The 448,043-nt window shown below is 39.8% G+C and overlaps 5 protein-coding genes and 1 long non-coding RNA gene across 27 annotated transcripts in view; 3 read left to right on the top strand and 3 right to left on the bottom strand.

Moving 5' to 3' along the window:
- Positions 1-11,258: 11,258 nt before the first annotated feature.
- Positions 11,259-48,750, bottom strand: PEX13 (peroxisomal biogenesis factor 13). The gene is made up of 4 exons (XM_068565021.1): positions 48,623-48,750; positions 30,816-31,510; positions 16,408-16,533; positions 11,259-14,060 (listed from the first exon to the last, which is right to left on the bottom strand). Exons 1-4 carry the CDS (start codon positions 48,712-48,714, stop codon positions 13,762-13,764), a joined length of 1,212 nt encoding a protein of 403 aa, XP_068421122.1. The 5' UTR covers positions 48,715-48,750; the 3' UTR covers positions 11,259-13,761.
- A 164-nt stretch (positions 48,751-48,914) lies between these two features.
- Positions 48,915-117,543, top strand: PUS10 (pseudouridine synthase 10). Of its 9 annotated transcripts, none has more exons than XM_068564910.1 (19): positions 48,915-48,956; positions 52,131-52,271; positions 54,887-55,150; positions 55,898-55,984; positions 88,288-88,322; positions 89,017-89,118; positions 91,551-91,662; positions 93,858-93,919; positions 94,216-94,261; positions 96,308-96,372; positions 97,918-98,003; positions 99,078-99,203; positions 104,262-104,318; positions 105,188-105,264; positions 105,358-105,413; positions 106,456-106,573; positions 110,653-110,795; positions 113,861-113,960; positions 116,048-117,543. In XM_068564910.1, the coding sequence occupies exons 2-19, from the start codon at positions 52,146-52,148 to the stop codon at positions 116,084-116,086; spliced, it is 1,701 nt and encodes a 566-aa protein (XP_068421011.1). In that variant the 5' UTR covers positions 48,915-48,956; positions 52,131-52,145; the 3' UTR covers positions 116,087-117,543. The 9 variants fall into 9 exon arrangements, with proteins under 9 accessions (XP_068421011.1, XP_068421010.1, XP_068421008.1 ...); XM_068564909.1 differs by lacking the exon at positions 48,915-48,956 and adding an exon at positions 49,034-49,178; XM_068564907.1 differs by lacking the exon at positions 48,915-48,956 and adding an exon at positions 49,034-49,236.
- A 3,375-nt stretch (positions 117,544-120,918) lies between these two features.
- Positions 120,919-161,053, bottom strand: REL (REL proto-oncogene, NF-kB subunit). Of its 3 annotated transcripts, XM_068564985.1 has the most exons (11): positions 160,820-161,053; positions 160,315-160,373; positions 150,173-150,315; positions 147,350-147,498; positions 142,864-142,955; positions 132,030-132,170; positions 130,782-130,886; positions 130,454-130,666; positions 129,807-129,875; positions 129,230-129,301; positions 120,919-128,126 (listed from the first exon to the last, which is right to left on the bottom strand). In XM_068564985.1, exons 2-11 carry the CDS (start codon positions 160,322-160,324, stop codon positions 127,336-127,338), a joined length of 1,785 nt encoding a protein of 594 aa, XP_068421086.1. In that variant the 5' UTR covers positions 160,325-160,373; positions 160,820-161,053; the 3' UTR covers positions 120,919-127,335. The 3 variants fall into 3 exon arrangements, with proteins under 3 accessions (XP_068421086.1, XP_068421084.1, XP_068421087.1); XM_068564983.1 differs by lacking the exon at positions 160,820-161,053 and having other exon boundaries at positions 160,315-160,682; XM_068564986.1 differs by lacking the exons at positions 160,315-160,373; positions 160,820-161,053 and adding an exon at positions 150,622-150,736.
- LOC137777987 (uncharacterized) lies at positions 160,992-239,820 on the top strand. Of its 3 annotated transcripts, XR_011076694.1 has the most exons (5): positions 160,992-161,229; positions 162,770-162,908; positions 201,812-201,912; positions 202,409-202,604; positions 238,842-239,820. It is a non-coding gene; the product is annotated as an uncharacterized lncRNA (long non-coding RNA). The 3 variants fall into 3 exon arrangements; XR_011076695.1 differs by lacking the exons at positions 201,812-201,912; positions 202,409-202,604; positions 238,842-239,820 and adding an exon at positions 181,333-181,964; XR_011076696.1 differs by lacking the exons at positions 201,812-201,912; positions 202,409-202,604; positions 238,842-239,820 and adding an exon at positions 175,077-175,322.
- PAPOLG (poly(A) polymerase gamma) lies at positions 233,081-265,639 on the bottom strand. 3 transcript variants are annotated; one of them, XM_068564981.1, is made up of 23 exons: positions 265,411-265,639; positions 263,239-263,400; positions 261,677-261,743; positions 256,979-257,060; positions 256,642-256,751; positions 255,382-255,435; positions 253,408-253,519; positions 250,581-250,670; positions 247,293-247,431; positions 246,566-246,638; positions 245,651-245,771; positions 245,219-245,303; positions 244,774-244,827; positions 241,533-241,652; positions 240,994-241,103; positions 238,929-239,050; positions 238,504-238,679; positions 238,004-238,092; positions 237,700-237,920; positions 236,432-236,497; positions 236,191-236,247; positions 234,277-234,371; positions 233,081-234,105 (listed from the first exon to the last, which is right to left on the bottom strand). In XM_068564981.1, the coding sequence occupies exons 1-23, from the start codon at positions 265,425-265,427 to the stop codon at positions 233,886-233,888; spliced, it is 2,442 nt and encodes an 813-aa protein (XP_068421082.1). In that variant the 5' UTR covers positions 265,428-265,639; the 3' UTR covers positions 233,081-233,885. The 3 variants fall into 3 exon arrangements, 2 of the variants coding, with proteins under 2 accessions (XP_068421082.1, XP_068421083.1); XM_068564982.1 differs by lacking the exons at positions 263,239-263,400; positions 265,411-265,639 and adding an exon at positions 261,835-261,840; XR_011076693.1 differs by lacking the exons at positions 233,081-234,105; positions 234,277-234,371; positions 236,191-236,247; ... (2 more) ...; positions 238,004-238,092; positions 240,994-241,103 and having other exon boundaries at positions 238,508-238,679.
- A 165,975-nt stretch (positions 265,640-431,614) lies between these two features.
- BCL11A (BCL11 transcription factor A) overlaps positions 431,615-448,043 on the top strand; it is a 96,407-nt gene continuing 79,978 nt past the window's right edge. For 7 of the 8 annotated variants that reach the window (XM_068564260.1, XM_068564263.1, XM_068564257.1 and 4 more), the window contains exons 1-2: positions 431,636-431,799; positions 438,730-439,059. In XM_068564260.1, coding sequence (XP_068420361.1) covers positions 431,745-431,799; positions 438,730-439,059 — 385 coding nt within the window. In that variant the 5' untranslated portion in view covers positions 431,636-431,744. Of the gene's footprint in view, positions 431,800-438,729; positions 439,060-448,043 lie in introns of all 8 variants that reach the window. The other variant, XM_068564258.1, reaches the window with a different exon arrangement.

The raw sequence follows: 448,043 nt of genomic DNA, 5'->3' as shown, positions 1-448,043 counted from the left end.
AGCCTCTTTCAAAATCTCTGCTAATCTTTGAAACATGTCAAAAATCCCAATGTTCACTAGTTGCCCCCATAATTCCAGTTTGGCTTTGAATGCAGCCACATTATCTGCACACTTGAATACAGTTGTCGTTCTCCCCTGAAGTGACAGATTGAGTTCATTGAGCAGGTTGAATATGTCACACAAGCAAGTTTTGCGACCCATTCTGTGTCGCTGAAATGTGCTGCCAGTGGTGACTGTTCTTCTAAAAGAAATCTCTGGAGCGGCTCTTGTAACTCAAAAACCCTGGCCAGTGATCTACCTTTAGAAAGCCATCTCACTTCTGTGTATGAGAAGACGTGTGTGCTCTGGGTCCATCTCCTCACAGAGCTGCACAAACAGACGTGAGTTAAGGGCATGTACTTTAATGTGGTTGATAATTTTAATCACATCCTGCAAAACGTTGTTAAGTTCAGGTGACATTTTTCGACTAGCCAGCATTTCTCTATGGATGACACAGTGCGTAGACTCACATTCAGAAGCGACCTCTTTGACCTGAGTAGTGAAACCACAAAGCTGTCTAGTTATGGCAGCCGCTCCATCCGTGCATATACCAACACAAAATGACCAATTCAGTTTTCCTGTTATGTAATCATTCAAAGACTTGAATAGTTCTGCAGCTGTGGTGTTGGTTGACAACACCACAAAGTGCACATAACATATCCTCATGCACATCCTCCTGAAAAATATATCACACAAAAACAAGCACTGTTGCCTTGTTGTCAACATTGGTAGACTTGTCAACCTGGATTGTGTACCACGGTGACTCGTTAATCCTCTCTAACAATTGTGTCTCAATATCCTCTGCTATTTCATCAATTCGTCTAGTTATGGTGCTAGCCAAAAGAGGAACACGTGCCACCTTTTGAACTGCAGTCTCTCCTAAAATTTCACAACAAATGTCCTTAGCAGCAGGCAGAATCAACTCTTCACCAATGGTAAAGGGCTTCTTAGCTTTAGCAAGGCGGTTAACCACTAAGAATGATGCTCTCGGGACTTCCCTGGTGGCACAGTGGTTAAGAATCCACCTGCCAACGCAGGGGACACGGGTTCAATCCCTGGTCCGGGAAGATCCCTCATGCCGCAGAGCAACTAAGCCCGTGTGCCACAACTCCTGAGCCCGTGTGCCACAACTCCTGAGCCCGTGTGCCACAACTACTGAAGCCCACACGCCTAGAGCCCGTGCTCCACAACGAGAATCCATTGCAATGAGAAGCCCGCGCACCACAACAAAGACCCAACGCAGCCAAAAATTTAAAAATTAATTAATTAATTTAAAAAAAAGAACGATGCTCTTAGTGCAGACACATTTGATGAAGTGGTGGCCTTCAATAATTGCTTCTGTTCTTTGTGTTCACTTTTTTTTCTTTTGAAAAACTCCAAAGGCTTGTCTTTTAATGCAGGGTGCTTGGTCTCTATGTGGCGAAGCAGTTCTGAAGGTTTCATGGCTTCGTTGACAGCCAGTCGCCACATATTATACAAAGTGGGCTTGGAGAATGTGAATCACCTGTTGCAATGAACCCGTAATTTAAGTACGACTCTTGGTATTTTCTTTTAAATGCAGCTTTCTTTTTGTTGGCAGTCTTAGAGTCTTCTGCTGTCTCATCACTGGGTCTTTCTCCCTTTTCAAAGAAGCTCTCCAGCGACGTTTGTTTTTTTACTTATTTTGGCTAGGGTTAGCTTGTGGGCTTACCAAAACTGTGACCGAGACAAGTGCGCAGCGTGGAAAAGAGGTGTGGATGGAAGTGGTAAATAAAATAATGGGCAGGGTTCTTCCCTGGTGGCGCAGTGGTTAAGAACCCGCCTGCCAATGCAGGGGACGCAGGTTTGATCTCTGGTCTGGGAAGATTCCACATGCCGTGGAGCAACTAAGCCCATGTGCCACAACTACTGAGCCTGCATGCTGCAACTACTGAGGCCCACCTGCCTAGAGCCCGTACTCCACAACAAGAGAAGCCACCGCAATGAGAAGCCCGTGCACATTGTAAGGCAATTATACTCTAATAAAGATGTTAAAAAAAAAAAAAAAAGAAGCCCGTGCACTGCAACGAAGAGTAGCCCCTGCTCGCCGCAAGTAGAGAAAGCCCGTGTGTGCAGCAACAAAGACCCAACGCAGCCAAACAAAAAAAAAAAATGGCAGGCCGTGTGTGGACTAAAATTAGTGTCAGATTCTGATTTAAAGCCTGCCACCAGATGCAGCTGTATAACTGAAGTACATCAACTCACTTGCCACTATAAAGCCTCCCACCAGATGCAGCTTAATTGTCACTTGCCACTCACTGATAGGGTTTTGATATGAGTCTGCAAGCAATTGATTTATTATGGTCTGTGTGCAGTCAAAACTCTCTGCTAATGATAATCTGCATTTGCAGCTGTTCCCCAGCGCTAGCACCACCGCCTCAGCTCCACCTCAGATCATCAGGCATTAGATTCTCATAACGAGCGTGCAACCTAGATCCCTCATATGCGCAGTTCGCAGTAGGGTTTGCGCTCCTATGAGAATCTAATGCCACTGCTGATCTGACAGGAGGCGGAGCTCAGGTGGTAATGTGAGAGATGGGGAGTGGCTGTAAATACAGATGGAGCTTCGCTTGCTTGCTTGCTGCTGCTCACCTCCTGCTGAGCAGCCCAGTCCCTAACCCCTGGTAGAAGCAACAAAACATTGATGAATTATAAATATCTAGGGAAATATTGCATACTTAGCTAGTAGTTATGAATTTAAGCCATTAACTTACCTTGCACTGTTTGTCATTTACTATTAACATTAGTGTTAATTTCATAACAGTCGTATATGCTCTTTTTATAGTGAAACGTTTTGACATTAATGAGAGTATTAGGAACAGGTAACTACTATGATTTATCCACTCATTCTTTCAATATAAATGAATGCCTAAATTTGCCAGGTAGTTTCAAGTATGGGGATACAGGAGGACACAAAGCAATATATGCTGCAAAGAAAAAAGGCAGAAGGATAAGGGAATGCAGAGGGAGAAGGAAAGGGTTGCAGTTTAAAATAGAGTGACATGGATGGGCTCACTGAGAAGATGACTCTTGGGCAATGACCAGAAAGATGCAGAGGAGGGCCGTGAGCATATCTGGGAGAAAAGGGCTCCAGACACAAGAAAAACTATGTGCAAACCTCCTATGGAAGCATGCCTACAATATTCAAATAACTACAAGGGGGCCAATGTGACTCCTGGGAGGAAAGTAGAAGGCAAAGAGCAGAAAGGGTCAGATAGCTTAACACCGTGTAGACCACTATAAGGACTTCGAGTTTTTACTGAGTCAAATGTGAAGCCACTGGAGAGTTTTTAGCAGAGGAGTGTTGTATTATGACTTAGATTTTTAAAAAAAAGGATCACTCTGTTCCTGTCTTGACAACAGACTATAGGTCTGGTGAGGTAAAGGCAGAAGCAGAGCCACAAGTCATAAGGCTATTACAATAATCTAGGCAAGCAATGATGTGGCTTAGACCAGAGAGAGGGCAGTGGAGATGGTAAGTGGCTAAATGCTGAATATATTCTAAAGTTACTACGAACAGGATTCCCTGATACATGTGGGGTATGAATGAAAAAAAGAAAGGATTCCAAAATTTTTGGCCTAAACAAACGGAAAGATGGAGTTGCCATTTAGTGACACATGGAAGAGAATGAAGGAGAAACAGGTTTTGAAGGAAACATCAGGATTTTTAAGCATACTTAACCTAAGATGCCTAGTAGATACCAAGTGGAGATAGTGAAGTGGCAGGTGGATATGATTTTGGAATTCAAATAAAAGATGAGGCCTGAAGAAGGCCTGAAAAATTTTGTAATCAAAACATATGGTATTGTAAGTCACCAGACTGGATGAGATCATCAGGGAAGTGAGTATACAGTAGTGGTCCAAGGTCGAAACTCTGAGGTCCAACATTTAGAGGTAGGGAATATGAGGAGAAACCAGCAATGAAGACTGAAAAGAAGGGTTCAGTGATATTGGAGGGAAACCAGGAGAGTATGGTGTCCTGGAAGCCAAGGGAAAAAAGATTTTCAAGGAGGAGGAAGTAATCAACCATGCCACCTTAAGTCAAGTAGAACGAAGACTGAGAATTGGTCACTGGAAAGCAGTGTAATGGTCACTAGTGACCTCAACAAGAGTTTTTAAAAATAATTAATTAATTAATTTATTTATTTATTGTTGGCTGTGTTGGGTCTTTGTTGCTGTGTGTGGGCTTTCTCTAGTTGTGGCAAGTGGGGACCACTCTTCGTTGCAGTGCGCGGGCTTCTCGTTGTCGTGGCTTCTCTTGTTGCAGAGCACGGGCTCCAGGCACACAGGCTTCAGTAGTTGTGGCACGTGGGCTCAGTAGTTGTGGCTCGCTGGCTCTAGAGCTCAGGCTCAGTAGTTGTGGCTCACGGGCTCTAGAGCTCAGGCTCAGTAGTTGTGGCACATGCGCTTAGTTGCTCCGCGGCATGTGGGATCTTCCCGGACCAGGGCTCAAACCTGTGTCCCCTGCATTGGCAGGCAGACTCTTAACCACTGTGCCACCAGGGAAGCCCAACAAGAGTTGTTTTGATGGGGGTGGCGGTGGTGGGAAAAGCCTGTTGAATTGAGTTCAACACAGAACAGGGGCGGGATGGAGAAATGAATGGGCAGCACTATGGATAACTCTCTCGAAGGTATATAACACATGGTTGCAGAAAACCACTTTGTTTTCTAGTTAAATACAAGAGATTATTCACCTTGTTCTCCTTTCCCCTCAAAATCTCCCCCAAAATGACAAAAAAAAAAAAAAGAATGCGAGGTATTAAACAACCAGGACAAAGCATAAAAGACAACGTTTTTTTGTTTGTTTTTGTTTTTTGGCCACACCGCACAGCATGTGGGATCTTAGCTCCAGGGATCAAACCTGCACCCCCTACATTGGAAGCATGGAGTCTTAACCACTGGACCACCAGGGAAGTCCCAAGAGAAGACAACAATGAATGAGACTTTCAGAAGCAGTAAGAAAGCAAATGGATGTTAGGTAACTGACTTAGCAGAGGGGATGAAATTATACCAAAGACTGGGATTCTGACAACTAAGACTGTTTACACTGCAGAACTCTTGAAAGGCTCAGCACTTTGAAAGCATTAGGCACCACTCCTTTTAGCCAGGTACAGTACATAGAAACTAGGCAAATAAAAAAGCAAGGCAAAGTCAACACCAGGAAAACCAGAGAGTTACATAAGAAATGAACAACAGAGAAGAAAGAAACAATATTTACATGGTCACAATAATGCAAACATTTTCACTGACTTGACTAAAATTTAAAATAATATTAGGAAGATGGGTAAGAGGAAGTGTGGGATAGTAGTGTAAGGTAGCCAAATCCTCCATGGCAGGGGGTGGGAAGGAGAGGGTAATAGATAACCTCTAAAGTTGGTAAGTCAAAATAGTGAGATGACCACATTATTTAGAAATAAGAAGATAAAAACAGATTAGCAAGGAGTTAAATGTGGTTGATTCTGGGATCAGGACTCTGGAGTGAGGCAGGTGACTACTTTATTTCCTTATGTGTTTTTAATCACAATTTGATTTTTTAAAACCATGTGATTATTAGTTTGATGGTTAAACACGTAACTGAATGGATAAAACATATATAGGAATTAAGGATAAATAGTAACCTCAGACAAGTTATTTGTTCTACTAGGCAAATATTCAAAATAAAAAATTAACTGGAATAAAAAACTCCAAGTGATACCAACAAGTGAAAGAATAGGGGCAGGGAGACAATAGGAAAAGTGTCTGCAGAAAGCAGGGAGGATGATAGTGTGCCAACATCCTTGTGTTATTGTAAGACTCCAACACTGATAACTTTAAACGCTGGTAGAGAAAAATAATCATAATCATGGGTTAGAAGTAACCACGAGAATAAAAATAGAATGTACAGCTTCCAAACCTGCAGAAAGAAATCTATAAAAAAAAAAGAAACAGAAAGCATGCTAAGTACAAAACTTATAGTAAGGTAGCAAAAATATACAAAGTAACAACTGATAAAACCATGAGACTATATCAACAACTGGAGATTTTTAAATATATTTCTCTTAGAAACAGCAGAGACCCCCCCCAAAGCAAATATGAAGACAAATTTAAAATATACATTCACTTTAACATACTGTACAATCTAACATAATTCCCTACTCCATTTTTTCACATGGAAGTATTTCTCTAGAATAACACTGGTGCCTCTTTCTCCCTCCTTCTCTCCCTATTTTACTAACAGCTTCTTAGGGAAGGAGTGATTTAGCTGATTGGCGAGTTTGGAAGGAGAAACTATACACATGCAGTTTTCCATTCTCTCTCTACTCTCATTGGAGCTGCCTGCCTACCTACAGTTAAAGTGCTTTCTGTTCTGTTTTCCTGACCATTCTGTAAGTTTGGTGGGTCACTCTACCTGAGACTGGATAGAAAGTTTAATTTAGGGAAATATTAGCAAATCGTATGTCATGCGTTCCAAACTACCTTTAACACAAAGTTCACCGACAACAAGCCCTCCCTATCTGCTCAAAGTCTTCAATCAGCTCTTCAAACTCTTATTCTTAAATATAAGCAGGCAGCCAAAGTTCAGCAGAAACCTGAGGAAAATCTTTATTGTGATAGAGATAAAATATAAACACACACACACAAACACACACACACACACAGTAACACAGGGGAAAGAAAAGACTATGTAGGAAAATGGAAACTTCAAAACAAAGTAATTTAGGGACTTCTCTGGTGGTCCAGTGGGTAAGACTCCAAGCTACCAATGCAGGGGGCCCAGGTTCGATCCCTGGTCCGGGAACTAGATCCCGCATGCATGCCACGAGTAAGAAGTCCACATGCCGCAACTAAAAGATCCTGCATGCTGCAACTAAGACCTGGTGCAGCCGAAATAAATAAATAAACAAATAAAAAACAAAGTAATTTACAATCATTAATGTCCTCGGATGGATCCTACAAGCTTCTAGAGAGGAAAACAAAAACAAAAACAAAATAGAGCACATATAAAGGATCAAGAATCAGAACAGCTTCAGCCTTCTCAGTGGCCACAATGGAAGCTAGAGACAACAGAGAAATCCCTTCACATTTTTAAAGAAAAACAACTGCAAACTTGGAGATCTATATCCATACTATTATTCAAATTGAGATTAGAATTAAAGACATTTTCAGACATTCAAGGACCCACACTTTACCTCCCATGCAGCCTTTCTCAGGAAGCCTTTACTCCAAGAGAGTAAACCAAGAAAGAGGCAAATGTAGGGTACAGAAATAATAAAGATCATAGGACTCCTCAGGAAAATACAGAACCCGGGGTAATTGTGCACCAGGCAAAGAGAGCAGCCAGTTCAGATTTGTGCAGAATGACTCAAGAGACTTCAACTGATGTTTTCTTACGGTATACCTTATTTTTAAGAAATCTGACAGTGCCTGGGTGAGCCTGGCCTAGGTTATTAGCTGTACTTGGCTTGCGAGACCATGTGCTGATGGTCTAGCTCTTTCCTTCTGCTCCCTGGATCTTTTGAGAACACACAGTGTTCTGCTTTGACCTACTCCTGAGTGCTGAAGGATAGCCATAAGGAGCTTAAAAGCGGAAAAGCCTAAGCAGCCCACTCCTCCTGTGTCACAGGCAGTATCCAGCTCTAGGAGCTGGCACATATTTCAAAATACATAAACTGTGGATAACCCTGTTTCCCAATATTTGCTCAGGGCCTTGCCCAATTACTTTCTCCAGAAACGGCTCTTGTAAAATTTCAGAGACAATGAAGCCAGACTATGACCCAGTGCCTCTTTTCAGCTTATCTTCTGGGACACCTCAGCAAACAGTGGCAATTCTGCCTTCTGAATATAGTTACATTTCTGCATGATACCCCACTTTTATATTAATCATCTTCCATGCTCATTTATATGTGTATTTTTGAAAAAACAAATTATTTCATTGAAAAAAATAACATCAAGTAGGAATGCAAGAATGGTTCAATACCAGAAAATCAATGTTATACTCTATATTACTATTACTAAAGGTGAAAAATCAAAAGATCATCTAAACAAAGGCACATTTAAATTATCAATAAAAGGGAACTTCTTTTGATAAAGACTAACTACCATAAAACTCCAGCAAACATCACATTTAATAAAGCAACTTTAGATTCTGAAGTAGAAATAAGATAAAAATGCCAGCTACCACAACTACTGTCAAATACAGACTGGCAAGCTGGCTGAAACAATAAAGAGGAAAGAAAGGTACAAGGACTGAAAAGGAAGAAATAAAACTCATTATTTGCATTTGCACTTAGATAGACAACCAAAGAGAATCAATAACTTTAGAACTAAAAAGCATTCATCAAAGCTGGAAATACAAGATCAACATCAAGTTCAACATATTTCTCTGATCAGAAATAATAGGATACCATTTTCAATGGCAACGAAAAGTATGAAGTACCTAGGAATTAGCCAAAAAAACAAACGAATAAAAGACCCATAAATACATGATGTCCAGAATAAATGAAGAGAAAAATTATGTTCACAAATGTGATGATTTGACCTTGTAAACATGTTAATTCTAAATTAATCTGCAAATTCAATTCAACTCCAATAAAAATCTCAGCAGCTTGTTTTGGGGAACTTGATAAACTGATACTAAAATGTATACATAGAATAAAAATCCACAAACAGCTAAGGTAATTTTAACAAAGTAGGACAAGTAGATTCACCTATTAAGACATATTACAAACTTATATTACAAGTGTTGTACTGGGAAAGAAATTGACATTTATCAATAAACAGAACAGAGAGCCCCAAACAGTTTCATGCTTATGGAAACTTGGTATGTAATGAAATGGGAAAATATGGAGTTAATAGATGGTGTTAGAAAAACTTACAATTCTACTCTGCATGCCTGGCAGACATTCACACTCACAAGACCCAAAAGGCACCAAGGTCACTTAGCTTGCCAGAAAGGTATAGCACAGTAAACACAGCATATAGAGGAGAGCATCCACTTTAGGTAAGCCTCACATGCCACAGGAACCACTATGGTGTAAAAATCCCTAAAGGTGGGTTCCACATCTCCCCAAGGAGGAACAAGCTTGGTTATCAGTTGTACCTTACTCAGAGAAATCTCAAAGCCTGTGCTTTTTACAATGAAAAAATGTTGCTGGGTAAACAGCTGGCATTCCTTATTTATCTTAACCCACTGTTTCAAGGAAATAGTGCTAAGGAGAAAGTAAATCCAAGATAATTTTCCTCTAGAGAGAGAGAGAGAAGTGGTTTTGTTAATAACACTTTTCCCTTGATGATTAGCTGAAGAAAAAGTTGGATTCATATCTTATACTATATGCAAAAATAAACTCCAATTATATTACATGTAAATGGTAAAACTATAACACTGATAGAACAAGACCTAAAAAATACAAACAACTTGGGGCAAAATTTAAAATGTCTATTCCAGGAAGGACACCAAAGACAAGAATTAATAAATGACAAGCCTAAGTTATTTCCAATACCTGAACCTGACAAGGAAACATTATTTAGACTATATAAAGAATTTCTTGTACTATAATCAGCAAGAAAGAGAAAAGTCTAATAGAAAAATGGGCAAATTATACGTATAGGCAATCCATAGCCTGGAAAACCAGAATTACTAAAAAGCATATGCTTAGACTTATTAGTAATCAGATAATGCAGATTAAACAAAATACAATTTCATACATTATCAGATTAACAACAATCAGAAAATATCAAGTACTGCTGAAGATGTAGAGAAAATGAAATCCTCATGTCTTGCTGGTGTAAGTGCAAACTGGTACAACCATTTCCGAGAACAATCCAGCATTACTAACTGAAATTAAATATGCATATACTCAAAACCCCAGCCATTCTACTCTAGGACATATATACCAAAGAAACTACAGGGCAGGGTCATAGGAAGAAATGTACAAGTTTGTAGAAGTGGGAACAGCTGGAAATAACCTAAATATCTATGACTAGAGGAAAAGATAAGCTATGGTATGTGAATACAATAGAATAATATGCAGCATGCTATATATACAGTAACATGAATAGATCTTAAAAACCTAGTATTTTATAAAAGTTAGAAGCAAAATTAAATTTATATCATATCATTTATATAAAATTTAAAAGTTATACAAAATAAATGTTATTATATAGTTTTTCAAAGAAATATATCAAAAATTTGGGAGATGGCTTGGAAGGATAAACATTAAATATAGTAGAGAGTGGGGAGTATGGAATTGCAGGCAGGAGATGAAGAAAAACTATTAAGGTAAAATGAAGCAGAACAAAAGTGTAGGTTTTCTAGACCAATGATACTGCTGTCATTAATAAAGAGTATAATCAATGATTGAGTCAATGCTGAGCACATGAAATCCTTAAAAAAAGAAACGATTTATATGAGAGAAACACAGTTAGACTAAAACATTTCTTCATTAAATGTGAAGAACTATCCATAGGGCATAATATAGTAAGTACCCCATAGGATTCGTGAGTTAGCTGTCTTTAAAAGAAACAGTTCATTCTCCCAAATAAGATAAGCTAAATAAAAACAACATATAATATGAAAGGACACTTAAAGGCAATGCTTAAAAAACAAAATTTCTTTGTGTTGAACAAATATTTCACTGCATTTTTCTAGGCTGTTCTGGTATTCAGCAAAATAATTTAAAACTACATTTTGGGCAAAGTTATAAGTAAAAGTAAACTAATTTTAATTTTTAATTATGTGTGAATCTGAAATTTTAGAATGATATAAATACCTTGTGACATTTTAACAGGATGTAAGAAATTTAAATACACATGGAAAAAATTACAAATAAGTAGTTGCCATAATCTCTTACTTTTGACTGTGCTTCATATTTTAAAAAAAGTACTCTCATGTGAGGCAGATGTAGTAGCTATCTCCAATGTTATCAATGAGGAAACTGAAAAATAATCTTACAGTAAGTAAGTAGTGGTGTCCAGACTAGAATCTAGGTCTCCCAAAACCTAGATTTGAGGCCTTATTTTTATTTAACTCACCTTCTAGATAATTTTTATATAAATGTAAATTTAATATTTTCTTTAAATCACAAGGAAATAGAGCAGACACATTGGTTTGCAGTAGTTAATATACACAATGATATGAAGAAAAATACAAAGACTTTTACATTAATTGCAATCCTGCAAAAAGAGTTAACAGTTTGTCTTCAAAAAATGTCAATGAAGTTTAATATATTTTTATTTGTCCAGTAAAAGTAACTTCACAATCTATTAAAAATAAAATTTTAACTGCATTTAATATCATTCTTTTTTATACTAAAGAAAGCACAAGATAAAGGACAGCAGTATTCAAGTAAATATATAATTATGACACACTGATAGACTAAATCAAGTACCTAAATGAAATGTTAAAACATGAAAATTTATAGTCCTCTTACCTTTTCCTTTCTACACTGATAAACTACAATCAGAAAAGAATTTTAAATGAAACCTGTTTTCTTGTTGTAACGTGTGATTTATTATTTTATTTAATTGAAAGTGTTTTAGTTTCAGTTAGTAATTTCTGTAAAGCAGCAGTCCTTAAATAAGTTCCTAAAAATAACAATATTGGAGGCTTAAACTTTACATTTAGTCATCTAAAAAAGGTTAGAAAATTTCTCTGCTTATTCTAGTCCTAAATTCCTTTTCTAGATTCTTAATAGAAAAGGAATTTTCAGACACAAATCGTTACCAGTCAGATAATATACATTGCAATTTAGCATTCTTAACCAAAAACAAACAAACAAAACAAAACCAAAAACACCCTAAGAAAAGTCAATTTTTTTTTTTTTTTTGGTCATGCCATGCAGGCATGTGGGATCTTAGTTCCCCAACCACCAGGGATGGAACCCGCGCTCCCTGCACTGGAAGCTCGGAGTCTTAACCACTGGACCACCAGGGATGTCCCAAGTCAAATTATTTTTGTCATTCATTCTGTACTATACTCTTCTCCCTATACATCTTTAATAGCAATCACAAGTACTATCTTAAAGACCCACCTTTTCTAATCTAAATAGCACCGACTCAACATTTCACCTCTACTTCACTTCTAGTATTCAATTTAGATGTCTCAACGCCAAATTTAATAATTTATCAAAAATTGTTTCAATAACAAAATTTCCATAAATTACTTTCTAACAAACAAAGCAGAACCTCTAATTGTAGAACACAAATGGAAAATAATATATAAGTAACTTTATCTCCTTAACTTGAAGGTTTGAAGAACCGGATGTTAGAAAAATATGCCTAAGATAAACAGATTTTACTATCTTATTACTTTTTCTGCACGGGATCAACATTTGTATTTTAAATGATATATTACTTATTATATTGTCTCAAAAGAGAGATTCCCAAGAAGCCTTTAGTAAAATTCTATGTTGCTTATACACATACTTGGTTCCTAATGTTTTAGTTTGAACTGTTCTAGAATTACTTACTTGTTGAACATAAAGACTGTAAGAAGAAAGATAAAAATACTAAATCAAAATCTTTATCAAATAATTCCAAGTTTTCAACAATATATGTAAATGTATTCTTGTACCCTGTATTCCTGATAGTATTATTTTTGTAGTATGATCACAGCAAGTACATGAATTTTCCAGTTTTGTGGGGAAATATTCAGTGTTCTGAAATTTAACTAGATTTAAAATCATTATTAAACAAAAAACAAGTCAAATAGCACTATCATATTCTAAATGGCAATTCAGCATTGTATTTATAGTCTCAGTAGTAAAAACCAAACCTAAAAGAAATGTGCACCCAATATGACACACTCTCAATGTTTAAAGAACAGCCTGAATGTGGAATTTTAAAAAGTTAATTATATTAGGTAGAAGCAGAGAATCTATGAAAAGATTTAAAATCGCTGCTGCTAGAACTGAGTTGGAAACTCAAAGGACTTGAGTCTTGGCTGGAGGAAAACAAAGTAAATCTTTCATATATGTATTCTGATTCACCCAGGATGAAAACTAATCATACTGTAAAGGGATATGATCCTCTGAAGAAATGGAAATAATCTGTAAGAAAGATAAATTATAGCCTCTTTATTAGCAGGGAAAACTATTAGGGCTATATGTCACCCTGGAACCATTTCCTTCACAATGCTTCTAGTGACTTTTCCAAGATAAATTTTTTAAAAATACAATAAAAGATAAAAGTATCAATTGTCGGTGGGTGAAAACATATTACTACTGCCTAAAGCAAACCCAATACCAGATGTAATACACATCAGAAAATTTTTATTATTCTGTTTAATTAAAGTTGTAGAAAAATTAGCCTTTTTGCCTGTTCTGATATTTATATGTTGTCACTCAACTTCTGAGGATTCCAAGTCAATTAATCTAGAATTTTAAAATGCATTAGTGATCCCTACTGCAGCAAACTGTGTATTCTATAGTTCATGAATCTTATTCTTTCAATAAACACAGGGTTTTAAATAAGATGAAAATGATAGTCTCCATAATCTTAAAATCTAGGCAAAACAAATATCCTCACGGTCCAGTAACAACTCATAAAATGTAACCAGGTCACTAGACCAACATACTAGTGTACAACTTTAATAATTTCTAGCAGCAAAACATCTGGAATAGCCATTAACAAATGTTTTCACTGGATTGAAGATTAATTTCTTTGTAAGAAGAAATTTTTTAAAAGTACTCTGAAGTATAGTTCAGCTGCAGGTAAACATGAAAGTTATCAAAGATCTTGTTTATCTCCATTTTTCCCAGTGGAATCAAGTGCAACTGGAACCTTATTACTTTCAACAAAAACAGATTCAAAGGCAGCTTCCTGTTCATCCAAAGAATCAGCAGCTGTTGCTCCTTTCATTAGTGTTGTGTTGGTAAAAGACTGTTGCTGTTTGGAAATTTTACTGGATTCCACTGTTTTTCTACCTCTTCTTTTACCAAGAATTTTGACATAATTAGCAGGTATAAGTCCTGTTGTTTGACCATCAAGACTGGCCAGAAGCCAACCACGCACTCTGGGTTGCTGTTCTGATGGAAGAAAAGACAGCCTTGTAAGTATCACATACTTTGAGGGTCCAATAGAATATTGATAATAAAATGTTAAGTAAAATCTCTGTTACACTTACATAATAACATAAACAAATAGTGTACATGAATATTCAAAAAATCAAGATGAGTAGGTTTAATTTAGGATCCCTTCTTATAACTTACACTTTTAATTTTATATTTACTAAATATTTTTTCAGCCTTGAAGAACATGAAGTTTACATCAGTTGGTGCATTCATAGAGTAAAAAGATTCAGTTCTATCAAAAGATGAAAACTAACATCAATGTCTTTCATATTTTAAATTGAAATTTAAGGAATGAATATCTCATTACTTCTCAATAGGATAAGTTAGGGGTAAGTATAGAAAATATATACATTTACGTAAGGCAGCTTTCTTTATATACTTTTGGCTGAAATATAAAATTCATTCTATATGATTGTGATGTATAATCCTGAAGGACAGTGAATGTTAATTTTAATCCAAGGTGGGCAAAAATTGAAGACCTCAGTTACCTATAGCTACATAACAAAAAGTTAAAGGCAATACTCTAAGCTTAAAGTAGGAAGGATTATTTAAATATTCAATTTTGTACTTTGATATTCTCCCACCTATTTTATCCATGTCTTTAAAAACCTGTTTAACTGTTAAGTTTTAGTTCAACACTATAATTTAGGCACAATATGACATTTTCATGTTTAATACTACTCTATAATAAAAAAAAAAAAGTTAAATTAACTATGTTTGTGACTGATTTTGTTCTAAATGCCCACACACAGTTTACTTGAGCAATGGAGGAAAGCAACGAAGCAAAGCCAAAGTGTTAAAAGGCACTATTAGTTGAAGAATAATCTGAGATATAAAATTTTTCTGGAATATTATAATTTAGTTGAAAGAAACAACATTTGATCTTTATTCTTTAATTAGATTTATTAAAACTAATTATCTGTATTTTCCTCTAACAATAAATCTTAAAAAGAAATAATTCTTTTGAAATCAAAAATACTAAGTTACTATTTTCACTAGAAGAGAAACATGAATATAATACCTAAAAGCCAGGATTTTTGAAAAGTTACATTTTATTTTATTATTTATTATTTAAAAATTTTTCTTGGAAGCCTAGGTTTTGTGTGTGAAGAGATGAGGCAGAGATTTAGCAAATTTGATCCAAAATTTTCTATTATTTATACATTAAACTAATGATTTGAACATTGGAGGTATTTTTCCCTTATGTAAACAGTGACTAACACCAATAAAAGGTTAAAGTTTCCATTAATAGATCACATGGAAATCAGCCAAAGTGGTTAAAAATACAGGTTCTGAAGTCAGATAAACCTAGGTTTATAGTCCAGCTCCAATACACTGGACAATTTACTCATTCCGAATCTTGCTTTCCTCACGTGTAAACCAGGAACAGGATAATAACAGTACTCACTTTACAGCATTATTATAAGGTTTAAATGAAATATGTAAAGTACAGTGCCTAGTACATTGTTTTTTTCTTTTTTTTGGCCGCCCCATGGCTTGCGGGATCTTAGTTCCCCAACCAGGGATTGAACCTGGGCCCTTGGCAGTGAGAGCGTGCAGTCCTAACCACTGGACCACCAGGGAATTCCCCCTAGTACATATTAAGCAGTCTATAAATGGCAGCTGTTATTATTGTTACTAGTATCTTTACCAACAAAATGTGACTTTTCGTAGCAAACCTGAATCCCCACAAATACACAAAAAATCTTTTTTTTGTAAATCCACAAAAATTCTGATCATTACTGGGGAAAGGTGGAGGAAAAGGCCATTTTGTCTGGAGCCATTAAAAACTATTAGTGACCTCATCTGAAAATTAACCTGAATGCCTATAAATTTCTTGCTGAGGTTCTTTAATACGTCATGACAGTAATTCCTAAATGTTCATGTTTAAGTTTCTAAAGTAAACATTATTCAAGTAAAAAAGAAAGCAATACTAGTCCCAGCAATAAAAGACCAATAGGGATGCTTAGATGATGCTAGACAATTACTTTGGTTTATTAGATTTGTTACACTTAGCGCTTACCTCATGTTTTGGGGTGGTGATTAAAAGTGTTTTGAGTTTAGAAGAGATTATATAAACAAAATCTTTCCTTATCTCAGTGAAATATTATTGGAACAACTCTGATGGGACATTTTTCTCCCACTCCCCCAGATTTAGAAGGTCTACATTGACAAAGAGAAATCCTAGTAACTACTTCTGAGTTAACTAACAGTGACCAAGATCCTTTAATGCAGTTTTTAATATTAAATTTACAAATTCTAAAAATGCACAGATAATTCCAATTTATTCATGTTTTGTTACCTTTGAGAGCTAAGTTTAGCATATCACCAGCACGGAAAGAAATTTCTTCTTCGGATACAGCAACAAAATCATATTCTGCTCTAGCAACTACATGGTCATCCTCACCACTTGCCCAGTTGGTATTGTCTATAAACCAAATTAAGAATTAAGATTAGGTTAGTAAAACTTAAAAAAAAAAAGATATTTCAGTGGCTATGTTTTGCAAACTGTATAAACTTATTTGCCAAGAGAAAAGTTCCCCCCAAAGTAAATTCCACAATTAACACTACGTAAAATCAACAATATGTTCATTACGATACCTATTATAAACTTTTTCCCATTCTTTAAGCTCCAAATTCTAGTTCCCTTAAAGCCAGGGGTCAGCAATTATTTTGTAGAGTAAAAAGATTTTTGATAGTAAATATTTTAGGCTTTGCAGGCCACGAGGCAAAATTGAACATGTTGTATAGTTTCTTATATAAAGAGAGAAAAAAATTTTCCATAAATTTTATGAAAAATTCAAAATGTAACAATTGAATTCTTTTTTTGTAATATAGGTCTACTACAAAGAATGGAATCTTTTTGGGATAGGATAATATTTCACTTAATTTGGGGTTCAAAGGTAGTGTTTTTTATCATCAATATCAATTGCAAATATTCATCTGTTAACGCTAATTTGTAATGAGATTTGAGGTATTTCATTTTGAAAATGTTTTTTCACATAGATATGTATTGCCAAATTCTGATATCAATACATTGAACATGTGGTTTTAATTGAGCATATTCATCCTAAGAAGATGAATAGAGTAGAATTCTGTTAAATTCCTTCGATATTAACCTTTTAACATGTCCTTACGTTAGATACTAATCACTTCCAAATGAAGATTAAATGGAAACTCCTCAACGGCAGTTAAATGGATTTTGAAATACGGACATTTCCTTCGCACTTGCGTGGAGGTCCAAAAACACTTCTGAATTGTAGTTTGAGCTTGAAAAGTGTATCTGCTGCAAATTTATGTGGGAAGGGAAATCTCGTTTCTTTAACTTTTGACAACCTGGGTGGGGAGTGTATAAAGCAGTGTGACATTACTTGCGAGTCAAACAATATTAGTTGTTGTCAAAATAACTTCACTCCAATGTAAGTTTCACAATATAATTGCTATTCTGCCTTACAGTTTTAGGTTGAATTCATTAAGAAGATTACCAAATCTGCAGCAAAAGCTGATTTCCAAAGCCATTAGGCGTTTTCTAAGAGTGGCTGATGGTGGTTCTTGTTTTTCAGAAAAATTTCAGTCTTGGCCTTGATCCCTCAAAAAGAGTAATAAAACTTAACCACTGACTGCTCAGCCATCTAACTGCTGTGTGGTAGGGCAAGTCAGGATCTTCAGCTTCTACTTCTGACAAAAATTCACAGAACTGACAATAGTTATGTCCACAAGGGTGACTGAAGTTCACCTTTGACATTACTAATTCAGTAACACATGATAAATTCAAATATTTTCTGCAATGTACCTGCTGATGAAGAATACAATGAATAACTATAGGCTTTAAAAACCTTATATTTTCAAAACTGTAAATTTTGTCCAACTAAGCCTTTTTCTGTTCCACACAAATTTTTACCACCATCAGTCACAACACATCTTTGCAGATGAGTGTTTTTTCCGAATTCTTTGAAAATATTCTTGTCTGTAGTTGTTCCATGCAGACTATTCAGAGGCTACATCTTCAGCCACTTCAGATTCAACATTGACTCTTCCAATAAACCACTGAGCAGTAACAATATCTATTGGGTCATCATGAGCCAAGTAAATCCATTTGAACTCATCTGCCTTGTTTTAAAATGACTATTAAAATGATGTTGTTTCAAATACTCTTCAAGAAACTGTTCTCCCTGAAAGGTTAACAGTCTTAAACAAGTTTACTTTCTCTGACACATTTCCTTGGCTGTTGCAATAACCACTGGTAAACAGATTTCCTTGCTAATCTGACAAATGAGCCGCTCAGAAACTTATTTTGGTTGCAGGCTTATTTTTTCTTCTTTTGCTTATTTGTTTATGGCTGCATTGAGTCTTCGTTGCTGCATGCGTGCTTCCTCTAGTTGAGGCGAGCAGGGGCTACTCTTTGTTGCAGTGCACAGGCTACTCATTGTGGTGGCTGCTCTTGTTGTGGAGCACAGGCTCTGGGCGTGTGGGCTTCAGTAGTTGTGGCACACGGGCTCAGTCGTTGTGGCTCGCAGGCTCTAGAGCGCAGGCTCAGTAGTTGGGGCACACGGGCTTAGTTGCTCTGTGGCATGTGGGATCTTCATGGACCAGGGCTTGAACCCATGTCCCCTGCATTGGCAGGCGGATTCTTAACCACTGCGCCACCAGGGAAGTCCCTTCTTTTGCTCCTTCCCCCGACCCCTTTTGGGTGAGGAAATTCTGCTATGATGAGCTATTCCATTTTAAATTTTCTAATTTTTCTGACTGTTGACTTCCTGTGAGTTGGGAATATTGGGATGAGTGCTCAGTCTGGTAATGTTGATGTACTGGGTTGGCCAAAGAGTTTGTTTGTTTTTTTCTGTAAGATGGCTCTAGTAGTGCTTAGTTGTCTTTAACTTCATTTGAAACAATTTTGTTAGACTGTTTTGTGACAGCTGTTATATCAGCAAAAAAAAAAACTTAACAAAATTGGTGAATTTTTGTGTAGCCATTTTAACATTGAGGATGGAAGGAAAAAAGCAACATTTTCGGCATATTATGCTTTATTATTTCAAGACAGGTAAAAACACAACTGAAACACAAAAAAAGATTTGTGCAGTGTATGGAGAAGGTGCTGTGACTGATCGAACGTGTCAAAAGTGGTTTGCGAAGTTTTGTGCTGGAGATTTCTCGCTGGACGATGCTCCACGGTCGGGTAGACCAGTTGACGTTGATAGCGATCAAATCGAGACATTAATTGAGAACAATCAATGTTACACCACGCGGGAGATAGCTGACATACTCAAAATACCCAAATCAAACGTTGAAAATCAGTTGCACCAGCTTGGTTATGTGAATCGCTTTGATGTTTGGGTTCCATGTAAGTTAAGCGAAAAAAACCTTCTTGACAGTATTTCCACATGTGATTGTCTACTTAAACGTAATGAAAATGTTCCTTTTTTTTTTTTTTTTTTTTTTATGGGAAGCCACTGAGGAGTGTTAGTCTTGAAATGACTAGTGGTCAGATTTGCGCAGCATTGTGCAGGATACACAAAGCACGGGGTGCCAAAGGGGCTTTTTTTTTTTCAATTTATTAATTAATTTATTTTTGGCTGTGTTGGGTCTTCGTTTCTGTGCGAGGGCTTTCTCTAGTTGCGGCAAGCGGGGGCCACTCTTCATCGCAGTGCGCGGGCCTCTCACTATTGCGGCCTCTCTTGTTGCGGAGCACAGGCTCCAGACGCGCAGGCTCAGTAGTTATGGCTCACGGGCCTAGTTGCTCCGCGGCATGTGGGATCTTCCCAGACCAGGGCTCGAACCCGTGTCCCCTGCATTGGCAGGCAGATTCTCAACCACTGCGCCACCAGGGAAGCCCTGTTCTGTTTTTAAAACAAATTATGACGGGCGATGAAAAGTGGATACTGTACAATAATGTGGAATGAAAGAGATCGTGGGGCATGTGAAATTAACCACCACCAACCACACCAAAGGCCGGTCTTCATCCAAAGAAGGTGATGTTGGGACCTCTCTGGTGGCGCGGTGGTTAAGACTCCACGCTCCCAATGCAGGGGGCCCGGGTTTGATCCCTGGTCAGGGAACTAGATCCCACATGCATGCCACAACTAAGAGTTCACATGCCACAACTAAGGACCCCATGTGCTGCAACTAAGGGGTGGGTGAGCTGCAACTAAGACCCGGTGCAACCAAATAAAAATAAATAAGTAAATAGATATTAAAAAAAGAAGAAAAAAAAAAAAAACAAAGAAAGTGATGTTGTGCATAAGGTGGGATTGGAAGGGAGTCTTCTATTATGAGCTCCTTCCGGAAAACCAAATGATTAATTCCAACAAGTACTGCTCCCAATTAGACCAACTGAAAGCAGCACTCTATGAAAATCGTCTGGAATTAGTCAACAGAAAACACATAATCATCCATCAGGATAACGCAAGACCACATGTTTCTTTGATGACCAGGCAAAAGCTGTTAGAGCTTGGCTGGGAAGTTCTGATTTATCCATGGTATTCACCAGACATGGCACCTTCATTAAGATTTCCATTTATTTCAGTCTTTACAAAACTCTCTTAATGGAAAAAATTTCAATTCCCTGGCAGACTCTAAAAGGCACCTGGAACAGTTCTTTGCTCAAAAAGATAAAACGTTTTGGGAAGATGGAATTATGAAGTTGCCTGAAAAATGGCAGAAGGTAGTGGAACAAAATGGTGAATATGTTGTTCAAGAAAGTTCTTAGTGAAAATGAAAAATGTGTCTTTTATTTTTACTTAAAAACCAAAGGAGGACTTCCCTGGTGGCGCAATGGTTGAGAATCCGCCTGCCAATGCAGGGGACACAGGCTCAAGCCCTGGTCCGGGAAGATCCCACATGCCGCGGAGCAACTAAGCCCATGTGCCACAACCACTGAGCCTGCGCTCTAGAGCCCGCGAGCCACAACTACTGAGCCCGTGTGCCACAACTACTGAAGCCCATGCGCCTAGAGCCTGTGCTCCTCAATAAGAAGCCACCGCAGTGAGAAGCACGTGCACCACAACGAAGAGTAGCCTCCGCTCATCGCAACTAGAGAAAGCCTGCAAGCAGCAACAAAGACCCAATGCGGCCAAAAATAAATAAATAAAATGTAAAAAAACACAACAAAAACCAAAGGAACTTTTTGGCCAACACAATATATTGTAATCCTTTAACATAGCTATGTTGTCTCTGCATAATAAATGTAATAATGGTTTACCACCTAATTCAGTAACAAAATAATCCAGACTATACTGTGCCTTAAAAGTGTGACCTTCAAAGTCCACTTCACTCTTCTTTTCTTGTATGGCATGTATGTACTCATAATAAAAATATATATTGCAGTATAACAATACACGTGGCACTCAACACATTGCCAAATTATGTTACTGACATCTGCAGCGTGCAGAACAAGTGCAAAGCAATGAGAGTGCCAACATAGATAGGATCTCTATGTTACAAACTCCTCAACTCTGGTCTTTCAGTACAAAAGTAGCCATAACAATACATACATGAATGAATGTGGCTGTGTTCTAATAAAACTTTACTAATGGACACAGATATTTGAATTACATATAATTTTAACATGTCACAAATAGTATTCTTTTGGATTTTGTTGTAAAAACCATTCTTAGTTTGTGGGCTGTACAAAGACAGGAGCAAGGCAGATCTTGCTGACAGGCTATCGTTTGCTGACCCCTGTCCTAAGCAGCTAAGAAGTCACAGGGCCTAAGCTTCCTCAGTTCCACTTTTCCTCAAAAATGTCTTAGTATCATTACCCATTGCTCCCTCTTTGGCCTCAGATAAAAAAATCGCCCCTCCTTTTCACCTGCCTTGGATCGTATCTTCTCCCACCTCTTACAGGAGGCTTCATCTTTTGACTCCTGTTTCTCCCGCCTCAACAATCAATCCTTCTCTACAGACTCCTTTCAGCCTAAAAACATTCCAAGATTTCACTTCATAAAAGACAAAGCACAACAAAAAAACTGAAAACTACCACATCAACTTGCTCTTACCCAAGCAGGCTGTTGATTTTTCTTCCTCCATTCATTGTTAATCTTTTCTTTTTTCACACCTTCTGATTTTATATACCCTTTATACTCCTCCATGGTTTCTGTCTCCTCCACTTTACTAAAATTGCTTGCTGGAGCTGATGACCTCCAATTGCCAAATCTGATGATCTTTTTTCAATTCTCGATCTTATCTTACTACAGCATCTGACACCAGGCATCATCCTTCTCCCCCTTCTTGAAATTTCCTCCTTTCACCTTCCTACTTCCGCTCTTCCTGGTTTCCATCTTAGTCCCTCTTTTCTCTCTACCACTGTAATATCATCCACTAACACTATTTCAACTCTCACTTTTATGTGGATGACTCTTAAATATTTCATTTTTCACCTCTTTCCTAAGATCCTTTCCTGCCTTTTAAACTGCTTTCTAAAACTTTCTCAAGTTCCATTTGAATGTCCCACTGGCACAACCAAACTCAATATAGCTCTAATGAAATGAATGATAATCATTCACAAACCAGTTGTTCCATGTGATTTCTCTGTATTTATTTTATTGACTTTGCCTTCAAATAAATATCCAGAATGTGACCCACCTCAGAACCTGCATCACTGTGACCCAGAGCCAAGCCACCATCATTTCCCACTTGAATTACTATTAATGGCCTCTTGATTCTCCAGACTGGTCTCTTTGGCCCTAGCTCTACCTAAAAACCGTTCTCAGGAAAAAGATTTTTTTTTTAAACCTAAGTCAAATCATATCACTCCTTTGCTCAAAATTCTGCCATGACTTCGCATTTCAGAATAAAAGCCAAAGTTCTTAAAAATGTCTACAAGGCTTATACCATCTACACACTGTACTCTTCCCTCCTTCATCCCCTGGTACTCTGACTTTGCTCCATTCGTACTGGCCTCCTGTCGTTCATGTGACATGCCAGGCACACTGCCACTTAAATAACTTTGCAGTTCTGCTGTTCCCTATGCCTCCAGCAGTTCTCTCATACAGCTTAGCCCCTTTATCTCCTTCAGAGAGGCCTTCCCTGTGTGTAGCTCTGTAACCGCATTTCTTACCACTGGCACTCTGCAACACTCTTCCCTGCTTTATTTTTTTCCTATGGCACTTATTACCTTGTGACTTACTATATATTTGACTTACTTGTTTATTGCTGTCTCTAACCACTAGTCACAAGGGCAGGAATTTTTAAAATCTGTTTTACTCACTGCTATATCCCTAGATCCTAGAACTGTGTCTGGTATGTAGTAGGCAATCAACAAATATTTGTTAACAAATAAAACATTATCCCTCTCATAACTCAATTTTAAAGGTCTAGGGCATTTCAATTCCTCCTTTCCCTTTATGTACTCCATCTAGCTAGTAACTAAATCTGTTACATCTATTATATCTTTGCTGCTTTTCACATACCCTAGTTCAGGTCTTCATTATTTCTCATCCATTCAAATGCAAAAGCATCATAAGTGATGTCCCTAAATTAATAAATATTTATTAAGCACCTTCGATATGCTGGTCAGGTTGTTAGCTTTTGGGAATACAATGGTAAATATAACCCAAAATTGTTTATTACTCTTACCATCCAATTTCAACCTGTGTTAACCTGCATTGACCTATTTTAAACACTTAAGACATACTAACCTCTTTACAGCACTGTTTATATGTATGTCACAAGCCTGCTTTAGAAAACAAAAACAAAAGCAGACAACCAAAAAACCATCCTTTCCTTACTAAATGAAGATTAAGTCTTGTCATGGAAATTAAGATCTTCCATTATTAGGCTCCAATCTAATTTCTCAGCCTTACTTCTTAATATCCTTCTATTCAATACTACAGGACAGCTGATGAACAAATCTCATATTTCCTACCTATATACTTTTGTTCAAACTACTCCATCTGCTTCAGTCTTTTTTTTTTTTCCATGTAACTGATGGAATGTTACCTATCTTTTGAAAATCTAACTTAGATGTTACTTCTTTCTGGATACAAATAGTCAAAAAATGTCAGCTTCACTTCTGAACTGAGATAATACTCTGTACCAGTTGACAGAGTAGAGACTTAACAGTCAAATATGCCTGGTTTTGTTTCTGGTTCTGGATTATTAAAGATGTGACCTTGAGCAAGAGACTTTGAACCTCAGTTTTATCACTTGTAAAATGAGGATAATTTCTCTTAGGATTGTTGTAAGAATTAAATGAGTAAAATACACGAAATACTTAGCACAGTGTCTTGTATATAAAAAAGGCTCAATAAGAAGGAAGAAGAACTACAGTCCTGCAGCCTGTGAAACAAAAACCACATTCACAGAAAGATAGACAAGATGAAAAGGCAGAGGGCTATGTACCAGATGAAGGAACAAAATAAAACCCCAGAAAAACAACTAAGTGAAGTGGAGATAGGCAACCTTCCAGAAAAAGAATTCAGAATAACGATAGTGAAGATGATCCAGGACCTCGGAAAAAGAATGGAGGCAAAGATCAAGAAGATGCAAGAAATGTTTAACAAAGATCTAGAAGAATTAAAGAACAAACAAACAGAGATGAACAACACAATAACTGAAATGAAAAATACACCAGAAGGAATCAACAGCAGAATAACTGAGGCAGACAAACAGATAAGTGACCTGGAAGACAGAATAGTGGAATTCACTGCTGCGAAACAGAATAAAGAAATAAGAATGAAAAGAGGGGCTTCCCTGGTGGTGCAGTGGTTGAGAGTCCGCCTGACAGTGCAGGGGACACGGGTTCGGGCCCTGGTCTGGGAGGATCCCACATGCCGCGGAGCAACTGGGCCCGTGAGCCACAATTGCTGAGCCTGCACGTCTGGAGCCTGTGCTCTGCGCACTGCGATGAAGAGTGGCCCCCACTTGCCACAACTAGAGAAAGCCCTCGCACAGAAACGAAGACCCAACACAGCCAAAAATTAAAAAACGCACCATAATGGGGGGGGGGGTATGGGAGTGCAGAGGAAGGATGGGGCGGGGGGGGAGGGGAATGGTAGTTTAAAAAAAAAAAAGAAAAAAAAAAAGAATGAAAAGAAATGAAGACAGCCTAAGAGACCTCTGGGACAATATTAAACACAACAACATTTGCATTATAGGGGTCCTGGAAGGAGAAGAGAGAGAGAAAGGACCCGAGAAAATATTTGAAGAGATTATAATCGAAAACTTCCCTAACATGGGAAAGGAAATAGCCACCCAAGTCCAGGAAGCGCAGAGAGTCCCATACAGGATAAACCCAAGGAGAAACACGCTGAGACATATAGTAATCAAACCGGCAAAAATTAAAGACAAAGAAAAATTATTGAAAGCAGCAAGGGAAAAATGACAAATAACATACAAGGGAACTCCCATAAGGTTAACAGCTGATTTCTCAGCAGAAACTCTACAAGCCAGAAGGAAGTGGCATGATATACTTAAAGTAATGAAAGGGAAGAAACTAAAACCAAGATTACTCTAGCCAGCAAGGATCTCATTCAGATTCGATGGAGAAATCAAAAGCTTTACAGACAAGCAAAAGCTAAGAGAATTCAGCACCACCAAACTAGCTCTACAACAAATGCTAAAGGGACTTCTCTAAGTGGGAAACACAAGAGAAGAAAAGGACCGACAAAAACAAACCCAAAACAATTAAGAATATGGTAATAAGAACATACATATTGATAATTACCTTAAACGTGAACGAATTAAATGCTCCAACCAAAAGACACAGGCTTGCGGAACGGATACAAAAACAACACCCATATATATGCTATCTACAAGAGACCCACTTCAGACCTAGGGACACATTCAGACTGAAAGTGAGGGGATGGAAAAAGATACTCCATGCAAATGGAAATCAAAAGAAAGCTGGAGTAGCAACACTCATATCAGATAAAATAGACTTTAAAATAAAGAATGTTACAAGAGACAAGGAAGGACACTACATAATGATCAAGGGATCAGTCCAAGAAAAAGATATAACAATTATAAATATATATGCATCCAACATAGGAGCACCTCAATACATAAGGCAACTGCTAAGAGCTCTAAAAGAGGAAATCGACAGTAACACAATAATAGTGGGGGACTTTAACACCTCACTTACACCAAATGGACAGATCATCCAAACAGAAAATTAATAAGGAAACCCAAGCTTTAAATGACACAATAGACCAGATAGATTTAATTGATATTTATAGGACATTCCATCCAAAAACAGCAGATTACACTTCCTTCTCAAGTGCGCACAGAACATTCTCCAGGATAGATCACATCTTGGGTCACAAATCAAGCCTCAGTAAATTTAAGAAAATTGAAATCGTATCAAGCATCTTATCTGACCACAACACTATGAGATTAGAAATCAATTACAGGGAAAAAAACGTAAGAAGCACAAACACACGGAGGCTAAACAATACATTACTAAATAACCAAAAGATCACTGAAGAAATCAAAAAATACCTAGAGACAAATGACAATGAAAACACAACAATCCAAAACCTATCGGATGCAGCAAAAGCAGTTCTAAGAGGGAAGTTTATAGCTATACAAGTCTACCTCAAGAAACAAGAAAAATCTCAAATAAACAACCTAACATTACACCTAAAGGAACGAGAGAAAGAAGAACAAACAAAACCCAAAGTTAGCAGAAGGAAAGAAATCATAAAGATCAGAGCAGAAGTAAATGAAATAGAAACAAAGAAAACAATAGCAAAGATCAATAAAACTAAAAGCTGGTTCTTTGAGAAGATAAACGAAATTGATAAACCATTAGCCAGACTCATCAAGAAAAAGAGGGAGAGGACTCAAATCAATAAAATTAGAACTGGGCTTCCCTGGTAGCGAAGTGGTTGAGAATCTGCCTGCCAATGCAGGGGACACGGGTTCGAGCCCTGGTCTGGGAAGATCCCACATGCCGCGAAGCAACTAGGCCCGTGAGCCACAATTACTGAGCCTGCGCGTCTGGAGCTAGTGCTCCGCAACAAGAGAGGCTGCGACAGTGAGAGGCCCGCGCACCGCGATGAAGAGTGGCCCCCGCTCGCTGCAACGAGAGAAAGCCCTCGCACAGAAACGAAGACCCAACACAGCCAAAAATAAATAAATAAATAAATAATTAAAATAATAATAATAATAAAATAAAATAAAATTAGAAATGAAAGAGGAGAAATCACAACTGACACTGCAGAAATACAAAGGATTATAAGAGATTACTACCAGCAACTCTATGCCAATAAAATGGACAACCTGGAAGAAATGGACAAATTCTTAGAAAGGTATAACCTTCCAGGACTGAACCAGGAAGAAACAGAAAATATGAACAGACCAATCACAAGTAATGAAATTGAAACTGTGATTAAAAATCTTCCAACAAACAAAAGTCCAGGACCAGATGGCTTCACAGGTGTATTCTATCAAACATTTAGAGAAGAGCTAACACCCATCCTTCTCAAACTCTTCCAAAAAACTGCAGAGGAAGGAACACTCCCAAACTCATTCTATGAGGCCACCATCACCCTGATACCAAAATCAGACAAAGATACTACAAAAAAAGAAAATTACAGACCAATATCACTGATGAATATAGATGTAAAAATCCTCAACAAAATACTAGCAAACAGAATCGAGCAACACATTAAAAGGATCATACACCATGACCAAGTGGGATTTATCCCAGGGATGCAAGGATTCTGCAATATATGTAAATCAATCAATGCGATACACCATATTAACAAATTGAAGAAAAACCATATGATCATCTCAATAGATGCAGAAAAAGCTTCTGACAAAATTCAACACCCATTTATGATAAAAACTCTCCAGAAAGTGGGCATAGAGGGAACCTACCTAAACATAATAAAGGCCATTTATGACAAACCCACAGCAAACATCATTCTCAATGGTGAAAAACTGAAAGCATTTCCTCTAAGATCAGGAACAAGACAAGGATGTCCACTCTTGCCACTATTATTCAACATAGTTTTGGAAGTCCTAGCCACAGCAATCAGAGAAGAAAAAGAAAGAAACGGAATACAAATTGGAAAAGAAGAAGTAAAACTCTCCCTGTTTGCAGATGACATGATACTATACATAGAGAATGCTAAAGATGCCACCAGAAAACTACTAGAGCTAATCAATGAATTTGCTGAAGTTGCAGGATACAAAATTAACGCACAGAAATCTCTTGCATTCCTATACACTAATGATGAAAAATCTGAAAGAGAAATTAAGGAAACACTCCCATTTACCACTGCAACAAAAAGAATAAAATACCTAGGAATAAACCTACCTAGGGAGACAAAAGACCTGTATGCAGAAAACTATAAGACACTGATGAAAAAGTAAAGATGATACCAACAGATGGAGAGATATTCCATGTTCTTGGATTGGAAGAATCAATATTGTGAAAATGACTATACTACCCAAAGCAATCTACAGATTCAATGCAATCCCTATCAAATTATCAATGGCATATTTTACAGAACTAGAACAAAAAGTCTTAAAATTTGTATGGAGACACAAAAGACCCCAAATAGCCAAAGCAATCTTGGGGGAAAAAAACGGAGCTGGAGGAATCAGACTCCCTGACTTCAGACTATACTACAAAGCTACAGTAATCAAGACAATATGGTACTGGCACAAAAACAGAAATATAGATCAATGGAACAGGATAGAAAGCCCAGAGATAAACCCATCCACCTATGGTCAACTAATCTATGACAAAGGAGGCAAGGATATACAATGGAGAAAAGACAGTCTCTTCAATAAGTGGTGCTGGGAAAACTGGACAGCAACATGTAAAAGAATGGAATTAGAATACTCCCTAACACCGTACACAAAAATAAACTCAAAATGGATTAGAGACCTAAATGTAAGACCAGACACTATAAAACTCTTAGAGGAAAACACAGGAAGAACACTCTATGACATAAATCACAGCTAGATCTTTTTTAATACACCTCCTACAGTAATGGAAATAAAAACAAAAATAAACAAATGGGACCTAATGAAACTTAAAAGCTTTTGCACAGCAAAGGAAACTACAAACAAGACGAAAAGACAACCCTCAGAATGGGAGAAAATATTTGCAAACGAATCAACGGACAAAGGTTTAATCTCCAAAATATATAAACAGCTCATGCAACTCAGTATTAAAAAAAAAAAAACAACCTAATCAAAAAATGGGCAGAAGACCTAAATAGACATTTCTCCAAAGAGGACATACAGATGGCCAAGAGGCACATGAAGAGCTGCTCAACCTCACTAACTATTAGAGAAATGCAAATCAAAACTACAATGAGGTATCACCTCACACCAGTTAGAATGGGCATCATCAGAAAATCTACAAACAACAAATGCTGGAGAGGGTGTGGAGAAAAGGGAACCCTCTTGCACTGTTGGTGGGAATGTAAATTGATACAGCCACTGTGGAGAACAGTATGGAGGTTCCTTTAAAAAAGTAAAAATAGAATTACCACATGACCCAGCAATCCCACTACTGGGCATATACCCGGAGGAAACCATAATTCAAAAAGACACATGCAGGGCTTCCCTGGTGGCGCAGTGGTTAAGAATCCGCCTGCCAATGCAGGGGACACGGGTTCGAGCCGTAGTCCGGGAAGATCCCACATGCCGCGGAGCAACTAAGCCTGGGCTCCGCAACTACTGAGCCAGCGTGCCACAACTATTGAAGCCCGTGTGCCTAGAGCCCATGCTCCGCAACAAGAGAAGGCACTGCCGTGAGAAGCCCATGCAGTGCAACATAGAGTAGCAACAAAGACCCAATACAGCTGAAAATAATAAATAAATAAATTTATTAAAAAATAAATAAATAAGTTAGTTAAAAAAAAAAAAAAGACACATGCACCCCAATATTCATTGCTGTGCTATTTACAATAGCCAGGTCATGGAATCAACCTAAATGCCCATCGACGGATGAATGGATAAAGAAGATGTGGTACATATATGCAATGGAATATTACTCAATTATAAAAAGGAACGAAATTGGGTCATCTGTAGAGACATGGATGAATCTAGAGACTGTCATTCAGAGTGAAGTATGTCCGAAAGAGAAAAACAAATATCGTATATTAACACATATATGTGGAACCTAGAAAAATGGTACAGATGAACCAGTTTGCAGGGCAGAAATTGAGTCACAGATGTAGAGAACAGACGTATGGACACCAAGGGGGTAAAGCAGCGGGGGGTGGCAGTGGGGGTGTGATGAATTGGGAGATTGGGATTGACATGTATACACTGATGTGTATAAAACGGATGAGTAATAAGAACCTGCTGTATAAAAAAATAATTAAAATAAAATTCATAAAAATAACTTTAAAAAAAGCTCACAAAGTCTTATGTTTCTCCCCAAGTGTCGTACTACTTACACTCTTTATGCCTCATTACAATTACCTATTTATGTGTCTCGCCCACCTCTCTCCCAGTAAGTTTTAGAAAGATAAAGGGATTATGCCCTATGTTATCTTTGTATCTTCCACAGCATCAAGTTCAGTGACTTGTGAACAGCAGTTAAGTAATGTGTGCTGTTAAACTGAACTAACAAAGAATAAATCAACAAGCCTGTTTTTGCTACATGTTCCTCTTCCAGTTTTGAAGTTAACTGAAAATATAACTGGATCAAAATATTAAATACAAATGAATAAAGAAAGCTAATTTAATCTATTCTTGAAATTTGAGATTGTTATATGGTTTTTGAATCCATTCTATTACTCTTACCTGTTACTTCGTCACTGTGAGTAGACAGCAGTTTCCAGATGAGGTAAGGACCACCAAGGATAACAGCAAAGAACAAGAATATTGGCCAAGATTTTGCTGAGTTAGTTGCTCTGTCCTCAGCACCAAGGCAAGCGACAGTTCCTTCACTTTCTGCCCATAGGTCCTCATTCTCAGAGTCTCTTCTTAAACCTATCATCCATTGTAACCGTCTGTAAAGATACCTTATAGTCCTAACTAATGCAAAAGCTGAAAAAACCTTTGTGAAGTGTATTTTTAATCGGGAAAAGTGGTTTGCTACATCCAATACAGCCCTGAAACTGTTATAGACAGCTGAAAAGGTAGCATCCATCATCATGCTGACAGAGGCAAATGCATGCACAATACTTTCAATGGACTGAAATGCACCTCTGCTGCTTTCTTCAGCTTGCTGAACAAATCTACTAGGTGGAAGATCATCTATACGAAGGCGGTTATAGCCCAACCCATTATACCCATAACTATAAGGGCTATAGCTTCCATAAAATGAATTTCCATAGGCACCATATCCAGAAGAAAATGAACTGTAAGCAGGTCTGAAAGTGTTCACATTACTGCTTCCTGTCTGCTGAGATGGCCTTGGAAGAATAGGCGGTGGCACTCTGGTAAGTGTTGGTTGTCCAGGTCTTGTCAATAAAGTAGGACCCAAATCAGCAGATCTAAAACCAAAAAGGATTCAAAGTTGTAACTTAAGCACACAATAAATCCATTCAAAGTAACTATTAAACACTTTGTATATACCTAGTGTTATGACAGATCCTACTAAAGATGTCTTAAGAGTAAGGAATAGTCTCTAATATCCAGATGCTTAGAATCTGTGTTAAGACAAAATGGATAAAAGAGCTAACTGAACTCTATATTCTTGTTTACTTATGCTGCATTATTAGTAGTATCTTCAATCTGTGGTTTCCTTTTAAGACACATGTCCATTTCCTCAGGGTTAGTTACAACTCGATATCTGTCCATCCTTACACCTAAATGGCACTATCTTAATTACTGTAGTTTTATAATAGGCCTTAATATCCAATAAGACAAATCTTCCTACACTATTTTTCATCTTCAAGAGTGTCTTGGCTATTTGACCCTTTGAATATCCATATATATTTTAGAATCAGAGTTTGAAGTTCTACACTGTTCTCCCCACAAAAGCCCTATTAAGATTCTGGTTTGGGATTACATTAAATTCGTAGATTAATTTGAGGTGGTCGACATCTCCATTATATTGAGAGTTCCAACTCAATATAACATCCTCCATTTACTTATGTCTTTTAAAGATTTTTCTTAATAATAGTTTTTTAAAATAACCACTGAGGGACTTCCCTGGTGGTGCAGTGGTTAAGAATCCACCTGCCAATGCAGGGGACAGGGGTTCGTGCCCTGGTTCGGGAAGATCCCGCATGCCACAGAGCAACTAAGCCTGTGAGCCACAACTACTGAGCCTGCGCTCTAGAGGCCGCAAGCCACAACTACTGAGCCCATGCACCACAACTACTGAAGCCCGCGTACCTAGAGCCTATGCTCTGTAACGAGAAGCCACCTCAGTGAGAAGCCTGCGTGCACACCGCAACAAAGAGTAGCCCCTGCTCGCGCAACTAGAGAAAGCCTATGCACAGCAATCAAGACCCAACACAGCCAAAGATAAATAAATTAATTAATTAAAAAATAAATAAAATAACCACTGAGTCTCAATGTTTTATAGTTTACTGTGTGGAGGTCTTTCTTTAGATTTATTTCTATATATTTGATTGTTTTGATGCTATTGTAAACGGTGTCTTTCTAAAATTTCACTTTTTTGCTGTTATATAGAAATAATTGATTAAAAAAAATATGGTCCTTATATCTAGCAACTTTATTTTGGATTCTTCTTTTGTATTTTCTAGAATCTTAAGGATTTGCAGTCATATTGTATGTGAATAACAATAGGTTGTTTCTTCCTTTTTTCAATTCTTACAGCTTTGATTATTAAGGTATTGCATCTAGGACCTGCAGTACAATCTTGAATAGAAGGGATGATAGAAGGTATCCTAATCTCATTCCTAATCTCATTCCTAATCTCAAAGGGAAAATTTTCAAGACGTCACCAATAATTATGTTTGTTGTAGATTTAGTAGTTCCTTTTCTATTTCTTTTTGATAAAATTTTTTTACCACGAATGAATGCTGAATTTTATCAAATGATTCCTTAGCACCTATCAAGATGATTATATGAATATTTTCCTTTGTCTCTGATGAATTACATTAATTTTCAAATGTTAAAACCAACTTGCATTCCTGAAGTAGAATCAAGTAGGCCACAATATATTTCTGAATTTGGTTTGTCAATATTTTATTGAAGATTTTTTTTATATCTATGTTCATGAATGAGACTGTCCTAATATGTTTTTTTTTAAATTAATTAATTAATTTACTTATTTTGGGCTGTGTTGGGTCTTCGTTTCTGTGCGAGGGCTTTCTCTAGTTGCGGCGAGCGGGGGCCACTCTTCATCGCGGTGCGCGGGCCTCTCACTGTCGCGGCCTCTCTTGTTGCGGGGCACAAGCTCCAGACGCGCAGGCTCAGTAATTGTGGCTCACGGGCTTAGTTGCTCCGCGGCATGTGGGATCTTCCCAGACCAGGGCTCGAACCTGTGTCCCCTGCGTTGGCAGGCAGATTCTCAACCACTGCGCCACCAGGGAAGCCCCCTAATGTGCTTTTATTGTAAACGTCTTTGTCAGGTTTGGACATGAAGGTTGAACTAGCCTCTTAAAAAGAGTTGGGGGAGTATTTCATTTTTTTCTATATTCAGGAAAGTTAATTATTTCTTCCTTAAAGGTTTCTAGAGTTTACCAGTGAATCATATGGGCTTGGAATTCTCCTACTGGGAAGAATTTTCATTATGAATTTAATTTCTTTAGTATCATGCTACTTAAAATGTGGTCTGTGGACCAGTGCTATTTTATGAACCATTTTATACCAATCTATAATAAGAAAAGTACAGAAAACGAGATTGTGTTTAAGTAATTTGACACTGCTATGATATTTTTACTGCATTTTATAAAAAGTATTAGTCATCATCACAAATATTTTGAGAAGCACTGCTTCAAGTGTTAAAGGACTATTTATCTTTTCTATCTGTAAAATATACCTTGCTTCATCCTCTAAATCTCTTCCCTTCCTTTCTGTATTTTCCTGTCCTTTTGTCTCTTTGTACTTCCTTCTAGATATTTTCTTCCCAACTAATTCTTTTTTTTTTTAATTTTTATTTTATTTATTAATTTTTGTCTGCGTTGGGTCTTCGTTGCTGCACGCAGGCTTTCTCTAGTTGCTGCGAGCGGGGGCTACTCTTCATTGCGGTGCACGGGCTTCTCATTGCGGTGGCTTCTCTTGTTGCGGAGCACGGGCTCTAGGCACGCAGGCTTCAGTAGTTGTGGCACGTGGGTTCAGTAGTTGTGGATCGCGGGCTCTGGAGAGCAGGCTCAGTAGTTGTGGCGCACGGGCTTAGTTGCTCCGCGGCATGTGGCATCTTCCCGGACCAGGGTTCAAACCTGTGTCCCCTGCATTGGCAGGCGGATTCTTAACCACTGTGCCACCAGGGAAGCCCTCCAACTATTCTTTAGGTCACTGCTACTCAAGGGGCCAATCCGCAAGATAAGGAGCTTGCACTATAATGTAAATCAACAAATTCTTTCTTCACAGAGAAAGTTTTGCTATCAAGAAAATGCCACTTGAGTGGTGGAGGGATAAATTGGAAGATTGGGATTAACATATACACACTACTATATATAAAATAGATAACTAATAAGGACCCTACTGTACAGCACAGGGAACTCTATTCAGCACTCTGTAATAGCCTATATGGGAAAAGAATCTAAAAAAGAGTGGATATATTTATATGTATAACTGATTCAATTTGCTGTACACCTGAAACTAATACAACATTGTAAACAACTATACTCCAATAAAAATTAAAAAAAAAAAAAAAGAAAATGCCAGTTGAACTAAATGGTGTGCTCAGGGTCAATTTGTTCTACATTCTGATACAAATTTCCTATCTTGTTGTGGACTGTTACTACATAGTTCAAAAAATAGCAGCCAGCCCATAGACTCTCAGTAGCTAAAGAACACGCTTCGAGTAGTACTGCTCTAAGTCACTAATTCTCTATGTAATGGTGTCTAATCTGTTTCTAAACCTAACGAGTTCTCAATTTTGGTTACGTATTTTTTGTTCTAGAAATTCCTTTCCTCTTTTAATAGTTTCCAATTCTCTGCCAAAATTCTTCATCTTCTCTTTTATTGCCCTCAACATATTAAAGATAATTTAAAGTCTCTTTGCTAACTCCAATATCTAGAGTCCCTATGAATTTGTTTTTCCAGATGTTAACTTAGCTGCCATTTATGTTACATAATGTCCTCCTGGGTCTGGCTATTTGATTTTGCTGTGCGTCAGCAATTATTATTGTAGCAGTAATTTGAGGTTCTGGATGATGTTCTCTTTCTCCAGATGTGTTTCATTCTGGATATTGTTTCATTTTTTTTTTAATTGAAATGTAGTTGATTTACAATGTTGTGTTAGTTGCAGGGGTACAGCAAAGTGATTCAGATATATATATATATATATATACACACACACACACACACACACATAAAACTGAATATGTGTATTCTTTTTCACATTCTTTTCTATTTTAGGTTATTACAAGATATTGAATATAGTTCCCTGTGCTATACATTAGTTCCCTGTGCTATACAATAGGTCCTTGTTGTTTATCTATTTTATATATAGTAATATGTATCTGGATATTGTTTTCTGAACTATTCTCTAATTTGGTTCAGGCAGGCTGCTAAGGCTACTATGAATTCATGATGTCCCTAATTTAATTTCAGGAATTGATGATTTGAAGCTGGGCTTCTGTTCCTATAAGGGCCTGTCTACTTCTTTTATACCCTTATATCTAGATGTACCTAACACTAGGTATGGGTAATTTATCAGTATCTCGTCTTGGAAGACGTCTGAACTCCAACCATGCTTCAAGAGTCTGTCAATGTATATACACTGATCTGTATAAAATTGATGACTAATAAGAACCTGCAGTATAAAAAAACAAACAAACAAAACAACTAATACTAAACTTTCATTGGGTTATCTGTATGGAAATATGTTAATATAAATGTTTCAGACATTACATGAAATTTCTAAAAATCTTATATGTTCTGGTATAATGTTATAAGTCATAATTCTAGTTATTACTTTAAAATGTACATCTCAGAAAAAACTAAATTTCCTTGTCAATTGCACTATTATGAACTTTCATCAAATCTTTAACCGTGGTCATTTTTAAGTCTTTTGTCAGTTACAGACAGTTCTGGGTGTACTCTGATGCTTTTGCAAATATGTTCCTATAAAAGGGTTTCATCTTCAAGGAATTCATAGAAAAGACTCTGACAAGTACAGGTTTCTGGTAACTGTACTTCTGAACTGAATGAATAAGCATTTTCAGAACTCTAATGAAAAACTTATGAACTCATAAAAGTGCTAACAAAAGATCAAGATGAAAAACAAAATTAATTACATGGGGCTGAGTGAACTGATGAGGATGATTATAATTTTTGTGACTTTCTGTTTGAATTAAAAAAAAAAATCCCACAAGGACTCAGAGGCAAAGAATATAGAAATCAATTTTCACTGCAAAGTAAAGGAGCTGTTACAGTGGAGGATTACTGGACTGAATGTCAATATTATGGCATAGTATGAGTGTGTTTCGTGTTTGGTAATTGCAATCATTGTTGCTTTTGTTGTGGTCATCCATTTACAATGCTTGGTGTCAGTCTATTTATCTCTTGTAAAAATAAAATACAGTGTGTGTGTGTGTGTGTGTGAAAAAAAAAAAAAGAGTTTGTCAAAAGTTCTACTCAACTAGCTTCATTATCTAAGCTGCTTCTTCTGAAATCAGCAGAAGCTTCTATGGGAAAAGTGCTTTCAAAGGCCATGCTCACCTTTGTGAATTTTTAACTTTCCTGAATCTGGGCTCCATAAATCTTTATTTTCTTTTTTGCCCTATAATGCCTTCCAGCAGATGTTTTATATTCTGCTTAGCTTTCTACTTGTCCTCAATAGTTTTTTTTTTTCCTAGAGTACTTATTCTGCCATCATCAAAAGTCCTTCCTATAATTCTTTGTCCATATTCTGTACAGTATCTTACATTTATTTATACATCTGACTCTTCCTGTAAACGGCGAGCTCCTCAAAGGCACAGGAGCTTTCCTTGTTTCTCCATCACCTAACTATAGTGCTTAGCATATAAATAGGTACTGATACAAACACTATACTGGAGTCTTTCATTAGTAAATATTTAATACACATATATCACACAGACTATTAATACAGATTTTTCTTTATATATCTTTGTATTGTTTCATAAATTGTGATGAATATGTAACTTAAAAAATTATAGGGAATTACATTTAAACATTTGGTAATAAAAAAATAAAGAGCTTTCCTCTTACTCTTCTTTGTGTTTTTTTTTTAAAATTTTGGTTGCCCTGCTCAGCTTGTGGAATTTTAGTTCCCCAATCAGGGACTGAACCCAGGCCTTCGGTAGTGAATGTGAGGAGTCCTAACCAGTGGACCACCAAGGAATTCCCTCTTCTTTGGTTTTAATGTGGTCTGTTTCCGGCATATACAAGTGCATTCAGTGTGCATGTACAGTCTTGCTTTCTGTTACAACAAGCATAATAAGAACTAAAGAAGCCTATGACTTAGAAGAACAAATGATTTATTCTCATTGCTGAATGTGCAAAGTCTCCCCCACCCAATTTTTTATCTTGAAAAGTTTCAAACAGGAAAAAAAAATAACTTGAAAGAAAAGTACAATGAGTATCCACATACCTTCTATCTAAATTCAACAACTGCTATCATTTTGCCACATTTGCTTTCTCTTTATCACTCTCTAGTCTTTTAAAACTTCTTGAACTATTTGAAATTAACTTGTAGACCTAATAAATTACTCCTAACTACCTCAGCAGGCATTTCCTAAGAATAAAGATATTTTATACAAAAACATAATACTGTTTTCCCATCTTTGAAAATTAATAATTCCATATCATCTATTACCCAACTGATATTCAAAACATCCATTAATCTCAAATATCTTTGTCTAAACAGCTTTATTGAGATAAAATTCACATACCATAAAATTCACCCATTTAAAGTATAAAAAGCAACAGTTTTCCATATATTCACAGAGGTGTACAACTATCACCATACGCAATTTCAGAACACTTTCATCATCCCAAATAGAAATCCCATATTTATTAAAAGTCACTCCCCATTTCTTACTCTCCTCCAATCCTGCGCAATCACTAATCTACTGTCTGTCTCTATAGGTTTGCCTACTTTGGACATTTCCTATATAATCGATTCTTGTTATTTGCGATAGTTATGTTCTATAAACCTGCAAACAATGAATCAGCAAATACTGAATCACTGCTCCTGGAGGAAACAAAGGGTTAGGTTCCTTCAAGCCTCTGGTCACAACATTTTCATCTACTGATCAATACATATACTTTTTTATGTATGTTTCTGTTTAAAGATACTTTATCTAATTACATTGTTGACTCATTAACAATGAATTCATGGCCAAAAGCACCACAACTCATGTCTGAACAAAGTTTATCTAATGCTAATATTTTCTCCATAAGGCCTTCTAGGAACACTTCAGCACTATGCTTAGGGGCCATTTAAAGACAGTGAAATCATCAACAAAAATGTGAAAAACGTGGCTGGCACTTAATTGATTTTGAAAAGGACACCTGTTTACAGTATGAGAGCTGAAACAAGAAGCCAGAATGTTGCTTTTTGTTCAACCTTAGCTGAGAGATGACTCAGATCTCTCACTGCTCTATGTGTGTCTGAAAAGATCATGAAAATGCCTCAAGTACTGATTTTAGGGTTACAAATAAATTTCATCGAGTAGGAGAGTTTGCAAATACTGAATCTGCAAAAAATGAGGATCTACTGTAAATGAAACTTACAATATGTAGTATTTTGTGACTGGCTTCTTTCACTTAATGTTTTGAAGGATCATCTATGTTGTAGCATGTATCAGTACCTCATTCTTTTTTATTACTATATTATATTTATTCATACATCAGTTGATAAACATTTGGGTTGTTTCCACTTTTGGGGTATTATGACTAACGCTTCTATGAACATTTATGTACAAATTTTTGTGTGAACATATGTTTTCATGTTTTGTGGGGGTGATACTGCTGGGTCATATCGTAACTCTGTGTTTAACCTTTTGAAGAACTGCCAAATTGTTTTCCAAAGCAACTGTACAATTTTACGTTCCCACCAGCAGTGCATGAGGGTTTCAATTTCTCTACATTTTGCCAACACTTGTTATTATCTGTCTTTTTTACTATAGCCACCCTAGTGGGTACGTCACTGTGGGTTTGATTTACATTTCCCTAATGGTTAATGATATTGAGTGTCTTTTCATGTGCTTATTGGCCAGTTTTAGATCTTCCTTGGAGAAATGTCTATTCACATACTTTGCCCATTTAAAAAATTAGGTTATTTGTCTTTTTATCATTGAGTTGTAAAAGTCAAAATGTCTTTTTAGGTTTTTTTGAAACAAAAATTCAATTAAGTCTCACATATTGCATTTGGTTGGTTGTGTCCCTATTCTCATCTAAACAGAACAATAATGTCCTGGACTTTTTGAAGAGTCCAGTCAATTTCTTCTAGAGTGTCCCACATTCTGGATTTGTGTTTCCCCCAAATGTTGTTTAACTATTCCTTATCCTATACTTCCAGTTAAACTGGAAGTATAAACTGGAAGTATGAACTGGAAGTATAAACTGGAAGTATGCATCTAAAGGTTTGATCTAAAGGTTTTGGCAAGCATAAATCATGAGCGAAGTTGTTTACCTCAGATTGTATTACATCATAAAAAAAGGAACAAAACTTTAAAAAGGGTCAGTAGACTACCAAATAGTGTAGTATATTCAGGTTTGGATGAAGCAGCTCTGAGGGTAAGTGCTCCACTCAAATGAAACTAGTTCATTGCTTGAGGCTGGGGACTGGGAAGTGCCACCTTGCCTCATAAAAATTTGCTGACAGTGGTAAAAGAGATTGTAAAATTTGCTGACGACACTTTAGGATTTTTAGAAAGTTACAAAACTAAGAATGGGGGAAGACTCTGATAAAGCCTCAAACTCAGGAAATGAAACAAGTTAACAACTGACTCAATGACTTAATCTGTGATATCCTTAATCTAACCCACTTTATACCAGATTCTTACATGGAGAGTGGATGCTGAGAGGGAGGTACAAGCAACAGGAAGCCTACCAGATAGACAGAGCTGAATGTAGAAGGAAAAGTGAGACAACAGAACCCCAAAATTCCCACTCAAAATGGACGTATCAAAAATACTACACACAAGAAGAAAAAAAAAACACAAAGAGACCAAACTAACAAAAATCAACAATAAGAATGAAAAGTCATTCAAGGAAAAACTAATTTTATATAATAGCTCATCAAAGATTCTAAATATGTTTAAAATGGTCAAAGAGATAAGCAGAACAAGAATAATATGAATTGAATGAATTGATTTTAAAAAAGTCAAAGAGATAAATATAGCAATAACATCTGTGAAATAAAAATTGAAAAAAAAAAACACATGTAAAAATGAAAAAAATTTCATTAGAAATCTTATACACAATGCCCACAGCCACAAGGCATCTTGTAACTATGAGGCAAAAAGAAAATTAGTTGTTGTACACTAAGGAACAGAGTAGAAATATAAAACTTGCGGAATTCTACTTCAAGTAATGCTATTCTAGGTAATCAGACCAACTCTTTCACAGAAAACAATTAGAAAAGCTAGAAAAAACATAAAATTATCTGTTTAAAGCATGAGAGGACAAGACACTGAGGAATTAGAGTCAAGATCCAGGAGTAAGAGAAAACCTAGAGAGCCCATTTTAGATGTTTCTCAAGGGAAGAGGGCCAATTCCAGAAGAGATGGCTGACAGGATGAGAAGTTGAGTAGAGCTTTTAATAGACTCTCTGGGCTAAGGAGACAAAAACTAGAGCTCAGAAGCCCAAAAGAGGGACAAGATAAATGCCCACACTTCAGACTGGGACTTTAAACAGCCACGTGCTAGGAGTAAGGGGGAATAGGTTAACAAGAAATAGACTAGCCCTGGCAGAAACTGAAAACCACTATTTCAAGTTAGCTCAAATTTGAAATTATTAAAATGATCTTAGATTGCTAGTGGTCCAAGGTGCCTGTCAAAAGTAAAACTCTCTGGAGGAAGAGACCATCCTAGGCCTCAAATCGCCTTAAATTATCTATATACAATGCCCAGCTCTCACTGAAAAATAATTGAGCCTCTATGATGACAAAACTACACGTTAAAAAAAAATGAGTGACATTAGCCAATATAAAATGATCCATATGGATCCAGATAATGGAGTTATCAGGCGGAGACCTAAACAACTATGCTATACATATTCAAGGAAAAAAAGGCAAGATTGAGATTTTCAGCAGAGAATAGAAACTATAAAGCAGGACCAAATGGAAATTCTAAAACTAAAAAAATAAAATACTTGAAACTACGAACTCAATGACTGATTCGTTTACTATCAGATTAGACACACTGAAAGAAAAATACCGGTGAACTAGAGGAGTTCAGAAGAAAATACCCAGAATGAAGCACGAGTAACAAAAGGATACATACAGAAAAGAGTGTAAGATACAGAGTGTATAGTGAAATATAGAGCATATATGTAATTGGGGTCAGAGAAATGAAAAGAGGATGGGCAGAAGCGATCAAGTCAGATTCAAGTATCTCTATGAATCCCACCAAAAATAATATAATGAAAAATACGCTGAAGCCCAACAAAGTATAACTGCTGGGGAAAAAAAAAAAAAAAAGATTCCTTTAGAAGGAGCAAGAGTAAGACAGAGATGACTGAAAATGTCAGAAAGCTGACAGAAAAAGGAAGCCAAGAAAAATGTAGGTCCCTTGATGACAATGGTGAGTTAGCAGATCTCTAGACTTCTTGTCAACTAAACAATAAATGCCTCTATAGTTGAAAGCACAGAAAGTCAGATATTGTTACTTGGAGCAGAACTATTCCTGATATGTTTAATAGTAGTTCCAGAAGAAGAGATGGGAAAGAATAGTGCTCAAACAATATTTAAAGATAGGATTCATGAGAGTTTTCCTGAATTAAAGACAGACGTGAATCCTCGGATTCAACACTGTGGGTACTGAGCATGAACACTGTAGCTGCTGAGCATAAGGAAAACATATACACGTACATATGTATATCTGAATATTTGAACCTAGATAGAGCCTAATAAAGCTGTAGAGGACCAAGGTATCAGGGAAAATCTTAAAGGCTGCTAAGGAGAACATAGTCTGTAAAGGAATAAAAATTAGACTCAATAGAAAAATTTCTGTAGCTACAAAACTCTGATACCAAACTAGAAAGGTATAATACAAAGAAAGAAAATTATAAGCCAATTAGGAACATATATGCAAAGATCTTAAAATATTAGATTTCAGCATTGTATTTTTTTAAAAAAATCAAAATTAAGCAGAGTTCATCCAGAAATGCAAGGATGATTCAACACTGGACAGTTAATTGATGCAATAAACCACATTTTCATATTAAAATAAAAACACATAATTATCCCAACAGATGCAGAAAAGTTATTCATAAAATTTAATACCCTTTCATAATAAAAATCTGAGCAAAGTAGAGAGATAGAAGTTTGATAGGATATCTATTAAAAACAAAAAGCAAACATAATTTATAGTGAGACTTGAGAAGCATTCCAATGAAAGTCTGGACCAATACAAGGATGTTGGCAATTTATGCTGGCTTATTTGTAAATGATAGGATTGTCAACATGGGGCTCAAAAGAATTTCAACCAAACCATCAGAATAAATTAAGAGTCTGACATTATGTGGATAAAATATCTATATCTTATAAATGATGGGAAAGGACTTCATGGAAACAATTATAAAACACTACTTAAAGCAAAAAAGAATGTCAAAATCTCACCAATTGCACCTTACACAATATTCATGGATGAAAAGGCTTACTTGATCTTTACATAAAAGTTCCAATAAAATATAAAGTTCTAATAAAAATCCCAATAAATCTTTTTATAAAGGCTAAGTGCAACAAAGGCAATTATGAAGAAGAGCAATGTGTGGAGGATCTTGACATACCAAATATCAAAACTTATTATAAAGACAGTGTGGTGTTAGCATAAGAATAGATAAATAGAGCAACAGAACATATTATAAAGTCCCCCAAACAGAACCACACATTTAGGAAAACTTGGTATGACATAGATGGCATTATAAAGTAGTATGGAATAAACTACTTAATAAATGGTGCTGGGACAGTAAGTTATCCACATGGAAAAGAATTGAATTCTCTATTTCACACTGATTTTTGTACAACAAAGCCAGTTCCAGGTGGATTAAAGATATGAATGGGAAATGAACAGTTAAAAGAAGATATAGAGAAAAATTTTCCTTATCTGAGGTAGAAAGGGTTTCTTAACCAAGACAGAAAAAGCACAAATAAAATATGAAAAATTTGGCTATATTAAAATTAAAATATCTGTACAACAAAAATGAACATGAATGTAAATAAAGCAATAAAACAAGCCACAGACTGAAAGATAAAAACAAAATAGGATCAGTACAAACAATAAAGTACTCCTACAAATTGATAAGCAAAGATAAAGCCAACATAAAAGTGGGCAAAAGATGACCAACAGAAAAAATTTCAAATGGCTAATAAACATTCAAAAAGATCCTCAATTTTATTACTGATCAGAGAAGTGCAAATTAAATACCATTTCACATCTATTAGATTGGTAAATACAGTACTACAAAATAACATCAAGTGTTGGGAAAAATGTAGAGAAACAGAATACCTTGCTAGTGAAAACGTAAAAATTGGTATACGACCACTTCGAGGAGCACCTTGGTGATAGTACTTGAAGATAAGCATACCCTTCCAACAAGCAACTCTCCTCCCAGAAAACCTCTTGGAAACGTGCACAAGGAGAAAGACACAAGAATGTTGATTGCAGTAGCTTTAAATATTTAACAACTAATACTCTAATATCTATAACAGAACAAATAGTTTGCTTTTATATAACAGAATATCCTATGGCAGTAAAACGAACTACAGGCACACCGGATTTTATGATGCTTTGCTTTACTGCGCTTTGCAGATTGTGCTTTGTACAAATTGAAGGTTTGTTGCAACCCTGTGTCAAGCCAATCTATCTGCACCATTTTTTGAACAGCATTTGCTCACTTCATGTCTCTGTGTCACATTTTGGTAATTCTCACAATATTTCAAACTTTTTCATTACTATTATATTTGTTTTGGTGATCAGTGATCTCTCATGTTACTATTCTAGTTGTTTTAGGACACCATGAACTGTGCCCCTATAAGACAGCAAACTGTCAAAATAAATGTGTGTGTTCTGACTGCTCCAGCGACCAGCCTTTCCTCCCATGTCTCTCTCTCTCTTCTTGAGATTCCCTTATTCCCTGAGACACAAGAATGTTGAAATTAGGCCAATTAATAACCCTACAATGGTCTCTAAGTGTTCAAGTGAAAGGAAGAGTCACACGCCTCTAAATCAAAAGCTAGAAATGATTAAGCATAGAGAGGAAGGCATGTCAAAAGTCAGGATAGGCCAAAGGCTAGGCCTCTTGCACCAAACCGTTAGCCAAGCTGTGAATGCAAAGGAAAAGTTCTTGAAGGATATTAAAAGTGCTACTCCAGTGAACACGCTAATGATAAGAAAGTGAAACAGCCTTATTGCTGACATGACGAAAGTTTTAGTGATCTAGCTAAATCAAAGCAGCTATTAACATTCCCTTAAGCCAAAACCTAATCCAGAGCAAGGCCCTAACTCTTTTCAATTCTGTGAAGGCTGAGAGGTGAGGAAGCTGCAGAAGAAAAGTCTGAAGCTAGCAGAGGTTGTTTCACGAGGTTTAAGGAAAGAAGCCATCTCCATAACGTAAGAGTGCAAGGTGAAGCTGCAAGTGCTGATGTAGAAGCTCCAGCAAGTTATCTAGAAGATCTAGCTAAGATAATTAATGAAGGTGGCTATGCTAAACAACAGATTTTCAATGCAGACAAAATAGCCTTCTATGGGAAGAAGATGCCATCTAGGGCTTTCATAACTAGAGGGAAGGCAATGCCAGGCTTCAAAGCCTCAAAGGACAAGCTGACTCTCTTGTTAGGGGCTAATGCAGCTGGAACTTGAAGATGAAGCCAATGCTCATTTACCATTCTGAAAATCCTAAGGCCCTGAGGAATTATGCTAAATCTACTCTGCCTGTGCTCTATCAGTGGAACAACAAAGCCTGCATGACAGCACATCTGTTTACAATATGGTTTACTAAATATTTTAAGCCCACTGTTGAGACCTAGTGCTCAGAAGAAAAGTTTCCTTTCAAAATATTACTGCTCACTGATAATGCAACTGGTCACCCTAGAGCTGATGGAGGTGTACAATGAGATTAATGTTGTTTTCATGTCTGCTAACGCAATATCCATTCTGTAGCCCATGGATCAAGGAGTCATTTCGACTTTTAAGTCTTATTATCTAAGAAATAAATTTCATAAGGCTATAGCTGCCATAGATAGTGATTTCGCTGATGGACTTGGGCAAAGTAAATTGAAACCCTTTCTAAAAGGATTCACCATTTTAGATGCCATCAAGAACATTTGTGATACATGGGATGAGTTCAAAATATCAACTTTAACAGGAGTTTGGAAGAAGTTGATTCCAACCCTCATGGATGACTTTAATCCGTGAAGCAAGTAACTGCAGATGTGGTGGAAATAGCAAGAGAATTAAAAATTGAAGTGAAGCCTAAAGATGTAACTGAATTGCTGTAATCTCATGATAAGACTTTAACAGATGAGGAGCTGCTTCTTATGGATAAGCAAAGAAAGTGGTTTCTTGAGACGGCATCCACTCCTGGTGAAGAAGATATGAAGATTGTTGAAATGACAACAAGGGATTTAGACTACTATGTAAATTTAGTTGATAAAGCAGCATCAGGGTTTGAGAAGATTTACTCCAATTTTGAAAGAAGTTCTACTGCGGGTAAAATGCTATCAAACAGTACTGCATGCTACAGAGAAATGTTCAAGAAAGGAAGAGTCAACCAATGTGGCAAACTTCATTGTTGTCTTATTTAAAGAAACTGCCACATCCACCCCAACCTTCAGCAACCACCTCCAATGAGTCAACATCGAGGCAAGACTCTCCACCGACAAAAAGATTACAACTGGCTGAAGGCTCAGATGATGGTTAGCATTTTTTTTTAGCAATAAAGTATCTTTAAGGTTATGTACATTGTTTCTTTAGACATAATGCTATTGCACACTTAATAGACTACAGTAGGGTGTAAACATAACTCTTACATGCACTGGGAAACCAAAAACACTCATGTGACTCGCTTTATTGCGATATTCAATTCGCTTTATTGCAATATTTGATTTACTTCGGTGGTCTGAACCCAACCTGCAATACCTCCCAAGTATGCCTGTACAGTTACAAGAATGAACAAGATAAATCTCAAAATAAATAATACTTAGTGGAAAAACACTTTGCAAATGATACATACAGTTCGAATGTATTTAAAGTCTAAAAATATACTGAATAGTAATACATACATATATACATATGTAATGTACACACAAAGCTAAATACTGAAGTATAAAAACATTGTATACAATAAAAACCAAATAGGGACAGTAGTCACCGTAGGAAAGAAGAATGGGAGGGTTTAACTGTTGCTCTAATTTTTATTTTTTTTTAAAATCTGAGGCGAATCTGGTAAAATATTAATATTTCTTAAAGCTGGGAGCTAATACACAAGTATTCATCATCTTACTCTCTACCAGTCTCTAGGTGTTTAAAATACTTCACATTTTCTTAAAAAGTGGGAAAATGGTTAATTTTACATAAACAGAACTTTAATAGATTCAAAAATAAAACGTCTCTCTTCTAAAGAGCAGTCCAAATTTTTAAAGAAGGTCAAACCACTCATAAAAAAAGGTAGCAAAGGGGCTTTCCTGGTGGCGCAGTGGTTAAGAATCTGCCTGCCAATGCAGGGGCCACGGGTTTGAGCCCTGGTCTGGGAAGATCCCACTTGCTGAGGAGCAACTAAGCCCATGAGCCACAACTACTGAGCCTGCGCTCTAGAGCCCACGAGCCACAACTACTGAGCCCGTGTGCCACAACTACTGAAGCCCATGCGCCTCGAGCCCATGTTTCGCAACAAGAGAAGCCACTGCCATGAGAAGCTCACCCACCGCAACGAAGAGTAACCCCCACTCGCTGCCAACTAGAGAAAGCCTGTGCGCAGCAACAAAGACCCAACGCAGCCAAAAATAAATAAAATAAATAAATTTATTTAAAAATAGTAGCAGAAAGTGTCACCCCAACTTAATAGCATAATTAAAGCTTACTACTTATGTACCTTCATTATTAAAGTAGCAATTGTGTTCAAACACCTTAAAAAAAATTACAAGATTTTAGAACATAGCAGAAATACATTCCAGTATGGTGGGGATTTCTATGTAAGTAAACCTACCACAGTAGGCAATCTGACATTCGAGTCTCACCATCTGAATTAAGATGCCCAGATCCACAGACTTAGAGAACAGAACTTATGGTTACAAGGGCGGAAGGGATAGATTGGGAGTTTGGGATTGACAATGTACACACTGCTATATTTAAAATAGATAACCAACAAGGACCTACTGTATAGTACAGGAAACACTGCTTAATGTTCTGTAATAACCTAAATGGGAAAAGAATTTGAAAAAGAATAGATACATGTATATGTATAACAGAAATCACTTTGCTGTACACCTGAAACTAACACATTATTAACCAACTCTGCTCCAATATAAAAAATTTAAAAAAAAAATGTCCAGATCCACCCAACACAAAACACGCAAGGCTGTGAAATTCTTCTTTTATTCAATTCTAACCTTTTTTGAGTTGTAGATCCATTTAACACTGATTAAAACCAAACAAAAAAACCACAGGCCTTAGGAAAAAAATCACACATTACCTAGCACACAAAGGCCACTCGTAGGCCTCAGTTTTTAACTCCCGCTTTCAAGTTGCTTTTCCAAATCTTTATCCGAAACATTGCTGAGTTATGCTGGAAAAGAACGCAAACTGTACAAGCTTGAGTTCCAGTTGTGTGAAAGTGACCTTTTGGGCTTCTACCAACTTGTCGAGAGATGGTTAAAAGCTTTAGAGAGACTTTGCTCCCTAACGAGCCGGGGCGGGCAAATGCCTCTCTCACCTGCTACGGACCGAAAGTCTTAACTCTTTAAGGTGGGGGTGGCGGGGGGAAGAGAGTCGTGCAGTTCAGTCTGGGTGTCCCCCAAACAGAAGGGACAGCTACCTGACCCCTTCTTCCAAGCACCGGCACCCAGACAAGAACCCAGGACTATCGCCACCCACACCCCCACCCCCCCCGAAAACGTCGCTGCCGAGAGCCGCCGAGTCAGAAACAGCTTACACCGAAATTCCCCTTACAGGCGCCCCGGCAGCACTTCGACCCCCCTTAAGGCTAGGGGTGGGGGTGGCGGCTGGTTGAGAGGGGGAGGGGACACTTCACACCCAACAACGGCCTCAACCGCCTCTTGCCAAGTCCCCGCTACGGCCCACAAAACTCGCAGCCTGAAGAATCGCACACTCACTGGAAAGTGGTGCCAGGTCCTGACCCCGGCCCGGCCCCAGGAATCCGGCGGGTCTCCCATGGTTTCGGGGGAGGCGGCGGCTGGGACGCCATCTCCGCCTCCTCTCAGCTCCCGCTCTGCGCTGGAACTCTCCAGGCCCGAGGACACCAGCCGCTTGAGCGCCAGGCACAACATGCAGAGTACCGAGCCCTCCACCCGGGCCTCCCCTGCAGTCAGGATGTGGCTTGTGGTGCTTTGCTGGCTAAGATTACAGCCTAGGAGGATGCCACTAACCTATGGGAAGAAACGCTCTCTTTTTATTTGCCCTGGAAAGAATTTCCATTCTAAACGGAGGGTAAGCGCTCATCGATATTTCTGGTGGCGGCTATAATGTCCTAGACGTCAGAGTCCCACGGAGGCTGCCTGGGACAAGTCCTGCACCCGGCCGGGAGTAATGCCCCACGCACTCCTCCACCCGCGGGGCAGCTAGGGTGCGTGGCGGCCGGCCAGGCATCTTGACTGATTTCTCTGCAAACAAGCAGAGAAGAATTCACTCAGTCCTCGCGTGAGGGAGCTGGTACTTTTCGTTCTATAGCTCTCGTTTCCTCGGGGAACAGAATTGCTAGACGCAATAGGTGCGTTGTCTTTAGTCTTCCCCGTTCCCTCTGAGGGCTGGAAGGGGTTAAATCTCTGGCTCCGGCTCCGTGGGAGAAGGTGAGGCAAGGGAGGTCTGAGGAGAGGGGCTGAGGACTGCGTGCCGGAGAGGTGTGGATGGAAGGGATCGTTTCCTTCCTGTGGGAGAGGCTTTGTTAGCAAGGAGGGGTGAGTGGGAAGTGTTTTTGGACCCGACTGAAGGTGAGAAGGGCTTTCTTGGTTGGCCAAAGGAAAGACTGGAGGTTAGACCTGGGGTTGAACTTTCCAGAAATCTAGAGTAGATTCCACTACTGAGTGTATCGGTAGCGCGATGAAGTTACGAGCGCCTTTCTTTAAAAATTCACACCCCAACCCCACCCCACAAGACGAATGACACCCTTCTGTATGAAAATGAGTTTTAAAAGATCCCGGGATGTGAGACTCAACCTGGTTATTTTGCCTGCTCCTGGCCTGTTTGTAATAAGCAGTTTCTGTAATCGTCCGAGAAGTGAAAAGAAAAACCATCTTCTCTAGTAAACCAGAGACGGGGCTAGTTACCATTGATTTGTGGCGCAGGGAGTCGATCGCCGTAGGATCCTGACACCTGGGAAGAGATTCTGTTGCAATGATATGTTCCAGTTCTTTGGGTAAAGTAAACACGTAAACGAAAAGCAAACATCTTAAAGGCAGCCGACAATGAAAACCTTACAGTACGGGATGCATTTCTCAGGGCTTGGTTTCAAAGATAATAAATCTAATATGGAACAACTGATTTCTGATGTCTTATGAAATCCTGTTATTTCAGCGCTGTACATCAAGATGAAACAACCAAATTTAAGAACGTATTTTTTCCTAATGTTAACGGGCTTGGGAAGTCGCTAGATTGTTGCTAGGTGAACATGATCTTGAGAAATTTGTAAGGCCATTCGATTACTAACATAATTACGGAAGAGGGTTTTGTTTTGCTCTTTTAAGACCTCTTCAAATTACTCAAGACAGGAGATTTCCTAATTCTGAACGGGTTTGGAAACTTTTTAGAGCCAAGAGATTATAATGTGTCATTTATTGACTAGCGTGATACCTTTATTCTAGTGAACCTATTGGAGAAACAAACATTGTCTTTAAGCCAAAGGGGGGAAAAAAGCATACATTTTAATACAACTATTTAACTTAAGTCTCCTGGGAAATCTTTGATACAAAGTGTTCTTAAGCACTCACTCCTGGATGTATTTATTGGACAGGAGTGTTTATTTGTTTCTCTTTCTGAGTTAAAGGTTAATTCTCAATTAAATGAAATCCTTGACCTTAGCTAATGGAAAGGAGGAGAAAAAAAGGACGAGATAGAAACAGTTTCTTTGTGAGGGGAATGCAGTTGGGATACACTTTAAATGCTGATAATCAGCTCCCCAAAGAATCCCAACCCCTTATCAGCATCAAACTATTAGATTAAATGAGCTGGGGGAAGGGATTCAGATCGTTTGTAAATAACGATGATCACACAGAGCTTCATTATGCAGAGGGTGTTCTTTACATATTCTGTACTTTCTGGAGCTCACATTTACTTAGGCAATCCTAAATCAGTATTTCCCAGTCTGGGTGTCTGAAAGTTTTCACTGGTGTGTCCAGAGAAGCTTGGTTTTCTTCCCTTCCCCTCTCTGACAACTCACATATTCACCCGAATTAGAACCCAGCCACAGGCAATCTGGTTTTTGTAGTCCTGCCTGCTGAACTTATTTTTATGGTGAAGAGTTCCATAGTACTATCTATTTCCTTTCAAGGATCTACTCTTGATAAGTGGCCACAAACATTTAGAAACTTGCAAGTAAGTAGTGGGTTTTAAAGGGTTAGAAAACACAAACTAATTCTTAAGAGTCACATCTTTATAGTAAGCAGTTGGTAAGAGCTTCACCCTCCACAAATATTAAGTTCATTTGAATTATGAAACTGCACAAATTAAAGGTGCCACAATCTTTTATCTCTATGACCTCAGGACCATTACCATGCAATCATGGTTTTATAAAATATCACTAGTTCCTCATTTTAAAGTAATGTGAGCTGATTCATTAATCAGAAGACCTTTTTTTCCCTCCAAACAGAATGACTACGTAATTTAATTTTTATTACCCCCTCCTTCCTGGCAACAAGAACCCATTCTCTATGTAGTATTTACTTCCAAGTGAGTTTGTTCAATTTGCAAAAAAGTGGCAACTTGTTTTAGACAATAATCACTCAAATATTTTGCACTTAATTTGTTTTTGTTGGAGTTTTTACTTGTGTATGAAAGGAGAAAATTTTTCTCATTTTGCTAATAGTTGGTTATTTAGTTATTATTTCATCAAAGTAAAGTTGATGTTTTTGAATCTGATCAGTTTGCTTTGAATACTTGACTGCTTAACTATCATTAAGGTCAGTCAAGTATTACATAACGTAGACTGATCTGATTATTTTTTCTAGCAAACTCATTTCTTATTTCTAACAGGAAAGTTTATTGAATTTACAACTCTGTGTTCTCAAGCAATACTGAATGGTACAAAATAAAAAGCAAAATTACACTCTGTATTCTTGTTTTCATTACCCTCCTTAGAGACAGCCATTTTTTATTAGTTTTTATGTCTTTTGATTGATTTAGTTATGTTGATGCACTTTATCATAATCCAGAATGTTAAAGTCCTTGACAGTTAGAAACTTTTACCTGATCCATCTAATAAATTGCCTTCAAGTTTTTGTTTCATTATGGGTATAATGAAAGGGACATTATTGGAGAATACCAAATAGTGATTTTCAAATATAAATGTATTATCTTTAAAGATTTTTATCCTTAAAGGTAACCATATATTTGTCTGTGAAAGTAAAACACAAAAGGTGCTCATTAGTTTTACTTTTTCTTTTTTTCTAGTTGTAGTTATTTAATATGTTTCCACTGACTGTGGAAAACAAGCATGTGGCCCAGTTGTTGCTCACTACTGGTACCTGTCCAAGATGTATCTTCAGATTCTGTGGTGTGGATTTTCATGCACCATACAAACTTCCCTGCAAGGTAAGAGTATTTTCTTTCTTTCTTTCTTTCTTTCTTTCTTTCTTTCTTTCTTTCTTTCTTTCTTTCTTTCTTTCTTTCTTTCTTTCTTTCTTTCTTCCTTCCTTCCTTCCTTCCTTCCTTCCTTCCTTCCTTCCTTCCTTCCTTCCTTCCTTCCTTCCTTTCTTTCTTTCTTTTCTTTCTTTCCTCTCTTTCTGTTAAGAAAGGGTCTTAAATCAATACCTGTGTATTTGAGGGCAAGTATCTGTTCATAACTCTTCATTAAATTTTTTAACAAAAGTTACCGATAATGGTAATTTTGGAATTGCCATTACCATGTAAAATGTTAAGTTCCTTCTTAAGTGATTATATTTAACATTTAATGTAGTGAGATCTTTGTGAAGCAATTCGCTGGTGCATTTAATGTTTGCATAGACCTTTCCTAAAGAATATCTAAACAGAATATCACAAAATAGTGCGTCTCACCAGATATTAGTAAAATGTAATGGGGAGGTGGAAGCATGGTGGGTTTGGTTGCCTTTTTTCTTTTTCTGTTTTCTGTATTACCACTTATTTACACATAGGTGTTTGCAACTCTCTAGAAGTAAATGTTTATTATCATTTACCACTATTAATAGCAAAAGTAATACACTGAGGTCTTTGGCATTTATGGTAATATACAGAGAGCTTTGACATTTAATAGAATATTTCATATAAAATATATAACATTTTGTGAAATATATTTTATTCTAACAGTGATGTTCTTTTCAGAGGTAGATAGTAATTATATACATATGTGTAAGTATGTACTTATAAACAGTACGAATACACCACAAACACACACACACACACACACACACACACACATTCAGTTTCCTATAATTAAAAAAAATTGCCCAGGAGTTAGCAATAGCAGTCATTTCTCCTATGTATTTCTATTATTTTGGAAATAATTATATCCAGTATTCATATAGCATTATTATATGTCAAGCTCTCATATAATCCTCACAATAACCTATTAGGTAAGTACATACTATGATTGTCTCTATTTTCAGATGAAGAAACTGAGGCACAGAGAGGTTAAGCAACCTGCCCAAAGTTACACAGCTATTAAGTGAGCAAGCTAGGATATGAACTGTCTGTCTGAATCCAAAGCCTAGAATTTGGAGCTAGAAGACATGGATTTGAATCCCAGTTTCAGCACTTTCCAGCTTCAGTTTTCTTCTCTGTAAATGGGCGTGATGATAACATCCACCTCACAGGATTTTAAGGGACAATATCTAATAAAGTATGTGAAAACACTTTGAAAACTGGAAATGGTACATATGCTATGATGATTAATATATACATCTATATTCCTTTATATGCATAATGACTATGAAGTAATAAGATTGAGTTTGTGTAACTTGCCTTACAATTTTTTTCAGACACATTTATAATCTATTATTTTATACATATGTTATAAGTTTTAAAATATATATTATAGAAAGAAACTTAGTGTTACCAACTTTTGTATCATCTTATGTAAATAAACATGAAAATATCTGAGGACTTTTCTGGGTAAATATATTTTGATACTTTCTATTCATGTGATATATGTACACATGCATGTATCTGTATGATATATTGACATTATAGGTCTTAGGTAATAATAAACATACTTGTGTGGGCCATAATATGCCTGTATGTGTATATGTGTATGAGTATGTATTTCTCTGTTAAAGATTTAATAGGAGAGCTCATGTCTTAATAAAATGAATTAAATTTGTTTGAGTGAAAGATTTTTCCCTTTAGAGTCAGTAAATTGTAATATGAGTGAATTTCAAAAGGATATTTATTCAACAACTGAATAATAAAACCTGCCTAATTTAGACAAAACAGAAGAAAATTCCTCTGAGTATTTAGATGAGTGGAATGTCTGAAATATGATAATGGTTTGAAAGGAATGCCACTTTTTACATTCCAATACAAAAAGTGACAGAAATTAGGCAAACCAGAATGTAGTAGAGGGCTTTTTTCAATTAATGCCTGTAAATGGTTTGTAATTATGATGCCAAATTTCAGCATTGCCAGTATCTGTTTGCCTTTGTTTAGTAAATTGCCTAGAAATTATTTTTACTTAATAGACTTCTAATCTATGTAATTTTTCATATTTCATATTAAATATTGTACATATGAAGTTTTAGTGGTTGTGAGATTATTAAATAACCTAGCATAGATGGAAATTCAGTTTGCATTTCTATTTGCTAATAATTAGAATTGAAGTTGGTTTTTTTTGTTTCTGTTTGTTTGTTTTGCTGAAATTAGCAAGTGAACGGCCCTCACAACAGAACTACAGGCCAAATTAATAAATTTGTTAATGGAGCCTTTCCATCTCAGATTTAGGATTTTAGCTTCACTGATGTATGAAACTCTTCTGAAAAAATATTCACACATATATTATAGGAATTAGGAATTCTCTTTTAAATTCTTCTGAAAGCCAGTGCTGGCTAATAAAACTAACTGATTGCTCCAGAACTGATACAAGTCAGCATTGTATAAGTCTGTGATATATCATAATTTTCACGCTTCATCTTACCCTTAAGGACATTGTCAAAGGGTCATTACTTTTTTTCTTTTTTTTTTAATTAACTTTCCAGGAGTTGCTCAATGAACTGCAAAAATTTCTGGAAACTGAAAAAGATGAATTAGTTTCAGAAGTTCCAAACCCACCTCCCAAGAAAATTCGACTACAAGAACTAGAAGATGGGATTGATGGGATGGATAATCTGAGTCAAAATGGAGAGGGAAAGACCTCGATTATTGAAGATGGAAGCATTGCTTCCAAGAACTCAAATTTAAATGTATGCAATGTATGCCTAGGAATTCTTCAAGATTTCTGTGAAAAAGAGTTCATTAAAAAGGTAAACTGTTTTTTTATTAATATGTGATTCATAAAGATTTTCAGTTCTAAAGCCTAGAATTCTTATATCCAAAGGAGCAATGCCATTCGTTTCAACTTGTTTCACACAAATGGATCATTAGAACGTTTTCTTAATTTTTTTTTAAAAAAGCCTACTATTCTCAAATTACCTTTAGTATCAACATGTCTGAAAATTAATGAAATATGTATCCATGTATTTCAGTTATGAGTGCTGTTCAATTGAACAAAAATGTAGCAGTTTTCCCTTTGCTGTTTAACATAGCTAAGGAGTTAGAGAAAAGTTCTTCTTTAGTCATACCTTTTAGTGTCTAGAAAAGACTAGTGTTACAGCCTTGAGGAAGGTACATGATTGAAGGTGGGATTGCTTTTTGTTTCCAGGTATCAAGAGTGCCTATTTGGCTTTATTTTGTTTAAAATCTTTTCTGAATTACCAGGTGACTTAATAGAAAAGTATTTTGACATTCAACAGGTTGTTCTGCAGGTGAGTCCTGGCTCTTTTGGCACCTTGTGATATCAGTCCTCAGGGTCATAGTTGGCAAATATTTGATTTCAGGATGTTTGTGAGAGTTTCCTACTCAAAGGTAAAAGTTTAGAAGTTTTGCAGTGTCATCTCCTGGACCAAAAATTCATGTTATGAAGATTAGTGTAAAATTTTCAGCAATTCCTGGGAATTTATATAATACTTTTTTATATACTAAAAAATATTTTTTATGTAATACTTTTTTAGGTGTGCCAAAAGGTTGAGGCCTCTGGGTTTGAATTCACCAACTTGGTATTGTCAATCTCCTTCCCACCACAGCTATCTGTAAGAGAGGTAAGGTCATTTACATACATAAAACTATATGTGAAGTACATAATAGAAATTTCTAAAAAAATAGGAAAGTATAAATATTCCTTCCCATATTATATTTTCACATTTTATGAATTTACTGAATGACTGAAAGCATTACATTATTATAGCTGCTTAATGATGTTGAGTGAATGGATGAGAAAAGGAATTATTGGTTCAAGTTAGTTTATTCATCACAGTACTGCCATCTTTTTAAAAAGTCCTTATTCAGTAGCAACATTCATTGAGTGGCATGTTGATCAGAGAAAGATATTTGACCAGGACTTCAGAGATCTTTTGGGGCAGATGTATGTGTTTTATGATGGTCCTAGGATAAGATCATTTTAATTTTGATAAGCCTTCTCTTTTCCAGAGTAAAATATAAAAAGACGGCACCTCTTTTAGTCAATGGAAAAAGGGAGAGAAATAGCCTCATATTTATTTTAACTTTTTTCTTTTGGTAAGTGAAAAAAATAATAGTAGTCATTATTGTAACGTTCCTGTGTGTAGAAACTGATGTGAAAACACAAAACTATCTTTGTTAATACTGTTAAATGTAGTATAGAGAGAATGGCCTCTGTAATCTCAAATTATAATGAGCTGTAAACACATCCATTTATATGTATGAGGTATATTTTCCCCAAGAATCCCAAAGCATCACCTTACATCTTATACCATCATTTTCTTTGGGTGAATATGTTTATTAGTCCCTAAAAGGCTAAAGATTGACTTAAGACTTGTTGAGGCTGGATAAATGATAGCGAAGAGCTGGGAAGTGAAAAAGAGTAGAGTGATTTTAAGTAGTATCTCTGTTGATGACAAGATAATGGAGCAAATGGAAGAGTAAAGGCGGTGATAATGATAATACTGAGGTTTATAAACACTTAAAGTCACTTTCTAGTCAATCATCAATGCATTTCTCACAGATAGGTCATCTCCAGGGTCCAATTTTGGTAGAGAAAAACAGACTTCCAAAAGCTAAGTGACTCACAAAAGCTTTCACTGTTTGAGTAACAAAAATAGGAAAAGAAATATATTTTCTAAGTGTGGTTATATATCTTATTACCAATCTTCATCTCAAAGTTTATATTTTTACATTAAAATTTGTATTGTCCATTTTTACCACATGTGATGATTTTAACAATATTAACTTAATATTTGTTGAATACTTATGAAGTATTTATATTCCATATTAGAAATAGAAGATGCTGTTTTAAAAAATAGAATTATTCTTCATAAACTCTTCTTGCTTTTATTTATTTATTTTTGGCTGCGTTGGGTCTTCATTGGTGCATGAGGGCTTTCTCTAGTTGCGGCAAGCGGGGGCTACTCTTCGTTGCGGTGCATGGGCTTCTCCTTGCGGTGGCTTTTCTTGTTGTGGAGCACAGGCTCTAGGCACGCAGGCTTCAGTAGTTGTGGCTCGCAGGCTCTGGAGCGCGGGCTCAGTAGTTGTGGCGCACGGGCTTAGTTGTTCCACAACATGTGGGATCTTCTCAGACCAGGGCTCGAACCCATGTACCCTGCATTGGCAGGCAGATTCTTAACCACTGCGCCACTAAGGAAGTCCTTAAACCTATGTTCTTATACTTGGGTTTAGAAAAACAACTGCCAAGTAAAGGATGAGGCACGAGTGGCTTGAGCTATGTTTAATTGGAAGATTGGGATTGACATATACACACTACTATATATAAAATAGATAATTAATAAGGACCTACTGTATAGCATAGGAAACTCTACTCAGTACTCTGTGATGGCCTATATGGGAAAAGAATCTGAAAAAGAGTGGATGTATGTATATGTATAACTGATTCACTTTGCTGTACACCTGAAAGTAGCACAACATTGTAAATCAACTATACGTATACCAATAAAAATTTTTTTAAAAAAGTGCTGTGTTTATAGCGATGGCTTAGGAGTTTTACTTAGTAGCCCAATGAGAATTATGGGTGTGATTAGATAAGTTCTTTGGATTTTCTCCCAGATGTTAGAAGTATAGTATCTGAAAAGATGAAGGTGACAATCCTTTTTTACTCAGTGCTGGCCATTCCTAGAGTACCATATTCAGATGGAATGTTCTGCTTTAGGAGGAACAAATACAAATGGGAAGGCATTTTGTAGTAGTCCATGTACTAATCCCCCAAACTTGTGAATATGTTATCTTGCATTTTAAAAAAAGGGACTTGGCTGAAGTAACTAAGATTAAGGATGATGAGATACAGAGATTATCCTTAATTATCTAGGTGGGCTCAACCTAATCATGTGAGTCCTTAAAAGTACCCTTCCTGGCTGAGGTGATGGTAAGAGAAAAAGGTGATTGTGGAAGAATGGTCAGAGAGATACAATGTTGCTCACTTTGAAGATAGTGGGAGGGAGCCATGAGCCAAGGCAAATGAGTGGAATCTGAAAGCTAGAAAAGGCAAGGAAACAGGTCCTCCTAGCCTAGAGCCTCCAGAGAAGAATATGGCCCTTTTGACCCAGTGAGACCAGTGTCAGGCTTCTGACCTAAAGAACTGTAAGATAATAAATGTGTGTTTTAAACCACTAAATTTGTGGGAATTTGTTATAGCAACAATAGAAACAAACACACATTTAGATGAGTGCATTTAGAATGTTGGAGACATCTGAACGCTGGTCACAGGAGCTGCTGCCAAAGGAACTTGGGTTATTTAATTCAGAGAATAGATGATTTAGTGGGACAAATTTGCTCTGCTTAAATATTTGAGGGGTTTTCTCCTGGAGAGATAGAGTAATTTTCAGCTGTAAGGAGGATTATCCAAAACAGGATAGACTGTTTTCAGGAATGGTGAGTTTTCTGTCACCAGAATGTTTAAGCCAAGGCTGGGCAACTACTTGGCAGAGATATATATATAAGGAAGTTGTGAACCTATAGTTGGTTAGACTAGAGACTTTGTTCAGCCTTTACAAACTTCAAGATCCTATATAGTTTTAGAAAAATATTTATTATAGTAATTTTTAAATGTTACCTTATATTCATGATTGATTCCTCTAAACTCCTACACCACATTACATTACTGCCACACTAAAATTACCATAGAGTGAATAACCCAGACTTATGCTAATATTAGGCTAACCTGGTATTGATGGAAAAGGAGCATTCCAAGTAGGTCCTTTTGAAAGTAAGCACTTTAAAGTCCTGTTCTTCTAGGTTTATCTTTACTAGTATAGTTCAGTAGGGGGCAATATTGTACTATCGGTTTGGCCTACTGGCCCCACCTCAGGAGCAGTGTGTGGGAAACCGTTGTTTACTACTGACTTTTTTGTTTTTAATTTTTATTGGAGTATAGTTGATTTACAGTGTTGTGTTAGTTTCTGCTGTGCAGCAAAGTGAATCAGCTATACATATCCACTCTTTTTTAGATTCTTTTCCCACATAGGTCATTACAGAGTATTGAGTAGAGTTCCCTGTGCTCTACAGTAGGTCCTTATTACTATTGACTTTGAATGTTAATTGTCCCTTAAATGTTACTTTGGTCGTATGAAACACCTACTTCTCTATATGCAAATTGGTATAGTTTGAGTTTTATTTGTCAAATCAAAACCTTTTTTCTCTCACTTGTTATACTTTGTAATATTTCCATGCTTTGCACTAAGTACTATAAGTTATACACAGCCCTAGAAAAGTAGCCAAAAATAAAAGCAGTACCATTTCTGTGGTAGCAGTTTATATTTACAAAATTGTTCTTTTCTTAAATTCTGACAAATGGGTATTCAAAAGACTTTGGATTTTTACTTAAATCTGTGCGGTCTTAACCAGTTTGGGACCATCATCTCATTAAGAATCTAAAGAAAGCAATGACTCCCTTGTCCTAAAAATGCATATATTCAGACTTTTGCATGTATTTATATAGGCCTCTTAAACTCCCAGCCATCAACCTAGGATCTTTCTTAATTGGACACTCCAGTAATTTTCCCCCTCTGTAATTGATTGATGTGCTTACTTTTTCTAAAGGGCAGTGTTTTTTCAAATTATGATTAGCTCATAGTACAGAATTTGACGAAATCTCTTTGACTTCAAGTACAGAGAGCTACACTTTCAATTTCATATTGTATGTGTAGGCCTGAGCTGGCTATCTTCTTACATTAACCCAACTCTCTAATTTAGCATGCATATTTTTACTTTTCGTTCATTTTCCGTGACTTCTCAATTTTTATTTTGTATGACAAACACCCTGCTTAGATCAGTTTTTGTTCTCTCTTACCCAGCATTTAGTACCAACTTAAGGTTCACTTCAATTGATAAACTTCCTGAGCTTACTAAGGAGTTTTCAGACTTTGTAACCCTATTTTTTGGTTAGGTTAGTTAGTTAAGACTTGCTTCAATCTCTATATCGTCCATTTATCCATGTAAAGCATTTTTACAGGGTTGCTGAATGAGGCACTGAAAAACATGCAAAATTATAGCAATCACTGTCTCGGCCTCTTAGGGATTTTTCAGTAGATTCTTTATGGATGGGTTGAGGGGATGTAACCTTGCTAATGTTTTGCAGATACAGGCTGCAACATTTTAAGCCATTCAGAGGACATGAAGCAAACCCATCTTCCTTATGGGAGGTGACCCCAATAGCATACCTCTGTGAGCACAACATCAGTATATGGAAGTCTGCATGATCAGAATCACAGAATCATAGATCTATAGGAGACCTTGGTGACCATCTAGCCTCATTGAAAAATGACATGTATATGGTCGTGATTTGTCAGAGCTCTGGCCATGCCACAACCCCAGGTATAAATCCCTTAAAACCTACTGAGAATCTCTGATAGAGTCCAGGAGTTCCCAACCTTTTAATCTCTGAAAATTTAACGGATCCCCAGTGTCTGTGAATTGGAAAGAAGATATGTTTGGATGATTTTTCTTCAGCCTCACAGATTGGGATTACTTCACTAATCATCTCACTCATCTCATGTGAAGGGGAGAAAACCATAGCTTGCCCAATGTGTCACATTTATTGGAATTTGGGTGTGTCTCCCTCATTCATGCTTTTTTTAAAGATTTTAATTTATTTTTTATTGATTGATTGATTGATTGCTATGTTGGGTCTTCGTTTCTGTGCTAGGGCTTTCTCTAGTTGCGGCAAGCGGGGGCCACTCTTCATCGCGGTGCACGGGCCTCTCACTATCGTGGCCTCTCTTGTTGCGGAGCACAGGCTCCAGACGCGCAGGCTCAGTAATTGTGGCTCACGGGCCCAGTTGCTCCGCGGCATGTGGGATCTTGCCAGACCAGGGCTCGAACCCGTGTCCCCTGCATTGGCAGGCAGATTCTCAACCACTGTGCCACCAGGGAAGCCCCTCATGCTTTTTTTTTTTTTTTTTTTTAATCCACACCATCTCTCCATCTTTTATACTTAGGTGTGTTTTATTTACTTAACTACCTTGGCTCTGTGGGCATTGCCTTTTCTTAACTACTGCACTTGTTAAGCCATACACTCGAGAAGGATCAGGGGACAAAAGAATGATAAAATCTAGGTAGAGCTGTTGCATCAGGGGGAACATGGGACTAGACATGGGAGCAGGTTCAGGATTCTGTTACTCCATCTACAATTGGGACGTGTGTTCCAAGGAAGAAAGGATGAGTGACCTGTGATTAGTCAAGGTCTTTGTAGAACCCAAGTCCTGGTTAGTTTAGGGTGGGCAGTCAGCAGTCCAGCTGTCAGGGAGTCAGAGCAGGTATTGAATAGGTTTAATAACTCACTATTAGAGGGTACAGGTGCAGGGACACCAACAAATAAAGCAAGAACCGTTTCCTGAAGTCACTGAGCCTTGTAGCAAGGAAGAACAAATCATATTCCCACGAATGAGATGCCATGGTGAAGTAGGAAAAGGAGCAAGGCTAATTCTAAAAACCATCACAATAATGTATATTGGATTCAGGAATGCAGTTGATGGAGTATTCAGACATACGTTTAAATACTTGAAGATGCGTATGTTTACTTCCTAGCTTTGCTTTTTTCTTGGCCTGAACCAGCTAAGTATAGGCAGAGGAGGCAGCAAGAAAGAAAAGGTTGCTATGGCTAATCCACCAGTGTGGGTGGTTGAGAGGTAGCAGGGTGTGTTAAGAGCATGAGGCAGCCTTAAAATTTTGAAGTTTATGTTTTAATTTGTATGGTCTTATTCTCATGAATTGTTACATTTTGCATCTTTAAAATTTATAGTGAGAAATGGTTATATAACAGAGTTAATAGGAATACAAGATGAAGCAAATCTTTTTTCTATTTCCCCATCAAATGCAACATATTATCACATTGCTACTTACCAACTGTTGAGTTCCTTATCAAACTTTCTTTTTTTTCATTCAGTTTTAGGACTGCATGGCCTAGTGGACTAAGTTTCAAAAAAAGGGAGCTTCTAAATTAGACTCTGTCTATTTCAGATTTGGGTTTCTTTTGTTACATAGAGAAGTCATCTCAATTACCCTTTTTGCTGAGATCACCACCGTGTTTTAGACTTAGTAATTCTCAACTACTAAGTTATTATTTTTGAAAAATCATTCATAATAACTTATATATACAATATATGTATATAAAGTGATAGTTTATATGTGAAACAGCCACACCACCACAATGTGTGCTTATGTTTTAGGAGCAGTAAGATACAACCCCTTTCTTGGAAAAAACAAGGGGCAGTAGCTGCCACCATTTATTGAGTATTTGTAGGACAGTGTGCTGCCTGTGCTGTCTCATTTAATCATAACAACCCCTTGAAGTAGGTAGTGTTATTATTTCTATTTTACAGATAATGAAATTGAAACTCAAGGTTACACTGCTAATAAATAACAGAGCTAGGATTTAAATGCTCATGTATGCAACTCCAAAGTATATGCTTTTGATTATTGCTGTCCCCTACTTACTACCTACACTGTGATTTGGTCAGATAGATATCAGAAGTGGGTTATTGTGTATCTGTGTTTACAGGAGAGGCTTAGTCTAGGTTTTGACCTTTACACTCAAATGGTATAGTATCTTCAAAGTTAGGGAAAGGATTCTTGGTAAAAAAAAAAATATATATATATAAAATATATATATATGGAACCAGAGCTCTTGTAATATTTTAAGGAGAGTAATAATTTAACAAACATGATGATAAACCACCAATTTATTTGGTGATTCTCTAAAATTACAACTTTGAAAGTAAAATTAAAATTACATTTTTTAGCACTTTCCCACCACACTTGAGCTCAAGTTTTGTTATCAGATGACTGGAATAGGTACAGAAGAGGTTTTAAATCAAATATCTTTTTGCAGCAGGTGTCTTAAAATAGAGGAATTTCCATTCATTTTTGTGAGGAGCTACTTCTGTTTTTCCTTTAATCTTAGGACGATTGGTAGGTGTGTATGATGATGAATTATTATGTTATTCCCTTAATAATTAGAGGTGGGCATGTCAGGATTTCAGCCATGTCCTTTTGTCATGTATACTCCAAATATCCAAAAAGAGGGAGCTGGTGCCACCCTGAAGTCAGACAAATCCAACTTCATTATTGACTTCTCAGAAACCTCTTTCTTGAGAACTAGTACTGGTACTTTCTTACCTTTAAAAATAAAGAAGAATTAGTAGTATTAATTAATGGTAGTGCTGCAGCTGCTCCTGCTTCTTTTTTAAAAAAAATTAGGTTGTACTGCTTAAAATATTGGATGTTATCTTTACAAATCTTTCCTTTTATTTTTAAAAATATTTATTTATTTATTTATTATTTTGGCTGCACTGGGTCTTAGTTGCAGCACGTGGGATCTTTGTTGCGGCATGTGGACTTCTTAGTTGCGGCATGCGAACTCTTAGTTGCAGCATGCATGCGGGATCTAGTTCCCTGACCAGGGGTCGAATGCAGTCCCCCTGCATTGGGAGCACGGAGTCTTACCCACTGGACCATCAGGGAAGTCCCACAAATCTTTCCTTTTAAATGAAACTGTTTTTCCTTACCAGTATTAATACAGGATCAATATTAGTGGAACCTATTTTCTAGAGTAAATACCATTCAAGGAAATGGTATCTGAGAATTTTTTTTCCTAAGAAAAACTGGGTATCTTTTTCCTTGCCATTATTTTTATTATGCAGAGTTATCTGATTTTTTTTTTAATATGATAAATATTTTTCAACCAATTTGGACACTCATCGTTTATAAAACTCTCATGTGAAAGGCCTTAGTTTAGCATTGGATTGTCATTTCACAGTGTTACTTCCTTTTTATTGCTTGTAGCTTTTGGTTTAACAGTTAGTGGGTCGGAGATCAGATGGGTGTATGGCTGTCTCTACAACCTTGGCAAGATTGCTCAGAGCAGGTACTGGCAGAAGGAAGAGGGCAAGTTTTTTATTTAAGAGGTATATAATTATATAAATTTTTTATTTAAAAATTTATATATATGGCAAATTAAAGAGTCATATATTATTTTTATTATCATTTAAAAGCTATTCAGAGAATTCCCTGGTGGTCCAGTGGTTATGACTAGGTGGTTTCACTGCCGTGACCCGGGTTCAGTCCCTGGTCAGGAAACTAAGATCGCACAGGCTGCGCAGTGCAGCCAGAAAAAAAAAAAAGACAGTTATTCATATAAGTAACTGTTGTAGTATTGATGTGATTGAAACTCTTGATTCTTTTCTCTGGTGGAATCTCAGTTTTTCTCTGAGGTGGTTGTTAAAATGTTATTGTGAGTATCTGGGCAGGTATAATATGAGGGGAACTAATTTGTGGGGAAAAATAAATGGATTTTATTTAGATGTGGTCATGATGTATAAAAAAGGAAATGAAATAATGAAATAGATATGTTGGTATCAACACAGGTAGCCCTTTTATTCTTATATAAAGAATCATATCACACCTATTAGAATGGTTATTATAAAAGAGACAAGAAATTGCAAGTGTTGGAGAGAATGTAGAAAAAGGGGAACTCTTGTACACCGTTAGTGAGAATATAAATTGGTGCAGCCACTATGGAACACAGTATGGGGATTCCTCAAAAAATTAAGACTAGAACTATGATATGATCCAGCTATTCCACTTCTGGGTAATTATCCAAAGAATACAAAATTACTAATTTGAAAAGATATATGTACCCCTATGTTCATTCAGCATTATTTACAATAGCCAAGATATGGAAACAACCTAGATGTTCATTGAAGGATGAATGGATGAAGAAGATGTGGTATATATACACAGTGGAATATTACTCAGCCATGAAAATAATGAAATCTTGCCACTTGCAACACTGTGAATGAAACTTGAGGATATTATGCTAAGTGAAATAAGTCAGAGAAAGACAAAACTGTATGATTTCACTCATATGTGGAACTTAAAAAAACAAATGAACAAATAAAGCAAAACAAAAATAAACTCACAGGGGACTTCCCTGGTGGTCCAGCTGTTGAGAATCTGCCTTCAAATGCAGGGGACTAAGATCCCACATGCTGCGGGGCAACTAAGCCTGCGCGCCACAACTAGAGAGCCCACGTGCCGCAACTACTGAGCCCACGCGCTCTGAAGCCCATGCACCACAACTAGAGAGAAGCCGGCACACCACAACGAAAGATCCTGTGTGCCGCAACGAAAGATCCTGCATGCTGCAACAAAAAGACCCGACACAGCTAAAAATAATAAATAAATATTTTTTAAAAACCCCTCCAAGCTCACAGATACAGAGAATAGATTGGTCGCTATCAGAGGGAAAGGGGGTTGCAAGATGGATGGAATGGGTGAGGGGGGTCAATTGTATGGTGATGGATGGTAACTAGACTATTGGTACTGATCACTTTGTAGTATATACAGATGTCAAATTATAATGTTGTACACCTGAAACATATAATGTTATATACCAATTTTATCTCAATTTAAAAAATCAGGGCTTCCCTGGTGACACAGTGGATAAGAATCTGCCTGCCAATGCAGGGGACACAGGTTTGATCCCTGATCCGGGAAGATCCCACATGGTGTGGAGCAACTAAGCCCATGCGCCACAACTACTGAGCCTGCACTCTAGAGCCTGTGAGCCACAACTACTGAAGCCCGCGTGCCTAGAGCCCGTGCTCTGCAACAAGAGAAGCCACCACGATGAGAAGCCCGCTCACCGCAACGAAGAGTAGCCCCCACTCACCGCAGCTAGAGAAAAGCCCGTGTGCAACAATGAAGACCCAACACAGCCAAAAATAAATAAATAAAATAAAAATAAAAATAAATTAAAAAAAAACTCAACTCATTAAAAAAAAAAAATCATAATATAAAATAGTTTCTATTTAGAATTTAGTTCACATCTAGGATTTAAATTTTTTGTGAGGCTGGGGTGTTATGTGTATTGATAATATTCTGTTCATTTGGTATTATCACTATAAATTCATATTAGAAACTGTGAGAGAATGATTTTAGTGAGACTTTGGATTGTATTTCTGAAAGCATTACCTATCAAGGTAGAATCTCTCCTTATGAAGAAAGTGGGCATGTACACTCAAGCCCTATTGATTAAATCAGTAACCAGGAACGAATGCTAAATTGGTATTCCAAAAGATTTTTTAAAATGCAGACATGTATTCAGGGCACTTCTTTTGGATAACATTTTTATTCATGATGCAACCTGAGTTATTTTGCAAATAAGATTAAGATGCACCACATGTGTCTTTTGAAGGGCTTTTAATCATACTCACTACAGGTATAGTGTAATGAATCAGAGTGAGTGTTCAGATAAACAATATTCAATTAGCATAGAGACTTTTTTCTCCTGAGCTTGTGATACAGTACGTCTATTGGATAGCTTGTTGGACATCTTAGGTAGTCTTTTTCCAGTTTGTTTTGTCTTTCATGTTTCTCACATTTTAAGTAATTGCCTCATAGGAAACACAGAGATTACATGATGTGAGTCCTTGAAGTTGAAATCTATTCTGGAATAGAAATATTTTCATTTTCTTTTTAGCAATTTATGTTTTTATATTCATCAGCATTTAACCCCTTCCTTCTCACAGATAACCATTGTCTTTACTCCTAAAGCTAGAGTTGAAATGGGCCTGATTTTGAACTTTATATAAAATGGAATCATAAAATGATAAATCTTTTGTGTCTGGCTTCTATCATTTGATGTTATTTTTAAGAGATTCATTCATATTGCTATGTGGAGCTGTAGTTTGTCATTGCTGTATGGTATTCAGTTGCATGAATATACTGCAGTTTATTCATACTACTATTAACGGATATTGAGGTCATTTCTAGTTTTTAGCTACTTTCAACAGTGAAACCATCAACATTCTTGAAGCTTATCCTAGTGCACATATGCAGGAGTTTATCTATGGTGTATGCCTATGAGTGGAATTGCTGAGTCATAAGGAATACATTTCTTTGAGTTTATCAGATTATGCCAAACTATTTTCAAAGTGGTTGTACTAGTCTACATTCCCACTTTCATTTATTTTGATCTTTAATTTCTTTCAGCAATGGTTTACAGTTTTCAGTGTACAGATTTCACACATATTTAAAATAATTTGTCCCTAAGAATTTCATTGTTTTGGGTGCCCTTGTAAGTGGAATTGGAGTTTTATTGCATTTTCCAATTTTTCATTGCTGATCTGTAGAAACGTAGTTGGTTTTTGCAGACTTGTAACCTGCAATCTTGCTAAACTTTTAAAAATAGTTCTAATAGTTTTGTTGTAGATTCCTTAGGATATTTGACTATGTTTTTTATTACAAATTCAGTTTCTTCAGTTGATAGTGGGTTATTCAAGTTTCCTATTACTTCTTGTGTCAGTTTTGATAATTTGTATCTTTTGAGGAATTTGTTTCATCTAAGTTGTCAGATTTATTTTCATAAAGTTTTTCATAATATTCCCCCTTCTTATGGTTTAATGTTTTATTCCATGACAATGGTAATTTGTGTCTTCTCTTTTTTTTCCTGTGATCTGTGCAGCTAGAGATTTACCAATGTTATTGATCTTTTCAAAGAACCAGTATTTGGTTTCATTGATTTATTCTGTATATGTTTATTTTATATTTCATTGATTTCTGTTCTTTATTATTTTCTTCCTTCTACTTATTATGGCTTTAATTGTTCTTTTTCTGTTTTCCTAAAGTTGGGAGCTTAGATAGTTTATCTTAGGTTTTTCTTCTTTTGCGCTACAATAGCAGAGTTGATTAGGTGTGCTAGATGCATATGTCCAGCAAAGCCTAAGATATGTACTATCTGGTCTTTAACAGAAAAATGTTGCCAACTTTTGCTCTAGGGGCTATAATAAGCATCTTTATCTTAACTCAATCAGGAATATTATAATCTTACAACATTATATTTCTATTTTACTGTTCTTAGTGCAATTGTTGTATATCTGTTATGTCTATATACGTTTTAACCCTACAATACTGTTATAATTTTTGCCCTGAAATATATATCTTTGAAAGAAGAGATGAAAACAATATGCCTACCTATTATATTTACCACAAATTTACCATTTCTAGTGCTCCTCATTTCCTGTAGATCCAAGTTGCCATCTGGTGTCATTTCCCTTCATGTGACTCATGACCCCCTCATTTTACCTTCTCCAGAAAAAATAGTCTTTTAGAGGAGTTAGGGCAGGTCATTCACCTGGCTGAATGAAGTGGTGTGAGGGATTTGAAGATCTACCTCTTTTTTCAAACAGATTTTCAGTCAAACTTCCTTCTTTTGCTCCTTCTATCCCCACTTCCAGAATTCCATGGTGGTGTGTTTACTCCTCAGACTTTTGCTGATTGTGGCGTATCAGTTATGCGTGCTGCCAGTTTAGGATTCAGCTTTTTGTGTGTGTGTGTGTCTCTGTCCTTTACTACTCCTCTATCTGCTTTCCAACTTCCAGATTTCTAACTACACTCCCACTGTCCCCACCCTGGTGGATTTTATGCTCTTTTAACAAATCTCGTTACTTGTTGTTTTAGAGGATTAGCAAAAGTACATACCTGAATTTGATATTCTCTCTTTACCCAGAAGTCCAAATACACTTTCTTACTTTTAAAATATAATTTTTGCATTTGTCTCATTTTAATTTTTATTATAGTTACATTATTTTTATTTACTACATGAAACAAATTACCAAAATCAAAGTATACTGTCTAGTTTCTTTCATCTGTGAGGTTAGAAATACTTCTTTATGCTATAACAACCCTAATGGAAATCTGTCAGTTTAGTTTCTATTTTACAAATTAATTATATGGAAAAATATGAAGAAAAAATATTCTTGAAGACATTTTATATTCTTTTTTGGCAGTTAATAGTAGGGTTCATACCCAATAAGACCTTTACAATGTTTGCATATTTTAAGGTTATGTAATGGAGGAATGGTAGGTGGAAGAAAAGGGTAGAAAAAATTCATTACCAATTAGACTCATGACTGTATTTAATAATCATTTTTGACATCTCATGAACTTAGGCCTTTTTTATTTGTTTAATTATTTTAGCTTCTATTTTTATATCATGTTGTACAAATTAATGGTAGTATATGAATAACTAACTCATCACACTGCCATTTTCTAGAAATGCACTTGAAATGTCCCAGCCACCAAAGCTTTGTCATTAGATCTTGCCGTTAGATAGTCTTCACCAAATTATTCGTAGGAATCTGTGGTTCCTTTTTCCTTCTTTTCCTCTCACTGTCTCTGTCTCTTTCTCCCCCTTTCCCTCTCCCTTACCTTCCTGCCTTCCCTTGCTCCCTCCCTTCCTTCTAAATACTATAGCAAGGTGTCCTAATAAAGATATTGGCAGGATTCAAACTGCACAAAACGTAAGGTCCAAGGGCCCCTGCCTTTCTCCTTTCCCCAGCGTCATACTGCCTTTTGTTGTTGGGTGTATGGTTTGATCTGCCTTGATCATGTATTTGCCTTTATGTCTTGCACACCTGTTAACTAGCATTCATGGCTAGAAACTGGCCCAGTGCGGATGCTGTTCTATTCTCAAATTCACAACAAATCACCTTCCTTAAACTTTTAGACTAAAACTAGAACTGAAAGTTTGGAAGGGGCAAGGCTTGAGGAAATCCCCTTTTTTGTTTAATGTGCATTACTAAACAGAGTTAGGAGACCTGCATTATAAAAACAACAGTTAACAGTTTGGTAGAATATCTCATTTAAACTTCCAATTATGCAAGAAACAGCATTCTCCCTGTTTTACAGACGAGGAAACAAACACCAAAAGGGCATTTAATTGCCCCAAATTACTTGCTGCTAAGTAGGAAGAGAACTTGAACCCAGTTCTTTCCATTTCAGACTCCCATGCTTTTTCCAGGATGCTTTTTGACCTCCTTCCCATCCCGCCTCTGACACTACTTAGGCAAGTTCCTGGAAAGAAAAAGCGGTAGGCACACTAAACCTTACCAGATCAGAGGAGTTTGTCATTTATTTGGAAAGATTTTGTCTGAAGTTTTCAGGACATTGTTTTAATAAATTTAGAAAGCCTCCAATATTAATACCTTCACACATAAGCTATTTCTCAAATTATAAAATTCATTAACTTGGAGAAAGATTTTTCTCTGAAAATAAGATCATGATATATGGGGTGGGGGAGGGTGTTGTGTGTACATTTTATAGTTTGCAAAACATTCATTCTGTCATCACAGCACTTCTAAAGATAGCTATTGTATTTATGGGGAATGAGGTTTACATTTAAAATGGGTAACTCTTCTCTTTGAATTGATTAAAATTTTGATAAGTATTTCCAAATTGCCCTCCTAAAAGATGTTACCAGTTTACAACAGTGTATTACAACCTTGTACCCTTGCCCAAACTGGGTATATCATACTCTTTCGTATTCTAAACCACGCAAAAATTATCTTGTTTAATTTACACTTTGATTTTCAAGTGAGGTTTCACATCTCTTTTGCATGCTTATTAACCATTGGGGTTCCTTTTCATTTGTTTATTTGGCTCTTTAAAATTGATTTCTAAGAGCTCTTTGGACATATGGTTATTGATCCTTTGTCTATTTTATTTCTTCCAGCCTGTCATTTGTCATTTACCTTTGTTTATGATCATTCAACAAACTTAAATTTCTAATTTTTGTGGAACTTTTCAACTAGGAACAAATTTCTCTACATTTTTTCAATTCTTTGTTTGGGCTTACAATTATTTTACAGTTTTCATCTCACGTTTCATAAATTTATTCCTATGTGGGTTTTTTTTAACGTGTTTTCATTTTTTATTTTAATTGTAATCTGAGGGGTTTTTTTTAATAACATTTTCTACTTGGTTACTAGTAAAGTAATGTGTGTATGTTTGTGTGTCTTGATATTTATCTTGTAACTGCCCAACTTTCTAACCTCTATTATTAATTCTAGTGGTTTTTCAGTTGATTATCTAAATATGCTATTACCTTATTTGCAAATAATGATCATTTTTCTATTCTTTTTTTTCTACTATTTATGTGTATATTTATTGTATATGTGTGTATGTATGTATGTGTGTGTATTTATCTTATAGACTTGATTAGGACGTCCAAAACATGTTACGTAACGGTAATACTAGTGACTCTTGTCTTGACCCTCAATAATAGGAATGTTTCTAGAGTTTAAATATTAATTACGTTGTTAACTCTTTTCTGATACATACTCTTTCTCTATTTAAGGAAGTTTGCTTCTATTCCAAGTTTAGGAAGTTTTTTTAATCAGGAACAGATATTTGCAGACATGTTTTTCTCATTTTAGCTATTATTATAGCCAAGTAAATGAATTGATTTTCTTATGTTGAACTTTTGTTGTTTTCCTGAGATAACATTTTTTAGTCATTTTATTTACATAAAAATTTGACTTATTAATATTTTATATAGGATTTTTACATATATACATACATATGTATATATGTATATACATATGTACAGCATAAAAACCATTTTTATGCTACCTTTGGTTTGGGTATTAAATTATGCAATTAGATTACATATTAGATTATGGTTTGAATATTAGATTAGGTAAGCCATGTGGATTTAATTAACAGGCTTTCTATCTTTTTTTTTTTAATTTTTAAATTTAATTTTATTTATTTTTTTATACAGCAGGTTCTTATTAGTCATCAGTTTTATACACATCAGTGTATACATGTCAATCCCAATCGCCCAATTCATCACACCACCATCCCCACCCACCCCGGCTTTCCCCCCTCAGTGTCCATACATTTGTCCTCTACATCTGTGTCTCAACTTCTGCCCTGCAAACCGGCTCATCTGTACCATTTTTCTAGGTTCCACATACATGCGTTAACATACAATATTTGTTTTTCTCTTTCTGACTTACTTCACTCTGTATGATAGTCTCTAGATCCATCCACGTCTCAACAAATGACTCAATTTCGTTCTTTTTTATGGCTGAGTAATATTCCATTGTATATATGTACCACACCTTCTTTATCCATTTGTCTGTCGGTGGGCATTTAGGTTGCTACCATGGCCTGACTATTGTAAATAGTGCTGCAATGAACATTGGGGTGCATGTGTCTTTTTGAATTATGGTTTTCTCTGGGTATATGCCCAGTAGTGGGATTGCTGGATCATATGGTAATTCTATTTTTAGTTTTTTAAGGGACCTCCATACTGTTCTCCATAGTGGCTGTATCAATTTACATTCCCACCAAGAGTGCAAGAGGGTTCCCTTTTCTCCACACCCTCTCAGGCATTTGTTGTTTGTAGATTTTCTGATGATGCCCATTCTAACTGGTGTGAGGTGATACCTCATTGTAGTTTTGATTTGCATTTCTCTAATAATTAGTGATGTTGAGCAGCTTTTCATGTGCTTCTTGGCCATCTGTATGTCTTGTTTGGAGAAATGTCTATTTAGGTCTTCTGCCCATTTTTTGGTTGGGTTGTTTGTTTTTTTAATATTGAGCTGCATGAGCTGTTTATATATTTTGGAGATTAATCCTTTGTCCATTGATTCGTTTGCAAATATTTTCTCCCATTCTGAGGGTTGTCTTTTCGTCTTCTTTATGGTTTCCTTTGCTGTGCAAAAGCTTTGAAGTTTCATTAGGTCCCATTTGTTTATTTGTGTTTTTATTTCCATTACTCTAGGAGGTGGATCAAAACAGATCTTCCTGTGATTTATGTCAAAGAGTGTTCTTCCTATGTTTGCCTCTAAGAGTTTTATAGTGTCCGGTCTTACATTTACATTAAACTCCATTTTGAGTTTATTTTTGTGCACGGTGTTAGGGAGTGTTCTAATTTCATTCTTTTACATGTAGCTGTCCAGTTTTCCCAGCACCACTTATTGAAGAGACTGTCTTTTCTCCATTGTATATCCTTTCCTCCTTTGTCATAGATTAGTTGACCATAGGTGCATGGCTTTATCTCTGGGCTTTCTATCCTGTTCCATTGATCTATGTTTCTGTTTTTGTGCCAGTACCAAATTGTCTTGATTACTGTAGCTTTGCAGTATAGTCTCAAGTCAGGGAGTCTGATTCCTCCAGCTCCGTTTTTTTCCCTCAAGACTGCTTTGGCTATTTGGGGTCTTTTGTGTCTCCATACAAATTTTAAGACTTTTTGTTCTAGTTCTGTAAAAAATGCCATTGGTAATTTGATAGGGATTGCACTGAATCTGTAGATTGCTTTGGGTAGTATAGTCATTTTCACAATGTTGATTCTTCCAATCCAAGAACATGGTATATCTCTCCATCTGTTGGTATCATCTTTAACTTCTTTCATCAGTGTCTTATAGTTTTCTGCATACAGGTCTTTTGTCTCCCTAGGTAGGTTTATTCCTAGGTATTTTATTCTTCTTGTTGCAATGGTAAATGGAAGTGTTTCCTTAATTTCTCTTTCAGATTTTTCATCATTAGTGTATAGGAATGCAAGAGATTTCTGTGCATTAATTTTGTATCCTGCAACTTTACCAAATTCATTGATAAGCTCTAGTAGTTTTCTGGTGGCATCTTTAGGATTCTCTATGTATAGTATCATGTCATCTGCAAACAGGGAGAGTTTTACTTCTTCTTTTCCAATTTGTATTCCGTTTCTTTCTTTTTCTTCTCTGATTGCCATGGCTAGGACTTCCAAAACTATGTTGAATAATAGTGGTGAGAGTGGGCATCCTTGTCTTGTTCCTGATCTTAGAGGAAATGCTTTCAGTTTTTCACCATTGAGAATGATGTTTGCTGTGGGTTTGTTGTATATGGCCTTTATTATGTTGAGGTAGGTTCCATCTATGCCCACTTTCTGGAGAGTTTTTATCATAAATGGGTGTTGAATTTTGTCAGAAGCTTTTTCTGCATCTATTGAGATGATCATATGGTTTTTCTTCTTCAATTTGTTAATATGGTGTATCACATTGATTGATTTGCATATATTGAAGAATCCTTGCATCCCTGGGATAAATCCCACTTGATCGTGGTGTATGATCCTTTTAATGTGTTGTTCGATTCTGTTTGCTAGTATTTTGTTGAGGATTTTTACATCTATATTCATCAGTGATATTGGTCTGTAATTTTCTTTTTTTGTAGTATCTTTGTCTGGTTTTGGTATCAGGGTGATGGTGGCCTCATAGAATGAGTTTGGGAGTGTTCCTTCCTCTGCAATTTTTTGGAAGAGTTTGAGAAGGATGAGTGTTAGCTCTTCTCTAAATGTTTGACAGAATTCACCTGTGAAGCCATCTGGTCCTGGACTTTTGTTTGTTGGAAGATTTTTAATCACAGTTTCAATTTCATTACTTGTGATTGGTCTGTTCATATTTTCTATTTCTTCCTGGTTCAGTCTTGGAAGGTTATACCTTTCTAAGAATTTGTCCATTTCTTCCAGGTTGTCCATTTTATTGGCATAGAGTTGCTGGTAGTAATCTCTTATGATCCTTTGTATTTCTGCGGTGTCAGTTGTGATTTCTCCTTTTTCATTTCTAATTTTATTGATCTGAGTCCTCTCCCTCTTTTTCTTGATGAGTCTGGCTAATGGTTTATCAATTTTGTTTGTCTTCTCAAAGAACCAGCTTTTAGTTTTATTGATCTTTGCTATTGTTTTCTTTGTTTCTATTTCATTTACTTCTGCTCTGATCTTTATGATTTCTTTCCTTCTGCTAACTTTGGGTTTTGTTTGTTCTTCTTTCTGTAGTTCCTTTAGGTGTAAGGTTAGATTGTTTGTTTGAGATTTTTCTTGTTTCTTGAGGTAGGCTTGTATAGCTATAAACTTCCCTCTTAGAACTGCTTTTGCTGCATCCCATAGGTTTTGGATCATCGTGTTTTCATTGTCATTTGTCTCCAGGTATTTTTTGATTTCCTCTTTGATTTCTTCAGTGATCTCTTGGTTATTTAGTAACGTATTGTTTAGCCTCCATGTGTTTGTGTTTTTTACGGATTTTTTCCCTGTAATTCATTTCTAATCTCATAGCGTTGTGGTCAGATAAGATGCTTGATATGATTTCAATTTTCTTAATTTACTGAAGCTTGATTTGTGACCCAAGATGTGATCTTTCCTGGAGAATGTTCCGTGCGCACTTGAGAAGAAAGTGTAATCTGCTGTTTTTGGATGGAATGTCCTATAAATATCAATTAAATCTATCTGGTCTATTGTGTCATTTAAAGCTTCTGTTTCCTTATTTATTTTCATTTTGGATGATCTCTCCATTGGTGTAAGTGAGATGTTAAAGTCCCCCACTCTTATTGTGTTACTGTCGATTTCCTCTTTTATAGCTGTAAGCAGTTGCCTTATGTATTGAGGTGCTCCTATGTTGGGTGCATATATATTTATAATTGTTATATCTTCTTGGATTGATCCCTTGATCATTATGTAGTGTCCTTCCTTGTCTCTTGTAACATTCTTTATTTTGAAGTCTATTTTATCTGATATGAGTGTTGCTACTCCAGCTTTATTTTGATTTCCATTTTCATGGAATATCTTTTTCCATTCCCTCACTTTCAGTCTGTATGTGTCCCTAGGTCTGAAGTGGGTCTCTTGTAGACAACATATAGACGGGTCTTGTTTTTGTATCCATTCAGCAAGCCTGTGTCTTTTGGTTGGAGCATTCAATCCATTCACTTTTAAGGTAATTATCGATATGTATGTTCCTATGACCATTTTCTTAATTGTTTTGGGTTTGTTTTTGTAGGTCCTTTTCTTCTCTTGTGTTTCCCACTTAAAGAAGTTCCTTTAGCAGTTGTTGTAGAGCTGGTTTGGTGGTGCTGAATTCTCTTAGCTTTTGCTTGTCTGTAAAGCTTTTGATTTCTCCATCGAATCTGAATGAGATCCTTGCCGGGTAGAGTAATCTTGTTTGTAGGTTCTTCCCTTTCATCACTTTAAGTATATCTTGTTCTTCATCTGTTACATAGCCCTCTGCCTTTTCATCTTGTCTATCTTTCTGTGAATGTGGATTTTGTTCCACAGGCTGCAGGATTGTAGTTCTTCTTGCTTCTGCTGTCTGCCGTCTGGTGGATGAGGCTATCTAAGAGGCTTGAGCAAGTTTAGGCTTTCTATCTTTTGTGTTTGGAAAATTTTAGCAACAAAGGAGTATTCTGTTTCTGTTTCTTGAAGGTCTGGTAGACTACACTTAAAAAAACATTTTAGGGAGTACTAAGGGGAGATCTTTATTACTTTTTCAGTTTATTCTTTTGAAGGTTATTGGTCTGTATGGTTTTGTTCATTCATGTTTTGTCAAATTTTAATTATTTGTATGTTCCTTCAAAATTGTTCATTTCAGTCACATCAGTAGTTCTCAGAGTGTGGTGTAGGGACTACTAGGGGTCCTTGCAAGAGGTTCATAAGGCCAAAAGTATTTTCATAATAATATATAATTATTTGCCTTTTTCCTTCTCATCCTTTCAAGAGTATACAGTGGAGTTTTCCAGAGGCTACATGATATGTACTATTGCAGCAAATTGAATGTAGAAGCAGATATGAAAAACCAGCTATCTTTTATTAAGATGTATACTGAGGAAATTGCAAAAATGTACCGCATTGCCATTCTTCTAAATTATTTTGTTTGAAAAATATAATATTTAAAAAGTGTTATTTATGTTAGCATGTAGTAGATTTATTACTTTGTTATCAATTTTAGGTGAATTAATATTTTAAAAATTTTTAGTTTTAATTACTAATATTATAAATATTGATAGATATAACCAACATAAACAAAAGCTATACTGGGTTCTCAAAAATGTTTAATACTGTAAAAAGTCCTGAAACCAAACTGAGAACCACTGATCTAGATTTAATAATTTAATTTTTTTGAAAATGCATGTACTTATCAGCTATGTTTCTTGAAATCTTCTTTGAATAGAATATTCTGCCTTCTGCCTTATGGGTATGTGTATATATATATATATATATATATATATATATATATATATATATATATATATATATATATGTATATACACACGCACACACACACACACACATATACATACATATATATATGCGTCTGTACGTACACATACATATTTGCTGCATCTATGATTTTTACATATTTATTGTGTGTCTCTTCATGTGTGCTTGCGAGCAGAACCCCAATGTAGATAGAAGAACTGGCCCACTTGGTATTTTGGATCTTCTTTGTGGCTGATTTTGTCCACAGGCCATGTTTACAGCAGTGACTTAGATATGTGAACTGACAGGCTTCTGATGGTCGGCCTGGATGAAAGGCATGGAGCTCCTGAGCCGTAGCAGGAAGAGTGGGAGGCTCTCCCAGGGAAGTTGCTGTCATAGGCCAGCCCCATGCTCTGATGGTTACATTGGATTTCTTGAAACCCATATTGTGTCCAAGGTAGGAATCCAGAAAACTCCCTAGACTGAGTCTGCTATGTACAGGATCCTGGCCACTATGAATCCCATGGTCAGTACTTTTCTGGGGCCTGCAATCTATGCATGCCAGCTGTCTGTCCTCAGTGTACCCTCTTCCCCAGTCCCATCAAGCTGGACTATTTGATCTTCTTATCCATGATGACTGTCTAGAAGCCTCTGGCTCTGAAGGCCAGTGCCTGTGGAGATGTACTGCAGGGCACAGATGAGATGCCTGGGCCTGGTACCTCCTGCTTGCTACCTGTGCACTGGGAGCTCCTTCTTGGAAGGGAATAGTCCAGCACAGTATGAGGCATAGGGTTACAAGCCAAGACCTAGGACAGGGTTTTAGCTGGTAAAGCCTCAACTTATTCTTTCAGCAAATGGGCCAAGGACTGTTGAACAAGGGTTAGTTTGAAGGCATTCAGATCCAAGACTGGAATAGACCCTAATCCTTCTCCTTGCTGTACCTGTCAAAATCATTTCCTTTATCCAGAGGCAGGTTGAGCAATTGCTTGGATTTTTACGGTAGCCTCCTAAAAGCTGTCCCTGCTTCCATGCTTGTCCCCTACCACTTTAAAAAGTAAATCAATTCATGTCCTTCCTTTGCTTACCCTCCTATGTCTCCCCATCTCCCTCAGAGTAAAATTAAAGTTCTTTAATTGCCTACAAGGTCCTATACTGGCCCTACCCTACCGCTGCACCTTAGTTCTTTGACTTCATCACTTGATACTTGTTCTCTTCCCTGACTGTTCCAGCCACATTGGACACAACAGGCACACTTCTGCCTCAGGGCCTTTGCATTGCTATTCCCTCTGCCTAAAATATTTCTCCCTCAGATATATGTATGGCTTATTCCCTCACCTCCTTCATATCTTTTTTCCTTCTCAGTGAGGCTTTCCCTTACTACCCTGTTTAAAATTGCAAATTGCTCTTCTTCCATTCCTCTTTCCTGTTTTACTTTTCTCCACTGTATCTATCATTTCTCATTGCAGTTATCACATAAAACAGCGTGTGATTTATTTATTTATTTTGCTTGTTTTCTGTTTGACTATAAATTTTGTAAGGACAGGGATTTGTGTCTGTTTTGTCTACTAATATATGCCTACCACACATGGACACACAATGTTATTTGTCATTGACTGTGGTCACTCTGGACCATATCCAGCATGTCTTACCCAGGTTGCCAGCAGCAGCAGCAGTGGCAATTTATATCTATCCAATGATCAGAGTAAGAGGAAGAAAGGGGGAATGGGAGGAAGGAGGTCTTTCCTTCTCCACTCCCCAGGGACCCTCATACTTCTTTATTTTTTGCTGAAAAAACACAAAACCTTTGAGGTTGAGATAATATCCTTAGAGAAAGAGAGAGAGAAAATTACGTTCCACAGTAAATAACAGTATGTTCTATACTTTTTAACATGTTATATAAAAAGAACAGAAAATGAGGAAAAAAAAAACCCTTCTCTGCACACGTGGTTCTAGTCCCTTTTTCATTTCTAATGGTGTTTGTCTATTCTAAGGTTCAGTAAATGCTTTTCACACTTTTTTGCTTATGTACCCTTCTCCAGCCCCAAAAGAATTTTGAGAAACGATGTACTTCCTTACATATTTTAAAATTGACATCAGAAATGTTTCACTGTAAGTTTAAATGACAGCAAAGAATATTGCTTTTAAAAATGTTTCCATTGGAAGATATTCACAGGTGAAATTGTTTGAGATTTTCTTTTAATAACTCCTACCCACCTCCCTCTTAAAAAGAAAAAAAGCAATAGAGATAGATAAAACATGTTTGGCAAAACGTTGATAACTTGAAGTCAGCTTGAAGGGTACATGGGAATTCGTGCATTATTCTTTCCACTTGTGTTTGATGTTTTGGTTTCTTCCTTTCATGTTAGAGATTTTCTTCAAATGACTAGTGATATCTGTCCATTCATTTAAGCATAGAACATTAAAAGGTGATTGAAAGTTATGTGTGTATGGTGTGGGATGGTGGTGCTTGTTGACTGGGTTTTATTGGAAGAGAACAGGTAGTAAACTGACTTTTTAAAAGGAAGGACCATATGACATTATCTGAAAAATTTCCCTCAGAAACCATCCAGTTTCTCCAGAGAAGAATCCTCTAATCTCCCATGCAGAAAGATATAAGCTTGGCAGCCTGAGTTCCCAGAGCAGGGTAGGAAAGGGGGTTGCAGGTCTCTGATCAGACTGTAAGCTCTCACTGACCCCTCCTGTTTTCCTTGCAGGGCTTCACTCCAGCTGTCCTCTTGCCAGGGGCTCCTTAGTGCAGACACCTCTAGTTTAGTTTCTCAGAGTATAAATCTCCTATTGCTTGGTGTCAGGGAGCGGGTTGGGGGTCTATCCGTTCTTTATACAAGCCTTCAGCTATTCCCCTTCTTTTTAGCCCATGTTTCACCCTCTATTGTCTTAGGCCTCTCGTCCTCAGCTTTGCAGGGCTTGGAGGAGCAAGCATCTCCCTTTGCTGAGACTGAGGGATCAGCTTCCTGGGCTCTGCTACTTTCTACTCCTGCATTCCCTTTCTGTCACCTATCAAGAGTTGGGGTGATGAGTATTTTCTTGTTTCATTGTAGATGGAGTTTCCTTTTCTGTTTCTCATTCTCCTGATTTTGCGATGATTTTCCAGAGAAGTGGGCAGAAAGGGCTTTTTTCCACCATCTTGAAGCCAGAAGTCTGATTATTTTATAATATTCTTTTAGTATATTTAAAAAGTAATATCTAAAAATTAATTTTAAAAAATGCAATAAATAAATCCTTATCCCTAAGAATACATTTAGTGCAAATCAAGTTCAACACATGGAATGACTCCAGTCTTGTAATTTTCCTGTGATAATTTTGAATAATTTTAAAATAATTCTGTTTTTAGAGTTCTTGAGTTATTTATTGAAGAGACCTTTTTCAACAATTAGTAGGTTCTCAGCAACTAACAATTAGTTTGTCTCCTTGATATTCCAAAACTTAAAATTTACTTTAAAAGCTGTTACTCTTGTTAGTTGTTTTGAAGTAAAATTGTATTTATGACTGTTGAAATTGAGCTAGTTCATACATTGAAGCCTCTTGAATCTGCACATTCACTTCATATTAACCAGTATTTCATTGAGGATGCTAGTTCTCTAAAATCAAATTCTAGGAGGAAACACATTTGCACTCTCAGCCACACCCAGTTGCTAACAGATATTTGTCGAGATGTCTCTGTTTCACTGATGTTTTGAGCTCTAGAATTACCTGAAATTCAGTTGCCGGGTTATCTCCTCATTAGTGTATGACGCTGAAGGACAAGACTGAACCGTATCTGTCTTTATTTATGTCTGTCCCAGAGCCTTTCATTCATTGCAGCTGTTCTGTCTTTTCTGTTCCTTCTCTCCACCTCCACTCCTACCCCATCTTCCCACCCCCATAGGATTTCCTCTTGTGATTATTTCCAATCAAGTCCTTCAGAGGTAGGCCAACATCAGCATCTAGACTATTGGAAAATGAAATAGAAATTCTCCTTCTTAAAACTCACAAAATAGAAATAGTAATTCTCTTGGAAACTGGGTCAGTAGAGCTGTACATTATTTGGCTCTGCAGATTCATTCTATCTTTGCTGATTTGTCCTTGCTTTTCTCCTCTTGCCTTGTCAAAAATAAAATGTTCAACCTTTTTAATGCCATCTAAAGGTTTTTATTGCCAACAGTGGTAGGAAAAGCTGGAGTGAGCAGGTCTTATGTCTGGCTTCATTTTCTTTTTTCTCAACCCTGTGGAGAAAGATAATGTAGAGGATTGGGGTGGGTTTTTAAATATGGCTAACAGAACATTTATCTATCAAAAGAGACATCCAGACTCAGTGTGTTACATCACAGGTCTGACATCTGAGATTCTGGGGAAAAGAAGAGTGGCAGGGAGGTGACGGTGGTGAGGAGACATGGGAGTAGCTAAATGGAAGAGTCTATAGGGGTTCTAGGAGTATATTCTCCCTACCTCTCTTTCTGCCACCACACCTGACACCAAACCTGACCCAAGGTGAGGAGCGGGCCCTGGTGAGACAGATGTTCAAAGTGTTGCAGACTGCAGGGTGGGGAGGAGGAGAAGGAAACCTTAGGCAGTTTTGCTGGGTGGGAAGAGGGAATAAGAGTTTCTATTGTTACTAACATCATTATTGAGCCTAGTTCCCAACTGGCTATTTGTATGCAAGAAAAACACATAAGAGAGTGTGTGTGTGTGTGTGTGTGTGTGTGTGTGTGTGTGTGTGTGTGTGTGTGTGTGTTGGGAGAAGAAGAAAGAGCAGGGGGTAGTACTTCTAGCTGCCCACACAACTATTGTCATTTCCCTGTTGGTGCACGTCTATATTTACATTACCCTTGTTATTATAAATGAGTCCAAGAGACGTGTAGGATTCAAAAGACTTCAGAGTTTTAAGGGCATTAATGGTAATTTAGAAACCCCAACACCACTGTCAATCACCAAGTCCCACTGGTCTGTCTTTATTGTCTCTTACAGCTGCCTCCTCCTCTCCATTCCTACCGCCACTGCCATATGTGTTATTTCTTACTTGAATTACTGCTTTCGTTTACCAAACGTCTTCATTTCCCTTAGTTCCCATCTTCCTCTAATTCCCACTGCATCCAGAGTGAGCATTCCTGATGACGAATGTGACCATGCTACTCCACTGCTTAAAATCCTTCTGTGGCACCATATTGCCTTAAGTGTAAAATCTAAACCCCTAGTTTAGATCTAAATCTAAACCACTAGTTCTATGATCTTAGTCCTGCTTCCTCCTTTGCACTTTGCAGCCACACATCCTCAGCTCTTTAGGGACCATTAACCTTTAGTTCCCAGAACCTTCCTGATGCTCCGTGACCTTTGCACAACAGTTTCCTCTGTTTGGAATGTACTTTCCCCGCTCTTCACCCAGTTAATTCTCAATCCCTGATTCTTCAGAGCTCAGATTAGGTGTCACTTCTTGATAACTCTAATGCCAAGGGTGAGCTGAGGATGCCCTAAGTGTCCACTCAGAATATGTCCTTGTCACAGCCCCCACCACTCTGTATTTTTATTTTTATTAATATTATTAATCATTATTTTGGTTTTATTATCATTTTACTTACCTTTATTCTCTCCTAGTTCACGAGTTCCCTTATGGGCAGAAACTAGTCTTTCAGGTCTGTTTTCTCAGTAAAGATATCACCACATAGGAGGTACCCCCCAAATAATGAAGTGTTGAGCCCCTTTATCTTATAGTTGAGAAACCAAGACTCAGAGAGATAAGCCACCTTGCAAAGTGCTCACACAATATTTAGAGCCTATCTTTTAGTCTAGTGTTTGTTTCCCCTCTGTCAGGAATTACAGACTCAGGTGTCTGTAAGGGCCAGATAGGCAACAAATATGAGAAAAGTGGATTGTCTTTTTTGCAGTCATTCTGACATTTTTCTGAGCATATGCCTGTTTCATACTGTATTTTCCCATGTATAATAAAGAAATACTTTTGTACAAGAAATACTTTTTTTTTCTCTTAAGCTACCGCATAAGAAAAGCGATAGTGTGAAGATGATGGTTATATTGTGACTTGATCAATTATAGAAGATCAAATGTGCTGCCGTGGGAATTTGTATACACATAACGTGGCACTTCATGTTATGGTTTCAATCTTTGGATTCATGCCCTAGCTTGGCACTCAAAATCCGCTGACCTTTCCAGTTTCATCTCTAGTCATTGAACCCCTACTCACATTTTTGTACACACATACATACCCCAAGCTCCAACTTTACTGAATTGTAGTTCCCCAACATGCCTTTTTTTCTTTTTACTGAAGTGTAGTTGATTCACAGTGCTGTGCCAATCTCTGCTGTGCACCACAGTGACTCAGTTTTACACACATAGACATGATTTTCTATATTCTTTTCCATGATGGTTTATCCCAGGAGATTGGATATAGTTGCCTGTGCTATACAGTAGGACCTTGGTGTTTATCCATTCTATATGTAATAGTTTGCATCTACCAACCCCAGACTCCCAGTCCATCCCTCTCCCTCCTCCCCTCTCCCTTGGCAACCACAAGGTTGATCTCTATGTCAGTGAGTCTGTTTCTGTTCTGTAGATAGGTTCATTTGTGCCATATTTTAGTTTCCACATATAAGTGATATCATATGGTATTTGTCTTTCTCTTTCTGACTTACTTCACTTAGTGTGATAATCTAGTTGCATCCATGTTGCTGCAAATGGCATTATTTCGTTCCTTTTTATGACTGAGTAGTATTCCATTGTATATATGTACCACAGCTTCTTTATCCATTCATCTGTCGATGGACATTTAGGTTGTTTCCATGTTTTGGCTATTGTGAACAGTGCTGCTAATGAACATAGGGGTGCATGTACCTTTTTGAATTATAGTTTTTTCTGGGTATGTGCCCAGGAGGGGATTGCTGAATCATCTGGTAATTCTAATTTTAGTTTTCTGAAGAACCTCCATACTGTTCTCCAGCAGTACAACTTACATTCCCACCAACAGTGTAGGAGGGTTCCCTTTTCTCCACACCCTCTACAGCATTTGTTATTTGTAGACTTTTTAATGAGGGCCATTCTGACCGGTGTGAGGTAGTACCTCATGGTAGTTTTGATTTGCATTTCTCTAATAATTAGTGATGTTGAGCATCTTTTCATGTGCCTACTGGCCATCTGTATGTCTTCTTTGGAGAAATGTCTATTAAGGACTTCTGCCCATTTTTCAATTGGGTTGTTTGCTTTTTTGTTGTTGAGTTGTATGAGCTGTTTATATATTTGGGAGGTTAAGCCCTTGTCGGTCGCATCATTTGCAAATAATTTCTCCCATTCTGTAGGTGGTCTTTTCGTTCTTTTTATGGTTTCCTTTGCTGTGCAAAAGCTTGTAAGTTTGATTAGGTCCCATTTGTTTATTTTTGTTTTTGTTTCTATTGCCTTGGGAGACTGACCTAAGAAAATATTGGTACAATTAGAGAATGTTTTGCCTATGCTCTCTTCTAGGAGTTCTGTGGTGTCATGTCTTATGTTTAAGTCTTTAAGCCATTTTGAGTTTATTTTTGTGCATGGTGTGAAGGTGTGTTCTAACTTCATTTATTTACATGCAGCTGTCCAACTTTCCCTGCACCACTTGCTAAAGAGACTGTCTTTTTCCCATTTTATATTCTTGTCTCCTTTGTTGCAGATTAATTGACGATAGGTGTGTGGATTTATTTCTGGGCTCTCTATTCTGTTCCATTGATCCGTATGTGACAACACGCCATTTTTAATTCCTCCCCTTCTCTCTCTGTCCTTCCTTCCTTCCACCTCTGCTTGAATCAGCCTCAATCCCTGGCCTTACTGTAACCCACTCTCATAGTTTGGTGCTGGATGCACCCCCAGCTCAGAACTCTAAGCTTAAAAGCCATTCCCTGGACTTCCCTGGTGGCGCAGTGGTTAAGAATACGCCTGCCAATGCAGGGGACACAGGTTTGATCCCTGGTCCAGGAAGATCCCACATGCTGAGGAGCAACTAAGCCCCTGTGCTGCAGCTACTGAGCCTGCACTCTAGAGCCCGGGAGCCACAACTACTGAGCCCGTGCACCACAACTGGTGAAGCCCACATGCTCTAGGGCCCGCGGGCCACAACTACCAAACCCGCTTGCTGCAACTACTGAAGCCCAAGCACCTAGAGCCTATGCTCCGCAGCAAGAGAAGCCACCGCAACAAGAAGCCCGTGCACTGCAACATAGGGTAGCCCCTGCTCGCCGCAACTAGAGAAAGCCCGCACACAGCAACAAAGACCCAACGCAGCCAAAAAAAACCCATTCCCAGGCATAGAGTTTCCATGATGTGTGTATACAGGTATATGCTTGTGTATGTGTGTCTGTATGTCTGTGTATGGCCAGAGTGCACAAGCACTTTTAGCAAGTACGTTATTCAACTGCCCCATTTAGCAAAGCTGAGCCCAGGATTAAATTCTGTGGTTTCTGAATTTTCAGGAGGTGACATGCTGCCTTTGGTATCAAATTTGATTAAACTTGATAACTTTAATGCCATTTGGTTCTGTTGCGGAGGAAGAATTAAATTGCTTACTCTAGAGAATGAATTTTTTCCACTAAGGAATAGAACATTCATTAAAATTATCTTGGTGACCTGAAAGGGGGAAATGTACTTCTTTTTCCTCAGCAGAAGCAGGTCCAAGGCATTATTAGCACGTGATAAAAATTGAATAATTGAGCAACACTGACTACTTTGGGATTCAGGTTTCCAGCCCCTGCTGTGTGATTAGTTCAGTCCAACCTGCTGGCATGCTTAAGCAGGGAGCCTGCAAAGGATTAGGAAGGAAAAACCCTTTAACAAATCTCAGGTACTGAAGACATTTGATTTAATTTTACATGTTACACATGGTAATCTGGTTTCCCTTGGCAACCTCCAGTTCTACCCTACATTATAATCAGAGGATGGCAGGTTGATTACAGACTTGATGGCATCATCTGGAAGTGACCATAGAGAACTGAGTTTTCCTCAAAAGAAGAGAGAAAAAGGTCACTATAAAAGGACAGAAGAGTCTGAGTTCCCTTAAAAAAAAGGACAGATAGTTCTCTATAGCTCAGATACCCATGAGGGTTTCATTGATGAGGGAGGTTCCAGAATTACTTCTAGCAGAGCAGTTTGGGATGTGAGGGAAAGGGATCAAGCCTTTTAAGTCTTTAAAGGGATAATAATTTTATTACTTGTGAAATACAGATAAGGTTTTAATTCAAAAATGACAGTAATAGTTACCATTTATTAAGTACATGCCAGGAATCTTACTTGGTTCTTTACATACATAATTTCATTAAATCCTTATAATATCTCTGCAAGGGGAGTATTAATATCCCTTTACAGATGAGGAAACAAGTATTTATTGATCTGTTAAAGTATGGAGGCTGAAGGAAGGTGGGGTAACATTGAATACAAGGTTTCAACTTTAGTCGATTTATTTATTTTTTTATTATATATTTATTTTTTTCTATGATCTCAAAGTCCTATAAGTCTTAATAGCCCCTGTTACAAAACAGTATACTAAGTAATGTCCATTGATGACCTTTAGCCATCCAGAAAAATTTAAATTACAATCATCTTAGTCTAACTCTCTTATTTTACGCATTAGGAAACTGAGTGCCAGAAATCTGGTAAAGCCTAAAGCCAGGTCTTCTGACAACTCATAATTTGTGTATTACACCATGCCCATGCACTTTCAGAGAGGGCTTGAGTAAATGGAAGGCAAGGAGGAAGGGGTCTTGCAGCGCTATAAATGGTATTAGTTTGAGCTAGCAAAGTAAACAAACTAACAGATCGGAAGGTACTGATGAGACACTTAGGCATTGGGAACAGTTCTAGTTCTTACCTAGCTAGTGATTAATTTATTCTGCTTGGCTCATGTCTGAACAAAGTAATGCACCTAATGTTTCCAAATGATCCTAAGTCTTTCGCAGTCTCTGGTGCCCCACCAGCCACTTGAGGTTTAAAAGGACAGGGTTCTACATATGAACAACAAAAGCTGTCTCTCTCTCTCTCTGTCTCTCTCTTTGTGTTTGTCTTTGTCTCCCTGTCTCTCTCTCTCTCTGTCTTGCTCTCTCTGTCCCTATCTTTCTCCAGGTCTTGAAGTGGATGTGACTGGCCGTTTTTGTGACATGTAGAAGCAGAGACTACTTATGGCATTTTATTGACTTACACATGTATGCTTCTGTCATGTTCACAAAATGCTGTATATACAAGGCAGGCCACGTATTACCTTTCTTTAAGGTGAAAGCTATGGGAGTCTAATGGCAAACTGAGAAATCTTAGTGTCACACACTTACCATGCAAAGCATTTTATATGAATTTCACTTAATCCTCATAACGACCATGATTGTGAATGTTATTGTTTTCATTTTAGCAACTTTTTCAGTTTTTTATTAATCCTTCCCAGAACATTCTCCCTAGCATTTTATTATGAGAATTTTTCAAACCTATATTAAAGCTGAAAGAATTGTACAGTGAACACCCATATACCCACCTAGATTCTATACTTGTTGCTGTTTTTCTTTACTTGCTTTATTATATACCTATCAATTTATCCAGCCACCCATCTTAGTTTTTGTTGTATTTCAAAGTGAGTTATAGACATTAGCACATTTTACTCCTAAACACTTACATGTGGATATCATTAATTAGAGTTAAAAATGTTAGCTCTATTAAAAAAGAAACAAAAAACTGAGTCCTTCTTTGGGGACACAGTATGTACTCCTCAATCACTTTGAGCTTTTCCCTATGAAACAGTAAGATATTTTAAGGAAAAAATGTAAGCTGCCCATATTAAAAAACACTTGTAACTCATTAATGAGAAATAGAAATCTGTGGGGAGGAGGGGGATACCCCTGTTGAATTCGTAGGCCACAGCAAGCCAGCACTACAAAGTGGCATCTTACCTCACTTCTGATTTTAAATGAGATTGAGGTCATTGCCGCATTTCTGAACACTAACTCCTCTCCTAAAAAGGAGAGTTTGATTAGCAAATTACTTAAGCAGTTTACTAATGATATTGGAACCAAATTTCAATGAACATTTTTTCCCTTTTCTTTCTGGGTGTGACTAAATTGCCTACAGCATGCTGCATGGTTGCTGGTAAAACAGGAAATGGGGTAAGTAATTTAGGCTGGGAATTTTTGCTACCCTTTAAATATAAGCTACCTGATTCTTAAAGTACTTTTACTACTACTAGCTCTTTTTTTAGAGGGAGTTCACTAGCTGCTAGAGAAATTGGCACAAAGAGGAAATTTTTATTGTATATATTTAAGGTGTTAACCTTGTTTAATTGGTTTATTTGCACAGCATATTAGTAGTCTATTAAAGCAGACTCATTTTTTTTTTTTTGGTAGATTTATCGTGAATGTAAATGCATGTAGTTTGGCAACTTATTTTAAAGGAACACATTTTATACTGGTCTTAGAAAGTAAATTATAAAACTAATTATGCTATAAAAGATACATAGTAAAGTCCTAGTTAAGGCAGAACAACAGTGAGTTTATACATAGATAAGACATAGAAAACATAGGTCCACAATCCTTTATCTGAAACCCTTGGTGCCAAATGTGTTTTGAAATTTAGAATTTTTTAGACTTTGGAAATGTAATGCAGTATAAATACCATATATAATATACCCATCTCCTCCAGGGTCTGGTGTAGTACTATATAATCAAACATTAATATTTCTGCAGTGAAATATATGAATAGTCACACTAAATTTGATAAACAAAGTATAAATAAATAGTCTCACATGTTCAAGTCATAGTTTGGTTGCCAACTGAGTTAAGGAAAAAATCTTTAATTTCCCAGAGCTTTCTGGATTTTGAAATTAAAAATTTTATACCAGTATGAAAAGGACCATGTGACTACTGGAGTTTCCTGTGTACTCTGGAAAGAAAACCACAGAGAGAAGTATAAATTTCTGTATCAGAATCTCATACTTGGTGTTTTATAGAAAATTAGTTGATTTGGCTTTTGTGTGTGTGTTGTATTTCACATCTGCATTTTTAAAAGGGTAATAACCACATATTTATTAAAGGTTTGGGGGTTCTGTTAGGTATGTTAAATTAGTCTCCAATGCTTGTGATTCTGGCATAATAAAGCTTGATCCTATGTTTGAGAAATTTGTTAGCATAGTCAAGTCAGAGCATGCTATTTTTTAAATGTTTCCAGTTTCCATCTACCTTGCTTGCTGTTGTTATTTCTTATTGAAGGATTTTAAACTAAGCTTAGTTCTTCCAAAGATCCTGATCAATATAGGGATACTAGAACAGAAAAAAATATAGAATAGTAGTCTTTTCTCTCAGTGTCCCTAGTTCATTCTAATATCAAAAGGTTGTGGAGGAATTGCCGTTAAAGAATTGATTCAAGGAATTTAGGAAAAAATGTATTGGATATTTTGGTTCATGTTTGCTTTAGAATGGTTATCCTGTTGTATCTATAGCAAAAGTGATTGTAATTGATATCCTCATCATTAGTTATCTAACAGAGGAAAGAGGGAAATGCAGTTACTAAGTGTTAAATTGGTACTGAATTTACCTTAATGACTACTGATTCCTCTAAAGGACCATCAGCCATAAGCTAAGGACCTTTGTGAAAACATTCACCCTAAATTATATTAGAAAAGCTATTAGCCACATTCAACTTGCAGGATTGAAAATTTGGAGTTTTAAGTATTTTATTTTTGCCTTAAATGTGAGGTTAAGGTTTCCAAAATGTCTCTTAACCCTTTCTTATAGCTCTTTAATCTGGAAGGAAAAAATACCTGTAGTTGAAGTTTTTAAACTGGACTAAGGTGCTTCAAATGTTTTTCAAAGACATGAGGGACTTAAAGTATCAGTTTTCTTAATTATATAATGAGTAATGTTTTAATCCATTTTTAGGATTGGCTTTGGCTACAATCCTTTGTACTCTCTAGAGTCTAAACAATTTTTAAAGGGTTTTCCATTCTTGTGTTTTGTTTCACCTTTTTATTCTTTAAAATGTGTGCTCATACCTTAATTATTTACCTTTCAACTGTGATGCTATTTTATGCAAATATCATTAGTTAAACTGTTGGTACAATATCAAGGTAGTCCTTGAAAATTTCTAAAATGTTTCTGATAGAGAATGAGGAATGGTTTATGAAGCTAAAATGCTTAGTGTTTGAATAAGTTCTTAAGTGTAAAGAAGTAACTTAATTTTTTTATCAGATGTAGGGCTTATCAGAGTATTTCATTGTTAAACCACAATCCCAAAGCATATGAAAGCATTCTGTTTAACCAATTATTCTCAGCTGGATAAGAATGGGTAGATCAACTATTTCTTAATTTGCATTTTTAGAGGAACAGTGGTCTGTATATGTGTGTGTGTGTGTGTGTATATATTTAGATCAATTAAGTTTAGCCATTAGCTAAATTATGTTTTGTTTTCTACCTGTAGTTCATAGCGTCTTTTGGTCTTGAGGAATTAAATTACAATGGATATTGACTATATTGTCCTTTCTAATAGTGAAAATAGGACATTGAAAGAAATGATTCACAAGTTGGCCTAAACACCTCCTTTGTTAAAAGCAGTCCTGTAAATAGCTATAGGACTGATTTGAAGTTTTAATTATTTGAATGATACGGCCTGTTTAATAGTGATATTGCAGAGTAGGACTGTTTAAATATTATCATACCATGTTTTTCTTTCCTTTTACTTCAGTTCCTTTCTATCTCATTTTAGGTTACAAACTAAAAGCTAGAACTCATAATTGGGACTTCCCCAAACCTATTTATTGGCTCATGAGTAGATTTGGGGGGAATGTAAAATATTTATTGAGATATTTATATGTTGTTAAATTGATGAGCATTCTAGAACACTGATACTTTAGGATTTAATACTTCTTCTTTACCAGTAAAGAGAAGTACAGCTTTTACATTGATTTCCCAAAAGTAAGCCCCCATTATCAGGAAGAGAGTAGATACAAACATTTTTGGTCTGAGATTATTGTAATACACAGTTTGTAGTTTCTAAGCAATAAATAATCCTCTCTATTCCACCTTTCCATCTTCTGATGTATAAATCCTGGAATCTGGCAATTCTATCTCAGAAAAACCTCATTTGTATGCTTTTGTCTTTGAAGCTTCAAAAATTGTCTTATATGCCATTAAAAAAAGCAGTTTCTTGATTCTACTAGAATATAGGTCCATGAACTGAGGAATTTTTGTCTGCTTTGGTCTCTGCTTTCTATCTAATGTGTAGAATAGTGCCTGGGACATAGTAGGCACTCAATAATACATACTTTTTAATAATCACATAAATTCTTGCTTTCTTAAAAATGAAGCTTTTCATGTCAGTGAATTAATTTTTATGTTATTCAGAAAGCAGAGTCTGTCGCTGGGAAGAAATGATATAGTTCAGCTAAAAGAAGCCTACAAATGGATAACTCACCCCCTGTTTTCAGAGGAACTGGGTGTTCCCATTGATGGAAAGGTATTGGGTCATCAGCATTGTTAATTTTATTCTGTGGTTTTACTAGTTTTACTTCATTATATGGCAGAGTTTTGGTTATCCAAAAGAATCTTCTCTTTCAATAATCCAATGAAGGATTTTTAAGCTTTTAAAATGTTAATTTCTAACAGTCTTAAATTGAGGTTAAAGTTTTTCTTTCTTTCTTTTTTTTTTTTTTTAAAGATTTCTTTGTGATCCAAGACACTTATAACAGGTGCAGTGTATCCTAATTGACCTTAAAAGGTTAGAAGTGAACCTTTGCCTTTAGTATATTTATAGTTTAATTAGAGAGACAGATTTACTGATACAAAGCTAAACATAAATAACTATGAACAAGTGTGGAGTCAACTCTAGACTATTTAATTTTGGTTATCTCTGGCTAATTTTGTTTTCAAATATGCAGACAGACCCTATTCAACTACAATGAGCATGGGCTCAACCTATCCTACCTTGTTGGTATCTGAGGTCCCTCTGTTTAATTTTAAGCAGACTGCCTTTGAAATGAGAACACTTACCATCTCCCCTATTCCAAGGCAGACCTTGCCTCAGCCTTTGAAATGGATTGAATTTTAGGGAAGAGTTCAATAGGTTTCCAGACATGGAAACAGGACATATTCCCAGCTCCTCTTAAATTAGACTTTAATAGTATGGCCTCATTGCTTCATCATTTTGCGTGAAGGAAATTCGCTGAATATCAGACACACCCCTATTCAAGTAAAGTCACAAAACCATCTTTCAAAGCTAAGTAATTAAAAAATTTTCCTCGTTCTGAATTATATAGCTCTGTTTCCCTCTGTTAGTAAGAATAAGCTCTGTCCTTTAAACTGAATACTAAGAGAATAGAGAATAAAACCACTTCGCAGATAGTATGAAGAGGAAATGAGGTGATGAAAGTACTTTGGAAATTAGAGAAGTCATTGATGCAAAATATTTTAACCTCAAATTTCAGTTTGAAGCACAGATAATTTTACATGTTGAATCAGTGAGAACAGAAAATAGAAAACAAAAGATGCGGTAATGTTCTAATGGATTCAGGATGAATGAAGTTTTCTTGAGTAAAAGGAATGTGTTGTAATTTTAATTTTATTTTGTAGATTAGACTAGAGCAAAAATTTAGCTATTCACTATCATGATTATAGAGTCGCTAATAGGCCTGCTGACGATCCAATGCAATCAGTAAATATAGAACTCAATAAAAAAGGAAAAATTGTTATATGGTATGATATTTATATATTTTTCTCAGTGTGGAATTTTGTATAATCTCCATGGAGGTAAATGTATATAGAGTATGAACTTGTGCTTTTTTGTGTACAAGGATGTTCATTGTGGCATTTTTTAAAAACAGAAAAACTTAACTACAACTTAAACGTCCAACAGTCCCTAGAGTGGAAAAGATGTTCATGATGCAATATTAATTGAATTAAGCAATTTTCCAAGTCTGTTTAATATACAAAGAAGTATATACATTTATGTTTATATTCATAAAAATGGCTAGAAGGAAACATGCCAAACTGTTACTGGTTCTACCTCAGTGGAATGGGATTGAAAACCCATCCTGTTTATTTTATAATTTATTATCATCACTCTTTTAATAAAACAAATAATTAAGATCTTGCTTTTAAAAGTCAAATCCGTTAAGAAGTTTGAGCACTTAAAACAAGCCTCATACAGAGTTTTTAAGCATGTGCATAAAGTGCTATTTGCTTTGCTAATAATTCTAATCATAGTACTGACAGGAGTAATTCTTCATTTCTTTCAGTTATCCCTTTCCAATTCCCTGAATTCTCATTCATCTTCATACCTAATTGTACATTTATATATTTTTCTCAGTGTGGAATTTTGTATAATCTTATACAAAATTTATACATGTAGAAAAAATATACTTGTACAAAAATGTATACATGTACAAAAAATCATACAGATTTATTTTAAAATTTGTTTTAAACTTGTTTTTTGTAGGATCACTGATGATTGAGTTTTAGAAGTTAAAAAAAAAAACGATGATTTCCTTTACAGCTGCCCTGTGAACAAGCTGATTTGAAAACAGTAGTATTTCCAGTTTTCCTTGTCACTCTTTTTCTGAGCCAATCTTTGAGAGTTAATTTCTGTTTCCATTCATAAGTTGTCAGATGTTAGTTTCCTTTTGCTCATCTTTAAACTGTCTTTATAATTTTTAGAGCTTGTTTGAAGTGAGTGTGGTCTTTGCTCACCCAGAAACAGTTGAGGATTGCCACTTCCTGTAAGTTACAATGTAAACAACAATGCCAATTGTGCAACATTGTTAATATTTTTTGATTTTCATGAAAATAGTATTGTTCTTCTTTCTAATGAGCCTGTCAGAACTTGTCATGTCTTAGTAGGTTGTGAGCTGTCTGATATAAGGGTCTAGGCAAAACAATGCAGCTTATATAGGGATTCATTTTGTCTGCTTCTGATATCCTGAATTTAGCAGCCATGTTGTATAAAATATATTTGAATTTTATCCTCCCCAAAATAAACTCATTAATCTTTTATATTACCTTGAATTTTACTTAGACGTGTGATATGCCCAGATTGTTTCAAGCCAGCCAAAAACAAAAAGGTAAGGATTCCTGCTTCTTACTCTTTAGTGAGTTTTGTCTGAGCTGAATATTCAAATTAACAACGAAAAGGATATGCATTAGAAATGTTGGCAATCTATTATACTAAGAATCAGTCTTTAAATATTTCCATTTGCTACATTTATTTTCATTTTTTCAATTCTCAACACTTTTGCCTTTGGCTGGGAAGTCGTAACACACAAATGTTCTCATGCTTGTGTCAGTGTCTGGATTGCTTCCCCAAGATTATGTCATCTGGGAAAATACCTGTTCAGTATCATCACCATTCCAAACTTTTGTCTAATATTTATTTTCTAGAAATCGGTATTTTGAAAATATAATCCAAAGTAAATTATTTTATTTAGAACAGTCCTGAGTTAATAGAGCCTATTTGAGGCTACATTTGCCAAAAGGTATTTTATTTAAACTCTCCTTTACTGTCTGATGTGAGCTGGTCTTCATGTTAATGAGAAAAATTAGTTAGCATGTACTTTTAGTTTCTATAATGCCAGGATAGAATGGCATGGCACGATATTGGCAAGCTTTTACACCCCAGTTACTTAGCTGGTTTTGTGTAGACTCAGGCATTCCTAGTTTTACCGACATCCATTTTGCTGTTGTGGTTGTTAAAAAGAATATAAGTTTATTGCCAAAGATACATCTTTTGGTCTTTCCTCTTGCCTGGGGTGGGAGGGGAGGGTTGGGGAGTTTGTAACATTTGCCAAATGCCCTGTGTGGAAATAATCAGAAATGCAGGAAGCCTAAAACACTGCTTGCCTCCTTTTCTCACATCATGGTATACCTAGAACATTTCCATGTTTGGCCAGCACCCTGAGGTTAACAGATGAAGTTGCTCTAAGTTGTAAGCAATAGGCCTGGTGGTTCTCATTGTTCCAGGACCTGCCCCTCAGCCCTTGTGAACTAGAGGGATCTGGGCACAACTGTAGCCCAGTGGTATGCTTTGCCATACCAATTGGGAAGCTCTGCCCAAATGAGCTGGAAGCCATATTTATATTAAAGATCTAGTTTTATTTTTTGTTATCTTTGAGGAAGTATGTAAGTACCAGCATCAAATAATAGAGTAAGGAAGTTTTTGTCAAACGTTCATGGACACCACGCCATTTGGCCAGTAGGTGTTGTATAGTCTTAAGTGTAGTTTTCCTGCCTTATGGCTGGGAATAATTTGAATGACGTTTTGAGATTCTTTCAGGCCTAAGATTTCATATCTTAACAAACAGGCACTTAATTTTTAATTCTAACCCTATGACACCTTAGGGTTCCCCAGAATATGGTTTAGAAAATCATTTCTTTGATGATAAACTGTTTAGATACCTACATTATTCTTCTTTTCAGTCAAGTATAATTTCTCATAACAGAAGAAATAATTGTGATTTATCATAGTGACCACAAATATATGCACTAATTAGTTCTAGTATATCTACCATGAGGTTTGGTTTTTCTTATTTTAAAAAACCCAGAGTGGGACATTTGTAGATGCCCTTTTATTCAGTATAGTGGATTCATTTACTTTCTCAGAGGTTGGTGAGTGATATTGAATTGCTAGATGCCAAGTCAGGCTGGTTGGCTCTGTTTTACCCCTTACCCTGGCAGCCAACTCCTAAATTATATACCGTGGCCCCTGAAGGGATGTAGGGAAGAAAAGATAGATGGATCAGTCTAAATTTCTTTTGAGGTCTAGGAAAAAATATTCAAAGCACATTTCCTGCAATGCCATCATTTTTGTATTCGAAGAATACCACATTTTGAGGGGAATGGGAGAGTGCAGTGAAGAAGACATATTCTGCTAGATCCACCTGGTATTATAGACACAGACTAGATTGAAGAGAAGGGTTGTAGGGTCTACCAATCACAGAACTGACAGTATGAACACTTGTGCTTCATTTATTTTCTTGAAGTTATTAAGTATTTCTCCCTTTTAAGTATGGTTTAAAATGATATAATTTCTCCAACCATGTTCTTTGTTTCAACTCTGATGTTTTCTTATATAGGTGATAAAATGTCTTTTCTTTTCATTTTACCCTATATAGTCAGTATTCACTAGAATGGCAGTTATGAAAGCTTTGAATAAGATTAAAGAAGAGGATTTCTGCAAGTAAGTAGAATTATAGAAACAAGAAATAATCATGGAATTTTAGAATAAAGGGAATGTTAGAAATAATCGGATTATCTCTAAAACAAGACTGGATATATTTTAGGGAACAGGATTGTGTCTTAATCTTTATTATATCCCCAATCCCTGGCTCAGTATCTGGCATGTAGTGGTGTTCAGTAAATGTCAAATTAATATTTGAATTTATGAATCATGTCCAACTTCTTTATCTTTTATAGGAGGATATTGAGGTCCAAAGAGGGAGTTGACTTTCCTAAGATTTCAACTGGGCAATAGAGAGTGTACATAGAGCCAGGTTTCCTGATTCTCCAGCCTACTACTGGCCCCATTACATCCCTCATCCTGGTTTTCCTGTTATTGTACATCTCCAGAAGAGGGAGAAAAGGGCTCCTGAGTTTCCTTTCTTTTTTTTTTTTTTTTTCTGAGTTTCCTTTCTTGTTAAAATATACTGAACTACAGTAAATCTTAGATTTAATTCTCAGTGTGTTCATTTTATTTAATAAAATATTATCATAGTTATCCTTCCAGAAGAAGTTATGAGGAAGGTTTCATGTATTTTACTGACTAAACATGAGTCTCAGAATGGAAATATTTTTATTAAAAAAAATTTTTTTTTTTTTTGGCCACGCTGCGTGGCTTGTGGGATCTTAGTTCCCCGAACAGGGATTGAACCTGTGCCCCTTGCAGTTGAAGCACAGAGTCCTAACCACTGGACTGCCAGGGAATTCCCTATTAAACTTTAGGAAGTAAAGACAGTTACTCTACAGGCAATAGTTCCTGAGTTTCTAAGTGATTTCTTTGTTAAGACATCTTGGGAAACGGAATGAAAACTTTAAGACAAGCATTTTGGATTAAGTCCACATCTAGTCATTTACAGGTAGATTCCATTCCATGGCTTTGGAATTTCTCAGATGGTGGACAGAGAATAAAGCCATACATTGCTCTTTCTGGTCTGTCCTCAGCTGGATTGAAGTTTCTTAGCTAAAGGACAGAGTCTGCCATATTCCACTTTTTCTGGCTCTGTGGTCTGATTCCCAAGGTCATAGTTGAAATGAAGAGGAAAAAGAGAGAAAAATGGTGGAGTACCCTCCCCACAGGTGGGACATGCTTATGTGGCCAGTCTCTGACTGCACACCGGCTTTACCCAAATGACTGAGGACCTTGTCAGCCAGCAGCAAGTGTTCATGGATAGCAAAATGAACCTGGAGAGGTTTCCACTACATATAGATGGATTTTTTTCCCAAATCTCCAGGTTGATTTTGGAAACTGTCATTTGGGAACATGAGGCCTTCTGAGCATGAATGTTATTAGCGAGCCCTTATTTACTTAGTGCCACTCTCATGTGTTAAAAGTGGTACTCCAGAGGCCTAAGAGACCCTTATGGTTCCAAAACTTAAAAGTAGGGAGAGGCTTAGTCCTTGAGAGACTCAGGCTCTGTGTAACTCAGATAGTGCTGATTCATCTTAGTTATGTGGTTCAATATCATGTCTGGAAAATAGTAGCTCTAAAATTTATTTTGTTTTGCAGGCAGTTTCCTTGTCCTCCAAACTCACCAAAGGCTGTATGCAGTGTTGTTGAAATTGAATGTGCTCATGGTGCTGTTTTTGTGGCTGGTAAAATATTTAGTCCAGGATATACTTACATTGTCAATTTTCTCTCCTTTCTGAAAAACTCAACTAACTCCTCCTCTGTTTCCTTCTTACTATTGTTATTTATTTCTGATTAGTTAACTCTTTTGAGAACTAGAGCTGATAACCAAGTTTATTGTAGGTTCTGTAGGCATTCTTAAGGGTCACTCAGGAGATTTGTTATTTAAAATGCCATGTTGAAGGGAAATGATACTTCCCAGGTTTTAATAGTTTTCATCAGAGATGGCCAGGTAAAAATATGGGTACATGTACAGACCTGAAACTGGTCAGGAGAAGGGAGAGGATGTTTTATAACATGAAATCAATCCTGAAAAAAGTTATTTTATTATCTGCAAATTGACTAAACATTTGGCTTCTGCCTGGAAAAAGAAATTGTTGCATTGACTTTCCCAAGAGGTAAAACGGGTAGACAGTTTTTGTTTTGAAAGCTACAGCTGTTTCATAGTAATAGCTGAAACGAAATTGCTCTTTAGTCTTGACTATAATACCCTGCCCTGGGGTAATAAAAGCTACCTGCCTTGGCGTAGCTTTTTTCATAAAACAGTGAGTCATATTCTGTTAGGGTTTTTTTTTTTTTTTTTTTTTTTTTTTTGGCTTACAAAAACTTCAAAATTTCCTGTATTTGAATTCTTTGGAATACATTATCACCAATGAGTATTACACTGAGAGTGTTATTAACCAGGCATAAAAACAGTAGTTGCTCTTTTTTTAAGTGATTCACAGTGTGTTCCATAATATTGTAACTTGTTCAGTCAGCCAAAAAGATTAATAAGTATTTTGAGCATTCCTTTAGAACTCATTTGATGATTCATATCGTGTCTTTACCCATCTCTTCTATTGCTACCTTAAATTTTTTCATTTAATTATGTGTATGTGTTGACTCTCCAAATTAGATTGTAAGCTAGTTGAAGGCTAAGCCTTGTTTTATATCATAGCACCTAGGATACTGGCACTCAATAAATAGCTGTTGCTTTCCTTTTTATCCTATTGTGTTAAGCACACCATTCCATCCAGGTAACCTTTATATTTCTTTGGCAGGGAGATATAATAAATACTCCAGGAATCTACCACAAACTCCTTGGATAATTGATGGAGAAAGGAAGCTGGACTCTTCAGTGGAAGAATTAATTTCAGACCATCTTTTGACAGTGTTCAAAGCAGAGAGTAAGCGTTATAATATTCATATTTTAGATACATTGTCATTCATGAATAGACTTCTTGGAGGTGGCAGGAAAGATTTCTATATTTTGTAAACCACCACCAAGTCTGGGCCCCTTGGCTGGCAGCTTCCTGTGAACAGGGACCGCCGTGTCCTGAGCTCCTCTGCCCTGGGCTGGATTTGAGCCAAGGTGCCCTAGGATTTCTCTCCTCTCTCAAGATTATGCTTTTTCCTGGGCAAATTCAAAACAATTGAAACTACTTTAAATGAATGCACTTAAGCTCTGACCTTGGGACACCTTGAGCCTCTGCCTCTTTTTGGGAATATGAGGTAATTAAAATACAGCTTCCACATCCAGTGCCTGTTCAAGAATAATCACTGGCAAATGCCCAGCTTCCATCTTAACGGCTAAAGTGTCCTAGAATAAAGTTCAGGCCTAGAGAAAATAGATCAATAGCTACCATTTTACAAAGACTTAATAGTAGTTGTGTTGTTTTAATTTCCTAAGTATTAATGAGCCCAGGTTTGTGGGGTGAGTCAGATCCTGTCAGGCATATGCTTTCTTTGCTCAATAGGGCTATCAGGTCAAAGGAGTAAAAAACCTTGTGATTTCACCTAAGATTAGACTAGAGGAGAGGGACTAAGATTTCAATCACAAGAAACCATGTTGTACATCAGGAAAAACTGTAGACAATGAGTACATATATCATACTCTTTGGAGTGGGTCTCCTAGCATAATTAGAACACCTTTTTTTTAAAAAAAATATTTATTTATTTATTTGGTTATGCCGGGTCTTAGTTGCGGCAGGCAGGCTCCTTAGTTGTGGCATGTGGGCTCCTTAGTTGCGTCAGGCAGTCTCCTTAGTTGTGGCATGTGAACTCTTAGTTGCGGCATGCATGTGGGATCTAATTCCCTGACCAGGTATTGAACCTGAGGCCTTGCATTGGGAGCATGGAGTCTTAACCACTGCTCCACCAGGGAAGTCCCAGAACACCTTTTTTGAAGGACCAGATAGACCTAGACATCCATCTTTTTCTCTGACAAACCTTAAGACAAGCCTGCTTTAGGAATGGCGAGCAGGTGACCAAAATGAGACATGGCTATCCCTTCCAGCTCTCTGCTTGTTAAGAGGAAAGAGAAGCACTTCAAAAACCATACCCCTGGGGCTTCCCTGGTGGCGCAGTGGTTGAGAGTCTGCCTGCCAATGCAGGGGACACGGGTTCAAGCCGTGGTCTGCGAAGATCCCACATGCCGTGGAGCGACTAGGCCCATGAGCCACAATTGCTGAGCCTGCGTGTCTGGAGCCTGTGCTCCGCAACAAGAGAGGCCGTGATAGTGAGAAGCCTGCGCACCGCGATGAAGAGTGGCCCCCACTTGCCGCAACTAGAGAAAGCCCTCGCACAGAAACGAAGACCCAACACAGCCATAAATAAATAAATAAATAAATAAATAAATAAATAAATAAATAAATAACCACCATATCCCTCAAGTAACCTAGCAACCTAATATTTTTCAAAATCTTAGCCATAAAGGGCTATTGCCATTAGCTTTGACCTACGTAATTTAATATTTACACGCTGGTTATCTCATAAGACTTATCCAAGTTACGAAGAAGTGAAAATAAAGCGTTAGCATGAAAAGTGCCCTTCAAACTCTTTTTGGGGGGCTACCTTATTCCCTTTCTGTAAGAAGATTCAAGACTTAGTTCTGATTATTTGGGTCCCAAGGAAGCCTCCATTACCAAGAGGGCTGTTGGGGGGCTCTGAAATAGCTATATGTTTCCCCCTTGCAATCTTTCATGAAGGTGATTTGTTGTCATTTTCCATTTGAGGAGGGGAAAAAAATTTCCCCAAACTGAAAATAAAGCAAACTGTGTGTTTAGCATCTGTAATTGTGTGCTGAGGAAATTTATTAAGAGCCGCTTGAGAAAAAGCAGACCTCTGGGCCTCTGTGCTAACTGGCTCCTTGTCATGAAATAAAACCTTGTTGTTCGAAATGCCTGATTAATAGCATCAATTTGCTAAACTTGTGCTTCTCAGATACATTACTCGTTACTTCTGTGATTCACATCTGACAACTCTGGGAATATGGTTCTGACTGTTGTACCTCTGTGCTTTACAGCTCTATGAAAATAAACCAGTATTGCATGAAGCAGCCTAGCTACTTCTATAAAGCAGAAGTAACTAGTACTCCTTCCCCTCAGTGGGAGATACAGACTTGTTTCTCAGCCACTTCAGACTGACACATCATATTCTCTACTTGCCAGTTCTCTAGTTAATAAGTAAAACTTTGACACACTCTCAAAATCAATATGTCTAAGAAATGTTTTCCTAATACATTTATTACTTCACTTATGGAATAAATATTTGTCATGTCAGTTCCCTGCTGAAAACTGATCAGTGACTAGCTACAGGGTAAAGTCCAAACTATATAACTTGATATTTTGAGACCATCATCATCTGGCCTCTGCCCATCCTTCAGTCCCATTGACTATCTGCCCCCAGGTATGAGAGCCACTACAGACTATCGAACCCCTTACAGTTCCTGATCATTCTTGCCCTTGGTTTTGTCCTTGTTGTTTGTTTGTTTGTATGTTTGAAATATCTGTTCCATTGAGCAGAAGTCTGTAGAACTCACAGGATTAGGGGAATAAGGCAAGGCATAATGTGAGTTTAGAAAAATCAACTAAATTTTAAGCATATATTTCCTCATACTTAAGAGTGACTCCTTTTCCTTTTTTTGTCATTTATTATTCATAATTGCAAATTATTTTTTAAAGTTTGCCCCCTGAAGTATTTCTCAATGTAGGGTCCAAATTTGCAACATTTTTCTAAAAGATATAATAAATACCCCTTCTCCCTTAATCTGGATTTAATGTTTCTTTGGACTTCTCAAGAGCCTAGTTTTCTGTACTTTTTTCTTGTTGATGGGCTGGAATTTGTGGGAAGTTTTATGGGCTAATTTATGAATTTGAGATTTCTGGTCTGATTGAGTAGTCACTGGTAGATCTACCTCTTTGTGTCCTGTTCATTCCCTCCACCCCTATCAGTCACAGGTTATGGCTTAGTCACTGTAGGGCCCTGGTTCCCCAGTATTATGCCTGGATTAGAGATAGAGGCGGGCAGGTATAAGACAAACTACAGTCCCCCCCCCCCACCCCAGGGAGTATCTTTCAGCTTCCCAGATTCCATTTTGAACTCTCCATGTAGCTGTCCATCCCTAGTTAGCGCTACTCTTGAGTCTGTTGACTCTGACTAGAAGCTACTGATGTTGCTATAGGTTTATTAGCTGCTTGACAATGGAGTATAGACATGGAATGGAGGGTTCTTTGGGACTTAATGGTCCACAGAATCCTACTACCTGCCTGGTGTAGATTCTCCACCTGGAGAAGAGTCTGACATTGTGCCCCTCATGGCTGCCCGTTTGGCTAGTCCCCAGGTGTTAACACTGCACAAGTTACCCAGACCTCTGAGCAGCTTGAATTCTAGGCCGACCTTAGATACCTAGGCCTTACCTAACCAGTCCTGGGTTGGTCCTCTCTGGGAGACCCACAGTTTTGGGCCATGTGGGGCAGAGAAGAGCCCACTTCACCTTGGCAGTGGGTGACAGACAACAGCTTGGAGCCCATGTTTCCAACAAGTGTTGGCTTTGGCTTGCTAAAGGGATGTCTTAAAGGTGAAGGAAGGGTGAAATCTTACTTTCTTCACAGCTAAACATCCTAGAAAGGAGAGCTAATCTTCAGTGTAGTCTTTATAGCACTTTTCAAGCCTTTTAGCCTTCCTTTTTCTAAAATCTACATGGGACCTTTGCATATTGAACCTTTCCTGGGAGAAAAATGTCTGTCAAAATGGTACAGACCCTCCTTTCCTTCTACATTTCCTGTCTGTCCTTCCCAGCAATCTTGTCCTTCCTCATCTTGTGCTCTCCAAAGTGGCTGAACTATGGATTGACCAGGGTTTCCAAAACATCCTAGTCTTTCCCAATCCCTGGTACAAGAGGACTGATTGGTCTTGCTTGTCCCAGTTGGCATGAGTCTGAGCTCTTCCAGCTGTCTTTGTGGTGGTGCAGTGTAGACGTGATTAAGAGACTCTGGAGCCAGACTGCCAGGCTGGTTCAAATCCTGACCCTACCAATTACCAGTGATGTGATCTTAGGCACATTACTTATCCTGTCTCTGTCTCACCTTCCTTATAAGTAAAATGGGGATAATGATAGTATCTACCTCATAGTGTTAACATATATGAAGTACTTAGAATAATGCCTGCTCATGGTAATCTTTGCTGTGGTGAAATCATCAGTTAGTTCTGTATCTAAGAAAGTTGTCATGGAACCACTTCCCCTGCCCACCCACGCTGTATTGACCACTTTCCCAATTCCAATATTTGCAGCTTTTAGTCTGTGATGATCCATCTATCTTAAAATGTATACTAGTTATATTGTGGTTCCAGCTTAGGTTTGCTTATATAATGAATTTGCTTTTAGGATCAAACCTTTTTTTTCCCCTCCTCTTCCTTTCATAGAGTTTAATTCTCAAATAATGTTTTTATTTTGTTTTCTTTTGTTTTAAGGAAAAGACGAAAGATAGATTTTTCACCATAAGTTTGTAGCCAGGGTGGTAGTGGGGCCTTCCTCCAAACAGTGCTCTGCCTTTGGCTTTCCCATGGGATGGTGGACTGGGATGATAAGTAAGGTCTGGCTTTGACATCAGAAACATCTAGCTCTGCCATTTAATCATGTTACCTTGGGAAAAGTACTTAACCTTTCAGAAGCTTGGTGTTCTTTTAATACCTACCTCATAAGGTTATAATAAGGATTGAATGAAATAATGTATGCAGAATTTTAGCTCAGTACCTGGTATGTAATAAGTGCTCAATAAATGGTATTTATTATTATCATTGCTATTTTTAGTAGAGATTGGGATTAGAGGCGTGATGATGACTATTCCTTGGGATTCCCCTGTAGATTGTTTAAGACAAATTGGGTTTCTACCAAAGGATGGGAATGAAAGTCTTAGCACTGTTATGTCTCTGATTTTTTTTTTTTCTTTATCTGCTTTCCAAAGGCTTTAATTTTTCATCCTCTGGGAGAGAAGATGTAGATGTGAGAACATTAGGAAATGGTAAGATTGCGACAATATCACTTGACTGGAACTAACTTTCAGATTATCACCCTTTTCAGACAGCAGCTTTTTTGTAGTCACTTAGTCAGAATCAAAGTTGGCAGAGCCCAGAGCTTCTCCATGTGAGGAAGCCTTGTGGATTATGGAGCTACCCTTGTAAATTATATGACTGTGTTTTAACAGGGATCATTTCTTCAGAGGCCATCTTTATTGAATACCTGTAGGTTGTAAAGGACTTCTGTGTGCATTAACAAAGAGGTGCCTGATTTTTTCCAAAAGTTTGATAATTAATTGTTCCTTTTAATAACATTTCAGTACCAGTACAGTTTTCAAAATGCACCTCATTTAAATTGCAAAATGTCTTCATTTAAAAAGTGCTTCTGCTCTCTTAGCCTTCATTTCTCTCATTTTACATTGTTGCATTACAAGAAGGATTATGAGAGTAATCCTGAGCTCTTCGAGATTTATAGTCCCTTCTCATGGAATCGCAGCTTTTCATTTCACTAGGCTAGGAGAATGTATTTCAATTTGGTATACCTGGGCATTGCTGCATGTGACAACATTACGTTAGTGTAACCAAGTCAATTAGTGGCTGTTTGGATTTGATTTTGTAATTAACACAGGCTTGTTCATGGACTTTTGGGAAAGCAGTCGTTTTTACATATTGCCTGTCCTGGGGTTTAGCAGCCCCCAAAAAGCCCCTTGATTCTTTTCACACATTCTTCCCTCCCCCAGATGTAGTCATGTCACTAAACTTTCAGTCCTCTAGAGCTCAACTCGTTTTTTCACACCTCCTAACCCTCTTGCATTAGCCCAAATGTTAACTCCATCAACACGTTTCTGTTTCATGACGGGGTGTGTGCTGCCAGGAAGGCCCTTTGCAATTGAGCTGGTGAATCCTCATAGAGTACATTTCACTTCACAAGAAATTAAGGAACTTCAGCAGGTAAACCACTTCATGACATGGAAATTGTCATGTTTCTGCAACTCTGTAACTGAACTAGAGCTGCTAATTTTTTTTCTTTCTCTAATACTACAGAAAATTAATAACTCGTCTAACAAAATCCAAGTCCGTGACTTGCAGCTTGTCACAAGGTAAGGGTAGGCTCATTGGAGATGTTTTCAAGAGGGGAGTTTTGGTTGTAGATCATTTATCTGATAAGGGATTTGTATCCAGAATATATAAAGAACTCCTACAACTCAATAATAAGAAAATAACTCAATTAAAAATGGAGAGATGATTAAGTGAACATTTCTCCAAAAAGGATACACAAGATAACCAGTGAATACATGAAAAAATGCTCAACATCATTAGTCATTACAGAAATGCAAATCAAAACCACAGTGAGATCCCACTTCACAAAAAGACAGAAAATAACAAGTGTTGGCAAGGATATGGAGAAATTGGATCCCTCATACATTGCTGTGGGATTATAAGTGGTGCCACTTTGGAAAACAGTTTGGCAGTTTCTCAAAAAGTTAAATATAGAGTAACCATATGGCCCAGCAGTTCCACTTCTAGATATGTACCCACGGGAAATGGAAATGTACATCCACACAGAGACTTCTGCATGAATGTTTATAGTAGCATTACTCATAATAGCAAAAAAGTAGAAACAACCCAAATGTCTATGGATGAACAAAATGTGAATGTGGTATATCCATACAGTGGAATATCATTTAGTAATAAAAAGGAAGGAAGTACAGATACATGCTACAACATGGATGAACCTTGAAAACGTTATAAAGTGAAAGAAGCCAGACATCAAATACCACTTATTGTATATTTTACAATATTCACATTTTAATATATGAAATGTTCAGAGTAGGAAAATCTATAGAGACAGAAAGTCAACAAGTGGTTGCCAAGGGCTGGGGGAAATGAGGAATGAGAAGTGATTGCAAATAGGTGTGGAGTTTCTCTTCTGGGGTGATGAAAGTATTCTAAAGTTAGATTGTGGTAATAGCTGCACAACTCTGTAAATGTACTAAAAATCACTGAATCGTTCAGTTACACAGGGAAATTGTATGTAAATTATATCTCAATAAATCTATTTTTAAAGAAAGGGAAGTTTGGGGCAAGTCTTGTCTGTATTTTATATATTCAGACAAACTTTCTTTTATTGTTTTTGTTTAGAGAGGCAATAGGTCATATGAAAGAAGGTGAAGAAGAAAAGACCAAGACCTATAGTGCCTTAATATGGACAAATAAAGCAATACAGAGGAAGGACATTGAATTCCTAGAAGACATAAAGGTAGTTCAGTGCTCTAATTCTTTTATTTTTCTACTGCCTATAAAAGAGTCCTTTGTCTTCTCGTTTATTACCCACAAGTCATAGCGCATAGGCTTTGGGGACTGTGAGACCTGGTTCTAAATCCTGCCTTTGCCATTTATTAGTTAAATGACTGGGCAATTCATCTAACCTGTGTGAGAAGCAGTGTTGCTAGTGATTAAGAGTCTGACTCCAAGGACAGATCGCCTGGGTGCAAATCCTGGTTCTGCATTTCTTAGTTGTGTGACTTTGGACAAGTTGCTTAGCCTCTTTATGCTTCAGTTTCTTCATCTGTAAAATTAGAAGAATTAAACGGGTTTAGTCATATAAAGCTCTTAGAATAGAATCTGGCACATAGAAAACACTCAGCAATGCTATTATTATATTTAGCCATTTGCAAAAAGGAAATGGAAAATAGAACTTACCTAATAGAATTGATGCTCAGATTAAGTGCATAAATAAAACATGTTGTAAATAAATACATCAGGGTGATATATGTAGAGCACAAATGTTTTGGCACGTGCTAGATTTTCCTTCACATGAGCATGTTGCTGTAGAGGGTCTACATGTTCATTTGCATGTTTCTTCCCACCTGCCCCCGCTGCTCCCTGTAAAGATAACTTACTTTCACATGCAAGGAATGAGCATAAATGGGCACAAAGATGTAAATCGTTATCACAACATCGTTTAAATGGGCAATATTTTGTAATAATCTAGAGGGGACTTGTTTAATCTTATGGCTTATCTGTATGATGGACTATTACTAGCCAGCTGTTAGAAAGTATATGGTAGATGAATATTCATTGACAAAGGAAAATGTTCCTGATGAATGCTAAGGGGAAAAAAAACAAGCTATAAGGATATATAGAGGATGATACATTGTGATTTAAACACACACACACACACACACACAGAAGTGTGTGCTTATGTATACACATATATAAGACTATGTAGAAAACAAATTGTATGGCAAAAAATTACCATAAATAGGATTTATACAAATACCCAATAGAGAAGAATGGACAAAATATTTGAACAGACAGCTGAAAAAAGAGCAACTCCAAATGGCCAGGAATCATTTGAAAAGATGTTCCACCTCCAGACTGAAGTAACAATAAGACATCACTTTATTCTTCTGAGACTAAGAATGCCTGTTGGTTGGAGGGAGGAGAAGGCTAGTTATATACATTTTCAGTAGAAATGTAAGTGGTTCAGCCTTTTTGGAAAACAATGTGGCAGTGACTGTAAAAATAAAAAATACACTGGTCTTCTACCCAGTACTTCCACTACTGGCAGGACAAGAAATAAAACTCCAGTGCATAAGGATATGTGCACAAGGATGTTTGTTGACTTTGTTCAGAGTGACAAAATCAACAACAAAACTGGAAACAAAAGTGAATTTCCTTCAATAAGGAAATGGTAGAACACGTTGGAATATTATACAGCTGTTTAAAAAAACTAAAACAGCATGTGATCCCATTTATGTTATTGTGTGTATATATGCCTAAAACTGTTGGAGAAAAGGATAGAGGTAGGTCCACATCTAGGACTTGTAGGAACACCCATGATATTACTGGAAAAAAGCAAGGTGCAGAATAATGTTTATAGTATGAGTGTTTTGGTGAAAACATACATGCCATTCACCTGCTTAGAGAAGTTCATCTATAAAATGAGGGGTGGACTAGATGATCCCCAGTGGGCCCTCCACTTCTCAGGTTCTGTGATTCCAAATCTAAGGCCTTCTGGCCTTTGGCCCTATTATCTAGGGTCTTTAGGATGATAGTTATGCTATAGACAGATATCCTTAATATTGCAAAGCAAATTTCTAAACCTCTATTCTATCACATGTGTACGTGTATACAGCTCATTTAGAATGCTGTGGGGAAAATAAAAACTCATTTTAAAAATAGATTCACAGTTTGGGAGTAGCCATAGAGCTGATTCAGAAATGATACTGAAAGATGATTGTTACAGGTACACACTAGGTAGTGAAAGGGTCTGATTTAACGGCCCACAGCCCAAGTGGACTGATGAGACTAGGTGACGTCTAATAATTTTTTTTAAAGTGTTAGGGTTGGGCTTCCCTGGTGGCGCAGTGGTTGAGAATCTGCCTGCCAATGCAGGGGACATGGGCTCGAGCCCTGGCCTGGGAGGATCCCACATGCCGTGGAGCGGCTGGGCCCGTGAGCCACAATTACTGAGCCTGCGCGTCTGGAGCCTGTGCTCCGCAACAAGAGAGGCCACGATAGTGAGAGGCCCGCGCACCGCGATGAAGAGTGGCCCCCGCTTGCCACAACTAGAGAAAGCCCTAGCACAGAAACGAAGAGCCAACACAACCAAGAATAAATAAATAAATAAAAATTAAAAAAAAAAAAAAGCTGTCCAGGAACAGATTTTCTGTTTAAAAAAAAAAAAAAAAAGTGTTAGGGTTAAAACATTTTTCAGATATTCCAATTGGCATCGAAAATAAAAAAACTGAGTTACTGCCCCATTCTGAGAAAAGGTCACTTCAAATTTACCACTTGTCTCCTTTTTTTTAAGGGCAACCTACTTCTAAGGAAAAAAGTCACTTGCGTGTGTTTCTGAAAATTCAGTATGGGGACAGCAGAGTGCAGTGTTAGAGTAAATGAAGTGGTTTCCTTTCGTTTGCTAGACACAAGCAACCAAAAACGACACGCGAGTGTGTGTTGATCTGAGTGTTATGTTGGAAGCAGTGGTGCATCTACTAGCTCAGTTGTACCTCCATTGACTGCTCCGGGGTCAGAGTCCAGGGAGTGACTCGAGGTAAAGGAAACAGAGGGGAAGGGCACACCTTAGCGAGTCACTCCTTTAAAGGCCAGCTGGTTCTGTGCTCTAAAGTGGAGGCCATATCTTTATTGATTCTATAATAATTCAGCCTTGTCCTTTTTTTGGTCTTTTTGGCCAGAGTAATGTTAAACGTTGTGGAAACAACTTATCTCATCAGAACAAAGTGCTTTTAAAAATCAAAGAATTATAGAATCGTAAGGAGGAGTCATTGACTCACTGCTCTGATAAAAGCAGTCATACCATTTCAAATGTAGTCTTTGTCAGAACCTGCTCTTCTTTCTTGGTACAGAACTTGGTAGGGGGAGACCAGACAGAAATCTTTCTTTTCTCAGCATGGCTTTAGGCACTCACTACTCATGTAAATCAGGCAGGAGTTGTTCCTACAAGAAATTGCAGAGGATTCAAAGTTCTTATGAACCTGCATTGCTGGTTATGCCCAGTATCTATTTTTAAAAGTTGGGATTAGTTGGCCTTTTACAATATTAACCTCTATTTCTTAATTTATATCTTGTGGCATAAAAGGACATCTCTAATTGTGAGAAAAACAAGACTTTGTCCCTAAAAACCTGAGTTGTAAAAAAACATGCAGTATTATTCTCAAGTAACCTGAACTGGGCTAACAAATATTGAGAGGTCCTGGTTTATTGTACACACTTATTTGTAATTATTATTTGGAAATACCACCCTAGACAGAGATGCAGCTGTTAATTTTCCAGATAAATCCTTTTGTATAACCAAAAAAATAATCCTGTGAGTAGGTATATAGTTCTCCCTAAAACATGGACACTGCCCAGGCACACAGGCGATGCTGATGTCCCTTCTACACCATTTCTCACCTCGGTCTCAGAGAGATCCCCACTATTAGGTCACTCTGTTGGGTTAGGAAAAAAAAAGGTAAGAACATTATCTTTTAGAAGAGCTCTGTTTAAAGGGCAGGGTAAGACTCCAGGGTCCAATCAATTTGTTAATATTAGAACAAAAGAGACCTTGGGTATCATTTACTTCAAAGCCTTTAAAAAAAAATTTTTTTTTTAATGGCATACTGGGGCCCAGAAAATGAGTAATTGTGGACTAGGTTGTAGGAAGTCCCACAGAGTCTGAACCTTAGAGGATACAATTTATGATAGTATTAGTTTCTATCCTGACAGTGATAGACGGGGTGCCTATAGTGAGCCATGGATGAACAAAGGAGGTGCGAAGATGGGCTTCACTGGGCGGCAAGACTGACACATGGTTAACATATCCTCCTCTAGGACTTAAAGATTGACCAGAAAACACCTTTACGGGTCCTTCACCGGAGGCCCCTGGCTGTGAGAACTCGCATCATTCACTCCATGGAGACACACTATGTGGATGAGCACCATTTCCGCCTCTATCTGAAGACTCAGGCAGGAACGTATCCTTTCACCGTCTGTGCAGCACTAATCTAACCAGAATCCTATTGGGAGAGTTCATGCTGCCCTAGAAAAGAGGTTCAACCTTATCTTGGAACAGTTCGGGAAAGGTTTGGGGTGGAGAAGAATCCTTTTTTTGTTTTTGTTTTTGTTTTTTTTGGTCTGGAGTGTTTTTACCCATTAAATTTGTGTTTTTCAAGATGACATATTAAACCATGAGGCAGCAGCCAATTCAATGTGAACCTTAAAATTTTTAGTGTCTCACATGACGCTGAGGTGCTGAGGGCATAGCAAGTGCTCAGGGAACACTTTTGATTGATTCATTCATTGATTCATGTCTTTACACATTTTGCAAGTCACATATTCATGACCACATTTGAGTCCTTTCAGCATTTCGAGCATTTGCCCCAAATGATTAAACAGGGATGGTAGATGGGAATGGCCCTACTTTACATGTAGACCTTCACATTATTTGGCCACTGGCCCAGAACAAGAGAACAGTCCCAGTTTGATCACTTGTTCATAACCTATCCTGCTTTGTGTGGTTTTGTATCATATCTTAGTTGCTGGTTAAAATATATCAGGGAGCTGCCATAGTCTTAGCTTTAGTTTAGTTTTCAAAGGTGCTCCTGGTTTTTGTTTGTTTCTTGGCTTTATATTATTTTGTGATCCAATAGCATGAAGCATGAAACCTTCTAATTAGTATAAAACTAATGACATACTTATTGGATACAATAGAGGGAAAAATGTTGTTTTAATCACCAAATAGCATTCTCACTATATTGCTATAATTAGTCTGCCTCTCCTTTCCCATCAACCTTCTCTCCCCTCTTCTTTCCCTACTCCACCCCAGGAGTGACTAAGCTGAAACAGGTACAGGTTATTTACTCCTAAAATTTTCTAAATTTTTGCAGTTTGGATCTATTTAGACCAGTGGGCATGGAGCATATTTGCCTATTATAGATGGAATGTGGATGGAATTTCAAAGAAATCACAGATTTTAAAAACATATTTTTACCTAATTTCAGCTTTGGTTTTGGTGTGCTAGGAAGAAATGCAGTGGTCTTATGGAGAAGCTAATGTCTTTTCAATCTCATTAACATATTTTTAGAACCAGCCACGTACATGTACTTAAGGCATTAGCCAAGAAAGGCTATTTGGTAAAACTTTTTTATTTTTTTATAAATTTATTTATTTTATTTATTTACTTTTGGCTGCGTTGGGTCTTCGTTGCTGCACGCAGGCTTTCTCTAGTCGCAGCTAGTGGGGGCTACTCTTCGTTGTGGTGCGCGGGCTTCTCATTGCGGTGGCTTCTCTTGTTGCGGAGCACGGGCTCTAGGCACGCGGGCTCAGTAGTTGTGGCTCGCGGGCTCTAGAGCACAAACTCAGTAGTTGTGGTGCATGGGCTTAGTTGCTCTGTGGCATGTGGGATCTTCCCGGACCATGGCTCGAACCCATGTCCCCTGCATTGGCAGGCAGATTCTTAACCACTGCACCACCAGGGAAGTCCCTATTTGGTAAAACTTTAGATACCACGTGGTTATACACAGAAGTATGTGAATTTTTCTCATATATTGCTCAGTATACTGAAGTAGTTCATTTGACTTATACCTCATAAAAAACATTCTGGACCTTTTAACTGGTTATTCTGGGGCTTTTTGGTCATCTCCCATCATCATTGCTACTCAGAAGTAGCACTCTCTAAAGAAATGAGAGAAAAAGGACAGTTGTTAAGTAATTATGAGTTTAGCAAAGAAGACAGTTAATAGATAATTATATGCCTTATGCTTGAGTCAAAACATTTGGTGAAAGTATAGTGAACAAACTATCAGAAAGCGAGGAGGGGGCTTCCCTGGTGGCGCAGTGGTTGAGAATCTGCCTGCCAATGCAGGGGACACGGGTTCGAGCCCTGGTCTGGGAGGATCCCACATGCCGCAGAGCAACTAAGCCCGTGTGCCACAAGTACTGAGCCTGCGCATCTGGAGCCTGTGCTCTGCAACAAGAGAGGCCGCGATAACGAGAGGCCCGTGCACCGCGATGAAGAGTGGCCCCTGCTTGCCGCAACTAGAGAAAGCCCTCACACAGAAACGAAGACCCAACACAGCCAAAAATAAATAAATAAAAATTAAAAAAAAAAAGAAAGGAGGACATAATGTCAGCATATTATGGTGTCAACTTTTTATTTATCATCTGAGAATAAACTTTTTTATATTCAAATTATATTAATTTTTATACTAAGTGCTGCTTTATAGACACAACATAATGCTAAATGAGTGTTTACTGAATGCTGGCAAAAACACATCTTTCAGATAAAATACTGTTAAGATTATAGTAGAGTTCTGTGTAAGGAGTGTTAAGGTAATCTGAATAATTCTAGGATCAGTCATTGACTTTGAAATTTGAAATTTTGAAGATCTATGAGGAAAACACACACAAAAAAGAATTAGGTCTATTGCTAACCATGCAAGAGTTGCAGACAACTAAAATTTAGGTCCTTTGATGATCCTTCTGAAGGGCCTTCATCAAGTCTAAATTAACATGTTCATTTTCTCTCCCATCCTGTTGCTGTTGTCAGAGTCATGTTATAAGGAAAGACATCATTGAGGTCACTCTATGAGTGACCCTGTGAAAACCTACCATTTGGCAACCGCCTGCTGTCATTATTGAAAAATGATGACCAAATAGAATCTGTGGCAAAAAAGAAAATAGCTGAGGTTGTTTTTTTTTAAAGCGTTGAACTATAGTTAATTTAAAAAATCCATATTCAAACCGTGGCAGTTGGAGATGAGCCAAAAGAAAAGTCATGACTCTTGGGAAGTTTGATGTAAACATAGGCCTTAAGTCCCAGTGTTGGCTGCCAGGCTGGTAGGAACCAGTTTGCCATCCTTAGTTTATTTATTGCCATAGCTGTAATTTCTAAGACATACATCCCAAGTCACGGCTCAGAAATAAACTCCCTTTTATAACCTTTCTGCTTTTGTTTGTCATTTCCCCTTCAACCTGTCAAATCTCACCAAACAGTTGGTATTGCATGGCTATCTTCATTTTTTCCTTAAACAAAACCCAGCTACATTAAAGAGTTTGTACATGGAGACTTTGGAAGAACAAAGCCGAACATTTGCTCTCTGATGGATGTGACTGCAGACATTCTTGAGCTGGATGTTGAGGTAAACCATTTTATTGTGGAAATGCCTGTTTGTACACTGAATCAGCCAAGGTTATGCTTCTTTAGCATTAAGCCAAATAGTACTATTCACTTTAATAGGTATTTGAAAATGGTCAAAATCTCACAGTAGCATTGAATTGCAGGGAGGGACTATCTTCAGAATTTTTATTTTTTAAAAAACACAAGGTCTCCTTTATGATCCTTGCAAAGATATAGCTAATTTACTAACTGTGCTTTACATATGACATGAGATCTAAACCCTTAAACCAAGCAAGGAAACGAAGTTGTAAGTGCCCTTCATATATCCTTTGGACTCTCTTATAAAGAATTTAAGGCAGCCTACTCAGAAACATATATTCAGGACAGGGATAGAAAATGGGAGAGCCAATGGTTATAAATAAAAGCAGTTCTATAAGGGTTCTGTGATGTGGTATAAGAGAAATTCTCTGCTCTTATAGTCTGAATTGAAATCAGATTACATTCTTAAGTAATTAGAAGAATGGAATGAATGGATCTTTCAGACAATTCTCCATAAGCATTCTTCTCACTTGAGCATCAATAGGTATTGAGTCATGAGTTGTGCACTTTGGTAAATATCTGGTTAAGAACAGCTTCCCCACACCCCCCACAAAAAAAGGAATTTTTTCACTTGGGAATAATCTCAGTATAAATAAAAAGAAGTGGGTATAATTGCCTAGTATGAAAACAGCCATGGTAATCAAATGATCACTGGAACGTCATTGCTTTACCAGCACTTCTCTTGAGTGCTTTCAGATTAGATTTTATACACCTGCGGTACAACCAGTGATAGCATCTTCAAGGTTGCAGGGAGTCTTCTTAGTAAGACTGTCATTTTGAAGAAGACAACCTTCTCTTAAAGAAAATCCCAAATGCATTCATCTTCTTTGACCTTAATTCTTAGGACAGCTTAGGAGTGTCAAAGAGCCAAAGGCCAGGGTTTCTCAGCCCTGATTTTCCATTGCAATCACCTGTAGAACTTTTAAAACCCTACAGATATGCCTACCTTCCCCTGACCTCAACACATACAAGATTGTGATCAGTAATGTTTGGTTTTCAGGCTTGAGAAACCACCCATTAATTTATATATGGCTGTTTGTTTTATGGCTATATTCTGAAACAAAACCAAAGTATTTCTTGGCATCTGTAAAAGATACACACACACACATACATACACACACACAATACTTATTTGGGCTTTTCTAATAAAAATTTACAAATCTGGTAGTGACTCAGATTAATTTTAAAAATAATTTGTAGTAAATCATTTCAGGTTTTACACTTTAAGTCTCGAAAAACTACATGGGTATGGTTGGTTGTTCGTTTTTTGTATTTGTTTGTTTTAACTTCTAAATTAGGCCCTCTAGGGTAGTTAAGGCAAAGTGCAATTTCATACTTCTAATGCCCGGGACATGATTATTATGTGGAGACAAATAGTCTGCTACTGTAATTCCATTATGACTTAAAGATCAAGGTTTCGTTCTAGAAGTGCCAAACCAGGATGAGTAGAGATAGATAAATTCAATTTTAAAAGAAACAAAAATTCTGCTGAAGTGACATGCAAAGATCTCTAATCCTTTTCTAGTTACAGGTGATCTTTCATAACCATTTATTTCACATTTAGTTGCTAAGTTACAAACAAGGTTATAAGTATATAGATTACTTGAGTACTGTTAAATGCAAGATGGGAAAATGAAAACAGTCAGAAGACTAAAATTTGCTGAGACTTTTGAGGGAAAGTTGGTGTTGGCCCCTGCATTATTTGCTACTTTTCCCATAAATAACATTTGAAAAATTTAAACATAACTCTAGTCTTGTATTAACCAAAAGGTACAATTAATAACTGGCTGAGTAACCAAATACTCAGTGAATTCAGGAACAGACCTCAGGCCCAAGAATCCCAGGTCCTAGAATGGATTTTAGAGTGTTGAATCGTGATGTTCAATGGCTCTTTTCTTCCAATGCAGTTTCTTCTGTTGCATTATATTAAAACTACTAGATTTATACAGCATTACCAGCAAATGCTTACTAGAACAATAACGTTTTAATGACTTGTTTTCTTCTTTCTAGTCTGTAGATGTTGATTGGCCCCCTGCTCTGGATGACTAGCTTTCAATGGGACACAAAGAGTAGGGTTTTCCGGCAAAATGTGGACGTCCATTCAGCATACACTGTAAAATGGCTGTTTTTACTCACCATAACGGTGTCTTGGAAACCATTTGGATCATGTTGATCTATTTTTAAATTTGTTGTAACATCTCAGGATCTATGTACATGTATATTTTGTGTTGAATTGTTCTAAGGATGTCTCATGATTTTTCTCGTTCCTTCTCCAGCCCCCCACAAGCCAAACTATGAATAATGAAACCATTCATTCAGAGAGGTACACAAACAGGATACATTCTCTGAAAATCTGAGAAGCTGTGATTTCTTTCAGCAAAATTGCCCTCCACAGGATAGATAGCACTTTTAAAATCAGGTTTAAAAATTTTTAAATGATCTTGATAAAAGTTACATCTAGATTTATGCAGCACAGTATCCTTGTAATATTCTAAGATACCAAATGCAAATCTGACATCATTAATATTTTTCCCAGTAAGCTTCAAGCAAGCTATTACCAATAGAAGTGTGTTTTGGTACAATTTGTCACAAACCTTAATGACTCCAAGTTACTCTTTTGACAATCTAAAATTGTCAGTACATTTCCTGGGGGAGAGAATGTGAGACCTTAGGAATTGAGGCATACCATAATAAGAGACTTTCATAAATCTTTTAAATAAGGAGTCACAAGTGCCTTCAATGACTTCAATCCCAGGGATAAGATTTAGAAAAACTGACATTGCTAAACAAAGGTAAGCTGATATTATTCCAGAGTGCTTCAATGTATTATCCAATTTCAAACATCTTCATCAGGTAGATAGGGTATTATCATCTCCACTTTATGAATATGAAAACCAAAGAATAGAAGTGAACTGACTTATCTAAAATTGTTAGTTACTTCCATATCTAGGACTAGGACTTAAGTTTCCCAGTCTCCAGGGTCTTTTCTAATAAATCTTATTATTGAGCATCTGCTACATGAAGGAGGCACCCAAGAATGTCATTTTAATGGACATCATAACCATGAGAATTGACTTTTGGAATTTAGATACCAAATCAAGCTTACCAAAAAATTGCCCAAGTAAATTTCACGTGAGCTCATATGATTACCATTTGTTAATTAGTTAATCATTAGTTGGTACTACGAAGAGGAAAAACATTAAAGAAGCAAAGAAAATGGACAGATCATTAAGAGAAAAGTTTCAGAAAAGAGTCTCATTAAAATTTCAGATTTAAGTGCAATTTCCATCACCCTGATTTAACTTTCTGAGCTTATTTTGGAACACATGTGACTTGGATAGTATTGGATTATTCAATTTCCCATCTCTACATTAAACATGCTTCAGAGATACTAAGTTGTATCATTCACCTTAAGAATCAGGAAAACAGTTTAACTGACATGAAGAAATATCATATGTGAATAATAGCAAATAACTTTTTCATTATTTTCAATGCCGGTAAATGAGAAAGGGATAATAGAAATAAACTTGATAAAAAGGTAAGAACGTTTGTGTGAATGTTTCTCAGTTTTGGGGGAAACTTTGCTACAAAAGAGATTTAAATAATTTGGGAAATAGTCTTTTGCAGGTTTCTTTTTGGCTCAGCTTTGAATTCAGTGGATCTGCAAATGGAAGAATTAAGAATCTCCTTAGCAAACTTAAATTAGAAGACTTGTTTTTAAAATTTCTATTCCTGGGATTATACAAAATTTCAAGAGTAAGCATTAGCTGCAAATACTTATTCCAAATATCCATATGAGACATAGGTTGTTAAAATTTAATGTAGGTCTTTATTTAAGCAGAACAAAAGACACTAAGCCATGAAAGTACTACATAGTTTAACTTTTGCCTATATAAAAATATTTTTAAATTACTTTTGTGATCTTCTATAGCTTATTTAAAAAAAAAAAAAAAACACTTAAGAGAAAGGGCCCTTTTTACTTTTAGTATCTCTTTGTCCCAAATATAGTCCGTGGTTTAGTTTAGGAAAAACACCGAGTACCTGGAAAAGTGGGGAAAAAAAAAAAAAAAAATTTGGTGAAATGAAAAATTTCCCAAGTAAGATAACTGGTTTCATTTACAAGTTATATGAAATCAATTTAGAAGTTAAATTTCTATTTCCAAAGAGAAAAAGCATCTTACTTAGATAGATCTTTTGGGGCTTTATTCTTTGATTTTTAAGTCCATATGAGAATGAACTTTGATGTAAGCTTTCCTGAGTTGATATTTTAAAATGCTGCCCTTTATTATTATAGAGAAAATATATTTTATATTTTTCAATTCAGTTTTTTCATTTTGAAATAATTTCACTTGCAAGAAAAGTACAAAGAATGTTTTTCCCAGAAATGTATCACCCTGAATGCATTAGTGTGTAATTCCTACAAACAAGGACAAATTCCGACAAACAAGGACATTCTTCTACTTCCTCACAATGTAACTATCAAAATCAGATTAACACTATTACTATTATGTAATCCACAGGACCACCCCCCCTCAAATTTCACCAGTTGTCCAAAAATGCCCTTCATAGTCAAGGGATGATACTTTGTATTTAACTATGTCTCTTTAATCTTCACCAATCTGAAACAGTTTGTCTTTCCTTGACTTTCATTACTTTAACATTTTTGAGGATTTCAGGCCAGTTATTTTGCAGACTGTTCCGCATTTGGGCTTGCCTGATGTTTCCTTATAATTAGGTTCAGTTTGTACCTTTCTAGCAAGAATACCACAGAAGGGAGATTATCTTCTTGCATCTTCTCAGATGTCACAATTTTGATCACTGCAGTTAATGATGACTGGGCTTTGATCAGTTAACGGAGGTGGTGTGTGCCAATCTCCTTCACTTTTATAGTTACCCTTTTTTCCCTTTAATAAGTATCTTGTAGGGAGACCTTCAAACTTTCATTCACTAGTTTTAGCATTTATTGAAGATTTTCACCTGAATCTATTACCACAATGATTATCAAATGATTTTCTAATTCCACCATTCCTTTTGGCATTACACTGAAAGGTAGAGCTTTCCCTTCTTGTGGATTCATGGCTTCCTATTTTATTTGATGGTTTATAATTTGTTACGAACATTTATTTTGATTTCTAAGTGTTGACTTGGCCAGTGGGTGCCCCTTCAAGATGGCTCCTTTGTCCTTGTGACATGTCCCCATCATTCTTAGAGCATGTCCTTACTTTCTAATACAAAGACATTCCAGGCTCATCTTGTATTTCATCTGCACCCGCCCAGGAATGGGCAATTTCTCTAAGAAAAACTGGTTCCTTTTCATGGAAAATGATAGAAAAAAGATCTGGGCACTAGGTGTGCTCACTGCTCTTGTGGCATTGCTGCTACCAAGCCCTCTCATGGCATGCACGCATGCACACACCCCTGTATACTTATCTACATATATTGAAAATTATGAGTTTATACCAGTACTTCCGATTCCAACCTTCTTCTAGTTTTCCCCCTTTCCGTATCTGTAAGTCCTTTCTGACAGTGAGAAATCTGGGTCCATTAGCCTTAATATTTTCCTTAATAGATCATTCCCCCTCATAAGTAACCAGTCTCCTGTTGCTGCATCCTTATTTCAGATCACTGAGACTCCCCTCCCTACTACCCTCAAATGTTCCCAGGCTCCACACTGTAATCCCACAATGGGCCACCATCTTCGCCCCCTGTGGCAATAGGTAACTGTACCTTGCTCAGAATAAGCAAATGACTTTTGTCCTGAATTGTTCAGGAAGGGAGAGAGCCAGGCAGGAAATAAGTCAGGAAGGCAGAAAATGAAAATCTCTTTAAAAGGCATTTCAGTACTCTACAAAAATTATCATTTTAAAGGACAGTTACATATGTAAGTATATTCAGATACAGCATTCCATAAAAATGTCTAATGTTTCTAAGCAACCAAAACTGCCTTTCTCTTTAAGGAGGATGCTATAAATACAAGAAAATCTTGATAATTTTAAAGTCAAACAGCAACAAATTTTTGTAAGGGTTTTAGAATTTTTTCCATTTATTATATTATCAAGAAAAAAATCACTGTATACAAGATATTACAAAGGTAATAAAATATTCTGTACAAAAGACATTTTAAAAATGATTTCAACTTTTAAGTATCACACTTAACATTAAATAATTGAACACTACCTGAGAACTTTTAAAAATCGTTTTTTTTCAGTGCTCCCAAATTCATTACAGTCATTAAGAAGCATATACAAATACTCAGAACAGTTAAAAAAAAAAAAAGAACAGAGCCATTCTGCAGGGATCTGGATTCCTCATAGTCAACAGTATTTTTAAGTACATTCTTTTAAAATGGAAGTCATCTCCAAAAGGGTTCATCTGGTCTGAACCATGCATTTAAGAATACCCGTTACCCCAAAACTTTGTGTTTTCCTTTCCATCTCATCTTAAAGCTATCTGAACTGTGCACCAGCAACCAATATTTTTAGCTGATTACCCAATAAAATCAAGTGTGTCACCAACGAAGTCTCCTGAGACTGAATTCCACAAATGGGTCCCCAAACACTCCAACTTATTTTTCACTACATTTTATGCAGAGCTGTAATGTTCTGATTAAGGTTTAAGAAGAAAAATAAGCAAGATGAATGATACCTTTAACAAAGTTTATATTTTACTTATCTGCTGATATTCCTGAAAACTTGATTTACTGAAGCACCAACATTTTATACTAATTACTGTGTATTACTGTTCACACATAGGTATTTAATGAATTTTTGGTGATTCTTTAAATTTTTGAAGTCCAATAGTAAACTGAAACTGTAGAAATAAGAGATGTAAGAAAAAAGAGTATGATAAATGCTACTCCCTTTAAGTAGATAATTACTAGCAGGTACTTTTTTCTAAAGCCACAGACATTTAGAATAGAAAAAATATTTAGAAGAAATAATTCTTTAAAAATTGTATCTGTGTTTTATTAGTGAAAGTAGTGGTGACATGATTACTTTTGAGACTTTACTGATGTTAAGTTTGTACTTTAAACTCTGCTAAGATGTATTAGTTAAGATATTAATTTGACCAAGTCTTAGACAAACAAAGGCATAAAACTGGGTACAGACAACTCATACATTTATCTCTGATTCGCTACCCACTCCTGGGCTTATAATGTTAAATAGCATGAAATTTTCTATTACTTGTGATGCAAAAAGCACCCTAATTTTCCCCCTCTCATACTCAATCTCCAGAAACAAAACAGATCAGAAATCTTTACATGGCCACTTCATTAGCTATGATGAGACTCCTTCTTAGGAAGATAGTCATAATACTCCCAATTCATAGAATTTTGGCAAAGAAATTAAGAGTCATAGAATTTCAGAACCAGAAGTCACTAATTGACCTTATCTTCACTATACAATAGGAAATGTTCTGGAAAGAATATGGCCAAATGAAAGTCCTCCATATTTGGGCAATAGCTAGCCACTCTAAAGAGGAAGTCATTCCAGGGTTCTTACTAAAGAATCTAATCCATAGTGATCTGTCACTCTGTGAACGGGAAGGTGTGTTTGGATTAGGGATTATCAGGGCCACAGGATATATGCATATGTTGGTTTACTAACAATATTTGATTTGCACTATACAATTTACAGCGTTTCTTCTTATTCATTATTTTATTTAATACAACACACCTTATGAATTAAGTATGCTGGGAATTATCTGCATTTTATATCTGAAGAGACAGGCCCATAGAAAGTGTGATCTGCTAAATATTAAATGACTTCTAAGTGGCAGAGCTGAAGATTCAAACCCAGATGTTCTGACTAAAAATTACTTACTCTTTCCATTTCTCCATGCTATTTAACATCACACAGTAAGTTTTTAAATCCCTCAATAAATCAATTAATGATAGAAGAAATTATTTGGAGCTAATAGGCAGCCTGGACCACCAATTCTAAGTCTCTCTTAACATGGACAGTATAATTGGTTTTTCTGAAGCATTAGGTTAGAAATTGACAACCCAGCTGTTTTTGTTCACTAAGGTTTTGAGTAGGGAAGCCCAGTTACCAATGTAAAAGGCCATTAAGATAGTAGGTTCTGATGACAGAAATCAGAATAGTGGTTTTGAGGAGTAGGTAGATTGGCAAGGGGCATGAAGGAAACTTCTGGGGAGCTGGAAATGATTATTTACATATGTAAAAATTCATCAAGCTGCAAATTTAAAATTAGTCCACTTTATGCACTTTACTATATGTTATCCCTCCAAAGAAAAAGACTGACATCTTTGAGAGCAAGATTTTGCCTCATTCACCTCTATGTCATTTCTAGCCCCTAACATGGTGCTTTGCACATTAGACATTCAAAAATGTGACTGATCACATGAATACTGGAGTTTCTGTGCAAGGGTAAGGTGCTGAGGAAATGCACCAGAGGAGAACTGAGATTAAACCTGCCACATAGAGAGAGGAGGAGTAAGGTCAGAGATATGAAACAGTCCTAGTAACTGTAAAATTTCTACGCAATACAGTTGACACTACAGGAGGCACAGGGTAAAGTACGTCACAAGCCTGGTAATCTCGGCATCGCGGCTTTTCCTGCCAGATTAAATACCTTTCCCTTTAAAAACCAGATCCTTGTCCACATTTTTTATAATCACACCTATGTCAATTTCACCCTTCCCTCTCTATCAATACTACCATTTATTCAGCACCAACTGTGCCAGGCATTGCGCTAAGTGATGGAGTTCCAAAGGTGAACTAGAGAAACTTCATATAACTGTATAATTCAGTGAGAGGAGTTCTGCAGTAGGGTGGGTATGTGTAAAGCTGTGCCTCAGCTAGGATCAAACTTCACAGAGAAGCCCCATCTTGAAGGCTGCTCGCTGTGGAGGTAAAGAGCAGAGGCAGAGTGGACAACATGCGAAAGGCATGGAGGCCTAGTGGCCTGAGAGAGTCTTCAAGGAATGCTAACTATGCAATACAGTGTATGGAAGAAGGGGTATTATTTTTAACTGGGGCAATCTGGAAAAGATTCTTGTTAGGGAAAAAGAATGAAGGCCTAAACTAAGAAAGCAGCAGGAATGAAGAAAGGACAAATGCAAGAGATTTTTAGGAGGCAGACCCAAAAGGACTTGATAACTCTTTGAGTGTGAGGACGAGAAAGAATAAAATACGATTTTGAGGCTCCTATTAAATATCTTGGATGGTAGGGTAAATGGTAATGCCATTAACGAAAGTACAGAATGCAACAGGAGCAGCCAGTTTATAAAGACATTCAGGTATCGTAAGAGAAAGCTGAAGCTTTCTCCTGAGCACTGATGAGGTCACCCAGGGGAGAAAAGTAGCACCAACTGAGCGCTGGGGATGAGACTGGAAAGAAAGTCAACCTCAGGAGTATCTGAGGAGGGAGTGGTCAAGAGGATAGGTTATGGATAGGTCAAGCAGAGTGAGGACTGATACAAAGACACTAGATTTGACAAGGGAGGGTGTCTCTGGTCACTTTTCCCAGAATAGCATAAGAAAATAGTAGGAGATAAAAGAGAAAGACTGATAGGCTAAAGAATGACTGGGAAGTGAGGAAATGGAGGCTGAAAGCATTTCGTAAGTCTGGATGTGAAGGGAAGGAGCATGATAGTGGTAGGAAAGGTGTTTAGCCTTTCTCTTTTAGGCTAGAGAAAACATTTACCATGTTTATACAAGAAAAGCACTAAATGGTGATATGAGGATACAGAAACAAGATGGGAGAGAAGGAGGAGGGATCCAGTATACAAGTAGATTTTAGGAAGCAAGAGGTCATCTTTTCCTCAAAACTAAAAGTAGGGTGATAAAAGAACAGATGAAAGTATAAATACATTTAGAGAAAAAGAAGCAGGTTGCCAATTTTTTTAAATTATAAAATAAAATCTATGATCAGTAAATAGCACCTGAAAAATGAAAAATCCTTTGGAAATACTCTGAACACAAATGTAGCAGGACCTTGATTCAACTTACACAGAAAAAAACACCTGCAAAACAAGTCCGTTGTTTAATTTAAAGTATCCATTTAGGTAGCCTGTCAGTGTTTAAGCTGATAAGTGCTAGTTACTACAAAATTACAGGATTCTGTATTAAAAAAAAAAAAAGTTCACCATCTATAAGCTACTATCTGGAGATATCTTGGGTTCATATTTTGAACAGGAAAGAAATGCCTTCATGTTTTTTCTCCCTGGTAAGTTCTGCTAAAGTATGTTATATGCTTATGATTTTTAAAGTTATACAACAGAAGTATTTCTTTTTGAAATCATAATTTCTAAGAAATATTAATGATAGTTAGGTATCTTTAATCTTTTTCTTTTGCTTTCCAAACTATCCTGACCCCAAGTCTTACCTTGCTTTCCTTCTCATTTCCCAGTATCATTCAACTCAGAATTTTAATTTTTATGACATTCACACATTCCCCATTTTGATGAAATTGACTAGCTTTAATCGTTCCAGTAAATTTATGGTTTGGTTGGATACTACACATAAGTGAAAAGACACACTGTTTCTAGCTAGAAATATGCTCAACATTTACATAGATTCTAGCTGTAAAATAAACTAGGTCTTTATCTTTAGCAAGTTACTTAGCATCATGACAATTCCATCACAATTAAGATTACTGTCCAAATTCTACAGTCATTTTGCCACTGGGATTACTCTGCTTTCAAACAATTTGGGTCACCATTATTAGTCATCAACCTGAATGTACATGATTCTGATATACTAAACTCAATGTCACATGAAGCAGAACTATAAAAATCATAAACATCTAATAATTAAAGCTATTCTTTCTTTCAAAAACCGAAGTTCTATTAGTAGTACTTTGAATGTTCAATAAATATTTACTGAGTGCTTAACAGGAAGCAGACACTGTTCTACAAATGTGGGATTCAACAAAAACACAAAACTTTGCCCTCACGGAGCTTATATTCCAGTATAGGAAAACAAATATAAACAAACAGTAAAGTCAGATCATGATAAGTGCTATGGACAAATGTAAAGGAGGGGAGACATAGAGTGCCAATGTATATATAGTCATGGAAGGCCTTGATCAAATAACAGTTGAGTGAGACTGAAGGATGTAAGGCATGAGCTACACATACAGCTGAGTTTATTTCACAACTAGTTCCCTTGTTCTGGAGCACGGGCTCTAGGCACGCGGGCTCAGTAGTTGTGGCTCACGGGCTTATCTGCTCTGTGGCATGTGGGATCTTCCCGGACCAGGGCTCGAACCCATGTCCCCTGTGTTGGCAGGCGGATTCCTAACCACTGCACCACCAGGAAAGTACAAAGGGTCTAAGGCAGGAGTGTACTCAGTATTTCTGAAGAGGAGCACTGAGGCTAGAGTGCCTGGAGCTGAATGAGAAGGGGAAAATGGTAGTGAATGAGGGTAAGAGAGGGAGTGTGGGCCTGCTAATTTTAAGGATTTTGGTCTTTAAGTGAGATGGGGAGCCACTGGATGGTTTTGAGCAAGTGAATATGATTTGATTTCTTTTAAAAATAATCACTGTGGCTACTTCAGGGAGAACAGACGGCAGGAGCACAAGGATGTAAAGAGAGACTTTGGAGGCTATAATTCAATCTATGCAAGAGATGATGGTGGTCTGGAATAGGATGTTAATATCAGAGGTCAAAAGAGGTGGGCAGCTTAAGATATATCTTGAAGGTAGGGCCTACCAGATTTGCTGATGGATTGGATATGAGAGATAAAAGAAAGAAAAGAAGCAAAGATGACTCCATTGTTTTGGACCTGAGCAACTAGAAACATGGCATTGCCATTTATTGAGTTGAGGAAGACTGAAGGATAAGCAAGTTTGGGAGGGAAGATCAAGAACTCAGCTCTGGATGTGTTGAGTTTGAGCTTTAATTACATCTCTATGTAGAGATGTCAAATAAGCAGTTTTACAGACACACATAAGCTCCAAGTCTGGAGTTCAAGGGGTGGGTCTAAGCCAGGGGTAAAATTTGGGAGTTGACAGCATGAAATTGGATGAGATCACAGTGAGTTCGGACACATAACAAAGAGGAAAGGTCCAAGGAAACTTCTTCCTCTTAAAAACATGGATGCAAAGTTAAAATCATAAGCAATTTTAAAGGTATGGATCTAAATAGTTCAAAATGTAGAGAACTCCCATACCTTGAAAGCTTACTTCAACTGCCTGATGCCCAACTTAACATTTTGAAGAAATTTTGATTTACATGTAAATCTAAGAAACTCCAGAAAGCCTCAGAAAACCCCTTAGGGGTCACCTTGGCCCATTGGCCTCAAAAATAATAAGGAATTAATTTTTCCAATGACATAGCCATTACAGGTTTTACCTTAAATTTGCTTAAAAGCAAATATCAGTTAATTCATTTAACCAAGAATACCTTAATACATTATAAAAGAAGTATAAAAAGGTGTACCTGGAAAAACTGAAGACTTGCTCTAATGTTCTTCTCTGTCTGTCCTGGGAAAATGTGGCAGGATTCTCATGCCAGAATTCCCACCACACACAGTATCAGATCACATGTTTCAAAAGAAGAAACAGTAAAGCTCTTTTAAATTTCTATTTTGGAATTTTCCTTTTATGACTTTCCAACTTTGTATTCTACATACCCAAAGTTGGGTTTTTTTAGTGGAAAAATTGATTTTATTCAATATTTAACATGTCACAGATTCATCATACACTGGTTTACATAAATTTTCTTTGTATGTAGGATTCCACAATGCATCATAGCCTAGGAGTTCAGTCTGTGTGGATTTATCTACTTTTGAAGCAAAAGTCTTCTGTAAATGCTGGACTTTTTCTAACTCTTCCTGAAGTTGGGAAATGAGTTCATCCCTCTCTTTCAGCTGCAGCTTCAAGCACTGAGCACTCATCTCTTATATCCCAACAAATTCTCTGCCAGCAAAACAAGAAGCTCCCAAGACAAGACTGCCCGTTAGAGGAATCCCCTACATACCTAAAGTTATAATTACAGTTGACCCTTGAACAACACGGGGGTTGGGGTGCAGACACTCCGTGCAGTGAAAAATCTGTGTTTAAAACTGTACAGTCGGCCCTCTGTCTCCATGGATGTCTTCTGCATCCATGAATTCAACCAACCTCAAATCGTGTAGTACTGAACTACATAATTAGTGAAGAAAATCTGAGTATTAACTGGACCCGCCCGCACAGTTCAAACCCGTGTTGTTCAAGGGTCCACGATATACTGTAGTATAGTCTTAGAGAAATACATAATGTTGCATTTATAAAGGTAATATCAAAAGGGTTACCTTTAAAGGGATTTAATTCTTGAATTACCATTTATACCTTACAAGTTAACTTGAAAAAATTCAAATGCAAATGAGTCACTCAATTGTTCATTCTGCATAGTGCCAATACCTGAATACTGACTATTTTGAACAAAACTATGACTGTTTGGATTAGTACCGTTTGATGGTCCTGACTCATTTATCATACTGTTATCTGCACAATTAAAGTCAGATCCCTCAAATGCCTCTGATTGTGAAACAAAAGCAGTAGTACTAGAACTGGCGACTGCTGACATACTGGAAGAGGACATCTGATGGAGCTGTCTTAAGTCTCTTGGGTCTAACACTGAAGTACAGGCAGGATTTTCAAGATTCATGCTCACAAGTCTCGGATTATCAGTCTCCCTCATGCTGTCATTACTGGGCGTTATCATGTTCACAGGGCAATTAGGCAGCATGCTGGCATCAGAAATACCATATAAGTCAGTTGGTGACACGGATGATGCTTCCATTCTGCCTATGTCATTAGTATTGTTATAAATGCAAGCATTAGACACATTCAAATCACTCACAACAGACATTTCCAGGAATGGTGGGATAACTTGTGAATTAGAGGAAAGTGTCCCTGTTGAAAAACTACTCAGTGAATTTGTATTGACTGAACGTGAGGTGGCGTGGGCCACTGATGACCAGCTTGAAGAAGGCTGAGGTACCATTGGGGGTATGGCTGAAGCATGATGTGGCAATGCACTTGAGATGGACACAGATGAGGAATAGTAGGATTCTGCTTGACTTGAAACTGGCCCGGACGTTTCTGTCAAAACTGCACCATGAGAAAACAAGACTGGTTCTGTGGGGGAGGAAATGTATTTGTACAAAACAGAAATGAACAAAATTATAAAAAGCATTACTTCTAAATTAAAATTACATAAACACATAAAAAATTTTAAAGGAAACCGATGTAACACTTCAAATAGAAATGTTAAATAGCACTAAAAATTATCACATGAGTCCAAAATTGAATTCTTTAATACTAATTGTTTTACAAATACCTATAAAATAATTTTGGTAAGTTACTTTGGTATCGAAAATTTCACTCCAGTTAAATGTGGAAATCTAGCTTCTGAGGCCCTATAAAGATATTTTTGAAATGTGAAAGATAAATATCAGAATTTCAGTTAATGGGCCTCTAAATATTCAAAATCATTTCACATTCTCCTCTTTAGGAGAAAATGGAGGGATGGAGGAAACATTCATTAGGGATGACTTAAAAATCTACATAAATTTCCAAGCTATATTAAGATACTACTCACTCTAAGGTACTACAAAATTCCCAGTCAGAAAAAAATGAAGGAGTCTGTATTTATTTACATGTTATATGACTGCTGTACATATTAAACCAAGAAAAAGCTCTGATTTAAGAATGTAAAAAGAAAAAAAGACTTCTAATTAACCCTGGTTGAATGATCTAAACCAGAATTTGGCAACTTTTTTTTCCATAAAGGGCCAGACACTAAATATTTTAGACTTTGTGGGCCATACAGCCTCTGTTGGACTACTCAACTCTGCTGCTATAGTACAAGAAAAGCAGCCATAGACAATATGCAATCAAATGAGCTGTATTCCAGTAAAACTTTACAAATAAATAAATAAATAAAGATAGGCAACTGGCCAGATCTAAATCATTTCTTCCATGACACACTGTAATTAGTAAAATTACCACCATATGAATGAAATGTAATTTCTCAAACAATAAATCCCCAAAACATAATCATAGTTGCCAACAGGTCTTTCGGAAGCTGAGATCAATTCATTCAATATTCATAGCATAAAAAATATGTAGGAGTGGAATAAATCAGAGGCAGTTTTCATTCTTAAGAATGGAATTCCAATATACTGTGCAAAGCACTGGTCTCTCTAATCACAAGGAATACTCTATAGGGAATAAAATACCTTTTTTGATGAATCTTCCTTCTCCAGTTGATCCTAGGGGACTAGGTCTAGGTCTTTCAGGAAAATTAACTCCTATGATAAATTTTTTCCATTATTAAATATAATTTGAAAAACAACAGTACATCAGTTAAAATTTGAAAAACTGAATAAAGCAAAACAAAACAAAACAAATTTACTTAAATACAAATCAATCCAAAATGTTCAGGGACTTCCCTGGTGGAGCAGTGGTGAAGAATCCACCTGCCAAGGCAGGGGACACAGGTTCGAGCCCCGGTCCGGGAAGATCCCACATGCCGTGGAGCAAATAAGCCCATGAGCCACGACTACGGAGCCTGTGTTCTAGAGCCCGCGAGCCACAACTACTGAGCCTGCGTGCCACAACTACTGAAGCCCGTGCACCTAGAGGCCGTGCTCTGCAACAAGAGAAGCCACTGAAATGAGAAGCCCGCGCACTGCAATGAAGAGTAGCCCCCACTCGCCACAACTAGATAAAGCCCGCGCGCAGCAACGAAGACCGAATGCAGCCAAAAATAAATAGATAAATTTATTAAAAACAACAACAACAAAATATTCTTACCACAATCCTGCCACAGTTTCTGGAAAAGCAGAGTTGTTTTTTGTTTCTTTGCTTTATTGCCATATGTGTCTGGTTAGAAAAAAACCGAGAAAATGTGATTCATCATGGGATTATGCTTCCTCTCCTTTAATAAATATGCAGATGCTTTACTCCTACATAGAAAATGCTTTAAATAAATGTACATAAGATGGATTTATAAGTGTCACAAACTACATCCCAAGTCAGTAATAAAGGATCTTTTTCTTAGTAAAAAATAGTTTATAATATTCATCTTGTTTTCTTATAACACCTACAAGTCACCAATGTCAAGTAATGCAATAATGGCAGATAAGGACCAAATGGAGACCACTTTCTGAGTGGCAAGTATGCCATCTATCAAGAGGGCACAATAAGGACCAAAATAGAATCTCAAATGTAAAACAAATTTTGATAAACAGTTTAGATACTTTGAAATTATTCCCGATACCTTTCCTAAGGAAGAGATTCAAAGAGCACAAAGAACAGTCAAAAATCAACCAAAAACTTTCAGGAAAAGAAACATAAATTATGAATAAACACAACTGTATTCAAATGTATCTTACAAGAAAATGTTCTTAGCAGGACTAACTTCAAGAAATATATAAAACATTACCATGAAAAAGTCATACCTTTTTCGTCTGGCAGATATCTAAAATCCATAGATTCACTAACTTCCTGGTCAGAAGGTCTTCGCAACTGCATTTTTACTGTTACCGGTTCCGTTATAGCTTTGCAATATGGTGGAGTCTTGAAAACAATGGCTACTTGACGGTGTACATCAGCTTGTGAAAAGATACCTTTTGCTTCCCAATCGTTCAACACAAACCGAACTTCTATGTCATCTAGTGAATAGGAAAGCAAGTAACAATGGGAAAACAAAGTAAAATCTATCTATCAATCTAAAATATATTCTGAATTCAATGAAACAAACAAACAAAAAAACAACAAAAAAAATACCTTTCTGAACTTTGTCACAGAGTAGAAATATTTCATCTCCTCCTCTGACACTTCCACAGTTCTTGTTTACACGACAAATCCTTAATTCTGCAGTATTAGGAGCACCTAAATATAAAGGATATTTTTAATGGGCTGCTACCTTAGTAATATGTCTTATTCCTTTCTGATGGAGAATCTTAGGAAAACAACTTATAGGATAGATAAAAGCTTTAGTGTATAAATAAATTAAGGGCACTCAATACCTTAATCATCCACATCTGTCCCTTTCTTTTCTTAAGGGCATTACCCTGGTTTAGAGTGTTAATGACTTCATTTCTAGGCAATGACATGTCCTCTAATTAAATCTCCTTGCTTCTAAATTCTGATTCGTCCTGTCCATCATCAGATTAATCTTTTTAACTCATGACCATAACCCTGTGGCAATGCAGTTTTCATGCTTCCTATTATCTGGTCAACATTATTACAATAATTCCCTGGCATTCAAAGCTCTCCATGATGAGGATATTCTGATTTACCTTTATAGTTCTATGTCCCACTATCCTTCTACATGCAAAACTGGTATAGTCATACACCACTGGTGGGTGCATACATAAGAGTATACAAACACACAAATATTTGAGGGCAATTTCATAATCTTTTAACACTATAAATATCCATATCCTTTGATCTAGCATTTGCCAACATTTCTACTTCTACAAATTTATGCTAGAGACATTTGCACAAGATATGCACACGTGGGATATTTATTGCAGAACAATTTGCTAAAGCAAAAAGAAAAAAATTGAGAAGGAAACAAACCAAATGTCTTGTAATAGGGTAATGATTTACCTAAAATTTACCTAAAAATTATGATATAAGGAAATATGCAGCTACCGAAAAGAATAAGGTACCTGAAAGGTAAAGAGGTTCAAGATATGCTGCTAAGAGGAAAAAAAAAAAAGGTTAAAAAAAAAAAAAATCAATGATGATTTTTCAAAAAGTTGCCAAAAATATATTGTGTGAATGATGGTGATGATGATGAAACGAGGTATTTGTATATATATGAAGAAGAAACCGGTGAAATATCTTTGGAGGATGAGATGTATAGGAGGTTTACTCTCCTCATTATCTACTTCAGATAGATAACATCTACCCCGTAATGTTTGAATTTTTCCTATAATGAACATACTCTTTTTCTAATTACCAAAATACTTTAAAAAATCATTTTAAAGAGCTAAGGGTACAAATACAAGAAAATAAATTACTTACGGTTGTCATAAATTGGGTTAGAGACAATAGGAGGTAGAGCAGTTGTCAAATTACCATGTTCATCAGGGAGGAAAACTTGAAAACATAATCTCACCACATTGAGGTCGCAGTCTTCAATATCAAGCAGCTGTTGCTCAGGGACTGAAAAGTACATTTTTTTTTAAGAATACAGAATAGTCACACAGAACTAAAATCCTGCTAAGTCCTCCTCCCTGCCCAATATAGCCTATAACCTTTAGTAGCATCCAAATCTGTCCTAACAAAAATAGAATGGTACATAATCTCAAGACTGCCTTTTATCCTTTTCATCATATAGTCACTATCCAACATAATTTGTTAAGTTATGACCATGGTCAGGAAGTAACTACCCCAGTCATGTGAAATTTAGAGCAGAATCCAAAATTGACATAAATCAAATTTTTACAAAAATGGTTGCAGGTTATACACAATAGAGAATAGGCAGTCATTCATTAATTCAACAAATACGTATTTAGTCTAGTCATGTATTAAGGACTCTGTAAATTATCTCCAAAATCTATATAAGAATTACTCCATTTTACAGATGAGGAACTGATTTTAAAGAAATGAAATTGGGACTTCCCAGGTGGTGCAGTGGTTAAGAATCCGCCTGCCAATGCAGGAAACACAGGTTCGATCCCTGGTCCGGGGAGATCCCACATGCTGCGGAGCAACTAAGCCCATGCGCCACAACTACTGAGCCTGCGCTCTAGAGCCCGCGAGCCACAACTACTGAAGCCCGTGATCCTAGAGCCTGTGCTCCACAACAAGAGAAGCCACCGCAATGAGAAGCCCGTGCACCACAACGAAGAGTAGCCCCCGCTCACCGCAACTAGAGAAAGCCCTCATGCAGCAACGCAGCCAAAATAAATAAATTTATTAAAAAAATAATAATAAAAAATGAAATTACTTGTCCAACATTTCACAGCTAAGAAGTGGCACAGAAGAATTCAAACTCAGGCCATTGAATCCAGAGCCTATGCTCTTAAAAACTGAACTCTATTAGAAAATTTTAGATATGTTTTACATAAAAATGACATACACAGGAATACCTACAAAAACTTAGATCAATATTTTAGGGATTAAATACCAAGGAGATACTAGAGGAGGAAAGTCAGCTAGTTTCCATAAGAAATTTTATGTGCAAACTAGGTTTGCTTAAAAAAAAAAAAAAAAAGCTACAGCAGGAAAATTTTACAGTTCTGAAAAAAAAGTTTTTAAACATTCTTTATTACAGAATATAATATAATGACAGTTTGTTAAATTGCTATTTAAAAGAAATCCAGTTCCAAAGGAGAAATTACTGCCTTTTCAAAGATACTATAAGGTGTAGCAATCAACCATAACTAACATAGCCGTATTTTTAAAAAGCATGAAATACACATATTAAATTATACGAACATTTTTAGTTTTCAGAAAGTATTGAAATTTGAAATACTAAATTTGAAAACAGTTAAAACCCCAATTCTTTAGTCTTACAATTAGCAATAACTAATAAAAATGACAATGTACTTTTGACTGTTTTTATTTTAAACTACACTCAGTAGCTATCACAACATTAAAAATTATTCCATTATCAGCAATCTTAAGCCTAGCATTTCAAAGAGCCTACAAAAACATATTTGTACAACTAAAAGGTCAAATGTTATGATACAAACACCTGTACCACAGCAGCATACTCTACTGGCACAATTGGGTAGGCAATGAGAGATCTACCCCTTAAAAATAATTTTTTTATAGCATTATAAATTTAGAGTTGAAGACATTAATGTTTCCCAATTCCAAAGATGAGTAATCAATAAACACAAAAATAAATTGACAAGTTTAAAAACAAACCTATGTGAATGGATAAACTGTGACAGCTATACAATAAAAAAGAACTATGGATATATACACAAATATGTATGCATCTCGAAAACATGTGAGCAAAAGGAACTAGATATAAAATATATACCACATGATCCATTATATGAAAATTCTAGAAAAGATTAATTGATGGCAACAGAAAGCAAATTAATAGCTGACTGGAGCCAGAGATGGGAGAGGGAATTGACCGGGAAGTGGACAAGGAAATTTTTTAGTAATAGCGGTGGTAGTAGAAATATTCCTTATCTTGATTGTGGTGGTGTTACATATATCTGGGTGGATCCTACTGTATATAAATGAGACCTCAAGAAAAGTTTATTTAAAATCTTTTAAAATAGCACATGAAAGAAAAATAAACTCGTTAATAAACCAGGAATGGGAATGAAGATATATTTATTATAAATCACAATATCACAGAAACCCAGAGAGGTAAGTTCTGAATAAGAGGCCTCTTTTTTCCAGATATAGCTTGCCAATTTTGTAAGAGGTAGCTAAGAGGATGAGAAATCGAGTTGAACTCTCAATAGACTATAGGCAAAAAATAAAGGAGTTCAGGGTCTGCTAAGGATGGGGAATCTGATAAATGCCCAGTGCGTTGGTTGGGGCTCTGGAGGAGCTATACCCTAGGAGTAAGGGTGAACTGGATGCAGAGATACCAGACCTCACCTAAATCATTCACTGATTTTAGATGATCTGGGACTGCTAGTGTGACTAGCCACCCACCACAAGAAAGTCTTCTGAAGGGAGAAAACACCCTAGACCTAAACAACTTTGCATACAGGATGATTGGTATTCTATTTTAAATAAGCAGGCATAAGAAGAGACAAAGTAATTTTTTTTAAAGAAAAGAAAAACAACAGACTATAGAAACAGACCACAAAGGTTCCAAATAATGAAGTTTTCAGATACATGATTTAAAATAACTACACTTAATATATGTAAGGAGTTAAAGACAATATTGAGAGTTTAGTAGAGTACTTGAAACTATTGGAAAAGGAACCAAACAAAATTCTAGAACTGAAAAATACAGTAAACTGAAATTTTAAACATCATCAAATTTATCAACTGTTTTATAGAAAATATTTTGTGTCTTGTCTTTCTATATAAGCCAAGGACTAAAATCTATTTACCAATATTTTATACTAAGAGTTTTTGAAGTGTTGATTTACATTAGAGTCTTTAATCTATTTGAAAGCTGATTTTTATATATGGCAAGAGGTAGGGAATCTAACTTAAATAATCATTTTTTCCAGCTTTGCTTATCAAATATTTCCTCCCTTTCTCTTGATCTGACATGCCACCACTGTCATTTACTAAAGTTTCATATTTTCTTAAGTCTGTTTCTGGGCTCTCAATTTTACTCCACTGGTCAATTTGTCTATTGTTACCCCAATATTACTTAATTAGTATTTATTCATAATAAACCCTAATATCTGATAAGGTCAGTTTTTCATCGCTATTCCTCCTCTATAAATTATCCTCCTTTTCCTGTTCAGAATCATCTTATCACATTTAGTGAAAAATCTTGTTGGGAGTTGTTTGGAATTTCACTGAACCCGTATATCAATTTGGGAAAAAATGCAATGTTTATAATATTGATATTAAAGAACATGATATACCTCTCCATCTATTTAGGTGTTCTCTATTATCTCATAATAAAATTTTATAATTTTCTCTAAAGAAATCTTGATCATCATTTCTTAGAGCTGTTGCTAGGTATTTTATATTTTCTGACAATATTTTCTTTAATTATTTGCTGCTGATGTATAAAATGTAACTGACTTTTGTATGTTAATTTTACATGCATTCACCCTTTTAAACATTATATTAATAATCTGTATATCCTTTTGAGTTTTCACTGTAAATAATAGCTTCCAATAATTACAGTTTTATTTCTTCATTTTTGATCAGCTCTGTGCACTGGCTACAATCTCCAGTACAATGTGGAATAGAAGTGGCAAGAGTGCACATCCTTTTCTCATTCCTAACTTTAAAGTGAATGCTTCGGATGTTTCCTCCACTTAGATAATGCTTGCAGTAGGCTTTTAAATATATAGCACAATACAGAATGTCTTATTTTAAAAATTCTGGAATGTGAAAAATGATAGTTGCAAAATCTAGCAAAAGAAAGAATGAGACCAATCAAATTCTCTTAAATTTCTCTTAGTTTAAAATTTCCCTTTATACTTGATCAAAAAGATACATACAAGGTAACAATTATTCTCCTTAATCTATCTTTAGCAATAAATGTCACTCCTTAGTCCTAAGAGCAGTGTATATGCAATAAGAATTTCATTTTTATCAAAAAGATATGATCATGATTTATTTGTTTTCAAAGTAGGGGTTAAATTTTTTAAATCAATTATAACACCTACTAGCTCTAGAGATGTGACTTTTCTAAAATTTTAATTATTGCTAAATATTACTAAAATTTAAAAATTAACTGCAAAAATGTACAGTGTATAGATTAACAATTTTAAGAGCTATGTCTTATTTAAGGGAAAAAAAAACAAAGTTTAGTTATAATTCATTTAATTTCTGTTGCTTAAAATATATAGTTATAATGAAAGTTAACATTTAAGCGCTTGTGTGCCAGGCAAAAGGTAAATGGTCATAGCAGTCTATCATTAATTACTCATTCTTTCAACATATTTATTGGGCTTCTATTATGTGCTAAAACAAATGTTAGATAGAGATATGAAAAGACAGTGCCTGCCCTTAGTGAGATTAGTGTCTGGATGAGATGCATAAACTAAAATTACATAATGTAACATGAAAAGTGTTATAATGGGAGTATGTTCAAGGAGTACTGAAGGCATAAAAGAAGTGCCCCAAGTTCTGCACAGGGTAATAAAGAAGGCTTTCTAAAATGACTGCAATGAAGGATAATGAAGTACACAAGAGCTTTTTATTCTTCTTGCTGTTTAGGCTTTAAGTTTTAAGTGGTGAGGAAAGGCTCTTATTTTCTTGTATTAAACCAGACTTTAGAGACAAGAATCTGTTAGAGACTACCTGCCTTTTTAAACTGTATTCCCTTTCAGACTACCAAAATAAAATAATCCCCCCAAACTCAACTGCAAAACAGCCTTTGTGCTCTCACAACAACTCAATGTCCTCTGTACATGGAAAAAAAGTAAAGTGACTAATAAAACAGAATTGCAAATACTTTATTGTAAAAATCTTACGGATTTTAATCATTGAATATTAGAATTCCTTATATGTCATTAAATACATAACTAGAAAATGACAATTAAAAATTTTTTCCCTGCTTTTGCAGTAAGAGTCCCCTATGAAGTCTAACTGACATTTTTTTGGTGCCAGCTAAATGGACACTGTTAAAATTTGATACTGGAGCCCTTAAACAAATTCCTCACACAATTTCGACTTCAGCGCATATTAGATAATTTGAACAGGTATTTTACATGAAGCCTCAAGTTTAATACTACTTGACTGTTACATGTCCCTATCTGCAAGAGACAGTTCCTGTTTTAAAGAACTAATGGCAAGAAAGATAAGGACTCGCCTTAAAACATCCTAGATACATGCAAAGTAAAAATAATTTTTAATAGTCTTTGTATTTTCACACATTTGATCTTTAGGGAACAGACTGTCATAATGAGATAGTCCATAGACCAGAATTTGTAGACCCTATTCTGCTAAACGTTTCCAATTCCATTGTTTCTATATATCATAAAGATATAACACAAAGTCGACTAGTATCTTGTTATCTTTACCAGTAGAATTTTCCTGTGTTAAGTGATACATCTATAAAAAAGTGTCAGTTCAGCTCTGACAAATTCCTACGTAAGTCGTAGAATTTACCAGTATATCCTGAAGATAGCATAGAATAAACAACCAAGAAAGGTCTATAGCTGAGTTCAGACTATTTTAATTAGTTTTTAGGGTTTTGAGTTTTTTCAGGGGGATTAGATATTATATGTTTTGCTTAATATTAGAAATGCATATTTTAGGTTTTTATTTCAATATTCTAGGAAAACAATAAAACACAGAATAATTATTTCTATTATGAAAATCATTTCAGAATAGAGAACGAGGGACTTCCCTGGTGGCACAGTGGTTAAGAATCCGCCTGCCAATGCAGGGGACATGGGTTCAAGCCCCGGTCCGGGAAGATCCCACATGCCGCGGAGCAACTAAGCCCGTGAGCCACAACTACTGAGCCTGTGCTCTAGAGCCCGTGAGCCACAACTACTGAGCCTGCATGCCGCAACTACTGAAGCCCACGCGCCTAGAGCCTGTGCTCCACAGCGAGAGAAGCCACCACAATGAGAAGCCCACGCACCGCAACGAAGAGTAGCCCCCGCCCGCCGCAACTAGAGAAAGCCTGCGCGCAGCAACGAAGACCCAACACGGCCTAAGTAAATAAATAAAAAAATAAATTAAAAAAAAAAAAAAAAAAAGAATAGAGAACAAGGCCTACTCTAACCATTCTGCTTAAATTTATAACCCATCCCCCTAACTACAGGTTCCTGGCTCCTTACACTGCTGGTTTTTTCCCTTAGCACTTTTAGTTGTCTAATAAATTATATACCTGTTTAGTAAAGTTGATTGTTAACTGTTGGTCTCTCTCCACTAGAATATACCTTATTCAAAGGGAGGAATTTCTGTCTGTTCTGTTCACTGACTTAATCTGAGCACCTAAAACAACCTAGGACCATAAGGATTACATAAGGTAAAAATCTGTCAAAGGAATGAATGCATAAGTAGTTAAGTTGGGTAACCTACTGTATACAGGTAGGAAACACATTACCTGAAGGTACTTAGCTGTGAAGATAGATATCTAATATAACAGTAATACAAATACATTGTTTAGGTGCCAAAGTGAAATACAAATAAGTTCCATCAGAGACTCTGTCCACAATAAGCATGAAATTAATCTGCTTCAATTAAATGACCTAATAGTTGTCACAAAGCTTTCCATGATCAATTGCTGAGTGAATGGCATAATTAAGAGGATATGACTTCAGTTCTTCAGAGAGAACTGAAAAGGCTTTCAGGGCATTTCAGGTAAGGAAAGCAAGTTGAATATTTTTGGTAGACAAGTACAAACAAGGCATGTTCATTCATTTGTTCATTTATTCTGTCAACAAATTTTAATTAAGCCTCTTCCACGTATCTGACACTGGTCTAGGTGCCAGAGATGCACAGAAGAGAGTCCCTACCTTTCAGAGTCTCACGATTTAGTGAGGGAGAAACATGTAAATAAATTTATAGCAAACCATATTAGAATATGTACAGCACTTTGGGAAAACAGAATACTTTGCTCTGAGAAGGTCACAGAAAGCTTGAAAGAAGTGTCCCTTAAACTTGAGGGATGAGCAGAAAGAATTCACCATTGTAGATTAAGGCATTTCATGCTAGGAACTTGCACGTATAAGAACACGTAGCAAGAAAAAATATGGCTCTTCTAACATGACAAGTAATTCAGAATGGCCAAAAGTTCAGATGGCATGTGTGCACTCAGTGCTAGGGGAAGGACGGACAGGAAGTTGAGGCAGAGGATGACAGCTAGAAATGACGCTGGAATGGAAAACGGATCAGATTATGAAGGGCTTTAAATGTCATGCTTGAGAAACTGAATCTAGCAAGTATATCAGAGTTTCTCAAAGTGTGGTCCATGGATCACTTGCATTAGAATCATCTAGGGCAGAGATTTTCAAATTGTAGTTTGAGACCCAATGATCATAAAATTAATTTAGTGGGTTCATTAAGCATCGTCTTAAAAAAAAAGAAAAAGAAATGGAATTGAATAGAATAGAAAGCATACTGCATGTACTAAGAGTTTAGGACCCATTGGTCATAAAATTAACTTACTGTGTTGGACATGCATTTTCTTTAAAAAAAAAAATCAAATGGAAAGGAATGGATTAGAGAGTATATTGCATGTAGTAAGAATATTGTTTTTTATCTATGTGTGTACGTGTGCATGTGTATGTATTGAGTAGAGAAATAAAATCTATTCCCTACTGTGAGCTGCAGTTAAGAAACATGGATCTAGAGGCTTCTTAAAATGCAGAGCCCAAGGCCCCACATTAGACCTATCAAATTAGGGAAAATGTGGCCTGGATTCTACATTTTTAGCAAGTACTAAGGGATTCCTATGCACATTCAGATTGAGAGTCACTGGTGAAGGTGATGTGGAGTCACTGAAGGATAATAAGCAGAGTTTTGAAATGATTCATATTGGTTTCAGAAGAATCTTTTTGGATGTAGAGTGTATAAACTGCCTGGAGGGTGATCTAGAATAGAGGCAGGAACACAAGTTTAGAGGCTATCAATAACGGTCCAGGCTAAAAAACGATGTAAGCTTACATTCCTACAATGGTAGTGAGAAGAACAGAGACGACTGACTGAGAGATGGTCAGGGTAGATAAACAAAACAGTTTTTCTGGAATAGAGAATGGTTCATGAAGAGGAGCAGTGGACAAGAAGGTAGGAAAGATATGTTGGAGCTACATGTGGAAGATTTCCAATTTAGGGCCATTTCGTTTTTAAACTATTTAAGGAGCCATTGCAACTTTTTAATCACAGTAATACACTAAAGCACTGTTCTAAGATTATTCTAATGGGGGGGGAGTTAATACAACAAGCATAGTTGAGATAAAGCAATGCGCCCGAGAGCCAGGCTACCTGTTTTCAAATCCTAGCTATACCAGGTATTATTTCCTTAGGATAATTTTCAAAAGTAGAAAATTTCTGGGTCAAGAGTATGCTCATTTAAAATTTTGATTTATTGCTAAAGTAAAAGGCCAACTTTTAAATTAAAGTGGCCATCAAGTCTAGGCATAGTATGAAACAGGGATAATGCAGTATAAAACAAGGAGATTATAAATAATAGCTACCACTTATTAAGTATTATTTGTATGTCAAGGAGTAAATGTTAAGTACTTTATGTACACTATTTTATTTAATCATTACAACACTGCTTCACAGAAGAGAAAACCAAAGCTTTGGTTACATAACTTTCCCAAGTCACGTAGCATGTACAAGTGGCAGTGCTGGAATTCAAATCCAGATCTCCTGACTCCAGTGGAAAGGGCATTAAAAAGGGAAATGCAGGAGTCAAAAGGCAGATGGGCCATCTGTGGAAGTTTGGGGGGTTTTCTGATTTTTGTTTTTACCAATCCAGAACAAGGCATGCTATTAATAACATATACTCATACAGCACTTAGAATAGTTCCTAGTACATAATAAGTGCTTTACATATTTTACTTCATTTAATTCTTATAACAACCTATGAAGTACGTACTATTATTATCTCCACTTTATAAATAAGGAAATGAAGGCATAGAAAATATTTAAGGAAAAAAAAGTCACACAAGAGGGACTTCCCTGGTGGTCCAGTGGTTAAGAATCCGCCTGCCAATGCAGGGGACACAGGTTTGAGCCCTGGTCCGGGAAGATCCCACATGCCGCAGAGCAACTAAGTAACTAAGACCATGCGCCACAACTACTGAGCCTGCATGCCACAACTACTGAAGCCCGCGTGCCTAGAGCCCGTGCTCCACAACGAGAGAAGCCACCACAATGAGAGGCCCACACACCGCAATGAAGAGTAGCCTCCGCTCACTGCAACTAGAGAAAGCCCACGCGCAGCAACGAAGACCCAACGCAGCCAAAAATAAATAAATAAATAAATAAATTTATTAAAAAAAAGAAATCACACAAGAGTTCAAACTCTATATTCAATGGAGTTTTTTTAGTAAATTGAAAATAACTTAAACATTTATTAATAGATGACTAGATAAACAAATTAAAGCCTACCCAAACCACAGAATACTGTTAAAAAGTAAACTAGATTTATAAGTACTAACATGGAAAGATGTTTAAGATATATTCCTGAGTGAAAAGTAAGAAGCAGTAGATTAGGAAGTGTAACATGACTCCATTTATATAAAAAATACATGTGTGTGTTTATATATACATGACACACATATAAAGAAAATTCTAGAAAAATTTACATCAAATTTAACAGTAGTCTCTTACAGTGAGTAATACTGAAGAGAAAGAAGGGGACTTTTGCTTTTTGTGTTATACTAAAGAGTATGAAAAATAAAGACCTAGAGAAAAGAGATGCAGACCTTATAATTCATAAAAACACTACTTGTCTATGAGCATATTCTTTAAATTATCATCATATCCCTGAAATTATTTCTAAACATCCACGAAAAACACAAACTAACAATATAAGGATATCTTAAATATGACAAAGAAATCTATTCTTTGAAAATTTTATAGTTGTTCAATACCTGAATTATGCATATTTAAGTGGCTGCAGATGACTTTACAATGGAGACCACTGTAGTGTAGGATGTCAGCTTGGTAGTCATTTTTCTATTCAAGAAATATAGCCCTCACCTATTCTGTAGCAATTGTGGCACCATTACCAGGTGCTACACCAGACAGTGTCATCCCCAACAAAATCCACTAAACAGTAAATATCTAGCCGTACACACAAATACACTATTAAAATATTTTGTATAGCCTCTACTATTTCTATACTACTTCCACATTGGGATTAATTTAAGTTTCACTGTTGAATATGCCCTTGAGTTAAATGCACTCCAATACCTTATAACCACAGTGCCTATTCAATATTCAGAGAGGGGAGTATATATTGTCTGCTGGAGTGGCAAAAGGAAGGCCACATTCCAAAAGAATCAGAATATTTTTGAGAGGGTTTTCTTATAGAAAACATTGACACTCTTCACTGACAGTAGAAAGCCTTGTGTGAATAAGAATTTTTTTTTCAACACTGAAGCATATTAAATATACTTCAATCCTCATTTACAGGTGTAAGACAAGTATATAAGTTAACACAGAACTTAAGACAGCTTTTTAAAGCACAGGTTGAAAATACAAATAGAAATCATTTAACACAATAAGTCAATATCCAAATAATAGAAATAATTAAATCAAACATACTTACCATTGAAAGGATTGATTCCTGCCCTTATTCTTGAAATAATAGCTTCTTTTACTTCTTTTTTTTTTACACATCGAATACCCAAATTTTGAAAACTAGAAGGAAAACACAGAGCTTTCAAATTTCCTTATAGCTGAACACAAGGACACATAAATGAGGTTTTATTAAAGAATACTGCAAAAATCAAGCATATATCCAGCACTGAAGGGTCATCATAATGTCAGATGGAGATATGAAAAGCATGAAGTACATTTCCAATTGCTATGATAAAGATGTGAGGATAAAAAAATGGGGCTATATTTCTAAGAGAATTGTTAAAAGAAAAGCAGCGTATACTTTATCACTTTTACATACAGTATTTTATGGTTAGATCTTACTAATATTCCTGCATCAAATATACCAAAGTAGACAAAGATTAAGAGGAAAGCAACACCAAAAAGCTAAAATTCACCACCCAAACGAATTCATAATCAAATCAATAAAATCTGTACATTTGATAATGTAAAGCAAAAGTTGTAAAAAGATGCCCACAGGCTGACACCTACAGGTATAGTTTTGCTGAGCTCATAGAAGTGTTGACTACATTTTTAAAAAATGTGCGTAGACTACCAACATTTAAAAACCAGGTAACTGCATATAAACATTCTGGATTTCTGGCTTCTCTTGAACATTTTAAAGGTCTGGCAACAGTAGATTGGCACAGAAACACCCGGCTGGAGCTAAGCACCTGCGGCCCCATTTATACAGGGCTCTGCAGTTTGCTACAGTGCCTGCTAATCCTCTTACACCTCAGCCTCTCCACTCCACGGACATCTGGTTTTTGACTTCAAATGACTTCACTGCCAGCAGCAGTGGAATATGTTTTGTGCCTTATCATATGAAGTTATAATAATCATTCATCATAAGAAAGCATCAAACTACATAGTTTTTTCATTAGAAAGATATTTAATACTAACAATAATATTTAACAAAAGTTTCAAAATGTCATTTATGGAAAATTTCTCAACTGCTACAAATATTACTAATTTGCATATGTGTAGTACAGATGATGGTGGGGGGAACTCCCCTACCACCACCAGTCATACTTGTTCCCACATGGAAAAACCATGACATCATTAAAGTTGGGTGGGTGTGAATAAGGAAGCAAAACTTGGTTATACTAACATTACTGTTTGTTCAAACTTGACATGGCCCTTTGCACCAGGAGGTCGCTTGCCTTGTTTGCCCCCTCCGTGCGTTGTTGTCTTATTGTTCATGCTCTTCACATTCACCACACCTGCGATTTTGTTAGCACCTAAAATATCTTTAACATTTCCTTCTTCTGCCTCCAATAATTAAAAAGTGAATCTTGAACTTGTAATCCTTTCTTGAAACCTTGAAACCATGATTGTCTTCCTCAAAAGTATTGCACTTCTTTGAAAGATTCTTAGGTTGGTTCTCACTTTTTCTTTGACAAAAGATTTTAAAGAACTCTTTGTTTTTATATATTTATACACTACTTGATAGTTTCATCTGAATAATCGTATTTGACTCCTATTCACACACTGAAATTCTCACATGAGGAAACCAAGGATCACAGAGATTATATGAATCAATTTCTCATTCATTCATAGTCATTCAACAAGTTCTGGGGTTCCTACTATGTACCAAAAACTCTGGTAAGTAATGGGAGTATACAATCCCTCCTCTCATGGAGCTTACAGTCTAGAGCAGGGGTTGGCAAACTATAGCCCATGGACTAAATCTGGCCCACCACCTGTTCTCGTAAATAAAGTTTTACTCGAACAAACTGATTTGTTGGCATATTATCTACAGGTACTTTCATGCCACAACAGCAGAGCTGAGCAGGTACAGCAGAGACCACAGGGCCTGCAAAGCCTAAAATATTTACTATCTGGTCCTTACAGAAAAAGTTTGCTGAAACTTTTTTTCTAGCGAAACAGATATGAAGTAATCACACACCAAGATGCTAAACTGAAATCATGACAAGTTTTATAAAGGAGATACACATGATGTCACGGGAACCTATGATGGCAGAGAGTTGATCAATTAGTATGTTGGTGATGGAGTCATTGAGAGAAGTGGATAGATTCAAGACCTATTTAGGAGGTACCTGTTAGTGAACTCAACGTGTGCACCTCTGTGAGGAGGTGTCAAGGATGACACCTATGTTTGCTTTTATAGCAACTAGTAAAACAAGGTACACTGGAAGACCAATTTTGAGAGGAAAGAGGTATATATGATCAGAGTAAGATCATGGTTTGGAGCATATTCTATTTGAGGTGCTTTTGAGCTATTTAAGAGAATATGTCAAAAAGGCAATCACCCTTATTACCATTCCCTACTGAAAGAAACCAGGGATCCTTAGAAAAAACTGAAGATTTCAAGGCTTGGGCAAGAAAAGTACAAGTAAGTCTTGAACACTTCGCTGTGTCAGAAAGTAAAGAAGTGCTTGAAGAAAGATGGGGACATGTCAAAAGGACACAGGAAACAGCTTGAAGGGGCTTGCATTGGTCAAGTTTGGGTCAATTTGAAAATCAAAATAATAATGCTAGTAATGGACTAGCATTCAATTATAATACACTGAATAAAAGAATCCATGAGTCTATAGTGGTATTTTTTCAACTGAGGTAGGGGAAGATGGAAAAGTTTTTCTTTACAATAGAATGCCAATTAATATCACCAATGGGAAAAAACTAATATCGCATCTCCTAAAACATTATTTTGAGAACAATTCAGCATCACCTCTGTAGGTTTCTCATCCAAACTATTTCATGTTAACATGAAATTATTATTCATGGTAACATGGACATAATCATGAGCAACCATTCAGACTAATCCACATTGAACAACATTCTTCAAAACAACCTAAACTCTTCAAAAATGTTAATGTCATGAAAGACCAACAAAGGCCAAGAAACTGTTCTAAATTAAAGGAGACTAAATAAGCATGACACCTAAAAATAATGTATGATCCTTAACAGGATCTTGGATTGAGGGGAAAGGTAGGACAGCCCTAACAGGCATTATTGGGCATCCCTGGACATAATTAAGGTAGTCCAAAAATTTAACTGTCTGTAACTAGGATTGAGAAAGAACAGCCAGAGAAGTAAGAAGTACAACAGGAGAGTTTGTTCTCACTAAATCAGAAATCAAGGAATAATAATGTTCCAATAAAGGAGTAATCTACAATGTAAAATGCTATTGGGAGGTCAAATAATACAAACAGGAAATACTTCTTGCCAAGTTTGTATAACTAGATAGTTTATGTTTTGTGTTGTTACTGAAAGAGGAATATTTTAAAAGTATACTTTCTAAATGGTTACTGCTAGTATTTAAGGAGGCTACTAATCTTTTCCTGTTGCAACTGGTTTCATTTTTCCTCAAAGGCAACACATGTTCGTTACAAAAAATGAATTATAAAATAAACACCAGTTAAAAGAACATAAAACCCCACAATTCTTTCCACCCAGAGACAACTACTATCAATACCTTAGTGTTTATACTACTATGTATATGTACGTTTACTTTTGAAAAAATTATTTATCACGTACACCTGAAACTAAAACAACATTGTTAATCAACGATACTCCAATATAAAATGAAAATTTTAAAAAGCATTTATCACACATTGTTTTAAAGCCCTATTTTATTTATCTAAATATTGGGAATATCATTCTATACAAAGACATAAATGCAAGGTTATTTTCAAGGCTACATAGGAGTACACTGCATGGATATACCAGTTTATTTAACTAATCCCCCTTTGTTTATTATCTGGATTGCTTCTAACTTTTTGCCATCACAAACAAAGCTTCAATGAACATCGTTATAGCTAAGTTTCTGAACATGCTTAATTAGAAATTATTTCCTCAGGATAAATTCCTAGAAATAGAATTGCTAGTTCAAGAGACATTCATATTTTTCAGGCTTTTGCTATGTAGTTGTTAAAGTGCCTACCGGAAAGATTATATTTATTTACACTCTCACCAATAGGATGAATGGATCCATCCAGCAGCCTCAAACACAAAGTATTACATACTTTTTAAAAATCTTAGAACTATTGCTGTATGTTAATTTTATAACTGCCCTTTTCAAATAATAATTCCAGTTTTCCAGTTGATTTTCTCACATCTGGCAATTTTTAAGTTAACTATCAATGAAAAGAGAGTAAAAATTTATGAAACAAAATCTTTCATAAGTTGTTCAAACTAAGAAAGAAAATCGCAGCATAAAATAAGTTTGTTTACTTTTAGTTACAATAAAGAAGTATTCCTGCTACCATGATGGGCTGTGTCTACTAATAAAGAATGAAAGGGTAGTTCCAATGCAAATGATAAGAAAATGTACATGTATACTATAGTAAATAGAAGTACAGTGAGGAATTAGTTTATTCTGCTAAAAAATAAAAGAGGTACATGGATAGGAATCAAGAGCATTCATTCTATGCTTATTCTATTCCTAAAAATGTCTGTGACTGTGTACTTACAACAAAGGTCTACGTTCTTGTCCAAATTCTGCTTCATAGTAGCCATCTCTGCAGTCTTTTCCTACTAAATCATGAGGATGAGGTTTATATGGGTCATTCTTTGTTACTAATGTAATTCTCACTTTTCCTTTTCCATAGTAGTTCATAATCTGAAAAGGGGGGAAATTAAATATATGATCCATAAATACGTCTCATTAAGAACTGATCTACAAAATGAGAGTTCAATTTATATAATATAGTTAGCCCTAAATAAAGTCCAATTGACTGGCAACTGCAGTTTGGATGAAACTTTACAGAGAATACCAGTAGAGAAGAATTTACCTCTCAGTTCCTTGGCATATTATTTTGTGCCCTAATTCAATTGGTCATATCATCTGATTTTTGCTTATTTTCCTTTGAAAACAAGTAAAATTACACCAAAATATTATCACAGAGCATGAGGAAATTCTAAGATGTTGAGTCACTGAATGCCATGCTCTTATATTCATTGTCATACCATAAACATCCCTTCAAAGTATATATTTAGGGCTTCCCTGGTGGCACAGTGGCTAAGAATCCGCCTGCCAATGCAGGGGACACGGGTTGGAGCCCTGGTCCGGGAAGATCCCACATGCCACAGAGCAACTAAGCCCGTGCGCCACAACCACTGAGCCTGTGCTCTAGAGCCCACAAGATACAACTACTGAGCCCGCGTGCTGCAACTACTGAAGCCGGTGCGCCTAGAGCCTGTGCTCCACAACCAGAGAAGCCACGGCAATAAGATGCCCACGCACCGCAACAAAGAGTAGCCCCCACTCGCCGCAACTAGAGAAAGCCCGCACGCAGCAACGAAGACCCAATGCAGCCAAAAAACAAAAAAGCTTACATTTAAGCCATAATGGAAATGATAGCACACAAATATGATCATTTTACTTAATACATTACATTTCATTTCACAAAAATATTTGTTAATCAGTAAGCATACTGCAAGTGTTCACTGTATAACAGGCAATAAATCAAGTTGAGTTTTGCAAAATTAAGTTTTCGCACAGAACACTGAGAAAGAAGAGAAGAGTTAAACATGGGAGAGGAAGGAAGCATGTGGGGATGAGCTAATGTTCAGGTTGGAAGCTAGCAAATTTGCAAGCACAAATGGCAAGGCAGTTAAGTAAGAATAGGTGGTTTCACAGGTAAAAGGGCATTAAAATCCATAATTTTGAATTTAAACTTAATTTGAACAGTAACCAGAAAGTATTTATTGCCTTTCTGAATAAAAGAGAAGGTAACAACTTAAATGTGTAAGGTTGGGAATTCCCTGGTGGTCCAGTGGTTAGGATTCCGTGCTTCCATTGCAGGGGCACAGGTTCGATCCCTGGTTGGGGAACTAAGATCCCGCAAGCCGTGTGGTGCAGCCAAAAAAAAAAAGAAAAAAAGAAAAAAAGCATAAGGTAGGCTAATGTAGAACTCAAGCTGCAAAGTTGTTTAGAACGTACTGGAATGGTAAGGATACAGATCTTAGAAATATTAAAGAGAATGTATAGAATAAGCTGAATTATGGAGAAGAGTTAAAATTCGCTCTTAAAGGAATAGAAGATTACTGTTTTCTTATTTACCTTTTATTAGCACCTCTCCCATTTTAACATTATATAAAAAGACTTAGATCTAACTCAAATCCATATTGCTAACAAAAAAATGTGATAGAAGATTGGAATTTGTAATTCAATATGTAATTTTGCCATTGGCTTGTTATATAACTTAGCATTTCCTTTAAGTTCAATAGAGTAAACTCTGTAACTAATCTAGTTATAAAATAGTGAATTCAGATCTGCTGATGAAACATTGAATAACACTTTTCAAAAATCCACTCTGCCATTAAGGTTTTAAATTGGCATTTAAAGAATAAAAAAAAAATCATTAAAAACTGAAGGAAATGTATATAAAATACAAATATAGTATAGTTTATAATTATAGTATATTACCAAAGTCAAACTGCTTTAAAAATTTATGCTAATATGAAAAAACTATATTTAAAAAGTGGCGGGGGCTTCCCTGGTGGCGCAGTGGTTGAGAGTCTGCCTGCCAATGCAGGGGACACGGGCTCGAGCCCTGGCCTGGGAGGATCCCACATGCCGTGGAGCGGCTGGGCCCGTGAGCCACAATTACTGAGCCTGCGCGTCTGGAGCCTGTGCTCCGCAACAAGAGAGGCTGCGACAGTGAGAGGCCCGCGCACCGCGATGAAGAGTGGCCCCTGCTTGCCACAACTAGAGAAAGCCCTCGCGCAGAAACAAAGACCCAACACAGCCATAAAAATTAATTAATAAAAAAAAAAAAAGTGGCAATATTTCAAATCAGTCAAAGCAACCCAGAGTATCAGGGATAGGCAATAAAGGTAAGGGGGAAAAAAGACAAAAATGTTCTCTTTTTACACAGACCCTAGATTAACCAAGTGACTGCAGGAAGAATTCTAATTGAATTCCCAAATGCATGTTTTCAATCTACAGAACAATTCTGATCACCTCTGGAAGGAGAGAATGCTTTCTCCTCATTAGCTTTTTGTTCCATAAAAGGGATCATCATCCAAGAGCTGCCAGTGTATACTAAGCACTGGGAATCACTCTACTTAGATTAACACACAATGTATAACTATCCACAGGGATGAAGAATCCATGCTGTACTTAAGAAATGTCCCTAGAATTCTATGCAGTATAGATCAATTAAAAAGAAGAAAAAGGAAGAAAAAGCTGGTGGAGATCACTGTGAAGAAGCTGGGTCTTTAACATAGTTGCTGTAGCTAAAATATGAAGCAACTAAGAGACACACACACACAGGAGAATGGTCTATTACCTGGATAGATGGGTACGTTCGGTTGTTGTCTGTGCTGTGCTCCCCTGGAATGCTGCCTGCTGATCGCCCTTCACATTTGTATCTAAAACGCATTCCCCTCTGCCTGGGTTGTTCAATTATCTCTATACATGGGTTATATCCACCTGAAAATTTTAAAAGGGGGGAGGGTGAGATTACAATAGAAATGATAATGGATTTTAACCGTTTTGTTTTTTATAAAACAGTAGACTAAAAAATTTTCCCTCTCAATATTAAATTACAAGGTTGAAATGTAATTATCAAAGATTGGGTGGTAAAGACACTCTTCTCTCTCATTCAAATTGAGCTCCCATACAGTGTAAACACAAGTCATTCAAATCATATTTACTGGTTAGCACTTTATCGTTTAATATCTATAACTAATGCCAGAGTGAAGTTCTGTGATAACCACTTCAGAGATACCCACTTACATGAGACCAAGCAGAAGGGTTTTCCCCCAAAATTCTCCCAGAAGGGTCAAGAAGATAGTCTTCAGAAGTACAATATTATATTCCAAAAGTGACTTTGCTTGATTTTACATTAGACTCAACAGTGGACTAAAAGACTGTTCATTGAAAATGAAAATGTATTTAAATCCTTGCAGAAGGAAATGTTAAGTTTTTTATATCTCCATTGGAATCTTAAAGGACTTATACATAGTAGAGCAAAACAAGTTCCAGAAGGGACTTTACACTCAAAAGAATTTTCAGTCAGTCCCACCTGAAGTATAAGACACAACAGAAGAAAAGAAAATAATTATTTACTTTCTATAACAAATGTAATTCAAAATATATACCTTTAGAATCAATACTGATACACAGAACAACATGGATGAATCTCAAAATAAATATGCTGAGTGAAAGAAGCCAGATCAAAAGTGTACATACTGTTATGATTCCATTTATATAAAACTCTAGAATATGTAAACTAATCTATAATGATAGAAAGCAGATCACTGGTTGCCTAAGCATAGGGGTGTGGAGTGGATGGGGAACTCTGGGGAATGACAGACATGTTAATTACTTGATTGTGGTGATGATCTCAAAATTGTATAAATATGTCAAAAGTTATAAAATTGCATACTTTAAACAACATGTGCAATTTATTGTACATTAGTTACATGTCAATAAAGCTGTCTAAAACATATGCACTTTTGCCCCCTCTTATTATCCAAATGAAGGAAATGACATTTAATAAAGACACTCAAGTGTGCTTACAAGTAGGGTACTTAGCAACGTGTCTTTATTTCAGGGGTATAAAGATGTCTTCCACTAAAAAAAACCCCAAATCAAAAACCAGAACCCCTCAAAAAACCCTCCCTCAATCAGTTTAGTGATTTCTAAATTCCCACAATTAAGATATCCATTTATTTGACTAAAGGCTTATCCTCTGTTATGATGCAAGCAAATCTTCAGAAAGGGTAACACAGTGGGTATTATCAGTGCAGTATGGGGAAGAGGCCTTTAGAGTACTACTCAGCCACATCTTAACATTGAAGACCCTGGAAATATCATATCTCTTAAGTTTCCTACTCTATAAAATGGAGATAATAACAACAGCACCTACCACATAGGGTTGCTGTATTAGAGATAACACGTGTTAGGTTCTTACCAAGTGTCAGGCATATAACAAATATTCAGTAAATGGTCTATTATTATTTTGAATGCTTTCTTGAAAACAATGATTTATAGTAATACCACGACAGTATATATACAACTGCTTCTTTCAAGGATCTTACAGAATAGTGAGGCAAACAACACAAATTATTAGACTATAGAGGAAGCAACAAAATTTTGTTTATGCTAACAAAATTCTGCATAAAATTGTAATAAGAGCAAAAGAGTCAGGAAAGCCTAACTATGTCAAAGGACAAAAAGAGGTACTGAAGCAAAAGGATGGGGAGGGGGAAGGGAGAAAGGCAGGCATTCTAGAGAAAGGGAAGAGTGTGTCCAAAGGTGGAGGCACAGAAAAAAAGAGCTAAAGAATCACAATACAGCCCCAACGGAAATGAAGTACACTTCCACCCTTAGAAAGAGAACCAAAGCCAGAGTACATTTGGAGATTTGGATTTCATTCTGTGAGTGACAGAGAATCAATGAAAGGTTTTATGCAGGGGAATCACATGATCTGATTGACATTTTAGAGTAAGAATTCTGGTGGCAGTGACAGATTAAAAAGAAAAGAGAAAGCAAGGTGATCAGTTTAGCAAGGTGATCAGAGGCTGTTACAGTAATGTGGGCAATGATGAGAGTATTTCTGAAATTTGGTAGTGATAATAGGAATGAAGGATTATTTAAAAGATAATATTGACAGTACTTGGTGACTGAACGAACATTAGGGTTAAGAGAAAGTAAAGAATCATTGATGGCTCCATATTTTCTACTTCGTGTTACTAAGTAAAGTATTACTGGTATCTTTAATTTTATTCTGTTTGGTTTAGACTCCCTGCGCTTGAATTTACTACTTATTTGTTTATTCAAAAGACAGAGCCAGGGAAAACTGACTTTAACCTAATCAAGTTAATAGTACTTATTTCAATTTTACTGAAAAATGTAATGCATGCAGATGAGTATTTCAATTTTGCATCCTTGGGAGGGATAAACTGGGAGATTGGGATTGACATATACACACTACTATATATGAAATAGATAACAAATAAGAACCTACTCTATAGGACTTCTCTGGTGGTCCAGTGGTTAAGAATCCGCCTGCCGATGCAGGGAACACAGGTTCGATCCCTGGTCTGGGAAGATCCCACATGCTGCGGGGCAACTACTGAGCCTGTGCTCTAGAGCCTGTGTGCCGCAACTACTGAGCCCACGCGCCACAACTACTGAAGCCTGCGCCCTCTGGGGCCCATGTGCCGCAACTACTGAAGCCCTCACGCCTAGAGCCTGTGCTCTGCAACAAGAGAAGCCACTGCAATGAGAAGCCCGTGCACTGCAAGAAGAGTAGCCCCCGCTCGCCGCAACTAGAGAAAGCCCGTGCGCAGCAACAAAGACCCAGCGCAGCCAAAAAAAAAAGAACCTACTGTATAGCACAGGGAACTCTACTCAATACTCTGTAATGACTTATATGAGAAAAGAATCTAAAAAAGAGTGGATATATATTTGTATTTCTATGTATATATATATGATTCACTTTGCTGTACAAGAGAAACTAACACAACATTGTAAGTGAACTATACTCTAATAAAAATTAATTAAAAAAGACAAAAAATTTCACAACCTTATATATCCTTGTATATTTCAAATAATCAAATTCACATTTCAGTTTCAAATATTTCACATCCTTATACATCCTTGTAGGAGTATTTAAAAGAAAGTACATTTTCCTCTGAAAACGAAGTTCAAAATACTCAACAGTATTTTTTAAGTAATATCTTAAATCATCCTTGTGGTTGAACTAAAGGTCAAATAAATCCCTGCCCACTGCTTATTTAAAGGTGTCTTAGTGGGAAGTTGATATAGAATGACATCACTAATGGTAAGTGGCTAACTTTTGAGGCAGGAGTGTGAATAAAAGTGCTAGGCTTAAAGTGAGCACTCAAATATTTCATTGGTTATACAACCCTTCCTTAAACTAGAAAGTGTGTTTAAGAAAAAAGTCTGGAGACAAGAGAACAGAAAAGCAGTTGTTGAAAGATTAAATAAAACATTTTTTAAAGAGTTTTAAATTCTAAAAATGACAAATATTAGTTATCATATAACATCAAGTACTTAAAAAAACTCTTGAACTCTATTCTTTCTATTGTAGAAGCTCTTTATTGGTAAAAAGTCTAACAACCAGAGTTTACTGTAATATTCTCCATTCCCCAGCTGGAAATAATCTTCCCCTCCTCTAAACTATCACAGCGTTTTGTTTATGGCAATTATTGCAAATAACTGTAAGTTAGGGAAGACTCACTGTTTTATTTCTTCTTGAAAAAAAAGCTACTTGTTTTATTTCTTCAAACAACTTGTTTTATTTCTTCAAGCTACCTAAAGGCAGGAATTGTGTCCTACTCATCAGTGCCTTGCACAGATATTCAGTAAATATCTGTGGAATGAATGACTGAAAATCTAAAGATCTTTTTGTTTGTGTACATTATGCAAACATTGAAAGACTATATTAATAATTATTCAGATTTTCCTTATTAGGTTGTACTACTAAGGAAAAAAACAGTGCTTTGTAAGTACTAAACTCGCTACACCTTCATACTCCTCATACCTATTCATATTCTAATTTCTTTATCTGTATTTATAATTTAAAAAAACCTTCCCAGCTGTAAATCATTTATAATATCATGCATCAGTACAGTGTATCATTTACTTCCTTCCTCAGTACCCTGTTCTGAAGTGCCATCCTTCCTGAAGATAAAAAGTGGTGAAATGCAATCATCTATGGAGTGGAAGTTGGTAAAACATAAATCAGGGAACTGTAGAGAAAATGAGTACTCTTAACTAAGATTATCTCAAATCACTACAGTTTTGAAAATCATAGAAATGTCTTCAAAAGTTGGTTCTAAACAAGCTGATTACTGTACTTTTCTTTAACCAATATTATGCACAGCTGGGATTGACCCCTAAATTTTTAACAGTATTGTAAAATGCTCATACAGACCAGAATAACATCTGAAATATAGCCAAAATGTTTGCAAGATATATTTATGTTTTTATTTGCACTTAGGCAAGAAAGAGTGCTCTTTGAGTTTTTAAGATTAAAAAACGAAAGTACACTGGAAAAAAAAGAAAAAAAAAGAACGTACATTGAAATAAAAGACAAAAGTGGATGATCAACTGTCAGACAGCTAGCACTGGGAACCAGCATTAATTGCACAGTGAAAAAATGTTAATTATAGTAATTAAAACAGTTTTAAGGCACTTTAATATACATTTATCATTTGATCCTCTTAACTTTAGCCTCATAAAAACAGGACAGGAATTATTATCCCATTTTACAGTTGATAAAACTAAAGTTCAAAATTATATAAAGCTATAGGAAAAAGAAATTATGAATGACATTAGCAAATATGACAGCTGGGATCCCAGGGGGGTCAAATTCAAAGAACAACCAGCATAAAAGCAGCTGCGGATAAAGTCACAATAACTGATATAGCAAATAAGCTAAAATAAATGCAACTTAGTTTAAGAAGATAATGCATCTTGGCACAGGCAAGTGAGTATTTAGATCCAATGAAATTCCTGAAACAAAGTTCATATTGGGGCTATATATCAGAATCACCTAGGTAGCTTTTTCAAAAAACATACATGTCCTGACCCCACCTGAGATCTGCTTAATAGAGATAGAAATCCATCTAAAGCCCAGACTTGTTTCTGAAAAAAACTTTCCAAGCAATTTGAACACACTCTTGATTAAGAACCATTGCCCTAAAACATAAAGAAGCGGCAACAACAACGCACATATCTGGAGAAGCAACCCCAAAATTCATGTACAAGGATGAGCCGGGTGATGGATAGACTAGGTGGAGGAATTCAGACTACCTGTAACTCTCTCCCACTCTAAAAAACTTACCCAAATGCAAGCAAGAGAAAAAAAGCACTATTACAGAAATAGCCTTCAACTGCACTGACATTTAAAATAAATCTTTTACAAAATTAGTATTTTAACTATCATCAGTAACACTTCTTACAAGACAGCATGCCAATGTGTGAACACCACAGTTTTGAATAACTGACTAGAGACTGAATCTCATTCACTGAAGTACAGGATAACAGATTGCCTGAGACCCAAAGGAGCAAATGGAGCTACCAATATATACTTTTCTAAATATTACCTCTACTCACTTTGGAGAAAAAGAAAAGACCTGTCCTTCTTTCCTCAAACCCAACTGAATTATGCTGATGACCTTTCTTTACCTTAAGACACAGGTGAGTATTTCCATTTCTTCCCAATTACGATAAAAATTTAGAGTTACCACTTCCTACACAGAATTGTATCCAATTAACAAAAGGGCAAGGAAAACTCAAGCCTATTCCCATAAAGACAGAAAAAGACTAACACAGAAGGTGCAAAAGAAATCAAAGGAAGGATAAGTTATATCAATCAAATTAGCAAAAGGAGACATGGTTTATTTACTAAGCAATTTTTTATTTACTTTCTTCTTCAGAATGCTTACCATCATTTAAGTGGACAAAGGAGACTGCCTCCAAACATCACTGTCAACTTCTACTCCCCTAGTTTAAATATACACAAAACCACTTCAAATTATTTAAAAGTAAATGGGCATGCTTACATATTCTTGAAAGATATATTTTCTATCCAGCATCTGGTCTAGTCTATTTTTATGAAACCTTAAGGTTTTGTAAAATTCTAGAATCATCAGGATACTTAAATAGTATTAAGTGCCAAGTGTTTCTAGGATCTCCTGTTTCCTAGAGGTCTGAGTCCCAAAACAGCTCCAGTACAGAAGAAAACTAACATTTATGGGCATGCATTACCTCATTTGCTCCTATTAAGACTCTGCAGTAGTTATACCCATTTTCAAATCACAGAGTGGCAGAACTGGAATAAAAACCAACCCAGGTCCATCATGGACTAAAATCCAGGTTTACTCCAATATATCAGGCTGACTCTCTCATCTGGGCTTTAAGAATCCAAGTAAGGGAATTTGCAGATGAGTATTTGATGTATGCACCACAAGGTAAATAAAAGATGTAAAAAATTTTGGCAAAGAGATTTTACTGCTAGAGATTCCACTGCTGTTGGGGTGTGGGGTGGACGAATAACTCCTGAAAAAAAATTTTAACTTCCAGGGTGAAAAAAGTAGAGAAACTACATTAAAAACAGATGGCAGGGCCAAATCATCTGTCTGGATTAAGACTGTCAGATTTAAAAATAAAAATTATAGGATGCCCATTTAAATACGAATTAAACAAATAATTTTTTACTATAAGTATATCCCATGCAATTATTTGGGTCATGTGCTTACAAACACAATCATTTGCAGAAAACACAGATGAAAGAAAGATGGAATGAAAGGAAACTCTGAGTCCCTCAAATTATATTTGAGAAAGATACTACACACACCCCAGATGTTCCCAATTATGACTCATCATGATTCCTCCCTAGTCATTTCACTTGCTCATTCCCTTCACTCTATGTCTATCATATATCATCTTAATTCTTTTATACTACTGTTATCTCTACATTTTCATGTGTTGCATTTCTGAAGCAGCCTTCATGTTTATGTGTTCAGTCTTCTACTAAAAAAATAAATCACTGTCTTTACCTATCAATTCCAGCTCCAGTTTTTCATTAAAGATTAAATTGTGTCATACTACATTGATTTTTCCCCCTTACTCAAGAGAAACAGTTCTCTTGCAATTTACACTACAAAGTTGGTAAGTAGTGCGATAACAAACACAATTTCTTTGTGTACTTCCTATTATGTGACGTAGCAGAACTACACTAAAGAAAACTGTGAATATGCTATACATAAAATAGATAAGCAACAAGGATTTACCGTACAGCACAGGGAATTATACCCAATATTTTGTAATAACCCATGATGGAATATAATCTGTAAAAAAACCCGAATCACTATGCTGTACATGTGAAACTAAACAATACTGTAAATCAATTATACTCCAATTTAAAAAATAATAATTTTTAAAACTGTAAATAAAAATAAATTACCTAAATTTTAAAACATATTTTACCAAAGACAGTACTATTTATTAGTAAACAGAGCTATGCGCACACAGGAACATTTGCACTTTCTACTGGAACAATGAGAAGCTTTAAATTCAGACAAAAAAAGAGCTAATTTTATTTACATTAAACAGGATAGAATCATAAATATACAAGAGTAATGACTGTCTATGCATACCTTGGATAGGACTGAGAACATTTTTCTTAATGCCTGTCCTCATTAATTGTGTCAAAAGACTGGAACCAAGGTGTAATTTTTTTTAAAAAAAGCAATAAAGATAGCTTAATAGAACTCGAGCTATGAAATCCTAAATAATATAATTTAATTGAACAAAATTTAGAATCATACATAAAGTCCCAGTTATTCATGGTACTTATATAATTTTATTTATGAAATAATGATCTCTTACTTTCACGTTATACAGATCATATATTCAACTACAGACACCTATTTACATATTACATCCGGTGAGAAATGGTCTTAAATGCTTGGTAATCAATAAAAATACTTTTTGAGGTTTTATACAACTTTACTACAAACAGACTCTAAATTAGACAATGATAAACTAATTAAGCAAAAGTTTTGTTGTTGTTGTTGTTACTCTTTCGGTTAAATTACTGTTTCAAAACAGGATGGGAGTTTATAATTTTGTGAATCTTTTTGTCTAAGGTCTTTACGAGTGATTAAGGAAACCCAGACTTTTCCTCAGCAGTTTTCAGACAACTGAATTACAACTTAAATAACTTGTTATATTTTAAACAGTCCCATTTTAATGCAACTCCAGAAAACAGGAAAAAAAGGAAAAGAAAATTACCCTACAACTTTCCATTCCTTTAAATTTTTTCCCCTTCAATTTAGGAAATCAGTCCTCACAACAGGACAAAATATAGTGTCATTAAACAAGTTTAAATTGTATCACATTTTTAAATGATGTGAGTCTTAGGATACTCTATATAAATGGCTAATTCTTTTCTTTCTCTTTTGAAAGAATTAGGAGTATTACATTCATGCCATATATCAACAAAGTTTGGTTAAATTACCAGAAGGCTGACTTTTTTTTCTTATAATGCTGGCCCTTCTTTAACTTTCATACAAAATATTTCTGATAATCAATAAATTAACCAAGTATTTCAAGTCACTTTGCACTTTTAATCTAAACACGGTTTGAATTTATGAATTTACAAGATTATCTGAAAGTTTAGGGTCACTTAGGTGGCTAAAGAGAAAGTTGAAATATTTTAAACTACATTTGTATTCTCACATGAAAACCACAGACAAACTGAAATCAAATGTCATGTGAACCACCCCAATTTCCTTTTCAGCCTACAGCACTAGCTATGGCTTTGTTCTGCTCAACCCTTTAAAAAAAAAAGTCCTTTATGCTTTCTACTTCCTCTTCTCCGCTACTCATCAGCCTTCTACTGAGGGTCACTGAACCAGGGAGTTGGGAGGATGCGGGTCAAGCATAAACAAGCCTCCCTCTTTAGCCTCCTAGCACAAGGTTAATCCACACTTTTAGGTCCCTCAGCCTCTGCTCACGCTGCTCCCTCTGCCGGGGAAGTGCCCCCATAAACCTTTCCAGACTTCTGTAAAGGTCCCACTCGAATGCAGTCTACCTGATTTACTTCCCTTAGATTACAGGCAGACCTGAACCATGGCTGGATGTGAGGCTCCCTCCCTAACCCTTTAAGCAGTTTCTTGGTAAACTGGTTTCCCCCAAAGCAAGAGATCCACGCATTTATTGACAAAAAATAAGTATTCACATAAGTGACAGAAAGTTGTTTTCATTCTTACTCATATTTTAAAGCACAGGAATTCTAAAAATCCTCTTTTCCCCTTCTTTCCAACAAAGGAAAACAAAACAAAACTCGACTTCTGTTCCATAAATTAGAAAGTACGCACTTTACAGTAAAAATGATCCACTTTGTTGAAGCAACATTTCCACTTAAGACCTGTTAAAATACCACTGGTGATTTTTAAAGCCGCACCGCATTTTGTCCAACTGTCAGCACGACAGCGATCACCTCTTGGCAACTGATGAAATTAAACTAAAAAAGATAGACCTCTCCTGAGGTCGGAAGGTTCCTCGCTCCTGTTCTAAAACGTAAAACCACCATTTCAATTTAAATCAATTTTTAAATACGGGAAATCTTCGTCCTCCTTTATTTAGATTCTTATTACTTCCCTAATCCAAAAACCAAGTCTTTGGGAAACTCTAAGGCTCCGGCTATTATAATGGCATCAAACTACAGAGCGTGACTGTGATTTCGCACGCAAACCCTGAACCAGCTTACTTTTTAAAAAGGTTGACAGTTTGCCAGAGGCGATTTTAAAGACAGAATGAGTCACAACCAAAATTGAGCGCCCGAAACCCTGAGCGGCAAGAGCCTCGGACGCGCTCCTCCCCCGCCCCCGCCGTCAGGGCCAGGCCCGCGCCCGGCCCTCGGTAGCCAGCGCCGAGAACACTCACCCGAGGCCATGGCTCTGCTCACCGCGCCGCCCCGCTCCGAGCGTCCGGACCCGAGGCCGCTGCAGTCAATCAGCCCGTCAGTCAGTCAGGCGGCCAAGGGACCTCTGCCGGCGGGATCCCCAGTCCCCCTGACCACCCCCGGGGCCTCCTCTTCCTCCTTCCCGCCCTCCTCTGGGTTTGCGGCTCACACCTTCCCACCCGCTTAATTCTCGCGCTCCGGTCACCCTGCGTTGCCCGTCCAGGGTGCAGGAGCCAGGAGGCGGAGCGCTGCTACAGCTGAGGGCAGGTCGGCCCGAGAGGCGAACAGCCCGGCGGGAGGGGAACTTCCCGCGGCTGACGTAAGCTTCTCGCAGCCGCTTCCCCCGGGCTGGGGCGGGGGCGGAGCGTCTTGCGACCGGCGCGCGTGCGTCCGCTCTCAGCGGCCCGCGCCCCGCCCCGCCCGTGCCCGTGCCCCGCCCGTGCCCCGCCCCCCCCCGCTCTCCCGGAGCCCCAGTGGGCTTGGGACCTTGTCGTGGAAGCGCGAGCGCGGGACCTTCGGGAGCGCAGGGAACGCTGGGAGCCGGGAGGTGACGGCCCCGAGCGTGCGAAAGCCGCCGGCTACTGAGAAATCCCCCTCCTCCAGGGTGTTCTTGGGCGCGTGGCTTAAAGTTCAGGAGCGGGTGGGAGGGTGCGGTGACGTCTAGAGGGCCGGCCGCCCGCGAGCACTTGGGGGCGGGCCGGGCGGCGAAGTGGGGCCCGTCCTCCCAGGCTGGGGTAAGGACAGCTGGGGTTTTCGTTGGGTGGTTCCCCCTCTTCCTGATTTCGCACATGCAAATCTCCGCCCCCGCGCCGGCGGGCGGCGCAGCGCGGGCGTCCCGGAGCGCCCTCGAGGGGAAGTGCGGAAGCTGCAGCGGCCTCTGCGCGCCTGTAATTAAGGTATTTGCATACGGGGACCCCAGCAGTCTGATCTTATCCCTTTGCATCATCTCAATTGTTCTGTTAACGTACTTTACAAACTAAAACTTTTTAAACTCGTGAGGTCTGCAGTGTGAGTTCGTTGCCTCATCACTCAGTGTGCTCAAGATTAATGACGGGGACACTGCCTTGGGGTTTGACAGAGTTACCCACGTGGAAAGGAGGACGAAAGTTTAGTATGCTAAAGGAATCTAAGTTAACTTTGTTTCCTTCATGTGTAAGGAACCTTCTTTGTGTCAGTTTAGTTACCTTATAATGTATTATTATCCTCATTTTATAGATGAGGCAGTCAGGGTTCAGAGAAGTTAAGTAACTTGTTCATACCTCAGAATGCTACTAAAAAAAAAAAAAGAACAGTTTAAACTCAGGGTTTTCTGACTCCAAAAGCTCCATGCTCTTTCCACTATCCTTTACTGCGTAAAATAAGTATGGAGGGGCAGTGGGAAGTATCAGCCGTACAAGTGCCAAAACTGGAGGACCCAGTTGGGGAATTAATTAAAAATAAACTCTCCTGCCACGCCCAAAACATCCTCTCCACAAAATATAGAAAAGTAGAAAAGAATGAAACAGTCTTATTATAGAATAAGCATTAAACCATACTGTGATGCACTAAAGAGATTGCAAAGAGAAGAAATCTCACTCGTTTATGTAATCAGACAGATGCAATCAATTACCTACCTGTTGTCCTTCTCCCAAGGAAAAAAAATAGGAAGTTACATCTTGGAGCCAAAAGCCAAGGTTTAAACTCCCACAGAGACAGAGAGATGGGGCACCATCCTCCTTGATATTCACATTTCAAAGAGATAGTTCAAAGGCCCCCAAGAAAGATCCTAAGGGGGTGCAAAACTGGCAAGAAGCTTGTTTAGCTTTTTCAAAGGTGTACATACATCTCAAAGAGAGAAATCATTTATAGCTTCTGTTTTTCTCAAAGAATTGCTAAATGAAAAGAGAGGGGGTAATGTTCTTTGTTCTTTTTGGCACCAGGCACATTTTTAAATTTAATTATTTTAGACTTGTATTTACCCTTACAACCCCAAATGTGAGAACTATATGAATGAACTAAGCATAAATGTTTAAGAATCCAACAGGAGGATGAGAGACGAATAGGAGTGGAAAATATTTTGTGTGTATTTGTTTATATTTCACCTCCAGAAATTGATTGGTTTTAGGTGCTTCTTAATAGGACACAATAATGTTTGCTTACTGAAGAGTTCTGGGCCAAACAGAATCTGTCCCAGTTGCAGGACCCCAAACTAGTCCTAAAACCACTCCAATCTATGAAATCACAAGCTGGATCTTATGAGATTTAGTCACACTACAGAATTTTGAATTCATTTTATTTTTATTTTTCAAAGACTCGCTTATTTAAACCTCCTCACTAATAGGATGGCATGTTTGTATTTATTTCCAGGGCTATTTTTATTTGTCGTATGAATAAGCTATAGATTTATATTATCTCACCTTTTTAAAGGCTTTTTTGAAAATCCTTTCACTATTTTAGAAACTTGCTGAACCCTTTTTTCAAAGATCCAGTCCACATCTGAAAAGTGAAAATATTTCACTTGTGCAGGATAAACTTAATTAGGAAAAAAGGAAGATTACAAGACAAGGTGATGGATGGACTAAAAACAACAACAAATGTGAGTAGTGGCTTTTATTTTTTTTCGGACTTATGTGGGGGGAAAATAGTTTATTACTGTAAAGATGATTGGCAGCTAGTTGGTAGGGATTATAATGTAACACATGGTACTATTCCTCAAGGGCTTACAGTTTTTGATACTATTTATTCAGTCCAACAAATATATATTCTGTGCCAGGTGCTCTTTAAATTGTGGCACGAACACTAACAACAAGATAATCAGCTGTTCCTCAATTAAAAAAAAAAAGACAAAGTCTCTGCCTTCACACAGCTCTGTCTCACATGAAAGACATCAAGCGTGTTAGCAAATAAGATCATCTAAAATACTATTATTAAACTATTTTGTTTCTTTATTGCTGTCAAGAAAATGAGGTAATGGGATAGAAAGTGACTGAGGGAGAGGGATACTCTGAGGAGGTGACATTTGAGCGGAGTCCTGAGAAATAAGAAAGAGACATCCACAGAAAGATTCAGGGAAAGAGCATTCCGGTGCGAGGAACACCAAGTACAAAGTCCTTGAGGCAGGAAAGAGCTTATGTGAGGGACTGAAACACCAGAGGGACCAAACCAAACTGAATGAGGTTGAAGAGATAAGCAGGGGCCAGATCACGTAGGGCTTTGTAGGCCATGGTAAGGAGGATGGATTTTATTCCAGGTGCACACAGGAACCTACTGGAGAGTTTTAAGCACGTGATTGATTTATGATTACATTTCGAGATGCTTACTCTGGCTGATGTATTAAACTGCTAGGGGCACTGTATGCTAACCAGGGGCAGGAGTGAAAGCAGAGTGGCAGAGAGGCTGTTGCAGTCGTCCAAGGGAGAAGTAAAAGTGGTTTGGACTTATGTTTTAGCAGAGGAGATGGTGAAAAAGGGTCATATTCAGTAAGATTTGGGTGTCAGAGCCTGAAGGACTTGCTGATGGATTGGATGCAGATGGAAGGAGAAAAAAAGGAATCAGGGATAACTCACATTTTTGGTCTGAGCAACAAGGTAAAAGGGAAGGCTGGTGAGAGAAAGGTTTGAGAGGGAAAACCAGGAGTTGTGTTTTAGACTTGTTAAGTTACAGGTGCCTATTAGATATCTGAGTAGGTAGTTGAATATATAGAACTAAGCTAAGGGACGAGGTCAAAGGTAGAAATAAAGATGTGTGAGTCAGCAGCATTTCATTAAAAAAAAAAAAAAAAAAAGGAGCACAGAGAAAAAAAATTAAAAAGAACCCAGGAAGGCTGGTAGAAAAGAAGGGGCTGCCAGTGAAAGAAGAGGAAAACCAAGAGACTGTTTCAAAAAGAATGGAAGTGGTCAGCTGTGTTAAATGATGCTGAGAGACTGCAAAAGATGAGAATAAAGAAATGACCTTGGATTTGGCGAGATGAAGGTCATCTTGATGAGAGCCATGTCAGTGGAATGGTGGGAATGAAAGCTGAACTGGAGGAGGTTGAGAAGAGAATGATGGAAAGGATAAGTATATACAACTCTTTGAAGACTGTTAAAGGAAACAAATGGGGCAATAGCTGGAGGGGGATGTGGGGTTGTCTTAGGCTAAGGGCTGTCGCTACAACCTCCATCTCAACAGGTTAACACAAAGGTTATTTATCACTTGAGTCACAGTCCAATGTGAGTTGAGTGGCTTTCTTCCAGAAGTAATACAGGAGCCTAGATGCCTTCTATCTTGTAGCACCAACATGTGGATTTGAAAGTCATCTTGGAAAAGGAAAGAGGGTAGAGAATCACGAATGGGAGATTTTTTTTTTTTTTTTAATTTGTTTTTGGCTGCGTTGGGCCTTCGTTTCTGTGCGAGGGCTTTCTCTAGTTGCAGCAAGCGGGGGCCACTCTTCATCGCGGTGCGCGGGCCTCTCACTACCGCGGCCTCTCTATCGCGGCCTCTCTTGTTGCGGAGCACAGGCTCCAGACGCGCAGGCTCAGTAGCTGTAGCTCACGGGCCCAGTTGCTCCGCGGCATGTGGATCCTCCCAGACCAGGGCTCGAACCCGTGTCCCCTGCATTGGCAGGCGGATTCTCAACCACTGTGCCACCAGGGAAGCCCACGAATGGGAGATTTTTATGCGCCAGACCTGAAAGTGGAATACATTCCTTCTGGTCACAGTCTGTTTTCCGTATGGCCTCCACAAGGGGGCTGAGAAATACAATTTGAGAAATGGAATTTAAATATGTGCTGTAGAAGTAGAGAAGAAATTGGATATGAGTAATCACTAGCAGTCTCTGGTACTGCAGTTTTGTTTTGTTTATAGAGGGTCAGATTAAGGCATGTTTGTAAAAGATAAGACTGACTCACTAGTGAAGGAGAAATGGGTGATGATTGAGAGGAAGGGAGTAATGAGTGAAGGAGAAAGAATGAAATCTAAAGCACAGGTTATAGGATTGGCCATAGATTGGAATGGGGACACTTCCTCTGTGGTAACAAGAAGGAAAGTAGAACCTGGTAGACCTGGTGGTATAGAGATGAAGTAAGTAGTCAGTCAAATTGCATTTTTTTTTTCAGTGAAGTATGAGGTTATGTTCAGCTGAGAGTGGAGGGCAACAAGCAAGAGGAGAAGCTGAAAATGCAGTCTGTGAGAGTGGAACATTAGATGTGTCTGGCTGTACTGAATGATCATTTGAAATTTGTGGTCATAAATATAATGTCAGACCAGTACACAGTATTTCTTGTGTGGTTTTTAACCCAGGGGATATCAATGGGTTTATTTTTGAAAAAGAAGACAAAAACCTTGGAAAATTTAAGTCTGAATGGGAATATGAGGGAGGGATGTTAAGTACTTCTCAGCTCACACACATTCCCTGGGTGATGTCACCCATTCCCATGATTTTACCTGTGGTCCTAGGACCATATATCCAGCCTGGATCTTTGCATGGCTTTCAGACCTGTATATCCAGTTGTCTGTTAGGAGACTCATAGACATCCCAGACTCAACCAACACAGCATCTCCTCTTCCAAGTTTACTCTTATTCCCATATTCCTTGTACCACCATCTACCCAGACACAAGTTAGAAAGTTGGGAGCCATCTTTGGCTCTCTCTCTAATCATCCCCTGCCTAACCCACAATGTCCCATCATCAAGTCCTGCTGATTTTACCAGTCCAGTATGAATCCATTGCTTCTCCATCTTAACTGCCATTGTCCTTGTTCAAATCTTCATCGTATCTCACCTGAACTACTGGAATGGACTTCTAACTATTATGCCTGTCTATACTTTTGTCCCATTTGAAAGCCACTCAATCATATTCAAACCCATTGCTGCTTGAATCCTCTGGACAAATGCACATCAGACCATACCACTCTTGTGCTTTAAGGCCATCCATTAGCCTTAGATCCAAACTTGGACATGGCTGACAAGTTCCCCCATAATCTGGCCTCTGTCCATTTCTTTAGCCTCATCTTCTGCCCTCCACACCTTGCACTTAACACCTCACTGAACTGCTTCATAGCTTCTCATATTCCATGAGCCATGCCGTTTCTTGTCTTTCTGCCCTGTTCATGCTTTCCTTTCTGCCTAGAATGCTCCTTCCCACAGACATGCCATGTTTGTGGTTTGAAAGACTCAGTATTGTTTAAATGTCAGTTCTCTCCAAACTAATCTATAGATTTAATGGGTCCCAATCAAAAACCCAGCATATGTGGTGTTATGAGTTCTGATTTCTGCAATTAAAATCGTTCTGTAGAAGGTGTGATCATTTAAAAATACAAATGTATCTTGTCATTCTGTAGCCTTTCCTATTACCCAACATTTACTGAACACAGTAAACAGCCAAGCATTCTATTTATTAGAGGCTAGTAGTGATAAGGGCAGGTGATACAAAGATGAATCACATAATCTCTCAGGGAGTTTCTAGACTAATAGAATTGCATTATTAGACAGTTTGAAGCATGTAATCCTAGGCAATCACATTGAGGCACAGTGCCATCGCTTCAGGAGTTAATAGGCTCCATATCTGGCTTCTCTTTTTGGTCTAACAAAGTCTTTTTCTGGTATATGGGGTGATCCTTAGTCTCTTAAATCATTAAGTTGCTTGACAAGATTCTTGGATCTGGAGAGACTGAGTATAGGGCCGTATAAGAAAAATGCATTCATTTGATATCATATTTAGGGGTGTAAGGTCAGGTAGGAATTTTTACTTAGAAAAAAATGTAAGGCAGATTCCTAATTTGTCATAAAATGGATCCCTTCTTCGCCTAGATAGAGTTTTGGAAAGCTGTGATTTTAGGCAGCATGGACCAATAGGATTTTCTTTCTCCTTTGAGCACAGGTTTTGTAGCTTTTGCTATTTTGTCAGAACATTCTTTGGCCTGTGTGTAGTAGAGAAGTTCCCAAATTTTGGTGAGAACAAATCTTCCTGATAAAATTGAGATCTGTACCTTTAAGAAGAAATTTGATTATTTGTGCTTGGTTCTGTGTCTCTCCCCTTTTCTGTCACTCTTCATTCCTTCCATTGATAAAGCTAAATATATAGAAACAAACGTTGACAGCCACACAAATACTTAGGTTAAGTGCTTTTAAACCAATGGTACAGTATGAAAGAAACTTCGTGGCAATTTTCTGTTGTACAGAATTAATTAGAACTGACCTGTGGGGGATTTATATCCAACCACCTTTCAGAATCCCTTTTCTTCCTTTTGCCCACACTCCTAGCACAATGTGTGGAACACAGTAGATTCTTAATAAATGTTTGTTGAATGTTGCATTCTGCATCTTCCTGAAATAATAGAACTGTCAATAGTTATTGAACAGTAAAATGTTTTAAAAACTTATTTGGAAATTAAGATGTAAGAGATCAGTGCACCAAAAGCAAATCTCATCTCTTAATTGCTTAAAATTGATTATTTCAAATCTTCTTTAATTGAAACTCTTCGGAAGGCTGGAATTTTAAAATTATACCCTTTGTTCAGACCAGCCTCTGAGCAAATTAAGGCAATTAAGATAGCATTAAATTTTTGATGAAAAGTTGGCATTTTCTGTATATTAAGATTAGATATTAGCAACTGAAGTTTCTGTGGGTAAAACTTAACTAAAGCTTCCAACATTAATAATACAAAACTGTCATGAATTTGCAATAAAATTTTCTTGGACATTTTTTCCATTGAGGTGAAAAAGTCCATGTAGCCATGCCTCAAAGCCAGTTTACTCACCTAGTACTTCCTTAATAATCCATTGGTAGTTAGTTGTGAAGCAGTTTAACATTTAAGTTTAATTCTTTTTTACTAGTTTTCTGATTTATAAATACTAATTTCTTGGAAAATTTGAAAATTTCCAAAAAGTAAAAAATTCAGTATCTTGTTTTCCCACAATACAGAGATAACTGCAGTTAAATGTTTGGTGCATTTTCTTCCAGTCTTTGTTTTTCAATGTATAAATATTAAAATTATTTCATAGTTGAGATCATGCTGCATATATGGTACTGTATCTTGCTTTTTTCATTTTAACATCATGAGCATTTTCCCCATGGCATTACAACTGTCTTTGAAAAATAGGAAAAAAAAAAACAAAACATATTTTTTGTTGGAATTGACAAGGTAATTTTTAAATATATCTAGGAATACCAAAGTCCTAGAATAGCCAAGCCAATATTGAAAAATGAAGATGGAGAATGTACCTTACCAGATAGCCAAATTTATTATAAAACTACAGAAATTAAGATAGTGTGATATTGGCATAGTTTTAGACAAATAGAACAATGGGCTAGATTAGAAAATCCAGAAACAGACCCATACATATACAGTCACTTGTTACAACAGTCTCCACTGCAGTTCTGTGGGGGAAAAGGAGGTCTTTTCATTAACTGGTGCTGGGACAAATTTGTCATCTATATGGAAAATAATGAAACCTGACCCCAAACTTATACCGTACCTAAAATATTATTTTAAATGGATCATAGACCTCCATGTGAAAAGTAAAATAATTAACCTTCTAGAAGAAAACATAGGAGAATACCTTCATAACCTTGGGATAAGCAAAGACTTGCTGAACATTACACAAAAAGTGCTAACTAGCAAAGAAAAGATAGATAAATTGGACTTAATTAAAATTAACTAGAAATGCCACTAAGATAATGAAGAGGCAAGCCACATACTGGGAGAAGATACTTGCAATACATACATCTGATAAAGAACTCTATGGTATCCCTGAAGATACTCTGCTCAGATCTCCCTTCTCAAGAGGGTCTACCTCAGCTTTCAAGCCAAGGCCGTGTGTTTCATTGGAAGCACCTAGCCAGTTATAAGGACAGTGGTGGTACAAAGGCTTGCTATCTCTGGCCAGCACAGGACTTCTCTGTGGGCATTCTTTGTGTCAGAGCTCCCCATGCGGCTGGCTGAGACTTTATCATAGACGCACCCCAATCTAATTCTATTCCTGTCCACTTCTTCCTTCCTTCCCCCTTTCTTTTCACAAGTGTCAGACCTGCATCTGAACTTTCCCTATCTACTGCTTCTTTCTCTCCCCTTTGTCTTTCGTAGGTGTTACCCCGATAAATCTCTTGCATTGCTCATTTCATATTGGCATCTGCTTCCCAGAGTACCCAACTGGTACACTCATATCCACTTTACAAATCAATAAAAAAAAGATAGGTAGCTCAATTTTTTTAAGTGGGCAAAAGACTCAAATAGGCACTTTACAAAGGAGGATAGCCAAATGACTAATAAGCATATAAAAAGATGCTCAGAATCACTAGTCAGCAGGAAAATATGTGTTAAAAAAACAATAAAATAATGCTACACCTCATCAGATGACTAAAAATAAAAGGATAATACCAAGTGTTGGTGGGGATATGGAATTCTCTTAAAATTTTTTGTAGGAATATAAATTGGTACAACAACCTTGGAAAATTGGCAGTATCTATTAAACCTAAAATATAAATACCCAATGATCCAGCAGTACTATTCTTGGGTATATTCCAAACAGAAATAAGTGCTTGTATCTACTAAAAGACAGATAAGAATATTTAAGGGAACCTTTATTTGTATTATCCAACAATAGGAAGGCAACTAAAATGTTCATCAGCAGAATGGATAAATAAACTGCACTATATTCGTAATACAGATTTCTCCCCAGTTATGAAAAAGAATGTACTATTGCCACATAACAATGTGGGTGGATCTTATAAGTTGAAAAGTCATATACAATAGAGTATATACTGTATGAATCCATCTATATCAAGTTCAAAAACAGATAAAACTAGTTATTGTGATGGACAGCAAAATATTTGGTATCTTTAAGGATGGAAATTGACGAGAAATGGCCCTGAGGGAGCCTTCTGAGTTGCTAGAAATGTTCCATATCTTGATCTGGGTGGTGAGTGAGAAAGGCTCTCTCCTTGACCAAACTCTTGTCAGGCTCCTCTGAGCCCTCTTCTCAACTAGGCCTCAACCTTGGCCTATAACAACTGAAGACTCTCGGCACAAATGATTCTGCCAATCCTCTCTTGCCAAGAGACTTGAATAACACTAGCAAATTTTCTGATAGCTCAAGGCCACATCCCTAAGATGACAACTTCAGCCCCCATCGGTTCCTGCTTGAGAAAACTCAAGGTTGCCAAAAGAATTTACTGTTTATTCCAGTCAACACCTAAAGTCAGGACCTCTATCTCCCAGTCTCTGTGGGAGGGTGGGAGCCTCACTTCCATAAGTGCCAGTTAACAAACCTGCATGGCTTAAATATACTGACCAACTCCCCTTCCCACTTTTTTATAAATTTCCACTTCCCTCATGCTGCTCATTTCCTTCCCTATTCCCTCATTCTCCCTTGAAAATGCCCAGTTACCTCTGCACAAATGAAAGTTGAAGTCAGTTTACACTGGGCTGTCTTCCCTACTGAACTGAATAGAATCCGTCTTTATCACTCTAACTAGTGTCTGGCTTTGTTTATCTTTGACATGGGTTACATATATTTACAAGTTAATTGAGCTGTACTGGTGTATAAAGATTTGTTTACTTTATGTATGTTATATCTCAATTTTTAAAAATATTTGAAAAGATTTTTGAATACCTTTCCCCACCAGGGCCACACAACCAGCACAGCCCTACCTTGAGACCCTGCTCACCACCTCCCTCCTCTCCGTGTCCTAACACACACTTCTTTTTTTTTTTTTGTACTCTTTTTTCATTTTATTTTAAAATTTTTTTCACAGTGTAATACATTAAAAAAATTTTTATACAATTTTGAGAGTTTACTTTCCATTTACATTTATTATAAAATATTGGTTATATTCCCTGTGTTGTACAATACATCCTTGAGCCTATCTTACACGTAATAGTTTGTACCTCCCCCCCCCCCCCCATTTCTTCACTTGGTTCATTCCTCCTCATCCTTTAAGACTCAGTTTACAGGAAGCCTTTACAGATTCCCCTGGCCAGATAGGCTCTTTCTTCTCTGGACAACATAATAGCCAGCATATTATCTATCAGCCGGTTTACCACACTGAATTACAGTTATCTGGTCATGTGCCTGGCTCCCTTACTAAACTGTAAAATCCTTGAAAGCAGGAAATCTTATTCCAGATGGCTGGCACATAGCAGATGTTCAATATTTGTTGAATGAATTATCCTGTCTAGAGATCAGCACCTTTGTTTCTCAGACCTGGTTGGGTTATTGAACATCCTACCATGTCTGGTCTTTAGTGTGCTATATATCATACACCTTGCATTTGGATAGCTCTTCTGAGCCTACAGTTGATCTAATTCTAAAACTTCGTTATAACTACATCTATTCAGTTTGATGCCAAGTGTCTTTTTTATTCTTTCAACAGCAAGATTTAAAATGTTTAAGATATGTTCTTTAGTATCAAGAGCAGTGGTTCTCTGCCTTACCAGATCAGTGTCCACTGTTTTATAACAGATATTTATAACATCCTCTTTACTCCCCTGAAGTGAAAATCATATGTATAATCTACCTTCCATGTATGTTTTCAAACAAAAATAATGCCGTAATAGCAATATCGAGGTGAAATTAAAAAGTCATTTATAAAAAATAATATTGACTTTGATATGTAAATGCTTGGGCATGACTACATTAAAAGACATAATGGGGCTTCCCTGGTGGCGCAGTGGTTAAGAATCCGCCTGCCAGTACAGGGGACACGGGTTCGAGCCTTGGTCGGGAAGATCCCACATGCCGTGGAGCAGCTAAGCCCATGAGCCACAACTACTGAGCCTGTGCTCTAGAACCCGTGAGCCATAACTACTGAGCTCACGTGCCACAACTCTACTGAAGCCCACGTGCCTAGAGCCCGTGCTCCGCAACAAGAGAAGCCACCGCAATGAGAAGCCCGCGCACCACAAGGAAGAGTAGCCCCCACTCGCCACACTAGAGAAAGCCTGCATGCAGCAACGAAGACCCAGTGCAGTCAAAAATTAATTAATTAATTTTAAAAAAAGATATAATGAAGTTTTCAAATGTTTGCACCTATACGTAGAATCACAGGCTACAAATGCAGCCTGAAACTGATATGTTGTATTGGTAAGCTGTCACAGTTAACGATTTTTCAACTTTTAAAAAGTTTTCTAATAAAACAATCTTCTCTTGATTTACACAGTACAGTCAGCCCTCTGTATCCATGGGTTCCACATCTACAGATTCGAACAACCACAGATTGAAAATATTTGGGAAAAAAATTCCAGAAAGTTCCAGAAAGCAAAACTGGAATTTGCTGTCACTAGCAACTATTTACATAGCACTTACATTGTATTTACAACTATTTACATAGCATTTACATTGTATTAGGTATTATAAGTAATTTAGAGACGATTTAAGGTATATAGGGAGGATGTGCTGTAGGTTATATGCAAATACAATGCCATTTTATGTAAGACACTTGAGCACCCAAGGATTTTTGGTATCTGTGGGGGTCCTAGAACCAATCCCTTTTGGATACTGAGGGACAACTGTAGTTGTATTACTGGGAAATTCAGTTTCTGTTAAAACCATGCAAAAAATATTTTGTGTTTATATGTAAAATGGAGTGGTGATCTAGGCTTATATTATTATAATAGACTGTTCATCTACATGAACGTGAATTTCTGGTGAAACGTAGGTAAGTCATGAGGATGGTGGACAATCCTTAGCCATGCTGCACTGTCCTTTGCAGGACATCTAGCATCTAGCATTCCTGACCACTCCTGCAGTAAATGCCAGTGGTGTGGACTATTTGGTCATAGATTTCCAAAATATCCCCAGTGGTTTGGAACAGTGGTTCTTGAATTTTGGTTGTCAGAAGAATCACATGGGGAGCTTGTTGGGAATACAGATTCTTTGGCCCCACTCCCAGAAATTCTGATTCAGTGGGTAGGAGAAGGGCCCTGGAATCTATATTTGGTATTGACTACCCCAAGAGTGAGAGAGTCTTGAATAATATTTAATGGAGGCTGTGAAAAAAGTCTGTTGAATTATCCCCATTCCATACATAACTAAGGGCCCTGGCTTTGCAAACGACACAGACCTTGGATTGTAGACAGTGGTACACTTCTCTCTCAATACTTTAACGTGCCTAAGCAGTTATTTTTACACTTCTCTAATAACCAGAATGATCCTGTTTATCAGATTCAGTGTGTCTCTTAGAGAATTTTAGATGAACATGACCGCATTGCTTCTCTTTGATACCACTTTTATCCATAGTTTATGCAGATATTTTACATCAATTTAGGCCACAAGGATATTTTACAAGAAATTAAGCCTTATCAAGACTACACACTGGGGCTTCCCTGGTGGTGCAGTGGTTGAGAGTCCGCCTGCCAATGCAGGGGACATGGGTTTGGGCCCTGGTCTGGGGGGATCCCACATGCCGTGGAGCAACGGAGCCCGTGAGCCACAGCTACTGAGCCTGCGCTCTAGAGCCCACAAGCCACAACTACTGAGCCCGTGTGCCACGACTACTGAGCCTGCGCTCTAGAGCCCGCGAGCCACAACTACTGAGCCTGCGTGCTGCAGCTGCTGAGGCCCGCATGCCTAGAGCCCGTGCTCCAGAACAGGAGGGGCCACCGCAATGAGAAGCCCACACACTGCGATGAAGAGCGACCCCCGCTCACCTCAACTAGAGAAAGCCCGTGCATAGCAACGAAGACCCAACACAGCCAAAAATAAATAAATAAATTAAAAAAAAAAAAACAAAAGACTACACACTAGTCCCAGTTCGAATACTACCAGTCAGGACATACAGTTGCAATGGCCGGACTCAGCTGTTAGGAGTGGATTTTACCAGAACTCTTCACTGCTACTCTCCTGTTTACTTACTTCCTATGTGGGCATTGTTTGAGACCTCCAAAATCCGCTTCTGTGGATTAAGAGGTTGTAAAAGACAAAATTAAAGGGAAAAACACGTCATAAAAAAATGAGGACTATCAGTTTTGAACAGTCCTGGAACCATTTCCACTTTCTTCAGCATACTGAAGCATTCTTTGAAAATGGCTGCAATACTGACAGGAGGTAATGCTTAAGTAGGGTGGATGTCATTTGGCTAAGTGGAGAGAAGGGAAGGAGAGAAAGAAAGAAAAACTGCATGTTGGAGAGACCAGGACAATTGAAGCAGAGTGTGTGCAGCAGACAGTGCTAGCTGACTTTTCTTCTTTATCTATATTAATTGTAGCTTGATATATGTTGCCCAACTACACTCTATCTCCCAGCTTCCCTTGGGTAGAAATATATGCCCACCCATTCGTAGGCAGAGCCTTTCAGATGTTTAGCCTGCTTCTTTTTTTTTTTTTGCCTTCCCTCAAGCTAATGACATGTCCTGTCATCCAGATTCAGTTCTAATATTGAGGATGATGTCCTAGAGGTTAGGATCGAGAAACAAGATGGAAGGAACCTGTGTGATTGCATGGAGCATCCTGGAACTCAGACATTAAATTGAGAAATGAATTTCTCTCTTTTCTCATCCATTGCATTTGGATCTCTTTGTTATAGCAGCTAGCATTACAATAACTAATATGAGTATGTGTTAGGAAACAGAGGGAAATAAGGTTAAAACCTGGTAATGGAGGGGTTAGAATGCCAGGAGGAGTAGTTTAGTTTTGTCTCATAGGCATTAGAGAAATATTCCAAGTTCTTAAACTAGAGAGTGCTGTGATGGGAGCAGTGTTTCAGGAAAATCACACTGGTAGCATATAAAGCCTTCATTAGGGCTTCCCTGGTGGCGTAGTGGTTAAGAATCCACCTGTCAATGCAGGGGACACGGGTTCAAGCCCTGGACCAGGAAGATCCCACATGCCGCGGAGCAACTAAGCCTGTGCGCCACAACTACTGAGCCTGCTCTCTAGAGCCCGCGAGCCACGACTGCTGAAGCCCACGCGCCTAGAGCCCGTGCTCCGCAACAAGAGAAGCCACCGCAATGAGAAGCCCACGCACCGCAAGGAAGAGTAGCCCCTGCTCACCGCAACTAGAGAAAGCCCGCTTGCAGCAACGAAGACCCAACGCAGCCAAAAATTAAATAAATAAATTTATTAAAAAAAAAAAAAGGCTCCGTTAAGCGGTTATTGCAGTGAAACAAATATGAGTCTGAAACAGACCAGGATGGTGAATGTGGAAATGAAGTAAAAAAAGAAGAGGAAGGAAAACAAGAGGTATTACAAAAAAAAGTAATAAGCCTTGGTGACCAACTGGATATAGGGAATTAAGAAGAACCAGAAGTCAAAGAAAAGTCCCAGATTTCTAATCTGGAAAACTGCTGATACTGCAGGAATTGCTGTCAGGAAAATGGAAATATGTAGATTAACTTCAAAAATGCATAAATCGTTTGGAGTGTGGCAGCAAACCCAGATCCTGCCATCATCAGTTTTGCCTGCTCTCCCTCCTAACTAACACCAGTCCCTAAAGTAAGAACCATAGCTCTGAGGAACCCTCCCCACTCACCTATTTTCATTTAAGGAACTGAAACGTGAGATTTGTGAACACCCAGAGAAATGAAATCTTAGTATGTGAAAACTCTAAAAAGCAGTCATAAAACATCCATTTATAAAATACCTCTCTCTTTAATCTTTACATTGTGTAGGCCCTATAGTTCTATATATGCTAGTTTTATGTGTATAGCACTGCTTGGAAGTGTGACATAGTATACTAACTTGGTTTCTGTAATAGTAGTAATAATAGCTGTTGTTTCACAAGCATGTGATCCAAAAATTACTTGCAGAGATTTAGAATTAGCATTTTTCAGAACTGGTAATAAAGTCATCATCACCTTAAAGTCATATGATGTTTCTGATATGTCTCAACAGAGGATAGTTAAATTTTAAGGTTGAAAGGAACCCGTTTTACACATGAAAAAACTGAGGGACAGAAAATTTTAGTACTATGCCCATGTCATACAGCTAGTTAGTTGCTGAGTTGGAACTTGAAACTAGACTTCCAAACTAATAGTTTGGGTCTTTGTCCTGTATGTCACATTGCATTTCCAAATCTGATCTAAGATATAAAGCAATATAAAAAAATTTTTTAGCAGCCATAATCTTACTAATAAAAATGCTAACATATGGAGTACTTAGCATTCACAGGCTCTGTATCTTTTAAGACTCTCATTATATAATATTGTACATCAACTATACCTCAATTAAAAAAAAAGAAGACCCTCATGCTGTTTTCCCAAAAGTCCTCAATTGAACTCCATGGGAAAAGTAAAACTCATATTCATCGTTTATTCCCTACAGTGGTCAGTACAGTGCCCTGAGTATTGAGATGCTCAGTGAATATCTAATGAAATATAAATTGTTATACATTGCATCAGTCCAGTACTGATATGAGTAACAATTTATTACCACTGGGCATGAGATACTATTAAAAAAGAAAGAGAGGGGCTTCCCTGGTGGCGCAGTGGTTGAGAATCTGCCTGCCAATGCAGGGGACACGGGTTCGAGCCCTGGTGTGGGAAGATCCCACATGCCGCGGAGCAATTAGGCCCGTGAGCCGCAATTACTGAGCCTGCGCGTCTGGAGCCTGTGCTCCCCAACAAGAGAGGCCGCGATAATGAGAGGCCCGTGCACCGCGATGAAGAGTGGCCCCCACTTGCCACAACTAGAGAAAGCCCTCGCACAGAAACGAAGACCCAACACAGCCATAAATAAATAGATAGATAGATAGATAGATAGATAGATAGATAAAAAGAGAGAGAGAGACACACACACACAAGGCTTCAACTCTCCCTCTCCAAAGAGGTAAGTAACCATGCCTGCAGAGAGGCATAATAGTGATTATATTAAGACAAATACCAAAATCATGGATTAATATCATAGAAGCAAGTTGAGCCAACCAGTTAAATTATTCAATAATATGCAAAGTACTTAAATTTTTGCTAAAATTTTTATTTTTAAATTCCATCAAAATTATACATATAGGGGACTTCTTTGTCAGTCCAGTGGTTAAGACTCTGCGCCTCTACTGTAGGGGGCGTGGGTTTGATCCCTGGTCGGGGAACTAAGATCCCGCATGCTGCGCAGTGCGGCCAAAAAAAAAATTTTATATATAACATTAAAGAAAGTTGTAGAAAAGAAGAAAAATGGCCTATAATTCTATCTTACTAATATAGATATCACCTATGTGTATGTGTGAGTGTGTGTATGTGTTTCCTTCCAGGACTTTTTCATATGCAGGCTTTGATTTATTTCTTCTGCTATTACTTGATTATGGTAAAAAATTGAAGCAGAGAAAATGAGAATCAGTTAAAACGACTTTACCTCCAACCCTGGGAAAAAATTATCCAAGAGTAATGGTTTGGAGTATATCCTCAGATAACTTTTATTACATAATTTATATAGCTACAGCAATGAATACTATGCATACATAAAATTTGATAGCCTTTTTTTTTCCACTTGATATTTATACCATCCACATTGTCTTGTGTTGCTACACAGTTTTTTTTACTAAGCTCTTTAAGGAAGGAAGCTGGCTGGAAAATGGATGTCCTAGCAAACTGGGAATAGTTCCAAGGTTTGTAGGTCTTATTGAGGTTAAAAAACAGATTTTGTGTGACCATGGAGTGGGAAGGTTGGAAAAATAGGAAATTATGAGCAGAAGGTTGGGCTTTTTAAATTATTGCATAAGAAAGACTTGTATTTTGTTATCTAACGACTGAGATTGAAGAAAGCATAATTTTCATCTAATAATAATTTATTATTAATATTTAATCTAATATTTACAGCAAACTATCAAAATCTCTAATGAGGTTCAAACTATTTTAAACCTAATTTTGGATATTCCAGAAGGAACTTTTTCATTTTCATAGTAAACATAGACACATTTATTTTTATTTAGTACTTATTAAACATTATAGATCAATATTAAAAATCATAAAGTTTTCTTTCATATTACTGGGTATATTTTGTGTATGTTTTTTGCCTTAGACTTTTAAAAATTTATTTATTTTTATTGATGAATAGTTGATTTACAATGTTGTGTTAATTTTTGCTTACAGCAAAATGTCTCAGTTATACACATATATACATTCTTTTCTATATTCTTTTCCATTATGGTTTATCCCAGGATATTGAATATAGTTCCCTGTGCTATACAGTAGGACCTTGTTATCCATCCATTCTATATATAATAGTTTGCATCTACTAACTCCTAACTCCCGGTCCATCCCTCCCCCACCCCCCGTCCACCTTGGTAACCACAAGTATGTTCTCTATGTCTGTGACTCTGTTTCTGTTTCATAGATAGGCTCATTTGTGCCATATTTATATTCCACATATAAGTGATATCATATGGTATTTGTCTTTCTCCTTCTGACTTACTTCACTTGGTATGGTAATCTCTAGGTCCATCCATGTTGCCTTAGACTTTTGATATGATCTTGGTATATCACTGAAATAGGAGGGACAGAGTACAATAGATCATGAAATATTCTTTCCTGCTTTGCTGAGCTCAGAAAACCTTCCCTTCTGTCCAACACTGTATCACAGTCACCTGGGACTCACAAAAGACTGCTTGTGCCTAAAAGTCTCACAGAATCTACTATGAATACAGTATCTTTATCTTTCGGCTCTAACCCCTTCTGTGACTCCATACCATCATTAGGCTGATGATAGCAACAAATGCCATCCCATCTCTGTTGCTTCCTCACCTGTCTCTTGAACACCCTTGCACCAGAACTGTTTCATATATCGCAGCCACAAAATACATTTCACCAACTCATGTGGAGGAAGTGGACAGAGAAAGTCACTCCATTTTTAGCATTTGCGCTCCACTGAGAATACCCTGATAATCCATGAGAGAAAGCTCAGCCTCTCAACAATGTGGAAGATGGATTAAGGGAAGTGGAAGACTAGAGGCAGGTGACCAGTAAGGAAAATAATTGTAACAATGGAGGGGAGAGAAGATACGTGCTTGAATTAAGACAGTGGCTTTGGGGAATAGATTATTGGGAGACATAGGTAAAGAGAACTGCCAGGTTTCTGCTTTGAGCAACTGTATTAATTGTGGTTCCATTCAATGATCTAGGAACTCCATGGGAGGGGAATTTCTCCCTTTGTATTACATTAAATCCAAATATTAGAAGGCTCCCCATCTGTCATTCTTTCTTCTCTTCCCCCTTTTTGTCAGAATCTTGATTTTGTTTGGGTAATTCGCTGTGCTATATATGCCAAGTGCATCTTTAAGCCAATCATGGTAATCCCATTCTTGAGCCACAGAGTGGTTTAGGAATGGGTAAATGATACATTTCTGAGCAATGTAACAAGATGGGAAATTTGCTAGGGAGATTCTGGAATAATTTTTTTCATTCATAATAAAAAGAGACATCTAGGAATTTACTGGACTTTGCTGTGTCTGCGAGTGACAAGTGAACTATAGAAGCCATTTTAAGACCGTGAGTTAAAAATAAAGCCGACATACTGAAGATGTTACAGTAGAAAGATTTAGAGGGAATCTGAGTTTTTGATGACATGGTTAGCTGCTTAAACCATTCTCTTATGGTTTAAGCCAGTTGAGTTGAGGTTCCCGTTGTTTGCAGCCCAAAACAATTTAAGAGCTATAGAACTGTCTCTAAAAAAAGGAATTCTAGCTAGCCTTGTAATCCCTTGGAAATAAGATCTTTGGGGCTGGATCGTTGATGGTCCAACCAATGGCTCAAAGCAGTTCACCTCTGAGAAGGTGAGCTGACTCTTTGAGGTCTGATCTCCTGGAAAATGGTCTCCACTAAAATATGTATTTCCTTAAAGTGGGTATTTAATTCTATGTATATTAAGTTAAGACATAGTATTTTAATTTTCACTTCCGGTATTAAACTTGCAGTTACTGTATGCATACTATTGCTCAAGACCACTGGCAGATTCAGAAATAGAACACAGTGCCTAGGCCAAAATGGAAGTTTACAATTTTGACAAAGCCCTTGACAGAGAGTACAGGAAATAAAAGTCAACCAAACAGGAAGTAGGCAGAGTAGAACAGAACAGCCAGAAATATTTGGGTCTGGCGCAAGAATTAGTCTATCTACAGAACACAAAAGTACCAAGCAAAGTATGTGGAGCTGAAATCTTTAAATTGGAAACATTTTAAGGGGATTGTGAAAGAAGGAAAAAAAACCCAAGGAAGTAAAAGGAAGAGAGAAATAATGTCTCTCACTGGAGTAATTATTGCATAAGCCAAAAAATGTCTTCTGCATAGATAATGACAGCTTTAAGAACTTTCTGCAAATTCTTTGACCTCCCATAAAGAGGTGAATTCTGTGGCCCCTCTCTGAATCTGGGCTAAACCTGAGTGACTGGTTGACCAGTAAACTGTGGCAGAAGTGATATTATGTGACTTCCCAGGGTAGGTCATAAAAGGTGGTACAGAGTCTACCTGGTTTGCTGGGCCCTTCATTAGAAACATGAACTACTGTGTAAGAAGCAGTACCACCCTGAGACACCATGCTATGAGGAAGCACAAGCTAACCCATGCAGACAGACCATATGGAGAGGCCTTCTGAAATGGAGAGAGATGCTCAGCCAGCCCAAGCTCTCCCAGTGCTTACTCTTCCAGCTCCTGCCACTGAATGGCTTCAACTGCAGAACCTAAGGCAGAACCACCCAGTGGAGCTCTTCCTGAATTCTTGACCCACAGAAACCACGAGAGATAATAAAATGATTGTTGTCATTTTAAGCCAGTGAGCTTTGGGGTAGTTTGTTATGCAGCAGTAGATAGCCGGAACAATAGATGAGGTGATTTAAATGCTATGGCTCTTTAATAAGTGAGGAAAAAACTCTAGGACCATTAGAAGTCATTATAGCTAATTACTATAACGAGCAAGGTGAACTGGTGGTTTCCAGTCAGAGGATCTGTTACTGATAATTAAAGCAAATAATTAATTGGTGAGGCCAAGTAATATTTTTTAAAAAACCTTGACTCTGAAAGAACTTCAGGTAAACATGAAATGTTTAAAGATTATGTTGTATTTCTCAAAGGCAATTTGTGTAAGTAACTTTCTTTTTTACCACTTTTTCTTCCTATTTCAGAGATTCATATTATCAACAAACTATGACAGATATTTGGGGTGATTCCTGACTTGTCACAATTCAGCAGCTCAAAAAGCTACAAGCTGGAGGTTTAGGAACTCTGTGGACTGAGTTCCAGTTTCCTGACCTCAGGACATTCAGTCATGTAACGTTTCTGTAGGATAAAGTCCAGGACACTTTTAGTCTACATGGGACATGTAGCCAGTGGGACCATATGTGTGAGCTAAATATCAAGATGGGAAAGATGGATGTCAGAGAAGTAAAAGCTTTTTATGGCTCACACCTCTGGTCTTAATTCTTCTTATTCTTGGTTTAAAGGATTGAAAGAAAATGAATAAAAATTAAGATCAACCAAAGCAAATGTAGAAAAGTAACATGGAAAGTGTGTATGAAATGTCCAAATCCGTAGACACAGAAAGTAGATTAATGCTTGTCTAGGGCTGGAGGGTGTGGGGCTAGTGGGACATGGGGGCTAATTGCTAATGGGTACAATGAGTACGAAATTTCTTTATGGGGTGCTGAAAATGCTCCAAAATTGATTGTGGTGATGATTGCAAAACTGTGAATATACTAAAAACCATTGAACTGTACACTCTAAGTGGGTGAATTGTATGTTGTGTGAGTTATATCTCAATAAAGCTGTTATAAAAAAAATAACAAGGGAAAAACGTTTATGTCAGATGAAAACAGATAAAAATCAAGCTTCTTTATCATAATTAAAATGTTTTTGGAACTTCCCTGATGGTCCAGTGCTTCAGAATCTGCCTTCCAATGACGGGGATGCGGGTTCGATCTCTGGTCGGGAAACTAAGATCCCACATGCCGCAGGGCAACTAAGCCCACGCACTCTGGAGCCCGCTTGCCTCAACTAGAGATAAGCCCATGCACCGCAACTAAGACCCGACGCAGCCAGCCAAATAAATAAATAAATAAATAAATATTTAAAAAAAATGTTTTCACTGATGCTTAGAAATTTCCTTGGCTAAATGAGAAGTTGATGCTGAGATTCCTCTAGGGCAGAGTTTAGCCAACTTTTTCTGTGAAAGGCCAGATAGAAAATATTTTAGGCTTTGCGGGCCAGGAGGCAAAACCATAAATATTATGTAAGGATTCATATAATAAGAGAGAAAACAAATTTCTGCACATTTCAAAATGATGATATTAAAAATATAATAATAATTGAGTATTTTTTTTTGTAATACAGGTCTGCTAATGAGAAAAATGGAATTCTTTTTTAGGAGACAACATTTCACTTATTGAGGTTCAAAGTTAATGTTTCCTATCCTCAAATTGATTGCAAATTGTACCTCTGAAAAAAAAAAGTTCTTAGCTCATGGGCCAAATAAAAAGTCAGTGAGTCAGTTTGCCAACCCCTGCTCTAGAGGACTAAGTTCCTAAAGGCTGGCGTATTAGCTTCCTAGGGCTTCTGTAACAAGGTACCACAAACTGGGTAGCTTAAAACAGCAGAACTTATTATCTCACAGTTCTAGAGGCCAGAAATCTGAAATCAACCTGTTGTAGAGCCATGCTCCCTCCAAAGGCTCTGAGGGAAGATACTTCTTTGCCTCCTCTAGCTTCTGGTAGCCCTACGTGTTCCTTGGCTTGGGGCAGCATAACTCCAAACCCTGACTTTATCTTCATATGGCTCTCTTCCCTCTGTATCTTTGTTTGTGTTTCTTCTCTTCTTATAAGGACACCAGTCATACCCTAATTCAGTATGACCTCATCTTAACTAAATATATTTGCATCGACCCTATTTCTGAGTAAGATCACACTCATTGGTACTGTGGGTTAGGACTTCAATATATCTTTTGGAGGTACACAATTCAACCCACAACAGCAATGGATTTGGGCAGAGAGCCCTGGAGGATCTTTGGGTCAAAGATGTCCTCCTTATCATGTATTTCTTAGAACAGTGATGCTACTGATGAACACCAGATTTGGCTCAGGTCTCATCCTACGGAGCACTTGCAAACATGGAGCAAATAGAGAGCACCACCCTTCACGGTCCCCGCAGCTCCAAACCCTGGGACACTTATCTTTTTTATTGTTTTAAGGCCCTCAGATATTAGTTAGTCACTTTCATTTAAAAATATGTCACTTACTATTAGAAAAAAGGACTAGAATTCATTCTATATTAGAATGAATGTTTCTTAGCTATTATTTTGGACTTCCTGGAAGCTTCATGATACATTGTCTCTTTAGTTTGTTTCCCCCTTAAAACTTTAAGAAAAGCTATTACTAAGGTCTGGGCAACAGTTACTGGTGGCTTGTACCAAGGTTGTAGCAGTGTTGATGGAGAGAGTTGGATGGATTAATGATTTGTTCATAGACAGGGTCTGCAGTATTTGAAAATTCGTGTATATAAGGTTGAGAAGAAGGTGTCAAGAATGACTTTCAGAATGAAATTGGAACACTCCCTAACACCATACACAAAATTAAACTCAAAATGGATTAAAGACCTAAATGTAAGGCCAGACACTATAAAACTCTTAGAGGAAAACATAGGCAGAACACTCTGTGACATAAATCACAGCAAGATCCTTTTTGACCCACCTCCTAGAGAAATGGAAACAAAAATAAACAAATGGAACCTAATGAAACTTCAAAGCTATTGCATAGCAAGGAAACCATAAACAAGACAAAAAGATAACCCTCAGAATGGGAGAGAATATTTGCCAATGAAGCAACTGACAAAGGATTAATCTCCAAAATATACAAGCAGCTCATGCAGCTCAATATCAAAAAAACAACCCAATCCAAAAATGGGCAGAAGACCTAAATAGACATTTCTCCAAAAAAGATATACAGATTGCCAACAAACACATGAAAGGAGGCTCAACATCACTAATCATTAGAGAAATGCAAATCAAAACTACCATGAGGTATCACCTCACACTGGTCAGAATGGCCATCATCAAAAAATCTACAAACAATAAATGCTGGAGAGGGGCTTCCCTGGTGGTGCAGTGGTTAAGAATCCGCCTGCCAATGCAGGGGACACGGGTTCAGGAAGATCCCACATCCCACATGCCGCAGAGCAACTAATCCTGTGAGCCACAACTACTGAGCCCGTGTGCCACAACTACTGAAGCCCACGTGCCTACAGCCCGTGCTCCGCAACAAGAGAAGCCACCGCAATGAGAAGCCTGCACACCACAATGAAAGAGTAGCCCCTGCTCGCCGCAACTAGAGAAAGCCTGCGCACAGCAACAAAGACCCAAAGCAGCCAAAAATAAAAATAAAAAATAAATAAAAAATAAAAAAATGCTGGAGAGGGTGTGGAGAAAAGGGAACCCTCTTGCACTGTTGGTGGGAATGTAAATTGATACAGCCACTATGGAGAACAGTATGGAGGTTCCTTAAAAAACTAAAAATAGAACTACCATATGACCCAGCAATCCCACTACTGGGCATATACCCTGAGAAAACCATAATTCAAAAAGAGTCATGTACCACAATGTTCATTGCAGCTCTATTGACAATAGCCAGGACATGGAAGCAACCTACGTGTCCATCAACAGATGAATGGATAAAGAAGATGTGGCACCTATATACAATGGAATATGACTCAGCCATAAAGAGAAACGAAATCGAGTTATTTGTAGTGAGGTGGATGGACCTAGAGTCTCATACAGAGTGAAGTAAGTCAGAAAGAGAAAAACAAATACTGTATGCTAACACATATATATGGAATCTAAAAAAAAAATTGTGCTGATGAACCTAGGGGCAGGACAGGAATAAAGACGCAGATGTAGAGAATGGACTTGAGGACACGGGAAGGGGGAAGGGTAAGTTGGGACGAAGTGAGAGAGTTGCATTGACACATATACACTACCAAATGTAAAATAGATCGCTAGTGGGAAGCAGCTGCATAGCACAGGGAGATCAGCTCGGTGCTTTGTGACCACCTAGAGGGGTGGGATAGGGAGGGTGGGAGGGAGACGCAAGAGAGAGGGGATATGGGGATACGTGTATACGTATAGCTGATTCACTTTGTTATACAGCAGCAACTAACACAACAATGTAAAGCAATTATACTGCAATCAAGATGTTAAAAAATAAAATAAAATAAACCTGGAAGAGGGCCCTCAAAAAAAAATAAAAAAGAATGACTTTCAGCATGAGCACTTGGGTGGAGAGTGGTTAGATGGAATGAAATAGGGAACTTGGAACAGGTTGGGGTAGAAAGAGGAAGAGCAAAATGACAGGACAGCTGTCTATATGGGTCTGAAACTGGAGATATACCATTTGAGAGTGGTTATCGGGATTTAAGGGGCCAATGAATAATGCCCCCTACCTTCTGAGTTCAGAAGCAACTTGAGAAATAGACCTTAGGGAACAAAATCTTAACTTTTTTAATGGTTAAGCTAGATTATAGAGTATAGTTTTGATCTGTAGACAAAACTGGACTTTTTAATATCTTCCCCCAGGACTTAACCTATTGGCCCCCACTGCTTATCTCCCTATTTCAGAAACAGAGCCTGCCCCAGTAAGATTGTATCATGTAGGAGAGAGGACTTGGGTGCCTGCTGCAGGGGGCACGGATCCAGAGAGAGAGATGAGAGGAGAAAGAAGCACCCAAGCCGTCAGTGAGTCACTCCCCCTGGGGGAAGGACTGAGTGTTTCAGCAGGAAATAAATGGTATACTTAAAGAGGTAACTGAAGGGAATATAGCAAAGGGATTATTTGCAGAGGTGTGGGCAAGGTTAAGGATACAAACAAGGGATGTAGAAGCATCCAGGATTTACATGGAAGTTCTAGTTCTAGGGACAAGAGGAGGGAGCTCATACAGAACTCAGGAGAGTTGTAGCTGAGGCAGAGGCGCTGCCCAACAGGAATGTGGCAGAGGGAAGGAGTCAGTGCCCAAAGTGTGCCCTTGACTGCCAGCGGTAGGGATGGGCTGGGGGGTGAGGGGGGGAAATATCCAGCCTACTCATTCTTCCCACCGTCTAAACTCCCTCCCATTGACCAAACGCACAGGAAACCAGAGCACTATAATGACCAGGGAATGTAGTCTGTTAAGCAGTCAGCCTGCCCAGGTACAAAGTAGGGCAGAAAAGGGTGGGAATGGGCAATGAGAAAATAACTAGCACAGGGACTTCCCTGGCTGTCCAGTGGTTAAGACTGTGCGCTTCCACTGCAGGGGGTGCAGCCCGATCCCTGGTCGGGGAACTAAGATCCTGCATGCTGGGCGACAGGGCCAAGAAGTTAAAAAAAAAAAAAAAGAAAGAAAGAAAAGAAAAGGAAAAAGAAAAGAAGCAACACATGGTTCTGTCCTCACCTTTATGAGACTAACTTCCACACCCTGCCCCCTACCATCTACTGCTCCTTGGAGTCCCTCCTTCAACCACTGTTGGGTAGTTTAGCTTTTGTTCCAGGAATGCTCTGAAATAGGAGCAGAACAGTTATTTAATAAAGTTTCCAGGCTTCCCTGATGGCTCAGTGGTTAAGAATCCGCCTGCCAATGCAGGGCACACGGGTTCGAGCCCTGGTCCGGGAAGGTTCCACATGTCGCGGAGCAACTAAGCCCGTGCGTCACAACTACTGAGCCTGTGCTCTAGAGCCTGCGAGCCACAACTACTGAGCCTGCGTGCTGCAACTACTGAAGCCCGCACGCCTAGAGCCTGTGCCTCGTAACAAAGAGAAGCCACCACGATGGGAAGCCCGCACACCCCAACGAAGAGTAGCCCCTGCTCGCTGCAACTAGAGAAAGCCTGCGCGCAGCAACGAAGACCCAACACAGCCAAAAATAAAGTAAATAAATAAATAAATTTATTTTTAAAAATAAATAAATAAATAAAAATAAAGTTTTCAATGCCCACTGCACCCAAGGGTGAAAACTCATCACTGTCCTCTTTCCTATCCCATATTTGCTCACCTGTATTATCCAACTGGTTTACCAGAAGATATGCAATGGGATCAAATGACAGTATAAACTTATGATAATATGATGTTTGACAATGATGCAATGCCAATAAAATTGAAATGTCTCAAATAACGTTCTTCCATTACAGAATCTCATTGATTCTAGGATGTGAATTTTTTCCCACATTTTACCCTCTCTAAAATTGGGAGTCATATTACAGTGTCCTCAGCCAGGCAGCTGTTATGATGGAGGTGTCATTGCCTGCCATGTGCATCAAAACTGGCAGAATGGGTGTCAGCAGCTTGGAAGAAAACCCAGCAGACAGAGCGGAGTGTTGTTATAAAATGCTCCCTCACGAGTGCTCTTGACACAGATGGTGATACCATCTGAGATCATTCAGGCCACTCTGAGTTAAAAAGTGGTTCAGCCATAGAGACAGACGGTAGGTCGGTGGTTGCAGGGGCTGGGAGAGTGGGAGGAACGGACTGGGGAGTGACTGCTAATGGATACAGGGTTTCTCTGGGGAATGATGGAAATGTTCTGAAATAGGTAGTGGTGATGGTTGCACAACATTGTGCATGTGCTAAAAAACCATTGAATTGTACACTTTTTTAAAAAAATTTTTATTTATTTATGGCTGTCTTGGGTCTTCGTTTCTGTGCGAGAGCTTTCTCCAGTTGCGGTGAGCGGGGGCCACTCTTCATTGCGGTGCGCGGGCCTCTCCCTGTCGCGGCCTCTCTTGTTGCGGAGCACAGGCTCCAGACGTGCAGGCTCAGTAATTGTGGCTCACGGGCCCAGTTGCTCCGCGGCATGTGGGATCTTCCCAGACCAGGATTCGAACCCTTGTCCCCTGCATTGGCAGGCAGATTCTCAACCACTGCGCCACCAGGGAAGCCTAGAATTGTACACTTTTAAAGGGTGAATTTTATGGTATATGAATGGTATCTCATTTTTTAAAAGTGATCCAGAACATCGAGAGAAGCTGGGTAACGGATATATGGGAACACTTTTTACTATTTTTGCAAGTTATTGTGAGTCCAAAATTATTTCAAAGTAAAAAGCTTTGAAAAGTACCTTTTGGAATACCATCTGATATGGAGGTCTTATATTTTTAAAAATCTGTATTCAGTTCAATAAAATTAAATTTTATTAAAGGCTTTTCACAACAAAGGAAACCATAAGCAAAATGAAAAGACAACCTACAGACTGGGAGAAAATATTTGCAAACAGTGCAACCAACAAGGAATTAATTTCCAAAATATACAAACAGCCCATACAGCTCAGTATCAAAACAAAACAAAACAAACAACCCAATCAAAAAATGGGCAGAAGACCTAAATAGACATTTCTCTAAAGAAAACATACAGATGGTCAACAGGCGCATGAAAAGATGCTCAATATTGCTAATTATTAGAGAAATGCAAATCAAAACTACAATGAGGTACCACCTCACACTGGTCAGAATGGCCATCATTAAAAAGTCTACAAATAACAAATGCTGGAGAGGGTGTGGAGAAAAGGGAACCCTCCTGCACTGTTGGTGGGAATGTAAACTGGTGTAGCCACTATGGAGAACAGTATGGAAGTTCCTTAAAAAGCTAAAAATAGAGTTAGCATATGATCCAGCAATCTCACTCCTGGGCACATATCTAGAGAAAACCATACTTCAGAAAGATACATGCACCCCAGTGTTCATAGCAGCACTATTTATAGTAGCCAATACATGGAAGCAACCTAAATGTCCATTGACAGATGAATGGATAAAGAAGATGTGGGGTGTGTGTGTGTATTCATATATATATATGAATATTACTCAGCCATAAAAAAGAATGAAATAATGCCATTTGCAGCAACATGGATGGCCCTGGAGATTATCATATTAAGTGAAGTAAGTCAGACAGAGAAAGACAAATATCATATGATGTCACTTATATGTGGAATCTAAAAAAATGATACAAATGAACTTACAAAACAGAAATAGACTCACAGATATAGAAACAAACTTATGGTTACCAAAGGGGATAGCGGTGGGGTGGGGGGGCGGGGAGGGGAGATAAGTTAGGAGTTTGGGATTGACAGATACACACTACTATATATAAAATAGATAACCAATAAGGACCTACTGTATAGCACAGGGAACTATATTCAATATCTTGTAATAACCTATAATGGAAAAGAATATGAAAAAGAAAAAATAACTGTATTCAGAGTCTGCTTATAGACATGTGAACTATCTTTTAGGGGAAAAAAGTAAAAGGATATTCAACAAAAGCTTTTTCCAACTTTGGAAATAAACATGATTCAGAATATTTGAATTCTGAATATAAAGAGCTTCTAAGAAGTTTTTTTGCTCATATTCTTTTTAATATACGCATGAGAACAACGTATGATAAAGATCTATGTCTAAGTCTAAAAGAGCTTATTAAGAAAGTATAAGATAAACATTTTAAGTGACAAGTGTTGTGCAAACTTTAGTTGGCATTTTCTCCCCCTCTCTTGGTAGTGTGTTAGATGTTATGAAACATAGTATTACATCCGCATGGAGGACTAAAAGCTCCCAAATCAAATCTCCTTGCTCTGGTAAGGTAAAGACCACAGACATTCAGGTCCACAATTATCTTCTACACAAACTCTCATCCTGTTCAGCCCCAGCCCAGGGGCATCACTCAGTGCCTGGGGAGAGTGGAGTTCCCTCAGCGGTTGCAGTCAAAGTCTCTTATATGCTCTACTTTTAGAGTCCAAAGGGTTAACAGGACATAGATTTCCCAGCACCAGTCCCACACCCAAGAAACTTAGAAAACAGAGTCAAATCTGCTGGCCCTACCTGGCATTTAGACCAGTTGTATCAGTCTTGATTCTAGGTTTTGAGCTGCAGAAATCAACTCTGCCTGATTTACGCAGAGAAGGAATGTATTAGTAGTTCTTTGGGCAGTTGGGGGAATCACAGGGAAGACTGGAAAACCTGGTGTTACCTATGAACTGGTCCTGAGAAGACCCTATAGTCGGCAGCTGAGCCCTGGACCCACAGACTTGGGGAATTCTCTGCTGGGGCTGGGTCTGTGTGACACTGACTCCTGATTCAAAGTCCAAGGTCGGTGGGTCTCACAGAATAAGCCTTGGTCACATGGCCCCACTCTTGTCATATGGCTTCAAGGAAGCTGGGAATGTGAGTAAGTAGCATTTTCTGCTTCTATAAAAGGAGATAGACTCTGCCTCCAACCAAGACTCTTAAGGAGTGGGAAGAGGTGTAGACGATGGGCACCTAAAAATCAAGATGAATGTCTACTTCAGTCAAAATAAAGTTCTTGAAATCCCAGAACACACACATAGTACTGGCACCAACTGAAGACCCAGGCAGAGGTCCAGCAGGATCCGAGGGGAGGAGGGAAGACTGAAAAAACACGAAAGAAAAAGCCTTATTGATATTGGCCTTGTCTGAATGCCTCTCCGTCTATATATCACTTTTCTATAGTTCTTGACCTGTGAACTTTAAAAAATTTTTTTTAATTAATTTATTTTTGGCTGCACTGGGTCTTCGTTGCTGCGTGCGGGCTTTCTCTGGTTGCGGCGAGCAGGGGCTACTCTTTGTTGTGTTGCGCGGGCTTCTCGTCAGGGTGGCTTCTCTTGTGGCACACGGGCTCTAGGCTTCAGTAGCTGTGGCACGTGAGCTCAGTCGTTGTGGCTCGCTGGCTCTAGAGCACATGCTCAGTAGTTGTGGCGCACGGGCTTAGTTGCTCCGTGGCATGTGGGATCTTCCCTGACCAGGGCTCGAACCTGTGTCCCCTGCATTGGCAGGCGGATTCTTAACCACTGTGCCACCAGGGAAGTCCCTTGACCTGTTAACTTTACATGGTGTTGGGAGAAGTCCTTCACCAAGAGGTTAATTATGGCCTAGACTTACCGTATCATATCTGGAAATTGAAACCTTCCCAGCCTCTTGCAAAATTTAGAAATTTTTAATGATGCTCCAGGACTTATTGGAGGCTCATTTCTTCCCCACTTAAAAACCCCTTAATTTCTATTTCCCCTGTGTCCCTGTCAAACCAAGGACACAGCCAGATTTCCTCTTGTGAGCAGTCATTGCAATGGTGTGCTGGTAAACTAGCTCTGTGTAAGAAAAAACAAGCCCTGATTGATAGCACTTGCCAATTTCCTTGGTGTAAATACTCCCACTGTGGAAGGTTTCAAGCTACCAAAGTTGCAGGTTACATCCCTGAATATTTTACTGTCAGCTTTTACGAGCCCTTATGAGCCACAGCCTCTTGCCTGGAATTTCTCAGGCCTCCTAAAGAAGTTGTGTCACTTGCTTAATCTGGAGAACCTCTCATAGTGGATTCCTCGACTAAAGCTGCTATTGAATATGTGTTCCATGATGGCAGAGGTCTTTGTTCACTGCTGTACTCCCAGGGCCTAAAGCAGTCCCTGGCACACAGAAGGTTCTCAGCACATATTTGTTTGTGGTGGTGGTTCTGAGGCTCTTCCCTGGGGCTGGTGAGGACAGCCACCTCTGTCGTGTGCTAGTCCACAGAGCACTGCCTTGCTCTTGGGTCAAAGGCAGCAGAGACTTTGCCTACGTCCTCTTTCTCTGTGAAGTAGCTCATGTCTCTGATCATCTGTTTGCCTCCGTTGTTCCACTTCTCTTTTCAGGAAGACTCAGCCACATTTTTAACATTTTAACTTGCTTCTTGAGTTGATCATTTCCTTCTTTATCACATCAGCCAGCACCATTTGCTGTACTGATTAATGTTTTCCTCTTTATTTCCCTATGCTTTTGAGTCCAGACATTTGCTTTTCCGATATACTCCTTGGATTCTGTCTTGTGGGGTCCACCCCAGTGAGCCATCTGTAGTTAGGAAGTCTTGAGTCTGCCAGAAACGTGGCTGTTGACACAGATCTTGTCGTCCTTTATCTGTCTTCCTGGGTGGGTGACCCCTCATGGATGGTGTTGTCCTACAGGACCAATATCTAAGGCCTGGACTCTATCTGCCACTGTCCTGCCTACTTCTCCTGAAGCTCATCTCACCTTCCTGTGCCTTCCCTGAACGTCCCCTTTCAAAAGTTTCCTGGGTTACATTGCCTCAAGGCACACGCCATGCCTGCATTCTCTTCTATTGCAATAATTGAGCCACCTCGAAACTCACTGGTAATGCTAGCAGCATGCTATGCTTCTCTTCCCAGATCTCCCAGCTCAAATCTGGCCACAGTTGCGTGACCAGGTGTAACTGTTGCAGTCTTTAAAGGGTGATTCCCCAATTAAACTTACTGTTGACTCCTTATCTGACCTTTAAAGAGGGCACTTCTCAAGAGCTTCCTGGAACTGCACTCCTGGTTTTGGCTGGCAGGTGCAGATTATTCCAGTCTGTTCTCTGAAATTTCACCTCCCTCCATTAGAGTTCTTTGGATCCCAGTCACCTTTTCTGGTCTAGTAATAACCAAAACAAACAAACAGAATGGTTTCTAATACCTTCCTTGAGAGCATAGGTCCAAGCGTATCTCCTTTCGTCTTTTATGTTGGACTAGGCTGGCCTCCGCCATCAAAACCTGTCTCTTAAGGAAATCCTTCTCCCTACATGGCAGTGGTGGTAAGACCCAGTGCTGGCCAGTCAGAATGGACATGGGCTGCAAACATCCAATGGGTGTCTCTGGCTGACACAGCCTGGCTCCTTTATCTTTCTCTCTCCAACTGTTCTCATTCTGATTTCAAGATCAAAGTTTTGTTAGAGAAAAAGTTACTCATGACTCTTACTAAAGAACGGTAAGGCAGACTTTATTCAGCACCATTGTGGTAGTTGTAGGAACCAATGGGGTTTTGCAGTAGGGGAGAGATATTGGGCTCAACTTTAAATTGGGCTCAACAACAAGGAAAAGTGAGAATTTATAGCCAAGGAGCAGGGAAGGGGAGTCAGTGGATGGAAATTTACTGAAATATCAGGGATAAGTGGGGGCGGGGATTTTCGGCTAAGCCATCCTAACCTTCTTGCTGAAGGCAGGCAAGGGTGATCAGACATCCCCTGGGGGATGGTGGAGGATGAGGGACCTGATCAGATATCGAGGGAGATCAGAGATTGAGGATGGAGTTAAACTGACTTAGCGGGGTTCTTGCTAACAAAGGACAAAGCAGAGGTGAACACGGAAGCCTGAAAGTCAGGGACTAGTTGAAAAGAGAGTTCAGAAGAGCCAGACCAGAGTTTGGTCAAGGAGAGAATCTTTGTTAGTTTCTAAACCAATCCAGCTCCTCCTTGATTCCTAGAGACAGTATGTTCCTGGCATTAGGCCTCTTACTACTCCTTCCTAGTCTTTGGTTTACTAATATTTTTATTAATGTCCAAAAAGATGTCCTGCCACCTATAAAATAAGGGCCCCTTTTCCTTTATCTGTTCAGTGATGAAAAGCCACCACCCTCTGTGGCTGAACCTCCAGATCTGAGCCTTTAACCAAAGCCATAGTCAGGCTTAAGCAATAAAGCTAGAGAGGACGTTGATCTGTGTGGTGGGGTTTGAGGGTGATTCCAGGAGGAGTCTGTAGATAAGTCATTAAGGAATCAGGAGGTTAATTCCACCACAATTTACTCCTTGGCTCTAATACTGGACTCAGTTCAACATAACATAAGGAGGAAGAGAATTTGAGGCAGATGACTTAATGCACAGCTAGTATATCCTAACCCTGTCCTCAGGTGGCCCTCAGACCAGCAGCATCACCTGGAAATTTGTTAGAAAATGCAAATTCATAGGCCTTACCCAAGACCTACTAAATCGGGTGGTGGGAGCCCAGGAAACTATTTTAACTAGTTCGCTAGGTGATTCTTATGAATGTTAGCATTTGAGAACCACAGCTCTCACCCAGGTGGAGCTTAGTTCCATTTACAGCAAGTTTCACGTGAAACTTAGCTTCCTTTGGGCTGTTCCTGCCTGAGAGATATGGTAGGAGCAGCAAGAAATTTTCCCAACCACTAATGCCTAAATAATCTGTTCACTGAAACTCTGCCTGTTTTAAGTGACAGAAAGACCCATCTAATCCCCATGTTGGGCATCCCTGCTTAGATCTGTAAGTTGCAAAAACCTGCAAAGCCTGTGTACACTGAGGTGGCAAAGGCTTGGGTCTGCCGAGGTCCTGTGACACCAGGCTCATTAAACTGCTGTGTCTTAAAGCAGTCGAGGACCTGGAAGCCCTGTGCTGACTAAAGTATTGACACCTCCTATCCCTGTCACACCTGAAGCATCGCTCTCTCTGGATGTATCTTAAATCTCCAAAGCCCTATCGTTGTGCCTGTTCCTTAAGCTTTCCTGGTTTGTAGGCCATGGTTTGGGGGTGGGGAGGAAACACATCAAATCCCCCTCCTCTGAGTTCAGAACCAGCTGAGAGGTAGGATCAGGACTCCGCTAGGGGTCAGTATGTCAACTTTATTGCTGATAAAGTTGGATTGGAAAATGCAGCTGGGAATCTGCAGCTACCGCTGGGTTTCCTCACACCTTCCCCCTGAATTGGACCTCCCAACCCCAGCTGCCTGCCTCCTGGCTTGCTGGGGAGATTGCCAGACCCAGACGTGTGGTCACTAGAGCTAGTGCAGCGTTTCCCCGACCCTCCCAATCAGCTCCTTTACTCGCTCTTTGGAGGAGCATGGTAAGTTGTGGAGAGACAGGCAGGAGAGGGGCTCCAGTACCATTCCTTCTTGGGGAGGACGTGAGGATGCAGGAACAGGTCTTCCCTGCCTGTGGGAATAGTATTTGATGTCACTGGCATCAATGAGAGTCTAGAATGGGAAGAGGGGAAGGTCAGGACTGAGGCTCACATTTAAGCATGGTTTCAAAGAGGAAACCCCAGCCAAAGAGCCTGAGAGGAGAGGCCAGAGAGAGGAGAAGAGGGACCAGGAGCATGGGTGCCGCAGAGGCCGGGGAAGGAGCATTTTAAGGAGAGCGTGATCAGCACAGTCCACATTCCTGAGGAGCCTAGTGAGATGAGGAACAAAAACTGTCCCTCAGATTTAGGCACTTGGAATCCCCTGGTGACCTTACTGAAAGGCGGGAAGGAGAAACAAGCTTTGTGGTAGTCACTGAAGGGTGTCCAGGAGGAGAGTTTCTTAAGGGGGACAAAGCTTGTTTGAAAACTGATGGAGGACAGTCGCCTGTGCTTGTGAGGTTGTGGCAGAGCTAAGTAGCCTGTGCCCCACCCTCCAGGCAGGGCTCTCTGGAGAACAGTTTCCTAATTTGAACAAACTGCAGTGTGAGCTAATAGCAACCCTGGATGGGAGGATGCTGGTACCCAAGATAGGGGAATAAAGGATAATAGGTCACTTAGTCACCTGCAAAGCCGGAACTAGAAGCTGAAGGCTTCTGTCTCCAAATTCAGAGATCGCTCCAAACGCCCTTTAGGGCAGAAACAACAAAGGCTCTTCTTCCCTTCAAGAGCTTGCCTTATTTTTGGCAGTCCCTAATTATTTTAGCACTAAGTATTTAAATCCTGATCTAGTAAGATGACCAGGATTCAATGGTCCTAATTCTCCCTTAGTGACAACCTTTAATTCCCTGGGGACTCACACTTTCGATTAATGGAGGTCTACAAAGGTAACAGACCACCCTCTGATTCTCGGAATGGGAGAGTGTCTTGCTGGACCAATTGGTGGTCTCTCCCTACTGTCTATCACTAGTGTCAGAGACCATATTCTCTGAGAGCTAGTCTTTAGACGGTTTGACTGTCTTAACCCTTGTCATTGACTTAACCCTTACTTACAATATCTTACTTGTTTCACTTAAATCATTTCCAACTCTGATATCATAGAAATACTACCATCAGAGACTTCTTAATGATAAGCTTCTCCCAGGTAGTCCCATACTCTTCCTATTTCCGAAATCATTTGTCCACATATCTGGAAAACCAAAAATAAGTGAACTTGAAAGAGAGTGGTTGGCCATTTTGCTAAGGATCTCATAGGTCTCTTGGTGTTTGTTTGTTTTCCTTTTTAATGTATTTGTTTTCCTGTAACATTAATCAAATTCCAGAAATAAAAACATATTATTACTAAGGTACATTTAATTTACATTAAGATTTAAATCTGCTATTGAAGGAGAAAAATTAGGATTGATGATAAAAGTTTATTTTAAATTGGCTCTAGATAATTTAGATATGTAAGTTACTTTTTTTAAAAAAATTAATTAATTAATTTATTTATGGCTGTGTTGGGTCTTTGCCTCCGTGAGAGGGCTTTCTCTAGTTGCAGCAAGCAGGGGCCACTCTTCATCGCGGTGCACGGGCCTCTCACTATCGCGGCCTCTCTTGTTGCGGAGCACAGGCTCCAGACACGCAGGCTCAGTAGTTGTGGCTCACGGGCCCAGCCGCTCCACGGCATGTGGGATCCTCCCAGACCAGGGCTTGAACCCGCGTCCCCTGCACTGGCAGGCAGACTCTCAACCACTGCGCCACCAGGGAAGCCCTGTAAGTTACTTTTTAAACACACACACACACGCGCGCGCGCGCGCACACACACACACACACACACCCCAATTCTATTAAACAGCCAGATCTTAAAAGTCTAAATTTTGGATACTATAATTAGGAGTCATTTAATCAACAATTTCAAGTTAATGAAAATCTACCCATGTTTTTGGTGTTAAAAGGTAAGTGAAATGACAATATAAAGACTTATTAGGAAATGATTAGATAGAGGAGATAACTGGCCTATACAAGACAAAGTATGATGATCAAAAGTGCTATACATGTGGTCACCAGAAACTTGGAACAGACTGTTTCCTGAGAATAAATTAGTACAGAAACATTACCCATAACATTTATGCCAAACTCTTTTAGCAGATAAAATATTACACTGGGATGTAATAGGCTTTAAAACGACATGACACAAGACAAAACACAGCAGGGACTTATGAAAATAACTTCTAATAAGGTTTTGGCCTTCTCTTTGTGTGGGATCCAAGGTGGAGTGATCTTTGCAAAAGTCCATTCTAGGGTTAACAGTTTGTTGGCTTGACTTATAACTTTTAAATATTTAAACACATATTTTGTAGGCCTCCCTTTGCACTCTTGCCCTGGCAAGTGTAATCCACTGTCTTGGATTGGACTCTGTCTTCTGCAGCACATCTGGGGCTTTGATCGGCGAGCCCTAGAGACACAGCACCCTAACCCAGGGAAGGACCGGCCTAACCAGAGCAGGGCTAATGCTGCAGCAGGTGGGGGGCACAACAGTCTTTGGTGAGCCTCAAATCCTGCCTGGAGCGTGGCTGCTTCATCTGCCTGTGCCAGCTGGCCCTGCTGGAGAAATGTGGTTGGCCATTCTGTTATAACTCAGGTGTGCACTTAAGGAAAGCAAAACATCCACTCCCTGTCAGGCAGTGGGGCAGTGAGCATCCTTTCTACCCTCACCCCCCTCTAATGGGAGAAATGGTATTTACGCAGGCTGTAAATGGCTCTTCATTCTTTCCTAACACATACCATTCTATGATGGAAATTTTAAATTGAGAGGCTGTGATACAACCTAAAAGAAACTCCATTAGTGATGCAAGCAGCCAGAAGGATTCTTTATTTAGGGGAAGTGATGAACATAGGAGGGACCAGAGAGCTGAGACACAGCCCAGAGACCGGCTTCAGGGCCCCGATGAGGCAGAAAACACTCAGGGCAAGTCCAGTTCCTGTGGGTCATGTGTTCCTCGGAACCCTCTACCCTTCATTTGCCTTCCTCTCCTCTCCTCCCCCTTTCCTTGCCCGTCCCCCAGGCTCCCACACTCCTTTCTTTTTTGTGTTCTTATGAAGACATATTAAAGATTAGAAAGGGATTACAGGGGCAGGCATGGCTAGTCTTTGTTAAATAGAACTTTCAGAAATAAAGGGGAAAACCAAAACTATTTCCCCCTTCAAATGAGTTGTATTTCTCTCAGGCCAAAGAACTCTTGGGGATTTCCCCCAGGATCTCTTTTACCAAGGCTGTTTGTTTTGTTTTTCATTTGTGAGTAGGGACTATTTCATTCACTAAATCAATATTTACTGAGCTTGCATTATAAGCAAGCAGTGTTCCAGGGGCTGGAGAAATTGGAGTAAACTAAAATGACAGAAATCCTGCCCTCGTTCCCTGTACATTCTTTTTTTTTTCCTTTTTTTTCATAAATTTATTTTACTTATTTATTTATTGGCTGTGTCAGGTCTTCGTTGCTGCGTGGGCTTCATCGCCGTGTGCGGGCTTCTCATTGCGGTGGCTTCTCTTGTTGCGGAGCATGGGCTCTAGGCACGTGGGCTTCAGTAGTTGTGGCGCACGGGCTCAGTAGTTGTGGCGCGCGGGCTCTAGAGCGCAGGCTCAGTAGCTGTGGCGCACGGGCTTAGCTGCTCCGCGGCATGTGGGATCTTCCCGGACCAGGGCTTGAACCCATGTCCCCTGCATTGGCAGGCGGATTCTTAACCACTGTGCCAGCAGGGAAGCCCTGCCTGTACATTCTATGGGGAGAACACGCAATAAACAAGACAATGACAACAATAACGCGTGTGTGTTGTGTTTGGGGGTGAGAAGTGCTAGGGAGAAAATAAAGACGAGTACAGTATAATGTAGGGTGGTCAGGGAAGGCCTCACTGAGGAGGTGGAATTTAAAGAAAGACCTGGAGGAGGTGGAAAGAGGTATGAGGATATCTGAGGCAGAAGCATTCTCAGCATAGATGAGAGCAAATGCAAAGGCCAGAGGCCGGAGCATGCCTGGCAAGTTTAGGGATCAACAGGCAGGCCAGTGTGACTGACTCAAAAACAGGATGAGCACAGAAAAGACTAGAAGATGAGGTCAGAAGGGTGTGGGTGGGGGATGGTGGAGGGCCTTTTTAAGCACTTTGATGTACTCTGAGCAAGATGAGAAGCCACCATTTGGTTTAAGCCTAGGAGTGACATGATCTGATTTGCATTTTAAAAGGATCCCTTGCTGCTGTGTTAAGAATAAGCCGTGAAGGACAAGGGTGAAACCAATTAGGAGGCTATTGAAATAATCCCAGGAAGAGAAGAAAGTATCAACATCTTACACCAGGGTAGTAGTAATAGAGATGGTGAGGAGTGGGGAGATTCTGGATATATTTTGAAAATACAGTCAAAAAGATTTGCTAATGGGTTGGTTGTGGGTGTGAGGAAGAGAAAGGAGCCAAACAGAATGTCAAGGTTTTTGACTTGAGCAACTAGAAAAAGGGTTTAGCTATGAATTGAGACAGAAGGCTTCACGGGTGCAGGTTGGGAAGAAGATCAGGAATTCAGTTGCGGGCACTTACACCCTAGATCCCTGTTAGACAAGTGAAGGGCCCAAGTAGGCAGGCAGATAGATATATGAGCTTGGAATTCAAGGGTAGGGTTGGGGCAGGAGATTAACTTTGGGGGCCATCAATGAAGAGATGGTATTTAAAGCCAAGAGATGAAGAAGTTTTTGAGGGAATGACAGCAGATGGAGAAGTCCAAGATGTGGGTCCTGGAATGGTCTAGTGTTTATGACTGGGAAGAAGAAGAAAAACAAGCTGAAAGACAGAAGGGCCAGCCAAGAGCTAGAAGGAGAGTAGGAGAAACATGGTGTCTGTCCTGGAAGCCAAGTGAAGAAGACCCATCAAGGAAGAGGGAGCATTGACTGTTGCTGACAGAGTGAGTAAGATGAGGACTGGGAATCCTCCGAAGTCAGAGTCACTGGTGACCTTGAGAAGAGTCCTGTCAGTGGAGTCGGGGGTGTGAAAGTCTTGATGGAAAGGTTCAAGAACAAATGAAGAGGAGGGATTGCGGCCAGTGAGTACAAACGATGCTTCAAAGGCCACTAGTTGTAAAAGGAAGAGAGAATTGGGGCTCAATCTACAGGAGGATGTAGGGTTGAGAGAGGTTTTTAAATATAGAAGAAATAACCACATTTGTACATTGATGGAGAAGATCCAGTAGAGAGGGAAAAATGGAAGATTCAGGGCTAAGGGGCTCTACCTTGTAATATTACGAACACCTACATTGTATTGACTGCTAATATGTGTTAGGTTTTTATATATGCTATTCATTCCTTAAAACATGAGATATATGTTAAGGTTCCCATCTTATTAACGAGGAAATTGAGACTCAGAGACATTGAGTTTCTTGTCCAAGGTCACCCAGCGAGGACAGAGAAGGGCTGGGTCAGAGCCCAGTCTGTCTGAGGGAAGCTCAGGCCATCTTGCTCCTAGGCTCACCAGCTACCCTTCTGGTTGTGGAGTTTCCCGGGCACTGAAGAGGCATATTTACTGTCTTAAATCCCTGACTAAAGGAAGAATCTGTGTACTTCTCACAACCATGACCAGAGACTTCAGTCATGGGTAAAGTCTGAGTCATTCTGCTTTCCCTTCTTTCCTAAACCCTGGGACAGGAGACAACAGAGAAGGTGCCTTGGCGTTTGGTTTGCCCCAAACCTCTATACATTAGACATCTAATGAATAACGTTATGCTGTATGTTGGAATATACAAAGGGATGGAAATCAAGAGTCCTGAGTTTTAGTCATGACTGTTACTCTATGGTTATCTTACTTCAATGAACTTTGAGTTCAGTGTCCTCATTAGCAAAAGGGGAATAAAAATATCTGTCCTGTCTGCTGCTTGGGTGGTTGTGAAAACATCACACTATATCCCCTCTACCCCCAGTACTCCCGCCATATGTGAGATCATATGCCATTTCCAAAGTGTATCACATACGATGGCACCAGTGGCTCTCAATACCCGATGCACAACAGAGCCCGGCAAGCTTATACAAATACTGCTCTCCTGCTAGGATGTGGGGCAACTAGAATTCACAAGTGCTACTAACATCGGTACACCCACCTTAGATAGCAGTTTGGCAGCATCTATTGAAGTTGAGCCAATACCTCCCTGTGATCCAGCATTTCCAGTCCTGGGTTTATCCCCAAGAGAAATGAGTACCCAGGTGCATCAAGAGACATGTACAAGGATGTTTGCAGAAGTATTATTTGCAATCGCTCAAACTGCAAACAACTCAAATGCCCATCAACAGTAGAACAGACTAATTGTGGTATATCATATATAATGGAATACAGACCAGTATTGAAAGTTTGCAAAATACAGCTGCAATCACATGGGTGAATCTCACAAATATAATATTCAATAAAAGGAAGCTGACATAAAAGATTTCCCTCAAAACATGAGATAGCATACAATGAGGAAAATCAGGAAAATCTTAAACCTCAGTGGTGTTAGAAGCCAGGACAGCAGTTATCTTTGGAGAAGGGGGAATGAGTAGATTTTACAGGGAGGGCACAAGAAGGGCTTCTGAGTTGCTGGTGATGTTTGTGTGTGTGTGGTGTGTGTGTGTGTGTTTTCCTCAGTGATGCTTATACAAATTAAAAATACATACATGTTTGGATAATTTGCTGAGCTGCACACTTAAGATTTGTGCACTTTTTTGTTTTTATGTCTATTTTACTCCAACTAAAAAACAAAACTGCTGCCTAGTTCCCATCCTGGGCCAATTAAATAAGAATTCCTGGGGGTGAAGCCCTGGCCTGGGCATTTTCCAGAGTGCACCCTGTGTTGAGAACACTGCCTCCTGCCTTTGTTGGTGTTGTTCCTTCTAGGGGGGAAAACCTCCAGCTCTGTGTCTGGGTGCTGACTGTGTCTCCGTGCCTCAGGGTGGTGGAGAGGACAGGGCTGTCTGGTGGAGAGAAGGCTGGAGGACCCGGTGTGCTGATGGCTGACAGCAAGAGTGGCCTTCGAGGACATGCCTCTGAGGGTGAGAGAGAGCAACCAAGTTTCTGGAACCTGCAGAATCAGCCTCATGTGGGAATGTGTTAGAAATGCACCCTAGATTTGCTGGGTTAGAAACTCTGGGGGTAGGCCCAGTAATCTGCTTTAACAAACCCTCCAGGTGATTCTGATGCGTCCTGAAATTGGAGAACTACTGCTCTAAAGAGTAGCAAGAAACCAATTTGGCCAATTTGGCAAACCCTCAAGAGATCCATTCTGGGAATAGGCGTTTTGCTGGTTAGTTTGGGTTTTGCCCTCCCCCTCCCCCATTGGTCTTGCCCCAAATCAAACCTATACCATTAGTTCTCAATTCTGGCTGAGGAGCTTTAAAAAAGGTTTCTCCCCTGATGGGTCTCAGGCATCCAGATGCTTCTGACATGGGCCAGGGCTGATAAACTCTGTTCTATATTCAGGTACTTTTGCGGTTGAGACAGATGATTGTTAACACCTGCCCCCAAATTCTTTTGGTTGTTTCCTGCAAGGCCTGTGAAGCAGAAATCAGCGGCTGCTTGTCCAGATCTAAAGGTGTTTCCTGCGGGCCAGTTTGGCCTTGCTTGCAGGTACCTCTGCGGACCACAACGCTGAACCGAGACACCACCTCCGGACACGCACATGGGGCCGGCTCTTCAGCTACACATCAAACACCAAGTCTGCTGCCCATGCTGGTTGCCGAGTGAGGTAATGTGAGTTAAACCCCTTAGTTTGGTGCACAGAGAAAATGTCAACAAATGCTAGCTATCCTTATCTTCATTATCTAAAGTGTGTGGATCCCTTTTCATTTAAGCTCATAAGATACCTGCTTGGAAAGGCCCATCTTGGTTGTTTCATCTTGAATTCTCTATCCCCCCAACTTTCCTGCAAAGCCCAGGAGGGACCATTCACATTCATGAGGGTTGTTCTAAGCCAGTGGCTCTTAAAATGTGGTGGTGATGGTGGTTTGGCGTGTGGGGGGTGGGGGGTGGTAGTCAGTAGCATGAGTATCACCTGGGGAATTTGTTAGGCCTGCAAACTCCCGTCACCAAAAAAATTTAATAATAATAAAGAGGGCAGGAGGAAACTTTTGGAGATAATGGATATGTTTATGGCATAGATTGTGGTCATGGTTCCACGGGTGTATATTTATTTCCAAATTCATCAGATATATGTTAAATATCTACAGCTTTTTGTATGTCAATCATTCTCCATAAAGTGGTTTAAAAAAAAAAAATGCAAACTGTTGGGCCCCACCCCAGAACTTCTATATCAGAAACTCAGGAGCTGCGGCCCAGCCATCCATGTGTGGTTCTGATGCTCACATTTGAAAACTACTGTTCTGAGCCCTTGCCTCTCAAGACTGTTAGAAATGCAGAATCTCACGCCCCAAGCCGGTTGACTGAATTAGAAACCCCAGGCCATTGGGATGCACATTAGAGTTTGAAAAGCACTGCTCTAAGCTCCCTCCCTGGATCCGGTTAGAATTAGAACACCAGAAGGGTGCATTCTTGGATTGCAGCTTCTCGGCTTCTCACAGAAATGCCATCACGGGACGATAATTTAAGTGTAAGAAACAAATGCCTGAAAGACCTTTGTGTATCTGTGAAAAACAATTTCTACTACCTTTTATCCCCCTCAGATAAAGATTCATCCTGTCGATTTTCTTAGAGGTTAGAGCAAGCATGTATGTCTGTTTTTGAGAAAGAAGTTGAAGTTATGAAACCCGTTATACCTAAGTTGCCAAGACAGATTTTACCTCAGTGCTAAGCAATAGTCTTAATACATACAGGTTCTCTCGTACAGCTCTCCCTTATCCATAATGTGACCTTAGTGTTTTCATTCTTGTTTTAACAATTCTATTGCGGCTGCCTTTTTTTATTATTATAAGTAGGCTCAGATATTGGGTGAGATGATAAGAAATAAGTGTCTGTCTGATACTTTGGAGCATCTCTGCCTGTATAAAACATAGTGATTTCAAGAGTTCAGTTAAAATCCCTTTTGTTCCATGAAGCTTTCCTGGCGCTTTCCACCACAGCTGTAATTCATATGGCCTCAGATAACATTATATGTATCACATGTTGCCCAGTATTTTGTGAGTTAATGTTTGTAAAGTGCTTGAACAGTGTAGGAACATAGTAGATACTCAAATTATAATGATTACCATTACCACTGTTATTGTCATTGTTTATATATACTTGTCATTCCTACCAGACCATGAGCCTCTTCGGGGTGAGGAGAGGGCCTTATTTATTGTTGGATTCCCAAATAAGCCTGGTTTATGTTGCACTCACAAGAGCTTCTTACACATAACATTAATGAGAGTAAATATGAGAGTGCTTTGAAAAGGAAAACATGATTTATTGCCATTGTTGGAGCATTGGGTCTCGGTGTATCCTATCCAAAGAGAAAAGCTATTGTGCCAACAAGAGCAGCACATCCCTTAGCCTCAGTCCCATAGGGCATCAGAAAAAAAAAAAAAAGGGAAGTGAGGGATAAATGTCACCAAAGTTGTCAGTGAAACTCAGTTCAGAAGAAACTCTGACCAAAACCAAAATGAAATCAACTGAAAATGTTAATGGTCATTTTTAGTAAGTCACAAGAATTTGAAGAAAGGCTATTTTAATAAGTAGAATGATTTCGTTTTCCATATAGCCTAGGAAATTAAGATCTAGATAGTTTCTTTTACTTAGTCTCAGGTCTACTTTGCACCTCTTTTGCAGAAAGCAGTATGGTTTCACCTTCAATAACTTGTCAAAAAAAGAAGCAAAATGGATAGTGTCTTAAGTATTTGTTTTCAAGAGAAAAACACATTGGAGGTCATTTGTGGGGTTATTCCACATAGTATTCTAGGGGGAAAAGAAAGTTCAGGCAAGAGAAGAAAATTGAGTTAAGAATCAGGTTTGCATGATGTGCAGAAGCAGGTTCGTGGTGAAACTAACAAAACCTGAGATACGCGGCCCCTCGCTTAGCTCCAGCCTCTTCCAAAGCCCCAAGAGGGACCCTTGCAATTTTGTGTTTGTAATTTGGCATTAGTGTTCATAAAATGGGCTTTCCAAGTTGTATAGGTTTCAGGCTCTATAAAGCTGGGACCGCTCCTGAGGAAATGCCTCTCTATTTCTGTAGCTCTTGCTTTTCAGATTTACTTTTTCACGATCTTTTAGCTCTGCTTTGCCAGATAGGTGATGCAAAAACTAGGGGTTTGATAATGAGGAAGAAGGTCCTTGGAGACATGCTGGGAGGAGAGATAGATACAGCTGAGAGCCAAGTGATGAAACGTAGATTCTAGAGTGTTTTCCTTCAAGGATTATCACCGTCCTAGGGTAGAGATTTGCAACCGTGGCTAAGTTTCCCCCCAAGAGACATTTGGCAATGTCTGGAGACATTTTTGGTTGTCATAAAAGGGTTGGTGTGGGTAGGCTGCTACTGGCATCTAGTCAGTAGGGGCCAGGGGCACGGTTAAACATCCTACAATCCACTGGACAGCCCCCCGCAGCAAAGAACTGTCTGGTCCCAAATATCAATAGTGCTGATGTTGAAAAATCCTGTTCTAGGGTACTTGTTGCGCTGCAGGTCACTGACAACTCAGGTTGTCAAAATGAAGTGCTCAGGACTGCCCTGGCGGTCCAGTGGTTAAGAATCCACTCTTCCACTGCAGGGGGCACGGGTTCAATCCCTGGTTGGGGAACTAAGATCTCACATGCCACCCACAGTGCGGCCAAAAATAAAAACAATAAAATAAAAATGAAATGCTTAGCAAACAGCATGAGGTACCTTCTCAAAGGCATTTTGCAGTTTGGTCTCTCCCATAAACCATCGTTCGGCACATACCTGGCTCTTCCTTCCTTAGTACCTTCCATTCCACCGCCAACGCACAGGCAAAGGCTGTGGGAACAGTGGCTCTAACTAAAACAATGGTGAAAACCTGCTTCCATCTCTGCTGTGTGAGAAACAGGGAGTCCCTCCTACAGTGGCTTCAATGCTACAGAAGAACCACAGGCCCTGAAGGGGTGCTTTGTTGTGCAAATCCTGATCAAAAGACCAGCTTCCCTAAAACTAAAACAACCAGCTGTTTCCCTTGGCAATGTGAATGTCAAGGCAATGCCATGGAAATGTCCACACCATGAAAATGTTGATCCCACTCCCAGGCTGCTGAGCCCCACTAGTTCAAATCCCAGCGTTGCCAGTGGACTGCCCCAAATTCCTGCCCTCTGACCTCAGCAGGTCCTCACTGCCTTTTGGCCTGCCTTCTAATCACCTTCTAATTGTGTGTCTTATTCCCATGGCAACTCACTTCCCCCAAGGCCCCAAACTTTTCTCTCCCTGTTTCCCTTCTGCAGATGTCCTTGCCTCATGCTTTCCTGAGATGAGTAACAAAATAATCATAGCTGCTATCATTTATGCAGCAGCCACAAACACTAGGCTGGTGCAGTATGTACACTTCATCTGCAAAGTATCGATAACCCTGTTTTGCAGATGATGAAACCAGAGCTTAAAGACTTCTTCCAGCCTCTAACTGCTTCCAAGTCACAATGCAGGCATTTGATCCCAGGACTGCCCATCTCCAGGATGAACTTCTTGGACTTCTATCTTCTCCCCTAAAAATATGTCTCTGTCTTGATCCCTGGGTCTTGGAGGAAGAAAAGTTCTTTCAACCCAAAATTTCCTCCTCCATCTTGATCTTGATTTCCCCCTGTCTCTCACTGAACTTCACTGCTTTGGCTCTCCCCCTTCCCTCTCTCTTTAGCTCAGCCCCTCCTCCCTACAGATGCATTCGGTCAGCCCTGCTTCTCGGACACACTCCTGCTTCATCTGCCTCCTTTGCTTCACTGTTAACTTGTCAATATGGCCACCTCTTCTGCCCCCTCATGCACTCCTTGGCCTGTCCAGTCGCCTATTCCATGAGCAAAACCTAGCTCCCTTTCTGGCTCTGTGTGTCCTTGGCTCCCCTCTGCTCCCTCCTGGATGGGCACCACGTCCATCTCCTACCCTTTTGCTTCTCAGTACCCTCAGGATGGTGCCCTGAATAGAGAGGGTGATGATGATGACCTCACCTTCAGAACTGGGCAAAAATCAGACAAACACTTCCCAGGGGCCAGGGAGATGGCTGAAGCAGGGCTCCCAGGGAAATTCCTTTGGGCTGGAGTTCTGTTCAGCAGAATGGCCACACACTCTTACCATTTTTAGAGCAGTGATTACCAAATGGAAATACCCTATTTCACCAGAGACTGAGACCCGAAGTCACTAGCTTCATATCTAAATGTCATTCACCTCTTCACTGTAACCGAGGCTCTGAGAAACAGAGACACATGACCACATGCTAGGGGATTCAATTCCTGTTTTTCCTTCCTGTTTGTCCTCTGCTAAATTCAAAAAAGAAATACCTAAAAGAAACTTCTTGGTATTGTTATCCTGGTAACATATTATTACTACATCTGTGGAGGTAAAGTTAAATGAAATAATAAATGGTTTTTGAGCTGTTGGCATCAAATGCCATCAGTTTTTAAAAGACAAGTAAATAACAACTAGGCACTAAATCTGTATTTGATAGCAAAGATCCCTTCTCTGGGTAATTCCATTCTCATACCCTCTCCACTGAAGTGTCTATAGGGATTTCCATACATTGGTATTAGTAAACTTTTGTCTAACATTCATCCATCTATCTATGGGTTCATTCCTTATCAAAACTGTGTGCTCAGTCCTTGGATAAAACAGACACAGTGCCTGTCCTCAGGGAGTGTAGTCTAATCTGGCACTTATAATTCCATGTGATAGTTGCTAAATAGGAGAAATGTGGGGTGTGGTTGGAATATTTTCACAGATACTCACCCTAGACTTGGGCGTGGCTGATCAGGGCCATATCAGTAATATCTAAGGTAAAACCTGAGTGTGTTAGGTGAGGGTGGAGGGGTGAAGTTGTGGGGAGGGGTTGTCCCAAGAAGAGAGAATAGCATTCTAGAAGGCTCATGTCAAGGGAGAGAAAGTTTTAGGGAACTGAAAAGAAGTCATTCTCAGTAGATCAGAGAAGAGAAGAAGAATGGAGAAAGATTATCATCATCATCATCATTCTCATAGTTAATACTTTAGATGCATAAATTGGGTTCTGTTATTATCCCCATTTTGCAGATGTGGAAACCGAGGCACTGAGAGGTTACAGTAATTTTCCCAGGGTCACCCAGCCAGTATGTAGCAGATCCCAACACAACCCAGGATCTGTGCACTTAACTGACAACATATTGCCTGCCATCCTACCTTTGAGATATTCTCCAAACTTCCTCCCAGCAATGATTTGGGGACCCAAGGAGAAAAAAATAGATTGAGGCAGCGATTTTATATTTAGTAGGAAGTCTGAGTGGAAATCTTAACCAAAGAAAGCCTGTTCTCCTCTGTCTGCTCCCCTCTGTAAATCAGATTACAGTAGGGAATTCCCTGGCGGTCCAGTGTTTAGGACTCCATGCTTTCACTGCCAAGGGTGTGGCTTCCATCCTTCATTGGGAACTAAGATCCCACAATCCTCGTGGCCAAAAAAAAAAAAACAAAAACAAAAACCAAAAATCAATACAGATTAAGGTAAAGACAATGCTCTCCTGAGGGGAATTTTCATTTAAATGGAGGAGGAGCCAAAAAGTTTTGAGTACCCTAACAAGTAGGGTGGACAGAGGGAGACGATTTGGGGTGGAGGCCCAGCTCTCCAGGGGCTCAAGTAGGCGGTACATAAGGGACTACCTAGTCATATAATCGGAAGCATCTTTTTGGCCTAGAAGAGTTGGTATGAATCACTAAACTCTTAATTTTCTAGTAGGGAATGACTTAGGCTCTTAAGAGTTGCACATTAGAAGTTTTTTCCCTCACTCCAATTACTAATGACATAAGTGAAAATTACTCAAGGTGACTCAAGGAGTAGGCTTATTCAGAGGTAGCTGAGTTTTCTTTAATTCCGTGACTGATCTAGAACAAACAACAGCTTCATATCCCTTAAGGTGGAAACCAAAAACAGTTTAATGCCATAAACTTTGTGAGCAAAGACTTCAAAGTGGTGAAGTATGTGGACAGTACACCCAAGCTTGGAGCATGGTGATACGACTTCTCAAGACCAGACAATCTCTTGTGGACAATTACCCACTAGTTCGATTAAACCTTGAGCCTATAAGAAATCTAGCATTTGTTCATGACTAATTTTTCCTAGAATAAAACCATTTCAGTATGAAGTTTACTGTATATCACCTTTCCTGAATAAAATGCTCACTTCTCCTGTTTCATCCCAGTTGCCTAATTCCTTCTCAAGAGAGTAGACAAGGATGGGTGATATTTTAGCTGCTGAGACTGGCTTGAGTCAAAATACCCATCTCCAATACCTCCTGTGGTGAAAAGGATGAGGACCGAGCACTATTTTCCATGTTTATTTCCCAAATTGGGAAAGTTGATGGTTTGCATGTGTATAATAGGTTGGATTAGAAAAGGAGCTTTGGAGAAGCTTATGGCCAGTGGTGGGCCACAGTTACTTGGTTTAGTTAGCTGCCTGAGCGGGCAGGATGTGTGTGTTTCATATCCTTGTTTATACCAGTACTAGGGAACTCAAAGTCACGTGGAAATAGGATATGGTTTATCAGTTAGTCCTTTCTACTCAAACCATTCCCCACCCCTCATCAAAAAATGAACGATAGTTTTATTGGCCCTCTCCCTACTACTTAAAATTCCTTCTGCCACTTGGCCAGATCTGATTTTGCTATTTCTCTCAGGTACATGGATAGAGAGCTTGGTTAAGAAATTCTGCTTCAAAGGGAGATCAGCTCAGTGCTTTGTGACCACCTAGAGGGGTGGGATAGGGAGGGTGAGAGGCAGACACAAGAGGGAGGAGATATGGGGATATATGTATATGTATAGCTGAGTCACTTTGTTATAAAGCAGAAACTAACATACCATTGTAAAGCAATTATACTCCAAGAAAGATGTTTAAAAAAAAAAAAAAAAAGAGTTCGCCTGCCAATGCAGGGGACATGGGTTCCGTCCCTGGTCCGGGAGGATCCCACGTGCTGTGGAGCAACTAAGCCCGTGCACCACAACTACTGAGCCTGCGCTCTAGAGCCTGCGTGCCGCAACTACTGAAGCCCGCGCGCTGAGAGCCTGTGCTCCGCAACAAGAGAAGCTACCACAGTGAGAAGCCCACACACCACACCACAACGAAGAGTAGCCACCGCTCGCCGCAACTAGGGAAAGCCCGCGCGTGGCAACAAAGACCCAACGCAGCCAAAAAAACCCAAAAAAACCAAAAAAGATGGCTCAACAGCTCAATCACAGGAAGGGCAGGGCATCAGATATGAGGGAACCAGGGAAAACATCCCTCCCTCATCCTGCCTCCTCCTCCCACAATCCTTCTCTCTGGCTAACTCTCTACAAGGACGCTTTCTTCTCTCTCCCTGCAGATAGGGGTTGTCCCCAACATGGTGGTGCCACAGCCTCACATTTCCCATCTTCTATCCCTCTCTTTCTCTGTCTTGACTGGCTTAGCCTCCTACCTGACCATCAAATGTTGGAGTTCCTCGAGGCTCTATCCTAGGTCCTCTTACTTCCTCCCTCAGAGATCCTCACAGTTTTAATCACCATCTCTACTTAGAGAGTTCCCATATTTATTCTCCAACACAGACCTTTCTCCACGCTCTAGGCCTATGTAGCCAATTGCCTACCTGGTATCTACTCTTGGGTATCTCAAAGGCATCTGAAATTTTCCCCTTCTTTCTTGGTAACAAAATCCCCGTGTTGTTGGAAGTGGCAACGTACCTGGCTGAAAAGATCACATTTTCCAGCTTCCCTTTGCAGTCAGGGGTGGACAATGAGATGTACGCAGAAGTAATTAAGTTGAGCTTCTAGGGAAAGTCCTTTATAAAAGGCTGACTCAGCTGGAAGTTTTGCCATTTTTGCCCTTATGCCTTCCTCCTCCTTCTACCTGGAATGTGGATGTGATAGCTAGTGCTTGAGCAGTCATCTTGAGAGTATGAGGAGAACTTGAAGATGGAAATGAGCACTAAAAATGGCAGAGAAAATGGTGGAAGGAGCTTGGGATAAAGACGCTTTCTTTCTATCTACAGACAACTTTTAGGTGAGAAATGATAAATGTCTATCTTATTGAAGCCACTCCTATTACAGGTCTCTATAACTAGAACAAAACACAATTCCTAACACATAATGGTCTCTTCCTACACCTCTATCCTCATCTGGCATCAGACCACACTCCAACCTTCTCCCTCTTCTCAAGTCATGCCGTCCTCTCTGCCTATACTCACCATGCTCTCTTCTGCCACTTAGTCTTCTCACGTGCCATTCCCAATGCCTAGATCTCAGCTCAGTCACCACTTCCTCTGGGAAGCCAGCCATGACCAACTTCACCCATCACAGGTCTCAGAGTACCACCAGCCTCTTCTTTGTAGTAACTGTCCCCTTTGTAATTTCACAATCTAGTGGGAGGGACTAGTCTAGTCCCTCCCACTAGACTATAACCTCCATGGAGGCAGGACTGTGTCCTTTCCTTTTATTACCATTGTATCCTTTATACCCAAGCCTAGTTTTGTAATAAGTGCTCACCTCCAAAAAAGGAAAATAAATGCAACAGAAAGGAGTTACTCAGGTCTCTCTGGTCCATATTTTTAAAATCCTAGGGAAGAATTCAGCTGGTTTAGTTAAGGCCAAGTTTCCACCTCAGGCCAAGAGCCAGGTCTGTAAGAACATGGCAGCCCTCATTCAAATCACGTGTTTGGATTAGGAAAAGAAACAATTCCAAAAGAAGGGAAAGGGGATAGGTACATGTAACAATAAATGTCCACCCCTTTAAGGCCATCTTCCGTGCTTATTGTAACCTGCTTTTACCTGGAGGGGAAGGTGGAGGAAGGAGGGTTCACAATATAATTTGGCTCAGGTCTTGCATGACCTGGGAGGGGACCTGGTCCCCAAACTATTGTGTATAATAAGGGGGCCACCTTGGTACATTCCCTCAGGGTCTATTCCCATTGTGGTCAATAGGTCATGACAATAAGACTGAAAATTCTTGTTTTATCCAATTTTACGACTTCCGTTCAATTCAACAACATGTGAAATATAAGCTCTTCACTTAAGTCAAAGCCCTTCCCCTTCTGGCCCCTGCTGCCCTCTCTGATTTCCTCCTATTTCTCAATGCCTGAGCTCAGCCCTGCCTCGGGGACTTTGCACTGCTGTTCCCTCTGCCCTCAACTCTCTGTTCCTAGATCTTGGCAAGGCTGGCTCCTGGGGAGGCCAAGCCAGCAGGGCTGCTATGCATACTTCTGCAGTCTGTATGATGCACAAAGGTGCTGGACTAAGGGCTGAAATTCAGTTCCAGTGCTGCCCACCAAGCTGTGTGCTCTGAGGAAGAGGAGCACTTTTCTTCACCAAAGAGCATCCTGTAGCAAATCAAGGGTCCCTGGGGCTGCATCTGGCCAGAGAGGAGATCTTTGTCTCACTTGTACACAAGCCATGTAAGGCTAGTGGTAGCCCATGGCAAGAGGACCTTCTCATCAGAGCTGGACAGTTTTTTCCTCTACTGGATGAGGATGACCCTGGGGCTAAATTGACCCTGAAGCTGAAAACCTTGCGACCGACGGAAGGTGGAGAGAGCGCTGTGGGGCGATCCTGAAAGGAAGTTCTGTCTCTGCCCTGTGTCAGCGCTCTTGGTTTAGACTCTTCTTCACATCATCTACTTCATTGTCCCACAAGTATATTCTGAGCTCCCATCATGTGCTGGGGGAGGGATCAGTGGTGACCAGGCTCTGCCTTTTGGGAATTTAGTCTAGAGAGAGAAAGATACGAATCAAATAATCACACCAACAACATTTAACATTAAGCTGTGATGAGCCCAGCAAGGAGACGTGGGTGGGGCCTTGAGAGCTCATGGTAGGAGGAGCTAAGTGGAGGCTGGAGTGTTGGGAAGATTTCCTTGAGGAAGTGACTTAACTGAAAATGGAAGGCTGTGACAGTGAGAGGCCCGTGCACCACGTTGAAGAGTGGCCCTCGCTCGCCGCAACTAGAGAAAGCCCACACACAGAAACCAAGACCCAACACAGCCAAAAATAAATAAATAAATAAATAAATAAATAAATAAATAAATAAATAAATAAATAAATTAAAAAAATGATACTTTGAGAAATTTCCTATATTCTTAAAAAAAGAAAATGGAAGGATGGATGGGTAGGAGGTGACTGGGCAGAAAAATGATGGGACTTGATATGGAAGGTAGCCTGATCCAGAGAAGAATAGAACCGTGAGCCCAGCTCTGAGAGCAGGTCACTCTAGTCCCTGAAGGTGTTTCAGACAATGCTTTTGGGCTGTTAAGAATATGCCGTTATTCATCACTGAGGTTACATCTACAAATCATTCTGGTAATTCACCTTTCAGGGGCTGCCAAGAGCATGAGCCAGGGGTGTGCTGGAGCAGAGGCTCCTTTCCACGGGCCAGAGCTGATCGTACACATCTTCCCGACTCCACACTCAGTGGCGTAGCTTTGGCAGCTTGACATTGGTCATGGTGGGAGTATTTACACCATAGAAATTGGTGAACAAGTCAGGGCTTTTTTTTCCTGCAGAGCCGATGTTAAACAGTTATTAGTATGCCGCTGAGCATGAACCACTTCTCACAGCCCTGGAGAGGTTGCTCAGTTTCACAGAGAGCATAAGTTTTCTTGAAGAGGTAGAATTTATGACAAAGTGACATGGTGGCCTTTGGATTCTGCCTGAGATACCTGGGAAAAGATACTGCCGACCTACCAGAGGTGGAGTATGGTTTCTGCCACTCACGAGCGTTTCCTGGCAATTGACTTCCAAGAAGCAGAACCTCATAGATGTTGTAACTTGAGGGCGATAGAGGTAGTGGGACTGGGCCAGTCAGCATGCTTGCCGACTCCCTCCATGGTCAGAGACTTTTACCAGGTCCAGGGGCCAAATAGTAAGAGCACCCAAGACTGCAGCCCTCCCCTCTGCGGACCAGCAGTTGGTTCACAGCGGTAGGTCAGATACAAATGATGTGTGTAATTCGATCCCCTGCTGTCTTTTACCGTAGGGGTTTGGGGAGGGCTTGATTCAGATGAAAGTCTCCTGAGAGCAGGGACTGACTTAGCCTCAGTTCCTCACAGCGTCCGACCCAGTGCCTGGCACACAGCAATCTCCCCCTAGATGCTGGCTTTCATATCAATGCACCCCATGAAAGAGAACCCAGAAAGTTTACACAGCTAGATGCCCTGTTTACCCCAGGCCTCTGTTTGTCCTTATGCTAGCCTTTCTGGCAACTTCCCTTTATCTTGCTAAACTCAGCTGGGGGGAACTTGAGACACCGTCCCTGGTCCCCGAGACTGGGGTGGGGCTGCTGCCTGCACTGTGCAGCGTATCCCCAGTTCCTGTCCTCCCAGGTCGTTCTGCCCACCTCATCTGCTGTGCGTGTCTACATCTCATCCATCCCTCCAGCCCTGGCCCCTCAGTATTTGGAACAAAATAGGTGCCCAATAAATATTTGATGTGTGAATGAGGAGCTGAAGCTAGTGCAAACAACTTAAATTTCAGGAAAGCCACACTTAACAAGCTCCTTCTGCATGCCAGGCATATGACTGGTAGCAGAATATGCCTCCCCCAAATATGCCACTCTGGTATAAGGATTATTCTGAACTGCCGGCAATTGAGAAGAAGCAGATGTAAGAAAAGCTCTCTGTCCTCTCCCTAGTTGCCTGAAAGCAGGACAGAAGTTTATAAAGGTGTCCCTTTCCCCTCTCTACCAGAAAGGACAGAAGTTCATCACTGGAAATACCTCTAGACCCTTATCAGCTCAGAGGTGGCACCAGAGGAATCTGTATAACAAAGTTTACTAACAAGACTTTGTCTTTCATTCGTTCCCCCATGTATTTGTCTTCCCACAATTTGCTGCCCTAGCAATTCAAAGTCCTTTTCCTTTTCTTGTCACTTCTCAAAGTGTGTTGTTCTTTTGTTAAGATGCCGCCTAGCCCGAGTTGTAACCACCCCTCTGAGTTACACATCACTGGGTACTCCCTTGGGTATGTGCAATGCACATGTTAATAAACTTCTCTTTGTTTCTCTCTTGTTAATGTGTCTTTTGTCAGTCTAATTTACAGGGCCCAGGTACAGAACCTAACAGGGTAGAGGGGAAAATACTTTTTTCCTTCCCTACATATGGTAAAATGTCCTTATATTCTTTCTCTCTTTTAATCCTTACAACAACACCATGAAGTAAATTCTGTTATTCCCATTTTAGAGAGAAGGAACTGAAGATCAGAGCTGTTAAGTAACCCAAAGTCACGCAGCTCAACGGGAGGAGCTAGTACTCAGGTACAGATAAGATTCTCTGCCTTCCACACACAGTGATTTAGGGTGGGATGCAACCAGAGTACTCAAGTGCAGCAATTCAAAACTGTTTGGTCTAAAGGGTCCCTTTCTCTGCCTTTTTTCCTTGCCTCCAACATCATAGCCTTCATTCCTAGGGGGCAGTTTGCCTTCACATTGATTCAATTTAAGCTCATAGGACATAGGGGTCTATTTTTGTTGCATTTCTCACAGCTTTTCAGGGAACATTTTGCTACATTTGTTCCATTCACTCCAAGTTCTTTAGGTTTATGGAATGGGAACATGTACCAAGATGCCACTGAAGCCAGTAAATACCTTCTGCTAAAACTCTTGACCTGGGCACTTCCCTGGCGGTCCAGTGGTTAAGACGCCGCCCATCCAATGCAGGGGGCGCTGGTTTGATCCCTGGTCGGGGAACTAAGATCCCACATGCCTTGGTGCTGTTGACCAGTGTGTCTTAGAGGGTAATGCCAGGACAACTTGCATCAGAATAACCGGGGGCGTTGGATAAGGGTCAGTTTCTCAGCCCTGCCCCATAGAGTAGGTCTCTGAATGGGACCCTGAAATCTGCATCTTAACCAGGCACCTCTGACTGATTTGTTTTTCAGGAGCTTTCAAGGACCTGTTTAAAATTTTAAGGTGTAATTTGCAGAGATAAGTGCACAAATCTTAAGTGTATAGCTAGAATTTTTATTTTTATATAAGTACACACATTTTAACCTGAGTACACCTATGTAACACTCAGTCAGCTCAAGATAGAGGAGGAAATTTCCCTCTAAGTTGTCCCAGAGGTAACTATCAATACTATTCTGAATATCACCATGAACCAATTTTGCCTGTTCTTGAACTTGATAGATATGGAATCATACCATATATGCTCTTTTGTGTCTGTTTTCTTTCACTTACATTGTTTTTTGCAATTTATCCATGTTGTTATGTGTAGCAGTAGTTTGTTCCTTTTTATTGCTGGTAATATTCCATTGTGTGAATATATCCTAATTTATCTATTCTCTTATTGAAGGTCACTTAAGTTGTTTCCAGTTTTAGGCTGTTACAATTAAAGCTGCTATGAACATTCTTGTACTGGTCTTCTGGTGGACACAGTCACTCATTTCTCTTGGGTAATTACCTAGGAGTGAAATTACTTCAGGCTTAAGGTTTGACTGTGAGAGGTAGATGGGAGTTTATTTACAACCAGGAGCAAGAAATGCAGCGCTGGGGCAGGATGTCAGCAATCACCACTGAAAGGAAGAAAGTGCCAGGCTGGAAACTCCATTGCTGATTCCAGCTCATATATTCTTAGCAGGCGATATTGACCCCAAGGTGTTTCTTAGGTGGAGTGGGGCGGGGGGTGAGGGCAGAGGTATGTGAAAAAAATCTTAGAAATTACAATGGTTCGTGGCCCTGAGATATGCTGATAGACAGTAATGTCATGGGAAGAAGGGCGATTAGGAAAAGAATACCTGACAAGGTTCTTTAGGGGGTAATAATGAAAACAGCTTGGGAAACACTGGTCTAACCTAGACATTCTCACAGTTCCAAAATCTGGAACCTAAGGGGATCATCACTCTTTTTTGGTGCAGGAAGGTAACTTGGGAATAAACAACACTACCCAGAGATGCCCAAGGAAAAACGCAGCCAAGTTCTTGTGTGTGTGTGTTGGGAAGGCCTGGGGCTTATAGGTACAAGGAAAATAATACTCGGAAAGGACAATAGAAAGAACCAGAGTCCATAAAGATCTTGCTGTAATCAACACAGCAGCCAAGTGGCCAGTGAGAGAAGTTTATTTTATTAGCACCTTTTGTTGGGGGAGGAAGTGATGAACGTCTCCATCAGCCCTGCTGTGCGTCTTGTCAGATCAGATCTTGCCGGGAGGAAGTTCTGGAACCGCAATACAGCCACCACACTCGAGGCTTCCTCGGCCGCCAGCACCCATTGTTCTCCTTTCACCCAAGCGTGATGTTTCCGCCCCAGCAGGCCTTCCCTTGTGAGCAAACGGAAAGAAAGTAAAAAAAAATCTGGAAAGAATGAATGCATCAAAGAGAAAGCAGGCACCGTGAATCAAGGCATGGGGAGATGTTCGCAGCCCCTACCCTAGGCAGGAAGAAGGGGGGCTTGGAGGGAAGCCCCTGTACTTCTCCTTAACCCATGTTTTCTTTAACCCAGGTTTCTGGGGGGCCGCTCACCCCTACTTGCCCCTGAGGGGTGTGTGGTTAGCTGTGAGAAGGGCCCCCGGGGCAGTGTACCCCACCAAACCCCAGCACTGCCTTCGGCCCTGAATTATACACACCGGTAGTGTGGTAGGTACAGTGGCCAAACTCTCTTGTAACCTGTGTGGCCTTAGTAAGTTTCCTACCCTTTCTTAAGCTTTCTGTGACTTAGTCTCACGTGCAAAATGAGGGTGATAAGATTGGCACCTACCTGAAAGCGTTGTTAAGAGGGTGAAACTAGTGAATATATGTCAAGTGCTCAGAACAGAGCTTGGCCCAGTCTCTACATGAGCAGTGGCCTTAGGATGACTCATGGTCTTGTGAATGGCTGTACTATTACTTATGATAACTGATGCCTGCCCTCAAGCTGCTCCCACACTAGAGAGGAGACCACCTTCTAATTTCTTATTCAACTAAAAGGCTGACAGGCAAGTATGATTTTAGTAATTTTGCCTGTTCCTCTCTAGACTTCAGGCAGGGCTATTGCTGCCCCCTTGGGGTTGTCGTTTCTTGATGACTCCTTTTCCCCTCCCCTCTTCTCTCCCACTCAGCAGCCAGGCTCCAGAAGGGGGAGGTGAAGATAACCACTGTCCCTTGGGGCGGGGTACGTAGCTAATAGGAAATTATGATTGAGCCCGATGACTCATGAGTTGCTGCAGATTTGGCTCAGCAGGGTGAGGTCACGGCACAGACAGGGACCCAAGCTGAGGTCTGCTTGGCTAAGAAGTGAAGTTGCTTTCACGTGAGGGATGCCCCCGAGCTGTGGCAGTGGTCCTGGGCCACGCACGCCACAGTCTCTTCCTTTCCTTGTTATTCTGTTAAAAGGGATGTGATGAGCCTGGCTCATGCAAACACAGGTAGGACCGGCTCGTCTGGTTGTTGGCATAGCTTTCAGAGGCCCAGCTTATTTGTTCTGTGTCCAGTTTCCCAAAGATCCTTTGACCTTTCTGGAAAGTCATTGGATGATTTATTCTGAGCATCCCAGGTTGAGCTCCCCAGGAGGTAGGCTCTGCAACAGAGATTTGCCTGCACAAAGTTTATTGGGGAGTGAACTCAAGATCAACGCCTGTGGGAGGAGGAAAGGAAGCAGGATTGTTAGAGGGAAAAGTTGAACTTTGATGCTGTCCCAACAAAGGCTTCACCCGATGTCACAAGGAGCTCCGGAGCTAGGAGGGCCCTTTACAGTTGGAGCTCGGGGCAGGCTTTATACCCCACCTTGACCACTGGATACAGGCTGCGTTGGAAAGGGGCAGAGTGGCCTTGAGGGAGGCGGCTCTCTTTAGGCCAGGGCCAGCCCTGAGGATGCAGCTGTGAGCTGCCGGCTGCCAGCGCTCCCCGCAGCTGGGGCAAAGAACACCCCATCCGGAGGGGAGACCTGGGCAACGTACCTCAGCATCCACCACCCTGAGCGTGGGCGTTAGGCCTTTCTACCTCTTGCCACTGTCCAAATCCTTCCCATTTTCTAAGATCAGCGGAGTACAATGACTGAAGGTATAGGTTTTGGAGTCCAGCAGACTCATGTTCAAGTCCTGTTTCTGCTGTTCATTTGGCGATATTTATAGAGTATATTTCAGGTGCTGTTCAAGGCACTAAGGGTACAAAAGTGGTAACCCCTTCCCTCTGGAGCTTATATTCCATGGGTGGCAGGGGGACACAGGCAATTAAAAAAGGAAAAAAAATATGCATACTTGATATCATATATAATTTTATATATATATTGTATAAATTACATATATATAATGATTCGTGACGCAGAGAATGTAAGTAAGGAGCGGGGTAAGCGAATAATGGGAGTGCTGTTTTGTATGGAGGTCAGGGAAGGCTTCCTTCCCTGAGAAGGTGGCATTTGAGTGGAGACATGAGGTGTGGCCGTGATCTGGGGACCGTGGGGTTCAGGTGGAGGGAACCGAAGTGCAGAGGCCCTGAGAAGGGAGTGTTCAGGGAGCACCAGGAGGCCAAGGTGTTGGGTGGGGTAGGAGAGGAAGAGGGAGGAGGTGGGGAGAAGGGGCTTTCAGGAGGCAGAGAGATTTCAAGGCAATATCCACAAAAGGGAAATCTATGGAGGCGGAAAGCCGGGTGCCTGGGACCGGGAGAGAGGGGAAGATGGGGCAGTGATGGCTAGGGATGCAGTTTCTTTTTGAAATGATGAAAGCGTTGTAATGTTCATTGAGATGGTGGCTGCACAGCTCTGGGAATGTGCTAAAAGCCGCACCGGTGTGCACTGTAGGCAAGCTGTATGTTATGTGAATTATATCTGAAAAAGCTATTTTAAAAAATCAGAGCAGTGATTGACAGGAGACCGGATCAGGCAGGGCCTGGTTAGGCCATCTGAGGATCTGAGATGGGGCGCTAGCGGAAGGTTTTAAATGGGAGAGCGGAAAGATGGGATTTACATTTGAAAAGAACCTCTCTGCTGCTGTGCCGAGAATGGGCTGAAGGGGGCAGGCGGGAAGCCGGCAGGTGGTAAAGAGCGGCTTGCAATAATCCAGGTGGCAGGTGCCGGAAGCAGGGGAGTGGGTGGTTGAATGTAGACACCCGTGGGTGGTGGAGCTGACAGGAAGTGCCGATCGGACCACTGAGGGAGGGTGTGTGAAAGAGAAGAGTCGATATTTTTAGTCCTACCTGGTAGAGCGGAGTCACCGTTTACTAGGAGAAGACAGCTGTGGGAGCAGCACATTTTGCGGCGGAATCAGGAGTCTGTGACCATGTGCGTTTGAGAGGCCTGTTAGAGATGTGGCAGAGGCAGTCGAGTTGTGTCTAGAGTCCAGCCCGGGAACACTCTGGGCTGGAGAGGAATTCTGGGAGTTATCAGCATATTGATGGATTTTAGTCTGGAGACTGGATGAGACCCTAGGGAGGAGTAAAGCGACAAGTGATGGCCAAGTCTGAACCTTTGAGCCTTAGTTTTCCAAACTTGGAAGAGCTCCCTGGCACAGCTGTTGTGAGCGTTGGCAGATGCACGGTGAACGGAAGCGCTCTCTCCCGCTGCCTTTTTCATCTCAGAGTTCCTCAGGAAGACTTACTGTACGCTCAGTGTCTTCAGCCTTATTATTTTACTACTTTATCCAGTTCAGTACTAAGCACTGACTGCAAATCAGCCACTCTTCTGGGAACACCAACTACCTAAAGATCCTGGCTCGCACTGTCTACCCGCCAAGGATGTACCTTCCGGTGGAGAAAACAGAAGACCCCATCAACCTAATGACAACGTATGGCAAACTCAAGGCTGTAATAGGTGCAAAACTGGGCTGGGGGTAGGGAGGCATTAATTCAGATGGGAGACATTTGTGAGGACCTCACTTAGGACGCAGGACATGAGCTGGAGCTTGAGGGTTGAAAAGGAATCTGTTGGGGAAAGATGGGGGTGGAAGGGAGGGCAACCCAGGCCGACATGAGAAGAACAGAACCACAGGAGTCCTTTGTGGCTGAAGCATGGCGTTCATGGTGATGGGATGAAGGGAGCTCAGGTTGGCTTGAATCAGACTGGAGGAGTTGGCAGAAGGCACTTGTTTAAGAAACCTGCACCCATGGGCACAGCCTGAGTCATCTGGTCACCCAGAACTGCTCCCCTCTGAGCACAGGCCTAGGGCCTTTTGGTTCCTCTCACTCTTAAGCCCATTAACCAGCTTCTCAGCTTCACTGAGGCTACCTACCATTTTCTATCCATCCAGTTGTGACCTTCTCACCACCTCTTGTTCCCCTCCTGTGGCTCCATCACTGTAGCCCGTCTCTTGCTAGCATCTCCAACTGATATGCTTCTTTGGCTTTCTACTTCATCATCTTATAAACTCCCAATCCTGGTCATTTCAACAACCTCTTTCTCTTCTATTGCAGGGTGTCAAGGTAGCTGGACAGCAATTCCTTAACTGCTTATTGCAGTAGCTTCAACTTTTTTTTAATCACCAATCTCAGTTGGGCTCTTAAGAGTACTGGCCCATTCTTTCACGCATCCTTAGCCAGCTAAATTTCCCACCTTCCAATGTAGCCATGCCAAACCTTTGTTCTTTTTTTCAACTTGCTCTCAGCACAAAAAATGGAAGGCTTTCAGGCACATGCTCCCTCAAATGTTTGCCTTCCCTGCATGCAAACATATCTACTTCTTAATAGTTATCTATTGCTGCATTCAAAACTTAGTGGCTGAAAATAACAAACATTTATTATCTTATAGTTTGTGGACTCTGGCTGTGCTTTAGTTGGGTGCCTCTCCTTCAAGGTCTCTCATAAGAGTGCAATCAAGCTATTGGCTGGTGCTGAAGGATCCTCTTCTAGGGTCACTGATATGGGCCTTTACATAGGGCTGCCTTACACATGGCAGCTGATTTCCCCTCAGGGGGAGTGACCCAAGGGACAGCAAGACAAGAATGCCCAAGATGGAAGGCATAGTCTCTTATAACCTAATATCAGAAGTGGCTTGGGACTTCCCTGGTGGCGCAGTGGTTAAGACTCTGCGCTCCCAATGCAGGGGGCCCAGGTTTGATCCCTGGTCAAGGAACTAGATCCCACATGCATGCTGCAACTAAGAGTTTGCATGCCGCAACTAAGGAACCCTCAAGCCGCAACTAAGGAGCCCACCTGCCACAACTAAGACCCAGTGCAACCTAAATAAATAAATAAATAAATAAATATTAAAAAAAAAAAAAAAAGAAGTGGCAGTTTACCATCACTTCTACTGCATTCTGTTTGTTAGAAGTGAGTCAGTAAGTCCAGCCCTCACTTAAGGGTAGGGGATTACACAAGGGCATGAATACCAGGAGGCAGAGATCACTGAGGGCCATCTTAGAAGCTGTCTACTACCTTCTGCCTTCCTTTCCATATTCCTATTCCCTGCTTGGGCTCGTTCCTCAACATGTGCAAATGTTCCTGTCCTCTGGATCCAGCGCTATCAAGTATCCACAATTGTTCCATTGGCTTCTTCTCCTCAAACTTAAGGCACCTTCAGAAATCTCTTAAGTTAAAAATAAACCTTCCCTCCACTTCGATCTATGACCCCTGATTCTCCCTTCTTCCCCTGCTGCTCTTTTGAGAATGTGACCTTTATTCCTTGCATTCAAGTCCACCTCCACAGCGCTGCTCCGCTAAGGTCATCCTAAATGCCAGATCACATGGCTACATTTCAGTCCTAGTCTTAGTGGACTTGTGCAGTATTTAATGCTATTAACTCTTCTCTTTAGCATCTCTTGCCTTGCTGATTTTGCTTTTTCAGCCCCTTATTTCTTCACTTACCCCTAAATCTGAGATTGTCCAGGCTTTTGCCCACACTCCCTGGCTTCACTCCCTCTGAACCCCGCATTCAGTACTCCCAGCACCTCTGTGTTCTGATAACTACTGTCAGAGCTGTGAATCTTAGTCTTCCAACTCTGAAGTGAAGGAAATACACTTCTTGACTTTGTTTAAATCAACTTCAGTCTGACAGTGAGCCCCGATTCTACTGTGCTGGCAGGAAATTAATCTCGGTAAACGTCCCCCCCTTCCACCCAGGGGTGTGCCAAGGTCAGCTCCTCCTGGGAGGCCCCTCTAGGCAAAGCCATTGGTCTTTGGTTCTGGCTGATAACTGCTGAGATGTTCCCTGGTCTGGGCCCATGGTTCCTCAGGGCCAGTGGCCTTGCTGCTTGGAGCAAAGGAATCCTTGGTAAAGTGAGAGCTCCTGGGCCTGGGGTCCAGCCTTTCCAACTGCACTGATCAGCTGCCCTCATTGAGGACTTGTCACCTCCCTGGCAAGTTGACACAGAGCAGCATCCAGACCCCAGTCCTCGGGGACCTTCTGATATTTTCCCTCTTCCCAGTCCAGGGTCGAATCTCTTCTGTCTCCTCTTGCAGCCCTCAAAGCCCTGGCCCCAGGAACACCATGCACAGGCTACCAATGATTGCTTTCTCACCCTGCTAAAACATCTTAGGAAAGATATTTCCACTAACAGGCCTGACCACCTGCTTGGAATGCAGAGGAGAGAAAAGTACAGCAAACAAAACATACACTAGTAGTGTTGGGAGTTTGGCAGTGGTTTCAATAAATAACACCTTCTCCCTCATGAGTTTGTAGAAGACAGATGGAGATCAAAACGTTCGCTTTATTACTGAAAATGCTGATTGGAGACCATAGCTTTGGGTCTGCTTCAAGTGGCTCACTCTCTACAGACCACCCACTGCAGTCCCAGGGAACCACTCAGCACACAGCAGGATAGATCCAGAGTGGGTGAGCCCCCAGGACCTGGCTGCGCTTGCTTAGTTCCTTCCCCAAGATGACCAATCAGATAAGCTGTCCCCTCTGTTTCTCTAGTAGGAGAACCCCTCTCATGAGGTAGTTCCCCACTAAAAAGTGTCTGTAAAGCCAACCCTGCCAAACTGTGAAATCTGAACCTCCAGCCAAGACCTCTCTCCTGGACTCCAGACCAGTACAGGCACACCTCGGAGGTATTGCGGGTCCAGTTCCAGACCACTGCAATAAAGTGAGTCACACAAAATTTTTTTGGTTTCCCAGTGCATATAAAAGGTATGTTTATATTCTAGTTTGTTAAGTGTGCAATAGTATTATGTCTAAGAAAAGTACATGCCTTAATTTTTAAAACACTTTTTGCTAAAATACGCTAACCACCATCTGAGCCTTCAGCGAGTTGTAATCTTTTTGCGGGTGGAGGGTTTGAAATATTGTGAGAATTACTAAAATGTGAGACAGAGACAGGAAGTGAGAAAATGTTGTTGGAAAAATGGTGCTGATAGACTTGCTCAATGAAGGGTTGCCACAAACCTTCAATTTGTAAAAATTACAGTATCTGCAAAGTGCAATAAAATGAGGTATGTCTGTACTTCCCACTCTCTACTGCACATCTCCATAAGGGTGAGCTTGAGGCAGCTCAAATTTGACACTGCCAAATCTGAATTCATGACCCTCTTACCCCAACACTGCCCCTGTGTTCTCGGAATTAATGACAGAAAAATATCTTCCAACCCAAGGAAGTGGGAACTATCCTCTACTCTTTCCCTAATCCAGTTTGTCAGCAGATCCCATCCATTCTACCCCCAGAAACCTCTTGAAATATGTCCCCTCTCTGCTGTTGTGGTTTCTGCTCTCCCCATTTCTTAGCTAGACCATGGCAGGAAACTCACCGTCTCCCTGCCTCTTTCTCTCCCTCTCCCATGCACAGGTATTGGGACTCTGCCAACATTTCTAGCCTCTTCTTAACACCTTTTCCCCAAATGCATCCAGTACTCCTTTCACACAGCCCTACTACACCATCTAATTTCCAGAACCTCCATCCTTTGCACATGTGGTTTCCTCTGCATTGCCTTTCGCCTTCCCACCTCCCCCAACTGTTTGTCTGCCTGGAAATCTCCTAATTGTTCTACAACTTTCAACCCTAAGGTTGTTCTTCCCTAGCACCATCCCTGACCAAAGCAGAAGTAAGGGGTCCCTCTGCTGTGCTCCCATGGTGTGGCAGAACCAAGACGTCAGTCAGCTTCCTACCAGTCTTAGGGGGTCCTTCAGTGCAGGGACAAGTTTCATTCTTGTTTGTGTCCCGGGTGGCTACGTCAATGCCTGGTGAACGTTGGGGGCTCCATAAACATTTGTGGAATGAATGGCTTCATGGCTCTTGTCTCCCACTGACCCCATCAACTTAGCCTGTCAAACTGATCTCATCCTTTCTTCCCTCCTTCCCCATCCCCTTCACCTGGTGACCTTGGTGCAGTTAAGGGGCCCCGAGCTCACAGGGAATTTAATGGTGCTTTCCCTCTGGTGTGCTCAGCTGGGGGCAGGAAAAGCAGGTGTCTCTGCAGACCGTGAGTGGGCTTTGCTAGAGGAGTGGCTGCTTTGTACACCCTCAGGGCCTCCTGCAAATCAGGCTCAATCGTCTTCACTTCCTGTGCTCAGGGAGATTAGATACTGCCTAATCAACGCCGATTTGTTTTTCTTTTCTTAATATTTGAAACTACCAAGGACCAGTTGCCATCCTAGTGGGTGGCTTTCAGAAATCCCCTCTTTTCTGATGTTTGACTTCTTGTGAGTTTCAAGAAACCAATCTATTTGGAAAGAACCTGCACTTAGATGTTCTTTGAATTGCCGTGAAGCCCTGGCAGGAAGTGACTTGGAGCTGGGTCAGTCTTGTCTCACTCCCAGGAGAGGCGGGAGTAAAGAGGTATAGGTATGTCTGGGGACGGGTGTGGCTTTGGATCATTCCTGTGGCCATCTCTCCATGCGTGGGCAGGTTTCACAGGTGTAGGCTCACCTGAAATCAGAGGATGCTTGTTTAAGCCAGAGAGCGTCTACTGCACGTTGGTGGTGCAGCTGCCCTGCTAGGCGCTCCGTGAGACCTGGCTGGCACAAACGGCCTTGATAGGCATTCTCATCTCAGCCTAACCAGTTGTAACATTTAAGCAGACCAAAGAACAAGCCAGTGAAACTCTGTAAGAATTAAATGAGTCTTACATACTTTCTCCAAATAAAACAACTCTTCCAGGAAGTATGTTTAGAGAGGGGCTTGGTGGCAGGGCAGGGACCACTTATCTTCACATCATTGCATGGGAGGTAGAGATCTAGTACTTCAGTCTGGCTGGGGAGACCAGCGCTGGCTTCTTCCCTGATTCTTTGGATGTGTGTTTAGGAGAAGTGGATGCCCATTCAGGGTCAAGCACCATGCATAGTGCCTGATGCACTGTTTTGTGTAAACGTCTAACGCCTCAGTTATTCATTGAACTTCACTATGTGCCAGGAGCTTCTGGATCTCTCTTTTAATCCATTTAGCAACTCTTTGAGGTAGGTTCTGTTATCATAACCACCATTTTCAGAAGAGAAAACCGAGGCACAGAGAAAGTAAGGAATTTTCACAACTTCTGTCAGTCAGTCGGAGCTGGAGTCTGAGCCGAGGCTGTCTGACTGCAGAGCTTCTAAACCACTTCTCGATGCTTCACTGGTGAAACAGGTATTGATAGTCTCACTTTTCAGGTTAGGAACCTGGAACCCAAGGTCTCACAAGCAGTACGAGTTGGAGCCAAGATCTATCTGTTCCAAAGTCTACAACATTCTCTGACTGCATACTGGTTAGAGACAGTGGAAATACTAGTTTAAAAGGCAAAAAGTTCTACAACTCTTCTTAAAAAACAACAAAAAGTCATCTTCTCCCTTCCTCTTCCTCAGTCCTGATTTCTGCTCCCTAGAGCCATTTATTTTCAAGTCTTTAAGACTTTTCTCCTATTATTTATTCCTAGTTACTATTTATTTTTCTATTATTTCTAAATAACATGCTTACACTATTCTACACTTTTTGGTTTTAGATATTTTCTACTTACTACCACTGAAGGTGAGGATTTTACTCTCTTACACCCTATTCTCCCCCCCGCCCTCTGCCACCCCTTCTCAGTATAGGTATAATTTGGGGCTAGTTCAGTATTCTCTACTTACATTATTATGACTATATGAATGTTTATAGCTGAGCCATGTGATATACTGTGGATATATTTCCTTTTTATATACCTTTATATATAATATATATATATAATATAAAGGATATATTTCCTTTTATATAGTTTCACTGAAACTAAGATGTGTCATTTAAAAAATTATTTGGTTGTTCTCAAACGCTGACAGAAGTGTTAATATCCTCTCACTATGATCAAGCGTATCAAGTAAAACTTCATTTTTACTTTTCTTTTCTTGGCGATATTCCTCCTGGATCCCTTTTCTTCCTGCTCTTAGACTGATGGCTAAAGAATGCTACACAGCTGTTATTCTGGGAGATTAACAGTCTGTTTGTCCATCCTATTTGTAGAACCTGCCAATCTTTTGGAATATTTTCATGTCACAGCTTCCCCATGAGGTTTGAAGGGCAAGTGTTTCAGGTGGGAGAAAGCAAAGCACAGGGGGGTTGAATGTCTGTTGAAGGTACACAGATGTAAGTGGCAGAGCCTGGGCAGAACTGGGCTTTCCTGAGTCTTAGCCCTGGGCTCCCTGCAGGAGGCCACAGTGCCCCCTGCAGCCTGGCACAAATGACTGTTGCTGCTGCTGGCCAGCCTTCCCTCAAAAGTTCCAGACTCCACAGAAGAATGCAGGGTGGCAGGAATTTGATCCACACCTCCATGTAAGTTCTTTCATAAATGGGAGATATGATTGAGCGCTATACTTTGAATCATAATACTTCCTGAGTCTGCCAGCTAATAGTTACGCAATTTGGAGCTGGTCACATAAACTCTTTAAGTCTCAATTTCCTCATTTGTAAAATAAGGACAACAGTGCTACCTTATTAGGATCATTGTAAAGATTAAGTGCTATAATGTTTTAAAAGGCACATCCTAACTGCTTAGGAAATGTTAAACATTTATAATTATGGTCTAGAATTCCGCAGGAGATAGTAATACTTTTACTATTGGACCCCAATTCTCTGGTATCCTTGAGTTCCTGGACCATGTTGGGATATTATATGAGAGCTGTGTGTGTACAATAGAATTTTCTAAATGAGAAATTTATACATTTCACTCTAGCGACTCTTGGTTAATAAGTTAAGCCTGTCATTCTTCAGTCCATCCCCAGTCCACCCTCCCGGGATTGATGACACCCCTTGGCCAGCTGAGGTCAACTAACCAATACTAAAATAAATACCATCCAAATGTCCCAATTCTTGCCGTTTGCTGATTTTTTGGCTTTCATGATTTTTTTCCCTTTATTGTCAGTTGATGCAAAGATGTTAAGTCTTTTGGGTAACATTCTTCCTTGGGAGAAAGGAGTAGCTAGCTATATACCTCATCTACTTCTCCCCCATGCTTCACCCTACTAGCCTTTCAGTACTATTTGCTGTAACAGTTTGCATCCTAAAACAGACAGGCTGAATAAAGAAAGATGATCCAAGTTTGAAATGAACTTTTGGGAAGAGAACTTCTAATGTAGTGTATTTCAAATTGTAGGTCACAACTCAGGAGAGGCTGTGAAATCACCTTAGTGAGATCACAGCTCGCTCTTAAAATATCAACCTGCATCTTGCATAGTAGGAAAGCATTTTGTGAAACATGTTTTAATTACCTATGTGTGTATATACATATATAAATTATATATACACACACCTTCATGTATGTATATATACATGTGCTGGCTTGCAATATAAAATGTTTTAAACTAAGTGTTACAGTTGAAAAAGTTGGAAAAATGCATCTTAATGATCTTCTCAGTGAAAAAGAAACGTGCCTTAATGATTTTCACTAAGTTTTGTTTGCTTCTGTTCCTTCATCAGGTCTCTCTTCTAGATAACCCTCTTCAGACTAAAAAGAACAAAATCAAAACCAACCAACAAAACAGGACTCATGCATTTAAAAAAATTTATTTATTTTTGGCCACACTGCACGGCATGTGGGATCTTAGTTCCCTGACCAGGGATGGAACCCATGCCCCCCTGCAGTGGAAGCGCGGAGTCTTAACCATTGGACCGCCAGGGAAGTCCCTCACACATTTTCTTCTTCAGTATTTTCTGGGTACCCACTACATAAAGATTCTTGGATATAGGTTCATACTCTCAACTTACAACCTCTCAGGGGAAAGCAAATATGTAAAGGGAACATTATGCAAGTTAGAGTAACTGAAACGTTGGAAAGTCACAGGTAACATGTTGGGAAGGTAGGATGACTGATTCTGACCAGGTTATCATGGAAGGCTTTATGTGGCCATTAGGCTCAAAATGTCAGTAATCAGAGATTGGAAAGGAAGGGTTTAGAAGTGTGTCTTTTTAAGGACTAATAAGTAATAAGTTTGGCTGGATATGGTTTGAAAGATAGTTTTTAGAACATGTGCTTTAAAAGCATCAAATTCTATCTTGCCCTTAATAGCTTAATGCATTCAGATCCACAAAGAACCTGTTATGATGTTAATTTAACACATTCAGCATAGTGTGATAATTGTTAAAGTTATATCCTAGGAGCAGTGAGTTGCCCTAATCAGAAATTCACACCCCAGGGATGGTCAGCTGGCATTCCAATCAGTGTACTTCACAAGTGACTATTAGAAGCCCTTCTGTTATCCACAGCTCACTCAATACAGGAGGCTTTGCTAATTAGCTTAATAAATGTCAAGTGTGTTTCCACTGGTGCCATGAGTGGCTTGCTAATAATCTTGATGTAGAGGCAGGTTCTTATTTGTGAATTCAGTACCTGATTTAAGATAGGTGGACAGGCTAAAAACAAGTCATTAACAAGAATGTGACAAGCTCTGTAGCTTGTACTTCTGTGGACAGTACCCAAGATCTGATTGCTAAATGCACTTCTGTCCAGCCATTAGTAGAGAATTCTGGTTGCCTGATGTTGACCACAGGGTGATAGAATTTTGCCCTCAACACTTGAGGCAGATGCTACTGCTTGCTAATGTTTAATCAGATATTCTGTGTAAGGCAAATTGAGTATGAACTTTGCTTTTATGTTAAGCAGGTTGTGGATACCACTACCTGCCCAAGACTCTGAGTGGTGAAGGACCGAATTGGCTGTCAGTTTGAAAAATAAGTTAAAGACGTCTGGTACTTTTAAGTTACTCCCGAATAATATCAGTCAATCATCAACACCTATTTATCAAAGCAAGTTTATTTGATTACTTATTCCAGACAGATAATGAGGCTCGTGTGTACAACTAAGAAATTAAGACAATCCAAATAAGAGGCAGGAAAAATTAATATGAACTACACAAACAGCTAGCTAAAAAGGAACAGGAGCTGCATTCATTTTTACACAATACTGTGAAGTGATGTAGCACCGTTTACCTCAAAGATATCCTAAGCACTTTTTAAGGTAATTACGTGGGTCCTTGCTAAAAATGCAGCAATACGTTAAAAATTATAGCAAGCCTGATGATAATCTTATGTTCAACTACTTCAAATATAAAATTATTCCAGAAAAAATGGGAAATTTGGGAAGGATCTGACCTTGTACAATTCTTTTAAAAAATCCTAAGGAAATAGTTACCATTATTGAGACCAGTTTTCTTCCACCACTTGCACTATATTCATCACTATTATCATGACCTAAATTCTAAGCTTTGGAAGATTTAATAGGTAGTTATTGATTTAAATATGCACACAATTTTATTTATTAAAAAAAATTTTTTTTACAGTGAAGTTCTATTTATTGGTCTGTTCAGTCTGTTCTGGTCTGAACCACAAACATGGAGAAATAAGAAATTTAAGGCTACCAAAATCAAAGGATTAGGATCTTTAATGATAAATCCTATTTTTTACCATTTCTAATCATTATTCTAAGCTATTCTACTCTGATCATTCTTAGGTTGAAATTTGTTGAACTTAAGTTTGACCCTGTTAATGAATCTAAGTTAACTGAACACACATAAATCTAATCATACACCTTTTTCTAAATACTGATGAAGTTTCATCGGAGATATATAAAGAAACTTGGAGAGAAATTCAGTGTTCCAGCGTCCTGCATTAGCCCACTTTACTAGTTAAGAGCCACAGTACATTTTCAGAAATACACCACAGAAAAATCTTAAGAAGAAAATTGCAAAGAGTTTGGGATTATTCAATCCTGAAAAGCTGTGGTTCCTAACTTTTTTTTAAGGGTCATGACCACTTTGAGAAGCTGATGAAATTACGAACTTGCCCTCAGAAAAATGCATATGAACAAAAACTTCTTATATACATTTGCAAGGGATTCGCTACAGTCCATGATCCGCAGGTTAGGAATTTCTATTTCAAAGCTGTGGGACACAGTGGAAAATAAGTTTAGCCCATTTCAACATTGCCCATCTTCACTTCACTTCACTGCAACTATATAGGACAGTAAGCATTTTAATGATGTTACTAAATTGCTGCCTTAAGACAAAAACTCTTATTGTAAGCATAGTCTTATAAAATCCTCTTGCCCCAATTTTACAAGGTTTTAAGCCATTTATCCTGTCTCTCAAATTAGTTAAGTCCCTAAGGTTTAAACTAGCAGATAATTGTTTCATTGATATATTATTCTTTAGAGCCAGTCACTGAAAAATGAGATTAAAATACCCTTCTGAAAATGAACATGTGTCTACATACTGAAGAACAGGTTATTTGACTTTATAAAATATATTTCTAGTTATATTTCTAGGTATAGTCTCTACACTTTGAAATCAAATGCATCTACCTAGTGCCTCTGAACATAGCACATAACTGCAGACCATTCCCTCTTACTTACTTGGAACCCTTACAATGGAGGTCTCCTACCATGGTAACAAAATGTACAGTTGACCCTTGAACAATGCAGGAGTTAGGGGCACCGACCCACTTACCCCAGTTGAAAACACTTGTACCGCTATCTCTGCTTCAAAAAACAAAGGAATTGATACATGACTCACCCAAGGGCAGGAAGCTGAAACAGTCTGGATCGAATCAGGACTCAAACCCTAGTTCTTCTGATTCCACATATTGTGATCTCAATCAAACTTTCCCCTATAATTAATTAATTAAAGTTCTGTGAAATGAAAATACAAGTACTATATTTATTGAAAAAAATCCACATATAAGTGGACCCATGTAGTTCAAATCTGTGTTGTTCAAGGGTCAACTGTACTCAACGTTCTACCTACTGTTCAGGATAGAAAACACTTCATTTCTGACCAAACCCGCTATCTCAAAAGCACCTCATCAACTCCCCAGTTACCAAACAGGTTGAAGAATGCTATCTTTGAGAAGTCTAATGTTAAACTCTTGGCTATGTCTTAACCCCATGTCAAATGGACCATTAAAACAAGAGGAGGAATGACTATACTACAGTACAAAGGTTAGGCCTGTTGCTTTCTTATTAAAGACGAACTCCACTAGTTACTCCAAGGAATCGGTTTATATGATAGGGTAAACATGGATGTACGTATGGGGAATTCTTAAAGTCCTTATTAAAGAAGTTTTCAATCAATCAATCAATGTTTTAAGTCAGGTGACAGTTATTCAGTCCTTTCATAATCATTCACTTTTGCTCAAATAGAGTATTTATAGAACAAATCTCAAAATACTTGAATAAAGAAAAAGGGTCAACTAAGAGAACAGCTTTGCCAAGGAAGCTACAACTTGGTTATGGGATTTCATTCTCGTCTTTTGCTATATAAAAAGTGAATAATGGAACAACCATTGTTTTCCCCTTGCTCTTCTTTACTTCTAAGAAGTCTTCCTTTGTAAAAGTTAAACAAACACTAGAATTTCCATTTCAGAGATGTAGGGGTCAGGAACAGGAGTGGGAAAAGAAGGATCCTGCTCTCTGAAAATCAGAATTCAAGTATTTCAACTCAATGGTAAAGGGCTTGCAAGAGAAAATGGACTATTACTCCACTGGCTAAATGGCATCCCATGAGCCCTATAAACTATATAACCAAGAATTTTCCCTGCAGTATTCAAATGTACCATTTTGTGTTTTTCCTACTGGACCTACTAAATGGTGAGTGAAAGCTGAAGAAGGTAATATATACCAACATTCCTGGCTGTGTAATCTATACATTTTCGTTTTAAGAGTAATTCAAGCATAATCCATATTTAAAAAATTAGACTAAAGAGAGACAGTAAAGGTTTTAAAGTATTCTCTTTGAAAAGATGATGGTATCTTACAGTACATACAAAAATACTCTGAAAATACATACGACTTCATTTACAAAACACTGAATCAACATATTACAAGAAGAATTACATGGTTATGGATTTTAATAAATGGAGCATGCATTCATGAAACTTAAAAAATATTAAGAAATGCACTGAAAAAAGCAGTGTAAAAAAAGACAACTCATATATTTAAATAAAAATTACAAAGGTCCTGAGCCAATTAATGGTTGGTAACAATGTCATTCAAAAATGCCTTTAGGTTTCAGTAAAATCCACTGCTCATTTCTGCATGCCTAGTCCACGAAGGAACTGTTTGTTTGAAGTTGTGGCGGTAAGTAATGGTCAGGAAGTATCATGCCAAGTTAATCGTACACTTCAAAAATACAAGTTTGCCATACTTAAAGGCATCTTACTGTTGATGCCGGAATGAGTTGCTCCTCAGTAAAAAATACCAGTCAACTAACAAGAATGGCATGAGATAGGATATGTAACAATTTCACCGTTCATATACTGACTTTCAGTATCCTGGTCATATTTTGATTCTTAATAAAGATGCATTTCAAAGGCCTCCATAGGAGGCAAAATATAGAGAATTTATGGTGCCCAACTCTTACGTAATCACTGGACTAATCCTCCCTGGTAACTATGCAACATTTGGATAGAAAGGCACAATAAAAATTTAAATATTCCGTGTGCCAATCTGAGAAAAAATAATTTAAATCAACAGAACAGACAATAAGTACATCTACACAAATGAGGAAAGCAGAGAAGATACCTCACATTCATTTATCTCAGGTTTCACAAAGTGGCTTCAATGCTAAAGTAAATGTGTTAACATTTGGAAAATTATTACATTTTTTGTTTTGTTTTGTTTTCAACTTTTTTAGTTCTATACAATGATTACAACGTAAGACTTAAAAAGAAGAGGGGGGCGGTGTTCAGGACTTGTTTTATCAGTGTCCAGAGAGCCAAGAACTGGTTCCCACAACAGAGAAATAAGCATCGAAAGTTAAGGCAGTAAAACCTCCAACGCAAAGCCATAATATTGCAGATGATAATTTGATAGCAGGTGATCCTCAGAGAATTGTATGTAGCAATCAATGAGAGAATGCTACAGCATCTGCAGGTCAAAGTGTGAGAGTTCAAAAAACCACTTCAAGGTTGTTAGGCCGATGACTGTAACTTTCACCTTATTTTATGTATGACAGCCACCTCTATCTTAAAAAGAGTGGCTGCATCTATGCCACTAAATGATTGCATATTCACTTAAGTAAGGAGGCACTGCTTTTACCGATTTAGGGTCAGTCGAATGGAATTTTTGATGACACGGATGTTATTTGCTGGAACTGGAGATGATGAATCTGGTAGTTCTTTACTGGGCAGTCTCTGTTAGAAAGAAATACAAAGTAGGAAAAACAAATACACATTATAAAGGTCCAACGAGTAAATCAGTCTCAAAACTCTGCGTTTTTTCCAAATGCTTTAAGTTCCTAAACACTCAAGTATGTGTTGAATATTTTTTCCCTATGTTCAATTCCCCTTGTTTTGGGGACTTATTATTTTTTTTAAACAGGTGAAAAGCAGAGGGATAGGGAAAGGGTAGAAGTGGGAGGACTGTATGAATAGGAAAGAGGACTTTGTTTAATCAGTTGCCACTTCTAGACTGAGAAATGCATAAAGAACGAAGTCCTCCTCAGACTCAGGCAATGTTAAAGAGAAATAGCTGAAGAGCGTGGTCACTAAATAGGAAATTCTTGGGGTGCAAGGTGAAAAAATGAGTGTGTGATACAGAGGAAAACTTGATATCCAGTTATATCCTTCAATTAGTTTCTGTAATACATTCATGCAAAAGAATAACCCAACTTGTGAGATAATTAAGTTTTTTGGAAAACCAACTTTGTAGTCAGGGTAGGTAACTTCAGTGATGGTAAAATTCAGGGACATCTATATGAGGGCTTTTGAAGACACTAAAGATTATTATATAATGAAGGCAAAGTCTAAGACTGAGAAACAAAGACAGAAGCCTAAAATACAGATAGTTGTCTGACAGAAACAGCAATATCAGCTTCTTGTCAAGAGATGACTGCAAGAATTAATTCTCCTCGCGTGTTACCTTGGCTAAACAACTTATATCATATGCACATCCATTCAAAAAAAAAAAAACATGAAAAATTTCAGACGTGCATAGAAGTAGAGAATAGGAAGGACAATGAAGACTTAAATGCCACAATGAAGACTTAGATGCCACAATGAAGACTCACATTATTAAAATTTTGCCACATTTGTTTGGTTTATGCCCCTTACCCTTCATACTTGAAATCTTTTAAAGCAAAACCCAGACATGTCATTTCACACTTTCACACTTTAATACCCATCTCAAATTTTTTTTTCCATTACCATACATAATATAATTATACACCTCTTCTTTTTGTAACCCACTCTTACGTTAAAAGAAATTTTATAAATTCTACAACCAATAGAAAGTATGAGGACATTTTCTATTTTGCTTTAGAATTGCCAATACATCCTGGGGAACCTGGCAGGCTGACAGTTGACTGTGATGAGGAACACTTTATTATTTAATGGGGGGTGAAAAATAAGCCATTTTGTTTACTGTAACCTCTCAAAGAAGGGCTTTTTCTGATTTACACAAGGCTGATTTTTTTTGAGCACCTATAATATTATTAGCTTAAATGGTAATCCTTTGAAAATAAATTTCTAAATTGAGATTTAGGGGCTCTTTAGCTCATGTTTTAAAGGTACTTACTCTGTATACCAGTATATTTGGTTCCTCCAAAATATTAGTAACTATGGTCCCCAACTATCAAACCTAAATTTTGTCAGTAAGCAGTGGTGTACAACAAAAGACTATCAGGTGTTGGTAAGAAATTATTGTGCTGAACACTAAACTGCTTCTTTAAAAATAAATAAAAACAAAGGTTGAACATAACCTGCATAAATCGTGAAGTCTTAAACGACTCCCTCTTTTCTAGACTTTTGAGGTACATACATTTAGGATCATACACTTTGTTTGCTATTTCCAACCCAACTTCCAACTATACTGCTGGTCTTTGAGGACAGGGACAAAATCTTAGTACTCTTTTCCTCACCCCGTGCTAGGCTCTTCTTAGTAAGCTTTTTGTACCTGCAGATTACCTATGAATTTTTACCTGTGTATTTCATAACAAATAAGACTATCTATTACCTTTTTGCGTGATGTATCAATAGTTGGAATAGGCATACATTCTCCTCCAATGGCATCCTAAAAACAGAATTACATACAAGTGAAAACTTTCTTTCCTATATGCAAATGCTTATTTCTACATGAAATAAAACATAACCAAAAGTTGACAGATATAATCTGATCTACTTTTGAATATAGTACTTTTCCTGATACATGGCTCTTTAAAAGTAAATATTCTGAAGCACACTATTGATATACTTACGACTGATTTTCTTTTTCTGTCTTCAGCAGCACGTGATTCCTTAAACGTTGATTCAAGTCGAATAAACTAAAATATAAACATTAAAATGAATTGCTATTATTACCTATAAAAACCACATAAATCTATATAAACTGAGAAACTAATTAGTGACCAGGCTAACATCAAAACTATTACGGGGGCTTCCCTGGTGGCACAGTGGTTGGGAATCTGCCTGCCAATGCAGGGGACACGGGTTCGAGCCCTGGTCTGGGAAGATCCCACATGCCGTGGAGCAACTGGGCCCATGAGCCACAACTACTGAGCCTGCGCGTCTGGAGCCTGTGCTCTGCAGCAAGAGGCCGTGACAGTGAGAGGCCCGCGCACCACGATGAAGAGTGGCCCCCGCTCGCCACAACTAGAGAAAGCCCTCGAACAGAAACGAAGACCCAACACAGCCAAAAATAATAAATAAATTAAAAAAACAAACTATTACGAACATGGTTTGATGAGGGAAGAGAATTTAAATTAGATTGAATTCAATTGCCACCCTTAATTTCTAAAGTTTTATCTTTTTGTTTAATCTATCCAGATGATAATGAATAAAACAGTTTTACCACCACCTACTGGAAGCAGAGGAGATCAACATTATAACACAATAAATATGATTATTTAGTTACCAATAATGCCTTTATGTAAGTCAAGGAGAAACGAAGATCAATCATTCAAATTTTTAGACACATTAGTAATTTGAATTTTTAAAAAATTAATTAAGTTTTTATTTTTGGCTGCATTGGGTCTTCGTTGCTGCACGCGGGCTTTTCTCTACTTGCGGCGAGTGGGGGCTACTCTTCTTTGTGGTGGGCAGGCTTATTGCTGTGGCTTCTCTTGTTGCACAGCATGGGCTCTAGGTGCACGGGCTTCAGTAGTTGTGGCACGTGGGCTCAGTAGTTGTGGCTCGCAGACTCTAGAGCGCAGGCTCAGTAGTTGTGGCCCACAGGTCTAGATGCTCTGCGGCATGTGGGATCTTCCCGGACCAGGGCTCGAACCCGTGTCCCCTGCATTGGCAGGTGGATTCTTAACCACTGCACCACCGGGGAAGCCCAGTAATTTGAATTTAAGATGAACAATTAGTATTATCCTATTAGGGTTTAGGTAAATACTCTTTTTAAACAGTCAAATCCTAATGGAACACTAAGATAACTGTGAAGAATTTGAGTTTCTTCAGCACTATTTTAAGTTTACTTTGAAAAAAATCAACTACTGAATCACCACTGAAGCTGTAATTTTACCTTTTCTATGTCTTTCAACCTCTTAGAAGACCCATCTATGGATGGGGAGTGGGATCTTTTGGTGGCAACACTCTTAGTTATATTTGACATTCCATTTAGATGTGGCTGCCCCTGGGCAGGGCTGTGGGGTGTTGTGATTCTAGGAATGACATTTCGTCCTACTACAGTAGGAATGGTACACACAGCTGGAGGTGATACAGCTTTTACTGCAGAGTCAACTTCTGAAAAGGAAAAAAGAAAGATTTCAGTAATTAAATACAAATGTAGTAGTATCGTTACTAAAAAAAAAAGCGTAGATACCTACTTGCACCAATGACGGGAATAGACAGCCCTTGAGCTGGAGGGACAGTCAGTGGCTTTTCCACAACTACAGCAGCAGGCTCAGCATTATTCCTGTTAAAAGTGTTAAAATATCATCATTAAATGATTTAAATAGTATGTATTTAAAACACTCTTATTTTAACATTTAAGATAATTTCTTTCAAGTACTCCTAACTTTTAACATTTCACTGAAGGAAGAGAAAAGGGTAGGGAAAGGAAGAGGACCCAGGAAGAGAATTAAAAGAAAAAATTAAAGGAAAACCTGCACATTTCTGTGTACTTATCTACTCCCACATACGCATAAACCTATACCATGCCCCAGAGATTACCACAAATTGTCAAATAATTCTAAATAAGAAACTGACTAACTGGCAAAATAAAATCTTTTTACAGTTAAAAAAAATGTATTTAGCAAAGGTATAGAAAAGTTTACATTATCCTCAAATAAACTGAAGACTGAGAGGAAAATTTTGAAATACAGACCTTTCTGTCTCTCCTGAAGGAGGAATATCAGGCTTGGAAGGCTTGTTTGTAGACACTGGGGAATTAAAAGGTGTTCCATTATCAGTGTCTCTGGAGCTATCCAAACAATTGCTATCCAGAGATGATCTTTTGGATTGAGGTCCACTTGAACTTCGACTGACATCAAAAAGACTTTGCTGAAAGAGGGGAAAGCTTTTAGGATTTCAAAAAGTAAATGAGAAAAATGACTAGTTTCAATTCTGAAGTACATATAAAACAAATTATCTTTTGTGATTAATGAAGGTAAGACTTTAGTCCTAGATTGAACTGTCTGTACTTTCCCTCTTTCTTCTCAATAGGTTTGGGCGTTGTAAAAATGCAAATTTGGTCCCAGGATCATTCATCTGAGTTCCACTGAGATTGGAAAGTTACAAGTACAAACTCACCTTTTTCTTCTTCTGAAGAATCTCTGCGGGAAGGTAGTGATGAAGTTGTTTTTTTTTAACATGAGTTGCTTCAATTTTCATTCCCTCCTTTAGCATGTTTATATTGTTTGCCTGTCTGTACACTGTAACAGAGTCAGTATGTTAAAATGGGGAACTTCCTTCTGAACCTAGGGCTCTGTTTTCTTTTTCTGAAATACATACCTTTAACATCTCCACATCACTACACAAACACACATTCCTCTTACAGAACAAATACTTCCAAAACATTTTCACAATGTCACAATCCTATTCAAGTACTGACTAGTTTTCTCATGTCCAACTTCTAAGACTTCCCCATAATCAAATCTAACAAAATAAATGTATGGAAAAAAAGGCTTTTTCCAAATCTTGTTTTCTGCTATTTTCCCCAAAGGCAATGTCTTCTCATAATTATTTGCCCAAGTCTGAGCTAATCCTAATACCAAATATCCAAGATGCAATTCAAGTTCTCCTCCTCCATGAAGCTTCTTTTACTACACCAATCACAGAATGTTAGACATGAGAAACCATCTAAAAGTACATCCTTATTATACAGGTGGGTAAATGAGGCTCAACAGCCTTGAATGCCTTGCCAAAATGGGAATACACGTAGCCCTAGGTCCCCAGTCTAGTGCTTTTCACTCCTTATTAGAAAATCAGTTTTATTAACTACCATATAAATTATTTAATGTATGTTAATTGTGAATACCAAATTAGATTATAAGCTTACTCAAGACAGGGATAGGAGGTTTCTTCTGCACAGTAACTACTGTGAAATGTAAATTATTTAATCTCTTGGGGCCTCAGTATCTCTATCTGGAGAAGAACATTTTATAAATCTATAATAAACAGAGCTTCCCAACCCCCTCCTTTTGGAAAAATGAGTCCAAATTAGAATGGAAAAATTTATATCTATGTTTTCATTCCAGATTGCTTATAAAAGAATCACCAGGAGTGCTTGTTCAGTGTGCAGACTCCTGGCTCCACTCCCAGAGCATGTGATTCAGTGGTTCTAGGTGATGCACAGGAACCTGGATTTTCATGATAAATGTGAGTGCTAATTCAAAAGAATTTAGAAAACTCAGATGAGCTAACCAAGAATATTAATAGTATGAATGTCCATTATTCCAGATTATTAAGACAACTCCAAATTTATAACAGATATATTAAGATATTCCAGGGAGATATTCTTAGGGAGCTAGATGTGAAAGACTTTTTTCACTGATTCTGAAACATATTCAGCAAGCCTGTACTGAATGATATTTATTTCATGTAAAAAAAGTAAAAAGCAAGTCGTCTTTATGACTGTGATTACAAACACTGGCTGTGCACACTAAGAATCACCTATAGAGTTTCTTTAGTCTTCTTTTTGGTTTTAAAACAGTTAATACATTTACCTGGTACAAAACTCAAAGGGGGAATTTCCCTGGTGGTTGAGCGGTTAAGACTCCACACTCCCAATGCAGGGGGCCCAGGTTCAATCCCTGGTCAGGGAACTAGATCCCACATGCATGCTGCAACTAAGATCCCGCATGCTGCAACTAAAGATCCCGCACGCGGCAACAAAGATCCCATGTGCTGCAACTAAGACCTGGCGCAGCCAAATACATTAAATAAGTATTTAAAACAACAACGACAACAACAAAAACTCAAAAGGGTTCAAGAGTATACAGTGAAGTTGCCTCACTCCTGTCCACTAGACACACCTGGTTCCTTGACCTAAAAGCAACCAGTTCTGCCAGTTTCTTTTTTAAAAAAACTATATATCCTTCCAGAGATAGTCTATGTATTTTTAAGCAAACATACATATGTTCTTTCTTTACACTGGTCTGCAACCCCCCACCCCCCGCCCACCAACATGTCTTGGAAGTCGCTTCATCTTGCCTTTACTTTTTTAATAGCAGAATTTATTTTCATGATATAGATGTTCCATCTTCATTTAACCAATTGCGGAACTTTAAAAAATATAGCCAGCCAGATCCTAGGCAGGTGATACTGCGTTACTGCCAAGGTTGAGCACCACAGCTCCATGATGACAAAGTCTTACCTGTATCAGTAAATGACTGTATATCATATGTCAAGTCTATATTAACACTTTCTGCATTTTCTACTCTCCGAAAAATTATTCCAAGGAACCACATTGATACGTAATTGTTGCTATAAAATAAAATTTAAGAATTTCCATTAATTTTTACAATTTTACAGATGCTATTTGGTAATTAAAACTTGGTCTATGGAAGCATAAATACAAATGTCAATGGTTTGGCCAAATTCTTAAAACTGACACCAATGACCCCTGTTAAGTTATCCTGTGTTATTATAAAAGAGGATTAAATGCTTCGAAAATGACTTACTAAATATATATTTAAAGATGCTCCAAATATTGTGATGGAGTTTTTTGTTGGGGTCTGTGGGCTACCAACATCGCATGTACTTAGTTTTAATGCATGACAACTTGTGCTCAAGTATACAATGTATTATCCTCCATCAATGCCTGTTAAATAGCATCTCACCACTGATGTTAAACCATGCATATTTCGGATACCATTATTTAAAAAATATGATATTAAAAAATAATTAACTTACTCTTTATGATGTTCCTTATTTCCTGGGAATGATTGGGGATTTACATGGGCAAGAGTTATAAATTCATTCCGTTCCAAATTTCCAACAAGTACACGTATTTTAGATTCTACTAATCCAACCCTAAAATAAAACGACAAGATTTTTCCATATTAAATGTGGAAGCTACATCCAAGTAAACCAAACAGCATATTAGCTATGATGCTTTACAGGGTTCATTAAAAAAATTCAGTCCAATATTTTAGGGACTCTGTTTAAAATACCATTCAAGTAAATGAGAAGTTACTTAGTGAATTTGTTTCCTCCCCTTTCTTTTTCAAGAAGAACTGATCTATTTAATGCATTCCTGATCTAAAATACCCTGCCTTTTAAGACCATAAAATAGTCATGATTGGAGCATGAACAAAAACTGTTCGTTCACCTGGTTCTAAATCTTTTTCTACTTTCAAATCTTATGCCTAAACCCTAAGGCTAACATATATTTAAATAATGTTAACAAAAAGAGCTAATAACTAGCACTTAATTCATGAAATAAACATGCTCTAATCTTTACAAAATTGATACTAGATATTAAATTTTAAAAAGAATTCACTAAAATCAGATCAGATACTACTAAAATACAGAAAGTTTCATCAGGGACTTCCCTGGTGGCACAGTGGTTAAGAACCCGCCTGCCAATGCAGGGGACACGGGTTCGAGCCCTGGTCCGGGAAGATCCCACATGCCGCAGGGCAACTAAGCCCGCGCACCGCAACTACTGAGCCTGTGCTCCAGAGCCTGCGAGCCACAACTGCTGAGCCCGCGTGCTGCAACTACTGAAGCAAGTGCGCCTAGAGCCTGTACTCTGCAACAAAAGAAGCCACCACAATGAGAAGCCCACGCACCGCAACGAAGAGTAGCCCCCACTCGCCGCGACTAGAGAAAGCCCGTGCACAGCAATGAAGACCCAACGCAGCCAAAAATAAATAAAATAAATTTATTAAAAAAAAAAAAACTTCATCAGATACCTGCAACTTTACTTTCTACCTCACTTAAATGTGACAACTGTTACTTATCTTATTAACTTATTAATGATTTTATGAATTACAAAGAACTACAAGAACATTTTCACATTTTCAAATGCTTGAAAAAGCTTACACATTATAATTATGTGTTCGTCAACAGCAGATATACAAAACACTGAGTTACTCCTCTGTGTTATCTAAATGAGATGTTGGCAAACTTTTTCAGTAAAGGGCCAGAGTAAATATCTTAGGCTTTGTGGGCCATACGCTTCTGTCACAACTATTCAACTCTGCCATGCAGCAGGAAAAAAGCCACAGACAATACATAAATGAATGAGTGTGACTGTGTTCCAATAAAACTTTATTTATAAAAATAAGTAGCAGACTGGATTTGCACTATACCATAGTTTTCTGACCCCAAATCTAGACAAATAAAATAATGGTTTAGTGAAAGGATTCTTTTCAGGGTCTCTTTTTTTTTTTCTTGTTTGTTTGTTCATTCGTTCATTCATTCATTCATTCATTTTGGCCGACCAGGGATTTGAACCTGTGCCCTCAGCAGTGAAAGCGCGAAGTCCTAACCACTGGATCACCAGGGAATTCCCAAGGTCTCTTTAATTGTCAATGAAATAAGCATTAAACCCTTGAAGCAAAAACAGGACAGTAACATGTTTTCCTTTTCCAAAAATCAGACCCGAGGAAAGCACAACCATCTTTGGTGGTCTAATAGTTTCTGCCTGATGGAGCTAGTGAAGTCAATACAATGGAGGCAGAAGGAATCAGTTCAGATGCGCTAGAAAGAATGTACTAGTCCTTGACCAAAAATATCTCCTATCTGTTGACAGAAGCTTAAGATTCTGAAATCTTTCATGCCACCATCTCCTAAATTAAAAGAATATATAGGCTCATACAACTCAATATCAAAAATAACAAACAAACCAATCAAAAAACGGGCAGAAGACCTGAACAGACGTTTTTCAAAAGAAGACATACAGATGGCTAACAGGCATATGAAAAGATGCTTAAAGTCACTAATCATCAGGGAAATGCAAATCAAAACAACAATGAGATGTCACCTCATACCTATCAGAATGGATGTCATCAAAAAGTATACAAATAACAAATGTTGGGGAAGATGTGGAAAAAAGGGAACCCTTGTGCACTGTTGGGGGGAATGTAAATGGGCACAGCCACTATGGAAAACAGTATGGAGGTTCCTTAAAAAACTAAAAACAGAACTACCATATGATCCAGTAATTCCACCCCTGGGTATATATCTGGAAAAAATGAAAACACTAATTCAAAAAGATACACGCACCCCAATGTTCACAGCAGCACTGTTTATAATAGCCAAAACATGGAAGCAACTGAAGTGCCCATCAACAGGTGAATAGATAAAGTTGTGGTGTATGTGCAAAATGGAATACTACTTAGCCGTAAAAAGAATGAAATTCTGACATTTGCAGCAATGTGGATGGACCTGGAGAATACTATGCTTAGTGAAATAAGTCAGACAGAGAAAGACAAATACTGTATTATATTATATCACTTATATGTGGAATCTGAAAAATAATACAAATGAATGTATATGCAAAACAGAAACAAACCCACAGATACAGAAAACAAACAAGTGGTTACCAAAGGGAGAGGGAAAAGAGGAGGGACAAATTAGGAGTACAGGATTAACAGATTTAACTATGTATTAAATAGATAAGCAACAAGGATATGTTGTACAGCACAGGGAATTAAAGCCATTATCTTGTAATAACTTTTAATGGGGTATAATCTGCAAAAATAATGAATCATTATGCTGTACACCTGAAATTAATATAATACTGTAAATCAACTATACTTCAAAATACATATATGTGTATATATAGGCTAGGTGTGTGTGTGTGTGTGTGTGTGTGTGTGTATATATATATATATATATATATATATATATATGGTAATAGGCTAGGTATCAGAATCATTCAAACTGCCTCACAATTTTGCTTAAATCTGACTCTGAGAAGTGACAAAAGGCAAAAATCTGTACATATATTCTTATCTCATGTCACTTCCAATTCTGAAACATTAATTTGATGGCATTTCTTAAACACTGATGCTTCATGGTCAAGTACAACAGTCATCAATAAGATTTAATAATTCTGAAAATAGAGAAAGTATTTTAGAAATGATAAAGCACCATATAAATATGTTATCATCACACAGTAAGTAGAGAACTTGAAATGTCTTACCACTCTAGATGATTTTCTTCTGTTGATGCACTGGCAGTCAATACTATATAATGTCTGTGAAGAATTTTCAGCAATAATCAGGGGGAAAAAAGCCAGAGAAACATTGTTAGGGTCTGACTTTCCATCATTACTTTTTCTTTCTCCCTCCCAATGAACAAAAACAGCTAATACAGGCACACATTTATGAAAATTAAAACATGCTCTGATTTTCACAAAATTAATTCTAGACCTTGTAATTAAAAACAATTCACTGAACCCAAAACCCCACAAATACTGGGTTAGACACTACTAGAATACAGAGACTTTCTCATCACCTAGGGTTTCTGCTAACCTATTCTTTACCTCACTTAAAATATAAGTGACGTCACCTATCGTGTATTAACTTTGTAAGTTTAACATTCTTCTTCCTTAAACACACACACACAAAATGCAAAATTTCACATACCTATATTTTTGGAAAAAATTTGGTGGCTCAAGGAGTTTGGACCAATCTGATTTCCCTTGAAGAATTTCATCTGTGACTGCAAGACCTAAAGAAAGAGAGACAGACAGACAGTGATTTTGAAAACTGACCATCGTATTATCAGCTCCTGTGTGACCCTACCCCCAAAGTTCTAAGCCCACCAAATCCCTGAGTAAAAAAAAGTGTAGATTTATTATGCTCTTTCTTAGAACATAAAAGTCAATTTCAACCAGACTGGGGTGGCTCTATTTTTGGCCTTCATATTATCATATATTTTGCAAAACCAAGTACTTAAAAAATACACATTTGAAAGAACTTTTAGAAATAATAGGCATAACTGCAATAGAGAATAAAACTGTTGTCAATCAAAAACTCGTGGGAACATGTAAAGGGTAATAGGGCTAACAGGTTTACCTTGTTTAAATTCTTCTACCATTACTGTTCGAGTTGATGTGGACACATTATACGTAGAATTCTGTTGTGGGTAGGCAGGGGTGATTATGGGCATGAGATGATACCTATCTGATGGATTTACCTGTGAAATTAGAAGCAGAATAATTGATCTATTCTCCTATTTCAGTTGTCCTCACTTCATTTCCCCAAAAGTCTGAAGAATATGAAATATAAATTTAATACTACATCTCCTCAGTTCTAAGAAGTACATTTCCCCTCCCCAACTTCATTTATTTCTGAAGTCAGATGTGTCTGATAATCAGAGTTAAAGAAAACTCCGCAGAAGTTTATTTCTCCTCCAAAAAGCTGTTAAATGGATGGGGCAGCTTATGAACAGTGGTCTTTTAGAACCAAGGAGATACAATATCGTAAGTGCAAAAAGGATTATCTGGTCCAATGGTTCTCTATCCTCTTTCTGCACCTATTCAACAGATGACTTCCCCTTGGTTACTCAGAGGAATGAGTACTCACTCTAAAAGCAAATTAAAATGCAAGGTGAGTGAGAGTTATGCTATCTTGGAACCATGAATCTGCTTTAAACTGTACTGCAAAGTACATCTTTTATATACTTCAGTACTTTATTATTAGTAACTAATTACTTATAAGACAGTTTTTAACAATAGATTATAACATCTTGGTTGATATACCCACTCATCAGGTCTTCTATGGGTGATTTTTAATGACATAACATTTGGATCAGCATTGGAGATACAAGTCATCTGCACCAAAAAAACACAGTAGAGGGAGGGAAAGGACTACAGTTACACAGAAGGAAGATGAACAGGAACAAGAGGAGTTATCCTTAACTAGACTGCACTTTACAGAATCATCCTGTTCCTGAAAGGTTTTAATGAAATGCCGTAATAAGTCACATACCCGAGGATCCCAAACTGGCAAATTCAAATTGCTTTCTTCTGGTTGCTTTAGCAGCACAGGATTTGGCCATTCCCTAACATGAAATAGGCAAATAAACTCACATAAGACCTCACTTCAGGAACTACATGAAATGTTAAAGTCATTAGATGCTGTTCCAGCTTTCACATAGCAAATGTTCTGGTTATTTGGTATTGAAAAAAAAAAGAAACTGACGAAGGAAGGGAGTATACAAAGGAAAAAGCAGCTTATTTGAAAGCAGTGTTCTCTGAAAGGGCAAATACTACTTTGCCCATTAGCTGTAGCTAATTTAAACCTGAATGTTTTCTTTCCTTCTCATTTGCTTTCATGGACTTAACTCTGATAATTGAATAACAGCAACAGCTAACATTTACTGAGAATACTCCTAATAAATTGTGTGCAGCCGCTATGGTTATCATCTTTAGTTTACATATGAGGAGATCTTAACCTCTGTATAGCTAGTAATTGGCAAAGACTACTCTCATAAGCTAAAGGCCCACATTTACAGTTCCCCCTAGAAGAAAACACCATCTGGGGTCCCATCACTGCCTCAAATTTGATGTTTTTAAATTTAACTTAAAAAAGGAAAAAAAAAAAAAAAGGAATGTAAGACGACAGAAAAGGTGTAAGCATAGCTCTTAAATTTGCAAACAAATTTACATATAGGCAGAGGTTAGTAAGTAGTGAAAATACGCATATGAATACTTACCACTTGGAAAAAACTAAGAAGAACTTATGAACTAAAGTAGAAGCTGCTGCATTTGGATATAATTGGCAAGTTCTTGCAACTAGCATTGCCCAGGAGACACCACCAAGGAATCCCAACATGTTGGAATAAATACCACGTCCTAGAAAATTAATACAATTGTTAATTATTGTTAGGACCTACTATCCATGACATTCAAGTGTAAGGAACAGTGTAACTTCCCTCCTAAGATTTGCTTAGAACTCTTCCCCCTTATAGAAACATTAAAATCAACAAACAGACCTTCGTGTTAGGCTCACATTCGTATCAGTAAACCCTAAGCTGCTCATCTTACCCCCTACTTTGCCCTCCAATACAGACATCTCAGTTCCTTGCCTCAGTTCTGACTGTCCAACTGGGCTCTACTGATATGACATTGGAATTTCCCACCTTTCAATATCTGTGGTTGAGAGAGAAATGAAAGGGAGGAGGAAAGATATTCGGAGGGTCCACAAGTAGGGAAGAAAAACTTTTCAACAGTCACTACTTCCCCCTTATCTGTGGGGGAAACCTTCCAAGACCTCCAGTGGATGCCTGAAACACGAGATGGTAATGATATTTATGATAAAGTTTAATTTATAAATTAGGCACAGTAAGAAATTAACAACAATTATAAAAATAGAACAATTATAACAGTATACTATAATAAAAGTTATGTGAATATGGCCTCTTTTTGTCTCAAAATATCTTATTGTACAAATTTAATGCCCTTTCCATCTTAACTGAGTACTTATCACTAACTGTGGTCGTAACGTTTTAAAAATTAATTAATTAATTAATTTATTTATTTTTGGCCGCGTCGGGTCTTTGGGGCTTTCTCTAGTTGCGGTGAGTGGGGGCTACTCTTCATTGCGGTGGCTTCTCTTGTTGCGGAGCATGGGCTCTAGGTGCGCGGGCTTCAGTAGTTGTGGCACGCAGGCTCAGTAGTTGTGGCACATGGGCTTAGTTGCTCTGCGGCATGTGGGATCTTCCTGGATCAGGGCTTGAACCTGTGTCCCCTGCATTGGCAGGCGGATTCTTGACCACTGCGCCACCAGGGAAGTCCCGTGGCCACAACTTTCGCAGTTTCACAGAGGTGAGACAGCAAAACTAGCACGAATTTCTTTTTCTTCCTTTACAACTTCATGATAGAAGATTCGTTCTTATGTAGATCTTAGCAACCTCAACATATGGTTTTTTTCTTTCCTTAAGTTGATAACTTTCACCTTTTCACTTAAAGGAAGCACTTTACAGGCTTCTCTTTGGCAAATCCAAGTTGCCTGCATCACTACTCTTGCACTTTGGGCCCATTAGTAAGTTAAGTAAGGGTTACTTGAACACAAGTACTGCAATACCATCCCTGTCCCGGGCAGGACAGCGAGAGATTTCATCACACACACTACTCAGAACAGCATGCAATTTAAAATTTATGAGTTGTTTATTTCTGAAATTTTCCATTTAATATTTTCAGACTACAGTTGACTGCAGGTAATTGAAACTGCAGAAAGCAAAATGGCGGATAAGGGGGGACACTACCCTAATCATGTTCTTGGGCATTTAAAAGTTCAACTGTAAAGTTGGGGACTGACTTCTGTATTGTGCAAAAATTTGTATACCTCTCCATAAAGTACAATAAATCATTGATATTACTCATTTTCTTGAATGATTGTTTCTTTTTTTTGAATGATTGTTTCTTATAGCAATCTATAAAGAAGCATTACCATATTTCATCAAAACTAAGATGTCCTCAGTTATTATATAATATAGATGATTTTATGTCCCATTAAGCAAGAGAAAAAAATACAAAATATCATTTCAGTTATGTTAAATGTGAAAAACATGCATCTAATAATTGACAAAACATGGTATTTATAAGGAAAAACAAATTGTTCATGATACCCCTTTACTGCAGATTACTTTACCCTGCCTACACAATGTAATTGAGCCCAAGGACAAATTCTACTTGCTTAAGGTCTTTTTAGATGTGTACTGTCCTATATGGTAGCCACAAGTCACATGTGCCTATATATATTATTTTTTTGGTAACAGCTTTATTGAGCTATCATTCACATACCATAAGATTCATCGATTAAGTATAAAATTCAATGGTTTTTATTCTATTCACGGAGTTGTGTAATCATGACTTTAATCAACTCTGGAACATTTTCATCACCCCAAAAAGAAAACTTTAACAGTCACACACCTCTTATTTCCCCCAAGTCTTCCCAGACCTAGGCAACCACTAATCCACTTTCTACCTCTATAGATATGCCTACTCTGAACATTTCACATAAATGGAATTATACAATATGCAGACTGGCTTCTTTCACTTAACATAATGGTTTCAATGTTCATCTGTGTTGTAACATTTATCAATATTTCACTCCTTTTAACTGCCATATAATATTCCACATTATGAATATACCACATTTTGTGGTCATTTCCACTTTGACATTATTAATAATGCTATGAACATGTGTGTAAAAGTTTTTGTGAGGACCTATGTTTTCACTTCTTTTAGATATTATTTAATTTTAAATTTAATTAAAATTAAATAAAATTTAAGTTCAGTTCCTCAGGTGCACATTTCAAGTGCTCAACAGCCATATGGTTACTGTATTAGACAGCACAGATATGAAATACTTCCATCATCACAGAAGGTTTGATTGGAAAGCACTGTTTTAGATTGTAAAACCTGATGCCAGAAGTGCAGCACAGCTTAAATGTAGTTACAAATAATACAAAATGTGCTGTGCCAGCTCAGGGCTGGGTCTTTTATGAACCACATCCTATATATATAAACTAGTACAGTTCAAAGCTTTATTAGAAGAGTGTTGAAAGGTAAAAACAAAAGGTTAAAACTATCACAGTAGGTTCTTCATTTAATAAATTTACTGAACACCTGCTATACACCAGCCTCTCTGCTGGTAATGGGGAGACAGAGATGATAAGATGGTCCTGTCTATAGAGAGCTCGAACATGAGTAAGGGTTTTACTCTTCAAGTTCTAACTCATTCTGACTCCCTGGCTGTACCCCAAGATGTAAAGTCAGGGGCTTTTAGTTTTCACCCCTGGGAGAAGAAGGTAGAGTCACACGTCAGAGCACTGGTAAGCATCACACCTGAAAAAGAAACAGCTTCTCCAAAGCTTACTGCACCTCAATCCCCCAAGGTATCAACAGGTTCAGGAATTCCCATATGTGCTTCTACCATGAGCAACTGAAAATTATAATTTTATAATGCAAACGTAAAATAAAAGACTTGGGATACTTACGTTTTGCCCATAGTTTGACTGCTCTTAGGGTGAGTCTGAAAGTTTCTTTATTTGGCACTAAATGCAAAATTTCATCAGTAACTCTACACCCTGAAAAACATAAAGCATTCATTTTTCATTATGCAACAAATTCCAGTTAATTCAAATGTCCTTCTAACTTTGACTCTCAAATGCTAAAAATATCAAAGATACTAAAATATGAGGTTTAATTTCTTTATGTACTTTAAATTATGTACTTTAAATGTAGCCCTTATATAAGAGAAATCACTTTGCTTATAAAGAATTAAAAAGCACATGGGTTATACAATCCAATATTAAAATAAGAGATGAGTCTGAATATCTTTTTACCTTTTTTCCACCTTTGGCTTTACTGTTAATCAAATGCCTCCAACTTATAAAACTGTTATTGCTTTAATGCAAACCTTATCCACAAATACTGTGATTTACTGTTGCACTCTGGAAATACAGCAAAATGCAATGATTAAGTTAAACAAAATATTGGGTTGGCCAAAAAATTCATTTGGGTTTTTCCATAACAGCTTATGGAAAAACCTGAATGAACTTTTTGGCCAACCCAATATAAACCAGTGGTTCTCAAAGTGTGGTCAGTGGACTCCTGGGAATCTATTAGGTCAAATCTATTTCTATAATATTAATGCTTTCTTTGCCTGTTTCACTGTGTTAACATTTGCACTCATGGTGCCAAACCAGTGGTGGGTAAAATTGCTGGTGTCTTAGCAGTGAATCAAAGCCATGGCAACAAACTGAAATAGTAGACAATATTATCGTCATCACAAATTTGCAGTTAGAAAACAGGAAAGGAACGTGTGTGATGTTTGAACATGTTCAAGGTAAGCTGAACTATCTGTTTTTTTTCAAGGAACACCAGTTTTACTTGAAAGAATGATTGACAAGACAACTACAGTTATTCATACTTGGGTATTTAGCAGACATTTCCTAAAAAATGAACAAAGTGAGCCCCTCACTTCTAGGAAAACAAATGACAAAATTTGTTGCCAATAATAAAACTTGAAGTTTCAAGTAAAAATTAGAATTTTGGACAACTGGTATCTGCTAGTGTGAGCTTGACAGCTTTCCAAGACTCAGACTTTTCTAATGAGATTGGTGGTGACATTAATGAATGTGATTTTTAAAAAATTATTTTATAATGAAATGTGTGTTAACATTTAGACAATCCAAATAACTTTGTGAGCCAGTATTTTCGAAATGACTAAGGCATGATAGGACAAAATCATGCATGGGTAAAAGATCCATTCAAAGAATAAGACAGACCAATAGATTTTAATGCAACAGAGTACAAAAAGTTAACTAATACAGTTTTAGGTTTGATATTCTAATTAACACTTTAAAAAGATCACTTTTATTCAGCAAAAAAAGGAACAAACTACTGATATATGCTACAAACGTGGATAAACCTCACAAACATTATGCTAAGTGAAAAAAGCCAGACACAAAAGACCACATATTATATGATCCCATTTGTATGAAATGGCAAATCTATAGAGATAGAAAGTAGATTAGTGGTTGCCTAGGATTGGGAGGTTAGAGAAAGGAATGACTGCAAATGGGTATGAGGGATCGTTTGAGAATGACGAAAATGTTCTAAAATCGGATTGTGGTGCACAACTCTGTGAATATACTAAGACTACTGAATCGTACACCTAAAAAGGATGGATTTTATGGTATGAAATTACTCCTCAATAAAGCTGTTGAAAAGAAAAAGGAAATTGGGCTTCCCTGGTGGCGCAGTGCTTAAGAATCCACCTGCCAATGCAGGGGACACGGGTTCGAGCCCTGGTCCTGGAAGATCCCACATGCCGCGGAGCAACTAAACCTGTGCACCACTACTGAGCCTGTGCTCTAGAGCCTGTGAGCCACAACTACTGAGCCCGTGTGCCACAACTACTGAAGCTCCCACGCCTAGAGCCTGTGCTCTGCAACAAGAGAAGACACCGCAATGAGAAGCCCATGCACCGCAATGAAGAGTAGCCCCCGCTCGCCGCAACCAGAGGAAAGCCCGCGTGCAGCAATGAAGACCCAACACAGCAAAAAATAAAATAAATAAAATTTAAAAAGAAAAATAAATAAATAAATAAATTTAAAAAAAGAGGCTTCCACCAGAAAGATTATTAAAAAAAAAAAAGGAAATTGTCATCAGTCAAGTTTTGGTGTAGTATTAAAGAATACCCACAATTATCTAAAAAGGTTATGAAAATACTCCTTCCTTTTCCAATTATGTACCTTTAAGAGGCCAGATTATCTCCCTATACTTCAATCAAAACAAAATTTTACAAGAGATTGACTGCAAAAGCAGATATGAGAATCTAGCTGTGTTCTATTAAGTCAAATATTAAAGAGTTGCAAAAATGCAAAAAAATAAAAAAGCCATTCTCACACAAAAATATATTTATATTCACTTATAATGGGTTTACTATTGTTATTTTAAAATGAACTAATAGTTAAACACCTTAAAAATTTCTCAGTTTTTATTTCTAATATGATAAATTGATAAATATAACTCACATAAACAGAAGATCTTGGGGGGGGTGGTCCAAAAAATGTTTACAGCATAAAAGGGTACTGAGACCAATAAGTTTGAGGACCACTGCTATAAACATAAACATTTCAAGTAAATTTGTGTTTTAAGATGCTTAAATGTGATCAGATTACTTGTACAAAGAAAATTACATCATTTTTAACCGAGTCTGTCTAATTCGTAAAAAGTCTATTAATAGTTTTGCAAAAAGATCTCTATTTGTCTAATTGTTTTCAAGCAGGTATCTAAGATTTCTTTTTAGAAGCTTACCATTTAGGCTGCGAATACACCTTATATCAAGGCTTCTCAGTCGAGAGTCGTCTCTTAGATCTAAATTATCTGATATGGTTTGTATTGCCAGTCTTGCAAAGACTAGATCGATCTTTGGAAAGATGAAAAAAAAAGAGAGAGAGAAATATTACTTTTTCTCCTTTTAGTCCATTCTCCCCCCTTCCCACCTCAAAAATGTAAAAAGTTCTATTAGTTTGGGAAGTTCTACCAAAACTTCCAAAGGCCTATGCAGGTAATATCACATTGGAAAATCACTGCAAAGTTTTGGGAGAATAATTTTCAAATTAAGGGAAAGCATTTTAATTTTGCCAATCATTAAAAAAAATCAAAACCTTCTAAGTGAATTTCTAGATAAAGATGGCAGATCCAACACATTTACATTCACTCCCTCTTGGAACCCCACTAAAATACCAGCAAAATTTTGTTTTGTTTTTTTGTTTTAGTTTTATTTTGTTTTTAAAGGCATAACCCACTAAGTCAAAGAGAACAGAAGGAGACAACAGTAAAAACCATGAAATGTGGAAAGCAGATGGACAAATGGTAACAGACTCAGCAGATCTAAGGAAGCAGAGATAAAACATATTATATCTGGGAAATAAGGACAGGAGGCTGTAAATAAGTTCTTAAAAAGGAACATTTAGAGAATAAAAAAGTATTCTTAGAAATTAAAAATATGATGGCAGAAATGGAAAACAAGAGAACATTTAGAAGATGAGAAAACCCCAAAAAAGCAGAACAAAAATATGAAGATGTAGTTATAAGTGGGAAAGAAGAAGTAAAAAAAAAAAAAAAAAACCAAAAAAAAAACGGCAGTCCTGGGGGTCCAACATACAAATGTTAGGAGTTCCAGAAAGAGGACAGAAAACAAAGGCGGGCAACACAATTGAATTCAATACAATTTCCAAGAACTGAAGGACAGGTATTTCCAAATTGAAAGAACTACTTGAGTGCCTTAGCACATTTGGTTGAAAAGACACATACCAAAACAAAGTGTATTACCATGAATTTTACAACTATGAAGACCAGGGAAAAAAGAAGAAAAGAAAATCACACAAGTGGCCAAAAAGACAAAATAGGACACATACAAACGATGAGTAATCAAATTGGCCTCACACTCCTCAACAGAGTATGGAAGCTAGAAGACAATGAAGCAAGGCCTTCAAAATTCTGAGAAACATTATTTCCCACCTAGAAGTCTATGCTTAGCCAAACTATCAATTTGGTGTGAGAACAAAATAAAGATATTTGTAAACATTCAAGATCTCAAAAATATGTGCTCTTTTTCAGGAAGCTGGTGGATGAGTGCCACTAAAATGAAAGTAAGTCAAGAAAGAAGAAAACTCAAGAGAGAAGCAAAAGGAAATCCCAGGATGAGAGAAGAAAGGTGTCAGAATGACAGCTGTATATCAGTCATGGAGAACAATCAGTGTGGATTAGAAGAAGTGAGAAGAATCAGTGAGATTTTTTTTCAAGACAATAATGACAGGACACCTGAGAAATCCAAATCTATTTAGTGGAGATTTAGACAACTAGGAGAGACTGAATTTGAATTAGTCAAAGTATAAACATCAAGCAAATAAAACACAAAACATTAACTCCCAAGAAAACAAAAGCCACACAGCAAAGAATGGTAACCTAGTACATTTTGTGCCCAGTTTTGAACATTATTTATAAGACCATAATAATATAAACACTGAATACTGCTCCAACTAAAACTATAATAATATAATTATTTTAGGAGATTATGGGAATGAGAAGGATGTGTATAAACATCTTGGGGGTAGGGATGGAGGTTGGTTCCTTTCCCATGGTGAGGAAGGACTCACCATGACTAGACTATTTGATTCCTTAAAATTCGTGCCTATATAAGTCTGATTTTTAAACTATGAAACAAACAAACCCATATAGGTTAAATAGTTCAATTGTAAAGTCAGAAAAATATTTAACACTTACTTCAATTCCATCAAATTCAAATTTTATAACAGGAACAAAGGCATCTTCTACAGCCTACAAAAAAAGAAAACAATTATAACAAATAAGGTGTAATCCTTTATCCTTCCCAAATGCCAATAACATGAATACTTTTTCTCCCAATTTTTATTTAACTCAGTAGGAAAAGTGAAAATTTTCTTAGTTTCTCATTCTAGCTATGCAAGCACTTCTACTTTGTGACTGTGTTGTTTAAGATACGCAAAATGTCCATGACAGTAGTTACCTAACATATTATCCTTCTAAAACTATTCATCAGAAACTGGCAGGCAGAACTGCTATCATCTGGGTATTTACTATTTGTTGAACTTAGCTGAAAACTGATTATTTACAAAAAGCACTAGTGTTAGATATTAAAATATCAGATCCCATGACTAATCTATCAAAAAAAATCTTTATCATTTGGATTTAGTAGAAACGTTTCTCTGAGCCTTCTTTAATCCCCCAACCTAACAATTTTTTTTTCTTTTTTGTAAATTTTTTGGCCCCACTGCCATGTGTGGATCTTAGTTCTCCGACCAGGGATGAAACCCTCGCCCCCTGCACTGGTAGCTTGGCATCCTAATCACTGGACCACCAGGGAATTCCCCAACCTAACAAATTCTTAACCTCCTTCTCCATTCCCAGACACCCAAATAACACAAATTCTCTGAGCTTCACCTTATCCAAGCACTTGAGATTGCATTAAAACTACCTGTTTGTTTAGTACCCCCAGTCCCTCCCTCACATAAACTATCTTGTTCGCTCTTGTATTTGTGGGACTAAGGCCAGTATCTGATGAATCATTGGTGCTGAAATTTTATTTGCTGAATGAATGGCTAGATATACACACATAAAGAGTTACTAGTTGAACATTATACATAATGAGCCACCATTTGCTGTGCACCAACCATTTATCCGATATAGTAAATGATTTATGTAAATTATCTCATCAATCCTCCAAAAAAACTTTATAAGAATGTTATCACTAGATCTTCATTTGATAAGCTAAGGAAACTGAGACTCAGAGAGAATAGGTAACTTGACCAAAATCCACGAGCTAGTATGTGGTAGATTCTAGATTTAACGCAGGTGTATATAACTAAAAAGCCCATGTTTTTAGTCATTACTGTTATTTTAACAAGATACAGCAACTTCTTAAGAAATACGTCAACCATCATAAGCCCTAGCTTTTGCAGTTATCTGTTAACAAATTCAAATTATTAAATACGAGAGGATACTTACTCTTAAGTTTCTAATGCCATCTTGATGTTTCAATTTTTCAAAAAAAGACTGAAAAAAATCAGATCTCTCCACATGTCTTGGAGCAACACAAAGTGCATCAATGTCAGCTCCTGCAAATCAAAGTATTTATTAGCAAGAACAGTATATTGAATATGTATTACATTTTTGTATACACAAACATATGTACAGAAGAAACTATGTAAGATGAATATAGGACATAATATAGTACTCTAGTAGTGAGATAATGGGAATTTTTTCCTCTGTATTTTCTAATTATGAACGACAAGTAAGTTTGTTATTGAAAGTTCTTATCAGTAAAACATAGAAAAGCAATTACCTTTGGTGTGTACTCCAAGCCTATAGGAGCCAAAGGTGAAAATTTTTCCACCAACAGTAGCCACAACAGAAGGTGGGAGATTCTAAAATAAAATAAAAAAATTTTTAAGGCATTCAATTGTTCAAATTATTTAGCATTAAAATTGTCTAAATGCTCTAATACATGTTGACGAGGATGTGGAGAAAAAGGAACCTTTGTAGACTATTGGTGGGAATGTATATTGGTGCAACCACTGTAGAAAACATTAGTAAGGTTCCTAAAAAAAACTAAAAACAGAACTACCAGGGACTTCCCTGGTGGCGCAGTGGTTAAGACTCCACACTCCCAATGCAGGGGGCCTGGGTTTGATCCCTGGTCAGGGAACTAGATCCCACATGCATGCCGCAACTAAGAAGCCCATGCGTCGCAACTAAGGAGCCAGCAAGCCACAATTAAGGAGCCTTTGAGCCGCAGCTAAGGGGCCCACCGGCAGCAACTAAGACCAGGCACAACCAAATAATAAATAAATAATTAAAAAAAAAATAACTACCACATGATCCAGCAATTACACTCCTGGGTATATAGCCAAAGAAAATGAAAACATTAATTTGAAAAGAGATATGCACCCTAATGTTCATAGCAGCATTATTTACAATAGCCAAGACACGGAAGCAAACTAAGTGTCCATCAACAGATGAATGGATAAAGATGTGGTATATATACAGAATGGAATATTAGCCATAAAAAAGAATAAAATTTTGCCGTTTGCAACAACGTGGATGGACTTCGAGGGTATTATGCTTAGTGAAATAAGTCAGACAGAGAAAGACAAACACTGTATGATATCACTGACATGTAGAATCTAAAAAATAAAACAAACTAGTGACTATAACAAAAAAGAAACAGACTCACAAATACAGAGAACTAACTAGTGGTCACTAGTGGGGAGAGGGAAAGGGAGAGGGACATGATAGGGGTAGGGAATTAAGAGGCACAAACTACTATGTATAAAATAAATAAGCTACAAGGATATATTGTATAGCACAGGGAATATAGCCAATATTTTATAATAACTATAAGTGGAGTATATAACCTTTAAAAATTGAGAATCACTATGTTGTACACCTGAAATTTACATAATATTGTAAATAAACTATACCTCAATTTTAAAAAATTGCCTAAATGCTACTGATATGTACTACATTTGTCAAGTTTGGTGAGCTGACATTTGTAAAAGTACTTCAGAGCTTTTTTGATTGCAGCTGAAGTAATGAAGGTATTCCCAGAGGAAAGACAAGACAAATTTGTGTCCAGTATACATGCACACATCTCTATCTTAAGAAAAACATTTTTTTATCACTTGACCCTACCTGTCCCCCCAAATTACCTGATTTGGCTCCATCACTCTTAATAGTCACCAAGGAACTTGCAACTACCAAATTAATGCACTTTCAGCTCTCTACAGTTATCATACTCTTGACTAATACCATCTCCCCTTTAGTTTTTGTGACAGATATGCTTAACTTATTGATTCTAGCTCTGTAATATTTCTGCAAGAAAGTGGGGTAATTCTTGACATGATCTCCTTATGAGAGCTAATCTAACAACTTTAATTAACATATTTTTGGTTGTACCAGAATTACACTACTTTTCACCTCTCTCTAGAGCCAATTCTAACTGCCCATCAGATATTTTCACTCAGACTTTCTGATCCACTTCAATATCCTTGCCTGAAACCTAGCAAAAAATTCTTCCTATGATAAACCAGGTATACCTCCTGAGTTCTCTATTTTTGTTCCTTATTTTCCTTACTGCCCATACCTATAAGTCATTATTATTCTTCCTGGCTTACCAATTCTTAGGTTATATCCCTCACATGTCACTTTCTCCCCACCCACTCCCATTCTGTGCTATTTAACAGTATCGTAAGTTACCCTCTTGCCATCAGTCTTTATTTCTTACTCCATTTTGTTAAAAATTCACTGGCTGGTGTTCTTAAATTAACTCTATTACATAACTCTTCTGCTCAAAACTTGCCAATGCATTCTTCTACGGATACTGATCCTTGGATCCCAAGGACTTCCACAGTATGCTCTTAAGGATCTTTCTTGCCTTGTCTCCTGATATTCCCTTCTGACGCTCCAACTGCCAACATGTTACATAACCTAGTCTCCTTTCCATTGCACTTGCCATTTTCCTTCTCTCAAATGCTTGCCATCCTCTCTGGGTATCTCAATACCATCTAATTTTCAAAGATCACTTCAAGTTCCACCTCCCTCATGAAGCTTTCTTTGATTATCCACCTCGTAACAAGCTCTTTTTTCCTCCTGTGCTCCTCTACTGTTATTATCTTTAACCACTTTTATACTACATTTATTGACTTTTTTTATTCTGTGTATGTTAGTTCCATCTCTTCAACTATATTTGAATTCCTTGAAGGTGAGAACTATGTCTACTACTTCTACTTCCCCAAAATGCCCAGTCCAAGTTCCAAAGAGTAATATCTGCTAATGAAATTGACTATAAGTATCTGCATAACAGGACATTATGTTTATTTTCTCTGTTTAACGGACATGTTTCAAGAGTACCACAAATAATAGCTAGAAAGAGTTAATAAAATTATTGATGACTAACATGAATCAAAAGGATAGAGAAGCCCCTTTTAGTTTACCTTCCTACTTTGAAAAGCAAGATTTCTTCTTGATTTATGAGAAAGTGATAAACTGAATCACAGAGTATTTTCCCCACAAACCACAGTATTTAACTAAAATGATCTGACTTGGAGTTCTGGACTGTTTAAACTTTAAATATTCCAACTGTGTGTAGAATATTAAAATGATCTTTGATCTAACTCAAATCCTTCAGATATTTTTCAAAGTAAAATATGCATAAATGAAAGGGAATTATAATGATATAAAAAAATACCAATCACCTTATCTATGCAAATAACGATGTTAAAACCAATTTAAATTTTTAAAATGATTAGATATTTTATTTTCTTTGCTTAAAAAATGCCAAATAGTGGCAAAGCCTCAAATTTTTAACAATGGTTTTATGCCTAGAAATTAAATGGAAACCAGCTGCTGGTCTTTGCAGATTAAAGCACTGATGTGAATGAAATGAGGGAAAAAGCAATTTAAATAATTAAAAACAAAAAAACCTTTTGACCTTGGAACAGATTCTACTGGATTTTTCTTTTAGGTGCAAAAAACCACACAGTAAGAAAATTAGTTAGGTGTATCTCTCAATAAAGTAATCTAGCCTCTTTTGTGAATAGTTTAACACTTGACTTCCCTTGATGTAGCCTAGAATACGGATGGGAGCAAAGACCTCAGCACAACCACATCAGCTGACATAAAGACCACACAAGAAGTCAAAAAGCTTGATACTATGATTTTAAAATAATTCTAGCAAGTTGTGTATCTGGTTTGCATACCCATAGCAATTATGGGCTGACATTTATTCAATGCCTGAGCTCTGTCCTGAGGTTGCACAGGTGAATAAGACAGGTTTATTTCTTAAGGAGTTGATCAGCTAGTAGCAGAGAAACAAGCATGAAATTTTTTTTTATTATTACTCATGACTAGCATTTCACCTGCTCAGAATTCAACCTAACTGAAAACCTCTACTATTGATAACCCTGCTGTGAGCTCAGAAATGAGCCAGTCATTTGGCAGCAAAAGTAAACATCGTAAAGACCATTTATTTAAACTCAATGACTGTAGATTAGCACAGTCCCTCATAACCTTATTCAGAGCCCATTTTTTAAAAGAACCAATTTTATATATGTATCATAAGTACAGAAGGAAATAATAAAAGTTGTAAAAGAAAGAATTCTAACAGGTGTTTATCTAATTTCTAAACTGATGCAGATTAATGGGCAAAAAGGGATTTGACAGAGAGACACTACTGCTGTGAGCCATTAACTTTCAGCTGAATGCTGTTAAGAGATGGGAAAACGGTTAAAAAAAAAAAAAAAAAAAAAACCTAAAATTTAAAATACAACAGTTTAAGCCACTTAGTGAAGGGGCAAATAGTATTACCCAGTTGAACATGCCCTACCTCATTTTACTATAGCCAGTAAAATAATATTCATAGTGATGATTCCCTGACAAATGAGAATTCAATTATACTCAAAATACTCTAAGAAAGCAAGAAAAATGTAATCGATTTTAGAAGAAAAATAGTTAAGCTACCAGAGGGGGGAAAAAGTTGTGTAAGTATAAATTAGGGTTTGCAAACTCCTATGTCTCATGGGCCAGGCAGGTATGCAAATGACAAAAGTATACACATAGGAAACACAGAAACTGATAAATGACAGTTGCTGTGTCAGAGAGAGCAGGGAGTGATGGGGACCATGAAGCACCGAAGGGGAGGAGCCCAGTTCCATTCAAGCCTCTCTCTGCCCTGCACAAAAGAAGGCCCAGTGCTGCCAGACCTGGTATTTCACAATAAGTCTGCAATCTGGCTTTTAAAGTAAAATCTCAGTATTTAAATTTTGATCTACTACATGTGAGTCAAGCAAGACATTTATGTGGAATTGCAGTCAGACACTGGCTACCTCTGGGGTAAATCCTCACTTATTTAGGACTCAATATCTATACCAATTCATTTCCAAGTATACTAAAAAGTTTTAATGTATTTCTGATTATTCTCAACTCTGCATCTTACTACCAGGACATAATGAAACTATGAATTCAATTTGGTTTAGAGTCTTACCTTACTCTCACTGACCTCAGAAATCCATTCTTTTACTAAATTGTTCAGTTTACCAAGAACAACCAGCCTATAATAAAAAATAACATGCTTTAGATGAAAACAAACAAACACCAAAAACAAACAGTATTTTAAAAAGTAATTAAACATATAGGCAGTACCTTTGTGTTGGTGCTAGAGTAAAAGCATATTATACACGTGCTAATGCTATCACATCTGTTGACACATGGCACATCTCTTTGGCATTCTTAGGTTCCTAAGAGTTCCAAAGAGACGATAAATGTGATGACAGTATTTTGGTCTTTGAGCTATTTTCAAAATTCAAAAAGCCTAATAAAAAAATCAAAATTACCTTCAATAAAGCTGCAGAGGCCAACTGAACTGTCAACTTTCTTGGCCTTACTATGGAATAAAATCAATTCAGTGTGGTGATAATAGAGGTTAGCATTCTCTCACTGACAGTTATGAGTTTTTGGATAATAAAAACAGGTAAATAATTTATTGGCTAATTTTTATAAAATTTACTTAATAAAAGCAATTTGATATTAAAACAAACTTGCAACCAATGGCATATCCAAATCCAGATTTAAAAAAAAAAAAAGAAAGATAGAAGAGTTTAGGCATTTCAAAGATAACACATGAAAAACTGAATTCCTGATCTGTCCGAACCTGCTTCTCCTTCAGCCTTCCCCAGGTAATGGAATCCCATCCTTCGAGATGCTGAGACCAAAAATCTTGGCATCGTCCTTGACCCCTCCCCTCCCACCCCCTCACATTCCACAGTCATTAAACCACCCTACTTTTAAAATACATTGAGAATTCTACTACTTCTTATCACTTCCACTGCCATCCCTAGTTCTGGCCACCATCATGTTTTTCCTTGGGTTATTATAATAGCCTCCTAACTAGTTTCCCTGCTTCTGCCTTTGACCCCCCTTCAGACTATGCTCGGTAAAGCAGCCAGAGTGACTATGTTAAACATGAGTAAATCATGTCAATCTTTTGCTCAAAATCCTAACAGCTTCCCATCTCACTCAGAGTAAAAGCCAAAACCATTATAAATGGCTTTCAAGGTCCTAAGTGACCTTTCCTTCCAAGCTCCTTCCCACCTCATTTACTTTAAGCCCACATTCCCCTTCTTATTCACTCTACTTCACATACCTAGGCTACCCTGCTGTCTATTTCTTAAATACACCAGGTACACTCCCACCTCAAGCCTTCTACCTAGAATGCTCTTCCCTCATACCCACAAAGCTCCTCCCTCACCTTTAAAATTTCCCTCAAATATCAATGAGGCCTTCCCTGACAACCTCCTCTCCCAGCTTCATTCTTCTCAGCAGCACTTGTCATGTGTAAACACTGTATTTATTTTACTTACTTGGCTAATTGTTAGTTTCCTCCTCTAACCTTCAACTAAAATATAAACTCCAGGAGGGCCAAGTTTTCTCTTCATTTTGTCATTTTTATATCCCTAGGCAGGGACATAATTGGTACTTGATATATGTTCACAGAATTAATGATTAAAGAATGTACTATAAAATATTTTGCATTTTTAAGTGACATACCTGTGGTTCAATTCTTCCTCATCTTCAAACACTCCAAATGGTTTCATGGCATCAATTAATTTCTGTGTGTAAATATGATCAATTTCTTTCGGACATGCCAAGCTAATTGGAGAGGTGATTCCATAATGCTTTTGTTGACGCTGGCTGTCCAGCATGGTGTTTCTGTTCAAGAAAAATGAAACAGCAGAAAAAATTTAAAGTATGATATACTGATACATTAAATCTCTCAATCCACTCATTACTTTAGCTACCTTAAAAGTTTACTGAATACTAATGGTTGGAGCCCCCGCTTTTTTTTTTTAAGGAAAAAAGGATATTTTGTGCTTATGTTGATGAAGGACTATTCATACTGCCTCAAGCTTTCATGGTTAGGATGTCTTTTCAAGCCAAAAGCAGGCTGTGTTGGCATCAGGACAGCTGTACCAACACCACTCAGCTCAAATGCAAAGAGCCTGAATGGGAGCTGGGCCAGGGCCACCTCCACTACACACCCTGCAGACTTAAGTCAAGTACCATCTACAGTCAGTCTTTGAAAAGCAGTCAGCCACTTGAAAGAAAGCTCTAAGTAAAAACAATACCCCCCCCCCAAGAAACAAAAACATCCCATTAGCAGGTCCTTGTGAAATAGTCTAGCTTTTAAAAAGAAATCACAACTAGATTTGTTCCTTGGAAACCGACATTAACATTCCTTGCTTGCATCACAGTTTATCCTAACATTCTGTCACTCTAGTTAACTGTTTTCTTCATTCTCTAAGTGAAGTCTATGACACCAGCTACCTTGGGCCCCACTTTCTTATCTCTATGCTGAAAAAGTTGGCTATCAAGGTCCCTACTAGCACTAAAATTCCAAATCCATTATTCTGAACCTCCCTCATCTAGACAGGAAAACAAAGCAAGCAACAGAATTCCACATTCCCTTCCACTCATCAATTCCACTTATAAGTAAACACCCCTGGAGCAAGTCTAGTACAAGTGTACAAGGAGACATGTACAAAAATGTTCACTGCCACACTGTAACATTAAAAAACAAACAAAAAGAACTTAGAAATGACCTAAAATAATCACTAACAGGAAAAGGACTAAATTAGGGTGTATCCCTACAATGGAATACAGTACAGTAGTTAATATGAATTAATTAGAGCTGAAAATACTATCATGGACAAATCTCAAAGACACTATGTTGCACTAAAGAAGTTGTTGAATGACAAGTGTGATACTAGTTATATAAAGCTTAAAAACAAGTAAAACAATGCCAATTATGGACACATACATATGTAGTAATAGCATAAAAAAACATGCAGCAATAAGCATCAAATTTGGAACTGTGGGGAACTCTGGAGAGGGAGGTGGATGGACCAGTGAAGAAGGTAACAGAATCCTTCAGATGTATTCGGTATGCTTGTTTTCTTTTAAATAAAGGTATGTGTGTACACACACACACACACACACACACGTAACGTTATGCTTTGGGAGAGATGGATGGTGGCTACACAAATGATGCTTATGTTATTCTCTGCATTTTTCTGTATGTTTAAATTATTTCCTAACAAACCAAAATGTAAGAAGCTACAACAAAATCTTGCCAAGCACGGACACTGTTTCTGACTTATCAAAGTATGAGCAGGAGGTATAGACCGGCAGATGTACTGTGGATAGGTGGGGAGACCAAGGGAGGGTGAAAAGACCATAGTCATTACGAAAGAGAAACCCATGGGCTGGGATAGGTCATTCACTCCAGGAGACGTGGAGACAGCCGGTCAGGAAGGGAGGAGGGGGAGGGAGGGGGAGGGAGGGGGATGGTATTTGCGCCAATGCAGACAGGAGCAGAGACCGGCTCAGACAGCGCTGGGGGCAGGAGAGTGACCGACAATTTCTCCCCACGGACACACGCGCCTCTCTTCCGCCGCAACCTTGTCTGGGGGCGTCCTCAGAGGTAGGGCAGCCAGGGGCAGATGGGGACTCCTGCAGTCCCCGAGTCTGTGCAGCGGTGGCCAGGTGAGCCGCCGGGTGTAGGGGAGGTGCCCTTGCCGAACGGCCGGGAGAGGGGAAGGAGACCACCGAGAGAGCTCAGGGCACGGCGCGAGGGGCAGGGAACAGAAACGGGGTGCCAGGCCGGCCACCCCAGCCCACCCCGTTATGCCTCGCCCCCAACCGCCGGCCCCCACCACTTACGCAGACATCTCTTTCATCGCTTCCTGCGCCTCCCTCACCGGCGAGTCTTTCGCTCTCGAGTCCTGTTCTTGCTCTTCCCTTCTCCTCCTGTCCACTTTCCTCCGCTCGCTTGTAGCTCGCTTGCTCGCTCACTCTCTCACTTACTACGGCCGAGGCATCCAACCGAGTAGTGAAAACACCAGAAAACCGGCTCTATTTATGACAATACAGCGCGGCCGACGCCAATATGGCGCCGCTTCCCAGCCTGCCCCTCGCGCGCTGCGGCCCCGCCCCGAAGGCCTGGACACGCCCCCGAAGGCCTGGACCCGCCTTGACCCCGCCCCCTCTCCCTTTGGGTCCCTGGAGGCTCCGGGGGCCCCGCCCACAGAGGCGCCGGTTCCGGCTGCCAACACCGGTACGAAGGAGCGTTTGGTCCCCTCCTTTGTCAGTGCGACAGTCAATCCAGGCTAACTGCTTGGAAGGTAATTTGGAACATGTTTTCCTTGTTTCTCTTATTCTCTTATGAAAGCCTATATCATATATTTTTTAAAACTTCACAGCCTTGCCTAGCGAATACTATTTTAACTCTTCCATTTTACCACACTTTTAATGTAATCGGTTATAGTCATAAATAATCTAATCAACCCACTCGTTGAGGAGATTATGTCGTGAAAAGGTCACACCCAGGAACGTGTGACTTTGCAGTTACCCCGGAGAGAAGCAAGCTTGTAAATTGGAGGCTAACTGTTCACAGAGCTCTAAGTACCGCCCCTGGTTCATGGCATTCTAGCAGTTAGGTAAGGGAGGTTGATAGGAAGGCTGGCAGTTTGCAATAGGAGGATAAATACAAGGCTGAATCAAAATCGCACACTTTCAAATAGTGGAGATCATGTTCCGTGTGAGTGTGAGGATGAAAACGGGAAAATGATGACAAATTTTAAAAAGTTAAAGGGCACAAACAATTTAAAACGCTAAGTCGTTACAAGGAAAAGAATATCAAGAAGCTGCTTTTTCTTGGAATGTGACACAGTAGATAGAGAAGACAGAATCATAGAGAAGACAGAATTATTCATTCAAAAATATTTATTGAAAATCTAATCTGTGCCAAGCACTGTGTGAGGCTCCGGCCGGTGCTTTAATCGTGCATAAAACCAGATGTATATTCTTTAATTTTATGGAGTTTAGAGTTTAGTGAGGAAACAGTCAAATATAAGTGATATTCTTCTGTTGTAGAACTAAATAGCCTACTATGTGTCAGGCACAGGAGATACTTAATTCCCGCTCTTGAGAATTCACAGTCTAATGAAGGAGAACAAGCATATACAAAGATCATTAAAATATAGTATGGTCCATGATAAGATGGGGTCAGGGCATTTAGGGAAGCCTAAAGCAGGCCGCCTAAACTTGAGGGCTGGGAAGGTCAATAGTGGCTTCCTGGAATAGGGTATTCGGTTAAATCAGCAAGATTTGGGAGTAGGGATTGGGTGCAGGTGGTAGGGAGAAGGCAAACCTATCCCAAGCAGGATACAGTAATAGCTAGCATGAGCTTCAGTGTGAGGGAAACCCAAATTTGAATTCTAGTTTTGCTACTTGCTAGTTTTGTGACCTGAGGGAAATTAACCTTAAAAAGTCCTTTCGTCATCTGTAAAATGAATAGGATTGTAAGAGAATTAAATGAGAAGAGTATGTGTAGCCAATATGAATCTCAGTCCAAAAGTTCAGACATGCAAGAAATATCACTTTATTTTCTAAAACTTAATTTTTGACCCTGAGCCCCGCATTCTTCTGAGCTGGCTGACAGTCTTGGTTATCCTGGGTCTTTCCCTTCCCACTTCTTGAGACTTAGGTATTGGGGGAGTTAGGGCAAATTGTGTACATCTGGCCCTGGTCCCTGGTAAATGCACCTTCCTGTCCTCTTGGCACATGGGCCTCGAGGATCCTTGCTGCCTCTAGGTTTTGTCTAGGGCTCATTGGAAGGGCTTGTGGTCTCAGCCCAGAAGCATCACAGGGCTAATTCTTCTCCTACCTCTCCCCATCTCCCCAGCAGTTTAGGACTTGCCAGACTGGGAGACAGAAAGTCTCCTTTCCTCAAGGTTTCTAACCAAGACATTTGTTACTAGCTGCACAGAGTTCTCTTCAGGGCTCAGCCTTGTTTCAAACCCCAAAGCCAGAAAGAGTTGCAGGCTGATTCTGTTACCTGCACGGGGCAGAGTCCTTAGCTCAGCGCCAGGAACATAGGATTCGATAAATCTAACTCTTATTTACATTGATTACCATAACTTTTATCTCCTAATTTTTCTCTTTGTTTATGTATTTAATTTTGAAATATTTCTTTTCCTTCTTTCCTTTCTTTTTTTTCTCTTATAGAATGCTTTTGTTTTGCTTTTTTCTCTGTATAGAATGCTTTGTTTGCTCTTACCTGCTGCAGTAATTTGGAAGAAAGGTAAACTCTGCTTTCAATTCTACTAGTTCAAGGAAATCCTAAAGTGTTTCAAAGACAGCTTTAAGCCTTTATTTATGTAATTATCAAAGTCAACATCAGAACAATACTTTTTAATTCTGTTTTACATTGTTATTTGTAGTTTGCCTCATTTTTAGTTGTTTCTTCCCATTTTCCCCATCTTTGTTAATCTACCTGGGATCGAATGCCAGTCCCCAACCCCCATTTCAATAAGGACACTTTCTTTCAAGGAAGAATATGTTTTCCTTTGTGTGTGTGGGGGGGGTGGTCTACATTGTAGCTGTACTTTTTAAGCTAAAATTTTCCAATTACAAATGTAACCCATGGGACTTCCCTGGCAGTTCAGTGGTTAAGACCTGCCTTCCAATGCAGGGGGTGCGGGCTTGATCCCTGGTCAGTCGATCCCTGATCCCAATGCAGGAGGTGCTAAGATCCCACATACCTCATGGTCAAAAAACCAAAACATAAAACAGAAGCAATATTGTAACAAATTCAATAAAGACTTTAAAAATGGTCCACATCAAAAAAACAAAACAAAAAAAAACCACAAATGTAACCCATGTTTGTAAAAAAAGAAAAGAAAGAGTGGAAATCTCTCCCTCCCTTCCATTCCTAACTCCATTTTTACTCCCCAGGGAACCATTATTAACGGCTGGGTATCTATCCTTCCAGAATGTTTTCAATATAACCCAAACCACATATAAACATGTACCAGAGGTTTTGATTTTATTGTTTTTTAATTTTGAAAAAAAATATAAAGGGGTCATACTGCACGTGTTGTCCTGCTCTTTGATTTTTTTTTAACCAAAAAAATCATGAGCATCTTTCTATGGTAGGAAATGTTATGGACTGAATTGTGTCCCCAAAATTTCCTATGTTGAAGTTCTATTTTCCAGCACCCAAGAATGTGACTATATTTGGAGAGTTTAAATAAGGTCATTAGTGTGGCCCCTACTCCAGTACAACTGATGTCCTTATAAGAAGAGGAAATTTCGACACAGATGGCACAGAGGAAAGGCAATGTGAAAGCACAGGAGAAGACGGCCATTTACAAGCCAAGGAGAGAGGCCTCAGAAGAAACCAACCCTGCTGACATGTTGTCTCAGATTTCTAGCCTCCAGTACTGTGAGAAAATAAATCTTTGTTGTTTAAGCCTCCCACCTAGTCTGTGTTACTTTCTTATGGAAGCCCTAGCAAACCAATATAGGAAATATACACCTACTTTTTCTTTTTAACAGTAATATGGTATTCTTTATCATAAATAATATGTAATGTTTATCAAAATATATTTAACCATTTCACTGGTTCATTTGTCTCAGATTTGTTTATATTATAAATAATGCTATAGTAAACATCCTTATACATATATCCTCTACACTTGTATCACTAGTCATTAATAGATTCTTTTTTTTTTTTTTAATTTTCTTTTTTTTTTTTATAAATTTTATTTTTATTTATTTATTTATTTTTGGCTCTGTTGGGTCCTTGTTTCTGTGCGAGGGCTTTCTCTAGTTGCGGCGAGCGGGGGCCACTCTTCATCGCGGTGCGCGGGCCTCTCACTATCGCGGCCTCTTTTGTTGCGGAGCACAGGCTCCAGACGCGCAGGCTCAGTGGTTGTGGCCCACAGGTCCAGTCGCTCCGCGGCATGTGGGATCTTCCCAGACCAGGGCTCGAACCCGTGTCCCCCGCACTGGCAGGCGGACTCTCAACCACTGCGCCACCAGGGAAGCCCCATTAATAGATTCTTAATGATGGGATTACTATGTCAAAGGGTATGTATATTTAAAAATAAAATTTATCAGACAGAGAAAGACAAATATGATATCGAAAACATATCACAGAATCTAAAACAATGATACAAATGGGACTTTCCTGGTGGTCCAGTGGCTAAGACTCTGCTGCACTCCCAATGCAGGGGGCTGGGGTTCAATCCCTGGTCAGGGAACTAGATCCCAACCTGCCGCAACTAAAAGTTCGCATGCCGCAACTAAAGATCCCGCGTGCTGTAACTAAGACTTGGTGCAGCCAAATAAATAAATAAATAAATATTTTAAAAATAATAAAAAATGATAAAAATGAACTTACAAAACAGAAATAGACTCACAAACATAGAAAACAAACTTATGGTTACCAAAGGGGAAAGGGGGGAGGGGTAAATTAGGAGTCTGGGATTAGCAGATACAAATTACTATATATAAAATAGATAAACAACAAGGACCTACTGTACAACACAGGGAGCTATACTCAATATCTTGTAACCTATAATGGAAAATAATCTAAAAAAAGAATCTAATTTATACATATATGTATAACTGAATCACTTTGCTGTACACATGAAACTAACACAACATCGTAAATCAACTATACTTCAATAATAAATAAATAAATAAATAAAATTTATATATTCCAAATTGTCCCCCAAGAAGGTTATACCAATTTACACTCTAACCAACAATGTGTATGAGATGGTCTATTTCCTTAAACCTTCACAAATGCTAGATATTAAAAATGCTTTTTATCCTTATTATGAAAATTATAAATGTGCAGTAAAGTAGAGAGAATAGTGGAATAAAGCCATATACCTATCACTTAGATTTAATAATTATTTTAACATTTTGTCATATGTTTCACTTTTTTAAAATTGAAGTTTCTTTAAATATAGACATTGTGACTCCTAAATATTTCACTCCTAATATTTTTTTCCTCCAGTTTTGTTGAGATATAATTGACAAATAGCACTCTGTAAGTTTAAGGTGTACAGCATAATGATTTGATTTATTGGGTTGGCCAAAAATTTCGTTTTCTGTAACATCTTATGGAAAAGCTCAAACTTTTTGGCCAACCCAATACACACGTCATGAAGTGATTATCACAGTAGGTTTAGTGACCATCTATCATCACATATAGATACAAATTTAAAGAAATAGCAAAAAATTTTTTTCTTTTGATGAGAACTCAGGATTTACTTTCTTTCATATATAACATACAGCAATGTTAATTGTATTTATCATGTCGTACATTACATCCCTAGTACTTAGTTGTCGTGTAACTGGAAATTTGTACCTTTTGACTGTCTTTGTCCAATTCCCCCACCCCCACCTCACGCCTAAATGTTCTGATATGCATATCTAAATAAGAACACTTCCCTACAGAACCACAATAATATCAACACACCCAAGTTTCCCCCACTTGTCCCCAAAATGTCTTTGCAGTGTTTGTTCATATTAGAATCCAATCAAGAACTATGATTGCATTTGGTTGTTGGGTCTCTGAAGTGTACTTTAATCTAGAACAGACACTCCTTTTCCTGTCCCTCCTTATCTCCCTCTCACACCCTCCAGCTTTTTATTTTTCCTATGACACTGACTTGGAAAGACCAGGATAGTTGTTCCCTAGAATGTCCTAATTTCTGGATTTTTCTGACTGTCATTTAATAATAACCCCCATATTTTCTATTATTGGAAGTTAACTCTGAAGTCTTAGTTAGATTCAGGCTAAACACTGTATCACATAATGGTGTAACTAGGAGTCACATAATGAAGCTTTGGTTATTCCATTGTTGGTGATATTAAGGTTGACCACTGGGTTTATGTGGTGACAATCATCTTGGAACTAGCTAGTGATCTGTGAGGTGATAATTTTGGCACCAGGTGAATATCCAGCTCTCTATCAAACTTTTACCTAGTAGTTTTAGCATCCACTGATAATTCTTGACTTAATTATGTCCTTAGGGGTTGCAAATTGTGATTTTCAAATTCTGTCTACATTCATAGCTGGCATTTTTCTTGAAAGAAGTGCTTTTCCTCATCAACTAGGACTATTAGGTCACCCTGTGATACAATTACTATTGCAAACGAAAAATATTCCTGTCCCTTTCAGAGTTAAGAACTTGGTGTAATGGTCACCTGCAAAGAAATTTTTATTTATTTTCTTTGCTTGCCTGATTGTTTTATTACTCTTTTTTTTTTTTGAGTATCATATGGACTCATGGTTTCTTGTATAGTCAGTGTTTTTCAATCAATTACAGTCATTGTTTTTTGATGCTAAAATTGTCCCAAATTTGGCCAATAGTTTCCTGTGTCAAGCTCGTTCCTCTGTTAGTATTCAAAAAGAATTCTTTTAAATTAATATAATAGGTTGGAAAGTGGTATTTCTTTGTGATTTTAACTTGCATATTTCTGATCAGTGGTGAAAGTGATCATCTTTCATATTTTACCAGCCATTTGTATTGTATTTCTTTCTGTGAGGCTTGCCTGTTCATATTTTATTGTCTATTTTTTTTTTGGTATAAGTGTATTTACACCAATTATCAAGTCTCATCCCTACAAATGAAATGTTTTCAGTACTTACTGCCAGTCTCTTCCAGCTGCAACTTCCCTATGCTTGAATTTTTTCTTTTGATCATCTCTTGCTCTAGAATGTGTCTTGAAATAGCTTATTCATAAACGGGGTATGTATTCTTAGTTCTGGCATATTTGAAAATACCCTTCTATTAGATAATAACATTTCCTTGAAAGCTTGGTAAATGTTGCTTTATTGTTACCTGAAGGGTCTTGGACACTTGTAAGATTCTTATTTTTGAAGATTAAAAATTCTCCCTAAATAGGCCTTTGTATGACAGTCTTTTCCTAAAATGTGTCTGGAACAAAATAAACATTCAAAAACTTTTCTGAATCTTGTTTAAAGATTAGGTAAAATTTATTTCTACTTTAAAATTTATTATTGCTTCTGTTTATCAATCAGCTTTTTTTTTTTTTTTTTGGTTCATTCAGGTAAATAGAATTTCACCTTGAGAGAGTTTTAAAATGTTAGTACAAGTAATTCAGGAAAAACTCTTTAAAAATTAATATTTTAGCTTTTTAAGATATACTGGGCTGTTTACTTGTCTGTAGGACAAGTAGGGGCCATATCTGTCTTGCTCACCTGCTCATCCTCAGAACTTAGCACAGGTGTTCAATGAATATTTGCCGAATTAATTTATTTCAAGTATTATTCTCTCTTATATCTTTCTTCATCTCGTCGTATCTTCATCTTTTTGCCCCAATTGATAGGCTATCTTTATTTTGCCTTCTCCCTGTAACTTAATATTCTGATGTGTCTGAATGTAATACAAGTACTCAATTAAAAGTTTTCCATCTCTGAACAATCTTCCATTAACTCTAAGTACTCCCTTTACCTAGCAGATTGTTGTAGCACGGTACTGTTTACACTGGCCATTAGCAGGTTATTACTAACACTCTTTGAAAAATGAATAGAAGAGTATGATCATCCCAAAATGACCTTGGGAGCTAGTACTGAGGTTGCCCACATATCATGCCAGGAAGGACTAGGGTCTCCCCTTCTGCCAGCAGGACGGGCTATGCCCAAACTTAGCTTTCTAGGATAGATTTCTACCCCTAACAGAAGGGGCTGCAACTTCTTTTTTTTTTTTAAACCTTAACTATTTTATTTATTTGGCTGTGTAGGGTCTTCACTGCTGCATGTGGGCTTTCTCTAGTTGCAGCGAGCAGGGGCTACTCTTCGTTGCGGTGCGTGGGCTTCTCATTGCGGTGGCTTCTCTTGTTGCGGAGCATGTCCTCTAGGCATGTGGGCTTCAGTAGTTGTGGCATGCGGGCTCAGTAGTTGTGGCTCTTGGGCTCTAGAACACAGGCTCAGTAGTTGCGGCACACGGGCTTAGTTGCTCCATGGCGTGTGGGCTCTTCCTGGACCAGGGCTCAAACCCATGTCTCCTGCATTGGCAGTCAGATTCTTAACCACCTCACCACCAGGGAAGTCCTGGGCAGCAACTTCTTAAGCGCCCCTGAGATCCCCAGGTATTGGGCAGCTGGCACCTAAACTCAGTCACGCTGGCTCTAGTCTCTGTTTCTACATTCTGACAAGGCTGCCCTCTCACAATTTTACTCTAAGAAAGTATCACCTCAAGGGACATGTCCCTCTCCTGGAATACACACAGCACCTAGCCATAGCATCCCTCTCTATAGGATAATGAGAAGACCTGAGACCATGCCATCTTCTCTTCCTGACCCTTGGCTTGTAAGTTTCCCCATTAAAGAGTGTTCCTTAACTCAAGCTGAATGACCATGTGGAATTCACCTCAAGCCCTGTTGCATGATAGGTGGCAACCATGCACGGACTCCCTCCCTACTTTGAACAACAAAAATAAAATATATGGTTGAATTTGTTCTCCATGGATTCATGTCCAATATTGCTCAGTTGACTTTGAACAAATAGGAGTTGGATACTGTCAGAAATTGATATAGGTTCTGATTGTTTGTGCCCCTCACTCTCCAATTCAAAGGTTAGAACTAGGGTGGAATCCTCATGATGGGATTAGTACCCTTAGAAAAAGAAACAGGAAGAAGGTTGCTTTCTCTCTTTGCTTTCTGCTTTATGAGGATACAATGAGAAGATTGACATCTGCAAGCTAGCAAGAGGGCCCTTACCAGACACCAAATCTGCTGGTACCCGGATCTTGAACTTCCCAGCCTCCAGGACAGTGAGAAAAAAATTTCTGTGGTTTAAGACACCAAATCTATGGTATCTTGTTATAACAGCCTGAACTAAGACAGGTCCCCAAGCAAAATTTTAATAGTAGGACAACAGATCCGGATGAAATAAAAAGGAAAAGAAGCAGGCAACAATGACATTTCAGATATGTAGTAATATTTTGTTATCGAATCGTGGGGGAGGACAGAGTGGAATGGGGGAGGTAGTCAGAGTGAAGCCACATTTTTTATCAATGTGTGTAGTGTCTCTGGGAAAAGGACCCTACTCTTTAAGGTTTTATGCTTGGATGACTAGTTTGTGCCTCACTGGGGCCTCAGCCTGTCACCAACGATGTCAAAGAGAGAGGGGCACCCAAGTGTTACAATTCCTAACAGGCCTCTCAACCTGTTTTTCTTCAGTTCTCTGTGACAGGGTGGTCTCTACCACTCCATGTTAGGGGTGTCAGAGGACACCGTCTAGCATCTTTTGCTTACATCCATAATTTGTTGTCTCCTCAAAGAAAAAGGATTACTTTCTGTTTTATTTTGCTACCCAGTTCATTCAGCACTGAATTTTAGTGCAAGCCCTCAGTGTTTCTACTGTGAAATTTCTATTGCTGATGCAGATATTTTGTTTGTACAATTAATTGCCTAAAAAAATGAATTTGGTGCAAAGGAGGGACAAGGCAGGTGCCTATTCATTTTTCTTTATCTAGAATAATATGTAAAGTCCTGGACATGCTTTAAGCAATTCAAGAGCCCATTGATTAGATGAGTTTGCCCCTGAGAGCAACTCCAATTCCAAGTATCTGAATTTCCTGGTTTATGTTTGTGGGGTGAGGCCCCCTGCATCTTCAAGTATTTTCTTGCATTAAAATCCTGCTAGCTTCATTGGAAGAGCCGTTGCTCTGGGCGCTTTGATGAGTCACACCAAGCAAGGCAGCAATCAACAGCTCTCCTGGGAGGTGTCTTAACTGCCTGAAGTTAGGGATCTCAGCAACCCTTCCCAGCACTTTCTTCTCTATACATTCGGAAGGGCAGAAAAAGTCTTTACGCCAATTTAAAAACTTTTCCCCAGAGCTCGGGGGATTAACATATAAACTTAGTGGACAGGGCAGGTAGCTTCCCTGTTTCCCTCCAAACTGAAGCCAAGATTAATTACGGTATTCACCTGTTCCCGAAACAGGCTGGGTAATGGATCCCGGCTGTGCGCTCCCCGAAGCATCACTAATCCGGCAGTTCTCCGTGGACTCGCTGGCTTTGATCAGCTCCTTCCCTCTCAGCAGGCCAGCACCGTAGCCGCAGGACACAAGTGTTTAGTTTACAATCATGTTAATTTTACTTTTTGTTTGTCTTTAGCAGTTGGAGATTAATGAGTAAAAAGGGTGCTTAAATTTTCAACCAGCCTTCTTCTAATCGCTTGGTCGCATTGTTGCTGGAAGTTTTATTACTTTGATTTCCTGAATCAATCAGGTATACGGTTTCCTTGTCCAATATCGGTTATGGTACAGGAAAAGACAGTCCTACCAGGAACTGTTGCTGCCGCTTTGGATTCCACAAAAAGCGATTGTCAAAATAGCACCTTTGTAATGACTTTTCATAGGATTCCATTGCTGAATGCATCCCTGGCATTTTTAACAAACCCAAGTATTTTACAAAGGATGTTGCTATACTCATTTTTTTCATAGCTAAGGAATCAAATGAGCCCTTATCTGATGGGATGGTGAAAATTAACTCTGAACTGAATTTGGAGTAAATTCTTTAGAAGAGGAGGTTGGGGAGTTCCCTGGTGGCCTACTGGTTAGGATTCCAGGCTTGCACTGCCATGGCCTGGGTTCAGTCCCTGCTTGGGGAACTGAGATCCCGCAAGCCACGCAGCGTAGCAAAAAAACAAAAAACAACAACAACAACAAAATTGAAGAGGATGCTACTATAGCTCTGAATTCTGTCTTTTGAACTGAGGAAAACAAACTCCATTCCATTGCAGGTTTTCTTCAATGTGTGCTTCCTGGCGTGTATATAAACAAGCAAGGGCTGGATGATTCTCTCTCAAAGAGGCTTCATATCAAAGAAATCTCCCTCGGGTCTAATACATTGTAATGGAGATTTTGTACACACAGTGCCACTGAGTATTGTTCTTGGCAGTAAGGAACAAGGATAACTTTGCTTTAACATGGCGATGATTTTTCTTCTTTTTTTTTTTTCTATATTCTTTTATTTGAAATTGAAAAATAATGCATTTATGAATTGTCTGTAACAAAAATTAGAAATATTTTAAAATATATAGAAAAGAAACTAAGGAAAAAAGTCAAACCTATTGATTTTGTTATTAAAATTATTTCTGATCTTATATTTTTTTTACTTAATATGACCATTTATGAAAAAGATGCTTTAAAGTCTAATACAATATATTTCTAATGTACTTGCTTTAAATAATTTAATGATATTTTGTTTGGATATATGTTTATAACATATTCTCTTGGTATATTACATGCCCAGTGCTTAAAATGGTGTCTGGTATATATTAGGTGTCTATATATTTTTACTGAATATATGAATAAATGGGTGAGATATCCAGAAATTATCTATTTCTAAATCTTAAAATACATTGGGTTTCTTTTGTATTCTCTTTTATTTGGAGATTTGTTTAGAAGATTTTGACCTGAGGGAAAAATATGGGGCTAGGTATTCTGAAGGGCGTGTGGGTTCAACTGTTCCACAGTCCCTTAGTTAAAAACTTTGCCAACTCAAAACTTTGTAGGCTAATCTTACTCCTAGTTCTTACTGCCACTGATCTTGGCATCTTGGTCTGCTCAGAACACTCATATTTGTTTGTCTTAAGCTTTTCCATCAGTCTTGTTTCATCTGCTTTATATTTTCCAAAAAGTTCCCGATATTCTTGACTGTTGGTGGCATCCTTCTTGAGTGAACTCCATCAATCGACTTGAATCAGAAATTCTATTGAACCCTTATGATCTGTGCATTTAAGTTTTCCTTCACATTAGGTGATGCTTTCTTCTATTATCTTTGAATATTTTCTTCTATATGTTCTATTCAAGAAGAAAACTAGCTGCATATTTCAACTCCGCTATTTTCCATATAGATTATTTATTCTCACTTTAATCTCTTTGTTCCTTTTCTCTGCATTTTGACTTTTTCTCAAGTCTTTGGCACTGAATCTGACACCCATTCGCTTTTCTCTTGTATTTTTTCTGCTATTTTCTAAAGGTTTAAAATTTTGCTCTTGCATTACTCATTCACATAGGGATGATTTTTCTAAAGTGCAAACCTGATCATGATACTTCTTGGCTTAACACCCTCTAATGTCCCCTATGTCCTCTGGATCATGTCTGACAAGTCTACAGACACATCTCTCCACCCTACCAGCTCCTAACACAATCCTGGTTGGGAGGAGGCCCTTACTGAGATGTTTGAGGCATTGAGGAAAGAATTTCATCTTGGGGCACTGAAATGAAGATGCATTCAGGGGTCTGTCCAGCTGTCCCAAGGGTATAATGGCATTTCTCAGGACCTCTAGCCTGGGTGATGTGTGATACCCATTTTGTAAGCCCACTAGGGCCCTTCCTCACCCTCCAAAACTCTAGGGAGGATATGTGAGAGATGGGCCTTAAGAGCGAGCTTGTGAGACTTCACCATGCAGCTGTGTGTGAAGGACAATGAAGAGAAGATGGGCACTATGCTATTGGGGGTAGAGAGAAGATCCCACAAGCTGTGGGCTTGTGGGATGCTGCTCTGGCAGGTTACATTTTCTAAAGACGGCCTCACCAATATATATCACATGTTCTCCTTACAATGTGACTTGCCACTCCTCCACTGAGAGATGGGGCCTATGTTCCCAACCCTTGAGACTGAGTGGGCTTTTGTAACCAGTAGTTTGGTGGAATGATGCTGTGTGACTTCTAAGGCTAGATCATAAAAGGCAAAGCAGCTTCCCTCTGCCTGCCTCTTGGGACACATGCCTTGGGAACCCTGAGCTGCTATATAAGAAGTCCTAACCACACCAAAGCTGCTGTGCTGGAGATGTGCTCTAACCACACAGAGTTAGAGGGGATGTTTGAGGAGCCCCAGGTGTTCCAAAATCCAGCTGTTGGAGTCTCCTCAGCCTAGGCACCAGGGATTTGAGTGAAGAAGCTTTTGAGATAACTCCAATCCCAACCAATCAGACTTAAACCTCATAAGAGACCTTGAGCAGAACTGAGTCTGCTGAGTTGCTCTGGAATTCTTGACAGACACTATGAGAGATAAAAATGGTTATTACTGTTCTAAGCCGTTAAGTTTTGGTGATTTGTTACATAACCGTAGCATATGGGAAAGGGAGCCTAAAACATTTACCAAAATTGACCATAACCTGGGCATAAATTAAACCAAATAATATTTGAGATTTTTTTTTTAGCCATTTGGCGGTAACTGCAATTTAGTCTTAAAATAAGAACCTAGCAAATACCTTAACAATTGTGTATAACCAGGTTGAGTTTATTCCAGCAGAGCAAGGTTGGTTTAACATTAAAACGTTAATCAGGGACTTCCCTGGTGGCGCAGTGGTTAAGAATATGCCGGCCAATGCAGGGGACACGGGTTCGAGCCCTGGTCCGGGAAGATCCCACATGCCGCGGAGCAACTAAGCCCGTGTGCCACAACTACTGAGCCTGCGCTCTAGAGCCTGTGAGTCACAACTACTGAAGTCCATGCACCTAGAGCCCGTGCTCCGCAACAAGAGAAGCCACCACAATGAGAAGCCCGGGCACAGCGAAGAAGAGTAGCCCCCGCTCACCGCAACTAGAGAAAGCCCGCATGTAGCAATGAAGACCGAACACAGCCAAAAATAATAAAAAAAAAAACAACAAAAAACGTTAATCAGTGTAATTAACTATGTTTACAGAATAAAGGCAAAGTATTGTTAACTTAATAGAGAAAAAAAGGGCATTTGGTAAAATTCTACATATATTCATGACTGAAAAAAAAGGTCTAGTGCCAATGGATAGAAAGAATCTTCCCTAATGTGTTAAGTGATTCTCCAAATATCTATAGCAAATATTGTATTAAAGAGTAAAATATCAAAACCTTTCCCCCTGAAATTGGGAACAAGAGAAGGATACACACTATCACCATTTCTATTTAATATTGTCCTAGACAGTAAAAAAGGCAAGAAACAAAATAAAAGGTATAAGGCTTTGTAACAGGAGGAAAAAACTGTCATTATATATAACTGACATACTTGTATATTTAGAAAATTCATAAATAATCTACCCATAAATTATTAGAATGAAAAGAATTTTAAAAGAGTTAAAACATTACACATTATAGAGAAGTGAGAGTCTAGAGAGGTTGATGGATACAAGTTTAATCTACTATAATCAACTGAATTTCTATATACCATCAACAATCAGAAAATGATAGTTTAAAAATAGCATTAAAATAGCATCAAAAACCTCAAAACATATGAAATAGGGGAAATAGGGAAAATAGGTAACCTTACAGTTGAGAAGACTGGCAGATACTACTTCAACCAAGTGGGCAAAATTAACATTACCAGCGAAGGGAAAAATGGACATTATGTACCTCCTGATATGGTGCACAAAGAGAGACACAAAGTTACTTTCATGGTTTTTTCTTCCCCAAATGCATAACCTACATCCAACCATGAGGAAATATCAGACAAAACCAAATCAGGGATGTTGTACAAAAAATAACTGGCCTGTATTCTTAAACATTTCCAAACAAAGAAAGACTCAGGAAATGTTCCAGATGAAGGAAGACTAAAGAGACATAACAAATAAATGTAATATGTGATTCTGGATTGGAGGTTGGACCAGAAAAAACAAAAACCAAAAACCAAAAACACCACATCACTTATTTTCTCTTTTGCTACAGGGGACGTTATTGAAGGCATTAATGAAATTTAAATAATGCATGCAGATTAGAGAATAGTATTATATCAATGTTCATTTCCTGATTTTGATATGTGTATTGTGGTTATGTAAGAGAATATCATTGCTTTTACAAAATACAGATTGAAATATTTAGAGGTAAAATGAAATCATGGCTACAATTTACTCTCAAATGTATAAATGGAGGAAAACAACACATTCATGGACTAGAATATAATTCTCTTTAAATTGATCTAAATATTCATGCAGCTTCAATAAAAATCTTAGCAAGCTTTCTGTTTGCTTGTTTTGGTGGGTTTTGACAAGCCAAGTTTGAAATTTGTATGGAAATGCAAAGAGCCAAAAATAGTTAAGACAATTTTTAAAAAGAAGAACAAAGTAAAAGGACTTGTTACTGAGTAAAACTTATTACAAATCTACAGTTATTAAGACAGCTTAGTATTGTGCAAGGACAGATACTAAGGTCTGAGACCAATTGGACAGAATAGTGTGACCAGCAACAGAAACACACAAAAACATTTGATTTATGGCAAAAGTGACACTTCAGAGCAGTGGGGAAAGATGATCTTTTCAATAAATAATACTGGTACAATTGGATATCCAAATAGAAAAAAAAAAATGAAACCTGACCTCTACATCATATCATATAGAAAATTAAACTCCAGGAAATTGCAGATTTGAATGTATGAAGCTTCTAAAAGCAATATAGGAAACAATCTTCATAATCATGATGAAAAGAATTTCTTAAACAGGACACAAAGTTGCGTTAACCATGAAGGAAAAGATTGATAAATTGGACCAAACGAACATTAATAACATCTGTTCATCAAAAGACACCATTAAGAAAGTGAAAAGGCAAGCCATAAGATATATATCCAGAATATATAAAGAACTCTTTCAAATCAATAAGACAAATACAGACAAGCTATTTAAAAAATGGGCAAAAGATTGGAACAGATTTCACAAAATGACTACTAATATATGAAAAAGTATTCAAAATCAATGAAATTAAAATGAAAACAACAATACAGTGTACTGTACACTCCTGCCAGAACGACTAAGATTACAAAGACTGACACATAGCAATTATTGGTGAGGATGTGGAGCTAGTGGGAACTCTTATACATTGATGGTAGAGAGGTAAATTGGAATGACCATGTTGTAAAACTACCAGTATATCCAACTGAATACCTAAGATCCAGCAATTTCACTTCTAAATATATGCCCTGCAGAAATGTGTACATACATATACCAAAAGACATGTACAGAAATATTATTCATATTAGCCTCAAATTAGATACAGTCAAAAGTAGAATGGATAAATAAACTGTGGCATACTCATACAATTTAACACTGTTGGCAATAAGAATGAATGAACTGCAACATATTCAACTACATAGATGAATTTCCCAAACCTACTGTTGAGCAAGATACAAAAGAACACATGTGGTACAGTTCCATTTACATGCAGTTCAAAACCAACCCTTAAATTTTTTATTGAATTATAACTTCAGTAGAGAAAATGCACAAATCTGAAATGTACAGGATAATTTTTACATATGTAAACAGTTATGATAACCATCACCCAGATCGAGATATAGAACATTTTCAATTTCCAGTGGTGTGTCCCCCTCCCAGATGACAGCTCCCAACATTAACCACTATTCTGACTATTTAGTTTTTTCATAGATTACCATTTCTTGACCAGATTGTTGGTTACATAGATGTGGTCACTTTTTATTATTTATCGATTTGTACATTTAGGATTTGTGCACTTTTCTGTATGTACCTTACACTTCAATAATAATTTTTTTTGAAATGAATGATTCTGTGACCTATGGCCCCTCAAATCCTGCACAGGGACTGTAGAATCTTATTCAGGTGTGTTCTAAGCACTTGCTTCTTCTATTTCTGCTACTGTAGGCATATTTCATGAATTTATGACTATTATCATTTTATGAGTGTATTCAAACTAAAAACTCACATTAAAATAGGAAGGAGGAATAACATTTAAAAATTACTGTACTATAAAAATCATTGTTTGGGCTTCCCTGGTGGCGCAGTGGTTGGGAGTCTGCCTGCCAGTGCAGGGGACACGGGTTCATGCCCTGGTCCGGGAAGATCCCACATGCCGCGGAGCAACTAAGTTCGTGCTCCACAACTACTGAGCCTGAGCTCTAGAGCCCGCAAGCCACAACCACTGAGCCCACGTTCCACAGCTACTGAAGCCTGCATGCCTAGAGCCTGTGCTCCGCAACAAAAGAAGCCACGACAATGAGAAGCCCGCGCACTGCAATGAAGAGTAGCCCCCGCTCACCGCAACTAGAGAAAGCCTGCATGCAGCAACGAAGACCCAACACAGCCAAAAATAAATAAATAAATAAATTTATTTTAAAAAAAAAATCATTGTTTCTCTGTGAGGAGAGATGATGAACATGTGCACTATTTTTTCTCCCTCAGCTTTCCTGGTCTTCTCAAGAACAACCTGAAAGACACTCTGATGAGGTGAAGGAGGGGGCTTGACAATATGCAAACAAAAGCTTCTTGTTGGGACCCAGTGTCTACCTGAACACTCTATAGCCCCGTCAGTCCCATTGAGATTAAGGTATGGCTCCAAGTCTGGCCTTCAGCATTAAAGTCTGACACTAATACCCCAAGGTAGAATCTCTCATTATGTCTACCAGTATTCTTTGTATTGAGTTCATTAGTTTCATGGCTGGGACTATATATAATTCTGTCTGCTGCTTTCTGAGAAAACTTACAGGAGGAGTGGATACCAATAATTATGGAAACATGGAGTTCTATGTAGAAATTGACTTTTTGCTGTTTTTATCTCTTCCCCCACCTTCCTCGTGTTGCACAATCTTCCTATTAAGATAATGTCCAACTGTTGTTATGGCTAGTGTTAAAGGATATTATTTTTATATGAGTTAGTTCTAATTTAATCTCCATGTCATAAAATTACCTCAAAATGAATTGATGGTTTAAAAAAATAATCACTTTTAGGAAACAGTTTGGGACATTGTGTTTCGAATACTATTAGGTGAACATCAAGTAGAATTTTATGTTTGAAAAATTACAAGCAGTTAATTGCACTCAAATTATGACTCTCTCCTGAGGAAAGTACTTTGCAGACTAGAATTATTAGTCTCACTTTGTAAATGAAAAAGCAAGCATTGAAGAAATTAAGTGCTCTGTGTTAATTTAGAGCCAGGAATGAGACTCAGGATCTCTGGTACCAAATCATCTGACCACAGGCAACTTTTAGAATTTAGCTGAAAGTACAAGAATTTGTCAAAATAACCTTGATAAATTAAAATGCAATATTAAAAGGGAATCTCTACCTTATATTCTTATTGCTGTACCTTATATTCTTATTACTGTACCTTATATTCTTGGTCTCACCTGGTAACCCTTATCACCTAAGCTAGAAACTTGGGAGTCATTCTTGACTCCTGCCTCTCTCGTGTACAATTAGACTTTAAGCTCTGCCAGTTACTCTTTTTCTCTTTGAAATAATTTCAGGCTTTCAAGAATACTGCAAAGAATAGTTTTTCTTTGAACCACTTGAGCATAAATTGCTGACATGGTGCTGTAACACCCCACAAAAATCCCTGGAGATGCATCCAAGTTGTGTGTCAGTAGTTTATTATCCTTCTTCTCCCTGAGTAGGAGTCCATGGCACCACAGTTTTGTTGGTAACCTGTTGAAAGACATCTGGCTGGTTTGCAGGTTTTGGTTATCACAAATAAAGCTGCTATAACATTTGTATACAGGTGGTTTTTTTTTGGTGGCACAGCATGTGAGAATCTTAGTTCCCTGACCAGGGATCGAACCCGTGTCCCCTGCAGTGGAAAGGTGGAGTCTTAGCGCAGAATCTTAACCACTGGACCACCAGTGAAGTCCCCTGATATACAGGTTTTTGTGTGAACATTAGTTTCCTTTTTCTGGGACAAAAGCTCAGGAGGGCAGTTGCTGGGTCAAATGGTAGTTGTATAATTTTATAAGAAAGTGCCAAACTGTTTTCCAGAGTGGCTGTATCATTTTATATTCCCACCAGCAATGTATTAGTGATCGTTTCTTCACATCCTCACCAGCATTTGGTGCTGTCACAATATTTTATTTTGGCTATTCTGATAGGTGTGTAGTGATATCTATTGTGGTTTCAATTTGCGTTTTGTTTCTAATTTTTTAAATTTTTTGGCTGCTTGGGGATCTTAGTTCCCTGAGCAGAGATGGAACCCATGCCCCCTGCAGTGGAAGCGAGGAGTCCCACTAACCAGGGAATTCCCTCAGTTTGCATTTCTTTAATGGCCAGTGATGTTGAACATCTATTCACGTGCTTATTTGCCTTCTGCATATTTTCTTCCACGAAGTGTCTGTTCATGTCTTGTGCCCACGTTCTGATCTGTGCAATCCTCTTTCACATTAAATTTGTGAAATCACACTTAATGTATACTTTAACCAAGATATAAAACATTCTCAGTCTCAGCTGGTAATCCCTATTCACCTAAGATAGAAACTTGAGAGTCATTCTTTTTTTCTTTTTTAATGAATGAATTAATTTATTTTTTGCTGCGTTGGGTCTTCGTTGCTGCGCATGGGATTTCTCTAGTTGCAGCAATCAGGGGTTACTCCTAGTTGTGGTGCATGGGTTTCTCATTGTGGTGGCTTCTCTTGTTGCGGAGCGTTGGCTCTAGGTGCGTAGGCTCAGTAGTTGTGGCACGCAGGCTCAGTAGTTGTGGCACACGGGCTCTAGAGTGCAGGCTCAGTGGTTGTGGTGCACGGACTTAGCTGCTCCTCGGCATGTGGGACCTTCCCAGACCAGGGCTCGAACTTGTGTCCCCTGCATTGGCAGGCTGATTCTTAACTGCTGCGCCACCAGGAAGTCCCTGAGAGTCATTCTTGACTCATATCTCTCTCTGGTCTCACTCTCCTGTCTCCTGTTCTAATTGCATTGATTATATTTTTGCTGTTTTGAGTGTTCTATATATATTCTAAATACTAGTCCTTTGTCAGATTAAAGGCTTGCAAATGTTTCCCCCCAGGCTGTAACTTAACAGAGTCTCCTCTTAACTGAGTCTTTTGCAGAGCAAAAATTATTTTTATTTTGATGAGGTCCAACTTCAATTTTCCTCCATGATTTGTCATGTTTTGGTGTCAAGTCTAGCCTGAGATCCCGAAGACTTTCTCCTATTTTTTTTTCCTGAAAGTTTTATAGTTTTACATTTTACATTTAAGTCCAAAATCCATTTTATGTTAAATGTTGTAGAAGATGTGCGGTTTAGATTTAGGTTAAATTTTTTTTCTTATGAATGTACAGTTGCTCCAACATTATTTGTTGAAAAGGCTATCTTTCCATTGAGTTGTTTTTACACCTTCATCAAAAATCATTTGGTCATATTTGTGTGGGTTTATTCTGGATTATCTGTTCTGTTCCATTGACTTATGTGTCTATCCATCCACCAATATCACATTCTCTTGATCACTAGCTAAATAGTAAGACTTAATATTGGGTAAAGTGATTCTTCCCAGTTTATTCTTATTTCTTAAAATTATTTGAGCTATTCTAAGGCCTGTGTCTTTTTATATAAATTTTGGAGTAAGCTTGTGTATGTCTACAAAATACCTTGCTAGGATTTTTATAGAAATTGTATGAAACCTATAGGTAAATCTTGACCTGTTTGCTATGTTGAGTTTTCTAATGCATGAACATGGTATATCTCTCTGTTTATTTAGATCTTTGATTTTGTATTTTCAGTGTACAGATCCTGTACGTGTTTTGTAAGTTTATACCTAAGTATTTAATTTTCTTTGGAGTGATTGTAAATAGTACTGTTTTAAATCCCAGTTTCCACAAGTTCATTGTTAGAATATGGAAATGCAATTGATCTTTGTGTTTTGATCTTGTATTCTGAAACCTTGCTGTAGTTACTTATTAGCTCTAGGAGTTTTGCTTTTTGATTTTTTTGTAGATTCCTTGGGATTTTGTACTTAGACAATCATGTCATTTGCACATTGGGAGAGTTTTATTTTTTACTTTCCAGTCTGTATGCCTTTTGTCCCTCTTTCTTCCTCTCCCCCTCTCTTCCTTTCTGTTTCTTTCTTCCTTTCTTCCTTCCTTCCTTCCTCCCTCCCTCCCTCTCTTTCTTTCTCTTTCTTTCTCCCTTTCTTTCTTTCTTCCCTCCCTACCCCACGACTTTCTCTTTCTTTCTGCCTTAATGCACTGGCTAGAACTTTCAGTACTATGTCAAATGAAAATAGTGAGAGGATCTCCTGATCTTAGAGGGAAAGCATTCAGTAAAAACCGTTCAGTACGATGTTACCTGTAGATTTTTTGGTAAATGCTCTTTCTCAATTTGAGGTGGTTCTTTCTATTCCTAGTTTGCTGAGAGTTTTTATTTTGAATGAGTGTTGGATGGTGTTAAATGTTTTTTCTCTCTCAGTTTACATGATTATGTGATTTTCCTTCTTTAGCTTATGGGTATGGTAGATTACACTGATCATTTCTAAACATGTTGAACTAGACTTGTGTACCTAGAATAAATCCTACTTGGCTAAGTTGCATAGTTCTTTTTATACATTGTTGGATTAGGTTTGTTAATATTTTGCTGGGGATTTTTGTGTCTCAGTGAGATATTGTGAAATATTGGTGGTTTTCTTTTTTTGTACTGTCTTTGTTTTTGGTATCAGGGTAATACTAGCCTCATAAAAGAAGTTGGGACATGTTCCCTTCTCTTCTCTTTCTTTTCTGGAAGAGATTTTGTAAAATTGGTGTTAAATCTTTAAAAGTTTGATTGAATTCTTCAGTGAAACTATCTAGAATTGAAAATTTCTTTTTTGGGAGTTTTTAATTATAAATTAAATTTCTTTAATGGCCACAGGACAACACAAGTTGTCTGTTTTCTCTTGGTTGAGTTTGGTAATTTGTGGTTTTTAAGTAATTTGTCCTTTTTTTTCTATTGTCAAATTTATGAATATAAATTTGAAGTACTCTTTGTCATCTTTTTAGTAGCTGCAGAATATGTAGTGATAGTCCCTATTTCATTCCTGATATTGCTAAATCATTTTCTCTTTTATCTGTGGTAGTCTTGCTAAACAGTTATCAATTTTATTAATTTTTTTCAAAGCTCTAACTCTTTAATTCATTAATTTTCTCCATTGTTTTCCTGTTTTAAATTTCACTTATTTCTATTATTATCTTTATTATTTTTTGTTGTCGGTGTACGTTGGATTTTTTTTTCACTCTGCTCTTTCTGGTTTCTTGAGGTAGGAACTTAGATTATTGATTTGAGACATTTTCTTTTTTCCAATATAGCATTTAGTATTAGAAATTTCCTGATTTCAGCATTGCTTTAGCTAAATTCTACACATTTTGATATGTTATACTTTCATTTTCATTCAATTGTATGTATTTTTCATTTCTCTTGAGACTTTATATTTTACCCCTGTATTATTTAGAAGTGTGTTGTTTAATTTCTAAGTGTTTGGACATTTTCTTGTTTTCTTTCTGTTATCGATGTCTAGTTTGATTTCATTATGGTCAAAGAATACTCTCTGTCTGATTTAAACTCTTTTAAATTTGTTGAGGTTTGTTTTATGGCCAAGGATATGGTCTGTTTGGTGAATGTTCTATGGGTACTTAAAAATGTGTGTTCTACTGTTGTTAGGTATTGTATATTAATTAGATTTTGTTGGTTGATTGTGTTGTTGAGTTCTTCTATATCCTTGCTGATTTTCTGTTTAAGTAGTTCTAATAATTGTTAAGACTAGAGAGTTGAGTTCCCCAAGTATGATTATATATTTGTCTATTTCTCCTTTCAGCTCTCTCACTGTCTGCTTCGTGTGTTTTGTGGGTCATGTGTTTCATGAGCTTCACATGCTTGGTGGATTCACATTTAGGATTGCAATGTCTTCCTGGTGGAATAACATTTATCATATTATCTTTTATAAGAGGGACATTACGTAATGTCCCTCTTTGTCTCTAGTAACTTCCTTTGCTCTGATGTCTACTTTATCTGATATTAATATAGCCACTCACAGCTTTTATTGTTTTTGTTTATTTGGATTAATGTTTGCATGATATAACTTTTTCCATGCTTTTACTTTCAACCTATCAGTGTCATTGTATTTGGAATGAGATTCTTGTAAACAGAATATTGTTAGGTTATTATTTTTTAATCCATTCTGCCAATCTCTTTGTTTTAATTTGTGTGCTTAGACCATTTACATTTAAGGTAATTATTGATATACTTTAGCTTTTTATGAGTTGTTTTCTTCTTGTTTCTCTGTTTCTCTCTTATTTGCGTATTTTCAAGGATTCCTTCTTGGTTTATTTACAGTGTTTTTAGGCATATTGCTTTGTACAGTTTTCTTAGTGGTTGCTCTAGGTATTCCAATATACATGCATAACTTAGCAAAGTCTACTGGTATTAATGTTGTTAATCGTCTTTTCCCTTCATTTCTAATACCATCTGGCTGTCATAAATATGAATCTCCTCTTCCTACTTCTGGATTAAAGATTTGGGTGCTTCTGAGGATGCAGTTTCACTGAAGCAATTGCACCATCTGAAGCTTTGTGCCAATCTTAAAGAGGATGCTTTCTGAATATTTTCAGAAACAAACTCAAGATTCTTGCCCTTCCTTATATTTCTTGCTTCTAATACTTTAGCATTCATTAATTGTTTCACACAATCACTTGGAAAAAAAAATTTCTTGAAGCTTGGATCCAGGAATGGGGCAAGAGAAGAATGTAACTGGCTTTTGCAATAACCAAATAATATTTGAATTTCAATCTGTGCCTCTGTTGTGACTGCACATATGCCAATTTCAGCATCTTACCTGGAATAGAATTATAAGAGGATCCCTACAGCAGGTATCATTCAGGAAAGGCTGTACTTGAACTCATAAGGCACATCAATTTGTTTATTTCTTCATCAGGTTCCAGCAAATGAGGCACTTTCTCTGCAACCAACTATTGAACTGCTACTAAGCTCTGCTACATTGCCATTGTTTTCTGTGGTACATTATTAAGGCTTTATTTTGTTCAAGTGCCTTTAAAACATGTAATAGTCACTGTTCCATCTTATTTGAGCATCTTTTATAATAAGTGAAAGATAAGAGAGCTCCTAAATCTCTTATATGTTCAATAGCTTCCTTTAGCTGAAGAATGATGAGGGGCCCTCCACAGTTGAACCCATGGCCAGTAATCCTGTTACATTATGCCATACTACAATTACCTTATTGAACATATAACTAAAAGATGTGAACAAAACATTGAATATTTGTGATTCCTAAATCATTCTTAACCTTTACCTTGCTTGTTTTATGCAGTGACAATTGTATGACACCTAAGTGATTTTCCATTCCATTACTGTTTTATCAATCAGATTCTCTATGTTATCAGTTTTAGAGAAATCCAAAAACCTCTCAGCCATGAAGGAGAGCAAGAGAGTTGATTTAGTTATTATTCCACAGAACCACCAAACTTACAGAAGTCAGATTTTCTCCATATAGCCAAATATCTACATATACAACACCCAAAACACCAAAACAGCACATTCAATAAAAGCACTACCCTTTTTGTACATGACAAATGAAATTCTGGAAAAGATTTTCCAGTATCTTGTGTTCTTAAAGGAACTTTGTACCTAGAATTCCTAGCTTGGGAAATCTCAAAAGATTTTTTACTTCACCTATGGAAAATGGTAGAAGTTTAATCAGTGAAATCAAAATATGTTTGGGATACTTCATTTTTCTTTAAAAGTTTCATCTTTTAAAATGCTACTTATATTCTTTATTATGTCTGAATTAAAGACATAATAAATGTATTAAAGGTATTAGGGATGTTGTGGTACTTGAAATAGGAGTGAAATTTTGAAGTGGCACAGTTGATATGATGTAAAGAACACCCAAATAAATATTCTTTTCTTGAAACTCTCATGGCCAAAATGGAATTAAATAATTAAAACTTTAATACAATTCTTACAGGTTATTTTGTGTTACAAATGCAGGCTTGTACACCGAGTGCTTCTACAACTATTAAAATTATAGTATAATGGAATCCCTTTTAGTCTGCATTCTATTTTCTGGGGGGGCGGGGCAGCACTGTGTGGCTTGTGGGACCTTAGTCCCCAACCAGGGATTGAACCTGGGCCCCAGCAGTGAAAGCACTGACTCCTAACCACTGAACCTCCAGGGAATTCCCAGCATTCTATTATTCTTTAAAGTTTTATAAACATATTGGCTCTAAAAGAATATAAGTTCTTTCTACAGACTGGGAGAAAATATTTGCAAACGACACGACCAACAAGGCCTTAATTTACAAAATATACAAACAGCCCATACAACTCAATAACAAAAAAACAAGCAACCCAATAAAAAAATGGGCAGAAGGGACTTCCCTGGTGACACGTGGATAAGAATCCGCCTGCCAATGCAGGAGACACGGGTTGGATCTCTGGTCTGGGAAGATCCCACATGTCGCGGAGCAACTAAGCCTGTGAGCCACAACTACTGAGCCTGCGTGCTGCAACTACTGAAGCCCACACGCCTAGAGCGCTTGCTCTGCAACAAGAGAAGCCACCGCAATGAGAAGCCCGCGCACTGCAATGAAGAGTAGCCCCCACTTACCGCAACTAGAGAAAGCCCGCACGCAGCAACGAAGACCCAACGCAGCCAAAAAAAAAAAAAAAAAAGGGCAGAAGACCTAAATAGACATTTCTCTAAAGAAGACGTACAGATGGCCAACAGGCACATGAAAAGATACTCAATATCACTAATTATTAGAGAAGTGCAAATCAAAACTACGAGGTATCACCTCACAAAAGCCAGAATGGCCATCATCAAAAAAAAATTTACAAATAATAAATTCTGGAGAGGGTGTGGAAAAAGGGAACCCTCCTACACTGTTGGTGGGAATGTATATTGGTGCAGCCACTATGGAGAACAGTATGGAGGTTCCTTAAAAAACTAAAAATAGAGATGCCATATGATCCAGCAATCCCACTCCTGGGCATATAACCAGAAAAGATGAAAGTTCTAATTCAAAAAGATACATGCATCCCAAAGTTCAGAGTGGCACTAGTAACAATAGCCAATACATGGAAGCAAACTAAGTGTCCATCAACAGATGAATGGATAAAGAAGATGTGATATATATATATATATATATATATATATATAGATATATATGTATATATGTATATATAAATATAATGGACTATTAGCCATTAAAAAAGAAAGAATTAACGCCATTTGCAGCAACATGGATGGACCTACAGATTATCATACTAAGGGAAGTAAGACAGAGAAGGACAAAATATTATATGATATCACTTATATGTGGAATCTAAAACATAGTACAGGAACTTCCCTGGTGGTGCAGTGGTTAAGAATCCGCCTGCCAATTCAGGGGACACAGGTTCATGCCCTGGTCCGGGAAGGTCCCACATGCCGCAGAGCAACTAGGCCAGTGCGCCACAACTACTGAGCCTGGGCTCTAGAGCCTGCAAGCCACAACTACTGAAGCCCGCGTGCCTAGTGCCCGTGCTTTGCAACAAGAGAAGCCACCGCAATGAGAAGCCCGTGCACCGCAACAAAGATTAGCCCCCACTCGCCACGACTAGAGAAAAGCCTGCACACAGCAACGAAGACCCAACACAACCAAATATAAATAAATAAGTAAATAAATTTAAAAATAAATAAATAAAACATAGTACAAATGAACTTATTTACAAAACAGAAATAGACTCACAGACACAGAATACAAACTTACGGTTACCAAAGGGAAAGGGAGGGAGGGGTAAATTGAGAGTATGGGATTAACAGATACACACTACCATATATAAAATAGATAAACAACAAGGATTTACTGTATAGCACAGGGAAGTATATTCAATATCTTGTAATAAAGTATAATGGAAAAGAATTGAAAAAAAGAATATAGATATATACATACATATGTATAACTGACTCAGTTTGCTGTACACCTGAAACTAACACAATATTGTAAATCAACTATATTTCAATAAAAACAAAATAAGGTTCTTCATAAAGTTATCCAGCTACCTCACTCTTTCTAAATCTTCATATTAAGTACCAGTCAATTTCTCTATTTATTTAATAATTTGAAAGTTTTAAATTGATTTCATATGTAAAATTTCTAGCTTCACAGTGATCACTAATAATTGTAGCATTTTACTCTGGCAATAATAAATATCCATTTATATATATTTTACCCAAAAGGGGGAATTTCCACTTATAAACACATAAGGAAAATTTACTCAAAATTGCATCTAGAAAGCTCACTCATTTTGGAAAACAAATATTCTAATACTAACAATGAAACCAAACCAATGCCTTGTTCAATTGTTGCTGTTACACTGATTAGATAGGCTGGTGATCTGTGCTTTCACAGGATCATTGATTACACAGAGGCTCAGGGATGAAAGAAATGACATTCAAAGGAGCACTTGGTCAAAGCCAAAGTCAGTTCAGATTCTGGTTGAATTCTGACGTTGAACCCACTCTTCAATGTGTGTCTAATATTTATTGGTTTATTATATAACATGTCCTATGGCACTAATATAAATATTATGTACATTATAAAACATACACAAAAGTAAAAAAATTAAAACATAAGCTAGAAGTTCTAACACTTTCTTCCTGTATTCCAGTGAATGTTCTTGTGTACACCCTGGGGTGTGTGTACCTCCCCCTTGGGGACCTCTGATCTAAGAGATGAAGTTTAAGCTCTTTAACCTGATCTAACAGAACCCTTCAAGATCTGGTCACCGTTACATAGAGAATAGACTTGTGGTTGTCAAGGGGGAGGGGGTTGGGGGAGGGGTGGATTGGGAGTTTGGGGTTAGCAGATGTAGCCTATTATATATAAGATAGATAAACAGCAAGGTTGTAGTGTATAGCACAGAGAACTATATTCAATATCCTATGATAAACCATAATGGAAAAGAATATTTTAAAAAAAGAATATATATGTATAACTGAGTCACTTTGCTGTGCAGCAGAAATTAATACAACATTGTAAACAAACTATACTTCAGTTAAAAAAAAAAGATCTGGTCACTGTTTTATCAGTCACCTCTCCTTGTCTTGAACATTACACTCCAAAAACACTGAGGTGCTTGTAGTCTCCTATGCATCTTGCTGTTTTTTGCTTCCGTGCCTTTGCTTGGGCTGGACCCTGTGCCTATCGTGAGGTTTTCTTTGTTTGCTTGTTTAACTCCATTCATCCTTTTGTCTCAGCTCAGACACCACACTCTCCAGGAAGTTCCCTGGCACTCCTTTGTCCCTTGTTTGATGACGTGTTAGGTGTCCCTCCTCTTGGCTCCCAAATTCCTAGTGGGTAGTTCTATTCTTACACTTATTAATTGTATTTTAATTGTCAGGGGGGACCCTAAACTGATTTAGCTTATGTTTCTGCAACCCTGGAAGATTGGGGGCTGAAATAGAAATTAAGTTGGGTTATAGAAAAGTAGAAAAAGTTGTATTTTCTGTACACTTGAGAGTTTTCAGGCTGAGGTTCGAATCTATCCTTACCTATCTACTTATCTATCAATACCATCCTTGCTGACCCTGGCCCTTGGTCCAATTATACTCTACCCAGGGGTTAGATTCAAAGATGAGGAAGGTGAAGATAGGTATATATGTGCAACATACTCAGATATATTCAGATATAGTGTTAGGAAATAGATGCAACTGTCAAAGGAGGATGTCTGAAGAGAGTTTGATAAGAGGATGTCTAGGAAAAATTCACTGTGTTTTCCCTTACTCTCACACATATTTCTGACCCCAGGTTGTGGGTTTTTCCTGCAATGACTGATTCTCTGACACCAGCTGGGTGTCCTGCTATCAATTCAATTCTTACACTAACTAGAGTTTAGTGCAGACTCCACAGGTAAAGGGCTCAGTCCCACAAGAGTGCCCCTCACTTCAGAGGCCAGTCCCAAGTAGTAGGTCCTCAGGTTACCCACAACTTCTGTCTGACTTGGCTACAGATTGGAGCTTCCCATAACCCTCTCCTTGGGTTCAATAATTTGCTAGAGTGGCTCTTAGAACCTAGGAAAAATTTACTTTCTATTGTTGATTTGTCACAAAGAATATTTTAATGGGTACAAATGAACAGCCATATGAGGAGATACATAGGGCAAGATCTGGAAGGATCTTGTGTAAGGGTTTCTGTCCCTGTGGATTTGGGGTGTGCCACCCTCCTGGCGCATGGATGTGCTCACCAACCCAGAAGCTCTCTGAATCCTGAACTCTGGGGGTTTTTATGGAGGCTTCATCCCTTGGCTATGATTGGTTATTAACTCCACTTCCAGCCCTCCTCCCCTCTCCAGAGAATTGGGGAAAGCGAGCGGCTGAAATTTCCTAGCTTCTAATCATGGCTTGGGCTTTCTGGTGACCAGCCTCCATCCAGGAGCCCACCCAGACTTGTCTCATTAGAGCAAAAGACATTCCTATCACCCAGAAAATTATCAATACAAATGTCTTAGGAGCTCTGGGTCAGGAATAGGGATCAAAGACTGACTGTTAGAGCGAAAGATTTTCCTAGCACCCTTATTTACAAGGATTTTAGAAGCTCCATGTCAGGAACCAGGGGCAGAGACCAATACATATTTCTTATTATTTCACAGGGACCACTTACCAAGGTGTCGGCTCTGTGTAGGTACCAAGCGCGTGTAATAGCAAGCTTTGTTTCCACTCCTAGACCTGCAGGGGACACAGTCACCTGAGAGGAGCAGAGACACCCCAACCTTGCTCTCCTGCCCCTCCATCTCTGCTGGTGTCCCCCACCCCTACCCCCAACCTTTGGCTGAACTCAACTGGAAGCCAGAGGGCAACACAACCTGGTGATGCAGTCCTGGGCGCAGAGCATGGTGGGGAAGGTGGAGAGAGGACCAGGAGGGCAAACAGAAGACATCCGCACAGCAGATAACCCAAAGTACCCTTGAAAATCCTTTAAATCCACCCTCAGCCCCTCCTCCACTTAGTGTTAAGGTTTCACATGAGAAACTTTAAATAAGTGACTTATCTAAAGTGATGGCAAATGCTAAAATCTTTCCTTTATTCCCTTACCTCTGAGAGGACTGCTCTCTCTCAGCCGTTCAACCATGGCTCTTTGGCCGAAGTGGTGGGGAATTCTATAATGTAGATTAGCAAAACATCAGACATCACAAACTCAAATGCCTTAGGGGGCCAGGCAGGTGAAGAAAATCAGACCAAATAAAACATTAGTGGATGCAGTTGCAGGCAGCCAGTGAGTGATCTCAGGCTCCCTTTCTTAATGCTATCTCCTTTCATCAGCCTTCAGTTAATGGTGATGAGCAACTACAGTGTTGACTAATCACTTCTGGATACAGAATGAGATTCATAGAAAGCAGTTTCTCCGGTGCCCTTCCAAAGGACCGACTCCCCAATAACTGTGGGCAGAAGGCTAGGAGCACTTCTCTTCAGGAGGCCTACCAGATGCAAGCACTGTTCTAAGTGCTTCACCTGAATTATCTCCTTTAATCCCTTCCACATCCCTACCAGATAAGAATTATTATGATCACGACTTCACAGGTGAGGAAACTGAGGCACAGAAATTTTAAGGAAGGACCAGGTGACCTGCTACATCTCTTCAGCAGTGCATTCTGGACAGGACTGCCTAACTGGCAAGAACCAAGGGGATTATATATTAATTTTTGAATCTTATTTGAATCTAACGTGGTTTAAAAAATGACTTGAGGTGTCTAGAATATTTCACCTTTCAAATTCATTACGAATCATATCATTAAGGAAATAGTAAACCTAGAAAATAATAAAGTTTACTTTTAGAGGGGCCAGATATTTGTGTGGCCACAATCCTGGCTGCAATAACCTCCTGGGGTGGGAAGTCATAGTAGCATCTCTTCACTTGTTTGGACACCTGCCTGGGCCTCTTGGGACCTGTGGGTTTCCAGGTGTTACAGGTACACTTTGCATTCCAGACATATTCCTTTGGAACAGACAAACGGCGGGGAGAGGTGGGCTTTGTGGAAGGTTCTTCCTCCTTGGCCACTTTAACCCACCACCTGCAGCTCCTCTGTATTGGACAACTTATGAGTGTTTGATCTCAACAATGAGTGTTTAATCACTTCCAAGATACATCAACATAAGACAAACTATTATTTGTAAACATCTAGCACTACGCTGAATATGAGAGGTGGGAAGGGACATTTTGCCTTGTTCCTGATCTTAGGGGGAAAGCACTCATTCCTTTACCATGAACAATAATGTTAGCTCTGGGTTTTTTGCAGATGCTCTTAAAAAGTTGAGGCATTTCCCCTCTATTCCTATTTTTATCATAAATGGGTACTGAATTTTGTCAAATGGATTTTTTCTGCATCAATTAATATGATTATGTAATTTTTATTCTTTAGCTTGTTGATAGGTGGTTTACACTGATTGTTTTTAAAATGTTGAACTAGTCTTGAATACCTGGAATAAATTCCACTTGGTCATGGTATTTAATTCTTTTTTATATATTGTTGGGTTGGAATTGTTAATATTTTGTTGAGGATTTTTGCATCTCAGGTCATGAGAGACATTGGTATGTAGTTTTCTTTTTTGCACTATCTTTGTCTGGTTTTGGTATCAGGGTAACACTAGGTCCATAAAATGAATTAGGAAATGTCCTCTTCTATTTTCTGGAAGAGATTCTGTAGAGTTGGTGTTAACTCTTATCTAATTGTTTGGGAGAATTCTCCAGTGAAGCCATCTAGGCCTGGAGATTTCTTTTTTGGGAGTTATAAAATTTTGAATTCAATCTCCCTAATAGTTATAGGGTTGTTCAAATGAGCTAGTTGATATTGGGTAAGTTATGGTAGTTTGTGTTCCTCAAGGAATTAGTTCTTCATCTAAGTTGTCACATTTAGGTGTTCAGAGATTTTTGTTCTGTTTGTTTTTAGTATTCCCTCATTATCCTTTTGATGTCTTCAGGGTCTGTAGTGATATCACTTGTTTCATTCTTTTATGTTTTCTTTAATTAACAGCTTTATTGAGGTGTAATTGATATACAAAAAACTGCACAACTTTAATGTATGTAATTTGGTAAGTTTGGACCTATGCATACACCCATGAAACCATCATCACGATCAAGGTAATAAACATAGCCATCAACTCCAAAAGTTTCCTTGTGCTCCCTGTCTTTTTTGTGGTAAGAGCACAATATGAGATCTACCCTTTTAACACGTCTTTAAAGTGCACAATACAGTATTGTTAACTGTAGGCACTGTGTTATACAGCAGATCTCTAGAACTTCGGACTCGTCTTGCATAACTGAAACTTTATACCCATTGAACAACAACTCCCCATTCCCCGCCCTCTGCCCCACTCCACCCTAGCCTCTGGCAACCACTATTCTACTATCTGCTTCTCTGAGTTTGACTATTTTAGATACCTCAGAGAAGCAGAATCATGCAGTATTTGTCCTTCTGTGACTGGCTCATTTCACTTAAAGCAATGTCCTCCAAGTTCATCCATGTTGTCACATATGTCAAGATTTCCTTCCTTTTTTAAGGCTGAATTATATTCCTTTGTATGGATGTACCACATTTTCTCTACTCGTTCATCTGTCAATGGACTTTTAGGTTATTTCCATATCTTGGCTATTGTGAATAACGCTGCAGTGAACGTGGGGGTGCAAGCAGCTCTTCAAGATCCTGATTTCCAAAAAATATATTTATCCAAAAGAATTAAAATCAGAAAGAATTGAGATATTTTGTCGTTTCACTGACTCTTTGCTCTGTTCTCTCCATTAGGCTATTTGTTTTATTGGTTAATATCTTTAAAATATATTTTTCTTAAACTGTATTTTTTCCCTTTTTTTAAAATTGAAATTTAGTTGATGAACAATTTATGTTAGTTTCAGGTGTACTACATAGTGATTTGTCATTTGCATACATTATGAAATGATGACCACAGTAAGTCTAGTAACCATCTGTCCCCATACAAAGTTATTACAATATTATTGACCACATTCCCAATGCTGTATATTACATCCTTGTGGTTTATTTATTTTATAACTGGAGGTTTGTACCACTTAATCCCCATCACCTATTTCCTCACCCCCCCAACCTCCTCCCTGCTGGCAACCACCTATTTGTTCTCTGTACCTGAGTCTGTTTTCATTTGTTTTGTTTGTGTTTTTGTTATTTAGATTTCACATATATATAAGTGATATCATACAGTATTTGTCCTTCTTTGACTTATTTCACTTAGCATAATAACCTCTAGATCCATCCATATTGTTCCAAATGGCAAGAGGCAAGATTTCACTTTTTTATGGCTGAGTAATATTCCAGTGTGTGTGTGTGTGTGTGTGTGTGTGTGTGTGTGTGTACACACACATCTTCTTTATCCATTCATCTATTGATGGACACTAGGTTGCTTCCATATCTTGGCTATTGTAAATAACACTGCAATGAACATTGGAGTGCATATATCTTTTCTAATCAGTGATTTTGTTTAGGTAAATACCCAGAAGTGAAATTGCTGGATCATATGGTAGTTCTATTTTTAATTGTTATAGGAATCTCCACACTGTTTTCCACAGTGACCGCACCAATTTACAATCCCACCAACAGTGCATGAGAGTTCCCTTTTTGGAAGTTTGTATCTTTTCAAAGAATCAACTTTTGGGTTTATTGATCCTTCCTATCATTTCTTTCTTCCTTCTATGTCTTTAATTTTTTCTCTTATCCTTATCTGCATCTTCTTTCTATGTTTTTGGGGCTCATTCTGTTGCTACTTTCAACTAAAGTATTTAGGTGATTAATTTTTAGTCTTTCTTCTTTTCTAATATAAGCATTTAAGACTACAAATTTTCCTTAAGCATCACTTTTGCTGCATCTCACAAGTTTTGTCATGTTGTATTTTTGTCATCATTCAGTTCTAAGCATGTTTTTAAAAAATTCTGTTATGACTTCTTTGACCAATGGATTGTTTAAAAAAATGTTCTAAAATTTCCAAATGTAAGGGGACTTTTTTTTTGTAATTGAGTCTTATTTAATTGCATTGTGGGCAGAGATTTTGTTCTGTATGATTGATACCTATTCATTCTATTTCTTGAGACTGCTTTATACTATCAGCAGTTCTCAAGTATAGTCTACAGATCCCTGGGGATTCCCAAAACCCTTTTAGGAGAACTATGAAGTCAAAACTATTTTCATAACAATACTGCGACATTATTTGCTTTTTTTCACTGTGCTGCTATTTGCATATGGTGAGTACAACTGCTGGTGCCCTAGCATGAATCCAGGCGGTGGCATCAAACTGTACTAGCAGTCATTTTATTGTTCACCACCATAAAGCTAGTTTCACTTAAGAATGTACTTGACGAAGCATTAAAAAATCATACTTGTAATAAGTCTTGAACCTTGAGAACACATCTTTTTTTATTATTCTGTTTGACAAAATGGAAAGTACACATAAAGCATTTTTGCTGTATTCCAAAATATGATGGTTTTCCCATGGAAAAGCACTTGTGTGAATAAGTTGAAAGCAGAATCAGCTTTTTTTTTTTTTAAATAAAATACTTTTTTTTTTTTTTAAACTGGAGAGAACAACTGACAAACTTTGGTTATTCAGACTTGGGTATATGGCAGATATTTTCTTGAAAATTGTCGTAGTAAGTCTGCCACTTTGAGGAAAAATGATTATTGTCAGTGATAACATTTGAGCTTCAAGGGAAAATTCAAATTTAGGAAGTCTTGTATCCACCACTGTAAAGCTGACAGCTTCCTAATACATAAGGACTTTTCTAATGAGATTGGTGGTGATATCAACAAGTGTGATTTTTAAAAATACACATTGTATAATGAAATGTGTCAACCTTTGGAAGATACCTATACCTCAGTGAACCTTTTTTTTTTCTAACTGATCAATGAATGATGTCCAAAATTATGCATGAATGAAAGATTGACTCAAAGTGCAAAATAGACTGATGGATTTTCATGTAGCAGGGTGTGTAAAATTCATTGATATGGTTTCAGATTCCACAGTCTAGTAACCTTTAAGAAATTCTCATTTGTTGAATTCGGGTGAAGTATCAGAGAATAACATTCACAACGATTTGAAAAGGCTGTTAAAATACTCCTCCCTTTTCTAGGTACATGTCCATGTGTCAATGCCTTCCAGCCAAACACCACCAAGAACAGAGCAGTAATTGAGCAAGCTGGGTTTATTTTTCATTGCAGGGAAGAAGAATATATACCAGCAGGGATTGTCTACAGTCTTGGTAAGATGGTTTTAGAAAAAACATAGGATTTGGGTTTAGTTAGGTGTTTTGGGGGGAGGGTTTAAGAAAGCAGAGCTTTGTTCTGGACTGGATACTGTCAGGATGTGGTGGTAATTCTATGATTAGGGTTCTTAATAAATCTTATCTATAGGAAGGTATAATGGATTGAAGGGTGACCCCTCAAAAGATATGTCCACATCCTTACCCCATAACCTGTGAATGTTAGTTATTTGGAAAAAAAAAAAAAAAAGGTCTTTGCAGACAATTGTGATTAAGTTAAAGATCTACAGATGAGATCATCCTGGATTTCCTGGGTGGGTCCTAACTCCATGAGTTAGCGTACTCCATGTAAGTACGCTTACAGAGAAAGGCAGAGGAACATTTGAGGCAGACACGAAGAAAAGGTCATGGGAGGGCAGAAGCAGACACTGGAGTGATGTGACCACAGGCCAAGGAACTCCTGGAGCCCTCCAGAAGCTGGAAGAGATGAAGAAGGATTCTCCCCTAGAGCCTTTAGATGAAGTGTGGCCCTGCCGACACCTTGCCTTCTCACTTCTGACTCCAGAACTGGGAGAGAATAAAGTTCTGTTGTTTCAAGTCACCAGGTTTGTGGTAATTTCTTTCAGTAGCCACAGGAAACTAACACAGAAGGGCCGACTGGAGAAATGCTGTAGCTGGTAAAGAAGAAGTGGTTACCCAGCCAGAATAGGGAGATGTTTGGCCACTTGCCTGACTTAGACAAGTTCACGGTCTTGTTTTCGTTTTGGTCCATCATGGTCACAGAGTGGCTCTGTCTGAGGGGATGTTCTGTGACCTTGACCACCAAGGCCAGCTGTGAATGCCAGGCCAGCTCCCAGCAACACCAACTCCTGCTGGACCTCAGGGGCTGCTTTTCTCATTCTCATGGGTGAGGCTGGACTTCATAGACTTCAACCGGAACAACCTATCACAACAGATGCCCCTGGGAAAATCCAGCTGCTTTCTATTAAGCCAGGCGTTAAAGAAATTTGCCAAAATGAAACAATGCCATTTTTCTCACTAATTAAAAAAGCTATTTTTCATAAAAATGTTATTTATGTTAACATACAATGGTATTATTATTGTTAATTTAAATAAATATTTGTATTTATTAAGTTAATAAACACATAAATCATCTTTCAGTTTTAATTTCTAATGTAGTAAATATCAGTAAATATAACCTCCATGAACTAAAGTTTTTTGGAGTCTTCAGTAATTTTTTTTTTTTATTTACTTATTTTTATTATATATATATTTATTTATTTTTGGCTGTGTTGGGTCTTCGTTTCTGTACGAGGGCTTTCTCTAGTTGCGGCAAGCGGGGGCCTCTCTTCATCGCGGTGCGCGGGCCTCTCACTATCGCGGCCTCTCTTGTTGCGGAGCACAGGCTCCAGACGCGCAGGCTCTGTAGCTGTGGCTCACGGGCCTAGCTGCTCCGCGGCATGTGGGATCTTCCCAGACCAGGGCTCGAACCCGTGTCCCCTGCATTGGCAGGCAGATTCTCAACCACTGCGCCACCAGGGAAGCCCAGTAATTTTTAATAGTATAAAGAGGTCCTAAGACCAAAAATGTTGAGAATCACTGGCCTAGTACACTGGCGATTTTGGTAAATATACCATATACACTGTCTAACTGTTGGGATCAGGGTTTCATGCGTGCCCACTAAATCAAACTTGCTAAGTGTTCTCAGCACGTATTTCTTCACTAAGTTTTGGAATGCCTAACTTATCAATAATTTGGAGAGGTAAGTTGAAATTTCCCACTTTGATGATTAATTTGTCAATTTCTCCCTGTAGTTCTATCACTTTTTACTTTATATACTTTAAAGACATCTGACTAAGGCAGACTGTCTGGTTTACTAGCTGTGTGATGTAGGGCAATTTACTTATTTCTTCTGGGCTTTATTTCTCACTTTTGTAATATGCAGATAATAATGGTACTGCCTCATACAGCTGTTGTCAATAAATATTTGCTACTGTTATCTTCACTAGCAGTGATTAGTGTAGGAACAGAAAAGGAGAACAGATGGATTTATTCAGTTGTGATTTTGGCTGGGGGAAAAGTTGGGGAAGAAATATAAGTGGATAAGTATAGTGAGGTGGAAAATAATAGTGGGAGTGTAGGCTGGATAGGAAAAGAAGTGACAAGCCTGAGCTATAGGGAGAAAATGCAGTGGACATCTTAATGAGAATGAAGGATGCATATGGTGAGACAGGGTACTGAGTGAGCTGGGGAGACAATTACTAGAGTAAATTTGAGGTCCAGATGAAGGTCCCAGGTGTGGGTGGAATAAAGGGGCTAGGATGATGGACTGGTTATTTACATGGTTGCCGAAGCCACGCAAAATGGGTGGTGCTGGATGGAAATGAGACCCCAAAGTCTTCCATACAGCCTTGACCAGTAGATGAACAGGTGACAGTGGAACAACAGGATGTCACAAATCTCAGAGCAGAAGCGATGCTTTGAGAGTGGCACTGACAGCTGAGTGAATGCCAACCCTGCCTGTGGTCCTGGGGACTTCAGAGAACCAGACCTTCACTAGAGGCAGATGCAGGGTAACCAGTCCTCTGGGAGAGCCAGCTTTCATGGCAAGGGGATGGAGGCACTTCCTGGGATAAGGGGGAGTTAACAATGTTGGGGAGTGCATTTCCTGTGGAACAGGGTATAGTATAAAGCTTGGGGGAGGAAGCAGTGGGCCAGGGGTCAAAGGAGAGAAAACACAAGAATTTTCCATCTTGAGACATGACCAAGGATGAGAAATGTGTGAGGCATGGTGGGATTGGCCAGGTACAGGTTCCAAAGATTATCTTAGACAATGAGGCCAAGGATAGGGCCCAAGATAGTGCCAGTTTCTTAATAATCTAGACAAGGAGGCAGGCAAGGAGGGGTAGTTACGGAAAGACCAGTAAGAAAGAGAACTTTCTTTTTTAAAGTTTTTTAAAAAATAAATAAATAAATAAATTTATTTATTTATTTTTGGCTGTGTTGGGTCTTCGCTGCTCCTGCGCGGGCTTTTCTCTAGTTGTGGCGTACGGGGGCTACTCTTTGTTGCGGTGCGCAGGCTTCTCATTGTGGTGGCTTCTCTTGTTGCGGAGCACGGGCTCTAGGCGCACGAGCTTCAGTACTTGTGGCATGCGGGCTCAGTAGTTGTGGCTCACGGGCTCTAGAGCGCAGGCTCAGTAATTGTGGCTCACGGGCTTAGTTGCTCCACGGCATGTGGGATTTTCCCAGACCAGGGCTCGAACCCATGTCTCCTGCATTGGCAGGCGGATTCTTAACCACTGTGCCACCAGGGAAGCCCGTCTTTTTAAAAAATTTTTAATTTTTTTATTGGAGTATAGTTGCTTTACCATATTGTGTTACTTTATACTGTACAGCAAAGTGAATCAGCTATACGTATACATATATCCCCACTTTTTGGGATTTCCTTCTCATTTAGGTCATCACAGAGCATCGAGTAGAGTTCCCTGTACGTTCTCATTAGTTATCTATTTTATACATAGTATCAATAGTGTATATATGTCAATCCCAATCTCCCAATTCATCCCACTCCCCACTTTCCCCCTTGGTATCCATACGTTTGTTCTCTATGTCTCTATTTTTGCTTTGTAAATAAGATCATCTATACCAATTTTTTCAGATTCCACATATATGCGTTAATATACGATATTTGTTTTTCTCAGAAAGAGGACTTTCTAAATGAGTTGGTGCTTAGCTGTAGTGTCGTCTGTCCCACGGGGTAGTGAATTCCTCATTATAACTTTTTTGGTTTGTTTTAAAAGAAGTTGGATGGATGGACATCTTTCAGGGAAGCTGAAAGGAGGGTTGGGCTGCAGGACTTCCAAAATTCTAAGGGGAAAAAAAAAAAAAAAACCCCTTCCAACTTAGTGTAGTATTTGGCTATGTCTCCCTCTAGTGGCCATCCTGCAGAATTAACAAAAATGAATTCTAAAATCTCAAACTAAAAGGTTAGCGCTCGTGGCTTTCAGAATACCCTAAATTCCATTTTATGTCAATTCTGCATGAAATCCAGATAGTCATCTGTGTGCTTATTGTTTGAATCACAATCGTTATTTTTCTAAATCAAGAAGATGTCATAGGCTAGTAGACTTCTGTGCCAGGCACATAAGATCTAGGGATGGAGCATAAGACAAATTAGATCCCCTGCCTTCATGGGGCTTACATTCTAGTGTGGGTAAACAGACCATCAGTAACCAGTAAATAAGAAAGTTGCAGCCTCTGATTAGTGCTGTGCAGGAAGTCAACAGAGTGCTATGAATGGGACTAAGGAGGATGACTTACTTTGGATAGAGTGGTCAGGGAAGACCTCATCATTAAGATGAGAAGAGGGAGAAGCATGTTCTGGGCAGATAAAAAAAAATAAGTGCAAAAGCCCAGAGATGGGAAACAGTTTGGCATTTCTAGCTGCTAACAGAAGATTGGCACAACTAGAACAAAATTGACACGTGGCGTAAGGCATGGGTTGTGGTTGGAGATGATGGCAGGGACCACATCATGCCAGCCCTTGTAGGCCTGGCATGCGAAACCTCAAAAGTCATGGAAAGTTTGCTAATGACAACTTTCATCCTATCTTAACAGGCTGCACCTATTTTAAAAATTAATTTTCTTGAAATTATCTAGATCTATACTTAGCTTCTAAACCAATGGAAGAACTATATATTTTTTTGGCCACGCCACACAGCTTATGGGATTTTAGTTCCCTGACCAGGGATTGAACCCGGGGCCCCAGCAGTGAGAGTGCTGAGTCCTAACCACTGGACTGCCGGGGAATTCCCTGGAAGAACTATTTTAAAATGTGAATTTGCTTTCATGTTGACTGATTTGCGCATGAGAGCAAATCTATGGCTCATGAGACCATAGATTACCTTGGCACTAAACCTTCTTTCTGTATGGGCATTTGGTAGTGAATTGAAACAGAATATTGAATTGGAAACAGCAGGTTCTGTGTTGAAAAATATTTCCACTTACATTGGCCATTGTACTATTGAAGGAAGTGAACAGCACGTTCAAGGCACTTACCTCCTCCTGAGGAGAAATTGAAGAGAGCTTTCTCTTTTCATGAAGATGACTTCTGTATTTGAATTACCTCATTCGAAAAGAAGACTTACTGGAATTAGCCAAGCCCCAAACTGCGATTGTTCTTCTTCTGCAATGTGAAAAACTTAATGTCACTTATACTTTGTCAAGGAATTTCAGGAGAGAGTTAAAAATCTAAAACTCAATGTAGAGTAGTCAGCCTTTTTTGAGCTAACTATTTCTTGCTTTAGAGGTGCTGTGAGAAATGAGGATGGTAAATGCTAGATAAAGGCAACACTGTTAAGTGTATAAAAAGGAAAACATTCAGTGTGACGCTATGGTTGGCTGATGGTAAGCACACAGCTAGTGGACCCCCTGCGCTGTGCTATGTGTAGACAGCTGTGTGGTTGTGCTGAGGAGCTTGCCTTACCTACCTGTGTATCAGCACCCTGAGCTAGAGAGGTGACAGTCTCACAAGAGGATGAGGGGCAAGCTCACTGCATCAGATAATGCAAGAGACGTGAATATGTTAGTTTTCCCGTCAAAAGTACAATATTAGATTGGTTCAAAACAGGCAGCTGCAAGAATGGTACTTGGCCAGAAGGAGGAAGGGAAGACGGAGAGAAGAGACATATGACTGTATCATCAAAGGTGATATGACACGAGCAAAAGAATATCAGGGTTATCTATCTCCACCACCACCCAAAATACCACCCAGAATTTAGGGAGTGGGAGCAATAGTTTTACAACTGGGGGTATTCAGATTCCAACCCGGATTAAATTTTTTGTTGTTGTTGTAAATTAAATCATATTCTAAAAACTATTTCTCTAAGCATAGTTTGGAAGATTTGAATCATGTATATGACACCTTTGAAAGTGAATATTGCCACATGCTTTTAATGCATAAGTTTGTACTTTTATATATAATCAAGATGGTGCTAAGCGATGACATTTAACTGTTTTGTTTATATTTATAGGATTATTTTATTGTTTTCCATAAAGCGCATGATTAACTTAAATTTGCATTTTGTTACTTACTCCAACTAAAACCATGCCTTTTGTTGCTCAGTCAGCTCTTGGCCACATTTATTCCTGGGATACAAGATGGCTCAATTGACCTACTGGAAGTAAAGCTTCTGTATGTCAGAGAAAGTACACTTACTCAATGAGACCAAGACCCAGTCAGCAACACAGAAGTTCTGTGCATCGTATTGTTTACACCCCAAACTTAAGTAATAAGTGCATAGTTACAGCACCAAAAGCCACGAGATTTAGTCAACATGCTGAGTTATCATCAGCTATGCCTATGTGATAGGTCAAGTTGAAAATAAATGCTGGTTAAGGAGCAGACAGAGTTTTGGGGGAGAGAAAATCAGGTCCCAAAGCTGTTTTTTCTGCCTAGAATGTTCTACACCTGCCACTTCATGTGGTTTCTAGTTTCTCAACTTAAATGTCACTTTTTCAAAAGGATAAACAAGGACTAATATCCATAAAAGAATTAAAAGAAGCAGAAATAAAAACAGTTCTTGAAAGTTGGGACAACTCTAGAGCAGAAAATATTAGAGAACTAGTAAATTGAAAAAGTGTGCTGAGGAATTCACCCAGCATCCAATATAAAGAAAAATATGAACAATCAGTTAAAGATGTGAAGGAAATATTTTGGAGGTTTCAGGCATATCTAATAGGAGTTCTAGAAGAAGAGAATGGAGGGAATTATGGAGAAGCAATATTTGATGAGATAATAATAATTTAAAATTTTCTAGAATTGAAGGAAGATGTATATTCTCAAACAAAAGTGCATTCCAAATACCCAGCAGTACATATAGAAATAAATTCACACAGAAGGCACATTGTGGTGACACTGCATCACAGATAAAGAGAAAATTTTTAAAGCAGCCAGAGAAAAAAGACTTATTATCCACAAAGGAATGGTAATTAAATGGACAGTTGTTTTCTAATCAATAATGATAGATGTCAGAAGACAAAGGAGCAAAATTATGAAAGTGTTGAGGAAAAATAACCATCAACGTACAATTCTATACCCAGTTAAACTATCTCTCAAAAAAAAAGGAAAACAAAATTTGCCATAGATTCTCATTGAAGAGACTATTAAGGATATTTTCCATCAAGAAGAAAACCAAACCCAGAGGAAAAGCATGGCATTCAAAAACAACCAACCAACCAAAAAACAGTGAGAAGAGGAACAGATAAAATATATCTGGAAATGTGTTTATGTGACTGAAAAATCCCCTACAAAACAAGTTTTTGCATGTTTTTATAAAAAAGATAAAAACTCTCCTTAATAATAAGACTATCTGTGTGCGTGTGTGTGTGTGTGTGTGCGCGCACGCTTAATGGGTAGTTACATATGTGAAGTCCTTTAAAACAGTTTACCCATCACCCAGCTTTAGCAGCAATCAATATTTTGCCAATTTTGTTTCATATATTGCTAAAGTCCTTAACAGCATACAAATATGGAATAATTTTAGTGTATTAAAAATTTATAGTTAAGTATATATGCTAAATATTAAAACAGCCTAAACAAACAGATAGATATAAAATCTATAGATTCTAAAATTGTAGTGAGTCTCTGAAAATTTATCAATCCACTGAACACAAGAAAGGAGGGGGCAAAAACTGATAAAGAGGATTGCAAGCAGTGAATAAAAAATAAGATGGTAAAAATAAGTCTATCACTGATAACAACAAATATAAATAAATTCACATATAGAAAGACAAGAAGCTATCAGATTTGATTATGCTTCTTACAAGATACACCTATACAAGAATGATATGGAAGGGTTTAAATGAAAGGAAAGTAATAAACTTAAGAAAAGCATAACCAAAAAGGAAAGGGTAAACAAAGTAAATTATATTAAAATTAAGAACTTGTTCTCATCTTGTCAGCATAAAGAGAACAAAAAGAGAAGCCATGGTGAAGGGGATTAAGAGGTGCAAACTTCCAGTTATAAAATAAATACGCCACGGGGATGTAATATACAGAAAAAGGAATGTGGTCAATATTACTGTAATAACTTTGTATGGGGACAGATTGTTACTAGACTTAATCATGGTCATCATTTCATAATATACGCAAATGTCAAGTCACTATGTAGCACATCTGAAACTACCATAATATTAAAGGCCAACTATATTCCAATTTTTTAAAAAAGAGTGAGAAGCCACAAACTGGCAGAAACTACTTGCCACATGTATCCAGACTATATAAAGAGAACCTAAGAATCAATAGGAAAGAGACAGCCCAATGTAAAGAGAGGCAAAAGCCATGTACAGGTGTTTTAGAGAAGAGGAACCAAAAAATAATGAAGAGACATATGAAAAGGTGTTCAACTTCATTAGTTACCAGGGAAATGCAAAATAAAAAGCACAGAGATTCTTCTTCACACTTACCATATTGGGAAAAATTTAAAAGTCTGATTATTTCAAGTGGAGCAACAAGGACATGTATATTCTGATGATAGAATAAACATTGGTACAACATCTATGGTAAACAATTTGGCATAACCGAGAAAAGATTCCTCATATGAAAAATGGGATTAATTATGTTATCCACCTCATAGAGTTGTTTTGAGAATCAAATGACCTAGCATCTTTTGAGGAAGGTATTATTCTCATTTTTTCATGTAAGGAAACTGAGACATCCAAATGTTTAATTAATCTGCCTGTGGACTGGGAGAAGCTATCTACAATGCATATAAATGACAAAGCATAAATATTCAGAATGTGGAAATATATCGTATTGATAAGAAAAAGCATATTCACATAAGAAACTTAAATGGCCAATAAACACATGAAAAGATACTCAACCTTTTTAATAGTCAGGGAAAGACAAAACGAACAAAAAAATACAGTGCCAATGAAAAATCAAAATGACGTTGAAGTACTATATCAAACCTACTGCTGTGGGATTATAAACTGATTCAACTGCTTTAGAAGCAGTTTGTCAATACCTGGTGAAGTTGAAAATGTGCACAGCTTGGGACTCAGTAATTCCTCTCAGTATTGGGTTGGCCAAAAGTTTCATTCGGTTTTTTCCATAAGATGGCTCTAGTAGCACTTAGTTGTCTTTAACTTCATTCGAAACAATTTTGTTAGATTGTATGTGACAGCTGTCATATCAGCGTGCATTTAAAAAAAGACATCAAAATTGGTGAATTTTTGTATAGCCATTTAAATATTGAAGATGGAAGAAAAAAGCAACATTTTCAGCATATTATGCTTTATTATTTCAAGACAGGTAAAAACGCAACTGAAACACAAAAAAAGATTTGTGCAGTGTATGGAGAAGGTGCTGTGACTGATCGAACGTGTCAAAAGTGGTTTGCGAAGTTTCGTGCTGGAGATTTCTCACTGGACGATGCTCCACGGTCGGGTAGACCAGTTGACGTTGACAGCGATCAAATCGAGACATTACTTGAGAACAATCAACGTTATACCACGCGGGAGATAACTGACATACTCAAAATATCCAAATCAAGTGTTGAAAATCATTTGCACCAGCCTGGTTATGTTAATCGCTTTGATATTTGGGTTCCACATAACTTAAGTGAAGAAAACCTTCTTGACAGTATTTCCACATGCGATTCTCTACTTAAACGTAATGAAAATGTTCCGTTTTTAAAACAAATTGTAATGGGCGATGAAAAGTGGATACCGTACAATAATGTGGAACAGAAGAGATCGTGGGGCATGTGAAATGAACCACCATCAACCACACCAAAGGCCGGTCTTCATCCAAAGAAGGTGATGTTGTGTATATGGTGGGATTGGAAGGGAGTCCTCTATTATGAGCTCCTTCCGGAAAACCAAACGATTAATTCCAACAAGTACTGCTCCCAATTAGACCAACTGAAAGCAGCACTCTACGACAAGTGTCCGGAATTAGTCAACAGAAAATGCATAATCATCCATCAGGATAACACAAGACCTCATGTTTCTTTGGTGACCAGGCAAAAACTGTTAGAGCTTGGCTGGGAAGTTCTGATTTATCCATGGTACTCACCAGACACTGCACCTTCATTCAGATTTCCATTTATTTCAGTCTTTACAAAATTCTCTTAATGGAAAAAATTTCAATTCCCTGGCAGACTGTAAAAGGCACCTGGAACAGTTCTTTGCTCAGAAAGATAAAAAGTTTTGGGAAGATGGAATTATGAAGTTGCCTGAAAAATGGCAGAAGGTAGTGGAACAAAGTAGTGAATATGTTGTTCAATAAAGTTCTTGGTGAAAATGAAAAATGTGTCTTTTATTTTTACTTAGAAACCGAAGGCACATTTTGACCAACCCGATATATGCCCCAGAGCAATGTCTTCAAACTGGGGTATGCATATCCTTGTGGTTATATGAAGATTTTGCCAGGGTACTGGGGTGCTGATAGTTAAGAGAACCTTCAACTCTCATGTATACTACCCCGCCCCCACCCCCCCCACACACTGCCTGACAACTTTCTGGCAACTTTCCCATCCTCTCTTTCATAATTGCCCTTCTTCCACTCTTCAAGAAGAAAAAAAGGCATACTCCTTCTTTATATTTCAATGGCCAGGATCAGTGTCATCAACCTAAACTGCTTTGGTTGCTAAAAGATGCTTTTCTTTTCTACTAAATACAGAGTTGCCTAATAATGTATATGGAATTATTTTGAAATTTATACAAAATTTTAAAAATGTTTTCCAAAAGCCAAGCACTAGAGTACAATACATGTACATATTTACTGAAAGAAAATCATGTCATTTACACTATTTCTTGCTTTCAAAACTCATTATTTTAACTATATCTTGCATTGCATTATTATAAACTAAGCATGAGAAACAGCATATAGATTTACTCATGTTTTAAATAATTTATTATAAAATAGATTAATTTTATTAGATATACATAATTTTGATCTTGATGACTTTCATTAATTTATTGTGAAGATATGTTCAATAATTAATTTTTTATAAGAAGTAATTTATTTTCTGATATTCCTTGAAATACGTATTAACACATTTATTTTATTACTTTTTAAAAATTTTTATTGGAGAACAGTTGATTTACAATGTTGTGTTGGTTTCAGGTATACAGCAAAGTGGATCAGTTATACATATACATATATGCACTCTTTTTTTTTTTTAGATTCTTTTCCCATATAGGCCATTACAGAGTATTGAGTAGAGTTCCCTGTGCTATACAGCAGGTTCTTATTAGTTATCTATTTTATATATAGTAGTGTGTATATGTCAATCCCAATCTCTCAATTTATCCCTCCCCTCCAGCACATTTACTTTAAATAAAACACTTAAATTCCTTTTAGCTCCTTCTCCTGACTCTTGTGCTGTTGTTGTCATGTATTTTAATTCTCTATATTTTTAATTTTTAAAAAATTTTAAACTTTTTTAAAAAAATTAATTAATTTATTTTATTTATTTATTTTTGGCTGCGTTGGGTCTTCGTTGCTGCGCATGGGCTTCCTCTAGTTGCGGCGAGCAGGGGCTACTCTTTGTTGTGGTGCGGGGGCTTCTCATTGCGGTGGCTTTTCTTGTTGCGGAGCACGGGCTCTAGGCGCGTGGGCTTCAGTAGTTGTGGCTCGTGGGCTCTAGAGCGCAGGCTCAATAGTTGTGGCGCACGGGCTTAGTTGCTTTGCAGCATGTGGGATCTTCCCTGACCAGGGCTTGAACCCGTGTCCCCTGCATTGGCAGGCAGATTCTTTTTTTTTTTTTTTAACATCTTTATTGGAGTATAATTGCTTTACAATGGTGTGTTAGTTTCTGCTTTATAACGTAGTGAATCAGCTATGCATTTACATATATCCCCATATCTCCTCCCCCTTGCGTCTCCCTCCCAACCTCCCTATCCCACCCCTCTAAGTGGTCACATATCACCAAGCTGATCTCCCTGTGCTATGTGGCTGCTTCCCACTAGCTATCTATTTTACATTTAGTAGTATATATAAGTCCACGCCACTCTCTTACTTCGTCCCAGCTTACCCTTCCCCCTCCCCATGTCCTCAAGTCCATTCTCTACGTCTGCGTCTTTATTCCCGTCCTGGCAGGCGGATTCTTAACCACTGTGCCACCAGGGAAGCCCTCTCTATATATTTAAAACCACATAAGATATTGCTTGATGCAGATAATATTCATATATACTTACTCTTTCTAGTGCAGTTCATTCTTTCCTGCATCTTTGTACACCCATCAGGAATGATTTTCCTTTTTTAAAGGCAGGTGTGCTGGTGACAAATCTCTCCATTCCTGGTTTTCTGGAAAATGGCTTTATTTTGCTTTCACTTTTTTTTTTTTTTTTTTGTGGGACCTTCCCAGACCAGGGATCGAACCCGTGTCCCCTGCACTGGCAGGCGGATTCTTAACCACTGCGCCACCAGGGAAGTCCCCTGCTTTCACTTTTGAAGAATATTTTTCCTGGATATGGATTTCTAGGTTGGCAGGTAATTTTTTTTCAGCACTTACAGAGATATCTTCCTATTGTCATCTGGTTTCTAACATTTCTGTTGAGAAGTCAACTGTCAGTATTGCAGCTTTGAAGGTAATGTTTCTTTTCTCTCTGGTTGCTTTGAGTTCGAAATGATTCTTTTTCACAATATTATCTGATGTGTCTAAGTGTATGCTTTAATATTTGTTCAGTTATATTTATTCTATTCGGACTTTATAATAGTTCTTAAACCTGTACATTGATGCTTTCATTAGTTTTGGAAAATTCAGGGAGGTGGGCACCCAGGTATTCAGTATGTTATTTTATGTGCTTTATTGTTTGTTATGAATGTTTCAAAAATATTTTAAGAGCAAAATGACAGGTCCTGCCTCAGGTGCTCACCTAGGACCCTACTCTCGCTTATTTGCTTAGAGGTTGCTCTTCACTCTTGAATTCCTGGCTTGTCATTTTGATTCCTTAGTTTACTTCTTTAAGAATAAGATTTTCAAATGTTCTGCTCATGAACGTGTATAGTCATGTCACCCAAGATGGCTGTTCTCTTGCTCTCTGTACATCCCCTGCTTGACCAGTCCCCTGACTCACCTACAGCCTACTCACGTGACTGACCTTCCCTCTTAATCATAGAGCCTAGTCAGTAACTGCCTACATGCTTGCCCCTTGTCCCAGCTAGTGATTATTCTAATCCTTAGGCCAGAATGGCTCCACCTACTAGTTTATCAAAGGGAAACATCTGCCCCATGAAAGTCTAACCTGAGGGGCTATGAGGGGCATGCCCCTCAGCTGGTTTCCCTGGTAACTGATGAGACAACCTGACAACAATTTTCCCTGTAATCGATAACCTCCTCCCGCCCACCACCACTTACCCAGGGAAGACTGCTGCTGTGTCCTGCCTGCTGTCTGCTGTACACAGTGGGGTGTCACCCCAGGACCTTGCTTTGAATGTGTAAGCTCCCCCATCCAATAAACCATTGATGTCTCTGTCACTGTCTCGGGCTCCTTCTTCAGTCTTGAGGCTGGGCAATTACAAGGCTTGTAGGCCTGCAGGGTGGAGCCCAAAAGAACAAATCTGAGAATTACCGTCTAAAGTTCAGAAGCTTTCCTGGTGGCACAGTGGTTAAGAATCTGCCTGCCAATGCAGGGGACACAGGTTTGAGCCCTGGTCCGGGAAGATCCCATATGCCGCGGAGTAACTAAGCCCGTGCGCCACAACTACTGAAGCCTGCACGCCTGTAGCCTGTGCTCCGCAACAAGAGAAGCCACTGCAGTGAGAAGCCCTTGGCAACTAGAGAAAGCCCGCGCACATCCACGGAAGACCCAATGCAGCCAATAAATAAATAAATAAAATAAATCTATTAAAAAATAAATAAATAAAGTTCAGAAACTTGAAATACATCTTAAAAGCTAACATGAATGTAGAAGTAGCATGAAGAGGGACACTTGAAAGAAAGCAAGCCTTACCAAGGATAATAAGGTCTACATGTAGGGAGAAGGGGAGAAGACACTGTTACAAGGATTGAGTCTGTAGAAGCAGCTGTAGGAGCTGTCACAATAATCAGACTCAAGAAAATTGCAGAAGTCTGAGAAATCCTGTGCCGACCTTAAGGCCTATTGAGATGACCAAGAAACAGACAACATATGTCTAGGATCCTTCCCAAAAAATAAGAAAAGGAGTTATCCAGGATTATGACAGCTAACAGACTATGCCTCTAGTTAGTCACAGTCAGAAGAATTCACTAATTCTCTGTAAGGAATACGTGGTCAAACAAGAATGCATTCATGTATACAGACCCCAATCAGCTAGGGTTAAGTAAACCAGAGCGTGGCATATGGAGTCAAATGTTCTTATTTTGATTTCTGCTTTGTCCTATCTATGTGGCCTTGGCAAATCACATGCCCTCTGGGCTCTTAGTTTTTGTGAAGGAGGATGTTAGAAAGAGCAAGAGACAAAGGACACATGAGAACCAATATAGCAGCTTTGCTCTCTTTCGTCTAGGGCTGATTCTAGAGTGAGAAACCGTAGAAGTTCCCCTTTCCCCATACTTTAAGTCCCTTGTGACATGCAAAACTTTATAAATATAGAAAGCAAATCTGAACCTATTTAAAGAGATAGGAAGGAAGGGTAAATATTTCTGTGTCCCCACATGCAAATATGAGAAAGATAATTTAAGGAATTTTTAAACATTTCAAATGCTTATTTTTTAAAAGTACAAACTAGAAGTTGGTAACCCTGCTTTTTTCTTAGCTTACAGAGGAAACATTGGAATAATTGAGAACAATGTCTTATAAATAGCTGATTTAATGTACTTATACATCTTTAGAACAATCTTGAATTGCATTAGCATGAAAGACAAAGCATAGATACTGGAAACAAATTTCTCTCCTAAACTACCTCTGGATTGTCATTAATAGCAAAATAGTAAATATATATACATCCTAAGTGTTCTGTGCAGATCAAATTTATCTAACACAAGTTTGAGTCAGTATCACAAATCTGTTACTTTTGGAGATGGCTGGATTCTACCATGTTTCTTTTTCCCTTTTCTAAGTTTTTTTTATTCTTAGAAAAGGATTAACACTTTACATGGAAAGTAATTGATATATTTTTTAAAATTACAGGATGTTCTTAGGTGTGGCTAGCATGGTATTAATTGTCCATTTTATAAGTCCATTTTATGGCTTGTAGGTATTTTATTGTTTCCTAGTTGAGGGTTATTGGATTTAGTAGGAATTTTTCAATATCTCAGATTTCATTCCCTGAAGTACCATCTTTTCCTGGAGGAACTCTGATCTGTTCCATGAGAACGGGACTAGCTCCCTCCTGGGAAAGCTCCTTTCAAAAGTGTGTAGCCAGTCCCCATGGCTGGTGTTTATGGTGGCGTTACATCTGCTAAAGATACTCAGGGCGCACTATTAATGAGTCTGGGTGAAGTTGATATTAATCATGTCTTCTGGTAAGTCTAGGGGATGTTTAATATAACAAGTCATCAGAGATAAGTGCATGTGAGTGAAAGGCACGCATTAATACTTAGCTATCATACATACCTATTTGGTTTGCCTGTGAAATCAAAATTCCCTTTTTACTGTGGTTAAGGAGAGTTCTCATCCTAACGGTGCACTAACTCTTGTTAGAAGAGTCAAGAATTGTGAAGGGTTTATGATTTTAACCTACTTTCAAGCTATCAGGTTAGTCCTCCAGTTTCCTGGATGTTGGAAGAAGACATGAACTTCCTGGGTCAAAAACAAAGGACTTCATTACTCATGGCATAGTGGGCAGCGTGATCTTCATGTTCTCATCCATTCCCCTTGCCCCCCACGTCCCACAGGGGCAGTGTAGAGGCAGGCCCAAGGGAATGCTGTGTATACAGTGGGTTTCTGTCATAGCTGAGGGACCATGAGCTTAAGATACCACCAACCTTACAAGGGAGTTGCTTGCAAACCTGCCCAAACTTTGCTCTGGACAGAGATATTTTTATTATCCTGCACAGCAAACGAATCTTCCCTATCTTCTGCAGGGAGACACTATATCTATCTTCTAAGACTGTTCATTTGAACATATATTCCAGAATAAAAGCTGTTACAAGATGAACAGAAACACAAAGAACCCATGGAGAATTGTCTGCCCACAAGAAGTAGGAACATTTCCCCGACCCATTATCAGGTCTGAATTCCTATTTTTTTCTTTGGCATTATGTTTTCTGTAACCAAGACATAGTTCTCTGTCCTAAGTATCATCTTCTGCTAGTAAGTAACTTCCTTATATGTAAAGGATTGGTTGAGAAAGATACTGGATTATGAACACAGGATATGGAGAACTCTTAACAATTCTCTGCCTATGTCTCAGGTCAAATTATCAGAATAAAATGAGGGTGAGAGCCCTGAATGCCTGACTTGGCCTCTTGGAAGAGCTTCAAATGCCCCTAAGTCTTCTTAGATGTTAAGTTATATCCAAGTAGGTGAGGCAAGGACTCCATGGCACCAAATAGGGCCATAAAGACAGATGTTTCAATGAACTTGAGAAATTGTGGGTTTGGTTACAAGTGGTACTTTTTGATACTCGGTAGAGCTTAAGAATCTCAAAGATGTTCAGGCAGTTGAAAAGACCTTGCAGAGAAAAAGTGATTTCCAGGGACAGAAGTATGTGGTCCATAAGAAAACACATCACATACACCGACCCCCTGAAATGGCTAACCTTTGCTTAAGGATGCAAAGCAGACTTTCTTGGAATTCTCAGTAAATCCCTGAGGTGATAGGGAACACCGAACACAGTGAATATTTAAAGAAAGGATCTCTTCGGAGCTTCTGCTAATAAAATATTCTCTAAGTCAAAGAGTACCTTCACCTAGCCACTTCTTAATAATGAAAGTGCTGGTCAGGGTAGCAGGCTTCAGGCATCCTCAGTATTAGGAAGAGACTGACCAGTGCGTGTATATCCTCTAGGAAAGTGTTCTTTTCTCACTCTTTAAAAAATTAACTTCCCTCAGTCCTTATCAGGGAACTGTAATTTTAAAAAAATCCTACATTTTACTCTAGAACTACTCACTCTGCCAAACCAGACAGAAATGGTAACTGTTTTTCACTGGAGAATGGAAGGCTTGTTACAGTTGTATTATGGTAAGGAAAGAATTCTTTTTCTTCATTTTTGGCAATAAATTATTCAAAAATTGTTGATAATATGATGTAAAAATATTAGAGGAAACTTTGAAAAGGGGAAATAAGTCACCCATAATCATATTGCCTGCACATAGCACTCTTCGCATTTTTGAATGTTGCCTCTTGGTCCTTATTTAAATACATGTATATTTTTGGCGTAGCTGCAAGAGATGTTTATAGCAGGTACCAACTCAATTTATGGATATGTCATGCAGGTTCTTAAGGAATGGGATTTTTCTTTAAAAATCATCAGATGTTAACGTGTCTTAAAAGCCATGTCTTAATTTATCTTACAGCTTAACTGTTATTTTACTAGAGGGAATAAATATGTTTTCTTCTGACTATAGACACTCAGACCAATTGCTTTTTTTTCTTTTTTTTAAATTTTCATTGGCGTATAGTTGATTTACAATGTCGTGTTAGTTTCAGGTGTACAGCAAAGTGAACCAGTTATACATCTACATATATCCACTCTTTTTCAGGTTCTTTTCCCATATAGGCCATTACAGAGTACTGAGTAGAGTTCCCTGTGCTATACAGTAGGTCCTTATTAGTTATCTATCTTATATATAGTAGTGTGTATACGTCAATCCCAATCTCCCAGTTTACCCTTCCCCCCCTTCCCCCCGGTAACCATAAGTTTTCTACATCTGTGACTCTATTTCCATTTTGTAGATAAGTTCATTTGTATTATTTATTTATTTATTTATTATTTTTTGGCCACACTGTGTGGCATGTGGGATCCTAGTTCCCTGACCAGGGATCAAACCCATGTCCCCTGTGATGGGAGTGTGGAGTCTTAACCACTGGACTGCCAGGGAAGTCCCTGTACCCTTTTTTTAGATTCCACATATAAGCAATATCATATGATATTTGTCAGACCGATTGCTTTTTGGGCTCATTCCTAGTTTTGATAGAGAGACTCCATTACCATTCCCTTTTAATCTGCTCTGACATGTAAACATGCATTCAGTTAATCTAAAAGTTGTATCAGACTATTAAAGAATAAATTAAACAGAGAAGGGGCTAAAATCATAGCCCCATTTCCTGCTGCTTGAGATTGTAATCTTCTGTAGGAAGGTAATGTTTGCCCACAATAATATTAAAATACAAGCTTCACAAAAGTTTTGATAGCTGGGGAATCCATGTTTGATTATATTATCAAACCTTAGCTGGTACCTCTCTATAGGAGCAATCAGTGACAGCTTCAAACTGTCCTACATTACTTGTGTTTTTTTAATCTATAAGGTTAAAAAAGGCACAGGGGTAGGTAATAATAGACGTAATCCAAAGGAGTATTGGGGAAAATCTTCATTTGGTGGGGCTTCATCCAATCTATTTATGACACTTCGCAATTACTCAAATCTCTGGCTCAGGAGAACTGTGAAAACATTGACAATGTAAATGCATTATTGAGTGGGAAGGCTATTATGGCAGAGACTGTCACGTGCTCACCCAAAACTCATTTTCTCATTTCCCAGGCATACTGGTTGACATTTCCAGCCTCCTTTGCAGTCAGGTGTGGCCATGTGACTAAGTTGTAGCCAATGGTGTGAGAGCCCATGTACTGTGTGACACTTCCAGGCCTGGCCCATAATAACCTCTAACGGATGAGCCTCGTGCTCTTTCTCTTTCCTGCTTGATCCAGAAGAGCATCCTTGGAAGCCATGAGTTTCCAAGATGGTGGAGCCATAATATGGAAGCCTGTTTGTGATCCTCATCATCTGATGAGGACCAGCTACTTTGCACTTTACTTTAGTAAGAATCAGACTTCAATTGGGTTAGGCAAATGAGACTTTGGGGTTGTATCCACAACAGCTGCTAATGTTACCCTAATTAATATAATTACGAAATAGAAAGTGATTTGACTTGTATAATCACACACGCAGAGACACATTATTTTAGTTCCTCTGTAAACAAGCCATGATGATGGCAGAGAAGGTAATAGCTAAAAATATTTTGAAGTTAAGCACAGCTGGGGACTGAGATACTACTCAGAGGAAACAATTATCTATAGGATCTAAGAAGCAGCATAAAGTAGTGGTTAAGTGTGAGGGGTCTGGGGCCAGACTGGTTGGGTTCCAGTCCTGTCTGCTATTTGTTATCCGTGTGACCTTGAACAGATTATCCAAACTTTTCTTGCCCCAGTTTCCTCAACTGTAAAGTGGAAATAATAATAATGATAATAGTATGTATGTACTTCACAGGCATCTTGTCAAATTTAAATGAAATAATATATATAAAATGCTTCCAGCAGTGCCAGACAAAGTAAGCACTGGACAAATGTTAGATTACTATTATTAGCAAGTAAGAACCACGTGTCGGGCAAGGACCCAGAATCCAGAGATGAGGAGAGAGCCTTTGGGTGTAGAAACTCAGGTCACGATGGCCGCTCAATCTTCTGGCTAACACTACCCATCACTGACGCGCTTCCCATCCAGGTAGATAAAATGATAGAGGAGCACCTCAAATTACTGCAAAGAATGTCCCTCCTTCCTGCTCATCTGCCATGGGCGTGTCTTGCCTTGTATAAGGACTCCTTCCTTTGTCAGCACCAAGTAGCAGGTTATATACACATCTGTCTTCCCTTTTCCTCTCAGATCTCTTCTGTCTTCCATGTCTTCAAGGTGGAGAAGCAAAAGAGCTATTTAGCCACAAACCTCTGCCATTGTTTATTATTGGTTCTATCTCTGGCTAGCCTTGGGGTAAAAATGAGGTACCTTAAGGACAACTTGAGTGATGAAATAGAATTCTATTTAAGGTCACTAGCATATTGAATCTTTAAGCGAACTATAGAATTGAGAGACCCAGGCTAGCAATTTGCTAAGTAAAAAATAGGCATAGAGATTTTTAACTCATATTTTAAAATTGTGGTAAAATATACATAACATAAATTTAACACTTTAAATATTTTTAAGTGCACAATTCAGTGGCATTAAGTACATTCACAATGTTGTATAATTATTACCACTATCCACCTCTAGAATTCATTCATCATCCCCTATGTAAACTCTGTACCCATTAAATAATTCCCATTCCTCCTTCCCCTACCCCTAGCAATCCCTCTTCTACTTTTTGTCTCAATAAATTTGCCTATTCTAGGTACCTCATATAAGTGGAATCATACAATATGTATCCTTTTGTGTCTGGCTTAGTTTGCTTAGCACAATGTTTCTAAGGTTCATCCCTGTTGAAGCATGTATCAGAATTTCCTTCCTTTTTATGGTTGAATAATATTCCACTGTGTGTATATATACCACATTTTGTTGATCTACTCATCTGTTGATGGATACATGGACTGTTTCCATCTTTTGGCTGTTGTGAAGAATGCTGCTATGAACATGAATGTACAAGTATGTGTTTGAGTCCCTGTTTTCAGTTCTTTTGGATGTATGCATGATAGTGGAAATACTGGTAATTCATGTTTTTAAATAGGAGATTTCTACATGTGTCTCATTAACCAGAACTGTGTCACATGATGTCTCTTTACTGCAAGGGGATGAGGTGGGGTTGAGAACATGAGGTTTTAATTCTTTCCCCAGCCTCTGTAGTAGAGAAAGGCAAGAAAGTGTGGACTGGAAAAAAAATCTGCCTATGGTATCCACCACAATGTACATCCTAGGAGATGAATCTAGAACTGAGATTTTGTACTCCCACAGCAGGCAATATGGATAAGAATTGGTTTCCTATGGTAACTATAATGTTGTTGGTATTCTATAAATTCAAATGCAATGCTGTGCCTTTCTCCTGGATCCCATTTTGAATGATTTTATGACTTACAGGAACTGCCTCATCTAGTTTCAGTGGGACTTTAGATAAATCTGCTTTTGATAGGTAATTACCCATGGTTTGGTTTATATAAAATAGGCTTTCCAACAGAAGGGGGGCACTCAACTGTAGATAAAGATAATTAAATGATAATTAAAATTGGGTTGTTTAGCAATAACAATACAAATGGGGAAGGGGCAAGATGGCATCTTGGAAAGGAAATCATTCTATTAGAATACTCAACTAGAAAATACAACTAGTTCTGTTTAAAGATTACTATTCAAAGATTATTGTTCAATTACTCCAACATTAGCTGTTTGATTGACCTAAGGACACTCACTTATCACCAGAAGTTTGGGAATAGGATCTAGCCATAGCATTTGTAGACACTAGACGTTCAGAAAGATGATTTATCCTTATCTTAAATATAAATTTTAAATTTCCATTATTAAGGAGGAAATCACCAAGGCGACAATCTTATCAATGATGGATTCAAGAATGAAATGAAGGATGGGAAGATCAAAGCATGAGTTAGGCATTTTGTACTTGTCTGACACATACATAGCTAAAGAAAGAGGAGGAGTATGGTGTTAGGATACAATTTCAGATGCATGTAATAGAGCCCCCAAATAACCATGGGTTGAACAAGAGAGAAGTTTGTTCCTCACTTGTGAAGATGGTCCAGGGCAGGTATAGTGGCTCTTCTCCAAGGATCATCTAGGGTCCTTGGCTCCTTCTCTCCTGTTTCCTTGCCATTCCAAGAAGCAGAATGGAAGCAGAGGAAAGAGTGAAGGGATGACACATCCCTTACCTTTTAGAGTGTGACCAGAAGTCAATCCTCACTGTGCCCAGGATTTAGACATATGGTCACACCTCACTGCAAAGGATTCTGGGAAATACAGTTTTTATTCTGATGACCATATGTCCAGCTAAAAATTAGGGGTACTATTATTTTAAAAGGAGAGAGTGGATTTTGAAATACAATGAATAATCTTGCTACCATAAAAGTGTTTCTATTATAGAAAATAGAACAATTACTTTAAAGGAATTTGAAAAATTTCGAGTCAGAGGAGATCTTGGGTTTGTGCGGAAGCGAATCCTTCCCATCCTCTTGACAGATTAGTAATCTATTCTTCTTTATGAGTTTTGGGGCTTTAAAGTGCATGGCCAGAGTCAGCTATTGCCCTGTATTAGCCATTATCCTGAGCAAGACAGGCTCCCAAATAATTATACTACCATAGGAGACACAGAACATGCTCTCCCTCTGACTGCATGTGCCACTGCAGACTGGATTAATTCTCTATTACCGCCAATTATTTTCTATGAGGAGGATGGCAGCCACGTCCTTCCCCTGTAAACTTTACCTGTACCTACTCACCATTCTAATGTGATGCACAGAAAAGTAGTCAACAGAATAACTAGTACACAACCATGGCGCAGGAGGTGCTGTAGAGAAAGGAATCAGTGGGTCGTTTGGAGAGAAAAGTTTTCTATGGAGCCTTGGCATGGCCATGAAGAGAGAGAGGGCTATAAGGGAGGAAGGTAAGCAAGAGAGGGGAAGACAACTGATCATGAACGGAAGGAAATGTTTCCCTCTCCCTAGTGAAAGTGAAGAATGACCCTCACACATCAGAGGAATTGAGACAGGCATACCTCCGAGGGGGCAGAGACAACTAACCTAACTTCAAGGAAACCTAACAGTGGAGCAACGCTAGGGAATTACAGCAAGAACAGGGGTAACGAATGTGCTGCAGCGCGCAGGAATTCTAAAAGGAAACCTCCGCACAGTCAGTCTTTATAACATCCAGCATTCTTCAACCCCGCTGAGACTTTCTGGTCCACCAACCTCAGCTCCCTTCCCCACTTCCCCAAAGCCCTCCTCGTGTCCTTACTTCCCACCTTGCTCAGTTTGGATTCCATGGTTCAATCCCTAAAATCACACCCTTACATAGTATTCAATCTACCTGCCCCTCTCTCCATATTTCCCTGGCAAAACCTCAACTCTGATGAAGCCTAACAGACCCACCCAACTCCCTGCCTGCCCCCAAGGAGCTGGATGTGGCTGAGGGAAGCCCACAGTGGAGCCCAGTCTGCTGAAGCTCCAGAGACTTCAGCGTCGCCCAGCTATCCCGTACATCGCCAGGGTCAGCTTAGTCTCTTTTTCTGAAAGAGAGTAACTGAAATTAACCAGAAAGCTATGAGCTCTGCTCAGTATTTCATTAAGTAATGGGAAAATGAAATTCAACTGGAAAATGATTGAAAGCAATGACTAAAAAAAATTAAAACTGCTGTTTGTGTTTCACTGAGTCTAGACATCTTAATAAGTCAGTTGTGTCTATACTTCTCTCCTTTTTCATATCTTGTTCTCTTTCTCTGTATTTTTTTTAAAAAGTTAAATGTATTTTTATCAAAGTGATACATATAAGTAGTTTTAAAAAGTCATACAGGGCTTCCCTGGTGGCGCAGTGGTTGAGAATCTGCCTGCTAATGCAGGGGACACGGGTTCGAGCCCTGGTCTGGGAAGATCCCACATGCCGCGGAGCGACTGGGCCCGTGAGCCACAACTACTGAGCCTGCGCGTCTGGAGCCTGTGCTCCGCAACAAGAGAGGCCGCGATAATGAGAGGCCCGCGCACCGCGATGAAGAGTGGCCCCCGCTTGCCACAACTAGAGAAAGCCCTCGTACAGAAACGAAGACCCAACACAGCCAAAAATAAATAAATTAATTAATAAATTAATTTTAAAAAAAGTAAAACCTTGCCTAATCCAGTGGTCGATTCTCAGTCTTTATCTTACTTGAACTCTCAATAGATTTTGGTACAATTAATTGCCTCTCCTTTTTGCATCACACCCTCCTGCCCTTCTTGCTACCTCTCGGTCTCCATTTCTGCTTCTCCTCTTTCTCACCTCTAAGTCTGTAGGCTCCGTCCTCTACCCCTCCTCTCCTCTTCTCTATTTATAGTCTCTTGGGTGACATGCAGTCCTGTTGGATTAAATACCATCTACATGCCAATATTTTCCAAATATATATCTTCAGTTCCAATCTCTGCAACACCCTGGATCTCCACACTTACATAAGTCCATTTGCCTATCTGACATTTCCCATGGGGGGTCCAGTAGGCATCTCAAATTGGACCTCTTCAATGTAGAACTTGAGTTTATCCTTCAAGCCTGCTCCTACCTCCATCTTCTCCATCTCAGTGTATTCACCCAGATTTTGCTCAGATTGAACACTCAGGAATCATTGTTGATTATTCTATTTCCCTTATACCCATGTCAATCTAACCACAAGTTATAGCAATTCCATCTTCAAAATACATCCTGGTCAGACAACCTCTCATCACTTCCCCTTGCTGATCCAAGTCATCCCCCATCTCTCATTTGGAGCCCCTAAAATAGCCTCCTGTCTTCTGGCCTTTCTGCCATCATTCTTGCTTTCCACCTACACCTACAGTCTATTTTCTGCATAGCAGCAAGAATGTTCTATATAAAAAGCAAGTCAGCAATGTCACCCCTACTCACAACCATCCAATGGTGTCCATCACACTTCGAACGAAGCCCCCTCCTTACCAAGGTTGACACGAGGTTGACATGAACTGACTTCCACCTCCCTCTTCATCTCACTCTCATTCTGCTCCAGCCACACCAGCTTCCCTGGTTATCCCATCTAAGATAAACCTCATCAGTCTCTATCCCCTTAGAAAGTCACCTGCTTCCCAAGGTCCCTGTGCCCCTGGAGACAGCTCTTCTCAGTGGTGACCACTGTGGGGGGGCTTGCCATGGGGGTGGGAGTGGCCATAATATTTGGCCCTGAATATCCCACCAAACAGGAGGGAGAGTGGCTAGAAAATGTTGTAGTATGGTAAATATTGATAGATATAACCCACGTAACTCACATAAACAAAAGCTATTTGGGGTTCTCAATAATTTTTAAGAGTGTAAAGGAGTCCTGAGACCAAATAGTTTGAGAATCACTGTGATAGAGCCTGGGGGTGGTGGAGGAATTTATATATTATGGGATCTGTGCAAAAAAAAATCGGTGCTATTCAGTTGGGTGTGCCATGGGCACTGGGGTGCAAGCTGGCTCTCTGGGCAGAGTCATGACATAACTCCAGGGAGGCACGAGACCTGAACCTGAGAAGAACCTCAGGGACTTTGGGAATCTGGCCGCCGGCCATCTCCCTTGTAATGGGGCCACGAGCTGATGCCTTGCCCTCAGGGGGCAGTGTTGGCCAGTGCCAATCATTGGTAGGAGGTTTCTTTCTATTCTTTGAACCCCAGAAAGACTCTTCTGGGGGTTCCTCCTCTCACTCCCACTCTTACAAACATAAGACTCCCATTAGGAGACTGGGCATTTAGAGTTAGAGTTGTTTGTAACAGCAGCTACGAGAAGCAGAAAAACCTAAGCCCCAGTGTCCACCCCAATCTCCTCATGCCAGTGTCTAGGGCACTGAATGGTTATGATTTGGTTTATCCTGACAGAATCTTGGGAGACATGGGGCCAGGAGCCTACGAAGCTGGATAACTCCAGGTGAGTTGCTGAGGCTCCGTGTGACATGATGGCACCTGCCGGACCATTCAGCAAATTGTTCCCTGGGTGTAGCTGTCTCAGCTCGACAGTCTGTCAGCCGCATTTACTGGGAACCCGCTAGCAATGTGAATCGGTAGGCGATCCAGGCATTGAAGTAGCAGTTCCCAGGAGGTGAGGGCTAAGTTACCTATCTATCAAATCTTGTCTCTCTGTTGACATCTGGAAAAACTAGGTGACACCCACACACCTGAGGCCTGGGCAGCAGCCCAATTAAAGGTTGCAGTTTTTCTTTAGTTACTTTCTGACCTTGGAGTTTGAGAGTGTGCATATTAGGCTTTGCTTCTGATCAAACCGCAGGAATGTTCCAAGGTCTAAGTGTTTGGAAGTGAACGTAGGTGAGTGTGCATACACGTGTGTTACACACTTTGTTGGGTCACTGTCAGTACGACCTAAGGTTGATCCCTGGACAATGCCTGATCACTGAGCACTCACTTAATTCCACAGGCAGAAGCAGCCTGTCCAGAAAAAACCCCGAACATGCCACTGGATAAAGGTTTAAATGGGCTTTCTGCCTGTGAATTGCATTTGATAGCTGCGTGGCATTTGATAGCTGCATGGCAGGAATCCACACAGCTCACAGGTGATCTGTGCGGCCCTGGGGTGTTGCAATGTCACTCTGTCTGGGTAAGTGACAGCCAGGATGTGGGACTTGGTGATTATTTTTGGTTCGGTTTGTTTCTAGCTCAGAAGAAAGACTATATATAACACTGAGAGAGGCATAACTTCTAGATTGTCAAGGTTGGTGCTAATAGTGAATGATATACTAATATACGTTACATGGAACCACGAGCTTGCAAGAGCAATGCTCACGCACTAGATGAAAGGATAAATCTTCTGTTGTGTAACGGGAAAAGAAAGCTGGCAATGTAAATGCAGTCTTAATATTTTTTTTCCAGCGCTGCATGTTGTGTAATTAGGCATTCAGTTACTTCCTCATCTAAGGAAATTTGACTTTAATGGGAGCTATGTGGCTAACAATGGATGGAGTCTTCTGAAAATGCAGGGGTGAGGATGGGAAGGTATTAACTCTTAAGATGGATTATTGCCTTGGCCTTGAAACAAACAAAACAAAACAAACAACCCCCCCCCCCACCGCCCTCCTGCCCCGCCACACACACGCAGTACCCATCTGCCAGCAATATAAGCTATGTGGATAGATGCTAGACTCATTTTTTGAGCCTTAGAAATTAAGCCAGGAACAGAATGGTCAGATAATTTTTGTCTCCTAATGTTTTGGTCATTTAAGGTTCCCCTCCAAAAGGCCTTCTGCTTAATAAATGCAGTTGCATTAGTGTCTGAAAATTGCACAGTTTATGATGCAGTCTCATGATGTCTTGAGAAATTAAGGCATAACCTTGGGTAAGTCCAAAGTCACCATTAGGAAGAGGAAGTTTCAAGCACATAGTTTAAGTACAGCTGATATAACAGAAGCACTCGGGAATTCCCTGGCGGTCCAGTGGTTAGGACTCCGCACTTCCACTGCAGGGGCACAGGTTCTATCCCTGGTCAGGGAACTAAGATCCCGCAAGCAGCACGGTGCATTAAAAAAAAAAAAAAAAAGCTAAAGAAAAAATAATAGAAGCACTCCCCATCCACTTTCCCCGCCCCCAAACTTCCAGAGAATCATTGGGAACAGCTAGGAGCATTAACAGCCTGACCAGGGTGAGTGCCAGATGTGACAGCACTAAAAATGTTTGCTGGTGCCATTGGTGGAAAGGGTTAAGAAATAAAGGCAGAAACCGAGTTTAAAGATTGTAGACCATGGACTGTCCTCAAAGGCAGCCACTCACTTCCGAAGCCCCAGCTCCCTCTGCATGGGTCATCTCGGGGGTAATCTTTCAGAGGACATAGTCTTAGAAAGCCAAACTGAGTCACCCCCATAATATCTTTAGCTTAAATGGCTACAAGGTTCCAATTCATGGGGCTTAACAGCCTATTAGGGAAAGGAATTCTTTCTCGCCGATAGTAATTAAAAAAAAAAGTTTTGGAATAAATTATACTTACTGTTCTTCTCCTGGCATTCTACAGAAAATATGCTGAGCTGTCAAAAGGGGGCATCCTTGCTTTTCCAGACAAAAGAACAGTTTGAGTTTGCTTTTTGGAGAAGCCTCTGTAGGAGTGGTAGGCGGCAGCAGAGCTTGTAGTGATTCCTAATGCAACAGGTGTGCTACTCAGGACACAGCTGGGGGCACGGACCCCGGTATCTACAACCTGGCTCCTCCAAGCGTGGCCATGGGCCAGCAGCATCAGTATCAACCGGGATGTGGGATCTCAGCGCAGCCCAGACCTTCTGGATCAGAATCTGCATGTAACAAGGCCCTGGGTGGTCAGTGAGCACCTTCAGCTTTGAGAAGCTCTGCTCCACAGCCATATTTCTCAAACTTCCCTGGAACAAGAATCACCTGGTGGGATGGGGGGCAGGGTGAGGGTGGGAGGAGGCTTGTTAAAACAGATTCCTGGGCTTCCAACTTTCACTTACCAACCCAGAATTTTCAGCAGAGAGGTCTGGTAATCGGCATGTTTAACAAACGTCCCAGGTGATACTAGTCCTGAGTGACGTGTGAGGAACAATACAAGATACTTTTTTATTTTGAAGGAAATACATAGTGATCTCAAAAAGAAACTGCTTTCTCCAGAATACATCTTTCTTTTGAAAAGGTGCAGTCTCCCTTTTCCTTCCCACTGCTACTCTTTTTTTTTTAATATATAAATTTCTTTATTTTATTTATTTATTTTTGGCTGCGTTGGGTCTCTGCTGCTGTGCGAGGGCTTTCTCTAGTTGCGGTGAGAGGGGGCTACTCTTCGTTGTGCTGCGCGGGCTTCTCACCGAGGTGGCTTCTCTTGTTGCAGAGCACGGGCTCTAGGCGCGCGGGCTTCAGTAGTTGTGGCTCGTGGGCTCAGTAGTTGTGGCTCGCGGGATCTAGAGCACAGGCTCAGTAGTTGTGGCACACGGGCTTAGTTGCTCCGCGGCATGTGGGATCTTCCCGGACCAAGGATCGAACCCGTGTCCCCTGCATTGGCAGGCAGACTGTCAACCACTGCGCCACCAGGGAAGCCCCCCACTGCTACTCTTGAAAATAGAATGCTAAGGATGGGGAAGTTGGAGGTGGAGGGGTAGTGTCAGAACCGGGTGTAGCAGGAGCGGCTGGAGGAAGAGGTTCTGGGTGCCCTGTGACGCTGCGGGCACCGGTATTGCCAGCAGAGGGCAGCAAAGCATGCCCTGCTGCAGGGACGGGTGGCAGGAGAGGTGTGGACCGACCAGAAAGACTGACTTCTGGGACTTTCTGGAGCTGTTGGTGGACCTCAGGTCTGGCTGGACTGACACCATGTTGGTCAAGTCAGTGGGTTGTCAGTAGACTCTGGCTGGGTCTGAGTGGGAGCCAGGTGAGGACTGAACCCGTGTTGTCCAATAGAAATCGAATGTGAACCACACTGATGATTTTAACTTTTCTAGAAGCTGCATTAAAAACAAAATAAAACAAAGCAAAACAAACAAACAAAATGGGTGACATTAATTTTGATAACATATTTAACCCAATATATCTAAAATATGATTAGACATGTAATCAGTATAAAATGATTAATGAGACAGTTTACATTTTTTTCCCCTGTACTAACTCTTCGAAATCCAGTGTGTATTTTACACTTGAAGCACATGTCAGTTTGGACCAGCCACATTTCAAGTGCTCAGTGTCCGCACATGGCTAGTGGCTACGGTGTTGGACAGCGCAGGTCTGAGTTGTTGAAGAGCTGAGGGAAAATGACAGGGCTGGGGGTGAAGGAGAGATTAGAACCAGAAACAGGGAATCCGGCCTAGGGACAGATTCTTGTGTTTCATCCGTGATCAAATATTCACTGAGGGGCTACATTTCAGTTCTTTATTGAGGACCTACTATACGCCAGGAGTTGGGCTGGAGCCTGGAGATACATAAACCCTTGAACACAGTCTCTGATGCTGAGGACCCGGGTCCAGACTAGTGAGGAGGTAGCCTGTTTCCAGAATCTTTCAGATCCCCGTGGCACGCGCTGCAGCAGATTTCTGAGCAGGCACTGGGTGGACCCTGAGACAAATTGTTTGACCCACCCTGGGGGCGAAGCTCTGAATGACAACTAAGTCAAATTGGGTTGGTTTTGTTTTTTTCCTTCTTATAATCATTTCCAGGTTGACTCAGAAGTTGTTTGAAACACACATGTGTTTGGTCTGGAGAAAGAAAATCTGGCTGAGGTGAAAATCCCTGAGCTGGCTCTAAGATTCCCTGAAAGGAAAAGCCAATGCATCATCAGCTAACACGACACAGGAATCCCATCTGGGGCATCCCCTGACCTTTTACCAGGGGTGTGCCCACAACATTCAAGGTCTCTTATTCCCCCAGCAGTGCTGTTCTAGGTTAATGCTATTTTGGGAATGTGGTTCTTCATTTCAGTGTGAATTTCCTCATCTTTCTGCACAAATTGAGTGAAATCCTTAGTGCATTTTTTTTTCTTAGATGGATGGAAGCTAAAAGAGAATGGAAGGCCTCCAGCTGTTTGAGGCTCTGTCCTCAACGACAATCAGAATTCTCCATCTTTTCTTGTTCTTGGCACTTTCTGATTGAAATAAGATTCCAGCATTTATCTGCACCTGCAATTTTGACAAGAAAGGAAAATTTAAAAGACAAGTGAAAGAATTCTCTGAGGGAAGTCAATGAGTCGACAGTAGTCAGATGCCTGCAAATCTCTTTTTGCATTCCTCCGTCAATTAAGCTACAGTCACATATTGCAGAGCAGAACTTAAATCTGTGAGTGGAAATACAAAAATGTGTGTCGATCAGTAGCAGGAACCTTCCTTTGGAGCGAATATTACTTGGAGAGCAGCTGATGATCCATTTGGCATTGAAATGGGGAGGATTTTGAGTCAAAGAGGCCACTTTAAATTATAGATCTGAGTTTAGTTGAAGGTCAGACTTACCTTGCATGAATAAACTCTTCAGAGATTTTGGAATATACTCAGAAAATGCAAACTATCTTGAGCACATAAGCATTTCCTTCAGGGGATAAAAGCAGTTTAATTTTATTGCCCTCTGCATAATTATTGACCATATTAGCATAGGAGATACCAACAAGGAAGGCAGAACAGCGATCTGATGACCTCTTTGATTCTCAGCAGCTAAAACCATGAGCTTTGGCAGAAAGTTACTTGGAGACCAGGGAAGATTGGTAAGGGAATTTGGTAGTAGCCAGTAATTTTACTGGGACTCACCAGATGGCAAAATTACCCACTGAGAGGTGAAAGATTATTTACCCAATCTCATATGACATAAATAGTCTCTCATCTCCAGGAATTTGGGGACCATCTATAGCATCATATTGATGATTTGGTTATCTGGATTCCTCTGTAATCTGACTCAAAGCTTCCTGGCAGCCAAGATGAAGAGGGAAATGTAGTGAGTTACAAACTTGTCATTTGGGAAGAAGAAATGTACTCAGCTCTCAAAGGAAACTCAAAAGGGACATTCATAAGGAAGTACTCTAAACATTAAAACTATTTGATTCATGGCTGTAATATTCTTTCCAAAAGCTACTGGCTCACCTTGCAGATTTATGATTAGGATTTAGGAAAGTGTAAATGCACTTCAAAGGTTTGCAAACCTGTTAATATGAATTAAACTTCTTTTCTCAACTCCTCCCCCATGCTAATCTAAAGCCTATGTTTTTTTCCCCCATGGCTTGCTGTGTTAATTGGATTACAGAGATAATCCCCCTCCTATAAAAAGTAATCTCTGCAGGTTTTGGAATCTACATTCTGCTGCATTTTGTAGGATTATCTCTCATAGGCAACAGATTAGAAGCGCTGGTTGGTGCAAACACGCTGAAGTTTGTGCTGTAATCCCTTCCAGTGAAGATGGGGCCTGGGGAGGCTCGGAGGTTATAAATGAATGAAGGAATGCCAGATTAGCAGTCTGAACACCTGAGTCCTAATCTCAGTATCGCCACTAATTAGTAGCGTCATTTATGGCAAGTCACTTTACTTCTCTGAGACTCAATTTTCTGTGCAAAATGAGGAGATAGTACTAGATCAACATTTCACAAAATTTGGTCCAAGGAAAACTGGTGCTTCAAAATGTTAATAGGGCTTCCCTGGTGGCACAGTGGTTGGGAATCTGCCTGCTAATGCAGGGGACATGGGTTCGAGCCCTGGTCTGGGAAGATCCCACATGCTGCGGAGCAACTGGGCCCGTGAGCCACAACTACTGAGCCTGCGCGTCTGGAGCCTGTGCTCCGCAGCAAGAGAGGCCGCGACAGTGAGAGATCCGCGCACCGCGATGAAGAGCGGCCCCCGCTCGCTGCAACTAGAGAAAGCCCTCGCACAGAAACGAAGACCCAACACAGCCAAAAATAAATATGAAAAATAAATAAATAAATAAATAAATAAATAAATAAATAAATAAATAAAAGATTACTATAAAAAATGTTAATAGATATCCCATGAATGAAGAATTGGAGATCAAGTAAATTTGGGGAAATCTGCATACCATCATCATCTCTCTTTAGAGTAGCGGTCCCCAACCATTTTTGGCACCAGGGACCGGTTTCGTGGAAGACAGTTTTCCCACGGATGGGGTGGGGGGGGAGGGGAATGGTTCAGGCGGTAATGCGAGCAATGGGGAGCGATGGGGAGCGGCAGATGGAGCTTCAGTCGTCCGCCACTCACCTCCTGCTGTGCGGCCCAGGGTTTGGGGACCCCTGCTTTAGAGCACCATGATGCCCATTAGCATATAACATGATTCTTAAGAGTTGTGCAGTAAAGAAATGCTCTTATATATTTATGTGTGTGTGTATGAGTGTGTGTATATATTGATATATATATGATGTATTTTACATATATTATATATACAAGTATTTTTTAATGTGGGAGTTTTCAAACTTATTTTGCCCATAGAGCCCTTATTTTTTTTTTTCTAAAGAAAACTTATTAAGTTCTAGAATATGGATGTAAATGTTGAACTAGATCAGAGGCTCAAACTTTGTTTTCAGGACTCTAAAAAATTATTGAAGACTCCAAGGAGCTTTTATTTATGTGAGTTATTCTACTGTTACTTATCATATTATACATTAAAAAGGATATATTAAAATATTTACTTATTAATTCAGTAAATATAACAATAATAAACATATTGCCTGTTATTATAAATAACATTTTTTTAAAAAGTAACTATATTTGGGAATTCCCTGGTGGTCCAGTGCTTAGGATTCTTCACTTCCACTGCAGGGGGCCGGTGTTTCATCCTTGATCGGGGAACTAAGATCCCACAAACCGCGTCGTGTGGCAAAAAAAAAAAAAAAAGGTGACTATATTTGCAAAACCAAAAAATATTGAGAAGAGTAGCATTGTTTTACATGTTTACAAATATCTGTAATGTCTGGTTTGACAGGAGGCATCTGACTTCTTACATCTGCTTCTGCGTTTAATCTGTTGTGATATGTTGTTTTGCTGAAGCATATGAAGAAAATCCAGCTTTATGGGATTGGAAAGGGGAGAATTCTAATATATGTGGAAATGATATCAATGAACTTTTCAGACTTTTCCCGCTAAAATCCATCCATCTTATACTAGAAATGAATTGTTCACTCCCACGTGACTTTTTATTTTTTAAATAAATTTATTTATTTATTTATTTTTGGCTGCATTGGGTCTTCGTTGTTGCACGTGGGCTTTCTCTAGTTGGGGCGAGCGGGGGCTTCTCTTCGTTGTGGTGCGCGGGCTTCTCATTGCGGTGGCTTCTCTTGTTGCAGAGCACGGGCTCTAGGCATGCGGGCTTCAGCAGTTCTGGCACACGGGCTTAGTTCCGCTGAGGCGTGCAGGATCTTCCCTGACCAGGGCTCGAACCCGTGACCCCTGCATTGGCAGGCGGATTCTTAACCACTGCGCCACCAGGGAAGTCCCTCACACATGATATTATAATGTCATGTGTTCATGATTTGGAAAATATTGGTTCACTGATTTATGCAGATCTTCCAATTGATGACACATTCCATTACACAATGCCAAATATAAAATATCAAAAAAATCACATTTGTTACTATCACCACAAAGCTATCAGAAAGGTTTTTAGGTATCGGGAACTGTCAAGCTCACCATGGCAGATACAGGTTTTTAAAACTTCAAACTTCTAGTTGAAAGCTCGAATTTTATCATTGGCAACAAATACTGTCAATTATTTTCCTTGAAGTAACAGGCTCACTTAATTATTTTTGAGATGTCTGCCTCACACCCAAGTCTGAAGAACCACAGTTTGTCAGTTGTTCCTTCAAATAAAAATGACGTTGCATGATAAAATTGGTCGGTTCAGCTCACAACTCAACAATTGCACAAGTGCTTTTGCTCAGGATCCTCATGCTGGGAATGCAGCTGGTGTGCTATGTGTACTTGCCATCTTGTCTCATAGCATGTTAACTCAAGGGTCAAGATTCAATAAAATTAATAATTTTTACTGTTTCATTAAGGACATTCTTTTTTTTTAATTAATTTATTTATTTATTTATTTTTGACTGTGTTGGGTCTTCATTTCTGTGCGAGGGCTTTCTCCAGTTGCGGCGAGCGGGGGCCACTCTTCATCGCGGTGTGCGGGCCTTTCAATGTCGCGGCCTCTCTTGTTGCGGAGCACAGGCTCCAGACGCGCAGGCTCAGTAGTTGTGGCTCACGGGCCCAGTTGCTCCGCGGCATGTGGGATCTTCCCAGACCAGGGCTCGAACCCATGTCCCCTGCATTGGCAGGCAGATTCTCAACCACTGCGCCACCAGGGAAGCCCCATTAAGGACATTCTTAAGGGACACTGGCTCTTTTCTTTTTAACTGCTACTGTGTAATGGTGACAAATACAATGACACAGTGGTGCCACTCCTTTGATTCATGCTAAGGCACCAGCAGTTTTTTGTTTTTTTTTTAAAGCATGGCACATGTATACCCACAGGTAATCTTTTTTTTTTTTTAAGTTATTTATTTATTTTATTTTTATGGCTGTGTTTGGTCTTCGTTTCTCTGCGAGGGCTTTCTCTAGCTGTGGCAAGCGGGGGCCACTCCTCATCGCGGTGCGCGGGCCTCTCACTATCGCGGCCTCTCCCGTTGCGGAGCACAGGCTCCAGACGCGCAGGCTCAGTAATTGTGGCTCACGGGCCCAGTCGCTCCGCGGCATGTGGGATCTTCCCAGACCAGGGCTCGAACCCGTGTTCCCTGCATTGGCAGGCAGATTCTCAACCACTGAACCACCAGGGAAGCCCCGGCACCAGCGGTTTTATCTGCTGTTGCTTTTGTGTCATTAGTGCAAATTCATCACAGTGAAAAAGACATACAGAGTCTTAGTAATATTATGAAATAAACTTTGACCTCTCAGGTGCCCCAGAAAGGTCTTGGGGACCCCGGGGGTCTGTGGGCTTCAATTTGAGAACCACTGTTCTAGATGATCTTGAAGGTCCTGCTCAGCTTTAAGAATCTAAGATGAGGACAAATTTAGATTTATTTACATTTCCCTCCTAGTCCCTCTTCGTGTGCATCTTTATACAGTTGTCTGGAACTTGGGGTTTAGTTTGTGAGCCTGGAATAAAATAAAACAAAGCCCAGTGGTTAACAGCATAGACTCTGGAGCCAAAATATTTCAGTCTGAATCCTGAATCCATCACTTCCTAGTTGTGTGACCTTGGGCAGAGTTGCTTAACCTCTCAATGCCTTGTTTTTCTCGTTTCTAAAATGGGCATAATAAAAGTCTCTACTTCATAGACTGTTGCGAGGATGAAATGAGCTATTTACCCATAAAGTGATTAGAACAGTGCCTGACACGTAGCCAGCCCTCAATAAACATGATCTATTATTCTGATTACTGCTCATGGAAGGCCCTATATCCCTGGCTTCGTAAGGGCACAAGACAGAGACTAGTCACCCCTGCCTGAGGACTGCCGAGGCTCCACGAGTGCTGGCAGCCAGTTGTTTCAGCAGCACCTCTGTATGGTTACTACCATCCCACTGTTTTGTATCCAAGCCAGCTTTTGGGGTGGGAGTTTCTATTCCTAACACCCAGAAGAGCCTTAACAAAAATGAGAGCCCATCTTGTGTTATAAAAATGGCTCTTTACTGTGGCTTGACAGATCTGTCATTTTAGTTTACAAGAAACCCCCTCTATCCTCTTCCAGTGCAGAAGAGTTTGTTGAAACACAGCCCAGAGCCTCTAGCTTCTTGTTAACACCTTGTGGTTTGATTTCTGGTCAATTAAGACTACAGGAGCCTCTGATCTCTCTGGTGAACACTTGGTAGTTGGGGACCTAATTAGTGGCTTCCTTGTGCCTGTCAAAGAAAATCATTTAGATTTTTTTTCTATATTAAGAAATATTTACAAAAATATTTCCCACACCCCACTTCTAGCAGTCCCTAGTCCGTGGTGATTGTCTCTTCCAGTTTTTTATTCTTTCGATCAGTTCTCCCCTCTACAAAACCATAACTACCTAAGGATGACCCTGAGATGCCCTTTAACAGGTCATCATCGATTATAAGACTCACATAGCTTTAATTCCAGCTTTGGGGTATGGAGAGAAAAGAAATACATACATACACATTACAAAATTATTTCAATGACAGAAATATTAAAGTAGAAAAAAATCTTGAGTTCTGGAACTAAGGTAATACAGTGCAAGAGGAATGAGACTGAATGCCTTAATATTTCAGTCAGTGCCAATAACATGTAAAAAGAAAGAATGTGTATCTGATAAGTGCATTGTAGCTAGTTGTAAGAACTCTTACAACTCAATAATAAAAATAACCCAATTAAAAAATGGTTTGAGTAGACATCTCCAAATAAGATATACAAATGGCCAATAAGCGCATGAAAAGATTCTCAGTATTAGGGAAATGCAAATCAAAATCATTAGGTATCACTTCATACTCAGCAGGATGGCTATCATCACAAAATCTGATAATAACAAGTGTTGGCAAGGGTATGGAAAAATTGGAACTCTCACACACTATCAGGGGGAATGTAAAATAGTGCAGCTACCTTGGAAAACAGACTGGCTGTTCCTTGAGAAGTTAAACATAAAGTTATCATTTGACTCAGCTCTGCTTCTATCTCACCAAGCAAACTTCAGATTATTAATTCAGCATGACATAGGGAAAGGGTAGCACTTGGGTAGGGGGAGTGGAAGTTTCTGGCTTCTGGAAAGAGATAACCCATGTAAAAGGAAGAAACTGGTATTCTGATTTATAGTTCAGTCTCTTGTGAGTTTAGTTAGCTGAAGTTTACCACTGAAAGTCTGCTTGCCTCTGTATTTGTTGATCAAGTCCATTTTCAAATACTTAAGGTTGAGAGTCTTATGCTGGTCAGTGAGATATTCATCAAGACCATCCAAGCCGTGAGGTCTCTTGAGAGCCCAGGAGCTGATTTTCCCTGGATAACACCCATGACTTTCCTGTTCACACATCTTTCTAACTATACCCAATGTGGCATCATGATACATGTGCTGACATTGATCTTCAGTAGCCTGAGCAAGAATCCTGCCAGTACTGTGGACCAACCAGCCAGTTTTTAAGTGAGACCCTTAATTGCTATTGACTGATCTGACATCAGGAGTGTGGACCTGTGGTCATTTGTTTGGCTGCTTTGACTTGGGAGGGTGAAAAATGCACTCAGAAAATGGAATAATGTTTGACCCTGCTGGGAGACTCAATGGCCTAGAACTTGTTACTAAGGCAATTGGTGCATGTCTCTTCTGCTCTCTGCCCTGCTTTTTCGGCTGGTGAGAGTGTGGAGCTGCAGGCAGAAGAAGGCATGTTCTCCAGGCCAGTGATGGAGAGGGAGATGGGTCCAGGAAGTGGGCTGACTTGTAAAGTGAGCAAGGACCATAAAAGGCACATTTTGAGGCTGTACTATCTCCTTGGGGGTGTTCATTTATACAACAAATACTTACTTAGTTCTAGTACTAGACAGCAAAGAAGACAAACTAGCCACTTCCCCCAAGAAGTTTATAGTCTGAAATATGAGTAAGGTGACTATATTAACTAATCCACTGATGGGGACACCTAATTGGTTGCATTGTTGCACACATGGTCATTGGTGCTAAGTATTTAAGCCAGGGTGCTGCCAGAAGGTTCAGAAGGTATGGGTCTGGGGATGGTGGAAAGGACACAGATAATGATAAAGTTTGTGAGCTTCAACACTGAGGATGAGCACCCAGGGCAAGTTCGAACAGCAGAATCTGGGGGTGAGATTTGCATATTGGCCTGCATATGCAGTCAAAGTGCATATACATTGGACTCTACCTTTCTGCTTCTTTCTCTTAACACCCATCTCAAGGTACCCCCAAGGGCCATGTCTTGGGAACCCTGTGGTAATCACCTGCCTTGCTAGAGTGCCTAACAGGTGCCTCACTGAGAAGAAGACAAACTTGATTTTGGAGGAAAGACAGGACCTGGGGGCAGCGACTTTAGGCCTGTCAGAGGCTAAAAGAAAAGAATTAGAGGGAAAGTAAATTAGCAGAAAATTTGGAGACAGATGGTAAAGAAGGAAAGAAGCCCAGAGAGAGGAGAAGCTGGTCAGAGGTTGGGCAAAAAGGGGCCGAGGGGGCCTGGCCGGGCTCTTTGCCAGCAGAGGGCCCTGCTACATGGTGGATGCACTCTTCTATTTCCATTTCACCAGACTCTGTTGTTGTTTACACTTTAAAATATTATGAGGTACAGCAGAGAGAGAGGAATGGTATGAAATGCAGCAGAAGTTTGACAGTAACAAATATAACTAGGTGGCAAAATGAAAACAAGAAGATAAGAATAGATTAGGGCATTAAGAAAAACAAGGTATTTCTTTAGAAAAATAAAAGAGGAAGAGAAACTGAAGTCAAAAGAGGAATTTAAAGAAGATGAATTTTACTACAGGGCTGGGAATTGGATGCTGGCACAAGAAAACAATTACTAGTCACAGGGGGAAGATCTAGGTTTGGGGGGGCCAGCAGCTTAAAGAGTTTGGGGAGGGGGCTTTCTAAGAGAAAGATTACAAAATTGTGCATACAAAATTGTGCATACAGAATTGTGCATACAAAATTATGCATACAAAATTGTGCATACAAAATTAGAAACAGGCCTTGGAAGAGGCGTCTGCCAAGGGTGGGCCCTGAAACTTAAACCAATAGCTTCACAGTAAATCTTCTTGCCAGTTTGTGGTGGGGCCGACTGATCTCCCTGGCACCGCTCTGCCCCTCCGATGCCCTTTGCAGATGGCCTCCAGCACAGTCTGTGGGCAGGCCCTGCTCACCATCCTTCCCGAGCAGCCCTTGACTTCTAGGTACAGGTGAAGCCCCTTAGTGGGCACACCAGGCCCTCCATGGGCCAGCCCAACCCCTCCCCTTCCACTTTGCACGTTACAGGTGATCAGCTCCACATTACTTGTCACTCCCTTAATACTCCAACACCAAATACTCATCTATTGCCTCTGCTTGGAATGTCCCTTCACTCACACTCTCCACCTCCTCTTTCTGCTCATCCTTTAAGGACCCCTAACTCCCCTCATCCTGGGCTGGGTTATCTCGTAGCACTCGGCATACTTGTATCACGGGGTTGTCCTAGGGTAAAGCGGATTGCTGTCTGCTGCCTACCCACCCCAGTCCTCAGACCGTATACTCCAGTAGTTAGGGGCATGGGCTCTGGAGCAGACAGCTCAGCTCTGAATTCTGCTTGTGCAACCTTGAGCAAGTAGCTTAACCTCTCTGATACTTCCTCACTTATAAAAGGGGAATACCCACAGTGCTTACCTCATAGAGCTGTGTTGTGAGGGGTAAAGGCAGTGATGCACATAAAGTCTGAGCCTGGGACGTGGACAGGGCTCAGTGGTGCTGAGCCCTGCGGCTTAGAGAACGGACACCACTGAATCCATTCTTGGACCTCCTGTGCCTGGTGCGGTGCCTGGGGTTTAGGAGGATCACTGAATTGAATCAAAACATATACTTTGGATTAACCTGGGGATGGTCAGTTTAAATGACTGAGAAATGAACATTATAAAATGCTTCCCTGCCCAAATTAAAATAGCTGTATTCTTGATGATAGAAAGAAAGGTATGCCAAAATGCAAAAATACAAGGATAAAGTAAAACTACTTGGGTGATCATATAATTTATCACATAAACAAACACTTTTGCGAGTGAATGGGCATGCTCTTACAATAGACCTTCCCAGGCAAACCAGGAAGTACGGTCACTCCACCTATAAGCGTCACTCCCCAAAGATGACCATGGTTAGCATTTTTGTTATATTGCCTTCTAGTCTGTCTTTTCTTTTTTTTTTTCTTACACTTAGGTTATAAATACTATTTTCTAACCTGCTTTTCTTTTTTTTAAAAAAAGATTTATTTATTTATTATTTATTTATTTTATTAATTTTTGGCTGAGTTAGGTCTTAGTTGCAGCGTATGAGCTTCTCTCTAAGTGTGGGGTGCGGGTTTTCCCTTGTCTAGTTGTGGTACGTAGACTCCAGGGCGCTTGGGCTCTGAAGCTGTGGTGCATGGGTTCCAGAGTGTGTGGGCTCCGTAGTTTGTGGCACACGGGCTCTCTAGGTGAGGTGCGTGAGCTTAGTAGTTGCCACGCATGGGCTTAGTTGCCCCGTGGCATGTGGGATCTTAGTTCCCTGACCAGGGATCGAACCTGCGTCCCCTGCATTGGAAGGTGGATTCTTTACCACTGGACCACCAGGGAAGTCCCTGCTTTTCTTTTACTTAATGGTATGTCATGAAATCCTTTCATCAATAAGTATAGATTTTTACCACTATTTTTAATGACTGCATATTACTCCATTTGGATGTACCATAATTTATTTAACTCGTCCTGTATTGATGGATATTCAGATTGTTTCCGACTTTTGAGAATTATAAAATATTTATAAAGAAATTTCAGGTTGCTTGCTATTACTCTGTAGATTGAAATTTTGCAGGGACAATATCCCGGTGACCACTTATTTTCTCTAAGGTGCTTTGCCCTCCACGGTCACCTCCAGAATCTTATTTCCGTCTTGTGGGCTGGCTAAATGTTCTCCCCATGGCATATGCAGAGAGAAGTCAGCATATCCTCCCACCGCCCGGTTAAACGGAATTAAAATAGAGCCTTTTTATTTAAAAAACTAAGCATAAATGCTAACTAATATTACTGACAATTGTATTTGAGTGGGTGACACACAATTTAGTCAAGAGGCAAAGAACCATGAATACGTGTCTTTAATTAGATACCTTACTTACTGGCCCTTAATTCTATTGCTGCTTGAGTAAAATGTTTTGTTCATTCATTCATATGTTCATTCATTTACAAACTACTAATCACACTCTTGTGCTAGTCATAGAGAAGCTTTCTGCAATCTAAATCAAATACAGTAAAACTGCATTTATGTGGATGCCTCTGGTTCATTAGAGGACTCTCAATGTGTTCTTCAAACACTCAAACACCTCACTTTAATTGAGAATACCAGCTACTACGTCTGCTAATTATATCCTGTCGGAACTCCAAGGCACATGAGCCCCTGGAGATCCTCAAGGGATATAGCCAAGAGAACTTTGCAATCTCCAAGTCTGGGAACTCCATAGTAGCGCTTCTTGGGGAGTGTTGTGGAGGTGAAGCCAGGTAGAGAAAAACAAAGCTGTGCTGAGGTGCAAATGCTGATGCTGGGCTATCAAACAGAGAACCTAGCAGGTCACAGTGGCATGGGATGCTGAAGAGTTCTGGATGGACTGAGTACTTAACAATAGTTTCAGAGAAGAATAATGAGCCAAGACTTGTGAGCCTATTGGTAAAAAGACAAAGGGAGTTCTAAGCCAAAAATGAAGAGACGTGTGAGAAGTATTTGGGGGAAAAAGGCTAAAGATGACCAAGCTAAATAGGAACAGGCTTACATTAGGTCCTACCTTAAAACTGATGTGATATGAAGAAGCCCCAGGTGAGTATTTTAGTTTTTTATTCCTATGTAACAAATTTCTCCCAACTTTGTGGCTTGAAACAATGCCCACTTATTATCTCATAGGTTCTGTAGGTTAGAAGTCTGGGTGCAGAATAGCTGGGTTCTCTGCTCAGGGTCTCTTGCAAAGCTAAAATCAAGGTGCTGGCAGGGTTGTGTTCTCATCTGGGGCTCAGGGTTCTCTTCTGCAGTCATTCAGGTTGTTGGCCAAATTCAGCTCCTTGTGGTTGTAGGACTGAGCCATGTTTTCTTCCTGGCTATTGGCAGGGGTTGCTCTCTGTTTCTAAAGCTGCTCTCAGGTCCAAGCTACATGGCTCACTCCATAGGCAGTTCACGACATGGCTGTTTGCTTTCTACCAGGCCAACAGGGGAGTATCTGTGGCTGCATCTTGTCTCTTTTCAGGGCTCAGCTGATTAGGTCAGGCTTAGCCAAGATAATCTCCCCTTTGATTAACTCAAAGCCGAAGTCAACTGATTAGGGACCTTAGTTACATCTGCAAAATCCCTTGTGCCATATAATGTAGCATATTCACAGGAATGAGATGCCACCATATTCATAGGTCCTGCCTATACTCAAGGGGAGGGTGTTATACAGGACATGTACACCAGGGGGGCAGAAATCTTGGGGGACATCTTAGAATTCTGTCTACCACAACAAGATAAAGCATAACAACTAGAAAAAGCACTTTTATTGTGGGACTTAAGGTCACTTCAGTTTTTAAACAGGAGTGCAGGAAACACAATGCACGTGGATGCAAATGTTCTGGTGATAACAATTATGAACCTTTGAACAGCAGAACGAAAATCTCCAGGAACCATATCACTGGACCATCCCCTTGGTTAAAGCCTTAGGTTAGGGGGCAGTAGAGCAGGGGCAGTGTGGCAGGGTTCAAGTGGGGACAACATTCCAGTTCTTTCTGCTGGGGCCCAGGGAGCTCATTATCTAAGACTACCAGTTAAGTCTTGAGGAACCATTCTGATTGAAGAACACTCTCAATGCCTAGGGTCCTAAGAGAAGGTCTTCAGGGAGTGGGCTCTTAGCAGAGGATGATCAGGATGGTGTGTGGTTTCTGGAGCCATGCAGGTGTGTGTGGGAGTGGGGCGATGGGGAGATGTGGTGAAATGTCAATTTAACCTAAAATACCCAAGATAGGGGTGCCCACTTTTAACCTCCACACTCACTCTTAAGGGACAGATGTGCAAGATGTTGTATGTGAAAAGGCAACTGATAGAGAAGCCAGCTCCATCCCAGACCTGTTCCCCTCTTGCCCACCAGAGGTTCTTGTGGGTGGACCAATGAAGTACCCTTGTGGAAGCTCCTGGAGTATCGATCCCCATCTTACACAGGACTACCTTTTGTTGTTTTTTTGTTTGTTTGTTTGGGGTGAAGTAGAAAAGAATAGCTTTATTGCTTTGCCAGGCAAAGGGGGCCACAGAGGGCTAATGCTCTCAAAATTGTGTGTCCCCTACACAGGACTACATTTTATCTCACAAATCTCAGGCTGCTAAGTGCTCCGTCATCACAAACTTCCACATTCCTTTAGGGGTCAAAATCAAAGGAGAAGGGAAGCAGGGGTTTGTCAGGGCCCTTCCCGTTCTGAAGAGATGCCCTACTCAGCCAGACTCCAGCAGGGGAGGGCAGCAGGCATCCTCGTAATCATGGGAACCAATTAGATAAATCCAGATACAGAAACTTAGGCTTCGAGTTAAGGACATTTGAGACCCCAGCCTCTGAAACGCCTGACCCTGGTGGCCACTGTCCTGTGTTGTGGGTTGAACCAGTTAAACTCAGGTTGTCAAAGCTGATGGACAAACGTCCATTTGCAACTACTGAATGCCATCAGCATTGGGAAAAGGTCTTGGTGGAACCAAAAAGCAACAAAATTCTGAAACACCGAAGTCTGCAGGAACTTAAACCACCCACACCGGGGGAAACTACAAAGCAGTGCAGCGGTGGAGATGTCTGCTGGGTTTTGTGGCCACCCTAATGCTGAGCAGGTGGCTAGGCTTATTCGTTAGTGACATGAAGCACCTTCCTTGCAATGCTCAAGACTTAAGTAAATGATTCAGTAAAGCGGCAGTTTGCCCAATTCATGGCCTTCAGAGTCACTCAGGAAGAGTGTTACTCAGCACTCTCAGGAAGTTACAGGTAAGCCTTGAGGGTCAACTGTTTTCTCTGCATGGAGGCCTGGGTGGAAAAATTAGAAGGAAGAGGGGCCCAGCTCTATACTTGTCCTCTAAGTCCTACTATGTGCCAGGAACTATTTTAAGTGATGTATGGTGGTTGTCCCTTTTCTACAGATAGGGAAGTCAAGGAGGGCTTAGAGAAGTCAACTGTCTGAAGCTGTATGAATAATAAGTGACAGAACTGGGATTCGAACCAGGTCAGCACAGGGTCGCATCCTCGCGCATGGGGCCAGGCCGTTCTGGCCTCCTGCCACGCTGTGCTGCCTATACAACCCAGAGAGAGCACTCACAGAACGTGGCACTGTTTTTCAAGGCAGGTAACACTCACAAATTGGATAAAAATGTCTAGTGCATAGAGGGCAGTAAAGCGGAGCGTGGGGTGCCTGGGTGGTGATGATGGGTCTAGGGAGGTGTCCTTTTCTCTCTCCACTGCACACTGACTGCAGGATTCCTGACTGAGGTATTACAGAAATGCCACTCTCCACTTCAGGGCTATTGGTACTTGCAGCACCAGATGGCTGTCCTCAGGGTTCACTGCAGCTGAACGTAAATGTAAACCCCGCCACTTCTAAGGGGGGGCCCGATGATGCCCAGGTGTGTGGTTCCAGAGCAACTTTGCCTCAAGTAAATCAGTAGGTCCATATTAGAAGACACGTGTTAATTTATTGCAGCGAGATTTTATGTCTTAGTCAGTCATTAGCAAAATTTCGTACCAGAAATTCTTTCCTCTTTAATCTTGGTGGGATTGGTATTACACATAACTCGACTATTAAGACAAGAATATCTTGCAGATAGGGAGGTCGTTAATCTAAAGGGTTTTTGCAGTGTGAAATGCAAATGTTCAGTGACAGGTATGCCAAGATCCCCCACACCCTGCTTAATCTGCCATAAAGGGATCTAAGGAAAGGTCTGATTGTTTTGTTCACACAAATAAGAAGCCCTTCTGCAGCTCTGCTCTCTTTGCAGCTCCAATTCTTTTACCATTTGTTCAGATAGACTTTCCAGCCCCGAGAGGGCTGGTTCATCAACACCTTCTTTCCCTCTGTGTTCCCAAAAACAGACCTGGAATTTGGGGTCTACATTCACAGAAGGCGAGGGTAAAGCAAACACGTTCTCTCTCCGCTGTCTCCTCTGCGGGCCCCTGTGACCAGCTCTTCCTCGTGTATTCCTCCCTCTGGGGCGGCACACCTGGATGTTTCCACACCCGGCTTCTGGGTTGATGGTGCCCTTGGTTAATTCTGGGAGACAGCGATGTTCACGCAGGAGTCATCCTTGCAGGAAGCCAGGAGTTAGGCGGCTCTGATTCTAACCCAACTCTGTCACAAAGTAGTTGTGGGACCTTGGCCAAGTAATCCCTATTGCCTCAGGCTCCCAGACTGGGACCAGTGATTGCTAAAGTCCTTTCTGCTTTAAACATGATCCTGTAACGTTTGCTCTGCCCTGTGCAGAGGCCCTCAGTAAAGAACCTCATAATTAGCTCACTTTATTCAGGATGATATGCCTCCTAATGTTTGTTAAAGTGGCCCAGGGCTCTGCTGTTGGACTGCTTAGTTCAAATCCTGGCTCTGAGTGACCTTGGGCAAACTTTATAACCTGTCTATGCCTTAGTTCTCTCATCTGATGATAGTACCAACGTCATAGAGAACTTGTAAGATTTAAATAAGCTAATGTGCATAAACTACTTAACACAATCCTTGGTATACACTAAGTACTAAACGTTCGCTGTTTTATTAATTTTATTATTCTCTAGAACTTGGAAAAACTATGGGCTTAAATTTCTATTAAAGTATAACCAGCAAGTCACGTCCTCTTCCAAAAAAAAAATTTAGTCTTTATTTGGAGACTTGTATAGAAAGGAGTCGAACCCCTTCCCCCCCCGTACCCCAAGTTCTTACTAGGGTGTTGCCTTCACTTGGGAGGATGAAGAGGGGGACAGGAACTTCTCTGGGCTCTGAAGCAAGCCTTCCTGAGGCTGGCCCATGATCTGCTCCCATCCTGCTTTTCTGGAGTCCATAGACTCTGTCCCCTGCCCCCCAAGTGCCCGACTATGCAGGGGAGCTTTCTGGCTCACCTACTCTCAGAACCCGTGGAGCACTTGCAGAGTCTTCAATGGTCTTGTGGCAACAAGGGATCTCTGTGTCTTTCTCCCCCCGCCCCTCATTATTTTCTCCCTTTCCTCCTTGGCTCCACCCTCTCCCATTTTCCTCCCTGGGGAGCCCCTTCTGGTCCCTCTCTCTATCTTCTTCTCATCCCCAAAGAGTCCTCCAAGGACTCATCCACAATGGTCTCAGCTTAGTGCCTCGCAAAAAAAAAATTCTGTCCCTCTGCACCTTTCAGGAAAACCAACAGCCCAAAAAGTTTTGGAAAATAATTCATTATCTTTAATGAGATTTCGTTACCAGGCCCAGCCAGGGGGGACCTGAGTTCCCAGGAAATTAATAAATGCCCTACCAAGGGGTGGGGTCTGGGGGCAGGGAGATATAAACTGAGATACGGTTTCTTTTTGAACTTTGCAATGAAGCATGAGAGTCTTACACAGAAAACCTAAAATGCCATCCAGCCAGGAAAAAGGATTTAAAGCATCCCCGAGAACCCCAGGACTGTTTGGAATCCATTTTGAGCAAAGTGGAAATATTTGGATGAGTGAAACGGCTGCTCTCTTGTAATCGGCATCTGGTTGATCAGGGACTGCCATCTAAGACCATGAGAGCGTTGTCAGGAAAATCAGCATATAGAACATTTCACTAACAAATTCCTAATTTCATCTGTGCCAGCCACAAAACTTATTGTACTCATTTTGGCTCTCAAACGAAAGAGCAACTGGCGGGTACCTTTGGGGTCTTGGAAGAAGACTTAGAGAGGTTTGTTAGTCTATTAGAAAACAGAGGGAGCGGTTCTTCCCTTCAGCTGTAAACTCTAGAGAAGTCTATTAGAAACTCTCCATGTAGAGCTTGAATCACCTTCCCCCTTGATTCAATCACCCCGAGTCATTAGGCTGGTTGAACACCACTTTAGACTGTGCATTATAAATAATTAAAATGTAAAAACATGTGCGGTCACCTGATGCAGCCCCAAGAGGAAGTGGTAATGCAGAGGATGTCTGACTTTGTGCCGAGCTTCTTGCTGATTGCCAAGATTTTCAAACTGCATCTCTAGCCCCAGCCTAGTTCTCTAAGCACCAGCCCCATATTTCAAACCAGCACCATCCTGGCATTTGCTGTACCCAACAAACTCCACGGAGCAAATCCTGAAACTAGAACCTACCCCTCTTGGCCAGTTCTTCCTCCTGATGTTATGTTTCAAGACTATACTCCAGTCTTCAAGCCACAGAGTATGGCAGATGGCTTTCTCTAAAAAGGCCATGTATTCATTTCCTAGGGCTGCCGTAACAAATGATCACAAACTTGGTGTCTTCAGACTACAGAAATGTATTCGTTCACTGTTTTGGAGGCCAGAAGTCCAAAATCAAGGTGTCGCCAGGGCTGTGCTCCCTCCGAAGGCTCTAGGGAGGATCTCTCCTTGCTTCTTCCAGCTTCTGGTGGCTCCTGGCATTCCTTGGTTTGTGGTGGCATAACTTCAATCTCTTGCCTCTGCCTTCACATGGCCGTCTTCTCTGTGTGTCTCCTCTGTGTCTGTGTGTCATTCTTCTTTTTGTAAAGACATCAGTCATTGGATTTAGGGCCTACCCGAATCCAGTATGAACTCATCTTAGTTACATCTGCGAAGACCCTATTTCTAAGTTAGGTCACATTCCCAGGTGTGGGTAGACATGAATTTTGGAAGGACACCATTTAACCCAATACAGGCTACAGCAATATTTCCTATCCCACGTGCACCTCTAGAACCTTGCCACTCTCCCATTAAGGGGTGAAGTCTTTGCCCTATTCCCTTGAACAGACTGAGCCTTTGAGCTGGCTTCTATTAACAGAGAACAGCAGAAGTGATGCTGTGTGACTTCCAAGGCTGGGCCATAAAAGACATACAGCTTCTGCCTACCTCTCTCTCTTATGACGCTTGCCCTTGGAATAAAACACCATGCTGTGAGGAAGCCCAGGCACAAGGAGGGGACCTCATGGAGAGAATCTGAGGGCTATCACGCCTCAGTCCCAGCTGAGCTCCCAGAGACTGCCAGCACCAAGGTGCCAGTTGTGTGAGCGAGCCATTTGGGAAGAGGGTCCCCTAGCCCTCAGTCAGCTGCCCTGACTGTTGCTACATGGCGCATAAATGAGCCATCCTCACTGAGTCCTGCCCAAATTGCTTATGTCTAAGCAAAATAAATAATTGTTGTTTTAAGCCATTAAGTTTCAGGCTTAAAACTTTTGTTTTTTATGCAACGTTGGATATCTGGAACACAGAGCCTAAAACCTCTGGAGCATTGTAACCCTTCTGTCCTTAGAGCCCTCTAACCAGTGAATCCACAAGTCTCTTCTCTTCCTTCTGCCCCCACCTGGCCCCCACCTAATTATTTCCCAATGGATTGCATCCTTAGCATTTTTTTTTAAAGATTTATTTATTGATTGATTGATTGATTGCTATGTTGGGTCTTCGTTTCTGTGCTAGGGCTTTCTCTAGTTGTGGCAAGCGGGGGCCACTCTTCATTGCGGTGCGCGGGCCTCTCACTATCGTGGCCTCTCTTGTTGTGGAGCACAGGCTCCAGACGCGCAGGCTCAGTAGTTGTGGCTCACGGGCCTAGTTGCTCCGCGGCATGTGGGATCTTCCCAGACCAGGGCTCGAACCCGTGTCCCCTGCATTAGCAGGCAGACTCTCAACCACTGTGCCACCAGGGAAGCCCCAGCATTTTTTTAAAAATAAATTTATTTATTTTTAAAATTTTTGGCTGCATTGGGTCTTTGCTGCTGCGCGCGGGCTTTCTCTGGTTGCAGCAAGCGGGGCTACTCTTCGTTGTGGTGCGCGGGCTTCTCATTGCGGTGGCTTCTCTTGTTGTGGAGCACAGGCTCTAGGCGCACGGGCATCAGTAGTTGTGGCGCACGGGCTTAGTTTCTCCATGGCATGTGGGATCTTCCTGGACCAGGGCTCGAACCCATGTCCTCTGCATTGGCAGGCGGATTCTTTTTTTTTTTTTTTTTTTTTTGGCAGGCGGATTCGTAACCACTGCGCCACCAGGGAAACCCTGCATCCTTAGCATCTTAACTGGCCTGTGGACTTGGGTCCCCCTTTCCTCCATCCTACCAAATGATCTCTAGCACAGTTTGGTTTTGCAACTATCTTGCTCAAAATTCATTGGGATCTCCATTGCTTAGAGCCTTTCCTGTCATTCCTTAACTGAGAGATAAGACTTCTTTAATCTGACGTCAGTTTATTTTTCCTGCCTTATCTCCTATGTCTTCTCTATAAGGATTCTATACTTCCAGCAAATCAGACAACTCACCATTCCAAACACACCTTGAGCTCGTTTTTCTGCCTGGATAACTTGGCTTACTTTCTCAACATTTAATAATGCTTTTTGAGCACTATTCATGCCAGGCAATGTGCAGGAAACTAAGGAATACTGAAACATTGCCCGCCCCCCCATCTTCTCACTTCATCTAACTGAAATTCTACCTGTTTTCCAAGTCTCTGCTCCAAACCTCACCTCCTCCATGAAGCCTCCCCAGATCCCTTACCCAAAAATGATCTTTGTGGTACTTCCCTGGTGGTCCAGTTAAGACTTCACCTTCTAAAGCAGGGGGTGCGGGTTCGATCCCTGGTCGGGGAGCTAAGATCCCATGTGCCTCCTGGCCAAAAAACCAAAACATAAAACAGAAGAAATATTGTAACAAATTCAATAAAGACTTAAAAAAAAATGGTCCACATCAAAAAAAAAAAAAAGATCTTTGCTTTCCTCTGAACTCTTCTTACATCTTCTTCTCCAAACAAGCCAAGCCTGTGACCGCACCAAGTTTCCCAAGCCTCTTGGCCCTTGCATGTGCTGCATGTTTTTCCTTCACCCCTTTCCAACTGGCTAACACCCACTAACCTTCATACCTCAACTCAGATATCAATTTCTTTTGAGAAATTTTCTGTGATCCACTTGCTCTGTCTTACATTTCCCCATGTGTGATTACCTGAGGTGCAGGATAGATCCCATGCCTAACTCTGGCCCTGGGAGGGCATGGACTAGGGCTTTTACTCCTGTAGCCCATGTACCCAACCCATGGAGAGGGCTCCATACATGTTTGTTGAGTGACTGAATGTTGAATACATGAGGAACTCACTAGAAATACATCAAAGACCTTTCGACATGGCTGGATATAGGAAAATTATTTGGAAATGAGGTTTTGCTTAGCCTTAAAGGTTCATGGATGTATTTCATGTTCCTTGAGGTGATTTTTGAGCTAGGCTACAGGTAAAGGAACTCTATATATTTCTTTTTGCTGGCTCCCAAACATATTTTGGTAATGAAGAAACATTTCAACCAGAAGACAACCACTTTAACATTTTGCTGATTGTTCTTTGTCCTCTGTGTAAAAGTCTTATTTCTTCAACAAAATTATAAATTTTTCAAGCATGGGGACTGCATATTCTCTCTCTTTTGATTCTCTCACAGCCCCTATTTTGTATTGGGAACCTATAAGCCCCTCAATATTTATTCAGCAGATCTTTGTGGGGAGATATGACTAACCACCCCCGCCCAACAGATTTCTGTCAGTATCCTTTGAACAAAATTGCTTTCGTGTGTAGCAATCTATAAAGCTGCTTCCCAGCACTCGACAAAAAGTGTCCGGAATTGGTCAACTTTAGAAAACACATAATCTTCCATCAGGATAACGCAAGACCGCATGTTTCTTTGATGACCAGGCAAAAACTGTTACAGGTTGGCTGCGAAGTTTGGTGTCATCCACCGTATTCACCAGACATTGCACCTGCGGATTTCCATTTATTTCAGTCTTTACAAAATTCTTGTAATGGAAATGGAAATTCAATGGAAAAAATTTCAATTCCCTGGAAGACTGTAAAAGGCACCTGGAATAGTTCTTTGCTCAAAAAGATAAAAAATTTTGGGAAGATGGAATTATGAAGTTGCCTGGAAAATGGCAGAAGGTAGTGGAACAAAAGGGTGAATATGTTGTTCAATAAAGTTCTTGGTGGGCTTCCCTGGTGGCGCAGTGGTTGAGAGTCTGCCTGCCGGTGCAGGGGACACGGGTTCGAGCCCTGGTCTGGGGGGATCCCACGTGCCGCGGAGCGACTGGGCCCGTGAGCCACAACTACTGAGCCTGCGCGTCTGGAGCCTCTGCTCCGCAACAAGAGAGGCCGCGATAGTGAGAGGCCCGCGCACCGCGATGAAGAGTGGCCCCCGCTCGCCGCAGCTGGAGAGGGCCCTCGCACGGAAGCGAAGACCCAACACAGCCAAAAATAAACATAATAAATAAATAATAAATAAAAATTAAAAAAAAAAAAGTTCTTGGTGAAAATGAAAAAAATATATATAAAAAAATAAAAAGCTGTTTCCTTTGCTTGAATGGATGGAGAACGTAGCTCTTAGATGTGGACCATTGTAAGAAGTGAATTCTAAAGAGAACTGCATTGTGGGAGGAATTCCCCATCTCACACTCTTTAACTTGTCTTTCCTTTTGGGGATAGAAGGGTGAACCCTGAGTTTCCTGGGATGTCATTATACATCCTGGGGTTTAATCATCCAAGACTTGCCCCCCTTCTCCATGTATCCCTGAGGACTGTGAAGACATTACTGTGGGAGAGAGGTAAGCTCTTTAAAAAAATCCAAGTTTCAAGCTAGAGTTAGATGACCTCTCTTAGTCTCTAATGTTAAATTTGAGACTCTTGAGAGCATTTGCTGAGGGAATCCATCGTCCTTTTATCTTGTATTTCCTGGTTCTTACTCGATATGATGACTCTAGGGGAAAAAATACCACGACTAGTACTTGAACTGCTGGCACCTATAGTATCTTGAATTAATGTTACTTGCCGCTTTATCCAGGAACAGTTCTGCCGTGAAATACTCAGCTCTAAAAGAAATGAGACTACTGAGAAGGATTCTTTTGAGTGTCTCTGGCATGCAGAGAGGCGATGGGGATCTGTGTGTGTACGTGTGGGAAAGTGAGGGGGTGATAAATTGTGTGCTACTTTTCCTTTAAGAGCATGTCCTTTTATTCCTGACACTTAAAAAGACACTGTCAAAAAGATGTTTTACTGATCTGACTTTCTGTGCAGGAGAACGTGCAACAGTTACCTAGTAAGTGGTTTTATAGGGAGTTTCACCCACACGTTATAATAAACTGAGCCCAAAGATAACATATCTTTTGTGCTTTTACAGTGCTTGGATGATAACTGTGAAAAATTATCTAGTGGAGGTTAGCAAACTGTACCTGTGGTCTTTTTCTCATGACCTCTGTATGATAAAGTTTACTTTCTTGGAGCAGGATGCATTGTCAAATAATAGGTTTGCTTGTCTGGCCAACAAGAAGTAATTGAGGAGTGTTATAGTTTTACAATCCGTGTTTCAATGACTCTGCTGCTTTTGAGTTGTTAGACCTGAACAAAATGGGTCAATGTTGAAAGAATAAAGTTTTTTTCTCTCTCTCCCCCTCCTGCATCTCCCACCTTCTTTATGGAGGTGTTTTGACAGGGAGGGATGGGATGTGGGCCTTGACTATGATGATTCTCTGCCCAGGCATCCCAGCTTTCAGTTGGGGCTTGAGGTGGGAGATCTTGGTCCTAGTTCAATGACTGAGAGCGAATTTGGATTCGACTTACCAAAAAATATCTACTGAGCACCCTTGTCTTTCTTCTGTCCTTGGAGAGAAAAATAGGCTAACAAGCTTACTTTGGTATAAAGATTCTTTGGACCTCAGATCTATGTCTTTAAGGAACAATTTTCCCTGCACATTCTTAAGACTTGTTAGAAGCAGGTTAAAGTTGAGTGACCTGGATGATCTAGGACAGGAAGTTTTTGATTAAAGAGCTTTTGACTTTTGCTGCATTCTGTTTTCTCTGGGGTTAGGTCTTGCCCAGGATTTTACAAAGTGTGTTCCATATAACACTAGTTCCATGAGATGCTTTGTGGAGAGGTGAGTTTGGGAAACAGTGCACCTAATCTAAAACCTTATTTTAGGGTCACCTAATGGTGAACATTAGCATATTAAAGGCTTGAAGAAGTCCAATAGCAGAGAAGCACCTTAATCTTGGCATTTCCCAAAGATGATCACAGAATCCCACCCCACCCCCCAACACTCTGCGGAGCTAGTATGCTGCATAATGTATTGGGGGGAATTCTGAAAAACCGAGGTTTTGGTGATTCATAAAAATAGCCATCATGTTTTCCAGAAAGAAACCATTGACAGGTCAATCACTGCTTCCTTCCACCAACACATACACATATGCACTTGTTTTAGAAATGTTTTCTTTTTAATAGCTTATTAAGATTAAAAATTGAGAGCTTCTCCATGTGTAGAAAGGGCTATTTTACTGCTCTGGGGGCCAAGGAGATTTTAGGAAAATAACTTATATAAGATAAATGACTAGGATTCACATTTGTGTAGGAATATTTGATGGACTTATTTGTGTTTGCTGACGGTGGTGGTTACTAGAATGCAAGGAGAGTATAAAGGACTGGTATCCAAAATATACAAAGAATTCTTAAAATGCAACAATAAGAAAACAAACAACTCAATTAAAAAGTGTAAAGCCGAAGCCAAAGACACCTCATGTCTGTTACATATATATATATATATATCAGACAAGATATAAGGATGGCAAATAAGCATATGTCATTAGGGAAATGCAAATTAAAGCGACAGTGAGGTACTGCTACACACCTATTAGAATGGCCAAAATTTGGAACACTGACAACACCAAACGCTGGTGGGGATGTGAAGCAACGGTCACTCTCATTCATTGCTGGTGAGAATGCAAAATAGTAGAGCCACTTTGGAAGACAGTTTGGCAGTTTCTTACAAACTATACACACTCTTACCACACGACCCAGCAATTGTGCTCCTTGGTATTTACCCAAAGGAGTTGAAAACTTATGTTCACATAAAAACCTGCACACAGATGTTTATAGCAGCTTTATTCATAATTGCCCAAACCTGGAAGCAACCATGATGTCCTTCTGTAGGTGAATGGATAAACTATGGTATATCCAGAAAATGGAAAGTTATTTAGCATTAAAATGAAATGAGCTGTCAAGCCCTGAAAAGACATGGAGGAATCTTAAATCCATTACTAAGTGAAAGAAGCCAATCTGAAAAGGCTACACACTGTATGATTCCAACTATGTGACACTCTGGAAAAGGCAAAACTATGAAGACAGTAAAAAGATCAGTGGTTGCCAGGAGTTGGGGATGGAGGAAGGATAAATAGGAGATGTACAGAGGATTTTTTTTTTTTTAAGTATTTGTTTATTTATTTATTTATAGCTGTGTTGGGTCTTCGTTTCTGTGCGAGGGCTTTCTCTAACTGTGGCAAGCGGGGGCCACTCTTCATCGCGGTGCGCAGGCCTCTCACTATCGCGGCCTCTCTTGTTGCGGAGCACAGGCTCCAGACGCGCAGGCTCAGTAGTTGTGGCTCACGGGCCCAGCCGCTCCACGGCATGTGGGATCCTCCCAGACCAGGGCTCGAACCCGCCTCCCCTGCACTGGCAGGCAGACTCTCAACCACTGCGCCACCAGGGAAGCCCTATACAGAGGATTTTTAGGGCATTGAAAATACTCTGTATGATGCTATAATGATGGATACATGTCATTATACATTTGTCCAAACCCATGGACTACACAACTCCAAGAGTGAACCCTACTATAAACTATGAACTTTGGGTGATTATGATGTGTCAGTGTAGGTTCATCAATTGTGACAAATATACCACTCTGGTGAGGAGTGTTAATGGGGGGAATATGCATGTGTGGAGCAAGGGGTACGTGGGAAATCTCTCTACCTTCCCCTCAGTTTTGCTGTGAACCTAAAACTGCTCTAAATAAATAAAGTCTTAGAAAAAAATGCAGGGAGGGGCCTGCTGGGGGAGAATCTACTCTAACAAACAAGTGTTAGGCATGATTAGCCAAATTCAGAAATAGGGCTCTGGGGGTCAAAAGGGGGCAGTGGTCTTTCTCTGGTGTGCTGGCTGCTGCCCTGCATGTGTCACCCTCGTGGTGGCATCCTCCCTGCAGAAGGAAGGCTGTGTGTGTCAAGTTCAAGGAGCCCGAAAACTGCTTTGAGACATCTCTAAAAGATACTAACAGAGGGAAGGACAGCTGTTAGATAAAGTGACAATGACAGGGCTCAGGGAGTGTGACTCTGTAGCCAAGAAGTGGAAAGTGATGGCAGCTTCAGCAGTGGTCTGGGGAAGCATGAAGATGGGCTTTGGAGATGAGCAGTGACAGCTATATGGCATGTGAGAAGAAGATAGGATTAAACTGGCAGTTCTGGGGGCACTCCCCACTCTCAGGGGCAGGAATCTTGAAAGCAGGCCTTGGGACTAGTAGAAGCTAGTTCCACTATATTAATAGGACTTAATTTTACCCATAGGGTAAAGCCCATGGACGTCCTTCCAATTACTGAAGTAATTACACTCCAGGCTAATCCAGCCCAACTCTTTCAGACAGAAGAGACAAGTGCCTCAGGGAGTACAGCTGGGACATCATACAAGAACACTTAGGATGGTTGTATTAGTTAGCTATTGCTGTGTAACAAATCACCCCAAACCTTAATGGCTTAAGACAACAATAAACATTTATTATCTCACATAGTAGTTCAGGAATTTGGGAGCAGCTTAGCTGGGTGATTCGGTCTCAGAGACTTACATGTGGTCCAAGTCAAGAAGTTGGCTGAGGCTGCAGTCATCTGAAGTCTTGACCGGAAGATCCACTTCCGAGATGGCTTCCTCGCAAGGCTGTGGGCAAAATCCTCAGTTCCTGGCTGGCTGTTGGCAAGAGGCCTCAGTTCCTCACCATGTGGATCTCTCCATAGATCTGCCTGAATGTCTTCATTATGTGGCAGCTGGTTTTCCCCAGAATGAGTAATCCAAGAAAAAACAGAGAAGAGGCCACAGTGCCTTTTATAACCCAGCCTTGTAAGTCACACACTGTCACTTTGCTATATTCTCTGTTAGAAGCATGTCACTAAGTCCAACCCACGCTCAAGGGGAGGGGTATTAGGCTCCACCTTTTGAGGAGAGAAGTGTCAAAGAAATTGTGGACATATTTGAAAACCACCACAATGGGGTTCACTTGTATTTAATCCCTTCAAGAGGTTAAAAGGTTAACAATCATGTCAGGAAACATATGAGAGAAGGACTTTATTTGGAGAAAGGTGTGGATAAATTTGCTGGCCTGCCCAGAGGTGAAATCTATTGTGAGTCATAGAAATTCTTTTTTATTTATTTTGAAATTAAAGGTGGGCTCCACACATGACTGCTTGTTAAACTGGATGAAATTTAAAATAGCTTAAACATTTGGGAAAGGGGGGAGATGATTAGTTCTCAGGATATATTAAATGTCCTCACATAAGAAGGGAGTCAGCTATTGGGAAGGGCTGCTTTGGAAAACATATGCTGTGTCAAACTCCACCAACAGATGCAGAATCTGCTGCTAAAGTTAGCTCACTGAGAACAGAGCTGGATGGGCTGCCATCACAGATGTCTCTGGAACCAGCACCCAAGACAAATATAATTCTTACCACTGGAAAGCAAGGCCCCACACAAGAGCCTTCTCACCCTGGTGGAGGGGCTGAAGGGAAGTGCGAAGGCAGATTTATGACCCCAAATGCTGACTCTTCTGTGATTCTGGAGGATAACAGATGAATTTTAAGCCACGAGGTGTCCTGGTATTTTGCATTTCTAAATTTGAGAATCCCTCATAAGGTGAATTCTTCGTTACTTTAGGCGGAACCCATGCTGTGTAAAATCCAAGGCCGGATTGGAAGGGTTTTAAAACATGTTTTTTTGAGATTTATAGTCTGAAATGTTGGAAGCAGAGGAGATAATTGTCCCAAATGCCTAAAACACTAAAAGAGGGGTTAGAAAAATGACGATAATGAGAAATGATTTAAATTATTTCATTAGCACAGGAACCAAGTGCTTTTCCCAAATAAGAAGGGGACGCCGTTTCATGGCAGATGACAGATGATGTCATGTGCTGAGCTTCCAATACATTATAGGGCAGGATATCCCCAAAGTGGGTTTCACAGAGTTTAGTCCACAGGGATGCCTCACAAAAGAAGGATTCTCTGATAAATACAGCTGGGGAATGATGAAAACACGGTACCCCTCTTGGAGAGTCATGGGCACATCAGCATTTTAATGGCTCTAAGAAGCCCTTAAATGAAGACATTCGTTTAATTTTGTTTAGCTCCTTAGTTCTCAAATATATAATCCTGGATTTTCCCCCCTCTAAATTCTATTCATTTCCAGCTCCTATTTCTATCCCTTTAGAATGTACACTTCACAAGGACAGGTCAGTTTTATTCACGATTCTATCCCCAGGATCGTGCCTGGAACTGCTCACAAAGGCACCATAAAGTAAGGGGGCTCAAGCTTCAGGATTGCCCTTTTGTGTCCCTGTATCTAGTTTTGTATTCAGTTTTGTGTTCTTTCCCTTAAAAAGGACCTCCACGATTGTTATAAGCTTCAGGTCCTGCAAAACCTGGATCTGCCCCTGCCTGGAACACACAAGGGGCTCAACAAATATTTATTGAATAAATGAATGAACAGATACTAGGAAACCAGTGTTCCTTGGAATACACATTGGAAAACACCATTGTTGAGACAGGAGACTCCAAACAGGAGGGCCCGGTGGTTAATGTTCACATTAGATGGAGGAAGTAGGAGAGAGGAATAAAATCTCACCTGGGAAAGAAAATAACTGCAAAATATTGGAGTTGGAAATAAAGTCCACCTGATTTGTGACTGATGAAGAGGGCTCACCAGTGTCTTTTTTTTTTTTTAATAAATTTATTTATTTTATTTGTTTATTTTTGGGGGCTGTGTTGGGTCTTCGTTGCTGCGTGCAGGCTTTCTCTAGTTGCGGCGAGCAGAGGCTACTCTTCGTTGAGGTGCTCAGGCTTCTTACTGCAGTGGTTTCTTTTGTTGCGGAGCGTGGGCTCTAGGCGCGCGGGCTTCAGTAGTTGTGGCACGTGGGCTTCAGCAGTTGTGGCTCGTGGGCTCAGTAGTTGTGGCTTGCAGGCTCTAGAGCGCAGGCTCAGTAGTTGTGGCACACGGGCTTAGTTGCCCCACGGCATGTGGGATCTTCCTGGACCAGGGCTCGAGCCCATGTCCCCTGCATTGGCAGGCGGATTCTTAACCACTGCACTACCAGGGAAGCCCTCACCTGTGTTTTGTGTGCTCGTCTGTTAGAAGCTATCTGACGTAATGTTGGAGAATTTCATTATGAGGGTTCAGAGGGCAGACGGAGATCACAACGCAATTTTTAGTCATCTCACTCAGCCACAGAACTTCCTGAGGGTCCTGGTGCTCCTGAACAGAGACCCTCAGCAGCTCCTAGTGCTGGCGAATGCTCTGCCAGCCTGGAGTCGGGTCCTTCTTAGATGTGGCAAATTGGATGCTGACAGTGTTGGATCATGAACAGAGTTCCATAAAACCCAGGGGCTGTCCTGGTCTGACTCTTCCCACCAGTTTTCCCCCTTTCAATTCTAAATTCGGGTTTGACTCTTAAGTAATGAGGCAGTTTTTTTAATAGTCCCATCAGACCTCACATGTCCAGATGAACATTGCCTTTTAAAGATGGTACTTTGGGGAGCAGCACACAGGCTCCAACACAGCTGTTAATAATAAAAGTGTTTGTGGCCCTCGTTTGGAATTGCCTTTTGTGTCGATTATGAGGTGCACGAGACAAATCCATCCCCTTGGCCATATGTTGTTTTTGACCAAAAATGGTCTTACCCAGGTTATCCTGAAAAATGGTCCAGCATAGTCAGCTGGCTTGATTTTATAGAATCACTTCAGGATTTTTATTCAAACTCACTCAAATTCACTGTCAAAAGACAAAACATTGCCGATATTGAGATTGTTCCAAAATATATGCCATATGATCTGAAAGCAACTCCCCAAGAGGAGATAAAACCATTTTGAGCCTGGACAGCATCTCCACAGAGCTTGGAGGCTTCTGAGAGGGCTGCCTTCAAGGGGATAGTCTTTGCTGTCATTCCTCATTCGTCAAGTTCTAATAGAGTTTTCATTTGTCTGAATCCTGGCTGTTCATCAGAATCACCTGGGGAGCTTTGTAAACCCTCCATGTGCAGACCTGCTCCCCAGAGGTTCAGGTTCAACCGGTTTGGGGTGGGGCCCAGACATTGATTTTGTATTTGCGTGTGTGTGCGTGCGCGCATGTGTGCGTGATTTGAATGTTCAGCCAGGATTAACCTCCATGTTAAAGAACCGATCTTATTAACTTTGGTCACAGTTGTTCCTATTTAGTTTTTCTGTTGGGATAAAAATGTGTTGTGACTAGGGCCAAGAAGCACCACTGAAGGTTAATCAAACACAGATGGGGGAAAAGTTTTGTGGGCTGAACTGTCATTAGCAAAACTGGCACTGTGTACCATGACCACTAGGGGGCAGACTCTAATACATTAATAAGCGCAAAGAATGTGTTTAATAGCTTTCAAGAAAAAAACAATCCTGGGAAATAAAAGGAAAAGAGGTCATAAGTTTTGTTTGTGATTAGATCACCTGCCTCAGGTGCCTCATTTTACTAAGTCCCCTAAATGACATGATTTCTTCAAAGGTACCAGCCATGCAACTGTCACTGCTAACGATAGAAGAGAGAGTGGTAGAGAAAGAAAAGTTGCTGATGTATTTTGAGCACTGTGTGGAGTGCACTGCACCCATTATCTCATTTAATACTGTATAAGTCTATGAAACAGCATCGTCACTGCCTTTTTATAGATGAGGAAATTTTGTATGCATAATGAGGCCCAGAGGGGTGAAGTCACTTACACAGTGTTACACAGCCAGTAAGTATTAAGAGTAGATCAGGAGAAAACAAAAAAACAAAAAAAAAAATCAGAGTTTAAAATTCAGGTCTTTCTGATTCCTAAGTCCGTGCTCTTTCTTTATGCACACAATCTTTCTGGGGAAGGACGATGCTTTAGTGTGTAAATTTTTGTTTTTGTTCTTGTCATCACAGCTCAGATTAAAGAGAGTAGTTTGGTGCTATGCTTGTCAGTCTTGCCAGAATGACTGTAAGTGATGTGTATCTAAACTGTAGATGTACAATCTTCTGTAGATGAGGAGAGTCAGATTCTTTGTCCAAATACCAGCTGTGAGGTTTAAGGAAAAAAGCTCTGGGCTATAAACCTATGTTAAAATGGTTCATACTGCCTATATCCCCTGAGCGAATAAAAGCTCTGTGAGGGCAGGTCTCTGTCTATCTCACTTATCTGGTGCTTGGTACATGATAGTTATGTAAAAATTTTTGTCAAATACCCAAGCTGAAGAATGAATGCATGCATGACTGCGTGAAAGTCTTGAGATCAAAGTTACATTCTTGGCTATACCGCAAAGCTACAGTCATCAAAACAATATGGTACTAGCACAAAGACAGACATATAGATCAATGGAACAGGATAGAAAGCCCAGAAATAAACGCACGCACATACAGTCAATTAATCTATGACAAAGGAGGCAAGAATATACAATGGAGAAGACAGTCTCTTCAGTAAGTGGTGCTGGGAAAACTGGACAGCTACATGTAAAAGAATGAAATTAGAACATTCTCCAACACCATATACAAAAATAAACTCAAAATGGATTAAAGACCTAAAGGTAAGACCGGATACTATAAAACTCCTAGAGGAAAATATAGGCAGAACACTCTTTGACATAAATCGCAGCAATATTTTTTTGGATCTGCCTCCTAGAGTAATGGAAATAAGAACAAAGGCAAACAAATGGGACCTAATTAAACTTAAAACCTTTTGCAAAACAAAGGAAACCATAAACAAAACGAAAAGACAACCGACAGAACGGGAGAAAATATTTGCCAACGATGCAACTGACAAGAGATTAATTTCCAAGATATACAAACAGCTCATACAGCTCAACACCAAAAAAAAAAAAAAAACAAAACCAAATAATCCAATCAAAAAATGGACAGAAGATCTAAATTGACATTTCTCCAAAGAAGACATACAGATGGCCAACAGGTACATGAAAAGATACTCAACATCACTAATTATTAGAGAAATGCAAATCAAAACTACAATGAGGTACCATCTCACACCGGCCAGAATGGCCATCATCCAAAACTCTACAAATAATAAGTGCTGGAGAGGGTGTGGAGAAAAAAGAACACTTCCACACTGTTGGTGGGAATGTAAATTGGTGCAGCCACTATGGAGAGCAGAATGGAGGTTCCTTAAAAAAACTAAAAATAGAGTTACTGTATGTTCCAGCAATCCCACTCCTGGGCATATGTCCAGAGAAAACTATAATTCAAAAAGATACATACACCCCACTGTTCACAGCAGCACTATTCACAATAGCCAAGACATAGAAGCAACCTAAATGTCCATCAACAGATGAATGGATAAAGAAGATGTGGTATATATACACAATGGAATATTACTCAGACATAAAAAAGAATGAAATACTGCCATTTGCAGCAACATGGACGGGCCTAGAGATTATCATACTAAGTGAAGTGAGACAGAGAAAGACAAATATCATATGATATTGCTTATATATGGAATCTTTAAAAATGATGCAAATGAACTTATTTACAGAAGAGAAATAGACTCACAGATACAGAAAACAAACTTATGGTTACCAAAGGGGAAAGGGTGGGGAGGGATACATTTAGAAGTTTGGGATTAAAATGTACACATTACCATATATAAAATAGATAACCAACAAGGACCTACTGTATAGCACAGGGAACTATACTCAATATCTTATTAATAACCTACAATGGAAAAGAATCTAAAAGAGAATATATATATAAAACTATATATATATAAAAGAATATATATATCTGAATCACCTTGCTCTATACTGGAAACTAATGCAACATTGTAAATCAACTATATTTCAATAAATTTTTTTTAAGAAAACAATAAAAATTACATTATTGGATCTGAAACATTAGCCGTATAATCTTGTCTAAGTCTTGTCTCCTATTTGGACCACAGCTTCCTTATCAGTAAGTTGAAATGATGGTTCTAGATGATACATAAGATTCCTTCCAGATCTAACACTTCTAGGACTCAGCTTTTACCCTCTCACTGGATAGATGAATGTGAAGAGGGATTCTGGGGTTCAGCTCTGGTGTCAGAAATTTACAGAGGGAAATGGTGGGAGAGACCCTCAGAACATGATATGGTCATTAAAGAGCCCAAGGCAGAGAAACATTACTGCTGATGGTGAGGAGGCCTGAATGTGGGAGCAGGAAATAACAAGGGAGGAACTGGGGAAACATACTCACAACTTTAAATAAATCTTTGTTGCTTTATCTTTTAAAGTAAAAAAGAGATGGTGTATCATACTAAGTGAAGTAAGTCAGACATATAAAGACAAATATATGATACTGCTTATATGTGGAATCTAAAAAATGATACAAATGAGCTTACTTACAAAACAGAAAGAGACTCACCAGCAGGAGGTCAGAGGGCCGGAGGAGAGGGCTTCGGTTCTGGTCCCCCGTTGTGTCTCTCTGTGAGGACAGTTCCTGCCAGGCGGCCCCTCCTCATGGGGGGACTCCAGCTCTCACCGGCTTCCAGCAATACGACTCCTCCCAGGCCCCTCGAGCTGAGAGATGGAAACTGCTGCCCTCTCTTGCTGCTCCTGGGACCTCCACACCCCTCAGGGTTCATTTCATCCTGACAACTCCTCTGTAAAGAGCCCCTTCATTAAACTCCTCAGTCAAACCCTACTGAGTGGGTTCTGATCCCAGCCAGGCCTTGCCTGATACCCGGTCCTTGCCCCTTCTACCGCAGCTGTCTCCCCTGCAGGTCTAAAGCCTCATCAGCTGAAGCTGCTCCCAGCTGTTGGTCCACTCTGGGGAACTCCCACACTCTTCTTCTGGGGCCTCTCTCCTCTGCCCTGCCACACACTTCAATCTATCTCTTCTTCTCCCAACTGTCTCTATTCCAGGCCATCACCTCCTTTACTGGCCTCCTGCTCTGAAATGTCTGTCCTGGTTTCTGACTCTGTTAAAACTCCTCACAATGGATCAAAGATGTCTATTAGGCTCCTGCTATGTGCCTGGGATTCTACTAAATGCACTCATACATGTTATCTCCGTTAATTCTCATAATCATCTGATGAGATTAGTATTATACTAAGAGATGAAAAAATGAGCTTCTGTTGCTTCTGCCTGACGAGCATAATTCCCTCCTTTTCTGCTGATAGCATGCCAAGTTTCCTTTGAGACGCCGCTCTTTTCCCACTCTCAGCCCTTGTGATTCAATTGAGGCCAATTCCACCCAGCTCCCGACTTGTAGAGACACCGTGATTGGCTCAGAGATGTACAAATCACCTACATTGGGCCAATGAGAGTTAACTCTGGGTCCTTGATGGGACTATCAGAAGAGGGGCTGTCCTTCTGGAGTTGCTAAGCAGGGAGACTGTAAGGTCTGCTGGTGGACAGCTATGTGGTTGCATGAAGTCCTTCCTGAAGTTGGTCAATATTTTAAACTTCGGCGTTGAGGTAGAGGGCAGCAAGTTCCCTTTGTAGTTTAAGCTAATTTGAGTTGCATTTCCATCACTTGCAATCAGAAGAGTGCTGAAAGATATAGAGATTAAGTAACCTGCTGAATGTCACATATCTGGTAACTGGTAGAGCTGGGCTTGGAACTCAGGTTTGCCAAGGAGCCTGAGCTAGTCCCTCAAGGGCCCTGAGGATACTAATGGCTGTGAGAGCTGCACATGTTCAACATTCCTCCCTGGTGTTTTTCATTAGAGCTTGAAGTAGGGTACATCAAAGGAACTGTTTCTTGTCTGGGTATGATCTTCTTGCTTCCAAGTTGCAGTGTAATCATTATCATGCCCATTTTTAGTGACCCACCGGACTCTCCACAGTCTTCCTCAGAGGAACTTGAGTTCTGTGGCTAGTTTCTTAATATGTATCTTCCCTTCTTCCTTAGTAATAAAATACTTCATGTTTAGCTGTTTACATGGTTATCTAGAATAAAGACCATATTTCTTGGTGGAGCCAAATTTCTTGATGTGACTAAGTTACAACCAATGGGATGCAAGCATAAGAGGTGTGTGAGACTCCCAGGCAGTAACCTTAAAGAGAAAAGCATGTATATCCTCCAGCAATTTCTCCTTTATGTTGGCTGGAATACAGATGATTGTTGGACTCAAGCATCCATCTTGGACCATGAGGTACAGCCATGTGTTAAGGATGGTGGAGCAACAAGACAGAAGGAGCTTGGGGCCCTGATGATCATTAGGTTTCCATGTAAACCCCAAGTTGCCTACATTTGTATTGGGAGAAATACCTCTTTCATTTATGCCACTGTTTTGGTGTTGTTATTATTGTTGTCATCACTAGCAGCTGAACCTCATCCTAACTAATACAGGTCCTTTCTATAAATCAGGTCCAGGGCAAGGGCAGGAGCCTTTCACAGCTTTGGAGACCAGTCAGCAGATGGGTCCTGAATAGAGTCTGAGGGATTATGAATATCAGAGTGACTGACCCCAGAGACGGCTTTATGGGCTGCTGAAGATTTGTAGGGACCTATCCCAGGGGACCTGAAGGGATTTTTGTATTTGTAATTTGTATTCTTTTTCTTCGGTGTTACAAACGTCAGGCTCCACAAAACTTGGATCCAGTGATGGCATGGACTGATGTTTTTGTCTTGACTTGCAAGGGTATGACTCAGGGACACCTCAGGACATCGCAGGAAGGAGGGTCTGACCTGGTGCCTAAAGACATGCTGTTTCCTCTGTCTTATCCCCATCCACCCTGTAGGATCTCCCCCAAATCTTGTCTCCTTCAGGAAGCCTTCCCTGAATGTCAGAAACCAGCTTGTGTCTTTTTCTCCCCAACTAGTGGTCCCCAGGACTCACCTTATTTCCTTGCCTGTTCTCAGCTGGGTGTTGTAGAAAGTGCATTGGCCTTGGAATCAGAAGACCTGGACTTGAGGCCTGACTTGACTTCTAACGAGACATGGAGACATAACACTTTGACCAAGTAACTTAGGCTCTCTGGGCTTCAGGGTTTTGGTTTTTTTAAAAATATTTATTTATTTATTTGGCTGGGCCAGGTCTTTTTTTCTGAGAATTTTTTTTTAAAACATCTTTATTGGAGTATAATTGCTTTACAATGGTGTGTTAGTTTCTGCTTTATAATAAAGTGGATCAGCTATACATATACATATATCCCCATATCTCCTCCCTCTTGCATCTCCCTGCCACCCTCCCTATCCCACCCCTCTAGGTGGTCACAAAGCACCGAGCTGATCTCCCTGTGCTATGCAGCTGCTTCCCACTAGCTATCTGTTTTACATTTGGTGGTGTATATATGTCCATGACACTCTCTCTTCGTCCCAGCTTACCCTTCCCCTTCCCCGTGTCCTCAAGTCCATTCTCTACATCTGCGTCTTTATTCCTGTCCTGCTCTTAGGTTCATCAGAACCATTTTTTTTTTTTTAGATTCCATATATATGTGTTAGCGTACAGTATTTGTTTTTCTCTTTCTGACTTACTTCACTCTGTATGACAGACTCTAGGTCCATCCACCCCACTACAAATAACTCAATTTCGTTTCTTTTTATGGCTGAGTAATATTCCGTTGTATATATGTGCCACATCTTCTTTATTCATTCATCTGTCTATGCACATGGGCCGGGTCTTAGTTGCGGCACGCAGGATCTTCATTGTGACATGCGGACTCTTAGTTGCAGCATGCGTGCGGGATCTAGTTCCCCCACCAGGGATCGAACCCGGGCTCCCTGCATTGGGAGCGAGGAGTCTTACCCACTGGACCGCCAGGGAAGTCCCTGGGCTTCAGTTTTTTTTATCTATAATGAGAGGATGATAGCATTTGCTTTAACTAGTTAGCCAGAAGATGAAATTAGATAAAATATGTGTAATTGCTTGATTGATGATGCAATGTGATAAAATTAAGCATATTATGATTACTGGTATCACAGCCCTAATCCCAAGGGTTGTGCCTCTCTTAGTTTTAATGCCATCTGATGGGCCCCACAGATACTCAATCACCTACTATTGTATATTGTTCTCTAATGATTTTGTGTCTCAAATTTTATTTTTCCAAGTAGATTGGCAGGTCCTAGAAGGCAAGGACCATGTTTTATAATCTCTGAGAACCTAGAACAGGGCTGGGCATACAGGAAGCATTTTAGGTACAAAAGGAGGCATAGGTGGAGTCAGAGTTGCTATCCAACAAAAAATAATTTGTTGGTAAATGTACTATTGCCTTGCATCTAGCTCTTTGCTATGTTATTTTCAGGAGCTGATTGGACTTGGGGAGGCAAACCCACATCAAACAAGCTCACAGGAGACTGATGTATAGCAGCCCAAATGTCAACTTATTAGACTGGAGAAGTGCTTTGTGGTCACTGAAATGCTCATGCTTCCTGCCTAGCCCTTTCCTGGTACCTGTATTCCAGGGATTTGTATTAAGAAGGTTGCTTGGTCAACCTGGAATCATGGTGTGGAGAAGCAGAGTGTTTTGAGGAATATTCAATCTTGCTTACTCTGTGGTTTCATAAGTCATCTCTGACCCAAAACAGAGTCCACTTCCCCTGGGAATAAAAAGTTCACATCCCCTGGACTTAGGGCCTCTCCCTTGAACACCAGTGAATAAACAGGGTCAAAAATAAAATTTAAAAATTAAAAAAAAAACAAACCCATAAGGGGTCAACTTCCCACTCCAGACTTCCTTTTCCATGTTCCAGGCTTTCTCTTAACTGGGTACAATAGAATTGATTTTGTGTCTGCTTATTAAATTACAATCATATTGTGCTTCCCCAGTGTCTTAGCTTGGGCTGCTACAACAAAACACCATAGATGGGTATTTATCCAAAGAACATGAGAAGACTAATTTTAAAATATATATGCACCCCTATATTCATTGCAGCATTATTTATAATAGCCAAGATATGGAAATAATTTGTGTCTATTAATGGATGAGTGGATAAAAATGTGGTATATATGCTTAGTGGAATACTACTCAGCTATAAAAAAAGAATGAAATCCTGCCACTTGTGATGACACGGATGGACCTTGAAGATATTACTCTAAGTGAAATAAGTCATACAGAGAAAGACAAATACCTTATGATTTCACTCATACGTGGAATCTAAAAAAACAAAAACAAAACAAAAGCAAACTCATAGATACAGAGGTCAGGTTAGTGGTTACTAGAGGGGAAGGGGGTTGGGGGAGTGGGTGAAACAGGTGAAGAGAGTCAACTGTACGGTGATGGATGGTAACTAGACTTACGCTGGTGATCACTTTGTAGTGTATAGGGATGTCAAATTATAATGCTGTACACCAGAAACATATAATTTAAAAATGTCATAGACTGGGTGGCTTAACTGAAATTTATTTCTCATAGTTCTAGAAACTGGGGAGTCCAAGGTCAAGGTGCCATTATGGTTGCTGGGGGGAGCCCCCTTCCAGGCTTGCAGACAGTCTTCTTGCTGTATCTTCACATAGTGGAGAGAGAGATGGAGAGAGAGAGAGAGAGCTCTGGGGTCTTTCTCTTCTTATAAGGACACTAATCCTATCATGGGGGCTCCGCCCTCAGGACCTCATCTAAACCTAATTACCTCCCAAGGGCCCTAATATCATCCCACTCACCTCCTAACACCATCACACTGGGAAGTTGGGGCTTCAGTATATGAATTTGGGTGGGGGGACAAAAACATTCAGTCCATAGCACTAAGATTATACTCTGCTTCATCATCTCAGTCAGCGCTTGCTTATCTATCTATCTATCTATCTATCTATCTATCTATCTATCTATCTATCCATCCATAGTAATTTGAAATTCCTGGTGTTCTTTGTCTCCTAGTTATGCTGCAGGCATGGCTTATGTGCACTTTATTTGCTCTCCTTGTGGATCTCTGTGGCTTTGGGGGAGGCGAGGGAGGATCCTGATATAGGCGCTGCCATTATCAATTGGGGTTTGAGACTGCCAAATTTCTCCATCTCTTGGCTTTCTCCCACAGATGAGTAACCACATCCAATGTGTGCAATTGAAAACAAAATGTTTAACTGGTTTAATTCTTGCAGAGAAACTTGAATTTAAGTTCTTGAGGACACCTCACTGCTATCCCTACCATAATCAGGGGTTCTGGGACTATCTATACGTCAATAATTTTGTAGTGTTGATCCCTGGACATTGTCCTATGTCTTCCAGCCTTACTGGCAGGGACTGACTTGTTGATTTTTATTGCCACCTGTTTTCAACGCACCTGAAATAGATCACCTGAAAATTCACCCAGCCCTGAGCCATAATCCAGTGCAGTTAAAAGGCACTTTTCTTCCTGCTGAGAAATTAACACCTTCTCCTTTGTCCCAACTTTCTGGGATCATTTCCAATACGTCCTGGCTGGGAGTTAATTAAATCTGTGTTGACACATACTCAATTTCAAGTGGCTTTGCACATACAGGAAACCTGTTGAGATTTTCCCTTTTGGGTTCAAAACCACTGATCCATCCCTTTACTCCAGTTTTCACGGTAAGTTTTCCATTCGCCAGGAAAGGGTGGAATTTAAAGTGGGAAATTTATGAGATTCCCCACCCTAAGAAAACCACAGTCTCCCACTTTCCTATAAAGTTTTCTAAATTTCAAGACTTACCTCCTGTATGAAACTTCATATTTTCTATTAAACCAACTGGATTTATGATTACAGGAAGCTCTCAGAGGCAGGGCAGAAGCAAATAAGTAAGGTTAGAACCCTCAACTCCACAGCCCCACAGCAGCTGTTTCAAGAAGGCAGTACTCAAAACCAGAGTCACAAGATCCAAATGTAGGTCAAGTAATTTAAAATTCTGATTGGATATTGCCTATGTACAGCCAGGAGCTTTCCCCACCCTCCACCCCCCAACACCCCCATCAAGAGTTAGAGATTTGGGTGGGTTACAGGAAAAGTTATTAGCAGCAACATCTAGAATCTTTGGTTCACTCCAAGAGGCACATGTCAGCCTTACCTGATGTTATGCCCTTATTTCAGTGTCTAGGGAGCCATTGGTGAAGGGGGTGAGCACCCCTCCATACTGACCCGTGGCCGAGGTGCTAAAAGTCTTGCATGGGTTGGTCCTCACTTGGCGGGGTCTGTCAGTACCGCTGTGTTACCCTGGGGCTGAGGCTCGAGCTTGCAAACTGGCACTGCAGGCTATATTTGAAACGCAGGCGTGTCTTGTTTAGCCTGCCCAATATTCTCTCTCTCTTTTAAAATGAGCTAACTTAAAAAAATTAGAACAGGATTTTGTGTTCTTCTGGAAAACTCAGGTGTTCTGTTAACACTGGCATTCCTGCTCGGTAACGACAGGCTGTTTCTGAGTGGTGCTGCCCCCTTAGGATGGAACTCGTATGTCCAGTTTACCAGCTCCCACACAGCTTACGCCATTCGTTTACATTTCCTGCTGTGTAAGAATCTGCCACTCTGCCATCCAGCGATGTCCTACACAAATGGCCTGATACTCCTCAACAGCATAAGATTAGATGCTCACAGACTCTGTTGGAGGGGAAAAGACACAAGTTATTCCGTTATTTACACGTAAGTCCAGAAGGAGTGTGTCAGAATGGGTGGCCTTGAGAAAATGAGTCGCGAGCTATGGAGCGGGTTTCTTCGCGAGGTGATGGGGAAGGAAGATCAAGGTCTGGAGTGAGGGTGGGAAAGACAAGGGGTGGCTCTGAGACCAGGGAAGGTGGTACCAGAAGGAGGCTGACTCCTTTGCAAAGTAGACTCTGAAAAAGTGTTGGGTTGTCTGGGATAATGCCAAGGGAGAGGTGATGGTCATGTGACACTGTGTATATTTGAACCCATCCCTTCTCCCCAGGAGACTGTGTGCTCCTTCAAGTACAGAGCCGTGGGCAGGGACTCTGTTTCATTCTTCTCTGTGTTATGGTGTCCATGCTAGGGGCTCAGTAAGTGGCCTTAAGATGGGTGCCCGTGTACGTGCATGCGTATGCATGTTGTGGGTCTGTGTGCACCCCTGAGTGCAGACAGGGCAGGAGTGGGGAATGGATGAAGGGTGGACATTAACAAAGAGACAGAAGAGGAAAAGCATCTTGGGGGTATATAACACATGCCAAGAAATGCAGGGCTTTGTCATCAGATGACAATGGTTCGCTTGGAAATATTTCCCTCCCCTCCCAAGGACAAGGAGTAGGGACCGTTAGTGGATTGCATTCTTGCCCCCAAAGCCCAGGAATCTGCAGTGACAGCTCTGAGTAATGAAGGCTGGGGTGAGCGGCCTCATTTAGTAAATCACTGGATACTCACCAACCCTCCTCTGACATCCATTTTCTTTAAATCTGTCCCTGTTTCTAACTCAGAATATTCTCAGCATGTCGTTTGGCATGGATGAGGACGTGAAAGGTGATGTGACAGAGTCGACCTGAAGTCAAACAGACCTGAGCTCGTCTGCACCACACTCCCCTCCCCCCACTTAGCTGTGTGACCTTAGGCAAGCTCTTTAGTCTCTCTGAGCCTTGCCTTCTCTGCTGAAAGTGAAGATAATCAAAATGCTCCAAAAATGTTCTCTATTATTATTCCAAAGTTCAAAGCTGAACGAATTTCTCGATCTGTAACTTTCCTTTAAGATGGTTTTTAACATCGTGTTCTGTACAACCAGACCATTGGCTTAGACATTTCAGATGAAGTGCAGTACTCAGTTCTCCAATATTGCAATTACTTTCCATATTTTGGGGTGTGGCCATGCAGTGGTGACCCGTGGGGATACTACAGAACAGGCTTCTATTTGTGTGCTGTGACACTCTTTATTTTGGAGTGAGGAGCTAGCTCTGGTCTCTGCTGTGTCACACCAACTCTCAGATCACTTACCATTGTTAAAAGATGCCATCTGCCTCTGTCCTCTTTGCAGAAAGCCTCCCTGACTCCCGTCAGGGTGTCCCAGGGAGTTTCCTGACCACGCTGCTCAAACCTCACCATGCTGGCTGCCCATATCACAGCGGGAGGGGTTGGCTCAAAACCTCACACCAATTTTCCCCTCCTGCTCCCTCAGAAACTTGGAACTTATCCCAAGTGTAGACAGAGACCCACTTTGGACCTGAACTAGAGAAAATTCCTCATAGCCCAACACATGAAATTGAAGGCTCTTTCCTACTTCTCCCATCTCCTCCCCTCTCCCTCCCCTTCCAATCGTAGAAAGGGAAGATGAAGTGTAGCATTAGCCCTTGTTCCTACAGCCCAGATCCTCAGTTGAGCATGTCAGGCTGGATACTGTAGCTAAACATAAATGAACGGTTATTAATGATGGTCATAATGTTTTCTAGCAGTTAGTTGGCTGTGATTCTAGGATTTTTTTTCCACTGTGTTTTGAAGGGTTAGGTTATTTAAACTTACCATCAAATGGAATCAAATCAAAGTGAGCTAATTTTTCTTAAACACTAATCATTTTAAGGCTATTGAACTAAATATAGAGGCAGTTCATTAAATCATTAAAACAGCCTGCAATAATGCTCACAAAGTCATTATGGAGCTATTCCCTAGCCAGAGAGGTAGTGTTGCCTTAAGCACAGTTTAATCAAATTAGATGGTGGGCTATGTCATGGGGTTTCTCCTATTGATATTCATTAAAAATACATGATTTATCACTAATCTCTGTGAGGTAGATCCCACTCTTCCAAATGAATTTTGTAAATGTCAAGGGGAAGAAAACAGAATGGCATATTGTTATAATAATTTAAGAGTGGTGTGATCACATTTACATTTTATATACCATGCAATTTAGGAACAGATAATAGCTTTAACAAGGCTAAACTTTTTTCCTTAGTTAAAGTTAGAAGAGAAAGGCTGAACCCTGAGGATTAGCCATTATATTTTATCACAGAATGGGCCCCAACATTTGAATTATCTTTTAGTAGAATGGTAGCTTGGTCCATTGTTCAGCTAATGCTTGTCTCAGATTCTTTGGTGGAGGGATTTCTCCATAAATTAATGGTGCCCTGTTCAGTTGGAATAAGATTCCTTTTTTTCAGATCCTGTCATGATTCGGCAGTTGGGAAAGGCGGGTTGTTTTCTGGCCCTGGGAACCCTCCTTCTGTGCTCACACTTCATCTTCCACTGCTCTATGGCCGCAAGATCTCCCCCTCTCAACCCTATTGAAATCTGCCTGGCTTCTTCCTTCTCAGTGGACTGTAAAGGGCTGATAACAGTTTAAAAGGGTTACCCCACCCAGAGGTATTTGCATTTTAACTGGGATCAAAGCTGAAACTAAAGGGATTAAGTCCTCATAGTAGAATTTTAAGCAACAACCAGTGGGTGGAAGAGGATTTTTCTGCTGTCAGAGGGACTTTCCCTCGAGCCTTGATGGGAGAGGAGGACGGTCCATGGTGGGCAAGGTCAAGACCAGAGGAGGGTGGAGGGAAATTTGGTAGCAAGTAGACCTATACTGCTTTTCTCTTTTCCACGTTGTGCTTCTTTTTTTTTTTTTTAAACTCTGAAATGAGCTTTCTCTGTTTTAAGAACTTCCTTCCTGAACAGATATCTTTCTAGGGGATACACCTTGAAATATTGATATTCTGACTTGTCCTCTAAATACTTTTTTCTCTCCAAAAAACTGGGGACTAACATTTGAAACTCAAACTTACATTTTGGTTTAAAACTCTCAATCTTGCCTTTAAAATACCCCTGAAGGAAGAAAGACACTTAAAGAAGGAGCAGTACCCTTCTTTTTTGGTATAAAAATGTGCCCATTCTTAGCAAGACACATGAGATGTCTCCCTACACTTAAGATGCTTATCAAAAGCTTTTCAGAATATGACTTGCAGCCAGAATGGTCAGAATCAGCAGACAGAGGCACTCGATTTGTACAAGATAGGAGGCTTTTAGCATCTTGGCCATTTAACCTAATCTAAAAGAGAAACACAGCTTAAATGAAATCCTACTTATTTTACTCTGCTATATTGCAGAATAATGGAATACCCACCCTTTTCTGCACAGGAGATCTCTAACTTGACTCTTGGCTCAGTGGGAAGCTCTCAGAACCATTTCCAATGCCAAACTCAAGATACAATAGGGTCTGGCCATTGGCCATGGAATCTCCTGCTCATGAAATAATGGAGATGTGAACAGGATGGTACTGAATTATTAGCAGGAACTGACTTAACTTCTGGAAATAATAAACGAGGGTCTTAGCAAAGCCTCTTGTTAAGTGGCTAAATGTCTAATTCACCTGGGGTATTGTTTCAAAATTCATTTCATCTTTGGTAATTTGATGAAAGGAAACGCTGTACTGGCGGTTTCTCTTGTGCAAGGCTGCACGCACCTAAGGGCAGGGCGAATTTATTTTGATGATTAATACCTGCAAGTTTCATGGCTTAATGGGAAAATGCTAGATATATTTGAGATGATACTGCCTTCGCCCCCCTCTTCATTCATCAGGTAAACACCTCGATTACTTGCCTTCCATGCTTGTGCTCAGTAGAACTTATGTTTTCTGCTGACATTCTGGGAACGTTATTCTTGTGTATTTGTGGTGGGAGAAGCCCGGCAGTGGTGCAGTGACTGGTTTCAAGTGGGCAGTGCTGAGTGTGCATTGTTTAACCCACAGCTCTTTTCAAAGATGGATAACGGGAGGCTGGGAGAACAACCGGAACGAAATGGACTATTTTCCCTTCTGCTCCCATGGCACCCCTAAAATTTCACCAAGAACTGCAGGGACAGCTTTGTTGCTGTTTACTTAAAGGATATGGCACTTATTTTCATAGGTTTATTAACTCTCTGTTAGATATGAGAGGACTGAAATTAGAAGTCACGGAATGAAGAGGGTTGAATAGGACTAGGGTGGACAACTCCTCCTGGTTTTCCGGGGTCTGTCCCCGTTTTAGCACTGAAAGTCCTGCATCCCAGGAAACCCCTGGGCATGGATGGTGACCCTAAGAACTTTCCCACCTTTGTCATCCTTAAACTCCATTTAAATGACCTGGGTGAGCTAAGAGGCACTTGCATTTTAGATACATATATAGATATATATCTCCAGACTGCAAACATCTCCTTTTAAAGCATTCTACTCTTACCCTTAGTAAGTTGAAACATTTAAATAGATATCTAACCTATTAATAAAAATGATTGTTTTACATCTATAATCCTTTCAATAATTAAATTTTTTTCACAGTTTTTGTCCCATGTTGTCCTCAAAATTAGGGCAATAACCCCATTTTAGAGAAAATAAAACTGAGGTTGAAAACAATAGTTAGTTTCCTGGCTCCATTTTCGTCCTGCCTGTGGGGTGATGGAGCACCGCCTTGCCCACCTTTCCTAGCTTTGAAATCTTCATTTAGCAAGTCATCACAGAGCACACGCTCCACACCCAGGACATGGCAAGGAGGACACAGGTTTCAAATCTGCCCCATTTACCTCTTGGGCCAAGCCTTCCCCAGGTTGGATACAGAAATTATGACATTGCCTTAAAATTCCACCCTAAGAGAATTCTAAACTCTCTCCATGTTAAGCGTCAGCGCTTTGGTATCTTCAAATGGGTTTCACCCAACAACCAAAAGAATAATTAAGTTCTCCCAATTTTAACTGATGCCATGGTCATTTGAGAACCCAAAGACAGTGGAGTGAGTCTCCTTGGCAAAGTGCTTGGGGTGTGCACAGGTGTGCAGATGTGTGCGCATGTGTGTCTTCTAATAACAACCCTCACTTTCACTGCCCTGTCTCAGTACACCGGAGGAGCGGTTATAGTAGATTATGTCATTGCTAAAAAGAAGTCTATCTCTTTTTTTTTTTTTTTTTTTTTTAATGCTATTCTTGTCTGCTTACATTCTTTTTATTTATGTATGTATGTATGTATGTATGGCTGTGTTGGGTCTTCGTTTCTGTGCGAGGGCTTTCTCTAGTTGTGGCAAGCGGGGGCCACTCTTCATCGCGGTGCGCGGGCCTCTCACTATCGCGGCCCCTCCTTGCCGAGCACAGGCTCCAGATGCGCAGACTCAGTAATTGTGGCTCACGGGCCCAGTTGCTCCGCGGCATGTGGGATCCTCCCAGACCAGGGCTCGAACCCGCGTCCCCTGCACTGGCAGGCAGATTCTCAACCACTGCGCCACCAGGGAAGCCCAAAGAAGTCTATCTCTTTATTGACACAATATAGACTCTTTCGATATATAATAGTGCCATTAACCTCCATGTGGTCACCAGCCAGCCCCTCTCCACAATGTCTTTAAGAGTGCAAACTCCCCCCGATATAATTAACCTCAGACTCGTATCTGCCTCTTTTTTCACACACTTGAAGTCTCATCCAAGGCCCTGATCCCACACTCACCGTGGGCCTTGGAGCTGCAGTTTCATGTTAAGTTTGGTGTGTGCCAAGGTCCTGTAGGGAGAAGAGACACACACATGTTATTAGCAAGAGCATCTAGCACAGGGCTATGTACAGGTGGCAGCTTAATAAGTACTCTTGGGTGACAGAATTGAGTTGTCAGGACCTCTGTTCTCTTGGCTATTAATCCTTTTCTGTCATGGTTTAAAAGACAGGATGAAACAGCCAGAAAAATAAAAAACCAAAAGCTCTTTAAAGTCTGGACTTCAACTGATCAGAATAGAAAAGCATATTTCAAAATGATGAGTGAGGTCAGAGTCTTTTGTATGGAATGGATGGCCACTGGACCCTCAGACTCTCTGGGCATGGTCTCCAAAGGCTAGTTTTTAAATCGAAAGACAGGGAAGGGTTTCTTTTCCAAAATTTACCTTTTCTTTTTTCTTACATGGAATAACCAGCTTTCATGGTCAATAGCCCATATCCATCTAGGATAGCAAGGCTCTATCTGTCTTTTCAGTGCTTATACCCAGTGCTAAACATAGTGCCTAGTACACATAGAGGCTCAATACATATTTGTTGAATAGATGAATATCATAAGCCCTGGCAAAAGGAAGGGAGTAAAAGTAATATTTATTGTTTAATTACAGACTACTGTATACCATCGTAGGTAATAGAAGCTGCATCTGTATGAAGCATGCTTAATGAAATCTTGACTGTTCACACTTCAAGGCTCTAATTAAGCCGTGAAATTTCTTCCTCTACTGAACAATACTAAAAAAGTCTGTGGAGTGCCATATGGATCATGTTTAGCATTTGACCTATAAAAGAAATATTTAATGATGGAAACTACATGGTACATGTTCCTAAAATACTAAGGAATAGGAGAAGACAGGTTGGTGAGTAATCCTAGGACCAGGCTTGATGAGGCAAGCAAGAAATACTCGGTCAGGTGAGTGCCAGCTTCCTGGGATGAGGCGCAAATCCAAGCTTTCCACGTATGTCTATCAAAAACAAGGACTGTTTTGCTTCATTTGGGCTATCTATATAACCTCTTGTGCTGCTTTGACTTCTAGACCAGAATCCATGTATCACTAAAGAGCCCTGGCCAGAGGCATCTGTATTTGTTCCATTGGGAAGGGCATGGGAGAGTCCCCAGGGACAACAGCTTTCCAACATCAAGTATTAAGTGATGTCTTGTTTCTATTATGCTGGTCTGAGTCCTTTCAGAACACAACCTCTCATGGTTCCTGTTTTCCTTAGATGGAGGCATAAAATGCAGTGAAGAGGAGGTACAACGTTGAATATTCAAGGGAAATAGTTGTAAAAAGAAGATGGAAGGAGAAATTAAATCTAACTTAAATAATAGAGGGAAGGAGAAACCAACCCAGAGGGGTTTACAACTTCTATAAAACTAAAGACACAGAAAATACAGTTGACCCAACACAGACAAGGCCAACTTGGAGCTGTCTTCAGCTACAACGTGTGTGAATGACATTCTGAATTGCATCCTTTCTCATGACCAACATCTCTATTCTGGTTACAAAGTCTACCACCAGGTTTGAGACTGGGCAAGATCTGCCTGCAAAAAAAGTGTTGCATTTGTCGTCCAAAGAGACAGTAATGTCAGGCATGTGAAGATGAATTCCTTTACCCAAAGGCACAGAAGTAAAAGAGGATCATGGCACCCCTAAGAGGGCATCAGATTGAGGCTGTTTTCAGTCACCCTCCTCCAAAGAGAAGCCAAGGTACAGTGGCGGAACTGAACTCAAACTCTTTCTAGAAAGTCTCAAAAGTTTCTCTCTTATCCCTTCCAAAATAAATGCAAGAGAACAGAGAGCTGACATGCTTCTCAGTCAGATCTCTTTCAAGGCTGAACAATGTTTCTTGATCGTCACAAATGAGGAGCAGGTGAGCCAGTGAATTTTCATGTCATTTGGAGAAAAGTTTTATACCAGGTGTGCTTCTTGTCATTCATAAAACAAAGAATTTTAGCCATTATTTGAAAATCTGAGCTATGTATTTTTACTCAGTGAAAGCTCATGCCCTGATGAGAACAAATTTCTTTATATCCTTAATCCAAAAGGTTGGAAACAATTTATCAGTGTGATGGAACTCTTTTATGGCATGTAGAAAAGACCAGTCTTAAGAAGCAAACAGACACAGTTTTTGCAATCATTAAACATCATCTTAGTTCATAAATGTTTTTTCCTCCTGACCCCAAACTGAATGAGAATAAATATAATAAGATTCCTGATTCTTGGAACTTTGACATTAAAAACAAATGCATACACTATAGCCTTTCCATATTAAATTTCCTTTCTTCTTTTCCAAGTAGGTGGGAGCAAAATGTGTCATACATTGAAAGAGACTCTTGTTTGCTTTACAAAATTGGTCATTGAGAGTAATTAAAATATACTAATTCAGAAAAGTCGACACATAAGAACTATTTTTCATTAATGTGTCTAAAATATAAATTTTGTATTTCTACATAGGAAGAAAAGACAGGTGTCAGAACAATTCGAATAGTATGATTCCACTTTTGAAAATTGAAACAATTACGTGTGGTTTAGAATGACAGGAATGATCTACACCAAAAATAGGTGTTGAAGGTGGTTGGGTGCATGAGCTCATGAGTGTTTTCCCATTTCTCCCTTTTTCTTCTCTTTCTCTAATGAACATGAATTGTTCTTGTAGTAAAAACAAAATAAGGAATTTAAAAAATAAAAAATAATACTAAAATAAAACTCATAAAAATAATACAATACTCATAAAAAATACATCATGGATTTGATGTGTATGTATTTTCTTAGCTTACCCCCTGAGTTCTTTGAGTATCACTAGCCATTCCCTGTGCCTCATCTTCCGGTTATAGTTGACTCCAAGGCCCAAATGCTTCTTGGGAAGATGAGGAAGAAAGTCCTCAGAGGTGGGAAGCAGAAGCTGGCCTGGGACCTGGGACAGCAGAGTTTACTTGGTCACTTCCTTTTGGTGGTAGTAATACAAAAAGATAAAAAAAACTAAATCCTGTCTTCCTTTCAAAGCTTAACTTACACCAGACCCGTTTTCTTTCCTGCTTATCTTTCTCCCTCTTTCCTTCCCTTCCTTTATTTTTCTCTTAGTAAATTTGAACCTTCTTAGAATAGGGGCCTTCTCTTAGCTTGCTATCATGGCGTTAGTCCAAGGTAGGTGTTCAATAAGTATTTGTTGAATAAAGGCCCAGAGATGCTAAGCAATTTACCCAAGGTCGTACAGCTGGTTAACAGCAAGGTCAGGAGTAGAATTCAGGCTAACTCAGAGATCTCACTGGCTATGGAAAGCATACGGTGCCAAATCAAAAGGAATGTTGGTGTCTCAGGCAGAGGGCGATGTTAGTAAACTGACAAGGACATGGGTGATATACAGCATGTGTCACCAGGCTAGGGACAGAGACAAAGGGAGAGAAGGCAGGAATCAAGCTGATATACTTTGGTACATGTTTACTAAGGCTCTGTTTATTATACAGTTGCTCCTTCCTGGAATAACTACTTTTAACCATTATTTTCAACTTCTCATCGGTAAGAAGGTACATAGCTTTGTGAAAAGCGCAGGCACAACCAGCATTATACTTTTGTGGAGACCCTTTGCAATAAATTTCCTCAGCAGAGGAAAAAAAATAAATCCATATACATTGAAATCACAATGAACTTGCTTCCATGAAACGTCCCCGAGAGACAAAGCACCAAGTGTGAAAGCAACAAGAGTACAGATGAGAGCTTTCTCCCCCACTGAACTGCCTATTCCATGAGGCAGCCAGTGCAACCTCCAGGCCCAGGAGGTGAGGAAGAAAATCATTTTGTTGGGTAAAAGTATTCTGAGTAACTGTTTCCCTTGGAAATGGAAGAATTTCATTTTTCCATTTGACAAATGGAGAAGACCCTGTTTTCAGTGAAGACACTGGAGTTAATCGTCCCAGGATAATGGCTACCTTTGACCAAAGACACAGCCCCAGGAGTTGTGGCTTCATTCCCTTCAGATGTTGATCAAGTCTCAATCTTTGGGATGGTTGTGACATATTCTATTTCTGTAACTCCCTTTGCGAAAAGCATCCTATAATTTTTACCCACGTCTTGTAGTTGCTGCTGATGGTGATTCATATCTCCACTAGAACCATACTGGGCGGAATTGACCCTTGGCAAGCATCCCTTCATGACATGATGAATAGGAAAATAGAGGGGTGGAAAAAGGAGAAAGCAAGCAGGCAAAGGGGGAGCTAAGGGACAGCACTGGGATGATGGAGCCATGAGGAATCAGGATCCCTCGACAATCTGACCCTCACATGCCTTTGCACCTGCATCCAACTTATTTTATGAAAGCCATGTTGTTTTGAAAACCTCTTAGTATCTGGGTCAGAGACATGAAAGCACCCCACGCATGCCAGTAATTTGACCTGACCTCCCTTCAAAACAATGTTTTTAAAGAACTGCTTACCTTATATTTAACAGGATAAGGAAAACACTGATTTTCTGGAAATAAAAGTTGTAGTCACAGGCCAATTTCCTTACTAATTCACTTCCACTGACTAACATAGGATCGATGTGCTGAAAAGAAATCCAGCATAAAGTGTCCTACCTTTCTGTTCTCGTCCTCTTTTCCATTTCCTTTTGTAGTGATTTTTTTTTTGAAACTGACCACTTTCTGGAGGAGTGTTAGTGTTTAAAATTTAGATAAATACATCACTTGTTCCTGAGAGTAGCACTGTGTTAGTGAGGATGTGGATGAATTGGAACCCTTGTGCCTTGCTGGTGAGAACTGTAAAATGGTGCAGCCTCTCAGATGTAGAGAATGGACTTAAGGACACGGTGGGGGAAGGGGAGACGGGGACGTAGTGAGAGAGTAGCATTGACATATATACACTACCAAATGCAAAATAGCTAGTGGTAAGCTGCCGCATAGCACAGGGACATCAGCTCAGTGCTTTGTGTCCCCCTAGAAGGGTGGGACAGGGAGGGTGGAGGGAGGCTCAAGAGGGGGGGATATGGGGAATATATGTATACATAGAGCTGATTCACTTTGTTTTAAAGCAGGAACTAACACAATGTTATAAAGCAATTATACTCCAATAAACATGTACTAAAAAAAATATAAAATAAAATAAAATAAAATAATTAAAATAAAACAATTTTTAAATAAAAAAAATAAAAAATAAAAATGGTGCAGCCTCTGTGGAAAGCGGGTTGGTAGATCCTCAAAAAGTTAAACGTAGAACTACCATATGACCCAGTGGAACATACCTATGTTCCACTCCTAGGTATGTATCCAAAATAATTAAAAGCTGGGACTTGAAGAGATACTTGCACAACAATGTTAATAGCACCATCATTCTTTTATATATATATATATATATACGTTTATTTATTTATTTTTGGCTGCATTGGGTCTTTGCTGCTGTGCGAGGGCTTTCTCTAGTTGCGGTGAGCGGGGGCTACTCTTTGTTGTGGTGCATGGGCTTCTCATTGCCATGGCTTCTCTTGTTGCAGAGCATGGGCTCTAGGCGTGTGGGCTTCAGTAGTTGTGGCACACGGGGTCGGTAGTTGCAGCTCGCGGGCCCTAGAGCGCAGGCTCAGTAGTTGTTGTGCACGGGCTTAGTTGCTCCGCGGCATGTGGGATCTTCCCGGACCAGGGATTGAACCCATGTCCCCTGCATTGGTAGGCAGATTCTTAACCACTGCACCACCAGGGAAGTCCCAATAGCACCATCATTCTTTTTTTTTTTTCTGCGTTGGGTCTTCGCTGCTGCGCGCGGGCTTTCTTTAGTTGGGGCGAGCGGGGGCTACTCTTCATTGCGGTGCACGGGCTTCTCATTGCAGTGGCTTCTCTTGTTGTGGCGCTCTAGGCACATGGGCCCCAGTAATTGTGGCACGCGGGCTCAGTAGTTGTGGCTCACAGGCTCTAGAGTGCAGGCTCAGTAGTTACGGCGCACGGGCTTAGTCGCTCTGTGGCATGTGGGGTCCTCCAGGACCAGGGATTGAACCCGTGTCCCCCGCATTGGCAGGTGGATTCCCAACCACTGTGCCACCAGGGAAGTCCCAATAGCACCATCATTCTTAATAGCCAAAAGGTGGAAAATGTTAACAGATGAATGAGTATACAAAATGTGGCATATACACACAATGGAATACTCTTCAGCCATAAAAAGAAATGAAATTTTGATGTACACTACAACATAGATGGTCCTTGAAAACATTATGCTTAGTGAAATAGGCTAGATACAAAAGGACATATATTGTATGATTCCACTTGTATGAGGTATCTAGAACAGGCAAACTCATAGAGACAGAAAGTAGAATAGAAGTTCCAGGAGCTGGAGGGAGGGGGAAGGGGAAGTTATAGTTCAGGGGCTACAGGGATTGTACCCATTGGAGAAGGGTTTGATGAAAACAGTTTGGGTAGAGATAGTGGTGATAGGTACACGGCATAGTGAATATATTTAATGGCATTGAATTGTACACTAACAAATGGTTAAAATGATAAACTTTATGTTCTGTACAACTTGCCACAAAAATGTAGCATATGCATAAAAAAAGGCACTGTTTTGAGGGAACAGATTTCATAAGCTCATCAGTTATTGCCACATTGGTTAAAGAATAGTCTCCTTGAGTTCTATTAGACATGACTTCCCTTCCTAAATTCAAAGTCATTAATGTATTGTAACTCAATATAACAAATCCTTGTTGAGTACCTACTCTGTACAAGGCAGTGTCTCTGCTCCCAATTAATCCATTAAAGGACTTGTGGAGGGGAAATAAGAAGAATATTAGCAAAGAACCATGGAAAGGGAAGGCTATATCCAGTTCTGGGATAGAACTGGTTCAAGGAATCATATACGTTTTGACAAGAGATTGGTCTTGAATGGTAGATAAGGTTTCACTAGGCAGAGGTGAGTGAGTGGGGAGAGCATTCCAGTCTAGGGAGAGCAAACAACATGAGTGGAGATTCCAAGGCAGGGAAATGCAAGCATATCTGGGGAACAGGAAATAGTCAGCGTGATATGCTGAGGGAGAACGAGGCGATGAGGCTGTAAAGGTGGCCTGTTGTAGAGAACTTGCAAGGCTGGGCTGGGGGCAACATACATCATTTGGAAGCCAACTGTGAAGAGATATGATTGGAGCTGCATTTCTGCAGGAGTCGTCTGGGTTCAGCGTGGTAGTTCAGGCAAGGTCCTCAAATCAGGTGATGGCAGCAGACACAGTCCAGCCCAGAGCAAGATGAGGGATGTTCCTCAGAGGAGAACCTCTTTGGGTGGAGGGTGGAGAAAAGGAAATAGGCAAGTATGGAGAAGAAGGCATTTGAGGAGGGAGGTCGGAGAATTCAATTTCCCACGCTGGGTTGCAAGAGGCCTCACATAGTGGAAGCGCCACTGATTCATACTTGTTAATCCTAGCAAGGCCTTCCCCACCCGGTTCTCTCTCACTCTCTGCAGGAGATATTTCAAGCCTTCTCCACCTTCCTCAGATTTCCTCCTGTCCCGCCATCTTCCTCCTCATTCTCAGCTTCCGACTTTGCCAAGAACCACTGACATCATCAAATCAGAATCCTGTCAGCTTCTTGCCATCCTAGCAGCAAACTGACTTGCCTCTGAACCTGCGCTCTCCTCCTTTCCTCCTCCTGCACCATGCACTGAACTCTACCCACCTCCTTCGGAACCTGGAATGATCAGTGATCCCCTCTCCTACAATGCCAACCTTCGCCTCTCTGTTGGATCCTTCCCATAGAGACTTTTAAATGCTCAAATCTCTCTTCTTAAAAGCAAATCTCTCTCTTCTTGAAAAATGAAGGCATTGGCACTTGTCCTTTCCAGATACTGCTGCTTCTTGCTTCCCCACTCCAGCCAATCTTGTCGAAAAAGTGGTTGGCGCTGGCTGGCAGTGTACACTCATGGTGAGGTAATCTCACTCTCCTTCCTCGCTTCCTGCTCACTCCTCACTCATCACCTGGCTTCCACCTCCATCCCTCCGCTCAAACTGCTGCTACTGACGTCATGAACAACCTCTTAGTAACTGTCAAAAGAACATTGATCAGTTCTATTCTTACTTGACTAATCTTGGTGGTTTTTTTTTTAAAGATTTATTGAGATATAATTTACACACCATATAATACACCCATTTAAAAAGGTACAATTAGTATATTCACATTTTAGTATATTCACAGAGTTGTGTAACTATCACCACAATCAATTTTTTCCAGTTATCACCCATGTATTTTTTTTTTTTTTGATGAAGAGGATTTTTTTTTTTTTAAATTTATTTATTTTATTTATGGCTGTGTTGGGTCTTCGTTTCTGTGCGAGGGCTTTCTCTAGTTGCGGCAAGCGGGGGCCACTCTTCATCGCGGTGCGCAGGCCTCTCACCATCGCGGCCTCTCCCGTTGCGGAGCACAGGCTCCAGACGCGCAGGCTCAGTAGTTATGGCTCATAGGCCCAGTTGCTCCGCGGCATGTGGAATCCTCCCAGACCAGGGCTCGAACCCGTGTCCCCTGCACCGGCAGGCAGACTCTCAACCACTGCGCCACCAGGGAAGCCCCGTATTTTTTTTTTATTGTGGTAAAATACACAAAACATAACATTTACCATCTTAGCCTTTTTTTTTTTTTTGGCTGCATTGGGTCTTCGTTGCTGCGCGCGGGCTTTCTCTAGTTGCGTCGAGCGGGGGCTACCCTTCGTTGCGGTGCGCGGGCTGCTCATTGCGGTGGCTTCTCTTGTTGCGGAGCATGGGCTCTAGGCACGCGGGCTTCAGTAGTTGTGGTGCGTGAGCTCAGTAGTTGTGGCTCACTGGCTCTAGAGCACAGACTCAGTCGTTGTGGTGCATGGGCTTCGTTGCACCGCGGCATTTGGGATCTTCCCAGACCAGGGACCGAACCCGTTCCCCTGCACTGGCAGGCGGATTCTTAACCACTGCACCACCAGGAAAGTCCCTTCTTAGCCGTTTTTAAGTATACAGTTTAGTATGTTAAGTACATTCACAATGTTATGCAACCATCATCACCATCTATCTTCAGAACTCTTTTCATCTTGCAAAACTGAAACTCTATACCCATGAATAAACAACTCCCTACTTCCTCTCAACCTCTGGCAACTACCACTCTACTTTCTGTTCCGATGAATTTGACTACTCTAGGTGACTCATGTAAGTGGAATCATACAGTATTTGTCCTTTTGTGATTGGCTTATTGCACAGCATAATGTCCTCAAGCTTCATATATGTTGTCGCATCTGTCAGAACTGCCTTCCTAGTTAAGGCTGAATAATATTCCATTGCATATATATATCACATTTTGTTCATCCATTTGTCCATCTATGGACTCTTGGGTTGTTTCCACCTTTTGACTATTGTGACTCATTGCTGCTATTAACACTGGTGTACAGGTATCTCTTTGAGTCCTAGCTTTCAATTATTTGGGGTATACATGGAGAAGTGGAATTACTGGATCATAGGTAATTAAATTTTTAATATTTTGAGGAATTGCCATAGTGTTTTCCATAGCAGCTGTACCATTTTACATTCTATTCAGCAGTGTGAAAGGTTTCAATTTCTCCACATCCTCACCAACACTTTTTTTTTTTATAGTAGTCATCCTAATAGATGGAAGCTTGTATCTCATTGTGGTTTTGATTTGCATTTCCCTAATGGCGAATGAAATATCTTTTCATGTGCTTATTGGTCATTTGTATATCTTCTTTGGAGAAATGTCTGTTCAAGTCCTTTGCCCATTTTTGAATTGTGTTGTCTGAGGTATTTCTGTTGTTGAGTTGTAGGAGTTCTTTATGTATTCTGGATTTAATCACCATAATCAATTTTATAACATTTTCATCACCTCAAAAGGAAACCTCACACCCTTTAGCTGTCACCCTAAATCCCCCCATCCCCTACTCTTGAGTTTTTGACAGCAGTGTTACTCTTCTCTTGCAGAACTCTCTTGCCTTGGCTTCTAGAAAATTACCCTTTTCTGGTTTCTTCCTACTTCTCCAGTTGTACCTTTGCTCCATTTCCCCTGCCATCAGTTAAATTTCGACATGCTTCAGAATTCTATCCTTGACCCCTTCTCGTCTCACTCTACACTCTCCCTGGGTGGTCTCATTTATTTCCATGATTTCTATGGTGATTCTCGAATTTCTACTTCCGTCCTGCCTAAGACTGCTTAAGAGCACATCCAATCCGTCTCCGCTTCCTGCTGCCTCTAACTCTTTCACAACTCTAAATCCATTGGCTTCTCATCATCTCCACTGCCACTCTCCGATTTCCAACCACCACCATCCATCATCTCTTGCCTGAATTACCTCAAAGCCTCCTAACTGGTCTCCCTGCCTCCAAACTTGCCTCTCTCAAATACACATAGTTTTCCCGAGAGATTTTCTACAGTGTGAATCTGATCATGGTGTCCCACACTTAACAACTGGTTTTCCAGTCACTTCAACGTGACTTCTCTTGCCCTAGGGTCACCATGCACGCTGCTCCTTCTGTTTGAATGCTCCTCTAAAGCCCCCTCCACACACCTGGTTGACTTGCCCCTCCTGTGTCAGCTTAGACATCACTTCTTCCAGTGGACTTTGCTCTGCTTCCCTAAGCAGGGTAGGTAGCCCATGCAGCTGTTCCCAAGTGCCTTGTGGCTCTGCTCACACCTTAATTACCCATTCACCTTTCTGTGTCTCCCACCAGAATGCAAGCTCCCTGTGTGTTTGCTTGGCACACAGTAGACCCTCAATATACATTTGCTATATGAATTTGTGATAACTGTTTTCTAGCAGAGAATTGGGACTATCACTCTGGAACCTGATGGAGAAGACAAGGTTGGAGATTTAAATGGAAACTTGTTGAGAGAGTAACATTGACATATATACACTACCAAATGTAAAATAGATAGCTAGTGGGAAGCAGCTGCATAGCACAGGGAGATAAGCTCGGTGTTTTGCGACCACATAGAGGGGTGGGATAGGGAGGGTGGGAGGGAGATGCAAGAGGGAGGGGATATGGAGATATACGTATACGTATAGCTGAACACTTTGTTATACAGCAGAAACTAACACAACATTGTAAAGCAATTATACTCCAATAAAGATGTTAAAATAAATAAATAAATAAATCATTAAAAATATCAAAAAAATGGAAATGAGAATTAATTGCATGCAGGAGACAGTTGAAGCATTGAACTATATTTTATGTTTATTGAATGTGAATATATATCTTATTAAAAATAAGTATATATATATACTATTAGTATTTATATTATTAGTATATAATGCACATACTATGCTTTAGTATAGTATAAGTATATACTATAAGTATATAGGTATTAAAATAAGTATATATATGTCCTTATCACAAATCTGAATATACGCTTTACTATATTCAGATTTTCAAGGCAATTTCAAAGAATTCTTATCTCTCTGCCTTCAAAATTTCAATATTTGTGTTTTTAAGACCAGAGTCATTAACAACTATTTGGGCAGCTCCAGATGATCTCATTTTTGAGTTGAACTGCACAGACTTGTTCAGTGCTGCAGCTTGAGTCCCTTCGAGTCTGCTGCGTGCTCTGCTAAATCACCTCTACCTATTGTCCTCTCTCTCTCTCTCCTAAGGCACCTCTGGCTTTTGGAGGGAATGGAGCAATTTCCAAGTTGAATACTACCTGAATTCTTTGGATCACATGATCAGGAAACAGTTGAAGTTTTGGTTTCCAATTATTTCAAACTTACCCAAGGGTGAGCTTCTTAAACACAATCAGGGACCTGATGAATAGACTTGGGACATAGTAATGACTGAGTATAATTTCCATAAAAGAATGTCTCCTTAAACATCTAGCCCCAAGAAGTATGATGATGGTGTTGTTAAGCACTCATTATGTATATTTAGTCTCCATGACTCATTTAGGCTTCACAACAACCCAAAGAGGTAGATCTCATGACGTCCATTTTACAGATGCAGCTACTGACAGAGGTTACGTGGTTGCCCAAGGTTAGTCAGCTTATGTAGTGAAGCCAGTATTCAACCCCAGCCTGGCCAGACTCAACGGCCAGGCTCATAAGACTTATATTCAGCTTTGTTCCTGAAGCAAAGCCAGGTGCTTGGTGTCTGAAGTCGGCACAGATAAAACCGTACAATGGCAAACACATGGAAAACATAACACGCTCCTAATTCACGATAGCTTTCTACTTCCGTCACTGCTTTTCATCTTTCTAAGAACCCCAGGTGTGCAAGGACAGGGCCATTATCCCCATTTCAGAGATGAAGGGATTGAGGCACATGCAGGTTAAGCGACTTGCCCATTGTCTCACAGCAAGGCAGCGGCTCAGCTGATATTAGAACCCAGGTCTCCTGGCTTTTAGTTAAAAAGCTTTTTTCCATTACAGAACAACCTCGTGGCCTTCAGCTTTCAGACTCCGATTGAACAGCAGCATGTGAATTAACTGAGGTTACTATATTATCTCCTAAAACGATGGCTTCCCATTAAAAAAAAAAAAAAAGAACAGCAAAAAATTCACCAATGGAACATGTGCAAAATACATTTTCCAAGGTTATTCTTACCCAGAGCTGTCTTAAAAAAATTATTATTCTCCATTTGGGCTTTTGGTCCATGATGCCAGAGTGTGGGTAGTTAAATGGTAATTTAAAAATTTAAACAAACGATTTTCAGAATTGATTTCTGGTTAATAGGCCTGATTTGGGAAGTTGGTGGATTTGGAAGATGCATGTTAAAAGGAACTGAGAAATTGGTTGACCAGCACAGTTAGGGAATTTAAAGATGTTGATTTGGATAAGAACAACCCAAAGAGTTCTAGCAGCAGTTGGGTTTGGTGGCCCGACAGGACAGCATGATCAGCTATGTGTTGGTAATGTGTCTTTCAAGGTACGTGCATGCATGATGGATTGTAATGGGGTTAACAACCGTTATTTGGTTATAAAGTACTACATATGCACACTTAGCACACTTGTTGGGACTTGTGTTGGCTTTACCCGTAAATATTTTTGTTTGTGGAAAATATGTCTTTAAAACACCTACAGATATATGTATTAGATTGTAATTCAACAGCTATTGATCGGGGCCCTACTCTGTTCGAAATGAGGTGCCTGCTAGGTACTGAATCAGGATTCTTGATGTTACCCGAGTCTGTGAGCCTCAAGGATGCAGGAGTGGTCCTGTGGCTGCCTGTGTCCCATCCTGCCCTCTGCTCTTCGGGGGAGCTCAAGTCCTCGTTTCATTCATTCAGGTGCTTGGGGGATTCCCAGTTTCTGAGCCCCCAGCAATCCAAGAAGCAGATGTTGTGAGGAGGAGGCCCCACCTACCTTTCAGCTTTGTTCCCAGGTCAACTAAAACCAGAGAAGTCTTTCTATTTTGAGAAAAGCAATTTATTCTGGACTCATGTTTTCTCCCACACTTGGGCAGGTGAGATAATCTGAATACAGTTTTATCAGCCTTAACTCTTGAATTCTTGGCTGCTAAACTTAAAAAAAACCTCAAAGAGGCATAAACCTTCCATTTCCATACCAAAGAGCGCTAGGCTCTCCTTGGAAAACTTTATCTCTTTAGTGGCGGTGCTTGTCTCATATTCTGTCACAGGATGGTGAGAAAATCAGCTATAAGAAGGGGAAATACTGCGCTGGCAGAAACTTAAAACTAACTCGCTGATAACAATGAAGCAGTAAGCATATGTCCTTTTCTCCCCTCTTTCTTAAGCAAATATGTTGAGAAGAAAAAATGTCTTAACATAAAACAATCTTTCACGTCTCCACACAAGAAGACTCAAAAATGTATAGCCTTGACTTCACAATTTATAGATTCAGAGCTGCTTTTGTTTTCAAGCTTTTGCTTAAGTTCTTAAGGAATGCCTCTCAAGATGGATTAAAATACAAAACAAGAAAAATTAAAAGGTGCATATGAGAAAGTAGAACACAAACCAGGGTTCATCTCCAACCACAAATACACGGGTTTTTGCGTGTGGTGGAAGTTTTATGGATGCTCTGAAGGTCACACAGATGTTAAGGGAACAATTACAATTTCACGTCCGTGCTTATGTGCTCTATGATAAATCACATTTATCTCTCCAAACATTTCAGCCACTTGTTATCATTTTTCAATTATTTTTACTCTGTTCTAGGGGGCTTTCTCAGGGATAATTTGTCTCTTAAATCTCCTGTTTTTTATTTGCCCCCAGTGAGAGAAGCAGGAAGTACACAGCAGATCTTGGAAAGGAAGAAGTTGGCTGTTCCCCACGAAACTCTGAGTTGCTCTTAACCCCTCTCCCCGCAAGAGATTTTTTTTTAATTTAATGAAAGAATGGCCAAAAATTGAATGAATCAAAGGACAGGAATATAAGTTTAAAAACCAGGGAACTTTCCTGAAGAAAATAGTTTATACTTAGGGAAGAATCCAATATGTCCCCCCAACCCCAAAATACAATAAAACAAAATCACATAAGAGCTTATTTAAAATTTATATTTATGATTTTCTATAGATTCACAAGATTTAATTTCTGTTTTAACATATTTAAACAAAACTCTTTCCTTTCCCTTTGATTTGTGAATATCAATATTGTCACACTTAATATGTAGCAGATTAGCCAACTTTATTGAAAGTGGTAAAGTAAGGATAAAAGTAGGACCTCCCAGGGCTGTTGTGAGGCTTAAAATTTGTAAAATGTTCATAACAGGGGAGCACAGAGTAAAATGTTTAATATTTGTTTATTATTATCATTATTATGATTACTCATAAGTGTATCTCCATATTTATTTTCCACACAATTGGGATCAAGTTATATATACTCTTTTGTCACCTACTATTTTTTAAAAATAATAGCTTTCAGACACTTCTCCTTGTTAGTAACTATAAATTCATATTTTTTAAAAAAGAAAGAACAAAGAAGAAATCGGACTATATTGGATATTTGTTGGACTCAATCAGTCTTGAAAATAAATGCCACAAACCAGGTCCTTCTCCTGCAGATTCCCATCACACGATTCAGTATTGTTAAAGAGAGCAAAGTAAATAACATCCAGGTCTGTGAGTTGACTTGGCAACCAGACCCCAAGCAAGCAGAGGGCAGCTGGTCTCCAAGAGCGTCCAAGGGGCTCATATGCATTAGGGCAGGTTCAAACGCCCCCTGGAAGTCTAGTGATGTCCTAGGGTGACAACATGGTAGAATTACTTCTTAAGCAGAATCAATGCTTTATTATTGTTTGGGGACTTGAATGCCCAGCTGAGGTTTCATCCCCAGTTATAAGCTGATTCTGAGTTGTGGAACCAACATAGTCTGAAAGTCGGCTGGCCCTGCTGCCTGTCTAGCCCTTGACACCGGTTTTGATCTGAAAGGGCTTCTGGAGGGAGCGCACGGTGAGGAGAAAGGGCACGGACTTCATGCTTGGTGGTAACCACCTTCTGCAGTGGGTTGAATGGTGTCCCCCAAAAGTTAGTTCATGTCCACCTGGAACCCGTGAATGCGACCTTTTTAGGAAATAGAGTCTTTGCAGATATAATCAAGTTAAAACGAAGTCATACCAGATTAGGTTGGGCCCTAAATCCAGAAGAGGGGAATTTGGACACAAGGAGAATACCATGTGAGAATGGAGGCAGAGGTTGGAGCTATGTTGCCACAAACCAAGGAATGCCAGGGATTGCTAGCAACCACCTGAAGCTAGGAGAGAGGCAGTGAGCAGATTCTCCCTCTGAGCCAAGAAGGAACCAACCATGCTACACCTTGATTTAGGATATCTGGCCTTCAGAACTGCAAGAGAATGAATTTTCATTGTTTTAAGCCACCAAATTTATGGTAATTTGTTATAGCAGCCCTCTGAAACTAATACACCTTCTCATGAATATATGCAGACCAGAATGGAAATATGAAAAGTATACACCCGGAATAGATAGACAAATAAGAAAGGAAGGAAGGAAAGGTAGAGAAAGAACAAGTGTCTGGCTGGCCAATACTGTTTAATCAGAGGATGTCAGCTATTGCTTTGTTAAGGTGTTAAGTCTCATTAGCTCATCTAAGAATCTGGCCCTGAATCCACAGCTGATAGAACATACACACGGATGGAAACACTAGCCAGTGATGGTCAACATAGATGTATCTGTAAGCAGCGTGCTACTTAGATGCCATGTGGATGCCACTGTTACATTATTCACCCATGGTCCCCTCTCTTGAAGACCCAGGCCCAAGTCTAGTGGGCAGGAGAAGGATTTGAGTGTCCCTCAAGGTGCTGATTCTAAAATTACATGAAGCTATTCTCTTTCATGCAAACCTCCGTGCCTTGACTGCTGGCGAGTGTGTTCTGGGGGACCTCAGCTGCCTTCGATCTGAGCCCTGCTGCTGATGCACAGAACCTGGGTGCATGTTACTCATCCTTGCATAAGAACAGTTTAACCCCTGTTACTTTATTCCCTGCAGTCCTAGGATTTAAATGTATTTGAATGAACCCCAGCCAGGGTCAAATGATCACATTGAAAGAGAAAGAGTTTTTGCTAAATGAATTTTGGAGTGTCTTTGCTTTACAATGAGGGTCACTGACTGTATCATCTTGCTAGTGCTACCATGACAAAATACCGCAAACTGGGAGGCTTCAACAACAGAAATGTACTGTCTCACAGTTCTGGAGGCCAGAAGTCTGAAATCAAGGTGTTGACAGGGTTGGTTCCTTCTGAGGACTGTGAGGAAGAATCTCTTCCAGGCCTCTCTCCTTGGCTTATCGATGGCCATCTTCTCCCTGTGTCTCTTCATATAATCTTCCTTCTGTGCATGTCTGTCTCTGTGTCCAAATTTCCCCTTTTATAATGATACCCATCATATTGGATTAGGGTTCACCTTAATGGCCTCACTTTAACTTGGTTACTTGTGTAAAGACCCTATCTCCCGGGCTTCCCTGGTGGCGCAGTGGTTAAGAATCCACCTGCCAATGCAGGAGACACGGGTTCGAGCCCTGGTCCGGGAAGATCCCACATGCCACGGAGCAACTAAGCCTGTGGCCACAACTGCTGAGCCTGTGCTCTAGAGCCCACGAGCCACAACTACTGAGCCCAGGAGCCACAACTACTGAGCCCACGTGCCACAACTACTGAAGCCCGCGTGCCTAGAGCCCATGCTCCGCAACAAGAGAAGCCACCGCAATGAGAAGCCTGCGCACCGCAACGAAGAGTAGCCCCTGCTCGCTGTAACTAGAGAAAGCCTGCACACAGCAACAAAGACCCAAGGCAGCCAAAAATAAATAAATAAATAAATTTATTAAAAAAAAAAAAAAAAAAAAGACCCTATCTCCAGATAAAGACTCATTCTGAGATCCTGAGGGTGGGCTCCAACATATCTGGTTTTTTTGGGGGGCTAGATTTCAATTCAACCCATAACACTAACCAAGCCAAGCTAAGAGGCTGGACTCCGAGCCTCACGGCCCAAGTTCACATCCTGACCCTGCTCTTTACTCTGCACCTTGAGGCAAGTCATTTCAGCTCACTGGGTCTCAGCTTCCTCACTGTAAATGGGAATGGTAGTAACGGAACCTCCCTCTTAGGGTGGCTGTGAAACCGTACACGTGATTGTGCCTGTCACATGCTTAGCACAGTGCTGGTAGCAAGTAAACACTCAATAAATAGATAGCATTAGAGGCAGACATTGTTTTATGGCACTTTACCGTGTTCTGCACATACTGGAATTTTTTACAAATTGAAGGTTTGTGGCAACCTGCATTGTCAGATGATGGTTAGGATTTTTAGCATTAAAGTATTTTAAAATTAAGGTATGTACGTTTTATTTTTTTAGACACAATGCTATTGCAACCTTATAGGCCACAGTGTAATAGAAACACAACTTTTATCTGCACTGGGAAACCAAGAAATTCATGGAACTTGCTTTATTGTGATATTTGCTTGATTACAGTGGTCTGGAGCCAAACTCGCAATATCTCAGATCTGCCTGTACTATTATAAGGCAGGTGGCAGACTGGTCTGAGGAGCAAGGCATCCATCAGTATGATGGTACTGGGCCAGCCTGATGCAAGCTGACCTACTGTGTGACTGGCTATTTCCTAAGAGGGTGGACCTGCAGTGTCATCCTATCCTGGGGTTCTCATGGCCCCAAGCCCTCCTCCCCTCCACCACTCCCCCTGCCCCCGGGCTGCCTGTGTTTCTGGAAGAATCCAGAGAACGTTCATACTCACGTCTCTGAAGGTTTGACTGGAGTCCACGTCTGGGCTTTGGGCTGCCATTGGCTGTCTCGAAGAACTGAAATCCCCATCAAAATCAACAGGTTCTTTGGAGAAATGGTTATGTGTGTGCGTTTGTTCCTCTTCCTTCTCCAGAAAATGGCAGATGCCCTGCATGGAAGTTAGAAGAGCCTTTTCTACATTGCAGCCCCACAAGGCACTCACTCCACTTGCCACTCCTCCATTTCTTTAACAATATATATAAACAGACAACACTTTAGATGCCAGGAAATGATGTGACCTAGAAAGTGAGATGACAGATAAAATGAGGGAAGGATCTCCAGGAACACAATCTTGTCGAGGTGGATCTTGTCAGAGCAGATTTTCTGTGACCATAATAAAGGCTTTTAACATGAGCTGGGTTGCCTCATTTCCGAGGAGTAGGAGCTAGAGAGATTCTTAAAAAGGAAAAATAAATATTGCTCTAATTGGAGCCAGAGGTGAGGCAGGGTGGGACAATGAGTGAGCAAAGACTATTTATGTTGGAAAAAGGGAAGCATTAGAAACGATTTAGCTGAGAAATTGAGGAAGATGAAGGGCTTGGTCAAAACCAAAGCAGACCCTCTTGTTTGAGAAGAAAGGACAGAGTCTAGGAATGAAGAGGAAGATTCAAATTACAGGGCAGTGAATATAAGCTAAATGAAAAGAGAAACCACTGTTTTCTGCAGGTATTAAAGCTGGGAATTTCAGTGTTAGGACAGGTATGCTGGCTGTATCTCAAAAGACTTGGGAAAATTCTTGCTAATGAAAAATGTTCATGGTTGGTCAAGATTAGATAACAGTGACTTGAGCAGAGACTGGGGGATATTTACAAAGATCATTATAGACAATAGTGTCCCCAACCTGACACTAGAAATTTCTAGAAAGTTGATCCAATGTCCTATATTTTCCTTTTGTATTTCTCCATTAGTGCCTGGCTCATTGGTCATGGCTACCTTTTTTTTTTTTTAAGCAGATAGTTTACATATTTTTTATACTTTACATGTTTATTTATACATAAACTTTTACATTTATTTATACATACATACTTATACTTTACATATAAAAAGGTTACCCATGACCCCCTTTTACACTTGAGGATACTGAGGCTCACAAACCCAAAATGAGTTACTCAAGGTCATTGGAAGGCAGAACTGAGATTCACACCCAGGTCTGCCTTAAGTATGAATGAGCACAATTTCTCAGTACATTTCATAGGACTCAGAGAACTTGAGACATGAAGTAGAAATTAAAAACCATACAATCTGACCACCTTTTCTCTTACGCTTACAAATGAAGATACTAGGTCCAAAGGTGGGGAGGGATTTGTCCAAGGTCCCACAGGAGATGGCAGAGTAGAGAGTCTTTTGCTAGATAAATTAATTCATGAATCTGTGGGATTTCTGTAGCAATAGAAGAAAGATATTGGTGCACCTCACAATTCCAAGTTCCCTCAAAATATCTAGGTATTTTTACACATTACTATATATAAACAGGTAAACAACAAGGACCTCCTGTATAGCACAGGGAACTATATTCAATATCTTGTAATAACCTGTAATGGAAAAGAATCTGAAAAAGAATATATATGTGTGTGTGTATATATATATATATATATATAGATATATATATAGATATATATATAAAACTGAATTACTTTGCTGTATACCTGAAACATTGTAAACCAACTATACTTCAATAAAAAAAAATCTGGGTATTTTTACACTTCGCATGTCTTGAACAATCCACATCTGGGCAAATAAAGTATATGCTCCTATTTTTAACAAATCTCAAATAATAGCATTGGAGGAAGTAAAATTTTTCTTATTAACCTTTCTGCTTCTGCTTAGTCTCAGTTTACCAGGGTTCAACTTATATCAAGATTACTCTTGGGAGTAGAACCAGATTAATAATGGCATCTTTAATCAAACAAAAGTGTGAATGATAGAAATTTTGAAAATGTCCAACAGTTGGAATCTCACTCAACCAACACTTGGTTACCAACGACTCTGCGTGTCCTGCTAGGTGGCGGGCATACTAAGTGGAATAGAAGAAGATTTCAGTCTTCAAAGATCTTATAGCTTAAAGGAGAGACAGACATACAAAGATATAAGTCATCACACGGTCTGAAAAGTGTTATAAAAGAAACAGAGAATATACACAGATAAGAATTTAACTTGGTAGAGGTCCTTAGGGAATCTGTCAAATTAATAATAAATATAATTCATAATTAGTAAACCCATGTTATAAATTAGTGTTCCAGAAGTTCTTCAACTGTATTTGAAAATTTGTGACCCACCCTACTCTAGTATGACCTCAACTTAACTAGTTACATCTGAAATGACCCTATTTCCAAATAAGGTCATAGTCTGAAGTTCTGGGGGTTAGGACTTCACATGAATTTGCGGGGCGGCGGGGGAACACAATTCAACCCATAGCACCATCTTTGATGCCCTGAGAGCTCTATTAGGATTCTATAATCCTAATAAAGAGAAGGGTAATGTTGGACTTTGTGGACCCCAGTGTAGATTCAGATTTTCTCCTGAGTTTCTTCTTGCACCAACCATATCGCAGGACACTACTCTTTAGGCAGCCCATTCCCTTTGACTTCAGATAAATTTCAAAGGAAGTGATGAGGAAATGGGAATTTTGCACGTGATGAGCCATGCTTACAAGGCTTATCTCCTGTCCTTGTGTTACTGTAAACACACATCACGGAATTAAAAATATGAATTAATCTGCATAGTTACGGAAATCATGTTAGTTTGGAATTACTCAATGACACTTTTCCTTCCCTGTCACAATGAAAGAGTGCAGCCACCACTCTGCCCAGCCTGTCCAAAGAGACAGTTTCCGGAGTAGAATGCTGAGCAGCTTGGTTGAGGCACCAACATTCAGCTGCTCGTTAAGCTTGTTTGCTTATCTCTCCTCTCTGCTTAGTCTGCTAGGGACCGACCCCAGGAGGTACTGATAAAACACCTTGGGGGGCCTGATAGCCTTTATGCCTGCAAGAGCCTCAGGCAGACTGCAGGTAGCTGTTGTAGAAGGAGGCACAGCATGGCCAAATCATGAGGCCTTTTCAAGAGGCCGTTCAATGTGGTAGGGCTCCAGCAGCTCCTGCTCAGATGTCAAAGGCATGAGGACATCAGGTCCACAACAGTGTCTCAGAGACCGGCTTCTCTGTGAACACAGGAGCTCCCAAAACAGAGTAGCAGCTCTTCTCCCTACTCCTGATCTGCTCCGCTTGCTGCCTCTATTCGGCAAATAGTGTTTTGAAGGACTTTATGATGATCTCATAGCCATGCCTGGAAGGCTGTAAGACAAAATACTTCTGCTGGTACATTGTATGCAGTTGGGCAATTATTTGAGTAGTGTAAGCCAGAAATCTTCGCTTTCAATCACAATGCTTTTGCCCTGAGTTGTCTGGAGAGTGCCCAAGTCCTTAGCTCTCCACCCTCTGTTTCTGTTTTATAAACCAGAACACGAGCAGCATTACAGGGGAATAGAGAAGCAGGTTCCAAAAGGATGGCCCACATATCAGGTGCTGGCACTGTCCATGAGAGTAGGCATTGACTGAGGGTTCCAGCAGTTCTTGTGAACATGAGGGAGGAAGTGGGACTTGCAGAAACTTGTTGGAGGAGAAGACCAAGAACAGCAAAAGGACCCTGTCCAGTCTAGGTGGAAGGAAAGAAGGAAATAAAAGTCTGCATGGATACAAGAGATTGTATAAAAGAAGTCGGGCACACCGGCAGTCTCTGGAGTCCCGTGGTGCTCTCCACTCCTTGTTGATTTATCCCAGGCCTCTTCTTACATCTACATGTTCCAGATGGCCCGTACTCATTTTAGAGTCACAGGAACTGAGGTCCACAAAATGCCAGTGGCCCAGAGTTACACAGCTAGCTAGCAACCACAGCAGACACCTCTGAAAACTCAAGCAGGATGAAGACCATGTCAGTATGACTCTCCAAAGGTATCATCCAAGTGCTACTTAGGATGTTATCTGCCATGGTCTGTCTGTTTGTGTCCCCTCCAAACTCCTATGTTGAAATCCTAACCCCCAAAGATGATGGTATTAAAAGGTGGGACTTTAGGAGGTGTTTAAGTCATGAGGTGGAGCCCTCACAAATGGAATTAAGGTCTTATAAAAGAGGCTCCAGAGAACTCCCTAGCCGCCTGCCACGTGAGGACTCAGGGAAGAGATGCCAGCTAGGAACCAGGAACCTTCACTAGTACTCGACCTTGCTGGCATCTTATCTTGGAGTCCTCAGCCTCCAGAACTGTGAGAGTAGATTTCTGTGGTACCCAGTCTGTGCTATTTTGTTGTAGCAGCCCAAATGGACTGTACAAATACAGTACTGAATAAAGGGACCAGGAGTGAGAAGGATCAGTCCACACTGATCCTTGAGTGACTGGGGAAGACCTCAGAAACCAGCTGCTGTTTAAGAAGCGCTCTGAATGTCAGGTGGAACCGAGCATCTGGATGAATGGGATCTGCAGGGGCTTGTTCATCTCTAAACATTTTTCAAGAGCCACTTAAAAGTCACAAATCCCTAACCATTTCCCAACAACCTACACAGAGACCTCTCAGCCTCCTATGCACATCTAAGAATAGCCCACTTGGCTGCAGTTGGCCTGAAATTCTTGCTTTTTGCGTCAAAACACTTGGCCACTATTTTCAGGCTGACACTCCCTTCTACAAATGAGAAGAGGTGCCACTGCTCATTGGAAAAGTTCTCACTTATTTGCTGCTGGCAAAGGAACGTGTCAGAACCTGGCCAGTAAGTCAAAGAGTTTGCTGAGAGGAATCGCTTTGGTTCTCTGCCTGTGGGAGACTCTTGATTTCAGTGGCTCAAAAACAGGCGGAAGCAGGATTAAAGGATTAAAAACAACTTTTAGTTTATTTAGCTTCCAAGTAATCCAGAAATCTCCAAGGGGGCTTCTCCAACAAAAGGAATCCTCACTTATAAATGTGGAAACACCATTAATTTGGGGGGAAGCCCATTTCTGTACAACAGAAGACAGTATGAAAAAAGAAGGAGGCATACCCGGCCTCTCTTATTATAAATAAGTCACTTGGATGTATTCTGACAAATAAATTTAGCTCAGTTTTAAATTCTATTTAAAAAGATTGGGTTTTGAAGGATTTACAATAAGCAGCCAGAATGGTTGTTTCAAGATTGGTGGTCAAATGGATTGTTTAGTTCTGCATCAGATCTGTGCTTTCTCATGCTTCTAGAATTGCTAAAAGAGAGGGGTCCTCATGGTCATCGCTACTTGAAGCAGGGTCGAGTCGCAGCTTTCGTGAGCCCTCGGCACTTTTGCCTTTGTGGGGCTCTTCCTCCATAAAAAAAAATTCTATTTCACAACTGCATTGGTAGAAAGATGACTATGTTAAGTGTATATGTTAAAACATTTTCTTTAACCTAAAAATTCATATTTTTTCCTTCTGAAAAGAAATTAAAACATTTTTATGTGCCCCATTAGCTTCCTATGGCTGCCGTAACAAATTACCACAGAATTAGCAGCTTCAAATACCACAAATTTATCATCTTACGGTTCTGGAAGTCAGAAGCCCAAAATCTGTCTCGCTGGGCTGAAATCAAGGTGTTGGCAGGTCTGATTCCTCCCGGAGGCTCTAGGGGAGAATCACTTTCAGCCTTGCTGAGCTTCTAGAGGCTGCCCCCATTCCTTTGCTTGTGGTTCCTTCTTCTGTCCTCAAAGCCAGCAGATTAACATCTTCAGACCTCTCTCTGACTCTCTGAAGTCTGCTGCCTTCATCTCATCTCCTTCTCTGACCCTTTTCCTCCTGCTTCCCTCTTATAAGGACCCTTGTGATTATTTTGGGCCCACCCAGGTGATCCAGGGTAAATTCCCCATCTCAACATCCTTAGTGTAATCACATCTGCAAAGTCCCTTTTGCCATGTAATGTCCACGGGTTCTGGGAATTAGGATGTGGACATCTTGGGGGAGGACATTATTCAGGCCACCACAGTCCCTAAGTGTTGCAGGGCTGAGGCACCATGCCTCCCATGACTAGTGGATAAGTTGGTCCCGACTCAAAGCGCCGCTCCAGGAACTGTTTGCACCAGAACGTAAAATGCACTGCTTCCTTCATTGAGAAAGTCTTGTTCTGGAAGAACTGTGCTTCGCGACACAGTCTATTTCCCTTTCAGTGCAAGCTCCTCATCTCTTAGCAGACCAGTAACGGACAGTTAGGGGACCGGCAGAACTGCAGGAAGTTGATGAGGTCTGTGTACAATGGCTACAAGAATCTTTCCATTATTTTACTTGTTCTCTTTTTTTATGTTGGTTCGCGCTATTCTTGGGTGCTCCTATGAGCATGCTCTGTCTTCTCCAAAGCAGATTGTGTTGGTGATAATACAGAAGGTTGAGGAACCGGCCTGGTCTCTGGTCAGTGCTGGACACTCAGTGGGGCTTCCACGGAGGCTTGTTGAGTCGATGAATGGATGCGTGAATTAATTCAAATTTAATTGACTTCAAATATTGAATGACTCTGGGCCCACAAAGTAAGTGGTCTGTTTCTAAGTTGGTCAACAGTGGTCTTTAAAGAGAGTAAACAAATGAAAAGCTCTGAGCAAACGCCTTAGGAGCCCCGTGTGGTGGGAGAGGGCGCTCTTGGTGATCTCCTGGTTCAGAACCCTCCGTGGGGTGGTGCCAATGTCCCTGCAGCTCCATTGTCTCCTGGGTTCTTTCTCCACATGCCCGGCAAGGGGCTCCCCAGATTCCCGAGGCGCATGGTGGCGGCCTGGGAGGTGGTGCAGAGCAGGAAGCAGACGGCTCCACGGCGGTGGCGGTAACAAACGCGTAATTTTCTTCTCACTTCACTCATCCCTCTCCATCTGACGTGGCAGGTGTGCTGAGAAGGAACGGTGTGTGAATCGATTTGGAGAGGTTCAGTGACATGACAGCGAGCCGGGGCCGCGCCCCGGGCCATTGATCGCCTCCAAATCAATTTGCACACCGCTCCCACGTAGGTCACCTGCCATTTCAGACAGGGAAGGGAACAGTGAAGTGAGAAGGAAATTACGCCGGGAAGTCTGGGGACCCTCTCTCAAGAACGTGGGGGTCAGCCTTCAGCTGCCCTCGCATCTGCAGGCTTTGGAGGGGATGCATGCTCCCAGCCCAGCCCAGGCCCCTCTCCGACTGGCTCACCTTCAGGGAGGGGAGGCGGCAAGGCTGTAGCAAAACAGGGCCACTCTGAAAATCTATCAGCCTTGAGCTCACCTCTGGGGTTTGGGCTGCCACAGTCATAATCCTAAGAGCTATTTCAGAAAACCCAAATTGCCAACAGTAATAATCTCTCTGCCGCAGGACTGGTTTTCATTTGTGCCTCTCAATGCACTTTACAATTAATTCTCACCAACCTCTGCGTCCCACGAGCCAGGAGCCCAAGGGGAGCCCAAAGGAAGGCTTGGAAGCTTCATGGCTCCCCCATGGAGAGGGCAAAGGGCTTCCCCGCTGGGAAGACAGGCACCAAGGCCCAAGTCTTCCTCAAGGAGCCAACGGCAACAGTCTTCCTTTCCGGGAGGAGCGATGGGAAGGCTGTATGTGGTGGTTAAGGAGCTGGAGGATGTCTCTGACTCCTGACGTGTTCCATCAGCTTCAGCTGAGGCAAGAGGCATCTTAACCACTTCTCAAGGCTGAAGACCTGACGAGTGAACGATTTCCAAGGATATTGTCCATCCAAACACCGATCGTGCTATGGAACTGCTGTCTTCTTTGGAGCTGTGGAGAGAGTGGGGTCCACTGCCACCCTTGTTAGGTCACAGGGATCCCAACAAAACAAGATGGAAGTTCACACCGGCTGGCAAGAGCCCAGCACAGTGCAGGGCCCTGAGCGGGTGCTCGAGAAATGAATCTCACTCTGAACCCACTGCGGGTGGACTTGGTCCCTTTCCCAAGTGGAGGGTTTCAATTATAAGTGCACTCCAGTTGGCTGGGCAGATTTTCCAGGCAGTGGGCTCCTTACTGTTACTAATTTCTTTTGTCTCCCCCACCAGAAGCAGGACCAAGGAAGGTCCAAGAGACACCTGGTGGCTGGAGCAAAGGAAAGATGCTCCCATCCTGAGTTCTAAAGAGACAACAGAAAAACCAACACGCCCACCTCCTGCCTCATGCACTTCTCAGACGCAGCCACAGTGCCTTCCCTCACTGTGAAGGAAATGCTGATCAAATTCTCACTGTCCTGCCAAGCCCCTCTCCCTGCCTGCTGCCTGTGCTTAGGAGATTCATCAGAGCTCCAGGAGGGGGCCAGGGGTTAGATTTTGCACTTTTTGGAACTTGTATCTGGGGAATGGAAATAAAGCCAAGGAGACAGTGACTCAAGAAGCTCTCACTCACCTTCTCCTCAAATCAGCCCATCTGCTCCAAGCAGGTGGGCGAAGCGGGGCTCCTGAACGCTCACTGCCTAGACCCAAGCACACACGCATGCCCATGCCCACACATACACATGCACACACACACCTGTACACACGTATTCCCCTCCACCCAGCCCAGCTAGATTCCCTCCCAGGTGAGGCCTTCCTGGCTCTGCTCTCCCTGCTCTCAGGTCTCCAGCTGATCCCATTTAGCAGGCAGTTTAAGTCTTCTTTATGATCAGGAGAGACTCGGTCAGGCCCTACAGCCAGCTCTGCTGCCCACACTCCTTCCACCCCAACTGCAGGGATGCCAATCTGGCTGTCCCATCGCTTTCTGTGACCCCACAGAGCACTTCCAGGGTAAATAAAGAATCAGCTTAGAGTTCAGTTCAACAAAGTTGAAGGATGATGACGTGGTCCCTGCCTGGAGGAGCCCCAGGCCTGGTGCACATGCCTTGGCTCCTTGGCTAGATTTAATGCTCTCAGGGCGCAGGAATGACTGGGTTCATCTCACAAGGCCCAATTCTGCAAATATGTCACAGAGTCAAGGCCGTGGGGAGTAGAAGTAGCTTAAGCGTAACCAATTGTACCTTGGCAAGTGGCCTCATAGGTTAAATTTGCTGGAATCCATACTGGAAGATGGGGTTAGATGGTTAGGAGAGAAGATTGGGTTGGAGGGAGATAGAGTATCATTTCTGAGAGCTTCAACTCTACTCCTGCCTTCTAAAATAAGCCAGAGGGCAACTGCTCCTTTTCTGTTAATCTTCCCCATTTTCTGAGACAAAAACCATGTTAAGAGGAGTTTAGTCAACAAAGTAAGGGACAACAGACACACTTTGCATCCTCACTAAGACTGCAAGAGCCTCACCTGCTGAACAGGGTCTTTCAAGCTGGGAAAACCTGTACTTGATCACGCATCATTGAAAATGATGGTTAATTCTATTTCTGGGACTTGCTGGGTTGTCCCTGTAGACCTAGGGTCCCCAGAGGGTCGGGATGGAATGTTTAATGACTGTATGTATTTACTTCTCTTTGGCTCCACGAACATTTGCACATGATACATACCACAGACACATTCTATCAAACATATCTTTATATTATTAAATGCTTTTGTTTTGAACAGGAAATATGTGCACGCAGTACAAAAGTCCAAAGAATCAGAAGCCACCCTCTCGCACTCATCCCCTATACACACCGGTCCCTTAGGTCACCAGGGCAAGTACTGTAACCAGTTTCTTTTGTGACATTCCAGAGATAGTCCACGCATATGTAAGCAACTATACTAATAAATATTTTTGATCATAGCTACTGGGTGTTTTTATTCGTTAAACATAGACAAGTGTGTCCACTTCCCTCTACTTTTTCTGCTGGCAGTGGCTCAGCTGCCTTTATCAGGAGCGGTAATGTGTTTCCCTAACACACAGCATATCTAATAGTACGCACCGTAGCAGTTTCAAGCAGTCGCCTCCGCTGTGACACCGCGGTCCCCGCGAGGATTCCGTCCAAGCTCGGTGGTTCTGGCCGCGCGAGGGTCGCGCCGCGCCTCCCGGGGCGCAGTGCCCGGCTCCGGCCGCACGATGGCGCCCGCTTCCTGCGGACCCGTCCCTCGGCGGCGGCGCAGACAAAGGCGGGCGCCCGGCCTCCCTCGCGGGGCCGCGGAGGCGGTGGGCGCCCGGGGTGGCCGCGGCCGCCCCTGCGCGCCGAACCTGGCAGCTGACGCCTGCTAGAGCCTTTGTCCTGCGCTGCCCGCCCTTGTGCTAAAGGACAAGGCGAGAGGATGCCGGGCGCAGGCGGCGCCAGCCAGGCATCCACCCGAGTCCCGACTCGGCCCCGACACCCCACAGCTCGGCCCCATGTGAGCTTGGGTCACGGTCAAGAAGCTGGAAGCGCCCGAGTGCGAACGGCCTCCAAACGCCTGCCCAGGAAGCTTCCTTTCCCTTCCACCCGTAGCAAAGAATTTGCCCCAGAATTCCGCACTGTGGAGGTTTTTCACCAGTGCCCTGACCCGCCTCCCGGGTTGAAATGCTATAGGACCTGGGTGTCACGTCTGCAGAGGAGACACTGGCATTTAGATTTGAGTGGAAATCAGGAGCGACTGGGCCTAGGTCGCCCAACCTCGTCTCTGCAGGGTCCGGGAAAACTTCTTTCGTCTCCTGTCCTCACACCCTTTAGTCCTGCAGCCCAATAGAACTTTCTGTGATGATGGAAATGTTCCGCATCTTCCCTGTCCAGTATTTGGTAGCCATTAGTCACGTGTTAACGACTGCGTGCCTGAATGTGGCTGAAGAACTGAATTTTTAATTGTATTTAATTTTAATGAACTTAAATCTATGTAGCCACCTGTGCTCACGTGTATGTAGGTCTATGGCTACCCTCTTCGACATGCAGCTTTAAGATCTCAAGTTGATCTGGGCAGTTGAATATGCAGTTACGTTGTTAGCAGCAAAACTTTATAAAAATTCAGATAGAGCATGGAGTGTATGCCTGTTGCACCTGAAAAGATGCCCCGTAGTAGCTGGTGGGGAGAAAGAGACAGTGGTGTCAGCTGAGTTTATTTTGGCTTTTTGGGGAGATGCTTTTAGAGGGTGAACTGTCTGTGGTAAGGTGACATGGCAAAGAAGGTGAAGAGGAAATGGATCCTTATAATGTCTTGCTGGTCTTGCAAATGGGGCTGTCTCAGCTTTGAGCTATGTTTAGAGAAAATTGGGGGGGCATAATCACCATCATGTATTAAGTGGCTAAATATACACATCCCACATGCTGGGCTTCCTGGGACAAGGTGGTCAGACCCAGAAACAACCTCGACAGAACTTGGGTTCTTCTGTGGTCCTGGGTGCTTGCGATGAGTGCAGAGGAGGGCCTGGGTCTAGCATCACCACCGGCCAGTGATGACTGGGGTCATGGTGCTGCTGTCTTCCCTGGACATGTGATAATTATTAAGCAAAGACAGTGCCTTGTGGGTCAGGAGGGCATGTATCTGTGGGACGCAAGACAATCCCGGATAGGAAACCAGAGGATTAGAAGTGCTTCTTCATGAGCAGAACGTCTTAGGTTGCAAGCCATCTTCTTACTCATCACCAGAGCACAGTTAAATGTAAAACTTAGAAGTTACCTGGCAGCAGCAATCAGCAGGGTTCTGGTACCCCAAGACTGCCTAATCACCTGTCTCCTCCAAGACTGTTAACCAATCAACAACTTCATTTATTTTTCTTGAAAATAAACATGTACACCTGTGTAGGTTCCCTGGTCTAGTTAACTGAATGTTTCCAATAAGCAATCCAATTATGTGACTATTCTAAAATCTGAGGTGGATGCTCCCTTTGATCTTCTAAATAACATTTTTGTGTGCGTGTGTATGTCTGTGTGTATGTGGGAGTGGGGTGGAGGCAAATGGAGGGAAGGGGGCAAAAATCGACCAAAAAAGCTTGTATTATCTTTGGGGATCAGTGTGCCTTTTAACCTGTTCTAAAGTATCCAGAAATAGACCTGTGAACACTGATAGCTTGTTTGAACTAAAGCTGACGGAGGTGTCCTGGCAGGGCTCCTTACCCACAGTAGGCATTCAATAAATATTTGGTGAATTTTTAGTGAGAAGGGAAAACGGGCCACGATTCCATATCCAAATGATCTTTGCGGGTTGTCCATCCCTTTTTGTTTTGTTTTGACTTTTTTCTCCTGGAGATGTTCCCGACCACAAATAAAGGACAAGGGGGAAAATAGTTAAGCACACCTAGAGCTGCGTCCGAACAAAAGAGGAAAGAGACTAAACAAACCCAAGGTTTTCTATTTCTCCCTGAGCCAAGTAATCCCTTTGATTACATCTAATACCTGCCAAAACCCAGATGGTGTGCCCACCCATCTCCCGTGTGATAATGCCACATTGTGAAATCTACCCATTAATATTAATTGTCAGCTAGAGAATCTGTCTGAACTACTAAAGCTTGAGATTGCCTTGAGAAAGCAGGCCCTGCTTTAACAGGGATTTTAAGATAATTCTCATGCTTTCATTCTGTATCTCACGCATGTAGAATGTTAAATAATAGCCTGAGAATGCTTTTCTAATTTCGGCACATGTCTGCCTCTCACAATCCAGGTCTTAAGCCACTGTTCATTTGGGGTCTACACCTGCTGACCAAAATATTACCTTAAACTGCTGTTGGCTTGCCGGCAACATGTAGGAACCCACTGTTCACCCTATAGAGAGAATTGCAACTCCCTGGGAGCTGTTTGAATTGAATGTGCCCTAGCATGCGACACTCAACTATTTCCCTTTTATTTTTCTCCCTCTCAGTAATTGACTTGGTAATCCTTGAAAAGTCTTACAAAATCTCAGTTTTTTTCAATTATTGTGCAGGCCTTGCTGAGGAAGGAAGGCAGGGGCAGAAGAGAAGGCCTGGGAAGAGAACTTGAGGTCCAGGCATGTTTGGGGTGCCGCTCCTGCCTGATGATCCCATTGGCAGCATTTGATTTGAACTCTGCTCATGAACATACACCCAGGTGGGCTCCACAGTCCGATCTGTGCTTCCAGGTCTCCATGTTGAACTGTCTCAGCGTTGCAGTTTCTGCCCTGTTCACTGAACTGTTTTTTTTTTTCTTAAGCCACAAAATTTTAGAATCCATTTATGCCTGAAATAGATATGAAAATTTAGTAGGTGTGAGATTGAGTTTTTCCTCTGGAGTCGCCCCTCTTATCCTCATGGGTTATGGTACAATCGCCTTTTGACAGTCATTCCTAAACCCAACACCTTAAACTTCATGAGTAAATGCAGAATCCAGTGCACACACTGTCTTTGTTTTTGCCGGGAGCATACAGGGCTGGTAAAATGAATGAATTCAATATTCTATGTCCCACGTTTCAGGAGGCAGCTCTCTGTCACCCTGAACTTGATGTCCAGCTCTGGCCAGAGCTGCAGCCACTCAGCTTTGCTGACTGGCTGGGGCAGAAGGACACCACACAAATGAAAACTGGAAACAGTCTGTTCTTCTGGGTACATAAATGAACGTTTACTTCAAAGTCCTGACAGTTCTTTTATTAGCAAATAGTAATTTCAACTGGAAAAAAAAACCAGAAGACCTTCCTGGAACAGCATGTCTAAATAGATATTGAGATAATTTTAAAAACACCTATTGGTATGTAAAGCAAACTTCCTCATGAAAAGAAGCAACTGCACAAGTGGCAGAAGCCAGTTTACACAGCTAAATATTTTGATTATTTAATTTATTGCCATTATTTTACAAAATGGAAAAAAAGCAATTGAATTGAAATTTTGTTCCCATTCCTGGCCAACTCTGCAATTCTATTTTATATGAATGCTGCTTTTGGAAAGAGATGAGGAATGAGACAGAAAATGGCTTTTTATAGAGCAAGGTGGGTCCTCTCACCTACTTAGCCCTCAGTGTGTATAGGGATGGTGAAGGTGCGTTCAGGCCCCAGTGTGTGAGGAGGCCGGCCTTGCTGGGTGTTCCCTCAGAAGGAATTGTTAAACACGGCTGCACCTCCCCTTCTGTCCTGCCTGCAGGGATTTTGCAGATCATTCTTCTGGGCCTCCTTCTTGGAAAACGTCAGAGGAGAGGCGTGCAAGCAGGGTGAGGGGGATGGCTCCCTCTATCCCCTCGGCCCCTCTCACTGGAAAGTTGCTTTCTGATGCCAAAGATTGGGACAAGTCGTTATAAAGGCACCCAGAAGGCAGAAATTAGCATTTTTAAACTGAAGGTGAACCACAAGGCCTACTTCTGCCACAACTGCTTCTGTTCAACCATTTAAAAAGACCAAAATTAACTTTTTTTTTTAAACATCTTTATTGGAGTATAATTGCTTTACAATGGTGTGTTAGTCTCTGCTTTGTAACAAAGTGAATCAGCTATACATATACATACATCCCCATATCTCCTCCCTCTTGCATCTCCCTCCCCCCAAAATTAACTTTTAAACACACCCATTCTTTACACAAATAAAAATGGGAAGTACACCCAATCACTTTGTAAAACCCAAACGCTCTCTCGGAGAGTTTGTTTCACATGTATATGTTTTTAAATGGCCAAAATTCAGGCTCTTATGGTGTTTAAAAGAATTCGCTCATAGGATCAGACCCGAACATTCCACGCTTAGCACTGAGCAGATTTTTATGAACTGCTTAGAGACCTTTGAAAAATACACTTAATTATAACAAGGCAGCATTATGCAAACATATCTGGATGATGTTTACACTACCCCTTCTTATCAGTTAGAAGAAATACGACAAAAATATTAAAGAGCAAATAAACCAAAATCAATGAGAAGAGAGATGAAAGTATGCCTAATTGTAAAAGAGAATGTATGTGAAAATACTGTAAAAATTGTAAAGTGTCACCACACATAAGGTAATAGCCTATCAGCAGAACTATCTCTAAGTCTTCAGAGGTGGTGCAGCCTTCCCAGTGTGCTGGGCTGTCTGATGGTCTGTATATTTATATATTTAAGTTGCGGTATGGTGAGCCCTTTACACCTCTTTGTAAACCAGTTTGTACTTTCCTTTTATGCTGTGCCCCCTCAAAGTAATTTCTAGAAACCTTAGAACATTTCAGATGTTCCTCATGAGAACTCTGGATGGTAAACTCAAAATTGAAGCATAAGCAGTTCCAACGAAACCCTCAAACAGATCTTGAGATGAGAAGGTCAGTTTGAAATCTGAGTCTATGGGGCTTCCCTGGTGGCGCAGTGGTTGAGAATCTGCCTGCCAATGCAGGGGACACAGGTTCGAGCCCTGGTCTGGGAAGATCCCACATGCCGCGGAGCAGCTGGGCTCGTGAGCCACAACTACTGAGCCTGCGCATCTGGAGCTTGTGCTCTGCAACAAGAGAGGCTGCGATAGTGAGAGGCCGCCGCAACTAGAGAAAGCCCTCGCACAGAAACGAAGACCCAACACAGCCAAAAATAAATAAATTAATTAATTTTAAAAAATTAAAAAAAAAAAAGAAATCTGAGTCTATGGATGTCATTTAAAACCCCCTCATCACCCCCAGATCAGTTTGATTTCCTTTCTAGTGGTCATCTACCAAGGGGCTATGCTAACCTCTGCCCTCACCCACTCACTGTCCAGAAGCCAGAGCCCAAGAGGCACAATTCAAATGTCCTTGAGGCCTTGGTCTTTAAAATGTATGCTTGCAGTCCCTACTCTGGTTGGAACAGAAACCACTGAGGGCTTCTGAGCTGACACCCTAGGACTTCCAGGGGCTCCCCCTCTCCAGCACGGAGCTGCTCATATGTTCTTATAAACACAAATGAAATCTCTTTGGTGGCTAATCTGTAGTATCTAAAACCCAGTTTCCTTTTGCATGAATAAATTGAGGGATAAAAACTTTGAAAATAACCTATGCCCTCCCAAAACAGAAAAACAGACATGATATAGACATCAATATCTCTGCCCAGGACCTTGAAATTTGTAACTGGCTAGCAGAAAGTTATTTAAAAATAATGGGCAGGGCAAAATAAATACGTAATTTGATAGTCTGTTAGCAACTCCTTTTACTTACCGCTTGCAGAACATTTTCTAATTTTCTCTTTGATTGTAAATAGAAATCTAGTTTATTAAGCAGAAACATACATTATTAATAAATAAACCACTTGATGCCCATAGAGCACTTTGAGGGCGAAAAGCCTCTACTAAGTGGCAAATATTATTATTTTTATTGCAAGCTAAAGGGAGGGAAGTAAGCTAATGAATGCTTACAGAGCTCCAAGTAGTCATCATACCCAAAGTGCCACATACTGTAAACTATTCAACTTGTTTCTTAGATGGAGATGCGTTTAGACTTTAAGTTGATGCTTTCTAATTTTTGCCAGCGATGAAAGGCAACGCTTATGGGTCTGTAATTTAAATAAGAATAACTCAAGGGATTAATCAGCTTTTACATTTAAATAGAAGTTGCCTAAAATACATAACACTTTTGAAAGTGCAGCTAGCAAAAAAGAAAGAGACAAGGCCAAGACTAATTTTCTGAGTTAAATCGTTGCCAAGGGATATAGCTTTTTATAAGTATCACTTTTTTTGAATATTATCATAGCCGTATACTGATCTACATTAAAATCATACCCTAAACAGATAGAGTGAAACCTGATGTTTTAGGGTTCAGGCTGAATGCTTTCTTATGCTGTACTCTTTTGCCTTGACACTGTGGTATATATGATATGTAAGATGAATGAAGTCTTTTACTATCTGATATTTGAAGTAGGGAAACATATAAAAATAATACCAAGCCACAATGGCATAGTTAAGAATGGAATTATGGTGGTAAGTCTGATTTTTGCAAGAATTTTTCTGAAGTCAGATCATAAGTGTTCACTTTTGATATTAGTTAAAGTGAACGCACTGTATACTTCTATATATTATGTTAAATTTGCTGATACACATATGAATATGTGTTTACATACCTAGGGTCTGCACTTTTCGCTCATTCTTATTGAGAGTAGATTTAATTTAAACCAAAACAAATAATTTAACAGAGAAACAGATAATAATTGTAAATGTTACAATAGAAGCTACTTTGTTTGAATCTCCTATAAATATATATTTTGGCTAAATACTGTAGGAGAAATCCATATGGGTTACTTGAGATTTTCCTCACTAAAAATGTCAAAGCAGTCTTCATTCTCAAGAGAATTAGGTTCTGCTCTAGGATCACAGCTAAGGTGTGCCGAAAGGAAAGCATTTAAAGACAATTTTCTTGTACTCTCCCCCCACCTCCACATACACACACTCCAGGCCTTTTAAAATGACACCATTATGCTCCATGTCCAAGACTGGAAAAAAAAGTCTCCTCCCGTTTGACAAGATTCAGCCTGCGGTGATTTTAGCAGCCAAAGTACGAGATTTTTAAATTAGGGCCTTCAGAATGGAATATTAGCAGACCCATATTAAAACAATGCTGTCAGCCCTTACGATCATACAGGGTAATTTTCTAATTAGCAGAAGGCTATTTGAAATGCAGCATGGTGTCCCATTTTTCATACTGTTATTTTCTACTGGGTAGAACTAGAGAAGTAAAACAAAAGCCATGAAACCTCATAGTCAAATTTCTATAAATTGGTCTCTCCAGCCCTGTAAAGATCGAATCTAATTTTAAAGGGTTTTTAATTTACAGAACTTAGCTTTGCTGCACTAGGAGCGTTGTGCTAAAAGCCAGATCACCATCCAACCAGTTAACAGAGCACAAATGCTACTCTTCAGTTATTTGATTTTAGGTTATTTTTAAAAATTTATAATAGCATGTATTATTCATCCTTGTTTTCTTAATATCTGTGTTTGGGTTCATTTTTCTGGAAGAAGATTCAGCAAAGGGATGTGCATATAGTAGATGCTGGATAATATGAGGCTTAAATATCTTCAAACGTTTATTCTTAAGAGGTAGAAAAGAGGGGTTTCTTTCACGAGTTTGGGTCTTACCTTTTGGCATATTGGGTCAGGAGAAGAGGTGAGGGTTGGAGGTAAAAATGTTTGGGATGCATCCAGGGAAAGACAAATTAGATTCTTAGAGATTTCAAATATAGAAGCATTCAATGAACAGATTTTTATACGTGAAGATTCTGAAAGTCAGTCATCCTGTGCATACAAATAGAGATCCCTGTCGAGAGCATCTTCTTTGGTTATAGAGGAGGAAGCAATGAATATTCCACCCCTAGTAAGGTTCAAGTCACATCATTGTCATGCTGACCGCTTCTTCTACAAATTGGTGGACAGAAAAATAGGTCGATTGGCAGAGGACAACTTGCTTCAAGCCATCCTCTAAATTGCCTCCAGTTTTCATTTTTCCAAAGAGTGTGTCGTGTCACATGACTACTACTACTCAGAAACATCAAATGGTTTTCCACGGCTTGCAGAATTTGGTCAAGACTCTGAAGCCTGACTTTGGCACCCTTCCCAAACTTGCCCAGACTCTTTCCAGACAACTTTCTGCCACTCTGCTCTATGCTTTAGCTGTACCAGGAGACTTGTGGGCCCTCAAACTCACCAAGCCCATTCGTGTGACTGGTCAGGTTGTTCCTTCCACCCTGAGCGCTCCTCCCACATCTTCCCACCTAGCAAAGCCCGACTCATCCTTCTCCAGCAGTTGAGGAATCTCCTGCTTTGTGGTGGCTTCTTGATTTCCTCTTTATTTCCTATCCCCATTCTGATTGGTTTTGTAGCCAGGTGTGTGTAAGCTCCCCCCCTGGAATGTGAACCACTTGAGAAGATGGGGACATGGAAATTTTTTTTTTTTTTTTTTTTAGTTTAAGTCCCTTCCACACCTGGTAGAGGTCCCTGGGTGTGATAGACACTCAAAAGCACCTGGCATTTCGTTGACTCTAAATAAGAGGTCTGCCCACTTCACATTATGCATGGTATTCAGTATTCTCTATATTAGAGAGATCGGCTATGAATTAAAAGCAAAACAAAAAAACAACAGCTGCCACATTCAAGGAATTACACTTTGAGTAGAAAGAGTGAAAGCAGCTGATGTCTAAGGTCAGCTGGAGGCATTTTTCAGCCATTTCTTCCTTCCCTTCTACCCCATCCCAACATGATGAAACCAACTTCCACATCCTTCACAGGACCTGGGAAGTCACACCCTAACTTTTACCTGCACTGAATCTGGACAGGGACAGTGGTGGGCATGGCATGAGGGCATGGCATGAGGGCATGGCATGATTTGGCCCACTCTTCCCTCTCCCTTGCATACATGATCTGTGAAGTTTCAGCTTTTTGATCATGTTGTAAATGTTTCTCTACCAAAAAAAAAAAAAAAAGGAACACCATTCCCCCCAAAACAGTTAAGCTTTTAAAAAAGAAAAAACAAAAAGGAAAGAAAAAATGCATCATATTATTCTATGATTAACTGAATAGAATGGGATTTTTTTATTCTCAGGATGATTAAAAAGCAACCTACTTATCTCTCCTGTCTAAGCTTAGGTTATGGTTTAAAAAGCAGTCTGTTCAACTTTGTATTGGATCTCTTGTTAGACTCCTTGCACTGATGACTCCTGGCTTCTTCCCTTCCTTGCTTGAATGCCAACAAGTTGATACATCCTAGATGATTTTTCACTGTTTCTGCTGGTGGAATAGTAAATTCCACTGGGTCCTGTTTGCCAGGCCATCAGTAACTTTTTAATAGCCATGGATGGAAGATCTACCTACCCACTTTCTTTTTTTTTTTCCCCCACTTTCTTTCCCACAAATGGTAAGCTAAATTGTTTATCATACTTCTTTGTATCTAGGTATCTATTTGATGGGTTGTGCCTTTTCCTCCAAATCTGGGTTCATAGAAATTAAAAAATTTTCTCCCCACCTCCAGAGGGTACTCTGAGTGTTCTCCCTGGTCTCTGACATAGCTGACACCTATGACCAAGTCGGGGTTACTGCACATTGCAGTCTACTTTACCATATCAATCCAGGGGCTTATAGTCTAGTAGATAGAACTAAACAGATTTGCTCAATACACAGGAAAAGCACTAGAACCTGCATCTTCTGATAGAACATATGTAAGTAATTAAGAAAAAAATAATTGCACGTTTGAGAAGGTGGACTCATCAAGCAGTTGTTGAACTATAAAAATGCATTAAGTGTAGTCAGTTTCTTTTTTTAATTATTCAGGAATGTTGTTTATGTTATCATGAAAAAAAGAGGTGAGAAAATATATTCGGCAATTTTTGGTTTTCCCCCATTTGAGCAGATGGCGATTTGTCGTTCAAAATTTGTAACTCAAATTATTTCACATTTTTATTAATCAGTACAATATGTTTTTAAAACAACAAACTGCACTTAGAAATATTAGTGTAAGTTCCCCAATTTGCCTAGTTCCATCAGAGAGCAGTTTAAGAATTAGAAATTTTATTAGCAATATTGGGAAACATAGCATTCTAGTTCAGTATTTCAATTGTCATTATTTTTATTCAAAGTATCTCATATGAGGGAGGGGCAGTTGAAAATAGTACAGAAAATTGCAGTGGGGAGCTGCAAAAAACTGGGAGAATCTGTTTCAAGAGGTTTGCTTTTCTGGTAGAACAAAAAGTGCATTTTGTTAGAGACAAATATTTTTGTGATAAAAAACATTTTATGTGAAATGTAGATTGGACTTTTAATATAAAAAAGAAATGTTAAGCCATTCTATTTTAAGAAGGTTTGGCGTCTTAGAATGAAAGCTGTTAGAACTGCATATATTGGAATGTTCTCACAACTGTTGTCATCCTATGTTCCTCTGCAAACCTGTTAAATTACATGAGTGTAGAAATAAGGGAGCTTTTTTATTATTATTAATTGACACTCATTTTTAGCTGGCATGTGCTGGCAGGTCTTTCCAGACAAACCTCAGACCGTACAAGGCAGAGCTTCAATCTGAAAGTTTGGGGAGTATTCTAAAGCTCTGTAATATGGAAGCTAGGAAGTGTAATATTAAAGTGATAAACATCTTATATTCAGTGTAATTCACAGTTTCTTTCATTCTTTTTACTATCTATAGATCTAAATCAAAACAAATTCCATAAAAGAGGGGGTTATTTTCAAGCACATTTTCCTTCAGAGAGCTCTTGAATATTTTATCATATCTATTTCTATACATATGCTATACATTTCTAGATCCCTCTTGAACAAAATCCAAGGTGATGATTAAAAAAAAAAACTATGACATTAGAATTCCTAGGAGATATAAAGTTAGCCCTTGTAAATAAAATAAACTTTGTTTTTGGCAATTAAAGAATATACAGGGATATTAAGTCAAAGACCAATATGTCCGAACTATTAAACTGTTTTTTCCAGGAGGTTATTAAAAATGTATTTCAAATTACCACAGTGGCAGGAAAAAATAAAAAATAATAACTTAAAAACAGTTACATTTTCCTGTGCTCTTGAGAAGGAACATTGGATTTCACACGATGTGATTTCCAAGTAGAATTTTGCAAGCACCAAATATCCACTTTAGGACACGTGAGAGGTTCATCCCCCGTTCCCATAGGAAGACCTTTTGAGCTGTCACTGCAACAAACTGCGAATGGGTGGGCACTTCGATTGTCATCTGGTAATAGGAATCTATGGATTTTCTGGGTGTCCTTCGAATTGTGCTGAACCCCGGGATTTAGACAAGCTCTTCACAAGGTCAAACAAAAAACCAGACCCGGATCACGGTGCCGCCCAGGATCAAAAGGGGCAGGAAGTATGTATAAGCTTATGATGTGAGGTGGGAATCTCTGGTGTCTGAACAGCGTCTGCGTCCTCAAATGGTTAATTCCCCCAGGCTGTCATATTGCATAAACAGATCCTCCTTTAATAAAATTAATTAGGTTCTGAGCTTTATAAGGTGATGCCCACTGACCCTTTACATGCCTATTGTTCCCAGATCCAAGCGAAAGAAAAAAAAGAGAGGCTGCCCAGTCGACAAGAGAGAGAACCAAGTTGAAAGATTAGAAACCTCAAGTAGGAGCAGGGAGAGGGGATGGAGGAGGCTAGGTAATGTTTGCTTCTGCACGGAACTTAAAAGCAAAAACAAAAACCAAAACCCCGCAGCGCGGTGATGGGGTTTTGTTAATTTCGCTTTTTTGCACTCGCCACGAAATCCAGGCTCCGTGGAGCTCCTGAGAAACATCCAGAGTATTTGCAGATTTCAGGGACTCGCCGCTTTAGTTTAAAAAAAAAAAAAAAAAAAAGACCTGAGGCACAGGGGCAGGGTTAGGTGGAGGGCACCAGAGGATCGGCAAAAGAAAAGCAGCACCCCCGCAAACCCATTCAGATTCCCACTACGTCCCTCCCTTTCTCTGGCTGTCCACCCAGCGCTATCCCGGGCATTTCATAACACGAGTTGCTTCTGATATTCTTTTAAGTTTGCTAAGGGAACTCCTCGAGGGTGGCAGCGAGAGCTGGGATGGGGAAAGGTGAAATGAGGACCGCGGTCTTTTTCTTTTTTCTACATCACAAGGGGTTTGAGTTCCCCTGTCCTAGGGATTAAGTGAGCGCATCCCGGGCGCCTCTGGTCGGAGGAAATCTGATGCATGACAGCAAATGCTGCCCGATTTTGTAAGAAAAAAATTTTAAAGGGAAAGAAAAGAAAAGAATCGTTCTCGACCGGATGTTTCCAATTACAGGGTAGCCAGAGAACAGAAAGGCGGGGGGGGGGGGGGGGGGGGGTGGCGTTTGGCGAGGCTGGGGCCAGATTCGGAGAGGGTGGGGGTCGGAGGTGGGAAGAGACACAGCAGGGAAAAGGCAAGAAATGAGGCTTCTGTGAGGAGAAGAGGAAAATAGGAAAATGAAGCAGAACTAGAAAAATGACAGTGTTGAGTGCTGATTTATTGCAGAAGCCTCTGGTCATTTCCATATATTGAAATGCGCCCAAGCGGCCAGTCAGTCAATTTCTTTTGAGCTGCTGCCGCCGCTGCCCACGGGCTGCCCACGTGACTCCCCCTCAGTCAGGCTCTTTACCACCCAGCCCCAGAAACAGATAGAAGAGGAAAGAAAGAGTGTGAGGCAGAGGAGGCATCTGTGTACTGTGGTGGGTGATTTGGAGAAGGAGACATTTGTGTGGGTCTTTGGGAAAGAAGGAATGTGGCCTGGGGAGGGGAGAGGTAGGTTTTCAAGCTCCATTCAAGTGTTATATCCAGTTACCTCTCTCTGGCATCTTTCCATCTCCATCTCCTCTCTCTTTTTCCCTCCCTCTCCTCTTTTCCTCTTTATCTCTCCCTCTCTAGGCAGTTAAGAAAAGGGGACAGAATACAGAGATAGAAAAATCTATCTACGGATATATAATGGGGATGGTGTGGAGATGTAGGAGATTCAAGTCAGATTTTATTTTGGTGTCTTTGGTACTATCCGTTGCTTTGGTAGGTTTTTCTTAAAGAAAGGCGCACACACACACACACACACACACACACATACACAGATCCTAGATAAAAGCCAGTGAGTTGTTAAAAATGAATTTGCAGCATTAGAGCCGTTAGCATCATTCAGCAAGCAGCAAGCTTGATAATTTCCAGGTGTTGGGGAAAGCCGTTGTCCAGGAGCTCTTACAGAGCTTATAAATCCCTGTTGGGAGGGAGAAAAAAAAATCTTTGGAGGTGAATGAAATATCAAATCACAAGACTCCTATGTAGATTTATGATTGCATAAGAAGCTTGATCATTTCCATATACTGAAATGTGCTGTCCTCCTGAGCCTGCCCAGCCCTTCCAGGAGACGAGGCGCTCCGTTCTGCCTTGATCAATGTTGACTATGAAGCAAGAAAGGAGGGGGGGTGGTGGAAAGCAGGCTGGCACCAGATGGAGCGGGGTCTCGGGAAAGGTCAAGGTTAGCCCAGGCTGCTATTGAGTCGGTAGCAGCCTCACAGATAGATCTCTGCCTCGAAGGCACCCACTGGGGCTTCTCAAAATCAAATCTAATAGAAAAGGCAGTCACAGAATGAAATCGCTTCATCTGAATGCTAAAATTGTTATTAGGCTACATTAGAGAGATATCAGGCACGTGGTTACCAAAAAAGGGAGCATGCCTAGCAGTTTGTGTCTGAAAGAAAAGCTATGAATATGTTGATAACATCAGTAATGGGCAAGTAGAAGAGATGGATATCTTTTTTTTTTTTTTGTCTGAAGAGCAGATTAACATACTAAATGAACATATTTTTCTCTTTTTAGCAAGTCTACCTTATATTTTGAATTGCTTGGAATTCTTCTTTGGTGGGGGGAGTGAAAAACTCACTCAATCCAGAAATAGGTCATCTTTATTGATCGAGAAGTTTGACTCACTTAAGGAATTTTGTTAGCATCTTTCACCAGGTATGTGCCTCTGGATATTCATCCCTCAGGCGTTACATTGGGGGTTGACACTGCCTTGGAAATCAGTCTTTCTGGCTCTGGACCCCTGGAAATCTGTCAGAGGCCTTGCTGTTTTCCCTCGTCTTCCCCCTCCTCTTTTTCCTTTTGCATTCTTTTTAGAGACAGAACTGTTTCTGGAATAAATTTCATCCCACAGGCAAATGCCAGCCTAGGAGAGTGCCTGGGACCAGATACATAACGTACATCGCCTGTTAGGGTAGTCACACTAGCATTTTTCAGACAGTCTCCCCCCAATTATCATAATGAAACCCACATTAGCTGTTTTTAACCTACAGCACAGCCATATCTTAAAGAAGGATTTAATCTTGTAAAATAAATGCGGGCTACACTAGATTAAACATGATGACTGCACTCCAAGGGTTAATAAATTTAGAATTAACAGATCATCTCAGCTTGATACAGCTACTATAGATGATTTAATATGCAGCCTAAGCAGGTTGACAGTCAGCTCACAGATGCAGATAAGATCAAACAGTCTCTTGATTCAATAGATTGAATGGTTGTACTGAGTGTCTAGAAGGTGAGTGACAGAACATATATGGCAGGGGTTCTGGTAAAACGGGGCTTCAATTCCCAACTGCTGTTTTGTGCACCGGTTTTCTTTTTCTAACGGTTTACCTTCTGTGGCAATAAAATCCAGAGTGCTGGGGGGTGGGGGGTGTTAAAAATTCTCATCATATAGAGTAATGGGGGCTTGTTTAACTTTGGAGTAAGGAAAAGATGGATACCTTTAATATCACGGTCTATTTCTAATTAGTTCTGCCTGGTAACTAGTATCTACCAGTCCCCTTCCCTCTCTCTCCTCACAGGCTCTCAGGTCAAGGCTCCACAGACAGGATGCAAGATTCCTGGATGATGCAGATAAAGACAGGCTCATTGCTGAAATTATATAGGTAATTTCCTCAGTCCTCTAACTTTGCTCTAGCTGCGAAGATCTGAATATGGAAATGAGGTGTGAAGCTAAGTTGAAATTCAAACTCTAGTACGTAGCCACTGTGAGATATTTACACTAGGAGAGAGCATACAGTTCTGAAACTGATGTTAAAAAATGGCAAAACTGGGCAACTTGGGGCATTGGGTGAGATTGGGGAGGGTCCAACAGAAAAAGTTAAGAGTAGCTGTGCCATCAGGCCTTGCTTTGGTGGCCCTATGTAGAGTTTCTAATACCTAACTGAATTTTTTTAAAAAAGGTTTAATTTCCTTTATCTATTCAGACTCTAGTAGTATTTAAACAAGAAGACAAAAACAGTTTTAATAGAAGTGTATGTGATCTGATGTGATAGACAAGTTTATAAGTTTTTATGATTTGATCAAGAACAAGGGCTCCTCCTAAACCCATTAGATTCTGTCATGTGAATATATATTCAGGCAATTTAAAAATGCATATTATGCATTCAGTAGACCGGCACAGGTTTGAATTGTATCCTGTTATTCTATTCTATCACCACCCCCGCCCCCCTCCGCCCAAGTCTGAATATGGAAATCTGTAATGGAGTGACTTTAGAGCTACAGCAATCAGTTTTCCAATATTGGTAACTTGGTGGTTTCATGTATTTATTTTATTTCATTTTCATTTTTAATATCAAAATGTCCAGTCCACACCATGAGCTAATGGCCCACAAAATTTTCTTTTAATAAATAAAGCCATTTAAAACTGAATAATAGCTCTACACGCTGTTAACACTTTAACTTTTCCCTTCCTGCTCTAATGTCCTAGTGGGTAGCTTGATATGCTTCTAACTCAAAACTTATTATACTTAGGTAACCTCTAAAAAATTCTTAGAATATTCCACTCTTTTAAAGTGCTGTTTTGGATCTTGATGTGCTGTGTTTTGTTTTGTTTTGTTTTTTGAGAAATAAAATCTATCCCTGTGTAACCTGCATATTGAAAGGTATTGAGCTAAAAGCAGATCTTCCCAATTTTAGGCTGAGCAAAGTGTTTAAAGTGAATTTGTGATGGGCAGGAGGAACTCTTGAACTGGGTATGGCTGTTCCTGGAGCAGAGGTAGCGGGCATTTATTTCACATATTAACCAGATCTAAATGCTTCCGAATTTTATTCTCCCTTTCTTGGACAACCTGTGATTGCAGCAGGGGGCACTACCAACATACGAATTACTTGGAAGTAGGAAGCTCAGGTTCTCCTGTTTCCCTGACTACTTGGAGGCATAACCACTGAAAACAGTTATCTCTCAGAAATTTGCATATTTATGGTGCCTCCTGCAGGTTCCTGTGATTGCTTTACAGTCAAGAAAGGTAACAGAAAAATATATATCCTCCTTTAACACATGAAAAAGGATCATATAGGAACAGTGGCTCTAATAGGAGACTAATCCTTGCCAAGCCGGTAGCATGAAATTTGTTTCTGGAACATTTTTGTTTTGGTTTTGTTTTAGAATTTGAAGGGAATATTTTGGAAGTTACAGGACTAATCTCTGATTCCTTGAAAATAGATCTAGGAAAATACTTAACATTTTGAGAGAAAAAAATTAGCATAGCTTTACTTATTCATTGAGTGAATACCTCTAAAGAACAGAAAGTTCCTTACAGACATGGAAAAGCCACCCAATGGATCACTTAAAAGCCTAGTTCCATGGCACATATATTTTTTTAGTCCTAGTCATACGCAATGAACAAATGTGCAGTGTAGCTTTGGATATAAAAGTTAATTAGGTCTCAGAAGAGAACAGTTTCATTTTTATTGGCTCTGAGTTCCAAGGATACCTTTGATACACCTTTCCTCTCAGCCCCTTTTGACCTTCTTTGTGGAAACTGTACAGGGGCCAGACACTAGGGCTTGTTTGGTTCTGGATGCCAGATTTTTGTTACTCTGCTCACTGTCTTGTAAAGCATTCCACCAAAGTAAGCATCATAATTGCAATTACACCCAGAAAAATCTAGTCTTATCTCTGCCTTAGGACCAAGGTGCAGTTAAACCCCAGTTTATCAGGGGTTTTAGTTCAGGGAGAGAGTTCACACACTCTGCAGCTGGCAACACCTGAATGCAGGAATATGGGGGCTGAAGCTTTAATTCCAAGTGGTCCAGTTCCCTTGTGTCTTCATCAGAACCTCATCCTTATTTTATCACAAGTCTACTGTACTTAATTTCCTTCCCTCCTAAAAGGCCAGTGTACAGTGCTTATAGAACTGTTACCAGCAATCATCAGCAAACATCCTGAGTGATGGTGGAATTCCACAATACACAGCCTTCTCTGTATTCCATCCTTTCTATGGAAATGCCTATCAAAATCAAGGGGATGAAAATAATTTTTCCTGCAATTAGACTTTACATAATGAAGACACAGGGTAGTAAAAATAATATAGCTATCAATAATACGTGGTGACATAAATGCCCAAATTGTGAGCAGGAGTCTCTTATCACACATTAGTCACCACAGCAGTGTGTGTACTTATGTACTACCTTTCAGTGTAACATTAGGCAATATATCTGTTTGTTATTCTGGCTAGGGAGATTCTCATTAAAATAATTACTGCCATCATCTTATTATTTCAGTGCAAGTTTATTCACAATGTTTAGGCCTTTGGTATCATGTTGGAAACAATATATAATTCAGGATTAATGTTTGTTTATTTCCTTCCTGCTGGTCAATCCCTTGCCCCTAAAAATATGAAGATGCCACCTGAAATCAGGGGCTCTTTTGCCCCCTTCAGCTCCCATAATGAAAAGCTTCTTCCTTCTAGAATATTTAAAAATTGGAAGTAATGAATCACTACTTTTTAGTATTGTCAGAAATGTATTAATTTTGAACGTTTCTACAAGCCAGATATCATGTCAATCTTACTGAGGGTAAGATATCTGAAAACACAGGCCTGGGCTCAGCATTTAACATTTTCTCTTTGTCACATTAATTTTAAGAGATTGAAACACTTAAATATGAAGATCAGTGGAAATAACAACAATCCAGCTTGGAATTCTAAAGATGTTACTATAGCTAAAGTCTTATCAATTAAAAAAAAAAAAACAGTTCCTTTTTAGTTTGAGGTTGCTTTTCAGTTTGATTTATTTATGCTAAAATAAAAGAAGAAAAATGAGAGTTGCAAGTTCCCATTAAGGAGAGCTTACTTCCTGTAAAACATACGTTTTAAAATGAGCAGATTTTTAATTTTCTAGAATCTTTAAATCAACAAACGTAAAAGATCTACAGGCTTTAGCAAAACCCCTTTATGTGCTTAATATTCAAATAATTAACATATTTGCCTTTTCCCCCCTCATATGTTTACTTTCATAAACTGAGTTTATTTTGAAAATCCACTAATCTTGAGTTTTCTCCTACTAATTAAGCTCAGAGTTCAAGATTCAATCTTTTGAGAAGAGAGGGTCGGGATTCTCTTTCCATCATATTTGAAGAGCACATACTGATATTTCCCTTGTTCCCTGAGCAAGGCCACAGAAATCACTGTTTGGGGATGGGTGGGAGAGCAGTTGCCATTATGAGGCTCTGTGAGCCTTGCCTCTTTCAAATGAGAACCAGCTAGAACAGGCCTTGATATTTAAAGAAGGTAGTATCTGGAGAATCAGGCTCCAGAAGTAATCTCTCAGAGTTACTCTGTGTTATAACGTACTTGGATTTTGGCTGTTTGAATATTTTATTGCATTTCAAAATCTGAGAATTGAGAACAATAAAAAAAAACATTCTATCTATGGTAGAAAGGATTTTGAAGTTCCCAGGAATCTAAGTGGTCTACTTTGTAAGTCTTTATTCATGTACCAGACATTTCCTAAGGTCCTACTCTGTGCTGAGGGGTAAAAAGATGAAAAGGACGGAGGCTCTGCCCCATAAGAACTGACAACCCAGGACTTGTCAGGTGATAGCTTTTATGACATAAGTTACTATATGAAATATACACAGAGAGACATGCAATTGTTTCCACCTGACGCAAATGGGCTTGCGGTTTATAATGTATAGTTAGATAGCTGTGCAAATGGCCCATACGTCTTAACTATTTAAAAAGTGCAATAATGTAATTTTCCACTATATGCATATTTAATTTCTTAGTGAGCAGACACAAATACCTGTGTCTTCACCTGCAGCAGCAACAGAAAATGCATTTGTAGAATTCATTCCTTGATTTAACAGTGTTAAATGCCTACTATGTGTTAGGGAAGTGAAATGATACATTCACAAATGCATGTTAGAAATAGTCTCTAAAATTGCCTAGAAAACAAATGTAATACGGAAAGCTCATTTCTCAAGAGTAGTTAAGATATTTAAAGTCATAAAAACCGAAAACAATAGAATTATCACAGATATACCCATGACCAAACCTCATTATTTACCGAGAAACCAAGTTCTTTCTCCAACTGGTGTCAGAAGTAACTAGAGCTGTGTCCCCTCAAACTGGTCCTTGCTAAAGGCTTAGAACCGTTCATATCAGCCATGTGAAGCCAGGGCTACCCAAAGCAAGGATAATAGTGTGCATCAGTATGGCTTTGGCATGTGTGACTTGTGAACTTTATACGACGGGCTTGTGCCTGTGTATGTGTATCTTAGTGCCTTAAAAATGAAAGCCATCCAAGAGCAGAAACCATGTGTCATGTCTGTTCAGTGCAGTGCTCCATAAAGAAAGAAAGAATAACAGTTCTTAGGACTAGATTCTTCATTTTATAGGAATCTGGAGGCTTGGGTAACTGACCTTGTGCAAGGGATTTTTTTTTTTTAAGAGAAAAAGAAAACAGGCAAATTGTATACAACCAGGAATGGGAGACCAGAGAGATTTGTTTATCTTCTACCAAGCTGCCAAAGAAGATGAAATAGAGACAAGCTTTTTCTACCAGAAAAGTTTCCTTTGCTGGTTTTGGCAGGAAAAAAAATACTGATGATTAACTATCAGGGAAAAAAAGGTGTCTTAAATTCTGGAAAAGGGACCGGAATAGCCGCAGCTCTTCAGTAATCTCTGGGAATGATTGGCACACATCTGGAATGGTTGTGGGCCTAGGCATTTGTGGGGTTTATGAGAAACTGGCAGAAAAGGAACTTAAGCCTGGTGATGTGTTTTGATGACTGCTTCTCTTTTGTCACCTAGCTAATTCGAGAGGATACCAACTAAAGCTATTGTGAAGTGAGAATGATCAAGGCCCTATGGTCCTTGATGGCCTGATTTGGTGGTGGTCTGATTTCAGTCAGAGAGAACAGAGAAAAGGAACTGTTCTTCTTCTGAAAGTGAGAAGGTTTCTAAATGCAGATATGGTTGCTGCACAGTTCTTGGTGGGTCTTTTTCTGTATGAAGTCAGTGGCCTTAGGGCCTGCCAAAAACACCCACCCAGGGCCACGTCTTGCTGTGCGGGGGAGAGACACAGAGCAGCATGCATTTGAAAACTTCGTTTTAACTCATCAACTACCTCATCTTTACGGAATGGCTTTTCTAAAGGGTCAAGAGGTGGAGAAGCAAAGCTTTTTAGCTTCATCTTTCATCCTATTTCTACTGCCCTCTGATGGACGTGTTAACTAGGGAAACCACCACCAACCCCATCTCCAACCCCTACCATCACTACCATCTCCACCACTGTCACCTCCATTACCACTGCTACCATCACCATGATTACCACCACCATCTTTGTTTTCCTTATGATAGAATCAGCATCAGCCATATCCTCGCTAACAAACATTATACATTATGGTGATGGTATATCAGGTTAATAGAACATATTTCAAAATTCTGGTCCATTAGATAATCCAGGATAAATTCTTCATCAAACTGTCAACATTCAAAGTCAAGCAGAGACATACATGGTGTTTGTGTAGAGTCCCTGGATAGTCCAGTGCTGACTGCACAGTGCTAGCTGTTGCTTTTCTGAACAAACCAAATGATATCAGGAAAGCTACAAATTGTTGAAATAAGATGGTAATACTCTTGTTTTTACTACACAGTTGATAGACAAGATAAAGAAGATTTCAGGTGCTTTATTTCTCCTCTTCAGTAAATTTATACTTCTTCATCAGAATGTATACCTCTGTGTATGTGTATGAGGTTGCATTCCTTGACATACAGTCTTGATTTTTTTTGGTTTGTGTGCGTGTGTGTGTGTGTTGTGTGTATGTATTCCAGGATAATAAAATAGTAAAAAGTTATAATGATGGCAAAGAGTACTTGTCCAAATAAAGGACTAGCTGCCTATAAATTTTCCTTTTAGACAGTGAGTGAAGTCATAGCTGGAAGTTGGCAATAAGACCATCTGAAACCAGTAAAAATCATTTCTGTGATGTGTAAGGAGGGGAGGGGGGAAGGGAAGGTGGGAGGGAGGGAAGAAGATGGGGGGAGGAGGGAGAGAGAGAGAAAGGGAGAGAGAGAGGAAATATCTCCAAAAGCTCTTCCTCTACTGAGTTATTCTTTTATAAAACAACTTCACATCTGGACTGATAACTTGAATTCCACCCAGTGCCATTTAAATAGCCCAAGTTATAAACCTCTTAAACTTGGGGTTTATAATAGAAACACTGACAGACCCTTAACTATAGTGCCTCTGTAGTAATGAAAGCACAACTATTTCATTATAGCAGTGTCTGGCAGGGCTGCTATAATTAAGAGTCTGTCAGTGTTTCCATTATAAACCCAAATTTTAAGAGGTTTTTAACTCACATTGTTTTAAATCACATTGGGCTGAAACTTGCTGTACAAAATGTCAGACCAGATGTGTGTGTGTGTGTGTGTGTGTGTGTGTGTGTGTATGTGTGTTGCTTTTCCTCTTATTTACCCCCTCCCCACAAAAAAAGGGAAATAGGTGAAGCTTGTTTTTAAGACTGGGTGTGAAAAACATGTATTTAAAAAAATTATTCCCTTGTTAAAAGCTAAAGATTTATTGGGGGAGGGTGCACAGAAAATGAAGTTTGAGATATTTTTCATTTTTGTTTTTTCTGATTGTATTTTTTCCTTTAGAAGTGCTCTCATTTGGGAAACCAGATTTGAACATATCCAAAAAGCAATGTTAAAAAATTGGATCTTATGATACCCGGTTCTTGACACTGGTTTATTTGGAAGATAATTGATTATGTAGGCTGCTGGAGGTGATGAAAATATCTTGCACTGTATTCTTAAGTGTTCAGCTGTTTTGATCTTTGGGGTAATCTTTTGGAGCTCACCATCCTTGGTGGGAATCACTTTTAGGGCTAAAATGTACTCTTATAACAGAGTTGCCTGATGAAAGCCTTATTGGCTCTGGGGGAAACTAATAGAATTTGTATGGTTATGTTGGTTTCATTTATGTGGTGATAGGATTTATTCACTTATTCACTCAAAAACCATTTATTGAGAATCTACTGTGTGCTCAGCATTGCATTTGGACGTTTCTAATGCGGTCCATTGGACTGGTTTCACTGCCCAGCACGTATGTGTCTTTGATGTCAGTGTTAGGGAGCTAAATTTCAGTGTTCTAACCAGAACTCCTTGCTGTCTTCAAAGGAGCCTCTTACTTAAAGTGGTGAGACTGCTGCCCATGGCCCCCTCCACACACACATTGTTGACTCAGCACACAGCAGCCCAGTCTAGAGGTAAGTATAGACTTATTTAGAGCAGATTCAGCTTTTGACTTCCTACTTTCCCTCCCTTCCTTCTTTCCTTCCTTCCTTCCCTTCTTTTCTCCCTTCTTTATTTTTTTGAGGGGCTCCATCCAGGTATGTGAAGTAGCCTGCCAGTCAGCTAAAGACCCAGGGAGCCTCTGGGGAAATGCCACACTAACTGTTCCCCCAGGAACCCCACTGGAGGAAGTCTGCCTTTTCAGGTGTAGACACTGCCCTCCAGGGGCCTCCTTAGGTCCCAGGCTCTGGATCACACTGTGAGCAGAGGAGGAAGAAATGTTATAGGGGGGTCAGGGCTGAGGAAGGCTGGGGAGAAGAGGGGACTGTGGCCCTCATGCTCACCTTTCAATTTGGGGCCCCCACACAAAGCCCACCCCCTTCCTCAAGCACAACCTCCCTTCCTTTTTAAAGTTAATTTTCCTTTGTCTTAACAACACCCTAGCACTCCCACCCTTAAGAACCCCAAAACCTATGCCAAGTGATGAATCCACACCTAAGTTTTATTTTTATCAAGATGACTGCCCATTCTTTATTTTGCGAAATTACATTAGGAAGAAAAAAAAAAAAAGAAGAATGAAGTAAAAGCAAGGTGGGAGCGATTGTATTAACCATTCATTCAGTCATTCATTTATTTATCTTTAAGTCTATAAAGGTGTTTCCCGCTAAAGGCAGACAGTGAATATTTTATTTGAATCTTGCAGTTTCCATCAGACCTTTTAACCCTTCATTCTCCAGCTCAGCCCGAGTCCCCCGCGCCAGGCGATCCTCGGCACGAAGGCTGGGACTGTATTAAGTCTCCCTCTTGGAGCTGTTTGTTGACCACATTCACGTTCAGAGCCCTGGAGCTAAAAGCACTTTACACCATAAAATAAAAGCACTGTCTTTTTTTCTAAAAGGTTACTTCTGGAGGCCACGCGGCTCATACTTCATACCGAAAACTACTGAAAGGACTATGAAATCCTCTATGATTTACACTCTCTCACTGCATTAGGGTATAGATCTACTCGACTCTAAAAATACGGTGGGTTTCTAACCGACGTGAATATATGTGCATTATTTCAGAAAGTCTGTTAGAAAACTTGTCAACACATTATAAAGCATAAAACAGGACTTGGCTATTAAGTACGAGATCAGAGGCAGAATATATACTGCAGGAAGTCCTGGGGAGTCTCCTCCGCGGGCAAGATAGAAAGGGGGAGGAGGGGAGGGGAGGGGTCGTCTGCTGGCCTGGAGTTTACACGCAATGTCGTCACCAAAGGTTTGGGAAAGAGCCCACAGAGCGTATTAGCTCCTCAGTGGAATCAGCAAAGGTTCTACAGCTCCAAATGAAGTTAACCGAACGGCCAGAAAATAATTTTAACGTTGTCATAATTTATTATTTTCTGAAAGCTACTTTTGGAAAGTAAATATACTTATTGTGTATCCAAGTGTGCGCGTTTAAAGTGACCTTTCACCCCTCTACAAACCCACCTGCATCATTAATCAATACTTACGTAATATTTTCAAAGCTCTTAAAACAACACATTTTTATTTCTTTAAACACACATACAAACCTTCCCCCTCCCCCAGTTTTGGGCGCTTTAGCGAGCATCCAGCAGCGATGAGGGAGGGGGCGTCACTTGTAGCGGCGAGCAGGAGGGACCGCGAGTGGGGGTCCGCGACGAGGAGGGAATCAAATGCCGATACACAGCCCTGGTTTTCTGGACTGGGTGAAATCAGGCTGGGGGAGGGGCGGGAGTGGAGGGCAGTTCCTATTTCACTCTGGGCATTTTATGATGGTGAAATTAAATATATGTTAATGGTGGAAACGACGCTACTTACCTCTCCATGGGCACCCAGGGAAAGCAGCTGCAAAACTGGGTTTTAAATGTTATGTTTTAACATGTGGTTTCGGAAGGAACCCCCTGGAATCTGAAACAAGTGCAGTAACATAGACCTACTTGTAACTAAGTGCCTAATTTGCTATGATTTTTTTAAAAAAGGAAATCAATAAAATGTTGCCAGTTATTTATTGGAAATAACCACAGATAGCGGCCCTGATAGGGTGCCGGTTTTAGAGAGCACACAATTGTGTAATGAATTGTAATTCAGAAGACTGTTAAATGTGAACCACAGAACCTTTCAGAGGTAATAAAGTCATTACTTTTTACACTACAGCCAACCCTGAAAAGCTTTATACACACCATTATATATAAATCATACATATATATTTCCACAACACACATTCACCCATTTATATACCTTTTCTATATATGGACTTTTATGGATGGATGGGAAAAAATATTTAAATTTGAAAAGCTCGGTTCCGAAGGAATCTGACTGATTCACTACTGTTACCTGAAGGGGCTTTTATTTTATTTATTTATTTTTCAAAGGCCTCCAGTTGTACTTTTTTCTTCCCTCTCCTCACCTTCCCTCCAACCATTCTCCTCCACGTCCCGCTCCCCCCACCCCTCCCCTGCAATAACATTCTTTTGGTCACTCCAAGGCTAGTTGAACAAGACAAAAAAATAGACAGTAGTGGAAAAGAGATGCTGACCTGCTCTGAAGAACTCGTGAAAAAGGGGAAATGGTGTAACGCACACGCTACAGAGCTTTACTGCAAGTGACTCTTCCTGCTTCTTAAACAGGTTTTTAGTTTTCCCCCCCTTAAACTGGAGGAAAACAATAACAACAAACCATATTTACACAAACCCAGTCCAGCCCACATCTCTCCTAATGTTGAGCATCAAAACCTCCTTTTCTTCCTTAGAGGCGCCCGAAGCTTCGCCGTGCTAGGCAAACCAGTTATTTTCTAATGGGTTTGAAACTTTATGAAGGCAACATATGAATAAACAGCCGCTGGCCGGCGCGGCTCGGAGATGGGTGCGCGCATGCAAGCCCGGGGCCCTCGCTTAAAACAATAAAGCCCCGCGCCGGGTAGGTGAATTTACGAAAACGACGTCCCTTAGACTGAGGAGGGGGAAGAGAAGACACAAGGGGTTGTGGAGCCGCTTGGAGGAGAGCGAAGGAAGGCTCCTCGCTCTGCAGACACACACTCACACACGTCCACCTGCAGCTCGGAGTGTCGCGGGCCGCGGCTCTCCGCCTCCACCCTGCACCCTCCGCGCCTCCCTTGGACCTGAGTCCATTTTCCTCTCCCCCCGTGCCCTTCCGGATTTGGAATCGCAGCGCGGTCTCGGCGTCGGCGTCGGCGTCGGCTGAGGCTACAGGGTGGCGCAGGCAGGCGGGGAGGCTGGGAGGCGGGAGACGCCGGGGGACTTTGCGGGCACGTTTCTGAATAAACTTTCCAATCGCAGGGGGTGCTGTTGCTGTACATTTTACGTAAAACTGAAAGTATCCCACGCCAGAGTGAAGCCCGCTTTTTGACAGCAGTAGCGCGCGCGCGCGCGCATTAAAGAGACAGGGGTTTATTTCCAACAGGTCTTCCCTAATTTCCTGGGAACATCTACAGAAAGGCCAGAGGTGGGCTGCGGGCTCCGGGGTGTGCGGCTCCGCCCGGGGCGCCCGGGGAGCGTGGCGCTGACCCGGGGCTGTCACCCCATCACTGTGGCTTCCCCGCTGCTCCCGCGAGCCAGTCGCTCATTCTTCATTCCCCATTTTCTTTCCCCGGGTAACAGCACTGGACTAGTTGTGCTCTGCCCGTAAGAAACACTTTCTTGCCATTCCTCGGTGCTTTTGCAGTAGCTCTGGAGCGGGAGGGGGGTGTGTCTTTCCTTGGGACCTGGCTTGGGGACCTCCCGCGGCCCCGGGAGCAAGTTCCCAGGGACTGGCACTCCCGGGACTGCCCGGGCTTTGTCCTCTGGCCGGCAGCAGCTCCGTTGAGGTGGACGCCTCGGCGCCTCCCTCGCCCTGGGTCCGGGCACTCCACTCCCGGGGCTGGAACGTGCCCCGAGTCCGGCTCCCTGTTTTTTATTCCTCGGCCTTTCTCTCCCTTTCCGCGACCGTTGAGAGCCTCGACTCCCTGCTCCCAGTTGCATTCAGACCCTATCATTTGTCGGGACGTTCAGATCCCCGGCCCCCCGGCTTGGCCTGGGGGGCGCCCTCCCGGCCCTTCGGCCCTGGCCTGCACCGCTTCCCTCGCCCTTGCCCCCTCTCTCCAGGCCGCCCGGGCTCCCGGAGGCCCCGGCGCTGCCCTTCCGGACCCGCAACCCTCCAAACTTGAGCTGGACTCTGCTTCGCCGCGCGCTCCTTCCCGCCTCCCCTTGCCTGCCGCGTAGCTGTAAGTTGGAGGCTCAGCTCTCAACTTCGGGTGATTTTTCTTTGCCATCCTCTCCTCGGGCAAAGTTTCCCGAGCGCAGCCGCGGCCTCAGGGCTTTTGCTTCGGCCCCCGGCGTCCGCACGCGGGGTGCGAGCGCGGCGGCGGCGGAGAGGGGAAGTGGGTGTGCGCACGCAGGAGGGTGTCCGGGAGCAACTCTACCTGGCTTCCCTCCGCCCGCGCTTCCCCGGCCCCTGCAGCCTCCCCGTACACTCTGGTTTTTTGTTTGTTTGTTTTGTTTTTTAAATTTTAAATAATCTTTCATTTTAGGGTCCGCATGCGGGGGGGGAGCAGGGCGCACGTCTTGCTCCCCCCCCCCTCCGCCCCCGCCACCCCTTTCTTCTCTCCCGGCCACGCCGCTGCCTCGTCGCTTGCTGCGGCCACTGGTGAGCCCGCGGCCCCAGCGCCCCCTCCCCTCGGCCCGCCCCTCCCACGGGGGCCGCGTCTGGCGTCTGCGGAGCCCCCCACCCCGCATCTCCCCCGCCCCGCACTGGCCATTGGCTTGTCCTGGTCTCTTTTTCATGTCCAGCCCCTGATGTGTGTCCATTGGTGTGAGCTTCCCCTTCCCTCCTCCCCTTCTCTCCTGCTCGCCCTGCCCATGTTTTGTGTGTCTCTGTCCATCCAGACTCCTGACGTTCAAGTTCGCAGGGACGTCACGTCCGCACTTGAACTTGCAGCTCAGGGGGGCTTTTGCCATTTTTTTCATCTCTCTCTCTTTCTCTCTCTCTCCCCCTCTATCTCTCCTCTCTCTCTCTCTTTTTTTTTTTTTTTTTGCTTAAAAAAAAAAAAAGCCATGACGGCTCTCCCACAATTCATCTTCCCTGCGCCATCTTTGTATTATTTCTAATTTATTTTGGATGTCAAAAGGCACTGATGAAGATATTTTCTCTGGAGTCTCCTTCTTTCTAACCCGGCTCTCCCGATGTGAACCGAGCCGTCGTCCGCCCGCCGCCGCCGCCGCCGCCGCCGCCCGCCCCGCAGTCCACCATGTCTCGCCGCAAGCAAGGCAAACCCCAGCACTTAAGCAAACGGGAATTCTCGCGTAAGTAACTCAATAATAGTAATAATAATTATTAATAATCACAAGAGCGCGCAGGACGAGAAGCAAGAGAGAGGGGGAGAGAGGGGTGTGTGCATGCATTTAAAATTTTTTTCACGAGAAAAAACCTCCGAGCGTCGGGATAAAAGAGATTAAAGGGAGAGGGGGAAAAAAACCCCAATCTCATCCCATCCCGAACCATAGCCGTATGTACACTTTTGAGATAGCACGAACCTTTTAATTTTATTTAATTTTACAACAATTTGACTGCTCCTCTTTCCTGCTTTCCTCTGCTTTATTTCGCTTTTCGAAAAGGAATGCAATGATTTCCCCTCCAGTTTTGCAAAATAATGGACAATGCTGTGGATGCTAACAACTCTCGTGCAAACCTAAGGGAGGGAACTGGCGGGGAGAGGGGGGCTGCTTCCACTCACCGGAGGGAGAAAAACGGGGGGGGGGGTGGGGAGCCCAAGTCTAAAAAAACAATTCCCAGGGAGAAAAGAGGTGAGACTGGCCCTCGGACATCAGCGCGCTCACGGTCAAGTGTGCACCGGGAGGAAAGTAGTCATCTCCACAATAGTGAGAAAGTGGGATTGTGGGAGGGGGCCCCCGGCGCTCTGGAGTCTCCCGAGTCTGGAGAGGGGCCGCGGCGGCAGGGAGAGCTTGGGCAACCGGGAAGGACGGGAGCAGCGGCCGGCGCTGCCGCCTTTTGTTCCGGCCCGAGGTGGGTGTTTGTCCCGCTGCCTTTTGTGCCGGCTCCTCGCGCTTGCCCTCCCGCGCCGCCGCCGCCGCCGCCGCAGCCGCCGCCGAAGGGCAGGAGCAAGGGACGGGGGCGAGCGGGAGAGGGAGGGAGGGCGCTCTGGCCGCCGCCGCCCGGGCTGCCGCTGCCCGCCCCTCCCGGCCGAACCTCAGGGGCGGCGAGAAAACGTGAAAAATAAAATAAAATAAAATTAAATTAAATAAAACAGGGCAAAATTTCTTGCCCCAAAACAGAAGCCTAACGCTCCGCCGGCCGTTTTCTGCCACGCTCTCCTCTTTGACTCCCCCATCGCCCCCCTCCCCGCAAAAATCTCACAATCTCTAGTAGAAGGGATAAAATACAATTATCCCCTTCACCAAAACCTCTTTAGTTGCAAACTTAGAGCGCCGGCGGCACAGAGAGGGAGCGAGGAACTCCCTCCTCTTACTATTTTTTGGAAGATTTTCAAAAAAAGTGGAAGTGGATTTTGATTGGGAAAAATCTCGTGTCTGAATGTTTACAAGCACCGCGTGTGCGGGAGCCTCCTGCCAACAAACAGACAGAGGACCGAGCGCGGCGCGGCAGCCCGGGAGCGGGCGGCGGCTGCGGCCGGGCCTCGCCGGGGCCTCGCCGGGCCTCGCCGCGCCCCCGCCCCGCCCGGGATCGCCCACCCGGCGCCCGCCGCCCGGCCGCTGGCACAGCGGCAGGCCGTGCAGCGACTCAGCGCCAGCCGGGTCGAGGGTCCTCTCCGGCCCCCCAGCATTATGCCCAGACCTCCTCCCTGCCAACCCTACTGTGAAATCGGCTGGAGAGAAACTCGGCTTTGCAAAGCATTTTTATTTTGCAGAGCAGCCGTAGAAGCGAGTTCTGTCCGCCCCCTACCCCCGACGCCTCTAGCCCCCAGCTCGGGGCGGCGGAGAGGTCACCACGTGCTTTCCCTGCCCCCCTCCCACCGGGACAGGCCACCAGCCCCCAGCTCCTGAGCGCGGCCAAGCCAGGTGGGGGTGGGTGGTAGGTGGTACGGGAGTAGTATGTTCGAGTATGCTTTTGGGGAGTGTTCGACCCTGGGACTCCACGCACCCCTCCCTTGAGTTCTTGTCCTCTACCACGGGCCTGTGTCGGTCAGGGGGCCCTTGTGAGTCTATATTGGGGGTGGGGGTGGGTGGGTAAGTGGGTTGCTGTCTCCTGGCTAACAGAATGCGCCTGGAAAGGCAGGCGGTGGGCACTTAGGAAAGTTTGGCTGCAAGGGAAAGAAAGGAATGAGAGGGCCCACCTTCTTCCCCCTCCTCATTCATGACCCTTATTTTAATTTTTGCTGCAATTTTAAAGGACCACCCTATACCCAGTTCTGTATTTTTTAAAGGGGTGTGTGTGTTTGGGGGGGGGTGCGCATAGGGAATTGAATTTTTCAGTGGGCCCTGGAACTTGTCACACACTTCGAAAGCTCCCCCGCCCGGGCACGTTGCGGGGCCCTCCCTCTCCCCACCCCCGCGCATCCCTCCCTCGCCGCTCTCCCCCGCCCCCCACTCCCCCGGCCGCGCCGGATGCGGAGCAGACGCGGCGCGCGGCGGTGTGAAGTTACAGCCCGGCCAGGTACCGGCGGGAAGGAAGGGCAGTGTTCGCAGCACTCGGGAAAGCTGGGCCCTTCTTCGGAAGGATGCACTGGGGGCTCAAAGGACGGACTGAGGCGTGCAGTCCGGGCTGCTCCCCCGTCCCCCAACCACCCTGGGCCCATCCGGAGATATTCCAGGCTGGGTGGGTTATCCCCCTCTCGCCGTGTCTCAGGGCGGGCTTTGCGTTGAGGAACCAGTTTGAAGGGCGTGCGGTGGTCGCTCCTTTCTAATTTTCTGGGTGCGCAGGGGGGAGCGGGAGCCATTCCGGTCTTCAAGACCCCCTTCCCCTCCCCGCCCCCATCCTCCGCTTCTTGGGCTGACTGAGCCGTTCGGTCGCTAGGAGGCAGAACAAGATCAAGAAAGCTCAGCGAACTTGAACCTGTACCAGAGCCTCCCCCACCCCCGCTCTGCATTTCTCGGCCGGGAGGGAAGAGCTTTGCGAGGGTGGGGGTGGGGGAAACGGACGGTTAGGCAGAATTCCCTTTCTCCCCCCTCCCTCCCATCACCCCTTATGTCTTTGTTCTTCATTTTGACTTTAAAAATGCTTCTTGCCAGGGCTGCAGAGAAGCGCGCGGCCGACACCCCCGGGCTCCGGGAGTGGAGCGGGGTGCAATTTTCGTTCTCTTTCGGGCGGGCATTTTTGGTAGGGAGGAAAGGGGAGTGCGCGCTCTCCGGCTTCGGGGCAAGGCCAAAGGGCGGGATCCGGCAAGTTTGCACTTAGTCTCCAGGTTCTCTTCTTCCACCCCCTCACCCCCATGCAAAGCACGGACCGAGGCGGCCCCAGCGGGCTTGCAGGGCTGCTCTGCAGCCCGACCCCCCCCACCCCCCGGCTCCTCCGCCTCCTGCAGCTCTCGCCTTGAAGCCCGAAATCACAACAATAGTAATAGTTATCATCATAATGATGCGGGCAAGCGCCGTCATTAATAATGAATAACCGCAGCCGCCGCCGCCGCGCTGCGCACACCGGTGCCGGGAATTGCGGGAGAAACGCATTTGCAGAGATCCCTCAAAGTAAAAAGTGTGAGCCTCTGGACACAGAATGAATTTCAGGACCCGCGCTTTTGGTGTGTGCCTTGTTACCGGGACAGCACCAGGTTAACCTGCCGAGTTTTCCAAGCCTCACTTCCCACTTCTCCAACTGGTGGTCCTGGGGAACCGTCGTCACCCCGCGGCCAGGAAGGACCGCCGTGGAGGCAGCAGTCGGGTCCCCAGGCTGCCCGCCGCCTCCCGCCCCCGGTTCCCGGCCCTACGGCCCCGCGGCAGCCGCTGCACGTGTTCGCAGCGAGCGCGGCCGGAGCCTGCGGCCAGCACGCTGCTCGCTTTGTGCCTCAGAGTCCCGGCGCCCAACTTCACTTTCCGCACTGCCCACCCCCGCCGGGCCCCCTGCCCCCGGCCTGTCGCCCCTGCCTTCGCTTTTGTTTCTTTGCTTTTTCTCTCTGCATTTCAGCCTCGGTTTGCTTCCTTACCCTGTTAAGACAATCAAAGGGAAGGACTTGGAAAGCAAACTTGAAGGCAGAGCTCTCTTTCCCCCTCCCCCTCCCCCTCCCCAGCAGCCCTCGTTTCGCTACCTCCTTCCTCCTTCCCTACATTTCTTCTAAGGCTTTTTTTAAAAAAATTTATTCCTTTGCAACTGCAGAGAGAGGAAGGAGATCTCAGTCAGCCGCTGGGGCATTGAGACGTTTCAGTCAGTCTTGCTGTTTGAACGCAGAAGCATTTTATTTTCAATTTCTTTTTCCCCTTGTAGAGAATTCGCGGCTAATTATTATGATTATTTGCCCACTCCTTTCCACTTCAATCCTGGACTCCCCGCTTTGTAGCCAGAGCTTAGGCCGGAGCTTAGAAACGGTGGTTTTGTGGGAGTGAAGGAGGATGGAATTGAATTGAGGGAGGGGGTAAAATGGCTGAGGTTAGGAATGTTTTTAGGGAAAGGGGAATTTGCATTAAAATACAGAGAAATTATCAGAGCCCAGAAAGGAAATGTTGATTGCCACTGAGAAAAGATGTCAATGCAAATCAGTAGACTACAGCCAGAGAATTGTATTTTCATATTTTCTTTGTGCCCCACTTCGTCTGATTTTTAATAATATAGTAGCAATGATAACACATTTTGGTATTTCTCTGAACACCACTAGCCAAATGTTTAGCAGGGAGCCTGATGTTAACCGTATTTCATACATTAGGATATAATTCTTGTTAATTAGCAATAATTTGTGTTAAGAGCATAGAAAATGTTGAGGTTATAGGTTTTATATCTGTACATTTGATCATCTTGTTATTTTCAAGAACTTTGCCTCCTATAAAATTAATTAGGTGAAATGTGGAGGTGTAATCAGCAACCTCTGAATTACCACTTCATTTCCTGGTTTTGATTGTAAATCAGTTCAGTCACTACATTTAGAAGACTTTAACCAAGTCTGTTTTGTACCACATTACCTTTAACTGTTTGATAACTAGGGGAATATCTCCTTTTGCTCCCAAATAATATTTCCATTTTCAGAAATGTGTCAGGGCTTGGGAATAAAAAACAAATCTTAACGGTGGAGTTTAAAAACATGTTTTTATGCAAAGGTTCTATGTACTACTAACTTTAATAAAATGAAGTATTTTTCCTGAGTCTTTCTTCAATCTGTAAACCTCAGAACTTGTAGTTAATGCTGAACAACAACAACAAAAGCCACATTTGTTAATGTGTACTTAAAATTCTTAATTCACATAGGAGGGATCTTGGAGAATGACTTCCTTATTCAGTTCCTCACTTGGTCACAATGAAAGCAAATAGGAGAAAAATGACATAGAAGCACAATGCAAAAGGTTTCTGTTTGTGTCCTTTTATTTGAAAAGTATGCATGTGTATTTATCTTTTGGTCAGTATGTTGGGCAAAGAAATATAAGTGCTTACTTTGCTGTCTTTATTAGTAGGAATATAACCTTCATATTCCTGTGGTGACCTTATGTTAAATTAGGAGGAGTACCAGAGGCTAGAAATTATGACATGTCCTACTTGAGCACAGGTGCAGCTAGGCAGGGCTCTCTCAATATTATTTCACCCAGCACATCTGGGAGTTACTCCAGATCTTCCCCCTCAATATTCAGTCTGGATAGGGTTGAAATAAATTTAACCTGAGTTCACTGGATTTTTGCACTTTATCAAAATCTGTTCCAATATTCTACACTCAAATTAAAATCTATTTTTTGATTCTCTGTGGCTTTAAGTTCATTAAATGTGAAATTGGCAGCTTGCTAAAGAAGGTCAGACTGATTAACTGTTTAAGACTTGTACATTTTCTGCTTCAGTTTTATTAACTGGCAGCATCCTGGATATGTTTCATATTTTGTAATTTTGTGTGTGTGTGATAGAGTAAGCATAAGGTTTCAGGAGCAGAGACTTACCAACTCTCTTTTCGCCTTTGGAAGTTTAAAAAATGATAGAAGCTGTTCGAATAGATGCTGGAGTATTTTGGTGCACGGTTAAAAAAAAAAAAGGAAACAGGAATGAAAGACATATCTACCTTGTTATACCATCCGCTGGTGATTATGTGTGCAGAAATAGTCCCGTAATGAAGCGTTCTGGAGCTCATTCAGAAAATTAGACAACTTTGACAACATTAGGCAAAGTATTTCAAGTCTAAAGAAAGGACTTCTCAGCCTTGATCTGAAATGTGGCGTTTGCTTGACCATTCTGATTTTTACGTGATGGGGGCCACCAACTGCAAACATGTTTAGAATATTTTAGACATTCCTTTCTTCAGAATGAAAAAATGACTAATTGGCTTATTTTCTTAAGTACTCGAAAGTATCCCATTTAGCTAATGTGCCTGAGAAGAATTGCCAGTGAATTTGGTATTTCTTTGATTTTGTGGCACTGCTGAGAGTGAGATCAGAAAGGTTTTTGGCAGTGTGAATTATGCTGCGTTATGATTATTATTTAGATCTGTTTCACAGGTGAATGCAGTCTTTTTCTTATTACGGCAGTGTAAATGTGGCACATTTGCTGTGTGATGTAGTAGCTTTCTAATTTATGAAGCCATGTCTCTGTATATTTAGAGTATATATGTTCACACACAAAGGGTGTGTGTGTGTGTGTTTATTCACCTCTCCTTTTATTCTTGGGCACAATAGACAACTTAACTCTATACGAAAAAGAAACAAATTTGGTTTCAGTCCATGTTTTTACCAGTTTTTTGGGGGGTAGTTATTATTTAAGCTTACTTTATGTTTCTGCATTAACTATTTATTTAACAGTCACATTCTTTCTAAACTTACAAACCAGACACATTTGGGGTGTGTGAGTGTGTGTGTGTTTGTGTGTGTATATGTATGTGTGTTTTCTCTGGAAGTATGCAAGTCAGGCAGTTTTCTTTAAATATATGATGATTTGCCTCATTGATAAATTTGCTTTCTTGTTGACAGTTTCCACATCCGTGTACATTTTAGATGCTCACATTTTTCTGTGCATTAAATGGAGGAGGCTAGAAACCCTTTACATAATGTGCTGGGATGGGATGGGGTTGAGAATGTATTTCCCCGTATTCTCTCCTTTCTGGCACTCTAATAATTGTGCTTTTGTTTCTTCAACCACAGCCGAACCTCTTGAAGCCATTCTTACAGATGATGAACCAGACCACGGCCCTTTGGGAGCTCCAGAAGGGGACCATGACCTCCTCACGTGTGGGCAGTGCCAGATGAACTTCCCATTGGGGGACATTCTTATTTTTATCGAGCACAAACGGAAACAATGCAATGGCAGCCTCTGCTTAGAAAAAGCTGTGGATAAGCCACCTTCCCCTTCACCAATCGAGATGAAAAAAGCATCCAATCCCGTGGAGGTTGGCATCCAGGTCACGCCAGAGGATGACGATTGTTTATCAACGTCATCTAGAGGAATTTGCCCCAAACAGGAACACATAGCAGGTAAATGAGAAGCAAGGAGAAAAGCTGTTTGCATGTTTTCTTTTCATTTTCAGAGGCGCTGTAGCCAAGCACTAAGGAGTGGTGAAGTGCTTTCTGTATTTCTCCATGTGACTGTCCATGACAGCCCTGTAATGTTAAAATAATCATTCCTATTGCTTATGTCCAGAACACACAAAAATAAATATTTTCCACTTCACCGAGTCAGATGTAGGCAGAATAGGTTACACACACCTGATACCCTCTCTCTGGATCTGCTGATTCTGAATTTCTTTCCTTTTCTCTCCCCTTCTCATTTTTAAGTGTTGAACCTTACTACACCTAGCCTGGTTTCCAAGGTCCATTTCCAGCCTTGGTGACAAGTCAGAGGCAAAGTGGCTGTATAGGCATTTGTAGTTCGGCCAGTGACCTGTTTGAGTCAGAATACCTGATCAGACCTCCCTAGGGGTGCAGTTTGTTCTCAATGCTTCCAGGAAGTTGGGTGGGCTGGAAGGGCATTTTGGAGGGGCTGGAAAGAGTTAACTGAGTTTCAGGGCTAGCCTTGGATCCATATTGGCTGTCAGCCTGTATGGGGCTGTAATTAAACACAGCCCCGTGGTGGGATGACACCGTGACCTTGACTTTAAGATGCCATTTTCGACTGGCCAGGCCAGAGTAGAGAGGGCAGTTGCTGAAGCGCACAGACATGCTTACTCGAAAAGTTTAAGGGCATGTTGGAAATTTCAAAAGGTTGGTTTGACAGGAACGGCTGTTCCCTGCAGCCTGCCTCCTCAGCTAAATGATAAATGCTTCTCTGTGCTCTCTCTTGTCTCTGATGTGGTTTTGACAGATGTATCTTGATTTTGTTTGTGGTTTACACAACCACATGTCACCCTTACAAATGTCCAGTCCAGACTTCCACTGTTTCTGCTATAACATAATGTAAAAATTCTCTTGGAAAAATATATACACACATTGAACAGCTCTGCTTCCTTTGGTTAATTTTAGCAGAAAGGTAGCTAGGGGTGTGGGTTTCTCAACAGCTCAAGGGAAAAGGAATTAATGGCTAACAGAGGGACTTAAATCCCTACTCTAAGTGGTAAACAACAACACTATATAGTGACCCTTAAAACATTTTTAAAAATGAAACAACGGTGATTTAATGTACAAGATGAAGTGAATGCAGATTCTGTGGTAACAAAACCGGCATGCCTGTCGGTTGGTCACTCCCCTGTATTTCCCCTGCTGCTGCCCCCAAAAGGCAGAGGGTTTGTTCAGTTTTAGGAAGGGTAGTGCATAGAATCAATTGATCCATTGGAACTTGTCCCTTCAACCTAGTTTGACCGCAGAGTTGAACTGTAGTGGGTCAGTAGTCCAGAGGGGATTAAATGTCATATTATTTCTCATTCCCCCCCCCCTCTGGAATTTGATCATTAAAATCAAACGTGGCATTTTATCTTTTTCTTTTTTTTTTAATGCTGCCTGCAACAGCACTCAGATACTTTTTCTTTAGTGAAATGAGAAATCTGCTGCCAGGGAAGCTGCATTCACAAAATATTTTTCTCGAATCCACCACATGTAGCTTATATGACATGCAGGTTAGGATTTTATCCACCCCTCCCTGCCCCCCAGCAGGATATGGCAATGACCATTTCCATGTGCTGTCTTGTGACTGGAAGGAAAATGAACAGAAGTGTAAGGCATGATTAATGAAGCAAGAGCAAGCGGAAGGGGATTTGTCGTCTTAGGAGATCCAAAGCCTTTCTAAATCACCAAATATGGAGTAACACTTGCGTGATGTAACATCGTATTTACATATCGAGCTGCTCGTTTAAAAGACAAAACACAGTGTCTGTCAAGCAAGAATTAAAACCACACTTCTTACTGAGGTCCCAAATAGGTTATTCAGTCTCAGATTAACCAGCTTGAAAATTCTGTGCCTCTGTACTTAGAGGAGAAATCTAAAAGCTGGGGGGAAGGCTCTATAGTGAAGGCTTTTCACTGTCACAGTTGTAAATCTACGTAGGGAAGAAGAAGAGATATTTTCCTTAACTCTCTGGTTGTCATAAAGGTTCTTTTTTTTTTAAGGACTAGTGCAGTAAGAGAGCTCAAAGAAGCCCCCCAAAAAGCACATTTAAAATATGTTTTATAGGACTAATGCTGAGTAATTACACTGAGATGAAGAGCTACCTAAGCTATCTAAGATATTCAGTGGGTGCACCAGTGCTGCGACCCAGGTGAGGTAAACCTTTCATTCACGAATAATTACAAAGTCTTGATTCCTTTCATTGTGTTTAATCACCTGTTCCCACCCTGGAACTGGCTGAACATAAATAGCGTGGTCACGTCGCAAAGCGAGATGTCAGTAACTAGAGTCACGACTTTTCATAATTCACGGTAATGAATTAAGAGTTTCCTATGGTGAAATTAACATTCTGCCATCGCACATAAATTAAGATGCCCTGGCCCTTAGGTGCCTCTGAAGCGAAGTTCTGGAAGACGGCTGTGTATTCCCAGCCCATTTCTCTAGAGCACGTCTTCACAACTCCAAGTCTGCTTTTCTTTTTACGGTGAGGAAGGAAACAATAAGAGTAATCATTCAGTAGATATTTGAATTGTGTCACAAAAAGAAAGGAGAAGCAATGCTCTGTATTAGGAAAGAGATATATTGATGAATCTCTAGAAGAATATGTTTGGCAACCATGTAAAAGGTAGTTATTTAAATGCGCTGTGTAGGAAAGGCCTTATTAAAGTGATGTAAGTTGGATGTGAGCTTACTGTGTGCTCTGTGCCGTTTTATAGGCAGGAAGCTGGAATCAGACAGTGACAGATCTTCTTCCTGAGATAAATAAAGCTTAGAATTTGGGGCTTTCACATAGGAGATTGAGTGTTCTTTAAAACTTCAGTAAGATGGTGTGGGTTTTGGCTGTACATAGGCCTCTCAAAGCCGAGTATTTTTTAGAAAGGATGATTTTTACTTTGTTGAATACACACGTATATGTTGATCAGGTTTTTTTTTTTTCATTTTATTCAAAATATTGTGTGACTGTGATCCACTGAGACCACTGAAGTGTAGTACTAATTTAACTGGAAATGGGCACGTTGTATTGTGCAGGGCCCAGTTCATCAATGTTATGTGTCAAATATCCACCATCAGATATCAGCAGCCTTTGACTGGTAGTCAGGGCTTTTAATTAGGGTTTTGTTTTGTTTTCTAGACTCATATTTTATGAGGGGGAAATATTCATTGAAGATTAGTGACTGTGGAGCTGCTGTTCACTTATAGAAAAGGCCAAAAAATATTATCCCACAGTGTCAGCTTTGAGGTTTTGGCTATTGCACATAGAAATCTTTAAATTAGGGTTGGGCTGTCATAAAGTTAGCTTTTTGAGAGAATGGGAGAAAATATGATTAGTCCTGTAAAGTGTAGTGAAGTCTCTTGCTATTGATATATAACGTTTTTTCTCCTTAAAATCATGAACATAGACAGTGATATCAGGGCATTTAAAAATTATTTGCCTAGACAATACACCTCATACCCAGATGATAAAATGTAAGACAGAAGCTCTGTGAGAGGAGAAATACTAATTCAATCCAGAAATATATAAGCATGTTACTTAAAGGTAAATCAAGTATAACATACTCATGCTTTTCAGAATTTAGAAACTCAACTTGCCTTTTCTTTTTGTACCCATTTGAATTCTTTCTTATCTCAGACTGAACTGGAAGATGTACTTTATGGTATAATTGTAAATGAGACTATAAATTATAGTATCCTATTATAACCTCTTATTTTTCATTTCTCTTTATTTGTGTGATTCTGAATAAAAACCACTGACTTCTGAAGTGAATTTTTAGCATGGCAGCTAAAACAAACAAACAAACAAAACCCCAGTTTACTGGTGAACATTTTATTTAACCTTCACATCCAGAGACTAAAGAATATTGTTTCCTAATAAATACCTAGGATTTTCATTGGGAGCCTGTGTTTGTGGGACCATTACCCAAAGGCTCATGTTCATGAGACTGGGAGTCCTATATACAAGATGTATTTGTAAATAAGACAGAGAAAGGTTGTGAACTGGCAGCTTGGATGTTTTGTCAAAGTACAATGTGAGAGAAACTCTTTCTAAGACAAATTGTAAATAGAACTGTCACAGCGATTGCATGATTGAGCCGCAGAAGTGTCTTACAATTGTTGGCATTGTCAGAGGACTTTTGAAAGCTTAATTAAACACAGTGGCCCGCATGGCTGCTAAATTTACTTCGGCAAGCCAAAAAGAAAAAAAAATCTACAATGTGGAAGATCCCAAAGATCCCAAAGTTCTTCCGACGTTACCCCTTCCGTGACACAGAAAAGATGCATTGTGCATTTTCCTAGTTGTCTTTTATAAATAGTTTTGAGAATAGGGCCACATGATATGAAGATCATCCTGTGTGTGATGTGGAGATTGTGTTAGTTTTTCTGTCTCCTGCTGTTACAGACAGTTAATGTAAAAATGGCCTTCTATTGGAAACACAAATATGTATTCACTTCAAGAACAGGAGCAGAGGGGGGAAGTTTCCCTCCCATTCTCTGTGTTTATTCTATGAAAGCTTAAAAAACAGTGCTGTAATTTCTCAAATCACCCTCGTTGTATTGCAAGTTGTGCCTTTTACTTTTAAAGGATCTGAATTCTGTTTTGCACACCTTTCTCCTGGTGAATGTGGCATTTAATTGTGGAGCTGCCCATGGGCTGGAAAATGCAAGTGAGTATAGACACGTGCAGGCAGCGTCAGGACAGCAAACTTTAAGCTCAGGGAAGAGGTGAATTGGATGCATATTAATGGCACATTTTAGAATCCTGGATAATCATTATTGTCACACTGCAGCCTTAGTGCAGTTTGGCTAATGTGGGGGGGGGGGGACTAAATTGAAGTATATAACAAACGTGCAAATCCTAGGGAAGCATTTTTCAGAATTTTGTGATTTCTTAGTGAAAGTATTTCAAAAAGGAGAATAGGTGAATGGTGGCCTTGTACACTAGTCAGTGAAAAAAAGAAAGAAAGTTCGGCTTTCGTTTGGGGGGAAAATATGAAATTTAACTGAAGTAGCACAGCTAGGGAGATGCACCGAGATTGCGTCACTTGATGTTAATTTAATCTACTCTGGTTGCTCTGTTCACACCCTTATTGCACAAAGAAATCATTTGACAAAATTTACCCGAAGCCCAAGTCTGTTTTTACATACAGTAGTACCAGCTTTGTGCAATAAAAGTCACTTAGCATCAAACTGGACCCAGCCTGGCACCTTGCCACTTTTTTAGCAAGAGATTTAATCACCAAGGATCTTTAGTACCTTTCTGCTTGTTCAGATTTCATTTAGGTCATGGTTATGTCAGCAGTGTTGTTATTACAAGGATTAAAAAAAAAAGATTTAAACTTAGGGCCCATTTTTAACACTATCTCAAATCGAACAGGTTTTAATTTTATGTGTCAATTTGGAGGATATTAATAAAGTTCATAAAATATATTCAGACTATATAATTTGATGGATAATGACTAGTATTTTTATTTGTAATACGAGTAGAAAATTGGCATCGTATCCCTCCCTCCTCTGTTCTGTCCTCCTACCCAGGTAAATAAGCATCCTTAAACTGCTTCTCCCCTTTACTTCCAGGGGTTAGAGCTCTGGCCAATATCAGTAAATTTACCTTTGAAATTTGCCATGTAGTTTTTACAACAATGACCTAATTAATTTGAGCACGGACCATATTATTGCTAGTAGACTCATTTTCTGTCACAAACTTAATTTCTAGGAAATGTAACCTGACGAATCAGAATGCTTGAGCTCTCCATATGTGCTCCTAAAGACCAAAGGCAGATTTAAAATAATAATAAAAAAAAATGCCAGCATTATTAAAGCTAGTATGCTTGATGCCAAACTCAATTTGAAGCCAGTAAACATCAGACTGTATTTCTAATCAGTTTTAGAATGTAACGTATTCCATATTGGGTTCACTGGAATTTGTGTCTCTGCTTTTTACTGGCCAGCTGCACTCCCTATGCATTTTTAAAACATTTCAGCAAAGGCTTTTGCTGTTCTTAGCAGGGTTAGTAACTTAGGGTCTATTTCTGAGCTCATTCGTCATTCTGCGATGGCATTGAGTTAGGTCGGCAAGGGAAGGATTTGCGGCATGTGGGGTGGTGAGGTCACTTCTGACCCCAGCAGGGAATAGGTGAGCTTCATTTGCCTTTACAATAGGCGCACAGCTACTGCACCTTGGAAGATCTCTCAGGTGCCGCTCAGATGGGCGCATGTAAATGCCCTGTCAGATGCGGAGCTGGAATATTAATGCTTCTTCCACCAGCGCACCATAATAAAGCTGTACACAGCCAGCTTAGTATGCAGCTAGTCTGGGGAATTGTGTAAACTTAGATAGCCCGGTGTGAAAGACAGCGATGTAAAAATGCTGGATATGCCACAGTTTCCATTCTTGTTCTCCTTTGATCTATAGCAAAATGAAAACATCATCCTTTCCTCCTCTTGGAGTTGTCTCCCCGACTCTGCCACCTCCCAGTCCCCCACCCGAATTTTTTTGCATGTTCTGGTATGGAGAAATGTGACATAATTTGTTTCATATGGTTAATTACAGGCATTTGAATATTTAAAATTTTAAATAGCCACAGTTCCAGGTTTTCCTGTTAAAAGTATGTGATTTGAACAAAGGGAGTACAGTGTAAATATTTGTGGTGATTTGCAACACCCCTCTTTCCCCATTAAACACACACACACACACACACACATTCAGTTTAAATCTAGCGCTGACTTAAAGGACTTCTGTACCTTCATTTGTACTTTTTTTTTTTTTAACCAACTCTCAACTGGAACTCCATTAAAATATTTTACCATTATTTTTGAGTCCACTGTTGCTTGAGGTTTTAAAGAGGATTTTTATAATGTGTTCATTTAAGAGTATCAACAGCTGTCAGAACCAGTTGTGGTAAATCCACAAAACATACAAAGAAAAATACACACGTTTCCTGAAACAAAACACTCGGAAAAATAAGCTGCCAAGAACTGGCGAATGAGAAGTTTGCAGACAGGGCACCGGAGCGTTTCACCTCTCGGTTCGCCCTGGAGACTGATGTGATCGGATCTGATGCAATGCCGCTGGAAGTCTTACCTGCGCAGGTTTCTGCTCTGAGCTAGCACCCTGCACAGGGGCTAGGCCAGGCCACGGCTTGCTCCCACTCTGCCCTCCTTTTTTCTTTTTGCTCTCTTTAGATAGATAAAAATACCAAGTTCTTGGTGTGCTAAACAGCAAATTATACCCACTGAAGGTGAGATGATTAAGTTTAAACTTCCTCTAAAAGAGGCGAGAAGACGCCGTGCACACCCTTTTCCAGATAGGGCTGGCAGCCTGTTATTCAGAATTGAATCGGCCCTGCCAGGGAATTCCCAGTGGGGACCTGGAGCAGGCGTGTTGGTGAAGGGGGTACCTGGGGACCTGTGGTCACTCACAATGAGTTTCTGTTTGTATCTTTGCTGTTGCTAGCACTGGCAATGAACAATTACACCTACAATTTGATTTTAGTTTTAGATAGAGGTGAGTCCACTGATTAAAAACTACCATTAAAATGAAGAATGGAATTATTGTGAAACCTGCAAAGGTGCTTTCAAAAAGAACACAGGTGCTGTGGTGTCCCCCCTTTCTCCACTTTCTATTTTATTTTGGAACTTTCTAAAAAACACAGGGAAGCCTTTTGCTAAGCATCGGGGCATTTACATTTATATTCATCAGTTCATCTTCTTGATATGTAATGATGCATAAAAAGCTGCAGAAAAAAAATCACATCTGTCAATTTTTAGGGAAATAAGGTGTAGCTTGGATTCTTACCTTAGCTGGAGCACAGGGTACTACATGCCACGTCTGCTTTTTAGGTTTTAAATATGGAGTTTCTCTTTGGGTCAAAAAAAAAAAAAAAAAATCTGAAGCATTTCCTTTTACCGACTCAGGGGATACCATGATTTTGTGATTTATTTACATTTCGGGGCAGCTTACAATGAGCCATTTACTGCTCATTTTAGCCCCCTCTCCCAAGTCTTTGAGTTCATAGTTAAAACAATGCATTAACCAATGTTAAATTTTAAATTTCATGAGTGTCTCTCTCCTACTCCATCCCATTCTAAGATTAAAAAAAATTATTCTTTTACATTTAAAAGTGAACACTGGCTACTGAAGAACGATTTAAAGGCTGAGAAAAATTTTAATAATAAATCGTAACCTTCTCACGTTATGTTTTTGTTATGTTAAGGGGAAAAAATCAATAAGGAAAAATTTAATTCTGATAAAGATACTCTTGGATCTTTGAAAACAACTGCTGTCCTTTTAACTAAAACATTTGAGCAGCTTCAAAGACTATGTATTTCTTCTGATCTTAGAGCTGTGTGACTGGTAGCAAGAAAGAAAAAAAAATCTTATTCTACATACAAGTGGATTGCTTAACAAGTCTGCACAGACACGTACTTGTTTGTACAATAGAGATAAAAATTCCTGTATAAAAATAATTCAGCTGCTGACAGCAGGCATTGTTGTTGGACCTGTCTTTTGTGCTTGTCCCAGCTCCGGGCCCCCTCCTCCACTATCTGCTTGGGGCAGCTTGCTGCCTGCAGACTCCTGACCAGAAGTTAATTGCTATATATTAAATATATAGGTATTGTATCTAAAGAGGAACGTCTCAAGCCTTCCTATATGCATTCCACTCTACTTTCTGATGTGACTGCGGCATTGCCAGAAGGGGGGTGGCAGGCAAACGCTCTAATAGGGAAAATGACTTGAAGGCAGTTAGGGGAAATTTGGCCTTCAAGTCCCATTTGCTCTGCAGTGTAGCATCGGTTTCTAAACTTTTGTTTTTAATCTAATTCTGATTTACTCTGTCACATCCCATATCAACCCTCATTGAACTCTACTCATGTAGAGTAACATTAGTGTCAGATGGAATTGGTCAGGACTGCGGACCTGTGG

Source organism: Eschrichtius robustus, chromosome 15 (assembly GCF_028021215.1).
Source record: "Eschrichtius robustus isolate mEscRob2 chromosome 15, mEscRob2.pri, whole genome shotgun sequence".
Taxonomy (NCBI): domain Eukaryota; kingdom Metazoa; phylum Chordata; class Mammalia; order Artiodactyla; family Eschrichtiidae; genus Eschrichtius; species Eschrichtius robustus.
This window is presented reverse-complemented; position numbering and strand designations above follow the sequence as displayed.

Bases quoted from the DNA above. Each gene is read 5' to 3' on its own strand.
- PAPOLG (XM_068564981.1), bottom strand. The intron at 245,304-245,650 runs GTAAACCTGTTA...CTCTTTCTTTAG, and splicing joins GGTAGAAGAATTTAAACAAG to GTCTTGCAGTCACAGATGAA. The intron at 237,921-238,003 runs GTAGGTATCTAC...TTTCCTTTTCAG, and splicing joins TATTCCCGTCATTGGTGCAA to AAGTTGACTCTGCAGTAAAA.
- PEX13 (XM_068565021.1), bottom strand. From the start codon at position 48,714: ATGGCGTCCCAGCCGCCGCCTCCCCCGAAACCATGGGAGACCCGCCGG. The intron at 31,511-48,622 runs GTGAGTGTGCGA...TTTTGGTTTTAG, and splicing joins GGACCTGGCACCACTTTCCA to ATCTGCTGATTTGGGTCCTA. The intron at 14,061-16,407 runs GTAACAAAACAT...TTCTTCCATCAG, and splicing joins GCTAAACTTAGCTCTCAAAG to AACAGCAACCCAGAGTGCGT.
- PUS10 (XM_068564910.1), top strand. From the start codon at position 52,146: ATGTTTCCACTGACTGTGGAAAACAAGCATGTGGCCCAGTTGTTGCTC. The intron at 91,663-93,857 runs GTATTGGGTCAT...TATAATTTTTAG, and splicing joins GTGTTCCCATTGATGGAAAG to AGCTTGTTTGAAGTGAGTGT. The intron at 98,004-99,077 runs GTAAAATATTTA...TTTCTTTGGCAG, and splicing joins TGGTGCTGTTTTTGTGGCTG to GGAGATATAATAAATACTCC.
- REL (XM_068564985.1), bottom strand. The intron at 142,956-147,349 runs GTAAGTACACAG...TTTTCCTTCTAG, and splicing joins CAAGAACGTAGACCTTTGTT to TTTTCAAAATTTGGGTATTC. The intron at 130,887-132,029 runs GTAAGTAATTTA...CTTTATATTTAG, and splicing joins TAACCCAATTTATGACAACC to GTGCTCCTAATACTGCAGAA.